Source organism: Ammospiza nelsoni, chromosome 1, assembly GCF_027579445.1.
Source record: "Ammospiza nelsoni isolate bAmmNel1 chromosome 1, bAmmNel1.pri, whole genome shotgun sequence".
Classification (NCBI taxonomy): domain Eukaryota; kingdom Metazoa; phylum Chordata; class Aves; order Passeriformes; family Passerellidae; genus Ammospiza; species Ammospiza nelsoni.
Window position 1 is genome coordinate 227956 of NC_080633.1, and position 481116 is coordinate 709071.

At 62.8% G+C, this 481116-nt stretch overlaps 25 protein-coding genes, 1 long non-coding RNA gene and 4 other non-coding genes across 38 annotated transcripts; 18 read left to right on the forward strand and 12 right to left on the reverse strand.

Moving 5' to 3' along the window:
* The first annotated feature begins 3031 nt into the window (after positions 1-3031).
* ASB10 (ankyrin repeat and SOCS box containing 10) lies at positions 3032-11589 on the forward strand. Of its 2 annotated transcripts, XM_059478480.1 has the most exons (6): positions 3032-3417; positions 5068-5154; positions 7647-7914; positions 8391-8895; positions 10592-10705; positions 10941-11589. In XM_059478480.1, exons 1-6 carry the CDS (start codon positions 3126-3128, stop codon positions 11124-11126), a joined length of 1452 nt encoding a protein of 483 aa, XP_059334463.1. In that variant the 5' UTR covers positions 3032-3125; the 3' UTR covers positions 11127-11589. The 2 variants fall into 2 exon arrangements, with proteins under 2 accessions (XP_059334463.1, XP_059334471.1); XM_059478488.1 differs by lacking the exon at positions 5068-5154.
* Positions 11590-23956: 12367 nt separating this feature from the next.
* GBX1 (gastrulation brain homeobox 1) lies at positions 23957-30673 on the forward strand. Its single transcript, XM_059484331.1, is given in 3 exon segments — positions 23957-24077; positions 24080-24742; positions 30150-30673. Coding segments are annotated over 3 exon segments (1308 nt in total).
* A 7855-nt stretch (positions 30674-38528) lies between these two features.
* AGAP3 (ArfGAP with GTPase domain, ankyrin repeat and PH domain 3) lies at positions 38529-149616 on the reverse strand. Of its 3 annotated transcripts, none has more exons than XM_059490949.1 (18): positions 149322-149616; positions 109514-109572; positions 105378-105465; positions 105116-105201; positions 104813-104954; positions 103301-103435; positions 100024-100151; positions 92232-92387; positions 88429-88521; positions 81707-81811; positions 76740-76902; positions 58006-58179; positions 53114-53275; positions 41848-42002; positions 41320-41410; positions 40769-40991; positions 39486-39741; positions 38529-39243 (listed from the first exon to the last, which is right to left on the reverse strand). In XM_059490949.1, exons 1-18 carry the CDS (start codon positions 149599-149601, stop codon positions 39028-39030), a joined length of 2712 nt encoding a protein of 903 aa, XP_059346932.1. In that variant the 5' UTR covers positions 149602-149616; the 3' UTR covers positions 38529-39027. The 3 variants fall into 3 exon arrangements, with proteins under 3 accessions (XP_059346932.1, XP_059346861.1, XP_059346987.1); XM_059490878.1 differs by lacking the exon at positions 149322-149616 and adding an exon at positions 116677-117487; XM_059491004.1 differs by lacking the exons at positions 38529-39243; positions 39486-39741; positions 40769-40991; ... (5 more) ...; positions 81707-81811; positions 88429-88521 and adding an exon at positions 88878-89921.
* A 7241-nt stretch (positions 149617-156857) lies between these two features.
* TMUB1 (transmembrane and ubiquitin like domain containing 1) lies at positions 156858-158752 on the forward strand. Its single transcript, XM_059493284.1, has 2 exons — positions 156858-157312; positions 157812-158752. The coding sequence occupies exons 1-2, from the start codon at positions 156939-156941 to the stop codon at positions 158164-158166; spliced, it is 729 nt and encodes a 242-aa protein (XP_059349267.1). The 5' UTR covers positions 156858-156938; the 3' UTR covers positions 158167-158752.
* A 240-nt stretch (positions 158753-158992) lies between these two features.
* FASTK (Fas activated serine/threonine kinase) lies at positions 158993-169119 on the forward strand. The gene is made up of 10 exons (XM_059491491.1): positions 158993-159117; positions 159428-160031; positions 162358-162828; positions 163433-163581; positions 163781-163997; positions 164443-164602; positions 165532-165623; positions 165865-166480; positions 166955-167069; positions 168916-169119. The coding sequence occupies exons 2-10, from the start codon at positions 159473-159475 to the stop codon at positions 169000-169002; spliced, it is 2466 nt and encodes an 821-aa protein (XP_059347474.1). The 5' UTR covers positions 158993-159117; positions 159428-159472; the 3' UTR covers positions 169003-169119.
* Positions 169120-169528: 409 nt separating this feature from the next.
* Positions 169529-186183, reverse strand: SLC4A2 (solute carrier family 4 member 2). Of its 3 annotated transcripts, XM_059490285.1 has the most exons (24): positions 186029-186183; positions 185362-185416; positions 180717-180860; positions 177741-177909; positions 177381-177616; positions 177045-177169; positions 176664-176887; positions 175680-175816; positions 175427-175607; positions 175202-175337; positions 174882-175065; positions 174695-174809; positions 174426-174610; positions 173676-173889; positions 173357-173578; positions 173026-173174; positions 172653-172847; positions 172337-172573; positions 172119-172208; positions 171690-171856; positions 171355-171608; positions 170926-171095; positions 170489-170662; positions 169529-170346 (listed from the first exon to the last, which is right to left on the reverse strand). In XM_059490285.1, exons 3-24 carry the CDS (start codon positions 180774-180776, stop codon positions 170266-170268), a joined length of 3705 nt encoding a protein of 1234 aa, XP_059346268.1. In that variant the 5' UTR covers positions 180777-180860; positions 185362-185416; positions 186029-186183; the 3' UTR covers positions 169529-170265. The 3 variants fall into 3 exon arrangements, with proteins under 3 accessions (XP_059346268.1, XP_059346117.1, XP_059346187.1); XM_059490134.1 differs by having other exon boundaries at positions 174695-175065; XM_059490204.1 differs by lacking the exons at positions 185362-185416; positions 186029-186183 and adding an exon at positions 184007-184222 and having other exon boundaries at positions 174695-175065.
* A 286-nt stretch (positions 186184-186469) lies between these two features.
* On the forward strand, positions 186470-190297 carry CDK5 (cyclin dependent kinase 5). The gene is made up of 12 exons (XM_059493264.1): positions 186470-186558; positions 186661-186749; positions 186848-186915; positions 187020-187080; positions 187194-187250; positions 187336-187431; positions 188103-188177; positions 188340-188436; positions 188514-188583; positions 189007-189067; positions 189142-189222; positions 189811-190297. Exons 1-12 carry the CDS (start codon positions 186522-186524, stop codon positions 189895-189897), a joined length of 879 nt encoding a protein of 292 aa, XP_059349247.1. The 5' UTR covers positions 186470-186521; the 3' UTR covers positions 189898-190297.
* A 352-nt stretch (positions 190298-190649) lies between these two features.
* Positions 190650-198027, reverse strand: ASIC3 (acid sensing ion channel subunit 3). The gene is made up of 11 exons (XM_059492700.1): positions 197473-198027; positions 195092-195242; positions 194802-194929; positions 193731-193881; positions 193595-193651; positions 193058-193211; positions 192239-192330; positions 192088-192167; positions 191950-192021; positions 191803-191849; positions 190650-190938 (listed from the first exon to the last, which is right to left on the reverse strand). Exons 1-11 carry the CDS (start codon positions 198025-198027, stop codon positions 190860-190862), a joined length of 1566 nt encoding a protein of 521 aa, XP_059348683.1. The 3' UTR covers positions 190650-190859.
* Positions 198028-199545: 1518 nt separating this feature from the next.
* On the reverse strand, positions 199546-204225 carry ABCB8 (ATP binding cassette subfamily B member 8). The gene is made up of 16 exons (XM_059480542.1): positions 204149-204225; positions 203265-203553; positions 202645-202800; positions 202473-202567; positions 202295-202400; positions 201992-202153; positions 201825-201910; positions 201656-201753; positions 201440-201545; positions 201299-201332; positions 201005-201141; positions 200801-200895; positions 200534-200667; positions 200280-200427; positions 199772-200022; positions 199546-199680 (listed from the first exon to the last, which is right to left on the reverse strand). The coding sequence occupies exons 1-16, from the start codon at positions 204223-204225 to the stop codon at positions 199600-199602; spliced, it is 2055 nt and encodes a 684-aa protein (XP_059336525.1). The 3' UTR covers positions 199546-199599.
* LOC132078416 (collagen alpha-1(I) chain-like) lies at positions 204224-206234 on the forward strand. The gene is made up of 4 exons (XM_059480554.1): positions 204224-204267; positions 204359-205473; positions 205636-205827; positions 205966-206234. The coding sequence occupies exons 1-4, from the start codon at positions 204224-204226 to the stop codon at positions 206232-206234; spliced, it is 1620 nt and encodes a 539-aa protein (XP_059336537.1).
* On the forward strand, positions 204452-213117 carry ATG9B (autophagy related 9B). 2 transcript variants are annotated; one of them, XM_059491561.1, is made up of 15 exons: positions 204452-204675; positions 206231-206363; positions 206513-206556; positions 206682-206746; positions 206829-206987; positions 207495-207636; positions 207977-208725; positions 209356-209509; positions 210017-210196; positions 210275-210520; positions 210656-210828; positions 211220-211322; positions 212162-212231; positions 212350-212465; positions 212855-213117. In XM_059491561.1, exons 2-14 carry the CDS (start codon positions 206234-206236, stop codon positions 212448-212450), a joined length of 2316 nt encoding a protein of 771 aa, XP_059347544.1. In that variant the 5' UTR covers positions 204452-204675; positions 206231-206233; the 3' UTR covers positions 212451-212465; positions 212855-213117. The 2 variants fall into 2 exon arrangements, with proteins under 2 accessions (XP_059347544.1, XP_059347593.1); XM_059491610.1 differs by lacking the exon at positions 204452-204675 and adding an exon at positions 205272-205473.
* A 440-nt stretch (positions 213118-213557) lies between these two features.
* Positions 213558-228634, reverse strand: NOS3 (nitric oxide synthase 3). Its single transcript, XM_059490635.1, has 26 exons — positions 228498-228634; positions 226918-227020; positions 226420-226568; positions 225653-225815; positions 224998-225089; positions 224774-224915; positions 224403-224542; positions 223796-223970; positions 223151-223252; positions 222523-222717; positions 221689-221762; positions 221433-221577; positions 221197-221301; positions 220455-220522; positions 220255-220371; positions 219701-219875; positions 219462-219591; positions 218900-218978; positions 218190-218377; positions 217524-217702; positions 216943-217153; positions 216512-216599; positions 216149-216270; positions 215371-215519; positions 214692-214886; positions 213558-213746 (listed from the first exon to the last, which is right to left on the reverse strand). The coding sequence occupies exons 1-26, from the start codon at positions 228632-228634 to the stop codon at positions 213624-213626; spliced, it is 3546 nt and encodes a 1181-aa protein (XP_059346618.1). The 3' UTR covers positions 213558-213623.
* A 4180-nt stretch (positions 228635-232814) lies between these two features.
* Positions 232815-262276, forward strand: KCNH2 (potassium voltage-gated channel subfamily H member 2). Its single transcript, XM_059490752.1, is given in 16 exon segments — positions 232815-232890; positions 233939-234169; positions 237396-237560; positions 238064-238522; positions 239101-239315; positions 249271-249696; positions 251548-251926; positions 256269-256468; positions 257129-257381; positions 258076-258269; positions 258904-259003; positions 259086-259168; positions 259170-259326; positions 259989-260166; positions 260534-260696; positions 260912-262276. Coding segments are annotated over 16 exon segments (3441 nt in total). The 3' UTR covers positions 261074-262276.
* A 728-nt stretch (positions 262277-263004) lies between these two features.
* AOC1 (amine oxidase copper containing 1) lies at positions 263005-268862 on the reverse strand. Of its 2 annotated transcripts, none has more exons than XM_059491783.1 (5): positions 268797-268862; positions 266217-267763; positions 265071-265359; positions 264358-264490; positions 263005-264200 (listed from the first exon to the last, which is right to left on the reverse strand). In XM_059491783.1, the coding sequence occupies exons 1-5, from the start codon at positions 268814-268816 to the stop codon at positions 263922-263924; spliced, it is 2268 nt and encodes a 755-aa protein (XP_059347766.1). In that variant the 5' UTR covers positions 268817-268862; the 3' UTR covers positions 263005-263921. The 2 variants fall into 2 exon arrangements, with proteins under 2 accessions (XP_059347766.1, XP_059347688.1); XM_059491705.1 differs by lacking the exon at positions 268797-268862 and adding an exon at positions 268578-268606.
* A 14933-nt stretch (positions 268863-283795) lies between these two features.
* LOC132078661 (uncharacterized) lies at positions 283796-295954 on the reverse strand. The gene is made up of 8 exons (XM_059480935.1): positions 295683-295954; positions 294713-294821; positions 294240-294353; positions 290650-293686; positions 288207-289032; positions 287907-288042; positions 286392-287282; positions 283796-284016 (listed from the first exon to the last, which is right to left on the reverse strand). The coding sequence occupies exons 1-8, from the start codon at positions 295704-295706 to the stop codon at positions 283796-283798; spliced, it is 5358 nt and encodes a 1785-aa protein (XP_059336918.1). The 5' UTR covers positions 295707-295954.
* A 3246-nt stretch (positions 295955-299200) lies between these two features.
* Positions 299201-301942, forward strand: RARRES2 (retinoic acid receptor responder 2). 2 transcript variants are annotated; one of them, XM_059493306.1, is made up of 5 exons: positions 299201-299467; positions 300679-300780; positions 301129-301233; positions 301307-301420; positions 301782-301942. In XM_059493306.1, the coding sequence occupies exons 1-4, from the start codon at positions 299216-299218 to the stop codon at positions 301418-301420; spliced, it is 573 nt and encodes a 190-aa protein (XP_059349289.1). In that variant the 5' UTR covers positions 299201-299215; the 3' UTR covers positions 301782-301942. The 2 variants fall into 2 exon arrangements, with proteins under 2 accessions (XP_059349289.1, XP_059349279.1); XM_059493296.1 differs by having other exon boundaries at positions 301803-301942.
* A 1175-nt stretch (positions 301943-303117) lies between these two features.
* On the reverse strand, positions 303118-305048 carry LRRC61 (leucine rich repeat containing 61). Its single transcript, XM_059493230.1, has 2 exons — positions 305001-305048; positions 303118-304267 (listed from the first exon to the last, which is right to left on the reverse strand). Exons 1-2 carry the CDS (start codon positions 305046-305048, stop codon positions 303404-303406), a joined length of 912 nt encoding a protein of 303 aa, XP_059349213.1. The 3' UTR covers positions 303118-303403.
* A 256-nt stretch (positions 305049-305304) lies between these two features.
* Positions 305305-308030, reverse strand: ZNF467 (zinc finger protein 467). Its single transcript, XM_059492455.1, has 4 exons — positions 308003-308030; positions 307822-307902; positions 305643-307514; positions 305305-305603 (listed from the first exon to the last, which is right to left on the reverse strand). Exons 1-3 carry the CDS (start codon positions 308028-308030, stop codon positions 305806-305808), a joined length of 1818 nt encoding a protein of 605 aa, XP_059348438.1. The 3' UTR covers positions 305305-305603; positions 305643-305805.
* A 2046-nt stretch (positions 308031-310076) lies between these two features.
* LOC132078835 (SCO-spondin-like) lies at positions 310077-345253 on the forward strand. Its single transcript, XM_059481149.1, has 66 exons — positions 310077-310162; positions 310996-311184; positions 311254-311336; positions 311739-312085; positions 313095-313197; positions 313374-313532; positions 313615-313700; positions 313785-313901; positions 314514-314982; positions 315059-315299; positions 315859-315997; positions 316154-316274; positions 316555-316727; positions 316961-317182; positions 317283-317466; positions 317973-318219; positions 318846-319026; positions 319102-319196; positions 319279-319535; positions 320123-320257; positions 321080-321279; positions 321886-322013; positions 322080-322189; positions 322665-322814; positions 322990-323083; positions 324600-325000; positions 325442-325672; positions 325984-326565; positions 326782-326864; positions 327417-327630; positions 327993-328142; positions 328460-328600; positions 328682-328864; positions 328972-329122; positions 329574-329727; positions 329800-329854; positions 329936-330014; positions 330109-330452; positions 330996-331109; positions 331194-331235; positions 331719-331898; positions 332158-332280; positions 332575-332629; positions 332919-333047; positions 333909-334681; positions 335228-335391; positions 335979-336157; positions 336236-336405; positions 337006-337173; positions 337254-337454; positions 338257-338457; positions 339060-339227; positions 339346-339477; positions 340400-340676; positions 340898-340979; positions 341339-341493; positions 341571-341620; positions 341743-341865; positions 341996-342109; positions 342217-342358; positions 342912-342990; positions 343091-343232; positions 343668-343981; positions 344089-344184; positions 344279-344542; positions 344708-345253. Exons 1-66 carry the CDS (start codon positions 310077-310079, stop codon positions 345251-345253), a joined length of 12267 nt encoding a protein of 4088 aa, XP_059337132.1.
* A 1129-nt stretch (positions 345254-346382) lies between these two features.
* TBRG4 (transforming growth factor beta regulator 4) lies at positions 346383-356190 on the forward strand. The gene is given in 17 exon segments (XM_059492331.1): positions 346383-346469; positions 346471-346534; positions 346537-346676; positions 346678-346728; positions 348277-348591; positions 349287-349458; positions 349997-350052; positions 350054-350155; positions 350561-350671; positions 351009-351153; positions 352012-352135; positions 352137-352264; positions 354138-354179; positions 354182-354248; positions 354736-354788; positions 354791-354849; positions 355852-356190. Coding segments are annotated over 17 exon segments (1887 nt in total). The 3' UTR covers positions 356023-356190.
* LOC132085429 (small nucleolar RNA SNORA5) lies at positions 351729-351863 on the forward strand. The gene has a single exon (XR_009420214.1). It is a non-coding gene; the product is annotated as a small nucleolar RNA SNORA5 (small nucleolar RNA).
* Positions 352466-352599, forward strand: LOC132085435 (small nucleolar RNA SNORA5). The gene has a single exon (XR_009420217.1). It is a non-coding gene; the product is annotated as a small nucleolar RNA SNORA5 (small nucleolar RNA).
* A 2991-nt stretch (positions 356191-359181) lies between the features above and the next one.
* Positions 359182-367202, forward strand: NACAD (NAC alpha domain containing). Its single transcript, XM_059481280.1, has 9 exons — positions 359182-359995; positions 361161-364745; positions 365247-365423; positions 365508-365596; positions 365676-365759; positions 366023-366169; positions 366241-366372; positions 366555-366677; positions 367063-367202. The coding sequence occupies exons 1-9, from the start codon at positions 359182-359184 to the stop codon at positions 367075-367077; spliced, it is 5166 nt and encodes a 1721-aa protein (XP_059337263.1). The 3' UTR covers positions 367078-367202.
* Positions 367203-367986: 784 nt separating this feature from the next.
* CCM2 (CCM2 scaffold protein) lies at positions 367987-379606 on the reverse strand. Its single transcript, XM_059493168.1, has 10 exons — positions 379362-379606; positions 375109-375282; positions 374258-374341; positions 373790-373973; positions 373183-373319; positions 372288-372423; positions 371617-371674; positions 370846-370984; positions 369731-369869; positions 367987-368795 (listed from the first exon to the last, which is right to left on the reverse strand). The coding sequence occupies exons 1-10, from the start codon at positions 379389-379391 to the stop codon at positions 368524-368526; spliced, it is 1353 nt and encodes a 450-aa protein (XP_059349151.1). The 5' UTR covers positions 379392-379606; the 3' UTR covers positions 367987-368523.
* A 181-nt stretch (positions 379607-379787) lies between these two features.
* On the forward strand, positions 379788-381686 carry LOC132087296 (uncharacterized). The gene is made up of 3 exons (XR_009420496.1): positions 379788-379935; positions 380389-380602; positions 381411-381686. It is a non-coding gene; the product is annotated as an uncharacterized LOC132087296 (long non-coding RNA).
* Positions 380170-380298, forward strand: LOC132085443 (small nucleolar RNA SNORA9). The gene has a single exon (XR_009420218.1). It is a non-coding gene; the product is annotated as a small nucleolar RNA SNORA9 (small nucleolar RNA).
* LOC132085450 (small nucleolar RNA SNORA9) lies at positions 380806-380934 on the forward strand. Its single transcript, XR_009420219.1, has one exon. It is a non-coding gene; the product is annotated as a small nucleolar RNA SNORA9 (small nucleolar RNA).
* A 984-nt stretch (positions 381687-382670) lies between the features above and the next one.
* Positions 382671-394526, forward strand: PTPN23 (protein tyrosine phosphatase non-receptor type 23). The gene is given in 27 exon segments (XM_059489922.1): positions 382671-382820; positions 383386-383460; positions 383549-383676; positions 384459-384535; positions 384642-384691; positions 385661-385792; positions 386153-386233; positions 386632-386763; positions 386925-386972; positions 387185-387241; positions 387380-387438; positions 387830-387909; positions 388231-388345; positions 388444-388509; positions 388613-388758; positions 389044-389352; positions 389917-390071; positions 390143-390294; positions 390525-390704; positions 390847-390865; positions 390867-392834; positions 392935-393116; positions 393283-393387; positions 393464-393602; positions 393690-393803; positions 393879-394221; positions 394224-394526. Coding segments are annotated over 27 exon segments (5283 nt in total). The 5' UTR covers positions 382671-382736; the 3' UTR covers positions 394511-394526.
* A 66-nt stretch (positions 394527-394592) lies between these two features.
* Positions 394593-453505, reverse strand: SCAP (SREBF chaperone). The gene is made up of 23 exons (XM_059490030.1): positions 453384-453505; positions 439603-439790; positions 432154-432280; positions 428327-428484; positions 415176-415396; positions 413127-413232; positions 412211-412383; positions 410759-410885; positions 410439-410551; positions 409281-409375; positions 408647-408745; positions 407340-407606; positions 405951-406351; positions 404811-404981; positions 403618-403813; positions 402688-402803; positions 402061-402601; positions 401309-401394; positions 400107-400189; positions 399004-399173; positions 397250-397330; positions 396469-396675; positions 394593-395789 (listed from the first exon to the last, which is right to left on the reverse strand). The coding sequence occupies exons 2-23, from the start codon at positions 439722-439724 to the stop codon at positions 395544-395546; spliced, it is 3906 nt and encodes a 1301-aa protein (XP_059346013.1). The 5' UTR covers positions 439725-439790; positions 453384-453505; the 3' UTR covers positions 394593-395543.
* A 2629-nt stretch (positions 453506-456134) lies between these two features.
* ELP6 (elongator acetyltransferase complex subunit 6) lies at positions 456135-470025 on the reverse strand. Its single transcript, XM_059493273.1, has 7 exons — positions 469965-470025; positions 466254-466332; positions 464819-464889; positions 459602-459729; positions 458620-458812; positions 457041-457187; positions 456135-456528 (listed from the first exon to the last, which is right to left on the reverse strand). The coding sequence occupies exons 1-7, from the start codon at positions 470016-470018 to the stop codon at positions 456403-456405; spliced, it is 798 nt and encodes a 265-aa protein (XP_059349256.1). The 5' UTR covers positions 470019-470025; the 3' UTR covers positions 456135-456402.
* Between the last annotated feature and the right edge of the window lie 11091 nt (positions 470026-481116).

A 481116-nucleotide genomic window follows, 5' to 3' on the forward strand; every position in this document is an offset into this window, starting at 1 on the left:
GTAAGGGCACCGAGCATCCTTGGAGCTGTCTCCACCTGTGTTCTCCCCAGCAAGGGTTGCTACAAAAAGTTTGTTTCCTTGGGATTTTTCTCTTTTCATGCTCTGTGTGCTCTGGATTCCCACAATAATGCTGCTTTCTTCATCTCCCCTGCTCAGGATTGTGCCTGGGGTGTGGGAGGTATTCAGACTAAGTGAAAAGGTAAATCTTATGTTGTAACCACAAACCACAACTTCCAGGGCCATATAAAGGGGGTCAGGAGGCATCCTTGCTCTCATCCTTGTCCTCTCCCAGTGCAGCCCTGCCTTACCTGATGCCATACTGGGCAGAGACAGGAAGACCTGCTGTCTGGTGAGGTGACCCTGACCTGGAGCCCTGGGGTGACTCACAGTGTCCCTGGTGCCTGGAAGCTGCTCTGCGGCTGCAGGTCACTGGGATGGGGACACCAGGTGTGCTCTCACATGAGCAATGGGCTGGCCTGGGCTCAGCACAGGTACCACTGGTGCCCTGTTTGGCCTCTGAGGAAGAGGAGGAGGAAGCTGCCATGTGGCCCCATGCCGGGTGTAGGGCTGGAGGAGAGGATGACATGGGCAGAGTGGCCCCATGAGGAATGGCTGCTGCAGGCCACACGCCGTTTTCCCATTAGTGAGTGTTTAGTTCAGCGTTTTAAATAATTGTGTCCTCGGAATGATATTTAAAATCCATTTGGGAGGCAATGAGGCAGGAAAGTGCCTGTGCCATTGTGATGACGCTGCGCGGGCCGTGCCACACATGCATATTACAAACTCGTTACAGGCTCGTCTCCACGCACGCTGCTCCCTCCCCACAGCCTCCTTCCGAGGCTCTGCATGCCTCTCCTCCACCATGGCTGCAGTGCTTGGCCCTATGGAGACATTTATGTGACAAGATAGACGTGGTGTCCTCTGGGGTGAGGGATGAGGCACAGCCAGGTCACGGCACCTGGGTGCTGTCCATGGGAATGGAGGTGTGTGGGCCATGCCTGGTGATGGAACTCTTGTTCAGGGCTCCTGGCCTTCACCTGTGATCGCTTTCTGACCAGCCCTTGACTTGTGTCACTGCAGGTTCCTGACCCTGAAGCCGCAGGGCTTTCAGCTGGGGTGCTCAGGGCACTGTTGGAGTTGTGTCAGCTGTCCTGGGCTGGCTCTGAAGCTGAGGACAAGCCTGTGTCCCTGAATGTCCATGCATGAGCTAGAGGGACTGGTGTGAAGGAGCTGATGGAGCAGCAGCAGTGGTTCTGTGGGTGCTGGTTAGTGCTGGCTGGGAGAGTGGCCTTGCTGCTCTTTCTGTTTCTCTCTGATTGCTGTGTGGGCACCCTCAAGCCATGCAGGATGGAAATCCTCTGTGGGAGGACAGGGCAGTATTCAGTCCTTATCCTCTTCCTCCTGACCATCTTCAGACTCTCCTAGCCAGGGTCTCCACTGTGGTTTTTCTCAGTGCTGCCTTGTGACCAAACATTAGTGGGGTGAGGATGAAAGCCCCAGGTGTACTTACAGATGTTGTATTCTGACATTTGTCTCTTTCTCAGTGACCCAGCTGGCTGTTCTTCTCGCTAGGAAATGGATGGCTCTGCTGGAAATGATCTGCTGGCACCCTTTTCTCTGCCAGCAGCTGAGGACCCTCAGTGGCCTCAGTGTCCCTGTGGACTTTCCTGCTTGGCACCTGTGGGTGCAGGGCTTGGACATGCTGAAGGAGTCTGCTTGTGTTTTGTGGCTTCGGTGGTTTTTTTTTGTTTTTTTCCTTTCTGTGTGAGTTTTTTGTATGTAGTTTTGTGTTGATTGGTTTGTTTGAAGTGGTTTTAGGGATTTTTTTGTTGTTAGCCATGGGAATGGGAGAAAATGTCCAGGGTAGCTGGTGCAGTCAAGGACGTGCAGACCCAGGAGTGTGAAATGCTGAGTGTGAGCAGGGGTAATGGGTGGGGGAGCTCCTCCCAGGGACCTTTCCTGGATGGCCTTGGGTGTGGGAACAGTGCTGAGTGAGAGGGGCTTGTTTGGGATTCTGGTCCCAAGCCCCTAGCTGGGTGAAAATGATGGCATTGGTTCCAGGAACAGCACAAGTTGTAAGGACAGTTGGAGAGGAACTAGGAGTTCTTAGTTTGTCCTCTTCCTCATGTCTTAGGGAATCCAGACTTCCTGTGCTCAGAGTTCCCCCAGTCAGGGCTGCTGCTATGAGCCCTCACGTGGCTGGAGGAGACCGAAGCTCGAGTGTGGGTTCCAGAGTGGAGCTGGACATGCAGCCACTGCGTCCTTCAGGAGAAGAATGTGCTCCCAGCCCAGCACCAGGGCATGCTGCACTGGCACAGAGCAGCTGTGCTGTGGCAATGGGAATGTTTGGCATGATCCCAGTCCTGGGACTGGTTCATGGACCCTCTTCAGCTTCAAGGCTCTCTTTGCTCTGGTCTGGAAACAGCTGCCAACAGGAACACAAGCAGTCTGGCTCCCTGTTTGACCAGCACCTCCAGCCACACCATGAAGAACTTGGCTACAGTTTGGAACCAATGTGACAGTGTTGCACAAGGCGTTTTTCTCAGGGCTCCCCCCTCTGCCCTTCTGTATCCTGCCCAGCCCTGTGGGCAGCCAGCCTTGCTGCCCAGGAAGGGGCTGATTCCAGAGCGGTGTGTGGTACTGGTCAGGCTCTTTTGGTCCCTGTGGGGAAGAGCTCTGTCCTTGGGACTTTATGACTTCTGAGCCCGAGTCTGATCCAGGCCTTTCCCAAGTGCCCTCTCCCACCTGCCTCCCTGCCATGGTTGCCCCACCTTGCTCTGCCTGTCTCTCAGTAGGAGCACTATGTGGAGCAGGGGCTCTCTGCAGAGCCAGCAAGCACAAAGAGCATTCCAGGCTGCCTGCCACCCCTCTCTGCACCTAGTCCGTGCTGGTGATTGCACCCAGCAGCTGAAAATAAGCTCTTGGAAGAAGGGGAGGTGGTGATGAGGAGCTGCCAAGCCAGGCTATTTATACTGGGTGATTCAGGCCTCTGCCTGAGTCCAGCCAGATGCAGGGGAGCTGGAACCCAGGAGCAGCCTGCAGAGGACAAACCCTTGAGCAAGAGGGTCTTTGCTGTAATAGCTCGTTCACTGTGTGGCTCAGCCTCCTCTGGTGAGTTACCTGTGATGGACTGCACCTCTCCTCTCCGCCCTGCCCCTCAGCGTCGGCTGCAGCCGGCTCCCTGGAAGGATTCCTGCAGTGTGAGGTCCCAGTACAGCCAGCTCAGCCTGAGCCCACATGGCTGGGGGCACCAGCTCGGCCGCCTGGAGCCACTGCAGTGCCAGGACCTGCTGGTCCAGAATGCACTCTTCACTGGAGACCTGGACATGGTGCAGAAGTACTTCACCAAGAGCTCCGCCATCAATCTCATCATCGAGACCAGGGGCGATGTGCTGCGCTGGACCAGCAGCAAATGTGGTGGGTAGGAGGGACTGGGACATGGTGGGGATAGAAAATGCCCAGGATGTGGTCCAAGGATAGGGCTCAGGCACCTGAGAAAAATATTGAAAGGAATCCCCAGTGGTGGAAGAAGGACTTGAGAAGAACAGCTTTAGTGTGAGGAAGGAAGTCTCCAAGGCTGTACAACAGGTAGTAGCAGGCTTGTTGAAGGTGGCATGAGGCAGATCTACTGGGAAATAATGAGAATGGGGCCCCTGGAAGAGTTGCTGGAGAAGTGCATCCTCAGGACTGTCCTGTTAGAGATTGCTGGGACGGATGTGAAATACCTGTGAGTGGGGAGTGTGCATGGGTGGAGAGGCACCAGAATGCTGCTCTGTTCTGTGACACAGATTTTACAAGGGGAGCAGAAGTCCAGTCTATGAGAAAGATGGTGGAAGCAAGCTTTCCTCAGTGACAGGAGGCAGGAGCTGATCATTCTTGGTGTTTCTTTCCATCTGTACATCTCACTTGTCCATCTCTACCTTGTCCAGGCACATCTTGGGGCTACTTTTACTTGCCTTCTCATCAGTATGGTCTGTAAGCTCCTCAGTAAGCAGTGCAGCTGGTGTGTGTGTCCAAGGCAGAGGTGCGCTGGGCAGCCTGGGTGTGCCCTTGCTCTTGCTGCTGTCACCTGGTGAGCTGGTGCAGGCAGACTCCCAGAATTTAAGAGCGTCAAGTGGGGAAGGCCTTTAACTGTATTTGTCCTGGTTTAGGGCAAATCTGGTGGAGAGCCTCCTCAACAGAAGGCTGGTGGCAAAAGCCACCCATAGGAGAATGGAAGAGCTGTTGACAAAGCTGAAATGAAAGCTCTGCTTTCCCAGGGGAGCAGGCCAAATGTCCTGGTGCTGAGACAGACAACAGCATTCTGTGGGGATCCACTGCAGCAAGAGACAAACGGGGTGCGTGGGCTTGCCAATGCACATGCTGCTACTGGAGAGTGGGGAAGATTATTGACTGAGTTGCAAGATTTGTAAGACCCGGGTTTTGAATTGTTACAGTCTATTTAGAAATGAAATCACTGAAATCACAATCACTTTTGTGTAAGTGAGATAATTAGTCAGTAAAATACAGACTGAGTGTGGTAACTCCTGTCTTGTGCCAGGCTGGCAGGCACTGGAGCAGCCAGGCTCTCTGCTGGTAAAAGTTTGTGTCCCAGAGAAAATGGAACAACATGAAACAACCTCATGCAGAAATTTCTCTAACCAACAAAGTTTCAAGACGTGAAAAACTCAACCAAACAAGATTATTCCTCAAGCACAGAGCAAAAATGTGCTGCCAAATTTGTCAGATAAGAATACATAACAAAAACCAAACCAAACCTTCATGCTACCTGAGGCTTGTCTCTGTATCTCACTGACCATGCAGGGACAGGTTCCCAGAACTCAGTGACCTTAACGGTAGGTTCTAGTGACCTTGTCCTTCCTAGATCACCTTGCTGGCATTTTAAGGTGCCCAGAGGAAGTGTAAACTGTCTGGTGTCACTGATACTTACACCACTTGCTGCCTCCCTGGTGTGTGACTGGGAATCTCAGGCTCCCATGGGATACCTTCTTATATCCTTGTGTAAATAGAGGGTCCTATCAGGTGCGAACATCTGCCAGGTGCTTCCCTTTCTTTACCTTTTTGTAGGTACGTTTCAGTCAGACAAGGTGAAGTTTGCACACACAGAGCAAACTGGATGCTGTCAGCATAGGACTTGCTCATTTACTGAGAAGGGTAAAGTTCCCTGTCTTACACTCAACTCTGGTCTTTTGGTAATTGTTGCTTGGTGGTCTGTTGGGGTCACTTAACTGGTGTTTAGCTGCATGATCTGAGTAGTTCCATGACACAAAATTAGACTGAACTCCACTAGCCTTGCATGCAGTTTGACATGTTCTCTGGATCGCATGGTGTGGCCGGTATGTGCACGGTGCTGATGACAGTGAGCAGGGCACGCTCTGCTGTGAGCCGGGTGGGCAGGCTGGCTGTGCGAGCCGAGTGGGCTCAGAGGAAAGCACCAGCTCAGGTGACAGCACTGCAGTGAGCAGCCAAGCCAGGGGAGTGTCTGAGGGCTGAAAGGGAGCACTAAAGCTGTGCAGGGGCTCTGTGCAAGGCTGGATATCAAGAAAGAGGAGGAAGTGGGGAGGGTCTAAAAGATAATTACCTCCAACTTTTCCCATCCTTTTACCTATTTCTACCATTTATTTGGCTTTGATTAAAACTAGCTGTCCTGTAGCTTATTTTAAAATCTTCCTAGTGCCAATGGCTCAGGTGCAACTGGTAGATGGGTGGCAGTGCTGGAGACATATGCGGAGCCAAGAGGTGAACAAAGGCTTGGAGATGTGTATGGAGCTGCTGGGGTCATGCTGTTGTGGTCTGGGCAGCACTGGGCAATACACTGAGTAGGCATGAAACCATTTCCATCTCTGTCGTCTTAGCAATGTTTCGTCCCCATTTCTACCCGTCAAGCTCCCCTGCCCTCCCTGACGGTCTCCCCTTCACAGCAGGGCACTGATGAGGTACTGCTGCCTGAGTGGAGAGCCTTTATCAGCCTCTTGGCCCCAGCATTTGGTCACAAGGTTTCCTGGAATAGAACAGCTGAGACTTCAGCTGTGCCCAGCCTGAGCCAGAGAGGGGTGTGATGTGTTCCCCTCCCTGTGAATGCCCTGGGCTGTCTGGCAGGCAGGCAGACTCTCAGCCCAAACAAGGCTGCCGGTGGGGCTGTGCCTCAGAGCCTGGCTGGGTGCACCGGCAGCTCCTGTCCTGCTCTCTGGGGAGAGCCTGCTCGGGTGCTATGGGCAGCACCACAGGCAGAAGAGACAAGAGCCAGGAGCCCATCCGCACACGGCAGGCACATGGCCCTGCCCAGGTGTTCTGGCAGGCCCTGCTGGCTGGGGATCAGGGCACCATAGCCGAGATCCTCGGAGATCCTCAGAACAACCTGAGCGCCAGCACTGTGTTTGACAGCAGCGACCTGGAAGAGTGGAAGAATTACCGCTTCAACCGCCGCGGGCTGAGTACGGGGAGCAGCGGGGCTCAGCCTGGGCTGTGGGGCTCAGCCTGAGCTGTGTGCTGTGGGGCAGGGCTGCAGTGGGGCTCAGCCTGGGATGTGTGCAGTGGGGCATGGCTGCAGTGGGGCTCAGCCTGGGCTGTGTGCTGCAGGGCACTGCTGCTGGGGTTCTGGGTTACGGGTGCTCCTTGGCTTGCAGAGCAGTGGGAACAGGAACAAGAGCATGGAGGTGTGGTCAGGTTCCCCGTTGTTCCTTGTGGAAAGGGGTTCCTGTTTCTGAGAGCACAGGGTGCATCCAGGAACCCTGGTCCCTCCCACAGGGATTGTCTTGAGTGCTTGGGAGCTGTGGGCTCCCACTGCGGGTTGTGCCAGACTGACACAACATGGTTTAGACCTTTGAAATGGTCCTGTCACAACAGGACAGCCTGTGATGGCTATCACAACAGGAGTTAGACCTTTGAGACGGTGCAGTTTGAACCTGGCCCTGGAAAACACAGGTGACGTACTACCTCTGCAAGAAGGAGCTGAGAGGATGCAGTGTGGAACACACCATGCAGTCTGGGATATCTCCAGCTCAGTTTGGGTAGGCAGTAAGAAGCACAGTTTAAGGAGAATTTTCCCTGTAGCATCTGCAGGCTGTCAGCCAGCAGAAAGCACTGGCTCAGCTGTGGGTTGTGCTGGGTCAGCATCTTTGAGAGCTGGCACATTTCAGCCCCTTGCTCTCTCCTAGGCTCTAGATGTCCAGCTCTGCTGTAGCTTGTTGTCTGCACCCTGCTCAGGGCTTGTTTGAATCCCTGTGTGTGTGGTAGTTGGCTCTGACACATCTCTACAGCCTGGTTCCTTGTGCTTGTGGTGCTTCACACACAGTGTGTGGCCCAGCCACCTCATTGCCATCAGCCCTGCTCGTGCCCCAGACCCTCCATCTGCTGCACCCCTGAGAAGAACAGCCCCGTGTCCCCCCTGAGGCACAGGTGAAGGGCACGCTGCCCAGAGCAGCCTCTGCGGCTCCCTGGAGCTCCCTGTCTGCACGGCTGTGTGGCCTGAGCGCCTTCCAGGGATCTCTGCCTTGGGGCCAGTCCCAGTGCAGCATCTTGCAGGGAAGGGCCTTGATGTTCCCTGAGGGGAAACACCCGTCTCTCAGGGGATGTACCTCAGGGAAAAGGGCACGTGTTTGTGCACCGCGGCTGGACGTGGCTGCCTGAGCTCTGTTTCCCCGCAGGACTGTGGTCGCTGAGCTACGAGCAGGAGCTGACCACGCCGCTGCACATCACGGCGGGCCGGGGCTACACGGAGTGCCTGCGGCTGCTGCTGCTGCGCGGCGCCGCCGTGGACCTGGCCCCGGGCGGCAGGACGGCCCTGCACGAGGCCTGCGCGGCCGCCAGCGCGGCCTGCGCGCGGCTGCTGCTCCGCGCCGGGGCCGACCCCGAGGCCGTGTCTGAGCAGGGCCACCGGCCCCTGCACCTCTGCAAGAGCTCCGGCTCCATCGGGTGAGTCCTGCCTGCCGGGGAACAGCCAGCCTCCCGCCCCTCAAGGCTAGTCCCGTGTGGGAGGGTCCCTCCTCACCCCTAAGGGTGGGCTGGTGGGTGCAGAGCGGGCTGGCCCTGGTGCCTGCTCCTGCACCGGGATCGGCCCTGAGCTCCAGCAGGTGACTGCAAGCTCATGTCCCTAGCGGGCGCAGCTGAGGAGCCAGTGGTCTCACTGTAATGTTCAGGGTGTTCCTGCGCAGATCCGCTGTGCGTGTGAGCAGGCACAGGTGTGACAACACTTGGGAGGTCTGTGCAAAGTTAGCTGCACAGGGTGGGCAGCATCTCTGCTCACCAGTCATCCCGGCTTAAAAACACTGCTCCAGGGCACGAGGAGCAGGGATTTTCGGACTCTGGGGAAAAGCTGGGATGGTACAGCTGTGGGAGCTGCTGGGAGGTGGAGATGAGGAATGGCCAGCAAGTCGCCTTGGCCCACACAGGTGTGTCCAGGAACTGCTGCAGCACGGTGCCAGTGTGAACAGCCAGACGGAGGAGGAGCAGGACACAGCGCTGCATGTGGCATCGCGGCACGGCCTGGCAGAGCACGTCCAGCTGCTCCTGCGCCACGGGGCTCAGCTGGAGCTGAGGAACAAGGAGGGGCAAACGCCGCTGAATGCTGCCTGTGCCCAGCAGCACCAGCCCCAGGACATGGACCGCTACTACCGCGTGTGCCAGCTGCTGGTGGAGAGCGGTGCCAGTGTCAACGCCGAGGACCGCGACCGGCAGCACCCGCTGCACCTGGCCTGCAAGAATGCCAACGCTCAAATCGCGGAGCTACTGCTGGCCCGTGGTGCCAATGTCAATGTCATGAACTACGGCGGCAACACGGCCCTGCACAACATCCTGCAGGTGGCTGCCTACCGGCGGGAGCACCGCCCGGAGCTCGTGGTGCGAGCGCTGCTCAACCACGGCGCCGTGCGCGTCTGGCCGGGCTCCCTCCTCAAGGTGCGGGGACTGGGCGGGAGGGGAAGGCTGTGAGCAGCACCAGGGCCCCCTGGGCCCTCCTGTCACAGCCGGGCTTGTTCCAAGGCAGCCTGTTCGCTGCCCTGCCCTGTCCGGGAGAACTGCCGGTATTGGCATGGGAATCCCTGATGCTTTCTCCTGGGGTGTGTTTTGCTGTATTACTCTCCTGCTTGTCTGCTAAGCTGTGTAGACAGCACTCACCCCAGTTTCCATAATTACTTGCTCTAGAAATTGTTGGTCCTTTTCCTCTGGAGGCGTTTCTTCTCGGGGGCACACCCTCCAGCTCCTGCTGTCTCTGCAAAACACCCGCAGACAAAGGGTTAATTTCCTGTCTTAATTCCTGAGCACTGCATAATTACCCAGCCCGGAGATCAGCAGATTGCTCTCCCCTTTGGGAAAATACAGGAAAATCAACAATTAACACTAATTAATCTCCTATTAACGCCAGATAATGAGGATCACTGGTACAGCCAGAATAGACTCTGACAGCTACTGCTGGCCTGGGCCATGGGGAGTGGCAGCCCGGAGCCAGGGAAATCTGCCTCTGTGCAGCTTTGCCTGGGTGGGGTGCTCTCCAAAGGCTGAAATGTTGCTAGGTACACGGCACTGGTGTGTCACCTGCACCTACACCAGTGTGGAACACACCAGAGATGATGTACAAATACCTGTGAAGTCCTCTGCGGTTCTGTGCCACCCTTGACGTGGGCCCAGCACTGCTCTAGACACAGGTACAGATGTCTCTGCAGCCAAAGAGGCACAATCCTGCATCCCTGAGCCCTGGTGTGGCCCTCAAAAGAGGCATGGTGTGCTGTGCTCTGTCTGATCACAAAGTGAATGCCCGTCCCTGCCCTGGAATGGCTCATGCTCTAACTACTGCAGTGTGAGGTAAGGAGTCTGGTTCAAAGCAGTGTTGGTGTTTATGAGCTCCTTGCAGCAGTGAAGCTGGTGGGGTTCATCACCCCAGCCATGCACGATGGTCTCTGTGTCTCAGGAGGAGCTGTGGGTTGTGCTGAAGGCAGCCGTGCTGTGCATGTTGAGTGATGGCTCAGCCCTCCTCTTTGCAAGGAGGGATGCTCTGGTGCTCCATACCTGCACTGGTTTTTCTCTCCTGGGTCACAATGAGGGAAGGACAGGAGTTCACCAGATTTACTATATCTGGTTGAGCAGTACTTTAGGAGGTGAGTGGGACTTGCAGGATCTTGCCAAATGATGATGATCACCTGCTCTTGATGCCTTAAGTTTTAGCTTTCATATTTTCCAGATTCTGTACTGCATTAGTGTATAACTCTGAACTTTACATAAAGTGTTAGCAAGCTCTCTTCACAGCTTAGTCAGACAAAACAATCCCTTTCCAGCCCCAGAACCAAGGATACCATTCCAGCTTCAGGCCCAAAACCTGTAAACAACAGTGAATTGAGGAGAGCAAACTGGGAGGATGGGGCTGCATAACCTAGAGCTGGAATTGGACAATTAACCCCAATATGTAAATGGACCAAAACTTATAAAAATATGACAACCTGTGACTCGGAGTCCATCTTGGGTGTAGGCTCAGGCAGGCTCTTGTACTGCCCAAGGTGCATCCTTTGAAGGCCTTTTAATCAATCCCTGCTATATTCCTTGAGCACTGTCCAGCCCCTGTTCCAGGTGGCCTCTCAAGGCGTCTGTCTGTCCATGCCAGGTGCTGCGGTGCTGCCACAGCTGCCCGCGTGTCATCGAGGCCCTGGTGAACAGCTACAGCCATGTGCGCGTCTCCGAGGACTGGCTGGCAGCAGTTCCAGCAGAGGTGGTGCAGGTAAGGGACCCAGTGCTGGCTGCTGCTGAGGAACGCGTGTCCAGGCCCTGGTGGGTTCTGCCAGGGAGGGTTGGGTGGAGCTGGGGCTGGCCAGGGGGGTTGCAGGCACAGGGATGGGGCTGTTGGCGATGGGGAGGATGCTCCATAGTGAGGCAAGTGGATGTCTGGTTCTACCTCTGCTCCCAGGGTGATATCTTCAGCAGTGCATGCCTCTGCTTCTTTTTTCTCTCTGTAGAAATACCCATGTTTCTACCAGTCCCTTTTCTCCCTGGGGCACAGACCTCGCTCCCTGCAGCACCTGGCTCGCTGCGCGCTCAGGAGCCTCCTGGAGGGCCGGCTGCTGCTGGTCCTGTCCCAGCTGCATCTGCCCAGTGCCTTGCACCAGTTCCTGCTGCTCGGCTTCGAGGATGTTCTCTACTAGGGGTGGCAATTCCAGTCCTGCTGTGCCTTTCTGTGCACATGTTCCACCTGCCAGTGCAGTCTGTGCTTTTGCAGCTCCCCCCTTCCCCTCAATCCATCCTGCCTGGCCACATCAGCACCCTGTGCCAGGCCTGCTGCTGGGTCCCAGTCCCAGCCAGCCTTGTGCTCGGCATCATGCACCTATTTGGGAGTGTTCTGTTTGTCCATGCTAATCCAGACAGACTCCAGACTAACAAAAGGAGGTATGGGAATCAGGGAATTTTGTGGTACAAGGAGCAAAGACACTGCAAGGATCACAGGCTTAGTAGCAGGTTTCCAGATTCCCTATCCCAAATCCAAATACCCTAGACTGTAATAGGCAGCTCTGGTGCCCTGGATGATTGCTGTGGTCCTGTCTTTAGTCAAGTTGCTTGGTCTGTAACCAAAGGTGTTTGGAATAAATCCTGTTCTTTATACCAAACCAACCTGAGCATGAATTCATTTATTTTAAGATTGTCCTGACAGAGCTCACCTGACATGCCAAGGGGGGGTGGCATGTGCACTCAGAGCTGTGCACCCACCTGCTTCTCAGAGGGAAATGTGTGGTGGGTGTTCAGTCAAGCCCCTTTCATGAAGGTGCAATGTCTGGGTTACCTGGCTCAGGAGCTTGGGGCAGGGTGGCTGTGCTTGTGCAGCACTGAGGACCTTGCTGGTGGTGGGAAGGAATGTGTCCTGGGACTGCTGCTCCCAGCCAGGGCACAGTGCATGGTCACACTGTGCAGGGTCACACTGCCTGGGCTGCACCACTCCCTCGACAAGGTGAAGGGAAATGTTTTGTCCTGCGCCATAAGACATAAGACACAGTTATGAAGAAAAGGAGGCACTATCCCTCCTTTAAGATCTGCTGTAAGCTGCATTACTGCCTCTGGCTCAAGGAATGCCCGAGCACCAGGGCTGTGGCTGGCACAGGTGTGCAGGGCAGTGGGTCCCTCCTCCTGCTGCACTTGCTCTGCCGGGCCTCTCTCCACGGCCACGGCCACAGCAGGACTCTGCAACATGCTGCTCTGAGGGGAAAGCTGTGTGACAGACCCAGAGGTGCTCTCTGCTCCTGCCTCTCTGGGCACAGGGGCTGTAGCTCTGTGCCCTCAGCCCTGCTGCTCTGGTGATGTGAGCCCCAAACCACACTGAGAGGTTGATCCTGCTGTTCCTAATGTGCCTGCACTGCTGGTGTGTCACAGCAGGAATGCCAACAGGGATGTGTTCATGTGCTACAGGTGCACACAAGGTGCCTGGAAGCACTTGTGCCTGCCTTTATGTAGGTGCTATTGCAGCATAGAGATGGTTTATCTCAGGATATGTGCTTTATGACACACAGGGTCAGAGAGGTGAGGTGTTGGCTTGGGGTGACCACAACCATCTGCAAAACTGGCATGAAATGTACAGGGGAGCCAAAGTTTCTGAAATACGTGGATGATGGCCTTCCCTCTCACCATGGGCCAGTGGTGCATCTCCCTTGCACCAGTGTGGGGAGGGAGTCTGAAGTTACCTCCTTCCTACTGGCTGAACCTGCTTGTCTGCTCAGGTCATCTGTTTATGTGATCAGGGTTGGAGATCTTGTTCCCAAAGTCTAATCACCACTTTAGAGAGTTCATTTTTAGCCAGATGATGTCTGTGAGCAAAGGACGAACAGAAACAGGAAGGTCTGCCCTTTCTGGTGGCAGCACAATTTGGGATTGCCTCAGCCTGGCCTGGTGTCCTGCTCTGAAGGCAGCCTGCACACCTGGACAGGTACACCACCCCTCTCTCCAACACTGTCCCTATGCCTGCATCAACTTGTGCTCAGTAATGCATGCTCAGCCATAGTACTACCTCCTCAGAACAGGGAAGAGTTGAATTTCACAGTTGGCTTTATTTTGCAGTTGTTACTTGTGGCTGTCAGGCTTACAGCTGCTTCCTGGGTCTCGCTGGTTGCTTTGCCAGTTTTGAGGCTGATGGAGGCAGCTCCAGCTCCTCCAGTGGGAAGAGGTGAACACACAGGGTCTGGTTTCTGCAAAGGCAGGGGCAGACGGAGCTCTGGCACTCCCTGGTCCTTCCTGCATGGAGGTGGCCCAGACAGGCACCTGCTGCAATGGAGGACACACCGTGGGGCTGCAGGTACATTTCCAGGGCTCCTCCTCCTTCCAGAGCCATCAGATTTGCAGACAGAGCATGCTGGTGTGCCTGGGAGGGCTGAGGTCAGGTGGGTGGAGAGAGGAATAGGCCATCCCTGGCCACATATCTCCAGAAACTGAGGTTTGTCTGTGCTCCTACCAAAATTGAAAGGGGCCTGAGTTCATTATGCATAAGGATACTCCTGGATAACATTCTTCAAGGAATGTGAGGCTGGTAGGAAAAAGGGAGAACCTTTTACCGCATGACCAATGCAACTGGTGGGAAAAAACTGAACTGAATCAAACCAATCCACCAGAAAAGCTTCTGGGAACTCCAGCCCTTTGGCAAATGGAAACAATCAGAAAGGTTCAAGCTAAGATGCAGGCTGACTGCAAATGCTCTGACTTCAACTCAGTTATGCTAATTGATTAGCAATTGATTTTCAAAAACATTTACAATAACAGATTTAAAAAGATTTAATGTTCCAGAGCACATTCTGGCAACTCAACAAGCTTTGCTATTTTCTCAGGTTTCTGAAGGGGAAATTCCTAATGCAGCTTTGGATGTACTCGAGGGGACAATTTTGCCAAGGAAATTTAACCATCCTGAGTGGGAGGGCTGTGGTGTCTGCTGAGCACACTGAACCTAGGGGGTTGTTAGCACAGGGACACATGGTTCTGGTGTGTTTTTATCAGTGTGCTGCAGGCACGGGCAGCTGCCAGTCCCTTCTGTGCCCTGGGTTTGCTAGAAATGTCTCTTGGGCACAGGCTGGTGGTCCTGCTCCAGCATCCACCCGGGTTTGTCAGCGGAGCAGTCATGGCAGGATGGACCCTTAGGAGTGGCTGGGGAGATGTGAGTCCACTGCTGCATTTTCAGCGCAGCGATTCCAGTGGTGTGCTCTGGAAAGAGCCATCCCAGCTCCAGACAGGAGTTTCCAACCCAGCTGCAGCCACTGGGTCCTGCTGTGACCCTCCCTGTGCAGCCAAAGCCCTGCCCATCCCTGGGATCCCTTCTGACAGACAGCCAGCACACTGCAGGCTGCCCAGCCTCAAGCACCTGCTTGACTCTCACTCAGTTTTTCCTGTTCCTCAGTAAAGAGCATGAGAGGCTGTCATGAGGGCTAACAGTAAGGTACTTACAGGCAAAGCCAGCAGAGAAAAGCTCTTTCCCAGCATGTCTGTACTCACCCTGAGTTGTAACCTGCTTCTTAGGTAGTTTTGAGTCCAAGAAGCATCTCTGTAATTTTTGGCTGTGGAGAGATTTTTTTTTTCTGCCACAAATTTGACCAGTCACTTTTTGGAGCTTTGATCATTCTGATGTCCTTATGGGAAGGAGAGAAGAATTGCACAGTGCATTGATCACCTCCCTCTCTTTATCTTTCTGCTGTCACTGTTATGTTTCATTTGATGCCATGTAAGAACATATGGGCAACAATTTTCTGTTTCTCTTCATCATACAACTTAAAACTACACAGATCTGTGCTATTTCTCCCCTTATTTGGGCTGGAATTGTGTTCAGCTGAGCTGTTCCTGTGTGGAAGCTGTCACCCAGCCCTGACTCCACACACAGGGGTTCCCTGGGCTTTCCTTGTTGCATTGCATCCCCTGAGATGGAGGGAGGACAGCTGTGCACAGCTGTGCACAGTGTTTGTGTGGGGGCCGTTCTGCTGGGCACTTGAGATCACACAAATGCTCAGGAGCCCTGGGTCCGTATTTGATGGGGTTTGCCCGTATTTGATGGGATTTGCCCATATTTGATGGGATTTGCCCATTTCACAGCCCAGCAGGAGGCCTGGGCAGCGATGCCCTCCAGCCAGTGTGTGCTCCATGGCAGATGTTGCAGCCTCTGATGTTGCTTAGACCTGTTACACCCCTGATACTGTCCCTGAATTACAGTGAAGCCCCATTCCTATGTACATACTGCACCTTACACTGCAACGCAACCAACCCGGCTGTTCCCCAGCCTGGTGTTTGCAGCAACCCAGATCAGGTTCTCTTGAGCAAGTGCACCTCTTACTTTTACCATCCCAACAATTCACTTTTATCCATTCCAATAATTTTATCAGCAATTGTTTTTTATTTCTCCCTGATTGCTGATAGCATACAGCACTGATATGTGCAGAGAATAGCACTAGAGAGACACCTGTCAAAGGCTGTGCAAGATAAGTCTCCTCAGCCACCCAGTTCTTTTGGATCTGTTCATACTGAGGACACCAACTGCAGCATACAGCTAATTTTTCTTATTAGAATGCCATGCAGAACTTAGTCAAATGACTTACAGATTTCTAAGCATGCCCCATCTCTCTCATTTGCTCTATCAAACTTGTACGCTTATAAAAAAAGTTACGTAAAATAATTTGAAAGTACCTCCTTCAAATTACATTAAATTGGATTCTAGTTTTCACTGACTTACCCAGGACATCCTTTGAATGCTTGTCTGTGATTGCTTGGGAGGTATGTTGAACTAACTGCTTTGTAGTTTCTTGGATATCCATGTGAACACATTTAAATACTGACAAGACATTGGTATTTTTCCCCGTAGTAATCTTAAGTTCCCCAGTGTGCCATGATTTGTTATAAAGAAAAAAAATAAATGGTTCAGTGAACTCATTAGCCAATTAAATACTCTTGGATGTAAGCTCTTCTTCTGCACATTATAAAAATTGTTACTTACACAGTTTAGCATCTTCCTTAATTACTGATGGAATAGAAAGTATTTCATTACCACTGTAAAATATGAATACTGCACACAGTTGTTTCAAATGCAGAGCAGAAATATTTACTGAGTTACTGGATTTCATTATGCAGAATGTGTGCTGCACACAGACACCTGGGGCAGGTGCCCAGTGCTGCAGGTCTCTCTTCTCTGCTCAGGGGTGGGGATTTCAGAAAGGCTGAGAGAGAGGAGGGTCAGAGCAGCACCGGGAGAGGGAGCTGGGCTGCAGGGAGCTGGGCTGCAGGCAGATGGGCTGCAGGGAGATAGGCTGCAGGGGCTGCTGCAGTGGGTCCTGTGCAGCTGAGGGGGTTGGACACACCAGAGCTGCTCCTCAGCCCTGTGTGCAGCTGTGGGTGCCTGTTCGCCATTACAGGGGTCACAGGGCAGGAGGGGCTGAGAGCCACCCCCCAAAGAGTGCCAGGGACCCCTTCATTGTCCCCTGACGCCCACTGTGGACCCCACTGTGCCCCCTTGCTCAGCCTCCCTGAGGGCTCCTTCAGCACTGTCAGGCCTTCCTAGGGGCATTTGGAGGTAAAACCAGATACAGGGGCTGGAAACTGAAGCTGGGCAAACACATACTAAAAATGAGACAATTTTAATAGCAAGGACAATTAATCTTCTAGTTAATTGCATCTTAGAATAGGTTATCATGGTTGATGTAGATTTCTTTTCTCAGGGGTTGTTTTTAAATCGCATGGGGATCTGCCCTAACCCAGACCAGGGTTCATCTGCATGGAGCTCAGCCCAGTCCCAAAGAGATCAGGCCGATTAATTACAGATCTCTCAACCTTCACTTGGCTGCCACAAGCTGCTGTCACCACTGGGACTGTGTTTGGCTCCAGGACAATAAGTTCTAGTTTCTGCTAACTCCACTCACACCTCATGGACAGCTCTGACTTAACCTGTTTCCTTCATTTTGACCCCACTGGTCTGTACTGGTTCTATCAGATTCCTTGCTCTGAATGTGCTGGCTGCAGCGGTTTCTGAGAAAGTCTGAAATAAATGGGGATACGGCTTTTATTAAGTTATTTAAATATTTGGTCTTACACCACTTCTCTCACAAGCTTTATCTTTGACGTCTCAGCTTTTTGGCAGTACCAAGCATGTTTCACTTGTGTGAGATGGACAGTGCTCAGGAGTTCTGAAGGACCCCAGGACTGGGTGTGACCCACAGAAGCAAACCCCATCCCTTCCCCATCACAGGAGCACCTCGGGGGCAGCCCTGGCTGTGATCCCCCTGAGGAGGCCCTGCAAAGTGCCCTGACCTGGGGCAGTGGGAGCCTCAGTGCCCTTCTCAAGCTGTGCCCATACAGCAGCACAGCCCCTTTGAGCTGGGTCTCGCTGGGCCTTGCTGGGGCCGTGCCTCCCAGAGCAGCAGCACAGTCCCGTGAGCTGGGCCATGCTGGGCCTTGCTGGGGCTGTGCCCCCCTCCCCTACAGCAGCACAGCCCCCTGAGCTGGGCCTTGCTGGGCCTTGCTGGGGCCGTGGTCCCCAGAGCAGCAGCACAGCCCCTCTGAGCTGGGCCTTGCTGGGGGCTGTGCCCCCCCACCAGAGCAGCAGCACAGTGCCCCTGAGCTGAGCCTTGCTGGGCCATGCTGGGGGCTGTGCCCCCACAGCAGCTCTCCCACTTCCTGCACCTCTGTTTCCATGCAGATATTTCCATGCTGATCTCCTGAGGTGCCATGCTGCACAGGGGAACCCCAGGGAGCAGACCCCTTTTGCACGCTGGTGCTCTCTGGCTGTCAGCCCCCTCTGTTCTCTGGCTCATTCCCCACCTCAGCAGAGTCACCTGCAGCTGCTTACAAGGGCTGGGTGCTTCAGGTCACTAAAAGAATCCCCAGCAAAGGTTTCAACAAAAGCTGGTCTGGTATAACTTTGCAGTAGCAGCAGAAGACAGCAAGAATGGTCAGAAGACAACAAAAGCCACCTCAAAGACAGAACCTGAGCAGTGACAAAATAACAATATCTCAACATGGAGAAATTACCTGAGCACCTCTCCTCTGAGGAAAGGCTGAGGGAGCTGGAACAGTTCAGCCCAGAGAAGGGAAGGCACCAGGGATGTCATCAGTGTGGATAAATAAATACCTGAGGGGAGGACACGAAGGTGATGGAGGCAGGGTGTTCTCAGAGGTGCCTTTGACTGGGCTGTGCTCCCAGCTGCAGAAACGATGTTCATGTTCATGCATGGTGTTGCATAACCCATTTTGTTCTGAATCCTGCATCCTGCACTCTGAGAACACCAGCTTTGCTTATAGGCTCTCACAGAGCCATGAGATGTATGTCTGCATGGTGACCTGCAGATGATGGATGTCTCCTGAATGAACAGTTCTGGAGTGCCATGCTCACATAACTGCTGGGGCAGAGCAGTGCACGTGGAGAGAGCTGCTTCTGGGCTAAACATGCAAGAGGTACCAGCCCTGTGCCTTGGAAGCCCCATAAATTATCTCAAGAATTGTTTAACATCGCTCTCCCTGAGCAGCATCCAAACACGGGAGTGAGGGAGGGCTTGGCTCTTCTAAGCAGAACAATCCTCAGAGAAATATGTGAAAGGAATATGTGAGCCTTGTCCAGGACTACAGAAACAAAAAATTCTGGTCTGAGATCTTGTCAGCAGCAAACCAACCCATGCACCTGGGGATGCTCTTGCTGCTGTTACCGAGGATCCTGAACTCTCCTTGCCCCAGCTCCGGCCCTGCCAGGGGTAGCTCTGAGGTCCCTTCCCCAGGCAGGGACACACAGACAGGTTTCACTGCCAGAAGCTGAGGACAGAAGGACACGGGGCAGCTCTGCAGCCAGGGGGAGCCTGAGGGACCCTGTACAAGGCAGCGGGGGCCTCCTGGGTGCCCCATGCCCAGGAGCTGTTGCCCACCTCGGGAAGTGTGGGGCTGCAGAGCCTGAGGGACCATGCCAAGGGCACCCCCAGTAGCAGGGTCTGTGCCTGGAGGGAGCCCAGCTTCGGTCAAACAGCACCATGGCCACAGACAGCCTGCTCTCTAGACTCCCCAAACTTGGAGTAAATAATTTTACAACGTTACCCTTGCTTTTAATATGTTTAGCAGCTATTTTGCAGGAATGCCTAGAGGCTGTGACTAGATTTAGTCCTGTTGTGCTAGATTCCGTGCAGAGATAGTAAGTGGAGCAGGTAGAGGCATAAAGTTAAGACTGCATAGCAGTTTCCATTAGGAAGACCTGCTTTCATTTCCCAGTCTGTCATTACGCTTTAACTGTTGCAGTTGTGGTTGCTGTGCTGTGTTACTCAGAACTTTACCCATTACAGATATAGCAAAAATTAATTGGCCAGTTTTGGCCAGCAGCTGGTGCATCAGGAACACAGTCCAGACTCTCCACCTCAGAGGGGAGAGATGGCCTGGGTGGTTCTTTTCCTGCCCAGTAGCAGGGGACCGAATTTTCCTTAATGAACAACCTCTGAGGATCCCACTGTGCAGGTTCTGAGCAAGGACATTTCTAAAGGCTGAAGGTTTTCTCCTGGAGTTCTCTGTGCTGATCAGACAGGTCATGCACTGCCTTCACTACAGACACTGTTCCACGTGCCAAGTGTTGAGCAGGACACTCCCCAGGCTTTCCTGCTGACTCCAGAAAAGCAGGCAAAAAGACTTGTCCATGTTCACATGTCTGCAGCAAGGAATGAGGAGGAGGAAGAAGCTTGAGCAGTTCTAAAGTTCTAATGCAGAAAACAGAGAGGAGAGGTGGTAAGCAAAGGCAGACTGAGGATGAAGAGATGGGCCAGGCTGGTCTGTGATTGCTGAAGGCAGAGGCTGGACTTGAATTCAGCACTCAGGGCCCAGCTTGGTGAGACTCAGGATCACCTGCTGAGACTGAAAAACACGAGCCATGGCACAGTGACCTCAAAACAGGAGAGAGCAGGTCTCCTCCTGAGACTGTTTAAACTCAGTGTCTGGTAATGTACCTGTCAAGGTCCTGAGGGATCTCCATCAACAGCTGAAAGTGCAATGAGACATGGGGCTTTACAAGCTGCACACACAATTAATATTTCTGCTGTACCTGGTGTGTTGGACACTGTCTTCAGGAACATTAAGGAAATACACTGATTCCTTGAGAGGGAGGCACGGAGCCCTTTAAACTGGAGTCGAGGGGCTTTCTGCAGAGGTGAGTGGAGAGGGAAAGATGCCCAGGAAGCCTCTGAGCAGCGGAGGTCTGAGCCTCAAGTGGAAGCCATGGAAACTGCATTTCACTAGGCAGCAAGAAGCTGTGGGAGATTCAACATAGGTCACACAACTGAAACTGGGAAAGCCCATGGAAGTCCACTGGGTGGACGTGCAGCCTAGACCCTCATTCCAAGCTGGCTCACCCTGTGAGGATGGTGGATGAGGGAGCTCTGTCCCATCTGATGTACACATGAGAGTATAGCAGCACATCTTTGCTTTATTATTCTTACAACCTTTTTTTTTTTTCTGTAATCCTTCAACATATCCTTCTCTGAATCTTTGTTTCATGATGTGCACATGAGTTTCTACCTCTACTACAAAGTCTCATGAGACAAAGTAAACCAAAGTGGAGTAAATTGCTGGGGCCCTGAGTGCATCCCCCCTCCTTGGGGGAGGTTTGACTCTCCAGGGTCAGGGCCAACTCATATGATGAAGCCATCTCTCATCAGATCTGCTCTGCTCACCTTCCTCAGGTCCTGTGGGAATGCACCCTGGTCACTGAGGCCCCTGCCTTGCTACAGCCCTTCCTGCCTGGCTTCCCCCTCTCTGGAATCAGCCTTTCCTTGCTGCTCCCAGCATGGAACAGACTCAGTGTTTGAAGGGAGATGGGGCTGCAGGATGCCAGTGTATGACCAGGGAAGCAGAACCTTAACCTCGGAGACACCAGTAGGGACTGGCAGGGTGCAGCTCTGCTGTGCAGAGGGCAGAACTGAGCCTGCTCTGTGGACTCCAGGCAGGACCTGCTGCTACATGGGGCACAGGCTGCCATCCTCCCTCCCTGCGAGACACAGCCCACCCCCAGCTCATTCAGGTCTCCAGCAAGGTCACTAAAGAGAGCAGCTTCCCATTGCTCTCAAACACCTTGCTAACCTGTCTGCAGGTGTGGGCTGTGGGTTGGTTACACAGAAAAGACCCATTGAACAAGTGATCAAGTTGTATTTGCTCAGGAGTCAGAAAGCTGCTTGCACAGCCTGGTCTGGGCCCTTTGGAGCGCAGCCGCGAGATCCAGTGACACAGGGCTGTGCTTTCACTTTCTCCATGGTCTAAGGTGCTTTCATGGCAGGGAATGGACCCAAGCTATGTGCATTGAAGGTGACTCCAACCTGGAGGTTCCTTTACCATAGACATCTCGTGGATGAGGCAGGAGAGATGGGGCAAGGACAGACAGAACTTGGATGCTGACCAGCAGATCTGGAGCTGTGTCCCTTATGGTGTCACAGGAGCCATGTCCCTCATTGTGTCACATATCTGGAGCCGTATCCTTTATTGTGTCACAGACCTGGAGCCATGTCCCCTATTGTGTCACAGGCCTGGAGCCAGGTTGCTTATGGTGTCACAGATCTGGAGCCATGTCCCTCATTGTGACAAAAACCTGGAGCCATGTCCTTTATTGTGTCACAGATCTGGAGCTGTGTCTCTCATTGTGTCACAGATCTGGAGCCATGTCCCCTATTGTGTCACAGACCTGGAGCCACGTCCCTTATTGTGTCACAGACCTGGAGCCATATCCTTCATTGTGTCACAGACCTGGAGCCATGTCCCTCATTGTGTCACAGACCTGGAGCCATGTCCCTCATGGTTTCATAGACCAGGAGCCATGTCCCTCATTGTGTCACAGACCTGGAGCCATGTCCTTCATTTTGTCACAGTTCTGGAGCCATGTGCCTCATTGTGTCACAGACCTGGAGCCATGTCCCCCATTGTGTCACAGACCTGGAGCCATATCCTTTATTGTGTCACAGACCTGGAGCCATGTCCCCTATTGTGTCACAGGCCTGGAGCCATGTCCCTCATTGTGTCACAGACCTGGAGCCATGTCCCTCATGGTTTCATAGACCAGGAGCCATGTCCCTCATTGTGTCACAGACCTGGAGCCATGTCCCTCATGGTTTCATAGACCAGGAGCCATGTCCCTCATTGTGTCACAGACCTGGAGCCATGTCCCTCATTGTGTCACAGACCTGGAGCCATGTCCCTCATGGTGTCACAGTTCTGGAGCCACGTCCCTCATGGTGTCACTGCTGGTCTCTGCGGCGGGATTCACCCAAATGCCTGTCACTGCCATATTCCTTCCCACCATGGAATCTGGGCCCTAATCCTGGACTGGGGGCCACAGCTGGTCAATGACCTGCAAAGATGAGCATCTCTCACTCTCTCAGCAATCCAAGGGCAGGGGGTGTCTGCATCAGAGACAGGGATTCCCTATGCCTGGCCTCAGTTTTATGATTCAATATCTGAGCCTGGATGATTATTTTACCATTACCTTCTCCACACCCTGACTTGGAGCAGGGCTTTTCTTGCTGTGGAAAGATGACTCTTTGAGACCACAAGGATGTGCCACAGAAAAAAGGCACAGAAGACAAGAAAGAAAGAGGAGGCTGTGTGATGTCATATCTGGGCCCTGGGGATTCAGATTGTGCCTGTTTAGTGGAGGAAGGCTGAGTATCCCGCTTTGAGCACAGCGGGCCCATTTTTGCCTCACTTAAATGCTCCACACAGGGTCCAAGCGTCCAACTCCGTGGCTGGACTGTCATGTCCCACAGAAAACACACACTTCCGAGTGGTATTCCAGACATCCTCAGGGACAAAGCAGAAGGTGAAGGTAGAGAAATCCATGTGTTTACACAGATATTGATGCCACCAGGAGCCTGGGTAGCTAAGCAGCCAGGGGTGCTGCATCCCTGGTCAAAGGGGAGATGCAGGCAGGAGCACACAGGGCACTTGAGAAGAGGAATATCCATAGGTGAGAGCTAGAGTTCTGGAGTGTCACTGTGCCACTGAAACTACAGCTGGAGTGAGCATAGACATGACTCCAGCTTGCATTTCTTGGCTTCCAAGCACTTTAAAAATCCTGATCCTCTTCTGAAGCCGGGCTTCAGTTTGCCTCCTGCAGGTCTGGTGAGCAGCTCTCTATAGACAGGACAGCCCGAATGCCGAGCTGTGGGCAGAAAGTTCTCTGTTTTAGCGTGGGGACTCCCCACAAGGGGCAGGCGATGTTCCTCCGGACACAGCGAGCACGCGGCTCGGGAGCTTTCGGCTCGCACGGCTCCCGCCCGCTCTGCGGATGGAACGATCGCACCGGGGCCGCCACCGGGGGACGCGTCCAGCACCCGGAGCGCGGGGGCGAGCGGTGCCGGTGCCGCGGGGGAGCAGCGAGAGGGGGCACTGCAGATACACCCCCAATCCCACCCCGACGCCGGTGCGGCTGCGGGCGGCCCCGCTGTCTGCCCGGCCCCGCGACGCCCGAGCCCGCCGGTCTCACCGAGACCCCGCTCCGAGCCGACAGCGCTCCAGGGACGAGAAGGGCGCACTCCTGACCCTGCCCCGGGGCTGCTCTCTCCGCGCCCTGTTCGGGCGGTCTGCGGGCACGGCACGGCATGGCACGGAACGGCACGGAACGGCGCTACCGGTGCCTGGCCAGGGCCGGTCCGTCGGGGCGCTGGAGCCCGCCCTTCGCTGCTGCTCCCGGACCCGTCCCCGCGGGCTCGGCCATCTGGAGCTGCCGGGAGGGCCCGCTCGGCTCCGGTTGCGGGAGCCCCGGTGGTGCAGGCAGAGCGGAGCCGGTCCGCCCCGTCCGTGGGCCCGGAGAGGGCCGTGCGGAGAGCGCGGCCCCGTCCCGTCCCCACAAAAGCACCCTTGTCCTGGCCCCGTAATTGCTAATCATCAATCACCATTAATAACAGCTGATGAGGCGGGAGGGGGAGGCGCCTTCCCAGGGGCCGGCCGCGCCGGGGGAGCGGGGCGCCTTGCCCCGCCGGAGCGGGCGCTGAAGGAGGAACTCGACCGTGATGTGCAGAAGATGGATGAGAGCAGAGGGCGACACCCCCGCCCGCCTCCCCTCCCCTCCTCCCTTCCCTCCCCTCGGCGGCCCGGCCCGGCCCCCCCGCGGCGGGGCGGGCGGGCGGCTCCGAGCGCGCCTCCATCCACTCCGCCGCGCCGAGACAGCGAGCGGGCGGCAGCTCTCGCCGGGCGCCGGAGCCCACGGGAGCCGGAGGGCGCGGGCCGGGGCCGGGGCCGCGGCGGCGGCGGCGGCGGGGCCCGGCGGCGGCGGGATCGCGGCGAGTTGGCGGCGGCCCGAGCTCGCCGGAAAGTTGGTGCCGGCTGAGCCGGAGGCGCCCGCTCGCCATGCAGAGACCCGGCGGCCAGGGGACCGCCTTCTCCATCGACTCGCTCATCGGGACGCCGCCGCCGCGCTCCGGGCACCTGCTCTACACCGGGTACCCCATGTTCATGCCGTACCGGCCGCTGGTGCTCCCGCAGGCGCTGTCCCACGCCCCGCTGCAGTCGGGGCTGCCGCCGCTGGCCCCGCTCGCTTCCTTCGCCGGCCGCCTCACCAACACCTTCTGCGCCAGCCTGGGCCAGGCCGTGCCCTCCATGGTGGCGCTCACCACCGCCCTGCCCAGTTTCTCCGAGCCCCCCGACGGCTTCTACCCCCCGCAGGAGCTGCCCCCGCCGCGCGCCGCCCCCGACGCGGGCTGCCGGCGCGGCACCGACGGGCTGGACGCGGAGGAGCTGCCCCCGGGCCGCGACAAGGGCCCGCCCGAGCCGCCGCTGCACTTCCCGGAGCCCTTCCCCGGCCTGGCAGGTAAGAGCGGCGCGGGCCCGTCCTGCCCGGCGGGGAGCGCCCGCCCCGCCTCACCCGCAGCCCGGGGAGAGCTGCCGGCTCCTCTCCGCCGTCCCGGCGGCACCGGAGCTCGGCAGGACGGCAGCCGCGGAGCCGAGCGCTGGGGCCGGGCGCGGCGGGCAGGACGGCGGGGCAGCCGGCGGGACCTGCCCTCGGCGGCGCTCCCGGCCCGGCTCTGAGCGCCGAACCGACTCTGTCCCAGCCCCGGTCCGCAGCGTTCCCGGGCTGCAGTCAAACTCCGCCTGCCTCGGCCGGGCCACGGGGCGGGAGCGGCGGGAGAGCGGCCGGTCGTGGCCGGGCCAGCCGCACGGAGCTCTCCGAGGTCCTGGCACTCGGCCCGGGCCGAGCGAGGGGAGGTGGCGGCGCGTCCCGCGGCTCGCTCTGCAGCCCTCCCCGCCCGCACCAATCTCGGTGCCGGTCCCCGTCCCGGTCCCGTTCGGTGCGGCGGGGGCTGCGCTGTCCCCAGCGTGCTGCGACCACCGGCTTTCCAAAGTTTCCCCCGAGCCCGCCCCGCAGGGCCGAGGGGGAGCAGCCCCGCTCTCCTCCGTCCCGGCCGCCCGCTCGGCACCGGCTCGGCCGGACGGGCGGACAGGCGGCAGCGCCCCTCCGGGACCCCCGGTGCGGACGGGAACGGCTCCCGTCGGGGCCCTCGCCTTTGTGCGCTGCGGCCGCTCCCCGAGAGCGCCAGCACCAGCCTCGGAGACTTGTTGCTCCGTATTTCTCAGCCAGGTCCAGCACTCAGCTCTTCTCCCGGGTCCTGCAGCACAGGCTCCCTGCGGCCAGACACAGACGAGCCAGCTGCTGCTTCTCTGGTGCGGCCTCTCCTGAGCTGTCTCTCCTGGCCGCTCCCGGGATCCACCTTTGTCTCACAGACCTCTTGGCATGCATGTGTGCTGAGAATCTCTGCTGCTTCTTGCAGTGCTTGGCTGTTTGCTGTCTGTCCTCCCTTTAGTCTCTCCTGGGTAAGCCGAGGTGCCTTCCTTGCCGTGCCTTGTTCATCCCTCAGAAGAGCACTCACTCATCAGGTACCCTTAGACCTCTCAGCCCAGGTAGGACAATGGGGGCATTCTGCCTCCCCCTTCCTGTGTGGGTTATTGGGTGCTCCTCCGGCGCTCCCTGGGCTCTGTGCTGAGCCAAAAGCCCAATGCAATCTTACTTTTTTGCGGAAGTCTTCTCAGGGCAGCACTGCCCTTGCCAAAACCAGGTCTATACAACCTCACCTTTCCCATCTGTGAGCAGATGAACTGCGTTGTGCTTGATCTCCCTCTCTGGCTTCTCCAGAACTGAGCCCAATATGTTCTCTCCGCCCAAGGGACTCAGATGAACTGTCCCAGACTGCCAGTGGCCACTTCTGAATCCAAGAAATCCTACCTCTAAGACTTTTCCTGTTGCAACTGGACGGTATGATGGAAGGGAAGATGTCTTGCTGCAGCTGTTCATCCCCTGCTGCCTCTGAGCACTGGCTCTGCTCTGGAGCCATGAGGGGAGCTTGTCCTTCTGCACAGATGTGCCCATGTGGACCCAGTTCTGTGGGCTGCTTTGCCCACGTCCAAGAGGATTTGTCAGGCCAAATGTGCCTGCCTTCTCCTTCACCTGCTGCTTCTCCTGGCTGTACCAGACAAAACTGGAGATGGACAGTGGGGTTTGTTTTACAGCCATCTTAGAGGAAACTCAGGAGGGTCGTTGTGAGCTTTTTCCAGTACTAAGGAATAGAAAGATGATTCATGTCAACAGGAGTCATCAAAAACTATCTATAATGCAGTTTGCTCTCGCATCCAGTCTGTGGCCCTGACCAAAAGCAGTTGTCCAGGGAAGAGCAAGAGAGCACAACCTGTTCAATGGTCAATTCTGAAACGATACTTCCCTCACATCCAACCATCTGCACATCAGGGACTTCCTGTGCCAAGTGTTGTTTCTGTATATTTAGTAAATTTCTACTAATTTGTTTTCTGTGGCCTTATCTAATCTCCCCTGGAGTCCACCAGAAAGGAGGGCTAACCTTGACATCAGCCACATCAAGATGGCAAGATGTTACACAGATTTTTTTACCTGTAGAAGAACCTTGTGAAGAATAAATGCTTCCTTTTGACAGTTTTGCTGACATTTAGTGACTTATACTCTGGAGTGACTGCTGCTGTCCCTAGGCTCTGTTATATCTCCATCATGCAGGTGTCTGTGGACACAGGATCAGTTGCATCCTGGATCAGCCAAAGGAATTAATGCACTATTTTAGGACTTCTCTCTGCATCCCCTGGCTTTGAAACTTGCTTCCAGCAACTGCCACCCTTCTTGAGCAGGGAGAGGTAGGCAGGGAAACTGGTGGTGAGAAGCAGCAAAGCTTGAAGTCTGATTTATTTCCACAGCTGCCACAAAGGTATGACCCCTGGTGTAAGGGTCCTTAACATCCCTAGCTCTCCACACCTCTTGTGAGAGCAGGTTTGTTCTGAGCTTTTTAGATCTCTGAGATTCAGGCAGAAGTCTGAGACTCTTTCCTGCTTTGGTGTAGTGACAGCACATTCAATCAGGGACAGGGGGAAGTTTCTGTTTCCCTTACCAGCACAGGGCTCATCACAACAGCCGTTCCTGACCCTGCTCCTCCTGATGCTTCCCTGACAGCTTTGTCGCCTGTGACACTCAAGTCTCTTCACCATGCTTTCCACATCCATAATCATAGAGTTACAGAATGGTTTGGGTTGGCAAGGACCTTTAAAGGCCACCTAGTCCAAACCCCCTGCCATGGGCTGGGACATCTTCAACTACATCAGGTTGCTCAGAGCCCTGTCTGACAGGCTTTGAGTGTTGCTGGGGATGTGCTGTCCGCACTTCTCTGGGCAACCCAGTGTTCACCACACTCATTGTGAATAATTCTTTCTATACCTCATTTAATCGACCCCTTGTTCTACCACAAGAGACTTTAAAATCTCTCTTTGTCTTTCTTATAAGCCCTCCTTAAGTACTGCAAGGTTGCAATAAGGTTTACCTGGAGCTTTCTCTTCTCCACACTGAACAGCCCCAACTCTCTCAGCCTGGCCTCACAGCAGAGGTGCTCCAGCCCTCAGAATGTTTTTGTGACCCCCTTTGGATTCTCTTCAATGTCTTTGACAAGATCAATGAACAGCTGTGACTCTGTGAAAAACAAACCGGCGGGTCAACCCTGTTCTTCATTTACTGCTTCTCGTTGATTTTTCAATCATGATGCTTTGCTTCGTGACACCTTCACTTCATGTTCAAAGGCCTTGAAAGTCTCAGTACACCCCACCCACATGGGTGGGATCCCCTGCCTTCATTCTTTCCTTGCTGGTGACATAGTAGGTGACTAACAGACCAATATACCAATTTTCTTTGTGAACATATCCAATTTAGATTATGTTATCAAGTAGTTCCAAGTTCCTTACTGCAAACCCAGCCCTTTTATAAGACACAAATGTGAGAGTGCTCCATTTAAAATTTGGAGTCTGGTTCAGAAGAGAGTATTCAGAGAGCACCTGTTTTACAAACCATCATGTTGCTCAGTCTTCTTGCAGTCTCCAGGGGCATAGCCTGGGCTGACAGGAGCAAGCTGCCCTAGGAGCACTGTTTGCTGGTGTGGCTGCTGGGATGCCATCCTCCATCCCTGGGGAACTGCAATGCCAGGACAGGACCTAAAGAGCCCTTGGGGAGGACAGAATTCCTCATCAGAGCTCTCTTACCTTGTCAGGCCCATGCTCCACCAGAGAGAGCTGGTACACAGAAGTGAGAGCTCTTCTTTTCTTCAGCAAAGGGCTGGCATCAGGTTGTGCAATGGCAGCCAAAGTGCTCCTTGCCTCCTGCTGCTGATCCTCAGCCCCACGAGCACGAAATCTCTGGGTCTTTACCCTCTATGCACATGGGAAATCTCTTCCCCTGCCCCTGACCCTACACTCTGCAGCAGGATAGAGATGAAGGTGTTCTTTGGAGGAGCAGGGACAAGATTCCAGATCTCCAAAGCCTGGTCTCAGGAAGCTGACAAGAGGCGTGGGAGCTCCACAGTCACCAGGCTACCAGGAATGTCTTCTGGGCTCGAGTAGTCTCCCGCAGTTCTGTTTGTGTGTTTAAACCCCACACTGTCAGGCTTCTGGGGGCCTTCTGCCTTTCCCCCTGAGGTGAGGTGGCCAGCAGGGGCCCTGGCTGCATGGGCCACTACCTGGATGCTGCTTACAAGTTTGGAGAGCTGCTGCTTCTCCTTGTGCATGTTGGATTGTATAGAGCAGCAGTGCTTCAGACAACTCCTTCCAGCCGTGATTGCTGCTCTTGGGTCAGACTTGAAGAATTTTCTGGTCTCTTCTAATCTCAGCATGACAGAAAAGCTTTTTCACCTGCTTGTGCATAGCTGTGGGTCCTCCCTTGATGACCCCTGTGGCTGAGAGCATCTTCTCACTTTGAGCCCTTCTACTATGGAAGGGACTGTCTTCCAAACCTCCTTCCTCCGTTTGTCTCCCACCGTGTCCTCCCTTGCTCCACGGCTGTTTCATCCTTCAGGCAGCAGTTTGGGACACAGGAAGCTTGCAAGGAAGAGATTCACACCCCAGTGCCGTGTCAGTATCCTCCTTGGCATCTTAGCAGAGGTGTCTGCCATGATCCAAGCACTGCATTCTCCCTGATGGCCTGAGATGAGGTGCTGTCTGTTGGGTGATGTTGACAGGTTCTGTCCTGCCCCTCTGCCCACTGCTGGGCGTAGCTGAGCCCTGAGCATCGGCTGCCTCAGCACCTCATTCCCTGTCTGCTGTGGTGCATCCTTGGATTAGGGAGGGAGAGCCAGAAGTGAGGCCCCCAAGGCCTGCAGGGAGGTTTGCTGGGCTGGAGCTGGCTCTGGATGCTGTTTCCAGGACAGTTCTTCAGCTCTTGGCTGGCTAACAGCATCGATGGTCTGGTGCCCTGGGAAGAGACAGGGAGGGCTGAGCTGAGAGACAAGGTGCGGGCGTTCTATCCTGTGCAGAGATCCAGACAAGCCCTGAAGTGTTGTGATGTTCTCTGCCAGACCGAGACCGTGGTGCTGCTGCGTCTGGGCCGGGGATGGGGCTGGGAATGGGGCTGGGGATGGGGGTGGGGCAGCTGCTGCTGGGTCAGAGCCCAGCGTGGCTCTGCCGGCGCTGCCCCTTGCAGCCGGGCGGGCTGCGGGGCCAAGGGCGCTGGGACCCGGTGCGGGGCTGGGGCCGGGGCCGGGGCTGCGGGACGCGGTGGTGACGGGCTCCGAGGCAGCGGGAGGAGCGGCAGACCCCGCCGGGGAGCGGGCAGAGCTTTCCCCGCGGCTGGGGGGCTCTGGGAGCGGAGGGGCCCGGGCGCGGTGCGGGATGCGGGATGCGGGGTGCGGGGTGCGGTGCGGCGGGCACTGACGCTGTGTGCCCCGCAGACGGCAAGGCGTACAGCTCCGACGAGGAGAAGCTGGAGGTGAAGTCGGCGGCGACGCCGTGCAGCGAGCGGGAGGAGGAGAGCTCGGCGGGCGAGAGCGAGGAGGAGCCCTTCCTGGACGGGGCTGCCGCCGGCGCCGCGCTGGGAGCCAAGGGCAAGGGCAAGGGCGGCCCCGCCGCCGAGCAGCCCCCGCCGGGCTCCGGGGCCGGGAAGAGCCGCCGGCGCCGCACGGCCTTCACCAGCGAGCAGCTGCTGGAGCTGGAGAAGGAGTTCCACTGCAAGAAGTACCTGAGCCTGACGGAGCGCTCGCAGATCGCGCACGCCCTGAAGCTGAGCGAGGTGCAGGTGAAGATCTGGTTCCAGAACCGCCGCGCCAAGTGGAAACGCATCAAGGCTGGCAATGTCAGCAACCGCTCCGGAGAGCCCGTCCGCAACCCCAAGATCGTGGTGCCCATCCCGGTGCACGTCAATCGCTTTGCCGTGCGCAGCCAGCACCAGCAGATCGAGCAGGGCGCCCGGCCCTGAGCTCGGCCGGCTCCCGGACCCTGGGGCGGGCGGCGGCGGCGCTCCCCCTCCTGTGTACATGTCCCTTATTTATTCCGTGTAAACTCTGTACATACGGCAGCGTGTCCTTCTGTCCGTGCCACGGGGAGCGCGGCCGCCTGGCCCTCGGGCCCTGGCCGCCCGCTGGGCCGGGCTGAGCCGGGCCGGGCCGGGCCGGGCCGGGCCCTCGCTGCCGCTGGCGCCCGCCCGTGTATAGCTGTGATTTCAATAAATTATTTTCTATGGAGCACGACCACGTTCTTCCGAGCTGCAGGAACGGGCGTCCGGCGGCCCCGGCCCGGCGCGGGCAGAGGAGGAGAACGGGGAAGGGAGAGGGATGGGAACAAGGACAGGGACAGGGAGAGGGACACGGGCAGGGCCAGCGGCGGCGGAGGTCGGGGCGGCAGGCGGGCGGGGAGAAGGGGACGCGCCGGGGCTCAGCCGCCCCTCGGGCAGTGCCAGTGCCGGTACCGGGGCCCGCGGAGCCGGGGCTGTGCGGGCTCATTGCACCCGCTGCTGTGCCGGTGCCAGATGCGGGAGGGAGAAGGGGCTGGGGGGGGCCGGGAGGCGCCGGGAGCATCCCCAGGCCGGCCCTCCCGCCGGCGGAGCGGGGCCAGGGCTGCTCCGGGAGCGCCTCCGCAGCTCATCCCGGAGTGCGGAGTGTGCGAATGTGTGTGCTGTGCTGCTGCAGGCTCCCAGCACGGCTGCGGCCCCTGCCCCGGCCCGGCTCTCTGCGCTGATGCCCTGGGACAGGGGCGACAACAAAAGGGGCTCGCACATCCAGGCTGCCTTTCTGTGCTCCTGAGAGCTGTTGCTGGAGATGGTGCTCCCGCAGCCGGCCAGCTCCGATGCTGAGCCCAGCCCCAGGAGCCCGTGAGGACCCAGCTTTGCACAGGGCACAGCTGCATGCCCAGCCCAGGGCACAGGGGCCGTGGGGCTCCCTGGGTGTCCAGCCTGGGAAAACTCTGCCCTGGTGTGACAAACATCGGCGAGTCCATGGAGCAGGGCAGCTCCCGTGGCTGTGCTGTGGTACCAACACCCAGAGCAGTGTCACCAGAGGTTCCTGGAGAGGGGGAGGGCTCTCTCCAAGGTTTGGCTGGGGCACCGGTTGCTCACAGGTTTGATAGGGAGTTTGGGTCACAAACGGTGCAGCCAGCTGCTGTCCCCTTCCCTGGGAGAGCAGGAGCTCTCCCTGACAGCCAGAGCTGACTCCACCTTCCCCCGATGCCACAGCAAGGGCCGGGCCATCTCTGCGCTGCCTGGGGAGCAGGGCTCCCTCTGCATGTCCCTTCCTCTTTGGCAGGTGCATTCTGTTCACCTGGAGCGTGGGGTCCGTGCTCAGCCTGCAGAGTCCTCCTGCAGTGCCCTGGAGCTCTGGGGTGGCTGTCCCTGCCCTTGGCTCTTGGCTCCCGTTGTGTGGCCAACAGACAGGCACAGCTCAGATCAGAGCAATCGTTTGGACAAAGCTGTGCTTCTACCTGGCCTTGGTGGGTGGCTTTTTCCACAGAAATATTTGCTGGAGGTACCGAGAGGGTTCTGTGGGATCCTTTCAGGATTTGGGTTCTCAGCACAGCTGGCTTCCACTACAGAACACCTGCCTCTGTCCCTGCACCACTGACCTGGAAACAAGAAAGTTTCCTCAGGAAATGCCTGGCCTGGTGCTGCTCACAGCACCCCCAGCAGGGATTTGCCCTGTGCAGGCAGCAGCACCTGCTGGCATTCCCTGTGGACCAGGGGAGGAAATGTCCTTTGGCAGCAGCCCCCGGCGCCCTGCTCTCAGGAAATCTGTCGGCTCCCTTTCCATCAGGCTGGGCTGGAGCTGCACCCCTGCTCCATCCTCGTGGGGCTGTTCTGGGACAGGGACTGCCCTCAGCCGTGCTCCGTGCTGCAAAGGGAGCACAGCAGCTGTGACGAGGGTACAGGAGCTGGGACTCACCTCTGTGTGGGAGGGCAAGGGCAGGGAAAAGCCATTCCTCACCTGCACACAGGGCTCTGCCACTACAAATGTGTCCACATGAGGGGTCTGTGCCACTGCAGCCGATCACAGCACAGCAGTGCACGCTAACCACAACACTGCAGAAAGTGTCCACAGCTCCAGGGTTGGGCCAGTGACATCAAAAGGAGTCAAATTTTATTTTAAGGTCCAAGAACTCCCTTATTCCCACCAGGCATTTCTAGCTGACACTGGCTTGATATGTCCTGCCCCAGTGGCAGCACTGGTTTATTGTGTCTTTAACCTGTGTCCTCCACCACAGAGGCCACAGCCCACCCGAAATCCGTGTGCAGAGCACCCCGCTCATGCAAGCTCATCCATGGGCTGCTGCTGAGGTGGGTCCAACACCTACAGTTTTTAGCTGCATGGAAGGTGTTGTTGTTGTTGTTGTTGTTGTTGTTGTATTAGACCAATCCCAGAGCCCACACACACTGCAGCCCTGCAAACAGCCACGCTGAAATCCCCACAAATGCTGCAGAGGTGCAGCTCTGTGTAGAGCTGCTGGAGGTGACAGACTCCTGCTGTCACCAGCGCTGCTGGAGAGAGCTGCAGAGCAGCAGAGTGTTCTGGCACCGAGCAGAGCAGAGCCGAGCTCCCTGTGAACCCTGAGCGCTGGGACGGCTCTGGTGCCTCCTGCACACGGAGAGCAAAGCACTGCACAGGGAGCAGGGTGCAGGGCACTGCCCATGCTGCACACAGTGCACAGGGAGCAGGGTGCAGGGCACTGCCCGCACTGCCCACACTGCCCGCACTGCCCACTGAGCACAGTGAGCACAGTGCAGGGCACTGCCCACACTGCACACTGAGCAGGGTGCACAGCACTGCCCACACTGCCCACGCTGCCCACGCTGCACACACTGCACACTGAGCACGGTGCAGGGCACTGCCCACACTGCCCAAAGCAGCTGTGGCCCCTCCTGAGATGGGAGAGCTGTGGGGCCCCATGAGCTGAGCTCTGGGTGCTGGGTCAGCCTGGGGTTGGTGGGAGAAGGAGGGCCACGATGAGGAATGAGAAACTGGCCACAATGAGAAACTGGGCAGCAAAGACAGACCCAGGGCAGCTGAGCCATGAGCCTGGCTGGGGCTTTGGGAGGTCTCTGCTCCAACACCTGCTCAAAGTTTGGCCCATTCCAGATGCTGAAGGATTTGCCCATCTGACTTCCAGTATCTCCAAGGGTGGGCAGCCCCTCCTCTTCGGGCCCTGTACCAGTGCCCAACCACCTCTCTAGTTCATTTTTTCACTTGCATCTATTTGGAATTTCCCATCCACAACTTCTGGCTGTTACCCTGTGTCCTGGAGTGGGAGCTGCTGGGGAAGGAGTCTCCACACAAGCACTGGTACCCATGTATGTGCATGGGTACACACACGCGTGTGTGCACAGAGTAAAAGGCAGATACAGGTACAGACACACACACAGATAAATACATAGAGTGTGCTTATACATGGACATGCTTTTGTTTATATAAATATGTTTATGCACAAATATATATATATACACGCATTCATAAAACAAGGCTTTTGTTGCCCTAAGGAAGGCATTTTCAGCATTTACAAGGGAATTCTCCTTACCCAAACCTGTCCACTTGTTTACCTCTATGGTACTTCTTAAAGAACTGGGGAAGGAGCAGGGTAGTCCCACAGAGAGTTTATTCACTCAGCACAACAAAGCTGGCCCTCAGCATTCCCTGACAGGGGCTTGTATGAAGATGTGATGGCCCACAAGACAATATGGTGCTGGTACTCTTCATTAGCCAGCAGCTCCAGGACTAGCTCAAGGTGCAGGAGAGAAACCATGTCCCAATGGCTGGCACCTGGGAAAGGTTGTGACCCTCCCCAGCTCCTCTGCAGCCCGTGCCAGCTTGTCCAGGGTCCCCACCAGCCAGGCTGGAACTCCCCTCAGGGCTTTGCGACTCCCTGTGCTGTGGAGGTCTGCGCCCACCTGCAGGCCTGACTCCATGGACGGGCACAGGTCAGGTGTGGGAGTGGGGTGTGGGTGCTGCACCTGAGCAAGCACAGCCTGAGGGGGCTGGGACACTGTCACACCTGAGCCTTTTCCCCCAGAGGCAAGGCTGGACACAGGAAAGCAGGACCCCTGCCCTGGCCACCTCTGCATGTGTTCAGCACCAGCCCAGCAGCCTCAGGGAGGACAGTGCTGCCCCATGCCCACCTGTGCCCACCTGCCAATCCCCAGGAAGCTGTGCCTGCTCAGCTGGGGCTGCAGGAAGTCCTGTGGGGCTTTGATTATAAGTTGTGCCCTGTGGGGTTTTTCCTGGCTGCGCCCAGGCTCTCTGGGAAGTGCTGCAAACCTGTGGTACGGCTGGTTTCCAGCCAGGGGCTGCATTCCCTGGATTTACTCATGGCACGGGGCTGCACTCATGGCTCCTGTCCTGTGGCACCCACCTCCCTGCCCCAGCTCCAGCCTCAGCTCCATGATGGGAGAGCTGCTGGGGCTGGAGCTCCCTGGGGCAGGGTCCTCGTGGAGCTGCCATGGCCGCTGCTGCTGCTGGGCCACCTAACTCAGAGACAGCCCTGCTGCTGCCCTGGCACATGCTCTGGTGTACAGCACAGCAGAGGGCTGGCCCGTGCCCTCTCTGGCATCAGCCTGAACACAGACACCCGACTCCTGCCCCAAAACAGACACAGTGCCCCTGAGCGCAGACCCAGCTCCTAAACACGCCCCTAAGCATGGACACACACATCTTCCTCTGAGCACAGACATAGCTCCTGCCCCTAAACATGGACACACACCTCTTCCCCTGAACAGGGACATGGAGCTCCTGCCTCATGCAGCCTGTCCTGGCCCACCTGGAGCCACGTTGGTCGCCTTGGCCCCCAGATGTGCCCCAACACTGCAGTAACGCTGGGCTGGGTCTGGCCCACTCTTGGCTCCTTGGGACGCTATCAGAGCCTGCAGGGACCTGGTGGCATTCCCTGCCCCAGGTGCCAGCAAGGGGCATCACCAGGATCCCCAGCACCTGTTTGCAGTCTGAGCAGCAGCAGGGCACACCTGGAGGCTCCTGGGGTCAGAGCCGGGTCCAGGCTGGCACCCGGGGGGGGGGTCAGAGCCGGGTCCGGGCTGGCACCTGGAGGCCTGGGGTGGGGCTGGGTCTGGGCTGGCACGCGGGGGGGGTCAGAGCCGGGTCTGGGCTGGCACCCGGGGGCTCCTGGGGTCAGAGCAAGGTCCGGGCTGGCACCTGGGGGCCTGGGGCAGGGCTGGGATGGGAAGGGAGGCGCCAGGGCTGGGTAGGGTGGGATCCCGCGCAGGAGATGATGTATGGGCAGATGTATCAGATCGCACAAGATAAACAAGCAGTGAATTTCATCAGGGCCCATCATGGCTTTAATTTGGCTGCCTAATGAGTCAGATCCAGCCGCGCAGATAAAAGTTGTCAGAGCCGCAGCCCTAATGAATTTCTTGCCACTTGTAATCAAGGCAGCTTGTCTGAGGGGGATGATTAATGGGCCCCAGAGGAGCTGCCGTCCCTCGGCTTCCATTCCCGTTAATGCAGTCGCCAGGAAATTAACCAAACCCAGCACTGGGCTGGGGCCAGGGCCGGTGTGGGGGCACCCATGGGCACCACGAGGGGATGGCAATGAGGGGTGACATGGCGCAGGGGCTGGACTGGAACTGGACCAGGACCGGGACCAGGACCAGGATGAGGACCACGTCAACATGGGCACGCATAGCCAGAACATCAAGGAGTGGAGGGCCTGGGGCCATGGTCTGCAGCCCCCAGCAAGGCAGGAGGAGGCAGCAGGGTGTGGCAGGGACATCTGAGGGTACCTGTGCCAGCTGGGTTGTCCTGGCACCTCCCTTCCTGCAGCACTGCCGCACGGGCTTGGGGCCCAAGGGCAGTGCCCGCTCCCAGTGCAGCAGAGCCCGGCCCCAGCACAGCACAGGGACACTCCAGGCACACCTGGAACCCCAGAGTGCTGCTGTGGTGTGGCCTGGGCGCAGCCAGCCCAGCACTGGGGCCCTGCTGCACCCATGGCCACGAGAAGCAGGCCAAGGCAGGGCAGATACACGGCTCCCCGCACTGCTCGGGGTCTGATCCTGCAGCCTGCACTCCTGGCTCGTGTGGCAGCCCATCACTCCCTGCCCTCCCCAGGTCAGCTCCACATTGCCATCCTGGGCACAGGGACCAGCTGGCCCAGGTCCCTGCCCTGCATGTCCCCTCTCCAGCACAGCCCTCTGCTGTGCCCATCTCCCATCCCCAGAGCTGGGCATTCCTCTGGGGCCATGTTCTGGCACTGTCCCTCAGTGACCCAGGCTGGCACATCTCCCCTCCAACCTCAGCACTCTGCCTGGCCCAGGAGCCTGCTCTGGCACAGAACTGCTGTTATCAGAGCCTGAGCCCGAGGAGAAGAGGCTGAACGTTGGTCACTGTGGGCTGGAGAGTCACCAGAACCAGCTGCAAACCAGGGCTGCGTGGAGGCCCCAAAGGCAGCACACTGAGACACTGGCCTGGCAGGAGGTGGGTTGCTTTATTGGCTTTTATCTCCTTGGCTGCAGATAACACACACAGGGCAACTTATGGAAAAGAAACCGTATATACAGAGTGTCCATATAAATATTTCCAATGTACATTTTATACACAAGTGACAGAGACATTCCATAGCAGTGTCCAAAGCCTTGAGGTTCCAGCATTCAGCTAGAGGCTTGACCCCAATGCAGAGAGATGCTCCTCTCCTCTCCTCTTGCTCAGCTGGAGACCAGCCCCACCTGGGCAGCAGCGGGAGCCAGCGGGAGGCTCTGATGGAGACACTGTGTATGGCTTGGAGCTTTAACCTGGAAGGACAGTGACTCTACAGACAGACAGACAGAGCTGGGGATCCCAAGGTGACCATCCTCTTTCCCCTCTAGGTCAGCAGGGAGGCTGGGGAGGCCTTTGTCCAGGGGCAGTGCTGGGGAGGTGCCATCCTCGCATCAGCACACGGGGAGCAGTCTGGGTGTGTGCAGCCCTCCTGCACTGGCCAGAAGCAGAGGAGCTTTGGGGTGCAATGGAGAAACACGCACCTCCTGCTGCCCCCCACCTCAGCACTGCACTGGGGGTGTGGCAAGGCCAACACGGAGGGAGAGCAGGAGGGAAGCGACCACACTGACCTCCCTGAGGGAGCAGGCACAGCCATCAGCCTCCCTGGTGCTGCTGTGCAGGGGAGGCCACACAGCTGAGCTGTCCCCAGCCCCTGCTTTATCTACAGATGTGTGGGGGGAGCAGGAGACACTGCTCCCCATGCACGTACCGGTCACGAGAGCGGGCACCCTGGAGCCACCCCAGGATTGTGCAGGAGCCCTCACAAGCTGCCAGCACGGGCTCTGCACAGCGGCACAGCCAGAGGTGGCTGGAACCAGCGCAGGGGAGCAGACCTGGCTCCCAGCTGGCTCCCCGCCTCTCCTGGCTGGAGCGGGGTTCTGCTGGGGCAGGGACTGTGGGGCTCTCAGAGCCGCTCCTGCGGCCCTGCTCCGGGGCAGGGATGGAGGGCAGCTGTGCATGGCCAGAGGCTGTGCCAGGAACGGCACTGAGCTGCATGGGCACAATGGGGAGAGGGTCGTGCCAGGCTAGCCCATGCTGGGGCTGGCACTGAGCTCCATGGGCACAGTCAGCAGAGGGCTGTGCCGGGCTAGCCCGTGCTGGGGCTGGCACTGAGCTCCACGGGCACAGTGAGCAGAGAGCAGTGCCAGGCTAGCCCGGGCCAGTGCTGAGCTCCACGGGCACGGTGAGCAGAGAGCAGTGCCAGGCTAGCCCGTGCTGGGGCTGGCACTGAGCTCCATGGGCACAGTGAGCAGAGGGCAGTGCCGGGCTAGCCCGTGCTGGGGCTGGCACTGAGCTCCACGGGCACAGTGAGCAGAGAGCAGTGCCAGGCTAGCCCGGGCCAGTGCTGAGCTCCACGGGCACGGTGAGCAGAGGGCAGTGCCAGGCTAGCCCGTGCTGGGGCTGGCACTGAGCTCCACGGGCACAGTGAGCAGAGAGCAGTGCCAGGCTAGCCCGGGCCAGTGCTGAGCTCCACGGGCACGGTGAGCAGAGGGCAGTGCCAGGCTAGCCCGTGCTGGGGCTGGCACTGAGCTCCACGGGCACAGTGAGCAGAGGGCCGTGATGGGCTAGCCCGTGCTGGGGCTGGCACTGAGCTCCACGGGCACGGTGAGCAGAGGGCAGTGCCAGGCTAGCCCGTGCTGGGGCTGGCACTGAGCTCCACGGGCACGGTGAGCAGAGGGCAGTGCTGGGCTAGCCCGTGCTGGGGCTGGCACTGAGCTCCATGGGCGCGGTGAGCAGAGGGCCGTGCTGGGCTAGTCCGTGCCAGGGCTGAGCTCCACGGGTGCAGTGAGCAGAGGGCAGTGCCGGGCTAGCCCGTGCCGGGGCTGGTGCTGAGCTCCACGGGCGTGGCGTTGTTGTTGGCGTTGGCGTTGCGGCGCGGCAGGCTGGGGGTCAGCGTGGCGGCGCTGTCGCTGGGGCAGCCGTGCTGCAGCAGGATGTCGATGCACTCCTGGCTGCCTGCTCGCCGGGCGTAGGCCAGTGGGGTCAGGCCCCGAGCGTCCCGGCTCTTCACATCCACTCCGTACTGCATGGGAGACAAGCAGCTGGTCAATGCTACCTGGGAACCCTGTAGCCACGGGCATGGCAGCGGCAGGGGGCAGAGAGTGGGAGGGTGGGCATGGACAGGGCACCAAGAGAGTGGGGCAGGTCAGTTAAGTGGGCATGTGGGGAAACCACGGAAGCAGGATGGATAAAGGTAGCAGGGAGGTGGGGAAGCACTGGGATAGCACCAGAAGCACTGTGGTGGAGGTGCGGGTTCTGCCTTACCCAGATGAGCAGCTGTGTGAAGACCACATTGGCCATTGCGCAAGAGAGATGCAGCGCTGTGCGCCCGTCTCCGTCTCCGTAGGTCTCGTTCACTTCCTCCTTGGTGCCATGGGCCAGGAGTGTCACCACGAGCCGCAGGTCATCCTCCACCACAGCCCGCAGCAGCTGCTGCCCCAGCGGGATGTCAGACTGGGGCAGAGGAGCCAGAAAGAGCTTCTGCTCATACTTAGCCCGGATCCAGCGCTCCTTCTCCTCCCTGCCAGACAGGACATTGTCACAGTCACAGTTGAGACAGTTTGCCTGGGCCCCATGCACAAAAGGACACGAGTATCAGCACTGCCATGAGAACATACTTGTGTGAGCAGTGAACATCTGTCACACCCAGGTATGTTCTGCCTAGCCCCTGCCGTGCCCCTGCCGTGCCCCTGTGCCCACAGCTGCCATCGAGGCTCTGTCATCCCACTCTGGACACCTTCTCGACACTCCGTGCTCCTCCTTCAGCTCCCTACGGACACGGTGTGCTTGCAGCCATGCCTGCACAGCAGCAGCAGTGTCCTGCAGCCAGCCCCGCAGCTGTCCGTGTGCAGCTCCGGCTGCAGCCCCTCACCCCCGGTGCTGTGGGCCCGTCTGGGGCAGCTCGGGGACCGTCCCTGCCCCAGGCCTGTGCACGGGCCACGGCCAGCAGCAGGAAAAGGCCAGCGCTGCACACGCCAGCCCAGTGCCACGGGAGACACCTTATCGCTGCCGCCGTCCCGGCTGGTGCAGACAAAGGCTGTGTCCGCGTCCGTCCCGCCGGGGCGGCGGATCGATGCGCGCCGGGCCCCGCTATCTGCTGCCATTCTCTCCATCTGCGGCGGGCGGGCGGCCATCAATGGCGCGGCGCGCATGCGCGCTGCCGGCGGGCCTGACCCGCGCCCCGGCGCTGATAAGCGCAGAATGGGCTCTTGTCGGCCTGAGTGACAGGAGAGCGGCGGCGATCGGCACAGACAAGGGCTGAAAGGGACAGGCCCTGGGGACCCGCACCACGCCGCCAAGCCATCTCTCTTAACCCCTTCGGCTTCGCAGCCGGCCTCAGCTCTCGGAGCCACGGCACGGCTGCCGTGGAGCCCCAGTGCCCCGCCAGGGTGGCAGGAGAGGGTGGCCAGTGCCTCACGGGCAGGCAGGAGCCCCACACTGGGGCATCTGAGGAATCCTGCCTGCCCCAATGGCTGCTCCCAACCCCTGAAGTGTCACCTTCTGTGCGGTTCCCAAGAAGCATCTCTGGGGTTCACCACCTCCCTTACCGACTGCTCTCAGGCGTGGGCTTGGGGTAGCCCTCCACCATTCCCTCCCAGACAGCGTTTGCGAGGGCGTTGCCGATGGCCGTCATGACCATGAGAAGCTCGCTAGGCCAGTCATCCAGGTCCAGGGAGCGCACACGGGACAGGTGGGTGCCCAGGTTGCGGTGGATCCCGGAGCACTCGATGCACATGAGAGCACCCAGGTTCAGGCTGGCCCAGTCCGGATCTGAGGGCAGCAGGATCAGTGTTAATAACCTGCCCAGACTCACCAGCCCGTCTCCTGCGGCTCAGACTCGTATCTGCAGGCACCAGCCCAGCAGAGTCCGTCCCAGCTGGGTGTCCCTGGAGAGGCCAGGCCCTCAGGCTGGCCCAGGAGGGGTCACAGGGTGGCAGTGAGGGCTGAACCCCACCCCGAGGAGCAGCTCCACTGCAGGACAGGGCAGGACAGACACACAGAGCAGGTGTCTCTGGGCTGAGACAGGGGGTGCCTGGTGCCTGGAGCCCCCTCCCCTCCCCTCCTGCGTGAGCCCCCCGCCCAGGGTGCCATCTCTTACTGGGAGCGTCGCAGTCCACGCAGAAGCTGTTCCCGCGCGCCGTGCGGACGGCCTGCATGGCCTGCGCGTCGCCCTGGCTGCCCAGCCGAGCCTGCAAAGAACCCCACACGGCCCTTCACTGCAGGCCAGCCCCCTTACCCGCACCCTGCACCCCTCCTGCCACGCCACACCACACTCCAGCAGGCTGGCCAGCATGGCAGCTCTGACAACAGGCACTGGAGGGCCAGAGCAGCAGGGGACAGCGGGCCGAAGTGGGGAGGAAGGGCAGAAATGCCCAGGGAGGGAATGAACCATGCAGGATCCAGCCACATGGGCTGAAGAGTACTCTGTGGGCCAGAGCCAGGCAGGGAAGAGGTGACAAGAAACCCAAGGGAACTGCACAGTCCCAGGGACAGGACTGAACTCCCACTGGGAGGAGAGGGATCCCACAGGATTCCACATGGACAGACAGGCCAGTGTGGGACATGGAGGAATGTAGCAAAGCAGATGCCAGAGAAGACAGAACAGAAGCTGGCCAAGACCTCTTACCTTGTTTTTGCTGCTCTCACAGCCCTGCAGGCTGGCCAGGATCTGGCTCTCAATGGCCTGTACCCAGAGCTCCCGTTCCTCTGACGTTGACGCTTCAAAGAGCCACGTCTGGCCCGTCAGTGACACGATAATGAACTCAAATGGCTCATCTGGTTCTGGAAGAGAAAGGCGTGCCTAACGTGAGACTGGGAAGGAGGAGGTCTGCCATGGGACAGATCCTGCCATCGCACATGGCAGAGTTGAGGGAGCAGCAGAGCCCAGCAGGCTGGGACAGGCAAGTCCCGGTCTCCTCCTGCAGAGAAGAATGAAAGCTCTGTGCCAGCCCTGCACCTCACAGCTCCACTGGCTTGTGGAGCTCTCCCTGCCCTGCGTCCCACCCTCAGAGAAAGCTGCTAACCTCTGGAGCAGTGCAATCAGCTCCTCCACGGGGCCGGTGCCTGCAGCCAGCCCCAGTGCCAGGGCTCAGTGCCCGGCCTGGACGGGCCCTGCACACGGAGCGAGAGGCCAGGAAGAGGAGCCTGTGCAGCGGCTCGGCGGCAGCTCCTCACCAAGGCTTACGAGGTGTTCTGCCCTGCTGACACCTGCCAGCCTGGCTCTGCCTCACACGGCCCCCCACGGGCACAGTTCATGGGGTGTCGTGTCAGCCTCACACCCAGCACCAGCATTTACCTTTTATTGCCAACTTCAGTAGTTAGTGCAGTAAATGACTTAACTAAGCGGGGCCTGAATGGAATGACTAATAAACGTTATGTCACAGCACACGCTTCAGCTCATAGCAAAATGATTTGTAATTACCTAATTAGCGTTATGCAAATAACACCCTCATCTCCATAATGTGCCTTCCCAGCTCTCTATTAAAAGCAGGGAGTCAACTGCTCAGCTCCAGAGACAGCGCGGAGGCCGAGGGGCCTCTGGCCCACATCGAGGCAGAGCTGCGCTGGCCTCAAGCCTGGCAGGGCCTGTGCACACCGGGCATGACGTGGGGAGGTGAGCAGGGGAGTCTGGAGGGGTTTGAGGGGGATCCCCCTCCTCTCCCTGACTTCTCTGCCGCACAGAAGGCTCTCACTGCACAGGGGAGCAGCAGAAAGGCAGGCACTGAGGAGCTGCACAGCCCACAGTGACTGGCTGCAGAGGCCCCTGGCACGGGGGGTGAAGGGCACGGCTGAAGGGCACGGCCACCTTCAGCTACTGCGGGGCCTCCTGGGCCCACCTGAGCCAGGCTGTGTCCACAAACATCCCCAGAACACGGTGCAGCCCTGGGAAGCCTCCTCAGGAGAGCCAGGTCCGTTGGGCACGATGGGAGTGCACAGCCCTTGCTCCAGGCTCGTGGTCAGCACCTGCACGGACAAGCACCAGGCCTGGGGACCACCAGTGCTCGTGAACTGGTGCAGGAGCACAAGGCTGGGTCTCCACACCATCCTGGCCTGGAGAGGATGGAATGACTCCAGCATGAGGGCTTGGCTTGTCCTTCCCAGATAGGAAGGCAAGGCTCTTTTACTCATTTCACCCTAAATCAGCCTGGGACTCCTCCTCTGGGGAAAGATGTCTGCAGCTGTGTGTGTCCTGCTGGAATGAGAGACTGAGCCCTCAGGAGGATGACAGACTGCAGGGAGGGGGTAGCTAGCCACGCTGCTGGACTCTCCCCTCTGTGATGCACAGATGTAACTGGGACATCCCACTTGTCCAACACTTTCCTCCAGCTCTCAGCCACAGGAGAGACCCCACAGACATCAAGTCCCAGCTCAAGAACAAGATTCTTGGAAAATATACAGCTGCCAGCCTGTGAATACTGGGAGAGGAAATAACCAGGCAACAGCCAGGCTAACAGGCATTGCCTCCTTTGCTTGCTGGCACCAGTCTCTGTGAGTGCTGCCAGAGCCCAGCACGGGCAGGGAGCCTCCAGAGGGCAGGGGAGCCAGGACCATCCCCCCCCAGCCCCAGGGCTGCTGAGCACTCCCAGCCCCAGCAATGAGCAGCAGCTCCCTGGGCAGAGGCTGGCCAGGTGCTGCAGGGAGCATCTGCCGACAGCGCTCCTGGGGGACCCTGACACATCGCAACAGGCCCTGTTCTCAAACCTCGCCCTGCCTTGGTCTGAGCCCCTGTGGCTGCTGCTGTGCTGCTGAGCCTAAGCCAGCTGCCTGCACTGGGGAAGCACTGGGTGCACTTGGAGTCCTCCTCCTGCTGCTGAGCCACTCCTGCACAGCAGGACGAGGACATCACAGTCAGCAGGACACAGCGAGGGCTCCTGCTGAGGGCTCACACAGCTCCATCTTCCCTGTTCCTGTTTGCCCAGCACCTCCCCACCAAGCAGGCAGGCAGGAATCCCAGCCCCAGCCTTCCTGCACCTGTACACTTCCCAGGGAAGCAGATGTCAGCCCTGCCTGCCCAGGGCTCTGGTGTGGGGTCACTGCTGCTCCTTGAGGCACCACGCTCCCAGCACTCTGCTCAGGACATTCACAGCAGGGCAGGAGCTTCCCTCCTTCCGGGTGAGAGATTTCTGGGGCTCCAACCTGACTCAGACAGACTTTGCTGCTGTCACAGCTGAGGGACATTCCAGAGCCCTGGGGCTGCCCAGTGCCAGCCCTGGGAGCAGTCCCAGGCCAACGAAAGCCCTGGCGCCAGCTCTGCAAGACGCAGGACCTCCGTTCCCCTCCTGCTTTGTGCCTCCTGGATTCCAGCTTCACGCCAAACAAAGGCCCTGTTGCTCTCGGAGCCCAGGAAGAGCTAACAAAGGACCACAGCTTTTCTGCTGTGCTGTGGCCAATTCCCCACCTCAGAGTGTAGGACAGCACTATGGGGCTGGATCTCTCTGGAGGCCTCAGCACAGCATGACTATGACAGAAGAGCGTGGCACTGCAGGGTCACACCCTGCAGGATTCACACAGGAGGACCAGCACAGTTGGGAAGGGAATCAAGGACTTGCAGCAGCTTTGAACGCTGTGCACACCCACCTCCTGGGATGGTCTAGGACCAGTTCCCGAGCTCCTCAGGGCACCCATACAAGTTGAATCAGCTGTTTTAGGGAAAGCACTGGGTATTCTCAGCTTCTTCTGGGGAGAGGTACAGGTTTCCAATGTGGCAGGACCATTTCTGGCCGGATGACAGGGAGGCACCAAGCAGATGACATAAAAGAAGGGTTTAGACTACCCCTGCTGAAGCAGAACTGGCAGAACTCCCTCTCCTGCCCCACACATGGGCACAAGCTCCTTCCTGGAGGCCAGAGAAGTGCCAGCGCTTGCCAGCTCCAGCCTGACTGGGCTCAGACCTCAGAGGAAGCCACTCGTGCAGGAGCAGGGAGCCCTTCCCAGCTGCCTCTGAGTGAGCGGCTGCCCGGGGGCAGATGGCAGAGCCTGGCCCCCAGCCCTGGGATGGCAGAGCCCCCAGCCCCTCGATGGCAGAGCCCCCAGCCCTGCGATGGCAGAGCCCCCAGCCCCGGGATGGCAGAGCCCCCAGCCCCTCGATGGCAGAGCCCCCAGCCCTGCGATGGCAGAGCCCTCAGCCCCGGGATGGCAGAGCCCCCAGCCCTGGGATGGCAGAGCCCCCAGCCCCTCGATGGCAGAGCCCCCAGCCCTGGGATGGCAGAGCCCCCAGCCCCTCGATGGCAGAGCCCCCAGCCCTGGGATGGCAGAGCCCCCAGCCCCTCGATGGCAGAGCCCCCAGCCCCGGGATGGCAGAGCCCCCAGCCCCTCGATGGCAGAGCCCTCAGCCCCGGGATGGCAGAGCCCCCAGCCCCTCGATGGCAGAGCCCCCAGCCCCGGGATGGCAGAGCCCCCAGCCCCTCGATGGCAGAGCCCTCAGCCCCGGGATGGCAGAGCCCCTAACCCCGGGATGGCAGAGCCCCTAACCCCGGGATGGCAGAGCCCCCAGCCCCACCATGGCAGAGCCCCCAGCCCCATCATGGCAGAGCCCCCAGCCCTGCAATGGCAGAGCCCCCAGGATGGCAGAGCCCCCAGCCCTGCAGCTGCCCCAGTGTGCTGGTGGGAGCCCATTACACCAGATCCATTAGAATTAGTGGGCAGTGGAAATGAATGCGCTGCCTCTCTCTCTCTCTTGATGATTTTTTGATGATGTTTTAAAGACTGAGCTCCGTGAAGAGTTGCTGAGCAGAGTGGTGTGAGCCGGCTCTGCTAATGGGTGTTAACCCCACGACCCCCTCCCAACACTGCCCCAGAAGCAGGGCTCTGAGCAGGAGCGGGATTAGGAGGGCATGGCCGGACAGCAGGGCCCCGTGGCACCCAGAGCCCAGCGGCAGCCAGGAGCATGGGCAGGGCCGGCAGGGACAGGAGCAGCCCAGGGCAGGCTCCCTCCCTCTGCCAGTACCCCAGCCCTGGGGTAGCACCACGGGGCTGCCAAGAACGAGGGATGGAGACATCCTGTGCAAGACCAGAGGGACAGCAGGAGGGTATGCACTGCCCACCAGGATGCAAGGGAGCCTGCACCTGCTGCCCAAGGCAGCCCTGGGGCGAGGGTGCCCAGTGGAACAGCGTGTCCCACTGACACCTGTGGGATGCCAGAGAGGAAAAGGAAGGGGAGCTGCAGTGAAACAGAGTGCTGCCTTCACAGCTCATGCCAAGCCCCCTCTTTAAGCTCTGAGTGCGGGGAAGTACAGCTCGGAGCACAAGGGGTACACTGGGGAGCTAAAAACACCTCAGCTTCAATACGGGGCTGGGGCAGAGCTTGGTCCTGCTCTGCAAAGGGCGCTGGCTACACCCTGCACTGGTGCCCAGCCCAGAGAGCCTCCTGTAGGGACCCTGACGTGGAGCCATGGGAGCAGCAATTCCCACCTGCACTCCCACGGACACCCTGCTTCTCTGTGGGGTGCACGCAGGCAGCGTGGGACAGGCTGGGCCCATGCCTCCCCCCTACCCCAGATGCCCCCACACAGCTTGGGGCAGCACTCTCAGAGCACAGGCAGCAATAAGGGGGGCTGCTCCCCTGCCCCAGAAGCACCAGGATACGAAGCAGCTCTATGAGGACAGAGGACGGAGCAGTGTCCCTCTGGTCTGCATCAAGTGCAGCAGGACTGCGCTCCCAGCATTTGGACATGGCACAGCAATTCCCTTTCTACACAGGGCACTGGGGAGAGCTCCCCCACGCCAGCCCAAAGGCCCAGGGCAGCACTTTCTTCCCTCGTGGGAAGGGAGAGTTCAGCACAGGGGATGGCAGGAGCATCTCCATCCCAGCACACCAGGCAGAGAGCCTTCCACGCCAGACAGCTTCCCAGCAGGCTGCTTCCCGAGCAGATGGGGAGCAGGACAGTGCAGGACACCTTCCCTGCAACCCGACAGATCCAGCAGAGAGGAACAGGATTCCACTCAACATCAGCAACACAGGAAGCAGAGCTGCCACTGAGCCCCACTCCTGAAGCAGAAGTTTCCTCTGTCAGCTCTGCTCTTCACCATCTCCCAGTCACATCCAGCCTCTCCCTGCATGCCGTCCTTCTCCCACTCCCACCCCTTCTCCCGCTTTGTGCTGGCATAGTAGAAGTGCCTCCAGATGCCCTGGAGGGAGGGGATGCAGGGAGGGGTGGGGGCACGCCTCCAGCATGTGGGGCACAAGGCAGGAACCAGGGCAGGTCCTGTCAGACATGCAGGGAGACCCTGGCCCGCAGCTCTGCTCTCTGGATGCCAAGCCTGTGGAAGGGTCCTGGAGCAGGGCAGCCGGCAGCCCCTGGCCTCGGGCGCTTGTTTGCAAGCTGCGACTGTACCATATCATTATGAGGTGTTTGGGATATCAACAAATTAGCAGGCGTCTGGGAAGAGAAGGATGCAGCACCATTCGTAAATGTCAGCTCGCTACCTCCTCATTTTGCAGATCATTAAACCCAATATTCCCAACCTGTATTAGTGCGACAGGGACAGGCCCTCCGCGGGGACAGGCGCCGGGAGAGCGCAGCAGGAGCAGCGCCGTGCAGAGCCCCCAGTGCCCTGTCCCGGCGCCCCCAGGGCCCAGAGTGCCCCAGGGATGGCGTGGGGCCGGGGGCGGCAGCAGCGGGGACGCGAGCGCAGAGGGGCACACTGAGCTGGGCCAGGAGGCATACGGTGGGGTCACAAACGTGTGCGGGGAAGGACAGTGTGTCAGGAGGAGCAGGTGCTCCCAAGGGACGCCACAGGTGCACAGGGGTGTGCAAGGGGTCACGCAAGGGTCCAACAGTGTCGTTTCTGTGTACGTGGCAGGGAGGATGCAATGTGGGGTGCAGTGTGTGCACAGGGGGGACAGGCCTGGGGGTGGCTGAAGGGCCGGGGGGTGTGTGCAGGTGTCAGGGAGGCAGGTCACAGGAGGGAGGGCACAGACAGCATGGGCTTCATGGTGTGAGCAGTGGCTTGTGGCAGGGTCAGGGGTGTGCACATGAGGGTCCCTCAGAGGGGAACACAGAGCTGTGTAAGGTCCCCAGGAACCACAGACTGAAGGGGTGGGACCTGATGGAGACAGGGGACCAGCTGAACGACAGAATGCCCAGCACAGGCTGCCTCCCTCCCGCCAGGACTGAGCAGGGAGCTCCAAGGTCCGTAATGAGCTGGAGTGCCTTGTTAGCACTGAATTAAGAGGCTTGGTGGAAGGAAGCTCGGGTGACAAAGCTGTGTGGGGCAGGCGGGAGCTGAGCGATAGCAGCTGGAATCCCCAGCAATCTGGTGAGCACGGCTCAGCCTCACACTCCTGCCTTGCCACGATGGGCCTCGACAGCCCCTGACAGTTGGCATTAATCACGCACATCGCCCCAACACAACTCTTTACTGGCCATCAATTTCCTGTGGGTTTTAAAACTAAAAAACAAAGACAAAACCGCGTCGTTTGGCCGCCACTGAGAAGCACATTAAGGGGCTGTCAGCTTCTCGCCATGCACCCTGCATCACTCTTTAAGCACATGAGAAGTTCATTATCCCCGGAGCTCTGGCAGCCATGGGGAGAGTGGAGCAGGGAGCGTCGCAAAGGTGCCGCTGCCCTCAGCCGTGTCTGCTGGCTCTTGGGCCCTCCCGGGAGCACCAACAGGGGCCCAGGGTCCAGGCAAACAGGAGAGGGGCTGCAGGGGGCTGTGGGCTGCTCCCCGCCAGGACAGGGCACTCCTGGCCACAGAGCCGTGCTGGGCTCTGATAAGAGCAGACTTTCCCAATGGTCCTTGCAGGACGACACTGCACCTACACCAGGGGATGAGCATCCCCGTCCCCTGACAGCCTGACACGCGTTTGCCAGCCTGTGGGTGCTCCCTGACAGCCCGAGCTGCACTCCCCAGCTCGGTGACATCTCCGGCAGCCCAATCCCACGCCTGCCATAGTTTGCGGATGCTCCCTGGCAGCCTGACACAGAGCTCTCTTTAACATGAGCCCATGTAAAAAAGCAACAGCTCGTTTGATTTATGATACTTCAGAACAACTAAGATTCAATTGCTCTGCACGTCCCTGGCTCTGATTACCTCCTAAATGAGATAAACTGATGGCAATTTATCCCCAGACCTCACCAACTTTCCCAGGATGCTAACCTGAGCTGCTCGTGCCTGGCTCCCGGCGTGGGGCGGGTGGAGGCAGGTGCAGGAAGCCCGAGCACAGCCCAAACGTGCTCCCTCCATAGCCCCAGGGCTGCTGCTGCCCACAGGGACCGCAGGGATGCTGTCACCGAGGCTGAGCCTCACACCCTGCCTGGCCCCTGCAGCTCCTGGAGGGTGGGGAGTTTGGGGGTGTCCCTCCACAGTACTCCCCACACCAGTACAGCCACACTGAGTGAGCTAACAGAAAGCAGGGCTGCTCACTGGGCTGTCCCCACGCTCCTGCCAGGACACCGAACCCTCCACAGAGGGACGAGCACCACGAGGGGACAGCAGCTCGGCCACACGGGATGGCAGCTCTGCCACAGGGCGCGACAGCCCGCTCCTGGCACAGCAATTTCACACTTTCACCATGCTGACTATGCAGAAGCAAAAACCTCAAATTACCCTGCTCTGAAAAAACTGCCATAACTGTTCAAAGCAGCTAAAAAAGATTCAAGGGCGTATCAGTCATACTTATGGACATCAGTCCACGACACAATCCACTGGCCATGCCCATGGTGTGGGACAATGCTCAGCCCAGGGTTCACAGCTGGACCATTCAGACATTGGCTCAGCATCTCCTCATGCTTGTTGCCAGGCTCTGATTGGCATGCAGGACAGTGACCCATCATGGGTGGCACCTGAACACCAGTCCCAGAGTCACTCACTCCTCTGCCTTTGCCCTGCTGGTCTTGCTGATGAGCTACCACAGTGTCCAGAGCTGCATCAGTTCTTGGAACAGTCCCGGAGCTCAGAGCAGGAGAGAGACCAACCACATCAATCCCAAAGGCACCAGGGCAGGAGCTGTGCAGCAGGCACGTGGCAGGGGGGAATGGAAAGGATGTGTGACCCAGCTCCATAATTCATACTGAGCACAGGGGTGCACATGGTCCTCTCTTGAGGATGTCCCCCTCATGCCAAAATGGGGCACACAGCTCATTGCTGCTGGCACTGGCCAAAACCAAGCTGGGAAGCTCAAAGTGCAGCAACAGTGGCTGCTCCCGTGGACTCAGAGCATGGTTCTGCTGGCACAGACGCTGCCCACAGCAGCAGGTCCTGTTGATGCAGGGCAAGCTGGGAGCACGACAGAACTGACCCAGCCTCTGGAGCTCCAATTTTGCAATTGGATCAATTTTCCAATATACTGGTTAAAAAAGAAATGTGAGTTCAGTTTGTCAATAGCTGACCAGAAGCCAGCCACCCACCCTGCAGCAGCCCATGGCAGCACTGTGGCCCAGCACAGGTCTGGGAGCAGCTGGTTGTGCCAGCTCTGCCCCAGCAGCACTGAGTGGGCAGGGGCTGCACCCACTCCCCTCTGGAGAAGGACACAGGGGCCTGGACAGCCTGGGTTCACACTGGAGACGTGGAGGATGGGCTGCCTGTGTGCCTGTGGGTTGTGCTGTGCTGTGCTCCCCTCACTCTGCCATGGTGTTTGCACTGCCCCTTCCCACTGCAGCACTGGAGGATGGGCTGCCTGTGTGCCTGTGGGTCACGGGTGCCCCCTCAGCCCCAGAGCAGCTCAGCCGCCTGCTGCCAGCACTGTGGCACCAGCAGCACTGCAGAGCACACACTGGGGGCTCCTCCTGCTCCCAGTACTGGTGCCAGAGGTTCTGGCAGCACGAGGATCCACAGCGTGCAAGGTCTGTGCAGTGACAGATGAAGTTTGGCAACTGACACTGGTAAATGAAGTTCTGTGTTGAAAAATGCCGAGGAAGGCACGCTGTAGGAAAAAAGTTACATTGCTAAAACACCTGATAGGGCTCTAAATTAACTATATCAACCTGAGACACTTCAGGTAAGACAGACCTCTGCCCAGCTCACCACCACAGCCAAGGACCAGTGCAGGAAACAACAAAAATACTCTGATGCACTCATGCTTGCCCCATGTCTCCACCCCCATCACTCCACCTTCCAGGGATGCTGCCAAAGCAGGAAGGACAGAAAGAGCGACCATGTGTCTGAAGAAATATGCCTGTGAGATGATGGAAAACCTGGGATTGCTCAAAGACTCCTGTCCTGGGCACACAGGAAGGGTGACAGCCCTCCAGCCTGTGCATCTGGGAGCAGAGGGCTGGGAATTCTGCCAAGCACGCATGTGTTGTTCAACAGGAACTAATCAAATTTTAAGACTTCAAGCAGTGGTTAGTCCGTGTTACTGCTTCATAAAAGTGTTCCCACATTCAATTCCCTTTTCCACTAGGAAATGGCATCCCATTCTGTGTAAGGTCAGGTCCCAGCCTCTGCACCTCCCACACTCCATCAGCTGAGCGGCCGCAGGACCAGAGCTCCTCTGCAAGCACTGACACACCAGTCCTGTGCTTCCTGGCCTTTGCTGTGCTCAGGTGAGAGCCCTCATGTCCACATCACAAACCCAATCACCACAAAGGTCAGCTTTGGACCTCCTTTACAACTCCCTTGGCATTTTATTTACAGGGCAGGACACACTACTTCAGCACATGCTTTCTCAGTCTCACGTGTGGGGGTGCAAAACCATGCCCTCCTTCACTGCCCCACTATTCATACAAAGAATGAGCCTCTCCTCTTGCCCAGCACTGGGCTGAGAACTGCAAACCAATCTGGGCAGGGCAACAGTGGGTCTGAGGAGGTGACACACACACAGAGCCAAGAACAAAGTGCAAATACAGGCAACGTTTCTTGCTATCCATGGGACACCAGTTTGACAGACTCAAACGATGCTCAAGGTTCCTCAATCCACTACCACAGAGGGGAAGCCTGTCTTAGACTTGTGCATTTCAGATGCAGACAACTACAACAGTGAAAAAACCCAGCAGAGCTGCCCAACTCTGCACATCATCAGACGATGATCCCAAGAACAAGAACTTGAGCTGCTCTGCTATGGGACACCTGGCTGCTGGACTGCAGGCAGACCGGTGATTCGGAGCAAGGCGCCAGGACAGGTGCAGCACCTTCAGGTACAGACTAATATTTCCTGGATTGCTTTGCATCAATTGTTAGCTTCAAACACTTGTACTGAAACTTCCTTCCCTGTGAATTATATCTTTACTTTGGTTCACTGCAGAAGCTTATTGAGTGCTGTGGGACAGGATGACCAAGAATAAAGTCACATCTCACTTTTCCAGCAGCTATATCATGATGCAGGCTTTAGAGAACAGGACTGCCAGGCTCATCTCCACCTGGACAAATCTGGGGTCTTCCCCATGCCTTGCAGCCTCCCTGTCAAGCTTTGGGTCCCTCTTCAGCAAGCACAGACACCAGAATTTCCCAACACAAACCCCATCAGTTCTCTGAACATTGGGAAAGCAATGCACATGCCTTCAGGGGTCCCCTGAAGTAGACCAGCTCTTCCAAAAGACCCTTGGCTTGAGGCAGGTGCCCACCACAGGTCTTCTAAATCATAAAAGTCTGGACAATTTACAAGTCAATGGAATTAGGTCCCTGCAGTGGGAAGTGTCTGAGAGCACACCTTAACCATATGGTGTACTCTCAGGTCTGCTGCTACAGTTAGCAATTGTAATTACCAGTGACTGTCTGAGCACACACAGGCATGATGGTGGTTGTGCAGGACATGTGGGAAACGGAGGGAAAGGCAGATCAGAGAGGCTGGTAGCCCTTTCCTGCCCCAGCCCAAGCTGCTGGGACAAGGAGTGCTCTGAGCCCCAGGTCACCGCTGAGCCCTGCATGACGAGCACCCCAAGCCCCAGGCCCCAGAGAGCACCCAGGACCCTGTGAGCAGCAGAGCTGCCCCAGGCAGACCCTTCCTACCTTCTGCTGCCATGCTGGGGCCATCCAGCCGAGTTGTCCCTGTGCTCTTTTTCCGGCGATGCTTTTTCCTGTTGGCATGTGGTGACGGAGGCGGCTCCAGCTTTGGGCTGGCAGCACTGGAAATGTTTGGGCTGGAGCTGAGGGAGTCGGCAGTACCGTTAGCTGGGGAGAGAAATAAGGCAAGTCATGCACATGGGACAGTGACACTCCTCTCCCAGAGACACCAAAGCGCTCTGGAGCCAGCCCTGGTACTTGGCTGGCTCGACCCACACAACCCCATGAGACAGGCCAGGACCTGCAAAGCCCCATGGCACAGGGCCACTCCCACACCCACTGCAGCTGAGGGCTGGCAGATCCCACAGGGGCAGCCAGGCTGTACCCCCTTGGCACTGGGATCCGTGCAGAACGATCCCACAGGGCAGCCAGGCTGTACCCCCTTGGCACTGGAATCCATGCAGAACGATCGCCCAGGGCAGCCAGGCTGTACCCCCTTGGCACTGGGATCCGTGCAGAACGATCCCACAGGGCAGCCAGGCTGGGCCAGTCTGCACTGGGATCCGTGCAGAACGATCCCACAGGGGCAGCCCCAGCACCCGCGCAGCCGGACACGTGCAGCAGCACCCCTGCAGCAGCCCGGGGTCCCCAGCGCGTGCCCCTGGGGAAGCAGTGCCCTCGGGCAGTGCCCTCACAGGGCTGGTAGGCGTTTTGGGCAGGGACAGCCCAGGAGGTGGTGTGGCTCTCGGGGCAGAGCCGGGCCCCAGAGCCCGTGCAAAGCCCTGCCCTCCCAGCACTGCTCTGCCAGACGAGGTGACTGGGGCTGCCACACTCAGGAACCTGAGCGTGATGGGCTCAATAGGCTTCCGATACGGAGCTGAAGAAGCTGCATCCCCAGCAGCAACGCACCAAATTTATCCTCAATCATACTGTTCCTTACAATTAATAGCAGAATTAGAAACAATCAGGGAGCTGCCTAATTACTGTCAATTAGAGTGCGCTAATCAAGCTCCGATCACACACACACACGCTGCCGCTGCACTCACCATTAAATGTCAAATTTCATTAGAGACCAGCAACAAAATCAAAAGCCTGACATTCAATTTCAGCAGCACACACAGCGCAGGCTTCCAATCAGCATAAAAATGCAGACTCCGGGGAAGGCAACGAGGCGCAGGAGTCCTCGCTGCACTGTTAACCCTCTCCTAAATCCACTCCTGCCTCTCCAGTGTCCACCCAGCCCAGGGCACAGATGGCAGCTCCACGCCCAGGACCCCTGCCCTGGGCAGCTTGCTGTCCCCTCTGCCACAGCCCAGTGTCCCCCAGCAAGTCCTGACTTCCCATTTCCCCGTTGTGTGGCACCTGGAGTTAAGAAAGGAACCACAGCATTGCACAAGGGCAGCAGCTCCAGCAGTGGGATGGCAGGGACCTGCCAAGCCCTTCTCCCACCCCAGCCCATCCTCTGCTCCCTTGGCTCATCCTGGTTTGCTCAGACTGGTTTTTGGGGCTTGGTGGTCTCGACAAACACCAGAAGTGGGGTGGAGAGAGGCACAGAGGGTCAGAGGCAGCAGCTGCCCCAGCAGGGACCGAGGTGCAGCTGGTGTCCCCTCACACAGCTCAGAGAGGCCGCAGCCTTGGAGCTCTCCCAGCTCTGCTTTCTCCTCACTGACACACACCAGTAGGGTGTTTCTGCTGCTATTTATCCATGGGGAAATAGTGCACCCTTGACAATTAAGACAGATAAATCTAATAAAATCAGACTCCAGTTTTCTAAATATAAGTTACTGATCCTGCTACAGGACCGTGCTTAGAGCAGGTGTGAAGCACCTTCAGCTCCCAGCCATATGTCACAGGGGACCTGAACTTTCTCATGGCGCTACCATGCCACACGTGGTGCCTCCATCCTTCCTCTCCTGCCTACCTGCTCACCAGGATGCTGCCCGGGCCCAATCCCACACCTCGGGCACCCTGCCCCGCTCCAGGCTCAGTGACAGGGTTGCACATTTCTGCACTCCTCTCCTGTGGCCTGCTGAGAGCCTGGCAGCTCCTGAGGGAACCTCACCCACGTCCCTGTTCTCACTGCCCAGCAGCCAGCACAGAGCTGGGCACTTGCAGGGCCCCGTGGGACGGGGACAGGGGGGCAATGGCGTGGGGGCAGCACACGGAACACACTCTCTCTGTTAGATCAGGCATTGCTCACTCTGTCCTTCCCCAGGAGGGCAACTGAACCCCTCTGACCCACACAAAGACTTCCAGAGCCCCAGATCACCAAGGGAACCTCTCACAGGCACACCTGGGACCTGCTGGGCCCTTCTCCAAAGCAGTCAGCCTTAGGGGGGCCCTGGGACCCCACAGGTGGGCTGCAGAGCTCCCACACAAGGGACAGATACAGAATGTGCTGGAGCACGTTCGTATGACTGTCTGGCCCCATCCCACTGCTCCTCCATGTACTCTCCAGGACACAACCAGAGCAGGCAGCCTGTCCCCAGGAGCTGGGGAAAGCTCCTCACCTGCCCTGCCATGCGGAATGGAAGCACAGCAGAGAGCCTGGCCCTGGCAGAGCTGGGTTCAGCTGTGGGCAGGGCAGCCTCCCCCAACTCAGCTCAGTTCAGCTCAGCTCCTCCATGGAGGGAGGGCTGGCTGCTCTGCTCTGCTCAGCTCAGCTCAGCCATGTGGGAAGCACTGCCCCCAGAAGTGCCCCCTCCCTCAGCACACTGAGAGCCCAGCTCTGCCAGCTGTGCTGTGGGGACACAGAGCAGGGATGGGGAATGCCTGGGGCCCCTCTGCTGTGCTGTGGGCCCTCCAGAGCAGCTGGCCCCGTGCCCAGTCTGTGCAGCACTGACAGGGCTTGGGTGGTGGCACCTGAGAGGGGTGAGCCGCCACCAGCAGGCAGGACAACAGTGAGCATGGGGATGACACCCCATCCCTCCAGGTCACTGGCAAGAGCAGCAGCACAGAATCACAGAATGGTTTGGGTGGGAAAGGACCAAAGCTCACCCAGTGCCACCATGGCAGGGACACCTTCCACTGCCTCAGGCTGCTCCAAGCCCTGTCCAACCTGGTCTGGGACACCGCCAGTGATCCAGGGGCAGTCACAGCTGCTCTGGGCACCCTGCTGCTTCACCACCCTCTCAATAAAACATCTCTTCCTCATATCTAGTCTAAACTCACCCACTTTCAGTTTAAAAACATTATTCCTTTTCCTGCTACAACAGACCATGCAGATCAGCTCTCATCTCAGTCTTCAGTTACTGTGCACAGAAGACGCAGATAGATCCAGGCGCTGTCAGCACAGACAGCTCCTCCATGGACAGGAACAGAAGGACAGGGGACAGAGGGATGGGGGCAGAAGGACAGGTGGCAGTGAGATGGGGGACAGAGGGATGGGGGCATGGGCTGGCTTGCTGTCCTGCGCCATCCAGGGAAGGACAGGGCAGGGCAGAACAACACGCAGCACGGCCACACCAGCCCCCAGGTCTGCAAAGGGAGGAAGGCTGAGACGTGCCAGGCAGCTCCGGGTGCAGGAGGGAACTGGGGCAAGGAGCTGCTCTCCAGAGGGCTCACGGCACAAAGCTGTGCCAAGGCAGTGCCCCGTGCGGCGCTGCATGAGCGCACCGGAGCTGCTGCTGCTGCCGAGCACGCCGGGCACGGAGCTCCCGCGGGCCGGGCCAGGCGCCGCCTGGGGGGACCCTGCCCAGCCTGGGGACCCTGCCCGGCCCGGGACAAGCCCCAGCCGTGCGCAGCCCAGGGACCGTTCCCAGCCCGGGACAAGCCCCAGCCGTGCCCAGCCCAGGGACCGTTCCCAGCCCGGGACAAGCCCCAGCCGTGCGCGGCCCAGGGACCGTTCCCAGCCCGGGACAAGCCCCAGCCGTGCGCGGCCCAGGGACCGTTCCCAGCCCGGGACAAGCCCCAGCCGTGCGCGGCCCTCGCAGCGCTGCCTCCGGCCGGCCCTGTCCGAGGCCGGGCTGCGGCACATCCCGCTCAGCGCTGCGCCCTTCCGCTCCCCGCGCCCGCGCTGCCCCATCAGCAGTAACAGTCTGATTAATTCGCTTCCAGCAGGGAGCTGATGGGGCCAATGATGGAGCCGCTGCATCAGGCGCGCTGAAATTGATAGTTTTTCACAGTTACAAATGAGGAGCCTCCTCAGCTGCAAATGGCGCCCGCACAGTCGGACTCCGGTAATGATCATAAAGAGGCTCCTTTAAACTGCGAAAGCCCCTGGGAGCGGGCGGGGGGGCGGCTGCCGCGCTAATGAGAACTACAAGGGGCGAGCAGGCATGGAAATGGCTCCTCCACTCTTGATGTGCATTTAACTGCTTTTTTAGTGCGGCGGCAGAGCCAGGAACGAAGGAGTGATGAATGCAGCACAAAAGCATTTATTTTCCAATTCGGCAAAGTGGCTACGTTGGGAAATGTATGAATTATTTTAATTCACTCAACTGTCCTGAAACATCACTGAGAGCGAGTGAGCGTGGGGGGAGGGGGTGGGCCGTGCTCGGTGTGTGCTCCAGAGACAGGAATCACTCCTATTCCTTCAACTGCCCCGAAATGTGGGACAGGGGGGGTGCCAGCAAGGTGCAGCGATGGGGGAAAGCAGCGGCACGTACCCCAGCGCCCCAGCACGGAGCTCAGAGCAAGGTCAGAGCACAGGGCTCCGAGCCATCCTGCTGCAGAGCAGGGGCCCCTGGCTGGAGCTTCTGCATGCCTTGCAGGACAGCTTCCTCGCCGGTGGGACACTGCCAGCTGACCCGCACCGAGGGGACAGCCCAGCGAGGCCCGAGGCTGTGTCTGACACCCAGGAGCACACTGTGGGCTCACAGCCGCAGGGCAGAGCTCAGCCCAGCCCCACGGCTGTGGCTGAGGGGACAAGGCCAGAAGGGGCTGGGGCAGCTACTCACAGGGGTTGGGGCAGCTGCCGGGGACGGCCACGGCCTCGTTCCACTGGTCGGCACTGGAGACAGAGTAGGAGCGCTGGTGCATCCCGTCCGGCTTGGAGCTGAAACCCACCAGGTTGATGCCGCTGATGGAGCGCTCCGAGTGCAGGGACGTGCTGCTGGTCGAGTGGGGAGCACCTGCAGGAGAGACACGAGCACGGACTGACTGACTGACTGCTGCCAGGAGCACGGACAGACTGACTGACTGCTGCTTGGGACAGCCTGCTGCCCGGGAGCATGGACAGCCTGCTCCCTGGAGGCACTGGAGGAGAGAAGGCAAAGCTGTCCCGTACCTGATGTCACATTCCTTGGGTGGCTCCACACAAGGACAGGCTCTCCCTGGCTCTCCTCTCCCAAGGGGTGCTTGTGCATCACCCCAAAGGTGCTGATGGAAGAGCCCAGCACATCGCACCTCCCAGAGGGAGCCCAGCTCAGTGGGCTGCAGTGCAGCACCCTGGGATGCACAGCTGGGATTCTGGCACACAGCTTCCCCACAGCTGGAACTCACAGTCATGATTTTCACTAGAGCCTCTGGCCCCTGGCAAACCCAAACCCAGCCCACAACCAGCACAGCCACTTTCTCCTCTCAGCTTCACTTTCCTGTGTGTCCCTGGCAGGAAATCCAGCTATGCTGAGGACACTGGGAGAGAGTGTGAAATCATATGGAGGGTGCAAAAGAAACCAGCAGATGTCTGTAAGGTGGGGGTGACAGGTGGAAGCTCCTTTTCCCACAAGCTCAAAACTGCTGCATCTGAGCCCAGAAACCTGAAGCCCATAGAAAGGAGTGATTTTGGGACTAGAGATTGTCACAGAGGACAAGATCACTCAGTGAGGCAAAATGGGTCAAGTGTTCCTGGATTACAGGAATACCCAAAATGCCCAGAATAGCCAACAAATGGTTCTGACAGTGAGCACACAGCCTCCCTCCCGTTCAGTCTGCAGGCAATGTGCCCCAGAGGACACTTGCCCGAGGGATCCCTCTGCACCTGCCCAGCACCAGCCCCCTCCCAGCTCCCCTCAGGCCATTCTGCTCCAGCCACTGCGCAGCCAGCGCTCTGGGAGCTCAGGGCTGAGAGAAGGGGCCCTGTCCCTGCTACAAAGCTCCTGCTCCTCCCTCCCTGCCCCGAGGCACCGACACTGAGCTGGGACTCTCAGTGCAGCCCACCTGGCCATGGCCCAGGGCAGGGCATGAACAGCTCCAGGTGCTGCACACCCACAGCTCCTGCAGCCAGGATGAGGCTGGGCTGTGAGGAACCACTGGTCTGATGGGGCTGCTGCAAGTGGGAGCCTTCCAGGGAAGCAGAGGAACACCTGTGGGAGCAGGTCCTCAGTGGGAGCTGCCACAGCCAGGACAGCTCACCTGCCTTCCTGTGGGAAACCACATGCACTTGGCTCCCATGGATCCCAGCATGGCTGAGGTGGAAGGGAGCCCTGGCATCATCCTGTACAGCCTGGGTCAAGTAGAGCCCCCCAGAGCCAGTGGCCCTGGACTGTTTCTGATGAGTGTGGAGCATCTCTAAGGAGGGAGATGCCATAACCTCCCTGGGCAACCTATCCCTGTGCTGTGCCACCCTCTACCAAGAGCAGAGCTCCACAGAACCCCACGTGAAGCCCCAGAGCTCATACATAAATGTATTTTCTGTCCTTACAGTTTCCATGAAAACCCAAGTGTTGCTATTTAGATATGTAGCATTGCCAGGGCTGCCAAGTGTCTGACAGGACAGCTCAAGAGTCCAAACACCCCTGGAAAGGTAAGTGCTGAAAGGAGGGGTGACGTGGCCACCAGCCCTGCACCAGGCATGGCTGCCACCCACCGTCACCACCACCATCACCATCATCATCACCACCACTCCTTCATCACAGCACGGCATGTACCTCCCACCCTCCTCTTCCCTGTGCTCATCCTGCACCAAAATGCACAGCCCTGCATGGCTCCCCTGTGAGCCCCCCTGCAGCCCCCACCTGCCAGCAGTGCTGATGGAGGTCGTGCTGGGACACGGCTCCCTGCACCTGAGCTGCCAGGACCCTGCAGTGGCCTGCACCCTGTGCTCCCCAAGCTGCCAGGACCCTGCACCCCAACGTGCCAGCCCTGTGGCCTGCACCCTGTGCTCCTCCAGCCTGCCAGGACCCTGCACCCTGTGCTCCTCCAGCCTGCAGGGCCCTCCTCGCAGAGCCCCTCCACACTGCCTGCCTCCAGCCCGGCTGCTGCATGTTCCCCCTCCCTCCCTCCCCTTGTTCAGCGCCACAGAAACACGTGTAAAACCATGACACTGACTTTGCCTCTAATTAGCCCTTAATTTACAAGACACACTCGGAAGGGTAATTAGCTGGCGCTCCGCTCCTGACTGCTGCATCCATCTCCTCTCTGCCTCCTCGTGGGAGGGAGCCTGCTGCTGCTGAGGCAGGGACAACGCTGCTCTCCTGGGATGGGATCAGCTCGGGCCTGGGAATGGGGATGGGACGGGATGGGATAACGGGATGGGATAACGGGACGGGATAACGGGATGGGATGCTCAGAGCTCAGACAGTGTCTGCCAGCACCAAGCCCCAAGTGCCCCCAGCCCTGGTTATGGCCACAGCCACGGAGCAGAGGAAGGTTATTGGAATATGAATCCCAATATTACCAGTTGGATTGTGCCTGGGCCAGTCTGACCCTCGCTGCTGGGCCAAAGGCAGCAACTGCGGTGTATCACCCCAGAGATACCTTGGCTGGCTGGAGATTGCAGCTGGGCACTGAACAAGTCCAGGCTTGCCAGGAACTCCATTTAGCTCAGGAGGAATGGCTTCAGGTGATGGTGAAGAGAAAAGGAGATGGATTCTGCTGGAGGGTTTAATGTCCAGAGGTTTATTCCATGGTTACAGAGGTCTGAACGTGAGCAACTGCTCCAACAGAACCCTGACCGCATGGTCTGATTCACCTTTTAAGCTCAGGGACAGGGGGAGGGGGGGTACAGGTGAGCCACCAACCAGGTGAGAGGGGCAGGGTCTCAGGGGGGGATGACACCCAGTCAGGCCAATGACCCCTGGGCCTGGGGGGCATCCTTTGAACTTGACCAACCACACGACGCCTTGCTGGAATGATAAACCTGACTGACAGGACTCACTCAGCATGGGGGCAAGGGGGAAGGGAGAGAGGTATAGGCACACGTGGGGAAGTGACCTGGAAGTGTAAAATGGGACATTACAGCACACCACAACAAAGGTGAAGAAGGGAGAGCAGAACCAGAGGGCCTGGAAGAAGCTTCCCCTGCAGAGGGGAAAGTCCTGCAGGAGTCTGGGCAGTGCAGATGTGACCCCTGCTCCCTCCCCAAGCCAGGCCAGGAGCCCCAGCCCAGCAGGACATGCCCTTCCCTCACACTTCTGAGGAGCAGCACAGGCTGCCACGAATGCCAGGGTTCCATTTTGAAAGGAGCAGCTTCCACCAGCCCCTGCAGCCCCTCCAAGCTGCCTGGAGTCACCCAGCTTGGGGAGCTCCCTCTCAGCCCAGCCATGCTCGCTCACAGACCCTGTGCTGTGCAGCTCCTGCCTCTCCCAGGAGCTGCTGGGGGCTCCAGCAAGGCCAGAGCTCTCAGGATTGCATCCCTTTGAGGTGACAGCCTGGCAGCTGTGGGTGTGCTCCCTGTGCATGGGGTGAGGGACAGGGGACATGCAAACCCCTCCTGCCTCTGGGCCAGCGCTGCAGGACTGAACCCCAAACTGCTGACAGCTCCCCAAGCCCCTCTCCCCGTCAGTCTCCTCGGGACCCCAAAAGAGACTCACATGGCTCCCTGTGCTCTCACATGGTGCCTTTTCAGTACAGCCCAGCTGACAACGTGGCACTGGATGGAAAGCGACACAAAACCAGAATGGCATGACGTGTGGCAGCCCAAAGGCTTTGGGGAAACACCAGCCAGGACCCTGCACCCCAATGTGCCAGCCCAGCCCTGTGGCCTGAGCACAGCCCTGTGGCCTGAGCCCAGCCCTGTGGCCTGATCAGAGCAAACTGGGAATTCCTCATTAGGGTGAGGCTGCCCAGGGAACAGGATAAAGGGGAGTCAGCCAAAAGAGCACCACCAGTCAGGAAGGATACAATTTGCAGAGTCACTTGAGGATCTTTTTAGGATCTCTTTAATATTTTCAAGAGCAATTTGGCAAATAAAACACAGGGTCTGGTGATATTTCCTGGTGACATTAGGCTGAGTGCTGCTACCAGGCCCTTACAGTGTGGAGGAAACCAATTTTGGCACAGGGAAGGGGCTATGCTGAACTTTCAAGAGGCACCAGCTGGAGAGCCCTTCTGGGCTCCCCCTGGGTTCAGGGCCAAGCACAGGGCAGGTGTGTCCCCTGGAGTGCCAGGCTGCTCCCTCACAGGCAGAGGGACCCTGCTGCTGCTGCACATGGGGCAGGGAACTGTCACTGTGTGGCTCAGGGTGGCCATGGAAGAGCTCCAGGATGGGTGAGGCCACCCTGGCATGGAGCAGACCCTGTGTTCTGTGGCATTGCAGAGGCCAACAGCACAGTGCAGATTAATGCCATTAACTGCCTGCCAAATGGTGTCCCAAGGAGTCATCAGTCACTCTGCCCCTCAGCCACTTGTTGCCAACCTGTCATCATCTATTCCCAATAAAAACCAGGATTATTGTGAGTCACCTCAGCACACTGGCTCCCCAGAGCCTGGCTGGAGCCTGCAGCTGAACAGGGCTCAGAGCCTCCCCAAAAGCTGCAGCAGCTCAGGACCCTGAGCAGGGCTGAACAAGCTCCAGCTCATGGGACACCTCCTCTCCCAAAACCAGCAGGTCCTTGAAGGGAGGTGAGAGCCAAGGCAGAGCTGCCTGCCTGTGAACCCTGCTGCTGGGGAGACACAGCTCACCCCATGCCAAGGAGCCAGCAGCTGCAAGGTGACCGTCCTGAGAGCCCCTGTGGCTGCTGCTCCCAGAGCCTGCCCAGAGCCAGGAGCGCCGTCAGGCTGCTTTCTAAACAAAGCACTGCGTGCTGTCACCTGGACAGTGCCGTGTCCTCCCTCCTGAACACGAGCCCAAACACCCGGGCTGGCTCCCAGCACCCAGGAGCCCCAGGAGGCAGAGGTGCCATTTGAAAGACATCACCCCTGGGCTCTCCCTGGGAGCTGGTCCCCATGCTGAGCACCCACAGAGCTCCCAGGCGTGGGGGGCACGTTCTGGGGTGACAGACGGACAGACAGACGGACGGACAGACAGGTGTTCTTTGGGTGACATACAGACAGGTGTTCTTTGGTGACAGACAGACAGACAGGTGTTCTTTGGTGACAGACAGACAGACAGGTATTCTTTGGGTGACAGATGGACAGGTGTTCTTTGGTGACAGACAGGTGTTCTTTGGGTGACACACAGACAGGTGTTCTTTGGATGACAGACAGACAGGTGTTCTTTGGGTGACGGACAGGGGTTCTTTGGTGACAGACAGACAGACAGGTGTTCTTTGGTGACAGACAGGCAGACAGGTGTTCTTTGGGTGACAGACGGACAGGGGTTCTTTGGGTGACAGACGGACAGGGGTTCTTTGGGTGACACACAGACAGGTATTCTTTGGGTGACAGACGGACAGGTGTTCTTTGGGTGACAGACAGACAGGTGTTCTTTGGGTGACAGACGGACAGGCGTTCTTTGGTGACAGACAGGTGTTCTTTGGGTGACAGACGGACAGGCGTTCTTTGGTGACAGACAGGCAGACAGGTGTTCCTCCCAGCTCTGCCAACACTGAAGGTCTGTGTGGAATCCCTGCTCCCAGCTGGGACTGAGGATTCCCAGCCCCGCTCCGTGGCAGGGCCATCAGGATGTGCCAGCTTGCACACAGCAGGAGCCATTGCCCGCACTGGGCCTCACAGATGCTCTGGCACAGGGAATCTCCCTCCTCTCTCAGGGCTGCCCTTGCACAGCACGGCTCTGGACATCTGCACGTGCCAAGTGAGTGAGTGACACCCCAGCCCCAGCAGAGCTGACTGGTGTGGGTACAAACCACCAGGACAGGAAACTCTGCACGGTGCCAGTGTGTGAGGGACAGCTGAGAGCCCGGGCTGGCAGTGCCAGCAGCACGGGCAGGGCTGGCCAGGGCACCCCAACTCCCCAGGCAGAGCTCCACACACAGGATGAGCCAATGCCTCTCCAGCCAACACACCAATGCACCTCTGGTTTAGAGGGTGACCGAACCCCGTGCAGCCCTAGAGGGCCCAACAACTGGGGAGCCTGGCATTGGGCACCGCAGTGACGCTGCCCCCACATGCAGTACAGAGAGCACTGAGTGCCAGCCCGGGCACTGCTCAGCTCCTGTGCCTGTGTCCGGCCTGGGCCCTGCCCCAAGCCCCACACGGAGGCACCCCAGCACCGAGGAGCAGCTCCACGGGCAGGGCAGGGGAGCTCTGCAGGGAGAGGCAGCTCCTGGAACAGCAGGGGCACACCTGGAGCAGGGAGCAGCCAGAGGAGCCCCCACAGCCACAGCACAGGTCTGCCCCTCTGCCACTTCTGCCTCAGCAGTGACGGATCTGCCACAAAATCTGAGCCTGACTCGAATGCTGCCCGCGCCAGAGAGATCACAGTGCTGCTGGGTAAGGGTTCCAGTGGTTAATTGCCTTCACTGCTGAAATCTGGGCCTCATTTCTGGCCTGAGTTGTGTTCCTTCTGCCACTGTTACTGCATCCTGGTACATTTTATCTGATAAAGAGCTCTCTCACCAAATTTCTGTTCCAATACAGGTATTTACAGGTGGTGTTGAAATTACCTCTTAACCTTTTCTCCGGCAAGTTAAATATACTGAGCTCATTGAACCTTCCTACAAGGTGATTCTGAGAGCAGTTCCTGGTTTTTATGGCCTTTCCTGTCCATCATTTTTAGTCTCATCCTGTGGACACGTAAATCCATTAACCTGAGCTCTGTGGAAGTCCTCTCCACCCCAAAACTCACTGTTACCATCCTCACCTTGACCACATCTTCTACAACTCCTGAATTAAATAATTCAGCCTTCAGCCTTGCTGCTTCCAACATGTCCACATCTCCTACCTGCTGTTTAATTTGCTGCCTAATTACAGCTGGAATATGAAGAATTCATCATTCTGTGCTGAGATACATCATCTTGCCTCTTCCCAAACAACAATACAAGCGCTCACTGAACACTTTGCTTTTTTCCTTATTAACCATTCTATTATTCCCACACAGTAATGAAAGAACGCTGGGGTTAGGATTCATTAGTTCCTAATACACTTGAAGAAAGCCCTTTCACTGTCTGTCCTGTTCTGCATCCCCCCGTGCAGCCACGGCAGTGCAGGCTCCTGTGCCAGCCCAGGTGGAAGGTGGGCTGGGGAATGAGCTCCTGGGACTGGATCCATCACTTTAATCTGTGTGTTATATGGAAACCCCATGGAACATGAACAGCTGAGGATCAGAGACTTGGTGGGATACACGAGCAGTGACTGTTCTTGTGGCTCAGCCTGAACACTGGATCACAGGGTGACCCAGCACTGGGCAGAGATGAGTCTTTGGCATGGAATGGCGGTGAAGGAGACCAAGACAGAGAGTGCCAGGAGGACACGGGAGCTGCCCTGTGCTCAGCACCTGGAGCAGGAGCTGAGACACAGGAGCTGAGTGTTTACCAAGCAAAGCAGCTGTGAGAGTGATGAAAGAGAGGTTTTCCTCTGGGAGAAGGAACAGAAGTGAAGTGACAGGCTTGTGCAGATGTCCCCAGAATGGGGCAGGCAGTGTTAGTGTCCCCATCAGCTGGGACACCCCTGTCCCCACAGAGGAAGAGACGGGGGCTGTCCCCAGCAGTTGTGCTGTGCTGCTGCTCTCACTTCATCAAATCCCCCATCACCACCATTTGTGCAATGCTGTTTAACCTCCTCCCTAGATGTGGTGGGCACAGAGTGTGATGTGGGCAGTGCGAGGCTGCCCCGAGAGCCCAGAGCCGATGGTGGCACAGCCCTGGTGTGGCTGCAGCCAGGGAATCTGGGATGCAAGGAGCTGGAGCACTTCCCATGAAGGCAGGAGGGTCACTTTGAGGGCTGCTCACAATTCATCACTGCTGGACCAGGAGCGCTGGCACAGGAGCCTCCACCACAGCTCCAGCTGGCTGTGCCAGGCCACACCAGTGCCACAGCCTCCTCTGCTGCAGCTTCCAGCTCCTGCTCAGCACCTACACACTCCTTTATCAGGTTGCTGGTAATGCTATCACTTTTCAGACACACACACAGAGACAGCTGCACAAACCACTGCAGCACCAGCAGCCAGCTCCTTCTCTCTGCTCCTTCCCCTTCTCACTATTGGGACAGAGAACAAACAGCTCATATCTCCTCTCCACCAAGACTGACATATTTTCAAGCAGTTCAACCTTCCTTTTAACTTTCTGGTATCCAGTAAAATATTCTCTAAAAACTCCTAATTACGCTTCACTTTTTACTTCCCTGTTTAAATTCCTTCTCCCAAAAGATCTGGCACGTAATTGCTTCCAGCTTGGTGAAATTGGCTCAGACACATTTTTGTGTGCATGTGTCTGTGCATGTGTTTAATGCTCTATTTGTGATGTGAATTTTACTTGCCTGAACAGCAGCACAATGCAGCCAAGTCACCTTTCCATAAGGCACTACTGAATTTAGTTTGGTGACTGGCTGCAGTGAGGATAACAGTGGTGTTGTCCCTGGGAGCTGCTGTTTGGAACCAGCTTTCACAAAGTCCAGGGAAGCTTTAGTGCAACTTCATAAGGTCCCTCAGGGACTCTACTACATTAATATCATTTACTCTCCAACACGTTACAAAGAATTATCTAAGAGAATCAAGGTGCTGGGAATGAGCAGCAGAAGCAGGTGGAGGAAGCAGGGTCTGTGTTCCAGATCACTCTGCTGCTCTGTGGCTGTGAAGAGAGGTGTCCTTACAAACCTGGAACGACAAGCTGCAGGAAATGTGCAAGGAACACTGTCTAACACACAGCCCAGAGCAGATCCCTGAGATCCCTGTGGTGGTGGTGGCGGGAGAGGGACAGGCAGCACTGACACGGATCCCTGTCCCAGCAGGAACCTGCTCTGAGGCAGAGCTGCAGGAGGGAAGGAGCAGAGCCAGAACTTCTGGGCCTGCAGAGGAGAGTGGAGCTGGAGCAGCCCTGCAGTGACCGACCAAGAACAGCCCCTGTTCCTCTGCCCCAAGTGCAACGGGAAAAGGGCCACTGGGGAGGCTGGAATTGCTGCATTTCCTGCACAACTCCTGTTTCTAGAGCCATTCACTCACACAGGGCTTTATCCACCCCTGCCTGCTTTGGCCACAGAGGCTGCTTGGGGTGCAGCAGCACAAGCTCCTGGGGTGCATGAGTTCCAGAGGATGGAGCAGGCCCCGCTCTGTTTGGAGATGCCTGCTGGTGCTGAGCTCTCCCAGAGCTCTGGGACAGCTCCCTGTCCAGCAGCAGAGCAGGACTCTGTGGCCTGTGACCAGTCCCTCCCTGGCCCCTCTCCCTCCTGCAGCACAAGCCTGGGCTGCATGGATGGGAAAGCCTGGTTTGCTGGAGAAGGCTCCCAGTGCACCGGCCACCCCTCCAGCCCAGCCCTCCTGGCAGCACCAGGCTTACACTGACATTTTCACAGGTGGCCACTAATTACATCCTTGTAGCTTTTCCAGGTGCCCCATGCAAGGAACCCGAGCCAGATGTTCCAGGATTCAGGATGCTGGGAGATACAGCTGCAGCCCCAGGCCTGGCTATCTGCCCCATGCCCACCTGGCTGCCCTGGACACCTTGGCCAGCCCTGGGCAGGGCTCTGATCACCATGGCACTCTGCTGCCTTGTGCTTCTCCCTCCCTGCTCCTCTGCTCCTTCCCTTCTCCAAGGCCTTTTCCCTGCTCAGCCCTCACTGCATGGCTCCTTAGTGATCTGGTAAGGAATATCAACTCCCAGTAATTATCTCTAATTAGGGTTAGTGATTACACTGTTGGGTGGGAGAAAATCAGTCTCTGCTTTCCCACTGGGGAGGGCAGGTAGAGCTGGCTGTGCAGGGGGAAGCACCAGCAGCTCCCTTGTGCTCCCATGCCCTCCATGAGCCTGTCCCTGCCTGCACAGCTCTGGAGCTGCCTGCTCCGAGAGCAGGAGCCCTTCTGAGGCAGCAGGACCTGAACCTGGCCCTGCAGCCCTCTGTGCAGCACCAGAACCAGGCACCAAGCATTGCTGGTGCTGTCCTGCCTCGTGCCATCCCACCTGGCTGCAGCCACGCTCCTCCTCTTCCCACCGAGTCCTGACCATTTCCAACTTCCACTCAATGCAAAACTTTAAACCAGCAGCTCAAGCCTCACATTTGGATTCATCCTCCACCTTCAGACATGCAGATAAACATTCGTAAGAGGTTACTGTATGACTGCAATGGTGAATGTATAATATTTATAATATACATATGAATTTGCAGTATTTTATACATGATTCATGATGCAAAATATTAATTACAGATAAATTTTCCTAAATCTCTCATCTCAGCTTCGTCTTCAGACTACAAACAACCCTTTAACATATTATTGGGAAGGGCAGAAGTCCCACACTAAGGAACAGACAGACCCTCACCCTCTTCCTTTCAGCTCAGCATCCCCATGTCTGAGTTGCAGAACCCCAGTCAGGCTTGGGTCAGGAGTGACCTCAAAGATCCTCAGCCCGCAGCCCTGCCCGGGCCCTTGGCTGAGCACAGTGACCAACACTGGGCTCTCACAGGCAGGCTCTGCAGAAAGCCAGTGAGCACAGCTGGAGGGAGGGAGGGAGGGGTGTCCCCACAGCTGGCACAGAACCAGCTGTGCACGGGCACTGCCCCCACCCCAGCAGTCCCTCAGGCCGGGGGGCACTGGGGGCCCTGCTCTGGCTTTCCCTCTGCTGCCCAGCTCCCACATCCTCTGTGCTCACAACAAAGAGAACAGAGCATGGGACCCACCTCTGAGCAGAACACAGAGCACGGAACACCAAACACCGAACACAGAACACACAGAACAGAGAACACAGAACACAGAACACACAGAGCACAGAACACTGAACACAGAACACACAGCACAGAACACACAACACAGAACACAGAACACACAGAACACACACAACACAGAACACACAACACAACACAGAACACACAGAGCACAGAACACGAAACACCGAACACAACACAGAACACACAGAACAGAAAACACAGAGCACAGAACACACAGAACAAAGATTACAGAACACAAAACACACAGAACACACAGAACACACAGAACGCACAGAACACAGAACAGAGAACACAGAATACAGAACACCAAACACAGAACACAGAACACACACAGCACAGAACACACAGAACACTGAACACAACACAGAGCACAAACACAGAGCACATAGAGCACAGAGCACACAGAACACACAGAACACAGAACAGAGAACACACAGAACACACAGAACACTGAACACAGAACACACAGAACACACAGAACACTGAACACAGAACACACAGAGCACAGAACAGAGAACATAGAAAACACACAGAACACACAGAGCACAGAACACACAGAACACTGAACACTGAACACAGAACACACAGAGCACAGAACACACAGAACACAGAACACTGAACACAGAACAGAGCACAGAACACACAGAACACTGAACACTGAACACAGAACACACAGAGCACAGAACACACAGAACACTGAACACAGAACACACAGAGCACAGAACAGAGAACATAGAAAACACACAGAACACACAGAGCACAGAACACACAGAACACAGAACACTGAACACAGAACACACAGAGCACAGAACACACAGAACACTGAACACAGAACACACAGAGCACAGAACACAGGCGGCAGCTGTGGAGCCACTCATGTGCAGGGAGCAGAGCGGCTGTGGAACCACGGGCCAGTCCCAGGGACACCAGAGCCCATCCAGCCTTCCCTGCCAAGTGTGGAGCACAGGCGTAACTTGGGATGCTCCTGACACACGCCAGGGCAGGGTGACCCCAGCTGCTGGTGGGAGGGGAAGCAAAACCAACTTTGTTTCAGAAGTCAGAGCTGAGCCTTCCCTCCCGAGTGTCCATTTCCATTCTTTTGTAGGAGATTAATGACCCTGCTCTGACCTGAAGAATCTGTTGTGCAGCCACAACCAGGAGAAAGGCAGGAGATGATCCAGCAGCCTCCTGTCTGCCATGACCTGCACCACCCTGCTCTCACTGCTCTTCTTCCCTCAATGTCATTGTCCCCCACGGCGAGCAGCGGTGTGCCAGGGAAACAGGTTTTCCCTTTTCTTTGTTAATTCTTCCCTCATTACATTTGAAATTCCACAATCAGTGTGCACTGTAATTGTCGAATTTGATGCTAATGATTAATGAATTAAACATGGATCCATCAATTAGTCCTCGGAGAATAATTCTGCATAAAGCAGCGGATAATGTAATTACAGTAACAAAGATAATGAGATGTTAACATCGACGGAGCCCGACGTGACATGATCACAGCAGGCTCAGCAACCCCGGCCTGGGGGAGCCAATCCCTCACTCTGCAGAGGAAGAGCATCGGGGGGCACGGGGCTGGCGGGGGGGCTGTGCCAGCGCGGCGCTCCCTGGCACCGGCACCGCGTGCCAACGCGCACGGCCACCCGCCCCAGGGGCCACCACGGAGCTGCCAGGCCCAGCAGGGACCCAGGGAGGACCCCGAGCTGCTGGGGACCCACACCGTGCCCTGCCATGCCGATGTTTGCAGGCCCTGAGGCAGCACGGGCTCCCTCCCGCCGCTTGCCGGCACAGAGGCCCAGGGACGGGCACGGTGCCACGCTCTGTGCACCCACAGCTCCCCGTGGAGCCAGGGGCGGGTGCCAGCACACGGAGCCCGGCCCAGGGGCAGCTGCACCCGCGTCACCTCAGAGCAAACAGGAGCACCAGCCCAGCCCTGCATCCCAGGCAGCGCCTCCCACCAGCGCACGCTCTGGGAAAGCTCTCCTGGAGGAGATGCAGCAGAGATGCTGCAAAGCAGGAGGAGGAAGAGGACTCGCACTGGCACTGGCCCCAGCACACCTGCCAGACCATGCAGACTGTTCCTCGGGCTGAAGGGAGCTGACCAGCAGCAGTGCCCACCCAAAACCCTCTAGAGCTCGAGCTCCCAGCTCCGTGCTGAGTCTGACTGACCCGTCCTGCTCTGAGGACAAGGCTGCTGTCTGCCCTCTGGCACCACATCCCACGGGACACTCACCGACCTCAGCAAGCTGGAGAATCCCCTGTGAGCCCCCCAGAGTGGAGCAGAACTTTCCCCTTCAGCCTGCTCCCTTCACCCTAGCGCTCTGGTTCCCCCACGTTTGTTTCCTTCAGTCTCATCTCTGTGTGCTGCTGGAAACATCTTCAATTGCTGCCTGCAACACAACCACCTCTGCACTGCTGCAGCCTCTTCCTGCACTTCACTTCCCCCTCCACACAGGCTTCCTGGTGCTCAGCTCTCAGAGTCTCTGCCATCCCCGAGCTGCAGAGCCAGCTGCTGTGCCCATGCATGGCTGTGCTCGTGCATGGCTGTGCCCATGCATGGCTGTGCTCTGAGTATGGCTGTGCCCATGCATGGCTGTGTTCGTGCATGGCTGTGCTCTGAGCATGGCTGTGCTCGTGCATGGCTGTGCTCGTGTGCTCTGTGCATGGCTGTGTTCGTGCATGGCCGTGCTCGTGTGCTCTGTGCATGGCTGTGCTCGTGTGCTCTGTGCATGGCTGTGCTCGTGTGCTCTGAGCATGGCTGTGCTCGTGCATGGCTGTGCTCGTGCATGGCTGTGCTCGTGCATGGCTGTGCTCGTGCATGGCTGTGCTCGTGCATGGCTGTACTCTGTGCATGGCTGTGTTCGTGCATGGCCATGCTCGTGTGCTCTGAGCATGGCTGTGCTCTGTGCATGGCTGTGCTCGTGCATGGCTGTGCTCGTGCATGGCTGTGCTCGTGTGCTCTGAGCATGGCTGTGCTCGTGCATGGCTGTGCTCGTGTGCTCTGTGCATGGCTGTGTTCGTGCATGGCCATGCTCGTGTGCTCTGTGCATGGCTGTGCTCGTGTGCTCTGTGCATGGCTGTGCTCGTGTGCTCTGAGCATGGCTGTGCTCGTGCATGGCTGTGCTCGTGCATGGCTGTGCTCGTGTGCTCTGAGCATGGCTGTGGTCGTGTGCCCTGTGCATGGCTGTGCTCGTGCATGGCTGTGCTCGTGCATGGCTGTGCTCTGAGCATGGCTGTGCTCGTGTGCTCTGTGCATGGCTGTGCTCGTGCATGGCTGTGCTCGTGCATGGCTGTGCTCGTGTGCTCTGTGCATGGCTGTGTTCGTGCATGGCTGTGCTCGTGTGCTCTGTGCATGGCTGTGCTCTGTGCATGGCTGTGCTCGTGCATGGCTGTGCTCGTGCATGGCTGTGCTCGTGTGCTCTGTGCATGGCTGTGTTCGTGCATGGCTGTGCTCGTGTGCTCTGTGCATGGCTGTGCTCTGTGCATGGCTGTGCTCGTGCATGGCTGTGTTCGTGCATGGCTGTGCTCGTGTGCTCTGAGCATGGCTGTGCTCTGTGGCACCCACAAACTGTCACAGGTGTCACAGAGCACGGGTCCAGCAGCTCCCTGCCCAGCTCCCCTTTGCCAACCCTGGGGCAGGTCGCTACAAACCCCTGTGCAGCAAGAGCCCAGGGCTCAGCTGGGCTGAGGCTCTCCTGCTGACTGATGCTGTCTCTTGTGGCGCCATCTCTCCCCCTCACTGAAGCCCCTTTCCATTACGAGCTGCCCTGGTTCCTGGAGCCAGAAACATGATGCAGCACAGACAAGGCTGGGGGAACGTGAGGAACCAGAGCACGGATGCACCTGGGGGCCGTGAGGGAGAGGGCAAGAGCAGAGACATTCCAGCAGGAAGAGGAGCAGCAGGGATTGGAAGGAGACACAAAGGTGTGCAGTGCCACACCTCTAGTGAATACCTGCCCTCAGGCCACAGCACCTGTGAGCCCTGGAGGAGATCTGCTCATCCCCTTCCTGCCCTCTCCAGCCCAACCACTGCAGTGCTGCCATTGCCAAGGACACCTTCTATGGGACCAGGCTGCTCCAAGACCTGCCCAAACCGGCCCTGGACGCTTCCAGCAATGGGGCAGCCACAGTTTCTCTGGCCAACCAGCGCCAGGACCTCACCACCCTCACATGGAAGAACTTCCTAATATCCAATCTCAACCTCCCCTCCTTCAGTATAACATCATTCGCCCTTGTGCCGTGACTCCAGGCCCTTGTCCAAGCTCCCTCTCCAGCTTCAGGCACTGAAGGGCTCTAAGGTCTCCCCTGGTTAACACCTCCAGCTCTCAGCCCATCTCTGGAGGAGAGGGCTCCAGCCCTTGGAGCATCTCCACGGCTTCCTCTGGACAACGAGAACTCATCCAACCCAAAATAAAACCAAGCTAACTACAGCAAAGTCACGTTTTTGCATGGTTTAAACACTGGGGCACAGAGCCTGCACTGGTCTCACAAACACAAGTCCCTTCCTCATTCCTGCTGTATTTAGCTGGAAGCTGTCTGTACCTGCTTTGGAGTTATTCTGAATCCTCACCAGAGCACTGCACTCATGTATTTCACCCACATACAGGGCAAGGTGAGACTTCAAATTTTTTTCTTCTCCTCCCCTCGATGTCCTTGGTCTTTCCTCACGCCAGGTAAGGCCAGTGCAGTGGACATCAGCCAGCCCAGTCACTCACCTTTGCAGAGTTCAGGTGACAGAGGAACCACAGACACTGCTCTGGACTCTAACCACTGGCCACCTGGCTTTGCCCAGAGACTCCTGGGGCAGGACAGCAAATCCCTCCTGTCTCCAAAGTCTGTGTCCTCCTCAGATGAACCTGTGACTGACAAATAACTGCAAACCTTGAAGTGCTTCTTCTCCAGTTCCCAAAATATGTGTCAGATGAGAGATGCCCAGTGGATCCAGTAACAGTCTTATCCACAGTCCCAAAGGTGGCAAAACTGCGAGGTCACTGCTAATTTGAAGCCAGGCAGATTCTCTATCAACCCTAAATCCAGCCCTGGGCATTGCACAGGGATAAGAGCACATCACCTCAGAGAGTCTGTGTCCCATCAGTGCCCCTGGTGACTGCATGCACTGCTACTGGGCTGGAGGCATCAGAGAGAGATTAAAAAATTGTCAGAAAAGCTTTTACTGATTGTGTACAAGACAAAAGCACCTCTGACACTGCAGGCACAGCCTGAGCCAGGCAGGACACACCTGGGTGTAAAGCTGCTATCCTGGTGTAGCTCTGCACGGACACACCTGGGTGTAAAGGGGCTGAGCCCTGCATGGACACACCTGGGTGTAAAGGGGCTGTGCTGGTGTGAGCCCTGCATGGACACACCTGGGTGTAAAGGGGCTGAGCCCTGCATGGACACACCTGGGTGTAAAGGGGCTGTGCTGGAGTGAGCCCTGCATGGACACACGTGGGTGTAAAGGGGCTGTGCTGGAGTGAGCTCTGCATGGACACACGTGGGTGTAAAGGGGCTGAGCCCTGCATGGACACACCTGGGTGTAAAGGGGCTGAGCCCTGCATGGACACGCCTGGGTGTAAAGGGGCTGTGCTGGTGTGAGCCCTGCATGGACACACGTGGGTGTAAAGGGGCTGTGCTGGAGTGAGCTCTGCATGGACACACCTGGGTGTAAAGGGGCTGTGCTGGAGTGAGCTCTGCATGGACACACGTGGGTGTAAAGGGGCTGAGCCCTGCATGGACACGCCTGGGTGTAAAGGGGCTGAGCCCTGCATGGACACACCTGGGTGTAAAGGGGCTGTGCTGGTGTGAGCCCTGCATGGACACACCTGCTCTGGGCAGCCCAGAGCACTGCTCTGCTCCAGGGCCAGGGCACAGAGCCAGCAGGGATCCCAGAGCCACAGACCCTGCATGGCAGTGACCACTGTACCACAGGGTCCCACCATGCACACACACCCAACAGCACCCCAAGCTACACTAAAGCACAGCTCAGAACAGAAAACTGTCTCATTCTAAAGGCTCAGGCAGTGCTGAGTCCAACTGCTCTCCAGAAAAAGGATTCCAACATTCACTCCCCCCTGCCAGGAATTGCATCTCCTCTCCCGTGTCACTGCTCTAGCTGCAGCCCCACGCTCTGAGCCTGCCCCAGCCCCGTGGCCCAGACTGCAGGGACACTCACACCACACGGGCTCCTGGGCACTGGCTTTCCAGCAGCAGGGATCCAGGTACAGGTACATCCCAGGGACATCCCAGCCTGCTCCTGAGAGGGATGGCCAGCAGGGTCCATCCAGGTCTATCCCATGCTGCTCCTGAGCCCAGCAGGACTGAGAGCACAGCTGGAAGTAGGACACGGTGCTAAGTGAGCACCTGGTTTGACATCAGCAGGAGCTCCTCTGTGGTTTGAGTCCTTGCCCCAGCTCTGACACCTCTGCTAAGTCAGAGCTCAGACAGGCACCTCTGACAGGCAGGCAGAGAAGTGTCCCTGTGCAGAATCAGGAGCTGTCCCTTGCCGGGCAATGCTGAGCGTGGGTGGTGGTGAGAGTGTCAGTGCACAGTGCAGAGCCAAGGCAAGAACAGGCAGAGCTGCACAGCCCTGGTCAGAACTGACAGTTTATCCACACATGACTTCTGACATGCCAAGAACAAGAGTTTGGGTTTGGAGGGCTCACAATGTCCTCCTTGGCACCATGAGAGCAGTGATGTTACTGTGCTCCATTCCCTGTCCATGTCCCTGTGTGGGTGATGCCAAGGACTCCAGCAGCTCCTGCCCCTCAGCCCAGCTGCATCCCAGCTCCCCTCAGCCCCAGGACACTCTGAAGCACTGTGCTGGCAGCACCTGACCACGGGGCAGAGCCAGGGCACAGAGCAGGAGTGAACCAGATGGATGTGCCACCCAAGCTCACCCTGAGTACTGGACTTGGAGGGATTTCTGTGATCAGCAACACCACCAGCACGCCCTCAGCACCCCAAACAGAGCCTTCTCCATAACCTCTGCACCAGACTGTGCCAGCAGCTAGCTGGGAAAAAGGCAGGTGGGAGCTGCCCACCCTGGCAAGGACACGAGCCCCAAAGATGCAGTAAAGGCTCTGGGAAATGTGGGCAGGATGGTCCCAGTTCAACCCCTGGCAGGTGAGACCCTCCCATGGCGGCAGCAGTGAGCAGGAGCATGGCAGGGACTCTGTGAGAGGCGGAATGTGACAGAACCCTGTGAGAGGCCAGAGGGGCAGCCAGCCTCCAGTCTCACCTCACCACACTCTGGGGCAATCTTCAGTGAGCACACAGAGTGATGATCCCAAACCACATTTTCACCATTTCTCCAGGGAAAGGTAAGGAGGAAAGAGGGTCCCAGAACCAGAAAGAAACAGAACACAACTTGTCAGGAACCAAGAGCCTTGGGATTTCCTTTGGTTTAGGGAGCAGCAGCTTCCACCACGTGTAGCAGACCACCAGCCTCAACACTGTCCTCAGGGTGAGGAAATTCCTCAGGGGTTCACACCGCCAGTTAAACCCTTTGACGTTCTTGTGTCCTGGACACCAGCCAGCACAAAATCCTAACAGGATTACCTCTTACCTGTAAAATCCTGAAAGGATTACCCAGGGAGCTCACAGGGACCTGCACAGCAATGCTAGCACCCACCAAAGGGACTCCCCGAGGGTGGCGAAAGCAGGACACCCCAGAGGGGGCTCTGTTACCAGCCAAGGGCTGCTGGGGCGCTGTGGAGGGACAGCTGCTGCCCTGCGCCCCCACACCAGCTCCTACCTGTGCCTGCTGCCAGCTGGGAGCTGCTCCTGTCCTTGGGCAGCCCGTTGGCCTTGGGGCTGGCGCCGGGCGCGGCCGTGGCGCGGGGCAGCCGCTTGCCCGGCACCTTCACCGTGGTCCGCAGCAGGTCGATCTCCTTGCCGTGCACGTTCTGCATGTAGTCCTGCAGAGGGGCACAAGGGGGGAGCGTCAGCCCTGCCCTGCCACAGAACAGCTCCCCATCCCCAGAGCCAGCACCGAGCCCTGCTGGGCGCCAGGACCAGCCCGTGTGGGAAAGCACGGCCGGGGACCAGAGACCAGATGGAGCCACAGGGCACACAGGGGGCCAGCACTGCCTCCTCATCATCCCCCGCTCAATCTCAGCACTCAACTGCAACAGCATATGATATATGATATGATTTGATAGGATATGATATGATTGATAGAATAGAATAGAATAGAATAGAATAGAATAGAATAGAATAGAATAGAATTACAGCATAAGCAATGGGATACCTAAAAATTCTCTCTCAGGTCACAGCTGGGGTAAGAGAAACCCAAAACAACAGAACTCAGGTGATTCTGTTGCTCATTCACCTGCAGAGCTACCTGTTATTCAAAACTTGGTGCTTCCACCATTTCTTCTGGCAGACAATACATTATACAGCCAAAAGCCTGTGAGCAGACTGTAACTATCACTCTGATCTCAGCTTTCAGTCAGAATGAGGGTGCAGACTCCCAGTCTCTCCCCTTTCCCAGCATTGTGTCCCTTCCTGTGCCTCCCACCCTCCCTGCCCCTGGGGTCCCGTGGTTCTTCCCCAGCCCTCTGTGATGAGGCCAGCTCCTTCTTGGGCTTGTGCCCTCCAAAGGGGAAGGCCCAACCAATGTTACAGGGGGAACTGTGGGTCAGATCCTGAGGGAGCAGGGACCAACACTGGAGCTCAAGGCTCTGGGAGGAACAGGGAGCTGGGACCACATCCCTGGGTCCTCTGCTGCCATCAGGAGAGGAGCCACAGCTGTCCAGGGAGAGCTTGGGGCTGCTGTGGGCTGCTTGGGTTTACTCCAGTTCACAAGGAGGTCACCCAAAAGATTAACCCAGAGATGGTTCCTGTTTGTTTCCACATCCAGGAAGATAAACACAAGAACAAGCTCAGTTTAAGAGCAACAATCCTCCCATCCTGCACCCAAAAGCAGGTGACAGGGGCTGCACAGGCCCTGCTCTGTGCTCTCAGGTAGCTATTTGCAAGAATCATAGTGCCCCCACAGCACCTTCACACCCTGTCTGAACTCCTCTCTTCCCACTGCCCCCCTGCAGGCACCCTGCCCCAGAGCACCCCAGACCTGGGGCAGCACAGCCCCACGCCCCCAGGCAGCACAGCCCCACAGTCCTGACCCCAAACACCCCAAACCTGGGGCAGCACAGCCCCACGCTCCTGACCCCCATCCTGCCCCAGAGCACCCCAAACCCAGGGCAGCACAGCCCCACGCTCCTGCCCTAGAGCACCCCAAACCCAGGGCAGCACAGCCCCACGCTCCTGACCCCCATCCTGCCCCAGAGCACCCCAAACCCGGGGCAGCAGCACAGCCCCATGCTCCTGACCCCCATCCTGCCCCAGAGCACCCCAAACCCGGGGCAGCAGCACAGCCCCACGTCCCCGGGCAGCCTGGCCCCACACCCTGGCACTCCCAGCCCCACCCTGGCAGACTGGCACGGCCCGGGCACACAGCACCCGAGCTGCTCCCGGCTGGGGCCCGGCCGGTGCCAGCCCTGGGCAGGAGCCTGCGAGGGCTGGAGGATTTTCCCTCACTCAGCACAAGTGCCGCGGTCGCCGGCTGCCTGCCGGAGCGAGCGGTCACTGCCGCTCGCTTTTATTACCCACCATAAAACTGCAATTTCTTCCCAAGCCTCCTCGCTAATTACCCAGCCAGTTCTCTCATTTCATTTTATTACTGGAATTAACAACGAGTTCAAAGCGTGGAAAGCTATTAAGATGTGTGATTAAGCCACATTCAATTAGTTTCTACAAACAATTTAATTGATGTTGCAGATAGAATTAACAGAAGGTGATTGTGTGAATGGCTCCACTGGCTGCAAAATGGGAGCTGCTTCCCTGGCTCTGTGCAGCGCGGCCGGCGAGCCTGGGCTCAGCCACGCACCTTCCCAGCAGCACAATTCTCTCCAAGGCTTTGGGGAAGTGATGGGAAACTGCACCGGGCTCTTCACACAACTCCTTCTTCTCCTTTCACTGAACACACTCACAGAAAGGCAGAACAGAGATGCCACAAGGAAAGCCCTGCTGGACCCCGGGATCAGGCCCCCAGCACTCCTGCCCCCATGCCAGGCATCCTGCTAGTCCCTGGAACCATCAATGCTCTGGAGCAGAGGCAGAGGTGGCACCTCGGGGCAGGAACCCACCACTGCCCCACAGGTCCCAGGCATGAGTTCAGTCTGAGCTCAAGGCAGATTTGCTTCCCTCAGGGACGCAATTCAGGGCCAGGGCCAGCTCACCAGAGTGAAAACCCAGAGTTTACACCTGACTCCAGGGGAGGAAGCTTTCAAGTTGGGCTGGAGGTACCATGATCCAGATGCAGAAACAGGCTGAGTGATGAACTCCCAAAAGCAGATGAAGAGCTCCACCAGGAAGCTTTGGTTGGTAAAATCAGCACTGAGAGAGCCAGGCCCTGACCTCCATCCAATGGGGCATGGACACACCTGGCCAGATGTGCACTGGGCTGCTGATCTCTGAGGTCCCGACACCCACCCCAAGAGGGACAGGGAGAGAAGGTAACAGAGATGGAAGAGAAGACAAGCCAGGAACTGCCCTGACTCATGCCAGGGAACAGCCACTGGGAACACAAAAAGGGCACAAAAATGCTCTGGGGCATTGAGCATCCTGATGGACAGGGAACACTCTCTTCCTGCAAGGCTCAGTCTGCTCTCAGGGACCCCTTTGCTGCATCCAGAATTCCACCATCCCCAGACACAAGGCAGCACAGGCAGGGAAGAAGCTGGGACTGCCCATCAATGGCAAAAACTGGATGCTGCACATCTCCTTGGCTGCCATTCCATGGTTTGTTCAGGCCCACAGCTCCCCGACCCGTGCCAGCCAGCCTGGGATCTGCTGCTGCTGCCACTCTGAAGGGATTGAAGGGCACGTGCCCATCCCTGGAGCACAGCTCTGCTCCATCCCTAATGTGCTCTGCTTGTGTCACCCTGTGAAAGGACATGGGAGCTTTGCCTCGGGCCACAGGGTGCAAATCCATCCAGCACCTCCTGATTCCCTCTGGAGGATGGGGAGGAGCAGATGCACTGGGACACCCTCCTCCTCCTGGATGAACCCCTCCAAGCAGGCTGTACAGCAGTGCCAGAAGGAAAGGGAGGCAGGGGGGCTTTGTGGATCAAACTGCAGTGGGGCACCATGGTGGGTGCCAGGGTCCTTTCCCCAGCTCCTGGGCCGGTGGTGCCACAGGGCAGCACACCAGGACAGAACCCCAGCCTTGTGGCAGGCAGGCTGGGCAGCCCCTGCTCTGTGCCCACGAGTAATCCACCCTCGCTGTAGGTAAACACAGCCAGCAATCCAGCTCCTATCTCAGGGGCAAGGTTCAGAGCTCCTCCTGGAGCCAGGCACGAGAGGCCAGCTGGCATCACCCTCTGCAACGGGCTGGGGATCACCAGTGGCACCAGCTGGAAGCAAACCAGATCTTTTCCCAGGGCAACGCAGTAATGAAATGAAACACTGAAGTGCAGGATGGAAAGCAAGTGGCATCAATCTCCATCACCCCCTGAGGAAGGAATGGTGAAAAAGGAGAGAAACCTGGCGTGTGGCAGCAGCAGCATCTGAGAGTAGCTAAACAATAGCCCAGAAATTGCTCTCCCTCCAGAGCTGATGGTAATAGCATGGCAATTTCCACGGTGGAAATGTGATAAGCCCATACACAGGGGTGCACAGGTGAGCACACACACAGAGATGGCAGCAGCAGCCGCTCCCTCCTGGCTTGGTAAACTGAAGACCAAAATCTGGGGTTACAAACTTAGAGAACTGCACAGTACATCACAGTATGGGGACTAAGGGCTCTAAGAAAAAGCTCCAACAGATTAGGGAAAGGAAATACAATGGTTGGGTCTCCAGCCCAAGGACAAGGAGGGTCCAGGGCCTCTGGAGCTGAATAACTGAGCAAGGTAACCCAGGAGTGATGGTGCAGGGTGAGCAATGAGGAGAAAGGCTCAGGACACTCCAACAGCCCACATCTGAGGAGATCAGGGACACTCTGAGGGCCTGAAAACATTCACAAGAGCTGCAGCACCTTGTTCTTCTGCTTGCAGCCCCTAAAGCACTGCGTGCCCCCAGCCACCATCCGTCTGTCTGCCCTGAGGCAGCACGGCCCTGGCAGAGGGGCTGGGCCTGTGTCACAGGTGTGTCTGTCCGTGCAGGCTGCTGCAGCAGCACACTGTGCTCACGAGGGAAGGGGAAGAAGCCATTAGCCCCACAGCGGGGAGGCGACAGAGACGGATGGGGCGGCAGCTGCGCGCCTGAGCCGAGCGCGATCAGCGGCTCCGAGGGCAGCGGGCTCTGCACAGACAGCCCCTCTCCATTACACAACACCCAGCAGCCAGGAAAATCCCTGCACACCCCATGGCACCGGCAGATACACTGCAAGGAGTTCTCTGCCTGCTCCTCACCCGGCTGCAGGGCAGGCCCTGCTCTAAAGGACTGAGCAGGCAAACAGGAGCGAACTGCAGCTCCTGGGGTAACCCTGCACAGAGCAAGCTTCCACCAGCCTGACACTGAACAGCCTGCAGGACAGAGGCTCCTCCAGGCCCTGGTGAAACCAGGTCTGCTGAAAATGCTGCCTGGAGCGGCCAGCACAGAGCTCCTGCACAGGGCAAAGCCCAGAACTTCCACCTGCGACCCAACCCTTCCCAGCCCCTCTGTGCATGGAGGACACTGCGCTGTCCCACCCTGCTCCCTGCTCAGCCCAGGACTCACGTGCAGGCTGGGGTGGTAGGTGAGGACCCCGTTGTCACACAGCGTCACGTACTTCTTCTTCCACTCCTTATTGAGGGACTTGCCGCTGCGTTTGAGGAGAATGCCCTGAAAGAGAAGAGTCAGAGTCTCGAGTGGTGTTTGATGCAGGCACCTCATGCTCACTCCAGCACTGCCCCTTGCAGACGGGTCTTTGAGCAGAAACAACGAGCAGGCTCAAGGAAACATCCTCCAGGCTGGCTTTCCCACATCCCCTGGGCTGCACTCTTTCCTTACCAGCCCCCAGGCCCACAGACAGCCCCTGCCTTTAGGGACAAGGATCTCCACATGTCAGTGACAGTGTTCAGGCCCTCTGAGGGACCCATCACGTTCTCTGGAGTCCCAAACCACCACTGTTCCCTTGCTGAAGGGCAGTGCCCACACGGGGCAGGAGCCAGCCTCCCCACCACAGACACATATTGCTCCCAGACCTTCTCCACCACCCAAAGAGCAGAGGGGTGGTCAAGGCAGGGAAAACTGGGCACAGGCAGGAGCTGATTGAGAAACAGCACTCCAAATACAGGTCTCTCCCAAGGGATGCACATTTCTTGCTTGCTTGTGATTCTGAGAGCTGTCAAACAGAGTAGGGATGTACACATCCCAGAGGGAGTGCAGGGCCTGGGCAGCTGAGAGTCAGGTCATCCCCTTTTCCCATCAGGATTTTACCTGGGAGCCACCCTGCTGTCCCTGGCACCACACTCCCAGGGCCAGGAAATGATGGCACTCAGATAACCCAGACCTAACACCATTGATCTGAACCAAAGCTCACAGCACGACCCTCATCCTCCTCTCCCCACTCATTTCTGCCTCCCCAAGAAATCCACCTGCAGCAGCACTTTATCCTGTACCAGGTAAGGACACAGGTGGAGAGGGAGAAGGAAGCTGGGGAGGACAGCAGGTACAAGGGCTCTGGAGCAGGGAGAGCACATCAGGCACTGTGTCAGCAGGGAGGGAAACACAGCATGGGGGACAAAAGCAGGAACGAGTAACAAAGTCTGGGAAAAAGCTGGCCCTACCAACTGCCAGGCCTGGCCCCTCTGCAAGCGCTGTCTGGACTGACACCCAGACTGCCTGCTCCTAACTTGGCAAAAACCTGGGCAGAAAGCCTCAGCCCTGCCAGCCCTGGCATGCTTGGGGGCCCTGTCCCAGCACCTGGAGACTGAGCTGCCGCTCCTGCAGGGTGCAAAGGCCCAGCACAAAGTGGAGGGGGGAGAGCACTGCCAGACAGGAGCGTGAAATCAGCAATAAATGGTGCACAGCAGGCAGAGCCCCCGTGAGCACTGCAGCTCAGTGCTCCCAGCAAACACGGGGACAAGGAACTACCCTCCACACAGGCAGGCATGGAACAGCAAAGCAGAGTGGCTGGGCAAAGCTCTGTGTGGGCAGGATCAGCTCCCTCGGCAGGATCAGAGCCCTCAGGAGCTCAGAGGACAAGAGCTGAAGGATCAGCAGAGCCAGAAGGTGCTGATGAGAACAGGGCATGGAATGTGGCAGCTGGCTGCCAGCTCCTGCCCTGCCAAGGGGCAAGCAACAACCCTGGAATCACAGCTGGAGAGGAGAGGAGAGGAGAGGAGAGGAGAGGAGAGGAGAGGAGAGGAGAGGAGAGGAGAGGAGAGGAGAGGAGAGGAGAGGAGAGGAGAGGAGAGGAGAGGAGAGGAGAGGAGAGGAGAGGAGAGGAGAGGAGAGGAGAGGAGAGGAGAGGAGAGGAGAGGTGAAGCCAATGCCAGCTGGTGCGAACAGGGCATTAGAGGAGCCTGGTTCTCCCTTGGGTAAAACACACTCTCTGATGGCAGGAGTGACTGTGCTGACAAGTGTTTTTAGCTTTCTGTCAGGTCTTTAACTGAGCAACAACCCTCCTCAACACCAGTTGTACAAAACCCACAGAGCCAGCCATGAATGCAATGAGATCTAGCCAAGTGCAAGGTCTCAAAACACACCCATGTCTGAGAACAAGCATGGTTATAAAGGGCAAACCTGTGTCCAGCAGGACTTATAGAGGCCCAGCCAACCTGCATCTGATTCAGACTAGCTCCTCAACGTCTTGCTCAAATGAACTCCAAGAAAACATAAAGCCAGAAAACCAGTTTAACACCCACCAGCTCACCCAGGTAAACGGTGAATTCTCTGTAATTCAGAACATTTGTTTCTTATCTTTCAAACAAATCCTCTCCAGATCAGGCTGAAGTTACAGATCCCACTCAAAGTCACTGTGTGGAATTCTCTGGCTTCTGAGTGTGACAATTCCTCCTGGACACAGTGATCTCTTCTGGGCATGATGATCCCCCTTCTTGCCCTAAACCCAGCTCAGTTCCACTCCAACCCTGACCCTATAGCTCCTCTGCTCCCCTCGATGTGAGTCCAACCTGATGCCCCCTGATGCTACAGAACACTCACTCCAGCCCTGCCAGCCTGCCCCAAACTGCTCTGTGCCTGCAGAGAACAGCTTGCAGCCCTTGGGTCAGCCCCAAACCTGCAGCTTGGCCAGCCGTAGCACAACCAAAGTGAGAGCTGGAAGCAGGGCCCGGCACTACAGCCCCTTTGTGCAGGGGAACAGCCCAGGCCGAGCGCCCACGAGCCGCCGGGCAGGCTCCTCGTGCCCCAGAGCCCTGTGCTGGCACACGGTGCTTCCCTGTCACCCCTGGGAGGACCCCCGGGCAGGAACTCTGCCAGATCCCCTCCCCTGGCACACACACAGCGAGGGGAGCCCAGCACCGCTCCCCTCCCGGCACTGCTCGGGCGCTGCCGGGCCGGGCTGGGCTGCGCTCACTAAAAGCAGCAGCGGCAATATGCAGCGTAATGAAGCAGGGAGTGGTGATGGCCCCCAGAGGACTCGTTTACTCCACAAATCTCCCTTCCACTCACTTTTTGCTAAGAATTTTAACACCAAACTTAATTGTGAAGTCGCGTATTGATTGGAAAATGCAAATGGCAATTTAAATGTAATCTAAGCTCCCAGCATGATCCCGGCTCCCAAGGAGGAGGAGTTGCCCGCCCTGGGCCCCGCTGGAGCGCACGGCCCGAGCAGAGCCAGGCCAGGGGCCAGGGCAGCCTGGGGCTGCCAGCACGCCCCACGCAGCCTTCCCACAAAGAGCTGGAGATGTGCAACCAGGAGCTCATTCCTGCTAACACACAGCTGAGGAAGCTTCCTCTCCCGGCCTCATTAACCCAGATCTCAGACGCAAGTGTCCAGATACGAGGGAACCCTTCAGCCCTGCAGGACCGTCACCAAAAGGACACTCCAGCACACCGAGCTGAGTCCCTGGCACACAGCAGCCCTGGCAGAGGCACCAGCTGCCTGCAGGGTGCATGGGTGCTGCTCCAGGTGCGGAGGCCCCAACACCCACGGTCTCACCTGTCCCCTTGGGGAGCTCCATCTTTTCCAGATGTGCACAAGGGAGACAGATCAGGTCACCCAGAGGTGCTGTGCTGCAGAAGGCAGTGACGAGTGACAACCAAGCACCCTGCAGTAGCAGCACACATCCCTCCTCAGCCAAGGCTCCCAGTGCTTCTGTTTTTCAGCTCCCAGCCGTGCCTGCTGCTCCCTGGCTCCACGCAAGCCCCAGACCCCACTGTGTGCTGTCAGTGCCTCCCAGTGCTTGTTCTGTGCTCACAGGGAGCAGGAAGGATCGTGGATCACAGGGATTGCAGCCCTGGGTGAGCCTGCTGCCCCCAGCACCTGCTGCCCTCAGCCCTGGGCTGGCAGTGTGAGCACAGCCCAGCCTCCTGGGCTGGCAGTGCCCAGCTCCTCTCCCTGCTGCCCTCAGCCCTGGCACTGTGAGCACAGCCCAGCTCCTCTCCCAGCTCTCCCCAGGTGACCTGCCAGCAGCCCCAGCACCAACCGTGCCAGCCCAGCCCAGCCCAGCGGTGCCCATGCCCAGGGAAGCCAGGGCTGGCCACAGAGCCGGGCAGCAGATCCTGCCCACGTATCACCCACTGCCCCAAACCCAACAGCTGCTCTGCTCCTAGGGCCTAGGACCAACGAGTGGTCTAAGAGGGAAACCAGCTAAAGGCCCCACTGCCCCACTGCCTCTCAGAGACAGCAAGCAGTGAGACCTCCACCATCCTCCAGAAGGGGCAGCTCCATACCAGAGCAACCGTGCCCTGTCCTGAATCTCTGATACAGAGCCACACCTCTGGAGAGTCTTTGCTCCCCTCCCTGTTGGTGGTACCAAGCCATCACTCCCTGTGGCCTAGGGTCACAGCAGGAATGTGCCAAACTGTAGTGCCGACCTCACTATGGACCCCCAACAACCCCTTCCCCACGAGCCACACGTTGGTATCTGCTGGAACAAGACAGTGTGCACCTGGCAAACACCATTTCCCCCATGTATGTTCCTGTAAAAACACTGCCAGGATCTCTGTGGAACCACCTCCAGCAACTCTGGCTAGAAAAGGTGCCAGTCCTGAGCCGAGCATGGACCTGGATGTCCCATGGGAACTCTGCTCCAGGCTCTCCTCGTGAGCTGCTGCTGCTGTGAACTGGTTCCTGTGATTATTCCTGAACCAGGCAGAGGTTTGGCATCTCCTCCTCCTTGCAAAGCCCAGAAAGGATGTACAGAGGTTGTGTTTGCAGCGCTGGGCCTCTGTCGGTCCCAATTCTCCCCATTTCACACAGGGACACCATGGAATGCCTTAATCCCACTAAGCCAACACAGCCTCCAGTGACCAGGCAAGGCCAGGCCCTGTCAGCAGCACGGAGACACAGGAGCAGGTGAAGAATCATCCTGCAGGTAAAGAATCATCCTGCCCTGCTGAGTGGATCCTGGAGAAAGGAACCCAGCAGTCCAGGCACAAGAGGCTGTCAGGCCCCTCTCAGGACCAGCCCTCGCAGGCAGCAGCAGGGGAGCCAAGCCAGGTCTGTCTCACTGAGGGCTCCAGCTGCTCTACCTCACCACAGAACAGCCACCCACCACTTCCCCTCTGCCCAGGATGGGCTGACCCCCATGGGCACTGCCACTGCACACCAACAACAACCCACTGCAATCAACAACCCACCTCATGCCAATGACCCCCACGCCAATAACGACCCACTACAAACAACGACCCAACAATGACCCACCACAAACAGCGATCCACTGCACACCAACAACTGTTGTATTGCACTAAATACCAGTTCAACCTTACAAACAATGACCTACTGCACACCAACTGTTGTATTGCCCCAAATACCAGCTGAATCTCACAGAGACCCACCCCAAACAGAGACCCACTGCACACGCAGAGGCCGTGTGCTGCAGGGAGCAGGGCACGGCCCAGCACGCAGCTGGGCTGCCTCTTGCTGCTGGGGCAGTGCCAAACCTGGGCCCCTCAGGAGCAGAGCCCCCAGGTGTGAGATCCCCCAGCCTCCACCCTGGCACTGCTTCTGCTGTCACTGCTCCCCTGGCTCCAGAGCCAGCCCTCCCAGGGCTGCCTTCCCAACACCAGCCTGCTTTCAGCACAGCCCTTTGCCTGGGGCACCAACAGCCCTGCACAAACCTGCCCCAGGATTACTCCACGGCAGGGAAGGACAGCAGCTCTGGCAGCTCCAGCACTGAGCAGGGTCTCTCTCTTGTGACCCACCACTCCCCTCCCCAGCTAGCCTGGCTTCACTGCGCCCTTCCCCATGGAATCTCAGCCTGGAATCGTACCAGGCAGCCAGAACCTGGTGGGGATGGAGACTGTACTGTCCTGCCTCATGTCCAGCACTCCTGCAATGCAGGGACACAACTGGCCCTGTGCAACTCAGCCCTGGCAGGGCTGGGGGCCCATGGGGCACAGAGGGGCCAGCAGGAGGTAAATGAACCCACAACGGGGGCACAACATGCAAGGCAGGAGCACAACCAGGCACTGCCAGATCAGTCTTTCCTGCAATGCAAGGAAATCCAGACAGAAACACCATCCAGGCAATCCACACCACCTGGCTCGCTTGGACATCACCCACCACTGCTTGCCAGCGATGGACACAGTGATGGGCAGGCAGCACTCTGGGCTGGATCCCAGCAGTTCAAGCTTCCCTGGAAGCCAAGAGGCAGGAGCAGAATGCACTGCTGCAGGAAGCAGTGCCTCCCTTGGACTCCCAGCGGCTCACAGTGCGGGCACTGTGCTCACAGCTCTCTGTAGGAACCCATGAACAGGGGAATCCTGAATCCCCTTCCTGTCCTGCCAGGAGCCGGAGCAGGAGTGGAAAGGAACAGGAGAGGAGCAGAGAGAGGAGCAGAGAGAGGAGCAGGGAGAGGCTGCGGCAGAGGCTGCGGCGGGCGTGGGGCATGGATGCCATCTGCTGGAACCACTCTGCAGCCGCTGCTGCAGCCCCGGGAGCATCCTGACACTGCCCCGGGAGGGCCCTGCCACTGCCACTGCCACAGCAGGGCCCTGCCACAGCCCCGGGAGCGTCCTGACACTGCCCCGGGAGGGCCCTGCTACTGCCACTGCCACAGCAGGGCCCTGCCACAGCCCCGGGAGCGTCCTGACACTGCCCCGGGAGGGCCCTGCCACTGCCACTGCCACAGCAGGGCCCTGCCACAGCCCCGGGAGCGTCCTGACACTGGCCCCAGAGCCCACTGCACACCCACCCACCCACCCACGGCACAGAGGCCCCAGAGCACCCCCAGCACCCCTGGGGCGTGCAGCCCCCCGGGCAGGAGCCCCAGGCAGCCCCCCAGGCTCCCCGGAGCCTGCTCTGCCAGCGGGGTGAAGGAACACCGAACCTGCTTCATGGGGATGGCCCGCCCGCTGCCGATGCTGTCCGCCTTGCACTCGGGCACCTTCTTGTCGCGCTCCGGGTCGGCGCCCTTGCGGGACTGGAAGAGAAGAGACACGGGCACGTTAAAGCGGGCACGGAAAGCACACCGCGGCCCCCTGTCCCGCAGCTCCAGCCAGAGCACTCTGCTCTCCCCCAGGCCAGCTCTCCCAGCACCTGGCCCCTCTAGGGACACTGGGGACGCTCCAGGCCAGCCCCCGGCAAGCTGTGCTCTCCTCTCCTCTCCTCTCCCCCCAGTGCAAGCAGAGCTGTCCTCCTCCTGGCAGAGCGGGGCTGCGTGGGCCCCCCCCTCCCGTGGGGCACACAGGACATGGCGACAGACAGAAATGGCATGGGATGCAGGTGGAGCATGGATGGAAGCAGGAGAGGGTCAGGCAGTGAAGGAACTCACACCTCTACTAATCCAACAGATTTATTCTGGTAACACACTTGCACCATACAAAGTAGCACAGGTCACCGGGCAGATACCAGCCCCTTACAAAAGAGCATGGACAATAAATATCTACCACACGTCTAGAGCGGCGAGAGCGGGACCCACCAGCGCCCAAGGGCCGCAGGGAGAGCAAACTCTGATAAATACAATATGAAATTTACAGTCTGTTGAGCAGAACTCATTCAAAGTGCTTAGGACAGAGGGAAATACCAAGTCATACATGGCATGGAGCACAACCAATACATTCAGAATCACAACAATGGCAGGAGGCAGCGGCAGCGTCTCTCTGGAGCGTCCTACACACCCCCTCAGTCCAGGAGGGCCCCGTGTGCTTTGGATCAGAAAGGGATACGAGCCCCGCGCGCCTGGCACACCGATTCACCAGATTTTGGGCCCAGAACCAAACAAAGAGATCGAAAGAGAAGAAAACTAAAGAGACACAGATGGCTGCTCGGCTGCGAGGAGAAGAGGAGAAGGAGCAGGAGTCCATGCAGGCTGCAGAGGTGCAGGAGGGAAGAAGGAGCGGAGCGCTAGCGGCAGGCGCTGCAGCGGCTCCCGCAGGCAGCAGCAAAGCGTCTTTTGGCCCATCCAGCTCCATGCGCGGCTGTCGCCCGGTCCCGGTGCGTCTGCAGGTCTTCCCATCCCAGCAGGGTCGTCCGCCCGGCATCCCCGAGAAAGGGCAGTGCCTACACAGCATCCAGCAGGCCCAGAAATGTCCCAGCTTAAAGTGCAGGCGCAGGCCGTCTCAGCGCTTCCTAGACTTTACATTGGGGGGATTTAAAAGGCTCCTGCGTGTCTCCGAGAGGGGGACCCATGCTGGCTGGAGGGCAGGCGAGCCTCTAATCTTAGATCAATCCCAGTGCCCATCCCTTATCCGGCCCTGGAGAGGCAATGAAAAGTGAGAGAATTTGTACAGAGGTGCCGTGTGTAACCACCTGGATCTTCTAATTTGGAAGGAGTTGGAAAGGCCTTTTTGTTGATGAAAAGTTGGAAACAGTGGCACATATCTGCAAATATCGAAAGAATAAAGAGTTTGGCAAGTTATACTCAGAACACGGACACGAGTCTGTCAGTGATGGGTGCCAGCAGACAGCACGGACAGGCCACGGAGCGGGCGCCGGCGGCAGCAGCAGTCGGGGCTGGGGCGGGGGCAGGAGGGGCGCGTGGGCGCAGAGTCTGTGTCCACCTGGAGCTCTGGGGCACGCAGACCCCCGGGGGGAATGCGATCCACTGGGGGGCGGGAGGGGAGCAGGCAGGAGCCAGAGCAGGGGAGAGGAGAAGGAGAGTAGAAGAAGAGAGGAGGAGGAGGAGGAGGAGGAGGAGGAGGAGGAAGAGGAAGAGGAAGAGAGAGGAGGAGGAGGAGGAGGAAGAGAAGGAGAAGAGCGGGGAGGAGGGGGAGGAAAGGAAAAGGAGGAGAGGAGCAGAGGAGTCAGGCATAGCTCAGGACTGGGGCTGCAGCAGCTCCCAGAGCTGGGTCGAGCACTGCACCTCGGAAAGGCCTGTGCCCACCTGGGGACCCTGTAAGGACAGAGGCTGCTGGCTACCCCTGCGCTGCCGGCCTGGGAAAAGCTAGTGGCAGAAAACAGCCTGCCCTCTCCTTCCCTTCCCACCCCTCCTGGTCCTGCCCCACTGCGGGAGGTGTCGGGAGCTGCTGCTGCTGCCACGACCAGATGGGTGAAGACGTCAACGTGAGCCATGGATGTGCAGCAGCACAAGAGCAAGCAGGTGAGGTGAGCCCAGCGGTGAGGTGAGCGCGGTGAGCGCGCGGCGCAGAGCAAGCGTGAGCCGGATGAGCGAGCGGAGAGACCGCGGCCGCGCATGATGACTCCACAGCGAACAAGAACAAGCGTAAGCCCCGCAGCAAGCTGCCCTCCTCCTCCTCCTCCCGCAGCGTGCCCACCCCATGGCACTCCGAGAGTGGGAAGGCGAGCCGGCGGCGAGTCCAGGGGCGTCGGGCAGCGTGGCTGGGTGCTGGCACAGCGCGAGGCCCGTGGCACGGCAGCAAGCACAGCGAGAGGGTGGCAGGGCCGGGCAGGCACCCGCCAGCGCTGCGTGCAGGGCACACGGAGGGGAAGGCAGTGAGGGAACAACCATGCGTGGGAGCAGGGACCTGCTGCGAGCCAGGGGCCGTGTGTGCTGGCAGGAGGGGCTGGGGAGCACAGTCCACCCACCAACAGCACACAGGCAGGGTGAGCGTGGGCCTGGGGGGCACAGAGAGCTGGGGGTGCGGGAGATGCAGCCCAGGGAATACGCAGAGTATTGGGGAGGTCAGCACAGAAACTGACAGGATGCCAGAAGCCAAGGGAGACGGGCACATCCCAGCACCAGGAGTGGGCAATCTGGGATGCCAATGGTGCAGTGAGAGGAATGGGGCACAGGACACTGAATTTGTGTGGTCTGGGCTCGGAGCAATAGCGGCTGGTCACAAGGGTGACACAGTGCAACAGGTACAAGTGCTTTGTTGTGGCTGGTTCCACAAACAGCAGACACAGTGTGCTGAGCAATGGTGGCTGGAAAGCACATTGAGATGGGCAGAGGATCGAGGCCGGAGCCTGCACATGTACACAGGGAACAGAAGCTACACCTGCACTAGACACAGGACAGGGACACGTGTGTGCTCACAGTGAGGGGACACTCATGGCTGTGCTCAGAGCAAGGGTGAGTGTGAGGGCAGAACTGGGCACACTGTGTGGACAGCGTGTGCATGGTGTGAGAGCGTGCAGAGAGGCAGGCTGCGAGGCAACCAGCACAGCTGAGGGCTGCAAATGTACCCTGCTCCACCTGGGGCCCAGAGCTGTCCTCCCTCCCTCCACACCCACGGCAGCTCCACGTGCGCTGCTCAAGTCGCGCAGGATTCAGGAACGGGAGTGAGTGGGGCCCCATGCCAGGTGCTGAGCTCTGCACAGCACCACTGGCACAGCATCACCAGCACCAAACAGGAGGCCCACGGACCTGGGGCTCTGTGCCACGCTCGGGGAATGCAGCCCCAAGGAGGAGATGAGCAGAGTCACTGGTGCTGTGCACGCACAGCTGCGCTCCCTGCAACGAGCAGGGGCTCACACACTACAGACCCCCACGAGTGCACCCCTGCACACTGCCACGTGTGTGAGCACCGTCCTGCTCCCAGATGCTCCCCATGCACGCACACCCTGCCTGAAGCAGCCTGCAGCACCGTGTCCCTGCACGCGCAGGTCCCTCCCTGCCAGCACAGCACGGCGGCCGTGCAGGAGAGCCCAAGGGCTCGGGCTGCCCTGACCCACTGCCTGCTCTCTCCTGTGCTGGAACCCCCCCGAGCTCCTGGGCCCCGTGCTGCTTACCGTGAAGATGTTGGAGCGCCGCTTGGACTGCTTGCGGATGGGGGTGGGCGTGTTGGAGGCAGCGATGGTCTCGATCCGCAGCTCCCGCTGGCTGATGCTCGGGGTGGAGGGCACGGACGACGAGTAGTCACTGAAGGCTCCTCCACCGTTGGTGGCCTGGGGAGGACATGGGTGGTCAGACAGGCCACCTGGAGGCACGGTGCAGGAACACCACCTGTCCCACATGTTCTCATGCCAGGGCAGGGCGTGCAGGACTGGGACTGGGTGACATCCAAACAACAATGGAATTGTTTCGGTTGGAAGGGACCTTAAAGACCATTTAGTTCCAACCCCCTGCCACGGGCAGGGACAACTTTCACTAGACCAGATTGCTCCAAGCCCATTCAACCTGGCCTTGAACACTTCCAGGGATGGGGAGCTCACAACCTCTCTGGGCAACCCAGAGACATTCAATGCCAGGCACTGCTCCTGCTCAACAGAGGGGCTTGGGAAGCCTTCCACCTCTTTCTGCTCTAGTGTTTTCACCAGTAAAATGTTCAAGTTCTGAAATCAAAGAGAAGGGCAGCAAATGGCCAGAGAAACCCAGCTGAAGCCCTTCCAAACACAGCTGTGGAACAAGGACTGAGGCAGCACGGTTCCACGGAGCTGTGCCCAGCAGAGGGGCACAGCTAGGGCACCTCCACTGCTCCCAGAACACAGGATCAGGGTCACTCTCCTTGGGCAGCCATTCCCTTCCTCTGAGCCCCTCAGACATGAGGCTGTGAGGCAGTCCAAAGCCTGCCAAGCCCCAGTCCCACTCATCCATTCCCTGTCTCTCCTGATGCCAGTGGGGATGCATGTCCCCAGGACTCCGCCTTCACCTGGCACAGAGTGCCACACGCCAAGCTCAGCCTCTGTGTGACACCCATCTCTGCTGCTGGTCTGGAGGTCCCTCTGAGCAGACCCCGAGGCTGGCACACCCCTCCCATGCCTGCAGACCCCCACAGCCATGGCTGCAGTGGCCTGTGCTGGGAACACAAGGGGCTTCACCAACCCCTCACTGGACTCCGCAAAAAGAGGAAGATCCAGCCATGCACCCACGTCACCAACACGTCTCTTCCAGACAAGGCTGCTCACTCCCACCCTGGCCAGTGTGGGCAGCCATGGGACAGGGCTTAGGGACACCCCAGGAGCAACACTGGCATGGAAGCATTTCAGGTCTGCAGCCCAGGACATGTCACCATGAGAGGCACGTGGCAGCCCCAGCTCCCTGGCAGCTGTGAACAGCATTTCAGAAACACGGGGAGGAGCTGCCCCTGGAAGGGCAGGGGAGCTCCAGCAGCCCACGAGGGCAGCCTGCCCCCTCCCAGCTCCACAGCCACAGAGTGGGGGCACCACTGGCCCAGTGACTTCTCCATGCTGCCCACTCTGAGCACGAGTGCAGCCCTTGCAGGGGTGACCTGCTGAAGGGGCTCCACGAGAAACCCCCATCCCCAGTGGGATCAGAGCCTTATCCTGAGACAAGCACTTCACAGTAGGGTGAGAGGGGCTGCACAGGCAGAGCAGTGACCAGGACCCACAGCCCAGCCTCAGACAGAGGTGCAACCTTCACCAAGCCCTCATCTTTAACCAAAGATATGGGAGAGGACACACAATAAGAACTTAGGAGAGGGAAAAGCCACCCAAGCAGCATTTCAGTTTCCTCCTCATGAAGGCAGAGCAAGGAAAAGAACTCCATGCTGCGAGCAGGTGTGTGGCTCAGACCATCCCGGCCTGTCTGGAAACAGGAACATTTCTGCAGTCCTGAAGCACAGAACAAGAGGGAACCTGGCCTGGTTGTGCTTTCCCACAAGTCCAAGAGGCTGGGAACTTGGTCTGGGAGCTCCTGTGCAGGGTGAGGAACCCTGTGCTGGACAAGAAGGTTCTGCAAGAAGGGGGGGACCACCAGGGACACAAAGGGGCAAAGCAACCTGTCACCTGCAGGGACTCCTGAGCCCTCAACAGAGAGAGCAGAGCTGCTGCCAGGGCTGGCTCCAACACCCACACAGCAGTGCTGTGGTGAAGGAAGAGCTGCAGAGAGCCAGGGCCACCGAGGGCACACAGACAGTCTGTGCTTAACTGATTAACTGATTAACTGTTTCACTGATTCACCACATGTGAACTAGGGCAAAGAAAGTGAAACATTCCAAGGGCTAGGAAGAGTAGAAGGATGCAGCAGCACAGACAACCTGCCCCATGGAACAGGAGCTGGGCATGGCTGTCCCTTGCTGGCCATGCTTGGCATGCCTTGGTGGCCTTGGCTGCACGTTCAGGATGCTGTGACTGCGGGGAGGAGCCAGTTCCAAGGAGGCTGCAGAGTCTGAGCTCCTGCCAGAGCAGCTGCAGTAAACCCTGTGGCTGCAGGTGATGGACACTGAAGCATCAAGGAAGAAATCAGTATGTTTTACTTACTCCCTGCAATCCTGTGTGTCATTTCTGTCTGGCAGAAAAACTTTCCTTAGCCTGAAAGTCTGCCTGGTGCTGGAGCCAAGGTTACTGTCCTTGAGTGATGAAGGACACTGGCCTTTGGGCCTCCCATGTCCCACAGACCAAACCTCAGGGAGGGCTCTGGGGCTGGAGGAAGGCTCACACCAGGCTATGAAGGCAAGCTGCCCTGAGTTTGGGGGCAGAGGAGAAAGTCCTCCAAAAACAGAGGTGGCTCAGGCAATCCTGAGCCAGTCCTGAGCTCTGCTGGAGCAGAGAGCTCCCTAACTTCCATGGGATCTAGGGACACAAATCCCAGGGACATGGGAGAACAGAGGGCAGGTCTGGGCTGGTCCTGCGTGTCTGCTATTGTCAGGCACTTTGCTGGTGGGCCTGAACAATCACCTGTGGCCACCACTGGAATCTGAGAGCACAGTGGGAACTGGGAACTTGGGAGGCACCTGTGGGACAAATCCTTCCCATGAGTGTGTGACTGGTAACATCAGCAGCGCCACGGGTGCCTGGGAAGGGCAGAACCCAGCTGAGCTCAGGGCAGGAATTCCTGCTGTAACAGGGCCTGGGGCAGAGCAAGGAGCTTGGGAAGGGCTCTGAGTGCAACGGACAAACAACAAACACCAGCCTGGTGTCTGTGGGAGGCAGGGAGAAGCCAGAGGAGCACAAGGACGATGGAAAGGGCACCATGAGCAGAGCAGGCAGAGGGACACGGCTTCCACGAGGAAATGCCAACGCAGCTCCTGAGCTCTGACAGAACAACGTGCCACAGCACGCCAGTGAGTGCTGTTACAGCTCAGGCGAGCTGCCCTCGGGCCTTCATTTCACTTGCTAACTTTGACTTTCCACCTTTGCTCTGATCTCTCCCTGCAGTGTGGATGAGGAGGGCCCTGCCAGTGCCCCCCAGCCCGTGCAGGAAGGCAGATGGAGGCCATGGAGAGGAGCCACCATACTGGGCAGCCCAGAGCACAGCAGGGATGGCAGCAGCTCCCAGGGGGCACCCAGTTCCCTCCAGCAGCCTGCTGGGTACCTGCACGGGGTACCTGTGTGACCTCCTGCCAGCTGCTGGGAACAGCTGCCTGGCAGAAAGACAAACTGCCATCCCACAGCAAACACAGCACTGACTCACCCACAGCCTGGGGAACTCCCAAAGGCACCCAGAGGCCCTGAAGGGAGACTGACAACGGGGCAGCAGAAGTGAGGAAATCAGGTAGAACAACTCTGCAGGTGCTGCAAGCACCCACTGGCCCCAGAACCTCCCATCCCATCCTGCAGGCAAGGGCAGGAGCTGCAGGAGGGAGCAAGGTGGGACTGAGGGCCAGGTGAGGAGTGGGACTCCCAAACCCAACCAGCCTGCCCACTCAGCAGTAGGTGTGGGCAAGGGACAGAGAGGAGAGCCCAAGGCAGCAGGCAGAGCTCTCCCTGGGCTGCTGGCTCTGGGGAATAGCAGGGGCAGACCACAGGGGCAGACCCACATCATCCCTCAAGCTGCTGGGAAGGCCAAAGGGGCACATCTGTGTCCCCAAGGGAGTGCAGGGCTCCAGGGAATGCTGGCCCTGGCTGTTCCAGACTGAGCCAGGGTCAGGGACCCGCTGAGCACACCTGGTGAGTCATGGGAGCTGTGGAAAACCCTGACCAGGACCAGGGCTGACCTGCTCCCACAGCTCCCCTTCCCTCCCCACGGATGGAGCAACATCCTCCACGCACCACTGCAGAATAACAGAAAAACCACAAACTCCCAAAGGCAGAAATGGAGCCAGAGCCTTTGGCTGGTCCCCAAGAGCATCAGCACAGTGCAAGGAGGCTGGGACACATGCACAGCACCAGAGTGCCAGGAGAAGGGAATCCTGCACACAGGTGGGTAACAGGGAGTGCCTCCTCTCCCAGTACCCACGCTGCACTGCTCCAAATGACAGAGCAGACACGCAGTGGCCATGCCCACAAAAGGTTGGTTGGGCTCAGCCAGAAGTGTCAAGCTGCTTCCACAAGAGTTGTGCCCAGAACAAGAGAAGGGGCAGGGCTGGTCCCAGCTCCCACCTACCATAAGAAGCCCTTTGTGGGGGACTCCTTGTTCCCATTCCAAGAAAAGTGCCTTCTCAGCTGGCAGCTCTAGAGGACAGCACTGTCCCTGCAGTATGGGCCAGACCAGGCCGAGAGCAGTACTGCCAATCCCAGCTCTAGGGGCTCCTCCTGCCCCTAAATGCCAATCCTGGTGTTCCAGGGACTCCCCCTGACCCCCAGATGCATGTACCACTGCTCCAGGGACTCCTCCTACCCCTCAAGGCAGTACTGGATGGGAAGGAGATCATTCTGTCCCAAGTGCATGTCTCACCTGTACACACCAATACCTGAGGCACAAGGCAAAGCTCCTAATTGTGTTTTTTGTCTGGCTTCTCTCCACCTCATCTCCATGTTAAGTCCTGTGCTCCTAAACTCTTCCTTGAGAGCCTTCTTCCTGTTTTCCCTGTGCCAATTACTCCTCCTTGACTTGCAAAAGCAAATGAGAAACCCTGGTGAGAGCCCTCGGGTATGACAGAGTTCAGCTCAGCTCCACAAACACCTGGTCACCCTCCCACTGTCCTCCCTGGCAGGGTGAGCCGGTGCCCCCCTCCCAGAGCTGCCCTACATGCACTCCCTGCGGGGCCAGGGGCAGGGGACAGACACCAGGGCACTGTCTGTGGGCACCCCCCGGGCATGGTGCCCTCCCACACCTGAGCGTGTGGGCTGCTCTGCCCTGCTCCCTGTCAGAACCATCATTATGGGTGAATTTGCTTCCCAAAGCCACTTGGATTTCCCTGAGGACAGGGGGAGCAGCTCCAGAACCTCAGTTCTGAGCCCATGCAAGAACAGGCAAATGCTTCACGGCACTTCAGGATCACTCACCATTGCTTCACTATTTTGGAGGTGTCCTCAGTAATGGGGAGAGCCGTGCAAACACCAGGGGCAAAGATTGCTGCAAGGGTCACTGGCACCAGCAGGGTTTGTGGGGGGACCTCACAGAACTCAAACTGGCTTTGGTGACCCCTGGGGGACCCAGAGGGCCGAGGGCAGGGGGCAGGGCCCAGAGCAGGCCTGGGGAGGAGGCACAGCCAGCAAGGCACAGCCCCTGTGAGCTGCCCTTGTTACTGCCCAGCACAGCTCCCTGTGTGCCTGCAGCTGAGCAGGAGCACAGCAAGGCACAGAGAGCAAAGGGCCGTCCCGAGCAGGCAGCCAGAGCTCACCCCTACACAGACTGCAGGCCGTGCTGACAGGGGCTCCGAGGGGAGGAGAGCACAGGAGAGCAGGGACCCTCTGAGCACATCCTCACACAGCTCGTGCCATGCACTTGGAAAATTCTCCCAAAATTTGCTTCCCACAGCCAGTCCTAAATCCACCCTTTAGTTCAGTGCTGCCTTTCCTGAAGGAGCTCTTTCATGTCACACTGTGTATTTCAGGTCAGGTTTGGCCAATCTCTGCACTCATTCCTCAGCTAAATCAGCCAAGTGCTCTCTTTCCTCCTGTGTCGGGGTTTATTCTCTCCCAGCTGTTTTTGCTACCCCTTCAGGCTCCATGCACAGTCACTGGAGTGGCTGGATTCCAGCTGGGGAGCCCAGGGCTCTGGCAGCCCCATCCCTCACACAGGAACACTTTCCAGCTTCACAGTAACACCCTGCCTGCCTGGCACAGCCAGGGCCCATGACACACCTCTATGGGGGCTCTTCTCATACTGTGGACATGGAAAAAAACCCTAAACAAGTGTTCAGCTCCCCTGAGAAATGCTGGCCTTGGCCATCAGCCTCTTGCTTCCCTTCCAGCACAGGTGGCCTCTTCCCAACCAGGCTCAAACTGTACACAATTTGCTCATAAAACCCTCAAATTGCCAGAGACACCCAAATCTATATTTCCTTGGGACTTTGCTCTCCACCTTGGATGTCTCCCACTGAACTCATCCCCAGCTCTCTGGACACAAGCACACTGACAGAACGTGGCTATGCAGCCCTCCCCAGCAGCCCACCCACCTGCACACAGACTTTACTGAGCTTGCTGGTGTCCAGGTGACCTGCAGCACAGGAAGCTGGCACAGGTCTCTGCAAACACCTGCACTCACCTACCTGCAGTGCAGCCTTAAAAGCCTCTGCAATCAGGCAGGCTGCAGATAGGGCGCAGGTGTGTGCAGGACAGGCTCCTGTGAGGGGCCCAGAGTCCTGCCAGGGCCGGGAGGCTCTGACACACGCAGGGCTCCAGAGGCAATCCCTCATGGCAAACCCACCAGCCACACGTGCTGTCCTCAGCGACAGGCAGGTTTCCTGCAGCCCTGTCACAGATCCCGTGAATCCACACGCCACTTGTGCAGAGATGGGATCTGCTGCCTTGGTGCCCTGGGGAGCAACGGAGCCCAGGACCTCTCCTTTCCTCCTCACCAGTCTCCCAGCCAGCGTTTCTGTGGGCACTGGGAATGCAGCAGAGCTTGAATGCAGTGAGGTGCCTGCCTGAAGGATTCCCCCTCCCATCCCCTCGCTCACCATCGGCCTGCCCTCCTCAGCTCTGCTCCAGGACCACAGCACATCCCCATCCTCCCACCTTGGCAAACCTCACCAACAGCACAGAGCCCTTCCTGGGGCACAAGGGAGGGAAGCTCCTCCCCTGCTCTGCTCCTCAGCTCACCACTGAGCTCACCTCTCCACAGGTACATGCCCTCAGACGCAGGGGCACATGGACCATCAGCTTCCTGAGCCGGGGGAAGCAGGAGCTGAGCAGCTGTGCCCGCCCAGCTGGGGCTGCCAGGGCAGCCCCTGTCACACAGCCTGGGCTGCCCAGGGCTCCCACACACTGCTCACAGCTCTGCTCTGGGCCTGCCAAGGCACACACAGCCCGGGGACACGAGCCACACCCAAGGGTGAGACATGGAACCTGACCTCAGGGCGAGCACCAAACTGTCACACAATCACAGAACCATGGGGTGCTCTCGCTTGGAAGGGACCTCCAGGGACATCTCACTGCACCCCTGCCTTGGGCAGGGACCCTTGCACAGACCTGGCTGCTCCAAGCCCTGGGACACTGCCACCTGGGCTGGGACACTCCCAGGGAGCCACAGCTGCTCGGGGCTATGGAAGAGGCCCCAGGGTGACACACTCTGCCCTTCCAGGAGCCAGCCAGAGCAGAGGTACCAGTCTGAGGCTGAGCTGAACTGCTGGCTACTGAGCTGGGCTATGGAAGAGGCCCCAGGGTGACACACTGCCCTTCCAGGAGCTAGCCCAGGGCAGCAGTACCAGTCTGAGGCTGAGCTGAACTGCTGGCTACCAGCCCAGGGTGTGGAGAGCACAGGAGGTGCCTGGCTTCCCCCGTGGCCATTCCCCACCTGGTTGATGTGCACAGAAGGAATGGAGGCTGCAGACACTGATGAGTGGCTGGGTGAGTTGGGCAGGGACTTGCAGGGGCCGATGGAGAGCTGGTGCTTCTTGCGGAGAGCCACCACCTTCTGAGCCACTGCAAAAGGGACAAAGGCACAGGGTCAGTGTTCAGGAAGCACTTTCCTCCCCACACAGATTTCTAGAGGGCTCCAGGGAGAGCCAGGCCCTTGCCCTGACTGGTGTGCTGCCTGCACTGCTCAGGCTGAGCCCCAGGGCCATCTGCCCACCTGGGCATCACACAGAACAGCAACTCCCCGTGGGCACCCTGTGAGCCTGGGCCTGCTGCAGGAGAACCCCTGGGCAGTCACCTCCCAGTCACCCTGGGCAGGAGAACCCCTGGGCGGTCCATCACCCTCAGTCACCCCTGTCACCCTCAGTCACCCCTGTCACCCTCAGTCACCCTGTCGTCCATCACCCTCAGTCACCCTGCCAGTCCATCACCCTCAGTCACCCTGCCAGTCCATCACCCCTAGGTCACCCTGTCAGTCCATCACCCCTAGGTCACCCTGTCAGTCCATCACCTGTCAGTCCATCACCCTCAGTCACCCCTGTCACCCTCAGTCACCCTGTCAGTCCATCACTCTCAGTCACCCCTGTCAGTCCATCACCTGTCAGTCCATCACCCTCAGTCACCCTGTCAGTCCATCACCCTCAGTCACCCTGTCAGTCCATCACTCTCAGTCACCCCTGTCAGTCCATCACCTGTCAGTCACCCCTGTCAGTCCATCACCCTGTCAGTCCATCACTCTCAGTCACCCTCGGTCCATCACCCTCAGTCACCCACACAGCAGCTCCAGGAGCCAGGGACTGAACTGCCTCGCAAATAGCACCTCCACCAGTCTGGGCCTTGTGGTCTGTAAAGGAACATCCTGAGCGTGTAGAATCCCTGGTGGGTCACTAGGGACCTCTGCATGCTCTCCTCTGTCCAGACCTGCAGTGCTGGGTTTCTCTGAAACACAGAGTGATGCTCTGCTGCTGGTGTCACAGTGACATGGGCAGGGAGAGCTCAGCTCTGCAGGCAGGGCACATCTCACTGCTTGTACAGCACAGCTCCGTGTGGCAACCAGAGAAACCACAACAGACTGGTGTAAGGGATGGCAGAAACTATCCCAGAACACCTGGCTGATGGTCAGGAAGGAGAAGAGCCTGGGCCTGGCATGCAGGAAGGTGAAGGTCACCTCAAGGTGCCTCATTTCAGGACTGGGGAGATATTATCCCTCCAGTGTGGTCTCATGGTTAATTCCTCATTAGCAGTAGTGGTGTGGGATAACTGATGGGCAGAGCCTCTGCCAGGCTCCCTGCCCACAACAGCAGCAGCTGAGGGCTTTTTCTGGGTATTTCCAGAAATATATTCCCTGGGGAGCTGGAGCTCACAGTGTGCCCAGCCAGCACTGGCATGGGACATTCTCCTGGGCTGGGGCTCCCAGTGTGCCCAGCCAGCACTGGCATGGGACATTCTCCTGGGCTGGGGCTCCAGAGCCTCCCTGGGAGCTCATGCTGAGCCTGGGCCTGCAGCCCTGTGTTTGAGGGGACAGTGGAGAGCAGCAATGCCACCAGCACCCCAGCCAAGGTCCTGGGCCATGGAGCTGCTGGCTGCCCCCTCCTGCCCTCTGCAGTGCTCAGGGCACAGGAAAGGCAGCACCATGCACTCGGAACATGCAGCAGAGCTGAAGCTCAAGATGTCACCCACAGCACAGCTGCTGTCCCTGCTGTGCCCTGCAGGACCAGGGCTGGCTCACTGCTTCTCCTGCACCCTGCAGGACCAGGGCTGGCTCACTGCTCCTCCTCCTCCTGCACCCTGCAGGACCAGGGCTGGCTCACTGCTCCTCATCCTCCCTGCAGGACCAGGGCTGGCTCACTGCTCCTCCTGCACCCTGCAGGACCAGGGCTGGCTCACTGCTCCTGCCAGGGCCACCTCCTGGCAGGACCTGGCAACACCAAGATCCCATCCTCTCACCACAGAAGTCCCTGTGACATCTGAGGACGTGGGAAGGATGGAGGAGCACAGTTCCCACAGAGCCAGCAGCACCCCCAGGGGAATCCTGCCGGGACATGAGAAACCAGCAAGGAGGAAGGGACCCCATTCCCTGCCCCGTGTCCTTCTCACAGTGACCTGTGGCAGCCTGAGTGCCCAGACACAGCCACAAAACCCCAGCACATCAGGCACACCCTGCAATGTGCTCAGAGCAGACACAGCACAGCACAGCCAGAGCTCCAGGCCACTGACCAGACACCAGGGTCTGCTCTGAGAAACAGGGTCTGCTGCTCCTGCTGAGCTGTGCTGGCACTGCAGCCAGGGCCACCCAGCCCTTGGAGAATCCCTGGGGCAGTCTGTCTGTCCTGGAGCATCCCCACACTCTGCAGCACCGCGTGCACGTGTGTTTAGAGCTGTCTGTGAACACCATGGGGCAGGGTGCTCGTCCCCTCAAGCTCTCTGCCAGCACAGGGACCTGCTCCCGAGAAAGGTCAGCGGCCACTTGTGGTGGTCTGTGGAGACTGGTCAGTGGCCAGGCTGTGACCCAGGGCAGGGGCAGGGAAGGGCTCTCTACAAACAGAGGTGCAGCAGCACAGACTCCACCCAGCACGGGCAGGTAGGCAAGCTGGCCCTGAGAGCAGCTCCTGGTGCTCCTGCTGTGGGAACTGGACATCCTCCCCAGCCTGGCCAGGACAGCTCTGCTGGGATCCGGGGCGCAAGGAGTCATATAAAGGCAAGTCTGATGGAAACTGGGCTGGGGTGCAAGAAGTCATATAAAGGCAAGTCTGATGGAAACTGAACTGACATGTGAGGCAAGGTCCTCACAGAGTCTGTGACTGCCAGGGCTCCCCAAGATACCAAACCAGCTGCACCAGGAGATCCACCAGATCCCAAACCAGCTGCATCATGTCCCACCAGTGCTCACTAGGAAGAATTCTTACCCACTCCAGAAACACCTCATCCCATCAGCTCCAGGCCATTCCCCCTTGTCCCGTCACTGGAGGGACACACAGTCTCCTTTAGGGGAGTTAATTTAAGCAGACTGCAAACCCCCAGGAGATGGTTGCCTGTGCCCCTGAGCATCACTGAGCTGCAGCCCCCTGTCCAAGCCCAGGCAATGCTCTCTCACATGGCTGCCATGAGGAGCAGCTGTCCCACCCAGCTGTGCAGGGGCTGTTTCCTGCTCCCAGGGTAGCACAGAGCCCCCGGCCATGCCCCACCGCGCCCAGAGCCCGGGGGGCTGCAGTTACCATCCTGGAAGACCCTCTCCACGTTCAGGCCGTAGGTGGCACAGGTCTCATAGTAGGTGCAGCGCTTCAGGTCATTGGAGAGCTTCCGTGCGCGGGAGTCGTCGATGACGCGCGGGTTGGTGGCACTGATGGCATCTGCAAAGCACAGGGACAGCGGGCTGGAGGGCAAGGGCCTGTCCCACCCACCCAGGGGCCCCAGCACACCTCTGGCCTTCCTCCCTTTGCCACACAGAGGAACCACCTCCACAGCACTGTGCCATAGATGCCTGTGATCACAGAGTCCCACGTTTGTACAAAAATGGATGAATCTCTGTAAATGAACCTGACTCAACTCCCCAAAGAACCCAGCCACCAACACTTTAGCAAGACAGAGGCACAACACCTCGGGGAGGTGTGGGGACCAAGGCCAGGCAGCCCAGCTGCCAAATAAAATTGATTTGTTGGTCTCCAACATTTTAGGGCTCATGGCCAAGCCCTACATGTTAAAGAATCCAAGGGAGAAAGCCTCCTGGTTTAACAAGAAAGTCAACTCTGCTGGGATGTCTCCACAGCCAAGGAATTCCTGGACAGCTCTAAAATACAGGCTCAATTTGTATCCCAGATATCCACCAAGTGCTTGCCTGTTTTGGAAAAACTTCCTCCCAAAGAGGAATCCAACTCCTTAAAGACAAGCCAGGGAGGGCTATGAACAAACCTCCTCAGGTGGGGTAGAACTGGGGCCTGCCCTGTGAGGACGCCCTCCTCCAGCCCTCCAGATGGTTGTGTGCCTGTACCAAGGCCAGGACCTCACCTGGTTCTGTCTCTGGGACAACAATGGCCACTACCCCTTACCTGTCCTGCATCTCCACAGTGCCTGCTGCCACCCCGTCCCTGAGCCAAGATCACTCAGTCCTAAAATTCATTCCAGGATCTCTAAATATCCAAACTTTAACAACTTTGTTCTGCTTTTAATATGGGGGTCTGGAGCAGACCACTGTGACTCCCTCCCACTGCTCCTGCCTGTTTTCCTGGCCTCAGAGCTTCTTCCTGGCCAAGAACTGGTCACACAGTGCTCAGGACAGTTTTTCCCTACATCCATGTCCTGCTCCTGCTCTCTACTGTCACACGAAAGCTCTTCACCCCAGGCTGCCTGCTGCCTGTGCTGGCAGAGCTGGGGGAGGCAGCACCAGGCTATCATGCCATTTCCAGAGGAAAGTGGCTCCATGGGATGAGGCAGCTCTCTGTGGGGAAGCTGAGATGGTGTGAGCAGCAACTCCCTCCTCAGGGCGCTGGGCTAGGGCCCCAGCATTGTCCCTCAGCCCCACAAAAGGCTCACAGACCAGGATGCCCTCTGTGCTCTGGGGCCAGCACCCCGTGCCCACAGGGCCAGCAGGACACTGCAGCAGCGCTCCCGCCCGCAGCTGGGCTGGGCTGGGCTGGGCTGGGCTGGGCTGGGCTGGGCTGGGCTGGGCTGGGCTGGGGGAAGCTGGGCTGGGCTGGGCTGGGCTGGGGGCAGCCGGGCGCCATCCTCACCCTGCGTGCCCACCAGCACCATGGGCACCTCGGCGGTGTTCCGGTAGCTGCAGAGCCGCAGGTAGTAGTTGTAGACGGTCTGGAAGCTGATCTCGTCCTCCAGGCTGAAGACAAACACCACTGCATCCACCCAGGCAGCAAACTGAAGGGACAGGGCAGGATTACAGCGTGGACGGACAGACAGACACCCGGGGGCAGCCAGCAAGGGCAGCCACAGCCCGGGCTCAGGCAGCACCACCTCCCCCAGCCACCCTCTCCACCAGGATGGGTGGGAAGGCAGCACAGGGAGGGCAGGTCGCCTACCTGGAGCTCAGGGGGGCCCCCTTCATCTCGAATCAGCAGCAAGTAGCTCTGGCCATCCACCACGATCTCCTTCTTGAACCGGCCACCTTGGGGAGCAAAGCTGCAGGTCAGTACGGGGGGCAAGCAGGGGACACCCCAAACGAGGGCCGGGGGGTGCAGAGCCCCATGGCAGGGGAGGAGGAGCAGGGGCTGGGGGCACCTGCTGCCCCACGGCGAGGAGTGACCCCAGCCCATGCCAGGCACCCTGGGAAGCAGAGCTTACCCTCTGGAGACTCCTCCTGCACGTAGGTGCCGGTCAGGTAGCGGTGCACCAGGGCTGACTTGCCACTGGACAGGTTCCCCACGATGCCCTGCAACAGATGCACGTGTCACCCGTGTCCCTGTACACAAGGCCACCCCCGTGGGGTGACAGCACCAGTGCTGGGGCACACTCTGGTGAGAGGCAGAGGTGTCCCTGAGAGAGAGGACACAGGGACAGTGTCACCCAGCCCAGCATTCTGTGGGAGGCACGGGATGGATTGGACTCAGTCAGGCACAGAGCAGCTGAGACTGGGGCACAGCCACCTGGGCAGAGGGCTCTGAGCACTCCTGTCCTCCCCTGAACAGGCACAGCCCTGTCAGAGCCACACCAGCACTTCCAGAGCCCTTCTGCTCCTCAAGGAACACTTGCCATCCCAAGTCAATTCAGTTTTGGGGTGCTGAGCTCTGGACAGCAGCTGCCAGTGGCAGGGGAGCAGCCCCAGCTGGGAGCAGGCCCAGCCTGTGCTCCTGCCTGAGGCACCGGCAGCACTACGTGCACCTCCCAGGATGGGAGATGGTGCCACCCGCACAGAAACACCCAGCACCAATGTTCAATCAACACAGGAGAAAGCTGTGAGCACCCAGTGGAACTGGGTGGCAGCACATCTGACTGCAGCACCCTCAGACTGGCCATGGTGACCCAGGATGGGTCAGTCAGAGCCCTGCTTGGCTCATTGTCAGTGTCCTCCTGACCATCTAACGCTGCTTAATTGTGGGACCAGGTGTGTACTGGAGGATCTGGAGCACAACTCTGATGAGAACTGGCTGAGGGAGCAGGAGGGGCTCAGGCTGGAGAAAAGGAGGCTCAGGGGGAACCTTCTCATTCCACAACTCCCTGACAGGAGAGTGCAGCCAGGTGGGGATTGGGCTCTGCTCCCAAGTAACTAACGACAGGACAAGAGGGAACATCCTCAAATTGCATCAGGGAAGGTTTAGGTTGGATATCAGGTATTCCTTTTCCACAACAAGGGATAGGGTCACCTTCAGCTAAAGGTGAACCAAGTCACTATCCCTGGAAGGGCTAGAAGTGGCAGTTGAGGATATAGTTCAGTGGTGAACGTGGTGGTGGTGCTGGTTGATGGTTGGACTTGATAATCTCAGAGGGCTTCTCCAGCCTTAATGGTTCAGCTGCACTCACATGGCCACACCAGTGCCAAAGACAGGGGGTGAGGAGTGGCTACGAACACTAAAGCTGCCTCTGCCCCCGTGGAAGTTTACAGGCAAACTTTTTCAGGCGCAGGATGAGCCTGGCAGGTGAGTCACCACCGGGCAGGTTCTCCAGCTCACCCAAACGCTCCCGCTGCCCTGGGCCAGGCACGTGCTCCCTGTGAGAAGCAGAGAGGCACCAGCCCCATGGCCTGCACGGCACAGACCGTGCTGGCAGAGCCCAGGACAGCACCCGTGTGCCAGCTCCTGTGCCAGCAGAGCCAGCACGGGGCACGAGCAGGGAGCACTGATCAATGGCTCTCACGGGCATGCTCTCACACTGCCCCATGTGCCACCCTTCAGAGCAGTGACAGACCCTGACACGGTGACAATGCAGAGAGCACGGGCTGGGCTGCAACCCTGCCCTGTCCCACAACCCTGCCTTGTCCTGCAGCTGCCTCTCCAGAGCCACGCTGGGCAGGGGCTGCACCTCACTGTGCCCATCTCAGGGACAATGGAATGGAACTGCCCAGCCTCTGCCCGAGCCCTCCCTGCCACTGCACTCTGCCCAGCATAACCACACAACCATGGAATCCCAGAGGGGCTTCTCCTGGAAGGGACCCTCAGAATCATCCAGTTTCACTCCCTGCCATGGACAGGGACACCTCCCACTGCCCCAGGGTGCTACAAGCCCCATCCAGCCTGGCCTTGGACACTGCCAGAGATCATGAGGCTGCTTCTCTGGGCAGCCAGTGCCAGGCTCTCACCACTCTCAGGGAGAAGAATTCTTTCCATCTCATCTAATATTCCATCTAACCCTGCCCTCTGTCCATGGGAAGCCATTCCCCTTTGTCCTGTCACTCCAGGCTCTTGCCCCAAGTCCTCTCCCGCTTTCCTGGAGCCCCTCTGGGCACTAGAAGGGGCTCTAATGTCTCCAGAGCCTTCTCTTCTCCAGGCTGAACAGCCCCAGCTCTGCCAGCCTGGCTCCAGAGGGGTTTCAGCCCTCAGAGCATCTCCATGGCTCCTCTGGACGCACTCCAGGGCCATGTCTGTGTACTGCTGGGAGCCCTGACAGGGACACAGCACTCTGGGTGGGGTACCAGAGAAGGTCTCACAGCACAACTCTGCAGAGCCCAGCTGCAGGCAGGCAGCGCAGGCTGCAGTGCCAGGCTGCCCACGGCTCCTTGCCAAGGGAGCAGCTCCTGAGCTGCCCAGCAGCAAGGGTGCCACACCACGCCAAAGACAAACACTCCAGGGGCATTTAGCTCTGAAACTTGGGCAGAGGCTGCACTTACACTCTGTCTGCACATGGTACAAACCCCGAGCTGCATCTCACCAGAATCTTGCTGCTCTGCCGTGTTCTTGAGCTCACCTGGAGCTTCCAAGCAGCCACAGAAGTGACAATCCTGAGGACACACAGCCCCTGAGAGGCAGCAAACTGAACCAAACAAGGTCTGTAAGCCTGTGGGAGCCTCTGTTCCGGGATTTTTGGGAGAACGTGCTGGCACTGCCCAGTGCCAGGTGCCGGGGACAGGCCCTGCCAGGAGGCACCATCAGTGCCCCTCTGCAAGAACTGCCCAGCCACAGCTTCCTCCTGGCCTCCAGCACTGGGAGGGAGCTTCTGGGGGGAAACTGAGGGAGCAAAAACTGCTGAAGGTACATTCCCAAGTACATCAAAATACTCAAAGACCTTGGAGAAAGTATCCTGAATGCCTGGGAGCACAAGCAGGGAGAGCAGTGGGACCCTCAGCTCCTGTGGGAGACAGAGGACACAGAGCTGCTTGAGAATGGGAAGGAAGTGAAATCTGGCAACATTTCTTGCTGGGGTCAGTGTTGGGCCCCTCATGAAAAGAAAGACCTGGAGGGGCTGGAGTGTGTGCAGGGAAGGGAACGGAGCTGGGAAGGGGCTGGAGCCCCAGGAGAGGCTGAGGGAGCTGGGAAGGGGCTCACCTGGAGCAAAGGAGGCTCAGGGAGCCCTTGTGGCTCTGCACAGCTCCTGCCAGGAGGGCACAGCCGGGGGGAAAGGGCTCTGCTCCAGGGAACAGGGACAGGAGCAGAGGGAACGGCCTCAGGCTGGGCCAGGGCAGCTCGGGGTGGGCAGAGGGAAAATCCCTACCTGGAAAGGGCTGTGCAGCCCGGGCACAGCTGCCCAGGGCAGGGCTGAGTCCCCATCCCTGCAGGAATTCACAAGCTGTGCGGATGTTGCACCTGGGCACACAGCCAGTGACGGCCTTGGCAGCGCTGGGGAAGCAGCTGGACCCAAACATCTCCAGAGGCTTTTCCAACCCAACTTTAAACCAGGACTCTGAAAGGCCTCTGGGCTTTTAGAAGAGCTGCTTTGGCCATATCAAATCCCAGAGCAACAGAGATCCCCAGAGGTCATGCAAAACCTGGGGAAATGGCTGTGCCACTGGAGGAAGAGCTGAGTGCTTTAGGATGGTTTATCTGGCAGCATGGCTCTGCAGCCTTGCAGAACCCCAACATCACGCAGCAACACCCAAACAGCTGTGAGAATGGTTTTAAAATGCATTTCACAGGTAAACTAACGAATATTTGAAGTTTGGTTTGATTCTCACTTAACTGCACATCGAGACGCTGTGGCAGGACAGTGCTGGAATGTTTTGCAAGAAGAATTTTGTTCTTTTGTTTCTTGGACTAACATTGAAAAACGTTAACCTTGCAAAAGCTGAAGGGAGACAGAACGAAGGGCAGACGCCAGGAGCCTGTAAGGAGAGCTGAGGGCTGGCACAGAGAGCACAGGAAGAGCAGAGGAGGAATCCATCACTGAAGCACCTGCAGCTTAACTGAGAAACATCAGCCCTTCCCTGCACAGCAGCAGCCCCAGCTCCCCTCTCCCTCCTGAGTGTTTCCACCTGGCCACACGAAAATGCAGGGTTTTCCTGAGGATTTGGGGATCCAGGGGTATCCCAGGCACACGCCACAAGTACTCACCACCTTCAGCTCAGGCACCGAGCGACTCAGGGTCCATTCCTGGCTGTTCACAAACGAATCTGCAGAGAGAGGGAAGAAATCATCAGGTTAGCCTCGAGATCCCAGCAAGGATGCTGCTGCACCCTCCCTGCAGGCAGATGTATGGCTCTTCCCAGAGACACAGAGCTGCAGGAGGAGCCAGCCTGAGTGTAGCCTGGAGGACAGCCTGAGTGCCAGGGGCAGCCAGCAGCCCCCCTGACAAACCCCAGGCCCCTACTCGCCTTGGCCAGGTCAGACCTTCCATCCAACAGCAGCTCCAGGGCAGGACCCACAGAGCAGCACCTCCTGCATGTGTATCACATACAAACAGAAAGGATTTTGGAGAGCAGCAATCTGCGGGAGCTCTGCGCCTTCAGGAGCCTCTAATAAACCTGCCAAATCTGTGGCCACAGACCATTGCAGGAACAGGAATGTCAGATGGCTCAGAAGGGAAGCAGCAAATCCACCAGACCCAAAAGTGGGCAGCAATCAAACACAGTGACCTGGGCACTGCCACTGCTCCAGTGTCACCCGAGGCCACAGGGAGGGTGGCTCAGATCCGCCCCAGCAGCCCCAACCCCACATCCACAGCTCCTAGTGCTGCTCCAGCAGTACCCAAACCACCCTGCCAGGGAGCAATTCCTCATTCCCAATCTCCCATCCATCCCTGCCCTCTGGCACTGGGAGCCATTCCCTGTGTCCTGTCCCTCCATCCTGTCCCCAGACCCTCTCCAGCTCTCCTGGAGCCCCTTCAGGCCCTGCCAGGGGCTCTGAGCTCTCCCTGGAGCCTTCTCCTCTCCAGGGGAACATTCCCAGCTCTCCAGCCTGGCTCCAGAGGGGCTCCAGCCCTGGAGCATCTGCCTTGTGTTGGGGCAGCACTGGGCCCCACAGCCCTGCCAGAGCCCCCCAGGGCCTGCCCTCAGCCCAGCTGCTGTTCCAGCCCTCCTAACTCACATGGGGAGGCTGGGCACACAACAGCACCAGCTCTTCCTCCATCTCAGCTCTGCCACCTCGCTGGGCAGCCCACGGCCATGGGGAGAGCCCACTCCTGCTCCCACTGCCAGGGGGCAGGCTAGGCTGCTCTGAGAGCACCAGGCACCAAACCAGGACCTGGCACTGTGCCCTGCTCCCTGTTCCGGGTGCCACCAGCACCCACAACATCCACCCATCATGTTCGAGAAAGGTGTGCACATGGTGCTCCTGCCTGGAGTTTTACCTTCCATGGCTGACCTAGGAACACTCCTTTTCCAGGAGTTATTACAGACAAGTACTCCCCAGGCATGCTGCAGGGACACCAGGTTATTTATAGCCTTCCTGAGGAATCATTTCTCTGCAGTGTCTTTCACCTGCCCTTTCCTTTTTTAGGCAGAGGTAATGTTTTTATTAGAACAATTCATCAGTCAGGAGGAAAATGATACATTTTTGAGCCCTTTCCAAAAGGTAACAGCACACCTGTATTTCCAACTGCATCACTGGCTCTAAAAATAGCTGTCACCTCCACTTGGGACTTGTGCCCTGCTCAGCCTCTTTGGCAGGTAATGTGGCAGATAAAGCCCCATGCAGGCCTGAAGGAGCAGGCAGCACACTCTCGTGCTGTTTCACTACACACAGCAGGCTTTTGGCAGGTTCTGACTGGAGCACAGGCCACACACACTCGGTGCCTGGCCTTGGGAAGGAGGAGAGGCAGGGAGAGCCCGGCACAGGGCTGGCTGGGCTCTGGATCTGCTCAAGGATGACAGGACACCCTGCCCCAACAACTGCCAGCTGCCTCCTGCACCAACCATCCCAACAGATCCTGGCCTGCTTTCTAACCCAGGTTCGAGAGCTTGCAACACTTTGGTTTTTGACGTGCTGAGAAGGTTCCTGAGTAAAGCTTAACACATATAAAAGCTGACAACACGCGGCTGAGAGCACTGTACTCAGCCTCACAACACACCCCGCTCCTCACTCCAGTTAGCCCACCTTACCCGAGCACCAGGCACGCCTGGTCACTCTTCCTGCACCTTCTCTTTGTTACTAAATGACAGAGAGGGGAGCAGACTGTCCATGCAGCAGTTCAACACCTTCCCCAGGTGCACCTGACCTCCAAAACCAAAGCAGTGGGCTCAGGGAACCACTGTCATACCCAGAGCTTCTGCACAGCCCAACAGCATCCTTGGCTCCACAACACAACATACAAGAGGAGATCAGTCCAGACTGGCCTGGGAAAAGGAAACTCAGGACGATTCTGTTACTCCCCAGAAGCTTCTGTTGATGGAGGTTTCCTGGCACAGGCAGCTCTACTGCAGAAAGTGGAAATTTGGGATCTGGGGTGGGCAGAGCCCTGCCACGCACAAGAGCAGACAGGGACATAAAGGAGGCACTCTGTATCTGCTGTCCCTCGGTCAGCTGGCCATCCTGGACACGTTCAGGAGCTACAGACAGAGCCCAGCTGTGGGACAGTGCACGGGGGAGGCAGGGTCAGCACCCTCCATCACAGAGCTCAGACACCGTGGCTCCCCATGCCCTGATGGCAGCTTGGAGGGGTTCAGCCACACACCCACAGCTCCCAGCACCCACAGGCCAGGGAGGCTGGCAGGAGAAAGGGGCTGGCCAGCCAAATGCAACTCCTCAGCCCAGCTGCTCGCTCCACAGATGAGGCGCAGCAGGTTCATCTACCCCGTGCTCCAGAAGCGCCAGTGCCAGACTCATCAGCCTCCCCACACAGCAACTAATAATTAACCAGCCCATCATCCAAGCCATGGTGCAGCTCCCTTGGACACTGCACCCCTGGACACTAAACCCAGCCTTGAAACCAGGTCAGAGGCTGTCTGTGCAAACACAGCAGAGGCCACACAAACCGAGGCCACCGTGGCCACCACTGCGGCCACACCAATGGACCCACCTGACCACAGAGGGATCAAAGGGAGGCAGGGGCTGTGCAGGCACAGCCACCCCTCCCAGGCCAGGCTGATAAAGCCTGCACCCCGTAATGCTGGCACGAGGGGGATTTCTGCAGGTCAAGGACCAGCACAGGCATAGCCAGCTCCAGTCAGCACTGAGCCAGCACGGGCACCCACTGCAGGACATGGCCTTGGTGAGGATTCTCTCAGCACAGCTTCAAACACTCTGCAGCCACAAAAGGAGACCATGCTGTGTCTCTCTGGGAAAGGGCACACTTAGGAACTGCCACCCTTGCATTGTCAGCATGCACAGGTGGCAGCAGCCAGTGTCACTGTGCTCTGAGGTCAGTGCAGACTCTGGAAGACCCAGAAACCTCTCAGCACTTGCTGCTCTCCAGCCCCCATCCAAACACTGCCAAAGACCCAGACCAAACCCTGCTGTGATGGTGGGACAGGGTCTGCTGGAAGGGAAAACCCAGCAGAGAGTGGCATGGAAAGAAGGTAACTCAGCCTCCCATCACAGCCCTCTGTGGGGATCTACCTCAGCAGCAAAAACCTGTTCCCAATGTGCCTGAGCTCAGGTGCAGCTGTGCAGCCCCACGAGCCCTGGCAGGGAACACTGAAGGCACAGGGCTCCCTCTCCCTAGGGCTGCCCGTGACTGCAGCCAGACACCTCTGCACACCCTCTGACCTTGTCCTGAGAACTGAGCCCTCCAGAGCATTGTCCCACAGCTCCCTCCCTGACACCCCCACAAGCCTCAGCTTTCCCAAAGTGCAGACACCAGGCTGGCCCCAGCATCTGAGGCATCTCTAACCCCACCACGACACCTCTGCCTCTCACCAACACTCCCAGCTCAACCAAGGCAAGTACCAACACGAGGTGATATTTATCATGACCTACCCAACTCACTATGCAAACTTCACCCAATCCATGAGAAAACAGCCCATGCTCTCTCAGAAGCCTTCCCTCACATGCCCTGCACATCAGTACTGCACACACCAGAGTAAAGGGAGGTACCTTAAAGAACACCAAAAAGCAGGCAGGACACCTCTCTGGGAGAGGGACGTGGCTGTGACCACAGAATCACAGATATCCCGGGATATCCCGAGCTGGAAGAGACCCACAAGGATCATTAAGTCTGATCCCTGGCCCTGCACAGACAGCCCAACAATCCCACCCTGTGCCTGAGAGCACTATGCAAATGCTCCCTGAGCTCTGGCAGCCTTGGGGCCATGACCGTTCCCTAGGGAGCCTGTTCAGAGCCCAGCCACCCTCAGGGGGAAGAACTCTTCCCTGATAGCCAACTAAACCTCCTTGACACAGCTCAGTGCTGTTCCCTCAGATGAGGGATGCCTCCTGAGCCATCAGAGGTGCTGTACCCATCACACAGCCCCTTCATGCACAGGGACAACTCCAATTCCAAAACAGTCCAGTCTTCCCAAGACCATAGCCTCCAGAGAGCCTCTGTGGAATGGCACCAGCCAACACCTGGATACCCAGAAATGCTCTGAACCACTGACCACGATCACCTGGGTCAGTCCAAGCTGGCTGGACTCTGTGTTGACTTTGCTCTCTAGTCCCAAGGGCTGTTGCCCTCCATTGCTCATTACACAAGGATCAGTTCTTTCTGTCTTTTCTGGGTAGCAAGCCCTGGAATCCCCCATCACCTCTGTGTGCGCTCAATGCCAGCCGAAGCCCTCCAGGGCTGGGAGCAGCACTTGGAGCAACCCCCTACCTTCTGTGGGTCTATCTGGATGCAGATGGTGGTGCAGGGTGGGTATCACAGCGTGCCATAAACAAACCACTCCAGGCTCTGGAAACACAGAGAGCGCTGGCTTGGCTCTCTGCCGGGACTCCTACACCCACCCAGCTTTTCCAAGGGCTGATAACCGCAGCTGCAGCTGCACCCCCAGGAGGGCAAGTTGGGGCTGCACCAGCAGCTTTCCCAGGGCAGGGTGGGCAGCACCCACAAAGAGCATCAAAGTCTGTGGGACGTCAGGCAGGTGTTTGGAACACCATGGGCCTGCAAGACTGGAACAGGAACGGGGCAGAGACCTCCTGAGCAGCAGCACTGAGGCTGAGCCCCTCCGGCCTGGCTCAGAGACCCACAGCTCCCATCGGAGGAGGCCCACGGACCAACGCTCTGAGCAGAGAGCAACGGGGAGATGGGGCACAAGAGAGAACAAACAGCAGCTACTTTACTGTGCAGGCTTCACCACTGCCTTTTCACACCTCACTGTCCCCAGGAGGACACAGGGCTGGTGGGTACAGGGACAGTGCAGGCACCAGGCAGGTAATGAATGGTGTTCTTGGTGTGACTGAACCCAGTGTGAGCTCTGCAGCGCCAGGGGCTCCTGCCAGGAGCCACAGTGCTGATGGCAGCCTGGAGAGGTCAATCCCTGCGCTTCTGCCTCCAGCATGAGCCACAGTGGCAAGCACTAATCCCTGTAACAAGCAATGGTCCTGCATGAGCTGGAGGGTATGTACATCCCACCGCTGCAGGGATCCCAAGCTGCCCACAGCACTCCGCACAGAGGCCTCAGCAGGGTCTCCCAAAGACTGATCCAAAGGGAGCTCCTACCTGTCTCATGGAGGAGCCAGGTGAGAGGCAAGGACGCCAGCCAAGTGCTCAGCCTGGGCCGCCTCTCTGGGAACGCTGCTGCTAGCGGCAGGGCCGGCTGCTGCTAGCGCAGCTCCCACTGGAAGCGGCAAGCAGCAACAGGCCCCGCTGCAGGGGCAGGGCCCGGCCCTCCCTGCCCGCATACACCCACATTCCGCAGCCATGAGCGCAGCCTCCTCTCGCCTGGGAACCTCCCGCCGCCCCGCCGGGGCGGCACACGGCCCGGGCTGCCCTGCCAGCACCGCAACCCCGGAGCCAGCAGCACCCGGCCTCGGCCTCACGGCACACAGGCATCCCTGGAGCCTCCAGAGCCTTCCCCTGCCTGGCGCCTCCAGAGCCTTCCCCTGGAGCCTCCAGAACACTCCTCTGGAGCACGGTGAGGGACAGAGGGGGCCAGAGGATGGGGCCCCTGGGCTCCCTGGGCAGCTGCAGAGCTGCTCCGTGCTGATCTCTGCGGCCCAGCACTCCTGGGGAACGTCCAGGCGCGATGCTGCCCTGCACAGCCGCTGCCTGAGGAGCAGCCAGGTTCCTCGGGAGCAGGCGGGCTCCCTGGAGAGCCTGCCAGCCCAAAGACATCCCTCTGGCTCATAAGCCGAGCACAGAGCTGCCTCCAAGCACCCAGATGCAGAGCAGAGCCATGCGCGCAGCGAGGCCCCGGAGCGGCGGCGGGGCTTGGCCCGGCCCCCAGCTCCGTGCGTTCCATGCCTTAAAAAGCTGTGGATGCTGCTGGGGATGCTGCTGTCGCCTCCCGGCCCGCTGGGACACAGGGCTCGCCTGCAGCTCCTTCACAGGGCCCGAGGGGGACAGGGACAGAGGCACAGCCAGCACAGCCCCAGCTAAGCCCCACAAAGCCCTGGTGCCAGGGAACTCCCCACCAACATCAGAGTCAAACCCGAGAGCTGCTGCAGCTGCCAGTGCCCGTTGAATGCCCGGCGCCGTGGGGACCTGTCCCCTGTCCCATCACCGGGAATGCCAGGCCTGCTCTCTGCAGGCTGCCCCATACCCGGGGAGAGTCCCTGTGCTCCCAAACACATGGAATCCGCTCAGTGCCAGGGCAGGACCTTAGCAGGGGTGGCTGGGGCCGAGCGTCCCCCAGACGAGGCCTGGCACCAGGGAGCCACTCACAAGAGGGGGGTACAGGCACATTTCTGGGCTCCCAACCCCCTGTGCTGTTCCACGCCTCTGCTCCAGCAACCTCCCAAACAGTCCCACCTGCCTGGCAGTCCAATTGCACTCCTCTCCCCATTCCACCAATGTTACGGGGCAAGGACAGGACAGCTTGGCCCATCCTGCCCGTGCTGGGACACCACCAGGGCAGGGAGGACATGTGACACACGTGCTTCACTCCGAGGTGTGTGGCCAGCAAGGGAGCCGGATGTCAGACACATCCTCCCAGGCAGCCCCAGCACGGCTGCTCCAGCACCACTGACTATGGCAGTGCCCAGGGCACTGCAGTATGACACGACCCCGTGAATGCTCAGCTCACTGCAGCCCAGTGCAAACCCTGCAGAGCACCGGGACAGAGCCAGGCGCCAGCACACAGCCCAGAACCTCGGCTGGGACAGGCCACAGCCCCCATCCCTGCAGGCGCCGTCGGTACAGGGGCTCTCACCAGCCCAGCACTGCTCCTGTGCTTACTCACCCAGAGCCCGCAGAGGACCCCCAGCCAGGAGGGCAGGCTCAATATTGCCATGGGCATCCTTGGGGCACACGCTGCCAGTGCTGCCACGCTCTCGCCTTCGGAAGCGGCTCGTGAGGAGCTTCCAGAGTCCCCCGGTCTGCACGGGATCGGTGTGCAGCCGGCCCCCGACCCTAGCCAGCTCGGGGTACAGCAGGTCCCGCTTGCTGGGGCAGGTGTGCAGGGAGCTGGCATCGCCCTCGCTCTTGGTGCGGAGGCGCGTGGGGCGCAGGAGCCCCCCGGACTCCGAGCGCCGCAGCTCGTGGCCCCGGCGCAGGCGGAAACTGAAGCTTTTCCGCAGGGAGCTGAAGTTCTTCCTGGGGCTGGAGCCGCTCCAGCCGCTGCCGCCGAAGATGTTCCAGCGGCGGCTGCCCCACAGGGAGCCCCCCCGGAGGAAGCCGGGGCTCTCGGCAGCGTGCGGCGGCCGGGCGCTGGGCAGGAAGGTCATGCTGCTGGGCCGCGGGCGCTGCGCCTCGTCGGGGCCGTCGCCCTCCGCCTCGGGGCTCTGCCTGCGGGGCGAGCGCAGCCGGAGCAGCTCCAGGAGGCGGCCGCGGGCGCGGGCGGGGGGCGGCGGCGGCAGCAGCGCCCCGGGCAGCCCGTTCCCCGCCGCGCAGAAGCTCTTGGGCCGCCGGCGCTGCTGCTGCGCGGCGCCGAGCGCGGCCTGGACGGCGGGGACGCCCTGCAAGTCCAGCGACTCGCAGACGCTGACGGCGCGGCGGGGGCTCGGCCGCGGGGCGCCCCGGCCCGGCCCGGCCCAGCGCCAGCCCTCGGCCATGGTCAGCGGCGGGGCTGCCCCATGCCCCCGCCGCTGTCCGCCGCCGGCGCGGGGCTCCCACGACGCGCCCGCATGTCCGGGCCGTGCTCGGCGCCGCCAGCGCGGGGCTGGGCCGGCCCGCCCCGGAACGGGCCGGGGCCGCGATGGGGATGGGGCGGGGGCCGGGGCCGCCCCGCCCGCCGCGCCCTCCGCGGGCACCGACGGCACCGAGTCCGGGGCACGGGCGGCTGCGGCGGCGGCGCCGTCCCGGGGCGGCGCGGGGCTGCGGCCCCGGGGCAGAGCAGCGCCGGTCCCTGTTAATACTCGGTGGCGCCCAGTGCCCGCGGTAGAGCCCGCACCAGGGAGCGGCGGCGCTGCCCGGCCGCCCGGACCCCGCCGTGGCGCTCACCGCGACCAGAACTGGCCCAGACCCTCTCGGAGCGGCGCCGAGCGCCGGGAGCAGAACCTGCCCGGGCCCCGCCGGGGCGTTCACCGGGAGCAGAACCGGCCCGGCCCCTGCAGGTACGGAGCGCCGGGCAGGGCCGGCAGCGGGGCCCCGGTGCGGCGCGGGGCCGGCCGTGTCCGCCAGGGGGCGCTGCGGCCCCGCTCGCCGCTGCTGCCCGCGGCACCGGCAGCGGGACCCGGCGGGACCGGCTCGGCAGTGACAGCGGGATCGCGCCACCGCAAACACGCACATCCCTGCACCGGCAGCGGGACCCGGCGGGACCGGCTCGGCAGTGGCACCGGCATCCCAACACCGCAAAACACGCATCCCCCGGCTCGACCGGCCCCTGCGGCATCCCGCGCCCCGCGCTGCTCTCCCCGGCCGCAGGCCCGGCCCGGAGCTGCCCCTCTCCTGCCCGGACCCCCGGCCCAGGCCCTGCACCAGACCCAGCTGCCTTCTGCCTTCTCACCTTTCCCAAACCTGCGCCGGGGCATCGAACCCCCAACAGCCGCCCTGTGCTCAGGGACACGTGAAAACCCAAACCCAGGGGCCCGGGCAGCCCGGAGCACCCCCAGCCTGGAGCACACACCCCCAGAGCTCCCCCGAGCCCGAGGGCACCAGGTGAAGTGTGACCACCTCAGCCAGAGCTTCACTCCTGTCTTGTTCCAGGGCGGTCATTTCCTCTGACCAAAGCCACCATCACTAAGCACTGAGCCTCCTCCCGGGCCACTGGAGTCCTCACTGTGGTATCTCCTCCTCCACCTCTTCCCCAGCACCCCCATTGCTGCCTCAGTCCCTGTCTCCAGCATCACCCCAGGGCGCTCCTCCTCCTCCTTCTCTTCCTCCACACCTTTTCCCTCTCCCTGGCTTTCTTCCTTCACATTGCAAGTATGATCTGTGCTCCCTCTGGGGAGGGGAAAAAAAAGATGCCTGACTCCCCCTTAAACTATTTTTACCTTACTGAAAGCCCTGTCTGCTGAGCCAGCCCAGGTCTTCTCCTGCTTCTCCAGGCCTCTCCAGGGAACACCTTAACATCAAGCACCTCCCTTTCCCCCTCCTTATACAGGAGTCTTGACCCTGCTGCCTCGACTCTTCCAAACTCCCACCACCACCTTCTCAGACTGTGCCTTTTCTCTGAACCCTCATCCTCCTCCACAGCAGGCCTCATCCTTACTTCTCCAATATTCTGGATGCACCCAGGCCTTGGACACAGCCAAACCCCACCCAGAGCTCTTCCCCTCCCTACTGCACAGCCAACACCTCAGCCAAGCCCCTTCCCTCTCTGTTCTCCCTCCTCTCCCAAACCCACAGATGCCACCATCCACCTCCCGTCCCATCCCTGTCAGTAGCACAGATCCCATCACGGCATGCAGGAGCAGAGGTCCCACCCAGAGCCTCTCCTGGGGCTTCAGTCCTGCTCTTCCCTCAGGTGTGAGCCCCAGCCCTGTGCTGGTTCCCCTCCCCAGTACCCGCTGGCCAAGGCACGGAGCCGTGGCTCAGAGCCTGTCCCCACGCCACGGCCATGTCCCGTGGGCACACAGCGGGCACATCCCACTGCCCTCCCTCCCCAGACAACGGGCACCCGTGCCCGGGACGCAGCAGAAGGCGCCGCCAGCCCGCCGGAGCCGCGGCTCTGCCATCTGTGCCAAGGTCACAGGCACACAGAGCTGCCAGACTGGGTCCGACCCGCGCGCGGCATCTGCCAGCCCGTCTCAGCACCGCACTGCAGCCACCAGAGCAGCTCTGCAGGAAGCAATTACCAGGGAATGGCTTCCCACGTCCTCAGCACAGACAGGGCTGGCTGGGGGACAGGCTGTCAGAGCCGGCCTGTCAGGGGTACCACGGGCACCTGGCTCTGGGCACAACCAGGCCAGGACCCTTGCCAGCTCCTGCCCACCGTGCCTGGCACAGCTCTGTGCTCCAGGGATGGAAAGCCCTTCCTGTGGGGACACTGGACCGTCTACATCCATCTCTTTCCAAACCCTGCAACGGCACCAGATGGCTCCCCTTCCACATGAGTCTCAGCTTTTTAAAATATTCTGGCAGGTTCTGGCTGTGAGGTGTTGCTGAATCACAAACTGTCTGCTGGAGACATGATGCACCTTGTGCTGCCTGCTGAGGCAGGACTGGACATGCTGGATCCCCCGACACGGTCTGTCTGACCCATCCCTATGACCTCCTCAAGCCCCCTCCACCTGTGACCTCCTTCCTGCTCCAGCTCTTCCTCCTCCTGTGAGCCCACCCAAATTCTGATTAAACCTACTGGAAAACATGGAGAGGTCCCCTTAGCTGACAACATCCCTTCCCTGTCCTCCCAAGGACCATATTTTTAAAGCTATTAGTGTTTTTAAAGCATTCCCAATTCTCTCCAGTTTGTCTGCACCTTTCTTAAACACAGAGTCAGAACCTGGGCACAACACTTGACTGGAACCTCCAGCGGCCTAAGAAGAAATTCAGGCACAACACCCGTTCTACTGCATCCAGCAAGATACTGCTCTATACCACACCAACGGCCTAACACTATTCTGACCTAATTAGGCTGTTTCATGGCAAAGGTTTCCAAACGCTGTGTGCATTGATACATACATCGACATGATCCCCTCAACGCTATTCCAAAAGACATCTAAAATGGGCTAAAATGGAGCCTTAGACTCGAGTCCTGGGGTTGATGGCTGCAGGGCACCTGCACAGGTTGGGAATCTGTATCCCAGGGCAGGTTCAAAGCCCAACAGTCTTGGCAACACATGGGCTCCAGCTGCCTCAGCCCTCCACCGGCAGAGAAACTGCTCTGAGAATGAGACCAGAAACACCAGGGTTTGAGCAGAGCCATCACTGAAACTCCCCACGTGCCTTTAATGTCTCTTCTCTGGCAGCTCACACCATAACCATACTGGGTTGGACTGGAGCCGTGTCCATGTCTAATGCAGAGGTGACAGCTCACCTGTTCACAAGCTGCTGGTGGGCAGCAGCCTGGCCAGAGTCCCCAGGGCTATGCTGGGCTGCAGAAGCATCTCCCAGAGCTGGGAAGGAACAGGGCAATCTGACCCAGAGCAGGTGCCTGGGGACAGAAGCAAGCTGGTCCCTTACCAAGCCTTCTCTGAGTCACATGCATGGTACAAATGTTATGGCCATGAACATCTGGCTGAAATTAATATAATGCATGAGAGGCTTAACAACAGCTGCACAGGAAGAGTCCGAGAGCCAGGGAACATTCCAGTGCTGGTTGGCCCTGGTGTGACATTCAGGGTGGAGCCCCGAAAAGGGAAAGGAGTCTAAACATAGTCAGATGTTCCACTGTGCTCCCCAGACCCCATGGCACTGGTGTCACTGCTCTCCCTGTCCCACCGGCACTGGTAGCCCTGGGTTTCCCAGACACAGTGTCGCTGCTCCAGATCTGCAGACAGGGTGATTTTGTTGCCAGGGGGATGCCCTGGCAGCTGGGAGGATGGGACAGCTGCACTCTCCATCCCTCCTGGGTTCAAATGCTGTCACTCCGCAGAGGGCCTGACTCTGGGGCCCCCGCAGCCCCTCACATCCAGCCTGGATGGGGGACCAGCATTGCCTCGGCAGCCAGGGCAGGGATGAGGTTCCTAGCAGGGAACCCAACAGCTCCCAGTGCCCGCACAGAGGGCGGGCACAGCAGCACACCAGGAGCACGTGGAGAGCCCGCCCAGCCAGCTCCAGGCCCTGCGTGCCACCAGGGCAGTGAGTGCCCCCGGGTGCCACCCTGCACAGACCGTGCTGGCAGTGGGACTGCAGGCAGCAGAGCAGGCTAGGCACCACTGCCAGGGACAGCCAGGACAGGTGACAACACCTGTGCCAGGCTGTGGGGCACGCAGGGCCCCGGCACGTGCTGCCCAGCTGGAGCAGGAGGGCTCTGTGCAGTGCCAGGGACGGCAGCCAAGCCAAGCCAAGCCCGCCGCAGCTGCAGGAGCACCCCGAGCCCTGTGTCAGGACCACGCCGGAGCCGCCGGGCTCTGCAAACCAGCTGCAGCCAGCCCGGCCATGCAGCAGGAATACTGATGAGGCTCTCAGGGGCGCAGCTCGCCGGCCGGCCCTGGGGTGCAGCCCCACGTCACAGCCCGCGTCAGCAGCACCGTCACACGGAGGCGGCGCAGGGCCGGCCCGGCCTGCTGCCCTCACGGGGCCGGGACGCAGCCACAGACACCCTCGGCCCAAGCAGCAGGAGGGACAGGGAGACAGAGGCAGGGAGACAGGTCCCCTGACCCAGCACAGAGACACGTTCACGCTGAGTCCTGCCACAGGCTCAGCCTCCAGCACGGCACCACTGCACACCACACAGCTCCACTGTGGTAACCCCTTCTGGTCACCCCGGGCACGCCAACAACCCCTCCTGGTCACCCGAACCACCCTGGGCCCAAGAGACAATGTCCTCCTGCTCTCCACTAACAAACACCCACCCACCCCGCAGCCCCTGCACAGCCCCAGGGTGTCAGGACAGAGAGATGAGGCACTGCTCCAGGTCTGAGCTGCGACACAGACCCTCGCTGCCAGCTGGACAGTCCTGCCCTGTCCCTGTGCCCGTGCCCGCCCTGCAGAACAGAGCCCCGGGTCTGACACTTCAGGCTGGCTGACCTTCCCAGGCCTCTTGCCCAGAGAGGTGCCTCAAGGCAGGCTGTTCCCTACAGTTTCCATGGAGAGGAGGAGCAGGCCCAGCCAGCAGAGAGTTAACAGCAGCTGGGAACACAGTGACAGTCACAGGAGAGCCCGACTCCAGCTCAGCTCCCTCCCTCCTCCCACACTGCACACCCCCAGCTCGGGGCCTGCCGCACACCTCGAGCTGCTGATGAGGAAATTGCCACCTTCTCCCCCAGCCCGGGATGCAGCAGCGAGGCAAACGCCTCCCTCCCACACACGGGAGGGCAGGCCCAGGTCACCCAAACAGGGCACGGCACGCTCCTGTCCACCAAGGAGAGCAGCCGGGCACCAAACTGCTGCCAGCCTTTCATACTGGCCCTCTGGAGGTGGCCATGCTGCAGATCCTGCACCCACAGTGATGCAAGGCAGATGCAGAGATAACAGATGCAGGGATGATGCTTCCTAAGCTGGTCCAGACCCTGGTGCCTCAGGGAAGCCCTGGAAGATAATGGGATGTTACCCACAGGGTGTAATACTAGATCAAGGCAGCAGCAATCACTGCAGCTCCTCAAGCTACCTCGGGGCAGTTCTGCATGCAGAGCTGTCCATACCAGTACCATGACTAAACCTGCAGGTGGTGTGGTACCTGCACTGCAGGGCACGAGCAGCCCTGCCATGCTGCCAGCCATGCACAGGGCTGGCCCCAGGCACCGGGCTGCTCCAGGCACACAGGTGTTCCCAGCCTGTTTCCAGGCACACAGGTGTTCCCAGGGAACAGGGCTGTCTCCAGGCACACAGGTGTTCCCAGGCTGTCTCCAGGCACACAGGTGTTCCCAGCCTGTTTCCAGGTACACAGGTGTTCCCAGGGAACAGGGCTGTTTCCAGGTACACAGGCGTTCCCAGGGAACAGGGCTGTCTCCATCCAGGCACCAGGATGTTCCCAATTCCCAAGCTCCCTGCTGGTGATGCAGGTATGAGCATCATCAGCATGATTAGGCCAGACATTGTGAAATCTCCTGGGGAGTTTGAAATCCAAAGACAAAAGGCCAGATGAAAATTTGGTTAGAGGACTAAAGAAAACCTCCTCAGGTCCTCAAGCCTCACTTTAATATCTCTCCCATAGCCATCACTTAAACAGTGAAAATCCTCCTGTTTAGTCCAAAAGCAGCAAACAAAAGAAGAAATGGCATGAAAAATAGCAACAACGGGGTGAAACTAAGAACTGAACAGTGCAGCAATGGGACTCAGAGGACATGAAAGTCCACATGGAAGTCAGGAGCAGAACATGGCAGGAGATGGAGGAGGCAGGAAAATCCCTCCTGCCTGGACAGAAAGGCAGAGACCCCACAGCAGCCTGCACAGGATGGTCACAGAGCTGTCCTTCAGTTGGACTGTGGAGCTCCTTCCCTGCGGTGACATTGCTGTGCCAGTGGAGGGAGGGCATGGCTGTGCCCAGCACACACAGGACATTGCTGTGCCAGTGGAGAGAGGGCATGGCTGTGCCCAGAGCACACAGGACATTGCTGTGCCCAGTGGTGGGAGGGCATGGCTGTGCCCAGCACACACACAGGACATTGCTGTGCCCAGGGCACACAGGACATTGCTGTGCCTGGCACACACAGGACATGGCTGTGCCTGGCACACACAGGACATGGCTGTGCCCGGCACACACAGGACATGGCTGTGCCCAGGGCACACAGGACATGGCTGTGCCTGGCACACACAGGACATGGCTGTGCCCAGGGCACACACAGGACATTGCTGTGCCCAGGGCACACAGGACATGGCTGTGCCTGGCACACACAGGACATGGCTGTGCCCAGGGCACACAGGACATTGCTGTGCCCAGGGCACACAGGACATGGCTGTGCCCAGGGCACACACAGGACATTGCTGTGCCCAGGGCACACAGGACATTGCTGTGCCCAGGGCACACACAGGACATTGCTGTGCCCGGCACACACAGGACATTGCTGTGCCCAGGGCACACACAGGACATTGCTGTGCCTGGCACACACAGCACATTGCTGTGCCCAGCACACACAGGACATAGCTGTGCCTGGCGCACACAGGGCATTGCCGTGCCCAGCACACACAGGACATGGCTGTGCCCAGGGCACACACAGCACATTGCCGTGCCTGGCACATACAGGGCATTGCCGTGCCCAGCACACACAGCACATTGCCGTGCCCAGCACATACAGGACATTGCCGTGCCCAGCACATACAGGACATTGCCGTGCCCAGCACATACAGGGCATTGCTGTGCCCAGCACACACAGGACATGGCTGTGCCCAGGGCACACAGCACATTGCCGTGCCCAGGGCACACAGCACATTGCCGTGCCCAGCACATACAGGGCATTGCCGTGCCCAGCACACACAGGGCATTGCTGTGCCCAGCACATACAGGGCATTGCCGTGCCCAGCACACACAGGGCATTGCCGTGCCCAGCACACACAGCACATTGCCGTGCCCACAGGCAGAGCTCCCAGGCAGCTCAGCAGCAGAGGGAGCCTGGGCTCCCAGCCAGGCCTGGGCTGACCTGACACACCACCTGCCCTCACACCCCTTGGCTCTGCACATGTGGCATTGCAGACCCCAACACAAGGATCTTGGGAAGAGCCAGCCCTAGCAAAAGGTAGGACTGGAGGGTCATCAAGCTCCACAGAAAGGGGAGCAGCCCAGAATCCCAAAGGGATGTTCCCAAAGCTCTCCCTCCCTGGGAAACATGCAAAACAATTAAAGCCACGGAAAGGTCCCATCCTTCCCTGCTCCCAAAGGCACCTGCTCGGGAACAACAGAGCAGCCAAAGGAAGTATTTTCAAAACAACAGCAAAGAAGCTGCTGAGGCTGACAACAACACAGGATGCTGATGTGGGCCTGAGCACCCCAACAAACACCGTGTCACTGCTGCTCCCACCTCATCATGCTCTGAGGCGAGCACGGTGACTAACAGCATCTGCACACACACACACACACAGATTGTTGTGCAGCAAACAAGAGCCAGTTGTGAGCACAGCCTCAGGTGCACACACCTCAAGGTGCACAGCCCCAGACCCACGTAGAACTTTGATGCTTACAGGGAATGGACTTAGAGAAGGCAATATCAACTTCAGGATGGTAAAGAAGCAGATGTCACCTGGCACGTAAAACTCACCTTCACAACAAACACTCAGGCAACACTATCCATTTCAATGAAGCCACTCGTACCTCAGGTGCTGCCCCCATGTCCTGCAGATAAGCCAGAGGCAGCCCCAGCCTGAGGGTGCTGAGCCACAGACCCTGCTCCAGGCTGACCAAGGGTTTGATGTCTCCTGCTCCTGCTCTCACTTTGGCACAAGGGTCCCGGCTCTGACCCCTGGAGCAGCCCCTGCTGGAAGCAGCTCCCCACGCCAAGCATCTCCATCAGTGCTCCCCTTTACAGACCCCAGTGGCCCGAAGAGCCTACCTGTGTCTAACCCAGGCACTCGGGGTTCCTCCCCGAGGCCTCTGCACAGGGGCCAACCACCAACCACAGAGAGCAGAAACCCCAGGAACTGAAAGCCACAAGCCACAGCCGGAAGGTGGGACGGAAGGTGCAGGTCCTGCACCTGCTCCCACCATCCCCTGAGGCTCCCCTGCTGCAGCCACAGACACCTCAGCCTGCAGGCTCATCCTCCCAGCCGGGAATGGCTGCCACGAGTCACTCCAGGGCCCAGGAGGGACCAGTCCCTGCGTCACTGCCCAGCTCACAGCCTCGGCCTCAGCAACCCGCACCTCGCGGCTCCCAACAACACCGGGGCCAGCGGGGCCCGAGGGGTCCCGGCAGGGTCCGAGGGGTCCCGGCATGGTCCGAGGGATCCCGGCAGGGTCCGAGGGGTCCCGGCAGGGTCTGAGGGGTCCCAGCAGGGCCCGAGTGGTCCCAGCACGGTCTGAGGGGTCCCGGCAGGGTCCGAGTGGTCCCAGCAGGGCCCGAGTGGTCCCGGCAGGGCCCGAGGGGTCCCGGCAGGGCCCGAGGGGTCCCAGCACGGTCTGAGGGGTCCCAGCAGGGCCCGAGGGGTCCCGGCAGGGCCCGAGTGGTCCCAGCACGGTCTGAGGGGTCCCAGCAGGGTCTGAGGGGTCCCGGCAGGGCCCGAGTGGTCCCAGCACGGTCTGAGGGGTCCCAGCACGGTCTGAGGGGTCCCAGCAGGGCCCGAGTGGTCCCAGCACGGTCCGAGGGGTCCCAGCACGGTCTGAGGGGTCCCAGCAGGGCCCGAGTGGTCCCAGCACGGTCTGAGGGGTCCCAGCAGGGTCCGAGGGGTCCCGGCAGGGCCCGAGTGGTCCCAGCACGGTCTGAGGGGTCCCAGCAGGGCCCGAGGGGTCCCGGCAGGGTCTGAGGGGTCGCGGCAGGGTCCGAGGGGTCCCGGCAGGGCTCGAGTGGTCCCAGCACGGTCTGAGGGGTCCCGGCAGGGCCCGAGTGGTCCCAGCACGGTCTGAGGGGTCCCGGCAGGGTCTGAGGGGTCGCGGCAGGGTCCGAGGGGTCCCGGCAGGGCCCGAGTGGTCCCAGCACGGTCTGAGGGGTCCCGGCAGGGTCTGAGGGGTCGCGGCAGGGTCTGAGGGGTCCCGGCAGGGTCCGAGGGGTCCCAGCATGGTCTGAGGGGTCCCGGCAGGGTCTGAAGGATGACAGCTGCCTAACCAAGTCCCAGTAGGGTCCGAGGGGTCCCAGCATGGTCTGAGGGGTCCCAGATGCCTGACCAAGCCCCAGCAGGGTCCGAGGGGTCCCAGCAGGGTCCGAGGGGTCCCAGCTGCCTGAGTCACAGTGAGGCCCCTGCCTGAGGTGACCGCAGAGAGCAACAAGGCAGACCTCAAATCCCCCGGCACCAAAACCAACTTCCCATGTGGTCGGAGCAAAGGGGATGGCTTTGAGTGCCACACACCACCTGGAGTTTGGCAGGGAGAACCATTCTTGATGATTTTTCCAGGATCCAATACAGACACTAAATGCTCACAGGAAAGGAGGGATCCCCAGAAATGCCCCCCCAAACCTGTCTCAGCCCAGTTTGCATTCACAACTCCACACTGAGGGCCCCAGCTCTTAGGCTACTTCACACATCTCATGTTGACCATTGACTCTTCCAGTTTCTTCCTGAGGGCCACTCTGGACTAACCCAAATTCCACAGAGAAGCCTCAAGGTATTATTTAATCACTAACACCTTTCAGTAATCCCACTGCTCAGCAACTGTTCTCAATGTCATGGAAAGTAGATCCCATCAAACTACATCACCCAGCACCCACTTCCCTCCCCTAATTCCCCACTAATTCGGATTATGTCAGGCACTCCACGGCTCTCTCAGGAATCAGTATCAGCCCAACTGTATCCTAAATACCTGAGTCATCCCCGGATCCTGCTGAAGGCTGGCAGAGCATTAGCCCACTGCAGCCTCGCTCATCTTGTCACAGCCAGCTCGCAGGGAGCTCTGCAGCAGCTCTGGGTGCCAGCTGCCCAAAGCTGGGCCTCTGAGAACACCTGGCTCTGCCAGCTGCTGCTCAGAACTGAGCAACCATTCCAGAGAAAGGATTACACCTCTCCAAGCAGGGATGGAGACGCTCACACTGCACAGCTCCCCACAGCCTGTGTTTCAGACAGTACAAACGTCACAGCTAAAAACACCCCTGTTCCCAATAAACCCCCCAGTTCCCAATAGGCGCTGACCAGCTGGAGGCCAATGGCTGCTTGTCCCACTTCTTTTGCTCACTCCCACTCCTGGTCTGTGCTCTGTAACACCAACTCTTCCTCTGTTTAGGACCAACCTGTGCCAGTCCTGCTGTTCGGATGCGCCACTGCTCCATGTGCCAGGCTGGCTGTTGGCACAGCCTCCCTCATTAATGGGGTTTTATGAGATTTGGGCACAAACATGACATTCTTTGGAACTGCTGCATTTGCTGCTCACGTTCTCTCAAGTCCTGTGGCTCTTTACTGTTTTTTTGGCTTTAGTGACACCACCCTCCAAAACCAAACAGCAAGGGGTGAGTTTTACCCAAACACCCTGCCCAGGAACAGCTCCACATTTACAGGGCATTATGGGGGCTGTGAGGGACAGGCAACATCCTTCCCCATCTGCAGGCAGTGTGGTACTGGGGAAAGGGCTGGGATGGCTCCCAAGAGATGACCCTAGTGGAGATGAAACTCCCTGGGGCTGCCCAGGGCTGGCACAGACCGGTACCACTGGTGACACCACGCCACCAGTGCCGGTAACTCCAGCACTCACCGCATGCTGCTGCTCACCTCAAAGTCCACAGCACAACTGGGGCACTGTGCAGGGCCTGCAGCAAGCCCCGGGCAAGGCTGTGGGGCTCACACCTCCACGGGGCTCTCTGGATGCAGCTGGGTCTGTGCTGCACTGGGGAGGAGGTGGGGATGAACAGCACTGAGACATCAAGGCTAGAGGAAGGGCTACCAGGGAGCAAGTGCAGCCACTAGGGTAGGAGGACTGCCAGGGAGCATGGCATGCACCCCAGGGCCATGGTGTGTTCCCCAGGACCCATGCCTCCCTGGAGAGCTCTGCTTTGGGAGGACGTGGCTGCAAAGCTCTGCCATGCTGTACTGCTGGAAGGTCAGCAGACAGGAGACCTGCTCTGGCCAAGGCACACGGGGAACGTGGAGCCGGCTGGGCAGAGCCTGGGAGAAGGGACACAGCCAGCAGTGCTCTCAGCAAGGCTCAGCTCAAAGGAAAGCACAGCCAGGGGTGCTCTCAGCAAGGCTCAGCTCAAGGGGACAGAGCCAGCGGTGCTCTCAGCAAGGCTCAGCTCAAGGGAGCTCTGCCTTCATGCTGGACAGGTCACACAGCTCTCATAGGCAGTGCTGCCCCAGCCTGCAGCCCTGGAACTACAGGGGAGGAAGGTGCAGAACAACCATGGGGTGTGTGACAGGCACAGGGAGAACAATATGAAGCAAGGAAACCCCAGCAGCTCAAAGCATTACTCAGGGTGGCAGAAACAAAGGGAACGAGTAGCAAAAGGACCTTAAAATCCTGGATGTCCAGCTGCCACAACAGCAGGTGACTGATGAGAAGTGGAATCATCAGAAGCAAACAATTCTGATTTTACATCTGGAAAAGTAAGCTGCAAGTTCTCACCACTTAGATGAAATCCTGGGGTTATTCTCAACAACTCTATGAAAACATTTCCCACAGAAGCTGTGGCTACCCCATTCCTGGAAGTGTTCAAGGCGGGGTTAGATGGGGCTTGGAGCGACCTGGTCTAGTGGAGATGGGGTGAAGCTGGATGGGCTTTAAGGTCCCTGCAAACCCAAACCATTCCATGATTCTGTGAACATCAGTTCGCTGCTCAGCAGCAATCAAAGAGCAAAGAGGGAGCCAGCCATTAGTAGGTAAAGAATGGAGAACAAGAGAGGGAATATCCCAACACCCCCGTCCTGACCCACAGTCCCCACCAGGTACCAAGAGGGGCAGGAGATGATTGAGAGGACAGGAGCAGCTGCTGCACAGGGAGCCTGGAAAGGAAGATGGCAGAGAGGAATGAAGTTTTCCATGCTGGGAGAAGAAAGGAAGAGGCCACTGGGGAACAATTTGTTCACTGTGTCTTCCAAAGCAGGAACTTGGGGACATCACATCCAATTAAGCAGGTCCAAAGCAGGAGATTTTCTCACATAAAGCATCACTGTGAATGTCTCATCAGGGCTGCGGCGGCGTTCAGCGAACACGCGCTCAAAGGACGCTCGGCCGAATCCAAGGACAAAAGCTCCATGCCAGGCTACAGAGACACAAGAGGCGGCTCTGGGATCGGGAATGGCTTCCTGGGAGCAGGAAGGCACAGCCCAGGCTCAGCAGGGCAGCAGCTCACAGGGCAGGGCGCAGAGGAGCCCCTGGAGCCCCCTGGCAGCAGCAGAGGGGGTCCCCTGCCCCCTGTCCCTGCGAGCACACACTGAGCCCCAGCAGTGCCACGTGGGGCTGTCACACCGTCCCCACGGCCAGGCCCAGGCTGCCAAACCCACATTCCCACTGACATTTTCCATGCTCGCTCGCTGCATCGCAATGGTATTTATAGAAGTTTCAGCAAAAGCAATTCAGACACTTCCCAAAAGCAGGCTGGGGAAAAACACGGCAGCTTGGCCAAAGCTGTACATTTTTCCAGCTTTGAGTGAGGGACTGAAGAGCTGATCAACCTCCCAGCTCCAGGCTGGAGCCCAGCACTCTCGACTTTGATCTGCCAAGCCACACCGAGCTCTGCTTGGGGCCCAGCAAGTGCTTCCTGCATCTCCAGTCCCAGCATTGCTCAGATGAAATCCTGGGGTTATTCTCAATAACTGCATGAAAACACTTCCCAGAGAAGCTGTGACTAGCCCACCACCCCTGGAAGTATTCAAGACCAGGCTGGATGAGGCTTGGAGCAGCCTGCTCTAGTGGAAGGTGTCCCTGCTCATGGCAGGGGATGGGACAAGCTCTAAGATCCTGGGTTCAATGATCATGGTGACTGTGGGACTTCCCTCCAAGGCATTACCTGAGACAGGGAAGCAGGAGAAATGCCAAGGCCACTCAGCCAGATAAGAGTCTGGGGACCTGCACACCCCAGCTCCCCAGCCTTCCAAGAATGGATCTGCTCTGCAGAGCCCAGTTTGCCTGGGCAGCTCTGCAGGGAGAGGCTCTGCTGAGCCCCCCAGCCCCATGTCCCACTGGCACCACCACCCAGAATTAGAGTGGGTCCCACCACAACTCTTGCTCCTCCTCCTCCTCTCGAGCTGAACCCCAGCCATCTGTGGTTTACAGCTCCAGCTCTGATCCAGCACCCTCGGCTCTCCCACAGCATGCAGAGAAATCAGCACTGCTAGTGCCCAAGCCACCCAACCTACTTATCACTCCTACTTGAGCCCGAGGCCGCTGACGATGACGAGAGCCTGGGGGAGCACTCAGGTGATGTCACCTCCACCCCTGACACCCCATCAGCCAGCTCCCCCTCTCCTGGATCCCACCGTTTCCATAGAGGACAGCCCACTCAGCCGAGACAGAACGGCGATAGCGCTGCTCCGTGCACCTGAGGAGGCTCTGCAGGATCCCTGGGCAAGGCAGGGTCCTGGGCACCCTTCTGAAGGCAAGGACCCAGACTGCCGTGTAAGGGCAGCTCTGTGCCTCCCCTCAGAGAGACACACAATCCTGGGAGCAAACGAGGCCTGCAGCTCCCAAGGACCAGAGAGCTGCCACCTCAGCCTCACATCTTAATCACAAGATCGTTCTATTTCCATGGAAACGGCAGAATTAGAGACTTCGATTGCACGACAATTACCAGCACTGGGAATTTAACTGTTCAACCCGTCACACTCCATCCCCAGTGCCAGGAGAGGAGATGGCACTGACCCACAGCACTGCCTGCACTAGCCCCAGCAGCACAGCACGCCACGCTCAGCTGTTTGCTCCTGGCTCCTGCAGCAGCCATTGGGCTCCAGGGAGCCTCCCAGGGCAGCACACAGGGGATGGGAGCTCACAGGGGCTCAGTGCAGGGCCGACCTGTCCGTCAGCAGCCGATGCTGGAGCACACACAGGCATCCTGCTGACCAAGGCTTCCCCAGTGCCTGGGCAGCAGGAAAGGCTTTGTGCGCTGTGAGTCACTCAGGGATGGCTCCAGGCCCTTCCCCTGACACAGCAGAGCCCCACTGTGGCTCTGGTCAGCCCAGGACAGCGTGGAGCCGAGGTGCTAATTACCATCACTGGTACCACCCCACCGGGCAGCTGTGAGCCTTTCCTGACAGCAAAGCTGGGAAGGACCTGGCAGCACACCACGGAACTCCCCAGACTCATATCTTGGGTTTGCAAACACCACAATGTAAACTGCAGCCCTGGGAGCACCAGCCAAGCTGCTGAGGCAGAGCAGGGGAGCTCCCTGTGCCCAGGAAGCCCTCAGCTAACACAGACACATCTCCCAGAAGAGAAGAGCTGCCCCTGTGTCTTCTGGCCAGACAGGGGTCCACTTAGAGAGGTCACTGCCCAAATCCCCTCCACGTGCTCCATGCCTTGGCCCCACTGTGGTCAGCAGGACCATCACTGATGGGCCCAGGCCTCCCCTGGCTGTTACACCCAGCCCAAGGACTGAAATTGCCCAGCCCAGCTCTGGCCATGTACCACCACACAGACCAACAGTCCAACAGTGGCCAATGGGCTGTGGAGAGGAGTTGTCCATGGCATGTGCATGCCAGTGCCCTGCCCGTGCCTGGAGACAATGGACACCTGGCCATGAGCAACACTCCTGCCATGATTACAGACACACTCCCAAAGCCCTTCCTGCAGGTCTGCACACTGATGATCAACCTCAAGGAAAGTACCTTCCCACCCAAGAGCCCAGACCTGGGCAGCTGGAGGGATGTCACCTTGTACATCGGAGTCTGTGGGACACAGCAAGTGCCTGCTCCATCAGGAGCTCATGTGGAGCCACCCCACCCTCAGACTGGCACGGCTCCGGGGCTGAAAGTACTTCCCCAGCTGATCTGCCATGGAAGCAGGGTGTGCTCCAGGCCAGACTCTGCTGCAGCCTCTGGAAAGAACTCCCAGAGCACAGCTGCACACTGCCTGTGCAGACAGGAACCAGCAGGGCTGAGGCACTGTCACCTCTGATCCATCCTGAGACCACAGCACCTGAACCCTGCAGTCACCAACTGAGCCCCCTGAACCCTGCAGTCACCCACCCGCGCTCCTCGTGTGGCACAGGCAGCCACTGCTCCGTGTCACACATGGCACTGGGGGGCTGCTGAGGAGGGGACAGGCTGCAGGACACCTGGCCCTGAGGAGGGCACAGGCTGCAGGGCACCCGGCCCTGTCACTGCTCTGTGTCACACATGGCACTGGGGGGCTACTGTGCAGGGGACAGGCTGCAGGACACCCGGCCCTGAGTCATGGACAGACTGCAGGGCACTCAGCCCTGTGCAGGGGACAGGCTGCAGGACACCCGGCCCTGTGCAGGGGACAGACTGCAGGACACCCGGCCCTGAGTCATGGACAGACTGCAGGACACCCGGCCCTGCGCAGGGGGCAGACTGCAGGACACCTGGCCCTGCGCAGGGGACAGGCTGCAGGACACCTGGCCCTGAGTCATGGACAGACTGCAGGACACCCGGCCCTGAGGAGGGCACAGGCTGCAGGACACCCGGCCCTGTGCAGGGCACAGGCTGCAGGACACCCGGCCCTGAGTCATGGACAGACTGCAGGACACCCGGCCCTGAGGAGGGCACAGGCTGCAGGACACCCGGCCCTGAGTCATGGACAGACTGCAGGACACCCGGCCCTGAGGAGGGCACAGGCTGCAGGACACCCGGCCCTGAGGAGGGCACAGGCTGCAGGACACCCGGCCCTGTGCAGGGGACAGGCTGCAGGACACCCGGCCCTGAGTCATGGACAGACTGCAGGACCCCCTGCAGTCACCCAGGGCGCCGGGCTCTCCCCTGCCCGTGCTGGGACCCCCGGGCCCATCTCCAGCCGCGCTCCTGCTGTCCCTCCCGCCCTCGGTGACTCAGGAGCGGAGCCGGGGCACAGCAGAGGCTGTGCTGAGTCACAGCGTGGCCGTGACTCACCCTGGCCACGCTGGGCCAGCACATGCAGCCACAGCAGCAGCTCCAGCTGCAGCATTGCTCACCCACTGCTGCTGCTGCTCCTGAGGGCAGTGGGCAGCGCACAGAGCTGGCAGTGCCATGGGCAGGGGCTCCCAGGGCTGCCCCAAGGACGCTGAGCAGGGGCACTGTGCCTGTCCCCAGACACGCTGGTGGCCCTGCTGTGGGGACCCTCATTGCTGTGCTCCAGGGGAGCCTCAGCCTGACCACAGCTGCCACTGCCCTGCTGGCTCTGATGCCCAGCCCAGGGCTCACCCCATGCCGCACACACCACTCACCAGCCTCAACATCCCCTGCCCTGGGCATGGGGCAGCCCAAGGGCCAGGCTGTGCCAGAAGCACAGCTTGTCATGGACTCACACAATCACTGAGGCTGGAAAACACTCAGAGAACATAAAGATCAAGATTCCCCCAGCACTGCTAAGGCCACCACCACAATCCCAACTGCTGCATGCACATGGCCAGGGCACAGGGACACATCATTCAATGCAGGGGGACTGAGGGGGCCATACCTGCCCTGTCCCGCTGACCACTGCACCCTCCTCACCTGGAGAAAGCTGCTTAGCATCTACTTCCATAATAAAGTAACCCAAATCCTCAGTAACTGCTCTTGTTTTACTGTGCCACCTAAATCTGGCACTAAATGTTGCCTCTGGGACCAGCAGAAGTAGCTCAAGGAGAGGAAGGGACACTGCACTGGGGCCAGCACTGTGAGGAGCCCACAGACACAGCCATGGGCACAGGGGGAGCCAGGGACAATGGGGGAGCAGCAGCAGGACCCTGGAGACACCTGGAGAGGAAAGGACAGCAGGGCAGCCTGGTGCTCCCAGGGCAGCTGTGCCTGAACCATCTCTGCAAGTGCCCAAGACCAGGCTGGACACGGCTTGGAGCAACCTGGTCTGGTGGAAAGTGCCCCTGGCCATGGCAAGGGGGTAGGATGGAAGGGGCTGTAAGGTTCCTTCCAACCTAAACCATCCCAGGATTCTAAGCCCCAGATCGGGGCTTCCACTGTGGTTTGTGTTTTTACACTTCCATAATAATTGATCAGACAGTCCAAATGCCAACACTTTATAAAAACACCAGGTCAACAACTTGACTGAAACTCCCAAACCCTCCTGGAGGCAACTGACATCCAAACTGCCCAAAAAAGGGTAAAAAGTAGGAAGAAAGAGGAGGAAACAGATGTCAATAAGATCTCGGACACAGGAAGCCTCAATAAAGGTGTAGGAAGCTGAAGGCTTCAGGAAAAGGAGTCTGTAACAATGCTGAGAGCAGCAGGAAGCGGTGTGTGAGCACAGACCTGCACAGGAGCACGGCTGCTCCCCAGAGCAGGGCAGGACAGGGCTCTGCTGGGCCTCACACCACAGGGACAGCAAACACACACACATGAAGAATGGCAAAACCACCGGCAGAAACAATTGTAAACATGGCATCAAAAACCATAACTTTAAATTAAAGGCACACGCAACCTGAATATGTTGGTGCAAGGAAGAGCAGGGAAGAGAGAGCTCACACTCCTGTTCATGTGGGTTTGTAATAAATATTGAACTAACAGAGATATTCAGGAAAGGCTGGAAGAGAGCAGAGTGACCTCGTATCGCCAGCAGTCCTTTCTGACACCAGAGCCTGTGGGAAGGGGAACCCCTGATCTCCCTTGCTGTCCCAGTGACTCCAGAGCCTGCGGGAAGGGGAACCCCTGATCTCTCTCCCTTGCTGTCCCAGTGACACCAGTCCCCAGGAAGGGGAACCCCCCAAGCCCCCACTGACACCAGTCTCTGGGCAGGGCATGCAGTCAATGGAACTGGATGTTCTCAGACACCAATTCATGTTACAGCTGGTTGCACTCCTCCAGGTGGTTCAGGTGTTGCTGTTCAGGGTTTGACTGGACAGCCTTGGAGGTCCTTGCAGCCCAAAGTGATCCATGGTTCTTCCATGACACAAACAACTCTGCCCATGTTTCCATGATCATGTAACCCATTCCCATACAACACTCCCTCTACAAACCATCACTTTGCAAAGTCATTTACAACAAACACAGCGGGACCAGGCTCAGAAGAGCCAGAGATCCACATCAACAGGTAAGAGGATTCCTGGAGCCTTACCAGTGCTGCTGGGAAGCTTCAGACAACTGGGCAAACACTTCTGCTATGTCAGCCCTAAGAGAGGTGAAATGGCGAATGCCAGGACACTCAGATCCCCCGGCCCCAAAGCACAGACTGTGTCCTTTTGGGGCTGTTTCCAATTCAGGACAAAGGACTGGGAGACCAGGAACCACCAGTGTGGATCCACACCAGCCCACCAGGAAGCAGCAGATGGACACACTAATGCACACAGGCCACACATGACCTTTAAGGTTCCTCCCAACCCAAACTCTGGGATTTCATTAACAAGAGCAGCCAGCAGAGAAAGGAACTGGCTTTACAGTTCATCCAACTGTGGCTAGGTCAAGTGGGAGCACACTGCCTGTAATCTGATGATTTTCATTTTAAGAACACTGGATAAGGAAGAGCCATTAAAATTCTTTGAAGACCACACAAAATGAACTCATGAAGAGACTTCTAATGAGAGTTATGCAATTTACTTCCCAAAAAGAACATCAAGAGATAATTGATGATGAAGTAACAGTAAACTTTTCAGGGAACAATGTTCAGGCAACAAAGTGTTATTTAGTCTAATCTAAAGAAACAAGTGAGAAAATGAACTTTAAAACAGATGAATGTAAATTGAGAATTAAATGGGAACTATCATCAGCTGGAGGAATTAATGACTGGAACAACTGACTGCAGAAGCAGTGGTTGGGCTCCCTTCAGTTGCTGCCCCAGGAGGATGTGAAGACCTCCAGGAAAGGGGATCCAAGACCTTTCCAAAGGAAAAGCACTTCCCAACCTGGATGGCAAAGCTGTCAAACTGAACAGGGGGATGGCAGTACCACCTATCAGCTCATGATACATGGCCAGTAACACAACAGACGCTCCAGTGTCAAAGTTTGTGTTTGAAACCAAACCCCACAGAGCCTGCACACCATCTGACTAAGCCCAACACACATTTAGGCATTTTCTCCTCCAAGAGCAGTGTCTCAGTCTCCTCACTCACCTCTTGTCACCAGAGCTCCCCAAACCCCTTGTGCAATGCCCTCCCCAGAAATCCCCTCCCAGGCCTGCAGAGGGGCTGGCACCTCCTGCCATGCCCATTTCTCACTCGTGCCAGGCCTTGTGAGTCATTCTGTCCCCGATTTTCACTTAGACTCTCCCCAAATCCATTTCCAGATCCATCAGAGCGCCCTTCAGCTGCCCCTCTGAGGGAAGCTGATGGGAGGAGAGGGGCAGGAAATTCTGCCCACAGGTTCTTACAGTCTGTGGGAGGAAGGACAAACTGCAGGGACTCTACCAAGGCAGCTACTGCCCAGAGAGGCTGTGGATCCCCACCTCTGGAAGTGCTCCAGGCCAGGCTGAAGGGACCTGGAGCAACCTGGTATTGCGGACAGTGTCCTTAGCCAGGACATGGAACTGGATGAGCTTTAAGGTCCCTTTCAACCCAACCCATTCTGGAACTCTATGATTACCATAGGCAAGATCTTATTGGAAGTAAATCCACCAGGAAAAAGAAAAAACAAAAAAAGGTTACAAAAAGCTGTTGGGCTCCTGAGGCAGCAGTGATGGCGCACACAGAAACCATCCCAGTGCAGAAGAAACCAGTGAGGTAGGAGATCAACTTGGCTCACCCAAGCTCCATACCGGGCTTGGCATGGGAAGGCACGCACAGGGAAACTGGAAATTAGGTCAGATTAATAAGGATAAATATAAAGGAGTGGCAGCAGCACCCTAGTCTGAGCCCAGAGCAGCCACACAAGGAGAGAGAGGTGACCAGTGACAAACAGCAAAAACTGGAGGCAAATCCCAGGCACATCAGGGACCAATGTAAGGACGCAGGAAAGCTTGGCCTGTTCCACTGGAGAGAGGGAAGACACTGAGGAATGATGCTGAGGACAGGGGAGGTTTAAACCTCTTTGTGTAAGTTTCCACAACTAAGAGCAAAGAGGAGGCCAGCACAGGCAGACCCAAATAACTCACCAAAACCTCCAGTAAAAAATGCAATTTCAGATGTTTTACATGGGCAGATGGTGACAGACGAAGGGGTGATAGTTTTAAACTACAAGAGAAGATTTAGATTAGATACTAGGATTAAATTCTTCCCCGTGGGGGTGGGCAGGCCCTGGCACAGGGTGCCCAGCGCAGCTGTGGCTGCTCCATCCCTGGCAGTGCCCAAGGCCAGGCTGGATGGGCTTGGAGCACCCTGGGACAGTGGAAGGTGCCCCAGCCTGTCCTGGTACAGCTGCAGGACCTTGGACCTGGCCTTGCTGCACTTTTTGAGGATCCCATGGGCCCACTCCTCTGCCAGTGTCCCTCTGGATGCCCTCCCTGTCCTCCAGCCTCTCACCTGCACCCCTCGGCTTGGTGTCACCTGTGAACACACCGAGGGTGCCCTCAGTGCCACCCTCTGTGCCATCAATAAAGACATTAACCACTACTGGTGCCAGTACAGACCTGGGGTGGACAGCGCTCATTACTGGTTTCCATTTGGCCACTGACCGTAACCCTTTGGACGTGGCCATCTGTGCCACTCCTCAGGCACCCAGCAGTCCATCCACCCACCCCACCTGTCTCTGAATTCTCCCCAGCCTCCTGGGAAGGCGTCTGATGTCACTGACACGCCTTCATTCCCCTGGAGGACACACATCCCCACCTTGGGATCTCCACTGCCCTTTTCTGTCCCACCAGGGGACTGCACAAGGTTGTTTCTGCCTCACCTGCAGATTCTGAGCTCTTCTGGACCCTGAGGTTCCTCTCTCAGGAACCAAACTGGCCACAACACCTTGTCCTCATTGACCCCAGCAATCCTTTTATCCTCTTTGTTCTCCTCCTGGTTCTCTACAGCTTCCTTCAGCAGCCTCAGACAGACCACGCTCACTCTCCACCTCCAGTGATGCTGTTTTTTGGGTGTCTCACATGGCTCTGCCCATAGCACCTTCCCTTCTCCTTCCACGCTTCCTCCAGCCAGCCTTTAATTTAACGCCATCCCTCAGCTCTGTGTGATGATTCATAGTTCTGCTTTTCTATTCCTGGACTGTCTCCTGTCCAAAATGAAGTCTCAGCTTCTTTTCCCCTCCAGCATTCCAAGTGTGCACCCACAAGCCCAAGGCCCACATGATTAAAGAGAGCTGCTGCTAATCCCAGCTTTGTCCCACTCCCCAAGCCCTGGCTGCACAGGACGTCACTCAGTCCCTATCTGGGACTTGAGGACATGACTCAGACAGCCAGAGTTCATGGATTCTCCTTTTCCTCTCCTCACTTCTTATCACACAGGCTCCAGTCCCTGACACCTCCTTGTCCCCAGGCCACACGGCCAAAGGCCCACAGTGTCCACTCTGCACTGACCACTGCTGCTGCTTTTCCCAAAAAGTGCCTATAACCCACAAACCCTGCCTCATCCCTATTCAGCCACAGCATGCTGCTGCTGGAATGATTTCCCTGCCTTCCCTCCTCAGCTGCCTCCGAATCCCCCTCCGGGCCCTCCTCCTCTGTCACGTCAAGCGCGAGCTGCGCGTCTTCCCCCTCCAAACACTCATTCCATAACAACCAGCCTGCCTCCACTGCCTCCCTCCCAAAGCCTGGCAGGAGCTCCCCTTACAGCAAACACCTCCCTGCTTCCTCCTGTTTGTGCTTCATGCTGGAAAGGCTCTGTGCAAACCACCTGAAATGGCTTTATCCTCCTCTTTTAGAGAGCTCCTGGAAGCTCCCCCAAGCTCTGTGCCCACCAGGAACACCCAAATGACCCCAGGTGAGGTGGATGACCTGGGAGCTCCATGTCCTGACACAGCCCCCTCACATGCTCATCAGCACCCGCCTCTCACTTTTAAATTGGCTCCAGGCCCTCCATGGCAAAGCTGGCCCTGCGCTGTGCTCCCTACACAGGGCTGGACCTGTGAGGCTCCAAGGTGCCTGCAGTGAAAAACCAGGACCAGGAGCAGCTTCTGCCACTGAACCATTCCCCAGCAGAAGGGCCACGGTGCCATCAGCCCTGCAGCACCCACGTCCCACCAGGAGCAGCACTGGCCTCGGCCACCCCTCGCCATGAGCAGGAACACCTTCCCCTGTGCCAGGGCGCCCCAAGCCCTGTCCAACCTGCCCTGGGCACTGCCAGGGATGGGACAGCCATAACTGTTCTAAGCAACCTGTGCCAGGGCCTCCCCACCCTCACAGGGAAAATTTCTGCCCAATATCCCATCTAACCGTGCCTCTGTGCATGGGGAGCCGAGTTCCCCCTTGCCTTGTCACTCAAGTCCCCTGTTCAAAGGGAGGCCTGACCCCCTTTTCCCTACCACAGGAGTCACTGCTGGGGTGAGTACCCAAAGCTGCCCAAAACCAGGAGCAGAAGCCAGCGAGCACTGAGCCCACTGCAGGAGCCAGGGCCAGCACCCACAGTGGGCACAGCAACCCGGAGTCAGCAGCTCCCACCCGGAGCCCCAGCACCAGCAGGACAGCAGCTGGGAGCGCGGCACAGAGCCCCAGGCTGCAGAGGATTTCATCACACAGATCACATGGCCAGAACCAGATCGCACACATGACCCCGGGCAGGAATTCCCCAGTGACTCAGACAGGGCTTACACAGTGGAGATGCAGCCACACACCCTGGACAGATGCAAACTGCCCTCTCCCTCCTGCATGCCTCGAGCTGGGGTGCCCTGCTCTGCCTGGAAAGCTATTTCCTAGGATCTGTGGGAACTCAGCAGCAGCTGGGTTTGGCTGTAACTGGACGGCAGGTCTGAAAGTTACCGAGGCAGGAGAGGTGAGCAGGCACGCAACAAGTCTTAATCACACAAACCTCCTTCTAGTCAGGAAGCAGCTAAAATTATCTTAATTTTTACCTTTCCCGCCTCAGGAGATTTCTTGCACTCACTACTTCACTTCAGGAAATGCACCTGAACAGGCACCCATGGGATCTGTGCTCCCAGAGCTGCGGGAGGCAGCAGGAGTGAGGGGACAGGTGTCTCTTCCACGAAGGGCACTGCTGGCAGGAACACAACAGACATGGATACCCAACCCTGCAGCTGCTGCACAGAGAGAGAACGACTTGCAGGAAGCCTTGGAGAACAATTTAAAAAAGAATCCAATGCCAAAGCAGGAAGGTGGGATCACAAGGAGAAGAGGCCTCCTCCTGACAGGGAGGGATGCACTAAGAGCATCATGGCACTGCTGAGATGCCCGCCAAGTTGCCAAGCTCTGATCACAGGCTGGGGCAGCTCTGGCACCCCTCAGTTCCCAGCAGCCAGGCTTCTGTGCCAGCTCTTCAGCCCACAGCTGCTCCTCCAGACCATGTGGTGCTGCCCACTCCCCCCACATCCACGCCAACTATGAGGGGATTTCAGCCCCAAGGCTGTACCCCATTGCCCCAGGCACCACAGCACCCAGCATTCCCCAGCACAGGACCCTCCCATGCCAGCCCAGCTGGAAACACAGCTTGGGACCACATCAGACATCATCCAGACCTAATTTGGCCACCCAAATTAAGCAAGCCCTATCACTAGCTCAGAACAACCAGCCTGGATGCAGCCACGCCTGACATTCCCATCTCAGTGGGGCTCCAGAGGAGGTGAGAGCCCCGTGGTGCCCAGCACTGGAAGGGGTCTCTGCAGGAAGGGGTGATGCTCTCTCAGGAGCTTTGGGAAAGCTCCTGAAAGGGAATGGCAGCTGAATGAGCCACAGTAACTGTGCAAAGGTGCCCCAGCCTCGCTGCTCCCACCAGGAACGCCCTCCTAGGCAGGGCCCAGAGCCCCAGCGCAGAGCAGCCCTGAACTGGAGAAGGCTCTGTGCACCAGGCTGTGAAACTCCTGAGCCTCGGGGGCTCATGCCGAGACAGGAGTTACATCAGGACTTCCCAAAATGGGTGTGTTGGGGAGCAGAGTCACCAGCACTGGCATCACACCGACCCACAGCGGGCACAGGGACAGCGGCAGCGCCCGGCCAAAGGCACAGAGCGTGCCCCAGAGGCTGCCAGCTGCTCCCAGCTACTGCCGGAGCACTGGCACGGCCACACTGGCACAGGGAGCCGTGGCACAGCCAGACTGGCACAGGGAGCTGTGGCACCGCCGTGGCACGGCCAGACTGGCACAGGGAGCTGTGGCATGGCCAGACTGGCACAGGGAGCCGTGGCACGGCCAGACTGGCACAGGGAGCTGTGGCACTGCCGTGGCACGGCCAGACTGGCACAGGGAGCTGTGGCACCGCTGTGGCACGGCCAGACTGGCACAGGGAGCTGTGGCACCGCCGTGGCACGGCCAGACTGGCACAGGGAGCTGTGGCACCGCCGTGGCATGGCCAGACTGGCACAGGGAGCCGTGGCACGGCCAGACTGGCACAGGGAGCTGTGGCACCGCTGTGGCACGGCCAGACTGGCACAGGGAGCTGTGGCACTGCCGTGGCACGGCCAGACTGGCACAGGGAGCTGTGGCATGGCCAGACTGGCACAGGGAGCTGTGGCACCGCCGTGGCACGGCCAGACTGGCACAGGGAGCCGTGGCACAGCCAGACTGGCACAGGGAGCTGTGGCACCACCGTGGCACGGCCAGACTGGCACAGGGAGCTGTGGCACCACCGTGGCATGGCCAGACTGGCACAGGGAGCTGTGGCATGGCCAGACTGGCACAGGGAGCCGTGGCACGGCCAGACTGGCACAGGGAGCTGTGGCACTGCCGTGGCACGGCCAGACTGGCACAGGGAGCCGTGGCACCGCTGTCGCCCAGCTCAGAGCAGCAGCCAGGCCTGTGCCTCCCCCAGCCCCGAGCACGCTGCCCCCTCCTCGTGCTCACAGCAGCTGAGAGCTGACTGAACCGCGCCAACACCGGCCTGGCTCCTGGCAGAGCAGCTCCTGATCACAGGGATGGGGAGGAGGAGCTGCCAGCGGGCAGAGCTGCACTGTCCCTGCCCGTAGCAACCACGCTGGTATTGGATCAAGGGAACTGAAACTGCAGCCACAGAGATTCCCAATTCTCTCCTGACCCCACCTCCAATCCTGTTCTTCCCCTTCACATCCCAGTTTTCCTTCTTAGCCACAGTACTGAGTTCTTGCCCCCAGAGCACCAGGAACCTCCACTTCACCCAGCACAGCCCCTGCAACTCCATCCTGCTCAGCTCCCAGCCATCAGGACCATCCTCCAGCCTTCCTGCTGCAGTTCCACCATCTCTCCCAACTCCTATCAATCACCAAGGAATGGCCTTTTCTGATTCTTCCCCAAGACCAGATTCCCCATCTGCAAACTCAGAAAGGTGTGAGCTGCACCTGGTGAAGATGCCTCCAGATGACTCGGGCACACAAAACTCAATAAAAACAGGGGATGTATTGTTCAAGCGTGCTAAAGGCTCCTCCAGCTGCGCTTTGGCTCTTGCCCATCACTCCTGGGGGTCCAACGTCTCCCACTGCACCAGGATCTGCCCCAGGACTCCTTCCAGGCAGATCCTTTAGCTTGTGCTGCTCATGCCAGGTACTGGCACCATGAGAGGCTGAGCGGGGCCAGCCCTGCCAAGGACCTCAGCCAGGCCAGGACACAGGCAGGGTGGAGCAGCCAGGGCTCTCCCTTGCAGCAGGAAGGTAAGGCAGCCCAGGAAGCCTTTCCCAGTGCCCCTGGAGCCTCTCCTGGAGCTGGCCCTGAGACCAGAGCACCCTCACCCAAACACAGAGAGCAGGGCCAGAACAGGAGCTGCTCCGAGAGCTGGAGCCCCTCTGCTCCAGAGCCAGGCTGCGATGTTCACCTGGAGATGCTCAGCTGGAGAAGAAAAGGCTCCAGGGAGACCTTAGAGCTCCTTCCAGTGCCTGAAGAGGCTCCAGAAGAACTGCAGAGGGACTCGGGATAAGAGTGACAGGACAAGGGGGAATGGCTTCTCACGGACAAGAAGGCAGGGTTAGATGGGATACTGGGAAGGCATCTTTCCTTGTGAGGAAGCCCTGGCGCAGGCTGCCCACAGAACCAGTGGCTGCCCCATCCCTGGAAGTGTTCAAGGCCAGACTGGATGGAGCTTGGGGCAACCTGGGACAGTGGAAGGTGTCCCTCCCATGGCAGGGGGTGGAACAAGATGGTGTGTAACCCAAACCATTCTCTGGTTCTGTGATTTGCCCAACTCTCATTTTGTGCTCTTTCAACCACCTTTGCACTAAACTTCCAGGAAATCTGGAGCCCCCAGTGCTAGAGTGGCCATTACCTGCATGCGGGGGTAATGCAGCAGAGCTGCCCAGAATGCCCAGGATGTGCCCATGGCTTCGGAGTGTGCAGCTCCCCCCACGGCACCCCAGCACCATGGCCTGTGGTTTCCCAGCCCTGGGGAACTCACAGGCACACACAAACAGGGCAGTTTCTGCAGAGGTCATGGAATTAGCAGGAAAAAGCTGGCTAAGCAGAACGCTCTCCTTCCCAAAGGGTGTAATTTACTCGAGGCTGATTCAGCAGAGCCAAGACATGGTGAGCCCTGAGTGCAGCCTGGCAGTGTGGGGCTCCCCCAGCACTGAGGAGGGTCCTCATCTTCCTCCAGGAGCTCCTGCAGCAGTGGCAGCTCCTGCCTCAGTCTGCTCTGTGAATCAGCACATCAGTTCCAAAAGATGTTGGGAAAGGATGGAGCATGGAGCAGGAGGACTCGTGCTGGAACTGAACAGAATGATGAACTTCAGCCAATTTAGTTCATGAGAAACAGAGACAGCAAAGTGGCCTCAGTAACTGGTGCAAGTGGCTTTAAACAGGAAAATGCCCAAAGTATCAAAGCAGTCCTTTCTAAGAGGGGAATCAGAAAATACCCAGGATGTTGGAGATGCCAGCTGGAAAAGACACAGCACTTACTGACAGCAAGACAGGTTATGATGGAATAAACTCCTGAGGCACAGGCCCAAGTCTGTTCCTGCAACAGGCCTCAGCCTGAGGCCTTGTTTTTAAGGCTAAAATCTTGGGATGGGCTGTTTACAGCAAGTGACCCAATGGTCCAGCCAACAGCCAGGCCCTGCAGTGAGGCACAGCCAGCAGTGGGGCAGCCCCTGCCTGGCACAGCAGGTGTGGAGCTCGTGGACATCCAGGCTGCTCCCAGCCACCACACACATTCTGCAGGGCTTCCCTCATCCCCAGCCTCTGCCAGAGCAGCAACAGCTGGAAACTGTAGAGGAGAGCTTGCCCAAACTAACCCTGCTTCTTAAACTGCAGAGAGGTTTAGTGGCAGGTGGGAGAGGTGAGGAAGGACAATTAAGGTTAAAAAACATGTGCTCCAGGTAAAGCTGACTACAGAGAGATTCCTGGTGCTGCTCCCTAGACACCAAGTCCTCACCATGGCTCAAACCTCCTCCAAGCTTTCCCAGAGAGCTGGGCTTTAGGTGGGCTGCAAGGCATGTGCACAACCACAAACGTCAGAAGAAAATTCTCATCATCTGGCAGAAGCTCTGTTGAGCGAATCTCACCTACTTCTTATCTCCCTTCTACCTCTCCTCCTGCCTTCACACCTTTGCACCCCCAGAAAACCTCTGTGTAACCATCTCCTTGGTGCCACACCATGATCTCTGGCTATTCCACCTTGCTGGGGCTGTGTCTCCCAGCTGCCCATGGGTCTGTGCTGGCTCCTGCAGCCCCCTGCTGCTGCAGCCTGTCCTGCATTCCCTCAGGTAACCCTCACACCAGAGACATGGCTCGTGCTCCTCAAACCCACGCTCTGGTCACTGCTCCAAGTTCACTTCTAGGAAAGGAATTAGGCACTGTGCAATTAGTGCTCTAATTACAAACTCTATTAACACGGTTCTGTCTGCAGCCTGTCCCAGAGTCACGACGTTGGAGGCCACATGTACTGCGAGCAGGGCTGCACCAGGTTGGTATGGTTCTGCTTTATGCAGATATGAAATCTTTTATAGAACTCAGCAGCTTGCAGCAGTCTCCACAATTTGGCAAGGAAAGCAGCCTGGGATGAGGGAATCGCTTTTTGCAAGCCCCCTGAAAATCTGTCCAAATTTGGTGGTTAGAAGCTACCAAAAGCCTCCAGGTCCTGCCTGTGATGCAGCTGATGCTGGCGACCAGCCCAGCGCGCCATCTCCCCAGCCCCAGTGCCCCTCAGCCCCCATGGCCTGCCAGTGCAGCTCCAGCTCCAGGAGGAGACCAAAACAGAGCACAGTTCCCTTTCCTCCGCAGCAGCACCATGGATCTGACCCATGAGCAGGCGCAGCTGCTCTCACCCCACCGTGGGCTGTGAACTTCCCAAGAAAGGCTCGTTCCCCAAGCCTGGGGCTGGCAGGGCTGCAGCAGCCCCCCAACATCCACCCCAGCCCCCCTGGCACAGCCACACTGTCACACACCCCCCCCTCCATCCCCCAGCTTTGTACAGCTCTGCCAACGCCCCCAAATCCACTGGTGACACCCTTGCGGTGACACCCTTGCGGTGACACCCCTGCAGGGACACTGGTGGCCCTGGCCCGGGGGGGGCAGCTTGGACCCTCGGCCCCGCTGCAGCACAGTACTGTTCCCCTTCAAAAATGAGGGAATTACCTACAGGAAAGGAATCTGGCAGGAGGACATGAGCAAGTCCTGCAAGACCCAGCACTCAAGTTTTAGGAAATTGAATTTGGGGTTTCACTGGCAACTTCCGTCATGGATTTTCAGACCACGAACCATTGTTCCAGTCACCAACTCTGATCTTCAGATCAGGAACATCAACAAACAAAACGCTCTTTCAGACATTTCTGTATCAAGCCCCAAACCTGCAGTTTAAAAGGAAATTCCCTTCCAGACCAAGGCACTCCGTGGAATGATAACATCTCCAGCAAGGCTCTTCCAGCCGTTAACTAACCCCTGTTAATTCACTCACACACACCTGGTAATGGGTCACAGGTAACTGTGTAAACACAGCACACATTTCACCGGGATCAGGACTCATCCCAGCGCCTGGCAGGTATTAAGGGAATGCAGACAACGAAATCTGTGGGATTCCTGCTACAAATCCACAGGGAAGGTTCAGAAGAGACAGGATGGGGCTATGGCTTGAGCAGGCAAAGCCCCCAAGGACACGCAGACTCTGGCACCATCCATGCCACAGCCCTGGACACGGGTGAGCCCAGTGGACACAGGTGAGCAGGGCAGCCCTCAGCCCTCATTCTGGGGACACCGGGCATTTTGGGAAGCCCCGAGCAGCTCGGCAGCAGCCGGCAGGAGGCCGGTGAGTGCGTTCACACCTTGCCAGCAGCACAGGAACCACGCAGCAGAGGAGTTGCTAAGAGACGCGCGCCTCCCACCCGCGCCCAGCTCCCGCTGCGGGACACACAGCCCGCACCCGGGGCTCTGCAGGGGCACAGGGACAGGGGCACGCTGCCCGGGAGGGCTCTGCCCACAGCGGTGACCCTGGCAGCACGCCGGGCACAGCCCCGCCGCGTCCCAGCTGGCAGCTCCTCTGTCCCACAGCGCAGGAACCTCACTCACGGTAAGATCATGTCACAGTGATCTCGGGGCTCCCACCACAGCTGCCATCAGAGGCACAAAGCAGGGAGAGCTGCCATGGGAACGGGCACAGCACAGTCCTCTCCCACGTGCCCACTGTGACTCCCCCAGCTGGACTGGTGGGACCCCAACATTATCAGACTGAGCCACTGCCACCCGTCTCCATCCAGCCTGAGTACCTTTGCTCTTCTCCTCCAGTTCCACCAACCCAGTAGCTTTCTGTGGCTGAAGACCTCCACAGATGTGGAAAGGCCCCTCCAGCCTCAGCACAGGGTTTTTACATCCTTCCTGTCTTAACCCCACTGAGTGTCCTTTGTCCTTGCACCACAAGGCCAATAAATACGTTCCTTCAACCCTTTTCTTTCTTACAGGCCTGACTGTTCTTTCAGGCCACGTTCCTTTCCTCCTTTCCACAGAAACCCAAAAGGACCACAGAGGGATGCAGGCCTCTGGAGAGGCAGCCAGACTGCTGCTCACATGCAGTATCACCATGGTGGCCAGCACCCCTATAGTGGGGTCACCACTCCCCAAAAGCACCTCGTGTGCCCCTGCAGTGACATTCCTGGCATGAGGCAGCAGGAACGGAGCTGAGCACACTGCCACCAAGCTGGGACAACAAAACCCACGGCAGGGAAACGGCAGCACCGGGCTGGACCCGGGCTGCTCACACAGCCAAAGGCACCCACAGCCCTGCCTTCCGTGCTGCGGGGCAGCTGCAGGAACTGCAGGGCAGAGGGACCCTTGGGCTGGGGGCTGCAGCAGCCTGCCGGCCCACGGTGGGCCTGAGCACAGCTCCATCAGCCTTCCCCTCCCCTCGGCTCCACCGCAGCCACTGGCCCATCCCGGCCTGCAGCTCCACCCCAGCCCCCTTCATCTCAGCCCGTCGGCTGCACCACGGACCCTCAGCTCCATCGCAGACCCCCGGCTGCATCCCTGTCCCCCAATTCCATGGCAGCCCCTCGGCTCCATCCCTGTCCCCCAATTCCATGGCAGCCCCTCGGCTGCATCCCTGTCCCCCAGTTCCACTGCAGCCCCAGCTCTATCCCTGTCCCTCAATTCCATCCCCATTCCTCAATTCCATTGCAGCCCCTGGGCTCCATCTCAGTCCCCCAGCTCCATCGCAGCCCCTCGGCTCCATTGCATTTCCTCAGCCGCTCTGCATTTGCTCGGCTCCATCTCTCCCCTGGCTGCCGGCTCCCGGGCCGCAGTGTTCTGCATTGCTAATGTTAACGGGCTCCGGCGGATCCGTTCCCGTCGACGCCGAGCACGAGCCCCCCCGCCCGCCGCCGGACCAGCGCCCGCCCCCGCCCGCCGCTGCCGGCAGAGGCCGCGGGCGGAGTCCCCGGCCCTGCGCAGGCCCGGCCGCGACCACCATCGCTGCGGGGCCGGCCGGGGCCGGGGCGGGGGCGGCTGACGAGCGCGTCCGCTCCGCTCGCTCCCTGCCTGCCGCCCGGCCCCCGCAGCCCCGCCGAGCCCGGGCCCGCTGCCGGCGGCGGGGGCGCAGCCCGTGAGCTCCGGCTCGCGCAGGCCGCGCCCGGCGCCCCGCGCCCCCGGCCCCGCCGCCGCAGGGCCCGGCGCGATCCCGGCGCCGCGGGCAGGGCCGGGCCGGGCCGGGCTCCGCCGGGCCCCGCGGGCGGCAGCGGGCGCAGGTGCAGCGGCGGCGGGGACAAAGGCGGCGGCGCGGGCGGGCCGCTCGGTGCCCGTTCCGGTGACCGCTCGGTGCCCGGTGCTCACCCTCGATGGAGATGACGTGCTCGCGGATCTGGCTCTGCAGCGCCAGGTCCTCCACGCGCTCGATGAGGTCGTAGATCGCGTAGATATTGGGGTGCACGGACTCGAAGCGCCCGATTTCGGCGCGGATCGCGGCCGAGTTGGAGAGCCCGAACTGCGGCGGGGGCGGCCCGCCGGGCTGTGGCCCCGAGGGCCCGGGCACGGGCACCGGCACCGGCCCGCCCGGCGCCGCCAGGCTCTGCTGCTGCCCGGGGCTCTGCCCGGCGCCGCCCGGGAAGTTCATCGCGGCGGCGGCACGGCCGGTCAGCGGCGCGGCGCTCCGGGCAGCCGCTGCATGGCCGCAGCCGCGTCCGTCCGCGGGTCCCCGGGCTGCGCCGCCGCCCCCGCCCGCCTCCCGCCCGCTCCGCCCCGCCCCGCCCCGCCCCGCCCGCGTCAGCGGGACCGGCCCCGCGGCGGGCGGGGAGCCGGCCGGGCAGAGCGGGGAGCGCAGCGGCGCCGGGAGGGGACCGGGGGGCATGGGCATGGCGGGGAGCAGAACGGAACCGGGAGGGGACCGGGGGGCACGGGCAGAGCGGGGAGCGCAGCGGCGCCGGGAGGGGACCGGGGGGCATGGGCATGGCGGGGAGCAGAACGGAACCGGGAGGGGACCGCCGCATGGGCAGGGCGGGGAGCGCAGCGGCACCAGGAGGGGACGGGGTCACGGACAGAGCGGGGAGCGGAACGGAACCGGGAGGGGACCGGGGGGCACGGGCAGAGCGGGGAGCGCAGCGGCACCGGGAGGGGACCGGGGGGCACGGGCAGAGCGGGGAGCGGAACGGAACCGGGAGGGGACGGGGGCACGGGCAGCCCGAGGGGAGCGGGGGCAGCTGGCACCGGGAGCGCAGCGCTGTCGGTGCCGGTCCTGCCCGTCCCGCCGCGGCCCCTGCTCGCTCGGCACCCCGGTGGTGGGCATGGCCCCCTCCCCGGCCCCCGCCCGGCTACCAGTCCCCGCTGGCACAGTGATGGAGCTGCCCAGGGCGCCAGCTTGGTGTCAGTCCGGCCATCTCGGGGGATGCTGCTGGGCAGGGACTGGTTACACCACTCCCGTTGTGCCCATCCCTAAATCAGCTGGCATGGGGTACCTGGGGCACAGCAAGGCTCTGGATGGGCACAGGGCTGGCAGCCCCTGGCAGCACCCTGGGGGCCAGGGAGCTCGCTGGGGCATGACAGCTGAAATCTTCCAAATGGCTGAGAAACGTTAAAAAAAAGGGCCCTGGCAGATTAAATAAAAAAGTGGAATTTGGAAGAGGAGAAGGAACAGAATCTGAGCGGCTGAGAGAACCAGGATTGCAATGGATTTCTCCCTCAGTCCCACTGGGACCAGTCACGGTGTGCAGCAATGCCCCAGTGCCAGGGGGCTCAGGGGGCAGCTGGGGCTGGTTCCCACCCTCTGCCCCTCTCTGGGTGGTGGTGGGAAGGGCTGGAGGAGGAGGAAGAGGACGGCAAGGCAGAAAGGAGGAGGAGAGATCCCTGGGAAGTTTCCAAATGCCTCCGGGCTCTGGAATCCTCTGTGACTCCTCAACAGTGGGTGCTGGATGTGTGGGTGGGAGAAGCACCTCCCTGCCCTCTTCCCCTCCTTCTTGTGCCCTTCCAGGATTCCTTGAGTGTGTCCCTACTGCCTCTGCCACGAGAAGGGGGTTGTTAGAAAACAGCTTTTATGAGGGTTTTTTGAAAGCATTTAGAAAATGTGTATCTGTTACAGCACCGGGCTCCCCTCGCCCTGCATGCTCCCTCACCCTGCGTGCTCTGCAAGGCTCCCAAAGGTCTTTGGAAGATCTGTCGGTCACAGCTCTGCTCAGTGGGAGCTTCCCTTTGAGTCTGAGAGGATTGCATCCCACCACCCCAAGACAGGCTGTGCAATGGCCTTTCTCAGCCTGTTTTTTGTTTGGGTGTCTTGGTCCTTGCTCATGGCCTTTTTCTCCATCTTCCATCATCACCAGCATCACCAGCACCATCCCAGGATGGTTGGGGGGGAAGGGACCTTAAAGCCCGTCCAGTTCCTCCCCTGCAGACAGGCACACCTTCCACCAGGCCAGGCTGCCCCACACCCCCTCCAACCCAGCCTTGAATTCTTCCAGGGATGGAGCAGCCACCGCTTCTCTGGGTGACCTGTGCCAGGGCCTCACCACCCTGACAGGGAAGAATTTCTCCCCAATACCCCACTGAACGCTGTCCCCAGTCAGTTATCACACAAACATTTGTGAATTGTCTCCATTCCAGCACCTTTGACTGCCCAGACACCCCAGGTGCAGCCTCCTCCGCCGCGGCACCCTCTCAGTCAGGGATTCCAGGATTTATCCCTGATGAAGGAAGAGACATCATCCCTCATCCCTCCCTCACCCTCAGTGATGCAGCCTGCACCAGTCGAGGTGGCTTTGCCCTGACAGGTGGGCTCTGGCCTCCCCACACCCCCTGACCCTGCTCCTTTGCCCCCTGCTCCTCCTCCCCCTTGTCTGGCTCTTCTCCCTCCTCCCCCGGCAGGGAGGAGCGGTGCCCGCCCTGCCCTGCAGCCCAGCTGCTCATACAGACTGCCCTGAGGTGACAGCTGGGGTGTCCTTGTGCCACCAGTGCCCCCAGCACTGACCCCAGGGTCCCACTGTCCCCCACAGCCAGCAGGGCACAGGACACAGGACATGGGACACAGGGCACACACAGGACACAGGGCACAGGACAGAGGGCACAGGGTGCAGGGCAGAGAGCACAGGACACAGGGTACACACAGGGCACAGAGCACAGGACGCAGGGCACAGGACACATGGCACAGGGTACAGGGATGGAGCATCACCCAGCCCCAGTGGGCACAGAGGGCCCTGTCCCTGCCAGCCCCGTGCACTGGGACCCCCAGGCAGCCCCGGGGCCAGCGCTCGGGAACTGGAGCCTGGAGTGCTGCAGAGGGAGCAGAGCAAACAGATGGAGCTGGGGCTGAGCAAAGGGATGGGAGAACCCGGGAGAGAAGCTCAGCATGCTGAAAAGGCAGGAGCGGGTGGGGACAAGCCGAGGCTTTCAGGAGCAAGCATTCCCTCAGGGATGGCCACCACCTGCCTCCTGCAGACACAGGCCTCTTGAGGATGTAAACTGCTTTTCAGGAGGGGTTTCACCCTCACATCCTGAACTTTCTCTGCTCCATCTGCAGCCCTCCCATCTGACGCTGCAGCTCGTGAGTGCCTCAAACCAGTGCTGCTGCCAAGAGGAGCTGCCTCCTCCTCCACTGCCTCCTCCTCCTCCTCTTCCTCCCCCTCCTTTTGCTGCCGCTGCTCCCACCCCTGGAGCAGCCACCCGGGTACCTGTGGTGCCCATGGCAGTGGGGTGGAACAGGATGGGTGTGAGGGTCCCTTCCCACCCAAACCTTCTTGTGACACCAGGCAGTGCCAGGGCCCATGGGGGCAGCAGGAGGGTCCCCACAGATGAATGCCAATGTTCACCACAGCAGGAGGGTCCCCACAGCTGAATCCCAGTGCCCACCCAGGATGTGGGGCTGGGAGCAGCACCCCCAGAACAGAGCTGAGGGGAGGCCAGGGCCCAGAGCTGAGCTTCAGTCGGTGTCAGAGCAAAAAGGGCAGAGAGGGGGGCCCGGCGTTCCCCAGGCCTTTATGGCTTCTCAGGCCCTGGGACACTGAGGAGTTTGATCCCTTCTGCAATAAAAACTGGGGCTTTCTCTCTGTGGGTACACCAATGTTGGGAGAGCTGAGAACACAGCTGGGGACCCTACTCCTCTTCCCAGACCAAGGGGAGCAGGAAACTCCATCCATCCCTGGGGGCTGGGGCAGCCCTGTGCCCCCACCAGAGCTGTGGCTCCTGCTCCCAAAGGCAGCGCTGCTGTGGGGACACCAGAGGCGTTGGATGTCACCCTCCATGGCAGGGGCTGTTCCCTGGGCAGGGATCAGCCAGCAGCTCTCCCGGAATGGCTGCAGCTCTCTGATCTCGCTCTGCAGCACCGAGGCTGCCCCGCTAATCGCCGCACGCGGCTGCCAGGGGGCAAGCTGGAATCCTCTGCTGTGCCCTGCCTGAGCTCTGGGGGAGCAGAGAGGGGCAGAGAGGGGCAGGGTCCCACCCAGAGTCACGTCCCTCGCTGGGCCAGGGACAACAGCACGGCTGCTGGCATCATGGGGTGGCCAGCATTATCCAAATCATTTGTCATCAATACACTTTCAATTAACTTTCCTCTATATTTCTTAGTATCAAAACCAATAACCGTCATCATCACTCCACAACCACCCCCAAACAAGCATAGAATTAAGCCCAGAACTAACCCCCCCCCAAAAAAAAAACAAAAATATGAACCATGATGATAAATCATCAACCCAAATTTTATGTTCTTGTAGCTTATAAAAAGCATGACACTGAAGATGTCAAGATTGCTGCTACACACACCCAAGGACAAAAGACTTAGTCCTAACTTTACTGTTATTTTTTTGCCAGGTATATGCAGGACCATGGCTGGCTGTGTCCCAGGGCTGGCTGTGTCCCAGAGCTGGCTGTGTCCCTGTGTCCCAGGGCTGGCTGTGTCCCTTGTTGTGACCCACCGCGATGCCACCGGCCACCTCATGCCACCCCGTGGATTTTGGGGACAGCAGGGAGCTGTGCCACTGCAGGCACCTTGAAGGGCTCTTCTGGGATGGGTGGGTGGCTCCCACCAGCGCTGCCTCTGCACAGACAGGGCCAGCACAGGGGGGACATCCCTGTCTGGCTGGTGTCCCAGTGCCCCCAGTGCCCCACCAGGCAGGATCCCTCTGTGCCCCTCTCTGGTCACAGCCCCGTGCAGCTGGGCTGCCCGATGGTGAGGGCTCTGGGAAGAGAGGCTGGAAATGGAACCAGGGGCATTAAACCCCCGGGGCTCGGTGGGGGCCTGAACAACAATCCCAGCAAGGCCTGTGGGACAGGAGGGCCCAGCCCAGTCATGGGGGACAAACAGGGAGAAGCATTGAGGGAAGGTGAAATGGCGAGTAAAGAGGAGCCAGGCAGAGGGGACCATGAACCCTGGCAGAAACACAATGGGGCAGCCCTTCTCACGAAAGCATTATCCCCAATATCCAACCTGAACCTCCTCTGGCACAACTTGGGGCCGTTCCCTCTGCTCCTGTCCCTGTTCCCTGGAGCACAGCCCGACCCTCCCCCGGCTGTGCCCTCCTGGCAGGAGCTGTGCAGAGCCACGAGGGCCCCTGAGCCTCCTTTGCTCCAGGTGAGCCCTGCCCAGCTCCTCAGGGATTCTGCAGCCCCTGCCCAGCTCCCTCAGGGATTCTGCAGCCCCTGCCCAGCTCCTCAGGGATTCTGCAGCCCCTGCCCAGCTCCTCAGGGATTCTGCAGCCCCTGCCCAGCTCCTCAGGGATTCTGCAGCCCCTGCCCAGCTCCCTCAGGGATTCTGCAGCCCCTGCCCAGCTCCTCAGGGATTCTGCAGCCCCTTCCAGCTCCTCAGGGATTCTCCATTCCCTTCCCAGCTCCTCAGGGATTCTCCAGCCCTTCCCAGCTCCTCAGGGATTCTGCAGCCCCTGCCCAGCTCCCTCAGCCCCTCCTGGGCTCCAGACCCTTCCCAGCTCCATCCCTGGACACATTCCAGCCCTCCAGGAGCTGGGCACTGCCTGTTCCCCTGTGCCCCAGGAGGGCAGAGCTGCCATCACAGCCCAGCCGCAGCAGGGCAGAGCTGCAGGAAGGGGCTGGGACGCCTTTGGGTGTCACAGTCGGGGTGCCCACCCTGCTGAGCCCTGGGACCCCCCCAGAGCTGCCTGCAGGGCCCTGGCAGGGCAGGGCAGGGCAGGGCAGGGCAGGGCAGGGCAGGGCATTCCCACCTCCTGGACTAGCCACAGTTTAGAGAGCCAGGCTTCCAGGAGAGCATTGAAAAGTGCAAGGCATTGCGAGCATCCCTGGGCACGGCAGCACCAGCGCTCCCTGGCTCCTCTGCAGCAGAGTAAAGGAGCACAATCTGCTTTTTCCTGGCTGGCTGGATGGCACTGGGGAAGCGCTTTCAGGGAAATATTAAACAGCTTCTTAATCGGGGCGGGGAGGATGGAAAAGCCTCACTCTCTGGGAGCTGAAGCCAGACAAATCCACGGTGACAAGCAGACAGGGGATTTATCAGGGAGGGGATGAACCGCGGGATAAACGCTCAAATCTGAGCAGACACAGCCCCTCCAGCGGCGGATCCAGGCTCATTCCAGCGTCGGGAAGGGATAAATCCCGTTCTGTGCCTGCAGGGATCAGCCGTGCTTTAAATCTGCTGCTGTGTCACATCCGCTGCTCTGACAGCCCGGGATGCGCTGGGCTCCTCGGGAGCCGAGGCTCACACAGCTCTGCCTCACCTGGGGCGGGCATCCCTCACCTGCAGCTCCCCCCAGCATCCCTGCCTCACCTGGAGCGGGGATCCCTCACCTGGAGCGGGGATCCCGCACCTCCAGCTCCCTCCCAGAATCCCTGCACAGAAATCAGGGATTCCCTCCTGGGAGGGCCCCAGCCCCAGGTACCCTCAGCAGGAAGGGGCTGCCCTGGCTCGCTGATGCCTCCTGGCTTTGTCCTGATTTCATCCTGATTTTCCTCCCAGGAAAAATAATATGGAGGAGAAAATCCTCTTGATCTCATGCCAGGAAATATCAGTGCCACAGCAGCGAGGGACCTGAGGAGGTTGGTACCAGTCGACCCCAGTCACCACCCCTGGGGACAGGGGACATTGTTGCCCAGAATTTCCCCTCCACCCACAATTGTCCTTTATGGGAGAGTCAGTCTGTCCCCATCTCCCCCATCCCTGTTGCTGTGTTTCCATGGTTGGACCTCTTCACCTAAAAGTAAGATTTTTTAATATTAAACTAAGAACTTTTCACTTAAAATTAAGAATCTTTCACTTAAAATGAACAATTTCTAGCCTAAAATGAAGACATTTTCACCTAAAATTAACAATTTTTAACCTAAAACTAAGGATTTTTCATCTAATATAAAATATTTTAATCAGAGTCTGCAGGTGACTTTGGCCACTCCTGGGGATTCACAGCTCCAGAATCACTGAGGGTAGAAAACTCTCGGAGATGCCCAAGCCCACCACCCTCAGCATGGCCATGGCCACCACTGCCCATGTCCCCAAGTGGCACAGCCACAGGAATTTAAACCTGGGAGTGACTGGAGCCATACTGGGGGTGACTGGTAGCAACTGGAACTACACTGGGGACAAATGGTAGCATAGTGGGGCTAACTGGGTAAATTAGAATTACGCTAGGAGCAACTGGCAGCAACGGAGATCGCATTTGGAGCAGCTGGGCCCATGCTGGGGAGAACTGACCCCACTGGGACCGTCTGGAAACGCACTGCGGTTACTGGAATAGTACCGGGAGTGTCTAGGAGGAGCTGGGAATAACTGGGATTGCCCCGGGCGCGCCTCCGCCGGGCCGGGACTACAGCTCCCGGCGTGCCCCGCGCGGCGGCCACGCCCCCGCCATGGCGCCTACAGCCAGGACTACGTGTCCCATGGCCCCCCGCACGCGGCCGGAAGCGGCGCGATGGCGGCCCGAGCCCGGCCCGGTGCGGCCGTGGCCCCGGTTCCCCGCGGCCCCGCGGGCTGAGGCCGCGCCCGCCCGCTGCCCTCTCGGTCCTGCCGCCGCCATGGCGCTCATCGAGGGCGTCGGCGATGAGGTGACGGTGCTGTTCGCGCTGCTGCTGGCGGCCGCCGTGCTGGGGCTCGCCTGGGCCTCCACGCGCGCCCCCGAGCCCGCGGCGCCGCTGGCTGAGGCGGCCCCGAGCACGGCCCCCGCCGAGCGCAAGGCCTCGACCCCCAATCCGGCTTCGGCCCCTGCACCGGCCCCGGCCGAGGGAGCGGCGGCCTCCGATGAGGCGGAGGGGCTGCGGCACCGGAGCCCTCCCGCGGCCACCGCCGAGGGCCCCGCCGAGCCCACGCTGGTGCTGCGGCTCAAGTTCCTGAACGACACGGAGCGCCTGGCGCGGGTGCGCCCCGGGGACACCGTCGGCGCGCTCAAGAGGTGAGGGCGTGCGGGCAGGGTCCCGGGCCCCTCCCCGCAGCACCCGGCAGGGGACAGCGCTGTCCCGGGACAAGCGGCCCGTGCCGGGTGGCTGTGCCGGGGTCCCTGTGCCCGGGTAGCTGTGCTCGTCCCTGGCGGGGCCGCGGGACAGCCCAGGCTCGCAGGGGACACCTGGGGTCGCTGATGGGCACAGGCACGCTCGGGTGTGTGCGCAGGGCAGGGCGGGAGGGTCACGGTGGGTGCGTTGGCAGAGGGGTCTGTCTCAGCAGGTGACAGGCACAGGTGTGTGGGGTCAGGTGTGCAAGGCACGGTGGGGGTCAGGGTGGGCACACCCATAGGATGTGGATGAAGAAACTGAGCTGGCAGGTGACACTCCGGGCGGCTGATGGGGACACACAGGCTCAGCTGTGCGGGTGGGTGAGAGCTCGGGGTGGGCACAGGAGGTGGGTCAGAGGGCCTGTCCCGTCAGCGGTGTGACCGCTGTCCCTGTCTCCTGCAGGACCTACTTCCCGGGGCAGGAGCAGCAGGTGCGCTTGATCTACCAGGGACAGCTGCTGCGTGACGACACCCAGAGCCTGGCGGAGCTGCACCTGGGCCACCTGAGCGTCCTGCACTGCCACCTGTCGCCGCCCAGCGCGGCCGCCACGGCCCCCGGCAGCCCCGGCCCCCGCAGCCCTGCGCCCGCCGCGCTGGGCGTGGGCAGCCTGGCGCTGCCGCTCTTCGTGCTGCTGCTGGCCCTGCTCTGGTACCTGCAGCTGCAGCACCGGCACGTCTTCACCGCCACCGCCACCACCTGCCTGGCCGGCCTCACCCTGCTCGTCACCTTCGTGGCCTTCGCCATGTACCGCAGATAGCGCGGCCGCACCCGCACCGGGGACACGCGGGACCCTCAGGGCCTGCCCAGCCTGCCTGGGACGTGGAGGGCTCTGCATTCAGCCCACAGCATATCGGGGGCACGTGGGGCCTGCCCTGCACCTGAAGGGGGGCTGGCCCCGGACCGTGTCCCCCGCGGGCCCACCCGCGCCCTGTCTGCACACAGGGGCTGTGGCAGGAGTGGGGGCTCAGCTACCTCGGGGGGGCCCCGCTGCCCCCTGTCCCTGCATGGAGCATCCCCCCAGCCACTCCGCGTGCAGAAGCTCCTCGGGCGCGGTCCTGCCCGAGCCGGTGTCCGTGCCCGCGGAGCTTCTCCTCGTGGGAATGCGGCCTGGCCCCTCCCGGGGGCTGCTCCCGGGTCCCGGTGCCTGGGGAGACACATGAGCCCTGGCGTGCCGAGGGTCCTGGTGCCGGCGGGATGCGCTCCTGAGGTCCCTGCCTGAGCTCAGTGCCCCCCAGCGGTCCCGGTGCCGGGGGTGGCTGCACTCCCCACTGTGCCGGGGTCCCGATGCTATGTTGGGGGTGCCACCCCCCACCGCCGTTCCGATTAAAGCGGACAGACTGTGAGCGGCCGTGGCGTCCCGGCTGTGCTGCGCCGCGGGTCGGAGGGGTGGCGGCATCCGGTGTGACCGGGCACCGGGCTGGGGGCGGGGCTTCGGGGGGTGGGGCCCGGCTCCTCCCGCCACGCGCTCCGCAGGGCCGCAGCGCGCCTGCGCTGGCGGCGCCGCCCCGCGCTCAGCGGAGCTCTCGCTCATTGGCGGGGACCCGGCGCTGATTTGCATGCAGCGCGCGCCTGCCCCGCCCCGGAAGTGCCGCGCGTGGGGCGGGGCCGCAGGAAGATGGCGGCGGGGCTGCGCTCCCCGGCCGGGTCCGTGTCCCGGCGGCGCTGAGCGGCGGCGGTGGCGGCGGGAGCGAGCGGCCGCCAGCGCCATGTACGGCCGGGCCGGGTGGGGGGGGGGGGCAGGGAGTCCCGCCGGGGGGACCGGGGCGGGCCCGGTGCCGGTGGAGGTCGGGGTATACCCGGGAGAGGGGCGGGGGACCACCGGGCGGGCGGGAGGTCCCGGCACCGCGGGGCCGGGCGGGACGCGGGCCCGGACAGGGCGGCGGGCCCGGTGCCGGGGAGTCGCGGGGGCGGGGATCCCTGTGGGTGGGTGGGGGGAGTGCCCGCGGCCGCCCGTGCCCCCCGCCGGCCCGGCCGTCCCGCCGGTCCCCCCGTCACGGCCCCGCCGCTCTGTCCCGCAGGGTCCTCCGGAGCCGCGGAGCCCCCCGCGCCGCGCCGCCCCCGCCATGCTGTACCCGCTGCTGTGCCCATGGCTCCGCGCTCTGACCCGGGCGGGCCCGCGGGGCCCGGCTGCCCGTGAGCGCCGCGGTGCCGCGATGTTCCCCGCCTGCTGCTGCGCCGGCAAGGCCAGGCCGCGGCTGCTGCTGCCCCTGGACCCCTACGGCCATGGGCTGCTGCCCGCCGTGCACCCGGACGGCGGCCGGGGCCGGGCCCACGGCAAGAGGAAGAGCTGGAACTTCATCCACGAGAAGATGAGCTACGACACCTTCTTCACCATGAAGCGGCTGATCGAGCGCTCGCGCAGCGTGGGCGAGGTGCTGCGCTGGGTCACGCAGAACCCGGGCAAGGTGTCGGCCAGTCACTACCCCATAGCGCTGCACAAGCTGGGGCAGCTCCTGCAGCAGCAGCCGGGGCCGCCCGCGGGGGCCGGGGATGGGCGCGGGCCCGCGGGGCAGGTGCTGGAGCAGCCCGAGTTCCACGTGCTGTGCCAGGCCATCGTCAGCGGCTGCGCCAAGTTCGACAACTTCAGCATCGTCAACTGCCTGTATGCGGCGGCCGCGCTGGGTGAGCTCCTGGGGTGACACGCAGGGTGGGGAGCACGGCGCCAGCCCGGCTCCTGGGCACTGCTGCGCTGCTGGGTCTGGGGCAGATGGGCTGTGACCCCTGGGGCTCTGGGCAGGAGGCTCAGTGCAGCAGCGATGCTCTGCTCCTCCAGGGCAGGAGGACTGAGTGTCCCTGGCTGACCAGGAGGTTGGTGCTGGGCAGCTCTGCTTGGCAGCATGTGTGTCCGCCTCTCCTGGGCCGTGTCTAGCTCCAGCTTGAGTTCCAGGCCCTGAAAACCAGGAACCACCCGAGCACGAACGGGGGACACCATGGGTTTGGCTGCACTCTCGGAGGGCACAGGCCCCATAGCACCAGGTGTTGCTGTGTGCGAGAGAGGGTTTGAAGTATTTGGGTTCCTGTGCAGCTTCCTTGGCATGCTGCTGAACTGGGGAGGCTGTGTCCCAGGGAGGGCTGCATCCCAGAGGCTCCTCCATCTGTGGGCCAGGGTGACCCTGCAAGTTCTGCTGCAAGCAAGGGGGTGGGATCCACATCCAAAGAGAGGAGTGGACAGCAGGGCAGGAGGGGGAATCTTTCCCTCTGTCCCACTCAGGTGAGTCCCTATCTGCAGTGCTGTGCTGCTTCCCGCTCTGAAGCCCACCGGCAGGCAGCCATGAAGCGAGCCCGGAGGAGGCCACAGAGATGCTCTGAGAGCTGGAGAGGGACTTGGGACAAGGGCCTGGAGAGGCAGGACAAGGGGGAATGGTTTCCCACAGCCAGAGGGCAGGGTTAGATGTGATATTGGGAAGGAATTCTTCCTTGGGAGGGTGGGGAGGCCCTGGCACAAGTTGCTCAGAGAAGCTGTTGCTGCCCCATCCCTAGAGGTGTTCAAGGCCAGGGGCTTGGAGCAGCCTGGTCTGGTGGAAGGTGTCCCTGGTCACGGCAGGAGGTTGTAACTGGATGATCCCTAAGGTCCCTTCCAACCCAAACAATTCCAGGATTCCGCGATCCGGCGGGTGCCTGCCCTCCTTCCCTGGCTCCCCCATCCCGTTCCCGTTGCCCGCAGCCCTGGGCCGGGGCCGGTGCTTGAGGCAGTAACCCGAGCCCCTGCCGGGCCGGGGGGGCCGGCCCTGCCCGCGGTCCCGGGCGGCGGCGCCGGCTGTTTGTTGACGCTGAGCGGGGCTGCCTGCCCTCGCCAGGCTCCCCGTGCTGGGCCCCCCACCTTGTTCTGCCCCCTTGTCCCTCATTAACACAAACTCCAGCTCTCCTTTGAGGCCTTTTCACGGAACAAAGCGGCTGCTCAGACCAATTCTGCTCGTTCCCCCAGCTGAGTTCTGATTAACAGTAACCCGCAGTGACTGGCCCTGCGCTGCCCTGCGGCCTGAGCCCGCCCAAATCCTGCCGTGATGGGGAACTCCAGGCCCCCCCAGTGCTCTTTGCCTCTGCTGAGGAGATCCCTCCTGACAGCCAAGGCACTGAGCCTGTGCCCAGGCCTGGATAACACGTCCTGAGCTACAGGGAAGTGTTTCCCTGGGAGCCAGGTCTTTAGCACAAGCTAAGGCTGAGCTGGGAAACAGGAGAAGGTCAAAAAAGCCAAAGGATTAGTCTCTGCTGGAACAAACAGGGTTTAGTTTGGTCACATGGGATGGCACAGTTGTTTTCCAACCACAACTTTTTTTTATGAACTTTTTGATGTGAGTTTTTTGAGTGCACAGAGCCCCTGGAAGTGCTCCAGTGCTCCAGGTTGGAGCAACCTGGTCTAGTGGAAGTGTCCCTGCCCATGGCAGAGGTGTGGAACTGAGTGGGATTTAAGGTTCTTTCCAAACCAAAACAACCTGAGATTTTGGGATTCTATGAATTCCTTGTCTTTGAGATGTCTGAGACTTAGGAAATAAACCTTGCCACTGAGGGTGAGCTGCAGTGCTCCCATTGCAGTGGGACAGGTGAGGATGACCCACAGCTCCCTGCAGTGTTTGCTGTGGTGTGGATGCTCTGATGTTCTGCCCGTGCTTTGCCTTCCCCTCCCTTCCCCTGCTCGGTTTGGGCACTGACCCAGCACATCCGTCCAGTCATGGCAGTGGCCTCCTGCCCGAGCTCTGAGGCGGTTGTGCCGCGGGGCTGAGCCGTGCCAGGAGCCAAGTTGTGCCCAGGTGTGAGCCGTGCCGGGATCTGACCCGTACCCAGATATGAGCCATGCTGGGATCCGAGCCGTGCTGGGATCTGACCCATGCCGGGATCCAATCCATGCCACCCCGTGCTGGGATCTGAGCCGTGCTGGGATGTGACCCGTGCCAGGATCTGATCCATGCCATCCTGTGCTGGGATCTGACCCCTTCCCATTCCCCCGCAGGGCTGCCCGGGGAGTCGCCACTGGTGCGGGTGCTGGAGGACGAGTCCCGCAGCCGCCTGGGCCGCTTCAACCAGAAGGACGTGTCGATGGTGTTCAGCAGCGTGATGCGGCTGCACCCCTCCAGCCCGCACCCGCTGGTGGAGTCGTGCCTCAGCAGCCTGGAGCGGCACCTGGAGAAGGAGCGGCACCCCCAGACCCTGTTCCTGCTGCTCTCCTACTACCGGCTGCGGGCGCAGGCGCTGCAGGGCCACGCGGCCTCCGACCAGCAGCTCATCAACAACCGCAAGATCCTGCGCCTGGTGCGGCACACGCTGGGCCAGGTGAGCGCCATGAGGGAGCACGAGCTGGCGCTGCTGGACGAGATGCTGGCCCTGTGTGCCCAGGAGGCCAACAACAAGGCCCTGGAGGCCATCTTCAGCTCCCAGCTCTTCTACGAGAACCGGCAGGAGCGCTTCATTCGCAGCATGGCAGGTGAGGGGTGCCCGGGGGGGTCCAGCGTTGCCCCCTCATTGTGGGTGCAGGGCTCTGGTCAGCCAGGGGACATGGGGGCCTCTGGCAGGGTGGGGGGCAGCCTCCAGCCTGGCCCTAGACATGTTTGGGTGGTGCAGCCTCAGCTGGGGCCCTGCTGAGCCCCAGAAGTGGAGCAGAAGGAACCCTGTGTCATGGCCACCCTTGTCACTGACAGCCCAGCCCTTTGACAGGCTGGGAGCCCCCCATTCCTCTAGAGCCTGGGAGGGACTGGGAACCCCTCTTTCCTTCAGGGGCTGTTTTCCCACAGTGACTCCAGGCTGGGCACAGCAGAGTTTTGGTGGGATTTTGCAGAAAGCCCCACTTGTGCACATTCCAGCTGTGCTCCATCTGTGCCTTCTGGCTGTGTATGACAGGAATCTGTCTCAGCCTGTCACCTGACATATACCTGAGGGTTTTTAGGAGCTGCCTGGCTTTTGAGGTTTCTGGGACTGGCCCTCCTGTCCGGTCCTGTGCTCCCACCTGCCCAGGCTGCGGTGGCTGCAGAGGACCTGGGCTGGGGACAGAGCTGGCCCTGTGATGGCCTCCCCGCTGTGTTGGCTCGCAGAGTGGCTGCCCCGGAAGGCAGAGAACCTGACCCCCTACACCATGGCCCTCATCGCCAAGTATGTGGCACGGCACCGGCTGCGTGAGCCACGCCTGCTCGACACCATCGCCAACTTCCTGCTGAAGCGCGGCGAGCAGCTCGACAGCAAGGTGAGCGCTCCCCTCCGTCTGTGGGCACGCCTGGGCACAGCAGCCACGGCCCTTCTCCATGGTGAAGGGGCATTCCAGGGAGCCAGGGGCCTGCCCCAGTCCGGGTGGGTTCTGAGCATCCGTCTCTTCATGGCACCGGGCAGGTGGCCCCAACCTGTCCCTTGTCCCAGCCCGGCCCCACATGCCTCTCTTGCCACAGGTGATCCAGAAGTTGGTGTTTCCCTTCAGCCGAATGAACTACCGCCCCTCCAACCACGGCGAGCTCTTCCCCAAGCTGGAGGCCATCCTGGAGCAGAAGGCTGGCAGCTCCCCCTTGGCCACCGTCAACATCCTCATGTCCATGTTCCAGCTCAGCCACTTCCCGCAGACCGTCCTGCACCAGGTCTTCTCCCCAGGCTTCATCACCAATGTCATGAGTACGTGGGGCCATTGCTGGGGTGCTCCCAGCTGGGGTGGGGGCAGTCCCCAGTGGTACGGCTGAGCAGGGGGTGCCCGTGGCGTGGGCTCCATGCGCGTGCTCCCGGCTGGCAGAGCCCCAGCTGGGGTAGGGGTGCTCCCTGGTGGCACGGCTGGGCAGGGGGTGCCCATGGTGCCTGTGGCGTGGTCTCCATGCACACCCCGCCCCTACGGTCCTGGGGCACGGCTGGGCGGGGGGTGCCCGTGGCGTGGGCTCCGTGCACACTCTGCCCCACAGGCAGCCCGTACGCTGCTGGGCAGGGCAGGGGTGCCCGTGATGCCCATGGTCTCGATGCACACCCCGCCCCGCAGGCAGCCCGTACGCTGCTGGGGCAGGGCTGGGCAGGGCAGGGGGTGCCCGTGGTGCCCTCGGTGCCCATGGTCTCCATGCCCACCTCCCCGCAGGCAGCCCGTACGCGCTGATCGTGCGCCGGTACCTGTCGCTGCTGGACGCGGCCGTGGAGCTGGAGTTCCGCGAGTACAGCGGCCCCCGGCTGGACCCGCGCTACCGCGTGCTCATGTTCGAGCACGCCCTGACCGCCGACGAGGCCAACAGAAAGTACAGGTGAGGGGCCGGGGGAGCACCCCTGCATGGGGGACAGGGGTCTGTCACCTGCTCTGGCAGCATCCCGCAGGGTGCTGGGATGGAGGCCCCTATGGCAGCTCCAAAGCTTGTGGGGTAAAATCACAGCATTATTTAGAATTGCAGAATTGTTTGGGTTGGGAAAGCCTCGGAGACCTCAGTGCCTCAGTGGAGAAGAGGTGATATTCATACAGGGAGCACTGGTTTGGAAGGGCCTCCAAGTCCAGCCAGAGATACCAACAGTGGGGCGCGGAGGCTGGGTGCAGAGGCTTCCTTCCCAAGGCATTCTTGCAGTCAATGCCCTCTCTGTGCCACGCCAGCCTCACCGCACTCCATGCATTTTGGGGATACCACCTGCTGGAAGCAGGATGTACAGGAGGTCAGGAGACTGGCATACAGGTGAAGGCTTTCAGATTGACAATGAGGAGAGCAAAAAATCAGATGATGGGAATGCATCCTGCACACCCCATTTCCCCAGCAGGACCTGGGCGGAGGAGGAGGAAGGGTGTTTGCATGAAGGGGCTGCACATCTGGATGAAGATGTCATAACAATGCTGGGTCACCTAGCCCCTGAGCCCACCTGTCCCCCAGCACTGCTAAGGCCACCACTGACCTGTCCCCAAGTGCCACATCCACATGGCTCAGAGATGGGGACTCCCCCCTTTCCTGGGCAGTGGTGCCAGGGCTGGACAGCCCTTTTAGGGGCTTTTGGTGTCCCAATACTGTGAGGAGCTTTCCTGCAAAAGGAACTGGAGCCCGTCCCCTCTTGACTCCCAACAGCTGAGCCCAAAACTCCAGGCCTGGGTGTTCCACTCCTGGGGGTTCCCATCTCCACATCGATGTACGCAGCACCAACAGTTCTGGGGACACATGCCAGCCCCTGCAGTGCCCTGACTGTCCCCTCCTTGCAGCTACAAGGGGCTGGTGGCCGAGGCCCTGCGGCAGCTGGTGGGGGAGGAATGCTACCGGCAGGACGAGGTGCTGCCCCCTGGGTACTGCACAGGTAACCTCCGGGCTGTGGGCTGCCAGTGGCATCGGGGGGCTGGGGGTGGGAGCTCATGTGGGGCAGAATGAGCTCTGGCTGCTTTGTCACTGCCTGTCCTGTGACACTGCCTTTGGGACAAAGCTCCCGCTGCAGAAGGGGCGTTCCCCTGTCTCTGTTTGCTGGCTCAGAGTCCCAGCTGGGGCACAGAGGTCCCGAGCCGTGTCCCATCAGTAGCTGATCCCTGTTCTGTCTCCCGCAGACTTCCTGCTGTGGATCAACCGCTCAGGCACGGTGCTGCCTCTGTCCCGCGTTCCAGCAGCTTCCAGGGCGCCCCCAGCCACGTCCCCTGTCACCATGTCCCTGCGCTCCAGCGTGCTCGCCCTCGCCTCAGATTTGCAAGACTTTGCCCCGTTTGCTGCAGAGGCGCCCAGCAGCCCCCCAGGCCCCCGGGAGGGCAGCCGGGCTGGGCGGTTCCTGCCGGCGCTGTGCCCGGCCCCGGGGGGGCCCTGCTTCCAGCCCCCCTCGGACTATTACTGCGGGCTGAGCAAGGAGCCCTCCCTGGCCAGCCCGGGCAGCTCCACGCTCAGCAGCCCCTCCGAGTGCCTCTCGGCGCCGCCGCCCGGCACCCCCGACTGCTCCCCGCGTGCCTCTGCCGCCTCCCTCTTCCAGTTCCCCATCGGCAAAATCCTGGAGGAGGAGGAGGAGGCGGCCGGCTGCCCCGGCCAGGAGCGCGGCTGCTTCCAGGGGGAGCAGGCCCAGGAGCAGCCCGAGGAGCGCAGTCCCCCAGCCAGCGAGGACGCCGGGCCCTCGCCGTGCCGGCCCAGCCCCAAGCGGGGCCCACAAGAAGGGCCGCAGGGAGCCGAGGAGATCCAGAGGTACGGGCAGGGCCACACCCCGGGCGTGCCCCGCGTCCCCTTGTGCTGTAGAGCCACCCTGGCACTGCCCTGGCTCTGCTCCCTTCCCACAGCACAGCCACCCTGGCAGTGCCCTGGCTCTGCTCCCTTCCAGTGGGCCACCCTGGCAGTGCCCTGGCTCTGCTCCCTTCCAGTGGGCCACCCTGGCAGTGCCCTGGCTCTGCTCCCTTCCAGTGGAACAGCCACCCTGGCACTGCCCTGGCTCCTGCTCGCTGAGACACTCAGCCCTGGCCCCTTCCTGCCCGGTGCCATGGGGCACACACAGACCCAGTCCCCACTCCACTGGGTGCTGTATACAGCTGTCCCTGCCACCAGCAGGGTCTGGGCTCAGCTGGGTGCTGCTCTTCAGCTGCCACGGTGCTGGGGAGCAGGGTCCGTGGGTGGGGTGGCACTGTGGGGTGACGCTGCCCTCCCTCCGTGCTGTCCCCTGTGCAGGGTGGTGCTGTCGGTCAATGACAAGTGGCACTACTGCCAGAACTCCGACATCCTGGTGGGCTCCCGGGCCATGAGGGACCGGCACCTGCGGCTGCTGGGATACTGTCTGGTGCAGGTAAGGGGGGCTGTACCCGCTTCCTCGGGGCCAGAGCACACGGTGGGTGATGGGCTCAGCGCTGGCATCCCCCTGCAAGGATGGGCCTGGCATCCCCAGTGTAAACACTCCTGTCCCTGTGAGAGGAAGCAGGGATGACTCATCCTCATGTCTCCTCGCCCTCCCCCACCCCATGCAGGACTTTTTCCATGCAGCTGGTGGGTGACACCAGCCCTGATGGAAAGCAGAGACAAGGGACGGTTTGTCCTGTGCGCTAAGACCCGACCTGAGTGAGGGGAAGGGGAAGGGAAGGATGTTCAGCCCAGGCTGGCAGACACAGCCACAGGGGCAGCATTGGGTCTGGGGCCTTGGGGTGGAATCAGGTGGTGGGGACACACTGGGCCCACGTATGGTGACCTGTGATCCCATGTGCCAAGGGGGCAGGAGGGAGGTTGGGTCACCACCTGTGCCAGAGCCCTGCCTGCCCTGTTCCAGCCCCAGGTGTTCCCTGCCGAGTGCTGGGGCTGGGAGAGCCCTCAGGTGTGCAGCTCCTTTGGCAAACTCCAGGTGTTGGTTTAGGATGTGCAGCTCCCACGTGCTTCTCTGTGGGTGGTTTTAGCCTGAGGATGTCTTTCTGAGGAGAACGGCACTGGAAAGGAGCCCTCTGTCCTGTTCACTCTTGCACTGCAGAGAGGACCAGGATTGCAGCAGTGCCTCCACCGTGCCATCCCACAGCCATTCCCAAACAGTTTCACTCCCTGCTGCCGCCAGGCTGTGCCAGCCGCAGCTCCCTCCTCATCCTAGAGCCCAGCAGCCCAGAGCCCCGTGTTTGTGCAGAGCTCCAGAGTCCTGTGACTGCTGAGGAATCACCTGGGAGCTGCCCAGCAGCAGTAGCTGGGCTGGGAGCAGGGCCAGCTCTCCCTTGAGCTAGTGTTAGGGCTGGGCTGGGCTGGCCAGGGCTGTCAGTGTCCCTTCTTCAGAAGGCACAGCAGGGACCCAGCTGAAGGGACCTTAAAGGCCATCCAGTGCCAGCCCCTGCCACGGGCAGGAACACCTTCAGCTGTCCCAGGCTGCTCCAAACCCCAGTGTCCAACCTGGCCTGGGGCAGCCACAGCTGCTCTGGGCACCCTGTGCCAGGGCCTCCCCACCCTCCCAGCCAGGAATTCCTTCCCAATATCCCATCCAGCCCTGCCCTCTGGCAGTGGGAAGCCATTCCCCATTGTTTTGTCTCTCCAGGCTGTTGACCTAAGTCCCTCTCCAGCTCTCTTGGAGCCCCTTTAGGCACTGGAAGGGGCTCTAAAGGGTCTCCCCAGAGCCGCCTTTTTCCAGGTGAAAACCTGTGGGTTGAGGGCCTCCAGCCCTCCGAACCTTTATTCCTCCCGTGTGCTGCCAGTGGCTGGAGCATGGGTCCCAATACCCTCAGTCCTGCTCTGTGAGTGCTGCTGGTGCCCTCAGGGCTGTTGGACCCGCAGGGTTTCAGGGTTTGCAGCCCCCTGGTCCCCTCAGGGCTGTTGGACCTGCAGGATTTCAGGGTTTGCAGCCCCCCAGTCCGCTGTCACCTTCCATGGAGGGTGCTGGCAGGGGCTTGAGGGTGGTGTGAGGCTTGAGTTCCTCCCTCTGTGTGCCTGCAGCACCTGTCCAGAGCTGAGCTCAGGCTGGACGAGCCAGCAGCTGGGCATTGTCTGCATTTGCCCTGCTATTGTCCATACTTCTGTCTGTGCCCTCCTCCTCCAGGAGGGATCTGCGTTCTGGTTCTTCCTCACACCACCACAGAAGGCTGAGTGGGGCTGGGGGCTGGAGATACTGGGGATACAGGTGGGGCCAGACATGCTGTCACTGCTCTGACATGGTCTCTGTTCCCTCACAGCTGCCCTACACGGAACTGGAGAAGGTGAGTGGCATCGAGGAGGCCAAGCACTACCTGCGGCAGAAGCTGAGGGAGCTGCGCTTCTGAGGGATGGATCCGGGGGGTGTGGGGGGCCAGGTGGGTGCTGCCAGCCCCTTCCCCTGTGCCGGGGGATACGGAGCTGCCCCCCATCCCGGGGGGTCGGGGGATATGGAGATGCTCCCCATCTTGGGGAGCCAGGCTGTGGGGCCAGGCCGTGGGCACTGCTCCTGCTGTGGGGCTGGGGGAGTGTGAGATTATTTATTGCCATTATGGGGGGCCGGGGTGTGACTTGGGGGGTGCCAGAGGGTGGGGGGAGTTACTGGGGAAGGTCCCTCATGGCCCCCCTGCCCCAGCTCTGCCACCTCAGCCTGGTCTGTTGCTGCTGCTGGGCCTGGCCTGGGCACCAGGCCTGTCCCTGTGTCCCCAGCCCGGCTGCTGGGCCTGGCCCCTCCAGGATCCCAGGGGGCTGTGGTGGAGAATCTGTGCAGGGCCGGGAGCGGGTGTGCACGTGGGGCTGTTCCCAGGGCCTGGGCCTGGAGGAGGGGGGTGTTAGGGAAAGGGGAACTTTCCAATAAAACTGGTGAAAAGTGTGCAAAGTCCGGTCTCTTTATTAGTTGAAGGCAGCGGGGGGGCCCCAGCCCGGTAGCCCCCCAGGGACTGCTCGGAGCAGGCTCCCCTGGCAGGGGACTCTCCCAGCACCTCTGCCCTGGGCCCCATGATCGGAATAAAGCTGTTTATTGCCTTTGAATTGCCTGATCCATAAACCCCGGCGGCTTCAGCCGACGCCTGAGGGTGGGGCGGGAGCCGAGGGGCTGCTGAGGGGCCAAGGGGCCCTGTCCCAGACAGCCCTGTCCCGTGAGGGGCTCTGTCCTGGGAGGGCCCTGTCCCGGGGGCCCCTTTTCCATGAGGGGCTCTGTCCTGGGAGGGCCCTGTCCCGGAGGCCCCTTTTCCGTGAGGGGCTCTGTCCCGGGAGGGCCCTTTCCCGGGGGGCCCTGTCCTGGACAGCCCTGCCCCAGGAGGGCCTGTCCCTGGAGCACCCTGTCCCGGGGGGTCCTGTCCCAGACAGCCCTGTTCCTTGAGGGGCTCTGTCCCGGGGGCCCCTGCCCCAGGAGGGCTTGTCCCGTGAGGGGCCCTGACCCGGGAGGGCCCTGTCCCAGGGGCTTCTGCCCCGGGGGGCCCTGTCCCGGGGCACGGGCAGCAGGTGTCTGAGGGGCTGAGCCTGGGGCCGGCGTCTCTTTGGCAGTGCCCTCCGAGGGCCTGGGGGCGCGGGCACGGCCGCTGCCCCGGCCCTGCGCGGGCTCCACCGCCAGCCCTGAGCCGCCGGCGCCCTCACACCGGCATCGGCATCTCGTTGTACTCGTCCACACCTTCCCGCTCGTCCAGGATGGGCTCGGCCTCGGCTGCGTCCAGCTGCGGGACACGGCGGCTAAGGGGCAGCCAGGGCCCCACGGGAGCCCCCCGGCCTCGGGAGCCCCCCGGCCCTGGGAGCCCTCCGGTCCCCGGAGCCCCCCGGGCCCACTGCTCCCGGGAGACCAGCGACGTGGCCACTTACACACTTCATCTCCCGGTCGGTGAAGATGCGGCTGAGCAGGCACATGCGGAGTGGCACCGTGAGGATGAGGATGAAGGGGAAGGCGAGGGAGGCCACAGTGGACATGACGGCCCAGAGCACGGCCAGGCAGGCCAGCTGCAGCCCGGTGAACAGGTGCATACGCAGCGTGCGCACCTGGGCACAGAGGGCTGTCAAGGCTGGGGCACTGTGTCCCCCAGCCGGGCTCTGTATTGCCCTCCCACCACGGGCACAGCCTGGCTCGGGGCACCCACAGCCCCAGACACGGCCCCCGAGTCCCCACTCTGTCCCCCTGTGCCCCCTAAACCAGGCTCTGCCACAGCCTGTCCTGCAGTGCTCCTACACAAGAGTACCCCAGCCCGGCCACTGTCCCAGACAAGGGTCCTGCCCCAAGGATCCTCCTCAGGCCCCCTCCCCACCTTTTTGACATAGGTGACATCAGGGTGGTGCTTGGGGGGCATCAGCAGCAGCTGCAGGCGCTCATAGAACTGGATGCCGTTGAGGGAGGTGACGCCCATGTAGAGGAAGATGCCGAAGAGCACGGCCAGTGGGATCTGCCGCAGCAGGTCCCCGATGACAATGGACAGCCCTGGGCCAGAGCAGCATCCGCCTGGGAAGGGGGCTCAGCACAGCCCTCCAGCCCCACCTGCCCACTTCACCCCCTCACGCGGGGAGGGTCCCACATCCCTGTGCCCACTGGGGACAGGATGGCCACATCAATTTGACCAGGGCTCAGGGTGCCCCAGCTCCGTTCCCCACACTGCCCCCTCCCCACTGCAGCCTCCCACGGCCCCCCAGCCCCCTCCCCACTGCACTGCAGTCCCCCAGGACCCGAGGGCCGGACCTACCGACCAGCACGGCCACCAGCAGCCCGGTGACCCGCTGCTCCTTCACCTCCTGGATCTTGGGCTTGTCCCCAGGCGCCACGGCCTTGCTCATGACGGTGAGGGCATTGGCGTGGGTGACGGAGCGCACGGTGGCTGCGGCGAGCCAGGGCAGCCCAAAGAGCGCGAAGAAGCCGCCCATGGCCACGATGAGCAGGAGGTCGAGGTGGAACCCGGAACCCTTCTGCAGCATCCGCTCCTTCTTGCTGATGATCAGCCTGGAACCAGCGCAGACAGTTGGCGCAGCATGGGCTCCCCCTGCCCTGCCAATGCCCCCTGCCCGCCCCCAGTGCACTCACGTGGTGATCTGGGTCTCCATGAAGATGAGGATGAAGACAAGGATGGCGGGGAGGCCACTGGCCACCATCATCCACACGGGGAAGGCACTCTGCACACCCAGAGGGTTGATCACCCAACCCCGCTTGTCTGGGGCTGTCACCGAGAACCCACTGGGCACACTCAGCTTCTGAAGGGAGAGGGGGACACAAATGTTCAGAGGGCACCGGCTGTGCCCCATAGAGTGAGGGGGTCATGGAGGCACCGGGACCCCCAGAAGCCATAGTGAGAGGGAGAGAGAAGGTCAGATGCTGGCACGGAGCAGGTGCAGCCCTGCTGGGAGCAGATGGAGCTGCTGACCCGCAGCCAGGACAGTGGGACGGGTCACAGGGATCCCTAGGAGGGTGTGGGATTAGGTGTGCTGCCCAGGCAGTGGATGGGTGGCTGCTCACCTGTGTGTAGGTGTCCCGGATGCTGTAGTCCACCAGCACCATCACCAGGATGGCGATGGGCACCCCAAAGTCCCCGATGAGCCTCCGGATCTGGGGGAACACCAGTGCCAGCCTGGCTACAGCCCTCCTGGTTTACCCCACGGCACCCAGGCTCAGCCCAGCCCCCCTGGGCTCAGCCCAGCCCCACAGCCCCCAGCCCCAGGGCCGTCCCCACGCACCCGTCCGGGGAAGAAGCGGCTGTTCTTGAACTTGCGCAGGAAGAAGGCGATGAAGAAGGTGCCGGCCATGAGCACGAGTGAGAGCAGCGCCGTGTTGGGCTGCCCCGTGACCTTGGTGGCACCGCGGGCAGCAGGGCTGTTGACCAGGGCTGTGGTGTTGGCCACAGTGCCATTGCCCCAGGCCTCGGCCGAGCTGTTGGCACTCAGGCAGCCATGCAGAGGGTGCTCCTGGAAGATCTGGAGCAGGAGGATGGGATGTTCAGCCCCGTCCTGCCTGGCCCTGCCCCACTGCCCTGGGCTCACCCCCACAGCTCACCTTGGCCAGCTTGGAAAAGGTCTCATAGATGAAGATGAGGGAGATGAGAAAGGCAAAGATCTCCTGGGTGAAGCGGGAGACGAAACGCACCAGGAAGCTGCCCTCAAAGGCCACCATGACCAGCACGATGAGGATGAGCCAGAAGCCGATCCAGACACGCCCCACCAGGTACTCCAGCTCGTTGGACGTGCAGAACTGCCCAGCCGTGCAGACAGACAGATGGACAGACAGGTGTCAGGATGGTCACAGGGCTGGACAGAGTCTGGGCAGTGGGGCAGAGCCCTGGCAGGAGGGCTGTGGAGATGTCTGCCCTGGGCAGTGGGGCTGGGGTGGGGGTGTCTCCCCAGCCCCAGGGCAGACCCCAGCAGCTCACCGTGAAAAAGGCTTCCTCAAAGACCAGCAGCGGCCCCGAGAAGCCGATGACCAGCAGGGGCTGAGCACCCAGCAGGCAGAACAGGACGCCCTGCAGCGACGTGGAGATGATCAGCTCCGACACCCCGATCAGGTCCTGCGTCTTCTCCCCTGCGGCAGCACAGGCACAGGCACACCATCAGGATGGGCCCTCGGGCACGGCCCTGCCCCGCAGCACACACGGCGGGCAGCACCAGCACCGCTGCAGCCCCCTGCAGCTGCTCCACACCCACACTCACCCAGCAGCCCCATGCAGCTGTACCACCCTTGGCAGGCTCCACACCCGCACTCACCCAGCAGCCCCCCGAAGGTGATGGCGGGCGACAGCGCAGCGAAGTAGATGAAGATGACGGCAGCGATGCACTGGGGGTCCAGCGCGTCGCGGAAGTCGCTCAGGTAGTGGGGGTACCTCCGCCGCACGTCCCGGATCAGCCCCCCGAAGGGGCGGCCCGTGCGCCTCAGGGGATCATCGTCCTCCTCGGCCTCGTCCTCCACCACCTTCAGCTTCAGCAGAGCTGGGGGCGAGCGGATGCACAGACAGACAGACAGACAGACAGTGAGACCCCAACAGCTGGGACATCCCAAGCCCTGCCCTGGCCCCAGCCCTGGCACCTTTCTCCTCAGGGGACTTGGGCTCCAGCAGCAGCCTCCGCTCCTGCTCCATCCTCTTCTTCAGCATCTCGCGCTGGAAGTGGGCGACGCTGCGCAGCAGCTCCTCGCCCTGCACCTCAGAGGGCGGCAGCACCACGCTGCAGTCCAGGAACTCGTTGATGGCGTTCAGAAGGTCGTGACGGTCGTCGGCCAGGTAGGCAGCCTCGTGGAATTGCTGGGGGGCCACGGCAGGGTCAGTGCCCACACTACAGCCCTGTGGCTCCTGAGAGCCCGGTATTCCACAGCCCTGACCCCAAGGCCTCAGCATGGCCCTGGTCCTGGCACAGCCCTGAGCCCCAACCCTGGCACAGCCCTGGCCCCCACTCCAGGATGGCCACGAGACCCCAACATGGCAAGGCTAACTGGCATCCTGGCATTGCCCCACACTCACTAGCCCTGACAGGTCTCCAGGCCCTCATCCTGGCATTTTTCTGAGACCCCAGCACTGGCACAATCTGAGCCCTCCAGCCCATCCCATCTGAGTCCTGACCTGCCTGCCCCATCACAGTCCCAAAGCCCCAGTCCAGTGCTGTCTGAAGAGCATAGTGCCAGCACGACCCTGAATCCCCAGCCCTGGCACAAAAACCCTGAGCCCCCTGCCCAGCACAGGCTCAAGCCCCTGAACCCCATCCTGGCACAGCTCCAAACCCCTCAGCCGGGCACAGCCCGAGCCCCCTGCCCGTTAGGACCCCCATGCCCCGGGGCAGGGACCTTGTCAGACATGAGTGTGGAGATGGAGCGCCCAATCTCGTGATAGTCCATGTGGGTGCTGCTGGGGCCCAGCAGCACGAAGAGGAAGCGCACAGGCACGGGCACCTCCAGCACCGCGTCCAGCTCCACGGCCTCCTGCAGCCGCACAAAGGCCATGGTGGGCTGGTCCAGGAACTCCACACAGCCTGGGGGGCACAGGGGGCACAGGGGTCACCAGGGCGCCTGGCACGCGGGGCCCCCACACCCCTGGCCTGCCCACCCCTCCATACCCACGAGCACCACTGTGGCCTCAGCGTTGTCCGGAATCTTCTCCAGCAGCTTCAGCTCGTGCTTTGACTTGGAGCGAGTGATGCCGGCCGGGGGTGTGGGAGTGAGGACCTCCCTCTGTGGGGCAGAGTGGGGGACAGGGTCAGGGCCCTTACAGGGCACGGGCAGGGCGGGGGCCGTGGCACCCACCTCCCGCTCCACATTGATGTGCGTGTCGTGCTCGCCGGCGTGGCCGGCGATGAGGGGCTCGGTGACGGCAGGCTCGCTGCCCTCGGCCACGTGGTTGGTGCTGTGGTGGTGCACGAGCAGGGAGCCCAGACTGCCCGCCGAGATGTTCCGCGGGAAGGAGAACTCCTTCTCGTCGCTCGGGTGGCTGCGGGACAGGGCCAGGACTGTCCGTGGTGCCCGGTGGCACAGCCATTGCCAGGATCCCAGGGACAGCATCAGCTCCACAGCTCAGGGAGCAGGGCCCGGGGGCAAGGGGCTGTGTCCGTGCCCCCCATGCCCACCTGTGCTTGAGCAGCAGTGCCCGCAGCACGTTGGCACGGTCCTCAGCCCGGATCTGGTCCGTGATCACCATCTGCTCCACCACCTGGTGAGCCACCCCCGGCAGCGTCTTTTGGTCCAGGTCCAGGAGCACGGCCCCTGGACAACAGAAGGGGTGCTGGGGCCAGCAGGGACAGGACCCCACCTCACTCACCGTGGGCCCCACAGGGTGGTCCCTGCCTCCCTACCATGGGCCAGGGTCTTGCGGAGCTCCAGGAGGCTGCGGAAGGAGAGGGAGGCCACGTGGGGCTTGCCCCAGCGGTCTGTCTCCTCCTCCACGTCCTCCTCAAACTTGATCCAGCGCGCCGTCTCCTTCCACTGCAGCTCCTGGTTCTTGTCCACCACCAGCTCGTTCAGCTCCACGAACACCTGCAGCACAGCAGGGTCAGTGCTGGCACCCTGGGGCCTGTCTCTGCCCGTGCCCTGCCCAGGACCCCGCACCTCGTGGGGCTGCCGGTCCTGCTTGCGCTGCCGCGTGCTGGGCTCCTTGTGGTCCTTGCTGACGTGCACCACCTGTGCCTTGGCGCTCTTCCGCACCAGGTGCCGGCGCACGCCCGGCACGTCCTCGAACCGGTGACCTGGGACGGGTCAGCAATGGGGGGTGACCACTCTGTGGGGCCCTGCACCTCAGACCCCAGCACAGGGGACACTGAGCCCTGGCACGGCCAGTCCTGCACCTCAGACCCCAGCACGGGGGACACTGAGCCCTGCCACAGGTGCCCGTGGAGCTGTGGGATGTGTCCTGCCAGGGAGAGCTCAGGGCAGAGCCATCATCCCACTGCTGGAGGCAAGTGCTGCAGCTTTGGGGGGGTCACCGGGTCACCACCAGCAATGCCACCAATCGAGGTGGCTCCTGGCACCAGGGTTACCTGTTCCCTATGTGCCAAGGCCCACCCATGGCCACCAGCATGTGGGCTCTGCCCTGGCTGTGCTCCCATGGCAGCTCCACAGCAAAAGCATCACCTGCCACCCTGAGAGCCCTGGGCTGTGAATCCCTGGGGCTGCTGAGTGCCCAGGGGAGCCACCACCACTGCTACTGCTGTCACTGGCTCCAGCTGCCCAGCTCCTGGCTCCTGGCCATTTCACAGGGACTCAGCCCAGCCGTGGCTCCAGGGATGGGTCCCCTGTTGTTGTGCCTAGCACTGGGAGCAGGGTCAGTGCCTGCACCCAGCCCAGCTTGGCTTCAGCCGCAAGGCAACCTGGCACTGCCAGCCCCACTGCCCCAAACCCACCATCCCCAGCAATGCCAGCACCAGAAATGCCAGCCCCACCATCCCAAACCCACCATCCCCAGCAATGCCAGCACCAGAAATGCCAGCCCCACCATCCCAAACCCACCATCCCCAGCCCCACTCCACTGTCCCAGCCCACTCTCCTGACACAGAGTGGACACCAGGGCAGCCCCAGGGGCACAGCCCCACTCACTCTTCATGTAGTCCAGGTCAGCCGAGGCCAGTGTCTGTGCCTCTGACTCGTCTGTGGGCATTTTCTGGTAGCGGTCCTGCTCTGCGGCCGTCATGCTGCCGATGCAGCGCCGCTCGTGCAGGTTGTAGCTGCGGTGCCCCGGCTGGGATTTCGGCGCAGGGCGGCCCGGGGACCCGGCCTCGGCGGCTGCCCCCTCCCCCAGGGCCCCCTGCTCGGCATCGGGGCTGCAAGGCAGGAGCCCAGCTCAGTGCTGAGCCCCCTCTGCACCCCAGGCCTGCCACGGGGTACGGGAAGGGGCTGTCCAGCCCCAGTCTGCCATGGGGCGGTCAGAGGACACTGCCCTCTCCCCAGGAGCCCCAGCACGGCCCAACCCCGGCTCACCTGCTGGCCTGGGCTTCCTTCGGGGCCGTGCCCCCGCGGGGCTCAGGGGGGGAGCCGGGCAGTGCCGCGGGGGCCGCCGGCTCCTCTGCCTGCCGGTCGCTCGCCTCATCCTCCTGCAGGAAGAACTGGGGGGGCAGCGGGTGAGCCGGCTGCTGGGGAGCCGCGTCTCCCTGGCCATGGCAGCAGCGGCCCCGGCTCCTCCGGTGCCCAGCTGTGCCCAGGCACGCTGAGCTTGGAGGCCCAGCGCTGAGCCAGGGGAGCACAGCGCTGAACCAGCGGGGCACAGCGCTGAACCAGCGGGGCACAGCGCTGCCCCCGCCCCAGCCCGGCCCTCACCTGCACCGCCTCGGCCGGCCCGGGCTGCCGCAGCTCCTCCGCCGACCGCTCCGTCTCCGTGTCACACGCGTCATCCTCATCCTCCTCAGCCTCCTCGATGGTGGGGGTCTCTCCGGGGACAGAGGCACGCCGGGCCTTCTTTTTGCCCTTTTTCGGGATGCCCTTCTTGCGGCGGGCGTCCGAGGGCAGGTGCGTGGAGAGCGGGTGGTGGATGTGGTGGGACGACTGGCGGTGGTCTGGGGGAACCGGGAGTTGGTGCTGTGTTCCCTGCCCATTTCCTGCCAGCTCCCCACTCCCTGCCTGCCCCCTGTCTGCCCCCTGCCCGTTCCCTGCTCCGTGCCCGCCCTTGGCCCCGCTCACACTCGAAGTCCTCCTCGCCGTAGCTGCGGCCGGCCTCCTCGGCATTGCGGGGGTGGGCGTCGTTCAGGATCTCCTCGAAGCGCTCCACGCCCAGGGCCTTGTTCAGGTCCTTCTCCTCCTCCTCCTCCCCGAAGGCAGGTGAGCCGGCGCCCAGCGCCTCCTGCTCGGGCTGCGGGAGGGCACGGGGATGAGCGGGCACGCGGCAGCACCGCTGCTCACTGTGCCCCGGCCCCAGCATACCCCGGGCACGCCGCCCCGCGAGATGGGTGCCCCGGGCAGGGCTGTCTGAGCTCCGGAGGCACCCAGGGGCTGGGCACCCCTGTCCTGGGCTGGGCACCCCTGTCCTGTCCTGGGCACCCTTGCCCTGGGCACCCCTGCCCTGGGCTGGGCACCCCCTGCCCTGTCCTGGGCACCCCTGCCCTCGTCTGGGCACCCCTGCTCTGGGCTGGGCACCCCTGCCCTGGGCTGGGCACCCCCTGCATCATCCCACCCCACGCACCCCAGCACCCCCGGTCTCAGCGCTGTGCGCCGGTGTCACCTCCGCCCCAGGGTGTCACCTCCACTCCACGTGCTACAGCACCCCAGCTCCAGGCCCTGAGCTGTGCCCCGGGTATCCCCTGCCCTGCTCTCCTCCGGATGGGACCCAGCACTGCCAGTGCTGTACCCCTGGACAGCCCCAGCTCCCCCAGTGCTGTGCCCCGGTGCCGTGCCCCCCCCCCCCCAGTGCTGTCCCAGCCCCTGGCCCGCCGAGCCCCCGGCTCTGTGCCCCCCGCCCCCCGCTGCCGCTGCCCCCCAGCCGGGGGGTGCCAAGGGTGGGCTCCGGGGGAGGGGCTGCGGGGGCAGGGGGCGGTGCTGGGGGCGGGAGGGGATGCGGGGCTGGGGGCGCAGAGGGATGTGCAGGCTGCGGGGGGGTTGCGGGGGTAACGCGGCACCGGGGGCTGCGGGGACACGGGGGCTGCGGAGCTGGGGGGTGCGGAGGATGCGGGGCTGGCCTGGCGGCTGCGGGGGCTGCGGGGGGCGCGTCCCCGGCCGGTCCTACCTGAGTCATGGCGGAGCCGCTCCCTCCGCAGCTCCCGCAGCGCTTTATCGGAGCGGCGGGACCGGCCGGGGATGGGGCCGGGGGTGGGGGGAGAGCGGGGGGGGGGGCGGGGGAGGGAACCGGGGGGGCGGCGGCTCCGTCCCGGCCTTGCCAAATATTGACGGAGCCGCCTCGCGCCCGTCTCAAGGTGACGGCGAACGCAGAGGGCACCGGCGGCACCGCGGCACCGGCGGCGGCCCCGAGCGACCGCCCCCCCCGGAATGCACCGAGGCGCCCCGGGATGCACCGGGCCCGCCCGGGATGCGCCGATCCCCCGCCACCTCCGGCCCCTCGGGACGCACCAATACCCGGGACCCACCGGCTTCTCCCGCCGAGCCCCGGCCCCCGAACCACCGGCTCCCCCGGCCCGGCGCGGATTGCCCGGAGGGCAGCGAGCCCACGGCCGCGCTCCCATTCCCCGGGGCCCCACGGACCCCCGGTAAATCCCCCCAGCCTTGCACCCCTCAGCCCCGGCGGGGGCTGCACAGCCGAGCCCCCCACCACGGCCCCACCCAGTGACCCCGGGACCCCCGGAGTGGGGGGGCAGGGGTGTAAAGGGGCACCCCAGGCACCAGGGTCTGCCTGCAGGGACAGCGGGGGGGGAGCTGCCAGCACCCCGAGTGGGCACCCCAGCAGCACCTGCGGGTCCAGGGCTGTGCCATGGCCACCCCACATGAACCCCAGCCCAGGTATCCAGTTTGGGCACAGGTGCCCCATACCTATCCCCATTGCACAGTGACCCTGGGCTCCCAGGGGGGTTACCCAGAGAGTGACACAGGTAGTCACTCTGCAGTGGGGTGACCCAGGTGATGGCCCATGCCACCCCATCACACCCCGGCACACATGGGCTGCCACGTGACGGCAGGGGTGGCCTCAGAGCACATCCTGCACCTGCATCTCCCCCTCCTGCCACATCCCTCCCACCATCCCCGTGCCCCCTTTGATCCCCCAGACCCCCAAGCCCCTTTGGCCACGGCCCCATGGCCCTAAACCTGCCGGGCTCCATCCTGCACCCCAGCAGCACCCACCCCACCTTTGTCTGGCACCTGGCGTCACCGTGGCACAGGTGGGCACGGTGCCCTGGGCTGGCAGCGCACAGAGAGCCCCCAGAGCCCCCCTAGGCCGCAGCTTACCTGGGAGCCCCGGAGGAACTCCATTAGGATGGGGCCGGTCCCATCCCCGGTCACGTGCGGGCGGCGGGGCTCGCCAGCAGCACCGGGCGGCCGCGGCGTGACACGGGGCTCAATCATTAACCCGGCCAGAAACGGCCGCCAGGGCAGCGCTGGCACCGCGGGCACCGCCACCGCCCGGCCATCGGCGGCGCTGGCACCGCGCAGCCCCAAGGGCGCCCGGCACCCTGGCACGGCTGGCCTGGCCTGCCCCGGGGGGCTGAGCTATGGGGCAGGTGGTACACAGCACTGCCAGCACCCACAGCCCTGCCCCACACCTGAACAAGAGCTAGGGCAGGTGCACTGGGCACTGCCAGCACCCACAGCCCTGCCCCGGGGGCTGAGCAATGGGGCAGGTGGCACTGGGCACTGCCAGCACCCACAGCCCTGCCCCACACCTGAGCCAGAGGCCGGGGTAGGTGCAATGGGCACTGCCAGCACCCACAGCCCCGCAGTCGGGCATCCCCCCGGTGCACCACGGGCTGTGCCATGACACCCGTCACCCCTCCAGGCACTACCAGGGGCTGTGCCATGACACCCGTCACCCCTCCAGGCACTACCAGGGGCTGTGCCATGACACCCGTCACCCCTCCAGGCACTGCCGGGGCTGTGCCATGACACCCGTCACCCCTCCAGGCACTACCAGGGGCTGTGCCGTGACACCCGTCACCCCTCCAGGCACTGCCGGGGGCTGCAGCCTCTCATCCCCCGCCCCGCGGTGGCACTTACGCTCTGGAAGGCTGAGGAGACGATGTGGTGAAGCTCGGAAGACACCTGGGAGTGGGTCATGGCGCTGGCACGGCCCCCGGCGCGGCCGGCTTAGCCCTTTTCCTTCTCGCGGGGGCTCAGGGGACGCTCTCGGGGCAGCATAACCTGGGGGCACACGGGGGATCAGGGGTGCCCCGGGCCGTGCCGCGGGCGGGGCCGGGGCTGCCCCTCCTCGGGCCGCGCTGGCTCCGGGCTGGTTTGTCTTGGCCACCGGCTGGAATGGCAGAGCCGCGGCCAAGACAAACGCGGGGAGGGGAGCGGAGTCGGGGCAGCGGGACCCCGGGCAGGCACCCAACCCTGCGGGGTGCGGGCAGCGTGCCACACTCGGGGGGCACCGCAGCTCCCGACCCTGCCGAACGCCCACAGCCCTCCCCCGTTACCCCAGCCCGGCCCAGCTTCCACCCACGTTCCCCCTTGGCAGCTGCCCGGCCCCGCGCTGACCCCTGTGGCACCGGCGTGCCGCGTTTATTGCCACGGGAGGTGCCCACGTGACGGGGGCACCGGCGAGGGTGGTGACGGATGACTGCGTCTCACATGGGTGGCATCACCGTCCCGTCACCGGCACCGCTGGGGTGCCAGCACGGCGGCCGCGGCGAGGCTGCAGGAGCTGAGCTCAGTGAGTGCCGAGGCTGCGGCTCCGAGCCTCACCGCAGCCCTGAATCCCACCTATTCCCAAAATTCGGTGCTACCCTGCTCCGGCTTCACCCTAATCCCCGCTCCCGTCCGGGGCCGGAGCCAGCACATCCACATTCCAGCAGGCAGATTATCCGCCCTGCCACGCCGCTCTCCTGGGGCGCCCGCCAAGCCGCCGCCAGCGCTCAACCCCCCCAAACTCGGGATGGGACCCTCCCTCGGGGGGACCCGCAGCTGGGCCACCGCCTCGCAGGGCGCACAGGACGGTGCCGCCGCTGTGGGCACTAAGCAGCTTTTTGGGCTTAATCTCGTGGGCAGCTCGGGATTAGTTTGGGAACACACTGGGATTGTTCTCGGGAACGTCGTGCTTTCACCAAAACACCCGAAACGGGGGTCCTGGCCCCCAGGTGCCACAGCACGGGCCCGGCGGGATGGTGACACTGGGGACATGTGGCTCCCGGGAGCCGGGGGCATGACCCCGCTGGAAAGGATGATGGAGAGCTGGGGGGGACAGGGGGACACTTCTGCTTTCCGTCGCTGAGTCACGGACGAGTGGCGGCCGGGAACGGCTCAGGGCTCGCGCCAGCCCCGTGGAAAGGGGCCAGAACAAGCCTTGGTTGGTGTCCTGCGGCCAGCCCCACTCCCGGGACGCTCTGGCACCCTGGCATGGGGGTCGGGTCCAGAGCAGACACCCCAGGACAATCCCACGGCCACCACACGGCAGCTGCAGCGCCGCCACCTCGCCCTGCCGCCGGGCAGAGGGGTCAGGACACCCACCCGAGCCCATGGCGGCGGCGGCACCGTGCCGGTGTCGGTGCTGGCACTGGCACCGGCCGCGCCCCGCGGCACAATGGCCCCTTGTGCAGGCCGGGCCGCCCCGACAAGCGATAAGCGGGGCAGGAGCGCTCCGGGCGCTGGGAATGACCTGCCGCTGCCACGGGCGCCCAGCGCCGCTGCCACGGCCACTCCCGCGCCGCCGGAGTCACATTCCTGGGACCGGCCCCGGCCTGCCTGAGCTGCTGAGGCGATTACAGGGCTCGGCCCCGGCCCCACACCGCCTCGGGGCTGCCCCGGAGCTCCCGGACCCAGCCTGTGCCGGGAGCCACCTCCGGCACCGCCAGCACCGGTGGGAAGTGGGACAAGGGTGCTGGCATTCACAGCACATACACCTGCCCACACCTGCACAGTTATGTCCTGGACAGCCTGTCCACAGCGGGACAACCACAGCTGCACTGGGACAATCACATCGTGGGCAGCCACAACAGGACATCCTGGACAATCACAGCCAGGACACCCACAACCACACTGAGGCACCCACGTCCTGGGCAGCCAGGGCACACATCCACACCAGGACAGCCATGTCCACACTGAGGCACCCACGGCCTGGGCAGCCAGGGCACACATCCACACCAGCACAGCCATGTTCATAGCACAGAGCCAAGACCTCATGAGAAGAGACAAGACTGGAGGTGGGGGACCCCCAGGGCAGCAAGTGTCCTCCTGCCCACTCTGCCATGCCAGTGCCCCCAGTAGCAGCAGCACCAGGACTCCTGCCAGAACATCTCCTGCCACCACTGTGTTACCGGGCAGATCCCTGGCATGGGCTCAGTGCACACACATGTGCCACCCATTCCTGTGCCCAAATTGGCATCAAGGCTGATGGTGACTCCCGTAGCACGTTCCCCAGCCTTGGTGGCGACACCAGCTGCCCCCGTGGTGACAAGGAACAGCACACCGTGTCTGTTGTTGCTTCCTGGCTGGCAGCACCTCCAGCACGGCATGTGCCAGGCAGGAGGAATGGCTGGGGCGAGGCCAGCACAGCTCAGGCTGTGCCCATCCCCTGGGCAGACGTGCCCATGGAACAGGGAAGTCAGGAGACCCCCAGTGCCCTGCACCCCGAAATGGAGGACCGGTGGGCGCTCCAGCACTCTGCTCACCCCCAAATATGGGAGGACCCAAGCTCCCTGCAGCCCCTTGCTCCCTGCCCCATCTCACCTGGCTGCCCCGGGAAAGCCCTGGGTGTCACTGGCACACAGCGTGCCCCCAGATGCCACCCAACAGGGGCACTTGGGACCCTGCAGCCCTTGTCACCACGGGACAGAGCCGGACCAGACACCACTGGCTCCCACCCGGCAGAGCTTCCCATGCTGAAACTCCAGAAACCAACACCAAAAATGTTCACCTCCCCCCGCCCACACCTCTGCCCACGACCTCAAACCACCGGATCTGGAGATGAGTCACAGCTCTGCACCCACATGGTGCCACCACCGCGGTCATTGCCACGGTCACCAATGTGCCAGGCACCCTCCAGCACCCCTCTGCCACCTCAGAGCGGCCGGGATTCCCCCACAGCACCAGACCTGCAAGCGCCTCCTGCCACTGTCCCTCCCCATCCCAGCCCCAGGAGGGGACAGGCACAGCTGCCAGCACTGACAGCACTGACAGCTCGGTTCCTGTAGGACGGGATCGTGGAGGGGTGGTCTGGACACAGGGACAGCCACTCTGTCCCCTGCGGCACGGCTGGCCGCCGCCCACCCCCCTCGGCTGTCGGAGCCCACCGCGGAGGGGTCGCTGCCGCTGTGCCAGCCCCGGTCCCGCACCGGCCCGGCCCCACTCACCCCATCACCCGCGAGCCGCTCCGCCGAGGCTCCGGCAGCTGCCCCGGCCGGGGTCCTGCCCGGCGGGAGGGACCGGGACCCCCGGCCCGGCAGGGGCGAGGCGGGCCCGGAGCAGGAGCGCGGGCAGCGGCGCCGTGCCCGGGGCTGCCGAGCGCTGCCCGCAGTTTTATACCGGCTCCGGAGGAAAACAACCCGCTTGAGCTGCGGCGGGAGCGCGAGCCTTTGTTCCCTGGAGCAGCCCGGATCCAAACACTGAAGCGCTGCCAAGTCCTCCGCCGTGGCTCCCGTGGCGACCCCGCTCCCGCCCCAGGCGTGTTTGGGGACACAGGGGACACGACCCTCTCGGCGAGCGCAGGGTCCCACCCCGGGGAGGGCAGTGCCACCCCCTTGGCCCGGCGCCCCTGGAATGCCCCAGCGCGGCGCCCTCGGGCAGCCAGCCCGGCCCTGCGGCCGCCCCGTCCCGTCTAATGACAGGCTGCCACTGTGGGGGCTGAAACGGGGACAGCGCGGGGACACGGCTCCCACGGTCCCCTCCCTGCCGCCGCCCGGGACGGCGCTCAGGCACGGGGGCACCCGGGCCACCCTCAGCCCTGCCCGGGGCACGGGAGGTGCCGGGAGGGTGCCCCAGCCCGTGCTTTGGAGCCCTCCCGCAGCCCCGCGTCCCGCAGTGTCGCCGCCCGCCCGGCACAGGTGACAAGGCAGGTACAGCGCTCCCTGAGGAGCGGCGGAAGGGCTGCCGGCGGGGAGGCGCAGCCGCCGGTGCCAGCGGATCGTTAGAACGATCAAATCCCGGCTTTTTGGCAAGCGCTTGAAGTGGTGCAGCGACCCCGAAGGGCTCGACAGCAGGTTCCCAGCTGGAGCCCCCTCCGCGCGGGGACGGGGCAGGCACGGAGCCCTTCCCGCAGCACCGGGAGCTGCCAACAAAATTCCACTGCGGAGCGATCCCAAATCCCGACACCGTGCCGCAGAGCAAGTGTCTGTGCGGCTGCCGAGAGGCACCGCAGCCCCCCAAACCTGCGCGCACCCCAAACCTGCTGCCCCGTCCCCGGGGAGCGCTGCGGGGCCACGGGAGACCACGCTCCGTGGGAGAGCCCGGGCTGGAGCCGTGCCCGGCGTTGCTCAACCCCGGATGGTTTCGCAAGGGGCAGTGCCCCGGCACCGGCGGCGCTCAGCGGGCACCGCGCGGCTCCCCGGGCCCCTCGGAGCCCCCGTTGGACGGTGGGGGCGGCTGGATGACCCAGAGCCCTTCCCGGCCCCGGGGACCCCCGGAGCGCCCCGCAGGCGGGGAGCGGGGGGTGCGGGGGGCTCCGGGCGTGCGACGGGGACACGGAGCGGGTCCCGGCCCGGTCACTCACCTGCCGAGGGCTGCCGGGCTCAGGCGCCGCGGGGCAAGCGCATGGAGCGGCCTCGCTGCAAGAGAGGGACGGGCGTGGGTCAGGGGGCTCCCGCTGCCCCGGGACCCAGCGGCACCCGGGACCGCCCCCCACGGAGCTCCGGGGCGGCACCGGGGCTCAGCGTCCCGGGCGGCACCGCTGCCGGCCGGGGGATGGTGCCGGGGTGTCCGGGGGTGCCCGGGCTGGGTACCGCTCCACCTGCAGCCGAAGGAGCCGAGGCACAGGAACATGTACCGGGAGAGCCCGGGTCCCGGGACACGGCACAGCCCCGTGAACCCCCGCAGCGCGGCTGGGACCCCGGAAGGAACCGGGGAAAGCAGAGCCGCGGCCGCGCCGGGACCTGCGGCTGCCAGGGCGGGGCAGGACCCGACCGGGACCGGGACCGGGACCGGGACCGGGGCTGCCGCGGGCGGGGCGGGAGAGGAGGGAGAGGAGGGAGCGGAACGGAGGGGGCTCGGTGAGAGCAGCGTGCGGGGAGCGGGGACAGCACCGACTGGGACGGGCGGCACCGGGAGAGTAGGGGCACTGGGACGGGACCGGGACCGAGACCGGGACCGGACCAGCCGTGCTGCGCCCCGCCAGCCTCACCGCCTCCGTTCACGATCCCGCTGCCGGTGCCGCTGCTTACCGGACAGTCCAGCCGCGCCGGGCGGGTCTGCGCGTCCCCGCGGGGCGGAACGGCGGGAGCGCGCCGGGGCGGGGCGGCACCGGGCGGGTCCGCACTGCTTCCGGCACCGACCCAGCGGGAGCGGACACCGTTCCCGCAAGGGATCCCCTCAGGGCGCCCGCGCAGCGGCGCTGTCCCGGGGAGGGCGGGCGGGGGGACCGGGGGGTCCGGCGGGGACGCGGCGGGCGGGGCCGGGGATCGAACCCGGAACCACGGGGCAGGGGCGGGGCTCGGGGGCGGGGCCATCGCGGGGGTGTGGTGGGGCGGGGACGCGCGGGGGCTGCCGGGAGGTGTGGCGGGGCCGGGACGCGCGGGGGCTGCCGGGAGGTGTGGCGGGGCCGGGACGCGCGGGGGCTGCCGGGAGGTGTGGCTGACTGGCTGGCGGGCGGGCGGGCGGGGGCCGGTGGCGGGGCCGGTACCGGGGCCGGGCCGGGCCGGGACCGATCGCGGCGCGATGCAGAAATACGAGAAGCTGGAGAAGATCGGCGAAGGTGCGGCAGGGCTGGGGCAGTACCGAGGGAGCCGGTGCATGCGGGGCCCGGCGGCGGTGTCGGTACCGGGGGCTCTGCCATGACCCCGTTCCGTCCCCGCAGGCACCTACGGGACCGTGTTCAAGGCCAAGAACCGGGAGACGCACGAGATCGTGGCGCTGAAGCGGGTGCGGCTGGACGACGATGATGAGGTGAGGGGGGGCCGGGGCTGGGACCCTCCCGGTACCCCCCCCGGTACCTCCGGGGACCCCCGGGGACCCCCGGCTCCCACAACCCGCGTGTCCCGCAGGGGGTGCCCAGCTCGGCGCTGCGAGAGATCTGCCTGCTCAAGGAGCTCAAGCACAAGAACATTGTCAGGTACCGGGGGCACCGGGAGTACCGGGGGCTGGGCTCGGGGGCTGCTCCTGCCGGTGCCCCGAGCCCGGCCGGGCGCTGGGGGCTCAGCGACCCCTGCCCCGCAGGCTCCATGACGTTCTGCACAGCGACAAGAAGCTGACCCTGGTCTTTGAGTTTTGCGACCAGGTGAGCACCGGAGGCACCGGGGACTGGGGGGATACGGGACTCCGGGAGGGGCACGGGGACCCTGGGGGTCTCTGAGGGTCACCGCTGCCTGCTGCCCCCCTCGCTCCCCCCAGGACCTGAAGAAATACTTTGACAGCTGTAACGGGGATCTGGACCCCGAGATCGTCAAGGTGGGTGTGGCGGTGCCGGGGCCCGGGGGGTGCCTGGGGTGTGCCCGGGGGTGCCCGGTGCTGACGGAGCCGCCCGTGCCCGCAGTCCTTCATGTACCAGCTGCTGAAGGGGCTCGCCTTCTGCCACAGCCGCAACGTGCTGCACCGCGACCTGAAACCGCAGAATCTGCTCATCAACCGGGTGGGCACGGCGGGGGCACGGCGGGGACACGGGCTGGGACACGGGCGGGACACGGGGTGACGGGCTGGGCACTCACACCTGCGAGCGGGGCTGTGCTCGGGGGTGGCACTTGGGAATGACGCTGGCTGGTTGGCTGTCTGTCTGTCTATGCTGGGCAGTCACACCTGGGAGCAGGGCTGTGCTCAGGGGTCACACTTGGGAATGGGGGCTGTCTGTCTGTCCATCTGTCCTGGGCACTCACACCTGCAAGCAGGGCTGGGAGCAGGGGTGGCATTTGGGAATGGGGTTGTCTGTCTGTCCTGGGCAGTCACACCTGTGAGTGGGGCTGTGCTCTGGGGTTGCACTTGGAAATGGGGGCTGTCGGGCTGTCTGTCTGGGTGTCTGTCTGACCTGGGCAGAGAAACCTGCGAGCAGGGCTGTCTGTCGATCCTGGGCAATCACACCTGGGAATGGGGGCTGTCTGTGTGTTTGTCCTGGGCACTCACACCTGGGAGCAGGGCTGTGGTCAGGTGTCACACTTGGAAGCGGAGGCTGTGCGTCTGTCCTGGTGTCTGTCCAGCCCCATTTGCGATCTCTGCCGTGTTCCCAGTGATGGGCAGGCAGCAGTGCCGCAGTCCCTGGGGTTGGGGGATGCAGTGGGGCCCCTCAGGCTGAGCCCTCTGTCCCCCCAGAACGGGGAGCTCAAGCTGGCAGATTTCGGGCTGGCTCGGGCCTTCGGCATCCCTGTGCGCTGCTACTCGGCTGAGGTGAGCGGGGCCCTGCGGCTCCTGGGGCTGGGGATGGGGCTCCTGGGGCTGGGGCTCCTGGGGCTGGGGCTGGGGCTCCTGGGGCTCGGGATGGGGCTCCTGGCCCTGCCCTGCCGGCCGGGGCTGTCCCTGTCCCTGTGCCAGTGTCCCTGTCCCTCCCAGGTGGTCACTCTGTGGTACCGGCCCCCAGACGTTCTCTTCGGGGCCAAGCTCTACTCCACCTCCATCGACATGTGGTCAGCTGGGTGCATCTTTGCGGGTACACTGGGGGGCCTGGGGGCTGGAGGGGGCCTGGGGGGCCACGGGGGCCTCTGGGAACCACCCCTGTCCCCCCAGAGCTGGCCAACGCCGGGCGGCCCCTCTTCCCGGGCAATGACGTGGACGACCAGCTGAAGAGGATCTTCAGATATCCTTGGGAGTGGGGAGCTCAGGGGATGGGGAGCCCAAAGGAATGGGGACTGCCCCTGGGAATGGGGAGCCCCAGAATGGATTGTCTGGGAATGGAGACTGCCCCTGGGAATGGGGAGCCCCAGAATGGATTGCCTGGGAATGGGGAGCCCAAAGGAATGGGGACTGCCCCTGGGAATGGGGAATCCCATGGGAAGGGGAGCCATGCATGCTGATCCCTCCAGAATGGGGACCCCAAAATGGGGGATTGGGGAAATCCTGCAATGGAGACTTTCCCGGGAATGGGGAGCCCTGCAGAGTAAGAACCCTTTGGAATGGAGAGCTCTGAGAACGAGGATCCCTTGGAATGGGAGCCCCCTCGGCTGGGCAGGGGCAGGGGCAGGTGCTGGGTGTCCCCACGGTGGCCCTTGACTGTCCCCACGCTGCTGGGGACCCCCACGGAGGAGCAGTGGCCGGCCATGGCCAAGCTGCCGGACTACAAGGTGAGGGCAGGGGACTGGGGGGTCAGAGGGGATGAGGGGTCTGGGGGAGCTGGGGGTCACCCGTGTGTCCCCAGCCCTACCCCATGTACCCAGCTACCACCTCCCTGGTCAACGTGGTGCCCAAGCTGAATGCCACCGGCCGGGACCTGCTGCAGGTGAGAGCCGTGCCCTGTGTCCCCTGCCCCTGTGCCCCCCTGTGCCCCTGTGCCCCCCTGCCCCTGTGCCCCCCTGCCCCTGTGCCCCCTGCCCCTGTGTCCCTGCCCCTGTGTCCCTGCCCCTATGCTCCCCACCTCTGTGCCCCCCTACCGCTGTGCTCCTGCCTATGCCCCCCAACCCCTGTGCCCCCCTGCCCCTGTGCCCTTCTGCCTGTGTCCCCATGCCCCTGTGCCCCCCGCCTCTGTGCCCCCCTGCCCCTGTGCTCCTGCCTATGCCCCCCAACCCCTGTGCTCCCTGTGCCTGTGCCCCCCTGTCCCTGTGTCCCCTGTCTCTGTACCCCCTGCCACTGTGCCCCCCTGTGCCCCCTGCCCCTATGTCCCCCACCCTGGTGTCCCCCATCCTGCCTGCCCCCTGCCCCTGTCCCAGCACTGTGTCCCCCACCCGTGTCATCCCTGCCCACCCCATAAGGGCTCTGGCTCCCGGGAGTGGGTGAGTGGGTGCCCTCCCCCTCGCAGCCCCCTGCCCGCGTGGGGGGCTGTGGGCTGGGAGGCTCCGTGCCGTCCCCCTCAGCCCCCCGTGCCCCCCAGAACCTGCTCAAGTGCAATCCGGTGCAGCGCATCTCGGCGGAGGAGGCCCTGCAGCACCCCTACTTCACCGACTTCTGCCCCCCCTAGGGCCCCCGAGGCCCCGGACCCCCTGAGGGGGTGCCAGCCCCTGCCAGCCCCCCGACTGCAGCCCCCCCAGTATTTATTAGGTTCTGCCCCGGCTGCAGGGGGCTGGCACCACCCCCGGGCCCCCCATCCGGGGGGGATGAGAGGGCTGGGGCTCCCCCGGGACTCAGGACTCACCGGGGGCAGGGGGCTCCCCGAGGGCACGGGAGCCCCCAGAGATGGGGCCAGGGCTGGTGGAGGGGCAGGACCCTCCGGGACCAGGCGCAGGGACGCCAGGGGGGACGCGCCCCCCCTCTCCTCTCCCTACTCCCCTGAGCCCCCTCTGCTGGGGGGTGTGCCCCCCGCCAGGGCCTGCTGTACGTGGGTGATGTGCGTGCCGTGTCCCATAAAGAGCTTCCCCCCACCCCGTGCTGCCTCCTCCTTCCTGGGTGTCGGGGACCCCCTCAGACAGCCCCTGAGCCCACCCACCCCTGTGACCCCCCTCACTGCCGCCTCCTCCTTCCTGGGCTGTTGGGGCTCCCACAGCCATGGGACAAACCCCCCACAGCCCCTGACCCCAGCCCAGCCCTCGGAGCCCTCCAGTGCTGCCTCCTCTGTCCTGGAGCCCCCAGACCCCCTGAGCCCCCCAGACCCCTGAGCACCCCAGGCCCCACTGAGCACCCCAGACCCCCTGAGCACCCCAGAGCCCTGAGCCCCCCAGGTCCCCCGAGCAGCCTGGAGCCAGGGTTTTGGGCACCTCTTTATTGGGGGGGCGGTGGGGAGGGGTTGCATGTCCAGCGCGGGGGGGCACAGGCAGCGCATGCAGGAGGTGGGAGCGGGGCCGGGGGCCCCTCACCCCCAGCCCCCCGGCGCCCCCTCAGGGGGCGGGGGAGGCCTGGAGGCCGCCCCGCGGCCCGGGGGTGTCCCCCCAGCCCCCCGGCCGGCGGGGGGGCGGGCTGGGCTCCGCGGGGGGGCGCGGGGGGGCCCTAGAGCCGGGTGACGAGGTAGCAGGTGCGGGGCGACGCCGAGACGGGGCGCGGGGCCGGGCACGGGGCGCCGGGCGCCCTGCGGGGAGCGGGGGTCAGCCCTGCTGCCGCCACTGCCCCTCCCTGGGGGCTCTGCCCGTGCCCCCTCCCCTCCCGGTGTGCCCCACGGTGCCCAGGAGCCCCCCCTTCGGCAGGGGGCACCGCAAAGGGTGTCCCAGCCTGGAGCCGGCCTGGCCCCTCCCGTGTCCCCGCAGGGACCCCCGCCCGCCCCGCGGGACCCCAGCCCGGCTGAGGGTGTCGGGGTACCCCGGAACGAAGCGCTGTGGGGATGATGAGGATGGGGGGGGTCTGCAGGGAATGGGGGGGGTCTGCAGGGAATGGGGGGGGATCGCAGGGAATGGGGGGGGTCTGCAGGGAATGGGGGGGGTCGCAGGGAATGGGGGGGTCTGCAGGGAATGGGGGGGTCTGCAGGGGATGGGGGGGTCTGCAGGGAATGGGGGGGGTCGCAGGGAATGGGGGGGTCTGCAGGGAATGGGGAGGGTCTGCAGGGAATGGGGGGGTCTGCAGGGAATGGGGGGGGTCTGCAGGGAATGGGGGGGTCTGCAAGGAATGGGGGGGTCTGCAGGGAATGGGGGGGGATCGCAGGGAATGGGGGGGATCGCAGGGAATGGGGGGGGTCTGCAGGGAATGGGGAGGGTCTGCAGGGAATGGGGGGGTCTGCAGGGAATGCCGGAGATCTGCAGGGAATGGGGGGGGGTCGCAGGGAATGGGGGGGATCGCAGGGAATGGGGGAGGGTCTGCAGGGAATGCCGGAGATCTGCAGGGAATGGGGGGGGGTCGCAGGGAATGGTCCCGCACCCCCGCGCTGGCCCCGGGGAGCCCCCAGGGACCCCCCCAGGGAGCCCCATCTCCCCCCGGTGACTCCGGGTGCCCCCCCGTGTACCTGGGTGGGCGCGGGGCCGTGGGGCTGCCCGGGACCGCCGGGTGCTCCTGGACGGGCGCACGGAGGGACGAGAGAGCGGTGAGCGGGGGGAGGATGGGGTGGGACCCCCGGGCGGGGGGCTGGGGGCGGGGGGCGCGGGGGGGTTACCAGGGTGCCGCCGTCGCTCCGCGGGCTCCGCTTCTTCTCCTTGTACAGGCTGAGCAGTTTGTCCCGGAACACCTGGGGGGGACAGGTCAGGGTCCCGGCCCGCGGGGCCCCGCGCACGGGGAGGCCGGGGGGGCTCACCTCGTACAGGTAATCAAAGATCTCCAGGATGGTGAGCAGGCTGGCGCCGATGAAGAGCCCCATCTGCCCCCCGATGTCACCTGTGCGGGAGGGGACGTCAGCGAGGGCACACCCCGTGTCCCCCTGGCACCCCCCGGTCCCCGTCCCTCACCCAGCAGCCCCGCCACCTCGTACGCCTTCTTCTGCTCGATCATCTCGTAGTTGAGTGCCTCGAAGAAGATGTCCAGGACCAGCACATTGTCCCTGGGGGACACGGGAAAAGGGGGCACTGTCACCTGTCAGAGGGGTGCCAGGCTGTGCCGTGCCAGGCTGTGCCGTGCTAGGCTGGGGGCTGCACTGTGCCATGGGGTACCATGGGACAGGGCAGAGGGTGCATGCTGGTGTGCCAGGCTGTGCCGTGCCAGGCTGTGCTGTGCCATGGGGTTCCGTGGGACAGGGCAGAGGGGGCACAAGGGTGTGCCAGGCCGTGCTGAGCCATACTGGGCTGTGCTGTGCTACGGCCATGCCATGCCGTGCCGTGTGGGTTTCCTGTATCTGGGGCAGGTCTGCACAGGGAGGCCATGCCGTGCCATGCCGTGCCATGCTGTCACGCCATGCCATGCGTGTCACACGTCACTTTGGGCTGTCAGTCGGTGTGTGATGGGGATGCCGTGCGTGGCTGTGCCGTGCTGCTGTGTCACACTGCCGTGCTGTCCCAGTTCATGTCTGCTGGGGGTGCTGGGTGGGTGTGCCCTGTCACTGTCACTCTGGGCTGTGTGTGATGCTGGAGCCCCTGTGTCACACTGCTGGTTCATGTCACGGGGCCATGCTGTGCCATGTCACACTGTCACGCTGTGCCCTGTGATGGCACCGTCACGCTGGGCTGTGGGGCTGTGTCACGCTGTGCGCTGGCGAGGCGGCGGGTGACACCGCGGTGACAGCGTGGTGGCAGCGTGGTGGCAGTGGCAGCGGAGGTGGCGGTGTCACTCACGCAATGTACTGCTCCGTCTTGTTGAACTTCTTGGCCAGGTACTTGGCCGAGGCCTTGCTGGGGATCTTGACCATGGAGAGCTCCTTGCCGTAGCGCACCATGGCGCAGGGCGTGCGGCACGCGCAGTACTCGCTGTCCTTCGTCACCAGGAAGTCTGGGGGGGCGCGGGTGGCACCGGGACCCCAGACCCCTGCCCGGGGCGGGGGGGGGTGCGGGACGCTCCGGGGACAGAGCTGGGTGCTGTCCCCCCCACCCGGGACAAGGGTGCCACCCGGGATTAGTGCGCCACCCGGGATTAGTGCGCCACCCGGGACAAGTGTGCCATGGGCACTGCCGGTGGCACAGGGAGGGGACCCGGCCCTGCGCATCTGGGGACAGCAGTGACCCCCACTCCAGCGAGGGCACAGGGACACCAGAGCCACTCTCACAGTGGTGAGGGCACAGGGACATCAGAGCTGCACTTACAGCAATGGGGGCATGGGGAGGCTCTGGGGTGCCCGGGGGTGCCCGGGGCCGTTGGGGGCACGGGGTACGTACCCAGCGCGGGGTCGGCGCACTCCTTGTACTGCTCGGGGGTGCAGACGTTGGCATTGCCTGCGGGGAGGCGGCGGTGGCGGGCCCGGTTGGTGCCCTGGCGCCGCAGCCCCGCGGCCCCCGGGCGCCCCCCGCTCACCCGGCATGTGCACCATGCGGCAGTTGCAGTTCTCGGCCAGGTAGCGCGTCTCGCAGTCCAGGCGGCACGCCGTCAGGCTGTAGTTGGTGAAGAAGTCGGACTCGATGGGGGTGGCCTTGCAGTCCCCCCAGGGCGGGGGCAGGTACACCAGCTGCCGGGCACCCGCTAAGGAAAACACGGCGTCCTGGGGCCCCGGGCCAGCCCCGCTGTCCCCGCTGTCGTGCCCGGCCCGCGGCGGAGCCGCCCTCGGGCAGAGCTCACCCCGCACCCCAGCAAGGCGGGTGCTGCCCCCCCGAGCCCCCGTTCCGCCCCGTCCCCTCCTTTCGGGCACGGGGATGGCTGCTGCAGCGGTTGTCACCTGCGCCGGTGCCGCGGCGAGGTCCGGCGGGCGGCACTGGCTGGGGCAGGACGTGCCGGGCGGGGGGCTCAGCGCGGACCCCTGCCCTGCCCTCGGCGCGGGCACGGTGCCTGGCTCGGGCCCAGCACCCCCGCCCGTGGGTGCCAGGGCCGCTCCTGCTGCCGCCGCGCTCCTGCCGCCCATGTGCCGGCACACGTGGTGACGCCCACCCCGGGCACCTAAATTTAGGTGTCTGGCTGCGGGGGCCGTGCCGCCACCCCCCGGCGGCTGCTCCGCGGAGCCGGGGGTCGCTGCCGGAGCCGCTGCCGCGTGGGGCCGCCCCACAGCCTGTGCTGTGCTGTGCAGTGCCACGGTACCCACGGCAGGGCTGGGCAGGGTGTCCCCATGGGCATGGCTGGGGTGCCCGCGGCTCGGAATGTCCCCACAGGGCTGGCTGTGCTCATGGCTTGGAATGTGCCCACAGGGCTGGCTGTGCTCATGGCTTGGAATGTGCCCACAGGGCGGGCTGTGGCCATTCCGAACCCTCTAGGGGTCCGTTCTGGTCCCTTTGGGTCCCATCCCAAGCCCTCTGGGGGTCCCTTCTGGTCCCTTTGGGTCCCATCCCGGCCCTGTGAGGGTCCATTCTGCTCCCTTTGGGTCCCATCCCGGCCCTGCGAGGGTCCATCCCGGGCCCTCGGGGTGCGTGCCCAGCCCCGGGCGCCGTGCCCGGATACCCGCTGCTGCTGGCAGGAGACGAAGGTCTGGAAGCCGGGGGCGACGCCGAAGCCCAGCTGGTCGATGAAGGGAGGCTCGTCCTGGCTGTGGATCTGCACCTTCACCCCCACCTCAAACGAGGTCTCATCTGCAGGGCAGGGGCTGGGGGTCAGGTGCGGGGCAGGGATCTCACCCGTGTCCCCCCAGATGGACACGCGCTCACCTGTGTCTGCCCAGACGGGCATGTCCCCCCTCTGTCCCCCCAGAGGTGCATGTCTCACCTGTGTCCCCCCAGACGTTCATGTCTCACCTGTGTCCCCCCAGACGGGCAGGTACTCCTCCTGCTGCACGTTGAGCATGAGCTCCAGCCCGTTGCCGGAGCCGCCCTGCAGCGTGGTCAGCACCTCCCGGCCCGGCCCACCCGGGTTGAACGTGTAGCACTTGCCCAGGCGGGTGAAGATCTGCAGGGACACACGGGGAACACACGTGGGACACACATGGGACACGCGTGGGACACGCGTGGGACACGGGGACAGGGCTGTCACTGCCACTGCAGGGACCTGTGTGGACAAGCAGTGCCACTCTGGGGACCCTGTGGGGACACGGGGACACACATGGCATGGCAGTGGGGATTCCAGAGCCCCACAGCACCCAGGACGGGGTCCCAGTGCCCTGCAGGACCCAGGACGGGGTCCCAGTGCCCCAGCACAGGATGCCAGTGCTGCCAGGAGCAGGCGAGGGCGTTGATGGTGCCCGGCCTGTGCTGCTGCAGCTCTGCAGGGATATTGGGTTTCGTCACAGCTCCAGGGAACATGTGGGGACACTTGAGATGGGAGGGCACAAGGCAGAGCGGGGATGGGGACCAGGACTCTCTGTCACAGCGGCAGAGGCCACCGTGTCCCCCCAGACCCCAGAGCCTGTCCTGGGCAGCCCCCCCGGGTCCCGCAGCCCCAGCAGAGCCCTGGGGTGACCTTGAGTCCCCGGGGATGGAGCCCCCAGCCGGGACCCCTGAGCCCCAGCCCGGTTCCAGGGCCCCCAGCCCCTGCCCCGCCGTGCCGGGGGTGCCCCACCCGGGGTGATGTCCCATGGGGGGAGCGGAGGGGGCGTTGCCGTGGCAACCAGCTGCTCCCAAAGTGGGGACCCGTTGCCATGGCAATACGGTGCCCAAGGAGGAAAGGGGGGGGCGGGTGTCATGGCAACGGCTGCCCGGCATGGGGATGCTGGGGGGGGCACGGGTGGGGACAGCCACGGGGACGCGTCCCCGGCAGTGCCAGCCCTCCTGCGCTGCACTGGGGTCACACAGGGACCCCCAGCCCCGGGGACCCCCAGCCCTGCTCCCCGAGGATTCCCCCGTCCCCACAGCCCGCCCTGCCCCATCCAACAGCCCTGGGGATGTGAGAGGGGACTCAGCTCACCCCATGGGCCTCGGGCCCCACCACGAGTCCAGGAACCTCGGGGACACAGGGCCAGGGCTGGGGTGAGGTCAGGGACACAGGGCCAGAGATCAGGACCGTGGCCTGGGGCACAGGAGCCCAAGTTGGGGATCCCAGTCCCTAAGACTGGCCGAGCCTGGGGATTCTGGGGGGCTGAACCAGGACCCTGCTGCCTAGTCAGGCACATGCCACCCACCCCAAATTCTGTGCTGGGGACCCTCAGCCCTGCTGTCCCATGTCCCAGCCCTCAAACCCAGGGGCCGTCACCGCTGCCTGCTGGGCTATGGGGACACTGGGGGAGCAGCTCTGGCCACAGGCACGGGGGGAACAGAGGGGCACGGGGGGCACAGACCTGTGAAAGGACAGCTGGTCCCTCAGCTGCGTGGCGGATTAATTAGTGCTCCAAGAGCATTAAGGGGACAGCGATGGCACTGGGCAGAGCTGGCATGGCAGACGTGAGCTGCCCAGCGCCCACGCTGCTGCTGTGGCAGGAGGGGAGTGTCTGCTGCCCATGCCGCCATCACTGCCTGTGCCCATGTCCCTGCCTGTGCCCATGTCCCTGCCTGTCCTGCCCGTGCCACCACCCCTGTCCACCCTGTCCGTGCCACTGTCCCTGCCTGTCCTGTCTGTGCCACTGCCCCTGTCCTGTCTGTGCCACTGCCCCTGTGCTGTTCTGGGGGCTGCTGGGGGCAGGAACGAGGCTGCTGGGGTAGGGATGGAGGGTGCTGTGGGCAGCAGCAGGGAGTCCCAGCAGGGCTGGCATGGGGACCCGCACCCATGGGAGCCCTGCCCATGGGAGCCTCTGTGCCAACAGTCAGGGCAGAGCTGCTGCTGGCACTGCCCACTGGCACCTGAGGCTGGCACAGGCAGTGAGGGTGCACCTGTGAGCACCTGTACATGTGACACCCCGTACAGGAGAGCACACCTGCGAGCATCCTGTGCCTGTGAGCACCCCGCAACCCTGAGCATCCTGTGCCCACCACAGCCCTGCATGCCAGCAGAGACCCCGGGCAGCCCAGAGCGCCCGGCCCAGCCCCGCTCCCTGCTGGCACTGCCCGCGGCCGCCTGGCACCCCGCAGCACCAGGGTGGGCACATCCCGGTGTGGGTGCTGTCCCCAGCGGGACGGGCAGGGCCGAGAGCGCTGCGGGCCGGGGTGAGCGAGGGGCATCACCCGCCGGTGCCCGCCCCCAGCAGGACTCCCCGGTCCCCCCGCAGCCCCGGGCCCGCCGCGGGCCCCTCCCGGCCCCGGGCACTCACCACGGTGAAGTTGCGGGCGGTGCAGCCGGTGCCGCGGAAGGAGCACTGCAGCAGCATGTCGGCCAGGTCGTGGCCCGTGCGGTTGTAGAACTCGGCCATGCTGAAGGGCTTCGCCTTGAAGTTCTTGAAGTTGGCCTTGTCGCGCAGCGCGGCCAGGACGTGGGGCTCGGCCAGCTGCGGGTTGCTGATCTCGTAGCGCTCGTTGAGCAGCGCCAGCAGCTCGCCCACGTGGTACATGTCGTTGCGGGTGATTTTGGAGAAGCGGAACTCGTTGAGGTTGCAGATGGTGATGGCCGGGAAGGTGAGGTTGCGGGCGGCCACCTCGTCCAGCTTGGTGACGTGCGGGTAGGTGAGGAAGTAGGCGACGCGCTCGGCGCACACGAGCAGCAGCAGCCCCAGCGAGCCCAGGAAAAAGCCGCCCCAGAGCACGCGGCGCAGGGACACGGCCCCGTAGGCGAAGACGTGGCTGATGCCGTGCAGCGAGGAGCTGTGGGCGAACGCCCGCAGGCTCGAGAGCCCCTCGCCCTCCCCGCTGCCCTCCGAGCCCCTCCTCATCCTGTTGCGGCCGGGGCCCCGCGCTGCCCCGCAGCCTCAGCCCATCGCCGCGCCGGGCTCGGGGCGCCGCCGGCGGGAGGCGACGGGGGAGGAGGAGGAGGGTGGGCAGGGGATGGGAAGGCGGGGATGGGGGGGCAGGAGCGGCGGCCGCGCTGCCCCCGGTCCCTCACGCTGCCGGTGCCGCGGAGCCGCGGAGCCGCGGGCAGCGCAGCGCAGCCCCCGTCCCGCTCCCAGCCCCAGCCGCGGTCTCGGCTCCGATCGCGGTCCCGGTTCGAGCCCTGGTCCCGGATCCGGTCCCGATTCCAGCCTCGGTCCCCTCCCGGTCCCGGCTCCAGTCCCAGCCCCGGCCCCGCTCCCGGTCCCGCTCCCGGCTCCGCTCCCGCCGCGGCGCAGCCGCCGCCGGTCCCCGCCGTCCCCCGCCGCCGCCGCCCCCGCCCCTCCCGCGGCTCCACCCGCCGCCCCCGCCGGCGGCCGCAGCCTTGGGGTACGGGGGGGCCGGGACCCCCGGGAGGGGGCGCAGACAGCGCCCCTGCACCGGGCAGCCCGCGGAGCCCGGCGCGGGGGTCACACCGCGGTCCCCCCAGCCCGGGGTCACACAGGGGTCCCCCATCCCGGCAGGGATGCAGGGGAGCCAGAAGGATGTGGCAGGGTCCCCCCGCTCCGGGGGTGGCACAGGGGGCTCCCATCCAGAGGCTGCCCCGTGGGACCCCCGCCCCCCGAGAGTCCTGCAGGGCTGATCCGGGGGGTCACACTGGGGCTCCTCCGCCTGGGGGGCTGACACAAGGGTCCCCCTCCTTGGGGGGCAGCACAGGGGACAGGGGACAATCCCTCCGGTGGCGTTACAAAGGGGTAGCCCCATTCCAGGGGTCCCCCGTCCCGGGGTCACACAGAGGGTCCCTACCCCAGGAAATGACACAGGGTCCCTCCGCTCCTGGAGGGTGACACAGGCGACCCCCTCGTTCCAGCGGGGGTCACACGGGGGTCGCCCCACCCCAGAGGTCACCCAGGGGTGACAGATGAGGCTCCCTGCCCCGGGGGTATTATCGGGGCCCCCTGACAGAAATCACGCAGGGGCTCCTCCATCCCGGGGGTGCAGGGGTCCCCCATCCCGGGGTCACGTAGGGGTTCACCCCTCCAGCCCCCGGGGGTCTTGCAGCGTTTCCTCACTCGGAGTGGCAGGGGTGCCACACTGCCCGGTGACACACGGGACACCCCAGGGTCACAAGGGGAACGCTCAGCGCGGCAGGGGCCCCGCACCTCGGCAGGGGGCTGGCACCGAGCGGGGGTGGCACCGGGGGTGACACAGGGGGGTGACACCGGGGGTGACACCGGGGGTGACACCGGGGGTGACACAGGGGACACCCCCGCCCCGTGGGGCAGCGCGGCAGGGGAGGGGGCGGGGTCAGCATCATCGGTCACGCCCACAAATCAGACGTCACTCACCCCGCCCCCTCCCGCAGCCAAGGGCGCCCCCCCGCGGCCCGGAGGACCCATCGCGACGCCCGCCACAGAGCGCAGCCCGGTCCGCCCGGCAGCGCCGCTTTATTGGGGGGGGAGCAGCGCGGGGACCCCTCAGGACCCCTCCTTCGTCTGCCGTCGGATGAGCTCGGCGTAGAGACCCCCCCGCCGCAGCAGCTCCTCGTGGGTCCCCGCCTGCGGAGACAGGGGGACAGCCGATGGTGTCACCGGCGGGCCGCACCCGGGTGTCGCCTGCGGGGCCGCGCCCGCCCTGCGCCCGCCTCACCTCGGCCACGCGGCCGCGGGCCAGCACGGCGATGAGGTGCGCGCCGCGGATGGTGCTGAGGCGGTGCGCGATGAGCAGCACGGTGCGGCCGGCGGCAGCGCGCTCCAGCGCCGCCTGCACCGCCCGCTCCGCCTGCGCGTCCAGCGCGCTCGTGGCCTCGTCCAGGATCAGCACGGCCGGGTCCTTGAGCAGCGCCCGGGCGATGGCGATGCGCTGCTTCTGCCCCCCGGACAGCGCCGTGCCGCGCTCGCCTGCAGGGCACCGCGGGGACACCGCGGGGACACCGTGGGGATGCTGTGCTGCACCATCCCAGGGCACCCCCAGAGTGTCCAGACCCCGGGGACGCCGCCCCGGCCCGCAGCCAAGGACCCCCCAGACCCGGAGCCATCGCTCCTGCTCAGAGCCCAGCGCGGCCACGGCTCCCTGTGAACCTCAGCGGTGACCAGCACCGGTGTCCTCGCAGGACCGGGACCACCTCAGCTGGGCTGAGCCCCCCGCCCGGCCATACCCACGACGGTGCTGTAGCCCTCGGGGAAGCTGCGGATGAAGCCGTCGGCGTCGGCGAGCCGGGCGGCCTCGTACACCTCGGCATCAGAGGCTCCTGGCTTCCCGAAGCGGATGTTCTCCATGATGGTGGTGCCGAACAGCACCGGCTCCTGCAGCACACCCGGCCCTCAGCGCTGAGCCCGGCCAGCCCCAGCTCCCTCCCCTTGCCCTGGACAGCCAGGGGACCCCGGCCAGCAGCACTCCTGTCCCCTTCACCTGGCTGATGAAGCCGATGACCTGCCCCCGCAGCCAGGAGGGGTCCAGGCCGGCGATGTCGTGCCCGTCCAGGGTGATGGTTCCTGCCGTGGGCTCGTAGAACCGCTCCAGCAGCGCTGCCACCGTTGACTTCCCTGGGGAGGGGACCCCTGAGGCCCCCTGCTCCGGAGGTCTGGGGGGTTCCCAGTCCCTGGCACACACTGGGCACACTGGGCAGAGCCCTGGGGCGCAGGAGGAGGTGCCCAGGGAGGATGGGGGTGCTGGTACCTCCTCCTGAGGGGCCCACGATGGCCACGGTCTGGCAGGGGGGCAGGGTGAGGCTGAAGTCCTGCAGGACAGGGTAGCCAGGCCGGGTGGGATAACTGCAGGGAGAGGAGCAGGGGCTGCAGGGCTGTGGGGACAGGGTGCCAATCCCCTGTCCATGGGGTGGCTCAGAGCCATGGGGCCCAGGCAGGGCCTGCTGGGACCCACCTGAAGGAAACATGATTAAAGGAGATGCGTCCGAGCAGGGAGTGAGCAGGGATGGTGCTCCCCCCCTGCAGGGGCACGAGGGGCTCTAGTCTCAGCAGCTCGAGGACACGGGCACCAGCACTCAGACCCCGCACCACCTGTGGGGGACAGCAGGAGCACCCCATGGCCCCCAGACCCCACCTCACTGGCACTCAGACCCCACCTCACCCACAGGGAGGGTGGTGAAAGCAGCCCCGGAGCCCCAAACCCGAATCCCCAGCCTCAGGGGGTGCCAGGATCCCTCAGCCCACCTACCTGGCCCATCAGAACGGAGATGCTGGCCAAGGACCTGGGATGCACAAGGGCAGAGGTTGAGCTCAGGGCTGTGCCCAGGCAGGCTGCGGGGGTACAGGGGGTGCCAGGGGTTCTGGGGGCACCATGGGGCCCTGCCCTGACCTTTGCACCGTCTGCGAGGCCACCAGGAAGGACATGAGGTCACCGGGGGAGAGCTGGTCTCCAGCCATCAGGGAGCCGCCCACGAAGATGGTTCCCAGGACGATGCCTGTGGGACGGGGGCAGAGCTGGATTTGAAGGGGATGTGCGGAAGGGGCATGGAGGAGGTCCTGCCCAAGGGAGTGCCACCCCAGGGCGCACTGTGTGACCCCCACTGACCGTTGAGCGCCAGGTTGGAGAGCCCCTGGAAGGCGGCGATGCCCAGTCCCAGCTGCTCGCTCAGACATCCGGCACGGTCCACCTCGGCACGGAACAGCCTGGGGCAGGGGTGGGCCGGGGTCCCTCTGCCCCACGCCCACCCCCCCCAGGGCCCTAGCCTTGCCCTTACCCTGCCTGCTGCTCCTCCATGGCGAAGGCGCGCACCGTCCGCACGTTGCCCAGCGCCTCGTCGGCCACCACGGTGGCCTTGGCCACCTGCAGGGACAGCGGGGACGTCAGAGACGCCCCACGGCCACGCTCAGGGCTGGCAGGGCAGGGGCTCTCAGCGAGGGTTACCTGCTCCTGTGCCTGGCGGGACAGGCTGCGCAGGAAGGCGCCGATGAAGGCACCGGTGCCCACGAGCGCCGGCAGCGCCACGAGCAGCAGCCCCGTGAGCTTGGGCGAGAGCAGGTACAGCGACACGAAGCAGCCGGCGGTCTGCGTGCCACTGCGCAGGCCCTGCGGGACACAGAGGCTGGGGGCACCGCCGGGCTGGCCCAGGAGATGGCCGGGCTCACCTGGGAGAGGCCGGGCTGGCCCAGGAGATGGCCAGGCTCACCTGGGACATAGCCAGGCTCACCTGGGAGAGGCCGGGCTCACCTGGGAGACGGCCAGCTTGAAGGAAGACTTGAACTCCTGGATGTCGGCCGTCAGCCGTGTCACCAGCTGCCCCGTGCGTGTGGCGTCAAAGAAGGCCACCTCCTGCCTGCCTGCCGGGGGAGCGGTGGGTGGGGGGCCCCGGACACCCCCTCTCCCGTGCCCCCCGTGCCGGGGTTACCTGAGCAGGGCGCTGAAGAGAGCCTTGCGCATGTTGCCGGCCACCCGCTCGCCCACGCGGGCCAGCAGCGCGATGTACCCGAAGGTCAGCAGGCCCTGCGGGACGGGGGGGTCAGCAGGGCTGGGGGCACCCCCGGGACCCCCACCCGCCCTTTTGGGGGGTCGGCACTCGCCTGCAGGCAGTAGACGGCGAGGAGGCGCAGGGCCGGGCGCCGCACCTCCCGCAGGTAGGTGGCCACGTGGCCGCGGGCACACCGTGCCACCACGTCCACCAGCTGGCCCAGCAGCACCGGGATGCGCACGTTGAGCAGGGCTGCGCCCAGCGCCAGCTGCGGGGACACACAGGGACAGGGACAGGGCTGTCACCACACCGGGACAGCAGCACGGGGCGCCATGCCATGGCACTGGGACAGCGGGTGTCACACCGTGGCACTGGGACAGCGGGGGTCATGCCATGGCACCAGACAGTGGCTATCTTGTGTCAGCACTGGGATGGCGGCTGTCACACTGTGCCACTGGGACAGCATGCGTCACACAACAGCGAATACCAGGATGGTGGGTGTCACACAATGGCACCAGGACAGCGGCTGCCACACCCTGGCATGGGGACCATGGTCATCACACTGTGGCACCAGGACAGTGACAAACAGTGGGATGGCGGGTGTCACACCATGTCAATGGGACAATGGCCATCATGCCGTGGCACTGGGACAGTGTGTTACTCCACAGCATAGGTGTGATACGGGGACAGCGGGGACAGGGGCAGCCATGGCCACCCGCCCGGGCTGCTCACCACGACAGCAGCGGAGAGCGCCAGGAGCTGCGGGCGCAGGAAGGTCCAGAACAGGGGCCAGTCAAAGGGGGTCTCCGGGGGGGGCTCTGGCGGCTCGGCAGCGGCAGGGGGGACAGCAGGGACAGCGGGGACAGTGGTGGCCTCCTGGCAGCGCGCAGCCGTGCGCAGCAGCCCCAGCAGCACGCAGCCCGAGGCCGAGCCCACCAGGAGCAGCCGGGAGCGCGGGGCCGGGGGCGCGGGGGGCGGCCGGGGGGGCACGGCCAGCCCCAGGCGCCCCCCATACCTGAAACTGCGGAGAGAGGTGGGTGAAGTGAACCTGGGGGTGAGCCAACCCGGGGGAGCCCCCAGAGACCAGCCCAGGCACCTCAGAATCCCATCTCCCTCACCAGGAGTTGTGTTCCCGCCCCCAAGGGAGCCGGGACCCCCCAGGACCGCCCGGGATCCCGCAGTCCAATCCCCCGCCAGGAGCTGGGGTGCCCCCATCGCTCAAGGCCGGTGAGTCTGGGAAGCCCCGGACGCCGCAGGCTGCCGAGCGCGCGGTCCCCGCCCCGCACCGCACCCAGAGGCGGCTCCTCCTCCCAGGGCAGCCCGGGGCACCCCAGTACCTGCCCACGTGTTGCCCCCGCCCCGGTTCCCGTCCCGCTGCACCGGGAAGCCCGCGGAGCCCTCAGCCCCCCGGGAGCCCCGGCCTCCCCCGGTCCCCGCGCACGGATCTGGGTGTCCGGGACCCCCGCGAGTTCCCGGCACCCCTGGCTCCCCGCAGCCCGACTCGCACCCCGGGACCCCCGCGACCCCCGAGCCGGGGCTGCTCCCAGCCGGAGATGGGGTTCCCAAGGGAGCCGAGGCTCCGGGATCCGCCCGGGATGCCCCGCGCTCCCCGGTACCTGCGGCCCGGCACGGAGGGCGGCCGGAGCCGGGTCCAGGCGCCCGCCGCCCGCAGCAAGAGCACCGGCAGCGGCATGGCGGCTCCGGGCGGGGGCGGCTCCGGGGGCGGCTCCGGGCGGTGCGGGGCGGGCGCGGGGCGGGCGCGGGGCGGGACCGGGCGGGCGCGGGGCGGGACCGGGCGGGCGCGGGGCGGGACCGGGCGGGCGGAGCCCAACACCGCGGCCCGGGCCCTGCGCCGGCCCCGACCCGCACCGGCCCCGCTCCGCCGCCTCGGGCCCTTCCCGGGCTCCGCGCCCCGACCCCGCCGATCCCCGGGCCCGGCACACCCGCTCCTCCCCGGGGCCGCCCCGGACCGCCGGACTCGCACCGGAACCCGCGGCGGAGCTCGGAGCGCGCCCGGCACCCCCGACCCCGCCGCTGCCCGGGCTGCTGCCGGTGCGGCCATGGCCGGCGGCGGGGCCCGGGGCGGGCGCGGCGCCCCCTGAGCGCCCGGCACCGGCGGGACCGGGCCGGCACCGAGCGCCAGGTGAGCGGGGACGGGCAGCGGTACCGGGGCGGCCGAGCCCCGCTGTGCCCGGAGCGGGGTCACGCCGCTCCTCCCCGGGCTCCCGCAGCCCGGCCGCTGCCCCGGGACCCCCAGCCGGGCTGCGCGGGGCACCGGGCCGGTGTGTCCCCTGCGGCCGTGCCGTGTCCCGATGTGTGCTCCCGGGGCACACGGGGCTCACTGACGGGCCCCGTACGGCACAGCCATGTGTCACCACCGGGGCTCGTGTCAGTCGGGGGTGTCACCCTGCCCTGCCCCACGGGCAGGTGTCCGTGTCCCCGTACGGGGTCCCCGTGACACAGGTGACGCTGCGGAAACACAGGCGTGTCCCGGCAGGGTCCCCGGGGCCACTGCCGAGGTCTCCGTGTCCCTCGGGTGCCGCCGTGTCCCTCGGGTGCCGCGTCCCCCGGGCTGTGTCCCTGGCCCCGGGGGTGTCCCTGTCGCCCGGCCCGGGGATCCCCCGGCCCCCCCACCGGGGCTATTTACCCTCCGGGGCTATTTTCAGGCTCCGCGGGTATTTTTGGCCTCGCGGTGCGGAGCGGGTTGGGGACGGGCCGTGCCGATGTCACCCGCCGGGACACCCGATCCCGGGGGCCGCGGCCGCTGTCCCCAGGGGTGTTGCACAAGTGGGGTCGCGTCCCTCCCGCTGCATCAGCCCCGCGCGTGAGTCAGCCCCGGACACGTGGGGCCGGACGGTGTCACCCGCGGCCACCGGCCTGGCCGGACAGCGGCTGCGGCCACCGCGGGGGACGCTGGTGACGCGCGGCGCTGCGGGCGGCGGTAAGGGGGCATCGGGAGGGTGAACGGGGGGTCCCGTCCTGCTCCAGGGGTGGGGGTCCCGTCCTTCCCCGGGGGGCGATGGCCCCACCCAGGGGTTTGGGGTCCCTTCCAAGAGTTTTGGGTCCCGTCCTCCCCTGGGGGGGGGCGTCCTCCTGCCCCAAGGTCCGGGGTCCTGCCCTGCCCCAGAGGGGCGCGGGCTCCGGTCCTTCCCCGGGGAGGTCCGCAAGGCGCTGAGAGGCCGCCAGGGCTCGGCACCGCTCCCGAGCTGCTCCCGGCTCCGGGGGCGGTGTGTCCGTGCTGAGTGGGGGCTGCGGGCTGTCTGTGGGCACACGAGTCCGTGGGGAGGGGGGCTCGGTGGGGTGAAGGGTGTGGGGGGCTGTGGACACGGGGATCCGTGGGGAGACCCGTGTTCCCCCCGCTCGGGCTGGGCAGCGCAGCGTGGCCCGGGGGAAGGCTGGGGGAGTATTGGGGTCCCTCCCTGGGACCTTGCAGGGTCCGTCCCGGGCAGCCCTGCGGGGTCACGGCAGGCTCTGGCACTGGCCCGGCCGGTGGGACAGGACGGGCCGGTGGCAGCTGCGGTGTCACCTGCGGTGTCACTGCCCGCGGCCGGGGCCAGCTCAGGCCACCCGAATCCGGGGCACGCGGGCGGCACCCCGGCGGCATTTCCGGCACCCCACATCTGCCCCGGCCCCTCCGCGCCCCACCGCCCCATGGCGGCGGCCCCACGGCGGCGGAAGGCGCTCCCGTTCCCCGGCAGGTGATGGCGGAGCACGGAGAGGAGCACCGGGACTACCGGGAGTACCGGCGGCTGGAGGATTGTGAGGAGGACTCGCCCCCCGGCGAGGAGGAGGAGGAGCAGCTGCTGCTGCACGTCACCGAAGGACCGACAGGTACTGGGGTGCCGTCTGGCGGGGATTCCGGGTCCCGTGGGCTGTTTGGGGACCCAGGAGGTGTTTCTGGGTCCTGGGTGGGGCGCGGGGGGTCCCGGGGGGGGGCGGTACCACATTCCCACCTGACCCCCCCGTGTTTTTCCCCACAGACTCGTGGCATCACATTAAGGACCTGGACAGTTTCTTCACCAAGATATCCTGGCACAGCCCCTGGTGGCACTGTGGGGGACAGGGGGGAGCATGGGGTGACTCAGGGGATGGGAGGGGGGACATGGGGGGGTCCATCACTCCTTCATAGCCTCCTTAACCTCCCCGCACATCTACCAGTTCCACCAGAGGAATGGCTTTGCCTGCGTGCTGCTCTCGGACGTGCTGGAGCTGGTGTAAGTGCTGCCACGGTGTCACCGTTGGGTGCCAGGCGGCCCTGAGTGCCCCCAGGCTCCCGCTGACCCCCCGTGCCCCCAGGCAGTTCCTGTTCGTGGTCACCTTCAGCACGTTCCTGCTGTGCTGCGTGGACTACGATGTGCTGTTCGCCACGCGCCCGCTCAACCACAGCCACGTCCCCGAGCGCGCCAAGGTGACGCTGCCCGACGCCGTGCTGCCCGCCCCGCAGTGCGCCCGCAGGTGGGGACACCGGGGACACCTGGGCTCCCAGCGGTGGGGGTGACACGCGTGTCCCCAAAGGGTCGGTGGCTGTGGGTGGCTGCGGCGCCAGCTGCTGCCTGCGTGGCCGTGCAGAGGTGCCAGTGCCACCAGCGTGGCTTTGCAGGGCCAGGGTGCCACTGGTGTGGCTGCATCACGTCCTGGTGCTGTGGGTGATGTGTCCCCAGCAGTCTCTGAGGCTGCAGAGGGCAGTGAGGCGGCTGGTGGCACTGGTGACACCTGTGTTTCTGCAGGCTACATGGCAGCGGGTGGCTGCTGCCTGTGAAGCGTTTGTTGGCCCTCCTGACACTTGTGTCCCCACAGGCTTTGTGTCAGCAGGTGCCTTCTGGGTTTGCTGGCACTGGTGTGGCTGTGGGGGGGTCCCGGTGGCACTGGTGACACCTGTGTCTTCTTAGCAGGCCCTGTGGCACTGGCTGGCAGGTGGCCATGGGGACTTGGTGACACTGTGACACCCGTGTGTCCCCGCAGGCTCCGTGGCAGCGGGTGGCTGCTGTTCCTGCTGGTGCTGGCGGGCGCGGTGTGGCTCTGCCGCCTGGTCACGGCGCTGCGGCGCCTCGTGGGCTACTGGGAGATCCGCAGCTTCTACATCCGAGCGCTGGGCATCCCTGCGGTGAGGGGGCCGGGCTGGGCTGGGGCTGGGCTGAGCTGTCAGGTGCCACTGATGGGGACAGAGGTCTGGGCTGGGCTGTCAGGTGTCCCTGGGAGAGGGCTGGGGTCCAGGGTGGGCTGCCAGGTGACACTGGGAGGACTGGGGTCTGAGCTGGGCTGTCAGGTGACACTGGGGGAGCTAGGGTCTGAGCTGGGCTGTAAGGTGCCACAGAGGGGTCCAGGATCCAGGCTGGGCCATAAGGTGTCACGGGGCACAGGGCAGTGCTGAGTGACGCCAGCACCGAGCAGCGCCGCGCTGTGCCGCGGGTGCCCCGTGCCCATGCCCATTGCCGCCGCCGCAGGAGGAGCTGTGTAACCACAGCTGGCAGTCGGTGCAGGCCCGGCTGCTGGCCCTGCAGCGGCGCCAGCCCCTGTGCGTGCCGCGCCGGGAGCTGACGGAGCTCGACATCCACCACCGCATCCTGCGCTTCCGCAACTACACCGTGGCCATGGTCAACAAGTCCCTGCTGCCCGTGCGCTTCCGCCTGCCGCTGCTGGGCCCCGTGGTGTTCCTGACGCGCGGGCTGCAGTTCAACCTGGAGCTGCTGCTGTTCCGCGGCCCGGCCGCGCTCTTCCAGAACACCTGGAGCCTGCGGCCGCAGGTGAAGCGGGCGGGCGCGCGGCGGGCGCTGGCGCGGGGGCTGGCGCGGGCGGCCGTGCTGCTGGGGGTGGCCAACCTGGCGCTGTGCCCCTGCGTGCTGGGCTGGCGCCTGCTGCTCGCCTTCTTCAGCTACGCCGAGGGGCTGAAGCGGGCGCCGGGCAGCCTGGGCGCGCGCCGCTGGTCGCTCTACGCGCGCCACTACCTGCGCCACTTCAACGAGCTGGGCCACGAGCTGCAGGCGCGCCTGGGCCGCGGCCACGCGCCCGCCACCCGGTACATGGACTCGTTCAGCAGCCCGCTGCTGGCCGTGCTGGCCCGCCACGTCGGCTTCTTCGCCGGCTCCGTGCTGGCCGTGCTCATCGTGCTCACCGTGTACGACGAGGACGTGCTGACCGTGCAGCACATCCTGACGGCCATCACCCTGCTGGGGCTCGTGGTCACCGTGGCCAGGTGGGTGCTGGAGTCACCATGGCCAGGTGGGTATTGTGGTCACCATGGCCAGGTGGGTATTGGGGTCACCGTGGCCGGGTGGGTGATGGGGTCACGGTGGCCAGGTGGGTTCTGGGGGCATGGTGACCGGGTGGGTAATGCAATCACGGTGGCCAGGTAGATGTTGGGGTCACCGTGGCCAGGTGGGCGCCAGGGTCACGGTGGCCGGGTGGGTTCTGGGGTCACGGTGGCCGGGTGGGTTCTGGGGTCACCGTGGCCAGGTGGATGCTGGGGACACGGTGACCGGGTGGGTGTTGGGATCACCGTGGCCAGGTAGATGTTGGGGTCACGGTGGCCAGGTGGGCGCCAGGGTCACGGTGGCCAGGTGGGTGTTGGGGTCATGGTGAACAGGTGGGTGCTGGGATCACCATGGCCAAGTGGGTGTTGGGGTCACGCCGGCCAGGTGGGTGCTGGGGGCACGGTGGCCAGGTGGGTATTGGAGTCACTGTGGCCAGGTGAATGCTGGCCTCATGGTGGCCAGGTGGGTGCTGGGATCATGGTGGCCAGGTGGATGGGGCAGACCCTGTGCCATGCCATGGGGGCCGGGTGGGCAGCGGGGGGCTGAGGTGGGGCCCTGCCTGTGCCCCGCAGGTCCTTCATCCCGGACGAGCACGCGGTGTGGTGCCCGGAGCAGCTGCTGCAGCGGGTCCTGGCGCACGTTCATTACCTGCCCGAGCACTGGCAGGGCCGCGCTGGCCGTGCCGAGACACGAGCAGAGATGGCACAGCTCTTCCAGTACAAGGCGGTGCGTGCAGCCCCCCACTGCCCGAGACCCTCCTCCCCAGGACCCTGCTCCCCTGGGACCATCCTCTCCCCCTGCTCCCCCCCCAGCACCCCACAGACTGGGAGCCCCCATCCTGGGACTTCCCAGCCCCATATCAGGACCCCCAGCCTGGACCTCTCAACACTGCGACCCCCTGCTCCAAGACCCCATTGCCCTGGATTCCCTGTCCCAATCCCCTGCCCTGGGACCCCTCAGAGCAGGAGCTTCCCGTGCCTGGATCCCATACCCTGGATCCCCCACACTGGGACCCTCCTGCACCAGGGCTCCCCACTCTCGAGGCGCCCCCATCCAGGAGCCTCCTGCTCTGGAGTCCCCCAGGCTGAGATCCCCCACCCCAGGCAGCCCAAGGACTGCCCTGCTCAGGACCTACTGCCCTGATACCCCCACCCCGGACATCCCACCCCACGGCTTCCCAATCTGGGCCCTCCGCCCCGGGACACCCCCATATCCCGCTGGCCCCCCCTGCAGGTTTTCATTCTGGAGGAGCTGCTGAGCCCCCTGGTGACGCCCCTGATCCTCATCTTCGCCTTCCCCCCCCGCGCCCTGGACATCGTGGACTTCTTCCGCAATTTCACGGTGGAGGTGGCGGGCGTGGGCGACATCTGCTCCTTCGCGCAGCTGGACGTGCGCCACCACGGCAACCCGCAGGTGTGCGCGGGGCCGGGCGGGGCGCTGCGGGCCGTGCGGCCGCGCCGGGGCGGCCGTGCCACGTCCCTGTCCCCGCAGTGGCTGTCCGAGGGACACACGGAGGCGCCGCCGGAGCGCCAGGCGGAGCACGGCAAGACGGAGCTGTCGCTGATGCGCTTCGCCCTGAGCAACCCCCGCTGGCGGCCGCCGCCGCCCGCCCGCCGCTTCCTCGGCCACCTGCAGGCGCAGGTGACCCGCGACGCGGCCGCCGCGCCCGCCCCGCGGCACCTGCTGCCCGAGGGGCCGCTGCCCGCGTCCCTGCTGTCCGAGGAGTCGGCCCTGGCGGTGAGTGGGGGCGCCCCGGGGGTGCCGGGGGTGTTTGTGTGTCCCTGAGGGTGTCCCTGCAGCAGCGAGCAGTGTCCTGGCTGCCGGGGGGGTGCCAGGGGGTGTGTGCGTGTCCCCTGACGGGTGTCCCCGCAGCCCGAGGCGCTGGTCAGCAGTGTCCTGGCGGCCAGCGGGCTGGTGGCCCGGGACCCGCGCTTCGGGCCGCCCTGCGGCACGGCCAGCGCCACCGCCAGCCTGCTGGCGTCCCTGCGGACCCCCCTGGGCACCTGCGCGGCCGCCGAGAGCCCCGGCGAGCACCCCGAGGACAGGTGGGACACGGCACGGGGGCCGTCAGCAGGGGGACATGGGGGGGCATGGGGGGCGTGGGGAGGGGGGACGGGGCTGGGAAGGGTGTCGGGGGTGTCACCGAGGGGGGCTGGCGTGGTGGGACGGGGGTCGGGAGGGGAGGGGGTGTCACGAAGGGGATGTCATGGCGGGGAGGGGGTGTCACAGCGGGAAGGGGTGGCAGAGAGGGATGTGGTGGCAGTGAAGGGGTGCCAGGGAGGAATGCGGTGACACTCAGGGGTGTCACAGTGGAACAGGTGGCACGGAGGGATGTCGGGCAGCTCAGGGGTGGCACGGGGGGATGCGGTGGCACTCAGGGCGTCCCAGCTCGGAGGGCGCCGCGGCGGGGCTGTCACCGTCCCTCCCGGGCCCCAGGCCGGCGCTGAGCGAGTCGCGGCTGCGCAGCCTGAGCCGCTCGGCGCTGCTGGCCGAGGTGGCCTCTGCCGAGATGAGCCTGCACGCCATCTACCTGCACCAGGTGTGTCACCGCCGTGCCCGTGTCCCCCCGCCCGCAGCACCCCGGCACACAGCGACACGGTCCCTTGGGGCTCCCTGGTGTCTCTCACCCCAGTGTCGCTGTCTGTGTGCTCTGCCTGGCCCTGGTCCCTTGTCCCCCGTCCCTTGTCCCCATTCCAGGCTGTCCCCACCCTCCCAGCCCGCTGGGTGACACCCACCCTGTGTTCTCAGCCTGACGGGATGCTGGGATGCGGCACCGCGGGTGGTGTCGCCCACGGTGCCCCTTGTGCCACCGCTCCGGGGCTGGGGAGGGTCCCGGGCCGAGGGACCCTTGTCCTGCTGCCCCAGGGGGGCTCCAGTGCCAGCACGGGGGCTGTGCTGTGGTGGGGGGCTCCAGCAGCAATATGGGGGCTGTGCTGTGCTGGGGGGCTCCAGCAGCAATATGGGGGCTGTGCTGTGCTGGGGGGCTCCAGCAGCAATATGGGGGCTCTGCTGTGCTGGGGGGCTCCAGCAGCAATATGGGGGCTGTGCTGTGCTGTGCTGGGGGGCTCCAGCAGCAATATGGGGGCTGTGCTGTGCTGTGGTGGGGGGCTCCAGCAGCAATATGGGGGCTCTGCTGTGCTGGGGGGCTCCAGCAGCAATATGGGCGCTGTGCTGTGCTGTGGTGGGGGGCTCCAGCAGCAATATGGGGGCTCTGCTGTGCTGGGGGGCTCCAGCAGCAATATGGGCGCTGTGCTGTGCTGGGGGGCTCCAGTGCCAGCACGGGGGGCTGTGCTGTGCTGGGGGGCTCCACCGCCACGTGGGGGCTCTGGGGGGCTCTGAGCGCTCACCCTGGCTCTCTGCTCTTCCCTGACCCCCCAGCTCCACCAGCAGCAGCAGCCGCAGGGCCCCCAGCCCGCGGGGGCACCCAAACACCCCTCGGTGACCACAGGTGAGCCCGGGGGTGTCCGGGGGGCTGGGGGGCACTGCTGGCACCCCCCCCCCAGCACGGGGCTGAGCCCGGAGCCGGGCAGGGGGGGCTCTGAGCTCCTGCCCCCCTGTGCCCCCAGGCTCGGCTGCCCGCGCCTCGCAGCTGCGGGAGATGCCGCTGGGCGGGTGGGCCGAGGAGGACGAGGAGGAGGAGGAGGAGGAAGCGGAGACGATGACGTAGCCGAGCCCGGCGCCGGTGGGTGGGGACACGGGGGAGGGGGGACCCCCGGGATGGGACATGGAAACCCCCGGGGCTGGGGGTACAGGGACTCATGGCCTGGGACACGGAGGGGCTGGGGGACAGGGACCCCCGGGGCTGGGGGACAATGGTGGGTGACCCCCAGGGCTGGGGGACAGGGACATGAAAGGGATGCACTGGGACATGGAGGGGCTGGGGGACAGGGACCCCCGGGGCTGGGGTTCAGTGGGGCCTGGCTGCCGCGTGTGCCAGGGTCCCCAGTGCTGGGGTGCCCAGTGTTGGGGTCCCCAAGTGCCAGGGACCCCACTCCGGGGGCCCCCACTCCGGGGTCCCTGCCCCGGGGTCCCTGCCCCGGGGTCCCTGCTGACCCCCGGTTCCCTCTGCAGGGTCCTGGGTGTGCCGAGAGCCCCCGGAGGTGCCGGGGGAGCCGCCAGGGGCATAGTGGGGGGCTCGCCGTGCCCACTATGCTGCCAGGGGGGCCCTGTCTGTCGGAGCCCCCTGCTCGGGGCGTCCCTGGTGCCCCCACTACACTGCAGGGCCAGGGGTGCTGCCAGGGCCCCCCCAGGTGCTGTTTTTGGGGGGCACAGCGCTGGTGCCCCCCGTGGTGCCCCGAGCACCAGCTGAAATAAAGGTTTACAGAGGGGCTGTGCCCGCTGGCTGTGCCTGGGGTGGGCTGGGGGTCCTGGGGACCAATGCCGTGGATGGGGCTGTGGCAGTTTGGGGTGACACTGGGGGTCCTGGGGGGCATTGATGCCATGGATGGGGCATTGATGCCGTGGATGGGGCTGGGGCAGTTTGGGGTGACGCTGGGGGTCCTGGGCAGGTGGCAGCAGTGGGCCTGGCAGGGGGTGCGCTCACCTGCAGCCACACAGGTGGGAGCCACGGAACACGGGAACACGGCCCTCCCCCGTTTCCCACCCCTCAGAGCCACAGTCCATGTCCTTTCGCCCCCATTTCCCACCCCCGGCGTCTGGAGCGTGGCCAGGTGTCCCCGGCGGTGTCACAAAGCCCGTCCCTGCCCAGTGCCACCTCCCCTGCCCCCGGTGCCAGCGCAGGAGCCCAAGTGTCGGGCCGGGGGTATCAAAACTAAACCTTTACTGGGGGTGGCGGGCGGGGGCCCGGCCGCAGGGCCCCGTGTCCCCGTGTCCCCGTGCCTCAGGGGCCGGGCCCCGGCGGGCGCCGCTCCTGCAGGGAGAAGGACTGGCTGCGGATGCGCAGGGCCACCTCCTGCGTGCGGAACGTCAGCCCGAAGATGTCCTCGTGGTAGCGGTTCTTGTCCTGCGGGACAGGCGTCAGGCCGGGGCCGGCCACCCCCGCCGTGTGTCCCCGGGGTGTGTCCCCAGGGGTGTCCCCAGGGTGCCCCCAGGGTGTGTCCCCGGTGTGTGTCCCCGGTGTGTCCCCAGGGTGTGTCCCCAGGGTGTGTCCCCAGGGTGTCCCCAGGGTGTCCCCAGGGTGCCCCCAGGGTGTCCCCAGGGTGTGTCCCCGGTGTGTCCCCAGGTGTGTCCCCGGTGTGTCCCCAGGGTGTGTCCCCAGGGTGTCCCCAGGGGTGTCCCCAGGGTGTGTCCCCAGGGTGTCCCCCGGTGTGTCCCCAGGGGTGTCCCCAGGGTGTCCCCGGGTGTGTCCCCAGGGGTGTCCCCAGGGTGTGTCCCCGGTTTGTCCCCAGGGTGTGTCCCCGGTGTGTCCCCAGGGTGTCCCCAGGGTGTCCCCAGGGGTGTCCCCAGGGGTGTCCCCAGGGTGTGTCCCCAGGTGTGTCCCCAGGGGTGTCCCCAGGGTGTGTCCCCAGGGTGTCCCCAGGGGATGTCCCCAGGGTGTGTCCCCAGGGTGTGTCCCCAGGGTGTCCCCCGGTGTGTCCCCAGGTTGTCCCCAGGGTGTCCCCAGGGGTGTCCCCAGGGGATGTCCCCAGGGTGTCCCCAGGGTGCCCCCAGGGGGTGTCCCCAGGGTGTCCCCGGGGTGTGTCCCCAGGGTGTCCCCAGGGTGTCCCCGGTGTGTCCCCAGGGTGTGTCCCCGGTGTGTCCCCAGGGTGTCCCCAGGGTGTCCCCGGTGTGTCCCCAGGGTGTGTCCCCGGTGTGTCCCCGGTGTGTCCCCAGGGTGTCCCCAGGGTGTCCCCGGTGTGTCCCCAGGGTGTCCCCAGGGTGTGTCCCCGGTGTGTCCCCAGGGTGTCCCCAGGGTGTCCCCCGGGTGTCCCCGGGGTGTCCCCGGGGTGTCCCGGCTCCCGGCCCTTACCCTCAGCTCGCTGATGACGTCCCCCGCCTGGCCCAGCGTCATGTGGCCCTCCTGGGCCAGGATGTGCTGCACGGTCTGCAGCACCTCGGTGGCCATGGTGACATCCCCGCACACGTACATGTGGCCCCCGCGCTGGCACAGCACCTGGTGCACCTCGGCCGCCAGCTGTGCCCGCAGCACGTCCTGCACGTACGTCTGGGGACACACGGGCACCGTGGCAGCCTGTCCCCGGTGCCCATCGCCGCCCTGAGCCTCGCTGTGCTGTCCCTGTCCTTGTCTGTGCCACCTGTAGCTCTGGCTTCGTGTCCCGCGGCAATCCCTGTCCCCTCCGCTTCCATTCCCACCCTGTCCTTGTCCCCAGCTCCGTGGGACATCCCAGCCCGTCCCCGGCTCCGTGCCCACCCCAGCCCGTCCCCATTCCATCCTCTCCATTTCCATCCCGTCCTTGTCCCCAGCTCCATGCCCACCCCGTCCCGTCCCCGGCTCCGTGCCCACCCTGTCCTTGTCCCCGGCTCTGTGCCCACCCCATCCCGTCCCCATTCCATCCTCTCCATTTCCATCCCGTCCTTGTCCCCGGCTCCGTGCCCACCCCGTCCCGTCCCCGGCTCTGTGCCCACCCCAGCCCGTCCCCCTCGGTCCCCGCTCGTTCCCCCCGGTGGCAGCGCGGTCCCGGTCGCACCTTGGGGCAGCCGGGCTCCCGGGAGAAGGCGGTGAGCACCTGGCTGAGCGCGCCCTGCTGCCGCGCCTCCTCCATCTCCTCGCGGTAGATGTGGTCCAGGGCGGAGGAGCGGCACCCGAACACCAGCACCATGGGGCCCAGGGGGCCACCTGCGGGGGACAGCGGCCTCGTGTCCCACAGCCCCGCTCAGCCCAGCCCTGCAGCCCCCTGCTCCCCGTGTCCCCAGTCTCCATCCCCTTCCCCCTTCCCCACGTCCCCAACCTTTTCGTCGCTGTCGCCACATCTCTTGTGCCCCATCCTAGTGCCACCATGTCCCTGTGCTCATGTCCCCATGTCACTCCCGCATCCCTCCCATCCCCAGGTCCCTGTCCCTGTCCTGCTCCCCACTCTCATGTCACTATTTCTCCATCCTCTTCTCCCGGGCCCCCCATGGCCCCTGTCCCCTGCCCCAGCCAGCCGTGTGTCCCGTGTCCCCCGTGTGCCACGTGTACCCTGTGTCCCCCTCGCATCCCCCGTGTCCCCGGTGTGCCCTGTGTGCCCTGTGTTCCCCTTGTCCCCCATGTGTCCCGTGTGCCCCGTGTCCCCTGTCACTGTCCCTTGTGTGCCCCGTGTCCTCAACGTTCCCCATGTCCCCCATGTCCCCCATGTCCCCCATGTCCCCCGTGTCCCCGTGTCCCCCGTGTCCCCGTGTCCCCCGGTGTCCCCCATGTCCCCTGTGTCCCCCATGTCCCCATGTCCCCCCATGTCCCCTGTGCCCCCCCATGTCCCCGTGTCCCACCTCCGTTGCGCAGGAGCTGCAGCCGGTGCTGCCAGAAGCTGCGGAAGGGCGCCACGCCGGTGCCGGGCCCCACGAGGATGCAGGGGGTGTCGGGGGCGGGCGGCAGCCGGAACGAGGGGGCCCTGCGGGAGCCGGGGGTCACCGGGGGGGCTCGGGGCCAGACCCGGCCGGGGGGGGGCGGGAAATGGGGCGGGGGGGTAGGATGGGACATGCAGGGGACAGGGAGGGCAGGGTGGGGACAGGGACGACAGGCAGAGGACAGGGACAAGGACAGGGACAGGGAGGGCAGGCAGGGACAGGGAGGGCAGGACGGGGACAGAGATGGCAGGTACAGGGACACGCGGCAGGACAGCGATCCCTCACCCCCGGATGAAGGCTGGCACCGTGTCCCCCGGCTGCAGCCGCGCCAGCCACGTGGAGCAGACGCCGTAGTGGAGCGGACCCTGCCCGTCTGTGGGGACCAGAGCGGGCCGGTGGGGCTGTGCTGGGGGGCCGGCCCCAAGGCAGTCCCTCACAGAGCCCCCGCAGGGCTGGGGACTCCTCTGTGCCCGGATGGGGATTTGAAGATGCTCTGGGGACCCTGGAGATGTGCTGGGAACACTGGAGGTGCCCTGGAACCCCTGGAGATGGGCTGGAGATGCCCTAGAGCCCCTGGAAGTGCCCTGGAGATGCCCTGGAACCCCCGGAGGTGCCCTGGAGCCCCTGGAGGTGCCCTGGAGGTGCCCTGTAATCCGTGGAGGCCCCGGAGGTGCCCCGGAGGTGCCCCCCGCCCGTGCCCCCCCCGGCCCGCTCACTCTCGCTGTGGTAGGTGACCACGGCCACGGTGAGGTGGATCTCGCCCGGGTGGGCGCCGGGCGCGGAGCTGATGGAGTAGTAGCGGGGCTGGAGCAGCGGGAGCTGGGAGAGCAGCAGCGCGGCGGGCAGAGCCACGGACGGGAACTCGGCCAGCACCTCGGGCAGCGTCGGGCACCGGAACCACTTCCACTCCTCGTACAGCCGCGCGTCCTGCGGGCACGAGAGTGGCACAGCGGGCACCCCAGCGCCGGGCACCGGGCACCGGGCACTCCCAGCGCCGGGCAGCGGCCCGGGGAGCGGGGCAGCACCCGGGATCCAGTGAGGCAGCGGGGCAATGTCCCGGAATCAGGGAGCAGATCAGCATCCCGGTGCCAGGGACAGGATCAGCACCCCGGAATCAGGGAGCAGATCAGCATCCCGGTGCCAGGGACAGGATCAGCATCCCGGTATCCCGACTGCAAGGTAGCTGCCATCCCAGCAGCCCAGTATCCCGGTCAGAGAGGGGGAGCCGGACCCCCGTATCCCCCAGCCCCCCCAGCCCCCAGCCCCTCTCCGAGCAGGGTCCCCCCGCTCCCCTGACCTGCGCCAGGCGCTGCAGCCGCTCCCGCTCGGCGGGGTCCCGCGCCAGCGAGCCCAGGAGCTGCAGGAACTGGGGCGTCGGGGGCGCCGCCACGTCCAGGTAGAAGGTGAGAGCCTGGGCCAGGGTGCAGGGCGGCAGCCGGGGCTGCAGCACCCAGCGGGGCCCGGGGCTGGACCCGCCTGGGGACGGGGGATTGCGGCTCAGTTCTGTCCTGTGTCCTTCCCAGGGCCTTCCTCTTCTCCGTCTTCTTCCCCTCCCACTTCCCCCCGCCAAGTCCTATCCCCTTTGTCTTCCTCTTCCTCACTCCCTTCCTATTCCTTTCCCCAGCCCCTTCCTCTCTCTTCCCCTGCCCCAATTTATTCCCTTTCCCCTTCCTCTTCCTCTTCCCAATCCTCAGCCCCTCCCCATATTCCCGCGGTCCGGGACAGTGGGACCCCCTCCTGTGTCCCCCCGTCCTCCTCCTGTCCCCCTTCTGTCCCCTCCTGTCCCCTCCTGTCCCCTCCTGTCCCTCCTGTCCCCTCCCGACCCTCTCCGGTACCGGTGGAATCTCCTCCAGCCCCCTGTGATAGGGATTCCCCCAATCCCTCCGTGCCCGAGGGGTTCCCCCAATTCCCCCGTGTCTCCCATGCCGGCGGGGTCCCCCCAGCCCCCCCGTGCCCCCCGTACCGGCGGGGTCCCCGTCGCGGCTCTCCAGGCCCAGGGGCTGCTCGGGGCCCGGCGCATCCTCCACCCTGTCCAGCACGGCCCGCACCAGCTCCTCGCGGTTGGCGGGGAACACGCCCAGGTGGTCCCCGGGCAGGTGCGGCAGCCCCGCCTGCTCCGCGCAGCCCACCCGCACCAGCAGCGTCTGCCGGCTGCGGGGGGTGCCAGGGGTCAGGGGGCACGGGGGGCACGGGGGGTGCCAGGGGGGCACGGGGGGGTCCGGGGGCACGGGGGGCACGGGGGTGCCAGGGGGGTAAGGGAGGGGTCAGGGGGCACGGAGGGTGCCAGGGGTCAGGGGGCACGGGGGGCACGGGGGGTGCCAGGGTTCAGGGGGCACGGGGGGTACGGGGGGTGCCAGGGGGCTAAGGGAGGGGTCAGGGGGCACGGAGGGTGCCAGGGGGGTGCCAAGGGGTGCACAGGGGGTGCCAGGAGCACAGTGGGGTGCAGGAGGGGTCAGGGTGGCACGAGGGGCACAGGAGGTGCCAAGAGCAGGGTGAGGGAAGGATCAGCGGGAGACGGGATGGGGGCACACACGGGGCAGGGGCACGGGGGAAAGCGGCCCCGGGGGTCCCGGCAGTTTTGGGGATTTGGGGACCCCGGGGTGCCGGGAGAGCGGAGGGGGACGGGAGATCCCGGGGCGGGCAGGGGGGGATCCCCTTGCGGGGGGACCTCACCTGGACTCCTCACTCTGCAGGTTCTCCACGGACAGCACCGAGCAGGGGAACACCTGGCGCTTGTGCAGCTGGGACAGCCCTGGGGGGCGTGGGGGGGTCGCGGGGGGTCATGGGGGGCACGGAACGCGCGGGGAGGCACGGAGGGTTGGGGGATACGGGTGGATGAGGAGGCTGGGGACACGGTGGGGACACGGAGGGGACACAGGGGGACATGTGGGGCTGGGGGACATCGTGGGACTGGATGGTGCTGAGGGGACACAGAGGGGCAGGGGAGGAACAGGGGTTTGGGGGGACACGGAGGGGCCGAGGGGCTGGGAGTTATGGGGTCATGAGAAGGCTGGGGGGAACCGAGGGTCTTGGGCAGGGCATGAGAGGGCCGGAGGAGGCCCTGGGGGGCTGGGGGCCGACCCCACAGAGCTGTGGGGTGCGAGGGGATCCCCGGGGTGCTCGGGGGGTGCTATGGGACGGGGGTCGGTGCTCGGTGGGGGTGGCGCGGGCAGCCGGGGGTCCCGCAGGGTCTGGGGGGTCCCGCAGGGTCTGGGGGTCCCGGGGCAGTCGGTACCGGCCAGGGTCTCGGTGGCCTGGGGCTGCGGCACCAGCCGGTGCCTCTGGCGCTTCCAGCCCTGCGGGGGGGCGAACAGCTCCTCGGCGCCCCCCGCCCCGTCCCCCACGCAGAACGTCTCGCAGGCGGCCTGGGGGCACGGGGGGCCGTGGGTGCCGGGCGGGGGGCGGTGCGTGCCCCCCACCCCGGTACCAGGAGGAGCGGGTGCAGAGCGGCCCCCAGCCCCCCCAGCCCCGTACCTGGAACACCTGGCGGGCCCAGGTGCGGAACGACTCCTCCTGCGCGCACAGCTCGTCGCCCTCGCCCAGGGGCAGCAGCCGCTCCCCGCCCAGCTCCTCCAGCCGCGTGTCCACGGCCCGCGCGAACGCGCAGAAGTGGGGGTACGCCCGGGAGCCCAGCCCGAACACCGCGAACCTGGGCAACGGGGGGCGAGGGTGCCCAGGGTGTGGGGCTGTGCCCGGGACCCCAGCCTGGGCACCACCAGCCTGGGCGGGGATGCACTGGGGGGGATCCCCAAAGGGCTCTGGCCATTATCAGCCCATTGCATGAGGGGGTCACGGGGGCACCTCGGGGCAGCTGCTGTCCCCACCCACACCTGCAGGGCAGACATGCCCATCCCGTGCCCATCCCTGTGGCCATGCCCACCTCATGCCCACCCCATGCCCTCCCCATGCCCATCCTGTGCCCACCCCGTGCCCACCCCGTGCTCACCCCGTGCCCATCCTGTGCCCACCCCGTGCCCATCCCGTTCCCACCCCCCGCCCACCCCGTGCCCATCCCATGCCCTCGGTACCGCAGGGCTCCCAGGTGTCCTGCACTGTCTGTGTTGCTCAGCTGCCGCCGCTTCTTCTTCCAGGAGGACACGAGCTGGTCGGACTGGGAGACGCTGTTGAAGCGCAGCTTGTAGCTCCTGGGGGTGTGAGCAGGGTCAGGGGGGTCAGGGGACCCTGCCCCAGCCCAGCAGGGACCCCCCGGGACCCCCAGAGTGCTCACATGGGCGGCTCTGCCTGGGAGGTGCCAGTGTAGGGCGATGTCATCTCCATCAGCGCCTTGGAGAAGCTCTGTGGGGGCAGGATGTCACCCCCACGTCCCATCCTCATCCCAGCCCTATTCCATCTTCAACCTCAACCCCTATCCATCCCACCCCATCCTCACTTTTATCCCCATCCCTATCACAACCCCATCCCATCCCCAGCCCCATCTCATCTCCAACCTCAACCCCATCCCATCCCACCCCATCCCATCTCCATCCCCAGCCCTACTCCATCTTCAACCTCAACCCCATCCCGTCCCATCCCTATCACACCCCCATGCTCATGCACAGCCCCATCCCATCCCCATCTCATCCCCATGCCATCCCATCCCATGCCATCCCATCCCATGCCATCCCATGCCATCCCATGCCATCCCATCCCATCCCATCCCATCCCATCCCATCCCATCCCATCCCATCCCATCCCATCCCATCCCATCCCATCCCATCCCATCCCATCCCATCCCATCCCATCCCATCCCATCCCATCCCATCCCATCCCATCCCATCCCATCCCATCCCATCCATCCCATCCCATCCCATCCCATCCCATCCCATCCCATCCCATCCCATCCCATCCCATCCCATCCCATCCCATCCCATCCCATCCCATCCCATCCCATCCATCCCATCCCATCCCATCCCATCCCATCCCATCCCATCCCATCCCATTATCCCATTATCCCATTACCCCACCCGTACCTCAGCACACTCTGGAGGGTCCCCATTCCCAAACGTGCTGGTGACCACCAAGACCAGGCTCTCATGCTCCAGGGCCACCACGTCATACTCATCCATGCACAGCACCTTGATGGCACGGCAGGGTCAGGATCCCCCCCAGCACTGCTCCTCCCCTCACCCAACCCCCCCGGGCCCTTTGTGGGGCGGTGGGCGAGGGGAGCCGCCCCAGGCCCGCCCCCCGTGCCCTCTGTGCAGACCTTGGGGTCGAAGGCGCGGCGGAAGAGCTGGCACAGGTTCCAGGCGTAGGTGCGCGACTTGCCGGTCTCGGTGCCGTACAGGATGGTGGCCTTGACGCGCCGCGCCATCACCTGCCCCATCAGCTTGGCCGAGATCTTCACGGCGCTGCGGGGCACCGCGGGGTCAGCACGGGGTCCCGGGGCACCGCGGGGTCAGCACAGGGTCCCGGGACCCCAGAACTCCCATAGGATCCCCAGAACCCTGGGGTGCACCTACTTGGCCACCTCCTTGAAGGTCTTCCTCCGGGTGACAGTGGTGCCCTTGGACACGTAAACCTTCCAGGCATCGGGCTGGGGGCGGGACAGGAGGGGTGGTTGTGGGGCAGGGGGTCTGGAGGGGCATTGTGAGGGGAGGGATTGGGGATTAGGGGTTGGCTGTGGGGAAGAGGGGTTGGGGGTCGTGAGGGGCTGGACCCACCCGGTACCAGAATGTGAAATAGGGGTCATGGGGGTCGTGAGGGCTCCTGGGGGTCTGGAAGGGGCTGAGGGAGAGCCCAGCTGGGGCTGGCGTGTCCCAGGGGGGCTCAGGGGCTGCTGGGGGTGCCCAGTGCCCCTGTGGGGTGGATGCCAGTGCAGGGGGATGCAGAGGGTTGGGGGTCCCGCACGGATCAGCCGTGCCCATTTGGGCAGTCCCAGAGAGTCCTGGGGGCTCCAGGGGGCTCAGTGCCAGCTGACCGGGGGGCTCAGTGCCCTGGGGCTGCACCTCCGGCCCTGGCAGGGGGCACAGGGGCTGGGGGGGCACGGAGGATCTGTGGGTCCAACCCCACACCCCGCAGCAGGAGGGGGCTGTGGGACGGGACCTGTGGGGCAGATCCGTGGGGCAGGACCTGTGGGGCAGGACCTGTGGGGCAGGACCTGTGGGGCAGGATCTGCGGGGCAGATCTGTGGGGCAGGATCCGTGGGGCAGGATCCGTGGGGCAGATCTATGGGGCAGGATCCGTGGGGCAGGATCCGTGGGGCAGGATCTGCGGGGCAGATCTGTGGGGCAGGATCCGTGGGGCAGGATCCGTGGGGCAGATCTCTGGGGCACACCTGCGGGGCGGGGTCCCACCTGGTAGCGGAAGGCGGGGCTCAGCTGGTAGTTGACCATCTCCTGGTGGAACACCGGGGTGAGGCTGCCCGAGAGGGGCGGCACGATCCAGGCCCAGTCCGCGGGACACCCGCCCCGCGCCCGCCCCTCGGCCGCCAGGTGCTTCATGAACGACTCGGTGGCCGCGTGGTGGTCCACGATGGTCACCTGCGCCACCTGCGGGGACAGCGGCCGTGGGCACGGGGGCTGCTCTGGGGACGGGGCCACAGGGACGGGGGGATCCCGTGGCCCTGAGAGTGTCCCATTAGGGGGATCCCAGCAGTGTGGGGGTCCCAGCAGTGTGGGGGTCCCAACGCGGGGTGTCCCAGAAGCGTGGAGGTCCCAGCACAGGGGGTCCCGGCAGTGTGGGGGTCCCGGCATGGGGGATCCCAGCAGTGTGGGAGTCCTGGTTCTGGGGGTCCCAGCACAGGGGGTCCCGGCAGTGTGGGGGTCCTGGCGCTGGGGGTCCCAGCACAGGGGGTCACAGCAGTGTGAGGGTCCCAGCAGTGTGGGGGTCCCGGCACAGAGGATCCCAGCAATGCGGGGCCCCGGCACAGGGGGTCCCGGCAGTGTGGGGGTCCCGGCACAGGGGGTCCCACGGGGGTCCCACCTGGAAGCTGTGCAGCACGGCCACGTTCACCTCCACAGCCGCCCGGTCCTTCCAGAGGGACGAGCTGGTCCCCGTGTCCAGCCCCATGCGCCGGGCCACCTCCTGCGGGGGCAGCAGGGCAGGGTCGGCCAGGGGGTCCCCGAGGCGTCCCGGATGGGGTCCTAGTGGGGTCCTGCTCGGGATACCAGGGGGCTCTGTGGGGAATCCTGCGGGAGGTCCCAGGACTGATCCAAGCATTGTCCTAGTGGGGATCTCGGGGGGTTCTGATGAGGGTCCCTGGATGGGCCTGAAAGGGGTCCTAGAGTGGTCCCAGTGGGGGTCGCTGGAGGGTTCCAGGGGAGCTCAGTGTGGGTCCCAAGGGAAATATTGGGGACTACCAGGGGGCTCCCAGGAGGGGTCGTGGGGGGACCCCAGTGGAGTCCCGGGGGGGGTCCAGGACCATCCCTGTGGGGTCCCAGTGCAGCCCCGGGATCCCAGTGAAGCTCTGGGGGTCTCTGTGGGGTCCCAGTGCAACCCGAGGGTCCCTGTAGAGCCCCAGGCGTCCCTGTGTGGTCCCAGCGCTGTCCCGGGGTCCCCGTGCAGCCCCGGGGTCCCAGAGCCATCCCGGGGGTCCCAGCGCAGCCCCGCGGTCCCCGCGCGGCTCACCGGCAGCACGTCGTAGCGGTGGCGGTCGCAGAGGTTGCGGGAGCCGATCTCGGTGCCCATGTACCAGCCGTTGAAGGGTGCCGCGGGGAACTCGAGCCCCCCGATCTCCAGCAGCAGGTTGGCCACGGCCGGCAGGGCGTGCCAGCGCAGCCCCAGCTCCGAGAACCACTCCAGCCTGGGGGCACGGTTAGGGTTCCCGCACACCCACACTGCCCCACAGCCCCCGAGCGGGCACCCGGCCTGCATCGCACCCCCGCATCCCACCCGGGGAGGGTCACACACCCACGGCCCCTCAGGGGGGATCAGCACCCCGGTACTCCAGCACCCAGCCCAGGAGGGGCTCAACAGTCCGGCATCCCAGCCCGAGAAGGAGCCGGCGTTCCAGCGCCCGTCAGGGACGAGATCGGACCCGCGGCTGCTCCCTGTCCCCGGCGCGGTTCCCCAAACTCCATCCCCTCTCCAGACCCCGCTGCTGCTCCCTGTCCCCACCCTCATCCCCACTCCATCCCCTCTCCAGACCCTCCCCAGGGGTGGCCCCGTGTGACCCCAGCCCGGTCACCGGGACAGTCCCTTGGCCCGGGGGTTCCGGGGTCGCAGCCGCACTCACGTGGGGTGGTGCAGCGGCACCTCGAGCACCAGCTCCGGCGGCAGCGGGAACAGCTCGGGGGACTCGTCGGGGCCCTGCAGCAGCAGCGGCAGCACGTCGAAGCGGCCCCCGCCGGGGGTCCAGCCGTGTTGGATGCAGAGCTGGGGGGGACAGCGTCGGGGGGCCTCCAGGAGGTGTTGGGGGCGCGGGGATTGGGGGGAGATGAAGGGATGGGGGGGATGGAGGGGGATGGAGCAGTATGAGGGGGGAGAAGGAAGAGATGGAGTGGGAATGGAGGGCGGCGTGGAGGGAGCACTGAGGTGGGGATGGAGAGTGAAGAGAGGAGGGTGGGGAGGCGCTGAGGGCTTCTGGGGGCTCAGGGGTGCCCCCACCTCGGTGATGTCCACGTTGGCAGGGTCTCCCATCACGGAGCCGTCGGGCTGCCGGTAGCCCGCGTAGCGGATCAGCTGCGGGTTCCAGATGCGGAAATCGCCGCGGCCCGGAGCCCGCGGGGGGAAGATGGTGATGGCGGACCTGGGGGGGCCGGGGGGGCCGTCAGGGACACCCTGCGGCCGCGGGGGCCGGGGGGCGCCGGAAGGGGCCGGGGGATGCTCACCGGATGTTGCCGCGGTTGGTGGCGAACTGGATGTGCGAGCAGAGGAGGCTGAACATCTCCGGCAGCCCCGCGCAGTCCCGGGCATCGAACACCTGCGGGGGACAGGGGGTGTGGGGACCCCTGCGGGCAGCCGGGATGGGAGAGCCCCCGGGGGAATCTGCGGCTCCCATCCTTTGGGAGGGGTCCCCATGGGGCGGGGGTGCCGTGGGGTCTTCATTGGGGCGGGAGCTCCCTGTGGAACCGGGGTCCCGCAGGATGGGGTTCCATGAGTCAGGGTCCTGTGCTACAGGTGCGAGGCAGGGTCTCTGTGGGGTGGGGTGGGGGTTACCCCAGGACATGGGGCATGGGATGGGGGTCCCCGCGGTGTGGGGGTGACCATGGGGGTGTTGGTGCCTGTGGGGTGAGCTGGGGTGGGGTGAGTTGGGCTGTCTCTGCTTTGGTGTCCCCGGGGGTTTGATGTGTGTGCTGTCCCCAGGGGTTTGAGGTGTGTGCTGTCCCCAGGGGTTTGATGTGTGCGGTGTCCCCGGGGTTTGATGTGTGCGGTGTCCCCGGGGGTTTGATGTGTGCGGTGTCCCCGGGGGTTTGATGTGTGCGGTGTCCCCGGGGTTTGAGGTGCTCGCTGTCCCCATGGCTGCGCTGGCCGAGGCTCCCGCACCTGCAGCTTGTTCCACTGGATGCGGCCCACGCAGCGCGCCGCGTTCCGCCAGGCCTGCTTGGCGCCGAACGCCAGCTCGGGCTCCCGCAGCCGGTACGAGCCCGAGGCCGCGATGTCCGCCGCCACCTCCCGCAGCCGCTGCGTGTGCGCCGCCGAGTTCTCCCTGCGGGGGCACCCTCAGCACCCGCAGCCGCCGGGAGCACCCCCGGCACCCCCAGACACGGGCACCCTCGGGGGTTGGGGGGCCCAGCAGCGACAGGGATGTGGGTGCTCTGGGGTAAGGATGGGGATATGGGATGGCCCAGGCAGGGATGGGGGGTCTGGGGGTGCTTTGGGGGAGAGGTGGGGACATGGGGCAGCCCAGGGCACCTCAGGATCTGTGGGGGGTACCCTGGCGTGCAGGTGGGGATGTGGAGTGCTCTGGGCAGGGACGGGGCTGGGGGTGCTCTGCGGCAGGGGTGGGTTTGGGGGTGTCCCAGGACAGGGGTAGGGATGTGGAGGTGTTTTGGGCAGGGGTGGGACTGTGGGCTGCCCTGGCTCAGGGGAGGTCCAGGCTGTGGGGTGCTCTGGGGTGGAGATGGGGCCATGGGGTGCCCGGGGCAGGGCTGGGGCTGGGCTGCGTGTGCACCAGGGCCGCGGGGTGCCCATGCCGGTTGTGGGGGTGCCCGTGCTCGATGACTGGGTGCCCGTGCCCGCGCCCGTTGTGGGGGTGCCCGTGCCCTCTCTGGGGGTGCCCGTGCCCGCTGCGGGGTCCCGCCCGCGCTCACCGCCGCAGGGACACGTAGTACTGGGTGATGAAGTCCCGGGCCAGCTCCAGCAGCTCCTCGGGCGGTCGCGTCCCCTCGGGGGTGGGGGCGGGCAGCGGCCGCGGCAGCACCAGCGAGCCCAGGCAGCGCAGCCCCGAGCAGGGCAGCTCCTGGGGGCACCGGCTGAGCCCCCGTCCCTGTGTCCCCTCCCGCACCCTGCCCCGCCCACGTCTGTCACCCACAAACCTGCACCCCAGCCCTGCCACTGACCGCCCCCCATCTGCCTCCCGTCCCGCAGCCCCCCAGTGCGCAAATCCAACCTGCACCGCCATCCCCTGCCGCTATCCCTGCCCTCCTCCCGCCTTTTCCCTTCAGCCTTACACCCTGCTCCCGTGTCCCCGTGCCCGTGTTCCCGTGCCCCTACTCCCGTGCCCCTGTGCCCATGTCCCCATGCCTGTGTCCCCGCTCCCGTGCCCCCCAGCCATTCCCGTGCCCCCCAGCCCCTCCCCCGCCCCGTACCTGTCCCGCCGTGGCACACAGCGTGTCGTAGCTGATGCTCCCCGTCTCCCAGTTCTTCAGGCGGGCGAAGCGGGGCGGCTCGGCCGGGGAAGAGGGCACCGGGCTGTGGGGGGGACACGGGGCACCCCTGAGAGCTGCCCGGGCACGGGGGGCCCAGCCGGGGGTCTCGGGAGGCTTGGGGAACAACGCGTGCCCCCCTCCGTACTTGCTCCCGCGGTTCGGACACCGGGACCCCTCGGTGCGGGACAGGAGGGCACCGGGGAGGGGAGCGGGGCCTGGGCTGTGGCGGGGACAGCGGGGCAGGGCCGGGGGCTCCCCCAACTTCTGGTGCTGCTGGGGGTGCCGATGCACGCCCGCGGGATGGGGAGCGGCAGGGGATGGAGGGCAGGGGATGGGGAGGCTCAAAGGATGGGGGGGCCTCGGAGCGGGGGGCACAGGCTGGGGGGCTGAGCTGGGGGGATCAGGGGGTACGGGGATCAGGGGATGGGGGCTGAGCTGGGAAGTGAGGGAATGGGAGATCAGGATGTGGGGGGCTGAGCTGGGGGCGTCAGGGGGTGCGGGGTCAGGAGATGGGGGATCAGGGGACGGGGGCTGAGCTGAGGGGCTCAGGGGGTGAGGGGAACAGGAGACGGGGGATCAGGGGGTGCGGGGATTCAGGGGACGGGGGAACAGGAGATGGGGGGCTGATCTGGGAAGTCAGGGAATGGGAGATCAGGATATGGGGGGCTGAGTCGGAGGGGTCAGGAGTTGAGGGGTCAGAGGGCGGAGGGGGCGCGGGGCGTTCCTGGCCCTCGTGTGAGTGCGAACAATGGCCATGAGTCACAGCGGGCTCCGGGCCACCGCGGGGGGAGGACACGACACGCCCCCGTCCCATGCCCGTCCCTACCGAGCCCCTCCGAGGCGTAGGGTCCCCGCGCCTCCATCCCCACTGCGCCCCACAGACCCCTCCCCAAATGTCCCCCATGTGCCCCCAGATGCCGCTCGGCCCAGTGAGGCCCCGCGGGTCCCCGGGCCATGCCGTGGGACAGGGGACACTGTCACGACGCCACGGGCAGCGGGCACAGCGCTCTGCTGCCGGCGGGCTCCGTGTTCTGCCCCAGTGCCCCACGCCAGCCACCCCATCGGGGAATCAGGGAGACACCTCCACCGTGGGGACACCTCTGCGGCCGGGACACCCCCACAGCAGGGACACCCCCACAGCAGGGACACCCCCACGGCCGGGACACCTCTGCGGCCGGGACACCCCCACAGCAGGGACACCCCCACAGCAGGGACACCCCCACGGCCGGGACACCTCTGCGGCCGGGACACCCCCACAGCAGGGACACCCCCACGGCCGGGACACCTCTGCGGCCGGGACACCCCCACAGCAGGGACACCCCCACGGCCGGGACACCTCTGCGGCCGGGACACCTCCACGGCCGGGACACGTCTCCGGTGGGCTCGGGCCACGTGCGAAGGTCCCCGCGAGCGAGGAGGGGTCCCCGCCGAGGCTCGGAGCTGCGGCAGGTGAGTGCCGGTGCCCCGCTGCCCCGTCCGTCCTTCCCAGCCCGCTCTCCCCGTCCCACCCGGGCTCCTACCTGGGGGGCTCGGTGACAGCGGCGGGGGCGGCGGGGCCGGGGGGGTCCTCGGGCGCGGGGCCGCGCGGGCGCGAGCAGAGGCCGAGGCCGGGGCAGGCGCGGGGGGCTCCGGGCAGGACCCCCGGCAGGTTCCCCATCGCGGCCCCTCTGAGCCGGGAGCGGCCGCTTCCCGCTTCCTACTGCCCGGGGAAGTGGTGACGAGGCCGCGACGCCCCCGCCCCGCACACAATGGGCACCGCCACCGCCGCCGTCACCGCCACGCGGCTGGGACACACCGGGGACCCCGCGGGGGCAGAGGAACCCGATCTGCTCCGGGCCCCTGGCATGTGGCCGTGGGGAGGGAGCGATGGCACCCGGAGAGGGGACGCGGGGGGGACATGGCCCTTGGGGGACTTAGGAACACACATGGCACCCGGGTGGGACATGGAGCTGGGGGGGACATGGAGCTGAGGGGGATATATGGCACTGGGGGGATATATGGAACTGGGGGGGCTATAGGGCACTGGGGGACACATGGCACCTAGAGGGGACACAGCGCTGGGGGGGACATGGAACTGGGGGGGGATATATGGCACTGGGGGGATATATGGCACTGGGGGCGATATATGGCACTGGGGGAGACGCATGGCACCCAGAGGGGGGACACAGCACTGGGGGGGACACGGCACCCACGGGGACATGGAACGGGACACACACGTAGTGCCAGGGGAACGCACACATGGCGCTGGGGTGGACATGGCACCCTGGGGACACAGCGATGGCACCCACAGGGAGGACACAGCGCTCATGGGGGACACACAGCAGCCCTTGGGGGGCCGCGGTGGTGGCAGGGACCCCCACCCTGGCCACTGTAGGACACTGTACCCACCCCACACACCTTTTCACCGGGGCCTGGGGGTCCCGGGCCTCCCCCAGCCCCCCGGCCGTGGGGCGGATGTCCTGCGGGACCCCCCCACTTCCCGCTGCTTCCACCCAGTTCCGGCCATTGACGCGCTGGGCGCTGCCGGGGACCCCCGGGTCAGCGCCCCTGGGGGAGCCAGCCGGGGGTGGGGGGGCTGCACCCCGCGACCCTCGGGGGGCCCTGGGAACCCGCGCGGGTGGGGCGGGCTCACCCCAGCTGCGGGCGGGGAGGGTCCTGCGGTGACCCCGGAGTGGGGCGGGGGTCGCGGGGGTCGCGGGGTGGGGGTCCGGGACGGGGGCGCTGTTGGGGTGCGGGGGTGCAGGGGGCACCGAGTCCCCCGAATCCCGGCGGGTGAGACCCCCGGAGGCCGAGGAGGGGCGCAGCCCGCGGCTCACGCAGCGACGGGAAACCGCGCCCGGTGCCGGCCCGGCGGTTCCTTCCTGCGGGGGAGAGCGGGGCGGGGGCACCGGGAGGCGCGGGGCGGCACCGGGGCACGGCGCGGGGGCGCGGCCGGGCCGGGGGCGCCGCAGGGACCCACACGGGGTGCGGTTCCATCACCGTGGGGCGGGCCGGGCCTATCGGTCACGGCAGAGCGCCCACCGACCGGATCGCCCGCCCTGCCCGGGGGCGGGACTGGCCACGGAGGGGCGGGGGCGATGGGGGTCAGGCCTTGACCCCCCCCCAGCTCCCCCCGCCCCACAGCCCCTCCAAATCCACAGCGTCCCCGTGCCTCGGCCTCGTCCAGCCCCACAGACCCCCGTACCCCACAGAGCCTACAGCTCCCCCGGTACCCCACAGACCCTCCGTACCCCATAGACCTCCCCGCACCCCGCAGACCCCCTACCCCACAGAGCCTACAGCTCCCCCGGTACCCCACAGCCCTCCCGTATCCCACAGACCCTCGTACCCCACAGACCCCCGCACCCCACAGACCCCCGCACCCCACAGAAACCCCTATACCCCACAGTCCCCCCGTACCCCACAGCCCCCCGCCCGGCTCGGCTCAGCCCCGCTTGTTCTGCGCTGTCCGGTCACGTTTGTTCGGACCTGGTCGGTCTCGTCAGTCCAGTGGATCCATTTGTGTCCGGTCGGTCCATTCGGGTCCGGTGCGTCCCGGTCGGTCCATTCGGGTCCGGCGGGTCCCGGTTGGTCCGTTCGGGTCCATTCACGCCCGTTCGGGTCCGGTCGGGTCCGTTCCTGGCACTGAGAGCCGCTCGCAGCCGGTCGGTCCAGCCGGTCAGGTCGGGACTGGCCGGTTCCGGTCGGGTCCGGTTGGCGGAGCCAGCCCAGCCGGTTCCGTCCGTCTGTTCGGGCCCGTTTGGTTCCGGTTGGTCCGTTCGGGTCCGGTCACCCCGGCCGGTCCGCGGAGCCATTTTCAGCACCTGGGACAGAGACCGGGAGCATCCCGGGCTGCGCCGGGCTGGGAGGAGACCGGGACCGGGCTGGAACGGCGCGGAACCGGCACCGGAACTGCGGCTGGACGGGGCTCTGACCGGGACCGACACCAGGGCCGGAACAGAACTGGGACCGGATTGGGCTGACGTGGGACTGGGATCAGCACTGGAACCAGAACCGTGGTCGGGACGGGGATTGGTCTGGACTGGGACAGCGCTGAGACCCAGACTGGGCTGGGGCTGATCTCTGACTGCGACTGGGACCGGGACTGGGCCAGAAACGGACTGGGAGTGAACTGGGATTGCACTGGACTGTGAAGGAACTGGACTGGTCTGGAAGTGGACAGGGCTGGAGTTTGAACTGGGACTGGGACTTGGACTGGACTGGAACTGAGATTTGGACTGGATAGAGACTGGTACTGGGACCAGGCTGGACTGGGTCTGGCCTAGAAAGAAGACTGGGATTAGGATTTAACCGGGACTGTGACTAGGCTGGGACTGGGACTGGATGAGGTCTGGGCTGAGACTGGGATGGGACAGGACTGGGAGTGGGACAGAACTAGGACTACAACAGAGACTAGAATTAGGATTGGATAGAGATCAGGATTAGGCTGGCATCGGGCCTAGGGCAAGGGCTGGTCTGGGGCTGGTACTGGGGCTGATGCTGGAACCAGCCTGGGAAGAGGGTTAGGCTGGGCCGGGATGGCAGGACTGGGGCGGGAGGCTCCCCCAGGACCCAGCTGGGGCTGTGCCGGGAAGCTCTGCTGCAGCCCCACATGGCCCCGTGTCACTGTATCCCACTGTCCCTGTGTCCCACTGTCCTGGTGTGCCAATGTCCCCATATCTCGCTGTCCCCGTGTCACGGCATCCCACTGTGCTTTATTCTGGTGTCTTGGTGTCTAAATGTCCGTGTGTCCCAGTGTCCCGATGTCCTGGTGACCCAGTGTCCCCATGTCCCTATGTCCCTGTGTCCCCATGTCCCGGTGTCCCCAGGTGTCCCCATGTCCTCGTGTCCCCGTGTCCCACCTGTCCGGGTGCGTGGCCCCGTTGCAGAGCGGGGCTGTGACCGGAGCGTCCCCCGGGGGTTGCGGGGCGTTGCGGGCATCCGGGAGGGGGCGTGGCCCGGTGCCGGTGGGCGTGGCCGAGGCGGGGCGTGGCCAAGGGCGCGCTGGGCGCCCCCGGGCGGGGCGGGGCGGGGGTCCCGGGCCCCCCCCGCGGCCATTGGCTGCGCCCGCGCTGGCCCCGCCCCGGCCCCGCTGTCAACACGCAGCGCCCGCCGCGCCCGCGGGGCCGGGCCGGGCCGGGCCGAGCGCAGGGACCGGCCCGAACCGAACCGAGCTGAACAGAGCCGAACCGAGCCGGACTCAGCCGGACTCAGCCCGCCCGAGCCGGGCCGCGCCGCGCCCGAGCGCAGCCGAACGGGGCCGAGCCGAGCCGAGCCGAGCCCGGCCGAACCCAGTGCAGCCGAGCACAGCCGAACACAGCCGAACCCGGCCGAACCGCGCCGAACCCAGCCGAGCCCTCCCGAGCTCAGCCGAACCGGGCCGGGCCGAGCCGACCCAGCCGAACCGACCCGACCCGAACCGGAGCGGACCGGGCCGAACCCCGCCGCACCGAACCGGCCGAGCCCGGCTCAGCCCAGCCGTTCCGAGCGGAGCCGAGCCGTTGCGACCTGTTCGAGCGGCGGCGAGCGCGCGGGGCGGGTCCCGGTCCCCCCCGGCCGCTCCGTGACTAAATAAGGCCGATGGCGCGGCGCGCACCGGGCGGGTAGCGCGGGGGGGCTCGGCCCCGCCGCCCCCTCCGGCTCCCGCCCCGGACCCCCCCGGCCCCGCAGCGCCGCCGCACCGGGGCGGGCGGGGGCCGGCCGCGGGCCGGGAGGGCCCCCCCGGTGCCGGTGCCGGGGCCGGGGCCCCCCCGAGCGGCGCCGTCCTTGGCTCAAGGGCAGCGGGACCCCCCGCGGCGCGGGGCCCCCCCCGGGCCCGGCCCCCCCGCCCCGCCGGCGCTGCCCATGGGCCCGGCACGATGCCGGTGCGGCGGGGGCACGTCGCCCCCCAGAACACCTTCCTGGACACCATCATCCGCAAGTTCGAGGGGCAGAGTGAGTGGGGGGCGCCGGGGGCACCGGGAGCGGGGCTGGGGGGGCGAGGGGGATCCGCGCGGGGGGAGGAGATCGGGAGACACCGGGAGATACCGGGGAGTACCCGGCGGGGAGGGCAGCGGGGGCACTGTGGCCCTGGGTGGGTTTGAGGTGGCGGGGACCAGCCCGGCAGGAGGGACCCTGCTCGCCCTGGCGTCCCCGAGTCCCCAGCTCGGGTGGGCTTGCGGTGACGGGGACAGCCCTGGCTGGCGGGGGGTTCCTGCCCGCCCTGACCCCCAGCAGCCCCGGCTCCGCGCTGCCAGAGCTGGGCCTTCCCCAGTCCGCGAGGTGTGCGGCCCCCAGCGCCCGCTCAGGCTGCTGTGGGGCTGGGGGTCCCCCTGGCTGTGCCCCCCACACTGCCCAGCAGCTGCTGCGGGGCGGCCTGGCAGAGTGGGGGCTCCGGGAGACTGAAAATCGGGGGGTTCCTCTGGGGTGAGGCCCTGGGCACCCCCGGGCTGGAGACAGGGCAGGGATGCGGGGGGATGCTGCCCCTGGGTCGGGCTGGGCGTGTCACCTGCTGGGGACAGGCTGTGCTCGGGGGGCTGGCCTGGCTGAGCCGCTGCCCTCACGGTGGGGTGCTGGGGGTCCCAGGGTCCCCGTGGTAGTGGTGTCCCTAAGGGGTCTCTGCAGTTGTGGGGGTCCTCGTGGTGATGAGGGCATCCCAGAGTCCCTGCTGTTGTGGGGTTCCTGTGAGATGTCTGTAGCTCTTGGGGGGTTCCTGCTGTTGTGGGGTTCCTGTGAGGTGTCTGTGGCTCTTGGGGGGTCCCTGCTCCTGGGGGGTCCCTGCCGTGCTGGGAGCCCCTGGGTCCCCGTGGTTCTGGGGTCCCTGTGATTGGGGGATCCCAGCGGTTCTGGGGTCCCCACGGTGGTGATGGCACCAGCTTGGGAGGGTCCCTGGGGAGCGAGCAGGATGATTCACGGCCTGGTGTCCCTGGGAAATCCAGAGCCGTGGGTGGGTGGGTGGAGGGACCCCCACTCCGGCCTGACCCGCGCCCCCCTGTCCCTGCAGGCCGCAAGTTCATCATCGGGAACGCGCGAGTGGAGAACTGCGCCGTGATCTACTGCAACGAGGGCTTCTGCCGGCTCTGCGGGTACTCGCGGGCCGAGGTGATGCAGCAGCCCAGCACCTGCGACTTCCTGCACGGGCCCCGCACGCAGCGCCGCGCCGCCGCCCAGATCGCACAGGCGCTGCTGGGCGCCGAGGAGCGCAAGGTGGAGATCTGCTTCTACCGCAAGGATGGTACGGAGCCGGGGGACAGCGGGGACAGCGGGGACAGGGGGCTGCGCTGGGCACCGCGGCAAGGGGGGCACTGACACCCCGGGGGCCTGCGCTGGGACAGGGGCACAGGGACACGGCTGGGTGGCAGGAGCTGTGGGCACAGGGACACGGCTGGGTGGCAGGAGCTGTGGGCACGGGGACACAGCTGGGTGGCAGGAGCTGTTGGCACACGTGGGGACCCGGGGGACCCTGGCAGCCCCGGGGGCTCGCAGCACTCTCCAACCCCGTGGTGGCTTCCAGCAGGGTGCGAGCCTGGCCCTGGTGGCTCCAGATGGGCACCAGCCCCCTGTGAGCCGTCAGCCCCTCCTGGTGCCACGGTGGCCGCCAGGTGGGCCCAGGAAGCCACCATGTGTCGTGGGTGCGGGGTTGTGGGGTGCAGTGATCCCCACAAACAGGGATGCAGGGGGCTGTGTCACCTGGAGGGGGCTGAGCTGGTGTCACAGTGCCACACTCCCCGCGGGGTTGTGTGGAGCACCCTGGCAGGTGCCATCCCGGGGTCCCTGTGCCATCCCGGGGTCCCTGTGCCATCCCCGGTCCCTGTGCCATCCCGGGTCCCTGTGCCATCCTGGGGTCCTTGTGCCATCCCGGGTCCCTGTGTTGTGTGGAGCACCCTGGTAGGTGCCATCCCGGGTCCCTGTGCCATCCCCGGTCCCTGTGCTATCCCGGGTCCCTGTGTTGTGTGGAGCACCCTGGCAGATGCCATCCCAGGTCCCTGTGCCATCCCGGGGTCCCTGTGCCATCCCCGGTCCCTGTGCCCCCAGAGCCCGGGCAGGGCTGGCTCCCCGCCTCGCTAGTGCCGGTGCTTCCCCTCGGCGTGGCCCCGTGCCAGTGCCAGGTGTCCCGGCTGTCACCACAGCTGTCCCGGCTCCGGGCACACGGCCCCGGTTCCGGTGCTGGAGTAAACAAAGCCGGTGCCAGCTGCTGGCGTGGCCCCGGGTGCCCTGTGGGGTGGGCTGGGGGCAGAGGCTCCCCCCCGGCCCTGGCACCCCCACCCTGCTGCGTGGCTGTGCCTGGCACGGCCCTGTGCCCCTCGGACTGTGCGGTGCCAGGGCTCCGGGGCACGGGGGGACACAGTACCCCCCTGGAGCCGCGTTGTGCCCTCGTTAGGGTGACGCTGCTCGGCCTGCCGGGTGCCACAGGGCTGGGGGAAAGGGGGCTCGTGCCTGGGGCCTTCCCTGGGTCCCCAGAGACCTCGACACCCCCTGAGCAGCGTGGGGGTCTCACCCCTCACCAGCCCCCCTGTGCTGCCGGGGAGAGGAGGGATAGGGGGCTCCCAGCAGTGGTGAGGGGTCCCTGCCCCTGCCAGCCCTTGGGACCCTCTGTGGGGCCCATGGGGAGGTGTGGTGGGGCTCTGGGGTGCTCTGGGAGCCCCCACCGGGACAGGGACAGTCCATGGGGTCCGTCTGTCCCTCGGGATGGGGAGGGACCCTTGGCAGCGAGTTGGGTCTGGGGGTCCCGGTGCTGCGGGGGTACCAGCCCTGGGGGTGCAGTGGTGCCACCGTGGGGGTCTCCTCCCCATGGTACCAGCCCCGGTGTGGGGGTGCTGGGGGCTCCCCTCACTGCACTAGCCCCCCAGGCTCCGTGGGGCAGGGGCGTTGCTGCCGTGGCTCCGGCACACCCGGTGCCCCCGGGGTCGCTGCCGTCCCTCGGGACCGTGCCGTGGCGCTCACCGGCGGCCTGCAGCCCCCGCCCCGCGCCCCCGGGGAGTGCCGGTGCCCGGTGCCGTGTGCTGCTGGCTGGGGCCGCGCTGGAGCCGCGCTGGAGCCCTGGAGACGCCGCGGCTCCGCGCTGCTGCTGCTGCAGCCATTTGTCTCGCAGACGTGTTGTTTACGGTGCCGGGGACGCGCCGGGGTCACGGCGCCCGTGGGGCGCCTGTGTCCCCGCAGGGACACCGCAGGGACCGCGGGCTGCCTGGGGACAGGGAGGGGGCACTGAGACCCCCAGGTGCCTTTGGGGACCCCCACCCCGCGCGTGGCCCCGGTGTCGGTGCGGGAGCACCAGGGGCTGAATGGGGGCCCTGTCACTGTGACACCTCGGGGTGCGGGGTCCCCCCTGTGCCGTGGGGGTGTCCCCAGCCTGGCTGCGGGCCTGGGGGTGCAGGTGGCTCCTGGTGCGGGGGCGCGGTCCCAGGGCAGGGGTGCAGTAAGGGGGAGCCGGGGTGGGGGAGCAGGGATGGGGGGCCAGGGGGGTCCCTCCGCTTTGGGGGTCACGGGGAGCACTGGGGGTGCTGGAGGTGCAGTGTGGGGGTGCGGGGGGATTTGGGGTACAGCTCTGGAGGTCGGCAGTGCACTTAGGGTGAGGGGGGCAAGGGGGGCGGTTCCCATTGCAGGGGGGTACTCCTGTGCCCCTGCGGTCCCCCCGTGACCCCCTGTGCCCCCTGTGCCCCCCCACGGGCAGCTGGACCGGAGCTGTCGGGCCCGGGGCCCCAAGGCTCCTGCGGGGGCGGATGGAGCCGCAGCGATCCCGGATCGATGGCGCAAATCCCCTCACAGCGCTGGCTCTGCCAGGACCCCGCGGCCGCCCCGTGCCGCCCCGTGCCGCCCCGTGCCGCCCCGTGCCGCCCCGTGCCACCCCGTGCTGCCCGCGGCCCCGCGTGCGTCAGGGAATCCCCCCGCCGCGGGCACGGGAGCGGGGACGGTGCCAGCTGGCACCCGCCGTGCCAGGCGGCCGGGCCCGGTGCCAGCCGGGGGGACACCGTCTGCGGGACTCGGTGCTCGGCGCCACCCGCGTGTCCCCCGGCGCCTCCCGCCCGCGTCCCCTCAGGGTGAGGGGTGCCGGGGGCAGCAAGATGCCCCCCCTGCCCCCCCGTCCCCCAGAGGCTGCCCCGGGCTGCCCCCAGCACCCCGAATCCCCCCCCCCCCCCCCGCCTCCAGCTGTGGCACCGGATTAACGCCACAGCTGTTAACGAGTTCTGAGCGGATTAACCCTGCCCGGCACCCCCGGAGCCCCCCCGGAGCACCCCCGGCGCCGCTGCCCACGCACAGACACGCCACGGGATTGGGGGGAGAAAGGGGCACCCCGCCCTCCCGTGCCTCAGTTTCCCCCCGCGGTGGGGTCAGCGTTGGGGGCAGGCAGGGGTGATACCGGGGGGCAGGAGGGGGTGCCGAGCAGGGATGTTCGGGGCCAGGCGGGGGTCCCTCCCGGGTGGCAGTGCCACCCCCCATGTCGCTGTCCCCCCTCCCCGCAGGCAGCTCCTTCCCGTGCCTGGTGGACGTGGTGCCGGTGAAGAACGAGGATGGCACCGTCATCATGTTCATCCTCAACTTCGAGGCCGTGAGGGAGCCTGAGCCCGGGGAGGCCCCGACCCCCAGCACCAACCACTGGGTCACCCCGGCCCCCTGGGGGCCTGCAGGTACGGGGACACCGGGGACAGGGAGACCGGGTCAGCCCAGGTAGGGGGAGACACGGGGACACGGGGTCACCCCCAGGTGTGGGGACACAGGGACACCGGGTCAGCCCCCCGGAATGGGGACACAGGGACACCGGGTCACACCCTCCTCCCGGGTTCCTGCAGGGGCCATGGGGTCAGTGCCACCGGGCTGGTGTCAGCCCATGTCCTGCTGACCCCGTGTCCAAGGTGTTGCTTTGGGGCACATGGGGACAGCGGCAGCACCGTGGGGAGGGGGTCAGACCCTGCCCCCGGCCCCAGCCCTGACTCCGGGGTGCAGCTGATCCCTGCGGATGAAGCAGCGCCGTGTGGGGGTTTGGAGCTGCTCCTGCCCCTGTCCCCAGCCCAGGTGTGACCCAGCCCTGCCCCTGGGGTACAGCCGGTCCCTTTGGCCGGAGTAGCACCGGGTGCGGGTTTGGAGCCAGGTTCTGTCCCTGTCCCGGTGTGACCACCCCTGTCCCTCCCAGGTCGCAGCCGCTCCCTGCGGCTGAAGCTGCTGGCGCTCACGGGCAGCCGCCAGTCGCTGCCCCCCGAGCCCCCGGACGTGGTGGTCGTGGACCCGGGGCTCACGGACCCGCTGGCCCCGGAGCCCGGCCCGCCCGCCAGCGACTCGGGCCCCGAGGACGCCTCCTCGTCGCTGGAGGCCGGGGACCGCGCCGAGGACGAGGCGGCGCTGATGGGGGACCCCGAGCCGCCGGTGCCGCAGCTGTCCCCGCGGGCCGAGCGCCTGGCGCTGGCCTTCGCCAACCACAGCCTGGCCCGGAGCCGCTCCCGGGAGCGCCGGTCCCGAGAGAGCCTCCGCAGCCTCCGCCGGGCCTCCTCCGTCGATGACATCGAGGCCATGAAGGGCGACGGGGACAAGCGCTGCCACAGCCGCCACGCCAGCGCCAGCGCCGGCACCGGCCTGCACCGCGGCTCCAGCACCGGTACGGGCACGGGACACGGCGACAGCCACCGGGGAGGGGACACGGGGCAGCCACAGCCAGGGACCCTGGTGACCCCCATCCCACCGCCCCACAGCAGGGGCTGGGGACCCCCTCCCCATGACCCCAGACCCTCCTGGCCCATCCCGCAGCCCCCTGAGCCACAGGGTGCAGTCACCCTGGGAATCCCCTCGGGAGTCACCTCGTTGGCCCCAGAGCTCGTTAAGGGTAATAGGATAAGGGACAATTATTGTAATGCCATTAAAGGTAACTGAGAGCAGCTCTGCAGGTCCCTGGGGGGCCTGGTGGCACACGGGCTGGTGGCACAGGGGCTGGTGACATACGGCTGGGGCTCTGTGTCCGCCCTGGGGCTCCACCTGCCCTGGGACCCCCAGCCCTGGGAGCTGTGGGATCCCCCCAGGGGCCATGGGACCCCTGCCCGGGAGCCCAGGGGAGCTGTGGGACCCCTGCCCCCGGAGCCCAGGGAGCTGTGGGACCCCTGCCCCGCGGATCCCGGCTCCGTGCCGCGGTGACAGTCCCGCCGCCGTGTGACAGCACGGTGCCCGTGTGTCCCCCTGCAGGCGCCGTGGCCGCCGTGCGCAGCGCGCTGCTCAACTCCACGTCGGACTCGGACCTGGCGCGGTTCCGGGCCATCGGCCGCATCCCGCAGATCACCCTCAACTTCATGGACCTGCAGCCGGGGGGGCTCCTGGCACCGCCCCCCGCCCCCCGGCCCATCATCGCCCCCACCAAGCTGCGCGACCGCACCCACAATGTCACCGAGAAGGTCACTCAGGTGAGACCCGCACGGGGGACAGGTCACACAGGTGACACAGGTGACACGGTGAGCCCCCGGGGCTGTGGAGGGCCCCGGGGTTGGGGGGAGCTGACTGGGTGATGCTGGAGGTGATGCCAGAGGTGGCCAAGTGGTGACAGAGGTTAGTGGGGAATGCCACGGTGGCCAGGTGCTGCTGGAGATGGCCAGGTGCCGCCAGGTGCCCAGGAGGTGCCAGAGGTGGCACGTGGTGCAGACGCGGCTGGGCTGTGCCGAGGTGTTCGGTGTTCGGGCAGTTTCAGTGATGGCGTGGCCAGGCTGTGCCAGGATGGCCCAGCGGTGACAAAGTGTCCGAGCCGTGACAAGATGTGCAGGCAGTGCTGGGGGTGACCGAGTGGTGCCAAAGTGTCCGAGTGGTGCCGAAGTGTCCGGGTGGTGCCAAAGTGACCGGGCAGTGCCAAGGTGGCTCAGTGGTGCTGGGGGGACTGGCCGGGGGTCGTGACCGTGGTGTTCTGGGGCGGTGGGTGCCGTGGCCGGGGGCAGCCGGGTCTGGGACAGCCCCTGGGGCGCTCCCAGCGGGATGCAGGGGGCAGACACTCCCCGGTGCCGTTGTGCCCCTGGTCCCGGTGCCATTGTGCCGTAGTACCCCCTGGACCCGGTGCCGTTGTACCCCTCACCGCGCTGCCCCCGGCCCCGGTGCCGTGCCTGCCGGGTGCCGTTGTGCCCCCGGCCCCGGTGCCGTTGTGCCTCTCACCGGTGTGCCCCCGGCCCCGGTGCCGTTGTGCCTCTCACCGGTGTACTCCCGGCCCCGGTGCTGTTGTGCCTCTCACCGGTGTACTCCCGGCCCCGGTGCTGTTGTGCCTCTCACCGGTGTACTCCCGGCCCCGGTGCCGTTGTGCCTCTCACCGGTGTACTCCCGGCCCCGGTGCCGTTGTGCCCCCGGCCCCGGTGCCGTTGTGCCTCTCACCGGTGTACTCCCGGCCCCGGTGCCGTTGTGCCTCTCACCGGTGTACCCCCGGCCCCGGTGCCGTTGTGCCCCCGGCCCCGGTGCCGTGCCTGCCGGGTGCCAGGCGCTGGCGGCCGCCGCTAATCCGCGGCCCGTTGTGTAACCGCCATCTGCCGTGGGAGCAGGAGGCGCCGCTTAATTACACCCTCATTTCCCTCCGCTAATGATCCGGGGGGGCCGGCGGGCCGGGGCATCCCCGGAGGGCCGTGCGGGGTGGGGACCGCTGCGTGTCCCGCCCCGCGGTGTCCCCGGGGTCCCCGGCAGCTGGCGGGGGACGGAGCAGCCCCGGCGCATCTGCCCGGTCCCCCCGGGCCCCCCGGCCCCGCACCTGCCCGCACACGTGAGGGGCCCCGTGGGGACCCCCGCTCCCACCCCGAGCTCCAGGCCGGGCTCCGGGGCTCCCGCGCCGGTGCTGGGGCAGCCGCAGGGTCCTCGGTGGGGCGGGGGGACCCTTCTGGGGGCTGGAGGGACCCTTCTGTGGTGGCACCCCCCTCACTCCGCATCCCCGTCCCCCCAGCTCCTGACGGAACCTCTCGATTGCCCCGGCCGTGGTTAATTGTGCCGCCGGGGTGACGCTGCGCTCTCGCTTCGCCGCCGCTGCCACGGGGCCAGGAGGGGACGCGGCTGCGGTCACCGGGCCGGGCTGTGCCCCCGGCACGGCGGGGGAGCCTCGGGGTGTCCCGGCTGGAGGAGTGTCGGGGGAACGGGGGACACGGACACAGGGACCGTGGCTCGGCCCCTCGGGTCGGTGGCTCTGGGGACAGGGTGTCCCTGCAGCGGCACCGTGATTCACCCGCGGGGCCGGAGCCAAGCGCCCGTCAAGGTCACCGCGCTCTGGGTGACAGTGACAGGGGCCTGGTGTGGCCGTGACACCCCCAGGGCTCATGGGAGCCCCGGGAACTCCTGCTCCGTTCTGGAGGGGATCCCTGCGTGGGGCAGGATCGGGCGGGGGGACCCCAGCCCCACTCAGGGTGGGTGGGGAGCCGGCGGTGCCACCAGCCAGGGGTGTCACTGGGGCATCGCTGGCTCTCGGGGACAGCGGGCTGGGGACAACAGGGACCCCCCAGTGCAGGACGAGTCCTGCCGACCCCGGCCCCGCTGCCCCCCAGGTCCCTCTCGTCGGGGCTGGGGGTGCGCAGCCGTGGGGCAGTGCCAGGGCTGGGCAGTGGCCAGGGACACGGGGACACGGGGACACCGTGAATCAGCTGGGGCTGCCAGGGCCAGCTCATCGCTACCGTCACTGTCCGTGTCCCCACCACCGCTGTCCCCGTGCCCGTCATCCTCCGTCCCCGTCCCCTGTGCCAGCGCTGTGCCAGTCACGCTTCGGGGATCCCTCCCGGATCCCGGGGTGCCGCAGGGGGTGCCGGTGCGGCAGGCGGGGAGCGCACCGGTTCCGCGGCCCCCCCCGTGCCCCGCCGCGCCCCGGAGCCCCCGCGGGGCCGTTCCGGGCGCTCCCGGTCCCTCCCCCGGGGAGTGGCGAGGGCTGCGCCGGGGGGGCCCGGCGGGGGCGAGCGGCGGGGAGGGCTCGGGGGGTCCCGCCCCGCTCCATCTGCCGCGCGCGGGGCCGGGGGGGCGCGGGGACCCCCGAGCGCGGCCATGGCCCCGGCGCGGCGCGACAGCGGGGAGCGCCCCGAGCGCCCCGACGGGGAGCGGCGGGAGCGGGTCCGCCGCGCCGTGCGCGTCTCCAGCCTGGTGGCACAGGAGGTACGGGGGGGCGGGGGTCTCACCGGGAGGAGAGCGGGACCCCCGGTTTGTACGGGCGCGCGTGGGCTCGGCGTCCGGGGGCGGGGGACACCGGGGGTCCTGGGGGGGCGGCTCTGGAGGGATCGGGGGGCTCTGGGAGGGTCCCCCCGCCGCGGGATCGCGGTTCCGTTGTCGCTTCACCGTGCGCGGGCACGGGGGTGTCCCCGTGCCGGGATGGAGGGCACGGGGCGCTGGGACAGCGGTGGGCGCTGCGGGCGGCTCCGGGGGGCTCCGAGGGTCCCCCCGCGGTGGGAACGGGGTCCCGCTGGCGTCCCACGGCACAGGGCACGGGGGTGTCCCGGTGCCGGGATGGGGGACAGGGGGGCGGGCACCGGGGAGCGCGGCCGGGGTGTTGGGATGGGTTTGGGGGTCCCGGGATTTCGGGGATGGGTGTCCCCCCGAGGCGGGAACGGGGACGCGCAATTTATCCTGCCGTGGGGGGTGCGGGGTGTCCCCACGCCGGGCCGGGGGTCACGGAGCGGGGGCTGGCGCTGGGGGTCGCAGCAGCGGCTCTGAGGGGCTGCGGGGGGCTGGGGGTCCCGAGGGGCCCTGGGGAAGCGGCTCCTGTGGCTCATCCCGCCCTCAGGGGCTGTGAGGTACCGGGGGTGCCCCCCTGCTCGGCGTGGGGGGCACTGGCGGTTCCGGAGGGCGGCTCTGGGGGTTCAGGGGGATCTGGAGCCCCCCAGTGCCCCCCGGGGCTTGGGGGCATAACCCCCCCCATGGGTCCCCACTGCCCACCTGGTGCCTCGGCCGGGCTCGGAGCCGTGTCCCGCTGTGCCGTGGTGGCTGTGGTGTGCCGAGGAGACACGGCTTGTGGGTCCTATGGCCTCTGCTGTGTCCCAGGTGGTCCCCAGGTGTCCCCGGCCGTCCCCAGCATCTCCTCGGTGGTCCCCAGCGTGTCCCAGGCGGTCCCCAGCGTGTCCCAGGCGGTCCCCAGGTGTCCCTGGCGGTCCCCAGAGTGTGTCCCAGGTGCTGGCAGCCGTTCCCTTTTGGGGCGGGTGTGGGTCAGTGCCAGCGTCACCGGGCCGGGGTTCGGGGCCGGGGCGGGCGCGCCGCCCCCAGGGCCGTCCCCCCGTCCCCCAGGGCCGTCCCCCCGTCACGGGGCCCGTCCCCCGCCGTGCCACGGGTGCCAGAGGCTGCGGGTGCCGGTGTCGCTGCCCGCCCGGGCGGCCCCGTGTGCCCCGTGCCCATGTCGGGGGGTCCCGAGGGGGCTGCGACGCCGCAGCTCAGCGCCGTGAGTACCCGGTGGCACCGGGGATGGGACGGGGGGGGTCCCCAGCGCGGGGTGTCTGTGTCGGGGTGTCTCCTGTGTGGGGTGTCCCCACACTGCTCTGGTGTCACCTGGCGATGGCTGGCACTGCCCTGGCCGTGCCCACCCCGGGTGACAGCTCCCAGGTGGGGACATGGGGGTCAGTGTCGCCCTGGCTGGGGGTGTCCCCGGGCCCCCAGGGGAGGTCTGGGGGTCTTGGGCCCTTGCGGGGCATTGGGTGGGTGCCAGGGCCTGCTTAGGGCAGGTATGGGGTACCCAGGGAGGTGTGGGGTGCCTGCCAGGACTGATGTTGGGTGCCTGTGGGTGCTGGTACTCGCCGGGGCAGGATTTGGGGCTCTCTGGCTGTGGGGTCCCTATGGGGCAGGATTTGGGGCTCTCTGGCTGTGGGGGTCCCTATGGGGCAGGATTTGGGGCTCTCTGGCTGTGGGGGTCCCTATGGGGCAGGATTTGGGGCTCTCTGGCTGTGGGGTCCCTATGGGGCAGGATTTGGGGCTCTCTGGCTGTGGGGGTCCCTATGGGGCAGGATCTGGGGCTCTGTGGCTGTGGGGTCGTTATGGGGCAGGATTTGGGGCTTTCTGGCTGTGGGGTCCCTATGGGGCAGGATCTGGGGCTCTGTGGCTGTGGGGTCGTTATGGGGCAGGATTTGGGGCTCTCTGGCTGTGGGGGTCCCTATGGGGCAGGATTTGGGGCTCTCTGGCTGTGGGGTCCCTATGGGGCAGGATTTGGGGCTCTCTGGCTGTGGGGTCCCTATGGGGCGGGTGTTGGGGTCCCTGCCGGGTGCTGGGGGTCCCTGCTGGGGGGCCCGGGGGGGAGCAGGGACAGGGCAGTGACAGAGGGGGTGTCGGTGCCCTGGGGGGGGCCGGGGGCTCAGTCAGGGTCTCGGGGGGCTCTCGGGGGTGCAGCCTGCCCCCGTCCCTGTCCCGTTGGGTATTTGGGGTGCAGCCTGCCCCTATCCCTGTCCCGTTGGGTATTTGGGGTGCAGCCTGCCCCCGCCCCTGTCCCGTTCGGTATTTGGGGTGCAGCCTGCCCCTGTTTCTGTCCCGTTGGGTATTTGGGGTGCAGCCTGCCCCTATCCCTGTCCCGTTGGGTATTTGGGGTGCAGCCTGCCCCCGTCCCTGTCCCGTTGGGTATTTGGGGTGCAGCCTGCCCCCATCCCTGTCCCGTTGGGTATTTGGGGTGCAGCCTGCCCCCGTCCCTGTCCCGTTGGGTATTTGGGGTGCAGCCTGCCCCCGTCCCTGTCCCGTTGGGTATTTGGGGTGCAGCCTGCCCCTATCCCTGTCCCGTTGGGTATTTGGGGTGCAGCCTGCCCCCGTCCCTGTCCCGTTCGGTATTTGGGGTGCAGCCTGCCCCTGTTTCTGTCCCGTTGGGTATTTGGGGTGCAGCCTGCCCCTATCCCTGTCCCGTTGGGTATTTGGGGTGCAGCCTGCCCCGGCCCGTGTCCCGTTGGGTATTTGGGGTGCAGCCTGCCCCCGTCCCTGTCCCGTTGGGTATTTGGGGTGCAGCCTGCCCCCATCCCTGTCCCGTTGGGTATTTGGGGTGCAGCCTGCCCCCGCCCCTGTCCCGTTGGGTATTTGGGGTGCAGCCTGCCCCTGTTTCTGTCCCGTTCGGTATTTGGGGTGCAGCCTGCCCCTGTTTCTGTCCCGTTGGGTATTTGGGGTGCAGCCTGCCCCGGCCCGTGTCCCGTTGGGTATTTGGGGTGCCGCCTGCCCCTGTTTCTGTCCCGTTCGGTATTTGGGGTGCCCGTGGGCGCAGGTGTCTGGGTCGCGGCAGGTGCGGCGCCGGCTGTCCCGGGGGGTGGCGGTGTCACCGCAGGTGTCGGGGACGCGTCACCGGGGCGGGACGTGTCGCCGCGTGTTGCCGAACGTGTCACCGGCGCCGCCGCCATCTGTGTCACCGTGACTGACGGGTGGCGGGGCGGGGGGGTGGCACCGGGCCCGGGGGTCGGGACATCACCGCATATCGGCTCTGTGCCGGCATACGCACCGGGGATGGGGGTCCCACCTGGGCTTGGGGTGTCCCCAACCCCTCTTCATGGTACCCCCGACCCTGCTGGCAGGGGAGGGGCTGGGGGCTGTCCCTGTGGATGGGGACATGCTGGGCAGGGGGACACGCTGGGCTGGGGGCTGTCCCCGTGGCGGGGGGACACGCTGGGCTGGGGGCTGTCCCTGTGGATGGGGACATGCTGGGCTGGGGGCTGTCCCCGTGGCGGGGGGACACGCTGGGCTGGGGGCTGCCCCGCCATTTGGGGGGCTGGAGACCCCAGGGCTGGGGTCAGGGGGACTCCGCGTGTCCCCCGTCCGTTCGGGGGGCTGGCACGGGGAGGGGGTGCCAGGACAGCGCCTCGGCCTCGCTGGGACCCCCGGGAAGGGGCACGGGCTGCTCTGGGGGTACTGACCCGGTACAGGGCGCATTCTGAGGGGGTTACAGGTGTACCTGTGGGGCCCATGCGTGGGGGTATATTTTGGGGGGCTCTGGGCTACCCCCAGCCCATGGGGGCCACAGGCTCGGGGATGGAGCGGGGGGTTCCGGGGTCTCTCTCCGCAGACGGCAGGACCCCCCCCCGGCCCCGGGGCCTTGCGCGGCCCCCGCCCCCCACGCCGCAGGCCGGGATTTGTCCCACTTTGCCGCGGCAGCTGCGATAAATTTAGCGGCAGGAGCGGCTGGTGGCTGGAAACGCCCCCCGCCCCTCCCCCGCTGTGTGTGCCCCCCCCCCCGTGCCCGCCCCTCCCCCGCTGTGTGTGCCCCCCCCCCGTGCCCGCCCCTCCCCCGCTGTGTGTGCCCCCCCACCCTGTGCCCTCCCCTCCCTCCGGGCCGGCACAGCCAGGGGGGCTCCGGCACTCGGGGTTGGGGTCCCCCCCTCAGGACACCCCCGGGCTCCCTGCTGGCCCCGGGATGGGGGCTCTGTGCCCCGGTACCTGTCACCCCCCGTGTCCCCAGGGCCCCGTGGCACCCGTGTCACCCCCGGGCCTCGGGGGGTGTCGGGGTGCAGCCCCCCAAGAGGGGCTGGGAGCGGGGACCCCCGCACGCAAGGCACGGGTGGCCGCGTCCCTCTGTCACACGGTGCGTGGGGACACGGGTGGCAGCGGGAATCCCCCGCGTGGGGGTGGCGGCTGTGACGCAGGAGCTGCCGTGTGTCCCAGTGCTGTCATCGCGTGTCACCGCGTGTCCCGGCGCTGTCACCGCCGCGTGTCCCAGTGCCATCGCTCTGTGTCCCCGGCGCTGTGTGCCTGTGTCACTGCGTGTCACTGCGTGTCACCGCGTGTCCCAGTGCCATCGCTCTGTGTCTCCGGCGCTGGTGCCCGTGTCACCGCGTGTCTCGGTGCCGTCGCTCTGTGTCCCCAGCGCTGTGTGCCTGTGTCACTGCGTGTCGCCGCGTGTCCCGGTGCCATCACCCCGTGCCCCAGCAGTGTCGCCGTGTGTCCCACCACCCGTGGCTGTTCCCCACGAGGCCACTGCGGCTGGTGGCCCTGGGGACAGAGGTGACGAGGCCTGTGTCCCGGGGGATGTGTGGCAGTGGGGGACATGTTCTGGCTGGGATGGGAACGGTATCCTGGCCTATGGACACCGCACGGGTGAGGGACATCCCCGCCGTGTCCTTGTCGCGAGTGTGGCCCGTGACGCCCTGCTGGTTGCCAGGGGCAGCGCTGTCCCGCACGCCTCGGGCAGGTGGGGGTGCCCTGGGGGTGCCCTGGGGCTGCCAGGGGCTGTGACTGTCGCAGCCGGTGCCGCGCCGCCCGAGGGCACGCCCAGCCGCAGCGCTGTCCCCGCGCTGTCCCCGCGCTGTCCCTGCGGGCGGGGGGCCCGGGGGGCGCTGGGGGGGCGCTGGGGGGCCGGGGGGGCAGCCCTGGCCGTGGCCGTGGCGGCGGCAGCGGAGCAGCCTGGGAAAATTTCCGCCCCAATAATTCCTGTCGGCTCCGGCGGAGCGCGGCTGGCGCACGGCGCCGGGGGTCCCCATCGCCACCGGGGGTCCCCATCGCCACCGGGGCTCCCCATCGCCACTGGGGGTCCCCATCGCCGCCGGGGCTCCCCGCGCCCGCCGGGGGTCCCGGGCACGCCATGGGCGCGGGGCCGGGCCGGGGGGCTCCCCGGCAGCCCCGGGCCGGCGCGGGCTGACCCCGCCGCCGCCGTGCCGAGGATGCTGCCCGCGCTCCTGCAGCTGCTGCAGGAGTTGCCGGGCGCGTCCCCCGCGCCCCCCCGGGCCGGGCCGCCCCCCGGGCCCTGCCCCATGCCCGGGGTCCCGCTCTGCAGCGCCTGCCTGGGGCTCCGCCGCGATGGCACCGGGCACCGACCGCAGGAGCAGGTACCGGGACCGCCCTCCCCGCGCCCCCTGACCCGGCCGGTGGGGCGGGGGCGCCGCGGGGTGGGCTGGCGGCTCTGCGCCCTCCCGAGCCCTGGCGGGGGCTGCGGGGGCCGCGTCCGTGTCCTCGGCGTGGCTCGGGAGGGTTCGGGGCTTACATAAAGCTCTGGCTCTGCGTGACGGGGGCACCCCGGACCCCCAGGGTCCCCTCGGGGGCAGGGGGATGGCAGCCGTCCCCTCCCGGGGCTGCGGCACCAGATGGAGCCCCACGATGGGCCTGGGGGGGCGAGGGGACCGCCGGGGGGACAGGGGCACCGTGACCCCCCACGGGGCAGAACGGGGGCTGTGACCCCTGTGGGGCACAGGGCGGGGGCCCTGGGTCACCTCCTGCCACCCCTGCCGTGGGGCTGTGCGGGCTGAGGAACCCTTGGGCCCCCCCAGGCGCCCCCAAGGGTGACCAGGACCCCACAAGGACCCCTGGCGTTGTGCCCCCAGGCGTTCTGCGCAGGGACTGGCACTGGGGAGGGGGCTGTGCCCTCCGGGTGGGAATGCCAGGGGGAGGCCGTGCCCCTCGCTGGGGATGGCAATGGCCGGGGGCACAGATCTGGGGCACAGGGCAGCATCAGGGGGTGGGAGATGCCCTGCTGGTATTTGTGGGGCTCTGTGGTGTGGAGGGCTTTGTCCCCTCCGGGCACCCCTGGTCGCACGTGGTGGTGTCCCTGCACCCCCCATTGCCTCTGCTGGGCTCCCCCTGCCCCCCAGAGTCACAGAATGTTGGTTTTGGGAAGGACCTTTGAAACCACGAGGTTCAGTGATGGGCACCCAGAGCACAGGGGGTCTGGGCTGGGCTGGGCAGGAGGATCAGGGGGTCTGGGCAGGGGGTTCAGGAGGTCTGGGCAGGGGGTTCAGGGGGTCTGGGCAGGGGGTTCAGGGGGGTCTGGGCAGGGGGTTCAGGGGGTCTGGGCAGGAGGTTCAGGGGGGTCTGGGCAGGGGGTTCAGGGGGGTCTGGGCAGGGGGATCAGGGGGGTCTGGGCAGGAGGATCAGGGCGTCTGGGCAGGAGGATCAGGGGGTCTGGGCAGGGGGTTCAGGAGGTCTGGGCAGGGGGATCAGAGGGGTCTGGGCAGGAGGATCAGGGGGTCTGGGCAGGGGGTTCAGGAGGTCTGGGCAGGGGGATCAGAGGGGTCTGGGCAGGAGGATCAGGGGGTCTGGGCAGGGGGTTCAGGAGGTCTGGGCAGGGGGATCAGAGGGGTCTGGGCAGGAGGATCAGGGGGTTCAGGGGGTCTGGGCAGGGGGATCAGGGGGTCTGGGCAGGAGGCTCCTGACCCAGGTGCCCACCCCTCCCCAGGCTGGGGGTGTGAGCCCTGCAGCAGCACTGCCCCCCTGCAGCCCCCCACGTGCCCTTGTTGGGGTCACACCTCACCCCAGAATGTCACAGCGCTGCTGAGGCTGTGAAGACCCACCAGAACCCCTGGGTCCAGACCTGACCCACCCTGGCCAAGGCCAAGCTCTGACCCAGCATGGCCATCATCCAGCACTGACCCAGCATGGCCAAGGGCACCGTCCCACACTGTTTGGGGTTGTGGTGGCAGGGGCAGGGTGCTGTGGGGTGCTGGGGAGTGCTGCGGTGCAGGCTGAGCCCCGTGTCCCCCCCCATCCCAGGTGCTGTCCCTGGGCGCCGATGTGCTCCCCGAGTACAAGCTGCAGGCGCCGCGCATCCACCGCTGGACCATCCTGCACTACAGCCCCTTCAAGGCCGTGTGGGACTGGCTGATCCTGCTGCTGGTCATCTACACGGCCATCTTCACGCCCTACTCGGCCGCCTTCCTGCTCAGCGACTCGGAGGAGGCGCAGCGGCACCACTGCGGCTACTCGTGCAGCCCGCTCAACGTGGTGGACCTCATCGTGGACATCATGTTCATCATCGACATCCTCATCAACTTCCGCACCACCTACGTCAACTCCAACGAGGAGGTGGTCAGCCACCCCGCCAAGATCGCCATCCACTACTTCAAGGGCTGGTTCCTCATCGACATGGTGGCCGCCATCCCCTTCGACCTGCTCATCTTCGGCTCCGGCTCCGAGGAGGTGACAGGGGACACGGGGACATGGGGACGTGGGGACACGGGGGGCCAGCCCTGCCAGCTGGGCAGTGCTGCTCTGGGGGTCTGTGCTGTGGCTGGGGGTCCCACCGGTGCCCCCAGTGCTGGGGTGGATGTTGGGGTAGTGGGGGCTGTTCCTGGGTGCTGGTCCTCCTGTGGGGAGTGTCTGGGGGTCCCATATGCACCCCCAGGCCAGGACACCACAGTGGCCCTGGTGACCCCTGTGAACCCCCTGCCCAGACCCCCCTGATCCCCCTGCCCAGAACCCCCTGATCCCCCTGCCCAGACCCCTCTGATCCCCCTGCCCAGCCCACCTTTGCTCTGGGTGGGACACTGGGAGCACCAGGACCTGATGTGGGGAGGGGGACAGGGGCTCACAGCCCCCCTGCCCTACCAGGGGTCTGGGGGGGCTCTCTGGCTCTGCTGAGCCCCCTTTCCTGCCTCCCCAGACACCCTCAGCCTGGGGGCACCTGGGGCAGGGGGAGACCCCCAGAATGGAGGTGCCCGGCTTGGGGCAAGCCCCCCCTCCTTTTGGGGTTCTGAGGGTGTCTCTTCAGTGTCACCCCCTCCCCTTTTTCCTGTCCCCCGTAACATGACACTGGTGGGGCTGCTGATGTGGGGGAGAGAGGATGGAGCCCCCCTCACTCCTGTGTCGGTCCCCAGGGTATCCCCACCCCGTAACCCTTTCTGTGCCGCTCCCCAGGCCACAACGCTCATTGGGCTGCTGATGTGGGGAGAGAGGATGGAACCCCCCTCTCTGTTCTGGGGGTTCCCCGGGTATCCCCACCCCTGTAACCCTTTCTGTGCCGGTCCCCAGACAATGACACTCATCGGGCTGCTGATGTGGAACCTCCCTCTCCCTTTTGGGGGTCCCCGGGGTATCCCCACCCTCATAACCCTTTCCCTGCCGTTCACCAGACAACAACACTGGGGGGGGGGGGGTAGCGGATGTGGGGAGAGAGGATGGAACCCCCCTCATCCTTTTGGAGGTCCCTGGGGTATTCCCACCCCTGTAACCCTTTCTGTGCTAGTCCCAGACCATGATGCTGCTGGGGCTGCTGATGGGGGGAGAGAGGATGGAAACCCCCACCCCTCCTCACCCCTCGGTGGGTCCCCAGACCACCTCTGTAACCCTTTCTGTGCCGCTCCCCAGACAACAACACTGGTGGGGTAGCTGATGTGGGGAGAGAGGATGGAACCCCCCTCTCCCCTCTGTGTGTCCCCAGGGTGTCCCCACCCCTGTAACCCTTTCCCTGCCGTTCCCCAGACCACGATGCTGCTGGGGGGAGAGAGCATGGAACCTCACTCCTCTGTGGGTCCCCGATATATCCCCACCCCCGTAACCCTTTCTGTGCAGCTCCCCAGACCACGACACTCATTGGGCTGCTGATGTGGGGAGAGAGGATGGAACCCCCCCTCTCTGTTCTGTGGGTCCCTGGGGTATCCCCATCCCCTGTAACCCTTTCCCTGCTGTTCCCCAGACCACAACGTTCATTGGGCTGTTGATGTATGTAGAGAGTGTGGAGCCCCCCTCTCTGTTCTGTTCCTGGGGTATTCCCACCCGCGTAACCCTTTCCCTGCCGAATGCAATCTCACCCCTGTGTGTGTGTCCCCAGGGTGTCCCCACCCCCCGTAACCCTTTCCGTGCCGTCCCCAGACCACGACGCTGATCGGGCTGCTGATGTGGGGAGGGGGCACGGAACTCCCCTTTCTGTTCTGTGCGTCCCTGGGCTATTCCCACCCCCGTAACCCTTTCCCTGCCGAATGCAATCTCACCCCCGTGTGTGTGTCCCCAGGGTGTCCCCACCCCCCGTAACCCTTCCCGTGCCGTCCCCAGACCACGACGCTGATCGGGCTGCTGAAGACGGCGCGGCTGCTGCGGCTGGTGCGGGTGGCCAGGAAGCTGGACCGCTACTCCGAGTACGGCGCGGCCGTGCTGTTCCTGCTGATGTGCACCTTCGCGCTGATCGCGCACTGGCTGGCCTGCATCTGGTACGCCATCGGCAACGTGGAGGGGCAGCGCACGGGCTGGCTGCACGCGCTGGGCCAGCAGATCGGCAAGCCCCTCAACGGCAGCTTCGGGCCCTCCATCAAGGACAAGTACGTCACGGCGCTCTACTTCACCTTCAGCAGCCTCACCAGCGTGGGCTTCGGCAACGTGTCCCCCAACACCAACTCCGAGAAGATCTTCTCCATCTGCGTCATGCTCATCGGATGTGAGTGCCCCGGGGTGTGAGCGTGTGTGAGAGCTGTGTGTGCTGCACACCTGGGTGTGTGAGAGCTGTGTGTGCTGCACACCTGGGTGTGTGTGAGCACCTGTGTGTGCAGCCAGGTGTGTGTGAGAGCCCTGGGGGCTTTGGCAACGTGTCCCCCAACACCAACTCCGAGAAGATCTTCTCCATCTGCGTCATGCTCATCGGATGTGAGTACCCCGGGGTGTGAGCGGATGTGAGAGCTGTGTGTGCTGCACACCTGGGTGTGTGTGAGAGCCCCAGGGTGTGCTGCACACCTGGGTGTGTGTGAGAGCCCCAGGGTGTGAGAGCTGTGTGTGCTGCACAGCTGGGTGTCTGTGTGAGCACCTGTGTGTGCAGCCAGGTGTGTGTGAGAGCCCCGGGCTGTGTGAGTGTGTGCTGCACACCTGTGTGTGTGAGAGAGCTGTGTGAGTGTGTGCTGCACACCTGGCTGTGTGTGAGTGCCCTGGACTGTGAGCGGGTCTGTGAGTGTGTACCTGGACCCCTGGGTGTGTGTGAGCACCTGTGTGTGAGTGTGTGCTGCACACCCGGGTGTGTGTGAGAGCTGTGTGAGTGTGTGCCTGCACAGCTGTGTGTGTGCGTGAGAACCTGTGTGTGTGCAGGGAGCTGTGTGAGTGTATGCTGCACACCTGGGTATGTGTAAACACCTGTGTGTGCAGCCAGGTGTGTGTGAGCACCTGTGCAGTGTGAGAGCTGTGTGAGTGTGTGCTGCACACCTCTGTGTGTGTGAGTGTGTGTGAGCACCTGTGTGTGCAGCCAGGTGTGTGTGAGAGCCCTGGGGGCCTTGGCCACCTGTCCCCCAACACCAGCTCCAGGAGATCTTCCCTGTCTGTGTCAGGCTGATGGGGTGTGAGTGGCCATGGGGCGTGAGAGCACCTGTGAGTGTGTATATCCACACACCTGTGAGTGTGCAGAGCTGTGTGTGTGTATCCACACACCTATGAGTGTGCAGAGCTGTGTGTGTATCCTCACACCTGTGAGTGTGCAGGGCTGTGTGTGTGTATCCACACACCTATGAGTGTGCAGGGCTGTGTGTATATCCACACCCCTGTGAGTGTTCAGAACTGTGTGTACCCTCACACCTGTGAGTGTGCAGAGCTCTGTGTGTGTACCCTCACACCTGTGAGTGTGCAGGGCTGTGTGTGTGTACTCTCACACCTGTGAGTGTGCAGAGCTGTGTGTGTACCCTCACACCTGTGAGTGTGCAGAGCTCTGTGTGTATATCCACACCCCTGTGAGTGTGCAGAGCTCTGTGTGTGTATCCTCACACCTGTAAGTGTGCACAGCTGTGTGTGTGTACTCTCACACCTGTGAGTGTGCAGAGCTGTGTGTGTATCCTCACACCTGTGAGTGTGCAGGGCTGTGTGTATATCCACACCCCTGTGAGTGTGCAGGGCTGTGTGTGTGTACCCTCACACCTGTGAGTGTGCAGAACTGTGTGTGTATCCAAACCCCTGTGAATGTGCAGGGCTGTGTGTGTACCCTCACACCTGTGAGTGTGCAGAGCTGTGTGTATATCCACACACCTGTGAGTGTGCAGAGCTGTGTGTGTATCCTCACACCTGTGAGTGTGCAGGGCTGTGTGTATATCCACACCCCTGTGAGTGTGCAGGGCTGTGTGTGTGTACCCTCACACCTGTGAGTGTGCAGAACTGTGTGTGTATCCAAACCCCTGTGAATGTGCAGGGCTGTGTGTGTACCCTCACACCTGTGAGTGTGCAGAGCTGTGTGTATATCCACACACCTGTGAGTGTGCAGAGCTGTGTGTATATCCACACACCTGTGAGTGTGCAGAGCTCTGTGTGTGTATCCTCACACCTGTGAGTGTGCAGAGCTCTGTGTGTGTACCCTCACACCTGTGAGTGTGCACAGCTGTGTGTGTGTACTCTCACACCTGTGAGTGTGCAGAGCTGTGTGTGTGTACCCTCTCACACCTGTGAGTGTGCAGAGCTGTGTGTGTACCCTCACACCTGTGAGTGTGCAGAGCTGTGTGTATCCTCACACCTGTGAGTGTGCAGAGCTCTGTGTGTGTACCCTCACACCTGTGAGTGTGCAGAGCTGTGTGTGTACCCTCACACCTGTGAGTGTGCAGAGCTGTGTGTGTGTACCCTCTCACACCTGTGAGTGTGCAGAGCTGTGTGTGTACTCTCACACCTGTGAGTGTGCAGAGCTGTGTGTGTACCCTCGCACCTGTGAGTGTGCAGAGCTGTGTGTGTGTACCCTCTCACACCTGTGAGTGTGCAGAGCTGTGTGTGTACTCTCACACCTGTGAGTGTGCAGAGCTGTGTGTGTACCCTCACACCTGTGAGTGTGCAGGGCTGTGTGTGTACCCTCACACCTGTGAGTGTGCAGAGCTGTGTGTGTATCCTCACACCTGTGAGTGTGCAGAGCTCTGTGTGTGTGTATCCTCACACCTGTGAGTGTGCAGAGCTGTGTGTGTGTATCCTCACACCTGTGAGTGTGCAGGGCTGTGTGTGTGTACCCTCACACCTGAGTGTGCAGAGCTGTGTGTGTGTACCCTCACACCTGTGAGTGTGCAGAGCTGTGTGTATATCCACACACCTGTGCGTGACACCTGTATCTGCACCCACACACACGGGGGGCTGCAGGATCACCCCCAGGCTCAGTTTTGGGGCTGTCCCTGTTTGACACCTGCACTGATGCTCTGGGGATCAGGGCCCCTCGTGGCCTGTCCTCAGGTGACACAGCTGGGTGGGAGGTGGCTCTGCTGGGGACAGGAGGCTCTGCAGAGATCCACGGGCTGGGGACACCTGTGGGTCACACCAGCCTGTGGGTCACACCGGCCCCATGGAACGTCCAGGCTGGGCACAGGGGCTGGTGACAGCAGCTGGACACGAGCCCAGGGGCGCCCAGGTGGGCACAACCCAGGGCAGGGATTGTCCCCTGTGCTGGCCCTGCTGAGGAACCCCCCTGGAACCCTGGGGCAGCTCTGGGCCCCTCCAGCAGGAGAGACCTGGAGGGGCTGGAGAGAGTCCAGGGAATGGAGCTGGGAAGGGGCTGGAGAATCCCTGAGGGAGCTGGGAAGGGAATGGAGAGTTCCTGAGGGAGCTGGAAGGGGCTGCAGAATCCCTGAGGAGCTGGGCAGGGGCTGCAGAATCCCTGAGGGAGCTGGGCAGGGGCTGCAGAATCCCTGAGGGAGCTGGGCAGGGAATGGAGAATCCCTGAGGAGCTGGGCAGGGGCTGCAGAATCCCTGAGGAGCTGGAAGGGGCTGCAGAATCCCTGAGGAGCTGGGCAGGGGCTGCAGAATCCCTGAGGAGCTGGGCAGGTGCTCAGCCTGGAGCAAAGGAGGCTCAGGGGCCCTCGTGGCTCTGCACAGCTCCTGCCAGGAGGGCACAGACGGGGAAGGGTCGGGCTGTGCTCCAGGGAACAGGGACCTCAGAGGTTGCCGGGGAGGTTCGGGTTGGATATTGGGAAAATTCCTTCCCTAAAAGGGTGATCCGGCCCTGGCCCAGCTGCCCAGGGCCATGGTGGAGTCTCCATCACTGAAGGGATTTAAAAGCCCTGTGGATGTGGCAGTTGGGGACATGGTCAGTGGTGGCCTTGGCAGTGCTGGGGGACGGGTGGGCTCAGGCACGTGAGAACTCCCTGGATGACTCTTGGCACTGACAATGACGATGATGCCCCTCCATGGCCACGGGGACCTCCATGACAGTGGGGACCCTCACAATTATGGGGTCTGCTGACAGTGGAAACCTGTGTGGTGATGGGGACCCCCGTGACACAGGGCACTCCTGTGCTGATGGGGACACTCCTGTGCTGATGGGGACACCCCATGATAATGGGGTCACTCCTGTGCTGATGGGACCCCTGTGACAAAGGGCACTCTGGTGATGGACGCCTCCCAGTGACAATGGGGACCCCATGACAGTGGGCACCCTGCCTGATGAAGGGTACCCCACACTACAGCCCTGGCAGCAGTGGAGGTTTGGGGGTGCAGAGCCCCCCAACAAGTCCCCCCAACACCGATGTGGGGCAGCATCCTCGGGAGCACCTCGGTCATCACCCGGTGCTCATTCTCGGGCACACAGGGACACGGGGACCCTGCGTCCGGCCCAGAGGGTGGCAGCGGGGCTCTGGGGAGGTCTGGGGGTGTTTGGGGGTGCAGAGCCCCCTGACATACCCCCCCCCAGCACCAATGTGGGGCAGCATCCTCGGGAGCACCTTATCCATCACCCGGTGCTCATTCTCGGGGCCACAGGGACACGGGTACCCTGTCCCCCGGCCCGGGGGGTGGCAGCGGGGCTCTGGGCGCTCGGGAGCGCCATCCTGACGCTGTCCCCCCAGCGCTGATGTACGCCAGCATCTTCGGGAACGTGTCGGCCATCATCCAGCGGCTGTACTCGGGCACGGCGCGCTACCACACGCAGATGCTGCGCGTGCGCGAGTTCATCCGCTTCCACCAGATCCCCAACCCGCTGCGCCAGCGCCTCGAGGAGTACTTCCAGCACGCCTGGTCCTACACCAACGGCATCGACATGAACGCGGTGAGAGCCCAAAACACCCCAAAAACACCCCAAAAACACCCCAAGCCCCCAGCACCCCCTCCTCAGGGAGTACTTCCAGCACGCCTGGTCCTACACCAACGGCATCGACATGAATGCGGTGAGAGCCCAAAACATCCCAAAAACACCCCAAAAACACCCCCAAAACACCCCATGGCCCTCAGCCCCTCTTCCAGCATGCCTGGTTCTACACCAACGGCATCGACATGAATGCGGTGAGAGCCCAAAAAACCCCCAAAACCCCATGGGAGCCCCAAACCCCTCAGCCCCTCTTCCAGCATGCCTGGTCCTACACCAACGGCATCAACATGAACGCAGTGAGACCCCCAAAACACCCAGAAACACCCCAGAAACACCCCAAGCCCCCTGGGACCCCCAAACCACCCCGGGCCTCAGCCCCTCTTCCAGCACGCCTGGTCCTACACCAACGGCATCGACATGAACGCGGTGAGAGCCCAAAAAGCCCCCGAAACCCCATGGGAGCCCCAAACCCCTCTGCCCTCAGCCCCCCTCCTCAGGGAGCATTTCCAGCACCAGCGGCACCGGTGTGACCACGGCGAGACCCTCCGGGACCCCTAAAACCTGCCCCGACCCCTGGTACCCCCCACCCTCCGTGCCGCCGTGACCCCCCGCTCCCCGCAGGTGCTGAAGGGCTTCCCCGAGTGCCTGCAGGCCGACATCTGCCTGCACCTGAACCGCAGCCTGCTGCAGAACTGCGCCCCGTTCCGCGGCGCCACCAAGGGCTGCCTGCGCGCCCTCGCCATGAAGTTCAAGACCACCCACGCGCCCCCCGGGGACACGCTGGTGCACGCCGGGGACGTGCTCACCGCGCTCTACTTCATCTCCCGCGGCTCCATCGAGATCCTGCGCGGCGACGTCGTGGTCGCCATCCTGGGTGAGCAGCCCCCCAAAAGGGATTCGGGGGTGCCGCAGTGCCTGTGGGGCAGCAGCCGCTGCTTTTGGGGTGCCGAGTGCCCCCAGGGTGACAACCCGTCTCCTGGAGACCCCCGGTGCTCCTCGGGTGGCACCAGATCCCGAGGGATCCCCCCCATCCCGGGACCCCCCAGTGCTGGGGAAAGGCCAGACTGACCCCCATCTCCTGGGGACCCCCAAAGCCCACACTGACCTCCCATCTTGGGGACCCCCCAAAGCCCAGACTGACCTCCCCCTTCTGGGGACCCCCCCAAAGGCCACACTGACCCCCGTCTCCTGGGGACCCCCCAAAGCCCACACTGACCCTCTTCCTGGGCACCCCCAGTGCTGGGGGAAGCCCAGACTGACCCCCCTTTTGGGGACCCCCAAAGCCCAGACTGACCCCCCCCCCTTAGGGACCCCCCAAAGCCCAGACTGACCCCCGCCTCCTGGGGACCCCCAAAGCCCAGACTGACCCCCGCCTCCTGGGGACCCCCAAAGCCCAGACTGACCCCCGCCTCCTGGGGACCCCCTTTCCCCGGGGTCCCCCAGCCCTGTGCACACCCTGAGTGTCCCCCCGTTTCCCCCGTGCCCCCCAGGTAAGAGCGACACCTTGGGGTGCCGGGGGCAGTGCAGGGCCCCGCTGATCCCCGTTTCCCCCCCGTGCCCCCCCCCAGGTAAGAACGACACCTTCGGGGAGCCGCTGCACCTGCACGCCCGGCCCGGGAAGTCGCGGGCGGACGTGCGCGCTCTCACCTACTGCGACCTGCACAAGATCCTGCGCGAGGACCTGCTCGAGGTGCTCGACATGTACCCCGAGTTCTCCGACCGCTTCTGGGGCACCCTCGAGATCACCTTCAACCTGCGCGACGTGAGGGCGGCTCCAAAACACGGGGGGGGGGCCCGAGCGAGCCGGGGGTCCCAGTGAACCGGGGGTCCTGCAAAGGGGTGGTCCTGAACCAGTAAGGGGGTTCCGAGCAAGCTGAGGGGGTCCTGGAAATGGGGGGTCCTGGACAAATAAGGGGGTTCAGAGCAAGCTGAGGGGGGTCCTGACCAGTTTGGGGGGTCCTGAGCGAACTGGGAGTCTTGAGGGAGTTGGGGGAGTTCGGAGCAGGTTGTTGGGGGGTTTCAAGGAGTCTTGGGGGGTTCTGAGAGAGCCGGGAGAGCCCTGAGAAAGGCTGGGGGGGGCGTCCTGAGCAGACTGGGGGGTCCTGAGCAGGTTGGGAGGGGGGTCCTGAGCAGGCTGAGGGATTCTGTGCAATTTTGGGTGGGGGGTCCTGAGCAGGTTGGGGGCCCTGAGAAGATTGGGGGCGTCCTGAGCAGGTTGGGGGGTCCTGAGCAGGTTGGGGGGTCCTGAGCAGGCTGGGGGATTCTGTGCAGTTTTGGGTGGGGGTCCTGAGCAAGGGAGGGGGCGCTGAGCCAGCTGCGAGGAGCTGAGGGAGTTCGGGGGGTCCCGAGCTCGGGGAGGGTCCGCAGCCCCCGACGGTGCCCCCCGTGCCCCGCAGACCAACATGATCCCCGGCTCCCCGGGCAGCGACGAGCTGGACGGCGGCTTCTCCCGGCTGCGGCGCCGCAAGCTCTCCTTCCGCCGGCGCCCCGAGAAAGGTGCGGGGCTGGGGGGGACCGGGACCCCCGGGGTGCCCCGGGGTGTCCCGGCCCGGCCCTGACCCCGCTCCGTGCCCCGCAGACGCCGCCAGCCCCGGCGAGTCCCGGGCGCCGCGCGGGGACGGCCAAGCGCCCGGAGCGCCCCCCGGCCCGGCCGAGTGGGACCCCCCCCCCCAGCCCCTCCAGCTGCGGCTCCAGCGACGAGGAGGAGCCGCCCGCGCCCCCCCCGGGCGCCACCGCGCTGTCCCCGTTCCGCAGCGCCCCCCCCGCGCCCCCCGAGCCCGAGGAGCGCGGCGGCAGCGACGTGTGCAACCCGCTCTCAGGTGGGTCTGGGGGCGTGCGCGGGGCGGCCCCTTCCTCCCCTCCTGTTCCCAAACCCTGGCACTGCTGTCCCCAGCCCTCATCCCCTGTCCATCCCCTGTCCCCTGCTCCCCTGTGCCCCCCTCAGCTGGATTTGGGGGGGGTCTCCCTTCTCTCCTCGCTCGGGGTCCTGCAGACCCCCCAAAACTGCAGCACAGCCTGGCTCCCCCCTCTGAACCCCCCCTCACACTGCCCTTGAGCCCCTGGAGCCCTCCCCCCTCGGGGTCCTGCAGACCCCCCAAAGCTGCAGCACACCCAGCCCTGACCCCCCTCTCCCGCTGCCCCCGCAGCCCTGGAGCCCTCCGGGTGAAAGTTGGGGTGGGGGTTCCGGGGGGGGGGGGTTCCCGTCTCCTGCTCCCCTCACTCAGGGTTCCAGAGCTCCCCCCAAACCTCTAATCTCCCCCATTCTCAGCCCTCCCCCTCCCTGCCCCTGCACCCCCTCAGGTGGGGATGGGGGCCTCTGGTTGGGCAGGGGGTCCCAATCCTCCCCTCCCTGTTTAAGGCTGGTGGAGCGCCCCCAAAAGACCCAGCCCCCCCCCCCCCTCTCCCCCAGGCCCCTGAACCCCCCAAACCTCCCCCCTCATTTCCTCACCCCCCAAACCCATTTGCCCCCCTCCTGTTCCAGGCGCCTTCTCGGGGGTCTCCAACATCTTCAGTTTTTGGGGTGACACCCGGGGCCGCCAGTACCAGGAGCTGCCCCGCTGTTCCCACGGGGGCCCCCCAAACCCCACCCCGACCCTGACCCGCCGCCAGCGCTCCGACCTGGAATCCCGCTTGGACCTGCTCCAGAAACAGCTCAACAGGTAAATCTGGGGGGTCGGGGGGGACCCGAGGGGGGCTCGGGCAGCGGGACCCCTTGGGAGTCCCCCCATTGGCAAATCTGGGGGGTCGGGGGGGACCCGAGGGGGGCCACTGAGACCCCGTGGGAGCCTCCCCATTGCGAAAGGGGTCTGGAGAACCCTGAGCAGAGAAGGGTGGGACAGGGGCAGTGCTGAGGGTCCCGGGGGTAGTGCGAAGGATGGGCTGGGGGTGCCGGGGGTCCTGGGGACAGGATGGGCTGGGGGTGCCGGGGGTCCTGGGGACAGGATGGGCTGGGGGTGCCGGGGGTCCTGGGGATAGGATGGGCTGGGGGTCTCCCCCTCACCCCGCGGCGGCCCCGCCATCCCGCAGGCTGGAGTCGCGGCTGAGCTCGGACATCTCGTCCATCGTGCACCTGCTGCAGCGCCAGGTGCTGGTGCCCCCCGCCTACAGCGCCGTGACCTCGCCGCACCAGCCCCCCCCGGGGCCGCTGCCCCCCACCCTGCCCATCACCCCCATCCGCCCGCTCGCTCAGGTGAGGCACCGGGGGCGCACCTGGGCTGGGGGGGTTCCACTGTCCCGCTCCGGGGGCTGGGGTCACCCCGGAGCCCCCGGACTGGGGGTGCCGCCCTCCCGAGTCCCCCCGCCCCGGGGGTGCCGGTATTGGGGGGGCGCACCCCGAGCCCCCCCCCCCCCCCCCGCGGTGCCGGTGCCCCCCCCCGCCCCACTGACCCCCCGCCCGTTCCGCAGGTCCCGCGCCCCCCGCGCGCCCCGGAGCCCCCGGACGTGGTGCTGCTGCTGGAGCCGCCCCCGCCGCGGCGCCGCTCCCTGCCCGGGGCGCTGCCCCCGCCCGCGGGGACCCCCCCGGGCACGCCCCCGCTGCAGAGACACTGCTCCGACCCCGGCAGCTAATGGGAGCGCCGGGGCGCGGCGGGACCCCCGAGCCACGGGACCCCCGCGGCCCCCGGAGCCCAGGGCGTGGGAGCCCCGGAGCCCTCAGAGCGCGAGAGACGGGACCCCCGAGCCCAGGACGGGGGACCCCCGGCCCCGGAGTGGGGGAGCCCCGGAGCCCTGGACGCCGCCGCCCGGGACCCCCGGAGCCACGGGATCCCCGGAACGTGGGACCCCCGGAGCCGCAGGACCCCCAGCCCTGGAATGTGGGACCCCCGGAGCCCTGCGAGTCCTGGAGCCCCCAGCCCCGGAACGTGGGACCCCCGGAGCCGCAGGACCCCTGTCCCCAGCATGTGGGACCCTCAGAGCCCAGGCCGTGGGACGTGCAGAGCCCTGGGACCCCTGAGCCCGGAATGGGGGCACACAGAGCCCCCAGCCCAGGGTCCCCAGAGCCCTCCCGGGCCCGGCCCACCCGGGGCTCCGGCCCCACGGACACTGCCCTCGGTACCGGCGGCCAGGGGGGAGCTCGGGGCCGCCGGGACCCCCCGATACCCGCCTCACCCGGGCCCCTGCCCCGGGCTGTCAGACTGTGCTGCTCTTCCTCCTCCTCCTCCTCCTCCTCCTCCTCCTCCTCCTCGTGCTGCTCCCCGAGCCCCGGGGCGGCGGGGGGGGTGGACAGGTGTGTGCAGGTGTGTGTGTGCACAGGTGTTTGCGTGCACAGGTGTGCACAAGTGTGTGTGTGCACAGGTGTGTGTGTGCACAGGTGTGCACAGGTGTGTGTGTGCACAGGTGTTTGCGTGCACAGGTGTGCACAAGTGTGTGTGTGCACAGGTGTGTGTGTGCACAGGTGTGCACAGGTGTTTGCGTGCACAGGTGTGCACAGGTGTGTCCCCGGCTCCTGTCCCCAGGACGTCACGCGTGTGTCGGGGGGGTCCCGCTGCGCTGGGACACGCGTGTTGCCCCCCTGTCCGTGTGTGTGTGTGTGTGTGTGTGTGTGTGTGTGTGTCGCCGTGTCCCCGCCGTGTCCCCCCGGTGGCTGCGGGGCCCGGTGGCTCCGTGTGTGCCCCCCGTGTCCCCAGGGACGGCCCGGCTGAGGGAGGGTCGGGACCCTCCGTGTGCCCCCCACCCCCGTCCGGCCGGGCCGTGCGTCCCCGAGCCCCCTGCCCTGCACAGCGAGGGGACACACGGCAGTGTCACCCCCTCTCAGTGAGGGGACACACGGCAGTGTCACTCCCTCTCACAGTCAGGGGACACACGGCAGTGTCACCCCCCCCGCACAGCGAGGGGACACACGGCAGTGTCACCCCCTCTCACAGCGAGGGGACACACGGCAGTGTCACCCCCCCTCTCACAGCGAGGGGACACACGGCAGTGTCACCTCTGCACAGCGAGGGGACACACGGCAGTGTCACCCCCCCCTCTCACAGCGAGGGGACACACGGCAGTGTCACCCCCCCCCGCACAGCGAGGGGACACACGGCAGTGTCACCCCCCCCCGCACAGCGAGGGGACACACAGCAGTGTCACCCCTGCACAGTGAGGGGACACACGGCAGTGTCACCCCCTCTCACAGCGAGGGGACACACGGCAGTGTCACCCCCGCACAGCGAGGGGACACACGGCAGTGTCACCCCTGCACAGCGAGGGGACACACGGCAGTGTCACCCCGCACAGCCGGGTGGCACTTGGCAGTGTCCCCCCCTCCCAGGAAGGGGGCGCAGGGCTCGGGGGCTGCACGGCCCGGCCGCCCCGTAGCGTGTGCTGTGTTTGTCCCGTGTCACCCCTGCATGTCACCCCCGCGTAGGTGCCCCCAATAAACCAGACAGAGACCCCCGCCTCTGTGTGTCACCTCCTGGGGGCAGGCGGGAGGGACAATGGCCTCGGGTGTCACCGTGGTTGAACGCTGTGACACTGGGGACGGGTTTGGCCACAGCATTTGGCAGAGACATGGGGACAGGGGAGGTGACATCGCCTTTACTGAGCCCAGCACTCACACGGCATCGTGTGACATGTCCCACACCGTGGTGTCCCTGTGACACTGGGGTCCCCTGTGGTGGCAGAAGGGGTGGCATCACCTTTGCTGGGCCCGACAGGTGGTACCGTGTGTCGTGAGCCATGCCATGGTGTCCTTGTGGCACCAGTGTCCTCATGGTGCCAGTGCCAACAGAGGTGACATTGCCTTTACTGGCACTGTGTGACATTAGGTGTGACACAGTGTCCCACAGCCCGGTGTCCTGGTGGCACCAATGACCCGCATGGTGGTGGAAGGGTTGGCATGGCCTTTGCTGATCCTGACAGGTGGCACCACGGGACACATCCCGCACCGCAGTGTCCCAGTGTCACTGGGGTGCCACACGGTGCTGGGCTCAGAGGAGGTGACACCGCCTGTGCTGGGCCTGGCCCGTGGCACTGTGTGACACGGTGTGACATGTCCCGGTGGCATCATATCCCTGTGGTGCCAGGGCTGGGGAGGTGACACCGCCTGTGCTGCCTCTGTCCCGCGCGCACGGCCCGGCCCTGCCGGTGTCCCCTGTCCCTGTCACACCTGGCAGTAGGTGCCGTTGTGGGTGAAGGGCTCGGGGCTGGCCGGTGTCCCCTGTCCCTGTCACTGTCACACCTCGCGGTAGGTGCCGTTGTGGGTGGAAGGGCTCAGGGTGCACGCAGGGCCAGGGGCTGGCCGGTGTCCCCTGTCCCTGTCACACCGGGCGGTAGGTGCCGTTGTGGGTGAAGGGCTCGGGGCTGGCCGGTGTCCCCTGTCCCTGTCCCTGTCACACCGGGCGGTAGATGCCATTGTAGGTGAAGGGCTCGCGGTGCACAGGTTGTAGGTGAAGGGCCCGGCCCCGGGCGGTGTCCCCTGTCCCTGTCCCTGTCACACCTCGCGGTAGGTGCCGTTGTAGGTGAAGGGCTCGGGGTCCACGCAGGGCCCGGGGCTGGCCGGGGTCCAGCGCTGGATGTGCAGGCGGGAGCAGGCGGGCGGGTCCAGGGGCCGCACGATCACCGGCGCCCGCGACGCCACCGACGGGTCCTCGCTGAAGAAGTTGAAGGGGCGCAGGAAGAAGCCGACGGCGTTGCCGGGGGTGGCCGTGTTGGGGATGTCCTCGGCGTGGGGCACGTGCAGGAAGCCCACGGTCACCCAGGCCACCAGGTCCTGGGGGGACAGGGGAGACACGCCGCGGTGTCAGCGGCACCGCGGGTGCCCCGTGGGAGCTGGGGTGACCCTGGGAGCTGGGGAGCCCCCAGAGATGGGCCCACTCTGGGGATGGAACCCCCCAGCCCCGCGTGCCCAGGGTCCCCCCGTGTGTCACCTGGTCCTCGATGGTCTCGTTGTCGCGGATGAAGCTCTCGAAGGTGACCGGCGGGTCCCAGGGGTTGTTCTGGGTGTAGATGCTGCTGCTGCTCGGCTCGTTCTCGTGGCGCCGTGTCACGGCCAGGTGGTACCTGCCACAGGTGAGGGGTGGGGTCAGCCTGGGGGCGGGGGGTTCCTGTCCCACCCCTGCCCTGGTCCCTTCCCTGTGCCACCCACAGGGCTGGCGAGGGGCACGGGGGTCCCCAGCTTTGTGCGCTCCTCGGCTCCTGAGGGGTTCCCCACGTCCAGGGGGACACCCCAGGTCCCCTGAGGGACTCCCCAGCTCCTGAGGGCCTTCCCAATCCTTGAGGACCCCCAGATCTTGAGGGGTTCCCATTTCCAGGGCTTCCTCATCTCCCAGGGTGTTTTACAGCTCCCAGAGACTCTTCAGCTTCCAGGGGTTCCCCAGCTCCCACAGCCCCCTCGGCCCTGGGGTGTCCCAAACACCCCCCCATGGGCTGCTCCCGAGGTGTTTCCCCAGCTCCAGAGGATCTCCCAGCTCTGGAGGTTCCCCAGCTCCCAGGAACCCACTCCACCTCCAGGGCAGCACGGAGAGGTGCCAGCAGGGCGAGGTGCCACCCCTGGACGGTGTGCCCAGGGCAGGGCCCCCCGTGCCCCCACAGGCGACAGCCTGGTGACACCGTACCCCCGTTCGGCCTCCCCGGTGCGCACCTGGCCCAGGTGACGCCGCGCTCCTCCTGCCAGCCGCGGGGCAGCACGGGCCCGGCGTGCGAGCTGAGCTGCAGGCGGAAGGTGCGGCGGTGGCCCCAGCGGTTCCGCCGGCGCGGGTTGGAGAAGAGCAGGTAGCGCGGCGCGGGCCGGTGCAGCGGCAGCGCGGCCTCGCGCTCCCGCCGCCGCGGCTCCCGGTGCAGCCACGGCTGCACCACGCGCGCCCCCGCGCTCCAGGGGCTCGAGATGTTCTCGAAGCGGATGTCCATCGTCTCGAAGCTGTTCCCGGAGCCTGCGGGGACCGCGCGTCGGTGCAGGGGACACGGCGGCGCAGCCCCAACCCGGGGTGAGGGTGGGACCGCCGAGGTGTCACCGTGGTGGGACGCCGCAGGGGTGACACCATGAAGGGGTGGGACACCGCAGGGATGTCACCCTGGAGGGATGGGACACCACAGGGGTGACACCATGGAGGTATGGGACACTGCAGGGGTGACACCGTGGACGTGAACTGGGACCTCATGGAGATGCCGACGTGGAGGGCTGACATGCGACCCCCATGGAAGGCTGTGACCCCACAACCAAGCCATCGTGGTGGGCTGGGGTCCAGTTTGGTACACCAGCATGGAGAGGAGGGCATTCACCTTGGAGATGCCACCATGGTGGGCTGGGACATCTTGGAGATGCCACCACCACCACCAGCACCACAGGGGACTGAGACACCAGGAGATGCTACCGTGGATGTGGCCTGGGAAATATCACCCTGGGGGACTGGGACTCCACAGAGATGCCACCATGAGGGGCTGGGACCCCAGGCAGATGCCATCACCCATGAGGGGCTGGGACCCTGCAGAGATGCCACTATGAGGGGCTGGGGACACCTTGGAGATGCTGTTACCCATGGGGGCTGGGACCCTGCAGAGATGCCGTAGAGGGCTGAAGCTCCCCAGATGTCTGGGGAGATCCCACCACCACGGAGGGGTATGACCCTGCAGCAATGCCACCACAGAGGGGATCACCATCTCAGGGTGCGGGTGACGCCCAGGTGACACCACCCTTCCAGAAACAAGGCACCTGAGCCCCTGGAGCCCCCCGCGGGTCCAGCCCTCTCCCATCACCCTCCCAGGGCCACGGGCTGTCGGGAGCCTTCACCTGCGACATCCAGGTCCACCTTGTAGTGCACCAGGTGCGTGTGGATGTTGCCCAGGAGGTGGCTGTGCACGCGGCTGCCGTAGCGCCGGCCCTGGGGCGTGTAGAAGGTGGCGTGGATGTAGCCGGTGGCGTGCACCTTGCTCTCCAGCACGCCGTTGGGGTAGAGCAGGAAGTCCCAGATGTAGTCGTAGTTGTAGACGGTGGAGGTGGTCCTGAGCACCAGCGCCCGCCCCTCCAGCCCCGCGTAGAAGTGGAAGCCGCCCTGGAAGTCGCTGTCGAAGTGGCGGCGCAGGGGCACGCCCGTGGGCAGCTCGAACACGCACAGGGCGCGGCGGAAGCGCACGGGCCCGTCGGCGTCCAGCAGGTGGTGGGCGTCCAGGAAGGCCGCGGTCTCGGGGCAGTCCACGCCGCGGGCCAGCTCGTAGCTGGAGGCGCCCATGGCCCAGCCCGCGTCCATGTACTTGGTCTGCATGGCGGCGGGCGAGTGGCCGCCGTAGAAGGCGATGGCCTCCTGCACGCTCAGCTCGTAGGCCACGCGCTCGCCGTCGAAGCGCACGTCGAAGAGCTGCAGGCCGGCCGAGGAGCGCAGGCGGAAGGCCAGGCTCCAGCCGCCGTACTCCAGCCGGTTGCCGCGCAGCCGGTAGCGCCGGCCCTGCGGCTCGCACACCTTGGCGCCGTGCGCGTCGTCGGCGGGCGTCCCGCCGGAGAAGCGCCCGCGGGGCTCGTAGCTGGAGAAGAGCTGGCGGGCGGGGGGCTCGGGCAGGCGGGCCAGGGGCAGCGCGCCCCGCGCGTGGCTCTCGGCCAGCTCCCGCACGCTGCCGAAGTAGCGCCCGTTGTACCAGAGCCGCAGCACGGCCCAGCGCCGCGGGTCGCGGTCCCGGTGGTCCAGCAGCACCTCCAGCCCCGCGGGGTGCAGGAAGAAGCCCTCGACGAAGCGCTGGATCACCAGCCACGTGCGGCGCTCGCCGGGGCCCAGCCCGCGCGGGGCCACGTCCGAGAAGGTCAGGCAGCGCTCCGAGCAGTTCTGGAAGCCGAAGCCGGTGGCCTCGCGCAGCAGCGGCTCCAGCGGGGCCAGCGCGGCCACCAGCGCCCGGTGCAGCAGCTCGTACTCCAGGCGGGTCATGGGGCGCGCCCAGAAGGGCACGGCGCGCCCGCCCCGCGACGGCAGCGCCCGGTAGGAGCTGGGGCGCGGCAGCGGCCCCACGGCCAGCTCGGTCACGTTGGGCTCCGCCTGCGCCCCGAAGAAGAGCACGGCCCGGGCCTCGCGCCGCGGCCGCGCCCCGCCGTGCTCCAGGAAGCGCAGCGCCGAGCGCTTGGGCGGCGGCAGCAGCTCCACCAGGAACAGCGAGTTCTTGGCCAGCGTTCCCCCCCGGCTCGGGGACAGCCCCAGCTCCGGCCGCTCCATCAGGAAGGCGCGCACGGCCCGCAGCTCCGCCGGGGACAGGTCGGCGAAGATGGACGCGGGCTCCGCGGGCTCCGCCGAGGGGCCGGAGGCGGCCGCGGTGACCAGCAGGGCCAGAGCCCAGGGGAGCCCCAGCTGCCACATCCTGGGGGACGCGGGGACAGGCGCTCAGCACCAGAGAGGGGATGGGGCTCAGCTGGGCATCCCCTGCCCCAGCAGCGCCGCGATCCCAGCAAAGCGGGGGAGACCGCGGGGTGACCCCCAGGAAAACCGGGGGGAACCAAGGCGGGACCCCCAGCACAACTGGAACCACCGCGGGGAGCAGCAGAGCACCCAGAAAAAGCAGGCGGACCGTGGGGTGACCCCCAGTGAAACCAGAGACACCGTGGATGTCCCCAGGGGAAATGGGGACACCATGGGGTGAACCCCGAGAAACTGGGGACACCATAGAGTGACCCTCAAAAACCTGGGGACATCATGGGGTGACCCCAAAAAAACCTGGGGACACCATGGGGTGACCTCCAAAAAACCAGAGACACCATGGAGTGACGCCCAAAAAACTGGGGACATCATGGGATGACACCCGAAAAACCGGGACACCATAGGGTGACTCCCAAAAAACTGAGGACACGATGAAGCGATCCCCGAAAAACTGGGGACACCGTGGCATGTCCCCAGGGGAAATGGGGACACCTTGGGGTGACCCCCCCCAAAAATGGGGACACCATGGGGTGACCCTCAAAAAGCTGAGGATACCATGGAGTCAACCCCGAAAAACGGGACACTATGGGATGACTCCAGGGGAACTGGGGACACCATGGGGCGACCCCCAAAAACCTCCCCCCAGCCCGGAGTCCCTCAGCATCCCCAAACCCTCTCTCACTGCGGCTGCTGAACCCCCAGTGTCGGGGCCCCCGGCTGCCCCCCCACTTTAGGGAGCCCCCCAGGCCCCCACTCACCCGCGCTGGCTGTGCCGCCCCATGCGAGCAGCGCTGCCGGTCTGTGCCGGGCCCTGCGGCTCTGCCCCCCGCTCTGGGGCACTGACCCCCCCCTCCCCGCCCCCTTCCCGCCCCCCGAGCCGGCCCGGGGTCAAGGCCACCGGCAGGGCCGCGTCCCCGCTGTCCCCGCTGTCCCCGCTGTCCCCCCGGGCTGTCCCCCCCCGCACCCCCAATCCGCACCTTCGCTCTCTCCGCCGCATCGCTGGGGGGGCGCGGGAGGGACCCCCGGTACCGATCCCGGTACTGCCCCCGGTGCCGACCCCGGTGCCGCCCCCGGTACCGATCCCGGTGCCGCCCCTCGCCCCCCCGCGGGTTAATGATCACCGGGGCCGCCCGGTCGTTGTCCCCCCCCGCTCGGAGCGATCAAATTCCGGGCATTTGGCGAGAGAGGAGCCGGGAGATCCCACGGGAGCCGCGGGGTGCGGGGCGGCCCCCTCGGGCTCCCAGCAGCGCCCCCGACACCCCCACCCCCAAAAAAAACCCCGCACGGAAACGGACTCGGGGCCCTGCATCCCACGGCTGCATCCCGTCCCCATGGCAACGCGTCCCCGGCCCGGCCGTTGCCATGGGAACGGGGCGCCGACCCCAGAATCCGCATGGAAAGGGGTCTTGGACACCCCCCCCCCCCCAAAAAAACCTCCACGGCTGCATCCCGTTCCCATGGCAACGCATCCACCGCCCCTCCCTCCCGAACCGGGGATGAAGGGGTTAAAAACCCCAAAAAGGGAAATGGGTGAAAAAGGCACAAAAGAGGCGTCGGTGGCTGTAAAAAACCCAAAATTCCGCGGTAAGTGGTTTAAAAAGCAAAATGAAACGGGACAAGGGATTTTAAAAGCCAAAAAAAAAACCCCAAAAAACTAAGTGGTTTTACAAACAAATGAAACCCCAGGAAAATCCTCTGAAAAGCCCCAAAAATGGGTTTCAGGGTTTTCGATATCCCCAGAGTGGGATGGGTGGTTTGAACGGCCAAAAAAACCCCATCCTAAATCATTTTAAATGCAAAGAATGAGGTAAGTGATTTTAGACTGCCCTGGAAATGGGGTGAGTGGCTGAAAAAGCCCCAAATCTGGGATGAGTGTGGCTTTAAATCACCAAAAAAGTCCCTATATAAGTTATTTTTAAATAGGAAAATATAAAAAAGAGAAGTGATTTTAAGATGCTGCCGGAAAGGGATAAGGTTTTAAAAGCCCCAAAGTTGTTGTGAGTGGTTTTAAAAGGAAAAAAATAAAAAAAAGAAAAGAAAAAAGATAAGTGGGTTTTGAAGCTGAAAAAAAAAAAAAAAAAAAAAAAAAAAAAAAGGGACAAGAGGTTTTCAAAGAGCACAAAAATGGCCTGAGTGGTTTCAAAAACCCCAAAACCCAGGATAAGTGGATTTTAAAGTCCCAAAAAATAGGACAAGTGGTTTGAGAAGCCATTAAAAAAAGCCACTAGGATAAGTCATTTTTAAAGCCAAAAAAGGGAGAATAAAAGGTTTTAAAGCCTCGAGATAATGGTATAATGTTATTATGATATTTTCTGATTTTTTTTAATATAAATTTTTCTTTCTTGGGAAAATGAGAAGCCTCAGAGAGGAACGAAAACAAGAATACTTTTATTGTTTGCTCCTGTGTTTACTGCTCTGGAATGTGCTTTGGAGATTGTTCATTAACAGGTGAATGTTTGATTAATTTTATGTGAATTGGGTTTTTAATGGCCAATTACAGCCAGCTGTGTCAGACTCCCTGGGAACCCTCACAAACACCACAGTATAAGTGGTTTTAAAAACATGGGGGAAAAAACTATACAGGGTAAGTATTTGCTTAAAGCCAAAAGAACAAAAGTGACAAGTGATTAAAAAAAAAAGAAAAAGAAAAAAAGAGAGTTGTTGTTGTAATTGGTTTAATAAACCCAAAAAAAATCCAGATAAGTGGTTTTAAAGCATAAAAACAATCCCAGGATATATTATTTATAGAACAAATAAAAAAAATATAATTGGTTTTGAAAGTCTCAAAAATGGGAAAAGCGATTTTAAAAGTGAAGGGGAAAACAAATAAATTATTTCAAAAGCAAAAGAAACCTTCAGGATAGGCAATTTTAAAAGCCAAAAAAATGTAAAAGCCTCCAAAATGGTGATGTCTTCTTAAAAAGAAAATTGGGGAAAGGAGAGGAGAGGAGAAAAGGAAAAAAAGAGAAAGGAAAGAAAAGAGAAAGGAAAGAAAAGGAGAAAGGAAAGAAAAGGAGAAAGGAAGTAAAAAGTGCTTTTAAAGCAAAACAAAAAAGGAATGAGTGGTTTAAAAGCCCTGCAAAATGGGGAAAGTGGCTTCACACACATCCTCCCCCCAAAAAGGAATAAATAATTGTAAAAGCCAAAAAGCGAACAGGACGAGTGAATTCAACAAAACAGGGAAGAGTTGTTTTAAAAGGCCCCAAAATTGTGAAAAGTGTCCCCAAAACTCAAGATAAATCATTCCTAAAGCCAAACCCGAGGGACAACTGCTGCTAAGAGTTCCCCAAAAATGGAATAATGTGTTTTAAAAGCAAACAAATTTAATAAAGAGTATGAGCAGTTCCAAAAGGCTCCAAAAACCCAGAATAAGTGGCTTTGAAAGGAAAAAACAAAACAAAACCGAAAACCAAAAATAAAACAAACAAACAAACAAAACAAAAAAGAAACCGCACACACACAAAAAAAGGGAGATAAGTGGTTCAAGGGGCTTTAAAGGCTTTGAAAATGGGAGGAGAGTTTTTAAAAGCAAAAAGACCCAGTGTAAGTGATATTAAAAACAAAAATAAACAAAAAAAAATCTGTGATAATTTGTTTTAAAAGGCTCCAAAACCGGGATGGGCAGTTTTAAAAACCTCAAAAATCGGGTTAAATGGTTTGAAGAGGCTCAGAAATGGGATAAGAGGATTTTAAAGCCCCTCAGAAAAGGGGATCAGTAATTTTAAAAGCTACAAAGTGGATAAGAGGTTTTAAAGCTCTCAGCTTGGGATAAGCGAGTTTAAAACTCTCCAAAAACAGGATGAGTGGTTTTAAATGCAAAAATGCCCAGGATAGGTCTTTAAGTGGGTTTTAAAATATCAGAAAAGAGGATGAGTGATTTTAAAAGCAAAAAAGAACCAAACCAAACCCAACCCAACAGGCCTCAAAAAAAAAAAAAAAAATCCAAAAATTCAGCAGGATAAATGGTTATTAATGCCAAAAAAATGGGATAAATGGTTTTAAAACCCCTAAAACAATGGGATAAGTGATAATAGTCAACATCATCAACAAACAAACAAACAAAACAAAGAACTCCAGGAAAAGTATTTTCAAACCCCAAAAAAATGGGACAAGTGATTTTAAAAGGGAAAAAAGAGATAAGTTGTTTGATAAACCACACAAAAAAAAAAAAAAAAAGAGATAAGAAGTTTGATGCAAAAAAAACCCCCTAGGATTAATATTTATTTTAAAAATAAAATAAAATAAAATAAAATAAAATAAAATAAAATAAAATAAAATAAAATAAAATAAAATAAAATAAAATAAAATAAAATAAATTTTTAAAATAAGATAAAAAATTTGTACTTGGACCACTGCCCACCATACCATAGATAACTATATAAAAAAAGTTTCAAAATATATGCATCCATTTATAAATACAGAAATGCCATTTAATATATTAATCTACAAATACAAATATATAGAAATATAAGTACATATATAAATATATAAATAGATTTTACACATATGTACATCTATATAAATATATAAACATACAAATAAAAAAATATACATAAATGCATTAATAAAATTATTTTAAGTAATAAGATATTTATATAGATTTATATTTCTATATATATTAATAAAATATTCATAAATATTTTAAAGTATTTAAATATAAATATATACATTTATTAAAATATATAAATATACAGATATACAAATAGACATACATATATTAAAAATATTTTGTTAAGTAATATTATATATAAATACATAAATATGCATATATAAAATATACAGAATCATAACTATATTTAAATATATACATGTATATATAATAAATATAATTATGTTAAATTATACGGAATTTAAATATAGACAAAGAAATATACAAATGTATACAAATAAATAAGTATATAAATGTATTTTTATAAAGATATATACATTTATATAAATATATAAATATACAAATATATAAAAATAAAATTATGTTAAGTAATATTATATATTAACATATTAATATACACATATTAAAATATAGATGATCATAAATATATTTAAATATATTATATGTAAATATAAAAATATGTAAATATACAGATATATAAATAAAATTATGTTATATGGAATATAAATATCGAAATAAATAAATTTATAAATACATAAATAAAATTAAGTGAAGTAATACGAAACATAATATGAAACATATATATATATAAATATATCTATAAATCTGTGCAGAAATCCGAGAGTGAAGGAACCTGAACCCTCCCCATGTCCATGGGCAGCTCCGTCTGCCCCCAGTCACTGCTGATCCCTTTAACACAGGCCCCTCTATTTCTGCAGTGTTTGTGCTGTACTGCGATCTATCAGCACTTCTTCAGTTGTGTGCTGGGGAGTGCTTGTGATTAACTTCTTCCGTTTGTTATTTCCTGGCTGTTCAATAAATAATTTATTTACAAACAAACCTGACTCACGGTCACTGGGGTGAGTTCTGAACTCCATCCGGGGTATCCCTAAATATGCACAGCACATAATAAACATGGTTACACATATGTATTAAAATACCCTTAAATATACGTATTAAACACGGTTAAATACATGTAATAAAATAATGGGAAGTACTTGCATTAAACACAGTTAAACATATGTATTAAAATACATGTTAAAATACATATTAAACTCAGTTAAACATATGTATAAAATTCTATGTTAAATACTTGTATTATACACAGTTAAATACATGTATTAAAATACCCATTAAGTACACGTATTAAACACAGTTAAATATATGTATAAAATCACATTAAATACACGTATTAAACCCGTTGTGTGTCCTTAGGCCGAGGGGATCTCTGGCTTCAGTGTGAAGTCGATGGTGTTTGGCACGGGGTGGGTGGCGCGGGTTTGTGCTCGGGGATCTCCCTGCACACCCCACAGAGAGCTTGGGGCACTTTATGGGGTGTGTGGGGTGTGTGGGGTGTGTGGGGTGTGTGGGGTCTGTGGGGTGTGTGGGGTGTGTGGGGTGTGTGGGGTGTATGGGGTGTGTGGGGTGTGTGGGGTCTATGGGACATGTGGGGCATGTGGGGTGTGTGGGGTGTGTGGGGTCTATGGGGTGTATGGGGTGTGTAGGGTGTGTGGGGTCTATGGGGTCTATGGGGGGTGTGGGGTGTGTGGGGTCTATGGGGTCTATGGGGTGTGTGGGATGTGTGGGGAGTATAGGGTGTATGGGGTCTATGGGGTCTATGGGGTCTGTGGGGTCTATGGGGTCTATGGGGTGTGTGGGGTCTATGGGGTGTGTGGGGTGTGTGGGGTCTATGGGGTGTGTGGAGTGTGTGGGGTCTATGGGGTGTATGGGGTGTGTGGGGTCTATGGGGTGTGTGGGGTCTATGGGGTCTGTGGGGTCTATGGGGTCTATGGGGTCTATGGGTGTGTGGGGTGTGTGGGGTGTAGGGGTCTATGGGGTCTATGGGGTCTATGAGTGTGTGGGGTCTATGGGGTGTGTGGGGTGTGTGGGGTCTATGGGGTCTATGGGGTCTATGGGGTCTATGGGTGTGTGGGGTCTATGGGGTGTGTGGGGTGTGTGGGGTCTATGGGGTCTATGGGGTCTATGGGTGTGTGGGGTCTATGGGGTGTGTGGGGTGTGTGGGGTCTATGGGGTCTATGGGGTCTGTGGGGTCTGTGTGTGTGTGGGGTCTATGGGGTCTATGGGTCTGTGGGGTCTATGGGGTCTATGGGGTGTGTGGCGTCTATGGGGTCTATGGGGTGTGTGGGGTGTGTGGGGTGTGTGGGGTGTAGGGGTCTATGGGGTGTGTGGGCTCTATGGGGTCTATGGGGTCTGTGGGTGTGTGGGCAACCCTGCCCACCACGGGGAATAACCGCTGGCACACGGGGGGTTGGTGATCCTGGGGCACGGGGGGTGAGGGGTTCAGGGGGTTTGAGGGGTTCAGGGGTGTCAGCAGCTGTGGGGGTATCAGGGTCTCTGGGAGGTCTGGGGGTCTCAGGGACGTCTGGGGGTCTCGGGGAGGTTTGGGGGTCTCGGGGAGGTCTGGGGGTCTCGGGGAGGTGTGAGGGTCTTGGGGAGGTTTGGGGGTCTCAGGGAGGTCTGGGGGTCTCGGGGATGTGAGGAGCTGTGGGGCTGTGAGGGTCTCAGGGAGGTCTGGGGGTCTCAGGGATGTGTGAGGGTCTCGGGGAGGTCTGGGGGTCTCAGGGAGGTTTGGGGGTCTCAGGGAGGTGTGGGGGTCTCGGGGATGTGAGGAGCTGTGGGGCTGTGAGGGTCTCAGGGAGGTTTGGGGGTCTCAGGGAGGTCTGGGGGTCTCGGGGAGGTCTGGGGGTCTCGGGGATTTCAGGGAGCTGAAATGTTCCCCAGCTCTGTGCCCGTGGGATGTGGGTCCAACATGTAAATTTTTCACGTACAAAAGTTCTCATGCAAAACACAAAACCTTTTCATATGGAACTATAAAAAACCTTTTCATATGAGATATGCACGTTTTCGCTTCAGGCCTACGCTCTCCAGGGGTCAGAGATCACGGTTCTGATTTAATTTTGACACAAAAACTATGGCTTTATTGTTGTGGAGGTTATAAATAAAATTAATTCCTTTTCAAACCTGGTTGTTGCTTTTCCTCCCTGTTTTCAATTTCTGTGGGAAATTACCCCCATCCCATCCCTTTACTGCAGGGAGCTGCCCCCACAGATTGGAACGTGAGGTGCAGAGCAGAGCTATAATTACCATTAAAAATACAGGATTTTAATTTTACCCAGCTCCTTTCTGAGGACTCGTGGCAGGAAACCCAGCTGCACCTCAGACGTGCTCAGGTGGGAGCACAAGTGTTTCCAAAAATGGTTACAGGGCTCGAGAGCTGCTAAAAGGATTTTCTGCATTTCATCCATCCCCCCTTTGGCGTTTTCTTCTGTTAAAATAATTCTGTTCACTCATTTATTTTTTTTTTAATTACCCAAATCATCGTAAATTTAAATCCTTCTGGGCAGGCCTAGGAAGGTTGACACAGCTTTGCATGATCCCAAATATTCATCAATTCTCACACCAACTCCCAGTTTGGTTGGATTTTCTGATTCTTCAGTGGTTGAAACAAAAGTACGAACCCACAAGATAACAGCTTTTCTCACGTTATTCTCTCTTTTCCAGTAACAAGGCAAAATTAAATCAGCAAAAACCAAACTAACAACACGTAAAATGGTTTGTTTTACATAATTCTGTTAATATTTGGTCTCCCAACAAGTTGCTGTGGATGAAAACACAAACAAATCACCAAAATCAATAAACTATAACACAAGTGATGATGGGGGCGGTTAAAAGTCCCATCGGTTTCCGTTCCTGTAAAAGGAAAAGTGAAAGTTCGACCTGCTACAGACGGATCATTATAAAAGAAAAAAAAAAAACAAAAAACCCAAAATAAAACAAAACAAAGCAAAAATCCCATACGCACACAGAAAAAAAAAAGAAAAAGAAAAAAAAAAAAAAAAGGAACAATCCACAGGGTGTTGATTCAGTTCTGCTGCACAACCGCAGAAGTCACTAAAAGCGCCCAAAAGCCGTGATCTCATCTGGCTCTGGCTTTTCTCATCAAACCCGCCGGCAGCCTCCCCACCCCGGCTCCTGAATTCCATTTTCTGTGCCCAGGAAATACAGCAACCAAAGCAAAGGCTCCCGGGATTTGGGAATCTCTGCTTGGCTCGGCCGCACCGCGCGGTCGCTGGGGTGAGAGCCCCGGTGGAAAGGGTTCGGGTTTAACGATTAATGTTTCATGTGCAATGTTAAATGATTAACTTTTCATGTTCAATGTTAAATGATTAACTTTTCATGTGCAATGTTAAATGATTAACTTTTCATGTTCAATGTTTCATGCTTCATGTTCCATGTTTCACGTTCCATGTTTCCTGTTTCATATTCCATGTTTCGTGTTTAATATTCAATGTGTCATGTCTCATGTTCCGTGTTTCATGTTCAGTGTTTAATATTCAATATTTCATGTCTCATGCTCAATGTTCCATGTTTCATGTTCAATGTTTGATGTTCCATGTTCAATGTTCCACGTTTAATATTCAATGTTCAATGTTCCATGTTCCATGTTTCATGTTCCGTGTTCAACATTGTGTGTCATGTTCAGTGTTCAATGTTCAATGTTCCATCTTCCATCTTCCATGTTCAATGTTCAATGTTCCATGTTTCATGTTCCATGTTCAATATTCAGTGTGTCATGTTAAATGTTCAGTGTTCAATGTTCCATGTTCCATATTCAATGTTCCGTATTCAATGTTCTATTTTCAATGTTCCGTGTTTCATGTTCAATGTTCAATATTCAATGCTCAATGTTCAATGTTCCATGTTCCATGTTTCGTGTTCTATGTTTTATGTTCCATGTTCAATGTTTTGTGTTCCATGTTCAATATTCAATACTCAATGTTCAATATTCAATGTTCTATGTTCCATGTTCAAGGTTCAATATTCAAGGTTAAATGTTCCATGTTCCGTGTTCAATATTCAATGTTCCATGTTCCACGTTTCAATGTTCAATGTTCAATGTTCATGTTCAGTGTTCCATGTTCAATGTTTCAATTCAATGCTTTATATTCAATGTTCAATGTTTCACGTTTCATGTCTCATGTTCCATGTTCAATGTTCAGTGTTTCATGGTTCTTGTTCCACGTTCCTCATTTGATGTTCCATGTTCAATGTTCCATGTTGCATGTTCAATGTTTCGTGTTCCATGTTCAATGTTCAATTTTCAATGTTTCATGTTTCATGTTCTATGTTCCATGTTTTGCGTTCCATGCTCCATGTTCAATTTTCAATGTTTCATGTTCTATGTTCCATGTCTCGTGTTCATGTTTTATGTTCAATGTTTAATTCAATGTTCAATCCCACAGCTCCGGGAATTTGAGATTTTGCTGTACCAAACCCCAGAGCTGTGACACCCCAGGGGTGGGGATGGGGGTCCTGGGCTGCTCCCAGTGCTGAGATCCGGGAGCCAGGAATGACCCGAGGGAGCAGCAGTGACCCCTATCAGTGTCTCAGACCCTTATCAGTGGGTCAGACCCTTATCAGAGTCACAGATAACGCTTGCTCCGGACATTTTAACTCTTTGCTGCCCACCCAGGTCCCCAAAACCCTGCTGCACTAGAGCTGACTTAAATTCATGGCCAGATTTTATTGCCCCCAGGGCATCATTTGTTACCGAAAATCGGTAAAATAAAACTCCTTCACACGAGCACAGCATTAAACAGCAGGAATTCTGCACCTGGCCGGATGCACGGGGGGATTTCTCCTCCCAACCATGGTGTGTGCTGAGCACAGAAGGAGCTCCTGTTTAGATCCTGTATGTCACACACAGATTCACTGATTTTCCCGGAATAAATGCCCCGAGGATCTGCTGGTAACCAAGCATCTTACAACACTCAGCAAATTAAATATTAGTTTCAGCAGCACTGCTGAACCTGCCCTCAGTGCCAGTGGGGCATGGGGAGCTCCTGGCCGTGTCCCAACCCCAAAATGTGCCAGTGCCCTCCTGCCTGGGCATCTCTGCAAAGTCAGTTTGCCAATGATCCCCAGGAATCCCCTGTCCTGCCAGCCCTGGAGGGGCCTTCTGCCTCCCTTGGGATTATCTGCAAACAAATCTCATTTTTCAATGACTGAGCTATCAATTCCTGCTGTATTTGTGCTCATTACATTCCTTTGCCAACTGCCCACTGTATTCTCTATTTCCCAACGTGTTTCCTGTGTTCCAGCTCTGTTATTCATTAGCTGTGCAGTTACCTGCCCACAGCAGGTCACCAATCACCTGCTGGGGTTTCTGGGGCTCCAGCCATGGGGCAGGCTGTGCTGGCCACTGATATTTGGGGTTGTCCCAGGACATCCCAGCGGTGCAGGCGCCCTTTCCCAGCTGCTCTGTCAGCTCAGGGACTCCCTGGAATGGCTGGGGACTCTCCCACCTCTCCTCACAAGGGCACTGCAGACACTTCTGCCCTTTGTAGGATTTTGGCCAATTCCTCCTTTGTGCTTCACAGGGGGAACCTGATCTGCCGGAATTCAGAGCATCCCTCTGCCAGGACCCTGCCAGGGGGCTCAGAGACCCTGGCACAGAGCCCAGAACACCTGTGGTTTTGGTTATGACCCGTGGAGTAAATTACCAACCTTGTATGAGGATCTGCAAACCACGAAAGTCTAAGCAGAATAAGAATTGGTTTGTCACAGGGTGAAAAATAGATTTTTTTGGGGTTTTTTAGAATGGGGGTTAAGGGGGGCAAGATGGAGGAATTGGGGCTTTTCTCCTTCTTCTTCTTCTTGGCCTCCATCTTCTGCTGTGATGGTGGCACTTTGGGATTGGTTTAGAGCAGAAGCTCACTGTCTAACACAGGTGATAGGGATTGGGAAGTAACTGTAAATATTGCACACGTAGTTTTTAGTATAAAACGATAACACCACCCTGGGCAGGCAGAGTGCCTCTGTCTGTGCTGCTGAGCTGATCTCTGCAGGCCAGGAGAAAGAATTTTATAGCTAAGGCACAATAAACTACCTTGAGAACGAGAAGTGAAGAGCTCTGACTCCTTCTTTGACTGCTGGGCTGGGAAAAGAGACTTTGTGACACATCTCAGAGTCACTGTGAGCAGCAGAGACCCCGAGACTGGCTGTGCTCCAGAGGGGTCCCCAAAGCTCCGCGCTGTCCTGCTGTCCTGGGGCACGCTGGCACTGCTGGTGGCACCCCGTGCCCTGCTCCTTGTGTCCACCCAGCTGCGCCCAGCTGTGGCACCGAGCAGCTTTGGTGCTCCCCAGCTCCAAACCCCCGCAGCTCCAGCAGCCCTTGGTTCATCCCTCACCAGCACTGTCCAAGCCCTGGAAAGTTCTGGATTCTCTCCCTCCAGAGCAAACCATTTCCAGCACTGTGGGGCCGGAGTGTCACAGGAACAGGCACAGGAGGGAGCACCTGTGTCCCTGCCAGGGGTGCCAGGGCGTGCCAGCTTCAGCCAGGGCTGCAGGGGTGCCTGGGACTGTTCTATAAAAACATTATACTGGGTTTTATATAATTAATAAAAATAAAACTAAAACTATAACTAAAACTAAAACTAAAACTAAAACTAAAATAAAAATAAAATAAACATAAACATGAACTAAAACTAAGAATAAAACTAAAACTAAAACTAAAACTAAAACTAAAACTAAAACTAATACTAATACTAAAAATAAAAATAAAAATAAAAATGAAATAAACATAAACATAAATTAAAAATAAAATTAAGAATAAAAATAAAAATAAGATAACATAAAAATATAACTATAACTATAACTAACTGTACCTGTAACTATAACTGTAACTATAACTGTAACTATAACTGTAAATGTAACTTTAACTGTAACTGTAACTGTAACTATAACTATAACTATAACTATAACTATAAATATAGATATAAATATAAATATAAATATAAATATAAATATAAATATATAACCATATATTTGTTATGGATATATAAATATATATAGCTATATATATTTTATATATATAACTTATTTTAATAAGTTAACAAGTTAATATAACTTACTTTTAATAATTTAAATATATTAAAAATACATATATTTTTACCCTTAAGTCTGCTCCCCACTCTGCTTTTGAACTGCCAGCACTGCTGGGCAGTGTGTGACCCACACTCCTTCCGTAACCCAATCCCAAAGATGTTCTCAGCTTTTCCACAGCTCTCCCTGCCCGTCCCTGCACAGAACGTGGTGTTTGTAGTGTTTGTGGTGTTTGTGGTGTTTGTGGTGTTTGTGATGTCTGTGGTGTTTGTGGTGTTTGTGTTGTTTGCGGTGTTTGTGGTGTCTGGTGTCTGTGGTGTTTGTGATGTCTGTGGTGTCTGTGTTGTCTGTGGTGTCTGGTGTTTGTGTTGTTTGTGTTGTTTGTGGTGTTTGTGTTTTCTGTGGTGTTTGCAGTGTCTGTGGTGTTTGTGGTGTTTGTGTTGTCTGTGGTGTTTGTGTTGTCTGTGGTGTTTGTGTTGTCTGTGTTGTCTGTGGTGTTTGTGTTGTCTGTGGTGTTTGTGTTGTCTGTGGTGTTTGTGGTGTTTGTGTTGTCTGTGGTGTTTGTGTTGTCTGTGGTGTTTGGGGTGTTTGTGGTGCTTGCGGTGTTTGTGGTGCTTGCGGTGTTTGTGGTGTTTGCGGTGTCTGTGTTGTTTGCAGTGTCTGTGGTGTTTGTGTTTTCTGTGGTGTTTGTGGTGTTTGTGGTGTTTGTGTTGTTTGCCCCGGGTGCTCCTCTTTTGATCCCTGACACATAAAATCCTCAGTGCCTTTTGGTCCAGGTGTTGGATTTTGTATCCCCATCCCAGAGAGGTCTTGGAGCACCCAATTTTCCAGACAGACCTCTCCCCTGGCAGGGGCTGGGCGTTGGGGCAGCTCTGAAATTGGTGTTTTCCCTCTGTTTTCCTGATTTAAATGGCAGAGGCTGGAACAAAGGCCTGTTCCCTTCCTCCCTGCTGCACCCACAGTGCCAGGACCCAGAGCATCCCTCTGTCTGTCCTGAGCAGCCCAGACCCTGCTGGGGAGCTCAGGGACCCTGGCACAGAGCCCAAAACGCCTCTGGGTTTGATTATGACCCATGGAGCGAATTACCAACCTTGTATGAAGATCTGCAAGCCACAACAGTTTAGGTAGAATAATAGTGAAGTTATCACGGGGTGGAAAAGTAGATTTTGGGGTTTTCGGTATGGGGGTTCAGGAGGCAAGATGGAGGGAACTGGGCGTGTCCAGCCTTTCTCCTTCTTCTTCTTGGCCTCCATCTTCTGCTGTGACGGTGGCACTCACAGATTGGTTTAGAGTAGGAGCTCACTGTGTAACACAGGTGATGGGTATTGGGAAGTTATGGTAAATATTGCACATGTAGTTTTTAGTATAAAGACATAACACTGCCCCGGGGGCAGGCAGAGTGCCTGAACTGTCTTACTGAGTGACCTCGGCAGGGCAGGCGAAAATTTTTTATAGATAAGGAACAATAAACAACCTTGAGACTGAGAAATGAAGAGCTCTGCCTCCTTCTTCAATGGCTGGGCTGGGAAAAGAGACTTTCCAACACGTCTCAGGGTCACTGTGAGCAGCCAAAGATCCCGACACCACGGCAGCTCCCAGCTCAGTTCTGCCCTGCAGGACTGAAACACCCAAGAAGCTGCTCCCCATCAATCACAAATTTACCTTTTCCTTCCCCATTTGTTGCAGCCAGGGGCTCAGCTGAGGCTGAGGCCCTTGGTCCCCACCAGGGAATGGTTCACCTCCATCTCAGGAGCCGGATGGTTTGGAGAGCTGGTTTGGGATCCTGGCTGGGGGACATTCCCTTTCCCAACATCCCCTTTGTTCACAAATTCAGCCACAGGTATCACAGCACTCCCCCCATTGCTTCCCAGTGAGGGCGTCCTGCCCCAGCTTCCCCCAAAGCTTCCCTTGGCATCCTAGGGGGAATTCTCTCCAGAATCCCCCCTATCACCCCATAGGCCACTTCCCATTCAAACCCTGTGGCTTTCCAAACCTATTCCAGGGTAAGAACATTCCAAACTGTGCCATTCCAAACCCACTCCCGGGCAGGACCATCCCAAACTGTGCCATTCCAAACCCATTCCCAGGTGAGATCATTGGAAATGTGCCGTTCCAAACCCATTCCCAAACAGGGCATTCCAAACTGTGCCATTCCAAACCCATTCCTGGGCAGGACCATTCCAAACCGTGCCATTCCAAACCCATTCCCAGGTGAGATCATTGGAAATGTGCCGTTCCAAACCCATTCCCAAACAGGGCATTCCAAACTGTGCCATTCCAAACCATTCCCGGGCAGGAGCTCCCAGAAGGGCCCCCCAAACCCCCAGGAACCCTTGAAGCCCACCCTGGGCAGCTTTTTCTGCCCCTTCCCATTCCAAGGGAGGCTGCCCTGCTCCTGCCAGGCTCCTGCTCCCATTTCCTGCCCTCTGGGGATCGCAGCTTCTCCCAAAAATCCCTCCAGGCCCCCTGATCCCTCGGGCCCGCTGAAATTCAGGAGTAGGTCCCACCCAGCCGTTACCAGAAATGGGTAAAACCGAAACCCCTGAGCCCCAAGGGACAGAATTGCTGCTCCCAACGCCGCCCTGGCCACAGGATTTCATTTCCTCTGGTTTCTGGCAGCACAGCCGGCGTTTCCTCAGGGCTGGGTTTGCCTTGGGAGCGCTGCTGTGGGGACAGAGGCACCGAGTGACCCTGAGGATGTGGGAGAAGGTGGAAACGTCCTTCCAGACCCGATCCCACCCCTCGGGTGCCCGAGCCCCCCAGGTCCCAGCAGGAGCCGGGTCCAGTCTCTCCCTCCCTGCAGATCCCCGATCCAGGGACGGAATTCCCACTTTTTCAGGAATTCAGCACATCCAGCCCCACAAACTCCCGTCCTTGGAGCCACCTCAGCGTGCCAACCCCCCCGCGCTCCCGGCTCCGCGCTAATTTCAGGAATTTAATTGGGAAAACGGCTCCCGGCCGCGTGATCTTATCTGAAAGGAGAGAAGAAAAGGGGAATTGGGGAATTTTCCTGGTTCTCGGAGCACAAAGGAGCGCGCCCAGCGCCTCCCCCCCGTGTCCCGTCCTGCCGACCCCGATCCGGCGGCTCCTGCACGTGGGCTCCCGAAACGTGGAACTGGGACAGCCCAAAAAAGCCGCAGCAGCCGGGGGTGGCACGGAGGTGGCACGGTGACACCGCCGGCAGCGCCGCCAGCAGCCTCGGGGGGCGCCCGGCGGGATTTTGGGGGTGTTTGGGGATATTCCTCCTGGAAAGAGCTGCCCTGAGGGGGCTAAAAGCGGCTGGAGGTGGCACTGGGGACACGGGCAGCGGTGGCACTGGGAACACGGGCAGAGGTGGCACTGGGGACACGGGCAGTGATGGCTCTGGGGACACGGACAGAGGTGGCACTGGGGACACGGGCAGTGATGGCTCTGGGGACACGGACAGAGGTGGCTCTGGGGACACCTGGAGTCAGCGGTGGCTCAGGGGACACGGGCAGAGGTGGCAATTGGGACACGGGCAGAGGTGGCAATGGGGACACGGGCAGTGGTGGCAATGGGGACACGGGCAGTGATGGCTCTGGGGACACGGGCAGAGGTGGCACTGGAGACACGGGCAGTGGTGGCAATGGGGACACCTGGAGTCAGCGGTGGCAATGGGGACACGGGCAGTGATGGCTCTGGGGACATGGGCAGAGGTGGCACTGGGGACACGGGCAGAGGTGGCAATGGGGACACCTGGAGTCAGTGGTGGCACTGGGGACACGGGCAGAGGTGGCAATGGGGACACCTGGAGTCAGTGGTGGCACTGGGGACACGGGCAGCGGTGGCACTGGGGACACAGGCAGTGATGGCTCTGGGGACATGGTCAGCGGTGGCCCTGGGGACACGGGCAGAGGTGGCCCTGGGGACAGGTGACACCGGGGATTGTCCCATCTCCGCGGTGCCGCCCTGGCCCAGTTTCCCCTCCCAGCTCCGTGGGCAGATGGAGCGCGTGTCTGTGGGGGGGGGGGGGGGGGCTGTCCCCATTCCCGTGGGAACGCCACCATCTGTCCCCTGCTCGGTGACCTCCGGCCGGGGGACGCTCCCAGCGCTCCGGCTCACTGGGAAGGGAGGGGAGCTCCCTGCATGGACTGGGCCGTACTGGGAGCAGCTGGGGGGCTGCAGGTGCCCCCCAGGTGTATGAATATTCCCCCCCCACCCCCAGCCTCATTCACATTTTTTACTAATTTCTACATTTTTTTACTCATTTCCACATAACCTCATATTTTTTGGCATTTGTTTATTTGGGGAAGGGGGGACACTGTGGGGAGGACACGTGGTGGCCCCTGCTGTCACCAGAGCCCTGTCATGGTTCAACCACGACAAAGAGCCCAGAAGAGTCTCCTTCCTCCCCTCCCTCCCTCCCTTCCTCTTCCTCCCTCCCTGCCCTTCCTCCTAATTAAGGGGAATAAATAGAATAGAACAGAAATAAATAGAATTAAATGGAATAGGAAGAGCAGAATGGGGTAGGAGAACCAGACTGAGCAGAAGAATAATAACTTGAATAACTTAAATAGAATAAAATAAAACAGAAATAATAATGAATGGCATAGAAAAAATTAAAATAAATAGACTTAAAAAAACTTCTGGCCTTAAATACGAACACGGGGCAGGGCACTGGTGGGACTGGCAGGGAGTGGGAAATGCCCTGAGGGACATTCCAAAGGTACTTCAGTATCTGAAGAGAACACGGAGAACCCTCCCAGAGGGATTTTCCAAGGTCCAAAGACGCTTCGAGGCCCCAGGGACACGGAGAACATCCCCGGGGGATTTTCCATGGTGCAAAGTTACACGGAGAATTCATCCCAGAGGGATTTCCCAGGCTCTGGGAGAACCGGGAAGCACCGGAGGACACTGCAAGGTCCGGAGGGACACGGAGAAGTGTCCTGCAGAGACTCTGAGGTGTGAAAGGCACATGAAGAAACAGCCCCGAGGGACTGCCCGAGGTCCAGGGGGACGTGGGGGAACATCCCAGATGCTGTAAGATCCAGAGGGAACACGGAGACACATCCCGGAGGGACTTCCCGAGGTCCAAAGGGACACGGAGAAATCCCCGGGTTCCAGAAGCCTCCGGGGGTGCCCCGGGCTGGGAGCGGCACCGGCGGGGGCCACACCCACCGTGGGGCCACACCCACCGCGGGGCCACACCCACCGGGGCCACACCCACCGGGATGGCCCGGCTACCGCTGGGCACCCGCCGGGAGCTCCCTGTCCCCAGGCACGGCCCCATCACTGTGAGGGTGCCTCTCATTGAGCAGGTCCCCGTCCATGAGGGGGTCCCCGTCTCCACAGGGCTCCCTGTCCCTGTCCCTGTCCCTGTGCGAGTCTCCATCCCCACCGGGGTCCCTGTCCCTGTCCCCACCCCTGTCCCTGAGCGAGTCCCCATCCCCACGGGGGTCCCTGTCCCTGTCCCCACCCCTGTCCCTGAGCGAGTCCCCATCCCCACGGGGGTCCCCATCCCCATCCCCATGCCCCATCACCCTATCGCTGAGTGGGTCCCCATGCCCACGGGAGTCCCCATCCCCATCCCCATCCCCACGGGGGTCCCTGTCCCTGCAGGGGTCCCGATCCATGTCCCTATCCCTAAGCGCGTCCCTGTTCCCACATGGGTCCCTGTCCCTGTCCCCGCGGGTGTCCCTACCCTTGTCCCCGTCCCCGTCCCTGCGGGGGTCTCTGTCCCCACGGGTGTCCCTGTCCCTGTCGCTGTCCCTGTCCCCATCCCCACGGGGGTTCCTGTCGCTGTCGCTGTCCCCGTCCCTGTCCCCGTCCCCACGAGGGTCCCTGTCCCTGTGACTGTCCCTGTCCCCGTCCCCGCGGGGGTGTCTGTCTCCATGGGGGTTCCTGTTCCTGTCCCTGTCGCTGTCCCTGTCTCCATGAGGGTCCCTGTGGCTGTCCCTGTCCCTGTCCCCGCGGGTGCCCCTACCCTTGTCCCCGTCCCCGCGGGTGTCTCTGTCCCTGTCCCCATCCCCACGAGGGTCCCTGTCCCTGTCCCCGTGGGTGTCCCTACCCTTGTCCCTGTCCCCAGGGGTGTCCCTACCCTTGTCCCCGTCCCCACAAGGGTCCCTGTCCCTACCCTTGTCCCTGTCCCCGTCCCCGTCCCCGCGGGCCCCGAGGCGGCGGGCCTGGCACTGCCGCCGTGTCCGGCGGTGCGAGCTGAGGCTGGCCCGCGTGGCGAAGGCGCGGCCGCAGCGGGCGCAGGGGAAGGGCCGCTGGCCCGAGTGGCCGCGGCGGTGCAGGAAGAGGTGCCCGCGGTGCAGGAACACGCGGCCGCACTCGGGGCACGGCAGGGCGCGGTGCTGCCGCAGGTGCAGCTCCAGGCTCTCCCTCCAGCTGAAGCTGCGCCCGCAGGGGCCGCACACGAAGGGCCGCTCCCCGTCCGCGTCCGGGCAGCGCGGGGCCCGCGCCCGGTGCGAGCCGCGGTGCCGCAGCAGGTCCCCGAGCAGGCAGAAGCTGCGGCCGCACTCGGCGCAGCCGTGCCGGGCCCGGTTCCCCCGGCGCAGCTTCTTGTGCGCCAGGAGGCTGCGGCGGTGCCGGAAGGATTTGCCGCAGGTGCCGCACAGGTACGGCCGGCCCGGGGGCGCCTCGGCCCCGCCGCTGCCGCCGCCGAGGAGCCCCGAGGCCGCCGGTACCGGCCGGGAGAGGGCCCTGGCACGGCGGCCCCGCGCGGCGTCGCGGCAGCCGGAGCGGGGGACACCGGAGCCCGATCGCCAGCGACCCCCGGTGCCATCCTTGCTGTCAGAGCTGCTCCAGGCACCTGCTGGGGACACGGGGTCACCGTGGGGGAGTCCCGGACCCCCGGCTGCTGCCACGACCGCCCCTGTGACACCGTGGGGGACTCCAGCCCAGCCCAGCCCGGGGGTGTCACACCGGGGCTCTGGCCAGGGCCACCCCCAGCCCCACAGGGTGTCCCCACGGGGTGTCCCGGTCACTCACAGCTGTCGGTGGTGTCGCTGCTGTCGCTATCTCCGCTGTGCTCCCCAGCGCAGGGCCCCCCCCCCGTGTGACTCCTCCTTCATGTGGGGGAACTTGGAGTTGGGGTCTGTGAGGGAGAGAGGACCCTCAGTGCTCCCGCCATGCCCGGGGAGGGTCACGGTCACTGGGAACCGTCACCAGGCTGGGGGCTGTGCTAGGGGCGGGGGGCCGAAGCACCCCCAGCCCTGGGCACCTCCAGCCCATGGCGCCCCCAGCCCATGACTCACCCCCTGCCCATGTCACCCTCAGCCCGTGTCACCCAGCTCCGGGCACCCCCAGCCCCATGGCACCCGGAACCCCATGGCACCCCCTGCCCTGGGCATCCCCATCCCCGTGGCACCCCCAGTCCCGTGACACCCCAGCACTGGACACCCCAGCCCCATGGCACCCCCAGCCCCATGGCATCCCCCACCTCCACGGCATCCCCCAGCCCGTGCCACCCCAGCCCTGGGCACCCCCATCCCCGTGGCACCCCCAGCCCGTGTCACCCCCAGCTCTGGGCACCCTCCCAGCCCCCGTCACCCCTAACCTGGGCACCCCCAGCCCGTGTCACCCCCAGCCCCACGCCTCCGTCCCTCACCCAGGCTGGCCACCATGTCGTAGTTGTCGCACATGACCTGCCGGTGCAGCGCCCGCTGCCAGGGCGCCAGCTGCGCCCACTCCTCGGGGGAGAAGTGCACGGCCACCTCCTCGAATGTCACCTCGGGGGTCGCCCCCTGGCAGGGACAGCGGGGGGCTCAGGGGGGGCCCTCGCTGCGCTCCCCGTGCGGGTCCCCGGGCTCTGGGGGCCCGAGCCCCGCTAATCCCTATGGGGACAGCCCCGGTACCCCCCAGCCCTCCGCAGGGCCCCCAGCGCGCCCCGGGCTCGGCCCGGGCTCACCCGCTGCATGGCCGGGCGGGCCGATGGCGGCGGCGGCGGCGGAAGGGGCCGGGCCGGGGGAGAGCGCCGGAACCGGGGGGCCCGGGCGAGGGGCGGCTCTGCGGTGCGGCGGGTGCCGGGATCCGGCTCCTTCCCGTGCCCGGCGGGTACCGGGATCCGGCACCTTCCCGTGCCCGGTGAGCCCGGGATCCGGCACCTTCCCGTGCCCGGCGGGTACCGGGATCCGGCACCTTCCCGTGCCCGGCGGGTGCCGGGATCCGGCACCTTCCCGTGCCCGGCGGGTGCCGGGATCCGGCTCCTTCCCGTGCCCGGCGGGTACCGGGATCCGGCTCCTTCCCGTGCCCGGCGGGTACCGGGATCCGGCACCTTCCCGTGCCCGGTGAGCCCGGGATCCGGCTCCTTCCCGTGCCCGGCGGGTACCGAGATCCGGCTCCTTCCCGTGTTCAGCGGGTACCGGGATCCGGCTCCTTCCCGTGCCCGGCGGGTACCGAGATCCGGCTCCTTCCCGTGCCCGGCGGGTACCGGGATCCGGCACCTTCCCGTGCCCGGCGGGTACCGGGATCCGGCTCCTTCCCGTACCCGGCGGGTACCGGGATCCGGCTCTTTCCCCTTCCCGGCGGGTACCGGGATCCGGCTCTTTCCCCTTCCCGGCGGGTACCCGGATCCGGCCCCGCTCGCCCACCCGGCAGCGTCACCCGCGCCCCAAACGGGGCCCCTCGGGACACGACCCCCCGTTCGAGTCAGCCCCCCAAATCCCGAGGGTCCGGCCTGGTGACCCCCGGGATCCAGTGACCGCACTGGAGCTCCCACGCCGGAGGACCCCAGGCTGGAGGGTCCCACACCTGTGGACAGGGACACCCCGGGGTCCTGCAGCCCCTGCACCCAAACCCCCCAGAACCCACCCGGGTGGCACCGCGTGTCCCCAGGCAGAGCACAACCACACACCCGGCCAGTGGCACAGGGTGTCTGTGTCCCACTGGGTCCCCCAGTGACAACCCTGGTATGAGACCCCCCCTCCCAGTGACAGCCCCAGTGTGAGACCCCCCCCCATCTGTCCCCAAGGAGCACCGGGGGCATTGGTGCCACTCCCGTGGATGTGACAGTGACCCTGGGGTCGCCCCAGTGGCCACCCTAATGCTGAGCTCTCACCTGGCGTCCAGGTGAGGTTTGGTGGTCACAGAGCACACTGGAAGCCGCTGGCACTGGCTGTGGCACTGTCCTGGTGGTCCCTTGGCCATGGTCAGAGCCTATCCCGGGGCTGTAGAGAGACCCCTGTGCCCCCCCGTCCAGTCCCAGACAGAGCACCTGGAGCCCCGGAGCCATCAGAAGCTTTTATTTTAAATAACCTCAAAAAATAGAATTGCAGAGAGCAGAGCTGGGGAAGGGGAGCGGGGCGGGACCCCCTGCCCGGCCGGGGCTCGGGGGCGGCTGTCCCGGTGTCGGTCCCGCCACAGGACCCGGTTCCCTTTGGGATGAAGCGGCAGCAGCTCCCAGCGGTGTCTGTGGTGAAGCTCTGCCCGCACCGTGGATGCCCGGCTCTGTCACACCGGGGGGACGGGGAGAGGCCACACAAAGCCCAGCCGAGCCCCTCGAGCCCCCCACCACCACGGTCCGGCCCCAGCGGTCACACCACCCTTCCCCATCCGAATATCGAGTCCCAAAGCGCGCAGTTACCCAGAGCAAGCAGAAGCACAAGCTGCCCCCCATCCCCCCGAGCAGAGCTGAGCCCTTCCAGGCCCTTTTCCTTTTCCTGGCCGTTTGCCCAGCGTGCTCCCAGCTTCCCCCCGCACAGAGCTGCACTGGGGACCCCAGGGCTCAGCCCGCAGCAGGGCGGGCCCAGCCTCCCATCCCAGCGTGTCCTTAGGGAATGAACGCCATCCAGTCCGGAACTGGCTGGAAGGTTCTGGAAGCAGAGGGAGCCTCTCAGGGCCCCTCTTGTCCCAAGTCTGGCTCCAGTGGATGCAACTCCACTGTGCCCAGCTCCTCCTGGTCTGTGTGGCTGGAGCCCACACGGCAGATCCGGGCCCAGCGCTGGCGCCTCCAGCCCTTTGGTGTCTTCCCAAGCCAGGAACGTGCCGCGTCCCAGCCTGGCTCTGCCCTGCCCCACAGCCCCGGCTGGAGGCTCCTCCAAGTCCCAGTGCTGAATCTGGCTGGCAGTGTCACCTTGGCACCGAGCCCTCAGCTTTGTCCCTTTGGCTCGGTCCCCTCAGTTCCATCCCTTTGGCTCCGTCCTTTTGGCTCTGTCCCCTGGGCTCCATCTCCTCCAGGCTCGCCGTGGGTGACCCCATGAGCCGAGGGCGGGTCCTTGCTGGGGGCGTCTCACTGGGGGTTCCAGGCTGGGGGATCACAGGCGGCCGGGGCAGGGTGGGGGTCCTGGTGGGGGGGGGTCTCAGCGCAGGTCCCAGCGCGGGGGTCGCAGGCGGCCGGGGCTCCCGGGGCTCACAGGCAGCCGGGGCACGGCGCCGGTTTCTCCTCGCCGCACTCGCGCTCCGGCGCTCCCGGCGCTCTCTTCTCGTCGAAGGCGCGGGCGCAGCCGCCGGCCTTGGCCCAGAGCTGCCCGCGAGGGGGCTCGGGAGGGCGGGGAGCCAGGCAGGCGGCGCAGCAGCACGGCGGGGGCAGCCCCGGCGCGCGGGGGCTCGGGCCGCCCCCGGGGCACTTACAGGGGGGCACGGGGGCCGGGGCGGCGCCGGGGCCGGGCGGGGGCTCGTCCTGCATCAGCTGCAGGAGGATGTCGGCGGCGCCCGAGGGGCTGTCGGGGCGCGCCCCGCGGGAGCAGGGCGGCAGCAGCAGCGCGGGGGGCTCGGGGCCCTTGGCCAGGGGGTCGCCGGCGGCGCAGGGCGCGGCCAGGCCGGCGCCGTGGGTGCGGCGGTGCCGCAGCAGGTGAGCCTTCTGGCTGAAGCCCTTGCCGCAGTCGGCGCAGCGGAACGGCCGCTCCCCGGTGTGCGTCCGCAGGTGCACGGCCAGGTTCACCTTCTGCCGGAAGCGCTTCCCGCACTCGGCGCAGGCGTGGGGCCGCTCGGCGGCGCAGCCGTGGGGACACTCGGAGCACGCGTGGGGACACTCGGCGCAGCCGTGGGGCTGCTCGGGGCAGCCGTGGGGCCGCTCGGCGCAGGGGTGGGGCCGCTCGCAGGGGTGGGGATGCTCGGCACAGGTGCGAGGATGCTCGGCGCAGCCGCGGGGACACTCGGCGCAGGCGTGGGGCTGCTCGCACGCGTGGGGCCGCTTGGGGCAGGCGTGGGGCTGCTCGCAGGGGTGGGGACACTCGGCACAGGGGTGCGGCCGCTCGGGGCAGGGCTGTGGCTGCGGCTGCCCGCAGGCATGGGGCCGCTCACAGGCGTGAGGATGCTCAGCACAGGCGTGGGGATGCTCCGTACAGGTGTGAGGATGCTCCGTACACGCATGGGGATGCTCCGCACAGGCGTGGGGGTGCTCGGCACAGGTGCGGCGCTGCTCGGTGCAGGTGTGGAGCCGCTCGGCGCAGCCGTGGGGACGCTCGGCACAAGCGTGGGGACGCTCGGCACAAGCGTGGGGACACTTGGCGCAGGCGTGCAGCTGCTCGGCGCAGGTGTGCGGCCGCTCGGCGCCGCCGTGGCCCGGCCGGAGCCCCCCGTGCTCCGCGCAGGCCTCCCCGCAGAGCCCGCAGGGGAAGGGGCTCCCGGCGGGGTCCAGGGCGCCGGGGGCCGCGCCGGGGGTCCCGGTGTGCACGCGCTGGTGCACCCGCAGGGACAGTTTGCTCTTGAAGCGCTTGGGGCACTCGAGGCAGGTGAAGGGCTGGCGGCCCAGGTGCGTCTTCTGGTGTGCCAGCAGGTTGGGCTTCTGGGCGAAGCGCTTCCCGCACTGGGCGCAGGCGAAGGGGCGCTCGCCCGTGTGCACCCGGTAGTGCGTCACCAGGTTGCCCTTCTGGTTGAAGCGGCGGCCGCAGACGCCGCAGGTGAAGGGCCGCTCACCTGTGTGGATGCGCTGGTGGGTGGCCAGGTTGGTTTTGAGGCTGAAGCGCTTGCCGCAGGTGTCGCAGCGGAAGGGGCCGCGCCCGCCGGTGCCGTGCCCCCCGTGCCCCCCGTGCCGCGGCGCCCGCTCGCACTGCGCCAGGCCCCGCCCGCACTCGGGGCACGGCCAGGGCCGGCCCTCGCCCGCCCGCGGCCCCGGGGGGGACCCGGGGGGCTGCTCGGCGCCCGGCTCCGCGGGGGGGGCGCCGGGGCACGGCTTGTGCCCCGCGTGGCTCTTCTGGTGGGCGACGAGGGCGAGCCAGAGCCCGAAGCTGTTGCCGCACTGATTGCAGATGAAGGGCTTTTCTGGGGAGAGCACGGCCTCGCCCGGGCCCGGCTGCGCCCCCAGGGGCCCCAGGAGGGGCGGGCCGGGCGCGAAGGGCACGGCGGGCGCCTCGGGGGGCCGCAGCAGGGGCACCTTGGGGCAGAAGCCGTCGCCGCAGTGGGCGCAGGGGAAGGAGGGCTCGGCCGGGGGCGGGGGCGGGAAGCCCTTGTCGGGGCACGGGAAGAGCTCGGCGGCGCCCTCGGGGAGCTTGGGGGCGGGCGGGAGCGGGGCGAAGGGCGCGGGGTCCTGCGGGGCGGGCGCGGGGGGCAGCAGGGCGGGCGCGGCCCCGAAGGGCGCGGCCGGGGCCGGGCCGCGCGCGGGGCAGCGGCGCTGGCGGGGGATGTGCGTCTTCTGGTGGGCCTTGAGGGACACCTTGTCCTTGAAGCACTTGTGGCACTGGGCGCAGGGGAAGGGGCGCAGGTCGGTGTGGGTGCTCTGGTGCGTGACCAGGTTGGTTTTCTGGGTGAAGCGCTTGCCGCACTGGGCGCAGGCGAAGGGCCGCTCACCTGTGTGCACCCGGTAGTGCGTCACCAGGTTGGTTTTCTGGTTGAAGCTGCGGCCGCACAGGAAGCAGGAGAAGGGCCGCTCGCCCGTGTGGATGCGCCGGTGCGTGATCAGGTTGGGCTTCTGCCGGAAGCTCTTGCCGCACTCGGGGCACACGAAGGGCGCGTCCTCAGGGCAGCCCCGCGCCGGCGCCCGCGCCCGCGCCTTGCCCTCCTCGGGGTGGGCGCCGTGGATGCGCTGGTGCGCCAGCAGGTTGGCCTTCTGCGAGAAGCTCTTGCCGCACTGGGCGCAGGGGAAGGGCCGCTCGCCCGTGTGCACGCGCCGGTGCGTCAGCAGGTTGGGCCGCTGGCTGAAGCTCTTGCCGCAGTCCCCGCAGCGGAACGGCTTCTCCCCGGTGTGGATGCGCTCGTGCGTCACCAGGCTCTGCTTCTGCCGGAAGCCCTTCCCGCACTGGGCGCAGCGGAAGGGGCCGGGGACGCCCCCCTGGGCCCCCCAGCAGCCGGCGCGGGGGGCAGGGGGGTCCCGGGGGGGCTCGGGGCCGCGCTGCCCGCCGGGGAACCAGCGGCCGGAGCTGCCGCCCGCGGCGGCCGGGAACAGCTCCAGGGAGCCGGCGCCAATCCCGGGCTTCTCCTCGGGCTCCACCTTGCTCACCCGCCCGGGCTCCACTGCACCGGAGAGAGCCCGGGGTCAGCCCGGCTCCCGGAGAACTCCAGGCTGTCCCGAGTGGGGAGGACCCAGGCCCAGCCCCCCTGAACCATGGGGGCCCTCACTGCTGAACCACGGGGACGTTGGACACCCCAAAGGGCCTCAACTCTCTAAGCCTCTCCTGATGTGTGACAGCCCAAAGGGCCCCCAAATCCCCAGTTTGTGACACACAGGTCCAAAATTGTCCAAACTGGCTCAGAATGGCAAAAAGTGGTCTAAAATGGCCAAAACTGGCTCTCAAAACTGGCCCACAATGGCCACGAAGTGGCTCAGAATTACCACATATTGGTCATGACTGGCTGTGAACTGGCCTAGGACAGCGCCAAAATGGCTGAAAACTGGCCCAAAATGGCTGAAAAAGGTCTTTGCACTGGCTCAGAAAAACCTCTAACTGGCCCCAAAAAGTTCTAAACTGGCCCAGAATGCCCCCAAAGAATCCCATCTCACCTTTTCCCCTGAGCCCCCCAGTCCCACTGCTCCCCCAGATCCGGACTCCCCCAGATCCGGACTCACCGGCGCAGGGGCTGCCCAGGGCCTTGGAGTCCTCCGGGCCCGTCCGCGCAGCTCCGAACGGCTCCTCCGGCGGCTTCATCCCGAACAAACCCCCCGGCTTAAAGAACCGGTACCCTGGGGGGACACGGGGCAGTGCCATCGGGACCCCCGGCGCAGCTGGGACCGGGCTGATCCCGGGAGAGCCGGGCTGATCCCGGGAGAACCGGGCTGATCCCAGGAGAGCCGGGCTCTGGCACAGGGGATGGAGCCGCTCCTTGGGAACCGGCTCCAGGTGGGCTGGGACGGAGCCATCCTGAGCTGGGACCTGGGACGGAGCCATCCTGGGCTCTGGGCTTTCCCTGCAGCCTCTCCCAGCCCCGGGAATCCCCAGAACGCTTTCATCATCCCAGTTCAAAGTCCCCACAAAAATGCACAGAGCTCTGTGAGGAAAATCCCACCCCAGCCCCTATCCCAGGTGTCCCACCCTCCCTCACCTGTGCAGGGATCCGAGGGGATCTCGGCGCCCACAGCATCCAGCTGGGATCCGGCCCGTGGCGCCGGGCTCAGCCGCGAATACGGGAGCAGATCCAGGGCGTGGGCGGGCTGGGGAGGGGGCAGCGGCTCAGAGGCGTTTTGGGGTCATTTTGGGGTGTTTGGGGACCTTTCCCTGCGTTTGGCCACAGCCCAAGGACAGGGATTGTGCCCCTATTCCTGCATCCCAAATATGAGGGTCTCACTCCAGGATGGAGCCCCCATCCCTGCTCCCCAAACCAGACCCCTCCTCCCCCAAATCACATCCCCATGCCTCCAAACCAGACCCCTGCTCCCCCAAATTACATCCCCATGCCCCCAAACCAGACCCCTGCTCCCTCAAATTATATCCCCACTCCCCTAAAACAAATCCTCGCTACCCAAACCAAACCCCTGCTCCCCCAAATCACATCCCCACCCTCCCAAACCAAATCCCTGCTCCCCCAAATTACATCTCTACCCCACAAACCAAATCCCTGCCACTCCAGCATATCCCTACACCCCAAACAAGATCCTTGTTCCCCCAAAAGAGATGCTCAGCCCTGCTCCTCCAGACCAGATCCCCGACCCCCAAACCCGACCCTGTCCCCCCCGTCCCCACTGCCCACCCCCCAAACCAGCTCCTTTTCCAGCCGGGACACGCACCGAGGGAGGAACCTGTCCCGAGGAGCCAGTCCCGCTTCTCCGGGCACACTGAACCCCTCCGGTCCCCCGGTCCCTCCCGGTCCCCTCTCGTGTGCCCAAGCCCCCGTAGCTCCGTAGGGAGGGGGTGCGGCCCCCAACGCGCCGATTTCCCGGATAAACTCCCGAGGCTCCCAGGGGTTGGGGAAAAACCCCTCGGAAAAGCCCCGGGGATCCCCCCGGAACGCCCCCAAGGCCGCGGGGGGAGCGGGAGCGGGGACCCCCCGGGAGCTCCCCCGAACCCCCGCGTACCTGGGGCGCTCCCCCCGCCGACATCGCTGCCCCTTCCCGCGCCCTGCGGCCGCTCCGGCTCCTCGGGGCTCCTTCCCGCGGCTCCGCGGCCCTTCCCGGCCTCCTTCCGCCACCGAGTCCCTCAAATGGCCGCGGCGGGTCCTGCGAGAGCGGGAGAGCCGCGCTGAGAGCGGGGATGGGGCGGGGATGGGCGGGAGGGGCGGCGGGACCGGGCCCGAGCAGCGCGGCGGTCCCGGAGCGGCTCCGGCGGCCTCGGCCCCCCCGTCCTCCTCCTCCTCCTCCTCCTCCTCCCCCCGGAATTTGGGGTGCGGAAGGCGCCGAGCGGGGCCGGATCCGGCTGTGAACGGCGAGAGCCGGGAGCGCTGGGAGTTGTAGTTCGGGCTGGGATGGGATGGATCGGATGGGACGGGAGAATGGGGTGCGATCGGATGGGATGGGAGCGAGTGGGAGCGGCAGCAGGGAATGGCCCCGGCACAGCGTCGGCTTGTCCGGCCGGGAACGGCCCCGGGAGCGGGAATAGCCCCGGGAGAGCCGGGAATAGCCCCGAGAGCGGGAATAGCCCCGGGAGAGCCGGGAATAGCCCCGAGAGAGCCGGGAATAGCCCCGGGAGAGCCGGGAATAGCCCCGAGAGAGCCGGGAATAGCCCCGGGAGAGCCGGGAATAGCCCCGAGAGCGGGAATAGCCCCGAGAGAACCGGGAATAGCCCTGAGAGAACCGGGAATAGCCCCGAGAGAACCGGGAATAGCCCCGAGAGAACCGGGAATAGCCCCGGGAGCCGAGAATAGCCCCGGGAGAGCCGGGAATAGCCCCGAGAGAACCGGGAATAGCCCCGAGAGAACCGGGAATAGCCCCGGGAGAGCCGGGAATAGCCCCGGGAGAGCCGGGAATAGCCCCGGGAGCGGGAATAGCCCCGAGAGCGGGAATAGCCCCGAGAGCGGGAATAGCCTCGGGAGAGCCGGGAATAGCCCCGGGAGAGCCGGGAATAGCCCCGAGAGCGGGAATAGCCCCGGGAGAGCCGGGAATAGCCCCGGGAGAGCCGGGAATAGCCCCGAGAGAACCGAGAATAGCCCCGGGAGCGGGAATAGCCCCGGGAGAACCGGGAATAGCCCCGAGAGCGGGAATAGCCCCGGGAGAGCCGGGAATAGCCCCGGGAGAGCCGGGAATAGCCCCGGGAGAGCCGGGAACGGCCCCGGGAGAGCTGGGAATAGCCCCGGGAGAGCCGGGAATAGCCCCGAGAGAACCGGGAATAGCCCCGGGAGAGCTGGGAATAGCCCCGGGAGAGCCGGGAATAGCCCCGAGAGAACCGGGAATAGCCCCGAGAGCGCGAATAGCCCCGGGAGAGCCGGGAATAGCCCCGAGAGAACCGGGAATAGCCCGGGAGAGCCGGGAATAGCCCCGAGAGAACCGGGAATAGCCCCGGGAGCCGAGAATAGCCCCGGGAGAGCCGGGAATAGCCCCGGGAGCGGGAATAGCCCCGGGAGAGCCGGGAATAGCCCCGGGAGAGCCGGGAATAGCCCCGGGAGCCGGGAATAGCCCCGGGAGCCGGGAATAGCCCCGAGAGAACCGGGAATAGCCCCGAGAGCGGGATTAGCCCCGGGAGAGCCGGGAACGGCCCCGAGAGAACCGGGAATAGCCCCGGGAGCCGGGAATAGCCCCGGGAGAACCGGGAATAGCCCCGGCACAGCATCCTCCTGGCAGGAATGGCCCCGGGCGTTGGGAACAGCCCCGGCACAGCCTCGCCTTGGCAGTCAGGAATAACCCCTGGGGCTCGGGAGGAGCGGCGGCGTGGAATCACCGCATCAGCCGGGAACGGCCCCGGGAACAGCCCCGGGCACACCGGGCCGCGCTCCCCCGGGCCCGGCGGCTCCCGCGGCAGCTCCCGGCGATCCCGGCTCCCTCCGGTGCCGGCCGCGCCTCGGGGGGCTCGCGTGAGCCCCGTGCGCCCCGGCTCCCTCCCGCGGGACCCCCGGACCCGCCGCTGCCACGGGCGTCACCCCCCTCGAGACTCCGGCAGCTCCAAGCACACCCTGGGAGCCCCGAGCCCCCCCAGACTCACCCTGAGCCCCCAGAGACCCCGGACCGTGCCCCCTCCCCTCCCGGGCCACGTGACCGCGACCCCCGGGACCCTCCCCGGGAAACTCACGGGCGGCCGCTGCCCCGCCGCGCGGTGACGTCACGCGCGCGGTACGTCAGCGCGCCGCTGACGTCATGGTGTCAGCCACGGCCGCGTCCGGCCGCGCCCCGTTCCGGGTCGGGGGGCGGGACCGGGGGCAGCGCCCCCTAGCGGCGCCATGGGACAGCGGATGGGAGGGGCCGAGCGACCCCGCCCCCCCAGTGTCCCCCGGTGTCCCCAGCGTCCCCCAGTACAGCCCCAGTGTCCCGAGTGCCCCTCACTATCCCTTAGTGTCCCCCAGTACAGCCCCAGTGTCCCGAGTGTCCCCCGGTGTCCCCAGTGTCCCCCAGTACAGCCCCAGTGTCCCAAGTGCCCCCCCACTATCCCTTAGTGTCCTCCAGTGCAGCTCCAGTGTCCCCAGCATCCCCCCGTGTCCCCCAGTACAGCCCCAGTGTCTCCAGTGCCTCCCAGTAAGCTCCAGAGCCCCACAGCGTCCCCCACTGTCCCCCAGGACAGCCCCGGTGTCCCCCGGTGCCCCCCCGTGCCAGCCGCACCCCCTGGTGCTCCTCGGTGCCCCCCCCACCTCCGGATATCGCCCCCACCCCATGCTCCGGCCGTCAGCACCTCCCTCTCCCCCCAGTCATGCTGCCGGGAGGGGACACCCGGACAAGGACGGCCGGGAAGAGCGGGAGGCAGTTCCCAGGGTCTGGAGCACATTCCCGGGGAGCAGGAGCTGTTCCCGGGGCTGCAGGGTGTTCCCAGAGGACTGAAGCCCATTCCCGGGGATCAGGAGCCGTTCCCGGGGATCAGGATCCCATTCCCGGGGATCAGGAGCCATTCCCGGGGGCAGGAGCCGTTCCCGGGGATCAGGAGCCATTCCCGGGGGCAGGAGCCGTTCCCGGGGATCAGGAGCCGTTCCCGGGGCTGCAGGGTGTTCCCAGAGGACTGAAGCCCATTCCCGGGGATCAGGAGCCGTTCCCGGGGGCAGGAGCCCTTCCCGGGGATCAGGAGCCGTTCCCGGGGATCAGGAGCCGTTCCCGGGGGCAGGAGCCCTTCCCGGGGATCAGGAGCCGTTCCCGGGGCTGCAGGGTGTTCCCAGAGGACTGAAGCCCATTCCCGGGAGGCAGGAGCCGTTCCCGGGGATCAGGAGCCCTTCCCGGGGATCAGGAGCCGTTCCCGGAGCCGCAGGGCGCTCCCAGGGCAGGATGGCATTCCCAGCAGCCCATGACGCCGTTCCCGGGATCTATCCCATCCCATTGATCCCATCCCACCCCGTTATCCCATTCCATTATCCCACCCCGTTATCCCACCCCGTTATCCCACCGATCCCACCGCGGCCCCTCCTCCCGCGCCCCGCGGCGGGGGTGGGGGTGACCCGCGGGGCCGTCCCGGGGGCGGATTTGGGGGCAGATCCCAGGAAATGGGCTCGTGCCGGCCCGCCGCCAGCGGCCCGCGGCTCGGTGCGATCGGCGAGGCCGCGGCGGGCGGGATGGCGCTGCCGGTGCGGCGGTGGCTGCCGCTGGCGCTGGCCCTGGCGCTGGCCCTGGCGGCGGCCGCGGGGCAGTCCCCGCTGCAGCGGCGCGTGGTGCGAGACGTGCTCGAGTATTTCCACGGGCGCAGCAACGTGCACTTCCTCTTCAAGGAGCGGGAGCTGGACGGGGTCATCGAGCGGGTCCGTAACGGCGCTGCGCACCGGCAGCCGCACCGGGAGCGGGGAGGGCGCGGGAACGGGAACGGGAACGGGGAGGGGGCGCGGGGGGAACGGGGAGGGGATGGAGCGGCCGGGGGAGAACAGCGGTGAAAGGGTCATCGAGGGGTGGGCAGGGATTGGGATCGGGGATTGGGGGCTCAGGGTGGCCACGAGAGCAGGGAGGGGGTCAGCGAGGGGGTCAGCGAGGAACTGAGCGAGGATTGCGGTTGGGATCAGGGATTGGGGGCTCAGGATGTCCACAAGACCAGGGAGGTGGACAGTGAGGGGGAGAGCAGGGATTTGGATCGGGGATTGGGGGTCCAGGGTGGGGGTCCTGGAGGGGGCATGGGTGAACGGGGTCATCGGGCATGGGGGCAACAGGATTCGGGGTTGGGATTCGGGGTTCAGGGTCTGGTATGACCATGGGCAGGGGATTGGGGTGTCCTGGAGGGACAGAGAGAGGGTTGGGGAGGGTGTTGGGGTGTCCTGGAGGGACAGAGAGAGGGTTGGGGAGGGTGTTGGGGTGTCCTGGATGGAATAGGAGATGAACAGGATTGTCCAGCAGGTGAGTTTGGGATTTGGGATTTGGGTATCAGGATCCGGGATGGCCACAGGAATGGGGAGGGGGTCGGGTGTCCCACAGGGAGGGGGTGGGCACAGGGTGCCCCGGGGTGCCCAGGACCGGCCCTGCTGGCCGGGCTGAGCTCGGTTATTCATTAACAGATCCAAACTGATCCCGGTGCCCCCGGAGCCGGGGCCATCCCGGGGTGCCCCTGCACACTGTCCCATGTCTGGGGAGGGCCGGGACTCCAGGGACCCCCACCCTGGGCCACGTGCCCACCTTGGGGCCACCCTGGGGTCATTCCTGGGATGGGTTTACCTGAGGGTTTCCAGCATTCAGGATCCCTCCTAGGGTTCAGGGTCCTGCCTGAGATTTGCGGTTCCTGTGGGAGCTTTGGGGTCCCTCTCAGGGGTTGGCATCTGTGGGGTTCAGGATCTCCCCCAGCATTTGGGGTCCCTGTGGGGTGGTTGGGTCACTCCTGGGGTTTGGGGTCTCGCTGGGGGGCTGCATTCCCTGGGGGTCTGTGGGGTCTGGGAGTCCCTCCAGAGATCAGGATCCCTCTGGGGAGCCCTGCCGTGCCCTGCCGTGCCCTGCCATGCCCTGCCATGCCCTGCCACTCCTGTTCCCCCAGGAGGACCCTTCGGGGACCTTTGTGCAGCTCCGCCTGGGCCTGGCACAGACCACATGTCGGAAGCGAGCACCGCAGCGGCACTGCCGGGTGCTGGAGAGCCGGGTGAGGCATCTGGGGACATGTCCTGGGCTGTCCCTCCTCCCCGGGGACTGTCCTGGGCTGTCCCTCCTCCCTGGGGGCACCCGGGGCTGTCCTTTTACCCCTGGGGCACACGGCGTGTCCCTCCTCCCTGGGGACGTGTCTTGGGACTGTCCTTCCTCCCCTGGGGCACCTGGGGTGTCCCTTTTCCCCGGGGCCCATCCCTGGGTGTCCCCTCTCCCTTGTCCCCATCCCAGGACTCCCCCAGCCCCCCTGTCCCCCCACCCGGATGCTGTGGGTGGCTCAGAGGGGACGGTGTGGGTGCCCGAGGGTCCCCAGGGTCCCGGGGGTGACATCCCCGGGTGTCCCCAGCGCAAGCCGACCTGCCTGGCCTGCTACAAGTTCGACACCGGCGACGTGCCCAAGGTGCTGGACAAGTACCACAACTGCGGCCCCAGCCACCACCTGGCGGCCAAGGTGAGGTGTCCCCGGCGCCCCCCGGTGCCCCCCGGCGTGTGCCCGGCCGGTGCCAGCCCCTGTGTGCCCGCAGGAGATCCGGCAGCGCGACGAGGCCGAGTGCCGGGCGGTGGAGGAGGCGGGCAGAGGGGGGGACACGCCGTACCTGCCCGGGATGTTCGCCTTCTCCCGGGGGCTGCCGGCCTAGGTGGGTACGGGGACAGGGGGCAGGGGGCGCAGGGAGCCCACCACAGCCCCTCCGTGTCCCCTGGGTGGGTATGGACACTCTGGAACAGGGGACACTGACCCCACCACAGCCCCTCCGTGTCCCCTGGGCATAGGTAGGTATGGATACCCTGGGACAAGGGGCACAGGGAGCCCACCACTGCCCCTCTGTGTCCCCTGGGTGGGTATGGGGGCAGGGGGCGCAGGGAGCCCACCACAGCCCCACCGTGTCCCCTGGGTGGGTACGGGGACGGGGGCAGGGGGCGCAGGGAGCCCACCACAGCCCCACCGTGTCCCCTGGGTGGGTATGGACACTGGAACAGGGGACACTGACCCCACCACAGCCCCTCCGTGTCCCTTTCCAGGCTCCACGGCACCGATGGACGCTGCCACCACCTGCCCCGCTTGTCACCCCCCGGCCCCCTCTGACCAAGGAGGGTCCTGGATGTGTCCCCCCCTCCTGCCTGTCCCCTCTTGTCCCCAATAAACCCAGCGCTGGCTCCGCTCTCATGGCTCTTATTTCACCTGGCACCCCCCAGTGTCCCCAGAGATGAGATGGGGACACGGTGGGTGGGCAGTGGGCACTGGGCTCCGTGTCACCACTACCTGTGTCACCCCTTGTCCCCAGGGCTGAAAGACAGGGACACAATGGGTGAGAGACCCCTGAGGCGGCAGGACAGAGGGACACTGGAGGGTGGGACATGTTTAATGCACAGTGCCACCACGTGCCCTGTCCCCAACATGTGCCCCAGCCGAGGCTGGGCTCCCCACGGCTGCTCTGGTGCTCCCTGGGGATCCTCTGCTGGGCTGGGGTGGCTCTGGGGGTGCCCCAGCTCCAGTGTGGGGGTCCCAGGGCTCACAGGAGGAGGGAGACAGGCTTGTGGTGGCTCTGGGGGTCTCAGGGTGACACTGTGGGCTCTGGGGGCTTTCCTGGATCCATTTCTGGGCTCCCACAGATAAGGAAACGCAGCTGGGCAGGGGTGGCACTGAGGGGCTCCCAGCCCTGGCTTTGGGGTCTCACATGGGAGGATGAGGGATCTGGACTGGTGCTGGCTCTGGGGGTGTCCCAGCCCTGGTTTCAGGGTGCCACAGCTCAGGCTGTGGTGGCTCTGGGGGTTCTTTCTCCTGGTCCCATTTTCGGGGTCCTGTGGCTCAGACAATGGTGGCTTTGGGCTGTGGTGGCTCTGGGGATTCTCCTGGCCCTGGTTTTGGGGTCCTGTGGCTCGATGATGGTTGCTTTGGGCTCTGGTGGCTTTGGGGGTTCTCCGTTCCCATCTTTGGGGTCCTGTGGCTCAGATGATGGTGACTCTCTGGGGGTTCTCCTGGCCCCATTTTTGGGGTCCTGTGGCTCGAATGATGGTGGCTTTGGGCTGTGGTGGCTCTGGAGGTTCTCCATTCCCATCTTTGGGGATTTTCCATTCCTATTTTGGGGGCTTTCCATTCCAATCTTTGAGGATCCTCCATTCCAATCTTTAGGGGTTCTCCATTCCCATCTTTGGGGGCTTTCCATTCCCATCTTTGGGGGTTCTCCATTCCAATATTTGGGGTTGTGTGGCTCAGATGATGATGGCTTTGGCCTGTGGTGGCTCTGGGGGTTCTCCATTCCCGTCTTTGGAGGTTCTCCATTGCCATCTTTGGGGTCCTGTGGCTCAGATGATGATAGCTTTGGGCTATGGTGTCTTTGGGGGTTCTCCATTCCCATCTTTGGGGGTTCTCCATTGCCATCTTTGGGGGTTCTCCATTCCCATCTTTGGGGGCTCTCCATTGCCATCTTTGGGGTTCTCCATTGCCATCTTTGGGGTCCTGTGGCTCAGATGATGGTGACTCTCTGGGGGTTCTCCTGGCCCTGTTTTTGGCTCCTGCGGCTCGGATGATGGTGGCTTTGGGCTGTGGCTGTTCTCCATTCCCACCTTTGCGTTCCCCAGCCCGGCCAAGGCCGCATCCAGCCCGCGCGTCCCCGCGGCGCTCAGAACCCGAAGTCGCCGTGCTGGCGGCGGCCGAGGGCGCGCTGTGCCTGCGCGATGGAGTCGTCGGCGCGGCGGCCGAGCTCGCGGCACTCGCGCAGGGCCTGGCCCAGCTGCCGCGTGGCCTCCTCCAGCACGGCGCTGCGCCGCGCCGGCCGCGCCTCCCAGAACCCGGCGCGCACCCAGGGCTGCGGCGGCTCCGCGGGCGCCACGGCGGCGGCGGGCGCGCCCTCCCCGTCCAGCGCCGCGTCCAGCTCGCGGCACAGGCGGAAGAGCTCGCTGCCGCGGCCCGCCACGCGCTGCCCGTCGATGGCCTTGAGGCCGGGCAGCATGGCGGCCAGCGCGGCGCGGTAGGCCGGCGCGGCGCACAGCGGGTTGGCCAGGCCGCCGCGCGGGTCCCGCAGGCGCAGGCTCTCCAGGTGCCGCAGGCCCTGCAGGCAGCGCAGCTGGCGCAGGCTGCGCAGGCGGTTGCCCGCCAGGTTGAGCTGGCGCAGGCTGCGGCAGCCCCGCAGCGGCTCCACGCTGGCCACGCGGTTGGCGGCCAGGTTGAGCACGGCCAGGGCGCGCAGCGCGGCCAGCGGCGCCAGCCCCGCGATGGCGTTGCCCGACAGGTCCAGCCACTCGAGGTTGGAGCAGTCGGCCAGGCAGCCCAGGTGCGCGATGCCGCGGCCCCGCAGCCGCAGCAGCAGGATGGACTCCAGCGAGAACTCGCCCGTCGTGGCCTTGAGCAGCGCCGGCGTCACCCGCACCCCGGAGCCTTCGTCCTCCTCCTCTTCCTCCTCCTCCTCCTCCTCCTCTGAGGGCTCCGACACCTCCGGCTCCTCTGGTGCCTCCTCCCCGCGCCCCTCCATCCCTGCGGGGAGGTCCTGGAGGGACGGCGGGGCTGGGGTGGCACCGGGGACCACCGGGGTGGCCTTGGGGTGCCCTGGGGTGTGGGGACACGTGTAGTGTGCAAGTGGGGCGTGACTGGGGGTGTCACCTGTTCCTCCCCACGCCCCTCCATCCCCATGAGGGGTCCCGAGCAGGGAAAGGGGCTGAGGGTGGCACTGGGGAATGGCTCTGGAAGGACACGCTGGCTATGGGGTATCCTGGGGTGTGGGGACACGTGTGGGACACATCTGGGCAGGCACTGGGGTGCAGAGACATCTGTGGGAAACATGTGGAGGTGTCTTGGGGGGCTGGGGACACCGGTAGGACCCAAAGGCCATCAGTGTGGTCGGGGGACACGCGGGGGTCATTACTGGGCTGAACCTGGGGCACAGGGACAGCCCCAGAGCCCACGGGGAGCCCCCACACCCCAACCGGCCCTCACCCCCACAACCCCCAGACCCACCGTGTTCCATCCCCCGGTGCCCCCAGACCTCCCCATTCCCCCCGTCGGTGCCCCCGTTACACCCCAGCGCTCCCGGATCCAGCCCCGTCCCCACAGATCCCCCCCCGTTCCCTCCCCGCTGCTCCCAGACCCTTTTGTGGTGCCCCCGTGAACCCCCCCGAGGCCCTCCATTCCACCCGCCCCTCTCCGCCCCCCAGGTCCCCCAAAATTCCCCAAATTCCCCCCAAATCCCCGCTACCCCCCCGTGCCCCCCCCCCCGCTCTCACCGCACGGCGGCTCCCGGCGGCCCCCGAGGCCCCGCCCCCCGTTGCCATGGGGATCAGACCCCGCCCCCGTTACCTTAGGGACGAGACTCCTCCCACCACGAGGCCACACCCCCGCCTCGCCCCTTGCTTGGCCACGCCTCCTTCGGGGCCCCGCCCCACGCTGCCCCCGGCCCGTCCGCGGGGCCCGAGATCCCGAGATTTCCATAAAAACGGGGCTTTATTGGCACTGCGGGACACCCCCGCCGCCCCCTGCCCATGGGGAGGCATCCCTCCCGTCCCCGCCCTGGGGTCCCCCCGCGTCCCTCACCGGGGGCTTTCCAGCGCCACCGGCCACATCGCTCAGGGGCTGCTCCTGCACCGCTGCCGCTGGCAGAATGGGCCGGGATCCTCTGGGATGCTGTGGGATCCCCCTGCCGGGGCCCCCGGCACATCCCGGCGCTCAGGACGTGGCACCGGCGCAGGTGAGGGGTGAGGGGCTGAGGGGTGACCAGCGGCACTGCTGCAGGCACTGGCAGAGCTCGGAGCAGAGTGCCAAGGATGCAGCACTGGCAGCCGCTGGGAAACCCAGCCCTTCCCAGTGCTCAGGATGTGCCACTGGGGAACCTGGCACACCCCAGTGCTCAGGATGTGCCACTGGGGAACCTGGCACACCCCAGTGCTCAGGATGTGCCACTGGCTGCCCCTGGGGGCCCTAGCACATCCCCGGCAGCCATCAGGGTCCATGGCACCTCCCAGCACCTCCTGACACCGCAGTGCCAGGGATTCACCATCGGCATCCACTGGAGCCCCTGACACCTGCGGGCATTCAGGGGCACAGGGTGGGGGGCTCTGGCCAGCCCAGCTGGGACCCAGTGACACCGGTGCCAGTGACAGCGGTGGCCGTGGCCATCCCCGCACCGGTGGTGCCCGTCTCCGTCGCCATCCCCGTGCCCATCCCTGTGCCCGTCCCCATGCCCGTCCCCGTGCCCGTGCCCGTGCCGTGCGTGCGCTCGTGGCGCTCCAGGTGCGTTTTGCGGGTGAAGCCGCGGCCGCAGCGGGCGCAGTGGTGCGGCCGCAGCCCCGTGTGCACGGCCTGGTGCCGGCCCAGGTTGGTCTTGGAGCTGAAGCGGCGGCCGCAGCGGGTGCAGGCGTGGGGCCGCGTGCCCGAGTGCACCAGCAGGTGCCGCGCCAGGTGCGCCTTGCGCCCGAAGCCGCGCCCGCACTGGGGGCACGTGAAGGGGCGCTGGGCAGGGGGCACCTGCGGGGCGTCCTGGGGGTCCTGGGTGTGGCCCTGGCTGCTTTTGGCACCGGGCACCTGCGGCCGGTGCTGGTGGTCGTAGGCACCAGGAACCCGAGGCTGGTGCTCGTGGTCCTGAGCACCGGGTGCCTGCGGGGGCTGCAGGAGGGGCGGGGGGTCCTGGGCACAGCCACGGCTGCCGTTGGCACCGGGCACCTGTGGCAGGAGCTGGGGGTCCTGCACGAAGGGGAGCTCGGCCGTGGGCACCGGTGCGGGGTGCTGGGGGTCCTGGGCCCCGGGCTCCTGTGGGGGCTGCAGGGGGTGCTGGGGGTCCTGGGCACAGCCGAGGGCTTGGCTCTCCAGGTGCTGCCACAGGTGCGATGACGAGTTCTGCTTCCAGGGGATGCCCGTGCCACACTGGGGGCAAATGAGCAGATTCTCCTCGGCAGGGCCGTCCCCGTCCCCGTGCTCATCCAGGTGTCCGTTCCCAGCTCCCGGCACCGCTCCCGTGTGCAGCCCCAGGTGCGGCGCGGGGCTCTGCTTCCAGGCGAGGCTGATCTCACAGCCCGGGCAGGGCAGCGGCTTCTCCTCGGCAGGGCCGTGCCCATCCCCGTGCCCATGCCCGTGGCCCGGGGCGGGGTCCCCGTGCAGGCGCAGGTGGCGCAGCAGGTGCTGGCGGTGGGCGAAGCGGCGGGCGCAGCGCGGGCAGGGGTGCGGCCGCTCCCCGGTGTGCGTGCGCAGGTGCCGGTCCAGGTGCGTTTTCTTGCGGAAGCGGCGGGCGCAGCGCGGGCAGGGGTAGGGCCGCTCGCCGGTGTGCGTGCGCAGGTGCGAGCGCAGGTGGATGCGCTGGCGGAAGCGGCGGCCGCAGTGCGGGCACGGGAAGGGCCGCTCGCCCGTGTGCACCCGCAGGTGCCGCGTCAGGTGCGCCTTCTTGCCGAAGGCCTTCCCGCACTGAGGGCAGCAGAAGGGCCGCGGGCCGGGCTGCGAGCGGCGCCCGCACCCGCCGGGGCCGGGGCTCATCCCCGCGCCCGTGCCCGTGCCCGTCCCGAAGGCGATCCCGAGGCTGTCCAGGTGCGGCCCCGGCCCCCAGGCCGGCAGCACCCCGTAGCCCAGCTCCTCGGGGCACGGCTCCTCCGCCTTGCAGGCGCCGGCGATGCCCGGGGGCCCGGCGGGCTCGGGGGGGAAGGCGCCGGGCAGGGGCGGCGGCGCCAGCGGGGCCCCGGTTCCGGCTGCGGCCGCCCAGGCCTCGGCCTCATCGTCCTCCTCCTCCACCTTCACCTTCCGCACCAGCCACGGCCCTGCGGGGACACGGGAGGGGACGTGCCAACGCCAGCATATCCTGGCACAGCCACCGGGACACGGGAGCTGCCACCCAAGGACGTGGAGCTGCCACTGGCACCGGGCACGGTGACCACCGAGGCCAACGGCACCGGGGACGTGGTGACCGTCACTTCAAGGACCTGGCACAGTCCCTGGCCCTGGGGACATGGTGACCATGCCCCAGGGACCCAGCGCTGCCACCAGGCCCAGGACAGGGTGACAGTGACCGTGTGGCCCCAGCGCTCCCGGGACACGCCTGGCACTGCCGCTGTGACCGTCCCTCACCTGAGTCGTGCAGCTCCGGCTCCCCTGGATCATCCCTGTCATCCTCGGGGGGCACCTCCGCCTTGGGGACCACCAGCCATTCTGGGGGGACAAAGAGCCACAGACAGGTCCCTCCCGGCTCAGGGGGGCCCCGAGCCCCCCGGGACCCCACCGAGACCCCCCCGAATGCCCCAGTGCCCACCTGAGCCAGTGCATCCCGGTGCTTCCATCTCCTCCGGCTCCGTCCTGGCCACGGGGGGACCTGCGGGAGGGGGGAGGGGGCACGCGGTGACCCCCCCAGACCCGAGCTCGGGACCCCCTGCCCGCCGGGGGGGGTCGGGATCCCCGGGACCCCCGGGCACGGTGGGGGCGGACACTCTCCTGTCCTGCCTGGTGGGTCCGGGGGTCTGGAGGGGTTCGGGGGCAATCCGGGGGGGTTCAGGGGGGCCAGGCAGGGTTCGCAGGGATCCGGGGGGCTCTCGGGGGATTCCGGGGGGCTCTGGGGTGTTCCAAGGGGTTCCCGTGGAGCGGCGTCCCCGTCCTGGTTCCCCAGGAGCTCACGGCCACCCCAGCCCCGTTCTCCGTCCGCCCTGGGCCCCCCCGTACCCCCACCCGAGCCCTTTCCGCACCCCCAGCCCCCTCTCGGTCGCCCCCCGAGCCGTTTTTGTTCCCCGCTGTCCCCTCCGTGTCCCCTTCCCGTCCCCGCCCGCCCATCCTGCCCCTCCCCGCCGGCCCCCCGCCCTTCCTGCCGCTCCCGGTGCCGCTCCCGGTGCCGCTCCCGGTGCCGCTCCCGGTGCCGCTCCCGGTCACGATCCCGCTCCGCTCCCGCTCCCGCCGTACCCGCGGCCTCGGGGCTGCCCCGGCCCCACCGGCGCCGCCGCCGCCGCCGCCGCGCCCCGCCCCCCGCGGTGGCCGCCGGTCCCCCCGCCCCGCCGGGACCGCCCCCCCCGTGCCCGCACCCCCCCGCTCCCCCCGTGCGTCCCCCCGGTGTCCCCGTGTGTCCGCACCCCTGTGCCGTACCGCGTGTGCCCCGTGGGGGGGACACGGACACGGACACGGACACGGACACGGACACGGACACGGACACGGACACGGACACGGACACGGACACGGACACGGACACGGCTGGGTCGGGGACAGCATGGGGGGGCATGGGGACACGGACAGGGACCCGGGGGGACACGGACACGGACATGGCTGGGCTGGGGACAGCATGGGGGGGCATGGGGACACGGACAGGGACACGGGGGGGACACGGACACGGACACGGCTGGGCTGGGGGGGGCATGGGGGGCATGGGGACACGGACAGGGACACAGGGGGACACGGACACGGACATGGCTGGGGACAGCATGGGGGTGGCATGGGGACACGGACAGGGACACAGGGGGGACACGGGGGACACGGACAGGGACACAGAGGGACACGGACACGGACATGGCTGGGGACAGCATGGGGGGGGCATGGGGACACGGACAGGGACACAGGGGGGACACGGGTGAGACATGGACAGGGACACAGGGGGGACACAGGGGGTACATGGACAGGGACACAGGGGGGACACGGACAGGGACAGGAGCACCCCAGAGGCCTTGGGGACACTCAGGGAGACATGGGGAGAACAATGGGCAAGGACACGGGATAGAAACGGCGACACGAAGGGCTTGGAGGGGACATGGAGGGCACGGGGGGGACACAGGGGGGACACGGAGGACACTGTGTGGGGGGACATGGGAGAACACAGGACCCGGCTGTGAGGGTACATGGGGCTGGGAGGACACAGGAGACATGAGGGGACACAGGACAGGGACATGGGGACACAGGTGGGGTACAGGGGAAACAGGACACGAGGGGACACGCGGCAGGGACGTGGGGACACGGGGGGCTGAGCGTGAGCAGGACCCGCTGTCCTGCCACATCCGTGTCCCTGTGCCCCGTGCCGGATCCCGGATGTCCCGTGCCATTGCCTTCTCCCAGGAAACGGGGAGATGTCACCCTGGTGTCACCATGGCCCCCCCCAGGCGCCAGCTGTGCCCAATCGGCGTCACCACAGCTGGTGGCACTTCTGGGGACTTTCCATAAATCCCGGAGCCACTGGGGCTGGTGAGCCAGAGCTGGGGCCGGTGAGTGGCGCTGGGGGGGGTGACATTAGGGTGGGTGACATTGGGGTGGGTGACATTGGGGTGACCCTGCTGGACCCCTGGCCGGGAGGACACCCAGGAATTGTGACCATGGGGACACCTGGGTCCCACTTTTGCAGGGACACCGGATCGGCCATGGCCGCGGTGGCGGGGCCGGGGGTCACCGCAAGGGTGGCGGCCGTCGCTGTGCTGTGGGTGACAGCCGTGGGGGCGGCCACGGGGTGAGCAACGGGAACGGGAACGGGGATGGGGAATGGAGATGGGAATGGGGAATGGGGATGGGGATGGGGATGGGGAATGGGGAATGGGAATGGGAATGGGAATGGGGATGGGAATGGGAATGGGGATGGGGATGGGAATGGGAATGGGGAATGGGGACGGGGACGGGGATGGGGATGGGGAATGGGGATGGGGAATGGGGATGGGGAATGGGAATGGGAATGGGGACGGGGATGGGGATGGGGATGGGGAATGGGGATGGGGAATGGGGATGGGGATGGGGAATGGGAATGGGAATGGGGAATGGGGAATGGGGAATGGGGAATGGGGATGGGGATGGGGATGGGGAATGGGGATAGGGAACAGGAAATGGGAATGGGAAATGGAGAATGGGAATGGGGAATGGGAACTGGGAACTGGGGATGGGGAACTGGGAATGGGTTTGGGAGCTGGGAAAGATAACCAGGAATTGGAGCTGCAGAATGGAGATCGGGGCCTGGTACTGGGAATGGGAGTTGGGAGCTGGGAATGGGAGGCAGGATCTGGGATGGGAACAGGGTGGGAGCTGGGGTGGGTTCCAGAAGGCAGGATGGATCCCTGGTGGGTGCCTGCGTGGAGGCTGGGAGCTGGGATGTGTGTCCGGAGTGGGATGGACGGGGAGGGCCAGATGGGAGCTGGGCGGGGGCTGGGATTGTGCTGGGCGCTGGTTGGTCCCGGGCGGGTCCCGGCGGGTCCCGGGCGGGTCCCGGGCGGGTCCCGGCGGATCCCGGGTGGATCCCGGGCGGGTCCCGGCGGATCCCGGGTGGATCCCGGCGGATCCCGCGGCTGCCCGCAGGCGCTGGTGCGAGCGGACGGTGCTGGTGACGGAGCAGGAGGAGGTGAGGCCGCGGCGCGAGGCCGCGGTGCCGTGTCCCAGTTTGTACCAGTACAGCCTGGCCGGGTGGCGCCTGGACCGGGACCGCACGCGCCGGGAGCGCGGGAGCCCCGACGGGGACACCGAGCCCGCCCTCTGCCACATCTACCGGTGAGCCGGGGGGGGTGGGGCACCGGGCGACACCGCGGGACGCTGCGTCACACCGGGCTGTCCCCGCAGCCCCCCGGAGGTGCGGCCGGTGGCGCGGAACCGCACGGAGCGCGGCTGCTGTCCCGGCTGGAGCGGCGCCCGCTGCACCGAGGGTCAGTGATGGGGGGGACACGGGGGTGGCACCCGGGGACATCCCTGCCGTGTCACTCCCGCTGGGAGCTGGGACTGGTGCTGGGATGGGAACTGGGAACCAGGATGGGAACTGGGAGCTGAGATGGGAACTGGGAGCTGGAATTTGGGAACTGGGAGCTGGGACTGGTGCTAGGATGGGAACTGGGAGCTGGGATGGGATTTGGGATGGGAACTGGGACCAGGGACTGGTGTTGGGATGGGAACTGGGAGCCCGGATGGGAGTTGGGATGAGCGTCATTCCCACCGCATCATTCCCGCTGCGATTCCCTCTCTGTGCCATTCCCTCTGGGTGCTGGGAGGGGTGCTGGGGTCCATGCCATCCCCCGTGCCCCTCGGTGCCACCCACTGTCCCCACCCCGCAGGCCCCGGCTCCCTGGGCCGCTGTTTCAGCGCGTGGCAGTGCCAGGACGGTGCCAGCCACAACGGCAGCGCCATGAGCCGCGCCGAGTGCTGCCAGCAGCCCTGGGGACACAGCTGGCAGCGCGGGGACACCGGCGGGCCCTGCCTGCCCTGCACCCGCCTGCCCCTGGGCGGGGACGGGGGCTCCCCGCGCCACCGCAGCCCCCCGGCCGCGTGCCAGGCCTGGGCCGGCTCCCGATTCCGCACCTTCGACGGGCGGCACTTCGGCGTCACCGGGAACTGCCGGTACAGCCTGGCCAGCGCCACCGACGGCACCTGGGACGTCACCATCGGCCTGGGACAGCCACGGGTACAGAGGGCACGGGGAGGGCACTCAGAGTCACTGCCAGCCTGGAATGGGACTGGCATGGATGGTGAGGACAGGGATGGGGGACAGCCCCGGGGACGTCACCATCGGGCTGGGACACCCACGGGTACCAGGGGACACTCAGAGTCACTGCCAGCGGGGAACAGGGCTGGGATGGATGGTGGGGACAGGGATGGGGGACAGCACCTGGGATATCACCATTGGCCTGGGACACACACAGGTACCAGGGGCACGGGGAGGGGGCACTCAGAGTCACTGCCAGCCTGGAATGGGGCTGGGAAGGATGGTGGGGACAGGGATGGGGGACAGAGCCTGGGATGTCACCGTCAGACACACAGACACTGGAAAGGGGGACAGGATGGGTCACCTGGGTCACTGCTCCTGTCCCCAGAGGGGGAATGGGACTGGGAGCTGAGATGTGTGATGGGGTGGGGACTGGGATGGGCACTGGGGTGAGAACTGGGGTGGGGACTGGGATGGGGACTGGCAGCAGGGATGGGAGCTGGAATGGGCTTTGGGGCTGGGAGGGGCTTTGGGGCTGGGATGGGCTTTGGGGCTGGGATGGGCTTTGGGGCTGGGATGGGATTTGGCACTGGGATGGGCTTTGGGGCTGGGATGGGCTTTGGGGCTGGGATGGGATTTGGCACTGGGATGGGCTTTGGGGCTGGGATGGGCTTTGGGGCTGGGATGGGCTTTGGGGCTGGGATGGGATTTGGCACTGGGATGGGCTTTGGGGCTGGGATGGGATTTGGGGCTGGGATGGGCTTTGGGGCTGGGATGGGCTTTGGGGCTGGGATGGGATTTGGGGCTGGGATGGGATTTGGCACTGGGATGGGATTTGGCACTGGGATGAGTTTGGGACCTCGGATGGGGTTTGGGATGGCACAGCCATGGGTCCATCCCTGGTGGCCATGGCACACGTGAGTGTCCCATCCCCATCCCCACTGTCCCTGTCACACCTGAGTGTCCCAGTGCCACGCCCCTGCCACAGGAGCTGCACATGACCTTCGGGACAGACACGGTGGTGGCCCAGGGACGGAATGTGTCGGTGAACGGGGCAGCAGTGCCAGAGGGGCGCCCCTACCTGCACAAAGGTGAGGTCCCCAAGGTCCCCAAGGCCACCAGGCCGGGGCAGGGTGGGGATGAGCCCCCAGTGCCATCTGGAAGCACCAGGATACGGTGATCAACCAGCTGCCACCAGAATCTCTGTCCCCATCCTGTCCCCATCCCACCCAATCCTGTCCCATCCTGTCCCCATCCCCTTGCACAGGGCTCGGTGTCACCTGGCCGGGTGACTGGGTGGCCGTGGCCAGCAGCCTGGGAGTGCGGGTGGCCTGGGACGGACACCTGGCCGTGACAGTGACGGTGGAGCCCGAGCTGCGCGGTGGCACCTGGGGGCTCTGTGGCACCTACACCGACGACCCCGCAGGTGAGTCCCACACGCCCAGTGCCACCCCCACCCCGCCTGGGTGACACCCCACGTGTCCCCACCCTGCCTGTGTCCCCCCCAGATGACTTCCTGCTCCCCGATGGGGACATCGCTGCCATTGCCGCCACCTTTGCCAACGCCTGGAAGGTGCCGGTGGCCGGCACAGAGGTACCCGAGGGGGGGCCAGGGTGACACCCGTGCCCTCTGGGCGTCCCCGGGGGTCGCCCCCGCGCTGAGGGACCCCCGGCTCAGCCCCCGTGCAGGGACGCGCCCGAGGGTGGCCCCAGGTGTGACCCGGGGCAGGTGGCAGCGGCGGTGGCCACGTGCGGGCGGCTGCTGGCCCAGCCCTTCCGGCAGTGCCACGGCGAGGTCAGCGGTGCCAGGGGGGCTTGGGGGGGGCCGGGGGGGTCCGGGGGGCTCTGGAATGTCCTGGGGGATCCATGAGGTCACGGGAAGTACCGGGGGGCTCCGGGGAGTTCTGGGGGATCCCAGAGTTCTTCTGGGATGTCCTGGGGGCTTTTGGGGGGTTTGGGAGGGTCCCAGGGGATTCCAGAGAGTCCTGGGGAGTTTGGGAACTTCCCGTGGGGTTCTGCAGGATCCCAGGGGGGCAACGGGGTCAGGAGTCCTGGGGGGTCCTGGGGATTCTGGGAAACTCCAGGGGGTTCATCCCGAGGGAGGTCCTGGGATGTTCTGGGGTCTTCTGGGCTGTCTTGGGATGTCCTGGGGTCTTCTGGGGTGTTCTGGGATGTTCTGGGATGTTCTGGGGTCTTCTGGGATGCTCTGGGTTGTTCTGAGTTGTTCTCTGTTGTTCTGGGATGTTCTGGGGTCTTCTGGTATCTTCTGGGATGTTCTGGGTTGTTCTGGGTTGTTCTCTGTTGTTCTGGGATGTTCTGAGATGTTCTGGGGTCTTCTGGGCTGTTCTGGGGTCTTCTGGGGTCTTCTAGGGGGTCTTTGAGGATCCTCACTGCTGCTCCCCCCCAGGTGGATCCCAGCGGGTTCTATGCAGCGTGTGTGGCACTGCTGTGTGGGGACGGGGACCCCCTGTCACCCCCCGGTCCCCTGTCACCCCCCGGTCCCCTGTCATCCCCCGGTCCCCTGCCGTCCCCTGATCCCCTGTCACCTCCCGATCCCCTGTCACCTCCCGATCCCCTGTCACCCCCTGATCCCCTGTCACCCCCCGATCCCCTGTCACCTCCCGATCCCCTGTCACCCCCCGATCCCCTGTCACCTCCCGATCCCCTGTCACCCCCTGATCCCCTGTCACCCCCCGATCCCCTGTCACCCCCCGGTCCCCTGTCACCCCCTGATCCCCTGTCACCCCCTGATCCCCTCTCACCCCCCGGTCCCCCCGGTCCCGCTCCCGCCGCCGCCTGCGCCACGTTCGCCGCCTACTCCCGGGAGTGCTCCCGCCGCCAGCTCCACGTCCCCTGGCGCCGCCCCGGCCTCTGCGGTAGGAACCGGGGCTGTCCCCCCGCCGCCCCCTCCCCGCCGTGCCCCGGTGCCACCGCGGTGTCGCCTGTCCCCAGAGCGCCGCTGCGGGGCCGGGCAGCGCTTCTCGGACTGCGTGTCGCTGTGCCCTGTCACCTGTGTCACCGCGGGCGGCGCCGAGCCGGGCCCCTGCCGGCGCCACTGCCACGGCGGCTGCGAGTGCGGCCCGGGGCTGGCCCGGGACGGCCCGCGCTGCGTCTCCCCGGCCGCCTGCCCCTGCCACCACCGGCGGCAGCGCTACGAGCCCGGCCAGAGCGTCCGCCAGCGCTGCAACCGATGGTGGGTGGCACCGCGGGGACAGCGGCGGCTCCGGGCTGGGGGCACCCACCGGGGCGACTCCGCTGATGGGCAGCCCCAGGGTCCCCTTTGGAGTGTCCCCCCCAGCCTGGAGTGCCCCGCGGTGTCCCCTCACCCCCGGGTCCCTGTAGAATGTCCCCCTTTATCCCAGGGTCCCCTTTGGAGTGTCCCCCCCATCCTGGTGTCCTCCATGGTGTCCCCTCACCCCCGGGTCGCTGTAGAGTGTCCCCCTTTATCCCAGGTTCCCTGTGATGTCCTCTACTGCTCCCTGCCACGTGTCCCCCCCATCCTGGTGTCCTCTATGGTGTCCCCTCACCCCGAGGTCCCTGTAGAGTGTCCTCCTTCATCCCAGGGCCCCTGTGATGTCCTCCAGTGTCCCCTGCCACGTGTCCCACATCATGGGGTCCGCTCCAGGTGTCCCCCCCAGCCTGGAGTCCCCCTCGGTGTCCCTGCGTTACCGCGGGGTCCCCCGCAGTGTCCCCCCTTCCCTCAGCTCCCTCACCTCCCTGACCGGTGTCCCCGGTGTCCCCGGTGTCCCCAGCACGTGCGAGGGTGGCCGCTGGCACTGTGAGCAGCAGCGGTGCCCGGCCGAGTGCGCCGTGCTGGGGGGACGTCACTTTGTCACCTTCGACCGCCGCCGCTTCTCCCTGCCGGCCACGTGCGCGCACACCCTGGTGGAGGTGAGGGGACACGGGGGACATCGGGGCTGGCCCAGGGGTGACGGGGCGGAGCTCTGGTGGTGGCCGTGGTGGCTGCAGTGTCCGTGGGGGTGATGGGGGCAGGTGGCCGTGGTGATGGCCGTGGTGGCGGAGTTGTCACCGTGTCTCTGTCCCCAGGACTTCGTGTCGGGGCGGCTGCTGATCACAGCCGAGCACGAGCCGTGTGACAGCCACCCGGGCTGTCCCCGCAGCCTCACCGTCACCACCAGCCGCACCACGGCGCGGCTCCACGGCACAGGTGACACACCTGGACAGGACAGGGACCCGGACCGGGACTGGCATTGTCCCCACGCCCTGATGGTGTTGTGGCAGCCGTCCCAGTGCCCGTCCCCAATGTCCCTGTGGCAGTGGTCTCATCCCCGTGCCCACCGCCCTGTCCCCATGGCAGTGGGTGACATTCCAGTGCCTCTCCCCAAGTCTCCGTGGCAGCAGGAGCCACTCCGGTCCCTGTCCCTGATGTTCCCATCACTGGTGCCACCGCGGTGCCCGCCCCATGGTGCCACTGCTGTCGCCCGCAGGGGAGGTGACAGTGGCCGGGCGGGAGGTGACGCTGCCCTTCTCCGGTGCCGGACTGAGCATCCGCCGCGCGTCCTCGGCCTTCCTGCACCTGCAGCTGCCCGACGGGCACCTGCTCTGGGGCCTGGGCACCCCCGACACCTTCATCACCCTGCAGCCCGCCATGGCCGGCACGGTGAGCGGGACCGCCGGGAGACGCGGGTGGGCCAGGGGGACGGAGCCGCTGGATGGGGCTGTGCCGGGATCTGCCCTGGGATGGGGCTGTGCCGGGGCTGTGCCGGGCTCTGGGATGGAGCCGCTGGGATGGGGCTGTGCCGGGCTCTGGGATGGGGCTGTGCCGGGCTGTGCCGGGCTCTGGGATGGAGCCGCTGGGATGGAGCTGTGCCGAGCTCTGCCTGCTCCCGGCAGGTGCGGGGGCTCTGCGGGACCTTCAACGGGGACCAGCGCGACGAGTTCACGACGCCGGAGGGGGACGTGGAGCCGGGAGTCGCCGCCTTCGCCAACGCCTTCCGGGCGGCCGGAGCGTGCCCGGCGCTGGGCCCCGGCATTGCCGACCCCTGCGACGGCTTCCCCGGGAGCCGGGAGCGCGCCGAGGCCGCCTGCGCCGTGCTCCTGGGGCCGGCCTTCCAGGTGAGCCCCGGCGCGGGGGCAGCGGGGACGGGGGACGCGGTGTGACAGTGTCCCCTCGGGTACAGCCGTGACAGCTGTGACCATGTCCCCTCCGGCACAGCCGTGTCACCGCGCCGTGGACCCGGAGCCGTTCCTGGAGCTGTGCCGCTGGGACGTGTGCTCCTGCCGGGACCGGGAACGGGAACGGGAGCAGGAGCGGTGCCTGTGCCCTGCGCTGGGCGCCTACGGCCGGGAATGCGCCCGGGAGGGAACCGAGCTGGAGTGGAGGAACCAGAGCCTCTGCGGTGCGATGGGATCCATGGGATAATGGGATAGTGGGATAATGGGATAATGGGATGGGATGGGATGGGATGGGATAATGGGGTGGGATGGGATGGGATAATGGGGTGGGATGGGATGGGATGGGATGGGATCCATGGGATGGCATGGGATGGGATGGGATGGGATAATGGGGTGGGACGGGATGGGTTTTGTATCGGGATGGGGAATGGGAATGGGATCGATGGGATGGGAATGGGAATGGGAATGGGAATGGGGATGGGGATGGGGATGGGGATGGGGATGGGAAGGCGAATGGGAAGGGATGGGAGGGGATGGGATGGGATAATGGGATGGGACGGGATGGGTTTGGTATCGGGATGGGGAATGGGAATGGGATCGATGGGATGGGAATGGGAATGGGATCGATGGGATGGGATGGGTTTGGTATTGGGATGGAGAATGGGAATGGGATGGGAGGGGATGAGATGAGGTGATATCTGCCCCCTCAGTGACCCCCCTGTCCCCCCAGACGAGCCGTGTCCCGGGGGGCAGCAGTACCGAGACTGTGGGGGTCCCTGCGGCCGCTCCTGCCCAGAGCCCCCCGGCGGCAGTGACTGTCCCCCCCCGGACACCCTCTGTGTCCCCGGCTGTCGCTGTCCCCCGGGGCTGCTGCTGGCACAGGGCGGGCAGTGTGTGCCCCCCGCCGCCTGCCCGTGCCCCCGCGGTGCCCGCCTGTACCCGCCCGGCGCCCGCATCCGCCGCGGCTGCCAGGCCTGGTGCGTCCCGCGGGAACCTGGGGGTCCCGGGGGGTTCGGGGGCCGGAGGGTCACCCACAGCACGGGGATCCCCGGCCAGAGTGTGGCGGTGACGGTGACACGTGATGAAAACCCCTCCAGCCCGGTGTGACACCCGCGGGACGGGGGGGCTTTTGTCCCGTGTCCCACCGTGGGGACAGCGACGGGGACATGGCACAATGAGGGGCCTGGGTAGGAGGTCTCGGTGGGATGTGGGGTTCTGGGGGAGGGGAGTGCAGGGCGCCTGTGGGATTTGGGTGCTGGGAGATGAGGATGGGGGTGCAGGGACCCCCATTGTTGTGGAGGGATGAGGGGTGGGGATGGGGACACGGGGACCGCGGCATGGGGGGCTCAGCGGAATGTGGGGGCCGGGGCTTGGGGGACCCCGATGAGGGGGGCTCGGAGGGTGGGAGGAAGCTGAGGGTGAGGGTGGGAACCCCAGCGGGGGGGATCGGTGGGATTTGGGGGTTCGGATGGTCGGAGGGAGCTGGAGATGGGGACGGAGACCCCGGGAGGGAGGGAATTCGGTGGGATCTGGGTTCTGGAATTTGGGGCAGGGGGATCCCACCGAGAGGTCTCATACGGACGGGGTCCCTCCCGCCCCGCAGCGTGTGCGCAGGGGGGTCGTGGCGCTGCGCCCCCGGCCCGTGTCCCCCGGCCCCGCGCTGTCCCCCGGGGCTGCTGCACGCTCCCGGCTCCTGCCTGCGCCGCTGCGACCCCGCCGAGCCCTCCGGCACCTGCGGCGGCCCCGCCGACGGCTGCGTGTGTCCCCCCGGGGCGCTGTTCCTGGTGGGTGACACCCGGGGGGACGGGGGGCGGCGGGACCCCCCCGAGCCCCCTGACCGCGCTCTGCTCTGTCGGCAGGACGGGCGCTGCGTGTCGCCGGAGCAGTGTCCCTGTCACCACGGCGGGCGGCCGTACCCGCCCAACGCCACCATCGCCCGCGACTGCAACACCTGGTGGGACCCCCGGCACCCCCAGACCCCCGGGACACCCCGGGCCCCCGCCAGCCCCGCGGTGGCACCGAGCCTGTCCCCGCAGCGTGTGCCGGGGCCAGCGGTGGCACTGCGGGCGCCGGGAGTGCGCGGGGACCTGCGTGGCCACGGGGGACCCGCACTATGTCACCTTCGACGGCCGCGCCTTCACCTTCGCGGGGGACTGCGAGTACCTGCTGGCCCGCGAGGCCACCGGGCTGTTCGCTGTCACCGCCGAGAACGTGCCCTGCGGCGCCAGCGGCGTCACCTGCACCAAGTCCGTGATGGTGGCCATGGGCAACACCGTGGTGCACATGCTGCGGGGTGAGGGACACGGGGACACGGGGACATGGGGGACATGGGGGACATGGGGACACGGGGGACATGGGGACACGGGGGACATGGGGGACATGGAGGACATGGGGGACATGGGGGACACCGTGGTGCACATGCTGCGGGGTGAGGGACACGGGGGACACGGGGGACATGGGGACACGGGGGACATGGGGGACATGGGGACACCGTGGTGCACATGCTGCGGGGTGAGGGACACGGGGACACTGGGACACGGGGGACACTGGGAACACCTGATGCACATGCTGCGGGGTGAGGGACACGGGGGACAAGGGGGACAGGGAGAGGACACGCAGGGACCTGCGGGTGTCACCCACGGTGACATCCTGGCTCGGTCGCGGTGGGGTGGGGGCTGCAGGGGGTGGGGACCCGAGGGGACACGGGGACGCACGGAAGGTCATGAGGGACCATGGGGGGACACGGAGGGACACGGGGAAGTGGCGGGGTGACCACAGTGACAGCCCAGCCCCGTCGCGGCACGGTGGGATTTGGGGGGTGGAGCATGAGGGGACACGGGGGGACACACGGGGGGGTGACCCTCGGTGCCACCCCGGCAGGGCGAGAGGTGACAGTGAACGGGGTGGCCGTGCGACCCCCCAAGGTGTTCGGGGGCTCGGGGCTGGCGCTGCAGCGCGCGGGGCTCTTCCTGCTGCTCCTGACGCGCCTGGGGCTGGCCGTGCTCTGGGACGGAGGTGAGACCCGGGGGACACGGGGGGACACGGGGGACACGGGGGACACGGGGGACACGGGGGGACACGGGGGACACGGGGGGACACGGAGGGACACGAGAGGACACGGGGCTGGCCGTGCTCTGGGACGGAGGTGAGACCCGGGGGACACGGGGGGACACGGGGGACACGGGGGACACGGGGGGACACGGAGGGACACGAGAGGACACGGGGCTGGCCGTGCTCTGGGACGGAGGTGAGACACGGGGGACACGGGGGGACACGGGGGACACGGGGGACACGGGGGACACGAGAGGACACGGGGCTGGCCGTGCTCTAAGACGGAGGTGAGACACGGGGGACACGGGGGGACACGGGGGACACGGGGGGACACGAGAGGACACGGGGCTGGCCGTGCTCTGGGACGGAGGTGAGACCCGGGGGACACGGGGGGACACGGGGGACACGGGGGACACGGGGGGACACGAGAGGACACGGGGCTGGCCGTGCTCTGGGACGGAGGTGAGACCCGGGGGACACGGGGGACACGGGGGACACGGGGGACACGGGGGGACACGGGGGACACGGGGGTCCCTGGGCAGTCCCTGGGGGTGGCCGTGGGGACACGGGTGGGGGTCCCCAGTGCCGGGGGTCCATGGGGTATCCCTGGCGCTGCTGTCGCCAAGGCAGTGTCACCATGGCGGGGTCCCTGGTGCCACCACGGGGGTGTCACCTCGCGGGGTCCCTGGTGCCACACGGGGTCCGCAGTGCCCGCGGCACCACGGGAGGGTCCCGGGGGGTCCCGGGGGGGTCCCGGGCCCCGATGTGCCCCCTGGGTGCCCGCAGGGACCCGCGTGTACGTGCGCGTGTCCCCGCGGCTGCGCGGCCGCCTGGCCGGGCTCTGCGGGAACTTCGACGGCGACGCCGAGAACGACTTCGGGAGCCGCGACGGGGCCCTGGAGGCCACCCCCGGCATCTTCGGGGACTCCTGGCGCCTCAGCCCGCTCTGCCCCGAGGCCGACGGCCACCGCCCGCACCCCTGCGAGGTACGGGGATGGGGGACATGGGGGACAGGGGGGACAGGGGACGGCGGGGGAGAGCAGTGACACGGAGAGACGTGGGGGATTGATTTGACAGGGGTACAGGGGAACTGGATGGGGACACCAGGCGACACGGGGAGACACAGGGGGACGCAGGGAGCACTGGCAGGGGGACACTGGAGATGGAAAGGGTGACACAGAAGCTGGCAGGGGGACACGGGGAGCTGGCAGAGGGACCCTGGAGGACACAAGAGCTGGCAGGGGGACACAGGGAGCATTGGCAGGGGGACACTGGGGATAGACAGGGTGACACAGAAGCTGGCAGGAGGACACGGGGAGCTGGCAGGGGGACCCTGGAGGACACAAGAGCTGGCAGGGGGACATTGTGGGGTACAAAAGGCCATGGGGCTGGGATGGCCCAGGTCGGTGAAATCCCGGACGGGCGGAGGATGAGGATGAGGCCGTGCCTCAGTCCGGGCTGGAATCCCCCGGAATTCCCATCCCCGGCACCCCGGGTGCGCCGAGCCCCGCCTGAACCGGGACAAATGGGGCACACGGAGCCAGGGGGCCCGGCTGGGGACACACGGGGGTCTGACACGGGGGTGCCCCCAGGAGAACCCCCAGCGCTCGGCCTGGGCGCGGGGGCGCTGCGGGGTCCTGCGGCACCCGCTGTTCGCGCCGTGCCACGAGCTGGTGCCGCCGCAGCGCTTCTACGAGTGGTGCCTGTTCGACGCCTGCGGGTGAGTCTGGGGGGCTCGGGGGGGCCAGGGGGGGTCCCGGGCCCCGTCCCACGGCTCCTGCCGCAGGTGTGACAGCGGCGGGGACTGCGAGTGCCTGTGCACGGCCCTGGCCGCCTACGCCGAGGAGTGCGGCCGGCGGGGGAGAGCCCTGCGCTGGCGGAGCCAGGGGCTGTGCCGTGAGTGCGGGGCACCGGGGGCACCGGGGCTGCCGGGGGGTGCCGGGGGTACGCGGGGGTCCGGGGGGCTGTGGGACACGAGGGGTGCCAGGGGGCACGGGGGGCCGGGGGTTACGGGGGGGTCCCGTCCCGCCCCTGTGCTGGTGGAGCCGGGGCTGTGCCGTGAGTCTGGGGGCGCTCGGGAGAGCACAGGGGGACACGGGGAGAGCCCGGGGACACGGGGAGGTCCGGGCTGAGCCCCCGCTGGGATGTGCCTGGGTTGGGGGCCGGACAATGGGTCTGGGGGTGCAGGAGCCCCCCTAGGGGCTGTGGGGCGGGGGGGCCATGGCGTGAGGGGCGTACAGGAGCCCCCCGTGGGGTTGTGGAGCGGGAGGAAGGGTCCGGGCTGTGCCCCCCGAGGGGCTGTGGGACTGAGGGGGGGTCTCAGGCTGCGGAGCGGGGGGTCCCAGCCCCCCTGACCCCCCGACGTGCGCAGCCCTGCAGTGCGAGGGGGGGCAGGAGTACAGCCCCTGCGGGCCCCCCTGCCCCCCCACCTGCCGCGACCTCGGCCGGGAGCCCCCCGAGCTCTGCGGGGCCCTGGGCTGCCTCGAGGGCTGCTTCTGCCCCCCCGGGCGGCTCCTGCACGGTGAGGGGGCGCAGAGTGGGGCGGGGGGCTGGGAGGGGAGGGGACGGAAACGGTTTGGGGGCTGGGAAGGGCTGGGGGCGGCTGGGAGGGGGCTCTGCGGGACGGAAGGGGTTTGGGGGGGCTGGGGGGCTCTGGGGGTCGCGGTGCCAGCCCTGTGTGCCCCCCACCCCCGCAGACGGGCAGTGCGTGGAGCCCCCCGACTGCCCCTGCTTCTGGGACGGCTTCGCCTTCCCGGCCGGGGCCAGCGTGACACAGGGCTGCAGCAACTGGTGAGGCACTGGGGACACTGGGGACACTGGGGGACACTGGGGGACACTGGGGACACTGGGGATACTGGGGACACTGGGGACACTGGGGACACTGGGGACACTGGGGGTACTGGGGGACACTGGGGGTACTGGGGACACTGGGGGACACTGGGGGACACTGGGGGTACTGGGGACACTGGGAGACACTGGGGACACTGGGACACTGGGGACACTGGGGATACTGGGGATACTGGGGACACTGGGGGACACTGGGGGACACTGGGGATACTGGGGATACTGGGGGTACTGGGGACACTGGGGGACACTGGGGACACTGGGACACTGGGGACACTGGGGACACTGGGGATACTGGGGATACTGGGGACACTGGGGGACACTGGGGGACACTGGGGGACGCTGGGGACACTGGGAGACACTGGGGACACTGGGGGACGCTGGGGACACTGGGAGACACTGGGGACACTGGGGACGCTGGGGACACTGGGGACACTGGGGACACTGGGAGACACTGGAGACACTGGGGACGCTGGGGACACTGGGAGACACTGGGGACACTGGGGACGCTGGGGACACTGGGGACGCTGGGGACACTGGGAGACACTGGGGACGCTGGGGACACTGGGAGACACTGGGGGGTACTGGGAGACACTGGGGACACTGGGGGACACTGGGGACACTGGGGGGTACTGGGAGACACTGGGGACACTGGGGGACACTGGGGGACACTGGGGACACTGGGGGGTACTGGGAGACACTGGGGACACTGGGGACACTGGGGATACTGGGGATACTGGGAGACACTGGGGGACACTGGGGACACTGGGGGGTACTGGGAGACACTGGGGACACTGGGGGACACTGGGGGACACTGGGGACACTGGGGGGTACTGGGAGGCACTGGGGAACACTGGGAGCCCGGGAATGGCGTGCTGGGGGCCCGGGACACCGGGGTGTGGGACACTGGGACAATGGGACAGCGGGACACCAGGACACCAGGACAGTGGGACAACGGGATGTGGGGACACTGGGACACCAGGACACCAGAGTGTGGGGACACAGGGATACTGGGACACTGGGACAGTGGGATGTGAGGACACACAGACACCGAGAAAATGGGAATTTGGGATCCTGGGTTCCCAGGACATTGGGACAGCAGGACACGGAGACAATGGGATTTGGGGACACTGGGACACCAGGACACTGGGACACCAAGATAGTGGGACACTGGGACACCAAGATACCAGGACACCAGGATGTGGGGACACCAAGACACTGGGACACTGGGATGTGGGGACACAGACACACTGGGGAAATGGGATATTGGGGTACAGGGACCCCAGGACATGGGGACACCAGGACACGGAGACACTGGGATTTGGGACACCGGGACCCCCGGACACCAGGACCTCAGGGACAGCAGGACACTGACACTAAGCCAGGGGGACAGCGTAACGCCGGGGCACCGGGGGCACAGCGATCCCGGCCGCCCCGAGTGCCGCCCGTGTCCCTCCCGCAGCACGTGCGTGGCGGGGCGCTGGCAGTGCCCCCCGAGCCCGGCCCCGTGCCCCGCCGCGCCCGCCTGCGCCCCCTGGGAGTTCCGCTGCCGGGCCGGGGGGCGCTGCGTGCCCGGGGCCTGGCTCTGCGACAACGAGGACGACTGCGGGGACGGCTCGGACGAGCTGTGCGAGCCGCCCTGCGCCCCGCGGCAGCCCCGCTGCCCCGGCGGGCCCTGCCTGCCCTGGGGGGCGCGCTGCGACGGCGTCGCGCACTGCCCCGACGGCTGGGACGAGGCCGGGTGTCCCCCCCGCGCCTGCGAGCCCCCCGAGTTCGCCTGTGCCGGGGGGCGCTGCCTGCCCCCCGCGCGGGTCTGCGACGGGCGCCTCGATTGTCCCCCCGGGGATGACTCGGACGAGGCGGGTGAGCGAGCGCGGGGGTCGGGGGTGCTGGAGTGGGGAGGGGGCTGCAGGGAGTTTGGGGGTCCTGGGGAATAGAGAGCCCTGCAGGCCTCGGGGTCTGTGCCCCGGAATGGGGTCCCTGAGTCCCCCTAATCCTGGGGGTCTGTGCCCCACGTTGAGAGTTCCTGAGCCCCCCGACTCTGGGGGTCTGCACCCCACACTGAGTGTCCCTGAGGCCCCAACCCTGGGGCTCTGTGTGGGATCCCTGAGCCCCCCAACCCTGAGGATCTGTGCTCCACATTGGGGGTCCCTGAGCCCCCTAATCCTGGGGATCTGTACCCCACACTGAGAGTCCCTGAGCCCCCTAATCCTGGGGGTGGCGCTGCTCGGGAGGCCCCCGGAGCAGGAGCCGCCCGTGCCCCGGGTGGGGGTGCCCGTGCCCACCGAGGGTCCCGTCCCGCAGGCTGCGCCCCCCGGTGCGGGCCGGGGCAGTTCCGGTGCGGCGGGGGCCGCTGTGTGCCCTCCCCGCAGCGCTGCGACGGCCGCGACGACTGCGGGGACGGCAGCGACGAGCGCGGCTGCGCCTGCCCCGAGGGGCACCTGCCGTGCCCGGGGGGCGGCTGCGTGCCCCCCGCCGCCATCTGCGACGGCCGCCGCCACTGCCCCGACGGCGCCGACGAGAACGACTGCCCCGGTGAGGGGGACACCCGCCTGGGACCCCCGGCCCTGGGACCACCCCACCGGAGACCCCCACCTGGGACCCTCCACCCGCAATGGGGACCCCGCCTGGAACCCCCGGCCCTGGGACCACCCCCCTCGGGACCGCCCCCATCCGCCCCGCGAGGCTCCCGATCCGGGGGCTGCCCCCCTCCGGACCCCCTACCCGGCATCGCCCCCTTTGGGGACCCCTCCCCGTGACCCCCTCTCACCCCGGAGCCCCTCTGGGACCCCCTTTGTTCCCCGCTCCCCCCGGCGGCGGTGTCACCGCTGTCCCCGTGTCCCCAGCGCGGGCCGCCTGCGCCCCCGGCACCGTGCCCTGCCCCGACGGCTCCTGCGTGCCGGAGGTGGCCGTGTGCGACGGCGCCCGCGACTGTCGCGACGGCTGGGACGAGAGCCCGGCGGGGTGCGCGGTGGCGCTGCCGCCCGCGCCGCTGTCACCTGTCACCGCTGTCACCACCTCTGTCACCTCTTCTGTCACCGCCCCTGTCACCGCTGTCACCGCCGACACTGCCGTCGCGGTCACCAGCGGCACTGTCGCCAGCACCGTCACTGTCAGTGACACTGACGCTATCGCCGACACCTCTGCTGTCACCGCCGCTGTCACCAGCACTGTCACTGTCACTGTCACCGCCTCGGCCGCGCCCTGCCCGCCCCGCTCCCTGCGCTGCGACAGCGGCGGCTGCGTCCCGCGGGGGTGGCGCTGCGACGGCGACAGCGACTGTCCCGATGGCAGCGACGAGCGAGGCTGCGCCCCCCCGTGCGCCCCCGGCCACCTGCCCTGCGGCCCCGCCTGCGTCCCCCCCCGCCGCCTGTGCGACGGCCTCCCCGACTGTCGCGACAGCGCCGACGAGAGCCCCCGGCTGTGCGGTGAGAGCCCGGGGTGGCTCTGGGGACATCTGCGGGGGGAGGTCTGGGAGCGCCCCCCGTGCCCCTCCTGGGGACCCCGGGAATGAGGGGGGCGATCTCGGGGGTCCCGTGGGGAGAGCACGGGAAGCTCGGCAGGGAGGGGCTCCCACCGGAGAGGGGATCCCACCGAGCCCCGGGACCCCCCTGGGGACCCCTGAGAGCCCTCGTGCCCCCCAGAGCCCCCCGGCCCCGGGAGCGGCCCGCGGGGTCCCTGCGCAGAGTTCGACTGCGGGGACGGGGAGTGTGTCACCTTCGGGCAGGTAACGGGGACAGGGGCGCCGCCACCCGCCCGGGCCACCGCGGCTCCCTCCCGGGGCTGCCCTGGAGCCCCCGATGCCCCTGCAGTGACCCCGGGCCCCAGCGTGTCCCCGAGCCTTTCCAGGGACACCCGGGTGTCCCCAGGTGTCCCTCCCGGTGTCCCCCCCGTGTTCCCTCCATCATTCCCGCGGTGTCCCCGAACCCCTCCCAGCGCCACTCTCGCTGTCCCCTGACCCCTCCCGACCCCCCCCCTCCGGGTGTCCCTGACTCCTGTCACCCCCTCCCGGTGCCACCCCGGTGTCCCCGCGTCCCTGACCCCCTTCCAGTGCCACCTTAGAGTCCCCTCGCCCCCCCTCGATGTCACCCCAGTGTCCCCCACGACTCCCTTTCAGTGCCACCTTAGTGTCCCCCATCTCCCTCCCGGTGTCACCCCGGTTTCACCCCGATGTCCCCACGTCCCTGACTCCTTTCCAGCGCCACTTCAGTGTCCCCTCGCCCCCTCTCGGCGTCCCCCCGTGTCCCCAGCGTCCCCTCGGGCCGCGGTGTCCCCGCAGGTGTGTGACGGGCTGCGGGACTGCGCCTCGGGGGGGGACGAGCGGGGCTGCGGCCTCTGGGCTCCCTGGGGGCCCTGGGGGTCCTGCAGCCGCCCCTGCGGGCCCGGGCGGCAGCGCCGCGCCCGGGGGTGTCACCAGCGCCACCCGGGGCTGCTGCGGGGCTGCCGGGGACCCCGCGAGCAGGAGCGAGCCTGCTTCCACCGCGCCTGCCCGGGTGAGCGGGGACCCGGGGATTTGGGGGGCTCCCGGGGCTCCCCGGAGGGTTTGGGGGCACCCCGGGGCATCCCGAAGGGTTTGGGGGGGGATCCTGGGGCACTCCGGAGGGTTTGGGGGGTACCAGGGCATCCCGGAGGGTTTGGGGGGCCGGGGGGGTGTCGGGGTCCCGGAGGCAGCCCTGACACTGCCACGAATGCCCAGGGAAGTGAGGGGGGGCCTGGGGGGGCCTCGGGGCAGTTTGGGGGTCTCATGGGGGGGTACCTGAGGGATTTGGGGGTCCCCGGGGGCGGGTTTCAGGGACCCTACAGTCCCAGAGGGATTTGGGGGTCCCGAGGCCCCCTTAACCCGCCCCCCCCGCAGTGGACGGGGCGTGGGGCCCGTGGGGTCCCTGGTCCGAGTGCCCGGGGGGCTGCGGGGGGGTCCGGCTGCGCACCAGGGGGTGCCGGCCCCCCCAGAACGGCGGCCGCGCCTGCGAGGAGCTGCGAGGGGGCCCCGGAGCGCTGGAGATGGGTGGGTGCGGGATGGGGGTACGGGGGGCTCGGGGGGACCTGGGGGCCCCAGGGGAGGGGGAAGCCCATGGGGCGGGGGGCTCTGGGGACAGGCCCAATGGGGTGGGGTCCCGGGGGGCTCCGAGGGACAGATGAGCCCCGCAGAGTGGGGGGCGCTGGGTGGGCGAGGGGTCTCTCCAGGGTGAGGGGCTCAGTGGGACGGGTGGGCCCTGCTGGGACAGGGGGGTCGTGGCCGGGTCTCACTGGGGCGGGGGGCTCCACGGAGGGTACGGGGGGTTCTGGGGGTCAGGGGGTCTCTGTGCCTGACTGTGCCCCCAGCCCCCTGTGCCCCGGGGGGGTGCCCCAACGCCTCGCAGTGCTCGGAGGGGCTGCGCCCCCTGCCCTGCGCCCCCTGCCCCGCCTCCTGCTCCGACCTGGCTGCCGCCGTGCCCTGCCCGCGGCCCCCGCCCTGCCGCCCAGGTGAGGGGGACACGGGGGGCTATGGGGGGCTATGGGGGACTCCCCAGTGTCAGGGGCCCCCCTGACCCCCGATCCCCCCAGGGTGCTGGTGCCCGGCGGGGCAGGTGCTGGAGCCCCCCGAGGGGTGCGTGCGGCCGGGGCAGTGCCCGTGCCGGGCCGGGGGGCGCCGCTTCCCCCCGGGAGCCCCGGTGCCGCTCGGGTGTCGCGCGTGCACGTGCCTGGAGGGACAGCTGCGACACTGCCGCCCGCGCCCCGGCTGCTCAGGTGGGTCCCGGTACCGCGGGGTCTCCGGTGCCCGCGGGGTCTCCGGTGCCCGCTGTCCCCGCGGCGCTGCCCGGGGGCGCTGTCCCGGTGACCCGGTGTCCCCGCAGTGGACTGCGGCTGGTCCTCGTGGTCGCCGTGGGGGCCGTGCGGGGGCGGCTGCGGCGGCCCCGGGGTGCAGTGGTCCTTCCGCAGCCCCTCGAACCCGGCCCGGCGCGGGGGCGGCCGCCACTGCCGCGGCATCTACCGCAAAGCGCGACGGTCAGCGGGGCCGGGGGCGGGCAGGGGGCTCGGGGGCGGGCAGGGGGTCCGGGGTGTGGGCAGGGGGATCGGGAGCGGGCGGGGGGCTCGGGAGTGGGCAGGGGGTCCGGGGGCGGGCAGGGGGCTCGGGGGGCGGGCAGGGGGTCCGGGGGCGGTCAGGGGGTCCGGGGTGTGGGCAGGGGGATCGGGAGCGGGCGGGGGGCTCGGGAGTGGGCAGGGGGTCCGGGGGCGGGCAGGGGGCTCGGGAGTGGGCAGGGGGCCCGGGGGCGGGCAGGGGGCTCGGGAGTGGGCAGGGGGCTCGGGGACGGGCAGGGGGTCCGGGGGTGGGCAGGGGGTCCGGGGGGCGGGCAGGGGGTCCGGGGGTGGGCAGGGGGCTCGGGGGGCGGGCAGGGGTCCCGGGGGGCTGTGCAGGGTCCCGGGGGTCCCGCGGCGTGTGACGGTGCCCCCGCAGGTGCCGCACGCCGCCGTGCCCGCGGTGCCGGGAGCGCGGCCGCTGGCGCGTCCCCGGGGAGCGCTGGCGGGGGCAGCCGTGCCAGCTGTGCCAGTGCCTGCCGGGCGGGGCCGTGCGCTGTGTCCCCTACTGTCCCCTCCGCCGCTGTCCCCAGGTGAGTCGGGGCGCGGGGACGGGCCCAGCGCGGGGGCGGTGGCCGTGACGCTGTCGCTGTCGCTGTCCCCAGGGCCAGGCGCTGCGGGAAGGGGACGGCGGCTCCTGCTGCTCCTGCGGCCCCGCGGGTGAGTGGGGGTCCCGGGGATCCCGGGGGAGGTGACCCCATCCCCCCGTGCCCGTCACCGCCGCGTCTGTCCCCGCTGCAGGTGACAACGCCACGGCCACCCCGCCCGGGATGGTGACAGCGCTGTCCCCAAGCGGTGCCGAGGCCCCCGGCAGCCCCGGGTACGGGAGGGGACGGGAGGGCCGGGATTTGGGGGTCCCCAAAGCGGGGAGGGGGCACTGGGGGACCCCCGAGCCCTCATTGTGCCCCCTCCAGCCCCACGGCCGGGCACGAGGGGCCCAAAGGCACCGAGACCCCCCCGGAGCCCCCCAGCGCGGCCGGGGGCACCCCCGGAACCGCGACCCGGCCCGAGGACACCCCGGGACCCCCCGAGGGCACCCCCGGAACCGCGACCCCGCCCCAGGACACCCCGGGACCCCCCGAGGGCACCCCCGGAACCGCGACCCCGCCCCAGGACACCCCGGGACCCCCCGAGGGCACCCCCGGAACCGCGACCCCGCCCCAGGACACCCCGGGACCCCCCGAGGGCTCCGCGCCCCCCCCCGAGCCGGAGCTGCCCTCGCTGGCTCCCACGGGGGTCCCCGCCGCGACCCCCCCAGGTGAGGGAGGAAAGGCCCCCCCAGAACGGCCCCCCGGGATTGGGGAGTCCCGCTGGAATGGGGGGGACGGGCCCCCGAACAGCCCCCAGGGCCGGGGGGTTCCGGGGGCAGCGCCCGCTCAGGGGGGGCTGCGGGTCCGACATGGGCAGCAGCGAGCTTGGGGGGCTGGGGGTGTACCCCAAACACGGGGGGCTGGGGGTGTGCCCCAAACACGGGGGGTGTACCCCAAACACGGGGGGCTGAGGGTGTACCCCAAACACAGGGGGTGTGCCCCAAACACGGGGGGGTGTGCCCCAGACATGGGGGGCTGGGGGTGTGCCCCAAACACGGGGGGCTGGGGGTGTGCCCCAAACACGGGGGGGTGTGCCCCAAACACGGGGGGCTGGGGGTGTGCCCCAAACACGGGGGGTGTACCCCAAACACGGGGAGTTCCTGGGTGTGCCCCAAACACGGGGGGCTGAGGGTGTACCCCAAACACGGGGGGTTCCTGGGTGTGCCCCCCAAACACGGGGGTCACGCTGCCCCCCCCCCCCGTGTCCCCAGGCTGCGCCCCCCGGCCCTGGGGGGGGTGGGGGTCCTGCAGCCGCTCCTGTGGGGTGGGGGTCGCTCTGCGGCGCCGGAGGGAGACCCCGCCCGGGGGGGGCTGCGCCCACGGCCCCGACACCGGAACCGACACCGGAACCGGCACCGGCACGGACAGCGGCACCGGCACGGACAGCGGCACCGGAACCGGCACCGGAACCGACACCGAAACCCGCGTGTGCTTCCTGCGAGCCTGCCCAGGTACCCCCAAACCCGCCCCGGCAGGGCGGGGACCCCCAGTAAGGGCAGGACCTTCAAGAGTGGAGGGACCCCCTTATGGGTGGGACCCCCGGTAAAGGGTGGGACCCCCTTATGGGTGGGACCCCCGGTAAAGGGTGGGACCCCCTTATGGGTGGGAACCCCGGTAAAGGGTGGGACCCCCTCATGGGTGGGGCCCCCGGTAAAGGGTGGGACCCCCTCATGGGTGGGAACCCCGGGGGTCTGGGCTCTGCAGGGGTGGGACCGATGCCCCTTTCCGGGCAGGGACCCCCGAGTCTGGGACCCCCATCCCCGGCCGGGGGGATCCCCAGGTGCGGGGGGCTCGGGGTCTGCCGTCCCCAATCCCGGGGGTCTCGCTGCCCACTCGGGGGCTCGGGGGGTCCCAAGGGGGGCCCTGTGGGTCAGGGGGTGTCTCTGGGGCGCTGTGGGGGTGCTGCCCCCCCTGACCGCCCCGTGCCCCCCCAGTTTCGGGCGGGTGGGCGCCCTGGGGCTCCTGGAGCGCCTGCGCCGCCCCGTGCGGGGGGGGGCAGCAGATTCGCCGCCGCAGCTGCAGCGACCCCCCCCCAAAAAACGGGGGGCGACCGTGCGAGGGAGGGGCGCTGCAGAGCCGGCCCTGCAACCTGCGGCCCTGCGGGGACCCCCCAGGTACGGGGGTACGGGGGGCTGGGACCCCCCTCCAACCCCAACCTTGTCCCCCCGTCCCTCAACGCCGCCACTGCCCCTCCCCAAATCCCCCCCGGGACCCCCGAGCCCCCAAACCCCCCGTGCTCACCCCAAGCACCCTGAAATCCCCAAAGCCCCCCAACCCCTCCATCCCTGACTGCTGCAATGGCCTCCCCCGCCCCTGAGCCCCCAAACCCCCCCGGGCCCCCCTTTCCCCGCTGACCCCCCCGTGTCTCCCCAGCCTGCCCCCCCCAGGCGCTGCTGGTGCCCCCGGGGGGGTGCGAGGATCTGGGGGTCCCCCCGTGCCCCCCGACCTGCGCGGACCTGAGTGGGAACAGCTCGTGCCCGGGGGGCTGCCAGGAAGGTCGGGGGGGTTTGGGGGGCACGGGGGGGGGGCGTGGGAGGGTCCGGGAGGGGCTCGGGGGGCGGCTTGGGTGGGGCTGGAGGGGGGCACAGGGGGATTTGGGGGGATTTGGGGGATTTGGGGGGAACTGGGAACTTGGAAAGGCATGGAGGGGCTTGAGGGGGCTTGGAAGGGACCTCAGGGAGGGTTTGGGAATTTGGGGGGGCACGGAGCAGTCCGGGGGGTTGGGGGGCATTTAGGGCCCGTGGTGAGGGGCCCAGGAGTCTGAAGCCCCCCTGAACGCCCCCACCCCAGGCTGCCGGTGCCGTCCCGGGCTGGTGCTGCAGGGGAGCGGCTGCATCGAGCCCAGGTACCCCAAAACCCCGCTGTACCCCGATCCCCATAACCCAGACACCTCTGTACCCCAAATCCCACCGGTACCTGCTCCCTGCTGCACCCCGAACCCATCTGTACCCCAAACCCCATAACCCAGACACCTCTGTACCCCAAATCCCACCGGTACCCGAACCCTGCTGCACCCCGAACCCATCTGTACCCCAAACCCCGGTGCTGGGTGTCCCCAGACAATGGGGCCCCTGAATATCTGGGGGCTCCCAGGGGCTCCCCAGGGTTTGGGGTGACCCTCCTTTTCCCTCCAGCGCCTGCGGGGTCCCTGCGGGGGTGATGGGGGTGCCCGGGGATAGGGGCCCCCCTGAATCCTGCGGGTGGTCGCGCTGGACCCCCTGGACCCGCTGTGACTGCGGCACCGGGACCCGGCAGCGCTTCAGGTGAGGGGGGTCTGCCCCATATGGGGGGATCTGCCCCATAGCGGGGGGATCTGCCCCATAGCGGGGGGGTCTGATCCATAACAGGGGTGTCTGACCCATAGCGGGGGGGTCTGACCCATAGCGGGGGGGTCTGATCCATAACAGGGGTGTCTGACCCATAGCGGGGGGGTCTGACCCGTAATGAGAGGGGGTGTCTGACCCATACCGAGGGTCCTGCCCCATAGCGGGGGGGTCTGCCCCATAACGGAGGTCCTGCCCCATAACGGATGTCCTGCCCCATAACGGGGTGTCTGACCCATAACGGGGGTCCTGCCCCATAACGGGGTGTCTGCCCCATAACGGATGTCCTGCCCCATAACGGGGGGATCTGACCCATAACGGGGGTCCTGCCCCATAACGGAGGTGCTGCCCCATAACGGATGTCCTGCCCCATAACGGGGGTCCTGCCCCATAACGGATGTCCTGCCCCGTAACGGGGTGTCTGCCCCATAACGGGGTGTCTGCCCCATAACGGATGTCCTGCCCCATAACGGGGGTCCTGCCTCGTAACGGGGTGTCTGACCCATAACGGGGGTCCTGCCCCATAACGGATGTCCTGCCCCATAACGGAGGTGCTGCCCCATAACGGATGTCCTGCCCCATAACGGGGGTCCTGCCCCATAACGGATGTCCTGCCCCTTAACGGGGTGTCTGCCCCATAATGGATGTCCTGCCCCATAACGGGGGGATCTGACCCATAACGGGGGTCCTGCCTCATAACGGGGTGTCTGACCCATAACGTGGGTCCTGCCCCATAACGGGGATCCTGCCCCATAACAGGGGTCCTGCCCCATAACGGGGGTCCTGCCCCGCTCCCCACAGGTCCCCCACCAACCCCGCGGCCGCGCCGGGCGGTGCCCCCTGCACCGGGACCCCCCGAGAGGAGCGGGGCTGTGCCGAGCTCTGCGGCCCCGGTACGTGCCAGGATCCCCCCCGAGACCCCCGAGCCCCGGAGCCGGGACCCCCGAGCGCCCCCGCGGCCCCTCGAGCGCCGCGTGTCCGTCTGTCCGTCTGTCCGCAGAGCCCGGGAGCGCGGGGCCGCCTGCGGGGGCCACCGGGGGTGCCGGGGGGCACTGAGAGCCCAGAGAGCCCAGAGAGCCCATGGACCCCAGGGTCCCCAGAGAGCCCATGGACCCCAGGGTCCCCAGAGAGCCCATGGAGCCCAGGGTCCCCAGAGAGCCCATGGAGCCCAGGACCGCCGTGGGCGCTGGAACCAGCGTGGGGCACGGAGCTGCCGTGGGGCACGGAGCCGCTGTGGGTCCCGGAATCCCCGGAGCCCCCCGAGCCACCGGAACCCCCAGGGTCCCCAGAACCCCCAGAACCCCCGGAGTCCCCGGAGTCCCCGGACGCCGCGCTCGGCCCGTGGTCGCCCTGGAGCGCGGAGCCCTCGCCGGTGCCGGTGTCGCCGTGGAGCGCGGAGCCCGCCCGCGCCCCCGAGGCGCCGGTGCCCGCCCGGTGGTCGCCGTGGGGGCCGTGGGGCGGCTGCAGCGCCCCGTGCGGGGGCGGCGAGCGCTGGCGCCAACGGGGCTGCGGGACCCCGCCGTGCCCGGGACCGGCGCTGCAGAGCCAGAGCTGCCACAGCCACGCGTGCCGCGGTGAGTGCCACCGGCAGGGCACCGGGGACACCGGCACGGGGACACCGGCACGGGAACACCGGCATGGGGACCCGGACAGGGGGACACCGACACGGGGACATAGACACGGGGACACTGACACGGGGACACGGGGACACCGACATGGAGACACCGACATGGGCGCCCCGACACTGACAGGGACACCGGCACGGGGACATGGACACGGGGACACCGACACGGGGACACCGACACGGGGACATCGGCATAGGGACCCTCACCCAGGGATCCCAAAACAGGCTCCCTGACCCAGACGCTGTCACCCGTAGATGCCACCCAGAGCCCCTGAGCACAGCCCTGCCCAGCCCCACAGCCCTGCCCCACAGTGCCCCACAGCGCTGCCCAGCCCCACAGCCCTGCCCCACAGTGCCCCACAGCGCTGCCCTGTCCCATAGTCCTGGCCCACAGACCCCGCACTGCCCCACAGATGCCACAGTGCCCCACAGACCCCCGTGCCCCACAGCGCTGCCTCTCACCCCGGGGTGCTCAGGGGTCTTTTTGGGGGTGCAGAGGCCGGGTGCCCCCCGGGGCGGACGTTCCGTGAGTGCGGGGGGGGCTCGGGGTGTCCCCGGAGCTGCGCCCACCTCGGGGGGGCCGTGGGGTGCGCGGGGGGGTGCCAGGAGGGCTGTCACTGCCCCCCCGGCACCTTCCTGCACCGCCGCACCTGCCTGCAGGTGAGACCCCTCCCCACGGGGGTGCTGCCCCCAAATCCGGGCTGGGAATGATGGCGGGAATTTGGGGTTTGGGGCGGGGTCCTCAAAGCCACGGGAGCCCCTCAGAGTGCCCGGGGGTCCCGGGGGGGGATCCCGTTTGTGGGGGTGTCCTGGGGTGAGGGGGCTCTGTGGGCTCCCCCCGGCAGGGTGGGCCCGGGGTTGGGGGGTCCCTGGGTCGGGGGGATCACGGGGAAGGGGAGGGACCCCTGGGGCAGTGAGGGGGTCCCCAAGGTGCTTCTGTGGGGTGGTGGGTGTCCCATGGGTGCCCCCCAGGAACAGTGGGGGGGGTCGTGGGGTCCCTGGGTCTGTGGTTTGGGGCGGTTTGGGGTCTCTGGGCCTGGTTTGGGGTGGTTTGGGGTCCCTGGGTCTGGTTTGGGGTCTCTGGGTCTGTGGTTTGGGGTCTCTGGGTCTGGTTTGGGGTCCTTGGGTCTGGTTTGGGGTCTCTGGGTCTGTGGTTTGGGGTCTCTGGGTCTGGTTTGGGGTCCTTGGGTCTGGTTTGGGGTCTGTGGGTCTGTGGGTGCCCCCCGGGACCCCCACCCCCGGTTCAGCCCCAGCAGTGCCCCTGCTCGGTGCCGGCCGCGCTGCTGGGTGGGGGCACCCCCGGGACCCCCCCCGGGACCCCCCCCGGGACCCCCCCCGGCCCGGAGCCCTCCGGGACCCCCGCTGGGGACCCCGCGATCGTGGAGCTGCCGCCGGGCGGGACCCTGAGCCTGGGCTGCGCCCGCTGGTGAGGAGGGGTCACCCCGGGGCCTCCCCCAGCCCCCTCCCAGCGCCCGCTGCCCCCCTGAGCCCCTGTGCCCCCCAGCACCTGCCTGTGGGGCCGCCTGCGCTGCGCCCCCCCCGGGGGCTCCGCCTGCAACGGGACCGCGACACCGAACTGTGCGAGCGGCCCCTGTGCCGGTGGGTACCGGCCCCATAGCCCCCCTGCCCTATACCGGGGGCACGGCCCCATAGCCCCCCTGCCCTATACCGGGGGTACGGCCCCATAGCCCCCCTGCCCCACACCGAACTGTGCGAGCGGCCCCTGTGCCGGTGGGTACCGGCCCCATAGCCCCCCTGCCCTATACCGGGGGCACGGCCCCATAGCCCCCCTGCCCTATATCGGGGGCACGGCCCCATAGCCCTACAGACCCCTGCCCTATACCGGGGGTACGGCCCCATAGCCCCCCTGCCCCACACCGAACTGTGCGAGCGGCCCCTGTGCCGGTGGGTACGGCCCCATAGCCCCCCTGCCCTATACCGGGGGTACGGCCCCATAGCCCCTGCCCTATACCGGGGGTACGGCCCCATAGCCCCCTGCCCCACACCGAATGTGCGAGCGGCCCCTGTGCCGGGGGTACGGCCCCATAGCCCTACAGACCCCTGCCCTATACCGGGGGCACGGCCCCATAGCCCCCCTGCCCCACACCGAACTGTGCGAGCGGCCCCTGTGCCCGTTGGGCCGGCCCCATAGCCCCTGCCCTATACCGGGGGTACGGCCCCATAGCCCCCCCGCCCCACACTGGTGGGTCCCAGCCCCACTGAGGGGGGCCCTGGTGGCCCCGGGGGTGTCACCGGCTGCTTGTGCCCCCACAGCGGAGCCCGGCCCCACAGCGGAGCTCAGCCCCACACCCGATCTCGGCCCCACACCCGATCTCAGCCCCACAGCGGATCTCAGCCCCACACCCAATCTCAGCCCCACACCCGATCTCGGCCCCATATCAGATCTCGGCCCCATATCGGATGTCAGCCCCACAGCCCCAGGTGAGGGTCCCACCCCTTTGCCGCCCACCCCGGGGGTCTGCCCCACCCCACCCCGCCCCACTGACGGATCCGTCCCGCAGGGGCCGAGCAGGAGCCCGGGGGGTCTCCGATGGCCCCGGCGGTCCCGTGGGGCCCGTGGGGACCGTGGGGACCCTGCAGCCAGAGCTGCACCCGCCCCGAGAGCCCCGCGAGCCGCAGCCGCCACCGGGACTGCGCGGGGGGAAACTGTGGGGCGGGGGCGAGCACCGACACACGGCCCTGCAACCTGCAGCACTGCGAAGGTACGGGGCATATGGGGTTAATGGGGCAACACTGCAACCTGCAGCACTGCGAAGGTACGGGGCATATGGGGTTAATGGGGCAACACTGCAACCTGCAGCACTGCGAAGGTACGGGGCATATGGGGTTAATGGGGCAACACTGCAACCTGCAACACTGCCAGGGTATGGGGGATATGGGGTTAATGGGGCAACACTGCAACCTGCAACACTGCCAGGGTACGGGGGATTTATGGGGTTAATGGGGTAACAATGCAACTTGCAGCACTGCCAGGGTACGGGATTTATGGGGTTAATGGGGTCACCCTGCAGCTGCCCCATTGCGAAGGTACGGGGGATTTATGGGGTTTGGGGCTATCCCTGCAACCTGCCCCACTGCCAGGATATGGGGTTTGGGGGTCTCTGGGGGTCCCGCTCCCTGTGGATGGTCTGGGATATCTCAGCCCCTCTGTGGGAGGTTTTGGGGTGTATTTTGGGGGTCTCTCTGACACTGCCGTTCCCCACAGCCCCCCCGTGCCCGAAGCCCCCCTGTGAGGAGGTTTTGGGGTACATTTTAGGGTACATTTTGGGGTCTCTCTGACACTGACATTCCCCGCAGCCCCCCCGTGCCCGATGCCCCCCTGTGAGGATGTTTTGGGGTACATTTTGGGGTATATTTTGGGGTCTCTCTGACTCTGCCGCTCCCCGCAGCCCCCCCGTGCCCGAAGCCCCCTGTGAGGAGGTTTTGGGGTACATTTTGGGGTACATTTTGGGGTACATTTTGGGGTACATTTTGGGGTCTCTCTGACTCTGCCGCTCCCCGCAGCCCCCCCGTGCCCGACGCCCCCCTGCCCGTGCCGCTGGAGCCCCTGGGGTCCCTGGGGGTCGTGCTCGCGGCCCTGCGGGGGGGGGCAGCAGCGGCGGCTCCGCGCCTTCGCCCCCCCCGGGCCCGGGGAGCGCTGGTGCCCCCAAATCCTGGGGGGGGGCCACGAGCAGCGCCGGCCGTGCGGGGTGACGGCGTGCCGGGGTGCGGGACGGGGCTGGGGGCAAACGGGGGTGCGGGATGGGGCTGGGGGCGGGATTGGGGTGCGGGACCGGGGCTGGGTGCGGGACCGGGGTGCGGGACGGGGCTGGGGGCAAACGGGGTGCGGGATGGGGCTGGGGGCGGGATTGGGGTGCGGGACCGGGGTGCGGGACCGGGGCTGGGGGGGATCGGGCGATGGGGCGCATTAGGGGGTGTCGGGGTGGGGTCGGGGGGCTGGGGCGGGGCCGTGAGGGGGCTATGGGGGGACACTGCCGGGATATTGGGGTGGCGGGGGGAGCCGGGACCGGGGAGATCTTGGGGGGTCTCAGAGGGGCTGTGGTGGGATCAGGGGCTTGTGGAGACTGGGGCGGCGTGGGGACCCCTGGGGGCTTTTGAGGGGGGGGCTTAAGGGGGCTCGGGGGGGCTCTCGGGGTCTATCTGGGTGGTTCAGGGGGGCAGAGACCGTGGGTCTCGGGGGGTCTCAGGGCGAACCCGGGCGGTTCGGGGGGGCTCGGTGGGTTCAGGGGTCTCGGGGGTCCCGGGGGGTCTGGGGGGGTCTCGGAGCGATCCCGGGGCTCACCCCCTGTCCCCCCCCCCCCCCGCAGTGAACGGCGCGTGGTCCCCGTGGGGTCCCTGGTCGCGCTGTGACGTCACGTGCGGGGGGGGCCGCTCCGTGCGCAGCCGCTCCTGCTCCAGACCCCCCCCCAAAAACGGGGGCAGCCCCTGCCCCGGGGCGGGGCACGAGCTGCGCGTCTGCAACGCCCGCGCCTGCGGTACGGGGGGGTCTGGGGGGGCACCGGGAGGGGCTGGGGGGCACCGGGGGGTCTGGGGTGCCCTGGGGGGCTCGGGGGGTCCCTGGCGCTGTCGGGACGCTGACCGTGCCCCCCCCAGGCCCGCGGTGCCCCCCCGGGCAGACCGAGTCCCCCTGTGCCACGCGGTGCCCGCGGAGCTGCCGGGACCTGCAGGAGGGGGTGTCCTGCGAGGGGGGGGCGCCCTGCGAGCCGGGCTGCCGCTGCCCCCCCGGTGAGACCCCGGGACCCCCCGGGACCCCCGTGTGTGAGGCCCCGGGACCCGGCCCCCCCTGAGCCTGTCCCTGTCCCTGTCCCTGTCCCCCCAGGGACCCTGGAGCAGGACGGGGGCTGTGTCCCCCCCTGTCCCTGTCCCTGTCCCATCCCTGTCCAATCCCTGTCCCCATCCCCATTGCAGGCACCCTGGAGCAGGACGGGGGCTGCGTCCCCCCCTGTCCCTGTCCCGTCCCTGTCCCTGTCCCTGTCCCGTCCCTGTCCCTGTCCCTGTCCCTGTCCCTGTCCCGTCCCTGTCCCTGTCCCTGTCCCTGTCCCTGTCCCTGTCCCTGTCCCTGTCTCTGTCCATCCCTGTCCCGTCCCTGTCCCTGTTCCCGTCCCTGTTCCCATCCCTCTCCCATCCTTGTTTCATCCCTGTCCCATCCCTGTCCTTGTCCCTGTCCATCCCTGTCCCTGTCCCATCCCTGTCCCATCCCTGTCCCATTCCCATTGCAGGCACGCTGGAGCAGGACGGGGGCTGCGTGCCCCCCTGTCCCTGTCCATGTCCATCCCTGTCCGTGTCCCTGTCCCTGTCCCTGTCCCTGTCCCTGTCCCTGTCCATGTCCATCCCTGTCCGTGTCCCTGTTCCCAACCCTGTCCCTGTCCCTGTCCATCCCCTGTCCCTGTCCCATCCCTGTCCCTGTTCCCGTCCCTGTCCCTGTCCCATCCCTGTCCCTGTCCCATCCCTGTCCCATCCCTGTCCCTGTCCCCACAGGCACCCTGGAGCAGGACGGGGGCTGCGTCCCCCCCTGACCCTGTCCCTGTCCCAGTCCCATCTCTGTCCCTGATCCCATCCCTGTCCCTGTCCCTGTCCCTGTTCCTGTCCATCCCTGTCCCATCCCTGTCCCATCCCTGTCCCATCCCTGTCCCCATCCCCATTGCAGGCACCCTGGAGCAGGACGGGGGCTGCGTGCCCCCCGCGCTGTGCCCCTGCCTGGACTCGGGGGGGCACCTCTGGGTGCCGGGGGGGGGCGGCCCCGCCCGGGGCTGCCGGAACTGCACGTGCGCGGGGGGGCGGCTGCGCTGCGGGCCGGGGGGGTGCCCGCCCCCCCCCGCGACCCCCGGGACCCCCCCCGGCACCGCCCCCTGCGCCTGGAGCCGCTGGAGCCAGTGGGGACCCTGCAGTGCCACCTGCGGGGGGGGGCGGCAGCTGCGACACCGGTGAGCGGGGGTCACGGGGGGGACACGGGGATGGGGGGGGACACGGCACCTTGGGGACACGGGACAGTCGGAGGGGAGCACGGAACTGTGGGGACACGGAACTTGGGAGGAATAGGGTGTATGTGGGGGGGTCATGAACATGGGGGGCACCTCTGGGGGGGCCACCTCACCTTGGGGACATGTCACACCGGGGGGGGACACACGGGCTGGGCTGCGACAAGGAGGGAATGCGGGGGTCGGGGGGGACACACGGGGCTGGGGTGCGACACTGGGGGGACGCGGGGGGTTATAGGGGGGGACACGGTACCTTGGGGACACGGGACATCCGGGGGGGGACACACGGGGCTGGGGGGGGACGCGGGGGTTGTGGGGGGGAACACGGCACCTTGGGGACACGGGACATCCCGGGGGGGGACACACGGGGCTGGGGGGGACACGGCACCTTGGGGACACCCGCGGGGGGACACACGGAACTGTGGGGACACAGAACTTGGGAGGGAATGCGGTGTCTGCTGGGGGCGTCATGAACTTGGGGGGCGCCTCGGGGGGGCCACGTCACCTTGGGGACACACGTGGCGCTGGGGGGAGGACACGGAACCCACGGGGGTGACGTGACGCTGGGGGGGCTCCGGTGCCCCCCAATGCCCCGTGTGACCCCCCAGGACCCCCATCCCCCCGAGGGCGGGGGGGGACCGTGCGGAGCCCCCCAGGAGCAGGCGCGGGGCTGCGAGGAGGCGCCGTGCCCGCCGCTGTGCCCCTGGGCGGGGGGCGAGCGGGCGCTGGGCGAGCGCTGGAGCCCCGGCCCGTGCCGGCTCTGGTGAGTGGGGGGCGCCGGGGGGCTCGGGGGGCTCGGAGAGACCCCCACCCACCGCCTGTGCCCCCCCCTTCCCGCAGCACCTGCACCCCCGAGGGACCCGAGTGCGGGGACACGCCGTGTGCCGCCGGTATGGGGGGATTGGCGGGTCCTGGGGGGTCTCAGGGAGATTGGGGGGTCCTGGGAGGGCACGGGGACCTCACGGGGCATTGGGGGATCCCGGTGACCCCGGTGCCCCCCCGTGCCCCCCAGAGCCGTGTGACTGGAGCCCCTGGGGGCCCTGGGGACCCTGCAGCGACCCCTGCGCGGGGGGCTCCCGCCTGCGCCACCGGCACCCCCGGCACCCCGAGCCCCCCGGGGCGGGCGTGCGCGGGGGTCCGCACCCAGAGCGAGAGCTGCGGCTCCGGCGCCTGCCCCGGTAACCACGGGAACGCCGGGAACCCCCGGTACCCCCTCCCTCCCTGTCCCCCTCGAAACCCCCCGGTAACCCCGGGCACCCCCGCAGAGCCCCGGTGCGGCGGGGGGGGGCGCAGCCGCAGCCCCTGCGCCGGGCGCTGCCCCCGGAGCTGCGCGGACACCTGGGCGCCGGTGCAGTGTCTGCAGGGACCGTGCGAGACAGGTACGGCCCGGCCCCGCCGCCGGGCTGGCCCCGGGGCCCGGCACCCACCGTGTCCCCAGGGCGTCCCCGAGCCCCCAGCGTGTCCCCACGGCGCCCCCCGCCCGCAGGGTGCCGGTGCCCCCCCGGGCAGCTGCTGCAGGACGGGCACTGCGTCCCCCTGAGCCGCTGCCGCTGCGGGACCCCCGGCGGGGACAGCGGGAGCCGCGAGCTGGCCCCGGGCACCGTGACCCGCGTCGGGTGCCACGACTGGTGCGTGACACCGGGGGGGGCACGGCGGGACGGGCACGGGGGGCAGAGTGGGACGGGCACGGTGACGGTGGGACGGACACGGGGGACAGGGTGGGACAGGCACAGTGACAATGGGACGGGCACGGGGGACAGGGTGGGACGGGCACGGTGACGGTGGGACGGACACGGGGGACAGGTGGGACGGGCACGGTGACGGTGGCGCGGGCACGGGAGACAGAGTGGGACAGGCACAGTGACGGTGGGACGGGCACGGGGGACAGAGTGGGACGGGCACGGTGACAATGGGGCGGACACGGGGGACAGAGTGGGACAGGCACGGTGACGGTGGCGCGGGCACGGTGACAGTAGGGCGGGCCCAGGGGACAGAGTGGGACAAGCACGGAAGACAGGGTGGGACGGGCACTGTGACAATGGGATGGGCACGGTGACAGTGGGGCTGGCACGGGGGACAGGGACGAACGGGCACAGTGCCGGCGGAACGGGCACCGTGGCGGTGCCACACGGCAGGGCCCCACGCGCGGTGACGGTGACACGCGTGTCACCCCCGGTGCAGCACCTGCGAGAACGGGACCCTGACCTGCCCAGCGCTGCCGTGTCTCTCCCCGGAGCCCCGCGACTCCCGCCAGCTCCATGTCCCCCGTGTCCTCCGTGTCCCCCGTGTCCCCTTGGTCCCCCGTGTCCCCGCTGTCGCCCTCGCCCCCTCTGTCGGCCCCGCTCCCCCTCTCTCCCGAGCCCGCCGTGTCCCCCTGGTCCCCCTGGTCCCGCTGCTCCCGCAGCTGCGGCGGCGGCACCCGGAGGCGGCAGCGGCAGTGCCGGGAGCGCCCCGGGCCGGGCCCGCCGTGCGGGGAGAGCCCCGGCGAGGAGACGGCGGCGTGTAACCCCCAGGCCGTGCCCGGAGCGGACACGGGACACGGGGGACACGGGGGGGGAGCGGGGAAAAGGAGGGAACGGGAGAGGAGAACGGGAGAGGGGAACGGAGGGATGGAGGGGTGGGAGGGTGAAGACGGAGGGAGGGAGGGAGGGAGGGAGGGAGGGAGGGAGGGAGGGAGGGAGGGAGGGAGGGAGGGAGGGAGGGAGGGAGGGCCGGGGCAATGGAAGGAGGGAGGGGTCAGGGCGGTGCCGGTGCCGTTCCCGGTGCCATTCCCGGGGTGGTTCCCGGTGCGGTTCCCGGTGCCATTCCCGATGCCCTTCCCGGTGCCGTTCCCGTTCCCATTCCCGGTGCTGATCTCGGTGCCATTCCCAGTGTGATTCCCGTTCCCATTCCCGGTGCCGTTCCCGTTCCCGGCGTGATTCCCGTTCCCGTTCGCAGTGCCGTTCCCGGTGGCCCCAAGCTGCCCCCCGGGCGAGGTGTGGCTGGACCCCGGCCCCGCGTGCGAGCGCAGCTGCCGGGACCTTGCGGAGCCCCCCGGGACCTGCGGGGGGACCCCCCGCGACCCCCGGAACCTCCGGATCCCCCGCGACCCCCGTGACTCCGGACAGCTCCAGCGCCCCCGGGGTCCCCACGACCCCCGGCACCCCCGGGACCCTCGGGACCGCCTCGCCACCCCCGCGCTGCGCCTGCGCCCCCGGGCGGTACCGGAACGGCTCCGGGCAGTGCGTGAGCGCGGGCGGCTGCGGCTGCCGGTACCGAGGGGCGCTGCGAGCGGTGAGCGGGGCCGGGGGCGCGGGCGGGGGGTCCCTGACCCGCGTCCGGGGGTCCCTGAGCAATGTTGGGGTCCCGGCCCCCGCAGGCCGGCAGCGAGTGGCGGGAGCCGTGCGGGACCTGTCGCTGCTCCGAGGGACGCGTCACCTGCGGCAGCTCCTGCCCCGCGCTCACCTGCCCCGAGGTGCGGGGCTCGGGGGGCTCGGGGGGCTCTGGGGGAGCTCGGGGGGCCCGGGGGGGGCCCCGCGGGCCGGGGCTGAGCCTGGGGGTCCCCGCAGGGCGCGGAGCCGGTGCGGGAGCCCGGGAGCTGCTGCCCCGTGTGCCGGGACGAGTGGCCAGGTGAGACCCCGCGCCCGGGGAGGGGCGGCCCCGGCAGCGCCCCCGCTCACGCCGCGTCCCCCCCGGTGCAGAGGAGCCCCCCGGGCCGTGCCGGCTCCTCACGGCGCTGCGGACCATCGCCAAGGGCGCGTGTGTCCTGCGGGGCCGTCCGCGTCACCTACTGCGCGGGGGCGTGCCGCTCCCGCACCGCCGTCAGCGCGCAGGTACGGGGGGCGCGGGGGGACCCCGGCCCCGCCCGCTGCCCCCGAGCCGCCTCTGCCCGGCCCGGGGCTCTCCGGGGTGACCGGGGGTGTCTGTCCCTGCGTGTCTGGTTCTCCCCGGTGCCCCGGTGCTCCCGGTCCGTCCCCGCCGTGACCCGGTGTCCGCAGGAGCCGTACGTGCGGTCGCTGTGCGAGTGCTGCAGTTACCGGCTGGACCCCGCCCGGCCCGTGCGGGCGCTGCTGCTGCCGTGCCCCCGGGGCCGCCCCCGGCCCGCGCTGCTGCCCCGCATCGCCGAGTGCCGCTGCGAGCCCTGCCGGGGTGCGGGCAACGGGGAACTGGGGGGGATCCTGCCGGGCTCTGGGGAATCCCGCGGGGGCTCCGGGGGCTGGGGTGGATCCTGCCGGGGGGATCCTGCCGGGGCATCCTGTCGGGGCTCAGGGGGTCCAGGCAGAGCGGGGAGATCCTGCCGAGATGCGGCACCGGGGGAACCTGCGGGCGCCGGGACTCGAGGGATCCTGCCGGGCTGTGGGGGGATCCTCAGGGGGCTCCGGAACTGGGGGGATCCTGAGGGGTTCTGGGGGGACACGCGGCCCCGCACTGCCCAGAGCGCTGCGGGCGGAGGAGGGGCTGTCCCGGGGGTCCCGGGGGGCTGCGGGGGGGTCGGGGACAGCCGGAGCCTCCTGTCCCGCAGGTGGGACTTCAGCCGGCGCTGAGAGACCCCCGGACACCGCCCCTCCGGCCCCCGTGTCGGCATCGAGGAGACCCTTATGGATACCAATAAACGATCGATAATCGATAATTAATCGTTAACAGATAACCTCACTGGGGGAACTGGGAGGGGACACTGGGGGGCACTAGGATGAACTGGGGGACTGGGGGGGCACTGGGATGAACTGGGGGTCTCAGGAGGGCACTGGGGGTCTCGGGGGCGGCGGGGGCTGCAGTTTCCCCCGCCACCACACGAGGGCGCCCCATAGAGAGATGGGTCCGGGCCCCTCCGGGATGCGGGGACACCGCGGGATGGACACTCTGAGGGACACTCTGGGGACAGTCTCAAGGACACTCTGGGGTACACTCCGGGGACACTGTGAGGACACTCTGGGGTTCCCCCTTGGGTGCCCCGGCGCCGATGGCGGCCACGCTCTCGCCCCGTCACGGAGAAGGCGCCGCCGCCGCCGCGTGATGGCGCAACCAGCGGCCAATGGCGAGCGGCCGCGGCGCGGTGACGTCATAACCACGCGCCTCGGTGGCGGCCGGCGCGGGGCCGGGGCCCGGGGACGGGAAGAGGTCAGAGAGGGCCGGGAGCGGGATCGGGAACGGGGATTGGATCGGGAACGGGAACTGGATTGGGAATGGGAACGGGAACGGGAGCGGGGATTTGGATCGGGATCAGGAACGGGAACGGGATCGGGAATGGGAACGGGACCGGGAATGGGAACGGATCGGGAACGGGATCGGGAATGGGATTGGGAACGGGAACAGGATTAGGATCGGGAGTGGGACGGGACCGGGACCGAGATCGATGATGGGATCGGGGTTGGGACCGGGACCGGCGTTGGGATCGGGACTGTGGGAACACTGACGGGGCCGGGGAAGCGGGCCCGGGGAAGCACCGGGGGGAACCGGAACCCAGGGATGGAGCGGGGGGAGGCCGGGAGCGGAGCCGGGCTGGAGAGCACGGGCCGGGGTGAGACCGGCCCCGGGGGGGAGCTCCGGCACGGCGGGACAATGTCCCGGTGCGGGCCGCCCCCCCGACGCTCGGTCCCGCGCAGAGTCCCGGCATGCGGCGCTGAGCCGCGCCCGGTGCCGCCGAGCCGCGCCCGGTGCCGCCGAGCCGCGCCCATGGCCGCGCACCTGGTTCGCCGCTGCTGCCGGCGGCTGCTGCTGCCGGCGCTGCCGGGGCCCGGCGCGGGGCCCGCCCTGCGCACCCGGGCCGGCCCGGGCCGCCGAGGAGCCGCGGGCGCGGGCCCGGCCCGAGGGCGAGGAGCAGCAGCTGCGGAGCTGATCCGGGCGGCGGGCAGCGCGCAGGAGCTGCTGCAGCTGGGCCGCGGCGCCGCCCTCAGCAGCAACCTGGCGGCGCTGGCCCTGGCGCGGCTGGCGCGGCTGAGCGCCGAGCAGCGCCTGGACACCGAGAGCCCTGCGCGGGGACCCGCGCTTCCAGCAGCTCCTGGGGACGCTCGATGCACAGGTGGGACAGGGACAGGGCTGGGGGGGACTGCTGGGGACAGGGATGGGAGGGACTGCTGGGGACACCCCCTCCCAGCAGCTCCTGGGGACACTCGATGCACAGGTGGGACAGGGACAGGGCTGGGGGGGACTGCTGGGGACAGGGATGGGAGGGACTGCTGGGGGACACCCGCGCTTCCAGCAGCTCCTGGGGACGCTGGATGCACAGGTGGGACAGGGACAGGGCTGGGGGGGACTGCTGGGGACAGGATGGGAGTGCTGGGGACACCCCCTCCCAGCAGCTCCTGGGGACGCTGGATGCACAGGTGGGACAGGGACAGGGCTGTGGGGACACGGATGGGAGTGACTGCTGGGGGACACACCTGGATGTGCTGCTGGGGACAGGGCTGCTCTGCTCTGCACCTGAGCACTCAGGGCACACCTGGGGCACAGGGTGGCAGTGCCCAGCTCCCTCCAGCGGGTTCAGGGCACGCCTGGGAGGTGGCACAGGTAGAGGAGCGGTGACCCAAGTTCACACTGACTGTCCCTGTGTCACATCTGCCCCACATCTGCTCTCCCTGTGGCAGATCTCTCAGGTGTGGGACGTGGCTGTTGTCCCTGTGTCACACCTGTCTCTGTGTCATGTGCAGATCTCCCAGGTGTGGAACACACCTGGTGTCCCTGTCTCACACCTGTCCCATGTCCCCATTCCCTGCAGAACTCACAGGTGTGGAACAGGGCTGGTGTCCCTGTGTCACACCTGTCCCCATGTCCCCTGTCCCCTCAAATCTCGCAGGTGTGGAACAGGGCTGGTGTCCCCATGTCCCTCACCTGTCCCCATGTCCCCGCAGATCTCCCAGGTGTGGAACATGCCTGTTGTCCCCATGTCACTCATGTCCCCCTGTCCCCATCCCTCTGCAGATCTCACAGGTGTGGGACAGGGCTGGTGTCCCCATGTCCCTCACCTGTCCCCATATCCCTCAGCTGTCCCCCATGTCCCCCTAGATCTCCCAGGTGTGGAACATGCCTGTTGTCCCCATGTCACTCATGTCCCCCTGTCCCTGTCCCCGCAGATCTCACAGGTGTGGAACATGCCTCCTGTCCCCATGTCCCTCACCTGTCCCCATGTCCCTCAGCTGTCCCCCATGTCCCCCTAGATCTCCCAGGTGTGGAACTCAGCTGTTGTCCCTATCTCATACCTGTCCCTATGTCACTCCTGTCCCCCCAGATTTCCAGGTGTGGAACACGCCTCCTGTCCCCATGTCCCTCAGCTGTCCCCCATGTCCCTGCAGATCTCCAGGTGTGGAACACGCCTGCTGTCCCCATGTCCCTCACCTGTCCCCATGTCCCTGCAGATCTCCAGGTGTGGAACACCCCTGCTGTCCCCATGTCCCTCACCTGTCCCCATGTCCCTGCAGATCTCCAGGTGTGGAACATGCCTCCTGTCCCCATGTCACACGCCTGTCCCCTGTCCCTCACCTGTGCCCGTGTCCCCGCAGATCTCGCACGTGCGGAACTCAGCTGTTGTCCCTATCTCATACCTGTCCCTATGTCACTCCTGTCCCCGCAGATCTCCCAGGTGTGGAACTCGTCGCTGCTGCAGCTGCTGCGGGTGCTGCCGGCGCTGGGGCTGGCGCGGGGCGGGCGCCAGGTGCGCTCGGTGGAGCAGGAGGTGCTGTGGCGGCTGCGGCGCCTGCCCCTGCGCCGGCTGGTGCAGCTGGCGGAGCAGCTGGCGGGGCAGGGCGCCCCGGGGCCGCTGCTGCCCGAGGTGCTGCGCAAGCTGGAGCTGCGCTGGACCGAGCTCGAGGGCGCGCGCACCGTGGTGACGCTCATGGCCAAGGTGGGACACCTGTCCCCCGCCCTCATGGAGCGCCTGGAGGACAAGGTGGGGCCTGCACGCCTGGGTGTGGCACTGGGGGGGAGCCGGGCCACCTGGGGTCAGCGGTGCCGCCTGTCCTCTGTGTCCCCTCTCCCACCTGTGACCTGTCTCACCTGTCCCTGTCTCTACCAAGCTCTGGAGGTGGCTGAGCAGTTCTGTCTCTGTCCCGCCTGTCCCATGTCTCGCCTGTCCCTAGGCCCTGGGGCTGGCAGAGCAGTTTGTCCCTGTCTCACCTGTCCATGTCTCACCTGTCCCTAGGCCCTGGGGCTGGCAGAGCAGTTTGTCCCTGTCTCACCTGTCCATGTCTCACCTGTCCCTAGGCCCTGGGGCTGGCAGAGCAGTTTGTCCCTGTCTCACCTGTCCATGTCTCACCTGTCCCTAGGCCCTGGGGCTGGCAGAGCAGTTTGTCCCTGTCTCACCTGTCCATGTCTCACCTGTCCCTAGGCCCTGGGGCTGGCAGAGCAGTTTGTCCCTGTCTCACCTGTCCATGTCTCACCTGTCCCTAGGCCCTGGGGCTGGCAGAGCAGTTTGACCCTGATGAGCTGCGCCGCGTGGCGCTGGCCCTGGCTGTCTCAGCTGTTCCACCTGTCCCTGTCTCACCTGTCCCTGTCTCAACTGTCTCACCTGTCCCTGTCCCATCTGTCCTGTCTCACCTGTCCTGTCTCAGCTGTCTCACCTGTCCCTGTCCCACCTGTCCCCAGGCCCTGGAGCTGGCAGAGCAGTTTGACCCCGACGAGCTGCGCCGCGTGGCGCTGGCCCTGGCGCTGCAGCAGCGCCGCTGCGTGCCCCTGCTGCGGGCCCTGAGCTACCACCTGCTGCAGAAACCTGCTGAGCTGCCCCTGCCCGTGCTCACCGACCTGCTCTTCGCCTTCAGTGAGTGACAGGGACACTGCAGGGGGGCTGGGGACAGTCCTGGGGCTGGGAATTGCTGGGCTGGGCGACAGGGACACCTGCGGGGCCTGGGGACAAATCCTGGTTTGGTGTCACTGTCCAGGGCTGGGAGTTGCTGGGCTGGCAGTGGGTGGGGGAATCCAGGTGAGCACTGGGGTCCCAAACCTGTCCTGTGCCAGCCAGGTGGGCCCGAGCAGCTGTTCCCAGTGGGCTGCCCCCGTGCTGGGTGGGAACAGGGGGCTGGGCACTGTGGGTCAGCCCAGGGTCACGGAGGAGGCCGTTCTAGGTGCCCTGTCACTCCAGGTGTCCCAAACCCCTGGGAGCTCAGCGTGAGGCCGTTCCGTCGCTCTGGGTGTCCCTCCCCAGCTCACCTGCAGCCCCTTCAGGCACTGGGAGGGCTCTCAGGTGTCCCTGGAGCCTCTCCTCTCCAGGTGACCGTCCCCATCTGTCACCTGTGGCACGGGGGCACGGGACAGGGGCGCTCAGAGCCCCCTGAGCTGAGCTGTGCCCCCTGTCCCAGGCAAGCTGAGTTTCCAGCAGCCGCAGGTGCTGCACCGTCTGGCCCTGGAGCTGCAGCCCCCACCTGGGCAGCCTGAGCCCGGCGCAGGTGCTGCGCTGTGCCCGCTCCTTCGGCAGCCTGAGCTGGCTCAGCCGGCCCCTGGCCGAGGCCATGGCCCAGGTGAGCCTGGGGGGCAGGGAGGGACCTTATCTGGGACAGGGGGAACCTCACCTGAGCCTGGGGGACAAGGGGGACGTGTCCCTCCTGTCCCTGTTCTGGACAGCCCCACATTCCCATTTTCCCTGCAGTACTGCCTGGATAACACCCAGAGCCTGACCATCACCATCACCCAGCCCCACATTCCTGTTTCCCTGACCCTCACCAGCCCCACATTCCCATTTCCCAGCCCCACATTCCCGTTTCCCTGACCATCACCCAGCCCCACATTCCCATTTCCCTGACCATCACCCAGCCCCACATTCCCATTTCCCTGACCATTACCCAGCCCCACATTCCCATTTCCCTGACCATCACCCAGCCCCCACATTCCCATTTCCCAGCCCCACATTCCCATTTTCCCCACAGTACTGCCTGGATAACTCTCAGAGCCTGACCATCACCCAGCTCTGCGGGATCCTCGTCTCCTTCGCCCGCCTCAACTTCCAGCCCAGCTCCAGCGAGGAGTTCTTCTCCATGGTGATGTCCCGGGGCTGGTTTTGGGTGGGGAGGGACCCCAGAGACCCCCCCCCCAGCCACAGATCCCCCCCCAGAGCCTCCCAAACTCCCCCTTTCCCATGTCCTGGCACTCCAGGTGTCCCAAATCCCCCCAGCTCCCTCTTTGGGCACTGGGAGAGGCCCTGGGTCTTCCCCCCAAGCTGTCACCTGTCGCAGAGCACAGGTGTTCCCCTGGCACGTTCCCATGGCAGAGGGGCTGTTGGATGGGGTGCCAGGGGCACTGAGAGGGCCCTGCAGCCCCCCTGAGGGGCACGGGGACAGCTGTGTGGCTGAGCTGGGCTCTGTGTGTCCCCTGCAGATCCACGAGCGGCTGCAGGGCCAGGAGCAGCAGCTGGACGTGCACCTGCTGGCAGACGTGGTGTGGTCCCTGTGCGTGCTGCAGCAGCCCCGGGCAGCCCACCTGTGCCAGGTGCTGTGCCCCGAGTTCCAGGCACGGCTGAGAGGTGAGCCAGGGGGCAGGGGGCTGGGCACAGGGGGCTGGGCACAGCCCGGGCACCTGCCAGTGTCACAGGGGGGCTGGTCACAGCCTGGGCTGAGAGACAGGGGTTGGACAGGGCTGGGGATCACCTGTCCCTCGGGGTCATCTGTCCCACAGGGTCACCTGTCCCTCAGGGTTACCTGTTCCTCAGGTTTACCTGTCCCCCAGGTTTACCTGTCCCACTGTTACCTGTCCCTCAGGGGTACCTGTCCCTCAGGGTCACCTGTCTCTTAGGGTTACCTGTCCCACTGTTACCTGTCCCACAGGATCACCTGTCCCTCAGGGGTACCTGTCCCACAGGGTCACCTGTCCCTCAGGTTTACCTGTCCCACTGTTACCTGTCCACAGGATCACCTGTCCCTCAGGGGTACCTGTCTGTCAGGGTCACCTGTCCCACAGTGTTACCTGTCCCTCAGGGGTTACCTGTCCCACAGGGTCACCTATACCACAGGGTCACCTGTCCCACAGGGTCACCTGTCCCTCAGGGTTACCTGTCCTGTCCCACAGCGTCACCTGTCCCCAGGTGCTGCTGGCACCTTCTGCAGCCCAGTCAAATTCGGTCCCTGTCCCCCCATGGCGGGGACCGGCCACCGGCTGCCACAGTGACCTCCGTGCCCACGAGCCCCGTGTCCCCCTCCCGTGGGACCCGGGGGGTCAATGCCACTGGAGACATGGGGTCTGGGGTGCCAGGGCTGGGGGGGCTTCTCTGGGGCTGCAGGGCACCTGGGGACAGCCCGTGTCACCCTCCATGGCTGCAGGGCACCTGGGAGCCGTTCCTGTGTCCCCGGGTGCCACCCGAGCGTGTCCCCACCGCGTCCCACAGGTGACAGCTCCCCACGGGCACAGAGCTCGTGGCTGAAGCTGCTGCACATCAATGCCACGGCCAGGCTGGAGGTGCCAGGCTACGAGGGGCCCTTCCTGCGCCCCGAGCTGCTGGGGGGGCACGGGGGACAGGGACAAGGACAAGGACAAGGCCACCCCGCTGCAGCGGTGGCTGCGGGAGGCACTGCCGGGGGCACTGGGGGGCCCCGACCTCGTCCGGTACAACGTGAGCACCGTGTACGGCTGGGACATCGGTGAGTGCCACCTTCAGTGCCACCCCTGGGGGCTGGCACCCACCCTGGGCACCCTGGCCCTGTCACCCGCACCCCTGTGACCCCAGTTTCCCCCAGCCCTGTCCCCCCATTACCTTCCTGTGTCACCCCTCGAGCCCTGTCACGTTCCCCTGTCGCCCTCCAGCCTTGTCACCTTTCCCCTGTCACACTCCTGCCACCCTCTGCAGCCCAGTCAAATTCGGTCCCTGTCCCTCAGTGTCGGGGACCGGCCACCGGCTGCCACAGCAAGCCCCGTGCTCCACGTGTCCCCTGTCCCCTGCCATGGGACCTGGGGAGGTGCATCCACACGGACACTGCCCCTCTGGGTGGCTCTGAGTCCCTGTCCCTCCCCAGGGTCACACTGTCCCCTCTAGGGTGGCTCTGAGTCCCCTGTCCCTCCCCAGGGTCACACTGTCCCTCTGGGTGGCTCTGAGTCCCCTGTCCCTCCCCAGGGTCACACTGTCCCCCTGGGTGGCTCTGAGTCCCTGTCCCTCCCCAGGGACACACTGTCCCCCTGGGTGGCTCTGAGTCCCCTGTCCCTCCCCAGGGTCACACTGTCCCTCTGGGTGGCTCTGAGTCCCTGTCCCTCCCCAGGGTCACACTGTCCCCCTTGTGTGGCTCTGAGTCCCCTGTCCCTCCCCAGGGTCACACTGTCCCTCTAGGGTGGCTCTGAGTCCCTGTCCCTCCCCAGGGTCACACTGTCCCCCTTGTGTGGCTCTGAGTCCCTGTCCCTCCCCAGGGTCACACTGTCCCCCTTGTGTGGCTCTGAGTCCCTGTCCCTCCCCAGGGTCACACTGTCCCCCTTGTGTGGCTCTGAGTCCCCTGTCCCTCCCCAGGGTCACACTGTCCCTCTAGGGTGGCTCTGAGTCCCTTGTCCCTCCCCAGGGTCACACTGTCCCCCTGGGATGGCTCTGAGTCCCTGTCCCTCCCCAGGGACACACTGTCCCCCTTGTGTGGCTCTGAGTCCCCTGTCCCTCCCCAGGGTCACACTGTCCCCCTGGGATGGCTCTGAGTCCCTGTCCCTCCCCAGGGTCACACTGTCCCCCTTGTGTGGCTCTGAGTCCCCTGTCCCTCCCCAGGGTCACACTGTCCCTCTAGGGTGGCTCTGAGTCCCTGTCCCTCCCCAGGGACACACTGTCCCCCTGGGATGGCTCTGAGTCCCCCTGTCCCTCCCCAGGGTCACACTGTCCCTCTAGGGTGGCTCTGAGTCCCTGTCCCTCCCCAGGGTCACACTGTCCCTCTGGGTGGCTCTGAGTCCCCTGTCCCTCCCCAGGGTCACACTGTCCCCCTGGGTGGCTCTGAGTCCCTGTCCCTCCCAGGGTCACACTGTCCCTCTGGGTGGCTCTGAGTCCCCTGTCCCTCCCCAGGGTCACACTGTCCCCCTGGGATGGCTCTGAGTCCCTGTCCCTCCCCAGGGTCACACTGTCCCCCTGGGTGGCTCTGAGTCCCCTGTCCCTCCCCAGGTCACACTGTCCCCCTGGGTGGCTCTGAGTCCCTGTCCCTCCCCAGGGTCACACTGTCCCCCTTGTGTGGCTCTGAGTCCCCTGTCCCTCCCCAGGGTCACACTGTCCCCCTTGTGTGGCTCTGAGTCCCCTGTCCCTCCCCAGGGTCACACTGTCCCCCTGGGATGGCTCTGAGTCCCCTGTCCCTCCCCAGGGTCACACTGTCCCCCTGGGTGGCTCTGAGTCCCCTGTCCCTCCCCAGGGTCACACTGTCCCCCTGGGATGGCTCTGAGTCCCTGTCCCTCCCCAGGGTCACACTGTCCCCCTTGTGTGGCTCTGAGTCCCTGTCCCTCCCCAGGGTCACACTGTCCCCCTGGGTGGCTCTGAGTCCCTGTCCCCTCTGGTCCCTGCAGATGCCGAGGCGGTGCTGGACAGTGACAACAAACCTCTGCCCGTGAGGACTACAGTGCTCCCCACCTGTCCCACTCTGAGGGGACAAAGCCACTGCCAGCGGGGGCCAGGAGGTGCGTGGGGACCAGGGGGAGACAGGAGGGGGGACAGGAGGGTGACAGGAGGTGGGTGGGACAGGAGGGGCTCCCCAGGTGGGGAAAGGGGAGACAGTGGAGGGGGACAGGCCGGGGACAGCAGGGGAAAGGGGGGGACAAGGGGAGGAAGAGGAGGGGAACAGGGAGGGGATGAGGAGGGGGAATAGAAAGGGTCAGTGGGGGAGAAGAGGTGGCAGGAGGGGGACAGGGAGGGGACATGGGACTGCAAGGGGACAGGAGGTGATGGGAGGGCACCGCAGGGCCATCTCTGTGGGCTTGGGGTGCCCGTGCTCACGGCTGTCGCTGTCCCTGGGGGTGCTTACAGCTGTCCTGTCCCCGTGCTCACGGCTGTCCCTGGGGTGCCCGTGCTCAGTGTCCGTCCCTGTCCCCAGGGTGGCCATGCTCAGTGTCCGTCCCTGTCCCTGTCCCTGGGGTGCCCGTGCTCAGTGTCCGTCCCTGTCCCCAGGGTGGCCGTGCTGCGCTGGGAGCTGCCGCAGTTCAGCTCTCGGGGCCGGGAGCTGCTGGGCGGGGCTCCATGGCCCGAAGGCACCTCCGAGCTGCCGGCTTCCTGCTGGCCGAGGTGAGCGTGGCACACGCAGCAACAGCCTGCAACAGCCTGCAACACCCTGAACACCCAGCAACAACACCCAGCAACACCCAGCAACAACACCCAGCAACACCCAGCAACACCCTGAACACCCAGCAACAACACACCGGCAACAGCCTGAACACCCAGCAACAGCCTGAAACACCCTGTAACATCCAGCAACAACACCCAGCAACACCCTGTAACACCCACCCCAGGGCTGGGAACCCCCCCAGGTCCCTGACAGCCCCTGTGTGTGCCCAGCACTGCCAGTGTCACCCGCTGGGCCTGGCACCAGGTGACACATCCACCTGGCACTTGGACCCTGCCAGCCCTTCTCAGGAGAAATATTCCCAAAATAGCCCCAAAATGTTCCCAAAATATTCCCAAAGCGTTCCCCAGATATTCCCCAAATACTCTCCAGGTGTTCCCCAGATGCCACCTGGAGCTCCCCCCCTCGGAGCAGAGCCCACCCCCATGCTGTGAGGTGTCCCCAGGTCTCAGGTGTGCCCTCACCTGTGCCCAGCCCAGGGGACAGTCCCCGTGGCCACCCTGGTGCCACCAGCCGGGTGCCATTGTCCCCGCTGGCATACCTGGGCACAGCTGGCACGTTGGCACGGAGGCTGTGTCACCCCCTGGGGGCTGCCAGCTGCCCCAGCCCGGGGCTCAGCAGGGATGAGCCACCGTGATCCCCCCGGGCCACCTGCCAGGGGCTGGGGGGGACGGGGGTGACAGCGAGGTGACACAGCTGATCCTGTGGGGTCATCCAGGATTAACCCCTGCGGGTAATTATAGCCCGGGGGGGTGTGACAGCCACGTGCCACCCCCGGGGTCGCTGCCAGCCCCTGCTCCCGTTGGCACCGTCACACCTGGGGGTGGTGGCACGTCCCAGGGTGGGCGCTGGGACCCTCCCGTGGCACAGCCAGGGCAGGACGGGAGGGGACACGGCTGGGACCCCGCGGCTGCTGCCACAGCCCTGCTGTCCCCTCCCTGCAGGTGCCACACTACGAGTTCCTGGAGCTGAAGCTGGAGCGGCAGCGCGTGGCCTACCTGAAGGACAAGGTGGCCAAGGCCCTGGCCAGTGACACGGCGGGGGACACGGCAGGGGACCACGGCCACCTAGCCCGCCTCGCCTCATCGGCTGGCCCTGTCCCTGTGCCAATGTGAGCAGCGTCACCGTGCCCAGGTGGCCACGTCACCACGGCGAGGTGGCCACGTCACCTGGTCACCGCGCCCAAGTGGGACCCCACAGTGAGGTCCCCGTGTCCCTGTGTCACTGTGTGACTGCTGCTCCGTGTCACCAACGGCTCAAATAAACACAGAACTGTGCAGGGATGGTGGCACAGGGGACAGCTGGCATTGAGGGTGGGTGGCACTGGGGATGGGAACATTGGGGACAGGTGTCATTTGGGACAACATATTGGGGACGGGTGTCATAGGGGACTTTGGGGACAGTGGGAAGGGTGGCATTGGAGGCACATGACATTGGGGATGGTTGCCATCTGTGCCAGGTGTTGTTGGGACCAGGTGACATCCAGGCTGGGTGACGTAGGGGCTAGTTGGCATCATGGCCAGGTGACACTGGGGCTCGGTGACACTGATGCCAGGTGACATGGAAGCCAAGTGACATCCATGGTGGTTGGCATTGGGGTTGAGTGACATTGGGCTGGGTGATATTGGGGTCAGGTGACACTGGGGCCAGGTGACATTGGGGCTGGGTGACATTGGGAATGGTGACACCAGGGTGGGGTGGCACTGGGCAGGTGGCAGTGGAGCTGGGTGACATTGGGACTGGGTGACATTGGAGCTGGGTGACATTGGAGCTGGGTGACATTGGAGCTGGGTGATGGCAGGGACAGGTGACATTGGGAATGGGTGACATCAGGGTGGGGTGACACTGGGACCAGGTGACATTGGGGCTGGGTGACACTGGGAGTGGGTGGCATTGGGAATGGGTGATAGCAGGAACCAGGTGACATTAGGTCTGGGTGACACTGGGAATAGCTGATACCAGGGTGGGGTGACACTGGGGCCAGGTGACACTGGGGCTGGGTGATGGCAGGGACAGGTGACACTGGGAATGGGTGGCATGGAGAATGGTGACATTGGGAATGGGTGATAGCAGGGATGGGTGACATTAGGAATGGGTGACATTGGGGCTGGGTGATGGCAGGAACAGGTGACATCGGGGCTGGGTGACATTGGGAATGGTGGCACTGAGAATAGCTGACACCAGGGTGGGGTGGCACTGGGGCCAGGTGACATTGGAGGTGGGTGATGGTAGGGACAGGTGACATTGGGGCTGGGTGACATTGGGAATGGTGGCACTAGGGTAGGGTGGCAGTGGAGCTGGGTGACATTGGGAATGGGTGACATTGGGAATGGTGACACCAGGGTGGGGTGGCACTGGACGGGTGGCAGCGGGGGCGGTGCCATGGCTGTTGGTGGCACGTGGCTGTGCCCACCGCCCTGTGCCCTGTCCCCGGGGCCGCCGGTCTGAGCCGGGATCGGCAGCAGGAGCCACCCGCGGCCTTGATTCCCGATTATCCCGGGATTGTCCCCGGGGCACGGGGACAGCGACCGGGGCTGGCTCGGGCGGGGCTGGGGGGGCACCGGGGGCACCGGGACCCCGCGGGCCGGGGGTGTCCCTGCCGGGGGGGGGGGTCACATCCCGGCCGTGTCCCTGTGGGGTCACGAGTCCCTGCACGGGGCAGGGGGACAAAGGGGCTCAGGACAGCCCTGGGGGTGACACAGTGGGACGGGTTAGTGACCACCGGGACCCCTCGGGCCCCAGGGAGGGGGACACGGGCAGCTGGGGGGGACACACGGTGACAGGGGGACACACACAGTGACAGAGAGGACACACACGGTGCCGGGGGGGGGGGACACACGGTGACACAGGGGACACGGTGACACGGGACGCACGGTGACCAGGGGGGACGCACGGTGACAAGGGGGACACACGGTGACACAGGGGACACACACGGTGACACGGGGGACACACACGGTGACAGGGGGGACACACACGGTGCCAGGGGGGACCCGGCGGGCGGGAGCGGCTGCTGAGTCACCGCCCGGGGCCGTGCCTGGCACCGGCGGCGCGGGCACGGCCGGCCCGGGGGACAATGCCCGCGCTGATCCCGGTGCTCGGGGACACGGGGGGGACGCGCGGCTCCCTCCTGTCCCCCCCGGTGCCACCAGGCCCGCGCAGCCGCTTTGGGGGGCCCCGCCCCGCGTCCCCCCCGCCCCGGGACGCTCATCCCCCTTTCTGAGGAGACAAAGTGGGGGAAACTGAGGCCGGGCCCCGCCCTTCCCCCCCCCGGAGCTGATGCAAGCGCTGGGTGGGCCCGCGCCCCCGCCCCCGGGCACGGAGCCTCTATCGCGACAGAGCGGGGCCGGGCGGGACGCGGCTCCCGCTGACATCAGCCGGGCCGGGGCCCCCGCCCCCGCCGCAGCCCCGCCGATGCTCCCGCGCCGCCGCCGCAGCCGGAGCGGGGGGAGCGGGGCGGGCCGGCCCGGGGCGCGGCGCCGAGCCCGGAGAGCGCCCGGGAGCGGGGGGCGGCGCGGCCGAGAGCCAGAGCGGGATGCCGGAGGGAGCGGAGGCAGGTGAGGCCCGGGCGGAGCGAGGGTGAGGAGGGAGAGGAAGGACGGGAGCGGAGCCGCGGGGCTGCGGGACGGGGCCGGAGAATGGGGATGGAGCGGGGCGAGGATGATGGAGCGGCGGGATGAAGGACGGAGCCGGAAGGATGAAGGACGGAGCGGAAAGGACGGAGCGGGAGGATGAGGATGGAACAGGAGGATGGAGCCGGTGGGATGAAGGACGGAGCAGGGAGGAGGGAGCCGGAGCCGCCAGGGTGGAGACGGAGAGATGAAAGGAAGAGCGGGAGCCATGGAGGGATGGGGATGGAGCAGGGGATGAAGGACGGAGCGGGGAGGGCTGCAGGAGGATGAGGATGGAGCGGAGGGAAAGGTGGGTCGAGGTGGGGGATGAAGGACAGAGGTGCAATGGTGGAGCTAGAGGATGAGGATGGAGCCGGGGGATGAAGGACAGAGCAGGAGGGACGAGGATGGAGCCGGGGGATGAGGAACAGAGCCCGACGATGAGGAGGGAGCGGGGAATGAGGGGCAGGGCGGGAATGACGGAGCCGGAGGATGAGGATGGAGCGGGGGGATGAGGATGAGGATGAGGATGGAGCGGGAGGATGAGGATGAGGATGGAGCGGGAGGATGAGGATGAGGATGAGGATGGAGCGGGAGGATGAGGATGAGGATGAGGATGGAGCGGGAGGATGAGGATGAGGATGAGGATGAGGATGGAGCGGGAGGATGAGGATGAGGATGGAGCGGTCGGACGCGGCCCGGCCGGGGCTCTCGGCAGCCGCCGCCGCCCGGGCTCGGGCCTGGCGGTACCGGGGGGCTCCGGCCCGGCCCCCCGGCGGGGCACGGGCACTTTGGGGACCTCGCTGCGGGGTCACCACCCTGAACCCCGGAACCCGGCGGGGGTCGGCAGCGGGCTGTGCCCCCCCGTACCGGACCGGGAGGTGCTGCTGGGACTGGGGGCTGAGCCTCGGCCCCCCCCCAGGGTGGGAAACTGAGGCACGGCCCAAGGTCACCGCACAGCGCTGTCCCCGGGGGCCACTGTCACGCGCGGGGGGGGCTGGGGACACCGGGAGCACCGCCAGGGTCACCCGCGCCTCCTGCGGGGACAGGGAGGGGACACAGCCCAGGGTCGCCCCGTGCCCCCCAGAGCTGGGGCTGGGGGTCCCCAATAAAGGGGCGAGGGTCCGGTTTGTGCGGGGGGGGGGGGGTCGGGGTGTGCCGGGGGACCCCAAACGGCCCCGGGGTGTGACGGGGACAGGAACATCCCCCCCAAATGAACCTTTGGGGGGTCCCCAGCACGTGGCGGGGGGGGTTGTGCCGGACCGAACCATTGCAGACCGATGGGGGGGGATCGGCGGCACCTGCCCCGCAAATCCCCGCCAGGCCCCGCCCCCTCCCGGCTCCCCCCGCGCCGCCCCGCCCCCCCACCCCTTTATAACGCCCGGGGGGGGCGCGGGGTCGGCGCTGCAGGAGGGGCCGGGGGCGATCGCGGCTCCGAACGCGCCCGCCCGACCCATGGAGCCGTGCCCGGGGGCCTCAGGTGATGCTGGGGGGGCTCGGGGGGCTTGTCGGGGTTGGGGTGGGCGTGGTGGGGCTGAGCACCCCCAAACTGAGCGCAGGGTGTGGGCACGGGGCTCCTGGGGAGGGGGCTGTGAGGGAGCCCCATACAGGGCGTGGGGGGGGTCTGGGTTGGGGTCCCGCCCTGGTGTAACCGCGTGGCCCCCACAGACAGGCGTGTGGGGACGGGCGGCCGCTGCTGTGCCCCCCCAGTGTCCCCAGACCTGCAGGGACCCTGCCCAGGTGCTCGGGATGGGCCTCACCTGTTCCCCCGGCCCTGCGTGGGTGGGGTGACACCAGCCCCCCCCCCCAGGGCACTGCCCCAGGTGTCCCCCCTTCCACCTCACAGGGTGACCCTGGGGGGCTGTGGCGCTCAGGGCTGTCCCCTCTCCCCGCGGTGACACTGTGGCACTCAGGGCTGTCCCCTCTCTCCATGGTGACACTGTGGCACTCAGGGCTGTCCCCTCTCTCTATGGTGGCACTTAGGGCTGCTGCCCCTCTGTCTATGGTGATTCCGGTGGGGCTGTGGCACTCAGGGCTGTCCCCTCTCTCCACGGTGACACTGTGGCACTCAGGGCTGTCCCCTCTCTCTATGGTGGCACTTAGGGCTGCTGCCCCTCTGTCTATGGTGATTCCGGTGGGGCTGTGGCACTCAGGGCTGTCCCCTCTCCCCGCGGTGACACTGTGGCACTCAGGGCTGTCCCCTCTCTCTATGGTGGCACTCAGGGCTGCCCCTCTGTCTATGGTGACCCCGGTAGGGCTGTGGCACTCAGGGCTGTCCCCTCTCCCCGCGGTGACACTGTGGCACTCAGGGCTGTCCCCTCTGTCTATGGTGACACTGTGGCACTCAGGGCTGTCCCCTCTCTCCATGGTGACACTGTGGCACTCAGGGCTGTCCCCTCTCTCTATGGTGGCACTCAGGGCTGCTGCCCCTCTGTCTATGGTGACCCCGGTGGGGCTGTGGCACTCAGGGCTGTCCCCTCTCTCTATGGTGACACTGTGGCACTCAGGGCTGTCCCCTCTCTCCACGGTGACACTGTGGCACTCAGGGCTGTCCCCTCTCTCTATGGTGGCACTCAGGGCTGCCCCTCTGTCTATGGTGACCCCGGTAGGGCTGTGGCACTCAGGGCTGTCCCCTCTCTCCGCAGCGCCCCCGCCGATGCCGGCCAAGCAGGAGGCTCGCCCCCCGCCCGAGGGGGCCAGCTGTGAGCCCGGCGCCGCCGCCGCCGCCCCCCCCGGCTCTCCGTGCCGCCCCCCGCCCGCGGAGCCGCTGGACGCGCGCATCGTGATGGGCGAGGAGACGCGCAGCGCGCCGCCCGAGCCGCGGGGCGCGCCCCCCGTGCCTTGCCCCTTCCCCGCGCCCCCCAAGGAGCCGCCCCCGGGCCGCCCCCCCGCGCTCGACCCCGAGCTCTTCTTCACGGCGCCCTCGACGCCGGTGCGGGCGGGGGGGCCGCGGCCGGGGCCGCCCGAGGAGCCGACGGACGCGGACAGCGAGGGGCTCTGCTCGCCCCCCACGTCCCCCTCGGGCTCCTACATGACGGCCGAGGGCGGCAGCTGGGGCTCCTCGGGCACCGCCAGCACCTCCCCGTCCTGCTCCCCCAACCTGGCGGCCGAGGCCGAAGGCCTGGGGGAGGCCGAGGGCGAGGCCGAAGGGCTGGGGGGGGCCCTGGGGCTGCCCCTCGGCCTGGGGGACCCCCCGGCCTTCCCCCCGCTGTCCCCCGAGGAGGAGGATGACGACGAGGACGATGATGACGAGGACGGGTGTGCGGATGACGAGGATGAGGATGACGATGATGAGGACGGGCAGACGCCGGAGGAGGAGGACGAGGACGAGGGCTCGGGGCTGATCCCGGCGGCGCTGCTCCCGTTCCGGGGCAGTCTCCTCTTCCAGGCCGAGGCCGTGGAGATCTCGCCCCGGGCCGCCCCCGAGGAGGAGGAGGAGGAGGATGAAGGCAGCACCTCGGCGTCCTTCCTGCGCTCGCTGTCCGAGAGCTCCATCCCCGAGGGCGGGGACGAGGCCTTCGCCTTCCGCGACGACACCGACGCCTCCTCGGACTCGGCCGCCTACGACGGGGACGAGGACGAGCGGCTCTACGGCAGCGAGCGGCACGCGGGGACACCGGCGGGGACACCCCCGGGGACCCCCCCGGGCTCCCCCGCGCCCCCCGGCGTGGAGCTGCACCTGCGGGCCGGGTCCCCGTGCCCCGGCACAGCCCCGGCACCGCCCGGCGGGGACGCGCAGCTGGACGGCCGCGCCCGTGTCCCCGTCACCGCCTTTGTCCCCATCGCCGCGGCGCGGCCCCCGCCCGAGCCCCCCGAGGGGGCGGCGGCGGCCACAGAAGGTTCTGGAACAGCGCCGGGACCGTGCCCGGAGCTGGCAGGGACCGGCCCTGTGCCCCCGGCCCCGGGGCTCTGTGCCAGGGACCCCCAGAGCCACCAGCCGGGGGACACCAACGGGGACGGGCCTGGCGGTGACAGCGATGGTGACGACGACCTCGAGCTCAGCGCCGGGACAGTGGGGAGCGCCGGTGGCCACAGCGAGCTGGGATCTGCAGCCACCGCCCTGGGGACAGCAGTGACACCGACCCCTCTGGATGAGATGGACGCTGCAGACAATGACACGATGGCACCAGTGACACCGACTCCTCTGGATGAGATGGACACTGTGGCCAATGACGTGGTGACACCCGGCCTGGTGGACACTGACCTGGTGGCGCCAGTGACACCCGGCCTGGTGGACTCGCTGGACACGGACCTGGTGGCACCAGTGACACCAACCCCCCTGGACGAGATGGACGCTGCAGCCCCCAGCCCGGTGACGCCCAGCCCGCCTGACACTGACATGGTGACACCGGGGACACCAACCCCGCTGGATGAGATGGATGCTGCAGATGCTGATGTGGTGACAGCCAGCCTGATGGACAGCGCAGCCCCCAGCCCGCCAGACGAGCAGGACACTGTGGCCACTGACATGGTGACACCAGGGACACCGACCCTGCTGGACACCACAGATGCTGATGTGGTGACAGCCAGCCTAATGGACAGCACAGCCACCAGCCTGGTGGCACCCAGCCCGTTGGATGCTGCAGCCCCTGATGGAGTGGCATTGGTGACACCAAGCCCACCAGATGAGCCAGACACTGTGGCCACCAGCTTGGTGGCGCCAGTAACAGCCAGCCCTCCAGATGAGCTGGACACCGTGGCTACCAGCCTGGTGACAACAGTGACACCCAGCACACCACATGAGCTGGACATCACGGCCACTGACCTGGTGACACCAACCCCACTGGTGACAGCCAGCCCCCTAGATGAGCCTGATACTGCAGCCACCAGCCTGGTGACACCAGTGACACCCAGCCCACCACATGAGCTGGACATCATGGCCACTGACCCTGTGGCAGAGGTGACACCCAGCCAGCTGGACAAGATGGAAGCTGTGGACACTGTCCTAGTGACACCCACTCTGAAGGATGCTGTGGCCACTGACTTGGTGACACCAGTGACACCCACCCTGATGGCCAGTGTGGCCACCAGCCCGGTGACATCGCCCCCCATGGATGAGAGTAATGCTGCAGCCATTGACCTGGTGACATCGGTGACACCACTCCCCATGGATGAGAGTAGCACTGTGGCCACCAGCCCGGTGACATCGGTGACACCTGCCCCGATGGCCACCACAGACGCTGCCCCAGTGACCCCGAGCGTGATGGACACTGCGGACACCAGAACGGTGACATCGGTGACACCGAGCCCCCAGGATGAGACGGCCACCGCGACCACTGAGACGGCCCCCGTGACCCCTGACCTGAAGGACACTGTGACCCCTGCTGCAGTGACCCCTGACCTGAAGGACACCGTGACCCCTGACCTGAAGGACACCGTGACCCCTGCTGCAGTGACGCCCAGCCTGAAGGACACCGTGACCCCCGACCTGAAGGACACCGTGACCCCTGCTGCAGTGACCCCCAGCCCGATGGACGCTGTGGCCACCACCCCGGTGACCCCCAGCCCCCCGGGCGCTGTCCCTGCCCCGTGTCCCCCTGCCCGGGCCCTGTCCCCCGTGGCGCTGGCAGCCCGCGAGTCCCCCGCTGTCCCCGCGTGTCCCCTGGCACGGGCACCGCTGTCACAGCGCCCCGGGGACATCCCTGAGGAGCGGGGGGACGCGGCCCCCGCCCCTGCCGAGGGTTCGTCCCCGGCCCGCACCGGCGCCGGCTCTGTCACCGTCCCCGCGGGGGGAGAGGCCGCGCCGAGCCCCTCGGAGCCCGAGGAGGAGGAAGAGGAGGAGGAAGCAGAGGATGAGGATGAGGATGCGGCCCCCGCGCCCCCCTCGCCGCAGTTCACGGCCTCGGAGCGGGAGGTGTTCGTGGGGACCCCCCCGGCGCCCCCCGAGCTGCTGCCACCACCCGGTGCCTTTTCGGGGCGCGGGGCCGGCCCGGGGGTCCCCGCCCCGCTCCCGGGGGTGCCGCCCCCCGCCCCCCGGCCGGGCCCCGCGCCCCCCGGCCCCGCTGCAGGGGACACCGATGCCAAAGGCCCCCCGAGCCCCCCCGAGCGGCGGCAGCAGGAGGAGGAGGCGGCCGTGGGGGGGGTCGCCCCCAGCCCCCTCCCCGCTGCGGGGCCGCCCCCTGAGCCCCCCCGCCCTGCGCCCCCCAAACTCAGCCAAGTGCCTCCCCCCAGGGCCCCCCCCGGCCAGGAGCCCCCCCCGGGGCTGCCCCTCTCCAGGAAGCACCTCGAAGGTAAGAGACCCCCCCCAAAACCCCCCTGGCTGTGGGACGGGGGCGGGGGGACTTGGGGGGGTCCCTGGGTGCAGCCCCACGGGGGGGTTTGGGGGGGGGTACCACCAGCTCAGCCCCCCTTCCCATGGGGCATTGGAGCCAGGGTGGGCACCCGGGGGGCTGGGGGTGCCTTGGGGGGTCCCAGGTGGGTGATGGGGGTGAGCAGGTGGGGCTGAGCCCCCAGAGGGGTTCTGGGGGTGCCTTTGGGGGGTCCCAGGGTGGGCAATGGGGGTGCCTTTGGGGGGTCCCAGGGTGGGCAATGGGGGTGAGCAGGTGGGGCTGAGCCCCAGAGGGGGTTCTGGGGGTGCCTTTGGGGGATCCCGGGTGAGCAGGCAGAGCTGAGCCCCAGAGGGTTTCTGGGGGTGCCTTTGGGGGGTCCCAGGGTGGGCAATGGGGGTGAGCAGGCAGAGCTGAGCCCCCAGAGGGGTTCTGGCCCCCCAGCTCAGCCCCTGTGCCCCCCAGCCCCCCAGGCGCCCCCGCAGAAGGAGCCGGAGCCCCGGGGCCGGGCGGGGGTCCCGGGGGCGGGGGCGGCCCGGGCGCCCCCCCGGGGGTCTCTGCAGTCCGAGTCGAGCTCGTCCAGCGAGGCTGAGCCCCCCCGCCCCCCCCCGGCCCCCCAGCGCTGCCAGCCCAACCACCGAGGTGAGGGGGGGTCCCGGGGGTGCCCCCGCCTTTGGGGGGCCCGGGAGCCCCTCCCACACCCCCCACCCCCCCCGATCTGTGCAGGGTCCGGGAACGAGTCCGAGAGCAACGACGAGTCCATCCCGGAGCTGGAGGAGCCCGAGGGCTCGGAGCTGCCCCCTGCCCAGCCCCAGGTGCGCTCTGGGGGGGGTTTGGGGGGTGCTGGGGACCCCCGGGTGTGGGGACGCCGCTGACCCCCCTCCTGTGTGGCAGGTGCCCCTCGGCCACGGCCTCGGGCCCGGGGAGGAGCCGCTCAGCAAAGCCAAGCAGAGCCGCAGCGAGAAGAAAGCCCGAAAGGTGGGGGGGCCCTGGGGCTGGGGGGGGTTCCTGGGGCCGCCCCTCGGGGCCGGGGTCCGATCCCGGGTTTGGGGAGGGGGCCAGGCCTGGGAGGGGCAGATCCTCACTCCGGGGTGGGTCCCCGCCGTGGGTTGGGGGTCCCATCCTGCCCGTGCTGAGGGGCAGCATCCCCCGTGCCCGGCTCTGTTCCCCCGGGGATTTGGGGTGCCGCGGGGGGCTGTGCCTCCCCCGGCGCCGCGGGGGCTCACTCGGTGCGCCCCCAGGCCATGTCCAAGCTGGGGCTGCGGCAGATCCACGGCGTCACCCGCATCACCATCCGCAAGTCCAAGAACATCCTGTTCGTCATCTCCAAGCCCGACGTGTTCAAGAGCCCGGCCTCCGACATCTACATCGTCTTTGGGGAGGCCAAGGTGGGCTCGGGGGGCTCTGGGGGGGTTGTTCCTGGCTCGGGGGGGCTCTGGTGACCCCGTGTCTCCCCCAGATCGAGGACCTGTCCCAGCAAGTGCACAAGGCGGCGGCCGAGAAGTTCAAGGTGCCCCTGGAGCACTCGGCGCTGGTGACCGACGCCGCTCCCGCCCTGGCCATCAAGGAGGAGAGCGAGGAGGAGGAGGAGGTGGGCGGGGGGCTCTGAGACCCCCCGGGGTGCTGGGGAGGTGACAGTGCTGTGACAGGGATGGAGGGGCAGGTGTTGAGCTGGGGATGGCTGAGGCGATGGTGTGCAGGGGGCTCTGTGGCATTCACACATTCTGGGGGTGTGCCCCGGGGGGGTCTCACAGCGCTGTGCCCCCTCCCCAGGTGGACGAGACAGGCCTGGAGGTGCGGGACATCGAGCTGGTGATGGCCCAGGCCAACGTGTCCCGGCCCAAGGCTGTGAGAGCCCTGAGGCACAACAACAACGACATCGTCAACGCCATCATGGTGAGCGGGGGGCTGAGACCCCCTCTCCCTTTTCCCTGGGGGAATTGGGGCTGAGACCCCCTCCTCCCTTTTCCCTGGGGGAATTGGGGCTGAGACCCCCTCCTCCCTTTTCCCTGGGGGAATTGGGGCTGAGACCCCCTCCTCCCTTTTCCCTGGGGGAATTGGGGCTGAGACCCCCTCCTCCCTTTTCCCTGGGGGAATTGGGGCTGAGACCCCCTCTCCCTTTTCCCTGGGGGTTTTGGGGCTGAGATCCCTTTCCTCAGCAGGAATTGGGGCTGTAACTCCCCCCTATTCCCAGGGGAATTGGGATTGGGGCTGTGACCCCCCTATTCCCATCAGGAATTTGGGGTGACCCCGCTATTCCTGCCTCTGCTCTCTCCCACAGGAACTGACCATGTAGCAGCCGGGGGTGCCCTGGCCCCCTGTAGAGATGCACAGAGCCCCCCCAGACCCTTCCTCCCGCCCCCCATCCTCCTCCTGGCCCCTGGACTGCTCAATAAAGGCCTCCTGCACCCCTTGGATCGCACCGAGCCTCCCAGGCCTCGTTTGGGGGGCTTGGGGAGCCCCTTTGCCAGCAGTGGGATTGGGGGGCAGTGCCTGGGGCTGTAACTGGGATGATGGGGAGGTGGAAGGGACAGGGTCTGCATCCTTGGGGATCAGGGATAACCCTTCCCCTCCAGATCTGGGGCATGGCAATGAGGCCCCTGAGCCCCAAGGGAAGCTGGGGAGGGAGGGAACCCTTGGTCCCCAAATCCCAGGGGTCTCAGGGACCCTCCCCTGCTCTCCATTTTCTGGGTGTTGGAAGGGGAAAGGTGCAGGAGGGGACGCTTTGTGTGCCCCAGGTGAGTCCCTGGAGGTGCCTCAGCTCCCAGGACACCTGAATTCCAGAGGGAAGGGTTGGGGTGCCCTGGGAAACGTGGGGTCACCAGTGGGGTAACGGTGTGGGGGACACCCCAGTGTGGGTAGGGTGACGGGGGCAGAGGGATTTGGGGGCACTGGGGGGGGATTTGGGGCCGAGGCCTCTGGAATGTTCTGGATTCCCAAAGTGCTGAGTCAGCGTACGGCCCCAAAGGGGGAGGAGCCAGAGCCCCTGGGCGTGGCTGTGGGGCGATGGCCCCTCCCAGGCCCATCTGGGGACCCCACAACCAGGGGATGCACACAAAGGGGGCTCTGGGGGTCCCACCGAGCTCCTCTCCCCAGCAGGACCCCGGGGTGGGTGAGGAGGGGGCAGTGACTGGGGGGAATCCCAGTCTGGGGCAGCTGCAATGTTCAGGAATGTTCCAGTACCATGGATGAGAGGGTGAAAGAATTCACATTGTGGTAAAACTTCATTTGGGGGGGCAGTTCTGGGGGAGCCACTGTGCAAACTGTAAACTGGGGAGGGGGGAGCAGATCCAGCCCCCTGGGAACAGACCCCAACCCTCAGGAGCAGATCTGTCCCTCTGGGAGGAGACCTGCCCCCAAAACCCCAAACCAGCTCTGTGTCAGCTGGAGCCCCTGGAGCTGTTAAGGGGGCTGGGACACTACAGACACCCCGTGGGACCCCCACAGGAGGGGTCTGGGGTCCTTCCAAGGGCTGCTCCATCTTCCAGCATCTCCTTCAGGGCACAGGTTGGTGTTTTTGGGTCCCCCTGGGGCAGATCCATATTCCATGTCCCCTCCAAGGGCAGCTCCATGTCCCAGGATCACCTTGGGATCAGCTCCACATTCATGTCCCCACAGGGGGCAGCCCCAGGTCCCCCCCGGGGGTGTCTCTGTGTGCCAGGGCCCCCCGAGAGCAGCTCCCGTCCCCCCTCGGGGGTGTCTCTGTCCCGGGGGTGACCGTGCCCCGCGTTCCCGGGCTGCCTCAGTTCGAGTCCCGGTCCAGGCTGCAGCCCAGGGCCTCGATGTCGCTGCTGATGTGGGAGATCATCCTGTCCCACTCGTCCTCCTCGGAGGGCACGGACTGCTCATCCGAGCTGCCGGCGGCGGTGCCGTTGGAGGCGGACGCGGGGCCCAGCGAGCGGCGGTAGCGGCCGAAGCTGTCGGTGATGATGCCGCGGCCGTCCTTGACGCCGATGGTCTCCAGGAAGTTCTCGAAGTGCTGGCTGTCCTTCTCGGGGATGAAGGGCCGCAGGCCTGGGGACACGGCAGGTCAGTGCTGGGGGCTCCTCGCCATTCCTGAGCCCCTTGGGAGGGACAGGGACCCCCAGGGTGCCCCGTTCCCTCACACCTGGGGCTGCAGCCACTGCTCACCGAGGGCAAAATCCGGCTAACGTGGCATTTTCTGAGCTCCAAACCATCTAATTCCTCACCCGCCACCCTGCTGGACTTATCCCAATGATTTTTCCCATCAGGGACATCTGTCCTGTCCCCTCACTGTCCCCAGGGGTGAGGGGGACCACGTGAGACACACTACTCCTGTTCTGTGCGCATTTTAAATTCCTGACTCCCTTTTCCTTGGCCAGGTGCGAGGACACCAGGTGTGGTGAGACACTGCTCCTGTCCTGGGAGGATTCTGTGTTCCTGACCCCTTTTCCTAGGATATCAGAGGCCAGGTTCTTTAAATATCCCTGCTCTGGAGGAGGTCTCCTGGCCTGAGATTTCCAGGTCTGAATCAAATTCCCTGGCTCTGGAGGAGGTTTCTAGGTTTGGGAGAGAGTCTGGAGGAGGTTCCCAGGTCTGGGTTAGGGTGCCTGGATCTGGAGGAGGTTCCCAGGTGCTTCACAGGCAGGTGTGAGCAGGGAACAGCTCCGAGGAGAGCCTGAAGCTATGGGATGAGCTGGGCTGGATGGCCCAGCCGCCCTCAGGAATGAGGAACGCACAGGTGAGCTCTCCACGGCTCCTTGGGGTGCCTGGGGAGGTGCTGCTGGGATTTCTGGGGGGCCCTGCTCCTTGGGGTGCCTCCCAAGCCAGGACAGCCCATGATTCTGGAAGGCCCCAGCTCCTGAGGGCACACTAAGGCTCCCAGGAGATGGATTGATGGATTGGGATGTTTCTCTGGTGGTGGCACCCCAGGGCCCCCCTGCACCCTCAGCCCTGTTCTCCTGGCCCTGGAGCCGTGCCCCACTCACCCAGGAGCAGGAATTTCCTGCTGTCCCCGTAGAGCTGCTTGAGGTTGATGCAGAACTCGTGGATGGAGGCGCCGTTGCGGTACTCGTGCAGCAGCATGGCGAACTGCTGGATCTCCTGCGAGGACAGCTTGGTGCGCAGCTGTGGGGACAGCACGGGCTGCTGGCACCTGCCGTGGGCTGGCAGGGACAGGGCAGGGACAGGGGGAGCTGTGGGGACAGCACGGGCCTCTGGCACCTGCCGTGGGCTGGCAGGGACAGGAACCTTGGGGGACAGCATGGGCCTCTGGCACCTGCCATGGGCTGGCAGGGACAGGGGGGGGACAGGAACCCCAGGGGACAGCATGGGCCGCTGGCACCTCCCGTGGGCTGGCAGGGACAGGAACCTCGGGGGACAGCACGGGCCTCTGACACCTACCATGGGTGGGCAGGGACAGGGCAGGGCCAGGGGGAGCTGTGGGGACAGCACGGGCCGCTGGCACCTACCAAGGGGACTTGGATGCTGGGAAAGGGAAAAGCGTGAGGGGAAAATGCTTCTCCCACAGTAGCAGAGTCCAGAGGAGGCCCTGGAGCTTCTCTGCTCTGGAGCCCGGCTGGGAGAGCTGGGAATGTTCATCTGGAGAGGAGAAGCTCCAGGGAGAGCTCAGAGCCCCTGGCAGGGCCTGGAGGGGCTCCAGGAGAGCTGGAGAGGGACTGGGGACAAGGCATGGAGGGGCAGGACACAGGGAATGGCTCTCACTGGAAAAGTGGCAATTTAAATTGGATACTGGGATGAAATTCCTGGCTGGGAGGGTAGTGAGGGACTGGAATGATTTCCCAGAGAAGCTGTGGTTACCCCATCCATGGAAGTGCCCAGGTGGGTTTGGATGGGGCTTGGAGCAGCCTGGGTTAGTGGAAGGTGTCCCTGCCATGGCAGGATGGGATGGGCTCATCCTCACAGCCCCTTTCCCCCAAACCATCCCATGGTTCCATGACACGAGCCCAGGATCAGGCCCTCCAAGCCCAGCCTGGCTGGGAAGGACGAGGATGAGCTGCTCCTGCAGCCCCCGTCCCGTCCCTGCCCCCAGGCCTGATCCCAACCCCAAATCCCAATCCCAGGGCCCAGTCCCAGCTCCCACCGTCATCATGTAGTCCTGGAGCAGCTCGGTGGCCGTGGTGCTGAGCTCGCTCTCGCTGGCCGTGGTGACGTGCGGGGACGGGCGGGCAGAGAAGGAGGACGGGGACGTGTCCCCTGCTTCCAGCGTGTCTGCAAAGGAACTGACACCCCAGCAGCAGGGTCAGCTCTCCAGGGACCCCTGGACAGGTGCTGCTGGGGGGCTTGGCAGGGCCAGGACCCTTGGGGTGCCTCCCAGCCCAGGACAGTCCATGGTTCTGGGAGCCCCTGGCTCCTGAGGGCACCCCAGGACTGGTGGAGAACTGAACGCTGCTTTGGTGACAGTGACAGCAAAGCCCTGTGTGGGGAATTATCCCTCTGGCTGCTTCATTCCTGGGAATACAGGGAAAAATCCCCATGCTCCCTATCTTGGGCTTAAATGTGCAATTTTCAATGAGGTTCCTAATCCTCCATGTTAAACATTCCTGGAGCATCCCTCAATGTTAACCGCTGGTTTGTGTGTGAGGATTTCATCCCACAAACACTGCCCATGTTTCCAGGACGGAGAAGTGTCCCAAATAACCAGTTTTGGGGAAAACCCTGCTCCCAGCTGCAGCTGCTGACCCTGCACTGTGCTGACACAGGGATGTGACTCCTGGAATGCTGAGGGCAGAACAATCCAGGCCCAGGACCCGTGCCAACCCCCCAGGCCTGGCCAGGCTCAGCTGAGCTCCCCAGGGTGCTGAGGGCAGCAGATCCGGGTTAATCCCAGCTCCAGGGGCCAGGGATCACTCACAAAGTGCTGGCATCTGCCTCGAAGGGCTCCTTCACGTCCACCTTGGTGGAAGAGTCATCTGCAGGGGAAAATGTGGGAGATGGAGTGTGAGAGGCGTGAACTTGGTGCTCTCCCAAGCCGGGAGTGACACAAAGTGATTCTGACATGGCTGGAGGGGAGGAGGCCAGGAATGAATGACCAGGTAAGAGGAAACGGCCTCAGGTTGTGCCAGGGGAGCTTCAGGGTGGATCTCAGAAAGATTCCTTCATGGGAAGGGTGGTCAGGCACTGGAACAGGATGCCCAGGGAGGGGGGGAGTGCCCACCCTGTAGATGTGGCACCTGGGACATGGGCAGTGGTGGCCTTGGCAGGGCTGGGGGTTGGGTGGGCTTGGGGGTTCCTGAGGCTTTCCCAACCTCAGCCACTCTTGGCTATGGCTGCGTGTAGCCCCAGAGGGATGACGGGGGTTCCTGCAGCTTTCCCAGCCCCAGTCCCTCCCAGCTGTGACTCTCTGTGACCCCAGGGAGGTGCTGGGGGACAGGAGCACCCCGCCCAGGGCACACGCACCGCTGTGCAGGGACAGGTGCTGGGGGTTCCTGCAGCTTTCCCAGCCCCAGTCCCTCCCAGCTGTGACTCTGTGTGACCCCAGGGAGGTGCTGGGGGGCAGGAGCACCCCGCCCAGGGCACACGCACCGCTGTGCAGGGACAGGTGCCGGGTCGGGGTCGAGGCCCCGTCGAAGATGGCGCGGTCCAGGAAGTCGATGGTGGACTCGGTGTAAACGATCTGGAAGACTTGGCTGAGCAGGGAGCACAGCTCCTCAGCACCCACCTGGAACAACACAGGGAGCTGTGGCAGAGCCCAGGCAGGGACATCCCCTCTCCCTCTCCCTCTGTGGGATGGGTGCTGGGCCGCCATGAGGACAGGGAAGGCACAGAGCCCAGGTCTATCACCCTCCCATCACGCCCACCAGGTTGATGCTGGAGCATCCCAGCATCCCCACCCAGCAGCAGGAGCTGGGATGCTCCAGCATCAACCCTGGAGCCCCCACATTCTGTGCTGAGGCTCCCCCATGCAGCTCCCTGGGATTTTGGCTCATCCCAGAAGAATGCCAGAGCGAGGAATGAGGGCAGTGAAGCTCCACCCTCAGTGGAGATCAGAGAGGCTGAGACTGGAATCCCTGGATGCAGACACTGGATGAAACAAATTCCCAGGTCAGCACGGGGAAAACACCCCAATCAGCAAATGCCCATTGTGGGATTGTCCTCATGGATTCTGGGCTGCTGCAGAAGGTTCTGGATGACAGGGACAAGGGAAATGCTTCTGGAGACCCTCCTGTGTCCCAGGGCTGGCACAGGGATCAGGACTCCTTCTGCAAGTGCTCCAGCAATGCCCAAACACACCTGGCATCCCTAAATCCGTCCCACGAGGTGTGAGAGCAGGGAAGGATCCAGACACACAGCAGGACTTGGCCACTGTGGATTTTGTGGCTCCACCACCTGAGAGCCAGAACCCCGCAGCAATCCCAGTGACTCAGAGCCCAGGCTGGGTGCCGCCAGGGCTCCATGGAGCAGTGAGAGCCATCCCCACCTTGTTCTCTGTGGCCAGCACCACCAGGCAGCAGCACTCCAGGGGCCCCCCTGCGCTCTCCGACAGCGAGCCCGACGTCAGCGCCTTGGAGCCCTCGGCACACAGGCTCTGGCTGGGCGAGATCCCGGGATCCTGAGCTGAGGGGAGAGCACAGGTGAGGCCGGGGAGGGCGTGGGAAGGAGTCCTGCAGGTGAGGAAGGGCTCTGAAGCAGAATGGGATGAAAAGCCTCCAGTTTGGAGCTGGGTTTGACAGCTGTCCAGCTGTTTTCACAGCTCAGAACTCCATCACCAGATTTCCAGCCCCGGAGGTGTTTATTCCTTTATTCCACAGTCCATCCAGGAGGTCTGTACTCAGATAAATCCCTGGCTCAGCCCTCCCCTGCTGCAGTTGGTTTAGGGGGCTCCCCACGCTCCCCAGCTCCCCAAACCATGCAGGTGTGACACGCACAGGACAGGGACTGAGGTGTCACAGAACCCTCATGGGATGCTCTGGGTTGGAGAGACCTTGAAGACCCCCCCAGCCCCACCCCCTGCCACAGGCAGGGACGTCTCCCACAGTCCCAGGTGGCTCCCAGGGGACAATCCCAGCCCCACGGGCTCAGCTCACCTGTCTTGAGCACCACCAGGTGTGCGGAGTCGTCCCGGATGTAGGAGACGGAGGCGATGTCGTGGATGGGCACCCTGAGGATCAGGTCCTCCCCGTCCCTCCACACCAGCTTGATGTTGTAGGCAGAGAGGCTGATGACAGCATCATGCTCTGGGGTCAGCTGCCCTGGGAGCTGGTGGGCTCTCTGCAACACCAGGATTCACAGGGATTTAGTCATGGAATGGCTGGGCTTGGAGGGAGCTGAAGGATTATCCAGATCCCTGCCATGGCATGACATCTTCCACTGTCCCAGGCTGCTCCCCATCCAGCCTGGCCTGGAACACCTCCAGGGACGGGGCCACAGCTCCTCTGGGAAATCCATCCTGGGGCGTTTCCCGTTTGGGAGCAGCAGCTGGCCCGGGGCTGAGGAGGCTCTGTGAGCCTGGACCTGTGCCTGCTGTGGGAGCCCCAGAGCAGCCGAGCGCTCACCTTGGCATTGTCGATCACGTGCAGGATCTCCGTGCGGCTCGAGGGGTTCAGGTACCCCGGGATGGACGTGAGCTGCCCTAAATACTGGGAGAGAACAGCCAAACCATTACCACAGCATGGACACCAACCTGGACACGGCAGAATGAGCCATGGAGACGCTCCAAGGAAAACCCGGGACAGGAACAGGGTTAGTTGGGTTTTGGGTTAGGGTTTTGGCTTTGGGAGATGGGTTAGGGTTTTGGGTTTGAGAGATGGGTTTGGGAGATAGATGGATGGATGGATGGATGGATGGATGGGTTTGGGAGATGGATGGATGGATAAATAGATGGATGGGTTTGGGAGATGGGATGGATGGATAAATAGATGGATGGGTTTGGGAGATGGATGGATGGATAAATAGATGGATGGGGTTGGGAGATGGATGGATGGATAGATAGATGGATGGGTTTGGGAGATGGATGGATGGATGGATTTGGGAGATGGATGGATGGATGGGTTTGGGAGATGGATGGATGGGTTTGGGAGATGGATGGATGGGTTTGGGAGATGGATGGATGGATGGGTTTGGGAGATGGATGGATGGATAGATAGATGGATGGGTTTGGGAGATGGATGGATAGATAGATAGATGGATGGGTTTGGGAGATGGATGGATGGATGGATAGATGGATGGGTTTGGGAGATGGGTTTGAAGTGGGAATGCTCAAATGAAGCTCCACAGCCCCCTCAGAGCCCCTTGCAGTGCCTGAGGAGCTGCAGCAGAGCTGGAGAGGCGCTCTGGATCAGGGGCAGTGGGTTCCCAGTGCCAGCTGGGTGTCAGGAAGGGCTCCCAGGAGCAGCCCCCGGGGTACCTTGACCTCCTTCTCGATGTAGTCGTGGAGCAGCAGGTCGGGCTCCACGCGGTCGGGCGGTGCCACCAGCACGGTGTGCAGCGGGCGCCGCTCCGTCACCTTCTCCTGGGCCTTCTTGTCCCGGCCCTTCTCCCCCTTCAGGAACACGCGCTTGAACGGGGACACGATGCCAGGCTGGGGACAGGAACAGCACCGGGGTTGGCACTGGCACTGGGGGTCCCACAGCCCCTCCTGCCCTCAATCCCACCCTGCTGCTTTTGCCCCATGGACAATGCCCGCTCTGCAGGTATAAACCCATGGTTTTCCAGAGAAAACCCTTTTCCTGGGACACAGAACAAGTGCTGAATGTTCCCATTACCAAAATATGGCGGTTTCCCCCAAAGTCACCATGCTCAACCTTCCAGGTAAGAGAAATCCAACTCTTGCATACAACAATATATTCCAGGTGAACAGCAGATCCAGAGGGATTCTCCATGGTTTTGTACCTCCCTGAGGATCTGATGGTGCAACTCAAAAAGGAATGCCAAAGAAACGTGCAGGATGTTCCAAGGAGACCCCAAACAATGAGAAAATGACCCAGAAAGTGGATTTCCCTGGGAAAAATGGGAAATTCCAAACCCTGCAGTGCCAGGTTTGGAAAACCACTGGAGCCAACACACAGCTGTCCCTTGGCATGGGAATGCCACATGGATCTCACCAAGTTCCACACCAGATAAATGATTGGGAACATCCACAAACTGCTCCAATTCCAGCTCTCCCAGGGGAAGGGGGTGTGTGGAGCAGCCAGATCCATGGCTGGATCTAGGAACTCCTTGGACATGTGGCTCCAGTGTCCCATTCCCTGGTGGCTTCTGCAGCCACATCCTGGCCTTCCTGATCCTCAGGGGCAAGGAAAGGAATGTGGGATCTGAAGGGGCAGAGAACATGCTTCCAGTGGCGAGTTAATTAATTAATTATAACCCAAGGAAAAGCTCCTGGGACAACGGGAATTACCAGCTCACAAGGAAACACAAGGACATTGGGAACAGCCTGGCCTGGAAAAGCATCCCCTGGATGAGGGAGACAGAAATGAAGGGATCTTATGGGACAGAGAGGAAAGAGCTCCACAGCCCTGCCTCAGGAGCAGCAGTGGGGATTTTTGGGAAGCATCCCTACACAGAGCATCCGGTACATTCCATCATCCTGCCAAGGAGCTGGGGCTCCGGAGACAGGGCAATCCTGGACACAACAGGTCAGTGTACCAAGAACTGAGATTCGGGGACTCTCCAATTTTGGCATGTCCCATCTGAAATCCTCCCTGCCAGTGCCTAAGGATGCAGTTCCTTGGGAATCCTTCAGGAATCCTTTGGGAATCCTTCAGGGAGCCAAAGCAGAGCAACGCAGGGCCGTGCCACCGGGACCGAGGCCGTACCCAACACTTCCCCTTTCACCAGGCAGGATCCCAGCCCACCCCACCCCACAGAAACCCCTTTTCCCTCAGGGATGTGGCTGCAGCCCTCGGGCTGGGAGGATTCCGTGCCCCCCCGGCCGTCCTGGGCAGGAATGGGCACCCCAAGCCCCGGCTGGAGGCAGCTCGGGTGTGACGCAGCCCGGAGCAGCTCCCGCTCCTGGGCCCCCAAAAGCCAGCACCCACCTCGTCCTCCATGGAGTGCCCCTGGGGAGCAGGAGCCGTGCTGAGGGGCTGTGGGGAGCTGTGGGGCAGCTCTGGGGGAGCAGGCACTGGGGGAAGGCTCCCCTCCTTTTGGGGTGCTGCAATGGAGGCGCTCGGGGCCAGGAAGCGCCGTGGTTTCCTCTGTGCCACGTGACAGGCTGGGCTGGGGAGGGACCCACGGCGGGGCACGAGCCCGGTGCCCGCCCCCAGCCTGCCTCCCGTGCCCCCAAATCCCTGGTGCCCCAGGGAGCAGGTGAGGCACACCTGAGCTCTGCCTAAGCCCCCTGGAGCCCTGGGAGCCTTCCCTAAAGCAGGACCATCCTGTCTCTGATGGCATCACGGAGGCTTCATTCCCAAATCCCTGCCTCCCGTGCCCCCAAATCCCGGGAAACACCCCCAGTCCTGCTGTTAGCACACCCTGGAGGGAACACCCCCGTGCCAAGGGAGGCTGAGCCCTGCTTTCTCTCCCAAGCTCAGAGTTGTTTTATTCCAACACCCAGCTGGATGCCAGGTGCTGCTCCCAGAGGCTTTGCCAGTCCCAGAGACCCCACAGCCCACTGAGGCCATGGAATGCACAGCCTCTTCCTGCCCAGAGCAGCTGTGGCTGCCCCTGGATCCCTGGCAGTGCCCAGCCAGGCTGGATGGGGCTGGGAGCACCTGGGACAGTGGAGTTCCTCCACCCCAATTCCCGACCTCCCTGCATCCCACAGCACAGACGCTCCAAAATCCACTTTATCCCAAAGAACAGAGGCTCTGGGGCCTCCTCTGGCTCTCTGCAGCAGCTGCAGCTCCTTGTGCTGCTGGATCTGGGGCAGCTCTGCAGTGGGGTCTCACCTTCTCTTCTGCCCACCCTGGGGATCAGCCCGGGCACAGGGCTGGAAATTCGGGATAACAAAGGAATTTCCAGAAGAATTTCCCCCAAAGACACAACTCCACGCTCAGCCAGTCCGTGTTCCAGGAGGGAAAGGCTGAAGCAGCTGCTGGGAGAGGCAAAAGGCACCAGGCTCAGCCCTGCAGGGCACCCCGAGCTGGGAAAGCTGGGAATTTGCCACTGACAGCTGAGAGCACAGGGAATTCCCTCAGGGAACCCTGGATCCCCGGCAGGGATTGAGGAGCCGGGGAAATCACTGCCAGGAACTCTCCTCCACCCACAGTTCCTGTGGGAACGGGCAGGCTGGCAGCTCCGTGCCCACCTGGGGCTGCAGCTGTGCCACCAGCCCATGGCTGGGCACAGTTCCAGAGGGATCCATCCACCCTGCCTGCCAGCACTGGTGGGAAATGGGATTTCACCCCAGGACAGCTCCCCTTCCCCTGGGATAACCTCAGCGAGACCCAGGGAATGGGAGGAGATGGAAGGAACTGCAGGGCTCCAGTTGAAACCAGCTCAGGTTTTATCCACAGCCAGGCTGGGATTTTCCTCCTTCTCCCAGCCAAAGCTGCCCTGAGCTCCCTTTGGATCGGCACTGAGGGAGCTCAATGCCTACACTGGGGATGAGCCAGAGAGTGGGGAAAGCAGGAAGGAGAGCTCTCCCTGCAGCTGGAGCACCGGGGAAGACAAGGATGGATCTGCCCAGTCTGCAGCCAAACTGCCCAGGTTTAATGGTGATCCACGGGCAGCAGCTCCAGGGGTTAATTAACCCCCAAAACCAGGGAAAGCTCCTGCCAAGGGAGCTCCCCGAGGCCATGGAGCAGCGGAGGAGAGGCCACAGCAGTGCCAGGGGCCAGCTCAGCCCTGCTCCAGAGGGACTGGGACAGGACAGATCCTGATCCAGCCCTGGGAAGGGGCCCGAGGAGGCTTTAGGGACCATCCAGGTGGGACCACGTATGACAGGGTTATGGGGGCCAGCCCGATGTGTCCCTGGGGAAGGGAGGAGGGAACACAATCCAGACTGTTCCCAGTGCCCCAGGGAGCAGGTGAGGCACACCTGAGCTCTGCCTGAACCCCCTGGAGCCCTGGGAGCCTTCCCTAAAGCAGGACCAGCCTGTCTCTGATGGCATCACGGAGGCTTCATTCCCAAACCTGTCTGGGAAGCCTGGGGGGCAATTCCCAAAAAAATCCCACTCAACTTCACTCATTCTGGGAACGTCTGCTCGGCTCCAGCAGGATCCTGCTGCCATCTCCGGGATCCCTGTGAGGCCAGGGGCTCCCAAAATCCCCAATTTCCCCCCAAACACCGGGATCAGCTCCATCCTCCTGCTCCAGGAGTGCAGAGCAGCTCTGGCTGAGCCTCTCCGAGGGCAGGGACACAGAAATGGGCTGCAAGGAGGGAAATTAGGGCAACACGGGCACGGCTGGAGATGCTGCGCCCCAGAGACATGAAAGAGGCATCAATTAATGGATGCATGAATTAAATTAACTGGCATCAGCAACAATTTAAATAAATTCGCAAACTCATCAATTAATCGCTCCATAACTAATAACCCCATCAATTAACAACCTTCTCCACGCCCTCAGTGACAGCGGGAGGTTCCGGGCAGGGGCTTTGGGGACGGGACGCGGGCAGAGTCTCACGGGCAGCGGCAGCCGGTGCCTCCCGGGACGGGGCTCGGGAACAGCCCCGGGAGGGACCAGACCCCGCCGCCCCTGTGCCCCCGCTCTCACCTTCTTGCCCTTCTTGCCCTCCTCTTCCATGGCTCCGGCGGCGGCCCGGGCCCCCCCCGGGGCATCCCGGCCCGGGTGAGCGGCGGGGCCTCAACGCGCGGCAGCGGCGGCGGCGGCCATGGCCCGCCCTGTTCCCGCTCCAGCCCCGCCTCCCGGTGCCGTTCCCGATCCCGCTCCCGGTGCCAGTCCCGATCCCGGTCCCGGCTCCGCCTCAGTGCCCGCGGCTCGGCCCCGCCGCCATCTTGGGCGGCGCCTTCCGTGACGTCATCGTCCCGCCGCCGGGGGGAGACGAGCGCAATGCGCCTGCGCCAAACGGTCGGCACGGCGAGCCACGCCCACCCCAAACCACGCCCTCCGTCGGTAAACACTGCTGACCACGCCCATCACCGTTAGACCACGCCCCGCAGCCCGCCTCTATTGTGATGTCACAATGAGACCACACATGTGGCCTCAGACCACGCCCCCCCGGCCCCGCCCACCCCTGTAATAAACGCGCTGATCCCGCCTCTGCCCGCATGTCCGTGACGTCATCAGCGGGCGGCCTCCCTCTCCGCCATGGCCGCCGCCGCAGCAGGTGAGGGGGATGGCGGCTCGCGCGTATCCGCCTCCATCCGCGGCCCCCCGCCGCCGGGGCCGCCTCCGCGGGCCGCCGCACATCCGATGGCTCCCGGGGCCGCGGGGGGTGCGGCGCTTCCCGCCCCTCGGGCTCCGCCGCGCTCGTGAGGGGCCGCGGTGCGTTCCGGGCAGGGCCACCGGGGCTGTCCCGGGCCGTCCCGGGGATCGAGGCTCCCTCGGGAGCGGGTTCCCGCCGCAGGCTCCAGCATGGGGGGGCCTGGCGTGGCCCCTGCCATTCCTGTAGCGCTGCCAGAGCACCCCGGGGCCGTTTGAGGCCGCTCCCGGCGCCTCCCGGGGGCGGTCATAGAACCCTCGGACATACCCGGGCTGGGTGGGACACGGGGGGACCGCGGGAGCCCGAAACCCCCGGGCGCGGTGGGACCGGTGACATTCCTGCCCTTCTCCGTTCCAGGCTCCTGCTCCGAGGGCCCAGAGCGCTTCAGGAAGCCATCGGGAAGAAGGAAATGGATTCAAGGCACCTAGCACCGTAATTAGCCCCGTTTTGGTTAATTAAGGCTACCAGGGCCTCGGCCCCTCGTCTCCCAGGGCTGAAATTCCATGGGAATGCCGTGACCGAGACGTGGAGCTCCGTCCTGGCAGGAGTTACCGCTGACACCACTGCCCAGGTGAGGGCCAGCCCCACCCTGCCCGGGGGGCTCTGCAGGGCCGGAGTGTCCCGGGAATGTCGGGCACTTCGGCTCCCGGGAGCCTGCCGGGCCCTGGGCTGTCCCCGTGTGCCCCCAGGCTCCAGCAGGGCACTCCTGGGGTGCCACCGAGCTGCCAGTGCCTCCTGCTGAGCCCGGGATCCGCCGTGCCCGGGCCCTTCCCTCCGCAGGCTCCAGCATGGGGGGGCCTGGCGTGGCTCCCACCATTCCTGCAGCGCTGCCAGAGCACCCCGGGGCCGTTTGAGGCCACTCCCGGCACCTCCCGGGGGCGGTTATGGAAACCCCAGACATCCTGGGGGGGTTATGGACACCTGGACATCCCAGGGGGGATTATGGACATCCCAGGGGGGATTATGGACATCCTGAGGTGGTTATGGACACCTGGACATCCCACGGGGGGTTATGGACATCCTGGGTGTGGTTATGGACACCTGGACATCCAGGGGGGGTTATGGACACCTGGACATCCCCGGGGGGGGTTATGGACATTCTGAGGTGGTTATTGACACCTGGACACCCCGGGGGGGTTATGGACATCCCAGGGGGGGTTATGGACACCTGGACATCCCAGGGGGGATTATGGACATCCCAGGGGGGGTTATGGACATCCTGGGTAAGGTTATGGACACCTGGACATCCCCGGGGGGGTTTTGGACACCTGGACACCTGGGGTGGTTATGGACGCCCTGGACCCACTGGGATTTGGGGAGAACAGGGGATCCAGGGGCAGCAGGGCTGGTGACTGACATTCCTGCCTTTCCCTTTCCAGGCTCTCTCCGTGGTGACGCAGAGGGATCAGGAAGCCCCTAGGACGGAGGAAGCGGGTGCCAGGCTGTTGTGACTGTAATTAACGCAGCTCTGTTAATGAGGCAGCAGGAGCTGTGTGCTGGGTGTCGCCTGGCAGCTGTCAGCTCAGCCCACCCTTGCTGGGCCCGTGATCCCACAGGGATCTGTGCAGAGGCTGGAGCAGTGGGGCCCTGTGGAAGAGCCAGGAGGATTCAGCGACACCAGAGTCAGGGAATTAAACGTGAACCCATCCTTCTAACGTGTTTTGACTCCAAAGCTTTTTTACGTTCTGTTTCTGGTAAAAAGGGATAAAGATAGGGATTTAGTGGGAAGGGAAGGGGATGCTCCAGGTGCTGGAGCCGAGATTCCCCAGGGGAGCAGGAGCCCACCCCGTGTCCCCATGTCCCAGGCTCATGTGGCCTCGTTTCCCTGAACCACAGCGTCCCAATGTCCTTGGGTCCTGGTGTCCCTTGTCCCTGAGCTCATGTCCTGTGTCCCCAGTCCCCAGTTCCTGACTGGGTGGCTGCAGAGCCGGGACAGGGACACAGGACAGGGGACAGGGACACGCTGGCTGTGAGGCCGGGCACAGTTCCCAGCTGGAAGCCGTGACCCAGGCGTGCTCCTGCAGGGATCCTGGAAGCTGCTGAGGAGCTGCTGGGCTGCCAGAACCCAGCGAATAGCTCCGCTAATGGCTCAGTTAAATGAACGCATCAGTTAATGAACGGAGCAGATGGTTACGTTAACGGGTTAAATGCATTGCTGGAATCGTGTAGGATAAGCTCCTGGTACCCTGGTTGATCCGTGTTGTGGGAACAGCCCTGGGGCAGAACGAGGTGTGCCTGGGATCACCGAGACGTCCTGGAGCCCAAAAAACCCAACGGGACATTGGGGGGCTGCGGGAGGTGGGGAGAAGGGTAATTAACGGAGCTGCTAATTACAGCATCCCGATAGGGGAGCCTTGACAGGGAGGGGCTAGGCGTGGCCTGTTACCATAGTAACTGCCCCCCCTCCGGGGGGAGGCGACAACTCCCCGCGACAACATCCGTGTCCTCCAATCAGCGGGCGAGGCGTCCCCATGGCAACGGCGCTTGTCCCGCCCTTAGTGGGCGTGGCCGCACGATCACCCCTTCCGAGTGGGCGGGGCGTGGGAACAGGCGCGAGGGGCGGGGCGAGGCGTCGCCATGGGAACGGGCCCGGAAGTGTCGCGCGGACTCGGTGTCCCGTGAGCCCCCGCGCGCGGTTCCGGCGGGCCGGGCCGTGCCGGGATCGGGCCGGGAGCGGGGCCGGGATCGGGCCGGGCCGTGCCGGGATGGAGGCCGTGCCCCGCATGCCCATGATCTGGCTCGACCTCAAGGAGGCCGGCGAGTTCGCCTTCAACGCCGCCGTCAAGAAGGTGGGGCCGGCGGGGACGGGGCGGGGCCGGGAGGGAACCGGGGAGGTCCCGCTGCCTCCGGGGGGCCCGGGGCAGGAGGAACGGTGGGCGGGATGCCGGGGGGTCCCGGGAGCCGCCGGGGCTGGAGCTGGGGGTTTGGATCGGGGCGGGCGGCGAGGGACGGGAGGACGGGACCCTCCTGCACCGTGTCCGTGCCACCCCCGCGGGCCCCGGTGATTAATTAGTCACTTAATGAAGGGCCGTAAACAAACTCCGCCCCTATCCACCGCTTCCTGCGCCGCACAATTCATGGATGGGGAGGGCTGGGGGGGTCCCCATCCTTGTGTCGCTCCGCGCGCGGTTTTGCGGGGGACACGGGCGTGTCCTGGGAGTGTCCCCAGCGCACCTTGGGGCCGGGGGACGTTCTGTCCGCCCTTTGGTCCCTTTTCCGACCTCAGCCGTTCCCCGATCCCACTCCCCGAGCCGTCCGTGGGCGTGAAACTCCCCGGTGTCCGTGCAGTCCGGCCCGGTGTCCCGGTGTCCCCGGCGGCCGCTCCGGGGCCGCTCAGCCTCTCTCCTCTCCCAGTTCGTGCTGAAGAACTATGGGGAGAACCCGGAGAGCTACAACGAGGAGCTGCGGAAGCTGGAGCTGCTCCGGCAGGTGAGGAGGGACCCTGGGGTGGCCCTGGGGGGACCCTGGGGTGGCCCTGCCGCCCGAGCCCGTCCCTGCCGTCCCTGCCCGCCCGCAGAGCGCCGTCAGCGTGCCGCGGGACTTCGAGGGCTGCAGCACCCTGCGCAAGTACCTGGGGCAGCTGCACTTCCTGCAGAGCCGCATCCCCATGGGGCAGGGCCAGGAGGCCGCCGTGCCCGTCACATGGTGAGGGACGGGGTGGCATGGCATGGCATGGCATGGGGAATCCAGGATAGGGGATCTGGGATGGGCTCTTTGGGATGGGGGACTGGCATGGCAGGCTGGGGTGGGGGGTCTGGGATGGGATAGGGTATCTGGGATGTGGGATCTGGGATGGGGTATCTGGGATGTGGGATCTGGGATGGGGATCCAGGATGGGATGGGGGATTTGGGATATGGGGTTCAGGATGGGGAATCCAGCATAGGGGCATCTGGAATGGGCTAGGATGGAGTATCTGAGATGGGGGGTCCAGGATAGGATGGGATAGGATAGGGTATTGGGGATCTGGGATGGGGGATCCAGGATGGGGTATCTGGGAGGGAATGGGATGGGATGGGATGGGATGGGATGGGATGGGATGGGATGGGGTATCTGGGATGTGGGGCTGAGCCAGGCAGGATGTGGCCATGCCCATTCCCTGGGGAAGGGCTGCTCCAGGAACCCCCTGGGAATGTGGTCCTGCCCAGGGTGGCATTGGGGCGTCCCAGGAACCCCTTGGGGGATGACAGTGTCCTTCGTGTGGTGGCACAGGGGTGGCCCAGTGATGTCCTGGGGAGTGGGGTCCTGCCTGGGGTGGCACAGGGGTGGCCCAGGGCACCTGTGGGGAATGGGGTCCTGCCCTGGGGAGCCCTTGGGGAATGGGGTCTTGCAGAGGGGGTCCCAGGGACCCTTGGGGAACAGCGTTCCCAGTAATTCCTGCTCCTGGGGGAATCCCTGGTTGCTCCCTGTCCCGTGCCCCTGCCCCCAGGACTGAGATCTTCTCGGGCAAGGCGGTGACGCACGAGGACATCAAGTACGAGCAGGCCTGTGTCCTCTACAACCTGGGTGAGCCCCCGACTGCAGCAGCCCCGGGGCTCCCTGGCCCGAGCCCCCGTTCCCAGGGGTGCTGGGGTGTCCCTGCCCCGCTGAGCCCCCTGCTGTCCCCCCACAGGAGCCCTGCACTCCATGCTGGGAGCCATGGACAAGCGCGTGTCCGAGGAGGTAACGAGCCCTCTGTCCCACCCGGGCACTGCCAGCTGGGTGTGCTGGGCACTGGGGGGCACCTGGGCACTGCCAGCTGGGTGTGCTGGGCACTGGGGGCACCTGGGCACTGCCAGCTGGGTGTGCTGGGCACTGGGGGCACCTGGGCACTGCCAGCTGGGTGTGCTGGGCACTGGGGGCACCTGGGCACTGCCAGCTGGGTGTGCTGGGCACTGGGGGCACCTGGGCACTGCCAGCTGGGTGTGCTGGGCACTGGGGGCACCTGGGCACTGCCAGCTGGGTGTGCTGGGCACTGGGGGGAACCTGGGCACTGCCAGCTGGGTGTGCTGGGCACTGGGGGCACCTGGGCACTGCCAGCTGGGTGTGCTGGGCACTGGGGGGAACCTGGGCACTGCCAGCTGGGTGTGCTGGGCACTGGGGGCACCTGGGCACTGCCAGCTGGGTGTGCTGGGCACTGGAGGGAACCTGGGCACTGCCAGCTGGATGTGCTGGGCGCTGGGGGCACCTGGGCACTGCCAGCTGGGTGTGCTGGGCACTGGGGGGCACCTGGGCACTGCCAGCTGGGTGTGCTGGGCACTGGGGGGATCCTGGAACCTGTGGGCTTTGGGGTGTGCAGGCACAGGACATTGAGGGGCTGGAGAGCACCAGGAGGGGACTCAGGGGGACCCCTGGGGACAGGAGGGGACAGCCAGGGTCAGGCGCTGCTCCCAGGTGACAGGACAATAGGGAATGGCCTCAAGGGGAGGCTCAGGTGGATATTGGGAATGTTCCTCCTGGAAAAGGTTCTCCAGCCCTGGCCCAGCTGCCCAGGGCAGTGCTGGAGTCCCCGTTGCTGCAGGGATTTAAAAGCCCTGTGGATGTGGCGCTTGGGGACACGGTCAGGGGTGGCCTTGGCGGTGCTGGGGGCTGGGAAATGATTTCCCATGATCTGGGAAATCTTCTCCAAACCCAGCAATTCCATCCCCTCAGGGCATGAAGGTTTCCTGCACCCACTTCCAGTGTGCTGCCGGTGCCTTCACCTACCTGAGGGACCACTTCCCTCACTCCTACAGCGTGGACATGAGCCACCAGATCCTGAGCCTCAACATCAACCTCATGCTGGTAGGCGCTGGGGCACTGCTGGCAGGGGCTGGGGGCACTGCTGGCAGGGGCTGGGGCACTGGGACCCCCCCAGTGTGTCCATGGCGTTGGTGTTCCCCGTGCATCCGAGGGCACGGGACCCCAGTGTCCCCCAGGGGCTCTCTGCGGGGTCTGGGCTCTCTCCCAGCGTGGGGAAGGGAGGTTTTGGGGGCACTGGGGATCAGGGAAGGCTCAGTGCCGTTCCTGGGCTCTCCAGGCACCCTCAGGGCTGCCTGTGCCATGTTCACCCCTTGGGAAAGGGCTGAGCCCGTGGGCGCTGCCAGGGAGCTGGGCTGTCCCAGGGGTTGGGGGCATTCCACATTCCTCTCTTGTCCCCTGCAGGGCCAGGCACAGGAGTGTCTCCTGGAGAAGTCCATGCTGGACAACAGGAAGAGCTTCCTGGTGGCCCGGATCAGTGCCCAGGTGAGCCCCAGAGCTGCTCCCAGCCCAGCCCTGCTGCCCTGCTCCGGGACCAGGAGCTGCACAGGGGCTGGGCCAAGGCCTGCAGTGACAGGGCACAGGGAATGGGAGTACTGGGAGGGAATTCCTGGCTGTGAGGTGGGTGAGGAGCTGGGATGGAATTCCCAGAGCAGCTGTGGCTGCCCTTGGATCCCTGGCAGTGCCCAGGGCCAGGCTGGATGGGGCTGGGAGCAGCCTGGGCTGGTGACAGTCCCTGGCTGGGGTCCCAAACACATCCCGGAGTTCCCCAACAATTCCTGTGGGTGATGCAAGTCCTTGGGCTGGTGCTGGTGATTGCCCAGCCCTGCCCTGGTTCCCCTGGGACCTGGAGTTCTGGAGTTGTCCCCTGTCCCTCTGCACAGGTGGTGGATTACTACAAGGAGGCCTGCAGGGCCCTGGAGAACTCGGAGACAGCCTCGCTGCTGGGCAAGATCCAGAAGGACTGGAAGAAGCTGGTCCAAATGAAAATCTATTACTTTGCTGCTGTGGCCCACGTGAGTGAGGGGGAGCTGGGGCTGGGGGGCTCTGCCTGTGCCCCCACCCCACCTCGGGGTGCTCCTGCCAGCCCTGGAGCAGCCTGGCTGCTCCCTGGGGCTTTCCTGCCCCTCACAGCTCTGCCTGGAGTCACAGAGCTCTGATCCCAGTTTTCTTCCAGCTGCACATGGGGAAACAGGCTGAGGAGCAGCAGAAGTTTGGGGAGAGGGTGAGTGGGGCTGTGTCATCCCATTTCATCCTCTCCAGCCTCTGGATCGGGGTCCTGGGAAGGGGCTTGTGTCCTGGAGGAGGTTGGGTGTCCACAGCTGTGTCCTGTGTCCTGCCAGGGCCTGGCTGCTCTGGGAGGCCCATGGGGAGCTCTGGCCCCGTGCAGGGCCAGGGCAGTGCCCCCATGCCGACCCCAGCCCTGCTCTCCCACAGGTCATCTACTTCCAGAGCGCTCTGGACAAGCTCAACGAAGCCATCAAGCTGGCCAAGGTGTGTGCTGCCCTCTGGGGCTGGGGGCTTTCCCTCCCAGCTGGGCCCTGGGCTGCAGCAGCAGGGCTGGGGTCGGGTCCAGGGGCTCTCCAGGCCATTGGGAGTGCTTGGACACCGTTCCCACTCTGACTCCCACAGGGCCAGCCCGAGACCGTGCAGGAGGCTCTGAGGTTCACCATGGACGTCATTGGTGGGAAGTGAGTCTGTGGGACCCCCAGCGTGTCTCCATCCTTTTCCAGGGGTTGGGAATGTCGGTGGGCAGGGAGCCTGGGGAGTGTTCCAGGTGTCCTGATGTGCAGAGCCCAGCCCTGTGGATGGATGGATGGATGGATGGATGGATGGATGGATGGATGGATGGATGGACGGATGGACGGATGGATGGATGATGGACGGATGGATGGATGGATGGCTGGATGGATGGATGGATGGATGGATGGATGGATGGATGGATGGATGGATGGATGGCTGCTGTGGGAATTGCTGGAGCAATCCCAGGAGAGCCAGGGGGGCTGAGCCTGTTGGGAGCAAGCTTAGGGAGGCAGGAATGCCACCTGCTCCTTCTCTGCCAGCATCACTTCCCATTCCCAGGTACAATTCAGCCAAAAAGGACAACGACTTCATCTACCACGAGGCTGTGCCCGCGCTGGACACTCTGCAGTCTGTCAAAGGTCAGGGGGGCTTTGGGCCCTGGGGACAGGGACCTGCAGGGATTGAGGGGAGCAGCCCTGGGGACAGGGACCTGCTGGCATTGAGGGGAGCAGCCCTGGGGACAGGGACTGGCTGGCATTGAGGGGAGCAGCCCTGGGGACAGGGACCTGCTGGGATTGAGGGGAGCAGCCCTGGGGACAGGGACCTGCAGGGATTGAGGGGAGCAGCCCTGGGGACAGGGAGCTGCTGGCATTGAGGGGAGCAGCCCCGGGGACAGGGAGCTGCTGGCATTGAGGGGAGCAGCCCTTTGGGAGCTGTCCCAGCCCGGGTGTGTCCCTCAGGTGCCCCCTTGGTGAAGGCTCTGCCCGTGAACCCCACGGACCCCGCGGTCACCGGCCCCGACATCTTTGCCAAGCTGGTGCCCATGGCTGCCCACGAGGCCTCGTCCCTGTACAGGTGTGTCCTGCTCAGCCCTGCAGGTGTGTCTGGGCTGGGGCTGTGAGCCTGCGGGTGTCTCCCTGCGCTCACGCACCGCTCTGCTCTGTCTGTGCCAGCGAGGAGAAGGCCAAGCTGCTGCGGGACGTGATGGCCAAGATCGAAGCCAAGAACGAAGTGCTGGAGTACGTGAGGGGCCCGGCCCTTCTGCCCCACGGGGTCCCACTGCTCCTGAGCCTCCGGAGCGGGGACACTGCCACCCCTCAGGGGCCCCTCTGTGTCCCACAGCCAGTTCATGGACTCCATGCAGCTGGACCCCGAGACCGTGGACAACCTGGACATGTACAACCACATCCCGCCCGTGCTGATGGAGAAATGCGCCGCGCTCAGCGTGCGCCCCGACACCGTGCGCAACCTCGTGCAGTCCATGCAGGGTGAGGGGCTGGGGGGCTGGCACCGCTCCCTGCCTGGGGCTGGGGGCCTGGGGCCAGCATTATTCCCAAGGTGTTGGGAATGTTCCCGCCGATGGCTGGTTCTGTACTGGCACCAATTCCTGAAGCCCAAAGCCCGTGGGATGGGAGGGGGGTTGACTGGGCTGCCGTGTCCCTCCTCTGGCTGCCCACAGCCGGGTTTATCCTGGAGCTGCCGCGTCCGTGCCCGGTGCACGCCCGGGCAGCCAGGAGGCGGCCCCACGCCCACCACTCCCCGTGCCTCCCCAGTGCTCTCCGGGGTTTTCACGGACGTGGAGGCCTCGCTGAAGGAGATCCGGGACCTGCTGGAGGAGGACGAGGCGCAGGAGCGCAAGCTGCAGGAGCTGCTGGGGAGGGTCCCGCCGGCCCCCGCCTCCCCCCCGGGGCTGGCCGAGGTCAGCAAGGAGTGCTCCAAGTACCTGGAGCTGCACGAGAAGGCGAGTTTCACCAACACCGAGCTGCACCGCGCCATGAACCTGCACCTGGGCAACCTGCGCCTGCTCGGCGGGCCCCTGGAGCAGGTGCGGGCTGCGCTGCCCACCCCCACGCTCTCCGAAGGTGAGTGCTGCCCTGGGGGCTGGCAGTGTCCCCTGGGCTGGGGGAGGCAGGGCTGTGCCCTGTGTGTGTCCCCAGGCTGGGGGAGGCAGGGCTGTGCCCTTTGTGTGTGTGTGTCCCCTCTGGGCTGGGGGAGGCAGGGCTGTGCCCTGTGTGTGTCCCCTCTGGGCTGGGGGAGGCAGGGCTGTGCCCTTTGTGTCCCCCAGGAGACCGGCAGTGCCCCTGTCCCTCTCCATGCCCGCTGGATGTCCCCATGTGTCACCTGGCACTGGCACCATCTGTGTCAGCGTGGTGGGGGCTTGTCCCCAGGGAACGTGCAGAGTGGGTCCTGTTTGGGGACAGAGGGGACAGCAGCTGTCCCAGCCAAGGCCTGGCCCTGCAGATCCCACCCTGTTTGGGGACAGAGGGGACAGCAGCTGTCCCAGCCAAGGCCTGGCCCTGCAGATCCCACCCTGTTTGGGGACAGAGGGGACAGCAGCTGTCCCAGCCAAGGCTGGCTCCGCAGTTCCCACCCCGCGGGTTCCCTGCGGTTCCTGGGCCCCGCCCCTGACCCCGCCCCACCCCCAGACGACAAACAGGTGCTGCAGAACCTGAAGCGGATCCTGGCCAAGGTGCAGGAGATGCGGGACCAGCGGATGTCCCTGGAGCAGCAGCTGCGGGAGATGATCCAGAGGGACGACATCACCACCTCGCTGGTCACCACCGACCGCTCCGAGATGAAGGTGGGCCTGGGGACGCCCCCTTGGGGGCTGCTCTGTCCCGCAGCCCCACAGACCCTCCCGTGTCCCCACAGAAGCTCTTTGAGGAGCAGCTGAAGAAGTACGACCAGCTCAAGGTGTACCTGGAGCAGAACCTGGCTGCCCAGGAGAACGTGCTCAAGGCCCTGACCGACGCCAACGTCAAATACGCGGCCGTGCGCAAGGCCCTGGCCGAGGTGGAGCACAAGTGAGTGGGGAGGGGGCTCTCAGTGCCCAGGAACAGCCCCCACCCTCTGGGACAGGTGTGAGGCCACCACCATCTTGTCCTGTCCCACCCCACTGCTGGGGCTGTGGTGGCTTTGTCTGTCCTTGTGCCCATCCCAGTGGGAACCAGGGGGTCCCACAGGTGCCTGGAGCTGGGTGCCCACCTTTACCCTGGCACTGCGTCCTGCTGAGTCCCTCCGTGCCCTGTCCCAGGTGGAACACGACCGTGCAGACCCTGGTGGCCTCCTACGAGGCCTATGAGGACCTGATGAAGAAGTCCCAGGAGGGGAAGGATTTCTACACGGACCTGGAGGGGAAGGCGGCCAAGCTGCTGGAGCGGGCACGGGCAGCGTGCCAGGCCAGCGAGGCACACCGGCAGCAGCTGCTGGAGAGGTGGGTGGGCACAGAGACCCCCGGGGGCAGAAGGGCCCTGGGAGCTGTGGGTGGGGGGCTGTGGGCAATGGCAGGGCTGCCGGTGCCCGTGGGGCAGCGCGGGGCAGCACCCAGCCCCACACCACGCCCCCTGTCCCCCCAGGGAGCTGAAGAAGCAGCCGCCCCCCCCGGCCCACGGCCCCCAAGCCCCCCCTGCAGAAGAAGCCGCTGGACGAGGCCGGGGGCCCCGAGGCGGCCGAGCTGGGCTCGCTGGCGCTGCAGGAGCTGCCGGAGGAGCTGCGGAGCCTCCCCCCGGAGCTGCTGCCCGCGCCCCTGGCGCAGCTGCCGCCCCCGGCGCTGGCCGCCCTGCCCGGGGGGCTGCGGCCCGCCGAGCCCTTCCTGCTGCCGGCGGGGGTGGCCAGCGCCCCGCTGCCCCCGCTGGCCCCCGCGCCGCCCTTCCCGGGCCACTACCGCCTGCCCGCGGCTCCCGCCGTGCCCGGGCCCTTCCCCGCCCCCGGGGGCGTCCCGGGGCAGCTCCTGCAGCCCTCGGCCCCGGCCGGCCCCGCCGCGCCCCAGCTCTTCCCGGCCGCGCCGCTGATCCGCGCCCCGGCTCAGCCGCCCTTCGTGGGGAGCCCCCACGCCGTACCCCCGCGCTCGTCCCCCCAGCACGGGGCCCTGCCCGCCCCCGCCTACGCCCTGGCCCAGCCCGGCCCGGCCCCCGCCCCGCTCCGCCCGCCCGTGCCCGGGGCGGCGCCCGCGGGGGCCCAGCCGGGGCTGGGGGGCCACGAGCCCCCGGGCGCCCGCCCGGCCACCACCACGGTGGACAGCGTGCAGGCGCCCATCCCCAGCTGCTCCGCGCCGCCCCGGGGCCCGTTCCTGCCCGCCCAGCGCCCGGCGGGGCCCTCGGCGCCCTTCCCCTACGCGGCGGGGGCGGTGCAGCCCTTCGGGGCGCCGGCCCCGGCCCCCTTCCCCCCGGCGCAGCCCCCGCCCGCCTTCGCCCAGGGCCCGCAGCAGTTCCCGCCGGGCCCGTTCCTGCCCCCGGGCCGAGCCCGGGCCCCTCTGCCCTTCCAGCCGCCCCCGCGAGTGCCCCCGGCCCCGTTCCCCCAGCAGCAGCAGCAGCAGCGTTTCACCGCCCCGGGGGCGCCGCTGCCCCCGCCGGCCCCAGCGCAGCCCCCGCAGCTCTACCAGCTCCCCGGGCAGGAGCAGCTGCCCCCCGCGGGCCTGGCCCCGCACCCCGGGCCCGTGCCCTTCCCCAGGCCCCCCGCCCCGAGCGGCGCCCCGGCCCTGGGGGGGCTCCAGCCGGCGCCCCCCGCGTCCCCCGCGCTGCCCTTCTGCCCCAGCCCGGCTCCCCCCGGGGCTCAGCTGCCCCCCGGCACCGGGGCCCTGGCTGCGCCCGCCGCTCCCGCCCCGCCCAGCCAGGCCCCTTCTCCCGGGCCGCTGCCGGGGGCCGTGGCGGTCCCGCGCCCGCTGGTGCCGTCCCCGGCGCCGTCCCCGTCCCCGGCGCTGCCCGTGCAGCCCCCGGCGCCGCGGCCGCCCCCGGCGCTGCCCCCGGCGGGCCCCGCGGAGCCGCCGTTCCCGCGGCAGAGCCCCTGCCCCGCCGACCTGCTGTCGTCCAGCCCCGAGAGCCAGCCCGGCGGCTCGGCCGCGCCCGGGGGGCTGCTGCAGCCCACCAAGGCGGGCCCGCAGGAGGGGCAGCGGCCCCGGGCCGTGCAGCTCATCGAGGCCGACCCGTACGCGGAGCCCGAGCGCGTGCGGCGGCTGCTGGCGGAGCTGGAGCGGTTCCGCGGCCTGGCCGAGCGCCTGGAGCGGCCCGCGCCCGGCGGCGGCTCCGAGCTGGACGCGCTCTGGAAGGAGCTGCAGGAGGCGCAGGAGCGCGACGCCCGGCAGCGCTCCATCGCCATCGCCCGCTGCTACTCCATGAAGAACCGGCACCAGGACATCATGCCCTACGACCGCAACCGCGTCGTGCTGCGCTCGGGCAAGGACGACTACATCAACGCCAGCCGCGTGGAGGACCTGTCCCCGTACTGCCCCGCGCTCATCGCCACGCAGGCCCCGCTGCTCGGCACCGCCGCCGACTTCTGGCTCATGATCTACGAGCAGAAGGTGTCCGTGGTGGTCATGCTCGTGTCCGAGCAGGAGCTGGACAAGGTGCGTTCCGTTCCGTCCCGTCCCGGGTTCGGGCCGCGCTGCCCGGTGCCCTGCGCGGCCCGAGGCTCCCCGGCCGTGCTGACGGCCCGTTCCCCGGCAGAAGGTGCTCCGGTACTTCCCGTCGGAGCGGGGCCAGCCCGTGGCGCACGGGCCCCTGAGCGTGGTGCTCACCAGCCTGAGGGTGACCCCCACGCACGTGGAGCGGATGCTGACGCTGCAGTACCGGGACCAGAGCCTCAAACGCACCGTGGCCCACCTCCAGTTCACCTCCTGGCCTGAGCTGTACGTGGAGGGACAAAGGGGGGCTTGGGGGATCCTGGGAGCCCTGATCTGCGGGGTTGGTTCTGGGACCTCGGCTGTGGGACTGGGGAGGGTGTTTGGGCAGCCCTGACCCGTGGTGGGGGGCTGAGTGCAGAGCCCCCCAGCGAGTGTGTGCTCCCCACGCCAGGGGCCTGCCCGACAGCAAGGGGAGCCTCCTGCGCTTCATCCAGGAGGTGCACGGCCACTACCTGCACCAGCGGCCGCTGCACACACCGGTGGTGGTGCACTGCAGGTGAGCGGGGCCGGGGCAGAGAGCGGGGGGCTCCCCATCCTGTCCCGGTCTGTCACTGCTCGGGGTGTCTCCGCAGCTCCGGCGTGGGCCGCACCGGCGCCTTCTGCCTGCTGTACGCGGCCGTGCAGGAGGTGGAGGCCGGGAACGGCATCCCGGACCTGGCGCAGCTGGTGCGGCGGATGCGGCAGCAGCGCAAGCACATGCTGCAGGAGAAGGTACTGCGTACTGCGGGGGGCTGCGGGCCCGGGGGCGGGGGGCTGCACCCCCGGCCCTCACCGTGTGCCCTCCCCTGTCCCCTGCAGCTGCACCTCAAGTTCTGCTTCGAGGCCGTGCTGCTCCACGCCGAGCAGGTGCTGCTGCGCCACGGCGTGGGCGGCCCCAGCCTGGCCAAGCCCCCCAACAGCACCTCGCCCAAGGTGGGTGTGGGGGCGGGCCGGGGGGCTCTGGGGAGCCCTGCCGCTGCCGGGGCTCACGGCGCCGCTGTCCCCCAGCTGTACTTCCAGCAGGACCCGCAGGACCTGGTGCTGGGGGGGGACGTGCCCATCAGCTCCATCCAGGCCACCATCGCCAAGCTCAGCATCAAGCCGGGGGCGCCCAGCGCCGAGCCCGGGGAGGGCTGGGGGGCGGAGCCCGGCCCCGCTGCGCAGCCCGTGGAGCCCGAGGTGCCGCTGCCCGTCCCGGACGGCCTCGTGGACGGCGTCGGTGCCCCCGAGCCCCCCGCCCCGAGGCCGCCCCTCCCCGAGGCACCGGCTGACACTGAGAGCACCAACCACGTCGGGGTGGGGGAGAGCCCCGAGGGGCCGGGGGGGCCGCCGGAGCCCCCCGCTGCCCCCCCGGCCTCCTCCTCCTCCTCCCTGGAGCTCCTGGCCTCGCTGACGCCCGAGGCCTTCAGCCTGGACGCGTCCCTCAAGGGCAAGCAGCGCATGAACAAGCAGAACTTCCTGCAGGCGCAGCCGGGCGAGGGGCTCCGGGCGCCCCGGCCCAGCGACGACCCCCTCAGCATGCTCGACCCCCTCTGGACCCTCAACAAGGCGTGAGGGGGGCGGGGGCCCCCCGGCCCCCAGCCCCACTTTGTTTGACTCCGGGTAGAACTGACTTTTTCAGCTCTTTGCTACTAAAATAAAGCGAGTTTATCTGCAGGGCCGGGCCCTGGTGCTGGCGGCGCGGGGGGGTCAGGGCCGGGCCAGGCTCGGGTTAGTTCCGTTTAATGGATGTTCCGCACACGTTATAAAACACGATCGGTACAAAAAGCGTCCCCTGTACAGCACAAAGGTACAGCTGGGCGAAGGCCACCCGCGGGGGCTGGGCCGGGGTCCCGGGGGTCCCCCCGCCCCGGCCGGCGCCGCCCCTACAATCACCGGGGGTCGAGAACGGGCGCTTCGGGGCAGGGGGACGGGCCGGGAGCCCCGGGGCTGCAGCGGGGCCCGGCCCGTGCTCGGGGGAGCCCCGGGGCTGCCCCGTTCCTGGCTGTGCTCGTTGGTCCCGCTGTGCCCCGCTGGGTCCCTCCCAGCGCCCGCTCCCAACCTGAGAAAAGCCTCCTCTGGCCCCGCAGCGGGAGGAGGAGGAGGAAGGGGAGGAGGAGGAAGGTGCTATTGCTGCAGCCGGGGCGCAGGAGGGAGCCGGGCAGGGCAGCTGTGCCAGGGCACGGCGAGGGCAGCGCTGCCGGGGCTGGGCCCCCGCGCCCCCCCTCCCAATAAATAACTATTTACAGCGTATAAATAAATAGAGTGGGGGCAGCTGCGGCCCCGGGCGGGATCGGGCGGGCCCTGCCGCGCCCTAAGGCACGTGGGGGCCGAGCCGCGCCCGCGACGGGCCGGTCCTGGTCCCGGTCCCGGTGCTCTCCCGGCTTCCACCCGGGGCCGGGGCTGGCCGAGGGCCGCTCTGTGTCCCGGGGTGGGACAGCCACCGCTGTGTGTCCGGCCCGGGAGCCAGCACACTGTCCCCGCTCTGCCCTGTCCCGCCCCGCGTCCCTCCGCACCATCGCTGCCGGGGGCCCCGAGACCGCTTGGAAGATTCCGGAGCGGGGACAGCACGGGAGGGCGGCGGCCCCCGCCCCGCTCGGTGACCGGAGCCGTTCCGGTGGCGCGGATGGACGCACGGAGCCCGCGGCCCCCGTCCGGCACAGCCCCAGCCCCGCCTCAGTCCCCTTCTCCTGCTCAGTCCAACTTCTCCAGCACCGAGGGCACGTAGACCAGGCTGAGCTCGCTGCCGAAGTTGCAGACGATGGCGGCGTTCTCCAGCACCAGGATCTGCCGCGCCGGCTGCGACTCGTTGCTCTTGCCCAGGTAGACGGTCTGGAGCAGGTCCCCGTAGCCGATGTCCCAGAAGGACACGCAGCCCTGGCCCCCCGTCACCAGCAGGTTGTCCGAGATGACGCCCAGGCTGGCGCCGCAGCCCAGCTCCTGCGGGACGGAGGGGAGAGCTGAGCTCTGGGATCGGGAGCCGAGCTCCGAGGACTGGAGCGGGACAGAGGTGAGAGCTGAGCTCCGGGGGTCAGAACCGAGCTCTGAGGGTAGAGAGCTGAGCTCCGGGGTTGGGAGCGGGGCAGAGCTAGACCCTGCGTGACCGGAGCCTTTTCCTGGGACAGGGAGGCTGTTCCAAGCGTGCCCAGCTGAAACACGAGCTCTGCAGCCTCCAAGCGCAGCTGAGGTGTCTGCAGGGTCTGGTGGGGGCCTGGAAAAACCAGGAGGGCCCCTGAGGGTGTGAGCTGGGCAAGGGCTCAGCCTGGAGAGAAGGAGGCTCAGGAGGCACCTTGTGGCTCTGCACAGCTCCTGACAGGAGGGAACAGCTGTGGGGCGGTTGGGAACAGGGACAGGAGGAGAGGGAATGGCCTCAGGCCGGGCTGGGGAGCCTCAGGGGGTACATCAGCAGGAATTTCCCCATGGAAAGGGTGATGAGACTTCAGAAGGGGCTGCCCAGGGTAGCAGAGCAGTGTCCTGCCCTGGAAGGATTTAAAATCCCTGTGGATGTGGCACCTGTGGACACAATCAGTGGTGGCCTTGGCAGCGCAGGGGTTGGACTCCAGGGTCTCCAAGGGTTTTCCCACCCGGGCAATTCCTGGTTAACCCTCCCAGGTCGCACCTGCTGGATGGAGTAGAGCTTGACGCCCGAGCTGCGGTCCCAGATGCTGATGACGTCGTCCAGGCCGCTGCTGATGACGCAGGAGGTGGTGCAGGTCAGCGAGGTGACGTCCCCGCGGTGCGCGAACATGTGGCTGACGCGGCTGCCCGTCAGCACGTCCCACAGGCAGATGGCCCCGTCCTGGCCGCCGCTGGCCAGCACCATGGTCTGCAGGACAGCGGGGACACCTCAGTGCCGGGGCACACGCGGTGCCACCAATGCTCCCGATGCAGGGGAGCGAGCGGGGCTGCACCCTGCGCTGCCAGCCCAGGGATTCCATGCCCGTTCCCTGTGCCTGAGCAGGCTGGGGGAACAGAGCCCAGGAACCCCAGTGCAGAGGCACCCGAGGTCACCTCTGTGCAGTGGGAGAGCACCTGGGGGCACTCGCACTGTAGGGAGCACAAGGGGGACCCCCACTCCTCCTGGCACTGGGACAGAGCCTCCCTGGGGGCTCAGGCCCCGTTTCAGGCCTGCTCAGCCCCAGCTCGCAGTGCAGGGACAGGGATTCCCTGCTCCAGAAGGACAGAGGAGCAAGAGATCTCCAGGAAAAGAGATTGCTGAGCTCACAGAGAACTGGGGGGGAAACTCTGGCTTGGCCAGTGAGAGATGGAGGGGGCCAGATGGGTGCCTCCAGCTGAACCACTGGCTCAGGGATGGGAGCAGGGACGGGCTGAGGTGTGATCTCAGCGTGGGCTCAGGTATCAGCTCAGTGTGAGGGCTCAGGCCCAGCAGCTGCCCGTACCTGGTCGATGTACACGGCCGTGATGGCTCCCGAGTGGCCCTGCAGGGTGAACAGGCAGCACGAGTCCTCCAGCCGGAACACCTGGGGCAGGAGAGGCCCGAGTGAGGCTCTGGGGCCACCTGGGCTCTGGGTGGTGCCACCTGAGCTCCCATGGCACAGCAGGTCCCACCTGGTCCCACCGTGCACAGCCAGAGCCTGCCTGTGGTGCCAGGGGGTGCAGGGCAGGGCATGGCTGGTGGGCAGTGCCAGGGTGGCCACAGGGCAGTGACTGCATAGGGGAAGGGGAGAAGGGACACCCCAGAACCTGGGTCTGCCACTCAGGGAATGTCACAGCAGCCTCATGGAATGCTCCAGGCTGGGGACACAGGAGCTGGAAAGACCCTGGGGTGCTGGTGGACGTGACCCAGATGAGCAAGAGGCCAATGGCTCCTGGATTTTGTGTCAAAATACTGTGGCTGCAAGATCAGGGCAGGGATTGTCCCTTTGTGCTGGCCCTGCTGAAGGGCCTCAGATCCTGGGGGCTGCTTTGGGTCCCCCCGACAGGAAGACCTGGAGGGGCTGGAGCGTGTCCAGGGAAGGGAACGGAGCTGGGAAGGGTTTGGAGCCCCAGGAGAGGCTGAGGGAGCTGGGAAGGGGCTCAGCCTGGAGCAAAGGGGTCTCAGGAGGGACCTTGTGGCTCTGCACAGCTCCTGACAGGAGGGGACAGTCGGGGTGGTTGGGTTCCGCTCCAGGGAACAGGGACAGGAGGAAAGGGAGGTTTAGGCTGGATATTGGGAAAACTCCTTTGTGGGAAAGGTGATCCGGCATTGGAAGGGGCTGCCAGGGCAGTGGTGGAGTCCCCATCCCTGAAGGGATTTTAAAGCCATGTGGATGTGGCACTTGGGGACATGGGTTTGTGGTGGCCTTGGCACTGCTGGGCACTGGCTGGACTCGACAATCTTGAAGAGCTTTCCCAGCCTCAGTGACTCCATCCCATTCCCGAGGCACGAGGGTCCCACACTCAGCTCAGGGTGACATTCTGGGCTCTGTCCTTGGACTTCTCGGTGAACAGATCCCACAGAACTCCCAGCTCCCCCTCCCTGCCCCGCTGTCCCTGCCCATCCATCCCTGCCCCGCTCACCCTGAGCGTGTGGTCCTGGCTGTCCCTCCCTGTCCCTCCCTGCCCCACTGTCCCTGCCCATCCATCCCTGTTCCGCTCACCCCGAGCGTGTGGTCCTGCCTGTCCCTCCCTGTCCCGCTGTCCCTGCCCCGCTGTCCCTGTGTCCCGCTCACCCTGAGAGTGTGGTCCTGGCTGTCCCTCCCTGTCCCGCTGTCCCTGCCCGGGTGTCCCTGTCCCGCTCACCCTGAGCGTGTGGTCCTGGCTGTCCCTCCCTGCCCATCCATCCCTGTCCCGCTCACCCTGAGCGTGTGGTCCTGGCTGTCCCTCCCTGTCCCGCTGTCCCTGCCCATCCATCCCTGCCCTGCTCACCCCGAGCGTGTCGTCCTGGCTGTCCCTCCCTGTCCCTCCCTGTCCCTCCCTGTCCCACTGTCCCTGCCCATCCATCCCTGTCCCGCTCACCCTGAGCGTGTGGTCCTGGCTGTCCCTGCCTGCCCCGCTGTCCCTGCCCGGGTGTCCCTGTCCCGCTCACCCTGAGCGTGTGGTCCTGGCTGTCCCTCCCTGCCCATCCATCCCTGTCCCGCTCACCCTGAGCGTGTGGTCCTGGCTGTCCCTGCCTGCCCCGCTGTCCCTGCCCGGGTGTCCCTGCCCCGCTCACCCTGAGCGTGTGGTCCTGGCTGCCGGTGACGAGGCGGCCGGCCGCGGCCCTCAGCGCGGTGATGGGTTTGTGGTGCGCGCACGCCACGCTGTGCGTGAGGCGGCAGCGCAGCCCCGCGGCCCCGCGGCTCAGCTCCGGCGACGGCGGCAGGCTGCTCCTGCCCGGGCCTCCTGCGGGACACACGGGGTCAGAGAGAGGGGTCTGGGTGCTGGGAACCGGGGAACTGGGGCTGGGAATGGGTGGGAATCTATAAAATCAGAGCGGTTTTGGGAAAGCTGCAAAAGGCAGGCCCCAGACTCAGATACAGCAGAACTGTGAGCAGAGCTAAGCAACAGTCGTGAGTTAGGTCAGCAGAAAAATTATTTAAACTGTAGAAAAAGCAAGGGCAAACAGAACAATGGCCTGTGTATTAACGTTTGTCTGAATAACTCTCTAAGCTGCAGAAAGTTTATCTAGCAAGATATTAAGAAGGTTAAAGCTTAATAATGGAGCTCTGTGCGTTGTGTTTTAAGGCTTACAAGCAGGTATTGTATTTGAAATAAGCAAGCATTGTTTAACCAAAGGTACATGTGCTTATGGTGGTTGGATAGAACCACTGTCAATATGCTTTTGCTTCGTGTGATTGGTTAAGAAGCTTATAAAGTAAGTTGTAACATTAAGTTTTTTGGTCTGCTGCCTGGATTGTGAGCTGCTGGCATCTTCCCATTGTCATAATCATGTAATGAGAGTGATGCTGAAAAATAAACAGCTTGAGGAACTTTCCACAGCAGCCCCATCTCGTTCGTGGTCTGTAAATAACCCCCCTGCCAGTGTCAGGAATGCAGCTGAGAACAACTTGTGCTAAGGACAGCTGAGTGAGGGTCTCAACAGCATCAGAGAATTCCAGACTGGTTTGGGATGGAAGAGCCCTTAAAGCCCATCCAGTCCCACACCCCACCTGCCAGGGTGCCCAGCACAGGAGCTCCCTCAGCTCAGCACAGCTCTGGGTGTTCTGGAGCAGTTACCACCAAAGCTGAAGGGGCTGTGAGGAGGAGGAAGGCTCAGCTGCAGGGAGGGGAAGGCAGGAGCCCAGGGCACTGCACTGACGTTCCAACACTGCTCACCTCGGAACTGCAGGTGGTTCAAGGCCGTGTGTGTCTCCAGAGAGAAGAAATCCAAGGAGCCGTTCAGGCGGGCAGCCACGATCCTGAGGGACAGAGGTGGGGCTGAGAGAGGCCCTTCCCCGAGCCCCAAACCTGGGAACACCCCCAGGCCAAGCACAGACCCCCCACCCCCGGGAGGGGGCTGCACAGAGCTGGGCTGGGACACTGGACACAGCTCTGAGTGGAATGGACAATGGCAGTGCCTCTGAACTGGACAGCTCAGAATGGAATGGACAATGGCAGTGCCTCTGAACTGGACAGCTCAGAATGGACTGGACAATGGCAGTGCCTCTGAACTGGACAGCTCAGAATGGACTGGACAATGGCAGTGCCTCTGAACTGGACACAGCTCTGAGTGGAATGGACAATGGCAGTGCCTCTGAACTGGACAGCTCAGAATGGACTGGACAATGGCAGTGCCTCTGAACTGGACACAGCTCAGAATGGAATGGACAATGGCAGTGCCTCTGAACTGGACACAGCTCTGAGTGGACTGGACAACGGCAGTGCCTCTGAACTGGACAGCTCAGAATGGAATGGACAATGGCAGTGCCTCTGAACTGGACACAGCTCTGAATGGACAATGGCAGTGCCTCTGAACTGGACACAGCTCTGAATGGACAATGGCAGTGCCTCTGAACTGGACACAGCTTTGAATGGACAACAGCAGTGCCTCTGAACTGGACACAGCTCTGAATGGAATGGACAATGGCAGTGCCTCTGAACAGCAGTGACCCAAAGGTGTCCCAGCCTTGGACGTTCAGCTACTGACATCACTGAGGGCAGAAGAAGTGGCTGCTGGAGCATTCCTGGAGCCAGGAAAGCTGGTGAAAGGTGGATACACAGAGGATTAGGCTGGATGTGAGGTTGGATAGCAAGCAAAGGTGGTTAGACACTGAATGGGCTCCCCTGGGAATGGTGACAGCTCCAACCCTGCCAGAGCTCAGGAGTGCTTGGACAAAGCTCTAAGGCACAGGGTGGGGTTGCTGGGGTGTCTTGGGCAGGGCCAGGGGTTGGACTCCATGATCCCTGGGGGCCCTTCCAGCTCAGGACACTCCATGACACTGATTCCAGGGAGGAGACATTCCAGCTGAGCCTCTGCTGCTGGGAGCTGCCGTGGAGGTTGGGGCTGAGGATCTCCCAGCACCTGCACAAGGAGTCACCTGTTGTTGAGGAAGACGAGGACGGTGATGCCGGATTGTCCTTCATCATTGCTGCTGCGGAGGGTCCCCTCGATGGCATCCCATACCTGGGGAGGAGGGGGCACTGTGGTGACACTGGCCACAGGGACCTGGGATCCTGAACAGCTCTGTGTGCCCTGCTCCCGGCCCCTGAGCTGAGTGAGCAGTCACAGCTCCCTGTGCCAGGCTGTGTGACCTCCTGCTTCCCATTGCTGTGTCCCTGCTCCTCATCTCCACCTCCCATTACTGCATCTCTGCTCATCTCCACCCTCTTGTTACTGCATCCCTGCTCCTCATCTTCACTCTCCTGTTACTGCATCCCCGCTCTTCATCTCCACCTCTCTGTTAGTGCAACCCCGCTCCTCATCTCCACCTCCCATTACTGCATTCCTGCTCCTCATCTCCACCCTCCTGTTACTGTGTCCCTGTTCCTTCTCTCCACCTCTGTTACTGTGTGCTTGTTCCTCATCTCCACCTCTCTGCTCCTGTGTCCCTGCTCCTCACCTCCACCCTCCCGTTACTGCGCCCCACTCATCTACACCTCTGTTACTGTGTACCCCTTCATCTCCATCTCCCTGTTACTGTGTCCCCGTTCCTCCTCTCCACCTCCCTGTTACTGTGTCCCTATTCCTGACCTCCACCCTCCTGTTACTGCGTCCCTGTTCCTCATCCCCACCTTCCCCTCGGCGTCCCTGCCCATCTCCACCTCCCATTACTGTGTCCCCACTCCTCACCTCCAGCTTGCCGTTGCTCCTGCCAGCCACGATGAGGTTCCCCTGCAGCTCCAGGCTCCAGATGGAGCTCTCCAGGTCCCCTCCCCAGGACGGCGGGGGCGAGGATTTGTCGCAGCTCTCGTCCCCGCCGCAGCCGCCCTCGTCCCCCCCGCAGGCCGGGGCGCGGCCGCCGCTCCCGCAGAGCCCGGCGGGGCCGTGCGGGGCCGGGAGCCCCGGGAAGGAGCCGTTCCTGCAGCCGGAGCCGCCGTGCTCCTCGTACACCTTCCCCACCAGGCTGCTGAAGTCGTAGCCCGAGTCCTTGCGGCGCGCGCCCACCGCCCGCAGCCGCGGCTCCGGCTCGGCCTTGGCGTGCTCCAGGAAGTTGGTGTCGATCAGGGAGGTCAGGTCGGGCTGGTCGCAGAACAGCGGCGGCTGCGGGGGCCCCAGCAGCCGTTTCAGCTGGTGGCTGCTCTCAAAGGAGTCCTCCGGGCCGTTCTTGCCGTCCGGGCTGGCGTCCCAGCCCTCCTGGTAGTCGAAGATGCCGCTGCTGTCCCGGCGCAGCCTGCAAGGAGGGACGGAGCTGAGCCCCTGGCTGTGGGCTGCCTCCCGGGAGCGCTGTGGGGCTGCGGGGACACGGCCAGGCCGTACCTGGGCTTGGGGATGACGGTGAGGCAGTCGCCCGTCTGCGCGTCCCACACGCGGATCTGCCCCACCAGGCAGCAGCTCACCAGCAGCATCCCGTCACTGGCCAGGCACTCGATGTCCTGTGGGGGACAAGGACGAGCACAGCTCAGTGGGGCACCACCGAGGCCTCTGCGTGCTGAGCACAGCCTGGTGAGGGTGCAGAACTGCAGAGGTGGTGGACTTCATGTCAAAGCTGGCTGGGTTAGGAACTGAGGGACGGTGAGGACATGGATGTTCCTGGAAGGGTCCGAGACCAGGTTGGACAGGGCTTGGAGCAACCTGGGACAGTGGAAGGTGTCCCTGCCATGGCAGGGGTGGCACTGGATGAGTTTCAAGGTCCCTTTCAACCCAAACCGTTCCGGGATTCCAGGATCTCTGCCCAGAGCCCTCAGTGTGCACTGCACTGCTGCAAACCCAACAGACTCCACCTGTCTTGCCTTCCCTAAAAAATTCCATCCCAGTCTGAAGGCAGGATCAGGAGCAGAGACACAGCTTTGCTGGGAGACACTGCAAACTCATCTTTCTGAATGCCTAAGAGCTTTGTTTCATCTCAGAACAGGAAGAATCCCAGACTCACCCTGGCTGGAAAATCCCTCCCAGAGCACTGAGTCACGCCTGTGACTGATCCTCCACTTTGTCACCCAGCCCAGAGTGCCGAGTGCCACATCCAGAGCCCCAGTGCCACATCCAGAGCCCCGAGTGCCCCGTCCAGCTGTCCCCTGGTGCTCAGCAATGTGGACAATGTGGAGCCATCCCAGCAAAGCAGGGAATGGAAGCCAGAGGCGGTGATGGTGGAACTGCAGCCAGCCAGCCCCAGGAGGAGACAGAGCGTGCTGCAGGAATTTCACGCCCCAATAGCCTTTCCAGAGGAATGTATTGCAAAGCTGGACGTACCATGAGGTGTCCCCTGAGGACCAGGGGCACGATCTCAGTCTCGGGGGGCGAGTAGCCGTAGTCGTCGCAGGGCAGGTCCCCGCGGCGCCGCCGGCCCGGCCCGTTCTGCCCGTAGTTCTTGGGGCACAGCACCCGGTAGAGGCAGAACAGCAGCAGCACCAGCAGGATGCCCGATGCCAGGCCTAGGGCAGCCACCCTGGGGGCACACAGAGACAAGAAGGTAAGGAAATAAACTCCAGTTTCCAGTCCACGGATAGATTTGGGAAGTTCTGTGCCCGGATTACTCATATGCTGGTCTGTTTCTCAGCTGAGAAGGCTTTTCAACAAATTACAGACATTTGTTGGAAATTAAGGGGAGTTTAATGGGAAAATGACAATTTCCCCATTACAAGATTTTGAGGCTTTTCAGTAAGGAAAGTAATGAGCGACTAAGATTTTAAGAAAACACCAGCTGGGGATGGGATAACAGTGTGTTCAGCACGTGCAGATTCAGGCAGGGGTTGTGAGCTGTTCTCTCCACAGAGAGGGAAGCTCCTTGCACCAGAGTTTGATCTGATCCCAAATAAATCATTATCAAATTATATTCAGGTGGTTGCTGGATCCTTGGAAGTGTCCAAGGCAAGGTTGGACAGGGCTTGGAGCACCCTGGGATAGTGGAAGATGTCCCTGCCCATGGCACAGAGTGGGACTGGATTGGTTTTAAGGTCCCTTCCAACCCAGACCATTCTGGGCTTCTATGAAATCACATTTAAACCCCCAAATTGACCTTCTGTCCTGGTCACCCTGTATTGCTGCAGGAGCCCTAAGGGGCTCCATGCACAGCCTGCTCTCAGTGATGGAAAAGTGCGAGGATGCACCAATTTCCCTTTGCACAGGAGCATCCCCAGCTGCTGCTTTGCACTGCAGCATCCCCAGCACCCTGAGCTGCTGCTTTGCACAGGAGCATCCCCAGCTGCTGCTTTGCACTGCAGCATCCCCAGCAGCTGCTTTGCACTGGAGCATCCCCAGCTGCTGCTTTGCACTGCAGCATCCCCAGCATCCCCAGCTGCTGCTTTGCACAGGAGCGTCCCCAGCTCTGGCACCGCAGCTTCAGGAGCTTTCTGGTCTCCCAGCAGGGAGGGGCCCTGAGGAACCAGCCCTGAAGGAGCAGCCTGAAGCAGCCCCGTTGCCCCTGGCCGTGACAGACACGGTACTTGTAGAGGGTGACGTCCTGGTGGCCGCGGGGCTGCGCGCCGCGCTCGGGCCGCGGGGCCGTGTCCAGGAAGGGCTGCGAGCGCCGCGCCTCCTGCGGGTGCCGCATCTCCAGCGCCTCCTGCGGCTTCAGGTACAGCGTCACGGGGATGGCCGGCAGGATGCTGATGTACCTGCGGGCACAGGGACAGCGGCTCAGGAGGGGCACCGGGGGACAGGCAGCCACGGCAGGGATCAGGGTGCTTTCAGCGTGTAAATTCAGGTGCTCTGAGCTAAAGGTGTCCTTGAAATATTCTCCTCTAAAGCTATTCCCCAGGTTTTTTAACTTTTCAAAGAGCCAACAGAAATGAAGCCTGACGAGATCAAGTGGATCCCATGAATTTAAGCCTGGTTTCCTGTGTGCTGCAGGCTGGGAGGTCTCACCTAGCAGCTTTTTCAGCTCAGCTGTCTCTTCCTCACATGTACTATTTCCATCCCTTACAGATGATTGTATCAGACAGCTGTGGAATTACTGGAGTTGGAAAAACCCTCTGACATCGAGTCTGACTGCTTCCCCTTGTGCTGCCAAGGCCACCACTAACCCATGTCCCCAAACCCCACATCCACAGGGCTTTTAAATCTCTCCAGGGATGGGGACTCCACTACTGCCCTGGGCAGCTGTGCCAGCTTTTGGGGAAGGATTCTTCCCAGTATCCACCCTGACCCTCCCCTGGAAACCCCTGAGGCCGTTCCCTCTCCTCCTGTCCCTGTTCACTGGAGCACAGCCTGACCCCCTGGCTGTCCCCTCCTGTCAGGAGTTCTGCAGAGCCACAAGGGCCCCTCTGAGCCCCCTTTTCTTGTTTTGCAAATTTGAAAACTTCAATTCCAGGATGAAGGAAGACACAAGACACCCAGCACACAAACCACCCAAGAGCAGAGTGGAACAACCCTGACTCCCAGAGGAACAGCCCTGGAGGGTTTGTGAGCTCTGCCCACCCCAGGGGCGCTGCTCAGCAGCTCCTCCCGCACACACAGCTGGGATGAGCCCCATGGAAGCAGGCTGTGTGAGTTGAGAGCACCAAGGACAGAAGCAAGACAAAACCTTGGGCTCAGCTGCCAGCTCCCTGTGCCAGTGGCACCCCATGCCAGCCCACCGCACTTGCCTCTTGGCCAGGGTGATGTTGTAGTAGCTGAAGAGGGCAGGCCAGTGCCTGAAGGAAAGCTTCCTCCAGATCTCCTCATCCTCGGCTCCCCAGGTGACCTGTGCCTCCGTTCCCAGCTCCAGCTGCCCGCCGGCCCTGCCCTCGGGGCCCCAGGGCTGCTGCTCGGGCTCCAGCCGCGCCTTGGGCTCCGTGCGGTTCTCGGGCAGCTGCACGGGCTCCGAGGGGAACACGGACAGGGCCAGCTTGGGGTCCCCGGCGGGCAGGACCCCGCCGGGAACGGGCATGGCGGGCAGGCCCGCGTCCCCCAGGGGACTCTGCTCCGTCACCTGCGACGTGAGGTAGGTGCGGAGCCCGGCGGGGTCCGTGTACAGCAGGATTCCGATCCAGATCACTGTGCCGGCCTGTGCGGGGAGAGACAGTGCCCTCAGTGTCACTGCATTGTCACCTGCCCTCAGTGCCACTGCCCTGTCCCCTGCCCTCAGTGTCACTGCATTGTCCCCTGCCCTCAGTGTCACTGCATTGTCACCTGCTTGTGCGGGGAGAGAGACAGTGCCCTCAGTGTCACTGCATTGTCCCCTGCCCTCAGTGTCACTGCATTGTCCCCTGCCTGTGCGGGGAGAGACAGCGCCCTCAGTGTCACTGCATTGTCCCCTGCCCTCAGTGTCACTGCCCTGTCCCCTGCCCTCAGTGTCACTGCATTGTCCCCTGCCCTCAGTGTCACTGCATTGTCACCTGCCTGTGCGGGGAGAGACAGTGCCCTCAGTGTCACTGCCCTGTCCCCTGCCCTCAGTGCCACCTCCCTGTCCCCTGCCTGAGAGAGACACAGTGCCCTCAGTGTCACTGCCCTGTCCTCTGCCTGTGCAGGGTGAGAGACAGCACCCTCAGTGTCACTGCATTGTCACCTGCCATTCAGTGCCACTGCCCTGTCCCCTGCCTGTGCAGGGTGAGAGACAGCTCTCTCAGTGTCACCTCCCTGTCCCCTGCCCTCAGTGCCACCTTCCTGTCCCCTGCACTCAGTGCCACCTCCCTGTCCCCTGCCTGAGAGAGACACAGCTCCCTCAGTGCCACTGCCCTGTCCCCTGCCTGTGCAGGGTGAGAGACAGCTCTCTCAGTGTCACCTCCCTGTCCCCTGCCCTCAGTGCCACCTCCCTGTCCCCTGCCCTTCAGATCACTGCTCTGTCCCCCTGCCTGTGCAGTCCTCCTGGCAGCGTGTGTGCCATCCGTGCTCTCTGTGTGCCCCCCTGGCAGTCTGAGTGCCCCCCCGGCCATGTGTGAGCCCCTGGCAGTCTCTGTACCCTCCTGGCAGCGTGTGTGCCCCCCCTGGCAGTGTGTGCGCCCCCCGGCAGTCCCTGTGCCCCCCTGCCAGTCTCTCTGTGTGCCCCCACGTACCATGATGAGGCGCTGTGCCAGGCGGGTGCGGGCGAAGAAGTAGATGACGCGCAGGCGCTTGGGCAGGCGCAGGTTGCGCAGCGAGGACGGCTGCAGGGTGATGGTGTGGGGGGTGACGGGGTGGGGGCCGTGGGGGCCGTGTGGGGCCATGCTGTGTGGGGTGTGGGGGGTCATGGCGTGTGGCACCGCCGGGCGCAGCGGCCGCGGGCGGCATGGGGGCCTGGCCGGGCACGACTCGGGGGGCAGGCGCTTGTTCAGGTCAGCCAGCTGCAACAGAGAGAGGGCAGGGGTGAGGGACTGCTCCAGTGCAAGGGGACCCTGGGAGCTGGGAGGGACCCCTGGGAGCTGGGAGGGACCCCTGGAGAAGGACTGTGCCCCCAGGGTCAGGGGTGACTCCTTGGTGCCTCCTCCCAGCCCATTTACCCCAACCAGCACACTGACAGACTCAGGGAATCATGGAATGGTTGGGATGGAAGGGACCCTAAAGTCCACCCCATCCCAGCCCTGCCATGCCAGGGACCCCTCCCACTGTCCCAGGGACACCTCCTGCGGTCCCAGGCTGCTCCCAGCCCTGTCCAGCCTGGCCCTGGGCACTGCCAGGGATCCAGGGGCAGCCACAGCTGCTCTGGGCACCTGTGCCAGGGCCTGCCCACCCTCACAAAGTTCTTCCTAATGTCCAATGGAAACCTTCTCTCTGTCAGTTTGAAGACATCCCCCCTTAACCTGTCCAACATCCCTCCTCATCTTTCTTGTGGCTCCCTTCAAGTCCTGGAAGGCCACAAGCAGGTCTTTAAGCTTTCCATCCCCAGGCTGTGTAAACCCAATTCTCTGAGCTTTTCCTCACAGCAGAGCTGCTCCATCCCTCTAATCCACTTGATGTTTCCTCTGGATTTGCTCCCACAGCTCCATGTCCTTCCTAAGAGTGCCTTTTCCCACAAGTGCTCTGTTCCCAATCCCTGTGTGTGTAACCAAGCAAGTACAGAACCAGAACTGTAACAGCTCAGGATCAGAAGAAAGAGCCTCAAGCTGACATGGAGAAGTTTAGGTTAAATATCAGGAATAATTTCCTCCTGGAATGGGGGCCAGCCCTGGCACAGCTGCCCAGAACAGGAGTGGAGTCCCCATCCCTGGGGGGATTTAACAGCCACGAGGATGTGGCACTCAGGGGCAGGGACAGTGGTGGTGCTGGGGAGTGGTTAAAGGCCCTTCTGAGCTCAGTGAGTCCATGATTCTGTCCTTTTCCCCTTTCAGGGGTGGGATACTGGGGCTGTGCCCCCCTCCTGCCCCGGGCCGTGCCCCTCGCCCACCTCCATGCGGCGGATGTCGATGGACAGCACGGTGGTGAAGAAGAACATCTGCAGGAAGAAGTCTGACACCAGCCCCACCACGGCAAAGAGGCAGAACTCCTGTGCGAGGGTGAGACAGGCATCAGCTCCCCCTGCACCTCAGAGCGAGGGAAGCCAGCAGTGCCTCACTGATAACCCTGGGATCCACCTCTGGGGCTGGCTCAGAGCTCAGGGCTGGGGGAGTCCGTGAGAGAACCCAAGGTATTTATTATAATTCACATTCTGTGTTCTCTTTGGCCACAACCCATCAAAACCTGAGACTCTGCTCCCAGGGAACAAGGAAAAGGGTGAGAGGAAGAAGCCTCAGGTTGTGCCAGGGGAGATTTAGATTAGAAATGAGGGAAAATTAGGGAAATTCCTTCCCCAGAAGGGGCTGTTAGGCACTGGAACTGCCCAGGGCAGGGGTGCAGTCCCCGTGCCTGGAGGGATTTTACAGCTGTGCGGCACTGGGGGACACGGGCGAGTGGTGGCAGTGCTGGGGACACTTGGATTTGATGGTCCCAAGGCTTTTCCAGCCCAGCCAGTTCCCTGGCTGTGTGAGCAGCTGCCAGTGCCTCCCTGCAGTGCTCAGGCTCTGTCCTGCAGCCCCTCTCACCTGGATGGCCGGGACCAGGGTGAAGTACCCGATGAGGATGATGCCCAGCTCTGTGGCCATGTTCTTCATGATGGACCAGCTCTCATTGCTCAGGCCTGGGGGAGGGCAGGGACAGGTCAGGGCAGCCTCTTCACTGTGCCACACGTGAACACAGCCAGAGGAGCAGCATTTCCCCTCCCTAAAACCAGGAATCTACAGGCAACAGGCCCAAAAGGCCCTTCCAGGCTAAAACTCCTGAATGCAAAGGCCAACTGGAGTTCTGTGTCCTGTTTCCCATCCAGGACCCAAACCACTTGTATTTCTAAAACTAAAATCAGCATCACTCTAGAATCTCTTCTCCCTGATGTTTAGAAACAGCTTTGAAGACTGCAAATCCCATTTATCCATGGTGTGAGCACACTCAAATCCTTCCACAGGCACAGAGCATTGATAGAATGGAAAAGATTATTTTGTCTCACATTCAGGGGAATTTTGTAGGACCTGCGTTCTGCACTTCTGATATCCATGACCTGAGGGCAGTGCTCAGTATCCACACCAGGAGATCCAGCTCTCCCCTACCAATATTTTTTATATTTATTTAGCCTGTTTTGGTCAACAATCCCAAAAGGCAGTGCCCACAACAGCAGCATTATGTTCTTGGAATTCACAACAAAAGGCTGTACAAGTCACCTTGTTTCCTTCCCAGACCTAAACGAGATCATTTCCAGCCACTGGCTCTCTCACTTTTCCTTCTCCCAGTCCCTGCTTCTCCCATTTTCCCTTTCCCAGCCCCTGGCTCTCCCATTTTCCCCTTTCCCAGCCCCTGGCTCTCCCATTTTCCCCTTTCCCAGCCCCTGGCTCTCCCATTTTCCCCTTTCCCATCCCCTGGCTCTCCCATTTTCCCCTTTCCCAGCCCCTGGCTCTCCCATTTCCCCTCTCCCAGCTCCTGTCTCTCCCATTTTCCACTTCCCCAGCCCCTGTCTCTCCCATTTTCCACTTCCCCAGCCCCTGTCTCTCCCACTTTTCCCTTTCCCAGCCCCTGGCTCTCCCATTTTCCCCTTTCCCAGCCCCTGGCTCTCCCATTTTCCCCTTTCCCAGCCCCTGTCTCTCCCATTTCCCCTTTCCCAGCCCCTGGCTCTCCCATTTTCCCCTTTCCCAGCCCCCAGGGCAGGACCCCACCTTGGGCAATGCGCAGCTTCACCTCCAGGTCCACGGGCGTGGACACCACGGACTTGGTGAGCACCAGCACGTTCTCCAGGCCAATCACCACCACCAGGTATGGGAATATCTCTCTGGGGAGACAGAGGCACAGCTGAGGAGGGCTCCAGCAGCAGGGCCAGACAAGCCAAGGCACGTTCTGTCCAGCTCTATTGGTAATATTCCAATACAACAGTGACCGTGCCCAGCAGCGTGTCCAGCCCCACAGGAGCTGCTTCCAGCACACTGAATGAACTGCCCAGGTGTGCCCCAGCTGTGCCCCTGGCAGGGCTGGCACGTACCCGCCGTTGAGCGTGGGGGTGAGGCCGAACAGGGTGCAGAGCCCCACGGACATGAGCAGGGAGCTGAGCACCGTCACCACTGCTGCCAGAGCCAGGCCCCACTTGGACTTCACCATGTCGATCTTGCCTGCAAAAAACAGCCCAAAAAACAGGTCAGCAGGGACAGCACACGGTGTGGACACACGGACGGGGACAGATGGACACTGATGGGGACAGCACGGTCACCCTGACCAGCCCCAGCAGGGCACAGACACCCCAGCCCAGAGGGGAGGCACTGCAGTGTCTGAGATGAAATTAAAGTTCTGCAGTGTCTGAAATGAAATTAAAGTATTGCAGTGTCTGAAATGCAGGTACTGCAGTGTCTGAAATGCAATTAAAGTTCTGCAGTGTCTGAAATGCAGGTACTGCAGTGTCTGAAATTAAAGTACTGCAGTGTTTGAAATGAAATTAATGTACTGCAGTGTCTGAAATTAAATTAAAGTATTGCAGTGTCTGAAATGAAATTAAAGTATTGCAGTGTTTGAAATGCAGGTACTGCAGTGTCTGAAATGAAATTAAAGCACTGCAATGTCTGACATGCAGGTACTGCAGTGTCTGAAATGAAAAGTATTGCAGTGTCTGAAATGAAATGAATGTACTGCAGTGTCTGAAATGCAGGTATGGCACTGCTCATGTCTGAAATGCAGGTACTGCAGCGCCTGAAATGAAGGTACTGCAGTCCTGAAATGAAATGTAGAAATTTTAAAATTTGACACATTTTTTGTTTTTCGGATCAGAATGAAGAACCCAAAAAATTAATTTTTAAGAAAAATAATTATTTTGAGAAAAAGTTGCTTCAGAGAAGGCAGAATCCATGTTCTCTGTCATGTGTAGGCCACCAATCCGGACCTGCCCAGCTAGCGTGGGGAACTGGGAACGTGGCTGTTTTCTGGGCAGAGATCCAGAACAAGTCTGGAATGCAGCTCCCACAGCCCCCCAGGACAGGGTGGGACAGGGGACAGTGCTGCTTCACAGCTCACACCTGTCCCAGCACTGCACCAAACTGAAATGTGGCCAGAGAGGTTTAAACCCACCAGCTCAGAACATGATCTGTCTTATAATGGATGAAACAAACTGGGAAAAAAGGCATTGCTGTGGCATCTGAGGGTGCCCAAGACAGAAAACACCTTGGAAGGTATCAAAGAATCATGGAATAGTTTGGGTTGGAAGGGACTTTAAAGGAGTCTATCCACTATCCCAGGCCTTGGACACTTCCAGGGATGGGGAAAGGAATCACAAGGAATAAATAACAGCACCCTGGCTGAGAGGGGCAAACCAGCAGGAATCAGGCAAACAGTTTTTAACCCTCTCCATGGCAGCTCAGGGCAGAACTCCACCACCACCTCTCCTGCTGAACCAGGAGGTGCTACAGACACCACCTGCACCCTGAGCCCACCCCAGGCCCCAACCTACGTGTGGAGAAGTAGATGTAGGCGAAGAGGATGATGTAGGTGGTGACGAGCGGGATGAGCTCGGCGATGCCGATCTCCTCCTTGAAGTGCACGTGCACCACGCTCTCCTCCCGCAGGCTGCAGTTGGGGCTGGGGTGCAGCAGCTTCAGCCGCGAGCGCAGGCTGCTCAGGAACCTGGGGACAGCGGTGCTATGCTGTGAGTTCAGGGTTTGTCCAGAAACCCGGGTCCCTCCCTGACAATTCCCTCCCAGGTGTGTCAGCCACCTCTCCTTTCCCCTCCCAGCACTGTCTGTCAGTCCTGGAATTCCAGAATTGGCAGATCCAAAGGATGCCCTCTACCCCTGGGGGGCACTGGGCCATCCAGGTGTCCTTTGTCCCTTTGTCCCTCCCCTCCTGTCCCTGCCTGGTGGCTCCTGCCCCTTCCCTGCCCCTCTCCCCGGGGTTCAAAGGGACAGCAACCACGGGCTCAGGGAGTTCTGTTGGAGCTGGTGCTGCATTCAGAGGCCTGTGGGCCAGAATAAAGCTCTGCATCCAAACCCTCCAGCAGAACCGACTCCTTTCCTTCACCTTCACCTTAAAGCTTCTCTGACAGAGGGAAACCTGACATCCTCACATCCACTCAGTCCATGCCAGCTTGGCCAACACTGCCAAAGTGTTTCCAGCAGTGCTTACTGGAAAGCCAAGCAGTTTGTGCACAAGGAACTGGGTGAAGCCAGAGCCACGGGGCCCTGGATGCCACAGGAACTCCCCCTGGCAGCTCTGCACGTGAAGGGGAGCTGAGAACTGAGAGTATTTCATTACCATAAAAGTTTTCTCCCAGAAAAGCACCTCCAGAGATGCAAGACTCCCTAAACCCCAAGGAAATGGGGAGCCACGAGGGAGGGGAAGCAGCAGAGCCCGGTGCCAGGGCAGCTCACCTGGAGTCGTAGCGCTGCAGCCCCAGCGTGACGGTGTAGGACACGACGCGGCGCCGGTTGGACAGGCTGACCCCGCTGTACCTGCCAGGCAGCCCGAAGAGCAGGTCTGCAGGGACAGGGGACAGCAGGGACAGCTCAGAGACAGCGCAGGGGACGGCAGGGACAGCCACACAGCACAGGGGACAGCCACACACACACAGGGGACAGCAGGGACAGCTCAGAGACAGGGGACAGCCACACACAGCACAGGGGACAGCAGGGACAGCTCACACAGCACAGGGGACAGCCACACACAGCACAGGGGACAGCAGGGACAGCTCAGAGACAGGGGACAGCCACACACAGCACAGGGGACAGCAGGGACAGCTCACACAGCACAGGGGACAGCCACACACAGCACAGGGGACAGCAGGGACAGCTCAGAGACAGAGGACAGCCACACACAGCACAGGGGACAGCCACACACAGCACAGGGGACAGTCACACACGTACAGGGGACAGCAGGGACAGCTCAGAGACAGGGGATAGCCACACACAGCACAGGGGACAGTCACACACACACAGGGGACAGTCACACACACACAGGGGACAGCAGGGACAGCTCACACACAGCACAGGGGACACAGCTGTCCCCTGCCAGCAGCCCCAGCAGGAATGGCTGCTCTCATGCCACAGGGTACCCCATGCTCTGGGGAGAGCCCATGGGTGGGTCACACCTGGAGCAGCTCCAGCCACAGAGAGCTCACACTGAGACATAAACTTTAAGGTGTTTAGAGATCTTAGAGGAGCTAAGATTTTAGTTAGAGATAAAGCTTTATCTGAGTTAATTAAAACAAGTGGGTAGGCCTTGATGAAGTTAAGAGTTAGTAGTTAGCTAATAATTGATTGCTTGTCCACACAATGTTTGGTTAGCTGGGTTTATAATGAAGAATATAGCAACTGATAAATAGCTTTTAGGAACATAAGACAGTTGTAGGGCTCCTCTCTTCTGAAACCAATTGGAGATGGGGAATGGGAGTTCTACCAAGGGTTCATTTGTCATATTTGCATTGAAAAGGTAGAAAGGTCAGAACGAGGAAGACTTCATTTACTTCCTCATTTTGGGACCTCTCCCCATGAAAGGGACCACCGACCCATTTCAAGGAACAAACTGCTCATGCTTAATGGCTTTTGAACTAATTATCATACCAGGGAATGAGACTACCAAAGTCATGAATAAGCATTTGTATTTTGGGTATTCAATACTTGTACAGATAAAAGGACTCTGTAATCACCTGTAAATGGCAGTGTATATTTGAGAGCTATCCCACAATAAACATGCACTTTCTAACTTTAAACTGTTAGAGAGTTTTTGTCTGTCACAGTTGGATATCAGTACTAGATCAGTATCCATATTTTTTTTAATAAATCAACACTCTGGGTGCTCAAAAACAGCCTTTAAAGCAAACTTCCTTTAGGGTTAGAAACCCCTTTTCAGACATGTAACATAGTACATCACACACTGCCAGACTTCTGGGGCTCATTTAAAACCAAAGGACCAACCTGTGTTTAAAGCAGCATTTCCTCTGGCACTATGGCACCATTAACAACGCCACACATGGGCACAGGTTTCTTTATAACTAAGAGGTAAAAATAGGTTTATAATATCCATTATGATATCCATTATGGTCTCCATTGTCAGCCCGGGCTGTGTGCAAGGAATTTGAACACACAATGGAGCAGATGAATGGTGATTTATCTGTGACAATGAGGCAGCCTTTGAGTGTGGCAGAGGGAAAAGCCAGGCTGGAGCACGTGTAGAGTGAGAGGAACAAAGCCCTGCTATTTTTACCTGCAGAAAGAAGCCTGACTGAGTGATTCACTTCTCACAAATACAGATCAGGGCTCCAATACACATGTGAAATGAGAGACAACAAAGAGCGGGCAGCTTCGGCCGCTGTGTATGAAAAAATCCTGCCCAAATTGGCACCATCAGCAATTCCAGTGCTGGAATTAGTGAGGATGGAATAACAATGAAGCTGCAGGCAGCCCTCAGCCTGCCTGGCTCACCTTTGAGAGTGGCTGACGTCTGCAAGGTCTTTGGCTCATGCTGGTGGATGGTTTTGATGATATCTGGGTCTGCGTTGAAGCGCTCGCGGTCGTTCTGCCAGAAGTTCCCTGGGGACAGCAGCAGGCAGCCGTGCTCTGGGAGCAGGTTCCTCAGCTTCCTGAGGCCGGGCAGCAGGTCTGTCACCTGCAGGCACACCTCCTCCAGGCTCCTCACCCCGGAGCTGAAAGGCAAACACGGTGATGAGGAACCCCAAGCGTGGGGAGGGGAGCGTGCCAGGGACCTGCACCAGGTGTGGCTGCTCCTCCTCCTCACACCTGAGAGCAGGCTGGGCTCCCTGCACCTGTGAACAGGCCACAGAGCCCCACCAGCATCCCTGGGGCTGCCTGGCCCCACAGCTCTCACTGCTCACCCATCTCTGGTACCACACTTTCACTTCTACATTTAGGACACTTCTACCTGACAGAGAAACCCTCTCTGGAATTCTGCCAGACTGTAAGTTTTCTGTTCTGTTTAGGTGGCCTGGAAAGGCCCAGGGATGGCCTTGAAGAGCCGGCGCTTCAAAGGACGAGGAGAGACTTCTGATCTTGTCTCGGTCTTGGTGTTTATTAATTGTTTATCTAAAAGATTTTCTTTCAGCCCGACAGAGGTCTGCACAGCAAGTCAGCCATGGGCACACTCCCCAAGCCCCCGGGGCGGTCACTTATCTTTATACCCAAAGTTACGTGTACAATATTTATCATTTCTCCCCAATACCTTCTACCCTTATTAACCGGTGCACTTTTAGTAATAACCAATCCCAAAGTGCCACCATCACCACAGAAGATGGAGGCCAAGAAGAAGAAGAAGAAGAACAGGACACGCCCCAATTCCTCCATCTTACTTCTTTAGACCCCCCTGTACCAAAATCCTAAACCCTGTGTTTTACTCTCTAATTAACTTATCCCTTCACCATTCACCCAGTGAAACCTTCCCAGTCCTCATACAGGTGTCGTCTCCTGTGTAGGATCAAAGTCCAGCCACCAGACACTTCTGGCAACATTCCAGGACTCCCGAGCCCCCCAAGGGTGTTCTCGGCCACCCTGCACCTCCATCCTGAGGTGCTGAGATCCCACACCAGACCTCAAACCCCTCTGTGCACCTCTCTCCACACATGCAGTGGGTGTTGTACAGAAGTCCTGGGCAGCCTTCCTGAGGTGGATCCTTTGAGGTGCTCTAAAATGCACCCAGGGTTCAATGTCTGCACCTGGGGTGGTGTTTCCCCAGTTCCTCTGCCTGGTGGGGAAAGGAGCATTTCCTGAGAGGTTCAGAATGCACACAGGCGGAACTGGGGTGAACTGGAACCTGGGTTTGGCATCATCCTCAGCAATAATTCAAGCAAGACCCAGGGTGGGTGTAAAACTGGTGGGAAGTGTCCTGGGTTGTCAGATATGTGTGTATTCTATTTCCATCCGTCAGAGGTGGGGCAGTTCTCTGCTGTCCATGGGGCAGTTTTCTTTATCTCTCTCACAACCAATCATCCCTCCAGGAGATCTCTGCTGTTAATGAGATATTAATTATTAATTATCTGCTGTCCATGGCCACTGAGTGTCCCTGCAGGGCTGCTCCAATCCCAGCATCCCATGGGGAGATGCTCCGCCCAGGGGAGGAGCCAAGCATTCCTGCCTGGGTACAATCTGAGGTTTCAGGACAGCAGAGCAGCTTCTCCACTTCTCGGAGGAGCAGCTGCCTCTGCCACTGGAGCTGCAGAGGAAAACTCCCCCCTTGTGCAGGATCCCTGCTGCAGCAGAGCCACAGCTGGCACTGCAGGAGGGCTGAGCCCCTCAGGGATGGGGCTGGGACACCCCCTGACACACAGGGGGCAGGGACTGCTCTCACTCTGGCAGTGTTTTTTTGGCGTTTTTGGTGTTTTTTTTTTCCTTTTTGTTGTTGTTGTTTGTTTGTTTGGGTTTATGTTAATGGGGTTTTTTTGTTTTGTTTTGGTTTTGGTTTTTTGGTTTTCTTTTTTTGGGTTTTTTTTGGGGGGTTTTTTGGTTTGGTTTTTGTTTGTTTGTTTGTTTTTTGTTTGTACTATCGAATTTTTATTTTTGCATATAAAATGTAGGTAAACAGTTCTTTACTTTTCCTAGTAAAGAACTGTTATTCCTATTCCCATGTCTTTGCCTGAGAGCCTTTTGATTTCAAAATTCTAACAATTCAGAGGGAGAGGGTTGACATTTTCCGTTCCAGAGGAGACTCCAGACAGCAGTGGGTCAGAGCAGTGTAAGAGGCCATGGCCATGCCAGCCCAGAGGAGCTGCTCTGCTGCCTGGCACTGCCCAATCATCAGACAGGAGCAGTGTCTCACAGGAGCTGTTGTTGTTGCCTGGCAGGAGTTATTCTGGCCCCACGGGGTTAGCACTGCTCTGGCACCTCCCGCTGCCCAAAAACTCCTCACTGCTCTCCCAGCGGGACAGGAGCTGCATTTCTGACTGACACACACCCCACAGCACCCTCCCAAACCAGAAACCTTCTGTGCATTGCCCTGTTAAAGGACAGCCTTTGACATTTTTAACTGACACTGGAGCTCAGACCTCTTCAATTACTCCCAAGGATGCTGAAAAGCTGAACTTAGGCTTTAAAAATAGAGAAGTTCATTTAACTGGCTTTAACGGGAAAAGTATTCTCTGTTACACCTCCAAAGTGTGTTTATAGTTACTTGGGGAAACCGGAATAACTTCACACACATTTATGATGGCAGATCATGAAGAAATGTTTTAGGATATGACATTCTTAAAGAGAAACTTTGCAATTACCAACCAGGGATCTTTGGTCCTTTGGACCCAACAAAACCCCAGGGAAATCTTCCTGGGAAAGATAAGAAAGTCAGTCTCAAAAAGGGCTCCAGTTTTACCTGTTCCTAACATTAAACAGCACCCTGTGCCTCCTGCAGCCAAACAAGGCATAAATGAAGTAATTAAAGATTTAGAACAAAGGGCCATTACATCCAGGAGGCATTCACAATTCCCCTGCTTGATAAAAGGAGATAAAAGGAGACAGGAGCTGGCATTCAGCAGTTGATTATCAAAGCTTGATGCTGACACAGAACCACTCCCTGCAGCAGCACCAACACTGCAGAGCTCTTCTGCAGGCTCTGCACACAAAGGGGAGGCAGCCTGGCATGGAAAAGATGGGTTTGATGGTTTTTTCCCAGTTCAGGAAGAAGATAAACCCAGATCTGCATTCATTTGGGAAGGAACAATCCACCTTCAACCTCAGGGAGTTATGCACTCACCCAGCACAGCACACAGCACTTCAGCTGAACTCCAGCAAATCAGGAGCACAGATTTACCATAAATTGGTAGGAGGTGAGGAGGAAAGTGCAGTAAGAACAAGAGCACAGGATATCCACAACAGATTAACAGGGAGGGGATAGAAGTGCCCTCAGCTCAGAGCCCAGGCCCTCTAAAGAAGTGGAATTCCTGGGAACCTGGGGGCAGCAGGCCAAGCTGGAATTCCACATAAAACAAAATTAGATGCTATATCCAGCCCCACTACTGACAAGGAGCCTCAAAAGATACTTTGGGATACTGCAGAAATCACATTACTGGATTTTCTATAGTAGCAAGACCCTTGTACACATTAATGAGGAAAATCCAAATCTGGGAATGACCAGACAGCCACAAACAGGCTTTGCAAACACTGACAGAAGAGTTGAAAGCATCAATCACTGCTGCTACAGCAAAGGAGGAAACAAAGGCAATCTATTTATTTAGTGACAATCTATTTATTTATTTATCTATTTAATTATTATTAAGTGGATTCTTAAGCCCCCTGGGGTGGTTGTGGCAGAGGGAAGCCCTGGGCTGGCAGTGAAGGGAAAATGAGGCTGTTGTATTAATTAAAGGGATGGGACTATGATCAGACTAATAATGATTTATTGCTTAGATAACATCAGTCCCAAAGGCCATGAGATTTATAAGACAGCAAGCAGTTGGTTATAGTCTAGGATGGTCACAAGCTCTTGCTTGTAGGACAGTGTAAAACTTTCTGTATAACTATCCAAAGGACAGCTCCACAGAGTGTGTTTTGCTTTTCTAACCTGTCACTTTCACTTCATTCTACTGCAATTATCCCCAATAAGGTCTGATTGCATGTACACACATATGTCTCTATTATAATATCTAAACTCTTTATTCCATTACAATCACATTACTACATTACTGTACTATAAAACCCTTCATTATCTTATCTAATATGTCAATATCTTATCTAATATGTTAATATCTAATGAGTTTCTTACTTACTAAAGGCCTGTTCTTACTTATAACTATAGAAACATACTTATAACTGTAGAAACATAACTTATAGAAAGTTATAGATATATATAACTTATAGAAACATAAGTCGATGATTTCTCTGTTTGATGTCTGTGTACCTTGTTTTCACATCAATTTAGGCTCCTCCAAAGGCTGTAAATTACATTATTTTGTGTTTGTGAGGATTTCTATCTTTCTGATTCCCCAGGAAAGGAGGCTTGGCAGAAGGAAGGAAGGTGGGAAGTGGTTGCTGTTACAGGCTCAGTCCCATGGACAAATCCACACAGGATGGGTGAGAACTCAACCAGTGACCAAACTTCACAGACAACAAGGTGACCAGCTGCCAAAAATCAGAAAAACTGATCCACAGGAAGCTGCACAGCACTGGTATGGACTGGGTGGGTGGTTGCACTCAAATGAGGGCACACTGCACAAAAAAATCTCTTTTTTGGAGCACAAAGCAGGGGCTGGCACTGACCAGGAAGATGTGTCCAGGCATTCTCACAGTGCCCCCAGTGCCAGCTGGGACCTGAGCAAAATCAGCCAGACCTGGCACTGTCTTTACAGGGCACAAGCAACAAACACTCTGTGCCTCTGGGCCAAGGGTTTGCTAAAGCAGTGCCTTGGGCCACGTGAATCTGGCTGGGATCAAAGCTTACCCTCTGTGTTATGTCAGATAATATATTTATTAAATATTATCATTTATTATATGTATAATAATAATAATATATTATTATAATAAATATAATAAATTACATAGTAATAATTTATTATAATAACTGATATCAGACATTATAAGTACAAGAAATAATTAAATAATAAATAAATAAATATAGATATCATTTATTTTACATGTGTGTTTGTATATGTATCTCCATCTGCATCAATACAAATGAAATTATTTGCAGTTTGGCTTGTCCTCAGCTACCATGAACACTCTGGATTTAATGCTAGACCTTGTCACTTTAACTGTTTTTTATCAGTAATCATTCTATATCTATATATCTATATCTATATCATCTATATCTATATCTATATCTATATCTATATCAATCTATACCTCTATGTGAAAAATGAATATATTATGATTGGCTCTTTGCAAATATTAAAATGAATACTGTATGTGTTCTGTTGGAAAGTTGTTCTGTATTAATCTCTTTTAAGCAGTGCTGTACTAATCTCTTTAAGTATTGTGGTAAATATAGTTTTTAAGCTGTAGCATAACATTAAAATAGAAACTATGTGATGTAAGATACTTTTTTTGTAACTAGCTCAAGGAATGGAAAAGAATCAAGAAATTCTTTGTATAGAGATAACAGCACAGACACCAAGATCTCAAGAGAAGAATTATTGTCTTCTTATTGGGAAAGCCCAGACTTCGAGGGACCAAGAAAACTGATTTATAAGATGGGGGAGGAAGCTAAAATTAAGCAGAAACACCCTGGTTTGAAAGGAATGTTTGAATCATGCATGAGATCTATGAATATGAAAGAGGCTATTGCTTTTAAGGGGTAATCCTTTGTTAGCAAGGTGTGCTTTGTGGCAGAGTGCCAGGCACCCAGACATCCGTAATTCTTTGCTCTTTATTGTCTCTTATTGTCCTAATTTTATTACTATTCTTATTACTATTTCATTGGTATTTTATTACTAATAAACTTTAGAATTTTAACACAAGTGATTGGTGTTTTTCACAATCTATATATCTATACACACATATATATAAATATAGTAAATATAATAAATATAATAAATATAATAAATAAGTGCTATGGACCAACAGGTTTCACGAGCTCTCCCGAGCCCTGTGTCTCTCTGAACAGCTCCAGATGACAAAATTGATGATTTCAGGGCAGCTGACAGGGGCAAAGCCAGCCATGCTGAGGGCAGCCCAGCCTGAGGTGGTGCCTGTGGCTGCGAGGGCAGCTGAGACCCAGTGTTAATGTGGCTGTGGGTTCTGACCCGGTGTTCTGTGGGTTCTGACCCGGTGTTCTGTGGGTTCTGACCCGGTGTTCTGTGGGTTCTAACCCGGTGTTCTGTGGGTTCTAACCCGATGTTCAGGGGGTTCTGACCTGATGTTCAGGGGGTTCTGACCCGGTGTTCTGTAGGTTCTGATCCAATTTCCTGTGGGTTCTGACCCGGTGTTCTGTGGGTTCTGATCCAATTTCCTGTGGGTTATAACCCGATGTCCTGTGGGTTCTGACCCGGTGTTCTCTGGGTTCTGACCCGATGTTCGGGTGGCTCTGGGTTCTAATCTGATGTTCAGGTAGCTGTGGGTTCTAACCTGGTGTTTTGTGGGTTCTGACCTGTTGTTCTGTGGGTTCTAAACCGATGTTCTATGGGTTCTGACCTGATGTTCTGTGGGTTCTGACCCAGTGTTCTCTGGAGTATGACTCAGTATTCTCTGGGTTCTAACCTGGTGTTCTGTGGGTTCTGACCCGATGTTCTGTGGGTTATAACCTAGTGTTCTGTGGGTTCTGTTCTGGTGGCTGTGGGTTCTGACCCGATGTTCAGGGTGCCTCTGGGTTCTAACAGCACCAGGAGCCCCCGATGGAGGCTCCGCTCCACACCCCGGCTCCAGTCCGTGTTTTGCTCCCAACCAGCGGGCCCGGCCGCCCCAGGGCGCCCTCGTGTGGCGGCGACCGGAACTGCACCGAACCGCGGCTCCGGTAACGCCGGGGCTCCCCGGGCCGGGGCTCCCCGCAAAGCCGGGAGCGGCACGGACACCCCCGAAAACTGCAGCTCTGGGCACAGGGAGCACCGCACAGGCAGGGACTGACCCGTGGAGTCACTGACAGACTGCAGGGAGTGAATAAAGGCAGCTCTGGGCACAGGGAGCACCGCACAGGCAGGGACTGACCCGTGGAGTCACTGACAGACTGCAGGGAGTGAATAAAGGCAGCTCTGGGCACAAGGATGCACTGCACTGACCCAGCTGCTGCGGCTGGAGCTGCAGCACTGAGGAGCTCTGCGGTGACAATCACTGCATGGTCACGTTCAGAACTCTTGGCAAGGATGGAAGTTTGACAAGGACGTCTCACAGATATGTGTGCTTGGCAGAAAGATTTTGGCATGTGCAACCTGATGGAGGAATAGAGATGGAAGCAAGTTTTGATACAGAAGAAAAGAATTGCTGGGCCAGTCTCACTGGATAACCAAGGAGGCGAAGGGTGTGTTAGTTAGAAGGGGTTTTTATGGCTTAGAGCAAAGGATAAACCCACCCCAAACAAGAAAGATAGCACTGGCAAACAAGTCAGCAAAGTTGCAAATAGAAAAAAAGTCTCAGAATTTTCCACTGCAAGAAAACTGAAAAACAACTTCTAGCTTAAACTGTAATGTATTAACTTTTAGTGACTGGAGAACAGTGACATGAATATGGTAATTATAGCAGTTATGATAGGCTATAGATAATAGTTAAGGTATAGATTGGTTCTGCTGTATGAAGATGCTCAGCAAAGGAAAGTATATAATGCAATGTAACCAAAAGCAAAGTATATAATGCAATGCAACCAAACCAAAGGGTCTCCAGGCCTGCCTGCAGCTGGAGCTGACAGCTGTGGGCACAGCTCTGTCACCCACCACCCTGGGCTGCTGTAACACCTTGGATACAAGAAACTGCATTTTGGATACAATAAACTGCATTTTGAAGAGCCCCTGCAGTCCCACATTCCTCATTCAGGCTCTTACAGAATAATGTCCTTAATTGCACAGCACCCTGATCTGTCAGCCATCCCAACACCTCCCTACAGAGACTGAAAGGGAAAGGGAAAGGAAAAGGAAAAGGAAAAATGAGAATTTCACACCAAATTTATTTTCCAGAGGCCTTCATCCAGCTGGAGTGACGCTCCCTCTGGAAGGACTGACAGCCCAGATCTGCACAGTGGTGAAATCTTGCTCAGTATTGCTAAGGTGCCAGAGCATTTGAGCTTTCAGCTGTTTGGATTAATATTTGCTTATGGTCTATCCCAGCAGTTTTGCAGTGAATATGAGTCATTGCTTCACAATGCTCATCTCTTCACTCTGGCTGTCACAGGGGGTGGAAAACATTTCCCCTGAATGTAACCTGAATTTTCATATGATTCTGGAATCAGCTTTGAGTTTCATTCCAGCTGTGATGCCCTGGGGCTACAACCAGATTGTTCTGTGCTGCACACACATTTGGCCAGGTTATTGGTCAGGTTATTGCAGAGCTGTCTAACACATGACATGGTGAGCAAGGACACGTGAAATGCTGAACTTCACTGAGGAACAATGGGCTAAGAACCATGAATGGAAGTGAGGGGAGTCACTGACCCATCACTGAACTCCTCCAATCACTGCAACTGAAAAATCAGCTCCAGGAGCTTTTCTTGGATCTCGTTTGCATCCCACCTTTCCTATGATTTTAACATGAGGGGAACATCCTGATCTACACAGACTGGTAACAATACAAGTGAAATCACTTGTTTGGGTTGTCCTCAGCCACCATGAACACTCTGCACTTAATGCTATACCTTGTCACTGTAGCTTTTTTTAAATCAGTAATCATTATGTATCTATATCTACATCTATCTATTATCTATCTATCTATCTATCTATCTATCTATCTATCTATCTATCTATCTATCTATCATCTATAGCTATCTATTATCTATCTGTCTAATCTATCATCTATGTATCTATTATCTATCTATCTATCTATCTATCTATCTATCTATCTATCTATCTATCATTTATTATCTATCAATCTATTTAATCTATCTAATTATCCATCCATCCATCCATCCATCCATCCATCCATCCATCCATCCATCCATCCATCCAGATTCCTTTGCCAGCTTTAACAAAGGCACCTCCACATCTGCAGTGTTTATGTTGTAAATAAATAAGTTATGCTCTAATCCACTGGCACTTCTTCAGTTTTGTACTGAGGAGCGTTTGCGATGAACATCTTCCATCTGTGATTTCCTGTCTGTTTAATAAATAACGCACTTTATAAAGACACCTCGTTTGCCATCACCAGAGCACGTGGGCCAGAGGGAGTCCTTAAATTCAAACTGCTGCCAAAGTCTGAGGCTAAGGCCTGCCTGGCTCTGGCCCATCTCAGGAAGGTGCTCCAGGATGGCAAATGAACTGCAGCCTCTGTGAGGTCCCTCTCCAGAAGAGATCCCTTCTATGATCACTACAAACCACGAGCACAGACATTCAGAAATGCCCATTTGCCTTTGGAACACTCCCTGCACAATGTGCACCCCGTGGCTCACGGCACGACACCTGGACAAGGCTCAGCTGCCAAAGGAAAGCAATGGAAAATACACTTCCAAAGAATGGTGCTTATGGGGACCAAAGCTTTGGGGGTGAACATTTACAGGAACTGATGCAGGGATGGCTCTGGAAAGGGCTCCGGGAGGAGCAGATGACCCTGGTTTGGATTTTATCAGCTCTGGAATGCGGCAGAGATAAGAGCTCATGCTGCAGATAAGGCCAGGCTGCCATCCCTGTGCCTGGGGGATGCTGAGGGTGCACAGTGACACCAAACCCACAGCTAGGGCAAGGCACAGACCCAGGGCACTCATGACCTTTACATAGATCAGTGCAGCCAGTGCAAACACACCCATCTTAACACCTACACCTGCCCAGGGACACTTAACAACCTGCAGCTCCCTCCTGGAATATAAAATAATATCAAAGATACATAACAGAATAGAAAAGAATACAAAATAGAACACAAAACAAGCCAGTTTGCATGTAAAAAAATTATTCCTCTCAGCTTTGTTACCGGCAACAAACAAGAACTTCATTATGAATTTTAAGGTAATTGCAGACTTTATCTCAAAATTAGATGTTTCCTGAAATATCTGGATGCATCCTCAAAAAGGTAACCTTGCCCCAAGGTTTAGGTCTAAATGCTGAAGTAATTTTCTCCTGGTGGTGTGAAGAATAATAACAAAAGTAATAATTTTGTTTCTGTGTTGCATCAGTGCTCATCAAGGGCAATGCCAGGGGAGATAATGAGAATACAATGAGAAGACAAGGGAGATAACGAGAGCACAGCACAGGCCTGGGAGCTCGCTGTTTCTGCCTGGAACTGGCAACAATGATTATCCCACAGGATAAGGGGGAGAGAACACGGCCACAAGGTCAGTGCCAAGGCTGGGGGAGCTGCCAGGGAGGGGAAAACTGAGGAAACCTGAAAAGCAAAAATGGCATTTCTGAAACATGACCTCCGAGGGCAGCAGCTGGGGGTGAAGGAGGGGTTCCCAAAAGGACAAATCATCAGCTAAATTCATCATTAAGTGATGAATTTAATTCCCTTTCTGTTAACAGCACAAAGATAAAGACCCCACATGGGAGTAAGAAAGAATTTCTGTTTGCAGGTGGGGTCTTGTCAGCTGAAAAGTACAGAGGGGACATGGGGACATTAACAAATCACCTCTTATTGTGCAAAACTGATGTGAGTGGGCACAAAAAACAGACTTCTGATCTCAGAGAGGTTTCAGGAAAAGCCTTTCCATGGAAAACACCCCACAAGTGGGACTCCCCTGACAATCTGTGCGTGGTTCTGTTCTCCCACCTTCAGGAATGTCCCACTGACAGCAGCAGGACCAGGATGGCACCTGGAGTGCTGAGCCTGTCACCTGTGAGCCCAGAGATATCTGTTTGGATTTCAACAATCAAGGGGCTGGGGAGTGGGAACTGCCCTGGAAACACCTGGGAGCTGAGGAAAGCTGCTGTTGTACAAAGGCTGCAACAGGATAAAGCAAAGCAGGTACAAACTGGTCCTAAAATCAGCCAAAGAAGGCCAGGAGAAGGTTCCTCAGCAGGAGATTGCAGCAGTGGCCCAGAACCCCAGTGATGTGGAGCTGGTGAGGTGGTGAGGGCATTCTGAGACACCTGTACCACCTCACAGGCCCCTCTGGGCTCTGAACAGAGAATTCCTGAGCATTTCCAGGGCCTGACCTGCAGCACAGGGAATGCTCCAGCACAGGTGTGAGCTGCCCCAGGTGCAGGATGGATCCCACCTGTAGGACACCACCATCCCCTTGGCCCAGTGTTGGTGTGATTTCAGGGTTTACCTCAGAACCTGGGTTCCTCCCATGATGATTCCCTCCCAGGTGTGTCAGCCACCTCTCCTTTCCCCCCCCAGCACTGTCTGTCCGTCCTGGCATTCCAGAGTGATTGGGCAGATCCAAAGGATGCCCTCTACCCCTGGGGGGCACTGGGCCATCCAGGTGTCCTTTGTCCCTTGTACCTGGCTGGTGGCTCCCTATCCCTTCCCTCCTTCCCTCCCCGGGGTTAAAGGAGCAGCAACCACGGGCTCAGGGAGTTCTGTTGGAGCTGGTGCTGCATTCAGAGTGGGCCAGAATAAAGCTCTGCATCCAAACCCTCCAGCAGAACCGACTCCTTTCCTTCACCATGGCTTTAAAGCTTCTCTGCCAGAGGGAAACCTGAGGAGCAGCCCCTGTTATGGGGGGAAGCTCCATCCCAGCACCACCAGAGCTCCTGCAGGCCTGGACTTGTCCCCACGGGCCCAGCTGCAGCACCCAGCCAGCCAAAAGTGTCTGTGGGGTGAAACACCACACACCCAGCCAGCCCAAAGTGTCTCTGGGGTGAAACACCACACACCCACAGCCCAAAGTGTCTGTGGGGTGAAACACCACACACCCAGCCAGCCCAAAGTGTCTGTGGGGTCAAACACCACACACCCACAGCCCAAAGTGTCTGTGGGGTGAAACACCACACACCCACAGCCAAAAGTGTCTGTGGGGTGACACACCACACACCCAGCCGGCCAAAAGTGTCTGTGGGGTGAAACACCACACACCCAGCCGGCCCAAAGTGTCTGTGGGGTGAAACACCACACACCCAGCCAGCCCAAAGTGTCTGTGGGGTGAAACATCACACACCCAGCCAGGCAAAAGTGTCTGTGGGGTGAAACACCACACACCCACAGCCAAAAGTGTCTGTGGGGTGAAACACCACACACCCAGCCAGCCCAAAGTGTCTGTGGGGTCAAACACCACACACCCACAGCCCAAAGTGTCTGTGGGGTGAAACACCACACACCCACAGCCAAAAGTGTCTGTGGGGTGACACACCACACACCCAGCCGGCCAAAAGTGTCTGTGGGGTGAAACACCACACACCCAGCCGGCCCAAAGTGTCTGTGGGGTGAAACACCACACACCCAGCCAGCCCAAAGTGTCTGTGGGGTGAAACACCACACACCCACAGCCAACAGTGTCTGTGGGGTGAAACACCACACACCCACAGCCCAAAGTTTCTGTGGGGTGAAACACCACACACCCAGCCAGCCCAAAGTGTCTCTGGGGTAAAACACCACACACCCACAGCCCAAAGTGTCTGTGGGGTGAAACACCACACATCCCATAGCCAACAGTGTCTGTGGGGTGACACACCACACACCCACAGCCCAAAGTGTCTGTGAGTGAAACACCACACACCCACAGCCAAAAGTGTCTGTGGGGTGAAACACCACACACCCAGCCAGCCCAAAGTGTCTGTGGGGTCAAACACCACACACCCACAGCCCAAAGTGTCTGTGGGGTGAAACACCACACACCCACAGCCAAAAGTGTCTGTGGGGTGAAACACCACACACCCAGCCAGCCCAAAGTGTCTGTGGAGTGAAACACCACACACCCACAGCCAAAAGTGTCTGTGGGGTGAAACACCACACACCCAGCCAGCCCAAAGTGTCTGTGGGGTGAAACACCACACACCCACAGCCAACAGTGTCTGTGGGGTGACACACCACAGTGCCACAGTTTGGTTCAGCAGCCAGACGAGCCAATGCCCGTGCCACCTGCAATCCTGTGACAGCAGCAGGCAGGTGTGCCCCAGCAGCCCCGCGCTCACCTGTCCCTCAGAACGTGGTTCCTGATCTCCTCCACCAGCGGGAAGACGCGGCCCAGCGGCGAGCGGAACGCGTCCACGGCCAGCAGCTGCTTCTGCCACGGGGACACGGTGGCCTTGACAAAGATCTGCTGGATGTAGGCCACGGGGGCACCCACGTACTGCGGGGACACGGGGCAGGGTCAGGGCATGGCCGACCACACACAGACACAGACACACACAGCTGCCCCAGGGTCCTCCTGGGAAGTCTCCTCAGAAAAAGAATTAAAGCAATGATTATCTCTCTCTCTGTAACTCTGTTTACAGATTTGATTCTCCAGAGTGTGCTAGTCATAGTTTCCCAATAGTGTGAGAGAAGATTCCTAAAAACCAATCTGTGGTGCTGTTCACACTGGTCCCAGGATGAGGGAAGAGATGAGAATCTTGACTCCATGTTTCAGAAGGCTGATTTATTATTTTATGATATTTATTATATTAGAAGAAAATGATATATTAAACTATACTAATATTAACATTAGTATAGTTTAATATTTATCTATTAAACCATAGTAGTATTAATATTAGTATAGTTTATCTTAAACCATACTAATATTATTATTAGTATAGTTTAATATTGATATATTAAACGACACTAAAGAATAGAAGAAAGGATTTCATCAGAAGGCTTGCAAAGAAAGAAGTGGCATGGTAACAAAATGACAACAAAAGCTTGTGACTCTCAGAGAGTCTGAGACAGCTCATTGTGATTGGCCATTAATTAGAAACAACCAACATGGACCAATCACAGATGCACCTCTTGCATTCCAGAGCAGCAGATAATTATTGTTTTCCTTTTCCTCTGAGGCTTCTCACCTTCTCAGGAGAAAAATTGTGGCAAAGGGATTTTTCAGAAAATATCACGGCTTTACCAATCAAGTTTTAAGTCCACCATTGTTTCTATAAAACTGTAGATTTCTAATAAAAAAGTGTCTTTTCATACCTTCTAATGACAGAATCTCTGTATCAGCTTTGTCTGTTATTGTAAATGTGGACAACCCTGACGAGGGGAGAGAATGATGTATCTGACTCTATGTTCTCAGAAGGCTCATTTATTACTTTACTATACTATATTATAGTGAAGAATATAGTATATATAGTATAATATAGTACAATAAAGTGATATAATATAGTATAACTATGTGATACTACACTAAAGAATACAGAAAATATATTTAGTGAGTTCTAAAAAGATAATAATTGAAAACTCAATTGGAAAATTACTTAGAACTTCGTAATATCTCATTAGATATACCTTCCTAAATCCCTCTGGTTTTAAATATTCCCACAACTGGAGAGCTCCCAGAGAACCAGAGCAGGGACGGTGTCACTGCCATATTTTCTGGAAAATTCCCTTTGCCATGTGGAAACCCATGGCACCAAAAATATTTCTCTGTCTGCTCTGGGAGGAACACTGACTTTGACCCTCATTCATAGAGAAAGTTTCCTAAACTTCAAGATAGACTGGAATCCACAAGAGTGTAAAATAAATTATAGAGAGTAGCGTAAGTATATCACTTAGTGAGAAATTTAAGATTTTTAGTATATTGTAAATAAAAACAAAATAGAAAACACAGAATGCTATCCTAAGTTTCTTCTTCACACTTCTTCCTCCTTCTTCTTTAAATAGCATTTTGTAATTAAGTAAAAAAGTCTGCATTGCAAGCTCTTTAAAATCAATTATTAAGTTAAAAAAATAATGCGTGTCAGCTCTTAATTAAATAGTTTAGGCTCTAAAAACCTTGTAACAAAAAATTGTTAATGATTTTGTGCCTTTTAATAAAAAATTGCCAAACTCACAGTAATAAAACTGTTTTACTAAGAAAAAAACAATAAACACTGAATTCCAAACATAAATTATTGTCTCAAGTGCCTTCAAACCCAAAAAAAACAACAACTAAAAGCCTCATAACTGCCATATTTTCTGGAAAAATCCCCTTGCCCAGGATTTCTTCTCCTGGGAAGGGGAGAAGCCACAGAGAAAAAGGAAAACAATATTATCTCATTTCCTTCTCCTGTGTTTTGCTGCTTGGGAATGTGGTTGGAGATTGTTTGTCCAACATGTGAATTATTTTTACTTAATGACCAATCACTGTCAGGCTGTGTTGGGACTCTGGAGAGTCACAGGTTTTTCATTACCATATTTCAGCCTTTTATCTGTATCCTTTCTCTGTTCTTTAGTATAGTTTAAGTATAGCATTCTTTTATTTAATATAGTAACATAAAATAATAAATTAGCCTTCCAGACCACGGAGTCACATTCATCATTTCCTTCTTACCACAGAAGGGCTTTGCCAGACTCTGTTCTCCCTTCCCAAATCAGGGGTGGAACACGACAGGACTCAGCAGGCAAGAACAAAATGAGTCTGATTCTCTGTTTGTGCTGTGGGGACCTCAGAGCCACCCAGTGCCACCCCTGGCATGGCAGGGACACTCCCACTGTCCCAGGGTGCCCCATGCCCTGTCCAGCCTGGCCTGGGGCACTGCCAGGGATCCAGGGGCACCACAGCTGCTCTGGGCCACTGTGTGCTGGGCAGCCCAGCAGGGCTGTGTCCCCCGGCCATGACCCAGCAGGGCCGTGTCCCCTCCCCAGTGTCCCCAGCAGGGCCGTGTCCCCATGTCCCCAGTGTCCCCATGATGTCCCCAGTGTCCCCAGCACACTCACCCAGTCGGGGCGCTCCCCAGCATGGCTGTGTCCCTCCCCAGTGTCCCCATGATGTCCCCATGTCCCCAGCACACTCACCCAGTCGGGGCGCTCCCTGGGGGCTGTGTCCCTCCCCAGTGTCCCCACAATGTCCCCAGCACACTCACCCAGTCGGGGCACTCCCCAGCATGGCTGTGTCCCTCCCCAGTGTCCCCATGATGTCCCCAGTGTCCCCAGCACACTCACCCAGTCGGGGCACTCCCCAGCATGGCTGTGTCCCTCCCCAGTGTCCCCATGATGTCCCCAGTGTCCCCAGCACACTCACCCAGTCGGGGCGCTCCCCGGGCTCCCCAGGGGCTGTGTCCCCAGCATGGCTGTGTCCCTCCCCAGTGTCCCCATAATGTCCCCAGCACACTCACCCAGTCGGGGCGCTCCCCGGGCTGCATTCCCTGCTCCCCAGTGTCCCCATGATGTCCCCAGTGTCCCCAGCACACTCACCCAGTCGGGGCGCTCCCCAGCATGGCTGTGTCCCCATGTCCCCATGATGTCCCCACGATGTCCCCAGCACACTCACCCAGTCGGGGCGCTCCCTGGGGGCTGTGTCCCTCCCCAGTGTCCCCATGATGTCCCCACGATGTCCCCAGCACACTCACCCAGTCGGGGCACTCCCCAGGGGCTGTGTCCCTCCCCAGTGTCCCCATGATGTCCCCATGTCCCCAGCACACTCACCCAGTCGGGGCGCTCCCCGGGCTCCCCAGGCTGCGCTCCCTGCTCCCCAGGGGCTGTGTCCCCAGCATGGCTGTGTCCCCATGTCCCCAGTGTCCCCATGTCCCCAGCACACTCACCCAGTCGGGGCGCTCCCCGGGCTGCACTCCCTGCTCCCCAGGGGCTGTGTCCCTCCCCAGTGTACCCATGATGTCCCCACGATGTCCCCAGCACACTCACCCAGTCGGGGCGCTCCCCAGCATGGCTGTGTCCCCATGTCCCCAGTGTCCCCAGTGTCCCCACGATGTCCCCAGCACACTCACCCAGTCGGGGCGCTCCCCGGGCTCCCCAGGCTGCGCTCCCCGGGCTCCCCAGGGGCTGTGTCCCCAGCATGGCTGTGTCCCCAGTGTCCCCACGATGTCCCCAGTGTCCCCAGCACACTCACCCAGTCGGGGCGCTCCCCGGGCTCCCCAGGCTGCGCTCCCTGCTCCCCGGGGGGAGCGTAGTCCTTCAGGGGGGTGCTGAACTCCACGGGGCCCGTCCCTGGCAGAGGCAGCTTCAGCAGGGGCGAGCTGGGGGGACACAACCAGGCAATGCTCACTGCGGAGGGTCGTGGACTCTTACAGGCAGAATAAATTCAACGTTTCCTGAAATATCTGAATGCGTCCCCAGAATGGTAACCCTGCCCCAAGGATGAGGTCTAAATGCTGAAGTAATTTTGTCCTGGTGGTATGAATAATAATAATTAAAGTAGTAATTTGTATTACTTTATAAAATAATAATAATGACAATGATAATTATAATAGTACTTTTAACAACAACAATAATAATTATTATAATTAATAATAAAAGCAATAGTAATAAAAGCAATAATAATAATAATAGTAGTAGTAGTAGTAGTAGTTTAAAAAATGAGCAGGCCCACTGGCAAAGACAAGCTGTGCAGGACAGAAGGCACAGAGAGAGGGCTTTGGCTTCCATGGCACACAAAGCTGTTCCAGAGTCCTCCTCCCTTGGACAGGGATGGAAAAGCCCTGGGAGAGGAGAAGGGCAGACCTTGCAGGGCCTCTCCTGGATCCCTCCATCTCAGCATGGCCATGGCTCAGTACCTGTGCATCCCACCCAAAGCCCAGACACTCCCTTGTTCCAGTGGCTGCTGCCCTGCCCCAAAGCCTTTAGAGCCCTCTGCTCTTCCTCATTTAAATTCAAACCATTTCCAGAACTTGTCATTAGCTTCATTGGTCCTCAAAGCATTTTTAAGAGCAGCAGTGAGACACCAGAACTGTGAAATCTTGATCCTCTTGCCACTTTGCCACCACAACCTCTGGTGATCGTAGCTCCTATCCCACAACAGAGCTTTCAACTTTGAACTACTCAGAAATTGAGGAAATGAGGTTACAGAGAGTTTAGAATCAGATTTTTACCTCCAAATGTTCTCAAAAGTGGTTAAAAGCAAATCAGAATTGACCTGGTGGGAAAAGCAGGGCTGCTGACACACAGAGATCCACAGAGGATCTGAACTGTCAGCACCAAACTGAACTGGAGATCAGAACTTCAGTCTTTTTGTGGCCCTACAATTCCTGATATATTTTCCTGTTTGTAGATGAATCTTGTGGCAATACTGACACATTAAATAGAATGGCCTTGGAATTGTTTTCCTGCAAGGCTCTGCCCCCTTCATTAGGGATTGCTTGGATCATCAGAGGCCATGGAGGAACAAGCAGCATCTAAACACAAGGCCTCAGAGGGAACAACAAACAGCTGGAAAAGAACAACGAAAGCAGAAGCCAAGCTTGTCAGATTTGCTCTTTATTGCTCTGACAGAAATACTCTAATTATTAACATTTCCTTCAGCAAGGGCAGGGAAGAGAAAAAGGAACAATAAGATCAAGCATAAGTGATAAACAAAGCAGAGCACGTTCCACAGATGATTGAGGAGGAATTGTTTTCTCCCTAAATGATTTCACTGTTGGCAGCTGTGTCCAGAAATCCAAGGAAAGCACTTGAGATTCAAAGAAGGTGCTTCTGCAGAGGGGTATTCCCTGTGAGTCACCCGTGAGCTGGGAGGAGTCAAAATAAATGTTCTTGTAGAATTTGAATCATTTTCAATCGGAAAATTCTGTCTGTATCCTTTCTCTATTCTTTAGATAGCATAGTATTATATACTATAATATAGTATATATTATATACTGTATTGGTTTTAGTATAGTATAATAATATAATAATGTAGTATAATGTAGTATAGTACGCTATAGTATGATATAGTATGTTATGATATGATAGGATATGATATATCCTTATATATTCTAATATAATTCAATTGGTCTGATTGTGGAGTCAGCTTAGATTTAGTCTGACTGTGGAGTCAGCTCAGATTTAATTCAGATTCGGTCTGATTGTGGAGTCAGCTCAGATTTAATTCAGATTTGGTCTGACTGTGGAGTCAGCTCAGATTTAATTCAGATTCGGTCTGACTGTGGAGTCAGTTCAGATTTAATTCAGATTTGGCCTGAGTGTGGAATCAGCTCAGATTTAATTCAGATTCAGTCTGACTGTGGAGTCAGTTCAGATTTAATTCAGATTCGGTCTGACTGTGGAGTCAGTTCAGATTTAATTCAGATTCAGTCTGACTGTGGAGTCAGTTCAGATTCACTCCAGGTGGGATGAGCAGCTCTGCTGTGGGACCAGAGCAGGAGGGGATTCTGGATTCTCCCTGAGCTCTCAGCCCTGGCCCATGGCTCAGCATGGAGGGGAAAGGGGCTCCTTGTGTGAGCCTGGCCCTGCTGGTTTGGGACTCACCTCCTATTTTTTTTAGTATAGTTTTAATGTAATACATATACCATAAAATAATAAATCAAGCCTTCTGAACATGGAGCCAACATTCTCGTCTCTTCCCTCACCTGACAAGCCCTGTGAGCACTGTCACAAACTGCACAGGAGGAGGAGCAGGCAGAGGTGCTGAGCCAAGCACTGACAGACTGTGAAACAGCTCAGGGGGCCAGGAGAGCCCCAGGCACATGCAGGCACGGAGGGCAGAGGGAAGCAGGAGCTGCCAGGCTCAGGGAAGGGGAAAGGAGCCGACCCATGGCATGGAACCAGCTCCCAGCAGGACAAGCTCTGGGCCTGGCTGCAGCCAGGACAGAGCAGCCTGGAACGCACTGCTGAGCAGGGAGGGATCTGCCAGGCCCATACCTGGCACCAACAGGGCCTTTTTAGCCTTGGCAAGTGCACCAACAACCTGTTCCTGAGTGGGTGGTGGCTGCGCCCTGCTTCCCTCTCACAGGGCTCCAAATTCTGCCTGGAAAGGAGATTCCCCTCTCCTGTGCAGCACAAACTGCTCAGTTCAGTGTCATGCTGGAAGCCCAGAGGAGACTCTGCTCTCTGGGGATCTGAACATGAAGAGTCTGACTCTAATTCAGGCCCTCTGGCTACCCCACAAACAGTACAGACTGTGCAAGAGTGATACAATCTTACAGAAATAATTCTAAATAAATCTGTATGCACACATCTACACACATACACCTCCCCAGGGGCTCTGGTTCCAGCCTGTTCTGACACCCTCCAGGAGCAGAACCTGTGCTTCAGTTCATTAACAAACCCCTGTTTAATTGCCCTAAACCTGCTGCAGACTCACCTGCAATCCTCACCTGAACTAGAAGCTGTTCCTCAGAGTGACACTGGCATTTCATATCTACCCCAGTGGCCACATCCCCATGTGTCACCTGTTCCCCTCTGGGCTGCTGTCAGACAAGGCTGGTGACCTTGTCTGTATGGCACTCCTTTATACAATACAGTAACATAAAATAATAAATTAGCCTTCTAGGAACATGGAGTGTCATCATGAGGTGACACCCCCATTCCAGGGGAAAATGCAGATCCCAACACAGAGACACTCAAGTGGGATGAGGAAAATGAGTGTCACCTACAAAGGGATTTACAGTAGAACAAGAAAACTCCCCCTCTGATGTGGGGACCAACCTGGATTTTCAGACTTTGGGATTGGAGAGCAAGAATGAGTCCCAGGATTTTTTGCTTTGGGTATTGTTTATTCTCAAAGCCAGAGATGCTGTGTCTTGTCTGTCAGTGACATTGAACACAGGGTCTGTACAAACCCTCCCAAGGGGAAAGGCACCCAAAACTACCAGACCAGACTGTGCTGACCTTATTCCCTGCATGGGCACTGCCCTTACCTGCCTGAAGCCAGAGCCCCTGGTGGATAAATAGTGCACCCTGAGCTTTATTTCACTTTTAAACCTGTCTGCACACAAGAACGGTGGGGTTTGGCTGATGTGAGGGGAGGGCAGCCACAGTAACTGAGATGATTTGTCTGCAGCAGAATTCCACGAGCTCTCCCTGGTGCCAGGCACAGCAGGCAGGGCTGGTGCACCTCTGTCAGCTCAGGGTACCAGAGCCACCCTCGTTTGCAGGGATGTCTGTATTTATTAGCCCTGTTTCAGGAACATGGAAGGGTCAGAGGTGGCCTTGGCACTGCTGGGGAATGCCTGGGCTCCGTGACCTGAAGGCCTTTTCCAGCTTTAACAGTTCCATGGCTCTGTGAGCTCCCTGCATGTGCAGGTCTCAGTGCAGCTGCACTCAGAGCTGAGGCTCCTGCCCAGCCCTGCTGCACAGAAATGCTGCCTGGGTGAGCTGCTGCCTCACTGCTGGGCCCTGATCCTGCCCCGGGCTCAGGCTGTTCCTGGCCTGGGTCTGCTGAGGGTGGCTGGGATGCACCAGGGACACCCAGCCGGGAGAGAGGAGAGCTCCCACAGAGCACACACGACTCAGCTCCATCAGGGGACCCGTGCCAAACAGCACAATGCACCCTCAGCACCCAGGCAGCACCATGCTCCTATGCAACGCAATGCACCCGTGCACCACCATGCACCCATGCGGCACAATGCACCAGTCCCCATGCAGCACACTGCACCCACGCAGCAATTCCTTCACTCTCACCCCTGGCATGCCCAGGTGCAGGACTCACTCTAGAACAGTTCTGACCTAATTAGCAAAGCCGCTCCTCACAATTAACCCCTCGTTATCAGGGGTTAATGCACACAGCCCAGAGCAGGAGCTGGAACACCCCAGAAACGGCTCCTAACGGGGCCAGAGCCCTCAGCCAGGCTGGGATTCTCTCTCTGCCGACGTTCTCCTGCTCCCCGGGTGTCACCAGGCCTTTGCCACCTTCTCTGCCAGGGCCAGGCTCTGCTTTGCCCAGGAGCTCCCGGAGCTCATCAAAGAAAGCAGACTCCTCACACTGACGGTGTCCTGGGTGGATTTCTGCAGCCTGGAGGGAACAGTCACTGCAGAGCCCTCAAACACTGGCACTCAGGAGTGCAGACACTCCCACAAACCCACAGCTACCAAAACCCTCCTGCTCTGCAGCCTCAGCTGCTCTGAGCACTGACAGGGCAGCCCCAAGCCCTGACCCAGGGAGCTGACCCCAATCAGATCTCCTGCTCTCCAGGAAATCCTGAATTTCAGAAGGGAATAAGCGCATTTTGATCCCTGCTCTCCAGGAAATCCTGAATTTCAGAAGGGAATAAGCACGTTTTGATCCCTCCCCAAACACAGCTCTGTGGGTGAACACTGGCACTGCAGCATTTTCCTGCATTTGCTGCCTGGGAGAGCTGAATGAGGAGCCTGAGCCACCCTGGGAGCCATTCCTGAGGTGACACAGTGACACAATGGGACCCTGGCCTGGCTTTGCTGGGTGCAGCTTCCAGGTGCAGAAATGCCACTGGAAAGCTGCTCCTGGCAAAGCTGGAGCCAAAACACAGAGCTTGCTATCTCGCAAGCAGCAAGATATATCCGGATATCTCTGTCTTTGATATCTTTCATATCAAAGACAGAGAAATGTAGGAACCACTTGGGTGGGCCTTGTAGGAGCTTCAAGTTCTACAGCACAAGAGACCTGAGAATAAAAGTGTCCCTGAAAGGTACAAGGGGTCCTGTGGAGCAGTGAAAACCCAGCAAGCAATGTCCCCACTGCTGCTCACAACCACAAAGGGTTCCAGCCAGGAGAAGCCACCCCAGAGCTTTTCCATCTGTGAAAATCCTCCCTTTGAGGTTTTTAACTGAGATGTGCAAGCAGCCCTGGCACCATCACAAATCAGAGGAAAACCTGTGTCTGTGCCCACACAGTGGAGCTTTCCTACAAACAGGGAGCAAATCATCACAAGGGGTTTATTTTGCCCAAAACAGACAAGAGAACTGAACCCTGCAGGACACAGACTGTACATGCACACGTGTGCATGGTCTGGGGACAAGGGCTTGCTCAGCCCCACAGTGCCCTGCTGGAGATGATTCTGAGCCCGTGTGACACTCCTGGAGTAAAATTATATCCTGCAAACCAGGGATCCAAACTAGGGTCCATAAGGAGAGTGGGGAATCCACTCCCACACGGGCATGCCAAGGGTGAAACAGAAGAGTGCAGGCTCCAGGCAGAACAGGACAGGCAGGTGTGCAAGGAAAGATCAGCTTTCCTTCTCACCATTTTTAATTCATGGCTCTGGAGGCCACTACCAGGTGCTTGAGGGTTACCTTCATCTCATTTATTGCTTCACTTCACTCATTCAATTAGTTCTTACTTATTAAACCAGATGCAGACACTTCATCCCCATTGTTTCTTTTGTCCCACAAAAGGAGATGACAAAACCTACAAGGTCTAAATTTAAAAAGAGCTTCTGGGTGGGCCCAGAAGGGAGAATGCTGCCAAGAACCCCTGTGCCCAGCCCTGTGTCACTGCCATCTCTTCTGCAAAAATCCCCTTGCCCAGGATTTCTCTCCTGGGATGCTAAGAAGCCTCAGAGAAAAAGCAAAACAATATTATCGCATTTGCTTCTGCTGAGTTTTGCTGCTTTGCAATGTGGTTTGGGGATTGTTTATCCAACAGGTGGTTGTTTGATTGGTTTCATGTGAATTGTTTTAACTTAATGATCAATCACCATCAAGCTGTGTCGAGACTCTGGAGAGTCATGAGTTTTCATTCTTATCTTGTCAAGCCATCTGTAAATATCCATTCTCTATTCTTTGGATAGTATAGTATTATATACTATAATATAGTATATATTATATACTATAATAGTTTTAGTATAGTATAATATCGAATAATAATATAGTATAGTATAATATTGTATAATAATATAGTATAATAAATATAGTATACTAATGTAGTGTAATGTAGTAGAGTATGATATAGTATGGTATAGTATGACAGGATATGACATATCCTTATATATCCTAATATAACTAATATATATCATAATATAATATATCCTAATATAACAAAATATATAATATTATAACATAATATCTCATCTTATAACATAGTATACCATAACATATATCATAACAAAACATATTAATATAATATATTGATAGTATATAATATATTATATACTATAATAGTTTTAGTATAGTTTTAGTATAGTATAATATAGTATAATAATAAATATAGTATAATAATATAGTATTCTAATGTAGTATAGTAAGGTATAGTATGGCATGATATTATAGGATATGATATATCCTTATATATCATAATATAATATCATATCTCATATTGTAACAAAATATATAATATTATAGCACATCTTAGATTATAACAAAGTATACAATATTATAACATAGTATCTCATATCATAATAACATAATATATAATATTGTAACATCTCATATTATAACATAATATATAATAACATAGCGATACATATTATATTATATTATATTATATTATATTATATTATATTATATTATATTATATTATATATGAGATAATACAATACATCATAATGTATCCTAATATATGGTAATATAATAAATTAGCCTCCTAAGAACATGCGGAGTCATCACTCCCTCCTGCCAGACAGTCCCCGTGCCCGCGGGCAGGACTCACCAGCAGGCCAGGATGCAGAGAGCGGTGAAGAGGATGATGGGGATGGGGTAGGAGGCACAGAGCAGCCCGTGGCTGTAGAACGCCCGCGAAATCCTCTCGCGCAGCCTCTCAGTCAGGGTCATCCTCACCTGCGGGCCATCCCGGGGCACAGCAGCGTGGGCAGCCCTGCTCGGAGGCACTGCCTCCACCTGGGGGGCACGGGGAGAGAAACGAGGGAAATCGGCGTTAGCAGCTTGTTTTAGAAAGGCTGTCGGTGTCCGGGATGGAATCCTTCCCTGTGAGGCTGAGAGGCCCTGGCACAGGTGCCCAGAGCAGCTGTGTCTGCTCCTGACTCCTCGCCAGTGCCCGAGGCCAGGCTGGGCATTGGAGCCTGGAGCACCCTGGGATCACGGAGGCTGCCCCTGCCATGGCAGCAGTGGAGTGGATGGGATCTGAGGTCCTTTGCGGCACAAACCATCCTGGGATTTATTTATTGGTGCTAGGAAATGACTGAGCAGATCTCACCCTCACTGTCAGGACCGGACCACCCCAGTTCCAGGAGGAACTCAAGAACAACGTGGAGATGCCGCTCCTGTGGCAATAAATACATCACAAGTGGCTCTCTGAGCAGCCTGAGCTGCCTAAGGCGCTCTGGGGAGGAGCACAGCACTGGCAACAACTCCTGGTACCTTCAAGGAGGAAAACTCTCTATTTGCTCTCTTCACCTGCTGTCCAACAGCAGCATTCTGGAAGGAAACACTGAGCATTCCAAAGCCAGTATTTCTTTGTCACTGGGGGGGATTGCACATTAAAATCTACCATCTTTATTTGCTTTATGCTGTGACAGAGCTCCTAGGAGTGAGCAGCAGGAATTGTTCCTGCTCCAAGTCATTTCTGCAAACAGAGATCGTCCATGTCAAAATAAACCTGTGGATCGCAGGACAAATGTTAAAGGAGAATTTCCTGCCTCTCGCATGACTGCAAACCCAAGACAAAGTTTGCCTGGAAGCACGAGGGCAGCGGATTGTGCCCACCTTGCAGCCCACAGGTGACATTTCTGGTTTGTTGCAGGTACAAGAGACAGACATGGCACAGATCCCAGGATCAGTGAGCTTGGAAAAGACCCTCAAGGTCCCTGAGTCCACCCTGTGCCCCATGGCCACCTTGCCCCCAGCCCAGAGCACCGAGTGCCACCTCCAGGGACACCTCCAGGGATGGGGACTCAGCACTGCCCTGGGCAGCCCCTGCCAACACTGAACCTCTCTTTAGTGCAGGAATTTCCCCAATATCCACCCTGAGCCTGCCCTGGCCCAGCCTGAGGCCGTTCCCTCTGCTCCTGTTCCTGACCCTGGGAGCAAAACCCAATCCCATCTGGCTCCTGTGTCCTGCACTCTCATAAAACAAGGCTGACCAGCAGAAGGAAGAAATGTAGAACTTCCCTTTGCAGAAAAAAATCAACTCAAACTCGCTACTTTTCCCCAGACAAAAGCTTTTATCTCACTCAACAATAGTTACATGTTCCAAATTCTTTACATTTCTGCCTGAAAGGCTTTACAGCCTTCCCAGGAGCCTCCCAGGACACCGAGGGCAGGGAAACACAGCAGAGCCCGCTGTGGGCTCAGAGGATAAGTAACAAAGGTAGGAAAGTTTCCCTTTTCTAACACACAGTCACCTGGGGTTTAGGCACACTCAACTCCTCATTTTCCCACAACATGTTCTGGAAGCAGGCCCTGGCATTAGTGTAATAAAAACACACAGCTGAGCCAGTGAAGCCTGGAGGGGGGAAATAGAAGGAAAAATCCCAAATAAATCCCCATTCCATAGTGCTTTTCTTGCATTTCAATACATTCAGGAATTTGCTCCATCATGTTGCCTAGACCTGAACCAGAGTACCCCAGATTCCTGCTGTGACTGACACATCTGCCCTGGGCTCCAGCTCAGATCATGAGCTGCCACTGTCACATTTTATGGAAAAATCCCTTTGCCACAATTTCTCTCCTGGGAAGCTGAGAAGCCTCAGAGAAAAAGGAAAACAATATTATCTCATTTGCTTCTCCTGTGTTTTGCTGCTTTGGAATGTGGTTTGGACATTGTTTACCCACAGGTGGTTGTTTGATTAGTTTCATGGGAATTGTTTTTACTTAATGACCAATCACAGCCAGCTGTGTTGGGACTCTGGAAGGAGTCAGGAGTTTTCATTAGTATCTTTCAGCCTTCTGTCTGTATCCTTTCTGTATTCTTTAGTTTAGTATTCTTTAATATAATATAGATAATAAAATAATAAATTAGCCTTCTAAGAGCATGGAGTCAGATCCATCATTCCTCCCTTCGACAGGGCCTCAGGAAATACCCCAGTGAGGCAGGAATGGAGGCTGCAGGCAGGGCAGTGCCTCCTCAGCATCCTGTGACACAGGGAGGGGTTCCAGGGGTGTCCCCCAGCCCTGGGCTGCTCCCAGCTCACACAGAGCACAGGAGATGGAGGAGAGGCAGAGGTAGGATAGGCAGGATGGACAGAGACGAGAGATCTCTGCAGCCAGGGCTGGGATTTTGGGGTTTATTGCACAGGGCCTGGGTGCAGGGCCCTGCTGGGATTTGGGGTTTATTGCACAGGGCCTGGGTGCAGGGCCCTGCTGGGAGCTGCCAGGCACAGCTGGAGCAGGACTGAGAGAAGAGAGGGGGAGAGAGGATGAGAGGGTGAGAGAGTAAAAGGGTAAGAGAGCGAGGTTCCCGTTATAATAAAACAAATCTTCTGTGTTGAATATTCTGATTCTCACTAACCAATCTAGTACAAGATACAAATCCTACAGCATTTACATACAGCCTATAAGAATCATTACATTACCACACTGTGTTACATTTTAAACCCTACAAACTCCTCTTTGGGCCCCTTCTGCCAAGCTGTAGGGTCTGCTCTGACCCTGAGAGCTGTCTGCAAGCAGAGGGTGTTGTTCATGTAAAGGGGATTACCTTCAATGGCCACACCATTATTTTCCAGCTGTTCAGTAACTGAGGCATCTCAAAGCTTTCATTTCAATCTCGCTTATAGTTTCTATATTCCCAAAATCTTTTACCAGGCAATCATATCGGTAAGGCTTTCCTGTTTCATCTTCCCCAACAAGGAGCCAGCATAAGCCCTGCTGATCCTGGGGCCGCAAACACTGCACCAGCAGTGCCCAAAGGCAGCAGCACAGACACCCCAGAACAAGGAAGCCCCAGCTCCCTGCAGATGCAGAACGCTCCCCAGAGAAGCAGCTGGATTTCCTGCCCTCAGTTGGGCCCTGGATGTGGCTCAGGGCTCGGATGCTGTGAGTGATCACCCGCTGCTCCCGCTGCCACGGCAGCTCCCAAACCCCACATTGCACAAGGGGAGGGCAGGGACAGAGGCACAGAGCTCAGAACCCAGCTCTCCCCTCCTCGGCAGGGGCCAGGGAACATTCCTCGGGACTTCAGAGGTGGGAAAACAAGAGCCTGGCTCCAGACAAGCTCCTTCAGAGAAAAGCTGCACAATGGGCCCTAACACCAAGGTCCTGCTCTCCCCTGGCATTCCCATGGGAACAATGAGGGGCTTTGTGCTGCCAGAGGACAGGAGGTCACGAGGAACAGAGCACTTCCTATGGGAAAATCCCAGCCATGCACAACCCTGGGCAGGCTGCAGGCTGCAAGGGTTAATCCCAGCCCTGTGTCAGGAATAAAGCCTGGCTGTAAGGGGTTAATCCCAGCATTGCTGTCAGGAACAAGACCTGGCTGGAAGGGGTTAATCCCAGCCCTATGTAGGATCAAGGCCTGGCTGGAAGGGGTTAATCCCAGCCCTGTGTCAGGAAGGGGTTAATCCCAGCCCTATGTAGGATCAAGGCCTGGTTGGAAGGGGTTAATCCCAGCCCTGGCTGGAAGGGGTTAATGCCAGCCCCGTGTAGGATCAAGGCCTGGCTGGAAGGGGTTAATCCCAGCCCTGTGTCAGGAAGGGGTTAATCCCAGCCCTGGCTGTAAGGGGTTAATGCCAGCCCTGGCTGGAAGGGGTTAATCCCAGCCCTATGTAGGATCAAGGCCTGGCTGGAAGGGGTTAATCCCAGCCCTGTGTCAGGAAGGGGTTAATCCCAGCCCTATGTAGGATCAAGGCCTGGTTGGAAGGGGTTAATCCCAGCCCTGGCTGTAAGGGGTTAATCCCAGCCCTGGCTGGAAGGGGTTAATGCCAGCCCCGTGTAGGATCAAGGCCTGGCTGGAAGGGGTTAATCCCAGCCCTGTGTCAGGAAGGGGTTAATCCCAGCCCTGTGTCAGGAAGGGGTTAATGCCAGCCCTGGCTGTAAGGGGTTAATCCCAGCCCTGGCTGGAAAGGGTTAATGCCAGCCCTGGCTGGAAGGGGTTAATGCCAGCCCCGTGTAGGATCAAGGCCTGGTTGGAAGGGGTTAATGCCAGCCCTGGCTGGAAGGGGTTAATGCCAGCCCTGGCTGGAAGGGGTTAACCCCAGCCCCGTGTAGGATCAAGGCTCCGGAACAGCTCCATCCATCCCTCAATGGATTCCCGGCACACCAGGGCACTTTCCATATCCAAAGGTACAAAATGCCACTGCTGAGCCCTCTCCCCCAGCCCAGCTCTGGGGCTGAAATTCTCACACAAGTTCTTGAGCCAGATTTCCATCCCCAAAATGTGCAAATTGCTTCATTGTACCTGTCCTGCCCGACTCCGCCAGTTTTGCCCCACTTGTTCTTGCCCGTTTTCCTCCCTGTGCAACATTCATTCATGGTTTGAGTTTATAAATTCAGAGGTTTCTGCAACAGACCCCATTTCATAAGTGCCATTTCACTCATTTTAACATCTCCTGAATAGCTGGAGTAGCAACAACAGTGAGGAATTAAAGAGAACACTTAATCTCTACATGTAAAATAAAGTTATCTGCTCCCTAAACAGGGGCTGACATTCAAAATCAATTTCCAAAACAGTTTTCAGGACACTTTTAAACTTTTCTGCCACAAGAGAGAACTCAGCTACACTCCTGCTTTGGAAATCATTCACTGAATGTGGTTTCTGTTCTGTCTGGTTTCTAGCCTTTCTTCCTTCCCAAAATACTCCCAGCAGCACCAGACAACAACTTGTTGTGGATGATGAGACAGGATAGGATGTTCCACATCAGAGCCACCAAGCACAGAAGTTTGGGATTTGTGACAAAAACAGAAAATATCCAAATTTAGAAAAAACATTATTTCAAAGTTCACTCCTCTTGGTGCATCCAGCCAAGGGAAGCTCCCTTGTACATGAAGAACAGATTCCAAACACAAGGAAACAGAGGAGAAGAACAGAGATTCCAAACACAAGGAATCAGGGAAGAACAGAGATTCCAAACACAAACATCTCCCAAGCCCTTTTCCTCCACCATAGAATTCTTGTCCCACCCTGCACAGTTGGGAATGATCCCCTCCACAGGCACAGAGCCCCAGAATGGTTTGGGCAGGAAGGAACCTGAAGGATCACCCAGTTCCAGCAAACGGGGAACCATCCTGGGCTCCCCATCCTCAGCTCCTGAAGGTGTGACAGGATGCAGTGTGAAACAGGAAACTGTGTGTTAGGAATGAGGAACGGAATCAGGGTGTAAATCCATCCTCACCCAGCACCGAGCACTCCTGCTCCTCCTCCTCACCCACAAGGGACACAGGGCAGCCCAAGGGTGCCCACGGACAGGGAGCAGCCTCAGAAGGCTTTTCCAGATGCAGCAATTTGCTCGGGAGGGGACCCCAGGGATAACTCTGCGTGTAACTCCCCGTGTGCACCAAACCACCTCCAGAGCAGCAGCTCAAAATAAACATGAGCTAAGCCAGGGAAATCCTGTCCCCAGGACAGTGTCCCTGCCACAGGGGTGACACAGCCAGCAGGGAGCCAGCAGGCACTGCTGAACAAAGCCAGGGTCCCTTGGCTCTGGCAGCCCCTGGGACACAAGCCCCAGGGTGGCTGCAGGGTCCCCACCTGCTCTTGGGGCACTCTTGGCTACCTGCAGGGTCCCCAGGCTGCTCTGGGTGCTCTCCTGGCCACCCCAGGCTGGCTGCAGGGTCCCCAGCCTGCACCCCTGGCCACCCCCAGGCTGGCTGCAGGGTCCCCAGGCCGCTCTGGGTGCTCTCCTGGCCATCCCCAGGCTGGCTGCAAGGTCCCCAGGCTGGCTGCAGGGTCCCCGGGCTGGCTGCAGGGTCCCCGGGCCGCTCTGGGTGCTCTCCTGGATGGCTGCAGGGTCCCCAGGCTGCTCTGGGTGCTCTCCTGGCCATCCCCAGGCTGGCTGCAGGGTCCCCAGGCTGCTCTGGGTGCTCTCCTGGCCATCCCCAGGCTGGCTGCAAGGTCCCCAGGCTGGCTGCAGGGTCCCCAGGCCGCTCTGGGTGCTCTCCTGGATGGCTGCAGGGTCCCCAGGCCGCTCTGGGTGCTCTCCTGGATGGCTGCAGGGTCCCCAGGCTGCTCTGGGTGCTCTCCTGGATGGCTGCAGGGTCCCCAGGCTGCTCTGGGTGCTCTCCTGGATGGCTGCAGGGTCCCCAGGCCGCTCCTGGTGCTCTCTGGCCACGCTCAGGACCCGCAGGGAGCCTGCCCTGGCAATCCCCGCCACAAAGCCTCCACGTGATCCCTTTGGAACAATCTCCTCCTCTTTGTTTATCCCTGCAGCCGCTCCACAAGTGCCTGGGGAATCACTTTCTCCTCAAAACAGCAGAGCCTGATGCAAGAGCCCCGAGCAGTTACAGCGAGGGCACCCCCAGGAACCCAGCTGGGCAGTGCCACCCTTGCCCTCTCCTGGCCCTGCACCCAGCCCAGGCCAGGCACACGCACCAGGGACCCCATCCATCCTCCACTCCTTGTGTGAACAGCTCATCCAGCAATGCTGCAATGCTCTTCCCTTTCTACTACAGGGAGTAACTCTACTCATGCTCTTTCCTAACCCTCTCCACCAGACCAGGGTCAACACCTCAGCCCAAGCCTCTTGTTTGGAGTACAAAATTGGCAAAATGCTTTGGGATCATCTGTCTGGACTTGTGCAAATCCTGGGGTCCAACAGCACAGGGAGCTGGAGCTGCTGCAGGGCTGGAGCCAGGGAATGTTCCCCTGGAGAGGAGAAGCTCCAGGGAGAGCTCAGAGCCCCTGGCAGGGCCTGAAGGGGCTCCAGGAGAGCTGGAGAGGGACTGGGGACAGGGATGGAGGGACAGGACACAGGGAATGGCTCCCAGTGCCAGAGGGCAGGGACGGATGGGAGATTGGGAATTGGGAATTGTTCCTGTGAGAGTGGAGAGGCCCTGGAAGAGAAGCAGCAGCTGTGGCTGCTCAGTCCCTGCATTATCCAAGGCCAGGCTGGACAGGAGCTGGGACAGTGGAAGCTGTCCCTGCCATGGCAGGGAATGGAACAAGATGATCTTTAGGCCCTGTCCAACCCAACCCAGGCTCCTCTGGCTCTGTGTCATTCATGGAATGGCCACTGGGTCTGTTCTGCCATCCTGAGGCTCCCAGCACTGCCCATGTTATGGACAAGCACCAAAGGGCCCAGGCCACCCCCAGTCCCCAGCAAAGCCTGTGAAGGACACAAAGTGCAGCTGAGCCCTTGGGCACAGCCCTGGGCACCACCCAAGGGCACAGTGCTGAAGGACACAGCACTGCTCACCCTGCCAGCAGGGACAGCCCCTGTCTCAGTGCCCCAGCACGGGCAGGGACACGGCCCAGAGCAGTGACAGCCACAGGGACAGCGGGGACAGTCACAGGGACAGCCCATGTCCCAGTGCCCCAGCACGGGCAGGGACACAGCCCAGAGCACCTCAGAGCAGTGAAAGGCACAGGGACAGTCACAGGGACACATGGGGCAGCAGGGACACAGGGACAGTCTCAGGGACACAGGGACAGCCCTGTCCCACTGCCCCAGCTCAGCCATGGGCAGGGACACGGCCCAGAGCAGTGACAGCCACAGGGACAGCGGGGACAGTCACAGGGACAGCCCGTGTCCCAGTGCCCCAGCACAGGCAGGGACACAGCCCAGAGCACCACAGAGCAGTGACAGGCACAGGGACAGTCACAGGGACACAGGGACAGTCACAGGGACAGCAGGGACAGTCACAGGGACAGCCCCTGTCCCAGTGCCCCAGCACGGGCAGGGACACGGCCCAGAGCACCTCAGAGCAGTGAAAGGCACAGGGACAGTCACAGGGACACAGGGACAGTCACAGGGACACAGGGACAGTCACAGGGACAGCAGGACTCTGGGGGCTCTGCACACAGCCCTCACTCAGAGCAGGGACAGTCACAGGGACACAGGGACAGCAGGGGCACAGGGACAGTCACAGGGACACAGGGACAGTCACAGGGACAGCAGGGACACAGGGACAGTCACAGGGACACACGGACAGCAGGACTCTGGGGGCTCTGCACACAGCCCTCACTCAGAGCACCACGAGCTTTGCCCAAGTTATTCCCAACACACGTTTATCCAGTTTGCTCCTCAGCAGTCGCAGCAATGCCCACAGGTGTCACACGGGGTTTGGTTTTCCCTGGTCCCCTCCCCATTTAACCCTTTCTGCCAGCCCCAGAGCGGGATGTGGAGCCATGGGATTGCTGAGGCTGGAGGAGCCCCTGGAGTCCCACTGATCCCACAGTGCTGCCAAGGCCACCAGCAGCAATTTCCACGCTCAGACTTTCACCTGCCCCTTCCCACACACACAGGAGGTCGCCAGGCTCCTTCAATTAGGGATTACACCTCATCAATTATCCTCATGCCTGCAGCTGGCTAGTTTTGCTTTAACCTCAACCTCACCACCAGCCCAATTTCAGGCCATGTTTAATAGCTCAAAGCCAGTTCTCACTCCTGATTCACACATGCAGCCCTTGCCTGCTTTATGTCATTTACAACTTGAATGCGCACAGTTTGTTCTGGCACTTCAGTGATGAGTGAGCCCCCAGAGCCCCCCTCAGAACACCCAGGCCCATTAACAAGGCAGTTACTGCTGCTCTGAATACATTCATTTATCCATCACAGACTGGCACCTTCTTAAGCTTGGAGTTTGTTTCAATTGCACCTACTCAAGACTCTGGATAAAAATCAAACCTTAGAGGACTCACGGCCACAGCTGCTTTCCTGCAGCCAGAAACTGCCCTGGTACCTCATCCTGGAAAGAGCAGGCTCACCTTGCCAAGGAGTACCTGCGCAAAGCAGCGCCAGCCGTTCTGCACTCCTGCTCCTTGCCAGGTGCTTGTCAGCCATGTCCCACCTGCTCAGGGTTTTGGGGTGAGCACTCCTCCCCATTGTCCCAACTGCTCCAGGCTTTAGGAACACCACTGACTTTCCGTGTCTCAAAGATGCCTCCTGAAGCTCTCAGGTCTTTTTTAGTCCGTGCTTTGAGCATGTAGAAATCCCTCCAGGAAATGACAGCTTGCAAAGCTGCTCTTCCTTTTTGTAGCCTGCCACCAGCACCAGTTGCTCACTAAGAGTCAAAAGGTGCTGAACACTCCAGTTTTGGGCATGCCACACATCAAGTTCTCCTCTCTGTTCTTTCCTTTACCACCTTTTGCCACGAGGACATTCCCAGAATAATGCGTGTCCCTGATGCCCTCTGACAGTCAGGTTTGATTTTTATCTTAATCCTCCCTTTGTGGCCTTGCTGCTGTTCAAAGGAGGAATGGGAACACCTCTGGGTTAGAATCACCCTGACTGCAGGAGCGCTGAAGATAAATCAGCATCTCAAGGACTCCTGGCCAGCTCCAGCTCTGCTTTTGTGAGGCAAAGCCTGCCAGGGAAGCACCTGGAGCCCATCCATTCACCATCCCAAGGAGCCCAGTGGAGATTCACACTCTTCCTCAGTTACCTCAGCAGACCAGGATCTGAGCTGATCCGGCTCCTTTCTCCAGGGCTGGGGCTCCTCTCCCTGCACAGGACACATTTCCTGCCTCATAACCCTCCTTCAGCACAGAAATCAGCATCGGTGGTCAATGATCAATATTAGGAAATCAAACCCAAACGAGCCTGTTTAATGCAGGCAAACCCATTCTGTCTGCAAGCTTTGGTGTTCATTTCTGAAACAGACAAACTCAAAATTCAAATCCATGCCTGAACACCTGACCTGCACCTTCTCTGCATTTCTTTTTAAGCGATGTGCCACCAGAAATGCTTCACCCACAGTTTGGCAGGGCAGGGACAGTTAGAGAGGGCAGCAACACCTGCAGGGGTGCCCAGGATGGGCAAACATTGTCTGTGGAGGGAACTGGAGCTGCTTTCCCAGCCCTGCTGTGCCAGGAGCAGACAGCAGCTTCCCAAAACCCTCCCAGGTAAACCACATCCACATAAACCCTCCAAGCAGAACTCTGCATTTTCCAGACCCATAGCCCAGACAGGGTCCATTTGCCTTCTCCTAGAAGAAAACCCCTCCAAACCCCCTCAGAAATACCTGCTGAGCACCTTCACCCACCTGCAGCACAGCCCAGCTGGCACTGCCAGGGCTTTCCTGAGGGACTGAAATTAGAGCTGGGTCACGCTCAGTTTATCCCTTCAGCACCATCATTTCCCAAAAACACCTTGTGGAAACGTGAACCAGGAGTGTTCCCGCCCCAGAGGGAGGGCTGGGGTGCAGCACCAGCTGGGCTCCTGTGCAGTGAAGGGTTTCCACAACCCCTGGATTTGGCAGGGAAGCAGAAGTGTGCCCCTGGCTCTCTGGGGAACACGCTCCCGTTTCCACACGGACCCAGCAGAGCTCCAGCCCTGTTTCCAGCCTGACTCTGGCATTCTGGAAGCTCTGGTGTCAGGCATGGCATCACCAGGGATGCCCTCACAGGCAGGATGTGCAGGATGACAAAAGGGAGACAAACCCTGACCATTAATCCATGCAATAAAAAGCAGAAATGAAGACATAACTCTGAGCTTGTATTGCCCTGCATGGCTCCCTCAGAAATAACCCCAAAGCTCTGCTCAGAACAGTTCCCATGACTCAGGAGGCTGCACCCCCAGATCCTGGGGCTTGCAAAGGGCCCCCAGAGGGACGCAGCAGCTGTAAGGTGATGCACCTGCCTGGGATTGGCTTTCCACAGGTTCTGGGTGACAGCAGGGCAGGGCAGGGCTGAGCACACCACGTGCCAGGGCTGCCAGCCCCGAGCAGGGACACTGGGCACCCCCAGCAGCACACACAGCCAAACATTTTCCTTTCTAATCACCACCAGCTGGGAGGCCAGGCCCAGGAAATCACTGCACTCTTTCTTCCAGATGGAGAAACCATCCCAAAACTCCTCTGTGAGGCAGCAAGTCCCCCAGTCTGACGGGGACATTGTCCTTTGTACACAAACCAACTATTATTCCTTCATCACAATGCTCCATACAAGATTAATTCAGATTTAAGGACTGCAATCCTGCTCCCCTCTCCACTGCCCACCAAGCTCTAACTCCAGCTGAATTCACTCTTTTCCCGGGAGGAGAACTTTACTTTTTCCCAGTTATGCCAAAAGGCCAGGGCTGTTCTGAGCCTTTGGAGCTGGGTCTTCACCTGAGGACATGAATTAAGATTCCCTCCAAGACAGCCACCCTCAGTTCCCTGTTGCTCCCTGTCCTGGTACCCTGGATGTGAGCAGTGACACCCCCAGACACAGGAACAGCAGCTGCACCACCACAGAACTGCTCAGCTCCTTCAGCTTTTCCTTCTCACCCTTTAATGCACCCTTCACTCCAGGGGGAGAAGGGGATTCAGAGGAATTATAATCACAGATATCAAAGCTGCCTCCAGCCCTCCTTCAGTCCCACCACCCCATGTGCCAGCAGTCCCTCGGTGCTGCCCAGCACAGGGACTGTGCCCTCTGTGCCCCAGAGCCCCTGGGCAAGGGGAGGAAGAGGAAGGAGCCTGCACCTGCCTGGCCTGGAAAGGATTCCCAGGAGCTGCTGCTCCTCACCGACTACATTCCACTGCAGGCAGGTAATGCTATTTTTGTTCCTCGACCTGTACCTGTTCTACTTTTTAAATTCTCATCAGAGAGGGGAAAAAAAAAAAAAAGGAGTTTTTGGTGCATAATGATCCAAGCTCTGATGCCAGACAGGCCCAGCAACCCCCTGACTGAAAACAGTGTTGAGTAACTCAGGGAGAGCCTGACTAATTCATTCATCATAGGATTCTGACACTTAAAATACTATTTTAATGCTCCTGAGACAAACCCTGATTGTTCAGGGCTCTTTTGGGATGTTATATTTAAATCCTGATTGGAAAAATAAGCCATGCCAAGTTGTACCTGGAAACACGGAGCTGTGCCACACACTCAGGGAACATCCCGGGGTGTTTTCCTCTCTTCCCAATCCCAGCTAATCTGCTTTCTGCATTACACAACAGCTCGTATAATCCCAAATTTACCACCCTAGTCCTGCCCTCACAGCTCCGCTTTCACAGAGAGGGAGCTCACGCCTCATCTCTGCCCCTTGAATGAAAGGAAACTTGGTTTGCTTTTCAACAACCCGGAAAAACACGTGGATGCTGCATTGAGGAAATTCTGGCACTGAGGCCAAAATCGCTCTGGAGTCCTTTCCTCAGGATTCTCCCCAGCACAGCCCCACAACTGCCTGAGCGTTCCAAAAGTCCCTTGCCCACTAGATTACAGATAAAAGTAAAGATATTCATTCTGACTCACACGAGGAACCTGACTCCTAAATTTGGACTGAACCCCAAAGTTCATTATTCGGAGTGTGAGATAACTGAGCGAGCACAGAGGCAGGTCCCCAGAGACCCGAGCAGCAAAGTCCACTGGTTCCAGAGGGCTCATAACCTGTACAAACCCATGGAGTGTTTAATTCCCAGTCCCACCATTCCCTGGGAGTGTTTAATTCCCAGTCCCACCATTCCCTGGGAGTGTTTAATTCCCAGTCCCACCATTCCCTGTTCCATCCCTGTAATCCTTTCCCTAAAACCCCAATCAGCAAAGCCCTCTGGTTCTGGAGGGCTCATAACCTGTACAAACCCATGGGGTATTTCATTCCAGTCCCACTGCTCCCTTTACATGTTCCATCCCGGCAATCCTTTCCCTAAAACCCAGAGCAGCAAACCCAAACCCACCAGGTTCTGGAGGGCTCATAACCTGTACAAACCCATGGGGTATTTCACTGCCTGTCCCACCGTTCCCTGTTCCATCCCTGTAATCCTTTCCCTAAAACCCTGAGCAGCAAACCCAAACCCACCAGGTTCCGGAGGGCTCAGTGACCCCGAACAAACGCGTGGAGTGTTTAATTCCCAGTCCCACCGTTCCATCCCTGTAATCCTTTCCCTAAAACCCATAACAGCAAAGCCCTCTGGTTCCGGGGGGCTCAGTGACCCCGTACAAACCCATGGAGTGTTTAATTCCCAGTCCCACCGTTCCCCGTTCCATCCCTGCAATCCCTCCCCTCAAACCCTCTCGTGGTCCAGCAGCAGAGGCGATCAAGCCCTTCTCTCCTCTCTCCCTGTTCACCCAGCACCTCTGAGGCCCCAGCCCTCCCTCCATCTCTGCCCATTCCCGAATAGTGCCCAGGTTCCCGGGCAGGTGACGGCGATCACCCCGCGGGACGGGACGGGACGGGACGGGCAGGCTCGGGCAGCACGGAGCGCAGTCCCCCAGAGCCCCGGCACAGAATCCTCCCGGCACCGACCAACCCGGAATAAAACACTCCGCGTTCCCGTGCCGCGCTCCGCACCGACCCTGCCCGGTAGAAGCGGGACGATGCGGGCCGGAGGGGAGGCCGGGGTGCGGGGGAAGGAGCGTGGCCCGGGCCCCCGCCAGGGGAAACCGAGGCAGGGCAGGGGTGGTGAGGGGTTATTCCCACTGTCGATCGCGCAGCCCCCGCCCGCCCGGGCCCTGCTCACCTCACCGGGAAGCGGCTCCTTCCTCACCTCCGCCCTTTGACCTCCCGGCAGCCGCGGCTCTCGTGCTTCGTGCGCGGGGGATTTTTCCGGCCTTTTTTTTTTAATTTTTTTTAGCGCAGGACGGCTTCTCCCACCCCCTCCCGCCCTCCCGCCGCCGCCGCCGCCGCCGCCGCCGCCGGGCCCCACCGCGCGCGCGCAGCGCCGCACGCCGGCCACACCCCCCGCCGTCAGCGTGGCCGCGCCCACAACCCTCCGACCACGCCCTCCAGGAACATTAGCCCCCATATGGGCTTAATTTGCATGGTCACGCCCACGCCGTGCGAGATACGTGTTTATTTGCATAATCACGCCCCAATCACCACCCCCTCTTTTCACCGGCCACGCCCCCGGAAGCGGCGCGGAGGCGGCGGGAGCACGTGCCGCGGGGACCGGGACCGGGCCTTGCGGCGGCCGGCGCCGCGCGAGCAGAACCGAGCACCGGCCGCGCTGGGCTTCGGGGCAGAGCGGAGCCGGCCCGTGCCGCCCGACGTGGCGGGAATGTGCGGGTCAGGCGCTGCGAGTCCCGAGTATCCCCCGAGGGACAAGAGGCGTTGATGGCGGGGATTGGGCACCAGAAGCCCCGGAGCATCCCGGGGCAGAGCACCTCGGGAGGGAGCGCCTTGCAGCGGGAGCCCTGGCTCCGTGCAGGGGCCAGAGGTGACTCTGATTCCCGGGAACAAAAGCGGGCCAGGCTCTGGGCACACGCCAGGGGAAGGGGCAAGCGGTGCCCAAGGGCCAAGGGATCTTTCCTTGTCTTCCAGCAATGCTCTCCCGCCAGCACCGTGCTGACATGCTGCAGAACACATGCCCTGCTCCTTCACCTCCGGGGGCTGAGCAGCCCGGAACAGCCTTTCCAGGGCCCTCCTTGCAGCTGCCAGACTCTGAGGCTTACCAACAGCCTGCTGCCTGCAGTTCCCCCAGTATAACACACCCCCTTCTCCCAGGGCCCTGCACCCCTGAGCACCAGCCCAGCCCTGGTGGGATCTCCCCTGCTTGGAGAGCTGAGTCCTCAGGCCAAGTCCCAGCCAAGTTCCCAGCGTTGCCCAAGCTCTGGCTGGCACACACCCAGCCCGTGCGTCGCAGGGCGCTGAGCACGCAGCTGGTGGCTGACCCCAGTCAAGGCCAGCCTGTCCTGCCACCGATGGCACCATTCCTGCCACCCACTCTGGGGCTGCCCTCCCGCAGCGTCAGCTCCAGAGCACGGGAGCACGGCCGTGCCGGTGGCCTTGGGCAGCACAGCTGTCCTGTCATGTCCTGCTGGCCAAGGCCACTGCTGGACACTGGGCTGGGCTGTGACTCAGTAACCCACACAGGGCTCACGGCCCTGTCCAAGCTCACAGCACTGCACCGTGCAGGCAGACAGGCTCTTTCCAAAGGGCTCAGACCCCGGGGAACACCCCCTGCATGGGGACATGGGGGGTCAGGCCCAGGCCCCTCAGCACATTTCTGGGATCCAGGCACTGGTTATGGCATAAAGAACCAGGCAGAAGGCAGCAGTGATGTCACACAGCAGTGATGTCACACAGTGACCCAGCCAGTTTCAAGCCTGGGAGCCAGAATTTGGGATCTCTCCAAGGATAATCCTACAGACATTACTCCAATTATTTACCATTCTGTGCCCGTCACAGATGCACTTTAGGCTGCTGCGGTGCCAGCAGCTACTGCTCCTCTCCTCCTCCCTCTGCATATTGTGACAGCGCAGTGACCCTGGGCACTGCCACTTCCACAGCTGAACACAGAGACCCAGGGGACACCAGGGATGAGTGATGCTCTAGCACACACATGGCCTGACTCCTCTCCCCCCTTGTGGCTTTGCCACCATCCCTGGAGCCTGCCTGGCTTCCCTGGGCTGTCACTGATCAGCAGCCACAGCCCCGAGCTTGCCAGGGCTCCAAAACTCTGAGGCAAAGGGCACGAATCAGCATGGGATGGGCCACTGAGTGTATGTGAAAATCAGGAATGTGTCCCACTGCCAGAGCTGCTATCCCAGCTCTGGAGCTGCAAGGACCTGGCAGATTGCTCTGGACTCTCACAAGTGTGTGGGATGTTTTTATCTCCCAGGATAAATGGGATATCCCAGCAGGAGCAGCTAGCAGGAGACCTCCAGGCCTGAGCTCTGCTCCCAGGACTGCCCCTGTGGCCATGGGGAAGGAAGGCCCTGTCCTCACCCAGGCCTGGGAGATGCTCATTGCTGCTCCCTGCCAAGGAGCAGGTGGGGAGCAGTTCCCACCCAGAGATCCATGGTTACACAATCACTGCACCCTTATCTCACTGAAATTAGAGATTATTAATAAAAAAACCTGCTTCAGCACAGGCAGGCCATGTAACTGCTAGTCAGGGTTTGGGATGAGGAAGCAGTGGCTGACGCAGGCTCGCAGAGGGTTTATCCAACCACAAAGGCCAGGCTGAGCTTGGGGAGCGCAGGGTTTGATAAAGCGTGGCAGTGCCAGCTCTCAGCACAGCCAGGTGAGGGCTGCACACAGAGCCGTGCATTTACCAAGTGAGGGAAGCTGGCAGATGGCCCAGCCTCTGCCAGCCAGAGCTGGGAGCAAGGGTAGGATTGCGCCAGGCTCCGGGACCATCCCTGCTCCACCCGCTGTGTGTCATCTCCTCCCGTGCCAGCTCCAGCTCCAGCTCCCTCCGTGCAGGGCCTGGCACCGCCTGGCACCGCCTGCTGGGCCCAGCACACCGGAAGAGGTGAGGCAAGGCACACCCAGCCTGCAGGGCCCCCCCTGCCTGTATTTACATGCTCCAAGGGCCATTCTTGCAAGTTCTTGCTCCCTTTCTTGGCCCGAGTGTGTTGGGAACGGGGTGGGAGGACAAAGGGATGCAGCAGGCCCCAGGCAGGCTGATCCCACGTTGGCACCAGGTGTGTCTGAGCTTCCCTCGTGGGTCAGTTCACTGTGCTGCTCCTGAGAGGTGCTGGTGGTGCTTCTGCAGAGGCAGGGACTGACACTCCAGGCTCTGCAGGGTCACAGTGTCACAGCACTGCAGCCGACAGCCCCCGTGCAAAGAAGGTGACGTTCCTGTCCTGGATCTTGTACTGGTAGACCTGGACCAGATCCTGCTCCGCCTGCCGCAAGGACAATCTCTTGATTATCTTGATCTGCAAAGGGAAAGGAATAGGAACATTGTTCCCTTGGCTAACCAGAGCAGCCTTGCCCCCATGCCTGTGGCTGACCTGCAGGGAAGGGTGATCACTGACAAATAATCCATCAGCAGCTGCCTGTCCCTGTGCCTTTGGTGGCAGCCCCTGATGAGGGATCACACCAGTGCCAGCGGCCTCCCAGCCCTGCAGAGATCCCCACAGGCCAGGCTCAGATGCACCATTGGGGAAACTTTCCGGGAGAGTTTTCCCTCACCCCAGGGTGGGAGAAGCCTGCACTGCAGCTGCTGTACAAACCCTGGAAAGCTTCCAGAGGTGGGGAGTCCCAGGTGGCAGCGTGTCCCTGAATATCCCTGCAGAAGCAGAGTGACAGCTGGGTGCTCCAGCAGATCCTGGTGCCCACAGGATTACCCTTAACCACAGTGCAGCCTGGGCTGTCTCCCACAACCCCGGGCCTGCGGTGCTGTAGGTGACAGGGACACGTGCCAGCTGTCCACGCTGCTGTGCCTCACCTGCCCGTGAACATCCTTGCAGAAGCCGGTGGCCAGCCCCTCTGCCCACAGGATGAGGTCGCTGTGATGGCACAGGGAGTTCACAACCAGCTCATTCTCCTCATCCTCCGAATCCTCGTTGCTGTGAACCAGCACCACCACGTTCCCCTGCAACAGGAGCGGCAGGCAGGGATGAGCCCCTGGCTGGGCCTAATCCTTTGGGGGAAGGATGGGAGGGTGGCAACAGCAGCTTTCACAAACATCCCATCTAAGCTCCAGCTTGGTCTGAATTCCACTGGGAAAATAACCAGCAGCTGCTGCTGGAGAGGCTGGACATGGCCCAGCCTGAATCCCCCATACCCTGGCTAATCCAACAGAGGAGGGGGGATTCTGCCCCACCCAGGTGAGACCCCCCTGCAGAGCTGCCTCCAGCTCTGGGCCCAAACCAGAGGTGTCCCTTCCCACAGCACACATGATGTTTATGGTCCCTTCCAACACAGGCCATTCTATGACACACAAACACCGAAGAGCTCACTGTACATTGTGTACATACATACATGTAACATGCAATCTAAAAATACCTCCAGCCTTTGAGAGGAGACAGTGGCTGAACCAGTCTGTCAGGCTGGGCAGATGGCACTGACTGAATTCAGAGCAGGTAAATAAAGAGGTGGCCAAAGGGTTGCAGCAATGCTCACACCCTCATAGCTCTGACAGGGAGCAAACACCTCCCCAACACACCGACTCTATTAACAGCCACCCCAAGAGACTCTGCCTCAGCCCATGCAAGTCACCAGTGACTTAAAATAACACAAATTCTCAATCAATTAAAATGTACTTGAAGGCTTCAAAACACCTCAGACAGAAATAGCGAAGTGTTAGCGTGGTTGATCATCTTTCTTAGCTCTTTGGAGGTAAACGCTCTCTGCAAGCAGACCATTCCTGTCAGCACATAGAGCCCAACACCCCGTACTGTGTGAAGCGCAGGGTGACAGCCCCCAGCACCACTGGCTCATTCCTCACTCCCGCAGGGAAGTGCCCAGGGAGGGGACACTGCCTGTGATGGCACAGCTTGGATGTGACTGTGAGCACTCCTGGCTGTGGTGCTCCCAGGAGTGCCCGCATCGCTGGGAGAGCTCTGTAGATCATCACCCCACCTTGGGGACCAGCCACACTGGAGGGTGGTGGAGTAGGGGCTGGTGTGCCCCAAATGGATCCTTCATTTCTGTCCCCTGTGAGACTCACCAGCCCCTCACACAACCCATTTCCACCCCTGCCCTCCCACACAAGGATGTGAGTCAGGATCTTTGGAAAGCCAGGAGCTCCAAAGCCCACCATTTTACACCTCAAATCCCTGTTCATACATCAGAGACACACAGAATCCTTCCCTGGGCAGCATCTCCCAGGAATCCAGCTGAACAGGAGCCTGTGCAGGTACTCAGGGACCCACACAACTCCCAAGAGTGGCCCAGAGCAAAGATCTGAACTCCTTGGACAGCCACAGCCTTTCCAAAAGCTCACTATGGTCAGATGGAAAGAGCAGACAAAGCCAGGCTTTGCTCTGGAGGCTGTGCACAGGCAGAGCCCAGGGCAGCAGTACCTTCAGCTGGCAGCACACACACACACGGCAGTAGTGGATGAAGTCCAGCACGGCCACCGGGGCAGCCCCCAGGCTCAGCAGGACACTGAGGTCATCCACCAGCAGCACGGGGCCCTTCCAGGAATCGCCGGCGGTGGCGCTCAGGGACACCCGCACAAAGTCAAACAGGGCTCGCAGGTCACAGCTGCCCCCGCTGCAAGACATGAGGGACATGTCAGGGGCTTGGCACCGCCCGTCCCCCTCCTCACCCACTGACCCACAGGGGGGATCATCAGCCTGTCCCCTCCCTGCTGCCCCCACTGCTGTGACAGCCACCTCCCCACTGCCCTTGAGCCCCTGCTCCTTCATACCTGCGTGTGGGGAAACCCTCCTGCCCTGCTCCAGGGGTCATGGAATGGTTTGGGTGGGAAGGAAACTCAAAGCCCATCCAGTGCCACCTCTCTGCCATGGCACAGACCCCCTCCACTAACCCAGGCTGCTCCAAGCCCAGTCCAGCATAGCCTGGGACACTGCTGGGGAAGTGTTTGGCCTCTGCTGAGCTTCCCAGGGAACAGGGAGAAAATGGCATGGGAATAAACCCAAAAGCCAGCATGGAAAAGCAGCACTGTTCTCTTGGATAAGAATAAAACTCAAAATAATGAAAAATGGGAATACAGCCACTTGGCTGGTGATTCATTTGACACAAACCTGTGGAGTGCTGAAATAAATGTTGTTCTAGACCTGTGACGTGCTTGGCAATGAGGCTGGGGGTAAAAGTTCCCCAAAAATTCTGGAAAGGGGGACAGAATTCCCCCCCAAGCAGCAGCGAGGGACAGGCCAGGACACTTATGGGGATGTGCACAATGCTGATGTTTCCCCTCCCTTGGTGTCCAGCTGAGTCCTTGGAGGAGAGCACAAAGGGCAGCAGGAGGCAGTCCTGGACCTTGGGTGGTGCCCTTGGTGGCAGCAGACGTGAGGGGGAACACTCCACGCTCAGGCTCACCTCAGAAACTGCAGAGGACTGGGCTGTCCTGGCTGCTCCTCCTCCCCAAACAGGAGGTCAAGGCAGGACTTGAGGCCCTCCAGGAAGACAAGCTGTCCCCGCTCCTTGGCAGCTGCCAGACTGACTCCCTGCAGAGAGGAAAACATTGGGTTTCAGAGGGAACACTTATGGAAAATGGTGCACACATGGGTGGACAGCCAAATTTTCATTCTTGTTTGAATCAAATCTTATCTAAATGTGCAGATAAAGTCAGTGCTTCAGGGATGAAAGGGCACTTCTGTTACAGCCACTGGTGGCATATTCACTCTTCTGTACTTTGCCAGGAGATAACAAAAACACCACACTGTGCTTTGGGGGCTCAAACCTGCTGGAATTCCTTCTGGGAAGCCAGCTTGGTGTGCAGAGGCAGGGAGAGAATGGGCCAGGATTCTCCAAGGACCTGCTGTGAGCAACACCTTCACCTCCCTCCCTGGGAGGTGAAAGCTTTTGTTTGTCACTATCTCCAGATCTGTTGCAATGCGGGCTCCCGGCACAGCACGCAGCTGAGCCTGGCACGGCCTGGATGCGGAGAGCGCTGTGGGCTTGGCATCCCCACATTGCACAACACCTGCAGAGACAGCCAGGGCTCCCACAGCCAGGGCTCCCACGGGAAGCAGCCCTGACTCCACCAGCAGGAGGAGGAGGAGGAGGACCACGACAAACGCCTGGGGCTGCAGCTCAGACTCAAACTCAGCTGGCTCACAGCCCTGCCTGGTGGTGAGGCCAATGGAGAGCCACGTGCTGGGAATGTCCAGCTCCAACGGAGACATCCCCAGCTGCAGCAGACACGGAGAAGGCTCAGCTGGAGATCACACAATTCTACAAAGGTCTGGGTTGGAGGGATGTTTAAAGGTCATCCAGTTCCATCCCCCTGCAGGGACACCTTCCACTGGATTAGGTTGCTCCAAGCCCTGTCAAGGGCTGAAGGAGCTGGGGAGCTCAGCCTGGACAAGAGGAGGCTCTGAGGGGACCTTCTCACTCTCCACAGTTTATTCCCAAAAAGGGTGGCCAGGCATTGGCAGGGGCTGCCAGGGCAGTGGTGGAGTCACCATCCCTGGGAGCATTTAAAGCCTTGTGGGTGGCACTGGCAGTGCTGGGGGATAGGTGGACACAACGATCCTTGAGGGCTTTCCAACCCCAATGATTCCATGCCATGTGCAGTACAATTATTTCCCGGAGGATTGGACTAGGTGACCTTTTCAGGTGTGCTCCAACCCAAACTATTTCATGATTATCTTCCTAGGCTCAATTTTGCAGCACTATATCACTTTGTAACATGGATATTAAGAATAATCTGAGGCCTGACTGAACTCCATCTGCTGGCATCTGCTCCCTGCTTTAAATGGAAGCTGCTTGGACTCCCAACCCTGGGAATCCTGCTGCCTGAGAACTTTTCCTCTATTTTCCTGCTACTCAGCTGGGAAGGAACATACGCCTGAATGCTCACTCCATCTTCAGAGTTCCCCTATCAAGCAATAGATTTTTTGGGCACTACCCCTCAGTAACAGCTCCAGAAATAGCAGCATTATTGGGCAATCCTGAGCACACACGATGGAAAACTTCCTAGCCAAGGACAGAAGCACCTTTATGTGGCAGGTGAGGAGCAGGGAACAGCCAGCAAATAAATACCTGCCATGCTGAAGGGCTGGGCTGCACAGCAGCCTCACATTCCCTCACATACCTCATTCCCTTAGGGATTTCTGCAGTCCATAGGACTGGCAACCTGCTGAAATGCTGAGACTAAATTCACTATTAATATCAATAATTCAGCAACTGATTTTACCTTTGCTTCAGCCATTTCTTCCTGCACACACAGTCTCTGTACCTCAGATCTGCAAGAAAAGTGTCTCCCCCCTTCAGAAGGGAACTCAGTGCTGCGACACCAGGGCCTGCCTGGGTGACAGACAAGGGCCACAGCAGCCAGGGACAGGGTGCCTGTGTGTCCCTGTGTGTCAGACCATGAATTCAGCCCCCTCAGTGCCATGCCATGGACCCAGCAGGTCCAGCTGCATTTTCCAGCAGGGGAACAGGTCCCAGAGCCACCCACTGCAGTCACCTGCCACAGCAAACCTCTGCCTGTCCCCTGCTGGCAGCCCAGCCAGTGTGACCTCTGGAAGCAGCACAGGAAGCATCAGACAGCTGGGAAAGTGGGATAAGTGCTCTAAATGGCCAGTGGCACCTTCCTGAGTGCACAGCCAGCACTGATACCCCCAGAGCAGAGCCAGGGCAGTGCCCAGCACCCAGACAGCCTGAAAGCTTTCACTGTGAGCCAGCATCCCGCTCCATTACCCTGGAGCACAGGACATTGTCTCTGGCACGCTGCCGGCCATCGAGCCAGCCCAGGAGTGCTCCTGCAGCAGCAGCTCAGCTCTGCTGTCCCTCTGGGGAGCCGCTGCAGCGGGGTGCCCCCAGCTGCCAGCAGTGACAGCCCCTCAGAGCAGAGCTGCTGCTCACCACGGGCCGTTCCATGCGGGAAAGGGAAATGTCTGAGGGACAGAAGGAAGGGAGAGTGCAAAGCAGGGGGAATGAGCTCATCAGCAAACACAGCTGTGGGACAAATTGGGACCATCAGTGATCAGGCCACACCAATCCTCCAAGCTGTGAGCTCAGAGCAGGGAACAGGAGAGGGGCATCAAATGGGGACAAATTTGGTTTTCCTGTAAAACAAAACAAACTTTGTACAAGTGAGGGTGGGAACACCAACCTGGCAGGGTGCCCTACTGCTGTTTGTCCTGATATAGCCCTGCCTGTTCTCTGCAAGGTCAGGACCAATAACACTGACAGTGCCTTAAAATGAAGTGTGAGTCCTCAGGGAAAGAGGACACAGGCACAAAAAAAGCCAGAGAAGTTTTTTCCTGCAAGTAAAGATACATCCCTGCACTTAGCTAACACATAAGGAAGTGGTTTGGGACTTGTAACACCTGGCACTCTGGGAAAGCAGCAAGTCCCTGAAGCATCACTTCAGCTGTGTATAAATACTCACTTTATCACCACACATCAGTGCTACAAGTGTCACTGTACAATCTACCCTGGCTCCAGGAGCCTCCTCCTGGGGCTGGGACTACCCTGCTCCCAACAGAAACTGGGGCACTGCTCAGTTCTGAAGCTCTTCCAAGTGCAGGCTTTCCTAAGGGCACAATCACAGAATCACTGAGGCTGGAAAAGTCCCCTGAACCATCCAGCCCAGCCATTCCCCCAGCACTGTAATGTCACCACCAACCCAAGTCCCCAAGTGCCACATACACAGGGTTTTTAAATCCCTTCACCAATGGGGACTCCAGCACTGCCCTGGGCAGCTGGGCCACGGCTGGACCACCCTTCCAAGGAAGGAATTTTCCCAATAGCCAACCTGAACCTCCCCTGGTAACCCCTGGGTTCCCTGGGAGCAGAGCCCAAACCCCCCGGGTGTCCCTGCCTGCCAGGGAGTTGTCTCCCACCTCCCCCAGCTGCCTGGCTGCTCCAGCACCTTCCCCATCTCCATCCCCTGCCCTGGACACGCTCTGTCCTGTACCTGGGGATCACAAATCTGCCCCCAGGACTGCAGGTGCCTCAGCAGCGCCAGCACAGGGGATGGGCACTGCCCTGGGCCTGTGGCCACACCATTACTGCTCTCCAGTAAAGATCCTACAGCAGCCACTTAAGCAAATTTAGGAGTGAAACTACCCTGCCGAGAAGCACCTTCTCTGAGCCTGACGTGTTCATCTGTGCAAAGAAGGATTAAAGCAAAGAGAAAATGTGATGGAAACCTGGATATAAATAACTGATGTTGCGACCTGCAGCTCCTCAGAGCTCGGGAGGAATTCACAGCAAGGACCACAGGGGCACCTATGGAGCTGCAAGGCAGGAGTGACTCAGAGCTGAAAGCAGCTCAGCGCTTCTCTGAGCTGTGCTTATCACCTCCTTTGTGGCAGCCACCTTTTGTTCGAGTATCAGACAGCAAATCGCCCCCATTTGCATCGCACGTGTGCTCCAGCTAATCCTCCTGCTCTGCTCCTCAGCCTGCCAGCCAGGGAGATGTCAGCAGCTCCCATGAAGTGTACATCGGGAAATCTCGGCACTGGGAAACACCCCGAGTTCAGGAGCAGGCAGGGATCCCGTATGTAACCGCTGGGTTTCCCCCCACAGCGGCTGCTGTGCCCCATTTCCTGCCCCACTCAGCAAGTTCCCCCCACGAGCTCCTCCTCTCTGCACCACAAAGGCCAGGAGAGCTCTGTGCTCCTGGGGGTGCTTTGTTCAGCAGGGGAATCACACCTGGAGTTACAGCTCCGTGGGGGAGCACCGTGTTTGCTGTGTACCCCGGGCCGCTGATCTCCTTCCAAAAGGTAAAACCTGAGCAGTAAATACAATACAGGTTTAGCAGCACCATGTTTGCAGTGGGGAATACAGAACCTGGTTCCTCAGCACCTGGGAGTCTTGACAAGCAGCAGGGCTGCTGGGACTCACAGCAGAACCAGAGGGAGGAGCAGTGCAAGCCCTCATCCCCTCAGCCCTGGAAGGTCACCTGCACTTCCCACCTGGAGCATTTCACCTTGGAGTGTTGCACAAAGAGCTGAACGAAGCAGTTTGGAGCTCAGACAATATGCTGACATGCAGAATTACCCTGCCTGCTTTGTCTCTGTTTCTTCATTTCAGAGTACACATAATCCTTGTCCAACTCAGCATGGGAAGGAAATTCCTAGGAACTTACCTGTGGCTCCTCACAGAGCTCAAAGGGATGGCTCAGCCCAGAGGCCAAGGAGGCACACAGGTGTCCTTGTGACTCAGCCCTGCATCCCGGCAGGAACCAGGGGACAGGGCACAAAGTCACCTCAGGAGCTCCTGCAGGGGTACAGGGGTCCTGGGAACACTGACACCACAGCATTTTCCTCTCCAGGGGATTAAGGAACCTCCATCCACCAGTCTGTGCCTGTCTGGGGAGCAGTGATCCCCAGCAAACACTTCCAAGCACAAAGCAAGCAGCCATCCAGCCCTTGGCAGGGCACAGGCCATGGGGCACCTCAGAGCCAGGATTTTGCCCCAAAGTGCTCTTTATCCCCATCACAGGAGCACCAACCCTGACTGTCCCCATCAAGACATGGAAACATTTGCTAACACACAGTTCCTGCTCCCCAGTCCCATTCCTTCCCACCCAACAGAAACTACCTGGACCCATAACAATGAACCCATGCCAAGACTCACCAGCTTCTGTGCCACGATGCTGTAGTGGCTGAAGGACTGCAGCAGGGCCACAAAGCAAACCTTGCAGCCAGCTGGGGACAGACAAAAGCACACATTAGCAGTTCCACCTTGCAGCTGACATTATCAAAGCTCATAAATCACAGCAGCCAGGCCACACATCTGTCTGGAAGGACCTTGAAGTGATGCAGGTCTAGACAAACTCTCCTTTGCTTTCAGTTTTCACCCTTCTAGAGGATATCTGCATTAGTGAAAATGTTAGTTTAAAAAAGAGAGGGAAATAATGAAAAAGATGGCTTTAAAAAGTGTAAGGCCCATTTCTGCCTCATGCCAGGCCAGCCTGGGACCTCCTGACCCTGTTTGATGGTGTGACAGTAAGGAGGCCAAGGGCCAGCTGTGACACTGAACTACTGAAACCACAGACATGCCAAAAATTCCCATTTTGGCTCTCACAGTGCAAGTGACCTTGACTGGAAAAACACAGAACTAGGAAGTGTGTCAGACACCTAAATAAAAAGTGATTCTGGAACACAGTTTGGCTATGAACATAACCATGTTTGTTGGACATGGATTTCAAGTAGAACAAGTCAATGGCCCCAGATGAACCTTCAGACCTCCCAAAGGTTTTGGGCACCAAGAGGACAAGATGGGGGTGCTGCAAACAGGGAAAAACTGCACCCAGGTTGGACAGGGGCAGGTGACAGCCAGCACAGCTGTCCTGAGACACATTATATCCCACATTAATATCCCTGAGACACATTAATATCCCACAGGGCGGCCCACCCACCAGGGGTGGAAGGCTTTTCCCAGGCACACAGGCAGCTCTGGACAGCGACTCCCAGGGCACTGCTGTGGGGCAGCACCAATGCCCAGGGCACTGCTGTGGGGCAGCACCAATGCCCAGGGCACTGCTGCAGGGCAGGACATCAGCAGAGCCTGAGGCAGTGCCTTCCGGTCTCTTTGAACCGTTTACAGCAGGAGGAGTCCCTGAGTCCAGTGCCTGCTCTGCAGGGGCCAGGAGATTACTCACAGGAGGAACTGCTCCCAGAAAGGTAAGTAGACACCTTGGCAGGCTCTGTTTGTTTCTTGACTCACTCTGAGTTTATCTGTTGTTAATTGGTCCTGATATGTGTAATTACATCATAAAAATGGAAGCAGTGAGAGCATTGCAGTGAACACCTCCCTATCAGAGCCTGTGTGATTTACAAGCATTGCCACAATCTATGATGAAACAAGGTGCAGAATTATGGGATGCACCCAAGGACACAGAGGAGTCCCAAGAACAAGTCAGGACTAGGACCCATAAATCCTAATGCCAAACTTTGGGTTTATCTGAAGATAACTCACACTCTGCACAACTGCCCTCTGGTCATGGGGCAGCCCTGAGGGAACCTCTGAGGTGTCCCTGCCTCAGAGAGTGCTGCTGCTGCTGACCCACCTCTGAGGTAGAAGGAGAGGAAGTGGTGCACCAGGAAGCTGCCATCTGTCCGGGTGTCTCGCAGCAGGGTGAATTTACCCTGCAAAAGAAGCAGCAAAACAACAGAGTAAGGTGAGGGCACCAACTGCTCTTGGCAGACAAGATGTTGGCTCGAGCTGCAGGAACTCTGCAGGTGCTACTCAGAGGAGGAAGTGGACAAGCAGAGCTCCAGCTGCGTGCTTACAAAGGGAAGCCAGCACTTCCTCTGGACACAGCCCACAGCAAGGCATCTGAACCACAGCATCCCTAAGGCTGGGAAAGCCCTCTGAGCTCACCAAGCCCAACCATGAACCCAGCTCAGCCATTAGCACTGCCAAGCTCACCACTGAACCATGGCCCCACTTGTGCCCAACTGTGAGCCAGCTGCACCCCCAGGTCTGTGCCCAGCAGGTGCCACCCCCTCCCTGGACGTGCAGCACGGTGCTCCCGGTGCCACCACACAGAGCTTCTGGTGCTGGACACCACCAAGTGGGTTCTGGGCAGGTTCCACCTCCCAGCCTTGTGCCCCTCTCCCCCAGTTCACTAGCATCTTTCTTCTCCCAGGGGCAGGGGAACAACAGCCACTCACTCACTCGCTGCATGCCCAGCCCATTCTCCCCGTGCCACAGCCAACATTGCCAGTGTGTTTCAAATGCCAGCACTCCTAGAGCTGCTGTTCCTCCTGTGCCCAAACAGCCCTTCCTGTCCTCTCTCCAGGTTCACTTCCAACATACTACCCTCAAGGCAGAAAACCTTTACACCAAAATTCTGTAGTGCAGCAGGGCTCTCAGCACAAGGTATAAACCCTGTTTTGATCAGGCAGGAAATTAATTCTGTTCATTAGTGCACACTCATTATCAGCCCCAGCCTCATCAAGGTGTTTGTTTCCATTAAAAATCTTAGGCAGGATGTTTCTTTAATCAATACAAATCATAGATGAGCTGCTTGGAAACACAAAGAACTTCTCAAAGTGGGAGGTTTTTCTACTCCCAGGAACAGAAGAAGCCTTTCACAGCAAGGAGCCATCTCAACACAGGCAATTCCCAAGGCATCCATCAGAACAAACTCCCCAGTGCCTAAAGCAGAGAGAATGGAACAGCAAATATTGAACGTGACTGCAGGGAAGGCAGAGCAGAGGCCAGGGCAGGGAAGTGAGAGCTGGACTGAGTGCTCTTCCCTCAAAAAGGGTTTTGCCTCAATGGGATAACACACTGCAGTGACAGGGACACCGCCCCGAGATGTGCCCTCCATGGAGGAGAGCTGTGCTCAAAGAGCACAAACCCAGACGTTCAGGGTTTATCTTCTGCAGCTCTGATCCCTCCTGCTCCCCTGTTCCCCAGCAGAGCCCCCAGAAGAGCAGGCTGAGCGCTCCCCGTGTGCCCTCCCTGTCAGCACAGCTGGCTCCCAAGGGGTGGCACCGTGGGGTTCGTCACTCTGAGCACACAGCACCATTCCAAAGGCAAAGCCTTCCTGCAGCACCTTCCCCACGAACCCCGGCCCGTTCTGCCCACGCTCTGCCCTCGCGCTCTCAGTCAGCACCTGCAGGGTGACGGAGAGGCTGCAGCTGCCTGTCAGAACCGCCAGAACGCCTCGGCGGGGCAGCAGCGGCTGTCACAAGCGCAGGGTGACACAGCAGGCACACCCACAGCCGCAGCAGCCCCGCGGGGACAGCTCCCGTCAGCTCGGGCAGCGGCACGGCCCGGCCGTGGAGCTGCGGAAACGGGGATGGCAGCGCCGGCAAGGCCAGGCCAGCAGAGGGCTGGCACTGTCACACGGCGGCACTCGGCCCGGCTGGGCATCCCAGCACGCTGCAGGGACTGCCGAGGGGCACCTGCACACACACTGCTCATCATTTACCACCAGAGTAAAGCACATTTAGTACCCCGAGTAGCGCAGGAGGTCATTCCCCACTCCAGCACGGGAACAGCGCTCCCTGGGCAGGCAGCCACCCTGCTGCGACACCCGGACAGAGGGGAGCCCACAGCCTGTGGTGGGATGGGAACGCCCAACTCAACCCCAGGGAATTCCTCACAGACAGAGCCCTGCTCTGCTCCTGCTCCGGCTGCCAAGTTCAGAACGAGCATCTTGAGGCCAAACCTTGGGGTTTTGCTCTGTGGAATTTCCTGCTCACACCAAGGTGAGCTCCTTGCCTCAGAAGCAAGCTCGTGGATGGCCCTATTCCCACTCATCCCACAGCTCCAGCACCAGTGTCCTCTCCACAGCACAAACTCCACCACGCACTTCTCCCTTAGTGTTCCATGTGCATCAAAAACCCAACAGCAACCCACGGGCACCACTTTGGGACTTTGCACATCCAGACTATCCTTTACTAACACCTCCCCGGAGCTGCTCTGAGCCTCAAGGGCACCATCCCAAATTCCCCTCAGTACTGATTCCCGTCAGAGCAGCACTGCCCCACTCCAGCCAGCCTGACAAGGAATGACCTCAGAAGTACCTTCCAGATCAAGGAGAAACCTCCTTGATGGGATGTGTGTTCCCATCACAAGCTGGTAGTAGGGACTGCGGGGAAACTGGAGACAAAATGGAAACTCAGACTTATAAAATAAATTATTACCCCAAACTTGCTTTTATTATCTAAGCTCATAACTGTCAGGAAAAACATGGAGTAACATGCAGCACATGGATAATTTATTATTACTGATGACACCAAGCTGGTGGTGTGGTCACATGCCAAAGGGAAGGATGGGGCATCCAGAGGGACAAAGTGGGTCCATGGGAACCTCATGAGGTTCAACAAGGCCAAGGGGAAGTTGTTGCACCTGGGTCAGGACAACCCCCAGCATCAGCAAAGGATGGGGAATGGATGGACAGATGGAAAACAGACCTGGAGCTGCTCCAGGGCTGGAGCCCCTCTGCTCTGGAGCCAGGCTGGAGAGCTGGGAATGTTCCCCTAGAGAGGAGAAGCTGCAGGGAGAGCTCAGAGCCCCTGGCAGGGCCTGGAGGGGCTCCAGGAGAGCTGGAGAGGGACTGGGGACAGGGATGGAGGGACAGGACACAGGGAATGGCTCCCACTGCCAGAGGGCAGGGATGGATGGGAAATTGGGAATTCCTGGCTGGGAGGGTGGGGAGGCCCTAAAATAGAAAATCCCCAGAGCAGCTGTGGCTGCCCCTGGATCCCTGAAGTGTCCCAGGCCAGGCTGGACAAGGCTTGGAGCAGCCTGGGATAGAGGAAAATGTCCCTGCACGGGACAGGAGATGGGACTGGATGAGCTTTGAGGCTCCTTCCAGCCCAAACCACTCTGGGATACCATGACTGACAGTTTACCTGCACAGCTCTCAGAAACAGCGAGGCTGTTTAGTTCCTGCGTGACTTCATTAACACAAAACCTCCATGGAAAAGCTACATTAATTAATTCAGCGCCCTAAAGGACAAGTATCTCTAGAACCGCTCCCTGGTCTGGAGCAGTGCCCGCCAGCGGATTTAACGTCCAGCTCTGTGTTTATTCCCCGCACGGGAGCACGGACACAGAGCTCGGCCGCTGCTCAGTCGGAGCCGGAGCCGTGAGGGGCGGCGGGGAGCCGGGAACGGGAGATTGAAGGGCCGAAGGCGGCTCAGCTCTGGCACCGGCCGCAGCCGCCGCCTCCGTGTGCGGAGGCCGTGCCCTTCCCAGCGTGCCCCGCCGCTCCCGGCGGCCCCGGCCTGTCCCTCCCGCCCTCTCAGCGCCCTCTCACCGCGTCCGGGCGCTCCGGGGAGGCCCCGAGCAGCTCGTTCAGCTCCGCGAACATGGCGGGCGCCGCTGAGGGCCGCGCGCGGCGGGAGGTGCCGCGGGCCGCGCATGCGCGGGGCGGGTGGCGCCCCCTGCTGGCGGGGTCGGGGTGCGGCCGGAGCCGCCATTGCCGCCCCTCAGGGACCCGCGTGCGCGGCAATTAACGGGGCTGGGTCGGCAATTAGCTAATGAACGGGGCTGGATCGGCAATTAGCGGGGCTGGCCCCGCGTCCCACCGTCAATTAAAGCGGCTGGACCTTCACCCATGTCGTTAATTAAAGTGCTAAATGGGACTGGATCCCCATTCCATCATTAATTCATGGGGCTGGATCCTCATCCCACCATAATTAATGGGGCTGGAGCCACATCCCATCATTAATTCATGGGGCTGGATCCTCATCCCATCATTAATTCATGGGGCTGGATCCCCATCCCATCATTAGTTCATGGAGGTGGATCCTCATCCCATCATAATTAACGAGGCTGGAGCCACATCCCATCATTAATTCATGGCGCTGGATCCCCATCCTATTGTCATTTTGTGTGACTGGATCCCCACCTCGTCGTTAGTTCATGGGACTGGATCCCCATCCCATCATTAATTCATGGGGCTGGATCCCCATCCTGTTGTTCCCAGAGGCACACCCTCGGTCTGGCTCCTCATCCCATCATTAATTAATGGGGCTGGATCTCCATCCTATAATAATTAAGGGGGCTGGATCCCCATCCCATTGTTAGTTCGTGTGACTGGATCCCCATCCCCTTGTTTCCAGAGGTATACCCTGGGTCTGGCTCCCCGTTCCCATTATTAATTAACGGGACTGGATCCCCATGATCCCGCTGTTCCCAGAGGCACACCCTGGGCCTGGATCCCCATTCCCATCATTAATTCATGGGGCTGGATCCCCATGATCCCCATGATCCCCATGATCCCGCTGTTCCCAGAGGCACACCCTGGCTCTGGCTCCCCATTCCCATCATTAATTCATGGGGCTGGGTCCCCATGATCCCCATGATCCCCATGATCCCGCTGTTCCCAGAGGCACACCCTGTCTCTGGCTCCCCATTCCCATCATTAATTAATGAGGCTGGATCCCCATGATCCCCATGATCCCCATGATCCCGCTGTTCCCAGAGGCACACCCTGGCTCTGGCTCCCCATTCCCCACAGCAGGGCTGGCCCAGCTGCCCTGGTGGCACTGGTCACCCCGAGCCCTGTCACAGACCTGCCCTTTCCAGACCCCTGTGTGGCACATTTAATCCATCTGAGAAGCATCAGGGACGCTTTGGGACACGGGGGATTGGTGAGGGGTCTGTAACTCTCTCGCTGTTTCCTTTTCACTATCAGCACATTTGGGAAGTGCTGAACATGCTAAAAATGATCTGCAGTAACAGCAAATTTACAGCCCATAACCACCAAAATCCACATTCTCTGGTGTCATTTTTTGCCTCCGAGCCCAAATTTGAGTTTTCTGGCGCTTAATTCACCTTTCCATTCGCTCCAGCAAAGCTTTTGTAACCTTTCATCATGAGTTCCATAGTGGAAGCAGGAATTACCCTGCTGAGAGATGTGCTGGAGCTGGAGAGAGGATTCTGGAGCCAGGGGGGCTGGAGAGAGGATTCTGGAGCCTGGGGGGCTGGAAAGAGGATTCTGGAGCCAGGGATGTGCCAAGAGGAGTGGAGAGAGGATTCTGGAGCCCGGGACGTGCTGACACGCGGCTGGAGGCCGGGATGCTGCGCTGTGAGCATTAGGGGGCATCCCACGATGGGAGAAGAGCACGGAGCGAGGGACGGAGGACGCTGTGGGGGTGGCACCGGGGCTCCACGGGAGAAGGGGACAAGCCTGTGGAAAGCGGGGCCGTGGCCGTCTGGGGAAGCCCCTGAGGTGCAGGTTCCTGGGAAGCGAGCACTGGGAACACGAGAGGTGCTCTCTCACCTTCCCACAGAACGATTCCTGTGGGGAAGATGGGCAGCGTGAGGGTTTGGCTGAGGCACTGCGGCCGTTCTCCTGCCCTTATTCCCGATGTTTGTGTGTGTGTGTTCCCTTTAAAATTCCCCGTCCTGCTCTCCAGCCTAGCTCGGGGTCCCTGGTGTGCCCCAGACCCCTCTGGAGGAGCTGCCTCTCCGCTTCCCTTCAGCGCCTTCCGTCCTGTAGAACCAGGGGCTGGAAGCTTCTTTAGGAGCCCAGATCAAAGCTTTGCTTTTGTTCAGGGCCTGGAGCCCCGCTCGGGTCCCGGCAGCGCAGGAGCCACTCCCTGCCTGGGCTGGATCCGGAATTCCTCCCGGAGAGCCTGGCCCCGGGGCTGGATGCCCGTCCCGTGGTTAGTTCTTGGGGCTGGATCCGGAATTCCTCCCGGAGAGCCTGGCCCCGGGGCTGGATGCCCGTCCCGTGGTTAGTTCTTGGGGCTGGATCCGGAATTCCTCCCGGAGAGCCTGGCCCCGGGGCTGGATGCCCGTCCCGTGGTTAGTTCTTGGGGCTGGATACGGGATCGCCGGGCTGTGAGAACCCGTTCTGCCGGCCCAGGGGTCACCGGGCCCGGGGCAGTCCCTGGAGGCGTCCCCGGGCAGTCCCCGGAGCTGTCCCGGAGCTGTCCCGGAGCTGTCCCGGAGCTGTCCCCACCTGCCGCATTGGTATGCGAGCGGAGCCGCCGCTCGGGCTCCCTTTGTGTGCGCTGTCACGTCTCCCTCCCTCCCTGTGGCACTTCCCTCCGGCTCTTGGCGAGCCGCAGAGCCCGGAATGCCTCGTAAATGAAACGTAAAATCCTCCCTTCTTCTCCCGTCAGCGGGAAGGGGAGCGGAGCCGCATGCAAAGTGCACTGCATCCCTGCCAACACCTCTCGTCCTTCCTCATATATCCATTCCCATTTGTTACCGTGTGAAGCAGGGAGGAATTTGCTGTTAAAACCGGTGCCTCTTCCCTCCCATCTGCTCCGTGCCTATTTCCAGTATTTATGGTGGAGCTGCTTCCCAGAGGAGCCATATGGGATCCATAGGTATCCACGCTGCTTCCAGTGAAGCCCCTACGGCAGAGCAGTGGGTGAAAAGCAATTCACACCCAAAAGTAGGAAAAAAACCACTGCAGAACAGATAAAACCAATCAATCTTGCAGTGTTTGAGGTGATTCCCAAGAGCCTGGCAGGGAAGAGGAGAGGAACCCACCAGGTTTCATGATGTGAGTGTGTGGAAAATGATTTTTAGGGAGAGAACACTTTGATTTACCTCCCGCGACTGTTGATTTTTGCTGAGCTCTCCAGGATGGATTTTAGTGCACAAATGCCACTCCAGCCCAGCAAAAGGAGGGGTTTCTGCTCCCGGGACACCTCGGCTGTGGCTGACACAATGCCGAGTGCTCTGCGGCCAGAAAGGGTCCCCGGAGCCGTGGGGCCAGCGAGGGTTAACGCGAGCAGATGTTGGCCGAGTCAATGGGCAGGGAAGAAAAGGACACGCGTTCGGGATAAATCCCACCTCCCCGATGCCCGCCCCACGCCGCAAAGAGCAGCTGGAAGGAATAATGGATGAGCTGAACGCTGGATTTCTCTGCAGGAATGCGGAGTTTGGAAAGAGCTGCTGAGGCAAGCGAGAGGTCCCTGCGGTGGGACAGGCAGGGTGTGCCCGCTGCCTCCAGCCCTCCTGCCTCCCCACAGCCTTTTCTCTAGGAAAACTCAGGCAAAACCTGCCTCTTTTGGGCCTTCCCCTCTCCTTTAGCTGGCCAGGGTTGGGAAAAACGCTGCCAGTGAAACCAAATCCTCCAGGTAAATCAAAGTGTTTTGTCCCTAAAAATCATTTTCCACACACTCACATCATGAACCTGGTGGGTTTAGCTCCCCTTCCCCGCCAGGCTCTTGGGAATCACCTCAAACACTGCAAGATTGATTGGTTTTATCTGTTCTGCAGTGGGTTTTTTCCTACTTTTGTGCAGTTATTCACAAACACTCTGCTCTGTCATCCAGAGGCTGCACATCGTGGAATAATCCAGGCTGGGCTGCAGGGGCAAAGCACAAAGGATAGGACAAGGAAAATAAACGTGGATTTAGATCCTGAGGGCACGGTAAAATGGCCAGGACACCTGAGCTGCCTTTAAAAGACTCCAACAAAACCACGGAGCAGCATCAGTTCCTGTCTCCCTCCCTTACCTTCTCTTTCTACAATTTGCCTGAGGCCAAACCTTCAGGATGGAGTTATTCCCACCTCGGGGTACTCGTCCTGCTGGAAGATTTCATGGGAGACTGATACACCTGCAAAATACAAGAAAAACAGAGGAAACGGATGTTTGTTTTTTCCCATTTTAAATCTCACTTTTTGCTTGCTTGTATCCACATAAACAAATGTATCTCTGGTGAAAGGAGCAACTGTGAAAAACGTTGGCAAAAATGGTGAGGACTGAGCTGATAAACCTGCTGTGCACGCTCTGGCAGAGGGAGGGGAGGGCCGGGCTGACATTTCTGGGGGAAGAAAAGCAGGATCACTGAGCATGAGGCCGGAGGGAGCCCGAGAGGTCGCTGGGATGAAGCAGCACCTGCCACCAGCACAATCCGCTCAGCCCCGACCTTCCCTGGCAGATGTTTGTCCAGCCTGCCCCAGAAACCCGGGCAGCCACGGCTCCACACCCAGCCTGGCATTCCTTCCCAGCCCCCTCATTCCCACTCCTCATCCCTTCCTTCCCTGGCTCTATCCGTGCTGCTCTTGCTGATTGCTCCTGGCTGTGGAGAACGATCCACTGCCTTTGTAGAGCAGGGAGAAAACAGAAATACAAACCGGTTTGGATGCAGTTCTCAGCTCACCTTTAGAATTCACTGCACCATTTCAAAGCAGAGTGCCACTGCTCTCCACGAGGGATCTCCAGGCCTTTTCAGGAGACTGGAGAAGCCCTGGGAACCGTGCTGGCTCCAGCAGGGACCTGGCAGCCAAGCTGTGCCAGCGTGGAGCCCCTCAGCTGTCCTGGCAGGGCACCACCAGGGCCCTGAGGATGGCAGTGAGCAGGGTGGGACTGAGGATGGCTGAGAGCCAGGGGGATCAGAGCCAGCAGGGAAAGCACCGTCCCCTGTCCCAGAGCCAGGTGTTGGGCTGCCTGAAGCCACTGCCCTCTGCCAGCTCCTCTGTGCCTCCCCATTGCTCAGTCTACCTTCTCCTTTGGCTGCCCCTTCTCCTCATTTTGCCCCATCCTGCTTTTCCCCTCTGCCCACGCTTTGCAGCATTTCCACCTCCCTCTCCCAGCTCCTTTTTCCTGCTCTCTCCTCTTCCCACTGATCCCATGCACAGCACTCAGCAGCCTGAATGAGATCCCATCAGAGCTCCTCTTCTGGCCCACACCTGGATCCCAGCCCTGATCACCACACACACCTGGAGTTTGGAAGCTACAAAAAGAATCTCTGCATTTTCTCCCAAATCCTTCCTGAAATCCCCTCTTTTCCCACAGAGCCCCGCCAGGTCTGGCTGGTCCTGTGTGCCCTGGCAGGCAGTGTTGTCTCACTGCTCCTCAGCCCACCAGATTGTCCCATCTGCCGTCTCTTGCCTCCGTGTGAGATTCCCAGCTCTGACACCAGAGCTGCATTTTCACACTGCATTTTTGTAGCTCCCGGCAAAAGGTGATGGAGACTCCTGGGTGCTCCTGCAGGATGGCTGCAGATTCCTTTAATAGATGCAAATTGCACACGCAGATTGAACCACCGAGTTCTGGAGTGGGGTGGGTGGCAAGGGACCTTAAAGTTCATCCCATTCCAGGGACACCTCCCACTGTCCCAGGTGTTCCAAGCCCCATCCAGCCTGGCCTTGGGCACTGCCAGGGATCCAGGGGTAGCTCTGGGCAGCTGTGCCAGGGCTGGACAGCCCTTTCCTGAAGGGATTTGCCCAATATACAGCCTGAACCATTGGCACAGCTTGAGGCTGTTCTCCCTTGTCCCGTCCCTGTTCCGTGGGAGCAGAGCCTGACCCCCTCAGCTGTCCCCTCCTGTCAGGGAACTGGGGAGTCCTTCAGACACTGTTCCCACGTGTCCCTGGCTCTCCAGCTCTTTCCTGGATCTCTCTTCTCCTGGACTTTCTCCTGTGGCTTCCATTTTTCTTTACATGACCTGTCCCAAACTGGAGCTGCTCTTGTAAACCCTCAGCCATCCCCTGTGCTACCAAACAGCTCCCAGGTGGCTTCAGCTGGGTTCCACCAAACAGCTCCCAGGTGGCTTTATGTGGTTTTCTAAGCATCCCAGCATGAGGTTCTGAGAGCTGGAAGCAGTCAGGGAGTGCTGTTCAATATTCCCATTTTTACAAGAACTAGGATGAGGTTCTGGGAGCCAGAAGCAGCCTGGGAGTGCTGTTCAATATTCCCATTTTTACAAGAACTAGGATGAGGTTCTGGGAGCTGGAAGCAGTCAGGGAGTGCTGTTCAATATTCCCATTTTTACAAGAACCAGAATGAGGTTCTGAGAGTCAGAAGCAGTCAGGAAGTGATGTTCAATATTCCCATTTTTATAAGAACCCCGGGATGAAGTTCTGAGAGTCAGAAGCAGCCTGGGTGTGCTGTTCAATATTCCCATTTTTACAAGAACTAGGATGAGGTTCTGAGAGTCAGAAGCAGCCTGGGTGTGCTGTTCAATATCCCCATTTTTGCAGTCACCGCTCTCTCGGTGGCAGCACAGCACCTCATTATTGTGGTGGGCATCTGCTGGCACTTGGCACCTCTAAAGGCTGGGCGTTTTAAGAGGTTTTAAAGCAAGCCAGTGATCCCGTTGAGTTCCCAGCCTCCTCTGCCAGCCGCCTTCCTCCTTCCCTGGGTCCAGACCAAGCTCCCCTGCTCATTGTCCTCCTGCTGATGGAGCCTTTTCTTCTTCTCCTTAACGATTCCTCCCCATTTCCATCTCAATTTGGCCTTTCTGATGTCTCCCCACATGCTTATGCTCCCCTTGTAAGTGCCCTTAGTAATTTGACCTAGTTCCCACTTCCCACAAGCGTTTTTTCTCGAGCCTGGGGTCAGTGAGGAGCTTGTGATGCAGCCAGGCTGGTTCCTGCTCCGTTTCCTATTGGGATGGCTCCTGTGTGTGCTGCTTGCAGCGTTCCTTTGAAGTCCCTCCAGTTTCCTTTACTCCTTTCACTTCTGATCCTGCCTCCCCCCAGATCCTGCTTCCCACTTCTCCAAACCTCTCAGCGCCCCTTGTCTTTGTTTCTGCCTTTTCTCCGTGAGGGGTGGGAGCTTGGCTGCTCCACGCTCAGCTTGGCCCCTTTCCCTGCTGTGCTTGTGTCCCAAGGCAGTCTTGGTGCTGGTCGCTGGCCGTGCCCTGCTCTGTCCCCTCCCAGTGGCACCAGCCAGCCCAGTGGTGACAGTGGTGACACGGAGCAGCTGCCGTGCCCACGGCCAGCCCAGCCCTCAGCGGGCGCATGCCCAGCTCCTCGTTCCCACACTGGGCATTTTACAGGTCACAAAGTTAAGAGGATTTTGCTTTTCTCCTCTCTTTAAATCCAGCGTGGGGCGGGTTTAGTGCTGGAATCGCTCCCTGCCACAGCCGGGCTGTGGGTGATGAGTAATTGGTATTTCCCTGCACTAAACACTGGGATCCCCTGGTGCTTCCTGGCTGCACAAACTCCAGTGGCAGCCCCTCCCAGCCAGGAGGCAGCCCAGCTCTGGTGGGACACCGGGGTGTCACCAGAGCTGCTCCAGGAGCTCCCCACAGGGACCCTCTGGCTCATGGAATCATCCTGAGGTTCCCCACACAACACTCCTGTGCTGGGTCAGCAGAGCTGCTCCCAGGGATGGTCAGAAGGATTTGGGGATGGTTCCTCAAGCCTGACCTGCTTCCCTGAGAGCTGGGGGTGGGACAGGAGGGGTCGGATGCAGCCCACCACTGTGGCTGTGTGTGACTGCAGCCAGGCTGTGCCAGGGTGGAAGGTGGGGCACAGAGGCACCAGGCAAGGGAAGGGACACAGCCTGCCTCATCTCCCAAAAATTCACCAAGGGAAAGAGTGTGGGGCAGCCCTCAGGCAAGGAAATGTCCTCAGAGGGGTCCAGGAGGGGACAAGGGACAGGCATGGCAGTGCCAGCTCCTGGCACCAGGGAGGGGCAGACCAACCTGTGATCCCAGCAGAGCAGTGTCCAAAGGTGTCGGGCACAGTTTGGGGTGTGCAGGGGCTGATGGGGACCACTGAGCTGCTGCCACCTCCTTCTCCAGCCCCTCATGCTCGTGGGCAGCAAAGAGAGCTGGAAGGAAGAGAAATGGATGAGCTGAACCAGCTGAACCATGGTGGATCCAGACACTTGGCTGGTGAATCGAGGTTTGGTGGGGGAGTTGGGACTTTTGGCCATTGAAGACTCAGCCAGTGATGGGGACTCTCAGCTGGTGAATGTGGACTCAGACCATGAATGTGGACTCTTTGCCAGTGAATGAGGACCCTGGGCTGGGGAACTGGGCCCCATTTGGTGAATGAGGACCCTGGGCTATGAACTGGGCCCCGTTTGGTGAATGAGGACCCTGGGCTATGAACTGGGCCCCATTTGGTGAATGAGGACCCTGGGCTGGGGAACTGGGCACCATTTGGTGAATCAGGACCCTGGGCTATGAATTGGGCCCCGTTTGGTGAATGAGGACCCTGGGCTGATGGAACTGGGCCCCGTTTGGTGAATGAGGACCCTGGGCTGGGGAACTGGGCCTCGTTTGGTGAATGAGGACCCTGGGCTGGTGAGTCGGGCCCCATTTGTGAATCAGGACTCACCCAGTGAATCCCAGCTCCGGATATTTTGTCTCGGGCAGCCGGAGCCTGTCAGGGGAAGAAAGGCTCCTTGTCTCGGGGTCGTGGCTCTGGTCCTGTTCTGTGTCTGGGAGAGAAAAGAGGACGGCGGAGAGAGGAGGGCAGCACCGCTGCCCGTGCCAGCTCCCTTCCCCGTGCCAGCCCTGGCTGCCCGCAATGGGCCCATCTCCCTCCCAGCCAACCAGCCAAGCATTGAAATTTAATAGCCCTGGCCTCTCTGCATCCCATGATTAGGCCTGTGATGAAAGCCCATGTGTTGCTCTGCTGGCTGGAGGCACATTCCTGAGCAGGGCCGGTGCAGGCGGCTCGGGGTGCCTGCTCCCCGCCCTGTGCCGTGTGCCAGCTGCTCCCTGCCCTGTGCCATGTCCGTTGGGCACTGATGGAGCTCTCAGACAGCCCCGGGTGCTCCGAGCCTCGCTGCTCCCTCCCCTGGGACAGGCAGAGGGGATGAGAGCTGGGCTGGGCTGGGCTGGCAGCCCCGAGGCACACGGAGACACAACGAGGGACACTGACCCAGAGGCAGGAGCCGAGGCTGTGCCCTCCCGAGGCAAGCAGGAGCACACCAGGAAGGTGAGTAGGGTCTGAGGGAGCAGCCTGGGGGAGTGATGGGCTCAGAGCAATGTCCCAGAGCTGGGGGACACGGGGACAAACCCCCCAGTGCTCCCAACCTGGGCACGAGCAGGAGCATCCTTAAACCTGCTGGAATCCTTGTGACCCACTTTGGTCCTGAATCGCAGCCCCTACAGCCCGTGGGGGTGAGCAGCTGGAGCTGAGGATGGCTCCTGAATCCAGGGCTCCTCTGTGGGTCATCCCCATGGCCCCAAACAAAGGAGCCACTGCCTGGCCTTGCAGAGGGGACTGTCCCACCACTGCCCACCGGCCACGCTGGGCTCCTTGGGAGGGGTGGGGAGGGAATGTGGGCACCACTCCAAGGTGGCACCTCTTGTGGCACCTCCAGGATGGATGGGCTGTGCCAGGCTTGAGGGTCTGTGCCATGTCACCCTCAGTTCTGTGGTGACACTCTGCACGATGTGCTGTGCCAGTGTCACCTGCACAGTGACACCATCCATGGTGCATGGGCTGTGCCAGTGTCACCTGCACAGTGACACCATCCATGGTGGGTGTGCTGTGCCAGTGTCACCTGCACAGTGACACCATCCATGGTGCATGGGCTGTGCCAGTGTCACCTGCACAGTGACACCATCCATGGTGCATGGGCTGTGCCAGTGTCACCTGCACAGTGACACCATCCATGGTGGGTGTGCTGTGCCAGTGTCACCTGCACAGTGACACCAGCCATGGTGCATGGGCTGTGCCAGTGTCACCTGCACAGTGACACCATCCACAGTACATGGGCTGTGCCAGTGTCACCTGCACAGTGACACCATCCATGGTACATGGGCTGTGCCAGTGTCACCTGCACAATGACACCAGCCATGGTGGGTGTGCTGTGCCAGTGTCACCTGCACAGTGACACCAGCCATGGTGGATGTGCTGTGCTGGGATGGAGGGGCTGCGCTGTGTCACCCTCACCTCCACACTGTGACACTTGGTGACACCATGGCCAGTGTCCCCCAGGCAGTGCCCAGCTGGACAGACCCACAGGCACCATGAGGGAGGATCCCAGTGAGGAGCAGACGGATTCCAGGTCCCACCAGCCCCAGCTGGACCCCACCCCGTGTGTCCCCGCATTCCCACCTCACTGACTGCCTCCAAGGGCACCTGGGGATGGGGGGTGGCCTTCCCCTTGCTGCAGTGCCCCTTCTGCCCTCTGCCCTGCCTCACCTCCAGAACTGCATCACTCTGGGATTCCCAATCCCCTCTGAGATCCCTGTCCCTACTCAGCCGTTTCTTCTCCTCATACACGAGCACAGATCCTCTCCTGTCACAGCGATGCCCATCCCACCCCAGCTCCCTTTCCCTCCCTCCCATCCCACGGGAAGCTTATGCCCAGCTCTGCCCGTGCCAGGGCATCCCACCTGCCCTCGGGATTTGCTCAGGTGTCAGCATCTCCTCTCTGCCCCACCAGCACCTCCCTCTCCTCATCCCACCCTTTCCATTGCACGTTCCCAGTGCTTTATCCATGGTTTTACCTGTCCTCATCCCACCCTTTCCATTGCACGTTCCCAGTGCTTTATCCATGGTTTTACCTGTCCTCATCCCACCCTTTCCATTGCAGTGTCCACATTCCCAGTGCTTTATCCATGCCTTTACCTGTCCTCATGCCACCCTTTCCATTGCCGTGTCCACGTTCCCAGTTCTTTATCCATGGTTTTACCTGTCCTCATCCCACCCTTTCCATTGCAGGGTCCACGTTCCCAGTGCTTTATCCATGGTTTTACCTGTCCTCATCCCACCTTTTCCATTGCACGTTCCCAGTGCTTTAT

Excerpts from the sequence above, each read along its gene's own strand:
- ASB10 (XM_059478480.1), top strand. The coding sequence starts at position 3,126 with ATGGACTGCACCTCTCCTCTCCGCCCTGCCCCTCAGCGTCGGCTGCAG. Across the intron at positions 5,155-7,646 it reads TTGCTCATTTACTGAGAAGG|GACTGTGGTCGCTGAGCTAC; the intron begins GTAAAGTTCCCT and ends GTTTCCCCGCAG. Across the intron at positions 10,706-10,940 it reads TTCCAGCAGAGGTGGTGCAG|AAATACCCATGTTTCTACCA; the intron begins GTAAGGGACCCA and ends TTCTCTCTGTAG.
- AGAP3 (XM_059490878.1), bottom strand. The coding sequence starts at position 117,487 with ATGGCCGAGGGCTGGCGCTGGGCCGGGCCGGGCCGGGGCGCCCCGCGG. Across the intron at positions 58,180-76,739 it reads CCAGCTGGCAGCAGGCACAG|GTGCTCCCCACTCGACCAGC; the intron begins GTAGGAGCTGGT and ends TCTCTCCTGCAG. Across the intron at positions 41,411-41,847 it reads GTGAGAGCAGCAAAAACAAG|GCTCGGCTGGGCAGCCAGGG; the intron begins GTAAGAGGTCTT and ends GGTTCTTTGCAG.
- TMUB1 (XM_059493284.1), top strand. The coding sequence starts at position 156,939 with ATGGCGCTCATCGAGGGCGTCGGCGATGAGGTGACGGTGCTGTTCGCG. Across the intron at positions 157,313-157,811 it reads ACCGTCGGCGCGCTCAAGAG|GACCTACTTCCCGGGGCAGG; the intron begins GTGAGGGCGTGC and ends TGTCTCCTGCAG.
- FASTK (XM_059491491.1), top strand. The coding sequence starts at position 159,473 with ATGCTGTACCCGCTGCTGTGCCCATGGCTCCGCGCTCTGACCCGGGCG. Across the intron at positions 164,603-165,531 it reads GAGGCCAACAGAAAGTACAG|CTACAAGGGGCTGGTGGCCG; the intron begins GTGAGGGGCCGG and ends CCCTCCTTGCAG. Across the intron at positions 166,481-166,954 it reads GGAGCCGAGGAGATCCAGAG|GGTGGTGCTGTCGGTCAATG; the intron begins GTACGGGCAGGG and ends TCCCCTGTGCAG.
- SLC4A2 (XM_059490134.1), bottom strand. The coding sequence starts at position 180,776 with ATGACCCACTCCCAGGTGTCTTCCGAGCTTCACCACATCGTCTCCTCA. Across the intron at positions 172,574-172,652 it reads CCTTTTCCAAGCTGGCCAAG|ATCTTCCAGGAGCACCCTCT; the intron begins GTGAGCTGTGGG and ends CTCCTGCTCCAG. Across the intron at positions 170,663-170,925 it reads ATGTCACCTATGTCAAAAAG|GTGCGCACGCTGCGTATGCA; the intron begins GTGGGGAGGGGG and ends CTCTGTGCCCAG.
- CDK5 (XM_059493264.1), top strand. The coding sequence starts at position 186,522 with ATGCAGAAATACGAGAAGCTGGAGAAGATCGGCGAAG. Across the intron at positions 187,251-187,335 it reads TGGACCCCGAGATCGTCAAG|TCCTTCATGTACCAGCTGCT; the intron begins GTGGGTGTGGCG and ends CCGTGCCCGCAG. Across the intron at positions 189,223-189,810 it reads CCGGCCGGGACCTGCTGCAG|AACCTGCTCAAGTGCAATCC; the intron begins GTGAGAGCCGTG and ends CGTGCCCCCCAG.
- ASIC3 (XM_059492700.1), bottom strand. The coding sequence starts at position 198,027 with ATGAGGAGGGGCTCGGAGGGCAGCGGGGAGGGCGAGGGGCTCTCGAGC. Across the intron at positions 194,930-195,091 it reads GCCCGTCTGGGGGGACACAG|ATGAGACCTCGTTTGAGGTG; the intron begins GTGAGACATGAA and ends CCTGCCCTGCAG. Across the intron at positions 190,939-191,802 it reads ACGGCCCCGCGCCCACCCAG|GGCGCCCGGCGCCCCGTGCC; the intron begins GTACACGGGGGG and ends CGCTCCCCGCAG.
- LOC132078416 (XM_059480554.1), top strand. The coding sequence starts at position 204,224 with ATGGCGGCTCCGGGCGGGGGCGGCTCCGGGGGCGGCTCCGGGCG. Across the intron at positions 204,268-204,358 it reads TCCGGGGGCGGCTCCGGGCG|CCCAACACCGCGGCCCGGGC; the intron begins GTGCGGGGCGGG and ends GGGCGGGCGGAG. Across the intron at positions 205,474-205,635 it reads GCGCGGCGCTGCGGGCGGCG|GTCCGGGGTCCTGCCCTGCC; the intron begins GTAAGGGGGCAT and ends TCCTGCCCCAAG.
- ABCB8 (XM_059480542.1), bottom strand. The coding sequence starts at position 204,225 with ATGCCGCTGCCGGTGCTCTTGCTGCGGGCGGCGGGCGCCTGGACCCGG. Across the intron at positions 202,568-202,644 it reads TCGCCGTCTACTGCCTGCAG|GGCCTGCTGACCTTCGGGTA; the intron begins GCGAGTGCCGAC and ends CCCGTCCCGCAG. Across the intron at positions 202,401-202,472 it reads CTCTTCAGCGCCCTGCTCAG|GCAGGAGGTGGCCTTCTTTG; the intron begins GTAACCCCGGCA and ends CCCGGCAGGCAG.
- ATG9B (XM_059491561.1), top strand. The coding sequence starts at position 206,234 with ATGGCGGAGCACGGAGAGGAGCACCGGGACTACCGGGAGTACCGGCGG. Across the intron at positions 206,557-206,681 it reads TGGACAGTTTCTTCACCAAG|ATCTACCAGTTCCACCAGAG; the intron begins ATATCCTGGCAC and ends ACCTCCCCGCAC. Across the intron at positions 208,726-209,355 it reads CTCGTGGTCACCGTGGCCAG|GTCCTTCATCCCGGACGAGC; the intron begins GTGGGTGCTGGA and ends TGTGCCCCGCAG.
- NOS3 (XM_059490635.1), bottom strand. The coding sequence starts at position 228,634 with ATGGGGAACCTGCCGGGGGTCCTGCCCGGAGCCCCCCGCGCCTGCCCC. Across the intron at positions 225,816-226,419 it reads TACTACGTGTCCCTGCGGCG|GGAGAACTCGGCGGCGCACA; the intron begins GTGAGCGCGGGC and ends GTGCCCCCGCAG. Across the intron at positions 223,971-224,402 it reads GTGCCGCTGCACCACCCCAC|GCTGGAGTGGTTCTCGGAGC; the intron begins GTGAGTGCGGCT and ends CCGTGCCCCCAG.
- AOC1 (XM_059491705.1), bottom strand. The coding sequence starts at position 268,600 with ATGGGGCGGCACAGCCAGCGCGG. Across the intron at positions 267,764-268,577 it reads GGGCGGCACAGCCAGCGCGG|GATGTGGCAGCTGGGGCTCC; the intron begins GTGAGTGGGGGC and ends CGCGTCCCCCAG. Across the intron at positions 264,201-264,357 it reads ACGAGACCATCGAGGACCAG|GACCTGGTGGCCTGGGTGAC; the intron begins GTGACACACGGG and ends CTGTCCCCCCAG.
- LOC132078661 (XM_059480935.1), bottom strand. The coding sequence starts at position 295,706 with ATGTCGGCGGGGGGAGCGCCCCAG. Across the intron at positions 289,033-290,649 it reads GCGCCGTGCCCCGGCTGCCT|CCTGGGGTCCTCCGGCGTGG; the intron begins GTGAGCCCCGGG and ends GGGACCCTCCAG. Across the intron at positions 284,017-286,391 it reads TTGTGGGGACGGGGACAAGG|TGCCACCTCTGCCCATGTCC; the intron begins GTAGGGACACCC and ends CCGTGTCCCCAG.
- RARRES2 (XM_059493306.1), top strand. The coding sequence starts at position 299,216 with ATGGGCTCGTGCCGGCCCGCCGCCAGCGGCCCGCGGCTCGGTGCGATC. Across the intron at positions 300,781-301,128 it reads GCCGGGTGCTGGAGAGCCGG|CGCAAGCCGACCTGCCTGGC; the intron begins GTGAGGCATCTG and ends GGGTGTCCCCAG. Across the intron at positions 301,234-301,306 it reads GCCACCACCTGGCGGCCAAG|GAGATCCGGCAGCGCGACGA; the intron begins GTGAGGTGTCCC and ends GTGTGCCCGCAG.
- LRRC61 (XM_059493230.1), bottom strand. The coding sequence starts at position 305,048 with ATGGCAACGGGGGGCGGGGCCTCGGGGGCCGCCGGGAGCCGCCGTGCG. Across the intron at positions 304,268-305,000 it reads CCGCCGGGAGCCGCCGTGCG|GACCTCCCCGCAGGGATGGA; the intron begins GTGAGAGCGGGG and ends CCGTCCCTCCAG.
- ZNF467 (XM_059492455.1), bottom strand. The coding sequence starts at position 308,030 with ATGGAAGCACCGGGATGCACTGGCTCAG. Across the intron at positions 307,903-308,002 it reads ACCGGGATGCACTGGCTCAG|AATGGCTGGTGGTCCCCAAG; the intron begins GTGGGCACTGGG and ends TTGTCCCCCCAG. Across the intron at positions 307,515-307,821 it reads GCCGGAGCTGCACGACTCAG|GGCCGTGGCTGGTGCGGAAG; the intron begins GTGAGGGACGGT and ends GTGTCCCCGCAG.
- LOC132078835 (XM_059481149.1), top strand. The coding sequence starts at position 310,077 with ATGGCCGCGGTGGCGGGGCCGGGGGTCACCGCAAGGGTGGCGGCCGTC. Across the intron at positions 315,998-316,153 it reads GCGCGCACACCCTGGTGGAG|GACTTCGTGTCGGGGCGGCT; the intron begins GTGAGGGGACAC and ends CTCTGTCCCCAG. Across the intron at positions 317,183-317,282 it reads TCCTGGGGCCGGCCTTCCAG|CCGTGTCACCGCGCCGTGGA; the intron begins GTGAGCCCCGGC and ends CCTCCGGCACAG.
- NACAD (XM_059481280.1), top strand. The coding sequence starts at position 359,182 with ATGAGGATGAGGATGGAGCGGTCGGACGCGGCCCGGCCGGGGCTCTCG. Across the intron at positions 365,597-365,675 it reads TGCCCCCTGCCCAGCCCCAG|GTGCCCCTCGGCCACGGCCT; the intron begins GTGCGCTCTGGG and ends CCTGTGTGGCAG. Across the intron at positions 366,170-366,240 it reads TCGTCTTTGGGGAGGCCAAG|ATCGAGGACCTGTCCCAGCA; the intron begins GTGGGCTCGGGG and ends TGTCTCCCCCAG.
- CCM2 (XM_059493168.1), bottom strand. The coding sequence starts at position 379,391 with ATGGAAGAGGAGGGCAAGAAGGGCAAGAAG. Across the intron at positions 375,283-379,361 it reads AGGGCAAGAAGGGCAAGAAG|CCTGGCATCGTGTCCCCGTT; the intron begins GTGAGAGCGGGG and ends TCCTGTCCCCAG. Across the intron at positions 374,342-375,108 it reads ACATCGAGAAGGAGGTCAAG|TATTTAGGGCAGCTCACGTC; the intron begins GTACCCCGGGGG and ends GTTCTCTCCCAG.
- SCAP (XM_059490030.1), bottom strand. The coding sequence starts at position 439,724 with ATGACCCTGACTGAGAGGCTGCGCGAGAGGATTTCGCGGGCGTTCTAC. Across the intron at positions 402,804-403,617 it reads TCCTCAGGGGACACCTCATG|GACATCGAGTGCCTGGCCAG; the intron begins GTACGTCCAGCT and ends TGTCCCCCACAG. Across the intron at positions 399,174-400,106 it reads GAACCACCTGCAGTTCCGAG|GAGGCCCGGGCAGGAGCAGC; the intron begins GTGAGCAGTGTT and ends TGTGTCCCGCAG.
- ELP6 (XM_059493273.1), bottom strand. The coding sequence starts at position 470,018 with ATGTTCGCGGAGCTGAACGAGCTGCTCGGGGCCTCCCCGGAGCGCCCG. Across the intron at positions 466,333-469,964 it reads CCCCGGAGCGCCCGGACGCG|GGTAAATTCACCCTGCTGCG; the intron begins GTGAGAGGGCGC and ends CTTCTTTTGCAG. Across the intron at positions 459,730-464,818 it reads GCATCGTGGCACAGAAGCTG|GGAGTCAGTCTGGCAGCTGC; the intron begins GTGAGTCTTGGC and ends TCCTCTCTGCAG.